General features: G+C 49.5%; 8 protein-coding genes and 1 non-coding gene across 13 annotated transcripts; 4 read left to right on the top strand and 5 right to left on the bottom strand.

The window, feature by feature from the left end:
• Nucleotides 1-8,101: 8,101 nt before the first annotated feature.
• On the bottom strand, nucleotides 8,102-8,239 carry LOC119945621. The gene has a single exon (XR_005456281.1). It is a non-coding gene; the product is annotated as a small nucleolar RNA SNORA7 (small nucleolar RNA).
• Nucleotides 8,240-11,873: 3,634 nt separating this feature from the next.
• LAMA3 (laminin subunit alpha 3) lies at nucleotides 11,874-215,631 on the bottom strand. The gene is made up of 77 exons (XM_038766444.1): nucleotides 215,579-215,631; nucleotides 212,824-212,926; nucleotides 212,613-212,686; nucleotides 211,082-211,133; nucleotides 207,561-207,830; nucleotides 199,305-199,422; nucleotides 194,577-194,695; nucleotides 191,909-192,079; nucleotides 190,432-190,523; nucleotides 186,669-186,784; nucleotides 184,322-184,440; nucleotides 178,399-178,489; nucleotides 175,644-175,706; nucleotides 174,870-175,007; nucleotides 174,098-174,232; nucleotides 168,253-168,299; nucleotides 166,695-166,794; nucleotides 165,847-165,899; nucleotides 164,296-164,401; nucleotides 141,440-141,539; nucleotides 137,729-137,885; nucleotides 133,534-133,666; nucleotides 131,483-131,625; nucleotides 127,429-127,526; nucleotides 125,902-126,055; nucleotides 124,056-124,216; nucleotides 121,875-121,983; nucleotides 118,960-119,057; nucleotides 117,406-117,550; nucleotides 117,028-117,154; nucleotides 116,776-116,915; nucleotides 116,045-116,160; nucleotides 114,654-114,865; nucleotides 114,029-114,233; nucleotides 107,674-107,818; nucleotides 105,717-105,857; nucleotides 103,527-103,688; nucleotides 101,405-101,506; nucleotides 100,710-100,793; nucleotides 94,589-94,819; nucleotides 87,452-87,565; nucleotides 83,076-83,185; nucleotides 79,844-79,924; nucleotides 78,792-78,898; nucleotides 77,455-77,505; nucleotides 76,912-77,063; nucleotides 74,978-75,088; nucleotides 74,660-74,771; nucleotides 73,631-73,798; nucleotides 70,531-70,727; nucleotides 69,754-69,870; nucleotides 69,181-69,335; nucleotides 66,558-66,699; nucleotides 61,932-62,034; nucleotides 59,583-59,699; nucleotides 59,292-59,471; nucleotides 50,336-50,478; nucleotides 48,555-48,725; nucleotides 45,901-46,052; nucleotides 45,108-45,270; nucleotides 44,118-44,251; nucleotides 41,512-41,656; nucleotides 40,128-40,247; nucleotides 38,135-38,268; nucleotides 37,587-37,704; nucleotides 37,038-37,175; nucleotides 35,173-35,309; nucleotides 32,641-32,775; nucleotides 28,069-28,222; nucleotides 24,876-25,045; nucleotides 21,398-21,581; nucleotides 20,964-21,104; nucleotides 19,295-19,454; nucleotides 19,078-19,211; nucleotides 15,012-15,105; nucleotides 13,737-13,856; nucleotides 11,874-12,323 (listed from the first exon to the last, which is right to left on the bottom strand). The coding sequence occupies exons 1-77, from the start codon at nucleotides 215,629-215,631 to the stop codon at nucleotides 12,178-12,180; spliced, it is 9,993 nt and encodes a 3,330-aa protein (XP_038622372.1). The 3' UTR covers nucleotides 11,874-12,177.
• Nucleotides 215,632-233,581: 17,950 nt separating this feature from the next.
• ANKRD29 (ankyrin repeat domain 29) lies at nucleotides 233,582-266,504 on the top strand. The gene is made up of 10 exons (XM_038766709.1): nucleotides 233,582-233,752; nucleotides 245,594-245,704; nucleotides 249,270-249,368; nucleotides 251,459-251,557; nucleotides 253,529-253,627; nucleotides 256,524-256,622; nucleotides 260,184-260,282; nucleotides 261,947-262,042; nucleotides 264,848-264,946; nucleotides 266,351-266,504. The coding sequence occupies exons 1-10, from the start codon at nucleotides 233,732-233,734 to the stop codon at nucleotides 266,432-266,434; spliced, it is 906 nt and encodes a 301-aa protein (XP_038622637.1). The 5' UTR covers nucleotides 233,582-233,731; the 3' UTR covers nucleotides 266,435-266,504.
• A 2,642-nt stretch (nucleotides 266,505-269,146) lies between these two features.
• LOC119945393 (basic proline-rich protein-like) lies at nucleotides 269,147-274,532 on the top strand. Its single transcript, XM_038766443.1, has 4 exons — nucleotides 269,147-269,207; nucleotides 273,682-273,923; nucleotides 273,977-274,210; nucleotides 274,254-274,532. Exons 1-4 carry the CDS (start codon nucleotides 269,147-269,149, stop codon nucleotides 274,530-274,532), a joined length of 816 nt encoding a protein of 271 aa, XP_038622371.1.
• Nucleotides 274,489-344,331, top strand: NPC1 (NPC intracellular cholesterol transporter 1). The gene is made up of 25 exons (XM_038766678.1): nucleotides 274,489-274,674; nucleotides 303,149-303,271; nucleotides 306,729-306,835; nucleotides 309,406-309,581; nucleotides 312,286-312,453; nucleotides 313,441-313,690; nucleotides 314,573-314,649; nucleotides 316,953-317,323; nucleotides 319,277-319,503; nucleotides 320,746-320,846; nucleotides 324,261-324,363; nucleotides 325,018-325,207; nucleotides 328,316-328,498; nucleotides 328,669-328,783; nucleotides 330,335-330,462; nucleotides 330,553-330,693; nucleotides 331,285-331,374; nucleotides 333,723-333,913; nucleotides 336,109-336,224; nucleotides 336,927-337,056; nucleotides 339,255-339,455; nucleotides 340,503-340,734; nucleotides 341,212-341,325; nucleotides 342,436-342,598; nucleotides 344,168-344,331. Exons 1-25 carry the CDS (start codon nucleotides 274,618-274,620, stop codon nucleotides 344,248-344,250), a joined length of 3,837 nt encoding a protein of 1,278 aa, XP_038622606.1. The 5' UTR covers nucleotides 274,489-274,617; the 3' UTR covers nucleotides 344,251-344,331.
• Nucleotides 342,531-364,693, bottom strand: RMC1 (regulator of MON1-CCZ1). Of its 4 annotated transcripts, none has more exons than XM_038766683.1 (21): nucleotides 364,533-364,670; nucleotides 362,216-362,292; nucleotides 361,624-361,708; nucleotides 358,322-358,378; nucleotides 356,962-357,048; nucleotides 355,408-355,548; nucleotides 354,766-354,869; nucleotides 354,163-354,252; nucleotides 353,953-354,058; nucleotides 351,256-351,367; nucleotides 351,015-351,059; nucleotides 350,789-350,842; nucleotides 350,221-350,349; nucleotides 349,492-349,598; nucleotides 348,412-348,531; nucleotides 347,963-348,040; nucleotides 347,723-347,827; nucleotides 347,569-347,637; nucleotides 347,256-347,481; nucleotides 344,705-344,791; nucleotides 342,531-342,615 (listed from the first exon to the last, which is right to left on the bottom strand). In XM_038766683.1, the coding sequence occupies exons 1-20, from the start codon at nucleotides 364,632-364,634 to the stop codon at nucleotides 344,712-344,714; spliced, it is 1,974 nt and encodes a 657-aa protein (XP_038622611.1). In that variant the 5' UTR covers nucleotides 364,635-364,670; the 3' UTR covers nucleotides 342,531-342,615; nucleotides 344,705-344,711. The 4 variants fall into 4 exon arrangements, with proteins under 4 accessions (XP_038622611.1, XP_038622610.1, XP_038622608.1 ...); XM_038766682.1 differs by lacking the exon at nucleotides 342,531-342,615 and adding an exon at nucleotides 343,638-343,829; XM_038766680.1 differs by lacking the exon at nucleotides 342,531-342,615 and adding an exon at nucleotides 364,678-364,693 and having other exon boundaries at nucleotides 344,610-344,791; nucleotides 364,533-364,644.
• Nucleotides 364,694-367,991: 3,298 nt separating this feature from the next.
• On the bottom strand, nucleotides 367,992-389,307 carry RIOK3 (RIO kinase 3). Its single transcript, XM_038766604.1, has 13 exons — nucleotides 389,230-389,307; nucleotides 384,025-384,146; nucleotides 383,689-383,834; nucleotides 383,495-383,602; nucleotides 383,140-383,249; nucleotides 382,085-382,228; nucleotides 380,705-380,832; nucleotides 377,831-378,025; nucleotides 376,328-376,487; nucleotides 373,303-373,383; nucleotides 373,116-373,205; nucleotides 372,282-372,389; nucleotides 367,992-370,040 (listed from the first exon to the last, which is right to left on the bottom strand). The coding sequence occupies exons 1-13, from the start codon at nucleotides 389,287-389,289 to the stop codon at nucleotides 369,933-369,935; spliced, it is 1,560 nt and encodes a 519-aa protein (XP_038622532.1). The 5' UTR covers nucleotides 389,290-389,307; the 3' UTR covers nucleotides 367,992-369,932.
• A 6,506-nt stretch (nucleotides 389,308-395,813) lies between these two features.
• On the top strand, nucleotides 395,814-420,942 carry TMEM241 (transmembrane protein 241). Its single transcript, XM_038766749.1, has 15 exons — nucleotides 395,814-395,895; nucleotides 399,377-399,423; nucleotides 399,716-399,793; nucleotides 400,841-400,922; nucleotides 401,746-401,823; nucleotides 402,635-402,660; nucleotides 405,769-405,820; nucleotides 406,435-406,483; nucleotides 407,432-407,477; nucleotides 408,300-408,335; nucleotides 409,491-409,525; nucleotides 410,731-410,800; nucleotides 412,744-412,837; nucleotides 415,672-415,736; nucleotides 419,133-420,942. Exons 1-15 carry the CDS (start codon nucleotides 395,824-395,826, stop codon nucleotides 419,191-419,193), a joined length of 891 nt encoding a protein of 296 aa, XP_038622677.1. The 5' UTR covers nucleotides 395,814-395,823; the 3' UTR covers nucleotides 419,194-420,942.
• Nucleotides 420,943-421,319: 377 nt separating this feature from the next.
• CABLES1 (Cdk5 and Abl enzyme substrate 1) lies at nucleotides 421,320-465,427 on the bottom strand. Of its 2 annotated transcripts, none has more exons than XM_038766726.1 (9): nucleotides 465,356-465,427; nucleotides 461,337-461,429; nucleotides 451,237-451,314; nucleotides 435,781-435,877; nucleotides 434,481-434,625; nucleotides 432,537-432,640; nucleotides 429,052-429,158; nucleotides 424,731-424,938; nucleotides 421,320-424,083 (listed from the first exon to the last, which is right to left on the bottom strand). In XM_038766726.1, the coding sequence occupies exons 2-9, from the start codon at nucleotides 461,363-461,365 to the stop codon at nucleotides 423,943-423,945; spliced, it is 909 nt and encodes a 302-aa protein (XP_038622654.1). In that variant the 5' UTR covers nucleotides 461,366-461,429; nucleotides 465,356-465,427; the 3' UTR covers nucleotides 421,320-423,942. The 2 variants fall into 2 exon arrangements, with proteins under 2 accessions (XP_038622654.1, XP_038622655.1); XM_038766727.1 differs by lacking the exon at nucleotides 465,356-465,427 and adding an exon at nucleotides 465,137-465,220.
• Between the last annotated feature and the right edge of the window lie 35,324 nt (nucleotides 465,428-500,751).

Below are 500,751 nucleotides of genomic sequence, written 5' to 3'. Positions count from 1 at the left end.
CTCCCCCTCAATCTCTCTCCCCCCTCGATCTCTCCCTATCTCTGCCCCCCTAAATCTGTCTCCCCCTCAATCTCTCTCAATCTCTGTCTCCCCTCTCGATCTGTCTCCCCCTCAATCTCGATCTCTGCCCCCCAAATCTGTCTCCCCCCTCAATCTCTCTCTGTCTCTCTCCCCCTCGATCTCTCTCAATCTGTCTCCCCCCTCGATCTCTCTCTCTCTGTCTCCCCCTCAATCTCTCTCCCCCCTCGATCTCTCTCAATCTCTCTCTCCTCCCTCGATCTCTCCCTATCTCTGCCCCCCTAAATCTCTGTCTCCCCCTCAATCTCTGTCTCCCCTCTCGTCTATCTCTGCCCCCCTAAATCTGTCTCCCCCTCAATCTCTCTCAATCTCTGTCTCCCCCTCAATCTCTGTCTCTGCCCCCCAATCTGTCTCCCCCCTCGATCTCTCTCCTCTCTCTGTCTCTCTGTCTCCTCCCTCAGTCTCTCTCCATCTCTGCCCCCCCCAATATCTCCGTCTCCCCCTCAGTCCCTGCCTCCGCTGTGGTCGCGGCCCGACCCAGACGAAGCCCCGCCCCCCCGTCCCGGCGCATGCGCACGGCCCCCGCCGGCTCGCGCTGACGGCGGAGCACGAGGGAGGGAGCCCCCGCTCGCCTGCACCACTCGGGACGCGGGGGTGTGCCGGCGGGGAGGAGAGGACCGGCCCACCCATCCCGCCGGGACCGGGACGGGGATCGATCACACCACGAAACCCACCCTTTCTGCCCTTTAAATCGACCCCCTCAGGGCCGGGATCCCCCCCTCCCCGGCGGCTGGTGGCCGCGTCCACCCTCCCCCCAACCCCCCCGCCATTCCGACAGTTGGTGTCGTCCGCGGGGAGGGGGGATTCCCGACCACGTGACCAGCCGGGAGCTCCCCGGAGACGGGCGTCATTCATTCATGCGCGCAGTCTGTCATTCATTCAATCGTATTTATTGAGCGCTCTGTACTAAGCGCTTGGGAAGTCCAAGTCGGCCACATCTAGAGACGGTCCCTGCCCAACAGCGGGCTCACAGTCTAGAAGGGGGAGACAGACAGCAAAACGTATTAAACAGAATAAAATAAATAGAATAAATATGTACAAGAAAAATAAATAGAGTAATAAATACGTACAAACATATATACATATATGCAGGTGCTGTGGGGAGGGGAAGGAGGTGGGGATGGGGAGAGGGAGAGGAAAAAGGGGGCTCAGTGTGGGAAGGCCTCCTGGAGGAGGTGAGCTCTCAGTAGGGCTTTGAAGGGTGGAAGACTGTCACTGTCGCCGCTTTGTACTTCCCAAGCGCTTAGTCCAGTGCTCTGCGTGCACTAAACACCCAATTAATACGATTATGTTTGTATTTATTACTCTATTTCATTTGTACATATTTATTCTATTTATTTTCTTCTGTTAATATGTTTTGTTTTGTTGTCTGTCTCCCCCTTCTAGACTGTGAGCCCGCTGTTGGGTAGGGACGGTCTCTAGATGTTGCCGACTTGTACTTCCCAAGCGCTTAGTACAGTGCTCTGCGCGCAGTAAGCCCTCAATTAATACGATTATGTTTGTACGTATTTATTACTCTATTTTATTTGTACATATTTATTCTATTTATATGTTTTGTTTTGTTGTCTGTCTCCCCCTTCTAGACTGTGAGCCCGCTGTTGGGTAGGGACTGTCTCTAGATGTTGCCGACTTGTACTTCCCAAGCACTTAGTACAGTGCTCTGCGCGCAGTAAGCCCTCAATTAATACGATTATGTTTGTACATATTTATTACTCTATTTCATTTGTACATATTTATTCTATTTATTTTCTTTTGTTAATATGTTTTGTTTTGTTGTCTGTCTCCCCCTTCTAGACTGTGAGCCCACTGTTAGGTAGGGACCGTCTCTAGATGTTGCCGACTTGTACTTCCCAAGTGCTTAGCCCAGTGCTCTGCGCACTGTAAGTGCTCAATTAATACGATTAAGCGTTCAGTCAATACAATTGAATGCACACACTAAGCGTTCAATCAATACGATTGAATGCGTGCCTGCATTCAATCAATACGATTGAATGAGTGCGTGCACTCAATCAATAGGAGGCCTTCCCAGACTAGGAGGCTTTCCTAGACTGAGCCCCCTCCTCCCCCTCTCCATCCCCCCCCCCCCCCCCCCCCCCCGCCTTACCTCCTTCCCTTCCCCACAGCACCTGTATATATGTATATATGTTTGTAGGGATTCATTACTCTATTTATTTAATTATTTTACTTGTGCATATTCTATTTATTTTATTTGGTTAATATGTTTTGTTTTGTTCTCTGTCTCCCCCTTCTAGACTGTGAGCCCACTGTTGGGTAGGGACTGTCTCTATATTTTGCCAACTTGTACTTTCCAAGCGCTTAGTACAGTGCTCTGCACACAGTAAGTGCTCAATAAATACGATTGAATGAATGAATGAATCAATCAATCCGATTGAATGAGCACCTGCATTCAATCAATCTGATTGAATGAGCACCTGCATTCAATCAATACGATTGCATGAACACCTGCATTCAATCAATCTGATTGAATGAGCGCCTGCATTCAATCAATACACTGAATGAGCACCTGAATTCAATCAATACGATTGAAAGAGTACCTGTATTCAATCAATGGGACCGTCTCTATATGTTGCCAACTTGTACTTCCCAAGCGCTTAGTACAATACGATTGAATGAGTGCCTGCATTCAATCAATGGGACCGTCTCTATATGTTGCCAACTTGCGCTTAGTACAGTGCTCTGCACACAGTAAGCACTCAATAAATGTGATTGATTGATTTTCATTTTAAATGCAGTCAGCATCTGGTCGTGTGGGTCATCTGCAAAGAGGAGCTGGGGCGAAAGGTCAGGTCTGCTGCACTTAGAGGAAACCTTGGGAAAACACCTGGGTACGTTAAAAACCCTTCTACTGAGCCACCAACCAACTATTGCCGCCAATTTATGTGGAAAGATTTCGACCTGGGTAATAATACACAAGTGCCTCGGTGCATAAAATTTTTGCTGAGACACAGATCACTCTCAGTATTCGGGTACAGAGCACCTGGGTCATTTGAGGCCCATTTCCCAGGCTCTTTCCACTGAGCCACGCTGCTTCAACAATAGCATTTATTAAGCGCTTCCTATGTGCAAAGCACTGTTCTAAGCGCTGGATGAAAGCAGTGCCCTGTAAGCAGCTGCTGAGGGGGAATCTCAGAAGGAGCAGAGGATGAAGGCCGAACACAAGAGACTTCATTGTGTTCTGTGCTTCCCCTGGACCCTGTGGAGTAAGGTGGGAACTAATGGTGATAATAATTGAGAAGCAGTAGGGTGTAACAGATAGAGCACCGGCCTGAAAGTCACAAAGTCATGAGTTCATGCACCTCTTTGTGGAGCTAGTTGGGTTGGGGTTGAATGACCTGCAGCTGTGTTTTCTTCTTGTGTTCGGCCTTCATCCTCTGCTCCTTCTGAGAGTCCCCTCGGCAGCTGCTTACAGGGCACTGCTTTCATCCAGCGCTTAGAACAGTGCTTTGCACATAGTAATCGCTTAATAAATGATAATAGTAATAATGACGGCATTTGTTAAGCGCTTACTATGTGCAGAGCACTGTTCTAAGCGCTGGGGGGATATAACGTGATCAGGTTGTCCCACGTGGGGCTCACAGTCAATCCCCATTTTACTGATGAGGTAACTGAGGCTCAGAGAAGTTAAGTGAGTTGCCCAAGGTCACACAGCAGACATGTGGCGGAGCCGGGATTCAAGCCCGTGACCTCTGACTCCAAAGCCCGGGCTCTTTCCACTGAGCCACGCTAATAAATGCCATTGTTGAAGCAGCGTGGCTCTGTATGGTGGTCATGGGTTCGAATCCCGGCTCCGCCAATTGCCAGCTGTGTGACTATCAGCAAGTTACTTCACTTCTCTGGGCCTCAGTTACCTCATCTGTAAAATGGGGATGAAGACTGTGAGCCCCACGTGGTGCAACCTGATCACCTTGTATCCCCCCCAGTGCTTAGAACATTGCTTTGCACATAGTAAGCGCTTAATAAATACCATTATTATTATTATTATTATTATTACTGTAACCTCCCCAGCGCTTAGAACAGTGCTTTGCACATAGTAAGTGCTTAATAAATACCATCATTAATTATTATTATTGTAACCTCCCCAGCACTTAGAACAGTGCTTTGCACATAGTAAGCGCTTAATAAAATGCCATTATTATTATTATTATTATTATTATTTTATGACAGAGCCCTAAACAAGATGCTTACTACATGCAGAGCACGGAATGGGTTTATTATCTCATTGTCATTATTATAGTACTTGTTAAGCACTTACTATGTGCTTAACAAGCACTGTTCTAATCTCTGGGGCAGCTACAAGCTAATTATGTCGGGCACAGTCCCTGTCCCACATGGGACTCGCAATCTAAGGAGGAAGAACAGTTACCCAATCCCCATTTTGCAGATGAGGGAACTGAGGCCTGGAGAAGTGAAGTGATTTGCCCAAGAGCACTGTGCTAAGCACTTGAGAGGCTACACTAGTACTAAAGAATTAGCAGACTCCTTCCCTGCCCAGAGTGAGTTTTGTACCTGTGTCACCTGAAAAGGGGCTCAGAGCTGGCTTCCACTGTAAGGGCACGCAGCCTTGGCTTAGCGGAAAGAGCCCGGGCTTGGGAGTCAGAGGATGTGGGTTCTAATCCTGGCTCTCCCACTTGTCTGCTGCGTGACCTTGAGCGAGTCACTTCACTTCTCTGGGCCTCAGTTACCTCATCTGTAAGATGGGAGTGAAGGTGTGAGCCCCACATGGGACAACCTGATTACCTTGTATTTACCCCAGCATTTAGAACAGTGCTTGACCATAGTAAGCGCTTAACAAATACCATCTTCATTATTATTATTTTTATTATTATTCTCCAACACCTTTCCTAAATGGGCAGTTAGGTTTAGAGAAGCAGTGTGGTCGAGTGGAAAGAGCACAGAGCCTGGAGTCAGAAGGACCTGGGTTCAAATCCCAGCTCTGCCACTTGTCTGCTGTTGAGCGTGGGCAAGTCACTTCACTTCTCTATCTCTCATCTATAAAATCAGAGAGAAAATTGCTCTCCCCCACTTCAAACCGTTATTGAAGGCATGTCTCCTCCAAGAAGCCTTCCCTGATTAAACCCTCCTCTCCTCTCCTCCCACTCCCTCTGCACCTTACTTGCTCCTTCGTTCATCCTCCCTCCCATCCCCACAGCACATATGTATGCATCTGTATAAATCTGTAATTTATTTATCGATTTTAATTTATTTATTTATGTATATTAATGTCTGTCTCCCCCTCTAGACTGTAAGCTCGTTGTGGGCAGGAATGTGTCTGTTGTTGTTATACTGTACTCTCCCAAGCGCTTTGCACACAGTAAGTGCTCAATAAATACGACTGAAGGAATGAATAAAATGGGGATTAAGGCGGTGAGTCCCATGTGGGACAGGGACTGTGCCCAGCGTGATTACTTTGCATCTACCCTGGCGCTTAGTACAGTGCCTGGCACATAGTAAGCACTTCAATACCACGATTATTATTCTGAGCACCTCACCGCCTCAGCAGGGGAGGCAGAAGAGGAAGGGTAGGGGAAGCTAGCTCCGTGATTAATTACTATTTTCAACAGAGCCATGCTTAATTGTCTGTTTCAGGCACGAGAATCTGGTCGGCGGGCTCGGGCCGGCTAATTTTACCGGGCGCTGAGCAGCTTCCCGCTGGGACCCTGAACGCCCAATCTGGGGGCGGTGGAGGAGGATGGAGCCAAGGTCCGCACGAGGCCTCACAGAAATGCAGCTCTGTTGTATTCTTGTCATGGAATGAGCTGCAGCTTTTTTGGCTCTACGCACCAAAACGGGAAGGAGATCGTCCAGAGGACAGACAGGAACCGTGGCAGACCTCGCGCTCAGGGACGCCGGCTCCGTTTCACCTGGAGATCCAGGGAATGCTGGAAAACCGGTGTGGACTAGTGGAAAGAGCCTGGGCCTCGGCGTCGACTCCGTCACTGTCTGCCCAAAGTCCCTTGGGACAAATCACTTGTGCTTCAGGTACCTCCTCTATTGAGCCTGAGTCCCACGTGGGACGTGGACAGAGTCAATCATATTTACTGAGTGCCTCCTGTGTGCTGAGCGCTACGAAGCACTTGGGAGGGTACAATATAACAATAAACACACATTCCTCTAGACTGTGAACTCACTGTGGGCAGGAACATGTCTGGTTGTTGTTATCTTGTACTCTCCCAAACGCTTAGTACAGTGCTTTGCACACAGTGAGCGCTCAATAAATACAACTGAATTGAATTTCCTGCCCACAATGAGCTAACAGTCTAGAGACCAACCTGATTAGCTTGTATCTATCCCAGACCTTAATACAATGCCTGGCATTCATTCATTCATTCAATCGTATTTATTGAGCGCTTACTGTGTGCAGAGCACTGTACTAAGCGCTTGGGAAGTACAAGTTGGCAACATATAGAGACGGTCCCTACCCAACGGCGGGCTCACAGTAAGTGCTTAACGAATACCACAAAAAACCCCCCACCAAAACCAAAACGCTGTTCTGGGGAGACTCTCAAAGAGGGGTGTCTAAGTAGCAATCTGGGGGCAGTCAGCTTTGCCAAGAGTTTTCTTTTTGCTTTCCAAGGTGACAGTGATCATAGTAGTAGTAGTAGTAGTTGCATTTAATGAGTGATTTACTAAGCACTTGTGAAGTAAAGAATAACAAAGTGACACACTCCCCGCCCACAAGGCACTTCCAATCCACCGGCAGAACATAAAAATATTTCTACTATCAATCAATCGTATTTATTGAGCGCTTACTGTGTGCACAGCACTGTACTAAGCGCTTGGGAAGTACAAGTTGGCAACATATAGAGACGGTCCCTACCCAACAGTGGGCTCACAGTCTAGAAGGGGGAGACAGAGAACAAAACAAAACATGAAGCCGAGGGTGAGGAGTTTCTGCCTACTAGAATCAGCAAAATAAAACATTGGGCATTTATAATAATAATATCAATAATAATAATGATGGTATTTGTTAAGCACTTACTATGTGCAAAGCACTGTTCTAAGTGCTGGGGAGGCCCCTCCTCTAGGAGGCCTTCCCAGACTGAGCCCCTTCCTTCCTCTCCCCCTTGCCCCCCCTCCATCCCCCCATCTTACCTCCTTCCCTTCCCCACAGCACCTGTATATATGTATATATGTTTGTACATATTTATTACTCTATTTATTTATTTATTTATTTTACTTGTACCTATCTATTCTATTTATTTTATTTTGTTAGTATGCTTGGTTTTGTTCTCTGTCTCCCCCTTTTAGACTGTGAGCCCACTGTTGGGTAGGGACTGTCTCTATATGTTGCCAACTTGTACTTCCCAAGCGCTTAGTACAGTGCTCTGCACACAGTAAGTGCTCAATAAATACGATTGATGATGATTTATCTATACAAGAGTGCTAGAAAGGGTGTAAATTAGTTGATAAAGCACAGAGCCCCCCGTGGGACAACCTGATCACCTCGTAACCTCCCTAGCGCTTAGAACAGTGCTTTGCACGTAGTAAGGAGTCAGAGGACCTGGGTTCCAATCCCAGCTCCACCGCTTACCCGCTTCGTGACTTTGGGCAAGCCACTTAGCTCCTCTGTGCCTCAGTTTCCTCGACTGTACAAAACGTTCTCCCTCCTACTTAGGCTGTGAACCCCAGGAAGGGCAAGCACTGTGCCCAACCTGCTTAACTTGTACCTACCCCGGTGCTTAGAACAGTGCTTGACACTGCACTTAACAAGGACTACAAAATAAAAAAAAAACAAGTGCTTGAATTGGCTGACAGGGAACTGTGGCTTGAGGGTGTCAATTCAGGAAAGTTTGTTGAAAGAGGCAGGATTTTTGCCCTCTCCTATGGGTCGGAGGCGACTCCACAGACACATCTCTCCCAGATCCCCCCACCTCCACCTGCAATCGTTCTGGTGACGTATCCGTGGAGTTTTCTCGGTGAAAATATAAAAGTGGTTTACCTTCTTCCACGCAGTAGTAAGCTTGAGTCTCCGCCCTCGACTCTCTCCGGTGCCGCTTTTGACTCGTGTAGCCGATGGCCTTCCACTCGCTAGCCACTGCCCAAGCTAGGAATGGAATGGGGAGGCCTCCGCTTGACTCTCCCTCCCGTAGCCGAGACTGGTAGAGTACTGGACACTCTCCAGGTGCGATCCTGAGAGGGGCTGGCACTTATGTCCATACCTGTAATTTATTTCTATTAATGTCCGTCTCCCTCTCTAGACCGCAAGCTCGTTGTGGGCAGGGAACGTGTCTGTTATATTGTAATCTGCCAAGTGCTTAGTACAGTGCTCTGCCCACGGGAAGTGTTCAACATAGAGAAGCAGCGTGGCTCAGTGGAAAGAGCCCGGGCTTTGGAGTCAGAGGTCATTTGTTCAAATAATAATAATAATGATAATAATAATGGCATTTATTAAGCTCTTACTATGTGCAAAACACTGTTCTAAGCGCTGGGGAGGTAACAAGGTAATATCCCGGCTCCACCACTTAATAATAATAATAATGATAGCATTTATTAAGCGCTTATGTGCGCAAAGCACTGTTCCAAGTGCTGGGGAGGTTACAATAATAATGATAATAATGGTGGCATTTATTAAGCACTTACTATGTGCAAAACACTGTTCTAAGCGCTGGGGAGGTTACAAGGTGATCAGGTTGTCCCACGGGGAGGCTCACAGTCTTCACCCCCATTTTCCAGATGAGGGAACTGAGGCCCAGAGAAGTGAAGTGACTGGCCCAAAGTCACACAGCTGGCAATTGGCAGAGCCAGGATTTGAACCCATGACCTCTGACTCCAAAGCCACTGAGCCACGCTGCTTCAGTCACTTCACTTCTCTGAGCCTCAGTGACCTCATCTGTAAAATGGGGATGATGGCTGTGAGCCCCCCCGTGGGACAACCTGATCACCTTGTAACCTCCCTAGTGCTTAGAACGGTGCTTTGCACATAGTAAGCGCTTAATAAATGCTATCATTATTATTATTAACATATACAATTGATTGACCCAGCAGAAACGAACGGGAGAGGTTTGAACAACAGAAAAGAATGGAGCGCACTGAGGCCGGAGCCTTCTGGGTCAGGATCACCTGAGAGTGGGCTTCTGGCCCACGGTGGGGAGGACGGACCTTTCGTGCCCTTCCTGTTCACGATCAGCTGCGTGTTTTGGGGGGTTCACAACCACGAGGTGATGGTGTGCCTCTTCTGCTCAATTTTGGGTTTTTAGGGTGCTTGCTGTGGATTCATTAATTAAACCGTATTTATTGAGTGCTTACTGTGTGCAGAGCACTGAACTAAGCGCTTGGGAGGTACAAGTTGGCAACACATAGAGACGGTCCCTATCCAACAGCGGGCTCACAGTCTAGATCGTTGTGAAGTCCCAGGTGGCCACCACCTTTAGTAGGGGTGACACTGCTACCACTTTATTGCAAAGGACAGTGGCCCTAACCCCTCTGGCCTTGATCCCCGAGGCGATGGCCCACCTTGCCTACTGCCTGAAGCCATCTCCTATTTATTTATTTTGTTAATATGCTTGGTTTTGTTCTCTGTCTCCCCCTTCTAGACTGTGAGCCCACTGTTGGGTAGGGACTGTCTCTATATGTTGCCAACTTGTACTTCCCAAGCGCTTAGTAGAGTGCTCTGCACACAGTAAGTGCTCAATAAATACGATTGATTGATTGATTGATCGATCTCCAGGAATTGGTAGTCCCAAGAGAACAGAGGCCGCCCAGCTAGCTCATCAACAGCTGACCCAGCTTTCATGCTGGGTTGCTAGTGTTTTGGTTTTTTTTTGGGGGGGGGGGGCGGTCTCAAGCAGCAGGGCTGAGTGACAAGAGCCCGGGCTTGGGAGTCAGAGGTCATGGGTTCGAATCCCGGATCCACCACTTGTCAGCTGGGTGACTCTGGGTGGGTCACTTCACTTCTCTGGGCCTCAGTTCCCCCATCTGTCAAATGAGGATGAAGACTGTGAGCCCCCAAGTGGGACAGCCTGGTCGCCTTGTACCTCCCCCAGCACTTGGAACAGTGCTTAGCACAGAGTAAGCGCTTAACAGATACCATTATTATTATTATTGTCATTACAGTAACAATAGAGAAGCAGCGTCGCTCAGTGGAAAGAGCCCGGGCTTGGGAGTCAGAGGTCGTAGGCCCATGATCTTTCCAGAGCACTATATCAGGCTGTGAGCAGAATACTATATAGCGGTCCTTGAATTTATAGAGCTTATTTTTCCAAAGTGCTTTCACACTTTTACCTACCCTACATCACTTTTGGAGGCGGGGCGGGGTGGTGCAACAGGGAGAGGCAAGAATTACTGTCTCCACTTTACAGATGGGGAACTGAGACTCAGAGATGTTCAATAATTCATCCAAGGTCACATGCAGGCCAGAACCCAAGAATTTCCTGCCTAAGCAGCCTGAGCCCGTGAAGAATGAAGAGTTCAATGGTCCCATCCTTTTTTTAAAAAAAAAAGGTGCTTGTAAAGCACTATGTACCAGGAACTGAACTAAGCACTGGAATAGGCACCAAAAAATTAGGTCAGACACAGTCCTCGTCCCACATAATAATAATAATAATGATGGCATTTGTTTAGTGCTTACTATGTGCAAAGCACTAAAGCAGGAGGAAGTAGGATTCAATCCCCATTTTACAGCTGAGGTAACCGAGGCCCAGAGAAGTTAAGCGTCTTGCCCAAGGACACAGAGCAGACACGAGGAGGAGCCAGGGTTAAGACCCAGGACCTCTGAGTCCGGTGCCATGCTGCTTTCCATCTTGCTGGAGCTGGGACTTTGCGATGGAAGGAGGCTCCATCCAACGCTGCACATATGAATTATGTTGCCAACTTGTACTTCCCAAGCGCTTAGTACAGTGCTCTGCACACAGTAAGCGCTCAATAAATACGATTGATGATGATGATGATATGAAGGGACGACCCCCCATTTGGTGATTTAGCAGTACCAAGATGCGCAGGGGAAACGTCGCCAACTCCCTGGCTCTGACTGGTTCTTGGTGGGATGGAGAGTTTTACTCAAACATGAGTTAAGCGGGGAGAGCAGGGCCCAGTATGAATTAAAGCAATTGTTTCCGGCTTCCCAGTTCCACGTCTCCGTTCAGCAGTTGGGTAGCAGCGAAGCAGCATGGCATAGTGACCTGAGAGTTAGAAGGACCTGGGTTCTAATCCCGACTCCGTCACTTGTCTGCTGTGTGACCCCGGGCCAGTCACTTTGCTTCTCTGGGCCCCGGTTATCTCAACTGTAAAATGACTGTGAGCCCCACTTGGGGCGGGGACTATGTCCAACCAAATGATCTTATATCCGATCCAGAGCTTAGTACAGTGCCTAGCACATAGTAAGTACTTAACAAATTCCACAATTATTAACATTATTATCCTGTTGTCATCTACAATTATTATTATTATTATCCTGTTGTCACCAAAAGCCAGGTGGACAAAGGAAGCGTTTTAAGGGCACGGTAAAACAAAGCCTCAGTCACTGCTGCATCTGGGCTAAAAATTGGGAGTCAGTTGCTGAAAAAAGATCAGCAGGATGCACTGCCATCAGGGAGGGGACACGCTCCCTTAGAGCCAAAGGGACAACAGAGCCAGGTGCTGCAAACATGAAACACAACAACGCAACTAGGCACAACCTTTTTGTCTGCACAATGAGGCTGGGGCTGTGGGCCCCAAATTGGCCTTTTCAACGAGACACACACTCACTGGGGAGGGGAGGGGGGGAAATTCATCATCAGCGGTGTCTTCTTTGAATGTGAAGGACAAAGGCAACTAGTCCAAAGAGTGGAATTGGATCTTTTATGCACGTGGGCCCTCCAGACGGTAGCCCCAACACCAAAGCCGTGCGTGAAGAGGTGCTTCTGGCACTGTATTCTTTGTCACCGGTAAGAAATAACATTTTGGCACGTGGCGCTTGGCGCGTCGGCCCCAAGATACAGGATTTTTATAGGCCAATTCCCCCCGGGAATCACAGCGGCGGCCAAACGGGAGGGCCAGCCGGCCACGTTTTAATCATTTCCTCCTAACATCTCTGGGGAGCGGTGGTGACGGACCAAGGGGCCCGGGTGATTACTAGCTCACCCCACTCTGGGGCCGGCGGGGTCAGTGAGCGGGGCAGCCCATCAGACTGACTTCCCCTCGGATCCGTGAGGCGGCGGGGACGGAGGCCGGGGCCCCGTTGACGGCGATGTCCCTCAGGCAGCCGAGGTACTGGTCTGACACAGAAAGCGACGGTGGGTTCAAGTGAACTGAGAGAGAGAGAGACACAGCGACACACTCAGTCCACAGCCTGGGAGTGAAAGCAGGGTAAAAAACCACAAACTTTGTGGGGAAAAGGTCCCTTGAGACTCTGGTGGAAAGGCCAGCTGAGCAGTGCTTCCCAGAAGCCTGGAACCCACCCTCTAAAATGAGCCACCCGAGTGAGTAGCCAACCCTTCTGACCTAGGTGGGCTGCAGAAAAGGAGACTGGACTCCTGTATATGTGTATATACGTTTGTACGTATTTATTACTCTATTATTTTATTGGTACATATTTATTCTATTTATTTTATTTTGTTATGTTTGGTTTTGTTCTCTGTCTCCCCCTTCTAGACTGTGAGCCCACTGTTGGGTAGGGACCGTCTATATATGTTGTCAACTCGTACTTCCCAAGCGCTTAGTATAGTGCTCTGCACACAGTAAGCGCTCAATAAATACGATTGAATGAATGAATATGTTTGTACGCATTTATTAGTCTATTTATTTATTGTATTTGTACATATTTATTCTATTTATTTCATTTTGTTAATATGTTTGGTTTTGTTCTCTGTCTCCCCCTTCTAGACTGTGAGCCCACTGTGGGGTAGGGACCGTCTCTATATGTTGCCAACTTGTACTTCCCAAGCGCTTAGTACAGTGCTCTGCACACAGTAAGCACTCAGTAAATACGATTGAATGAATGAATGAATGTTTGTACGTATTTATTACTCTATTTCATTTGTACATATTTATTCTATTTATTTTATTTTATTAATATGTTTGGTTTTGTTCTCTGTTTCCCCCTTCTAGATTGTGAGCCCACTGTTGGGTAGGGACCATCTCTATATGTTGCCAACCTGTACTTCCCAAGTGCTTAGTACAGTGCTCTGCACACAGTAAGCGCTCAATAAATACGAATGAATGAATGAATGAATATGCTTGTATGTATTTATTACTCTATGTATTTATTTATTGTATTTATACATATTTATTCTATTTATTTTATTTTGTTAATATGTTTGGTTTTGTTCTCTGTCTCCCCCTTCTAGACTGTGAGCCCACTGTTGGGTAGGGACCGTCTTTATATTTTGCCAACTTGTACTTCCCAAGCGCTTAGTACAGTAACGCACACAGTAAGCGCTCAATAAATACGATTGAATGAATGAATGAATATGTTTGTACGTATTTATTACTCTATGTATTTATTGTATTTGTACATATTTATTCTATTTATTTTATTTTGTTAATATGTTTGGTTTTGTTCTCTGTCTCCTCCTTCTAGACTGCGAGCCCCACGTGGGACAGGAACTGTGCCCAAACCTATTTGCTTCTTAATACAGTGCCTGGAACTTAACAATTGCCATTATTATTATTATTATTATTATTATTATTATTATTATTATTATTATCATTATTATTATTACCTGGGATGCCTCCAAGGTAGAGGAGCTGGCCCGGGCCGGAGGGAAGGGAGGCCCAAGGGACGGTGACCTTGTTGCTGTGGGCATCCAGCTGCAGATGCAGCACGCTCTGCTCCAGAGTGACTGAGAGAGAGAAGCGAGTCAGACTATCTGCTGGCCGCCCCCATCCTCTCACTGTTGCTTGGCTCCCCCTTCCCAGGGACTGATCCGGGGAACAGGAAGGCAGTGCCCATCCCGGTCGCTGAGGCAACTGCGGGGATGGATTTTGGGGCAAGTCCAGAACTTCCTCATGAGGTCAACCCAAGCAGCACCAGCCTGCGGGACCACCAAAGTCAGCGGAGGCATCACGGGGATAATTCCTCCCACTCCCTGACTTTAGACTGTCAGTCAGTCAGTCAATTGTACTTACTGAGTGCTTACTTTGTGCAGAGTACTCTACTCTGTACTATTAGTTGGGAGAGTACAATGTAACAGACACACTCCCTGCCCATAACGAGCTTACAGTCGAGAGGGGGAGGCAGGCATTAAAATAAAGGAATAAATAAAGTGCTGTGGGGCTGGGAGGGGGAGGGATGAATAAAGGGAGCAAGTCAGGGCGATGCGGTATGGAGTGGGAGAGGAGGAAAGGAGGGCATAGGACGGCCTCTTGGAGGAGATGTGACTTCAGTGAGGCTTTTAAGTGGGGGGAGAGTAACTGTCTGTCAGATATGAGGAGGGAGGGTGTTCCACGGCAGAGGCGGGATGCGGGCGAGAGGTTGGTGGTGAAATAGACGAGATGGAGGTACGGTAAGAAGCAAAGCGTGCAGGCTGCTTGAGGGAAGGGACCATGGCTACCAATTCATTTGTATTGTACTCTCCCAAGCACTTGGTACAGTGCTCTGCACACAGTAAGAGCTCCATCGATGCTACTGATCGAATGATTCCCAGCCCCTGCCTTCTCTCACTGGGGCCTGCTTTAGATGCGACCACTGCCCAGGATGGGGATCGGGAAGGGGAAAAGGGTGGGGGGTGTTGGCAGAAGGTCCTTCCCTCCCACCTCTGGCCAAGAGAGCTCCCTGGGCCCAAGCGTCCTGTCTGAGGAACAGATATTGAACGTAGGCGTCTCCACCATGCTGACAGCCCCCAGGAATTAACGCTGGATATATCTTCAAAGCTGGGGGTGTATTTGGCCCCATTGTTCAGCTCCCGATAGGGATGTTTCTTTTCCCTCAGGATCATCCAACCCGCCGCCGGCACCGCCCATCCTCTCCCCGGGAGCCCAGCCCGCACATCCGGTACCTGCCACTGAGTGCCAGCGCCCGTCACACAGGGCCTGCTTGGGGCTGACCGACGTGGAGAACTCTTCCGAACCGTTGCCTGCAGTCACGATGACCTGAAACACAGATTCTTTCCTCAGCCGCCAAGAAATGTCCGTTTCCCGGGGGTGGGAAAGGAGGAGGAAGAGACCGTCCCACTCTCGGCCCGCAGTGTGGCCAGTGAGCCTGGACTCAGATGGTCCAGCTCCAGACTCGCCGGCCCATCCTCCCCCTCTCGGCTCTCCCTGTGCCTCTGTCATTCTCCTCTCAAAACGGACACCCCGGTCCCTCTCCCTCAGGGGAGGCCGGGAGATTAGTTGGGCAGGAGTTGGTTGTTGCCAACTTGTACTTCCCAAGCACTTAGTACAGTGCTCTGCACACAGTAAGCACTCAGTAAATACGACTGAATGAAACAAATGAAAAGGAGATAATGGGCTGGGTCCTGGCCTGTGGTTTTGAAGGGCAGCCTTTCTGCGGATCACTTCCTGTCTCCTGAGCCCCGGTCCCTTATCCAGGTGGTCCCTGGAATGGATGAAAAGCAGCGTGGCTCAGTGGAAAGAGCCCGGGCTTTGGAGTCAGAGGTCATGGGTTCAAATCCCGACTCTGCCACATGTCTGCTGGGTGACCTTGGGCAAGTCACTTAACTTCTCCGAGCCTCAGTTACCTCATCCGTAAAATGGGGATTAAGACTGTGAGCCCCACGCGGGACAATTTGATCACCATGTATCCCCCCCAGCGCTTAGAACAGTGCTCTGCACATAGTAAGCGCCTAACAAATGCCATCAAAAAAAAAACAAAAACAAAAACTTCCGGATCAGGATCCCTCTAGACTGTGAACTCACAACCGTATATTGTTGTGTTGTGCTCCAAGAGCTTAGTACAGTGCTCTGCACACAGTAAGCGCTCCATAAATACTATTGCATGAAGGCATGAAAACCGCAGAATTCATTCATTCAATCGTATTTATTGAGCGCTTACTGTGTGCACAGCACTGTACTAAATGCTTGGGAAGTACAAGTTGGAAACCTATAGAGACAGTCCCTACCCAACAGTGAGCTCACAGTCTAGAAGATTAATGAGGGACATAGGAAGGGAGGCCACATGTTGACTTTCTTATCATTTGCCTATCATCTGCACGCACCTTAAATAGGCAGGCAGTTTTCAAGTTACAACTAATATGAACACATCTTTGCGAGTGGCCATGCCTCTCTCCTTCCTCGGCCCCAGAACCGCAGGGGCTCAGGGGGGATAGGCAGAGGCAGGTGGCATGGACCAGACCACATCTCAAACCTCATGACTTGGCTCCAGACCCTTGGGAGACGGTGCCACAACCAGGGCCACAGGGTATTTTGGTGGGTTTTTGAAATGTTGCTGGGGTCGGAAGGCCACGCCCTGCCTTTGACCTGCCTCAGCCGGGCCAGGATGCCCTAGGAGGTCCGCTTGGAAGTGGGCCTTCAGTGAGGGGAACAGGGTAGGGTGTTTGCCCAATTCCACTGGGTGAGTGCCACTTGGCAAGGGAGCAGGAATGACCCCCGGCCCACGTCCTCCCCCTGGCCTGGCATGCCCTCCCTCCGCACATCCGCCAAACTAGCTCTCTTCCTCCCTTCAAAGCCCTACTGAGAGCTCACCTCCTCCAAGGGGCCTTCCCAGACTGAGCCCCCTTTTTCCTCTCCTCATCCCCATCCCCCTTGCCCTACCTCCTTCCCCTCCCCACAGCACCTGTATATATTTGTACAGATTTATTACTCCTCTATTTATTTTACTTGTACATAGTTACTATCCCCACAGCACCTGTATATATATTTGTACAGACTTATTACTCTATTTCACTTGTACATATTTACTATTCTATTTATTTTGTTAATGATGTGCATACAGCTTTAATTCCATTTGTTTGGACGATTTTGACCCCTGCCTCCATGTTTTGTTTTGTCGTCTGTCTCCCCCTTCTAGACTGTGAGCCCGTTGTCGGGTACGGACCTTCTCTATATGTGGCCGACTTGTACTTCCCAAGCACTTAGTACAGTGCTCTGCACACAGTAAGTGCTCAATAAATACAATTGAATGAATGAATGAGTGTGGGGTGGGGGCTCAATAGGAACAGTCTGAAGGGAAATATCAGCAGATCTGTACTTGTTTCCTCTCATCTGTAAAATGGGGATATCTGTTCTACTTCCCTCTTAGACTTCTGAGCCCCATGGTGGGACAGAGACTGTTTCTGATCTGACTGGACTGTATCTGTCCTGGTGTTTAGCATAGTGCCTGCAACTTAGTAAACGCTTAACAATAGTGAAGCAGTGTGGCTTAGTGGAAAGAGCACAGGCCCAGGAGTCAGAGGACGTGGGTTCTAATTCCAGCCCCACCACTTGTTTGCTGTGTGACTTTGGGTGAGCCGCTTCACTTCTCTGTGCTTCAGTTACCTCACCTAGAAAATGGGGATTAAGGCTGTGAGCCCCAGTTGGGACAACCTGATCTACCCCAGTGCTTAGAACAGTGCTTGGCACATAGTAGCTGCTTAAAAGATACCATCAGAACAGTGCTCGGTACATAGTAAGCACTTAACAGCTTACTGTTAAGCTGTTAAGCAACAGGGGAAGCAGCGTGGCTCAGTGGAAAGAGCCCGGCCTTTGGAGTCAGAGGTCAGGGGTTCAAATCCTGGCTCTGCCGCTTGTCAGCTGTGTGACTCTGGGCAAGTCACTTAACTACTCTGGGCCTCAGTTACCTCATCTGTAAAATGGGGATTAAGACTGTGAGCCCCTCGTGGGACAACCTGATCTCCTTATAACCTCCCCAGCACTTAAAACGGTGCTTTGCATATAGTAAGCGCTTAATAAATGTCATTATTATTATTATTTTAACAGATACCATCATTATTATTAGCAGTAGTAGTAGTAATAACAATGATCACTATTTTTATCATTATTATTATTGATGAGTGTTCTTGTCACCTCCCTTGCCCGGGGAACTATGGTCAGCTGGAGAAGACATCAGAAGAGCATTGCCAAGACCCCTGGGCAATGGAAAGAGCCTGGGCTTTGGAGTCAGAAGTCATGGGTTCAAATCCTGGCTCTGCCAATTGTCAGCTGTGTGACCTTGGGCAAGTCACTTAACTTCTCTGGGCCTCAGTTACCTCCTCTGTAAAATGGGGATTAAGACTGTGAGCCCCCCGAGGGACAACCTGATCACCTTGTAACCTCCCCAGTGCTTAGAACAGGGCTTTGCACATAGTAAGTGCTTAATAAATGCCATTGTTATTATTATTATTTTATCCGATACCATCACTATTATTAGTAGTAGTAGTAATAACAATGACCACTATTTTTATCATTATTATTATTGATGAGTGTTCCTGTCACCTCCCTTGCCCGGGGAACTATGGTCAGCTGGAGAAGACATCAGAAGAGCATTGCCAAGACCGCTGGGCAATGGAAAGAGGCTGGGCTTTGGAGTCAGAAGTCATGGGTTCAAATCCTGGCTCTGCCAATTGTCAGCTGTGTGACCTTGGGCAAATCACTTAACTTCTCTGGGCCTCAGTTATCTCATCCGTAAAATGGGGATTAAGACTGTGAGCCCCCCGTGGGACAACCTGATCTCCTTGTAACCTCCCCAGTGCTTAGAACGGTGCTTTGCACATAGCAAGCACTTAATAAATGCCATTATTATTATTATTATTTTAACAAATACCATCATTATTATTAGTAGTAGTAGTAATACCAATGACCACTATTTTTATCATTATTATTATTGATGAGTGTTCCTGTCACCTCCCTTGCCCGGGGAACTATGGTCAGCTGGAGAAGACATCAGAAGAGCGTTGCCAAGACCCCTGGGCTCATCTTTGGGTGCCCCGGCCAACTGAAGGGAATGGCCTGTTTCCCAGGATCGCCGGAGGGAAAAGGGGCCGGAAGGGAAGGTGGAAATGGAACTCAAGCCTGGCATGCAGACTCGTACTTCCCAGTGCTCTGCACACAGTAAGCGCTCACTAAATACGACTGACTGACTAAATGAATGCAAGCACCAGGGTGCCGTGGTGCACTGTGTCCGCTCACCTCTCCGTCGCGCAGGTACAGGCTGAGGCGCCAGCCGGCCTGGCTCCCAGTGTGTAACAGGACTCCATGGAGGCTTCTGGGGCGCATGCTCAACTCCACCTGGAAGGCCTTCCCGCCTGGAATGGAGGGGGGGTCTGGAGAGAAAAAGAAGTCAACTCTCAGGGCTCACGCCCCAGGTCTTGGCCCCGAGGTCCGGGGGCGGGAGGTGAGGGCTTACCGAGGGCAAGGTGGCCGGCTCCTGGAGAGAAGTAGATCCCGGGCTCCAGCGGGCCCTCCAGGCAGGGGCTGACGCCAGAGTTCTGCGCCGGGGCCACCACGGGCCTCCCGTCCACTTGGAAGTTCCTCAGGCAGCCCACGAAGCTGTGCCGGGGAAGGTGCTGCAAAACGTACACACGAAGCCTGGGTTCTCCATGGGGAAGAAGGCACGTGGGGATTCAGGAGGCCCAGCACCGTGATGGGTGGGTCGGCAGGAGCCGGACACCACACTCCAGCTCCCGTCCTCGCCCCGGCCCCACTCTAGCTAATTTTTTCAGACGGTGGGGCTGATCCCGGTGGGGCTGATCCTGCCCCGATCTAACAGGGCCGCAGAGGACCTCTTGGTCCCCACGAAGAACACCAAGGACAGTTGTGCTGGGCTATTGGGAGGGAGAGCAGAACATTGAGAAAGAGTCTATAGAGAAGCAGCGTGGCTCAGTGGAAAGAGCCCGGGCTTTGGAGTCGGAGGTCATGGGTTCAAATCCCAGCTCTGCCACTTGTCAGCTGTGTGACTTTGGGCAAGTCACTTCACTTCTCTGGGCCTCAGTTACCTCATCTGTAAAATGGGGATGAAGACTGTGAGCCCCCCATGGGACAACCTGATCACCTTGTGACCTCCCCAGCGCTTAGAACAGTGCTTTGCACATAGTAAGCGCTTAATAAATGCCATCACCATCATCATCAAGTGATGGAGATGGGATTTGAACCCATGACCTCTGACTCCCAAGCCCGGGCTCTTTCCACTGAGCCACGCTGCGTCTCCTACTCCAGTGCTTAGAACAGTGCTTGGCACATAGTAAGCGCTTAACAGGTACCGTTCCTAAGCCGGGGAAGGGGCAGCCAGCGGTCACCATGGGGGCCTGGAACCCCTGCCCCAACTGCCCTGGCCAGGACCACCTTCAGAGGAAGAGGGAGGCCTCCTTGCCCTTCCGGCTTTGAGCATCCCTCTTCGAAACCAAATACTAATTGGGACATTTGCTAAGCTCTTACTATGTGCCAGGCACTGTACTAAGTGCTGGAAAAATGCCCAGTAATAATAATAATGGTGTTTGTTAAGCTTTTACTATGCGCAAAGCACTGTTCTAAGCGTTGGGGGTGGATACAAGGTGATCAGGTTGAGCCACGCAGGGCTCATGGTCAAAGACCAAGGCTTTGAAACCTGCTGAGGAAGATGCCGCTCACCCCATTGCTCTCAGGGTGACAGTAGGGAGGGGTGAGGTGTCCCCTTCTGAGAGCTCACCTCCTCCAGCAGGCCTTCCCAGACTGAGCACCCTTTTTCCTCTCCTCCTCCCCATCCCCCCCCGCCCTACCTCCTTCCCCTCCCCACAGCACCTGCATATATGTTTGTACAGATTTATTACTCTATTTACTTGTACATGTTTACTATTCCATTTATTTTGTTGATGATGTGCACCTAGCTTTATTTCTATTTATTCTGATGACTTGACACCTGTCCACATGTTTTGTTTCATTGTCTGTCCTCCCCTTCTAGACTCTGAGCCCGTTGTTGGGTAGGGACCGTCTCTATATGTCGCCAACTTGTACTTCCCAAGCGCTTAGTACAGTGCTCTGCCACAGTAAGCGCTCAATAAATACGATTGAATGAATGAATGAATGACGGCGGCCCTCACCTTCATTTTCAGCAGAGGAGGGGACCCCAGGTAGAAGGAGGTATGGGGGCCCAAGGTGGAATTTCCAGCCAAACGCCCTTCCCGGGCGCTCAGACCGTCGATGACAAGATGCCCCTTATTTCCATCGTGCCCGAATGCCACCTGGGAGACAAGAGATACTGTTCTAATTAGTGCCCGGTTACACCCGTGCCAACAGTCCTAACAGGGAAGCCGCTGCAGCGACCATTTGGATAGCACCCGCTCCCGCTGCCCAACCACGGCCCAGTGTCCTGAGGCCAACACGTGTCCGTAACCCCATGGGGGGAGAGAGGGGTTCAGCAGGAAAAGAGAGCAGGGCTGCCCGGTTCTGGCCCAAACCTTGGGCACCAGTCTTGCTCTCGCGGGGAAGCGGGGAACGTGCCAGCTTGATGCTGCGGAGGAACCGGCTGCCCTACCATGTGCCACTGGCCATCACTGAATCGGTCTCTGCTCTTCAGCTGGAAGGGTCTCTTGCCCGTCTTCAGGAAAAGGACCAGGCGCCCCTTGGAAAGGTACAGGGCCTCAGAGGATCTCTTGGTCCCCATGAAGAACACCAACCCATCCAGGGAGGTCGTCCGCAACTCCAGTGCAAACTGGGATCTGGAAGGGCCAAAGGCGAGGCAGAGCAGAGAGTGTAAACATAGGCCTCGGTGCTGTTCCATACCTTGGAACCCTCAGAGCATCGCGCTTTGGCTGTCACTCTTCTCCCCATCCCACTCTAGCTGTCAATCTCCCCACCCCACTCAGATTGTCATTCACTTCCCCCCCCGGCTCTGGTTGTCACTCATTTCTGTGCATCAGGCAGAAACTCCTCACCCTGGGCTTCAAGGCTGTCCATCCTCTCGCCCCCTCCTACTTCACCTCCCTTCTCTCCTTCTCCAGCCCAGCCCGCACCCTCCGCTACTCTGCCGCTAAACTCCTCACTGTGCCTTGTTCTTGCCTGTCCCACCGTCGACCCCCGGCCCACGTCATCCCCCTGGCCTGGAATGCCCTCCCTCCGCACATCCGCCAAGCTAGCTCTCTTCCTCCCTTCAAGGCCCTACTGAGAGCTCACCTCTCCAGGAAGCCTTCCCAGACTGAGCCCCCTCCTTCCTCTCCCCCTCGCCCCCCACTTCATCCCCTCATCTTACCTCCTTCCCTTCCTCACTGCACCTGTATATATGTATATATGTTTGTACATATTTATTACTTTATTTATTTTACTTATACATATTTATTCTATTGATTTTATTTTGTTAATATGTTTTGTTCCGTTCTCTGTCTCCCCCTTCTAGACTGTGAGCCCACTGTTGGGTAGGGAACGTCTCTATATGTTGCCAACTTGTACTTCCCAAGCGCTAAGTACAGTGCTCTGAACAGAGTAAGCGCTCAATAAATGCGATTGATTGATTGATTGATTAATCCACTCTCCTCTCGTTGTCACTCACCCCTCCACCCTGTCTGGCTGTCACTCATCTCCCAACAACTATTCCCTGCCTCCGCATCTCCACTGAGTCACCTAATCACTTGAGTCGTCCTCCTCTATGCAAGTAGATACTCACTCCACCACCTCCTCACACAGCCCTTATGTATAATAATAATAATGTTGGTATTTGTTAAGTGCTTACTATGTGCCAAGCACTGTTCTAAGCGCTGGGATAGATACAAGGTAATTAGGTTGTCCCACTTGGGCATCACAGTCACCTTTTACAGATGAGGTAACAGGCACAGAGAACAGTGCTTTGCACGTAGTAAGCGCTTAATAAATGCCATCATTATCATTATTATTATTATTATTAAGTGACTTACCCAAAGTCACACAGCTGACAAGTGGCGGAGGCGGGATTAGAACCCACATCCTCTGACTCCCAAGCCCATGCTTTTTCCACTAAGCCACGCTGCTTCCTTATACTCGCCTGTCACCAAATCCTGCCGTTCTACCTTGGCAACATATCTAGAATCCATCCTTTCCTTGCCATCTTGATTACCGCATCTGCCTCCTCACCCAACTCCCTGCATCCTGCCTTTCCTACTCCAGTTCTTACTTCATTGTTGGCAACTTGTACTTCCCAAACGCTTAGTACAGTGCTCTGCACACAGTAAGCGCTCAGTAAATACGACTGAATGAACGAATGAATCCTGCTGCCTGGATCACCTTTCCAAAAAAAACCCAAACAAACCAAAAAAAATTCATTCTCTATTTCCCCATCTCCTCAAAAACCTCCAACTGTTGCCCATCCATCTCCATATCAAGCAGAAACTCCTTACCATTGGCTTTAAGGCATTCAATAAGCTCTCACCCTCTTACTCTACACTGTTAGCTTGGGCAGGGAATGTGTCTGATGTTATATTGTACTCTCCCAAGCGCTTAGTACAGTACTTTTCACACAGTAAGTGCTCAACAAATAGGACTGAATGTATGAACTTGATATTAACCTTAGCCTCAGGCCCACGGCACTTATGTGGATATGTATATCCTTATACTCAATTTTCCCTAGCTGAAATTGATTTTAAAGTCTGTCTCTCTCTCTGTAGGCCGTAAGAGCCTTGTGGGCAGGGATCACACCTGTCAACTCTATTGTGTTGTACTTTTCTAAGCATTTAGTACAGTGCTCTGCACACAGTTAGTGCCCAGTGAATATAATAATAATGATGGTTTTTGTTAAACTTTTACTATGTGCCAAGGACTGTTCTAAGCTCTGGGGTAGATACAAGGTAATCAGGTTGTCCCACTTGGGGTTCACAGTCTTAATCCCCATTTTACAGATGAGGGAACTGCGGCACAGAGAAGTTAAGTGACTTGCTCAAAGTCACACAGCTGATAAGTGGCAGAGCCAGGATTAGAACCCACGTCCTCTGACTCCCAAGTCCGTGCTCTTTCCACTGAGCCACGCTGCTTCTCAAGAGAAGTGACTTGATTTGTTAAACTCTTACTATGTGCCAAGGACTGTTCTAAGCGCTGGGGTAGATACAAGGTTATCAGGTTGTCCCACGTGGGGCTCACAGTCTTAATCCCCATTTTACAGATGAGGGAACTGCGGCACAGAGAAGTTAAGTGACTTGCTCAAAGTCACACAGCTGATAAGTGGCAGAGCCGGGATTAGAACCCACGTCCTCTGACTCCCAAGTCCGTGCTCTTTCCGCTAAGCCACGCTGCTTCTCTAGCCACACGGCTTCTCAGATCAATACCACTGATTGACTGATCACTTCCCCCTACCTGCAATTTATTTTCGGGTCTGTCTTCCCTGCTGTTTGAGGATAGGGATCATGTCTGCTTACTCTGTTGTGCTCTCCCAAGTGCTTAGCCCAGTAAGTACTCAGTAAATACCACTTATTGCTACTGACTGCCCAAAGGGCCCTTGGGGTCTGTCCCTCACTGTGAGGAAGCCCTTCCCCACTTCGCCTGCATCCGGCGTGGGCAAGACGGGCAGCGTGATGCCAATTCCACTAGGGGATCATCATCATCATCATCAATCGTATTTATTGAGTGCTTACTATGTGCAGAGCACTGTACTAAGAGCTTGGGAAGTACAAATTGGCAACATATAACATATATAGGGGATGAACGTCCCATTCCCTGTCCCCCAAGGAGCCCTCCCGGGTGCTCCACGGACCGGGGTCTCTTCCATCAGCTCTGCTTTCCCTTTCCTCCTGAGGCCCTGACCACCTCCAATCATACACACACAGCTGCCCCCCACCAAAATTCACGCTCATTAAAATACCTCCGAACCCTTCCATCCCACCCTGGCCTTTCATCCCGCCGATAGCCCCAGACACTGAACACCCTGGCGGAATTCCGGACTCTCCCCCTTCTGCCCCGGCCCTGCCAGGGAAGTTGGGAAGGGGATCTCCCCGGCCCCACACCGCGTCCCCTGGGGTCCTGTGTTTGGATGAGGCGGAAAAGTGTCCGGGTACCTGTCTTTCTGTCCTGCGGGAAGGAGGCTGAACCACAAATGGCTGGCAGGACTTGCTCCAAACCGCCAGGCCCCACGTTCTTCCTGAGGCCGGGTGGGCTGGAGGCAGCTGTAGGGGTGGGGCCGCCCACGGGTCTCCATCAGGGTGTCGGTGGGCATGTCTCCCTGGAGCTGCACAAGAGGCACAGGAAAACCGGTCAGACTTGGGCACCATGGGATGTCACCGCTGGGCAGTTCTAATGTCATCCCTCTTGCTTTCATTCTTCCCGGGGAGATGGGGGCTCAGATTCATTCATTCAATCGTATTTATTGAGCGCTTACTGTGTGCAGAGCACTGGACTCAGAGAGGTCAGCAGCCGGCCCACAGCAGCCCAGCCACATGGAGACGGGCTCTCGGCCTCCCAAGCCAGGCTCTTCCATCCCCGGTGCCACCCAGCTGGTGCCCAGCCAGAGGGATCCAGGAACCCTTTCCTTGTTGCTGCTGTTCAAGGAACCCCCAGTCTGACTGACCTTAATCCCATCCTTTTGTGCCCTTGTGTGACCGAGGGGAAAGAGCCCGGGAGTTATGAGCCGCGGGTTCTGGTTAAACCTTTCCCTGCTGTGTGACCCTGGGTTTGTCATTTAGCTTCTCTGCCTCAGTCTCCTCATCTGTAAAACGGGGACAAGATCCCCATTCTCCCTCCCTCTTAGATGCTGAACCCAGTGTGGGGTGGGGTCTGTGACTGATCTGATGATCTTGCCTCTACCCCAGTGCTTAACACACAGTAGGCGCTTAATAAACACCACCATTTATCATTAGAGAAGCAGCGTGGCTCAGTGGAAAGAGCCCGGGCTTTGGAGTCAGAGGTCATGGGTTCAAATCCTGGCTCCGCCAACTGTCAGCTGTGTGACTTTGGGCAAGTCACTTCACTTCTCTGGGCCTCAGTGACCTCATCTGGAAAATGGAGGTTAAAATCGTGCGAGCCCCCAGTGGGACAACCTGATCACCTTGTAACCTCCCCAGAACTTACAGCAGTGCTTGGCACATAATAAGCACTTAACAAATACCAACATTATTATTATTATTGTTATTATTATTAGGACAGCCCACCTCCCTGCTCTCCCAGGAGAGCTACTGGGGAAAGGGAATGTTAACACTGCTGTTCTTCTAATTTATCTTCTAATTTATTTCAGAGTCCATCTCCCCCACTAGATTGTAAGCTCCTCAAAGGTAAGGGGCTTGCAACCCTTTTGTGCTCTCACAAGCACTTAGTACAGTGCTCTGCACTCAGTGAGCAGTCAATAAATGCCATTGATTCATTCATTCATTCATTCAATCATATTTACTGAGCGCTTACTGTGTGCAGAGCACTGTACTAAGCACTTGGGAAGTACAAGTTGGCAACATATAGAGACGGTCCCTACCCAACAGCGGGCTCACAGTCTAGATTGATCAACTGCTGTGGAGATTATTATTTTCTTTTAACTCTAAAGCAAAAGACATTTTCTTTGAGTGGAGGAAGGCATGGCTGCATCACCTCCGCCGAAGGGGCCAGTACAGGACTAGGGAGGGGCTGGGGGTCTCCGAGGAAGTGGGAGGTAGGGGGGTCAGGACAGATGAGCCAGAGCCCTGGAGGGTTGGAGAGGCACTGGTAATAATAATAGTTACATTAATTGGTAAGCGCTATGTGCCATTCATTCATTCAATCGTATTTATTGAGCACTTACTGTGTGCAGAGCACTTAGTAAAGCGCTTGGGAAGTACAAGTTTGCAACATATAGAGAGGGTCCCTACCCAACAGTGAGCTCACAGTCTAGAAGACTGGCCCTCTATGTACTAGATTACCCCCATGGGACAATCTGATCACCCTGTAACCTCCCCAGTGCTTAGAACAGTGCTTTGCACATAGTAAGCACTTAATAAATGCCATTATTATTATTATTATTATTATTATTATTATTATTATGTACTAAGCCCTGGGGTGGATACAAGCAAATGGAGTTGGACACAGTTCCTGTCCCACATGGGGCTCGCGCTCTCAATCCCCATTTCACAGATGAAGTCACTGAGGCCCAGAGAAGTGAAGTGACTTCCTTCCCCTCCCCACAGCACTGGTCTATATGTTTGTACAGACTTATTACTCTAATTGTTTTATTTGTACATATTTACTATTCTATTCATTTTGTTAACGATGTGCATTTAGCTTTAATTCTATTTGTTCTGACGACTTGACACCTGTCCACATGTTTTGTTTGTTGTCTGTCTCCCCCTTCAAGACTGTGAGCCCGTTGTTGGGTGGGGACCGTCTCTATATGTTGCCGACTTGTACTTCCCAAGCGCTTAGTACAGTGCTCTGCACACAGTAAGCGCTCAATAAATTCGATTGAATGAATGAATGAATGAGCCAGAGCCCTGGAGGGTTGGAGAGGCACGGGTAATAATAATAACTGTTAAACGCTATGTGCCAGGCACTCTATGTACTAAGCGCTGGGGTGGACACAAGCAAATGGGGTTGGACACAGTCCCTGTCAATCAATTAATCAATCAATCATATTTATTGAGAGCTTACTGTGTGCAGAGCACTGTACTAAGTGCTTGGGAAGTACAAGTTGGCAACATATAGAGACAGTCCCTACCCAACAGTGGGCTCACAGTCTAAATGGGGGAGACAGAGAACAAAACCAAACATACTAACAAAATAAAATAAATGGAATAGATATGTACAAGTAAAATAAATAGAGTAATAAATATGTACAAACATATATACATATATACAGGTGCTGTGGGGAAGGGAAGGAGGTAAGATGCGGGGGATGGAGAGGGGGACGAGGGGGAGAGGAAGGAAGGGGCTCAGTCTGGGAAGGCCTCCTGGAGGAGGTGAGCTCTCAGTAGGGCCTTGAAGGGAGGAAGAGAGCTAGCTGTCCCACGTGGGGCTCGTGCTCTCAATCCCCATTTCACAGATGAGGTCACTGAGGCCCAGAGAAGTGAAGTGACTTCCCAAAGTTACAGGGCAGACAAGCGGCGGAGCCGGGACTAGAACCCCATGACTTTTAACTCCCGGGCCCGTGCTCTATCCACTGCGCCATGCTGCTTTTCACGGTGGCCAGGGTGGACTAGCCAGGACCACCCCACCCTCTGCTCGCAGGCCCTCGCAGAGCAGGGGCGGCACCAGGGCTGGGTCAGATCTCCCCGGGCATTCGACCGGGGTACCTACCCACTGGATGCTGGAGGCCATGGGGTTGTTCCGCCTCAGGGGCCCTTCTAGCAGCAGCGGGAGAGGCGGCGTGTTCATCCGGCAGCCCCCCAGGGACACGTCGGACCTCCCAGTGTGATTAATGAGGTTCTGCACTTCCGGGCTCTGAGACAGTCTGGAAAGACAAAGACACCGGGGAAACGTCCAGAGGTGGCCGGACGCTCCGGGAGGAAACCACCGATCTGGTTCACTCGCCAAACTCGCTGACGGCCACCTGCTCTAAGAGATTTGGGGGGCAGTTCTCCCCGACTCACCGCTCCGGCCAGGCAGGGCCATGGGGGTGGCGTTCGGAGGACAGGGCAGATTGGACGGAGCACATGGGGAACTGACCTGGGGCGGTCTAGTACTTACGGAATTATTTACACCCTCTTCAGTGCGTGTGCATGTATACCACCCTCTTCAGTGCGTGTGCATGTATATGTATATGTATATACATGCACACGCACTGAAGAGGGTGTAAATAATTCAGTATATACATATACTGAATATATATACAATATATATATATACTATATATATGTAATTTAGTATATATACATATATATGCACATAAATACATATATACATATATAAGCACATAAATACATATATATGCACATATATGTATGAATTCATATATACTGAATTATTTACACCCTCTTCAGTGCGTGTGCATGTATATGTATATACATGTATACATATATATGCATATCTATGTATATATATACATATACATGGACACACACTGAAGAGGGTGTAAACAATTCAGTATATATATATTGAATATATATACTATATACATAATTCAGTATATATACATATATATGCACATAAATACATATATACATATATATTCACACATATACATATATATGCACATATATACATATATGTGTACATATATACATATATATGCACATATATACATATATATGCACATATATATATTTAATAGTAGAGAAGTATCGTGGCTCAGTGGAAAGGACCTAGGCTTGGGAGTCAGAGGTCATGGGTTCTAATCCCAGCTCTGCCACATGTCTGCTGTGTAACCTTGGGCAAGTCACTTAACTTCTCTGAGCCTCAGTTACCTCACCTGTAAAATGGGGATGAAGACTGTGAGCCGCGTGTGGGACAACCTGATCACCTTGTATGCCCCCCCACCCCCAGGCACTTAGAACAGTTCTTTGCACATAGTAAATGCTTAACAGATGCCATTATTATTATTAATAATAGTCACTGTGGTATTTGTTAAGGGCTTACCATGTACCGGGCTCAGTACTAAGTGCTGGGGTGGATACAAGCAAATCGGGTTGGACACAGTCGCTGTCCCACGTGGGGCTCACAGTTTCAATCTCCATTTTATAGATGAGGTCACTGAGGCCCAGAAAAGCCAAGTGACTTGCCCGAGGCCACAAAGCAGACAAATGGCGGAGGCAGGATGAGAGTGAGCACGGAGGCCCGTGCTATAGCTACTACGCCATGCTTTATGTGCTCACACGATCAATTTATTTATTTGATCCTCTAAATATTTTTATACTGAACTCTCACATTAGAGTGGAAGCTCCTCGCAGGCAGGGACCGTGTCATTTGGTTATTCTGTACTTCCGCAGTGTCTCGTACAATTTACTGCACCAAGTGGGAGCTCAGTAAGTGCTACTCTTACCACCACTATTTCTAGTACTACTTCTATTGCTACTCCTGCTACTAAGTGAATTTTTCCTGCACAAAGGTGTGGAAAATCTCAGGCCCCTGAGGTGGCAGGGTGACGTGCCTGCTCCCGGCCAAATCCGTGGGGCGAACCTGAAGGCAGCTGCCTCTAAGAGAGTCCAGGACTGACCCCCAAAACTCCAGTTTCCCCGCTCAGCTACACTGTAAGTTCCTAGAGGGCAGGGATCGTGTCACATCTTCTGTACTCTCCCAGATGCTTAGTACACTGCTTTGCACAAAGATGCTGCTCACTATATATTACTGACTGATTTTAAAGAGAAATTAATTTAATTAATTAATTCAAGTTACAGTTTCACGATTCCTTTCATATATATGTCACCACTCCCCAATTCCTCCCCTCCTCCTCAATTTATTCTTAGGGTATCAATCAATCAATCAATCAATCTTAGGGTATGAACCCCTTGTAGACCAGGGACCCTCCCTAATTCTCACCTGTTTACTCTTTCCCCAGTGTTTAGCCCAGGGCTCTCTTCATAGTAGGCTTCTACTACTACCACCACCACTACTACTACTACTACTACTATTAGTACCACTACTATTAATACTACTGCTAATATCACTATTATTACTATTAATATTAGTACTACTGCTACTATTACTGATATTACTATTAGTACTACTGCTACTATTACTATTATTACTACTAGAGAAGCAGTGTGGCTCAGTGGAAAAGAGCCTGGGCTTTGGAGTCAGACGTCATGGGTTCAAATCCTGGCTCCGCCAATTGTCAGCTGTGTGACTTTGGGCAAGTCACTTCACTTCTCTGGGCCTCAGTTACCTCATCTGTAAAATGGGGATGAAGACTGTGAGCCCCCCGTGGGACAACCTGATCGCCTTGTAACCTCCCCAGCACTTAGAACAGTGCTTTGCACATAGTAAGCACTTAATAAATGCTATCATTATTATTATTATTATTATTCTCTGGGCCTCAGTTCCCTCATCTGTAAAATGGGGATGAAGACTGTAAGCCCCCCGTGGGAAAACCGGATCACCTTGTAACCTCCCCAGCGCTTAGAACAGTGCTTTGCACATAGTAAGTACTTAATAAATGCCATCATTATTATTATTATTACTATTAGTATTACTAGTAGTACTGCTATTATTACTGCTGCTATTATTACTATTACTACTGCTATTTCTACTAATGATGATGATAATAATAATAATAATGGTTGGTATTTGTTAAGCACTTACTATGTGCCAGGCACTGTACTAAGTGCTGGGGTGGAAACAAGCAAATCAGGTTGGACACAGTCCCTTTCCCATGTGGGGCTCACAGTCTCATTCGCTGCTACTCAATCCCTGGTAAGTTCTTAACAAATACCAGGATCATTATTATAATAGTAATAATAATAACGATGGTATTTGTTAAGCGCTTATTATGTGTTAAGCACTGTTCTAAGCGCTGGGTTAGATACAAGGTATTATGGGGAAGCAGCGTGGCTTAGTGGAAAGAGCACGGGCTTTGGAGTCAGAGGACCTGGGCTCTAATCCCAGCTCCGCCACTCATCTGCTGTGTGACCTTGGGCAAGGCACTTAACTTTTTGTGCCTCAGTTACCTCATCTGTTAAATGGGGATTAAAACTGTGAGCCCACCTGTGGGACAACGTGATTACCTTGTATCTCCCCCAGTGCTTCAAATGTGTCAGCACATAGTAAGCGCTTAACAAATACCATCATTATTACTATCATTATTATTCTTACTATTACTAGTACTACTACTACCATTACTACTATTACTACTATCACTATTATTCATTCATTCATTCATTCAATCGCATTTATTGAGCGCTTACTGTGTGCAGAGCACTGGACTAATAATAATAATAATAATAATAATAATGGCATTTATTAAGCACTTACTATGTGCAAAGCACTGTTCTGAGCACTGGGGGGATACAAGGTGATGGGGTTGTCCCATGTGGGGCTCACAGTCTTCATCCCCATTTTACAGATGAGGGAACTGAGGCACAGCGAAGTTAAGTGACTTGCCCAAAGTCATCCAGCTGACAAGTGGCGGAGCCGGTATTTGAACCCATGACCTCTGACTCCAAAGCCCGGGCTCTTTCCCACTGAACCACGCTGCTTCTCTAAGCACTAAGCGCTTGGGAAGTACAAGTTGGCAACATCTAGAGACGGTCCCTACCCGACAGCGGGCTCACAGTCTAGTAGGGGGAGACAGACAACAAGACAAAACATATTAACAAAATAGAATAAATATGTACAAATAAAATAGAGTAATAAATACATACAAACATATATACATATATACAGGTATAAAAGTAGAAGGTAGGTATATATGTAGAAGGTGTATATAGAAGCAGCGTGGCTCAATGGAAAAGAGCACGGGCTTTGGAGTCAGAGGTCATGGGATCAAATCCCGGCTCCGCCGTCAGCTGTGTGACTTTGGCAAGTCACTTAACTTCTCTGGGCCTAAGTTACCTCATCTGTAAAATGGGGATTAAGACTGTGAGCCCCCCGTGGGACAACCTGATCACCTTGTAACCTCCCCAGCGCTTAGAACAGTGCTTTGCACATAGTAAGCGCTTAATAAATGCCATCATTATTATTATTATTATTACAGGTATATATTACTACCACTACACCTGCAAAAACCCCATGGATCGTCAGCTTGGTGACGGTACATACTTCTCTGACAGGTGGAGGTGTCTGAAAGCGGGTCACCCAATGGGGCCCCACCGGAATAGATGGCGGTCGTGTGGCCTTCATCCACTCGCAGTGGTTATGTCAACGTGGACCGTATAGCAACAGAGTTCCTCCTCCTCCTCCCTCCCCGGTGTCCGCCCCAAATCCGGAGCCACTCACCTCTCGATGAACACGTTGGTAATGCACCCCTCAAAATCAGATCCCCCAATTAAGATGGACTGCTTGGTGCTCGGAGAGGAGATGGAAGTCTCTTCGTGGAATGACTCGTCCCGTTCATCAATCAGAAGCTTCAGGCTGTGGGCAACCAATCAGGCCATCAATCCATCCATCCATCCATCCAATTCATTGAGCACTAACTGTGTGCGGAACACCATACTAAGCGCTTGGGAGAGTTCAATCTAACAGTGTAACAGACTCATTCCCGGCCCACAGGGAGCTTACAGTCTGGAGGGGGAGGCAGACGTTAATATTAATAAATTACAGATATGGACGTAAGTGCTGTGGGGCTGGGAGTGGGGGAGTCCTGATCCATGCCAGCAGGATGAGATAGGGACGGGAGTGGGGAGAGACAGGAGGCAGGGAGGCCAGTGAGGAGAAGAAGTGCTCGGATTAACGTGGTAGAGGTTTTGTTGGAGAGGAAAGGGGGGATTTTAGCAATTCATTCATTCATTCATTCATTCAATCATATTTATTGAGCGCTTACTGTGTGCAGAGCACTGGACTAAGCGCTTGGGAAGTACAAGTTGGCAACATCTAGAGACGGTCCCTGCCCAACAGCGGGCTCACAGTCCAGAAGGGGGAGACAGACAACAAAACAAAACATATTAACAAAATAAAATAAATAGAATAGTAAATCAATCAATCCATCAATCAATCGTATTTATTGAGCGCTTACTGTGTGCAGAGCACTGGACTAAGCGCTTGGGAAGTCCAAGTTGGCAACATCTAGAGACTGTCCCTGCCCAACAGCGGGCTCACAGTCTAGAAGGGGGAGACAGACAACAAAACAAAACATATTAACAAAATAAAATAAATAGAATAGTAAATCAATCAATCAATCATCATCATCATCATCATCATCATCAATCGTATTTATTGAGTGCTTACTATGTGCAGAGCACTGTACTAATCGCTTGGGAAGTCCAAGTTGGCAACATCTAGAGACGGTCCCTGCCCAACAGCGGGCTCACAGTCTAGAAGGGGGAGACAGACAACAAAACAAAACATATTAACAAAATAAAATAAATAGAATAGTACATATGTACAAGTAAAATAAACAGAGAGACCGGGGAGAGGAGGAACAGAGGTGAAGATGATTTAACCTTTAAAGGCCCAGAATGGAGCCCTCTGATATTTGGGGTCTGCCCAGTTCTTACTGGGGGTGCATTACACCCGTCCAGTGAAGAATTGTGGCATTAAACCCCGCTCTGGACCTCAGTTTCCCCTCCCACAAAATCGTGCTGGCAAGCACACAGAGTGGTTGGGTGGGAAGCAGGGCTCATCAGTCGGGCCTAAAGGCGGGAGGTGGAGCCACCCATGGCCCCGGACTCTGCAGCAAAACGTGTTTCCGGGGTGGGCAGGGGCGGTGGGCGTCCATTCCCCTGAACTGACAGGATTTGGTGACAGGTTGAATACGTGGGGGGAATGAGAGGGATTAGTCAAGGACGATGGCAAGATTATGGGCTTGTGAGATAGGCAGGATAGTGGTTTTGCCTACAGTGAGGGACAAGACAGCAGGAGGACAGGGTTTGGGTGGGAAGATAAGGAGTGCAGTTTCACACAGTAGGTAAGAGGCAAGGCTGGGATGAGAATCCAGGCTCCTGACTCCCAGTTTGGGGCTCTTTCTACTCCTTCGCGCAGCCCAAAATCAAATGGGAAGTTTATGCCCCCCCCATCTCACCAAGCAGGACTCCAGACCCTCCCAGGCAAGTAGCGATGCCCTACTTCTGATGCTCAAACAGATGTGAACTAGTGGTAATAATAATAATAATTGTGGTATTTGTTAAGTGTTTATTATGTGCCAGGCACTGTACTAATCACTGGGGTGGATACAAGCAAATCAGGTTGGACCCGGTCCCTGTAATAATAATAATAATTGTAATGATGGCATTTATTAAGTGCTTACTATGTGCACAGCACTGTTCTAAGCACTGGGGAGGTTACAAGGTGATCAGGTTGTCCCACGTGGGGCTCACCGTCTTAATCCCCATTTTACAGATGAGGTAACTGAGGCCCAGAGAAGTTAAGCGACTTGCCCAAAGTCACACAGCTGGCAATTGGCGGAGCCGGGATTTGAACCCATGACCTCTGACTCCAAAGCCCGGGCTCTTTCCACTGAGCCACGCTGCTTCTCTTATGGTCCTGTCCCACGAAGGGCTCACAGTCTCAATCCCCATTTTACAGATGAGGTCACTGAGGCACAGAGAAGTAAAGTGACTTGCCCTAGGTCCCGGTGGACTCAGGATTAGAACCCACGACCTATTGACTCTCAGACCCGTGCTCTATCCGCTAAGCCACGCTGCTTCTCATCCCCGACACACGGGTAGGGACCGTCTCTACATGCTGCCAACTTGTCCTTCCCAAGCGCTTAGTACAGTGCTCTGCACACAGTAGGCGAGATAAATTTATTTATTTATATATAGATTTATTGAGATAAATACGATGGAATGAATGAATGAACCCCAGACTCACCCACTGTCATCTTTTATCACAGACACGTAATGAAGTAAACCATCCGCGTATTTCCTGGATGATACCAGTGGAGTCGTTGAGTCCTTTGTGGTCAGTTTGACGTGGCCGTGATCCAGGTAGACTAGCAACCTATTTTCCTGGATGAAACCCCACCCCGGATACAAGCACTGTTAGCTGGGATTTAAAAATACGGGTGTTATGGGTTTCCACCATGCCGGACGCCGGTGTTGTCGGTTATCTCAAGGAGGAAAGTCATGGCCTCTATTTACAGTCAGGGTGCTTGGTTTGTGCCATTTCCCCGCCTTTCCCACCCCGCTTTTTGTTAGGTATTTGTTAAGTGTTTCCTATGTGTCAAACACTGTTCTGAGCACTGGGGTAGATACAAGGCAAAAAGGCTGGACACAATCCCTGTCCCACATGGGGCTCACAGTCTTACTCCCCATTTTATAAAGGAGGGAACTGAGGCCCAGAGAAGTGACTTAATAATAATAATGGTATTTGTTAAGTGCTTACTATGTGCAAAGCACTGTTCTAAGCGCTGGGGAGGTCACAAGGTGATCAGGTTGTCCCACGGGGGGCTCACAGTCTTAACCTCCATTTTACAGATGAGGTAACTGAGGCCCAGAGAAGTGAAGTGACTTGCCCAAAGTCACACAGCTGACAGTTGGCAGAGTCGGAATTTGAACCCATGACCTCTGATTCCAAAGCCCGGGCTCTTTCCACTGAGCCACGTTGCTTCCGGCGCTTAGAACAGTGCTTTACACATAGTAAGCGCTTAATAAATGCCATCATTATTATTCTCCACACAGCAGATAAGTGGCAGAGCTGGGATTAGAACCCAGGTCCTTCTGACACCTAGGCCCGGGCTCTAGCCACTAGGCCACACCGCTTCAGTCTTTGTTTTTCATTGTCTGTGCCCAGAAAGAGCTGAAAGACTTCTGGGACGACCCAGTCGAGCTAGGCACCGTGACGAAAGCCCAAATAAATGGTGGGAAAAATGGCAGAGTTCCGCAAATTTGAGAAAAGGCTGAACTCCCATACCTGGTGGTACGGACCCTGGGAGATGGGTGAAAGAAAACCTCAACCGATTGCTCTGAGACCTGAAATATTGGACTGAGTAATAAACCTTTTGAGTCCCTACCTCCTAACCACCACCTCCACACCACCCACATCACTTATGTCCAGAATTTACCACTTTGTTGCTTCTACTCCCTGTAATTTATTTTAGTCCCAGGCTCCCCTGCTAGACAGGAAGCTCTTTGTGGGCAGGGATCGCGTCAACCTACTCTTTCGTACCATATGGCCTAATAGATAGAGCCCGGTCCTGGTTCTAATCCCAGTTCCATCACTTGCCTTCTGCGTGGCCTTGGGCCAGTCACTTCCCTTCTCTGGGCCTCAGTTCCCTCATCTGTAAAATGGGGATTAAGACTGTGAGCCCCATGTGGGACAGGGACTGTGTCCAACCTGATTTGCTCGTATCTACCCCGGGGTTTAGAACAGTGCTTGACACGTAGGAAGTGCTTAACAAAACCCATCAGTATTCAATCCAATAGAGTTGGTAGATGCAGTCCCTGCCCACATTAAGTGCTTAGTACAGGGCTCTGCACACAGTAAGCGCTCAATAAATATGATTGATTGATTGATCAAGCACTTAGTACAGTGCAAGCGCTTAGTACAGTGCTCTGCACACAGTAAGCGCTCAATAAATACGATTGGTTGATCAAGCCCATGATCTAGAGGGGGACAGGGAAGTTAATATCAATAAATCAATTACAGCTATGGACGTAAGTGCCGTGGGGTTGAGGGTGGGGTGGTTATCAAGCGTCTAAAGAGTACAGGGCATGGGCCCTCAGGGAGGTACCTACCCTGGCCTGGTGGCTGAGCAGCAGGCCCTCGGGGTGCACAGTGTGGAAGCCAAACGAGGTCTGGAAGTTGTTGGGGAACGGGAATCCGGAGGAGCTCACTTTCAGGTTCCCTCGTCTGAAGAAGGCTGAGCGCACCAGCTGGAACAAAATCGGAGTGCTCGCCGGTGCCCTGGGCCACCCCGCCAGGGTTCCCCGTGTCCACCTGGGCTTCGATGACCCTCGGTGACCGCCCTTGGGGGAAGCCCCTCACCCAGTTGTCCCAGAAAGGCATCCAACGGCCTGGGCCCCGTAGGGGCATGTGGCTCAACGCTTCCCGCCCACCCGACAGACGACGGCCGTTTCCATTAGCATCACCTCCTCCGGCTCATCGCCCACGTGACTCCCGCTCGCCTGGGGTTCAAATTTGACACCTCGAGTTGACAGGCAAGTTCAGAGAGGGGCCGAGATGGAGAAATCCAAGGCCAGGGGCGGCGGGTGGGCTTGGGGGCAGCGTCTGGGCTTGCGGGAGGGGGTTTAGGGAATGGCAGAACAAACATCTCGGCAAATCACCTGCCAGTCTTCTGAGCACTTCTTGGTGACCCCGACGGTGTCATTCAAATTGATGATCTTGCCGTTGTTTTTCAGGGTTTTCATACAGCCCCGGAAGGCAGGGGTGGAAATGTTGTACCTGATTTCGGGAAGAGAGCCGTGCGATCGATTGGCCAGGGGCCCCGATTCTGATCCCCCTTCTCCCCCTCCTCCCCCTGCCTTACCTCCTCCCCTTCCCCACAGCACCTGTATATATGTATATGTATATGTTTGTACGTATTTATTACTCTATTTTACTTGTACATATTTATTCTACTTATTTTATTTTGTTAATACGTTTTGTTTTGTTCTCTGTCTCCCCCTTCTAGACTGTGAGCCCACTGTTGGGTAGCGACCGTTTCTATATGTTGCCAACTTGTACTTCCCAAGCGCTTAGTACAGTGCTCTGCACACAGTAAGCGCTCAATAAATACGAATGAATGAATGAATGAATGAATGATCCCTCGTTGAGGGACCCAGGGGAGAGATCAACAACTGCCACGGCAGCCACAACCCCACTCCCAACTCACCGCTCCCGGAGCAGAATTGGAATCCCTCCTAGGTAGTATGTGCTAAAATCCAAGTTGACGTTCTTGACCTCGATGGACAATTCCTTCACCGTTACTCTTATAAGATGCTGGGCTTTTACAATCACCAACCGGACCTGAAACAAACGAGGTGAGAGGAGTTGATGAGCCCCATGGGGGTTACTCCAGAGACCCACGTGCTCACCTCCTTCGGATAGAAAGCACATGTTCATTCATTCATTCAATTCTATTTACTGAGTACTTACTAAGTGCAAAATATTCATTCAATCGTATTTTTTGAGGGCTTACTGTGCACACAGCACTGTACTAAGCACTTGGAAAGTACAATACAGCAAAAAAAGAGAGAGAATCCCTGCCTACAATGGGCTTTCAGTAGAGGTGGGGAAACAGACATCAAAACCATTCATTCATTCATTCAACCGTATTTATTGAGCGCTTACTGTGTGCAGAGCACTATACTGAGCGCTTGGGAAGTACAAGTCGGCAACATATAGAGACGGTGCCTACCCAACAACGGGCTCACAGTCTGGGAGGGGGAGACAGACAACAAAACAAAACATGTGGACAGGTGTCAAGTCATCAGAACAAACAGAATTAAAGCTAAATGCACATCATTAACAAAATAAATAGAATAGCAAAACAAGTAAACAGGTATCACTGGGTCTCCTCCTCTTGCCTCCTTCATCCTCCCTCCCCTCACCTCCCAAGCCTCCTCCTCTTCCCTCTTCTTCCTCCTCCTCCCTCCCCTCACCACCCTCTTCCCTTTACCTTCTCCTCACCACTCAGGCCTCCTCCCCTGCACTGCACTAAGCATTTGGGAGAGTACAATGCAACAACAAACAGATGCCTCGGGGTCTTGTCTTGCCATAAAATCCAACGCTTAATCAGTCAATCAATCGTATTTATTGAGCACTTACTGTGTGCAGAGAACTATGCTAAGCGCTTAGGACAGTACAATCTAAGGTCTTGTAGTTACATTCCCTGCCCACAGTGAGCTTATGGTCTATTGTTGGAGGGGTTTCAGGGTATTTCACATTGGGGCATCAGAGAGTGTCTTTAAGGCCCTCAATCAGCTCTCTCCCCACTACCTCCCCTCTCCCCTCTCCCGCTACAATCCAGCTCACGCACTTTGATCCTCTAAAACCAACCTAGTCACTGGACCTCTAGACTGTGAGCTCTTTGTGGGCAGGGAATGTGTCCATTTATTGTTGTACTGTGCTCTTCCAAGAGCTTAGTACAGTGCTCTGACCTCATTAAATCCAACTGAATGAACAAATGAGCCTCACCCTCACTTCCCTCATCCTTGACCCCCTTCCTCACAACCCTTGCTTCCTCCTGCCTGGATCTCCTGCCCCTCCACATTTTATTTATTTATATTACTGTCTGTCTCCCCCTCCTGTAGACTGTAAGCTCGATGGGGGCAGGGAGCGTGTCTACCAACTCTGTTGGACTGTACCCTTCTAAGCGCTTACTGCAGTGCTCTGCATACACTAAACGCTCAATCAATACCATCGACGGACTGATTCACATCCAAAAGACCGCCACTCACCTTCAAAGCTCTCCGAAAATCACATCTCCTCCAGGAAGCCTTCTTCGATAAATTTTTTCATCCTACTTTCCCTCCCTCCTGCATCGCCAACGCGATTGAGTGCTTACCCCCTAAGCCATCAGGCATTCACCCCCTACAGCCACAGCACTTATGTAAATATCCTTAATATTCGATTGCTTTCCCCAACCAGTAATTTAGTTTAACATCTGTCTTCCCAGCTAGCTTGCAGACTTCTTGTAATCGCCCAAGCATTTAGTACGGTGCTCTGCACGCAGTAAACGCTCGATAAATACCACCGACGGTGCCTCCGTTCCACCAAGCCAGCCTGTACCCTCCGGTCGCCAGGCCGGAGCAGACGCTCGGCTTCGGCTGTCGCCCGGGGCCCAGATCCCGGACGTGGGGGGGACTTCCACGCCTCAAGCGTACCCTCTTGTCCACGCCGTCGCTTATGGGCTCTCGGTTTCTGGCCTCTTTCGGAGGTCCTGAATCCAGTTTGTACCTCAACACCAGATAGCCGTTTTCGACGTTCAAAGAGATGTAGGAGCTCTGCGGGGGAGGAGAGCTCAGATCAGAAAGGTGAAATGCCGGGGTGGGTTATCGCCGCCCCTGGAAACCCTCTCTGGCTGCGAAGAGGGAATTTCCCAGGAAACCCTGCCCAAACTCAGCCTGCTTTCATAGCCAGGCCAGCCCGGCTCTGCTGCCCCAGGTCTGCATCTCTGGGCCCCTGCTGGCCTAAGGCTTTCTGGCCTGGGGATGGGGCTAGCTGAGCCATTTGCAGAAAATCCCCTGCTTCCACTGTGCCACTCTTCCGTCTGGTCGCTAGCCAAGGCCACGTCGCTCGGGGCTTGGTGGGAAGAGCCCGGGCCTGGGGTCAGGGGACCTGAGTTCTAATCCCAGCAACTCCTCTGACTGGCCTTGTGACTGGAGGCAAGTCACCAAACCTCTCTAGCTGAACTGTTCCCTCAGTTTTTTCGCTTCCGTCCTCAACTTCAGAGTTCTCAACTGAAAAATGGGGACCAGATATCCACTTTTCCTATCTGAAATTCACGAGCGTGGATTTTGTCTGATTCGATTTTTATATAACTACCTTGGCACTAAGCAAAGCGTTTGGCACATAGTAAACACTCAAAAAATGGCATGATTCCTTGACTTCTAAATGGTTCCTCAACTCTTTCCCTGGGCTCCGTGGTCCATCTTTGCTGGGGGATCTCAGCATCCTCAATTCACCCCATTCCCTGGGAGCAGGGGGTGGGGAGGGGATCCCATCAATCATCCTCTCCGATGGTCCCTTCCTCTTCAAGTGAGCACCATCACCTCTGCCTGAGATCCCACTGGACACGGTCCTGTCCCAGATCAGCACCTCAGCGTGAGAAGCAGTGTGGCCTAGTGGATGGAGCCCAAGCCTGGAGTCAGAAGACCTGGGTTTGAATCGCGGCCCTAACCTTCATCTGCTCTGTGACCTCGGGTAAGTCACGGAACTTCTCTGGGTCTTAGTTACCTCATCTGTACAAATGAGGATTAAGACTGTGAGCTCTATGTAGGACTGCGTTCAACCTGATTAGTACAGTGCTTCGTACATAGTAAGCACTTAACAAATACCATTAAAAAAAAAAAACAACTTATCGCCTAGGTTTGGAACCAGCTGCGGCCCCCGTGGCAACTGAAGGAGACACCGCCGCCCCCTCCCCTTATCACCCTGCTCCCACTTGAAACTTTGTGCCTCTGTTCCCAAAACCAAAGGTCCACAGCTCCTGTGTGCTGCAGACCCTTTGGGTGGGCTCGGGGGCTCGCAGGGCCGACCCCACGTTACCTGGTTGGCTGCAAAGAACAGCAATCCTTCGTCAACTGTGGTTTGAATAACCTGGTCAAAGTCGCCGTGCTGTTTCCCGAGCTGGTTCGGGACGCGGGCATAGCCAACACCTTCGAAGAAATTTTTGTCGGACTCCTCTTTGCTCCTGGAAGTGCAAAGCAGCCTTGGTCAGCCCCCATTGCAGCCCCCACGGTGGCTCCCGCCTCCTCTGCGGGTTTTTGTTGCTCGCGGGCCAGCAGGCTCTCCGCAACCTGAAAGGAACCTCGGCCTGCTCCTGCCCCAGGGGGCTGGGATTAGAACCCAGGCCTGGGATCTTCCTACAAGGCCATCAATCAATCCATCAGTGGTATTCATTGGGAGCTTCCTGTATGCACAGCTCTGTACTAAGCACTTGGGAGAGGACAATCCACACTCCCACACTGGGAAGACCACAGCTGTGAACCATCTTGGGCTTGGGACCCCCAACCGCAACAGGATGTTGGCATAAAGTGTCTCCCAGACCCCCCCTGCCAGAGACCTCCACTTTCCCACCACAGGAAGACACTGCCCTACTGGACCTTTCTCTCTCCTCTTCTCCCTGTTACCACGCTCACTCTCTTTCCTCCCACAAAACCACCCAGACTCACTACACTCTGCCTTGTTCTTGTCTCTCCCACATCTGCCTCTTGCTCCTCTCCTTCCTCTTTCCTGAGACTCCCTCTCTCGTCAAGTCTTCCAGACTGCACCTCTGCCCAACTTCAGAGACTTTCTGAAATCACATCTCCTCCCAGAAGCCTTCCCTCATCCATTTCTCTTCTCCCCAATTCATCTCAGCACTTGTGTTCCCTGCTTAGGACTTCCGCTCTCACCAACCATAATATCTAAGCATCCACTCACTTACTTATCCATTGTTTCATGCTCTTCTTCTATCTATACCTTATTTCGTGTCTTCTCCCCCTACAGACTATAATCAATCAATCAATCGTATTTATTGAGCGCTTACTGTGTGCAGAGCACTGAACTAAGCGCTTGGGAAGTACAAGTTGGCAACATATAGAGACGGTTCCTACCCAACAGTGGGCTCACAGTCTAGAAGTGGGAAACTTAACTTCGCCGTGTGATCTTGGGTAAGTCACTTAACCTCTCTGAGCTTCAGTTCCCTCATCTGTAAAATGGGAATGAAGAGCTTGGGCCCCATGCGGGACAACCCGATGACCGTGCATCTACCCCACACTCAGAACAGTACTTGGCACACAGCAAATGCTTAACAAACACCATCATTATTATTACCACTATTATCATCCAAGGAGGGGAGGGGGTGGCCTTCGGGGCTGGGCTGCCTGGTCCTCACAAAATAATGCTGATAGTATTTGTTAGTAATAATAATAACTATTATTATTGTTATTATTATTATGGTAATTGTTAAGTGACTTTGGGCAAGTCCCTTCACTTCCTCTGGGTCTTCGGTCTCTTCATCTATAAAATGGGGATCAAATGCCTATTCTCTCTCCCTCTTGGACTGGGAGCCCCCATTTTAGCAGAGACTTTGCCAGATTTGATTGTATCTACCCCACTCAATCATCTTGCCCCTTCACCTCACCTCGCTACTCTCCTACAACACCCCAGCCCGCAAACTTCACGCTAATAATACTAACCTTCTCACTGTACCTCACTCTCATCTATCCCGCCGCCAACCTCTCCCACATTCTTCCTCTGGCCTGGAATGTCCTCCCTTTTCCTAGCTGACAGACAATTGCTCTCCCCAATTTCACAGCCTTATCCAAGATATATCTCCTCCAAGAGGCCTTCCCTAACTCCTCCATTCCTCTTCCCCCACACCCTTCTGCATCACCCTGATTTGCTCTGCTCCCCCTATTCATCCCCGCTCCCAGCCCCACAGCACTTACGTACCTATCTGTAATTTTATTTATTTATATTAACAGCTGTCTCCCCTTCTAGACTGTAAGCTTGTTGTGGGAGGGGAATGTGTCTGTTATATTGTGCTCTCCCAAGCGCTTAGTACAGTGCTCAGCACACAGTAAGCATTCGATACATACAATTGACTGACTCACTACCCCAGTGCTTAGCCCAGTGCTCGGGACTTAGTGAGCATTTAAATACTACAATAATCAATAATGATTGCTGTACTTTTCCAGGCGCTCAGTACAGTACTCTGCACAGAATAAGCGCTCAATAAATATGACTGGTGGATTGGTCCGGAAATCCCACCTCATCTGGGATTTTCTCTGATAAATGTTCCTTTTCTCCCAAGTTACATCCTGCCAACGACGACTGCCATCCTTAAGGGTTCCCGGCCAAGTGAAATGTTTCTTTACAAGTCGACTGCCACGCTCTGCTACAGGAGCACTTTTTTTCCACCAATCCGGTTCATCGGAAAACGATATTATCTAAGCTCTCTGGGGGCAGGGATGGTGTCTCCTCCCACTCAGGTCCTCTCAATCAATCAATGGGATTTACAGAGCACGTACTGTGTGCAGAGCACTGCTCTAAGCACTTAGGGCCGTGCTCTGCCCTCAGTGGGTGCTCAGTCAATCCTCCTGCTTGATTACTCGCCCCCCCCACCCGCGATTCCCAGGGCCCCGTGGCCTGGCTGAGCCGAGGTTAACCTGCGGCACGGCTCCACTTCGGTCGTGTTGAGGTTGAAAGTCCTCCGGAAGTTGTACAGGCTCAAGACGTTCTCGTTGAGGTCGTCCAGCTCAAGGCAGCCTTTGTACCGGGGTGCATTCAGTCTCCCGGGGGGCTGCAGGGGCAAAATGGAAAATCCCTCTGGACCCCCCGGCTGGCAGGAGCACGGGGAAAATTACCGAGAAGCCTCTCGGGCAAGGCCCTTCACCGGGACTTAGTACAGAAAGCCCAGGGCTGAGAGCCAGAAGATTTGGGCTCTAATTTCCACTTGTCCGCTGTGGGATCCTAGGCAAGTCACTTCACTTCCCTGGGCCTCAGCTTACTCCTCTGTAAAAATGGAGATAAGGTCCTTGTTCTCTCTCCCTCTTAGAGACGTGGGGCTGGGAATGTGTCCGACCGGATTATCTTCCCTCTACCCCAGCGCTGAGTACACCATTTGGCACATAGTAAATGCTTACTAGAAGTGGTGTGGTCTAGTGGAAAGAGTCAGAGGACCTGTGTTCTAATCCGGGCTCTGCCACTTGTCTGCTGTGTGACCTTGGGAAAGTCACTTAACTTCTCCGTGCCTCGGTTCCCTCACCTGCCAAATGGAGTTTCGATACCTGTTCTCCCTCCTCCTTAGACTGTGAGCCCCATGTGGGTCCTGATGATCTGGTATTCATTCATTCAATAGTATTTATTGAGCGCTGACTGTGTGCAGAGCACTGTACTTAGAGCTTGGGAAGTACAAATTGGCAACATATAGAGGCGGTCCCTACCCGACAGCGGGCTCACAGTCTGGTATCTACCCCAGCGCTTAGTACAATGCTTGGCACAAAGTGAGCGCTTAACAAATACCATAATTAGTATTAAGGAATATATCGCTACTCTTGTTATTGGTCGGATGGGAAGGGGTACTTCAACGGGACGCGGTGGGGATGGAGACCCTTCAGATAAAGGGTGGAAAGGGCCCGGGGTGGCGAGGCACTGACCTTGAAGTCTGAGGGGTAGCCGCCCACGTAGAAGACGACGTCATCGGGGTCCAGGTCGAAGAGGACGTGGTCGCTCTTGCCCTTCTTGTCGTTAAACTCAGGATGTTGTGGCCCGTTGTTGGTGGCCTTTGGCGTGTAGCTGAGCTTTGCAAACTGGTAGATCCTAAGAAGAACAATAAAGATAATAATCATACTATTTGTTCAGCGCTTACTACACGCCAAGCTCTATACTAAGCACTGGAGTTGAAGTTGGAGGGAGAACAGGTATCGAATCCCCATTCTGCAGATGAGGGAGCTGGGGCACAGAGACGTTAAGTGACCTGCCCAAGGTCACACAGCAGACAAGCGGCAGAGCCGGGATTAGCACCCAGGCCAGGGATCTTCCCACAAGGCCACGCTGTTTCTCTAGGGTCAATCAACCAATCCATCGATGGTATTTATTGGGTGCTCCTAGAATCAATCAATCATATTTATTGAGCGCTTACTGTGTGCAGAGCACTGTACTAAGCGCTTGGGAAGTACAAGCTGGCAACATATAGAGACAGTCCCTAACCAACAGTGGGCTCACAGTCCTAGAAGGCAGAACGCTCTACTAAACGCTTGGGAGAGCACAATCCAATAGAAGGGGTAGACACGATACCCTCCCTCAAGGAGCCTACAGTCTAGTCGGGGGGGTGGGGATCACAGGTCAAAGGTCAGAGGGGCCACGAAAAACAAAGGAGGAAATGGAGATGCTCTGGGGGTGGTGGATGGGGACGGGGAGGAGCTGATGACAGAGTCGCTGCTCTTTCACCTCTGAAACTTCACCCGGTCCATGATGGCCTCCTCGGGATCGCTCTCCGTCATGGACTGTTTCGCCTGGATTTCGACCGCCTGGTTCCCCAGTTTGTAGACGCAGATGAGCTTGCCATCCCTCACCGCCATGCCCATATAGTCCTTCGAGATCTAGACCAAGAGAAGCGAAGAGGAGCCGTCTGTGAGCCTCCCAGGTGAGGAAGCGCCTAGGGAAATAGATTCCGGCTCAGATAGGGGTGTCAGTCAAGAGCAAACTGGGGTGCAGGAGAGGCAGTTGGAGGTTAGCATGGTCTGGGGTGACTCTCCGATAAAACTGGGGTGTTGTGGGGGTGCTCAGATACTTCTTGAGCAGGCTCGGTTCTGCATCTGTCATCCTCCCATCTCACGCCAATAGCTTTTATGTCCATTATCTTCAAACTCTATTACTTCCCTCTACCTGGAATTTATTTCAGTGTCTGTTTCTCCTGCTAGACAGTAAGCTCTTTGCTGGCAGGGATCTTATCTGCCAATTCTATTAGATTGTTCTCTCTCAACCCTTTAGTACAATGCTCCGCACACAGTAAGTTAGCATAGTAAGTGCTCGATAGACACCACTGAGTGATTTATTGCCCTCTGCATGATGCTCATTATAATAATAATAATAATGATGGCATTTATTAAGCGCTTACTATGTGCAAAGCACTGTTCTAAGCGCTGGGGAGGTTACAAGGTGATCAGGTTGTCCCACATGGGGCTCACAGTCTTCATCCCCATTTTACAGATGAGGGAACTGAGGCCCAGAGAAGTTAAGTGACTTTGCCCAAAGTCACACAGCTGACAGTTGGCGGAGCCGGGATTTGAACCCCTGACCTCTGACTCCAGAGCCCGGGCTCTTTCCACTGAGCCACACTGGGATTTCATTCTCTACTAATCATATGCCCTAAAACCCACAGCTTCTTGTAATGGGATTTCATTCTCTACTAATCATATCTCCTAAAACCCACAGCTTCTTGTAATGGGATTTCATTCTCTACTAATCATATCTCCTAAAACCCACAGCTTCTTGTAATGGGATTTCATTCTCTACTAATCACATCTCCTAAAACCCACAACTTCTTGTAATGGGATTTCATTCTCTACTAATCATATGCCCTAAAACCCACACCTTCTCTCTCCTCCCACTATTTCTCCCCACAAGGTGCTTTGAATTTGGAGAAATATTTTCCCTCAAATGCTAGCTTTCAAAATTCGGGATCGGGCTGCTTTCTTCCACAAGGCCCAGGCGGGTTGGGTTTTGGCACTGGCTGGTTGGGAGGGGGGTGTCCCGGTGTCCCCCCACCTTGAGTGTCCCCACTGAGGTCCCCCCATCACCCTGCCTCGGCCTCGTATTTCCCAACTAGAGCCGTTCGGCCCAGTCGGTGGCGTTGGTGGAGGGGCTTTGGTTAGCAAGCCCAGTGGCTCTCCAGAATCTGACTCCTTGCGGCCCCGCTGAGGCTAGTAGGTAGGGTGGCTAGGAGGAAGGGCGAAGCAGCGTGGCTCAGTGGAAAGAGCCCGGGCTTTGGAGTCAGAGGTCATGGCTTCAAACCCCGGTTCCGCCAATCGTCAGCTGTGTGACTTTGGGCAAGTCACTTCATTCATTCCTTCAATCGTATTTATTGAGCACTTACTGTGTGCAGAGCACTGTATTAAGTGCTTGGGAAGTACAAGTTGGCAACATATAGAGACGGTCCCTACCCAACAGTGGGCTCACAGTCACACTTCCCTTCTCTGTGTCTCAGTTACCTCATCTGTAAAATGGGGATGAAGACTATGAGCCCCCTGTGGGACAACCTGATCACCCTGTAACCTTCCCAGTGCTTAAAACAGTGCCTTGTACATAGTAAGCCCTTAATAAATGCCCTACTGAGAGCTCACCTCCTCCAGGAGGCCTTCCCAGACTGAGCCCCCTTTTTCTTCTCCTCCTCCCCATCCCCCCCACCTCCTTCTCCTCCCTACAGCACCTGTATATATATAAATTTGTACAGATTTATTACTCTATTGTACTTGTACATATTGACTATTTATTTTGTTAATGATGTGCATATAGCTTTAATTCTATTTGTTCTGATGATTTTGACACCTGTCTACATGTTTTGTTTTGTTGCCTGTCTCCCCCTTCTAGACTGTGAGCCCATTGTTTTTTATGGCATTTGTTAAGCGCTTACTATGTGCAAAGCACTGTTCTAAGCGCTGGGGGGGGGAATACAAGGTGATTAAGTTGCCCCACGTGGGGCTCACAGTCTTAATCCCCATTTTACAGATGAGGTAACTGAGGCTCAGAGAAGTTAAGTGACTTGCCCAAGATCACACAACAGATATGTGGTGGAGACGGAACTCAAACCCATGACCTCTGACTCCAAAGCCCGTGTTCTTTCCACTGAGCCACGCTGCTTCTCTGCTTCTCTTCTCACCCACTGTTGGGTAGGGACCGTCTCTATATGGTGCCAATTTGTACTTTGCAAGCGCTTAGTACAGTGCTCTGCACACAGTAAGCGCTCAATAAATACGATTGAATGAATGAATGAACAAAGGAAGGCCGAACGAGCCAAGTAGGCTGAGCGCGCTCCCCCAGTGACAGCGAAGCGCCCTGCCGCCCTCCAGGCCGTCTGCCCGGGGACCTGAGGCAATACTTACGTTTCGACTCCCCAGGAACATCACGAACATGTCGTTGTCTTCACCGTCCACTCTCGACTTGGGTTTTTGGAGGAACAGTGACAGGGACATGTACCCTTTCAAGTCGCCAAGGTCGCTGGGCGGTCGGACCTCCACCCCAGAGTGCCCGTTGAACCTCATGGGCACGGCCACCTGGTGAGCGGGGAGGGAGGAAGTTGAGACAGTGCCAGCAGGACCATTCGGCCAGATGACCATAAACATCATGACGGTATACATCAGTGCTTTACTATTATTAAACAACAATAATAGCGACAATAATAATAACAACTGTATGGTATTAAGCACTTACTATGTGCCAAGCACTCTACGAAGCGCTGGGGTGGATACAAGCAAATCGGGGCGGACATAGTCCCTGTCCCACAAGGAGCTCACAGCCTCAATCCCCATTTCACAGATGAGGTAACTGAGGCCCGGAGAAGTCAAGTGACTTAGCCCAAGGTCACCCAGTGGACATGTGGCAGAGCTGGGATTAGAATCCAAGTTCCTCTGAATCTCAGGCCTCCACTCTATCTACATGCTGTTTCTCCATTATAATAGTAATATAATATAATATAATAATAATATAGCAATAATAATAATGGTATCTGTTATGTGCTTACTATGTGCCAGGCACTGTACTAAGTACTGGGGCGGATGCAAGGTAATTGGATTGGACATAGTCCCTTTCCCACATAGGAATCAGTCTGAATAATAATGATGGTATAATAATAGTGACTATCTGACTGTTTTGCAATCCACCACAGCACTTGGCCTAAAGTAAGCACTTAAATGTCGTCATTTTTATTTACTTTTTTCCTTTTCCTTGATTTTCCATCTTCTATTACGGTTCATAAGCGTAACTTCTTTAATTGAGCTTTACAGGTAATGTCTTAAATTCAGACCAACCAACCATCCTTTTTAAAACAATAATAAAAATAATGGGTATTTGTTAAGCGCTTACTATGTGCCAAGCGCTGAGAACTGTGCTCTTGGAGTCATTGCTGTATATTTTCAAATTGTTTATCAATTGTGCAGCAATGTCACGCTCCGGTGTCCCTGACGTAGGAGGGTCTTCCCAGACTGAGCTCCCTCCTTCCTCTCCCCCTCCTCCTCCTCCCCATCCCCCCCCTTACTTCCTTCCCCTCCCTGCAGCACCTACATATATGTTTGTACGTATTTATTACTGTATTTATTTATTTATTTTATTTGTACATATTTATTCTATTTATTTTATTTTGTTAATTTGTTTTGTTCTCTGTCCACCCCCATTCTAGACTGTGAGCCCACTATTGGGTAGAGACCGTCTCTATATGTTGCCAACTTGTACTTCCCAAGCGCTTAGTACAGTGCTCTGCACACAGTAAGCGCTCAATAAATACGATTGAATGAATGGAAGACGGTATTTGTTAAGCGCTTACTATGTGCAGAGCACTGTTCTAAGCGCTGGGGGGATACAAGGTGATCAGGTTGTCCCACGGGGGGCTCACAGTCTTCATCCCCATTTTCCAGATGAGGGAACTGAGGCCCAGAGAAGTGAAGTCACACAGCTGACAACTGGTGGAGCCGGCGTTTGAACCCATGACCTCTGACTCCAAAGTCCGGGCTCTTTCCACCGAGCCACACTGCTTCTCTGCCCCTGCTTTCTTTGTACCAAAACTCTAGGTACTCTCTAGGGAGGGCACACCACGGCATCAGGGATCCCGAGTCCCAAAGCGCCCACGGGTGCCGAGTTGCCCCTTGCCGTAGGCTGGGGAAGGGCCTACCTTGTTGGCGGCATCTCTGGCCTGCTGGATGAGCTCTCGGATTCGGTCCACGTTGACAGAGATGTTGCCCCGGGGCACCAGTTGCTGGTTGATGCTTTCGATCTTGCTAAAGATGCCTGGGAGCTTGTTGGTTAGTCTCTCGACTGGTTAAAAGAATCGGGAAGGAAAATGGTTTTATTATTCCAGCCGGAGTGGGATAAATGGGCCAGTTGGAGGCAAGGGAGGGGATTTTGTGTAGCTGAGCCAGGCGGAACTATGGATGAAAATTGGTAAGGGGTTTTACCAAGAAAAGCAGCGTGGTTCAGAGGAAAGAGCCCAGGCTTTGGAGTCAGAGGTCACAAGTTCAAACCCCAGCTCCACCAATTGTCAGCTGTGTGGCTTAACTTCTCTGGGCCTCAGTTCCCTCATCTGTCAAATGGGGATGAAGACTGTGAGGCCCCCGCGGGACAACCTGATCACCTTGTAACCTCCCCAGCGCTTAGAACAGCGCTTTGCACATAGTAAGCACTTAATAAATGCCATTATTATTACATGGGTTTCTGGCTAATATTCTACCAGTGTGAACTTGTTGGTTGAGTAGGAAAATGCTCCCTTAAAGTCATGGGAGGCAGTCAATCAATCAGTGGTATTTACTGAACGCTTACTCTGGGAAGAGTACTGTAGTATGCTCTTGGGAAAGCAGACGGGGTGACCCAATGGAAAGAGCATGGGTTATAGAGTTAGGAGACTAGAGCACGGATCTAATCCCAGCTCAGACTCCGGCCACTGCTTTGTGGCAGTGTACATATCATAATCTCTTTGGGCTTTAGTTTCCGCACATGTGAAAAAGGAATAACGTACCTGACCTCAATCAATCAATCAATCAATCATATATATTGAGCGCTTACTGTGTGCAAAGCACTGTACTAAGCTCTTGGGAAGTACAAGTTGGCAACACATAGAGATGGTCCCTACCCAACAGTGGGCTCACAGTCTAGAAGGGGGTGACAGAGAACAAAACAAAACATATTAACAAAATAAAATAAATAGAATAGATATGTACAAGTAAAATAAATAAATAGAGTAATAAATACATACAAACATATATACATATATACAGGTGCTGTTGGGAAGGGAAGAAGGTAAGGCGGGAGGGATGGACAGGGGGAGGAGGGGGAGAGGAAGGAGGAGGCTCAGTCTGGGAAGGCCTCCTGGAGGAGGTGAGCTCTCAGTAGGGCCTTGAAGGGAGGAAGAGACCTAGCTTGGCAGATGTGGGGAGTGGGGGCATTCCAGGCCAGGGGGTGTATGGCGGATGTGTAACGGGCCAAAAGCGAGTAAAATTGAGGAGCTGGATGTTCCCCAATCCTGCTGGTGCCAGATCCAATTTCTCTTCATAAAACCGAGTAACAAAGCAGAAGCCACCATGAGGCAAAACTTAAAGGGTTCTGCTGAAGCGGTAGCAAGCCGAGACTAGATGGCTCCATCTTCACGCCTCCTAAAGATGATTTCTTACTTTGTCACTGGCAGGCATCGGCTTAAAATGCTTGTCTGTGGGGTGTGATGAAACCAATCCAATAATCTGTTTCTACCTCCCAACTCCTCCTCTAAACTCCTTGTGGGCAGGGGGTCACATCCACCAACTCTGTTGGAGTGGACCCTCCCGAGCGATTTGTACGGGGCTCTCCACAAAGCAAGCGAGCGCTCAGTACATAACAGGGATCAATCGATAACCATTGATAGATAAGCAGTATGGCATAAGGTTAGGGCACGGGCCTGGGAATCAGAAGGTTTGCTGCCATTTGTCTGCTGCGTGGGGTTAGGGCACAGGCCTGGGAGTCACAAGGTTTGCTGCCATTTGTCTGCTGCATAGGGACAGCTGTATATATGTATATATGTTTGTACATATTTATTACTCTATTTATTTATTTATTTTACTTGTACATATCCATTCTATTTATTTTATTTTGTTAGTATGTTTGGTTTTGTTCTCTGTCTTCCCCCTTTTGGACTGTGAGCCCACTGTTGGGTAGGGACTGTCTCTATATGTTGCCAACTTGTCCTTCCCAAGCGCTTAGTCCAGTGCTCTCCACACAGTAAGTGCTCAATATATACAATTGATTGATTGATTGACAGGGCATGGGCCTGGGAGTCACAAGGTTTGCTGCCATTTGTCTGCTGCATGGGGATAGGGCACGGGCCTGAGAGTCACAGGGTTTGTTGCCATTTGTCTGCTGCATAAGGACAGCTGTATATATGAATATATGTTTGTACATATATATATTACTCTATTTATTTATTTTACTTGTACATATCTATTCTATTTATTTTATTTTGTTAGTATGTTTGGTTTTGTTCTCTGTCTCCCCCTTTTAGACTGTGAGCCCACTGTTGATTAGGGACTGTCTCTATATGTTGCCACCTTGTACTTCCCAAGCGCTTAGTACAGTGCTCTGCACACAGTATGTGCTCAATAAATACGATTGATTGATTGATTGATTGACTGACAGGGCACGGGCCTGGGAGTCGGAAGGTTTGCTACATAGGGTTAGGGCACGGGCCTGGGAGTCACAAGATTTGCTGCCATTTGTCTGCTGCATAGGGACAGCTGTATATATGTATATATGTTTCTACATATTTATTACTCTACTTATTTATTTATTTTACTTATACATATCTATTCTATTTATGTTATTTTGTTATTATATTTGGTTTTGTTCTCTGTCTCCCCCTTTTAGACTTTGAGCCCACTGTTGTGTAGGGACTGTCTCTATATGTTGCCAACTTGTACTTCCCAAGCGCTTAGTCCAGTGCTTTGCACACAGTAAGCGCTCAATAAATACGACTGATTGACTGACAGGGCACGGGCCTGGGAGTCAGAAGGTTTGCTGTCATTTGTCTGCTGCATGGGGATAGGGCACGGGCTTGGTAGTCACAAGGTTTGCTGCCATTTGTCTGCTGCATAGAGACAGCTGTATATATGTATATATGTTTATACATATTCATTACTCTATTTATTTATTTTACTTGTACATATCTATTCTATTTATTTTAATTTGTTAGTATGTTTGGTTTTGTTCTCTGTCTTCCCCCTTTTAGACTGTGAGCCCACTGTTGGGCAGGGACTGTCTCTATATGTTGCCAACTCAGAATTCCCAAGCACTTAGCAGAGTGCTCTGCACACAGTTAAGTGCTCAATAAATACGATTGATTGATTGACAGGGCACGGGCCTGGGAGTCAGAAGGTTTGCTGCCATTTGTCTGCTGCATGGGGATAGGGCATGGGCCTGGGAGTCACAAGGTTTGCTGCCATTTGTCTGCTGCATAGGGACAGCTGTATATATGTATATATGTTTGTATATATTTATTACTCTATTTATTTATTTATTTATTTTCCTTGTACATATCTATTCTATTTATTTTATTTTGTTATTATGTTTGGTTTTGTTCTCTGTCTCCCCCTTTTAGCCTATGAGCCCAGTGTTGGGTAGGGACTGTCTCTAGATGTTGCCAACTTGTACTTCCCAAGCGCTTAGCACAGTGCTCTGCACACAGTAAGTGCTCCATAAATACGACTGATTGATTGATTGATTGATTGACAGGACACGGGCCTGGGAGTCAGAAGGTTTGCTGACATTTGTCTGCTGCATGGGGATAGGGTACGGGCCTGGGAGTCACAAGGTTTGCTGCCATTTGTCTGCTGCATAGAGACAGCTGTATATATGTATATATGTTTGTACATATTTATTACTCTATTTATTTATTTATTTTACTTGTACGTATCTATTCTATTTATTTTTTTTTGTTAGTATGTTTGGTTTTGTTCTCTGTCTTCCCCCTTTTAGACTGTGAGCCCAATGTTGGGTAGGGACTGTCTCTATATGTTGCCAACTTGTACTTCCCAAGCACTTCGTACAGTGCTCTGCACACAGTAAGCGCTCAATAAATACGATTTATTGATTGACAGGGCACGGGCCTGGGAGTCACAAGGTTTGCTGCCATTTGTCTGCTGCATAAGGACACCTGTATATGTATATGTGTTTGTACATATTTATTACTCTATTTATTATTTATTCATTTATTTTACTTGTACCTATCTGTTCTATTTATTTTATTTTGTTAGTATATTTGGTTTTGTTCTCTGTCTCCCCCTTTTAGACTGTGAGCCCACTGTTGGGTAGGGACTGTCTCTATATTTTGCCAACTTGGACTTCCCAAGTGCTTAGTACAGTGCTCTGCACACAGTAAGCGCTCAATAAAAACGATTGATTGATTGATTGACTGACAGGGCACGGGCCTGGGAGTCAGAAGGTTTGCTGCCATTTGTCTGCTGCATAGGGACAGCTGTATACATGTATATATGTTTGTACATATTTATTACTCTATTTATTATTTATTTATTCATTTATTTTACTTGTACATATCTGTTCTATTTATTTTATTTTGTCAGTATGTTTGGTTTTGTTCTCTGTTTCCCCCTTTTAGACTGTGAGCCCACTGTTGGGTAGGGACTGTCTCTATACGTTGCCAATGTGGACTTCCCAAGCGCTTAGTACAGTGCTCTGCACACAGTAAGTGCTCAATAAAAACGATTGATTGATTGATTGACTGACTGACAGGGCACGGGCCTGGGAGTCAGAAGGTTTGCTGCCATTTGTCTGCTGCATGGGGATAGGGCATGGGCCTGGGAGTCACAAGGTTTGCTGCCATTTGTCTGCTGCATAGGGACAGCTGTATATATGTATATATGTTTGTACATATTTATTACTCTATTTATTTATTTATTTTACTTGTACGTATCTATTCTATTTATTTTATTTTGTTAGTATGTTTGGCTTTGTTCTCTTTCTTCCCCCTTTTAGACTGTGAGCGTTGGGTAGGGACTGTCTCTATATGTTGCCAATTTGTACTTCCCAAGTGCTTAGTACAGTGCTCTGCACACAGTAAGCGCTCAATAAATACGATTGATTGATTGATTGATTGACAGGGCACGGGCCTGGGAGTCACAAGGTTTGCTGCCATTTGTCTGCTGCATAGGGACAGCTGTATATATGTATATATGTTTGTACATATTTATTACTCTATTTATTTATTTTACTTGTACATATCTATTCTATTTATTTTATTTTGTTAGTATGTTTGGTTTTTTTTCTCTGTCTTCCCCCTTTTAGACTGTGAGCCCACTGTTGGGTAGGGACTGTCTCTATATGTTGCCAACTTGGACTTCCCAAGCGCTTCGCACAGTGCTCTGCACACAGTAAGCGCTCAATAAATACGATTGATTGATTGACAGGGCACGGGCCTGGGAGTCACAAGGTTTGCTGCCATTTGTCTGCTGCATAGGGTTAGGGCACGGGCCTGGGAGTCACAAGGTGTGCTGCCATTTGTCTGCTGCATAGGGTTAGGGCACGGGCCTGGGAGTCACAAGGTGTGCTGCCATTTGTCTGCTGCATAGGGACAGCTGTATATATGTATATATGTTTGTACATATTTATTACTATATTTATTATTTATTTATTTATTTTACTTGTACATATCTATTCTATTTATTTTATTTTGTTAGTATGTTTGGTTTTGTTCTCTGTCTTCCCTTTTAGACTGTGAGCCCACTGTTGGGTAGGGACTGTCTCTATATGTTGCCAACTTGTACTTCCCAAGCGCTTCGTACAGTGCTCTGCACACAGTAAGCGCTCAATAAATACGATTGATTGATTGATTGATAGGGCACGGGCCTGGGAGTCACAAGGTTTGCTGCCATTTGTCTGCTGCATGGGGATAGGGTACGGGCCTGGGAGTCACAAGGTTTGCTGTCATTTGTCTGCTGCACAGAGACAGCTGTACATGTGCATATATGTTTGTACATATTTATTACTCTATTTATTTATTTATTTTACTTGTATGTATCTATTCTATTTATTTTATTTTGTTAGTATGTTTGGTTTTGTTCTCTGTCTCCCCCTTTTAGAATGTGAGCCCACTGTTGGGTAGGGACTGTCTCTATCTGTTGCCAACTTTTACTTCCCTAACGCTTAGTACAGTGCTCTACACACAGTAAGCGCTCAATAAATACAATTGATTGGTTGATTGATTGATTGACAGGGCACAGGACTGGGTGTCGGAAGGTTTGCTGCCATTTGTCTGCTGCATGGGGATAGGGCACGGGCCTGGGAGTCACAAGGTTTGCTGCCATTTGTCTGCTGCATAGGGACAGCTGTATATATGTATATATGTTTGTACATATTTATTACTCTATTTATTATTTATTTATTTATTTTACTTGTACATATCTGTTCTATTTTATTTTGTTAGTATGTTTGGTTTTGTTCTCTGTCTCCCCCTTTTAGACTGTGAGCCCACTACTGGGTAGGGACTGTCTCTATATGTTGCCAACTTTGACTTCCCAAGAGCTTAGTACAGTGCTCTGCACACAGTAAGCGCTCAATAAATATGATTGATTGATTGATTGATTGATTGACAGGGCACGGGCTTGGGAGTCAGAATGTTTGCTGACATTTGTCTGCTGCATGGGGATAGGGCACGGGCCAGGGAGTCACTGGGTTTGCTGCCATTTGTCTGCTGCATAGGGACAGCTGTATATATGTATATATGTTTGTACATATTTATTACTCTATTTATTTATTTATTTATTTTACTTATACACATCTATTCTATTTATTATATTTTGTTAGTATGTTTGGTTTTGTTCTCTGTCTCCCCCTTTTAGACTGCGAGCCCGCTGTTGGGTAGGGACTGTCTCTATATGTTGTCAACTTGGACTTCCCAAGTGCTTAGCGGAGTGCTCCGCACACAGTAAGCGCTCAATAAATATGATTGATTGATTGATTGACAGGGCACGGGCCTGGGAGTCACAAGGTTTGCTGCCATTTGTCTGCTGCAATAGGGTTAGGGCACGGGCCTGGGAGTCACAAGGTTTGCTGCCATGTGTCTGCTGCATGGGGACAGCTGTATATATGTATATATGTTTGTACATATTCATTACTCTATTTATTCATTTTACTTGTACATATCTATTCTATTTATTTTATTTTGTGAGTATGTTTAGTTTTTTGTTCTCTGTCTTCCCCCTTTTAGACCGTGAGCCCACTGTTGGGTAGGGACTGTCTCTATATGTTGCCAACTTGTACTTCCCAAGCGCTTAGCACAGTGCTCTGCACACAGTAAGCACTCAATAAATACGATTGATTGATTGATTGACAGGGCACGGGCCTGGGAGTCACAAGGTTTGCTGTCATTTGTCTGCTGCATGGGGTTAGGGCACGGGCCTGGGAGTCACAAGGTTTGCTGCCATTTGTCTGCTGCATGACCTTGGGCGAGGCACTTAACTCCTCCGTGCCTCAGTTCCCCCCATCTGCAAAATGGGGATGGAGACTGTGAGCCCCACATGGGATAGGGACAGGGTCAAACCCAATTTGCTGGTTTCCACCCCAGCACTTAGAATGGTGCCTGGCATGTGATAAGTGCCTACCAAACAAATAATAATAATAATAATAATAATGATAGCATTTATTGAGCGCTTACCATGTGCAAAGCACGGTTCTAAGCGCTGGGGAGGTTACAAGGTGATCAGGATGTCCCACGGGGGGCTCACCGTCTTCATCCCCATCTCACAGTCTCTCAGACTGTCAGCCCCAAGTTGGACAGGGGCTGTCTCCAAAATCCCTTTCTTGGATCTACCCCAGTGCCTACAGCAGGGCTTAGCACTAAACAGGGTATTTTTTCCCCATTTCCTCTGGGCCAAAGCTCTACACCAAGTCCTGGGTTCTAATCCCAGCTCCACTATTTGTCTGCTGAGGGATCTTGAGGAAGGACATGGCTCGGTGGAAAGAGCCCGGGCTTTAGTCAGAGGTCATGGGTTCAAATACCGACTCTGCCACATGTCTGCTGTGTGACCTTGGGCAAGTCACTTAATCAATCAATCAATCATATTTATTGAGCGCTTACTGTGTGCAGAGCACTGTACTAAGCGCTTGGGATGTACAAGCTGGCAATATATAGAGACAGTCCCTACCCAACAGTGGGCTCACAGTCTAGAAGGCGGAGACAGAGAACAAAACCAAACATACTAACAAAATAAAATAAATAGAATAGATAGGTACAAGTAAAATAAATAGAGTAATAAATATGTACAAACATATATACATATATACAGCTGTCCCTATGCAGCAGACACATGGCAATCAATCAATCAATTGTATTTATTGAGCGCTTACTATGTGCAGAGCACTGTACTAAGCGCTTGGGAAGTACAAATTGGCAACACATAGAGACAGTCCCTACCCAACAGTGGGCTCACAGTCTAAAAGGGGGAGACGGAGAACAAAACCAAACGTACTAACAAAATAAAATAAATAGAATAGATATGTACACACTGCTTCTAGATCGTGAGCCCGTTGTTGGGTAGGGACCGTCTCTATATGTTGCCGACTTGTACTTCCCAAGCGCTTAGTACAGTGCTCTGCACACGGTAAGCGCTCAATAAATTCGATGGAATGAATGAATGAATTTCAACTAGAGCCGGGGTCCAGGAAGCAGCGTGGCAAGGGAAGCAGCATGGCTCAGTGGCAAGAGCAGGGGCTTTGGAGTCAGAGGTCATGGGTTCAAACCCCGGCTCCACCAATTATCAGCCGTGTGACTTTGGGCAAGTCACTTCACTTCTCTGTGCCTCAGTTACCTCATCTGTAAAATGGGGATTAAGACTGTGAGCCCCCCGTGGGACAACCTGATCACCTTGTAACCTCACCAGCGCTTAGAACAGTGCTTTGCACATAGTAAGCGCTTAATAAATGCCATTACAAGCAGAGTCAGTCAGTCGATCTTATTTACTGAGTGCTTACTATGCGCACAGCATCATACTGGGCACTCAGAAGAGTACGCTACAACAAGAAACAGACATTTCCTACCCGCAACCTGCTTATGGTCTGGACGGGGAGACAGTGGCCAGCGCGGGCCTGACTCTCACCGGAAAAGCGGGCATCTATCAGAGCCTGGTTGAAGTTTTCGGTCTGGTTGCTCCTATAGGTTTCCTTAAGTCGCTCCACGTCCTTCTGGATGGGGTCCAGGTCGTTCAGCACGCCGTCGGTTCGTTCCTGGGCGCGGCGAGCTTCGGCGCGGGCGGCGGCGATCATCTGCTCTACGTCATCTGGGGCCCACAGGGGACGGACGGAGGGATGGGGGGCGGTGAGGTGGACGGGGGCGGTAGGGATGGGGCACCAGGCAAACAGGGAGGGTGGGCCTGTGGGACGCTACTAACCTCGGTTGATCCTCCGGAGGTCACGCTGCACTGAGGCCAGGTTGGTTTCCAGCCCGTCCTTGAGGGTGCTCACTTTCTCCAGGCTGCTCTTCAGCCCGCTGAGGCCTGGACCTATTTCTGGAATCAATTAATCAATCGGATTTATTGAGCACTTACTGTGTGCAGAGCACTGGACTAAGCGCTTGGGAAGTACAAGTTGGCAACATCTAGAGACGGTCCCTACCCAACAGTGGGCTCACAGGCTAGAAGAGAAGCCAAACGAGACCCGCCATCGACATGGACGTGCACGCACACACAGCCAGTGCTCAATAAAAGCAATTGATTGATTACTATTCATTCAATCGTATTTATTGAGCGCTTACTGTGTGCACAGCACTGTACTAAGCGCTTGGGAAGTCCAAGTCGGCAACATATAGAGACGGTCCCTACCCAACAGTGGGCTCACAGTATAGAAAGGGAAGACAGAGAACCAAACAAAACATATTAACAAAATAAATAAGTAGAATAAATATGGACAAGTAAAATAAATAAATAGACTACTACTAATAATGATGATGATGGCATTTGTTAAGCGCTTACAATGTGCAAAGCACTGTTCGAAGTGCTGGGGAGGTTACAAGGTGGTCAGGTTGTCCCGCGTGGGGCTCACAGTCATCACCCCCTTTTTACAGATGAGGTAACTTGAGGCACCGAGAAGTTAAGTGACTTGCCCAAGTTCACACAGCAGACATGTGGCGGAGCCGGGATTCAAACCCATGACCTCTGACTCCAAAGCCCGGGCTCTATCCACTAAGTCATGCTGCTACTATGTGCCAGGCACTGTCCTACGTACTGGAGTAGATATGAGCAAATCAGATTTGACACACTTCACGTGCCGCATGGGCTCACAGTCTTAATCCCCATTTTCCAGGTGAGGAAACCAAGGCCCAGGAAAGTGAAGTGACTTGACCAAGGTCACACAGCAGACAGGTGGTGGAGCCGGGATTCGAACCCATGACCTCTGACTCCAAAGCCCGGGCTCCATCCACTAAGCCACGCTGCTACTATGTGCCAGGCACTGTCCTACGTATTGGAGTAGATATGAGCAAATCAAGTTTGACACGCTTCATGTGCCACATGGGCTCACAATCTTAATCTCCATTTTCCGGGTGGGGAAACTGAGGCCCAGGGAAGTGAACTGACTTGCCCAAGGTCACACAGCAAACCAGTGGCAGAGGTGGGACAGAATCCAAGTTCTCTGATTCCCAGGTCCGTGCTCTTCTCACTAGACCTCGCTGGTTCATATATGTTGGGAGCCCACTGTTGGGTAGGAACTGTCTCTCTATGTTGCCAACTTGTACTTCCCAAGCGCTTAGTACAGTGCTCCGCACACAGGAAGTGCTCAATAAATACGATTGAATGAATGAATGCTGTGCAAATGCAAACATGATATTCGTTAAGAACCCAAGCTCTGGGCTCACTGCTAAGACAGATACGAGATGATTAGTTTAGATACAGTCCCTGTCCCACATGGGGCGCTCAGTCTATCTAGGAGGGAGACAAGGTATTGAATCCACCTGTCACAGGGGAGGAAACTGAGACCTAGAGAAGTCAATAAGGTGCCCAAGGTCACACAGCAGGCAAGTGGCAGAGTCAGAATTAGAACCCAGGTCCTCTGGCTGCCATCCATTCATGCACTCAATCGTATTTATTGAGCGCTTACTGTGTGCAGAGCACTGTACTAAGCACTTGGGAAGCCCAAGTCGGCAACATATAGAGACGGTCCCTACCCAACAGCGGGCTCACAGTCTAGAAGGGGGAGACAGACCACACAACAAGACATGTTAACAAAATAAAATAAATAGAATAAATATGTCCAAATAAAATAGAGTAATAAATACGTACAAACATATATACTTTATTTTAGTGGTACATATTTATTCTATTTATTTTATTCTATTAAAATGTTTTGTTTTGTTCTCTGTCTCCCCCTTCTAGACCGTAAGCCCGCTGTTGGGTAGGGACCGCCTCTAGATGTTGCCAACTTGGACTTCCCAAGCGCTTAGTCCAGCGCTCTGCACACAGGAAGCGCTCAATAAATACGACTGAATGAATGAATGTACATATATACAGGTGTTGTGGGGAGGGGAAGGAGGTAAGGTGGGGGGGGATGAGGGGGAGAGGAAGGAGGGGGCTCAGTGTGGGAAGGCCTCCTGGAGGAGGGGAGCTCCCAGTAGGACTTTGAAGGGAGGAAGAGAGCTCTTTCCGCTAGACCACCCTGCTTCCCCAGCTTTTCCGGGCCAAAATTTAACGGATGCACTTCCCCACTGGCTCCCGCGTGGCCTCCCCTCGATCGGGGTCACCGCGTACCTTGCTGTATCATCTCCCGGGCCCCCTTGGCTTTGGCGAGCAGCTTGTCGCTCTCCGTGCTCAGTGTCTTGGCTCTTCCCGGCAGGTCTTCCTTCTTTACAATCTGCGGATACAGTCCCCGCACGGACCCCCTTAGAAAATGGACCGCTGGGCGATATCTGTTTATTGTTATATTGTCCTCTCCCAAGCGCTCGGTACAGTGCTCTGCACACAGTAATAATAATGTTGGTATTTGTTATGTGCCGGGCACTGTTCTAAGCGCTGGGGTAGATACAAGGTAATCAGGCTGTCCCACATGGGGCTCACAATCTTAATTTCCATTTTAAAAATGAGGGAACTGAGGCACAGAGAAGTGAAGTGACTTGCCCAAAATCACACAGCTGATAATAATGATGATGGCATTTGTTAAGCGCTTACTATGTGCAAAGCACTGTTCTAAGCGCTGGGGTAGATACAAGGTAATCAGGTTGTCCCACGTGAGGCTCACAGCCTTAATCTCCATTTTACAGATGAGGGAACTGAGGCACAGAGAAGTGAAGTGACTTGCCCAAAGTCACACAGCTGATAATAATAATAATGATGGCATTTGTTAAGCACTTACTATGTGCAAAGCACTGTTCTAAGCGCTGGGGTAGATACAAGGTAATCAGGTTGTCCCACGGGGGGCTCACAGTCTTAATCTCCATTTTACAGATGAGGGAACTGAGGCACAGAGAAGTGAAGTGACTTGCCCAAAGTCACACAGCTGATAATAACAATAATGATGGCATTTGTTAAGCACATACTAGGTGCAAAGCACTGTTCTAAGCACTGGGGTAGATAAAAGGTAATCAGGTTGTCCCACGAGGGGCTCACAGTTTTAATCTCCATTTTACAGATGAGGGAACTGAGGCACAGAGAAGTGAAGTGACTTGCCCAAAGTCACACAGCTGATAAGTGGTGGAGCTGGGATTTGAACCCACGACCTCTGACTCCCAAGCCCGGGCTCTTTCCACTAAGCCACGCTGCTTCTCTGCTTCTCAGTAAGTGCTCAATAAAGAGGACTGACTGACTGAATGAATGAATAAAACAGCCTGGCAGTACATACAGTGGGGCCAGAGAAGCAGCATGGCTCAGTGGAAAGAGCACGGACTTTGGAGTCAGAGGTCATGGGTTCAAATCCCGGCCCCACCACTTAGCTGTGTGACTTTGGGCAAGTCACTTCACTTCTCTGGGCCTCAGTTCCCTCATCTGTAAAATAGGGATTAAGACTGTGAGCCCCACGTGGGACAACTTGATCACCTTGTAACCTCCCCAGTGCTTAGAACAGTGCTTTGCACAAAGTAAGTGCTTAATAAATGTCATTATCATTATTATTATTATTAAGCCCCATGCGGGATAGGGACTGGGATGGTATACAACCCAACTGACTTGTTTCTCTCCCAGTGCTTAGAACAGTGTTTGGCACATAGTATGAGCTTAACAAACACCATAAAACCAACTTGTACTTCCCAAGCGCTTAGTACAGTGCTCTGCACACAGTAAGTGTTCAATATATACGATTGAATGAATGAATGAACACGGACAAACAGTTACTCGACCTCTCACGGGAGCAGCGGGGTCTAGGGGAAAAGAGCCCAGGCCTGGGGGTTAGGGACCTGGGTTCTAATCCTGACGCTGCCAGCTGACCATTGTGCGAGATCTTGGGCAAGTCGCTTAACTGCCCCATGCCTCAGTTTGCTCATCTGTCAAATAGGGATTCAATATATGGTGTTTCAAATAATGGCATTTGTTATGCGCTTCCTCAGTGCCAGGCACTGCACTAAGAGTTGGGGTAGATACAAGTTAATAATAATAATAATAATAATAATAATAATGGCATTTGTTATTCATTCATTCATTCATTCGTATTTATTGAGTGTTTATTGTGTGCAGAGCACTGTACTAAGCGCTTGGGAAGTACAAGTTGGCAACATATAGAGACGGTCCCTACCCAACAGCGGGCTCACAGTCTAGGAGGGGGAGACAGAGAACAAAACAAAACATATTAACGAAATAAAATAAATAGAATAAATATGTACAAATAAAATAGAGTAATAAATACGTGCAAATGCACTTACTATGTGTGAAGCACTGTTCTAAGCGCTCAGGGGGGGCGGGGGTACAAGGTGATCGGACTGTCCCACGGGGGGCTCACAGTCTTCATCCCCATTTTACAGATGAGGTAACAGGCTCAGAGAAGTTAAGTGACTTGCCCAAGGTCACACAGTGGACAAGTGGTGAAGCTGGAATTCGAACCCACGATCTCTGACTCCCAAGCCCTGGCTCTTTCCCCTGAGCCACGCTGCTTCTCTGTACAAGAAGCTGACTGGGCTAGACTCAAAATAAAAGAAACGTCGTTTTCCTTCCGGGGAGGGTAATTTGTCCTTTCCAAGTGCTTAGGATGGACGGGGTACTAAGTAAGCGCTCAATAAATACAACTGAATTGAATTGAAGCATACGGAATCTGCTACCACTGGAAGTTATACAGATGAGAGGTCATGGGAAGGAAAAAAAGTTTTCCTTTTTACCAAATTACCATCACCCCCAACATCCTGTTGCCACATTTTTGGGAAGAACTGTAAGCCGGAGGGCCGGTAATACATTTCCTCTAGTAATAATAATAATGATAACTGGCATTTATTCAGCACTTACTATGTGCCAAGCACTCTTCTAACCACTGGGGAAGCTGTAAGTTGTTTTGTGTTTTTAATCAATCAATCGTATTTATTGAGCGCTTACTGTGTGCAGAGCACTGTACTAAGCGCTTGGGAAGTCCAAGTTGGCAACATATAGAGACAGTCCCTACCCAACAGTGGGCTCACAGTCTAGAAATGGCATTTGTTAAAGGTTTACCGACTTGCCAGGCACCGCATTAAGCGCTGGGGGGAGAAACAAATTAATCAGGTTGGATACCGCCCAGGTCCCACATGGGGCTCACAGTCTTAAATCCCCATTTTACAGATGAGGTAACTGAGGCACAGAGGAGTCAAGTGACTTGTCCACAGTCACACAGCAGATAAGCTCCTGGGAAATACCACTGCTGGATTGAGTCAGAACAAGAAGGATTCTCCCAACGAGTGGCACCAGTGCGCTACGGGGGAAGCCCTGCAGCCAGCCTATCTTTTCATTCTATCATATTTATTGAGTGCTGACTGTGTGCAGAGCACTGTACTAAGCGCTTGGGAAGTACAAGTCGGCGATATCTAGAGACGGTCCCTACCCAACAGCGGGCTCACAGTCTAGGAGGGGGAGACAGACAACAAAACAAAATATGTGGACAGGTGTCAAGTTGTCAGAACAAATAGAATTAAAGCTAAATGCACCTAAAGCTAAATGCTAAATGCATTGTAGCTCCCCCGGCGCTTAGTACAGCGCCTGGCACCGGCTCCACCAACTGTCAGCTGTGTGACTTTGGGCAAGTCACTTCACTTCTCTGGGCCTCAGTTACCTCATCTGTAAAATGGGCATTAAGACTGTGAGCCCCCGCCATGGGACAACCCGATCACCTTGTAACCTTCCCAGTGCTTAGTACAGTGCTTTGCACATAGTAAGCGCTTAATAAATGCCATCGTATTATAGTGAGCGCTTAACAAACACCATGAATGGCAAAACAACAAACTACACAGTCCTTGCCCCACATGAATGAATGAAAGTGCTGGGGTAGATAGAAGTTTATCAGGTGGGAAGATGTGTATGTATCTATAATTCTATTTATTTATTCTGATGCTATTGATGCCTGTCTACTTGTTTTGTTTTGTTCTCTGTCTCCCCCTTCTAGACTGTGAACCCGTTGTTGGGTCGGGACAGTCTCTATATGTTGCCAACTTGTGCTTCCCCACTGCTTAGTACAGTGCCCTGCACACAGTAAGCGCTCAATAAATACGATTGAATGAATGAATGAAGGGGGCTCGCACTCTAAGTCGGAGGGAGAACAGGTGTTGAACACCCATCTTCGTCTTGAAGGAGCACGGCCTAGTGGCAAGAGCACCGTGGGAGTGGTCATGGGTTCTAATCCCGCCTCCTCCACTCGTCTGCTGGGTGACCGTGAGCAAATCACTTCTCTGTGTCTCAGTTACCTCATCTGTAAAATGGGGATTGAGACTGTGAGCCACTTGTGGGCCAGGGACTGTGTCCAACCCGACTGCTTGTATCTACCCCAGCGCTTGGCACAGAATAAGCGCTTAACAAATACCACTATGATTATTATTATTATTGGAGGAAAACACCAGGCAAGTGCCTCTCCCTGCGTCCCGCCCTTCAGAAGTTGCAGCTTAGGAAGCTGGGAACAGCCACCCCAGCTGGGTTTGGACGTCTTCAACCTTCCCTTCCGGGCCACGTCTGCCAAACCTTTGCTCGGTCTCCATTTTCAGGAAATCCGGATCTCGATCCCGCCCGGGCTGGTCGGGTGGGCCAATGCGGTCTGCCAGCCCCCATCGGGAAGCGTCGGCAAACAGAGGGGGACAACTCCGGGCCGGAAGACCATCCACACGGCACTCCCCAAGATGAGCTAGGGAGGCAGCTGCCACATAGAACAGTGCTTTGCACATAGTAAGCACTTAATAAATGCCATCATTATTATTGGAGCTGTTAATGTGGTTCCCTCACCGACAAGGCTGCGTCCGAGGCCTTCTCGGCCTTGTTGGCCGCGTCCTCGGCGGCTTTGACAGCATTGATGATGTTCTCGTAGGCCATGGCGGCATCCACGGCGCAACGCACCAGCTCGTCCCCGCTGGTGTTCCTCTTGATCCTGGGAGGACACAAGAGAGAGGGGGTGAGAGCGGAGCCCCGGTCCCCGGCTCTAGCCCGGCCTGGTGGGGAAAGAAGGGTGGCCTGATGGTCAGAGTGCGGGCCGGCCAGGTGTGTGACCTTGGCCAAGTCACTTCACTGCTCTGGCCCTCAGTTTCCTCACCTGTAAAATGTCCCCCCTGCTCCTTAGACTGTGAACCCCATATGGGACAGGGACTAGGTCCAACCTTATTATCGCGTGTCTACCTCAACGCTCAGTACAGTACTTGGCACAGAATAATAATAATAATAATAATGTTGGTATTTGTTAAGCGCTTACTATGTGCCAAGCACTGTTCTAAGCGATGGGGGATACAAGGTAATCAAGGTTGTCCCACGGGGGGCTCACAGTCTTCATCCCCATTTTACAGATGAGGGAACTAAAGCACAGAGAAGTGAGGTGACTTGCCCAAAGTCACACAGCTGACAAGTGGTGGAGTCGGGATTAGAACCCATGACCTCTGACTCTTTCCACTGAGCCACGCTGCTTCTCTGGAGCCGAGCAGCTTCTCGGAAACGCCACAATCTTTATCATCAGCGCCCGCTTCAGATGGCTGAAAGCCAGGCAGTGGGAATTAGGAGCCTGCTTCCTTGGGATGCCGTGCGGCCGGAGATGCGAGCCGATGCCAAGAGGGATAGGCTAGATCCACAGACGAGGGGTCCCCGCTGGGTTACGGGGTGGAAAGTTAGGGATGGAGAGGGGAGAACTGGGGGTAGGGGGACGTTGGGTGGTTCATCCCTAACCATGAGGAATGTGGCCGACCGTGGGACAACCTAATCACCTTGTAACCTCCCCAGTGTTTAGAACAGTGCTTTGCACATAGTAGGTGCTTAATAAATGCCATTATTATTATTATCATTATTATTATTATGCTCAGGAGGACAGCTGCCACAGCTGCCTCCCCCTTTTAGACTGTGAGCCCACTGTTGGGTAGGGACTGTCTCTATATGTTGCCAACTTGTACTTCCCAAGCACTTAGTACAGTGCTCTGCACACAGTAAGCGCTCAATAAATACGATTGATTGATTGATTGATTGATTGATCCTTCCAACCATCCTGAGGCCCCTGCTGGACACGGAGTCCTGGCTGGGTGGACAGTGGTCTCCATCCATCACTCATTCATCCATTCAGTCGTATTTATTGAGCGCTTACTGTGTGTGCAAAGTACTGTATTAAGTGCTTGGGAGAGGCCAACAGAACAATGAAAAGACACATTCCCTACCCACATTATGTTGCCAACTAGTACTTCCCAAGCGCTTAGTACAGTGCTCTGCACCCAGTAAGCACTCAATAAATACGAGTGAATAATGTCTGGGGGGAGACAGATATTAATATAAACAAATTACAGATTACAGTCATTCAGTGAATAATAATAACAATAATGATGGTATTTGTTAAGCGTTTACTATGTGCCAAGCACTGTTCTAAGCGCTGAGGACAATAGAAGGTAATCAGGTTGTCATTCATTCATTCATTCAATTGTATTTATTGAGCGCTTACTATGTGCAGAGCACTGTATGAAGCGCTTGGGAAGTACAAGTTGGCAACATATAGAGACGGCCCCTACCCAACAGTGGGCTCACAGTGCAGAAGGGGGTGACAGACAACAAAACAAAACATATTAACAAAATAAAATAAATAGAATAAATATGTACAAATAAAATAGAGTAATAAATATGTACAAACATGTATACATATATACAGGTGCTGTGGGGAGGAGAAGGAGGTAAGGCGGGGGGGATGGGATGTCGCACGTGGGGCTCACAGTCTTAAACCCCATTTTACAGATGAGGTCACTGGGGCACAGAGAAGTGAAGTGACTTGCCCAAGGTCACACAGGTGACAAGGGGTGGAGCCGGGATTAGAACCCATGATCTCTGACTCCTAAGCCCGGGCTCTTTCCACTGAGCCACGCTGCTTCTCAATCAATCAGGCAATCAATCGATTACCTGGTCTGCCCCAGTAATGATGTCACAAGGGGCCTGATGCTCTTGTGGTGACTGGGCCCCGGATTGCGTTTGTCAGGGGGGGCTCTTGCTTAAATCTTATTAGTTAAATTTTTAAACACGCTCAGTTTTCAAAGTATTTTAGGGGGACAATTTCGAGGACAATACAGTGGGCAAACCAGAGCCACAAATGGCACTCCTCTTTTTTTACGGTATCTGTTGAGCGCCTCCTGTGTCCCAGGCACTGTACTAAGCACTGGAGGAGATAGAAACTAATCAGATTGGGCCTAATCCCTGTCCCACCTGGGGCTCACGGTCTTAATCCCATTTTACAGATGAGGTAACTGAGGCCCAGAGAAGTGAAGTAACTTGCCCGAGGTCACACAGCAGACAAGTGGCAGAGCCGGGATTAGAACCCAAGTCCTCCAAGGTTCCCCAAGAACGACCCATCACTGGTCACCCCCAGCCCTGGTGGGGCCCCGTGCTGAGCACTCACTCTTCCAGCTGCTTGGCAAGATTTTGCAGAGACTGGGCACGCGCCTCGGCCTGCTCCACCAGGAGTCTGTGGCTGGCCGCTCCGGAGAGGTCCTTCACCTTGGCCCGCAGGTCTATCCTGACCTCATTTACCTGGACGGACAACTTTTCGTACTCCTGTGGGATGGGTGTAACGCCAACGCGTTGGTCTTTCCGGGAGGGGGCTCAGAGGGCAGAGTTGTGCTTTTTGACTCTGATAACCAGATTTGGTGACCCACCCTGGGCTCCTGGAAACAGACTCCTCCCTCCCTCCCGCCAACCCCAGCGAGGATGGACTCTGATCACGAGTCTTCCACCACAGCCGGCCCCGGGGAACCAAGGTCCCACTTTTCCCAAACTGGCCAGGCACCCACCCCCGGCCCGATAACCATGAGGAACAGGCCCATCAGCCCTGCGTTCTAGCCCCACCCACTTCCTATCCTTCCCCACGATCGGAGGCTCGAGACATTAGAACCACCAAGCGCCCCTCTTCCCCGGGCCCATCCTCCCGGCCCGAGAGGGATCCAAGGACTTAAAGAAAACGGCTCAGCCATACCTCCTGGCTCCCCTCCACCAGGCGAAGCACACTGCCGGTCTGCCGCAAGGATGTCTCCGCCCCAGTGAGGACATGGTTCATCTGGTTCTGCACGGAATTTGCTTCTTTCACCCGTTTCTGGGGGAGAAGGAGAGAGCGCTCCCTGAATCACAGAGCTCGGCGAGTTGCTTCTTGGAGGCTGAGGCTACTTTTCTGGAAAGATCAGGCCAAGTGCTGTTGGAGGACTTTCAAGTGCTCCCTGTTTGGCTCAGGGTCATAGACAATGGGTGGGTTACATAATAATAATAATATTTGTTAAATATTATTTAACGCGCCAGGCACTGAAATTTGCACTGAGGTGGATACAAGACAATTGGGTTGGACTCAGTTCCTGTCCCTCGTGGGGCTCACGGTCTTTATCCCCATTTTACCAATGAGGAAACTGAGGCACAGAGAAGTGAAGTGACTTGCCAAGGGCCACAAAACAGATAAGTGGCAGACCAGGGATTAGAACCCAGGCCCACGCTCTATCCACTAGGCCATGCTGCTTCTCACCTGGCTTCAGCAACAGAAGTAGCAGATGTCCTACAGTAGAGATGTTTTAGATGGTAAGATTATTGTGGGCAGGGAATGTGACCGTAATATCATATCATAGTCTCCCAAGCATTGAGCACAGTGCTCTGCACACAGTAAGTGCTCAATAAATGCAATGGACTGACTGACTGATGAGCCGGAGAGATCCCACAAGCCCCTCAAGCCACTAAAGGAAGAATCAAAACGGTCTCGCCGGGAGATTACCTCGATGTTGGCCAGGGCCCGTTCATTCTCTCGGTTCAGACCATCTGCCTTCTTTGTATGCTCAGATGCCTCCTGGAGAGCTTTCTCCAGGTCACTGATCTGGGCTTCGTATTCGTCCAGCGAGGCCCGGATCGTCTGAGCCGTCCTGTGGTCTTCCGGCCGGTGGTTTCCGAGCCCGGCCCTCAACCGCTCCAACACTGGGAAGTTGGAGAGAGAGAGAGAGAGGGAGAGAGAGAGACGGGTCCGCAGTGAATCCCGGAAAGGAGGAAGCCGAGCCACGTTTTTGCCAGCTCTGGACGTCGGCTGGTTCCTCTCTGGCTTCCTAAATGCCATCCAGAAGGAGAACCGGGAAACATCAGGCTTGTCTGTGTGGGGACTGGCTTGCTGAGACTCCAGACGAGCCCCGAAGAGAACAGGGGCCAGAGGCGCCACAGCCGGGCTGCAACCCCTGCAGAACTGAGTTCAAGAGCTGAGCTAGCTGAAGCTACACGGGAAGTCTCCTCCTTCCCTGCTACCGAGCCCCTAAACAGAGCAGATTCTTCTAGACTCCTTCATACTGGCTCCAAAGCGATTCGCGAACCTCCAGGATATCGGGGCGAAGGCCAGTTCTCTGAAGCCAAACGGTGGATTCTGTCTGCCCTTCTTGGGCTTCTAGGAAAAGTGACGGCCATCCACGGGGTTGGGCGGGCCTGTGGCGGAGGCAGACAAGGAGAAGTAGTGTGGTCCAGCAGAGAGAGAGCGCCTGGGCGTCAGGGAGTCAGGTTCCAATTCCGATCCCACCATTTTCCTGCTGTGCGATCGCGGGCAAGTCCCTAAATGTCTCTGGGCCTCAGTTTCCTCATCTGTAAAATGGGGGGGGTGGGTAAATATCTTTTCTCCTTCCCCATTAGACTGTGAACTCCGTGTGGGATGGGGACTTGGTTCAATCTGGTTATCTTGGATCTATTCCAGTGCTTGCCACACAGTACGTGCTTAAATGCCCCAATTATTATTATTATTATTATTAGTATTAGTATTAAGGAGAACGGGGGCTGTGGTCCCCACAGAGTTTCTGACCATCCCATGAACCAGACCGAGCCGGACCCAGCTGGACAGGGCAGGGTACCACATTCCAGTTGGAACTCAAGGAAAATCAAGTCCCGGCAGAAGCACCTGTAGCTGCCAGCTCCCCATCTTCCCATTTGGCACAGTCATAACAACCATCATAACAATAATAATCACTGTGGCATGTGTTTTACTAACTTACTATGTGCCAAGCACTGGGCTACGCGTTGGGGTAGATATAATACAATCAGGGTGAACAAAGTTCTTGTCCTACATGAGGCTCGCTGCCTAAGTGGGAGGGAGAACGGGTATTTAAATCCCATTTTACAGATGAGGAAACTGAGGCACAGAATCCAAGTGGCTTGCCCAAGGTTTCCCAGCAGGCCGGTGGTGGAGCTGGGATTAAGACGCGGGACTCCTGACTGATAGGTCCCGCAGCTTCTCTTGATACTATTCTATTTATTTTGTTAATGATGTGCATTTAGCTTTAATTCTATTTGTTCTGACGACTGACACCTGTCCACACTTTGTTTTGTTGTCTGTCTCCCCCTTCTAGACTGTGAGCCCGTTGTTGGGTAGGGACCGTCTCTATATTTTGCCGACTTGTACTTCCCAAGCACTTAGTACAGTGCTCTGCGCACAGTAAGCGCTCACTAAATAATTACACGATTGAATGTATGGGGGAGTGGGTGTGAGGGGGCGGGGACGCATTAGCTTGCAGACCCAATGAGGTGAAGTGCAGCCGGGCACCGTTCCGGAGCTCTGGCAGCTGGAGCAGGGAGATGGCTGGGAGCTAAAGTGTTTCCCTCTCCGGAAAAGTCTTAGTGCCTGGCCCAGTGGATGTCGTTTGTCCCACTAGGGAATAATCCTCTCCGATCTCCCATCCTCCTGTCTCTCCCCACTTCAATCCATACTTCACGCCGCTGACCGGATTATCTTTGTCCAGAAACGCTCTGGGCACGTTACTCCCCTCCTCATAAATCTCCACTGGCTACCAATCAACCAACACATCAGGCAGAAACTCCTCACCCTGGGCTTCAAGGCTGTCCATCACCTCGCCCCCTCCTAACTCACCTCCTTTCTCTCCTTGTCCAGCCCAGCCCGCACCCTCCACTGCTCTGCCGCTAATCTCCTCACCGTGCCTCATTCTCGCTTGTCCTGCCGTCGACCCCCTGGCCCACGTCATCCCCCTGGCCTGGAATGCCCTCCCTCCACACATCCACCAAGCTAGCTCTCTTCCTCCCTTCAAGGCTCTACTGAGAACTCACCTCCTCCAGGAGGCCTTCCCAGACTGAGCTCCCTCCTCCCCTCTCCATCCCCCCGCCTTACCTCCTTCCCTTCCCCACAGCCCCTGTATATATGTATATATGTTTGAACGTAGTTATTACTGTATTTATTTTACTTGTACATATTTATTCTATTTATTTTATTTTGCTAATATGTTTTGTTCTGTTCTCTGTCTCCCCCTTCTAGACTGTGAGCCCACTGTTAGGTAGGGACCGTCTCTATATGTTGCCAACTTGTACTTCCCAAGCGCTTACTACAGTGCTCTGCACACAGTAAGCGCTCAATAAATAGACTGTGAGCCCACTGTTGGGTAGGGACCGTCTCTATCTGTTGCCAACTTGCACTTCCCAAGCGCCTAGTACAGTGCTCTGCACAGAGTAAGCGCTCAATAAATACGAATGAATGAATGAATGAATAATCAAAACCTGCCCCTCTAGACTGTAAACTCGTTGTGGGCAGAGACCGTGTCTATTTACTGTTGTATTGCCCTCTCTCAAACGCTAGAAAAGCGCTCCACACTTGGTAAATACACTCAATAAATACGATTGAAGGGATGAAAGAATGACTGAATGAATTCCTCCCAGGCCAACAGCGGCCCCGCTAAGCCAGCAGCCCCCGGGCCACCCCCCCGGTGACCCCGCAAGACCACCGCCCTCTGAGACAGCACTCGGACGCCAGAGCCGGACTGGGGGCTGGACGCTGGCTGTGGGGGAGACGGCCGGGGGAAGGGAAGGGTGGGCCGCAACCGGGTGGGGCAGGACGTCCTTACAGACTTGGGCCTCTCGCTTCTCCGCTTCTGCCTTTTTCAGCTGCTCCTGAATGTTGCGGGTCTGCATCTCCATCACCCTCTTCTTGGCATCCTCCAGCTGCCTGGAGAAGTCGCGGGGGGGAAGGCCGCCCCCGCCAACGTCCACCTCGGATATCTGGTTCAGAAAGACTAAGAACAGACCCCCATTACATGGGACCCAGCCCAGATAACCCGCCGCGCCGCTGCACGCTTCCTGTCCTGGAGGGGTGGGGGGGATGCTGGCTGACCTGCATGGTGATTCTAGTCCTCACTGAAAATAGTAATAATAATAATTGCAGTATTTGTTAAGCGCATACTGTGTGCCAGCCACCGTACCAAGCGCCAGGATGGACATAAGCAAATCAGGCTGGACACAGTCCCTGTCCCACGTGGGGCTCACAGTCTCATCCCCCATTTTACAGATTAGGTAACTGAGGCCCATCAGATTAGTAATAACGATGATGGTATTTGTTAAGTGCTTACTATGTGTCAAGCTCAATTCTAAGCACTGTGGGGCAGATAGAAGCTAATCAGGTTGGACACAGTCCCTGTCCCACGTAGGGCTCAGAGTCTTAATCCCCATTTTACAGGTGAAGTAACTGAGGCCCAGAGATGTGAAGGGACTTGCCCAAGGTCACAGAGCACACTAGTGGTGGAGTCCAGACTAGAACCCAAGACCTTTGGACTCCCAGGCGTATGCTCTATCCACTATGCCATGCTTCTACACATTGAGAGATCCCAGAATAATAATAATAATAATGATGGCATTCATTAAGCACTTACTATGTGCAAAGCACTGTTCTAAGCGCTAGGGAAGTTCCAAGGTGATCGGGTTGTCCCACGGGGGGTTCACAGTCTTAATCCCCATTTTACAGATTAGGGAACTGAGGCCCAGAGAAGTTAAGTGACTTGCCCAAAGTCACACAGCTGGCAGAACACCACACCCGCTACATTGCTGCTGTGGGGTGAGGAGGAGAAGGAGGATGAAGAAGAGGAAAGTGGCCCTCTCACCATGAATGTCCCTAGAGAGAGTCTTGATCTTCACATCCAATGCCTTCAGATGCTCGTTTGCCTGAGCCATGGTGCTGTGAAATGTCTGTGCTTTCCTGGAGTTCACTTTGGCCTGAGGGAAAATGAAAAATCAAGGTGGTAAATCGGAAGGCCGGACGGAAAATGCAGCTTTGCATGGGGCCCCGTTCGACCTCAGAGCAAGGACTGTATCTGTGGTCTCAATGAATCAATCAATCGTATTTATTGAGTGCTTACTGTGTGCAGAGCACTGTACTAAGCGCTTGGGAAGTACAAGTTGGCAACGGTCTCGACCGTTACCTTTTCCTGCAGAGTGCTGAAGTCCCGGTTCAGGTTGATGAGGTCTTTCTGGAGGGCGTCTATCTTCAAGCCACGTCTCGAGGTTGCCGTCTGATATTTGCTCAGTTCGTTCTGAAACCAAAGGCATGAGTCAGAAAAACTCACTAAGAGTGCTCCATCCCGGAAGAGAAGAGCCGGCTTAGTGGAAAGACCACAGGCCTTGGAGTCAAAGGACCTGGGTTCCAATCCCAGCTGCACTATTTGTCTGCTGTGTGACCTTGGGCAAGACACTTCACTTCTCTGGGCCTCAATTACCTCAGTCGTGAAATGGGGATTAAGACTGTAAGCCCCATGTGGGACAGGGACTCGGTCCAACCTGATCATCTTGTATCTACCACAGCGCTCAGTACAGTGCCTAGCCTATAGTAGATGCTTAACAAATGCCATTAAAAAAAAAATAGTTGGTAGACGTGATCCTTGCCCACAAGGAGCATACAGTCTAGAAAGTTTGGGAGTTCAGAGACCTGTATTTTGGTTCCTGTTCTGTAACCCTAGGCAAGTCAGTTCATCTATCTGGGCTTCGTTTCCTTACCTTTAAAATGGAGAGAATAAGAGAAAGGGCCACACTTCCTGGCCTCTGGGGCTAGTTTTGTTGCACTGAATGCAAGGGTCAGGTGAGGAGAGGAGGCTGGAAGGACGAAGAGCGTGGAGTGGGGAGGAGGTGACTAGGGGGAAGAGCCTGGAAGAATAAGGTGATTGAGAGGACAAGTACTGTGTCCAACCCAATTTCCGTGCATCCAACCCAGAAATCAGTACAGTACCTGGCACATTATCTTGTCTTACGCTGTCAAGTCGTTTCCGACCCATAGCGACTCCATGGACATAACCCTCCCAGAATGCCCCACCTCCAGCTGCAATTCATTCATTCATTCAATCGTACTTATTGAGCGCTTACTGTGTGCAGAGCACTGTACTAAGCGCTTGGGAACTACAAGTTGGCAACATATAGAGACGGTCCCTACCCAACAGTGGGCTCACAGTCTAGAAGGGGGAGACAGAGAACAAAACAAAACATATTAACAAAATAAAATAAATAGAATAAATATGTACAAATAGTAAGTGCTTAACCAATACCACTAATGTTACTATTATTATCATTAGGCTGGAGGGGGAGGAGGATGCTGGGAGATGAGGTGATGGGTGGAGAATTGAGCTGCGTTTGAAGTTATTATTATAGTATTTGTTAAGCTCTTGCTATGTGTCAAGCACCGCTTTAAGCCCTGGGGTTGATACAAATTATTCAGGTTGAACCAGTCCCTATCCCACATGGGTTCACAGTTTAAGCAGGAGAAAGAACAGGAATTGAATCCCCATTTGAAAGTTGAAGAGACTGAGGCACGGAGAAGTTAAGTGACTTGCCCAAGGGGAGACAGCAGGCAAGTGGCAGAGCCGGGATCAAACTCCTCTTTTGTCGACATGTACCATAATAATAATGATAATAATGGTATTTGTTAAGCGCTTACTATGTGCAAAGCACTGTTCTAAGGACTGGGGGGACACAAGGTGATCAGGTTGTCCCATGTGGGGCTCACAGTCTTAATCCCCATTTTTCCAGAGGAGGTAACTGAGGCCCAGAGAAGTTAAGTGACTTGCCACACAGCTGACAATTGGCGGAGCTGGGATTTGAACCCGAGACCTCTGACTCCAAAGCACGGGCTCTTTCCACTGAGCCACGCTGCTTCTCTACCATCTGAGTGGCTCTGTTTCTGTCAGCTTGGGGTGGGTTTCCGCCAAAAATCAAAGGCGCTGGGCCCTCCGTCTTCCAGGCTGGCTGCCGGCAAGTGAAAAGGTTTGTGCAGCCGGAGTTGAGCTGCAATCTGGGGTGGGAGAAGGGGCGGCCCCCCGGGACCCTACATGAAGCTGCTCCCCTGGAGCCTCCCGTTGGCTCCATGTACCTGCATAGCCTTGACCTGGGCCTCCATCTGCTTCAACCGCTCCAACTCCTTGGCACTCTCTTGGAAATTCTGCAGCTCAGCTTTTATCCACCTCGCTTCTTCACGCAACACATTCAGGTCTTGCAGGAGGGTCATGACGCAGCTGTCGCAGTCTGCCGGGGGCGAAAGCGGAGCACAGCGTCGGAGCACCGGGGTCAGGGTGGGGGCACCGAAAATTTCGGCCCTGGAAGGGCTGGGCCGCCCCGCCACTCTTTCCTGACCCCGTTACAGGGCTGCCCTCGCCACAGGTCTCTCCACAGCCTCCACCACTTCCCCGTTACAGCCCGCACCGCAGGCCTCGCCAGAGCCCTTGGCATTATTATACAGAATCACATGTTGCCTGCCAGAATTTCTGACTGAAACGGTTCTTTCCGCTATCCCCCCTCCCTGTTTGCCTGTTTTGTGGGGCTCGGGGTGTTTCCGCTACTGCTCTCCCAGCCTATGGGCTCCCCCATGATGAGGGGCCTTCCGGCACAGAGCAGGCACCACCGTTTCCCTCCTTACCGTCACAATCCCCCTCCGGGCCGCTGTCCTGGGGTTCTTGGCTTGAGCAATCTGAAATGAGGATGCCAACAAAAGAGACATTGGGTGAGGCTTTTCCCAGCCTTCCCTCAAATCCATCCCTCCTCTCCATTGCCCCACTCGTGGTCCCGGGGCAAGTCCTGACCCAGTGGCACCTGGTTTGGGGCTATATTGTGCCTCCCTGTTTCCACTACCCCATTCCCCTCCACCAACCTCGTCCTCCCACCCTTCGGAAATTTTCCAGACTGGGCTCAGGTGATGCTTGGTGTGGAGCAGGTGAGGGAATTAGGGCTTCTTCATCTGCTTTCTGCCCTTCCTCTCCCCGATACCACCCCCACGAGTCACCTTGGAAGGGGGCCGGGAAGGGAGGGGCAGAGTGGCACCGCCAGGAAAACCACAGGTGACCCGCACCCCCAGGGCCAGCCCAAAAGACCACATGCTCATGGAGAGTGCCTGCTTCAAGGATGGAGGATGATGGGCAAGAGGGGCTCAATCTTCCCTGACACACCCGCTATACATATATATTCCCCCTGACCCTGTGAGTGTCTCTTTCCTAAATCCAGCTCCTTTTCTTTGTGCAGTGAGGAAGGTCATGGTACCCAACGCTGGGTGAACAGGCGAGAAGAGGACCAGAAAGAGTAAGGCCAGCCAGCAAACAAGAGTGCCAGACCGTTCGGAGCGGCTGAGTCGAAAGAAGCAGAGTGGATGTTTTGAAAACGAGCCGACCACCAGCTCTCAGAAGCCGAACAAGCTGCCCTCTTGACAAACCAGATTCCTCTACAGCCCCTGCAGGTCTTCGATAGTTCAGGAACTTCCAGAAACCGTGGTTCCAACGTGACGTCTTCCCGGGAGGTGTCCTCCTTGGGCCCTTCACAGCTCAGACTCCCCGCAAGCCCCAGACCACAAAAGGCCAAATTGGCTGGATCCATCCGGGCCTTCTGGGCCCACTCCCGGCAGACTGGCAACTAGACGGAGACCAGCCTGGGGACTCACTGGAGCCAGAATCTTCTCCGGGCAAATCTCCCAGGCCGGGACGGCTATCAGTTGGATCGACTGGCCCAAGCACGAAGCCTAACTCCATGGAGGGCAGAACCCAGCCTGGCTGTGGCAAAGCCTTCTCACCCCACCCCCCAACTCCATCAATCTGTCAATCCACCGATAATATTTATTGAGTGTTTACTGTGTACCAAGCACTGGAGAAAGTAAAATACGATACTTTGGCAGACAAGGAGATTCCAATCTAAACTCTAGATGTGCCCATCCCATTTTTGCAGACAAGAAAGGATAGTGGGGTAGGGGGTGATAAAGCAGCATCCTACCTCCAGTCAATGGGTCACAGGTGATGGGCTGACCGTTGCTATAGCAATTGCATGGCTGACAGCTGCCACCGTACTTCAGGGGATTTCCAAAGTACCCTGGAGCACAACTGTTTACGAGGAGGAAATGACGTCAGGTCTGCAGATAAACTCACTCACCCACCCCTGGATCTGGTCTGTATCAATGGCCTCTCACCCTATTCACTAGGCCCCTCTTCATTATCGGTATCTACTGAGCACCTAGTAAGTGCTGACTGCCACTCCAACCTTCTAACATGTGCAGAGTGTTGAACATGAGCAGCCACTGAGCACCACACTAGGAACTTGGAAATCCAGGATAACCTGTAAAATGGGGGTTCAATCCCTGTTCTTCCTCCTCCTTAGACTGTGAGCCCCATGTGGGCAGGGGGGACTGGGGCTGACCCAATTATCTTGGATCCACCCCAGCGCTTAGTGCAGCGCTTGGCACACGGTAAGCGCTTAACAAAGGTTTGTCTGGGAGGCCTTCCCAGACTGAGCCCCCTCCTTCCTCTCCCCCTCCTCCCCATCCGCCCCGCCTTACCTCCTTCCCCTCCCCACAGCACCTATATATATGTATATATGTTTGTACGGATTTATTACTCTATTTTATTTGTACATATTTATTCTACTTATTTTATTTTGTTAATATGTTTTGTTTTGTTGTCTGCCTCCCCCTTCTAGACTGTGAGCCCGCTGTTGGGTAGGGACCGTCTCTATATGTTGCCAACTTGGACTTCCGAAGCGCTTAGTACAGTGCTCTGCACACAGTAAGCGCTCAATAAATACGATCGAATGAATGAATGAACAAAGACCACAGTTATTAGCATTATTTAGCTCTGTCCACAGAAAGCCGGAGGGTCTCTGTGGACGTGAGGCAGTGAAATCACTCCCTCTTCCACCAAGATGTTTTCTTCCACTCCTGCAGCGGGAAGAAAGGCCAAAACCCACATCCCTGCCATGGTCGGGGGGCTTTAACAATGCTCCTCTAGTACCCCCTCCCCTGCTCTCCACCTGCAGAAGAAGAAGCCACTGACCTTTCACATTGTGTGCCGGTGTAACCGGGTTTGCAGAAACAGCGTATATTCCCATCATTCATTTCACAACCGGTAGCAAAACTTCAAGATCCAAAAAGAGAAGCCCCAATTGAGACACTTAGCAACCCGATTTGTTCTTAGCTACCCAATTCGTAATCCAATGCTCACACAGGTGCTCAGCTAATTTGTACTAACAACAAATCAAAGCTGAGTATCAAAAGACTTTCCAGGGCACGGGCCTGGGGGACAGGGGCATCTGGGTTCTAACGCCGGGGCCACCACTTGTCTGCTATGTGACCTTGGGAAAGTCACTTCACTTCTCTGGGCCTCAGTTGCCTCATCTGTAAAATGGGGATTGAGACTCTGAGCCCCATGTGGGACACAGACTGTGTCCAACTCAATTCGCTTGTGTCCACCCCAGCGCTGTGCCTGGCACACAGTAAGTACTTAACGAATACTATTAAAAAAAAAAAAAGAACGCCTTGGTCACAGACACGGACTAATGATGGACAGATTTAAGCAGATAACAATAATAATGGCATTTGTTAAGCACTTACTATGTGCAAAGCACTGTTCTAAGCGCTGGGGGGGATACAAGGTGATCAGGTTGTCCCATGTGGGGCTCACAGTCTTCATCCCCATTTTACAGATGACTTAACTGAGGTGCAGAGAAGTGAAGTGACTTGCCCAAGGTCACATAGCAGACATAGGAGAAGCAGAGTGGCTCAGTGGAAAGAGCCCGGGCTTTGGAGTCAGAGGTTCAAATTCCGGCTCTGCCAATTGTCAGCTGTGAGACTTTGGGCAAGTCACTTAACTTCTCTCTGCCTCAGTTACCTCATCTGTAAAATGGGGATTAAGACTATGAGCCCCCAGTGGGACAACCTGATCACCTTGTAACCTCCCCAATGCTTAGAACAGTGCTTTGCACATAGTCAGCGCTTAATAAATGCCATTAATGGCTTTAGAGTCAGAGGTCATGGGTTCAAATCCCGGCTCTGCCAATTGTCAGCTCTGTGACTTTGGGCAAGTCACTTCACTGTGCCTCAGTTCCCTCATCTGTAAAATGGGGATTAAGACTGTGAGCCCCCTGTGGGACAACCTTGTAACCTCCCCAGCACTTAGGACAGTGCTGTGCCCATATTAAGCGCTTAACAAATGCCATCATTATTATTATTCCCAGGCTGTGCTCTATCCACTAGGCCATGCTGCTTCCCTACATCCCTCTGGTACTAGTAATAATAATAATAATAATAATGAATAGTAGTGAAGGATTGCACTGAGCCATCTTTTGGCCCTGATTTCAGGCTTGTTGCATGCTGAGAGGAGTGGGTTCTGGCCCTGCCCTTTCCCTCCCCGTCTGCTCTGAAGCCATGGGATATTAGAGCAGAGGCTTTCCTCTGGGATTAAAAAAAGTCCTCACAAAGACTACTTTCTCAGTCTGCCCATGGAAAAAAACCAGGGAGACGGTCCCTCTCCCTGACTGCCACTCCTGGGTCTACCCAGGGTGACCACCTTAATGAGGATCTTGGGGTGCATCAAAAGGCAGAAAGGAGAACAGGGAAGAGCAGGAACCGGGGGTCTCAATTCGGGGCTCCTTCACTAGCTCAGATGATGCAGATACCTGCTGGGAACTCTCCTGGCTGAACTTCTGTTTGCTCTGTGACCTTGGGCAAGTCTCTTCACTTCTCTGATTCTCAGTTCCCTCATCTGTAAAATGGGGATTAAGACTGTGAGCCCCCCGTGGGACAACCTGATCACCTTGTAACCTCGCCAGCATTTAGAACAGTGCTTTGTACATAGTAAGTGCTTAACAAATGCCATTATTATTATTATTATTATTATTACTAGTCCCTGGGCCTCAGTTACCTCATCTGGAAATTGGGGATAGAAACTGTGAGCCCCACATGGGACGGGGACTCTGCCCAACCTGATTAGCTTGTATCCACCTCAATGCTTAGTACATTGCCTGGTATACAATAAGCACTTAACAAATACTATTATTATTGTTATTGCTATGATTATTATTATTATATGTCCTGATTAGTGAATTAATCAGACTGTATTTCTACACAGTGAGCCCGTTGCTGGGTAGGGACCATCTCTATATGTTGCCGACTTGTGCTTCCCAAGCTCTTAGTACAGTGCTCTGCACACAGTAAGTGCTCAATAAATACAATTGAATGAATGAATGAATGAATGAATGAATGAACGAACTTCTGGCCATCTTACAAGGCTTCAAAGCAGAAGTTGAAAGGTCTCCGGGATTGCCCAAGGACAATCTCACTGCACGTCACTCTTTAGCCCCCAAGGATGTATTAATCCCCTGCAGCCCACTTAGCACAGGAGTCCTCTTGCTGGTGGGTAGGTGGATGGAGTTCAGCCACGCGTTTCCACTGAATCAGAAGACCTGGGATCTAATCCCGGCTCTGCCACTTGTCTGCTGTGTGACCTCAGGCAAGTCACTTAACTTCTCTGTGCTTCAGTTCCCTCATCTGTAAAATGGGGATTAAAACTGCGAGCCCTATGTGCATCAGGAACTGTGTCCAATCCAATTATCTTGTATCTACCCCATTGCTTAGTACAGTGCTTGGCACATAGTAAGCGCTGAACTACCACAATTATTACTACTATTTGGATCGGAGTGACGGTCAGTGGTGGACCACTGCTTGTACTCAAAACAGCCAGGCCTCCTTTCCGTCCCCTAAACCTCCCCTGATATCACGGAGCACTGGGGTTGGGAAGGGAGTTCCAGGAGCATCTTGCCGGCAGGTGGAAAAGTGTGGCAAACCATCACACCCTTTCTGTTTCAAATACTCCATTTTCAGAGGGGACCCCTGGGGAATCGGGCTTGGGATCAGAGCAGCAACTTTTCAGGTCCCAAGTCAGTGGAAACAGTAAGGGGAAAACCAAGCCTCGCCAGGAACAGAACAATAATAATAATAACTACAGTACTTGTTAAGCACTTACTATGTGCCAGGCACTGTTCTAAGTGCTGGGGTAGATACGGATTAATCAGGTTCCTCTCCCACATAGGGCTCACACTCTTAATCTCCATTTTACCGATGAGGTAACTGATGCCCAGAGAAGTTAAGTGACTTGTCCAAGGTCACTCAGCAGACATGTGGTGGAGCGGGGAGTAGAACCCAGGTCTTTCTGACCCCAAGGCCCGGGCTTTAGTCACCAAGCCACGCTGCTTCTCAGAATCCATGTGGCCTCACTGCGGGATGCCTACCTGTTTGTATGAGGACAGGGGCAGATGTTACAGGAACCTTGGCGGGCATTTCCAAAGTACCCATCTTTGCAGCGCTCGCAGTGGTCCCCAGCGGTGTTATGTTGGCAGTTCTTAGGGACAGAAGGAATGAAAACAATTAGCAGCCTGTGGTTATACTGGTTGAAGAGTCTCTTGCTTCAATTTCCACTTCCAAATGGAGTCTTTAGGACTGAAATAATCAATCAAGCCCATCGTATTTAATAGCAATTACTGCATGCAGAACACTGTAATAAGTGCTTTGAAAAGTACAATATAGTAGACATGCTCCCTTCCCACGATGAGCTTACAGTCTAAATAGTCGTGCTAACTCTCCCCTGACCGTCTCAGGTGATTTCTAGGGTCTTTCGTTGTCTGTCATTCACCAACCCTATTTATTGAGCACTTACTGTATGCAGAGCAGCGTAGTAAGCGATTGGGATAGTATAATTTAAGGACAAACAGACACATTCCCTGCCCACAAAGAGTGTACGGTCCAGAATGGAATCGTTAGACTGGAATTTCGGTTTGGAATGTCTAAGCTTTACGTCTTCTACCTGTCTCCCAGATTAAGCCCTCTTTTCCCTGGCTCCGTCTCCCTTCTGCTTCACCTGTGCACTTGGATCTGTGACCTTTGGGCATTTGGTGGTCAACCCACCCTCAGCCCCACAGCACTTAAATACATATCCATAATTTATTTATATTAACGTCTGTTCCCTCCTTTAGACTGTAAGCTCACTGTGGGCAGGGAATGTGTCTACTGACTCTGTTGTATTGTACCCTCCGAGGCATTTAGAACAGTGCTCTGCACAGAGGAAGCACTCATGCACCATTGATTGATTTATCGGGCTATTATGGGAAAAGTAGCTTGCCTACATATAAGACTATCTGATATACTGCAGCTTTACTGAACCTCAGCGAATTCTAGACACGCGTTTGGTAACCTGAAAATGTGCAACAGAGAAAGTGGCAAGCTCAGCTGGGAAATATGTATGGATGTAAGAAATGTAAGACATGCATAAAATGCTCTTGAAAACGAAAAGCTTCTTATCACGGCATCAAAAGGAGAGGTACGCAGAAACATTCTGTTCTGCAGACATACTTGGGCTTAATGAACTCATCCATCCATTCTTTCAGTTGGATTTATTGAGGGCTTACTGTGTGCAAAGCACTGTACTAAGAGCTTGGGAGGGTACAACAGAACAATAAACAGGCACCTTCCCTGCCCACAGTGAGCTTACAGCCCAGCCACGCTGCTTCAACACAACTGGAATTCGGCACTACAGTGTCAGGCCCAAGTCAAAGCAAACAGAGGAAAACCTAGGAGAAGAGCAGCATAGCCTAGTGGCTAGAGCATAGTCCGGGAGTCAGAAGGACCTGGTTTCTAATCACACCATGTGCCTGCCGTGTGATCTTGGGCAAGTCACTTAACTTCTCTGTGCCACGGTTACCCCATCTGCAAAATGTGGATTAAAACTGGGAGCCCCATGTGGGACGGGGACTGTGTCTGATTTGATTAGCCTGTATCTACGCCAGAGCTTAGTACAGTGCCTGGCACATAGTAAATGCTTAACCTTGTATCCTCCAAGCAATTAGAACAATGCTTTGCACATAGTAAGCACTTAACAAATACCATTATTATTATTATTATTATTATTAACAGTCCCTCTAGACTGTGAGCCCGCTGTTGGGTAGGGATTGTCTCTATATGTTGCCGACTTGTACTTCCCAAGCGCTTAGGACAGTGCTCTGCACACAGTAAGCACTCAATAAATATGACCGAATGAATGAATGAATTAAAAAATACCCCAAAACACATGTTCCCATAGTTTCCCGCCCATTTTTTGTGCTTGACATACTCTGCCTGTGCTGCAGGCCTGGAGTTGCGGAAGATGGGGCTGAGGTCGCCACTCGCTCTTCCGCTGAAACCACCCACCTGGCTACTTTCTCAAATCAATCAATCATATTTATTGAGCATTTACTGTGCGCAGAGCACTGTACTAAGAACTTGGGAGGACACAATACCTCAGAATCAGCAGTCACATTCCCTGCCTGCAGCGAGTAAAACTCAATGGCCCATTTAAGAGGCCTAGGTCGGCCAGGAAACGTGGCACCTCTTGGTTCCCCGATTCCTCGGTGCTGGAAAACGGCCTCCATCAGTGTCTCCGCAGCAAATCCGCCTAGCCTGACCTGTTTCGTCTTGCTTGGGGACCATGACTCATTCCCCAGGACACGCTGAATGGGCTCAAAACGCCTCAGAGAAGAGGATTTTGGCAAAACAAAAGGCTCCAGGTGTGGGGTAATGCATCAGAACGCGGTGGAGGTAAAGTGCGTAGATGGGCTCATGGCCGGTATGGCTGCCTCTCCCAGAGATAGGCATACGGTCTGCAGGGCGGGGGCGAGGAAGAGGAGGGATCCTGTGCTAGAAGAAGACGCAATTCCCGTACAAAGGCAACAGGGCTCAGGCGAGGCCCCACCGTGAACTCCAACAAGGGCCTGGATCCAGAGATAATAATAATAATGGCATTTATTAAGCGCTTACTACGTGCAAAGCACTGTTCTAAGCACTGGGGAGGTTACAAGGTGATCAGGTTGTCCCACGGGGGGCTCACAGTCTTCATCCCCATTTTACAGATGAGGTAACTGAGGCCCAGAGAAGTTAAGTGACTTGCCCAAAGTCACACAGCTGACAATTGGCAGAGCCGGGGATGCCGCTAATTCCCCAAGGAAAAGGCTGATTTTGAGCTTTCCGCTTTCTTCTTCTGAAGCAGCATTGCCTAGTGGATAGAGAACGGGCCTAGGAGTCAGAAGGATCTGGGTTCCAATCCCGGCTCTGCCACTTGTCTGCTGTGTGACCCTGGGCAAGTCATTTCACTTCTCAGGGCCTCCGTTACCTCATCTGCAAAATGGGGAATAAGACTGTGAGCCCCAGGTGGGACGGGGACAGTGTCCGACCTGATTACTCTGTATCTACCCCTGTGCTAGAACAGTGCTTGGCACTTAGTAAGCATTTAACCAATCTCCAAGTGCTTAGTACAGTGCTCTGCACACAGTAAGCGCTCAACAAATACGATTGAATGAACCAACAGCAAAATTATTACTATTATTAGACCCAATTGGTGGTGTTTAGCGTAGCGTGGAAGCAGCGTGGCTCAGTGGAAAGAGCACGGGCTTGGGAGTCAGAGGTCATGGGTTCTAATCCCAGCTCTGCCACATCAATCAATCAATCATATTTGTTGAGCGCTTACTGTGTGCAGAGCACTGTACTAAGCGCTTGGGAAGTACAAGTTGGCAATATATAGAGACGGTCCCTACCCAACAGTGGGCTCACAGTCTAGAAGTCTGCTGTGTGACCTTGGAGAAGTCACTTCACTTTTCTCTAAGCCTCAGTTATCTCATCTGTAAAATGGGGATTAAGACTGTGAGCCCCACAACCTGATCACCTGATCAGGGGACAACCTGATCACCTTGTATCCCCCCTCCCAGTGCTTAGAACAATGCTTTGCACATAGTAAGTGCTGGGGAAGCAGCGTGGCTCAGTGGAAAGAGCACGGGCTTTGGAGTCAGAGGCTGCGGGTTCAAATCCTGGCCCGGCCACTTGTCAGCTGTCACTTGGGCAAGTCACTTCACTTCTCTGGGCCTCAGTTCCCTCATCCGTAAAATGGGGATGAAGACTGTGAACCCCTCATGGGAACCTGATTACCTTGTATCTACCTCAGCGCTTAGAACAGTGCTTTACACATAGTAAGCGCTTAACAAATACCAACATTATTATTATTATTATTAACAAATCCCATTATTATTATTTACTGGTCCTTAGTGTGTTCAGAACACTGTGCTAAGCGCTTGGGAGAGGAGAATGGAGCAGAGTTGATAGACACATTCCCGACCTACGGCAAGCTTACAGTCTTCAGTGGGAGACAGATATGAAAAAGAATTACAGCTATGGGAAGTAGTAAAGTATAAGGCTGTGGATATATGCCCCGTGGGGTTGGGGTGAGCACCCAACTGTTTTAAGGGGTGAATCGCTGATGCAGAGGGGAGGGAAGACAGAAAATGAGGGCTTAGTCAGGGAAAGACCACAGACAGAGCAGAGTTCTCTCATTCACTCTGTGGTGCAAGAAGCAAGCAAACTCCAATCGGTCAAAGCATCCATCCTTCCCAACCCCGCCTCCGCCGCTCACACCTTAGTTGGCTAATTCAAGCCCCTAGCCAAATGATGACAACTGCTCTGTGAAAGAATTCAGGCCAATCAGACCTTCACCTCCACTGCTCTGAAGTGAGGGTGGGCCTTCTGGCACGTGCTAGGAAACTGGGAGAAAGCCCGCCGCCCGTTTGGGCCCCAAGACAGGTGTACTCACGATGCATACGCCGGAACCATCCTGACACCGAAGGGTGTGGCCGTGGCAATCGCAGCGAGTACACGGTCCTGTGGGTGACCCTCTGTTCTCCCGGTAGTAACCGGGGCTGCAGTCCTGGGTGGCGTGCAAAATGAAGAGTTGGTCAGTGCCACAAAATCTTTCTGTTCTGCTCCTGTGGCCCTTAGGTCTCAGGACCACCCCCAATCCCGAGGGAAGAGCCTAAAGCCACTGACTTTGTGTCCCAGAATCGGCCTTACAGAAGGCCATACCAGTTCACCTGTGGAGGCAGAGGGAGTCTAGTGGTGGCAAGAACTGTGCTCCCGTGATCCTTCGCTCTTCTCCCTCGTTTCTGATTTGTATGGCCAAGGCCCTCTGGGGCCAGGGTGGGACCATGCAGGGATGGGCTGGGAGGTGACGGCCCCTTGTGTAACAACGGCCCTATTTGGGGGAGAAGGGGCCGCAAGCCAAGGAAGATTCAACGGCACAACCACCACTCTTTAAACTCCCCTTCCCTTCAGAGTCCAGTGGGGTCCAGTGCTGGGCTGGTGGCTTCAGACCCCCCCCCAGCCCCCCGGGATAATCTCAAATGTTTCAAATGCTGCATTTTCCTGGGTCGGAATGGATTACTGATTGCTTAGGTGGGGGCATCTACATGGGAGACAGTGACTGGGATTGCAAGGATATTTGGGCTGGATTAGACTGTAAATTCATTGTGGGTAGGGAATGTGTCCATTTCATTCTTAAACTGTACTCCTCTAAGTGCTTAGTAGAGTACTCTGCACACGGTAAACACTCAATCAATACGATTGATTGACTGATTTAGTGGTTGTGGTCCAGGGATTCGCTGGGCTGGATTAGTGTCTGCGTTGTGATAGCTACGGTGTAGACTCATGGCAGTGGAGGGGTGACAGCGAGGATGAGTTTCCTTCCCACATCCCACTAATCAGCAGCTCTGAGACAGAGCGGGTGGAGACCGGGAGCAGGGGAGGAGCCGGGTGTGCCTTGGGGCATGAGCAGAGAGTCAAGAAATTCCCGTGGTGGCTGAACTCTTCTGCCTCCAACCAGGGAAATGGAGATTTCCACTTCCATTTGGGGGGCACACCAATGGTCCATGTGTCTCTCTGCTGTGTGGACTTGTGCTTGGCATCGAGCCTTGCTGGTCTGTCCGCCCCCAGTCATGGGGAGCCCATTGGGTCTGGATTGTGTCCCTGCTCTCTCTGGTACCTACAATGTTGGGACTTGTCCCGGGATTTGTTTCAACAGCTCAGGAAGCATTTCAAAACTTGGAAAACTCGCTGGGGGCATGTTGTACAAAATGGCAGCCAGTGTGTTTCCCGAAGGGCAAAGAAATGGTTGGTGTCCATTACAGATATAATTTGGGTTTTGCCTATTTACTGGATTCATAAACGTCCAGCCCTGTAGCTCTGGATATAATAATAATAATGATGATGATGGCATTTATTAAACACTTACTATGTGCAAAGCACTGTTCTAAGCCCTGAGGAGGTTACAAGGTGATCAAGTTGTCCCACATGGGGCTCACAGACTTAATCCCCATTTTACAGATGAGGGAACTGAGGCCCAGAGAAGTCGAGTGACTTGCCCAAAGTCACACAGCTGACAGTTGGTGGAGCCGGGATTTGAACCCATGACCTCTGACTCCAAAGCCCAGGCTCTTTCCACTGAGCCATGCTGCTTCTCGTTATATATGCTGATATATAGCCACAATATATACATCTGTAATTTATAGGTCCGTAAGCAGCATGGCTCAGTGAAAAGAGCCCGGGCTTTGGAGTCAGAGGTCACAGGTTCAAATCCCAGCTCTGCCAATTGTCAGCTGTGTGGCTTTGGGCAAGTCACTTCACTTCTCTGTGCCTCAGTTCCCTCATCTGGAAAATGAGGATTAAGACTGTGAGCCCCACGTGGGACAACCTGATCACCTTGTATCCCCCCAGTGCTTAGAACAGTGCTTTGCACGCAGTAAGCACTTAACAAATACCATTATTATTATTATTATTTATTTCTATTAATGCCTGTCTCCCCCTCTAGGCTTTAAGCTCGTGGTGGGCAGGGAACACGTCTACCAACTCCATCATTTTGTACTCTCCCAAGCACTTAGTACAGTGCTCTGCACACAGTAAGCGTTCAATAAATACCACTTATTGATTGATTGATGGTAGCTACAAACAATGTCTGAATTATGGGCAATATCAGGCCAATTTCCTTTGTTTAATAACCTCGTTTTGGAACATACCATCAGTCAATGGTATTGATTGAGCACTTTCTGTGTGGGGGGCATGGTACTCAGTGCTAGAGAGAGTGCACTAAAATAGAGTTGGAAGGCAAGATCCCTGCCCTCAAGGAGCTAACCATCTAGTGGGGTTTGGGATTAGGGGCAGCCTCGGGGCTCATATGAGATACACAGAGGGTTTGGGGAGTGTGGGAGCTTTGGGGAGTCTGGGACAGGACATAAACCAGGGTGAAAGAATGATATCGACTTCAGGATGCCACCGTCGGAAAGCTTGTATAATCTAAACCTGACCCTGGAATTCCGACTGGCTCGGAGGCGGAAATCCCAGCACCTGCTAGAGCGACATTATAAAATCCATAACTGGGGCACGTGTGGAGATCTCAGTCTGATGACACCGTAATTTCAAACTAGAGACTCCAAACCCGATCAAAGTTTCCAACACAGCTCTCCCTGAAGCAAGGCAGAGAGCTCATTTTTTAAAAAATCAGAGGATGTTCTGTGAGTTGGGGCTTGCCTGCCAAAGTATGAAAGGAATGTCCTGCTCTTGAAAGGTGAACAGTGTAGTTTAGTTTCAAGCGAAAAGCCTTTGGCTTTTCCTGTTCTGGCTGGGAGGAAGGCTCCTGGGGCGGGCTTGAGATAGTAACTTTCCTGGGGACTCAGGATCTCTCCTCTCTTCACTGCTTGCAACCAAACCACTTGGAATCGGAGAAAATGAGCCCATTCTGCTTGGTTCTAGCAAAGGTGCCTGAATGGTTAAAACTGGGATCTGACAAAAACTCTGCAAACAGTAAGCACTCAATGAATACGATTGAATGAATGAATGAAATGAATGACAAGCTTCTTACAAAAAGCAAAATCTTACACTTGACCCTAACGAAACTGGTGAAATTTCCTTCTGGCTGGAGAATGAAACCTTTTTTTTCAGGCAAGAGTCACCTATCAGAGGGCTCTCCATGCCACCTTTGTCAACAACAAGAAAGTTTTTTTTTACCATCTTCTACAAAGCTATCTTCTTGCTTATCCAAAAACAATTCCCGTGCTGTCATAACCCTTCAACCCATAACCTAGAGAAGCAGCGTGGCTCGGTGGAAAGAGCACGGGCTTTGGAGTCAGAGGTCTTGGGTTCAAATCCCGGCTCTGCCAATTGTCAGCTGTGTGACTTTGCGCAAGTCACTTAACTTCTCTGGGCCTCAGATACCTCATCTGGAAAATGGGGATTAAGACTGTGAGCCCCCCGTGGGACAACCTGATCACGTTGTAACCTCCCCAGTGCTTAGAACAGTGCTTTGCACATAGTAAGCACTTAATAAATGCCATTATTATTGTTATTATTATTCAACACTGTACATTCTTATACCAATTCTATTACCTTGTTTCTCTTCATAAGGAAACCTGGCCCCTGTTTAAATAGTGGGATACCGAATCTAAAAAGCCTAATCAGACTTTTTCCCCAAAATGTGTCCTTTAAATTGCTGCAATTTATCCAGCAGTACTGAGGAGCAAGCTCATATTGTTTGAAGGCTTGTTCTGGCCACTTTATAGCCTACGGGGTGCAGCTTTCCACAGTCTGATGGGGACTGACAGACCTGGAAAGAAGGGAATCTTCTGACCAAGGAAGAACCATGCAGAGGTATCCTGCTGCTGGCCCTCCACTGTGGCATCTCCACCCTGAGCCATGGGCTCCCCTCCCTCCCACCTAGTCAATCTCCCAAAGGAACTGTGGGTGGCTGGCGGCCCAGCTCTGACCCGAGATGTTGGTGACTTCTCTTCTCCTGGCTGCCTCCCGAGAAGATCCCGGCTTGGCTTGGAAATAGAACCAGAAGGGCCTGGCTGGGAGCGATTCCATCAGCTCACGCTTCCGAGGGGGCAGAGAGCGGACGCCTCCCTGGAAGCGTAAGAGGGAAGGGCCGATTACCTGACTCAAACCCGGACGTGGGGGGCCGAAGGGGCAACCACCGGAGTCAAATCCAGGGGCGAGGGGCCGAAGGGGCAATCGCCTGACAAATTCGGAGGTGAGAGGTCGAAAGGGCAACTACCAGACTCAAACCCGGAGGTGAGGGGCAATTACCTGACTCAAATCCACGGTCAATTGCTGCTGTTGCCATCCTCTGTTGGGATGGTGAGGAAGTTCCACCCTTTGCTGCCGGACGTAAGCCACACACGGCCCCAGTGCCACCCCAAAAACCAGCAGCCAGCCAAGGCCCAGGCCCCCCTGCCCAGCTGCCATCCTGGGGTCTGCAGAGCCCGGCCAGCAGGCACCTTCTCTTATAGCTGCCGCCGCCGCTGCCAGGCCTGACTCAGTGAAGGAGACAGCAGGCCACGACCGGCCCCGCCTCCCAGCTCCCTACGTGAGTCACCGTGTGCAGGGAACACTGGGCCGGCCCGGGCCGGGCCCAGACCTCCGTACTGTAATTCCCCAAAGGTGCGGTCCATGGCCACTCCTTCCCTCTCAAAGTGCCAGACGGCGCTAGGCAACCGGCTCAGTAAATCATGGGCTGAGTCCTGGGCCCAGGACAGGCCTGCCTAATCGCCCAGCAGATAGCTCGGGTCCCAGCTGTCTCCTTTTGGCCATGTGTTTCTTCGCCTTTCCTTTGAGGAGGAACAGAGGGCGGTGGGACCGACGCCTATCGACCCCCCAAATACTGAGCACCCCAGGGAGGAGGTAACACCAGCCTCTTGGGGGTCCTCAAAGCCCCAGTCCCTTGGGGTAAGAGCTGCCGTTTCCCGGTAAAGTCAAGGAGGGAGCTGGACCATAACAACAATAATAATAATTTTGGTACTTGTTAAGCGCTTACTATGTGACAAGCACTGTCCTAAGCACTGCAGTAGATACAGATTAATCAGGTTGGACATGGTCCCTGTTCTCCCCTTCTAGACTGTAAGTTCGCTGTGGGCAGCGAACGCTCCTGCTTGTTTTGTACTCTCCCAAGCGCTTAGTAAAGTGCTCTGCACACAGTAAGCGCTAAATAAATATGACTGAATGAATGAATGAATGAAGAGGGTGACAGATCCCCGGTGTGGAGGGCAAGCTTCGGCTGCCCAGTGAATAGCGCGTTTAGTGAGCCCTGTGTGCTAAGCGCTGAGGAGATATGAGGTTATGATTTTGGACACACGGTCCCTTTGGGGGCCTAGCAGAAAGAGCACAATCCTGGGAGTCAGAGGATCTGGGGGGTCTGGTCCCTGCTCCTCCACTTGACTTGTTGTGGGACCTTGGGTGAGTCACTTCACTTCCTTGTGCCCCAGTTTCCTCATCTGTAAAATGGGGATTCAATGCTTTTTCTCCCTCCTACCTAGATTGAGACCCCCAGAAGAGGCAGAGACTATGTACGACCTGATCAAATTGCGACTAGCCCAATGCTTAGCCACGTACTTGGCACACAGTAAATGCTTAACAAATACCATTCTTAACATACATAACAAATACCATACGGATACCATTATTTGTACTACCAAATACAAACAATGATTATTATTATTGTCTCGCGTAAATTCACAATCTGTCTCATCCCCATTTAACAGTTAAGAAATGGTGGCCCAGAGTAGGCCGGGGACAAAACCTAGGCCTCTTGATCCCAGCCCCAAGCTGTTTCCAATGGGCCACGCTGCTTCCTTGTTGCACAGTACTTGGATAAAAAACATGAAGGGTTTGAGGAAGCAAATAAACATCTGAATTCCTTCCCGGGCTGTGACAGTGCCATCCTGTTCCCTCCACCCCCCCTCCCCCAACCCCCGGAGCACTGGACTCTGGATTCTGGGTGGGCATTTGGAAGCCTTGGTACTTACTCACCTCTTCGGAGGAAAAGGAGTCTTCTTTCCAAGGTGGAGGTGGTGAAGGTTTCCTCTAGGGCAACTCCACAGGTGCCCCCCCCCACCTCCTCAAAGCCCCCTCCTCGACCTCCTTGGGCCCCCAAAACACTCCCCACCCTTGCTGACACCTTTTCTGGGCTGGGAACTTGGGTCCCTTTCTTGAGGGAAGATCTGCTCCCCTCAAAGGACCAAACAACCACAGTACCTCATTCCCCCTGCTCCCTAAGGCACAGATATCTCCAATTTAGGCCCCCAAGCTCAGCTTTCTGCCTTGGGGAAACTGGCTCCGCCTCGCCCCTTCCCCACCCATTGACAATAACGACAACTGCGGTGTCCATGTGCTGATAATAATAGTAATAATAAGAAGAATTGTAGTATTTCTCAAGTGCTTACTATGTGCCAGGCATTGTACTAAACACTGGGGTAGATGCAAGCAAATAGGGTTGGACAGAGTCCCTGTCCCACATGGGGCTCACAGTCGTAATCCCCATTTGACAGATGAGGTAACTGAGGCACAGAGAAGTGACTTGCCCAAGGTCACACACCAGATGAGTGGCGGAGTCAGGATTAGAATCCAGGTCCTCCTGACTCCTTGGCCGGGCTCTATCCACTAGGCCACGCTGTTACACCCCGGGCACTGTGCCAAGTGCTGGGTTATTAATAATAATAATAATAATAATGATGATGATGGCATTTGTTAAGCACTTACTATGTGCAATGCACTGTTCTAAGAGCTGGAGGGGAGATACAAGGTGATCAGGTTGTCCCACGGGGGGCTCGCAGTCTTAATCCTCAGTTTACAGATGAGGTAACTGAGGCACCGAGAAGTGACTTGCTCAAGGTCACACAGCAGCCATGTGGCACAGCCAGGATTAGAACCCATGACCTCCAGATTCCCAAGCCGGGTGGGGCTTGGTCTCTTGGAAGGGAGGTCCGGGTGGCCACAGTCCGGAGGGCACTGTCCCTCCCCCGGCCTCTCCCAGGAAGGAGAACCAGCCTCTCTCTCCACCAGCTGCCGGGTGAAGTCGAAATATGCCTCACCCGTGAGCCGGAGCACCGCCCGAGGAAAAATGTCCCACCTGACATGAGTCACCGGCCGAGCCACTGGGGCAGAAGCACCGCTCCACTTGGGGGGCCTTGCTTCCACTGCCCGAACTGCTGGCTTCCTCCAGCCCCACCTCGCCCAGCGATAACCGCTGCGTCTCGGCGAAGTACAGCCCTCTGATGTGTAAGCCGTCCAGTCTAGACAGGATCGTCATCAGCTCGGCTCTGGAGACCCGGGCGTTGCCGCTGGCGTGTCGGAAGTTGTCCTATACAGGAAAGACCCAGACCTACAGTGAATAACTCCCAGGAAGGGGAAAAATTCCAATCAAATTCCCGAGGCAGAAGCCCAGCCAGGAGCTACACTACAATCCTCGTGTGAGCCCCGTGAGGGACAGGGACGGTGTTTAATTCTCATCTGTGTATTTTCTCTCATTACTTAGTACCGTTCTCCAACAGTAATAATGATAATAATTATTGCACTTAGGTGCTTACTCTAGGCCAAGCATTGTTATAAGTGCTGGGGGTAGATACGAGATGATTAGCTCACACTCTTAATCCCCATTTCACAAATGAGCAATTGAGGCACAGAGAAATGAAGCGACTTGCCCAAGGAAATAATAATTATAATAATAATAATTATGGTACTTGTATTAAGTGCTTACTATGTGCCCAGCACTGTTCTAAGCGCTGGGGTAGATACAAGTTAATCAGGCTGTACGCAGTTCCTATCCCACGTGGAGCTCTCACTCAATCTCCATTTTACAGATGAGGTAACTGAGGCACAGAGAAATGAAGCGACTTGCCCAAGGAAATAATAATAATAATAATAATAATTATGGTACTTGTATTAGGTGCTTACTACGTGCCCAGCACTATTCTAAGTGCTGGGGTCGATACAAGCTAATCAGGCTGGACCCAGTTCCTATCCCACGTGGAGCTCTCACTCTTAATCTCCATTTTCCAGATGAGGTAACTGAGGCACAGAGAAATGAAGTGACTTGCCCAAGGAAATAATAATAATTATTATTATTATGGTACTTGTATTAAGTGCTTACTATGTGCCCAGCACTGTTCTAAGCGCTGGGGTAGATACAAGCTAATCAGGCTGGACCCAGTTCCTATCCCACGTGGAGCTCTCACTCTTAATCTCCATTTTACGGATGAGGTAACTGAGGCACAGAGAAATGAAGCGACTTGCCCAAGGCAATAATAATAATAATAATAATGGTACTTGTATTAAGTGCTTTGTAAATGCTGGGGTAGGTACAAGCTAATCAGGCTGGATGCAGTTCCTATCCCACGTGGAGCTCTCACTCTTAATCTCCATTTTCCAGATGAGGTAACTGAGGCACAGAGAAGTGAAGTGACTTGCCCAAGGTGTCACAGCAGACATATGGAGGAGCCGGGATTAGACTCCCAGGCCCATGGCATGCCCTATCCGCTAAACCACGTTGCTTCTCAGATAGCATTTAATAACTACTATCGCTACTTGAGGGAAGGGATTGTGTCTACTAACTATTGTACCCTCCAAAATGCTCGTACAGTGCTCTGCACAGAGTAGACTGCAAGCTCCTTGAGGGCGGGTTTAACAAGCCCGTTGTTGGGTAGGGACCGTCTCTATATGTTGCCAACTTGTACTTCCCAAGCGCTTAGTACAGTGCTCTGCACACAGTAAGCGCTCAATAAATACAATTGAATGAATTAATATTGTACTCTCCCAAGCAAGGAAAGTAGCATGGCCTTGTGGAAAGAACTCAGGCCTGGGCATCAGAGGACCCGGGATCTAATCCCAACTCTGCCACTTGTCTGCTGTGTGACCTTGGGCCATTCACTTAATTTCTCCGTGCCTCAGTTACCTCATCTGTAAAATGGGGATCGACTGTGAGCGTCATATAGGACGTGGACTGTGTTCAACCTTGTAACTACCCCATTGTATCTACATGCTACCCCCTTGTATCTACCCCAGGAGAAGCAGCATGGCCCAGGGGGAGCCCGGGCTTTGGAGTCAGAGGTCATGGGTTCAAATCCTGGCGCCACCAGTTGTCGGCTGTGTGACTTTGGGCAACTCACTTAACTTCTCTGGGCCTCAGTGACCTCATCTGTAAAATGGGGATTAAGACTGTGAGCCCCCAGGGGGACAACCTGATCACCTGGTAACCTCCCCAGCGCTTAGAACAGTGCTTTGCACATAGTAAACGCTTAATAAATGCCATCATCCTTATTATTATTATTGCTAAATTCAGGGCCTGGTGCATAGTAAGCATGCAACAAATACCAGTGAAAAAAGTGCTTAGCACAGTACTCTGCGCACAGTAAGTGCTCAATAAATACAATTGATTAATTGCCTGATTGATTATCCAATAAACTACTTCTCTCCCCTTCTTCAAAGCCCTTCTGAGATCGCATTTCCACCAGGAGACTTTCCCTAAAGTATCACTAATCTCCCCACTTCATATCCCCCATTTACCACTCCAGCCTTTCCAGTGAAATTCCTTACTATGTGCACTGTACTTGGCCATTGGGAGGGTACAATACCTAAGAGAAGCAGCATGACGTAATAATAATAATAATGATGGCATTTATTAAGCGCTTACTATGTGCAAAGCACTGTTCTAAGCGCTGGGGAGGTTACAAGGTGATCAGGTTGTCCCACAGGGGACTCACAGTCTCAATCCCCATTTTACAGATGAGGTAACTGAGGGCCAGAGAAGTTAAGTGACTTGCCCAAAGTCACACAGCCTGGGAGTCAGGAGGTCATGGGTTCTAATCCCAGCTCTGCCACCTGTCTGCTGTGTGACCTGGGGCAAGTCACTGAACTTCTCTGGGCCTCGGTTACCTCATCTGCAAAATGGGGATTGAGACTGTGAGCCCCCCCGTGGGGCAGGGACTTTGTCCATCCCGATTTGCTTGTATTCACCCCAGCTCCTAGTACAGCGCCTGGCACATAGTAAGTGTTTTAGAAATACCATGATACAATATGATGATGATTCTTTTAAGTGCTTACTATGTGCCAGGCATTGTAGTAAGTGCCTGGGTGTTATACAACCTAATGAGATTGGACGCAGTCCATGTCCCAGCTTAGGCTCAGAGTTTAGATTTAGTCTGCCATGGCAGGCCCTGAATGGAGGCTCGAACAATCAAGAGTACGGGCCTGGGCGTCAGAGGACCTGGGTCCTAAACCCGGCTAGGCCACACGTCTGCTATCTTATCTTGGGCAAGTCCCTTCACTTTCTCTATGCCTGCGTTCTGTAAAATGTGGATTTTGGATTAAAGTCCAGGTCCTCTGCCACCCAGGAGTGTCTTCTTTCCACTAGGCCATGCTGCCCTTTGAACCCAAAGCTCAGCTGGGTCTATCCGGCACCTACGCTTGGTCACATAATTGCTTCTCAAATTGAGGCAATATTTTTCAAAGTATTTCTTTTCCAACTGGGAATTCCTTGTTCCTTAACAGCCATTCTATTCGTTCATGCAAAAGTCCCTATGAAGCACTTTAAATATTGGGGGCGAGACAGTAATAATAATAATAATGATAATGATGGCATTTGCTAAGCACTTAACTATGTGCAAAGCACTATTCTAAGTGCTGGGGAGGTTACAAGGTGGTCAGGTTGACCCACGGGGGGCTCACAGTCTTAATCCCCATTTTACAGATGAGGTAACTGAGGCGCAGAGAAGTGAAGTGACTGGCCCAAACTCACACAGCTGACAAGTGGAGGAGCCGGGATTAGAACCCATGACCTCTGACTCCAAAACCCAGGCTTGTTCCACTGAGCCACGCTGCTTCGTGGCTGAGGTGAGATTACGAGATAACCAAGTCAGACCTGTCTCTGCCTCAAGAGGGGCTCATATTCCTATTTTATTCCTATTTTAAAGGTCAGAAAACTGACACAAAGGGGAGGGTGACTTGCCTAGGGTTACTCAACAGGCCAACGGAAAAGCCAGGTCTCCTGGCTCCCAGCCCCTGCTCTATTTTCCAGTACCCGGAGAACACTTCTGTGAACAAAGGTGCACAATAAAAGCACAAAACATGATGCCCTGCCCTGAGGAACTTTCTCTAATCGTAAAATGGAGGAGAGGGAATCTGTAGAAACAATAAGGCAAGGAGGAAAAGCAGTGCTTGTGTACAGACAATAGGGGTGGGAACCAGAGGACCTGGGTTCTAATCTTATTTGCTGTTTGACACTGAGCAAGTCGCTTCACTTCTCTGTGCCTCAGTTACCTCACATGTAAAATGGGGATTAAGACTGTGAGCCCCGTGTGGGACATGGATTGGTCCAATATGATTATCTAGATCTAACCCAGGATTTAGTACACTGCCCGGCACATAGTGAGTGCCAAACAAATACCATAAAGCAAAACAAAACAGAAAGTACACATATGGCCAGTTAAAACTCAGTACAGGAAAACAAATGAATAAATGGGTAATTAACAAAGTACATTCATTCATCAACGGGTGCTTGGGCTGATTGTTGCAAAGACATATGTACTATTCATTTTGTCAATGATGTGCTTCTAGCTTTACTTCTATTTATTCTGAAGACTTGACACCTGACCACATGTTTTGTTTTGTTGTCTGTCTCCCCCTTCTAGACTGTGAGCCCATTGTTGGGTAGGGACCGTTTCTATATGTTGCCAACTTGTACTTCCCAAGCGCTTAGTACAGTGCTCTGCACACAGTAAGCACTCAATAAATATGATTGAATGAATGAATGAATGAATGAAAGACATGACTAGGGCAGCACCTCCTGGAGAAGGGGGATTTTTCAGTCAGTTAATTGTATTTATTGAATGCTTACTGTAAGCAGAGCACTGTACTAAGTGCTTGGGAGAGTACAATGTAACAGCATAATGGACACATTCCCTGCCCACAACAAGTTTACAGTCTACAGGGGGAGACAGACATTAATATAAATAAAGGACAGATATGTTACGTACTTAAGTGCTGTGGGGCTGGGAGAGGGGGTGAATAAAGGGAGCATGTCAGGGTGAAGCAGAAGGGAATGGGAGAAGAGGAAAGGAGGTTTCTGGATTTCTGAAGGTGGATGAGAAAGATTTGAGAAGCGAGGAAATTTTTTGGCAGGGGGAAGGGCATTGGAGATGGAAATGAGGGGCAGAAAGAAGATTCTTTGGGAGGAGGAACGTATGTGAGTTGGAGAACTGTCGATAGAACCTCTCAAACACTCAACATTATTTCTTACTCTGTGTAAGAACACAGTTCTAAGTGCTTGGGAGAATTCAATGGACTTAGTAGACACGATTGCTGTTTACAATCCACTTGGGGAGACGGACGCTGAAATAAATTACAGGTGGGGGAAGCAAGTGAGTTGAAATGTATGTACGTAAGTGTTCTGGTGGGGAGGAGCTGGGGTGAGGACCCGAGTGAATAGATGACGCAGTAGAGGAGAAAATAAGGGGAAGAGATGAGAGCTTCATCAGGATGGCAGGAGATGGACTGTGGGAAGGAGGAGACGGAATGTTAGGAGGGCTTTGAAACTGGGGAGAGCATTGGCCTGTCAGGGAGTTTCAGACACAGGTCGGGTAGATGATGAGACAGAATGAGGCCCCGTGACTAGATTGGCGTCACAGGAGTGAAGCATCCGAGCCGGGGATTAGTTGGAGAGGAAGCTAGAGAGAGGGGAATGAGCTGATGGAGTGCAGATAGGAGTGAGCAGCTGGAAAACCTCTCAGGTCCTGTGCTCCTGCCTGATGCTCAGGCAACGATCAGTACAATCAGTACAGTGTAGTCTTTGATGGAACTGCCATTTTGGATTCAACAGAATCAAACAGGCATGCCAACTCGAGGGGCGGCACAGCCTAGTGGAAAAAACTGGGGCCTGAGAGCCAGGAGGGCCTGGGTTCTAATTCTGGCTCTGCCGCTTGTCTGCTGTGTGGATCTTGGGCCAGTCACTTCACGTCTCTGTGCCTCTGTTTCCTCTTCTGTAACATGAGGATTCAATGCCTGTTCTCCCGCCTACTTAGACTGTGAGCTCCACGAGGGCAGGGACTGTGCCGGACTGATTAACTTGCGTCTATCCCAGCATTTCACAAAGCACTTAACTATAATAATAAAAATAATATTAATAATAATAATAATCATCATCATCATCATGATACGTGAGCCTTAATCTTAAACCGAGCCATTCGGCCATTCCTCACCTCCAGCAACTGCACGCGACCATAATACCTCCGGTCTGGCAGTGGATGGCTTGGGTCTAGGTAGGCGATTTTCATCTGCTGCCCCTGTTTAGAGATGAGCAAATGGTTTAGACATTCCTCCCCGCCTTCAAAGTCTCACTGAAGGTGCATCTCCTCCAAGAAGCCTTCCCTAAGCCCTCCTTTCCTCTTCTCACACTCCCTTCTGTGTCGCCCTGACTTTCTCCCTTTATTCACCCCCCGTCCCAACCCCTCAACACTTATGCAACCTCTGTCTCCCCCTTTAGATTGTAAGCCCATTGTGGGCAGGGACTGTGTCTTTTTATTGGTGTACTGTATTCTCCCAAGCGCTTAATACCGTGTTCTACACACAGTAAGCACGCAAATAAGATTGACTGACTGATTTCTGTATCACCCATGCTATCCAAACGGGGACCCTACCTGCTGGGTGTGTTCACATGTTTTAGGGGGAGCGGGGGGGGCAGAGGGCCTGGCTAGAAGCGGCCCGGCTGTCCAGAAATATTCCCAGAAAGGATGGTCTGTGTAAGTCTGAGTTTACAGCGGCCAGCGCCTTCCCCCCAGGGCTGGGATGACTTGTCATCTGCCGGCCGAGACTACACAGCTCAAATGTGGCCAAACCTCCCTGGCCTGGGAGGGTGTGATGGGGGAGAGACCACCCCGTCGCCGCCGTGGCCTACCGTGAGCAATACGTCGGGTCTCTTTTCCAGAGGAACCATCCCCTCGCTGGGCAGGCCGAAGGACTTCACTTGGTAGGTGAGGAAACCGCCATAGGAGGAAACCTAGAGAGGTGGGAATGGGATGGGCAGTTGTCCCCTCTGTGCCAGATCCCTCCACTGACCCTCTCTGCCCACCTTCCACCCGGTGACACCCGATTCAGGCAAAACCGGATTGCGATGTCTCAATGGGGATTTGAACCACGTTTGGAAAAGGAAACCCACACTGTATTAGATTTTTGGGAGAGTACATCACAACAGTGTTGGTAGCCATGTTTCCTTCCCACAAGGAGCTTAGTGTCTAGAGGAAACAGGTCACAATGGACTAAGAGAACATGGAAAGGTTCCGGCCCAAATTCAACAAACCGATAACCATAAACTGTTGTTCAAGTTCCATTTGGGGAGACTCCAGTTTGTGTGACCCTTACAGTCTCCCTGGAGTCTGGGGTGGGGAGAGCAGGAAGGGGACAGGGAGGGAGGGGTCCAGCCACCTTCCTCTTCATTCTCCTTCTTCCAGATGCTTCCGCACCTCAATCGAGACTTAGGACCCCAACATTTGGCCCGAGGTGTGGCCAGGGTGTCCAGGACTAGTGCAGGAGGGAGGGGAAGCTGGGAAAGACAAAAAGCAGCCCGGGCTTGTGAGTCAAAAGGATCCGGGTCTAATTCCACCTCTGCCACTTGGCTGCTCTGTGACCCTGGGCAAGTCACTTCACTTCTCTGTGCATCTGGAAAATGGGGATTAAGACCGTGAACACCACATGGGACAGGGACTGTGTCCATCTTGATTTGCTTGTATTCATCCCAGCGCTTAGTACGGTGCCTGGCATATAGTAAGCGCTTAATAAATACTATCATCGTCATTATTACTAGGTGGGACATGGACTGTGTCCAACTTGACTAACTCATCTCCCCCAGCACTTAGCACAGTTCCTGGCACATAGTAAGCGGTTAACAAATACCATTTATTTTTTTAAAAAAGTGTCCCCGAGTCCTCTAGACTGTAAATGCCGTGTGGGCAGGGATCGTTTCTACCAACTCTGTTGCACTGTACTTTCCCAAGCACTTAGTAAAGTGATCTACTTTATGATTTACTGATGCCCAGAATGGGCAGGCCCAGTAGGGTCAGAGTCGGGGGTGAGGGCTCCAGCGAAGGGGACTTGCAGTCAAGTGTTACCCTAAGGATGTGGGTCAATTGGGCCTCTTAGATCTCCCACTGCCCCCAGCCCAGAGTGACCCTGTTGAAGAGTCCATCCCATGCCCCAATCCCTCCCTTGAAGCTCTGCTCTGTCAAACCTAATATCCATCTCCCTTTCTTATAAACGTCTGTCCCTCTCTCTTGACTGTGAGCTCATTGTGGGCAGGGAACGTGCACTGCCCTCTCTCAAGTGCTTAGTACACAGTTAGTGCTCAATAAATATGATTGATTGATTGATCGAAATCCCAGTCCCTCAGACTACTGCTGTCCAGTTGGCCTGTCCCAAGGGGACACGGTGCCCCAAGACTCCTCTACCGGACGGACCGAAAGGGCCAGAGGCTGAGGGGGCGGGGAGAGCTGTTCTTCACAGGAGATGCCAATCCAGTGCCCGCGGGCCCATTGTCTGACAAGATCAATGTGGTTGCCCTAAGACGAGGCTAGGCAGCTTCCTGAAAACAGCCTGTGAGTCACCATGAGAGGGCCCAGCTTTACATTTTCTTGGGTTTGGGATCACAAAAGCAAGTTTTGGCCCAGACTTGGAGCCGAGTTGGGCAAGTAAAGGCTGATGCATTAATCACCATGTGAGCGGTCATTTTCCTGGGGCAGGGGAGAGCAGGCCTAGCATGTACTTTTGGGGGGGACTGCAGGCCCCTGACCAAGAAAATGCTCCTCAGTTCCTTCCAAATTGTAGCAAAATGGCAAGTCCCATGTGGCACAAACCAACATTCTCAGAATTCTCCCAGGGAACCAATATCATGAAGTCCCTTGGTCGGGCAAATAGAGTTCCCTTCCCTCCACATGCTGGAAGAGTGCATTCTGGATTGGGCCTTCCCTATCCCGGTGATGGTGGCCATGGCCAGCCCAGGCCACAGCCTCCCCCGGGAGCCATACCTTGTCCCCCAGGTAGGACGGCGGGGCCATCCAGTAGACGCTGTGGGCGGAGGCGGGCAGCTCCTGGACGTCGGCCACCACGCTGCTGCTGCCAGGGTTGAAGGTGGTGGGGATGTCTGCCTGGTCTGCCAGCTTCAGGCGCCAGCCCATCATATCCACAAACTGCTCACGAGACACCAAGGCAGGATGTGAGGGGCCCGAAGCGGGCTTCCGATGCCCCGACAGACTGTGAGGTGGCACAGGGATGGCTCCCTGCCTTCCCAAGAGGCCTCAGAACTCCCCTGAGCCCCGCGTATTCCCCGTTTACAGCTGTGAGGACTGTGCAGACAACAGTCTCTCTCTCCCACGGTCTCCTTGGAGGAGTCTGGGCTACACTAACGCAGGCCAGTTCACTTTTCTACCATGCCCAGCAACACCCTTGTCCATTTTATGGGGGCCACCTTAGTTACGTTCAGGTAATACTAAAGCGCTGCAGCTGTATTTCCCATGGACGTAGCGTGGATAGCCTCTGAATGGTACTCATGAGGGGAGGAAATCATGAAACTGGATGGAAAGGTGAAAAGCAGCACGGCCAATTGGAAAATATCTGGGCCCGGGAGTCGGAGGACCTGGGTTCTAATCTCAGCTCTTCCGAGTGCTTGCTGTGTGACCTTGGGCAAGTCTCAACTGCTCTGTGCCTCAGTTTCCTCAACTGAAAATGGGGATTAAATACCTGTTCCCCCTCCTGCAGGACAGGGACTGGGCCCGACCTAATTAACTGGTACTTACCCCAGCGCTTAAAACAGTGCTTAGTACGGTGCTCTGCATACAGTAAGCACTCAATAAATACAATTGATTGATTGATTGATTAACAAGCACCATAAAAGAGCAGGCTGGAGAGGAAGGACGTGAAAAGCCTGAGAGGTCTGGTCCCACAGGATGACGGGAGACTGTAAGCTCCTTGTGGGGAAGGATCATGTCTACCACCTCTCCCGCACTTCCCCAAGTGGTTTTGGTACAGTGCTCTGCACACAGTAGGCATTCAATAAATACAGATAGTATGGGGTTGGCTGGCTCATGCTCTCGTACACGTTAGAAAGGACCTGAGCTTGATGTTCATCTTTGGCTGGCAAAATCAGTGGTGGGAAGAACTGGGATGGGAAGGAGAGGAGGAAGTGGAGAGAAGAACAGGACAAAGGCCATTATGGTCACATTCTGTGAGCCATTTGCTGCTCTCTCAGAGTATTTTCCTCACTCATCTTCGAAGGAATCGAGTGAAGCAGCCTGACAGGCTGGTGAGGGCCAGGGCATTGCATCCCTTCTCAAGGAGAGAGAAGCAGCAGGGCCTAATGGAAAGAGCACGGGCCTCGGAGACAGAGGAAGTGGATTCCTGTATATGTGTATATATGTTTGTACATATTTATTACTCTATTTTATTTGTACATATTTACTCTATTTATTTTATTTTGTTAATATGTTTTGTTCTGTTCTCCGTCTCCCCCTTCTAGACTGTGAGCCCGCTGTTGGGTAGGGACCGTCTCTATATGTTGCCAACTTGTCTGTAAATTCATTACGGACAGGGAATGTTTCTGTCTATTGTTATACTGTACTCTTGAAAGCGCTTACTACAGTGCTCTGCACACAGTAAGCGCTCAATAAATACGATTGAATGAATGAATGAATTCTAATATCAGCTCTGCCACTCGCCTTCTAGGTGACCTTAGGCTCGTCCTCTAGTCTGTAAATTCACTACGGACAGGGAATGTTTCTGTCTATTGTTATACTGTACTCTTCCAAGCGCTTAGTATAGTACTCTGCACATGGTAAACTCCAGCGCTCAATAAATACGATTGATTGATTGATTGATGGTAAATCAATCAATCAATCAATCGTATTTATTGAGCGCTTACTGTGTGCACAGCACTGTACTAAGCACTTGGGAAGTACAAGTTGGCAACATATATTGGTAAATGCTCTATAAACACGATTGAATAGACTTCAAGACTTCTCTGTGCCTCAGTTACCTCATCTGTAAAAATGGGGATTAAATCCTACTCCCTCCTACTTACGACTGTGAGCCCCACGTGGGACAGGGACTGTGGCCCAACCAGGTGATCTTGTATCTGCCCCAGCGCTTAGTACAATGCTTGGCACATAGTAAGCACTTAACAAGTGCCATAAAAAAAGAGCGGCAGCTCCCGTTTCTCATACCTTGGTCCTCCGCTTCTCTGAGCTCTGACAAGGCACGTTGGCTCCAAAACAAAAGCAGCTGATGCAGCCTTTGGGGTTCTTGGGGTCCAAGTAAAATGACCCCTTCCGGCAGACGTTACACTCCACTCCTTCCACGTTCTCCTGGCGGGGAGGAAAAGGTTACAATCCACCAGTGAATCTTAAACTGGGTGACACCTTGGGTCGGTTTGCCGCTTTGATTTTCCCCAAAGCCTTTCGTATCAATCGCCTCATTTCAGCTTCACCTCGTGAGGCGGATATTCAACGCATCCTCGTTCTACAGTCAAGGCCGGAGAGGCTGGGAAGGTCAGTGGCGGGGCCGGGAATGTAATGGAGGTCTCCGGGGGCTCTCCCTCTTCAACCGTCTCTATATGTTGCCAACCTGTACTTCCCAAGCGCTTAGTCCAGTGCTCTGCACACAGTAAGTGCTCAATAAGTACGACTGAATGAATGAATGAATGACTAGACCAGGCCAGCTCCAGGCTCATGGGCATAGCAGCCTCACTGTGTCTGCTTATTGTTTCAGTACAATATTAACTTATCGGAGAAGCAGTGTGGCTCAGTGGAAAGAGCCCGGGCTTTGGAGTCAGAGGTCATAGGTTCAACTCCTGGCTCTGCCAACTGTCAGCTGTGTGACTTTGGGCAAGTCACTTAATTTCTCTGTGCCTCAGTTACCTCATCTTTAAAATGGGCATTAAAACTGTGAGCCCTGCGTGGAACAACCTGATCACCTTGTAACCTCCCCAAGCTCTCAGAACAGTGCTTTGCACATAGTAAGCGCTTAATAAATGCCATCACTATTATTATTATTAAGACTGTGAACCCCATGTGGGACAACCTGATCACCTTGTATCTGCCCCCCAGCGTTTAGAACAGTGCTTGGCACATAGTAAGCGCTTAACAAATACCATTATTATTATTATTATTATTATTATTATTAAGACTGTGAGCCCCATGTGGGACAACCTGATCACCTTGTATCTCCCCCCCAGTGCTTAGAACAGTGCTTGGCACATAGTAAGTGCTTAACAAATACCATCATTATTATTATTATTAAGACTGTGAGCCCCATGTGGGACAAACTGATCACCTTGTATCTCCCCCCCAGCGCTTAGAACAGTGCTTGGCACATAGTAAGCACTTAACAAATACCATCATTATTATTATTATTAAGACTGTGAGCCCCATGTGGGACAACTGATCACCTTGTATCTCCCCCTCAGCATTTAGAACAGTGCTTGGCACATAGTAAGCGCTTAACAAATACCATCATTATTATTATTATTAAGACTGTGAGCCCCATGTGGGACAACCTGATCACCTTGTATCTCCCCCCCAGCGTTTAGAACAGTGCTTGGCACACAGTAAGCGCTTAACAAATACCATCATTATTATTATATTAAGACTGTAAGCCCCATGTGGGACAATCTGATCACCTGTATCTCCCCCCCCCCACACACAGCGTTTAGAACAGTGCTTGGCACATAGTAAGCACTTAACAAATACCAAAATTATTATTATTATTATTACAGTGCTCTGCACACAGCAGTGAATACAACTAACTGCCTGATGGGCAGAGCCAGGTTTACTGGTGGTGTTGTCCCTACACCCTCAGGGTGGGCTGACCTCACTCGATCCCAGTCCTTGGAGAATGGGCAGAGCCAGGCTGACTGGTGAGCTTCTACCGCTGGGAATAGGGTAACCGGCTTCCACCAGGCCACGTCCTTGCTCGTGGGCACAGTGGTCTGCGAAGATGGGCAGAGCCATTCATTCAATCGTCCTTATTGAGCGCTTACTGTGTGCAGAGCACTGTACTGAGCGCTTGCGAAGTCCAAGTTGGCAACATCTAGAGACGGTCCCTACCCAACAGTGGGCTCACAGTCGAAAGCCAGGCTGGGAGGTGAGCTCCCGCCCCCGGGGGTGGGCTGACCGCGCTCACCTTGCAGAGGCAGGCCCCCGTCCGGGGGTCGCAGACGGCCGGCTCCGTCCCGCCGTGATGACAGTTGCAGGGGGCGCAGTCCGGAAAGCCGGAGAATCCGGGTGCGCAGCGATCGCACCGCCGCCCTTCCACTCCGGCCTTGCACCTGGGCCCGGCCCCGACGAAGACGTAGAGAACAAACCATCGACAAGATTTACTTGTACATATTTACTATTCTATTTATTTTATTTTGTTAACATGTTTTTTTTTGTCGTCTGTGAGCCCACTGTTGGGTAGGGACCGTCTCTATATGTTGCCAACTTGGACTTCCCAAGTGCTTAGTGCAGTGCTCTGCGCTCAACAAATACAATTGAATGAATTTACTATTCTATTTATTTTATTTGGTTAATATGTTTTGTTTTGTGGTCTGTCTCCCCCTTCCCGACTGTGAGCCCGCTGTTGGGTAGGGACCGTCTCTATATGTTGCCAACTTGGACTTCCCAAGTGCTTAGTACAGTGCTCGGTGCTCAATAAATACAATTGAATGAATTTACTATTCCATTTGTTTTATTTGGTTAATATGTTTTGTTTTGTCATCTGTCTCCCCCTTCCCGACTGTGAGCCCGCTGTTGGGTAGGGACCGTCTCTATATGTTGCCAACTTGGACTTCCCAAGTGCTTAATACAGTGCTCTGCGCACAATAAATACGATTGAATGAATTTACTACTCATTTTATTTTGTTAATATGTTTTGTTTTGTCATTTGTCTCCCCCTTCTCGACTGTGAGCCCGCTGTTGGGTAGGGACCGTCTCTATATGTTGCCAACTTGGACTTCCCAAGCGCTTAGTATAGTGCTCTGCACACGGTAAGCGCTCAATAAATACGATTGAATGAATTTACTATTCTATTTCTTTTATTTTGTTAATATGTTTTGTTTTGTTGTCTGTCTCCCCCTTCTCGACTGTGAGCCCGCTGTTGGGTAGGGACCGTCTCTATAAGTTGCCAACTTGGACTTCCCAAGCGCTTCGTACAGTGCTCTGCACACAGTAAGCGCTCAATAAATACGATTGAATGAATGAATCATCACAAGACACGTGTTCCACCCTCCCCTGGGCCACGTTTCAAGTTGGGGGCCATTCAGAGCGAATTACAGGAACCTGGGCAACGCCCTCTCGGTGCTCAGACACAAGGCAGAGGGATCTCCCGGTGACGACCATCTAAATAATTATAATAATGATGGTATTTGTTAAGCGCTCACTATGTGGCAGGCACTGTACTAAGCGCTGGGATAGATACAAGCAAATCAAGTTGGACACAGTCCCCGTCCCATGTGGGGGCTCACAGTCTCAATCCCCATTTTATGAAAAGCGGTGTGGCTTAGTGGATAGAGCACGGGTGTGGGAATCAAAGTCATGGGTTCTAATTCATTCATTCAATTGTATTTATTGAGCGCTTACTGTGTGCAGAGCACTGTACTAAGCACTTCGGAAGTCCAAGTCGGCAACATATAGAGATGGTCCCTACCCAACAGTGGGCTCACAGTCTAGGAGGGGGAGACAGACAACAAAACAAAACATATTAACAAAATAAAATAAATAGAATAAATATGTACAAGTAAAATAATAATAATAATAATAATAATGGCATTTGTTAAGCGCTTACTACGTGCAGAGCACTGTTCTAAGCGGTGGGGGGGATACAAGGTGATCAAGTTGTCCCATGTGGGGCTCACAGTCCCCCAGTCCCCATTTTACAGATGAGGCAACAGAGGCTCAGAGAAGTTAAGTGACTTGCCCAAGGTCACACAGCAGACATGCAGCGGAGTCGGGATTCGAACCCATAACCTCTGACTCTAAAGCCCGGGCTCTTTCCACGGAGCCACGCTGCTTCTCTTACAATGCGGGTAGGCAGAGCAAAGAGAGAAAGTGCATTTGGTTCAAGACAGCGAGGCCACAGATTCAGAAACATCCTAACGAACCAAAGGAATGCTCATTAGCCAAACAATATTCCCCAACATCCAGCTTCTGTACAGAAGGGCTTGTTTTAAATGAGCTTTCACCGTTTTAGCCCAGGTGGGAGAGACGAGTATTTCAGCCAAATCGTTTCTGAGTCATCTGAGGTAGGGAGAGCCCATTCTCGTGGCTGAAAAACCTACTTATTCCTCACAATGCTCATTCACGCTCGGGATCTGCTTATGGAAAAAAACCCCATCAGAGTTCCCACAACAACATACATGCATTCCTTAGACCGATTTTTAAGGCACGGCACATCGAATTGCCTCCGATGGCTTCATTTTACCTGCTGATTCCTTCACCGTGTGATCTCCGATTGCCGGTTACTTACTTTCAACACTGGATTTCCCGAACACACCCAGCGAAAGTCAACCTTAAGTCTTTCTGAGACTCAGTTTCAATCTCTCTCATTTTCCCACTTTCTCTCTCTCTCGGCATATTTAAATGTTTACTATATGCCAAGCACTGTACTGAGTATTTTGAGGTATAATAATAGCAACAGTAATAATTGTGGTATTTATTAATACCCACATTGGGCTCACACTCTCAATCCCCCTTCTAGACTGTGAGCCCACTGTTGGGTAGGGACCGTCTCTATATGTTGCCAACTTGTACTTCCCACGCGCTTAGTACAGTGCTCTGCACATAGTAAGCACTCAATAAATATGATTGAATGAATGAATGAATCCCCATTTTACAGATAAGGTAACGGAGGCACAGACTGAGAAGCAGTGTGGCTTAGTGAAAAGAACACAGGCTTGGGAGTCAGAGGTTGTGGGTTCTAATCCCGGCTCCGCCACCTGTCAGCTGCTTGACTTTGGGCAAGTCACTTCACTTCTCTGGGTCTCAGTTACCTCATCTGTAAAATGGGGATTAAGACCATGAGCCCCACGTGGGACAACCTGATCACCTTGTAATAATAATAATTATAATAATAATAATAGTATTTGCTAAGCGCTTACTATGTGCAAAGCACTGTTCTAAGCGCTGGGGGAGATATAAGGTGATCAGGTTGTCCCACATGGGGCTCACAGTCTTATCCCCATTTTACAGATGAGGTAACTGAAGCCCAGCATCAACCCCAGTGCTTAGATCAGCTTTGGGCAGATAGTAAGCACTTAACAAATACAATTATTATTATTATTACCCAAGCTTACACAGCAGATAAGTGGCAGAGCCTGGATTAGAGGCCACAACCTTCTGATTCCTGGCCCCAAGCTCTATCTACTATGCCATAATCAGGTTGGATATAATCCCCTAAACCACATGGGCCTCAAAATCTGGGGGAAAGGAAGAGCAGGCAGGTATTCAGTCCTATTTTACAGACAAGGAAACACAGGCCCAGAGACGTTATGTGATTTGACCAAGGTCACACAGCAGATAAGTGTTGGGGATGGGATTAGAATTCTGGCCTCCCGACTGCCAGACTCAGGCTCTTTCCACTAGACACACTGAGAAGCAGCGTGACTCAGTGGAAAGAGCCCGGGCTTTGATGTCAGGGGTCATGGGTTCAAATCCTGGCTCCGCCAATTGTCAGCTGGGTGACTTTGGGCAAGTCACTTCACTTCTCTGGGCCTCAGTTCCCTCATCTTTAAAATGGGGATGAAGACTATGAGCCCCGCCGTGGGACAACCTGATCACCTTATAACCTCCCCAGTGCTTAGAACAGTGTTTTGCACCTAGTAAATGCTTAATAAATGCCATTACAATAATAATTATTATTATTCCAATCTGGGTGCAGCCCTGGGTGGCCCCAGTGGGGACGGACAGGGCAGAGCCGAAATCCATTTTGATCTCGGATCTTGTTTGACGAGCACGACTCCTCGTTTCACCTGCGGCCAAGCATCGGAGAAAGCATATCCCCATAGCTCCCGCTCGCTGGCATCATGAAATTGAGAAGCAGCATGGCTCAGTGGAAAGAGCCGGGGCTTTGGAGTCAGAGGTCATGGGTTCAAACCCCGACTCCGCCACTTGTCATCTGTGTAACTTTGGGCAAGTCACTTCTCTGTGCCTCAGTTACCTCAACTGTAAAATGGGGATGAAGACTGTGAGCCCCATGTGGGACAACCTGATCACCTTGTAACCTCCCAAGCGCTTAATAAATGCCATCATTATTTATTGAGAAGCAGCATGGCTCAGTGGAAAGAGCCAGGTTTGGGAGTCAGAGGTCATGGGTTCTAATCCCGATTCCGCCATTTGTCATCTGTGTAACTTTGGGCAAGTCACTTCTCTGTGGACCACCCCCTTCTCCTCAACACGCTATCTGACCTTGGCTTCACAGACTCCGTCCTCTCCTGGTTCTCCTCTTATCTCTCCGGTCGTTCTTTCTCAGTCTCTTTTGCAGGCTCCTCCTCCCCCTCCCATCCTCTTACTGTGGGGGTTCCCCAAGGTTCAGTGCTTGGTCCCCTTCTGTTCTCAATCTACACTCACTCCCTTGGTGACCTCATTCGCTCCCACGGCTTCAACTATCATCTCTACGCTGATGACACCCAGATCTACATCTCTGCCCCTGCTCTCTCCCCCTCCCTCCAGGCTCGCATCTCCTCCTGCCTTCAGGACATCTCCATCTGGATGTCCGCCCGCCACCTAAAGCTCAACATGTCGAAGACTGAGCTCCTTGTCTTCCCTCCCAAACCTTGTCCTCTCCCTGACTTTCCCATCTCTATTGACGGCACTACCATCCTTCCCGTCTCACAAGCCCGCAACCTTGGTGTCATCCTCGACTCCGCTCTCTCATTCACCTGTCACATCCAAGCCGTCACCAAAACCTGCCGGTCTCAGCGCCGCAACATTGCCAAGATCCGCCCTTTCCTCTCCATCCAAACCGCTACCCTGCTCATTCAAGCTCTCATCCTATCCCGTCTGGACTACTGCACCAGCCTTCTCTCTGATCTCCCATCCTCGTGTCTCTCTCCACTTCAATCCATACTTCATGCTGCTGCCCAGATTATCTTTGTCCAGAAACGCTCTGGGCATATTACTCCCCTCCTCAAAAACCTCCAATGGCTACCGATCAATCTGCGCATCAGGCAGAAACTCCTCACCCTGGGCTTCAAGGCTCTCCTTCACCTCGCCCCCTCCTACCTCACCTCCCTTCTCTCCTTCTACTGCCCAGCCCGCACCCTCCGCTCCTCCACCGCTAATCTCCTCACTGTACCTCGTTCTCGCCTGTCCCACCAACGACCCCCGGCCCACGTCATCCCCCGGGCCTGGAATGCCCCCCCTCCCCACATCCGCCAAGCTAGCTCTCTTCCTCCCTTCAAGGCCCTGCTGAGAGCTCACCTCCTCCAGGAGGCCTTCCCAGACTGAGCCCCTTCCTTCCTCTCCCCCTCGTCCCCCTCTTCATCCCCCCATCTTACCTCCTTCCCTTCCCCACAGCACCTGTATATATGTATATATGGTTGTACATATTTCTCTATTTATTTATTTATTTATTTTACTTGTACATTTCTATCCTATTTATTTTATTTTGTTGGTATGTTTGGTTCTGTTCTCTGTCTCCCCCTTACTGTGAGCCCACTGTTGGGTAGGGACTGTCTCTATGTGTTGCCAATCTGTACTTCCCAAGCGCTTAGTACAGTGCTCTGCACATAGTAAGCGCTCAATAAATACGATTGATTGATTGATTGATTCTCTGTGCCTCAGTTACCTCATCTGTAAAATGGGGATGAAGACTGTGAGCCCCACGTGGGACAACCTGATCACCTTGTAGCCTTCCCAGAGCTTAGAACAGTGCTTTGCACATAGTAAGCGCTTAATAAATGCCATCATTATTTATTGAGAAGCAGCGTGGCTGAGTGGAAAGAGCCAGGTTTGGGAGTCAGAGGTCATGGGTTCTAATCCCGATTCCACTACTTGTCATCTGTGTAACTTTGGGCAAGTCACTTCTCTTTGCCTCAGTTCCCTCATCTGTAAAATGGGGATGAAGACTGCGAGCCCCATGTGGGACAACCTGATCACCTTGTAACCTCCCCAGAGCTTAGAACAGTGCTTTGCACATAGTAAGTGCTTAATAAATGCCATCATTATTTACTGAGAAGCAACGTGGCTCAGTGGAAAGAGCCGGGTTTGGGAGTCAGAGGTCATGGGTTTTAATCCCGATTCCGCCACTTGTCATCTGTGTAACTTTGGGCAAGTCATTTCTCTGTGCTTCAGTTACCTCATCTGTAAAATGGGGATGAAGACTGTGAGCCCCCCGTGGGACAACCTGATCACCTTGTAACCTCCCCAGCACTTAGAACAGTGCTTTGCACATAGTAAGCACTTAACAATGCCATTATTATTATTATTATGAAATCACCAGCCTCTCCTCTCAGGGGACCCTCCCCAGGAGCCCTAGGTCCAGGGGCCCGAGCGTGACTGACCGGCACTGACCGCTGCTCCCGTCACAGTCCGCGGCGGCAGACTCGCTCGTGCCGGCCAGAGAGCAGTTGCAGGCCAGACAGCCCGCCTGCGGGTGGTAGCTGAAGGAGTTCGGCTGGCACGTTTCGCACCCGGGTCGGACCGTCCCAGGCGGGCAGAGGCACCGGCCCGTCATCTCGTCGCAGAGCCGCCGGCCACAGTTGCACGCTGGTCAGGGGATAAAAGTTTCATGTCTTTAGGTTTGGGGATTTTTTTTGTGGTAAACTTTTACATTTTGGGGTATATTTCTTTCATCAAGAGGTCAGGCACTGGGAACACAGATGGGTAATAATTGGTAGCAAGAAAAGTCATAATGATAATAACAATAATGACTGGTATTTGTGAATCAATCAATGGAATTGATTAATAATAATAATAATGGCATGTTAAGCGCTTACTATGTGCAAAGCACTTTTCTAAGCACTGATAATAACGGCATTTACTAAGCGCTTACTATGTGCAAAGCACTGTTCTAAGCACTGGGGACGTTATAAGGTGATCAGGTTGTCCCACTTATGATGATGACTCTGGGGGGAAAATCCCCTACTGTGGAGGCCGGCATCATCCCGGGCCCCTCTGGCCACTCACCCTTGCAGGAGGGAAAGCCATAGTAGCCGGTTTGGCATCTGGTGCACTGGCGGCCGATGACGTTGGGTCGGCAGGGGCACTGCCCCCCTCGAGGGTTGCACTCCAGGTCAGTGGTCCCCGCTGGGTGACACTGGCAAGGCACGGCTCCGTCGTGGTAAGAGGCCACCAGGGAGATGGCGGAGTCCCAACAGAAGCCGGATGCGGTCGAGGGGCTGGGAGAGGACATCAACGGGGTCGACTCTGTCCTAGGCTGGGCTCACTCTTGGGAGGGAGCAGGGGTGGGGGGGCCTGCTTTAGGGGAGGGGGGCGGAGGGTACGGCGGCAGGCCACAGCCCACGAGGGATGATGATAATGACAGGGACATTCGTTCAGCTCTTACTATTCATTCATTCATTCAATCTTATTTATTGAGCGCTTACTGTGTGCCGAGCGCTTGGCAAGTCCAAGTTGGCAATGTATAGAGACGGTTCCTACCCGACAGTGGGCTCACAGCCTAGAAGATGTGCTAAGCACTGGACTAGGAGTTGAGCGGTCCAGGGCATTCTGACCCTGCTGACCCATCCCCAAGGGCGACTCTTGCAGCGATGCCCTATGGGCGGCCGATCAACGGTTGGGTCAGCACCCCGATGTTGTCACTTGGCAGTGTCCCCATCAGCCCTTAGGAGGGACCTTAGCGGCTTCCGTTCTGGCAGGGGATGGGGTGCAGAGAGAGCCAGAGAGGAGAGCTCCCTCTAATAATAATAATGTTGGTATTTGTTAAGGGCTTACTATGTGCCAAGCATTGGGGGAGATACAAGGTCATCAGGTTGTTCCATGTGGGGCTCACAGTCTTCACCCCCATTTTCCAGATGAGGGAACTGAGGCCCAGAGAAGTGAAGTGACTTGCCCAAGATCACACAGCTGACAAGTGGCGGAGCGGGGATTAGAACCCATGACCCCTGGCTCCCCAGCCCGTGCTCTTTCCACTGAGCCACGCTGCTTCTCTAGACCGAAAGCTCAGTGTGGGCGGGGGATGTGTCTGCTTATTGTTGTAGTGTACTCTCCCCAGGGCTTAGTACAGTGCTCGGCATGCAGTAAGAGCTCAATAAATAATGCTGGCATTTGTTAAGCACTTACTATGTGCAAAGCACTGTTCTAAGCGCTTGGGGGGATACAGGGTGATCAGGTTGTCCCACGTGGGGCTCACAGTCTTAATCCCCACTTTACAGGTGAGGTAGCTGAGGCTTAGAGAATTTTAAGTGACTTGCCCAAGGTCACACAGCAGACATGTGGCAGAGCTGGGATAAATATGATTGAATGAATGAATGAGGGGGAGCGGTCCCACTGCCACCCCAACAGTCTAATCACCCCAGCCCAGGGCAGGGGGAGGAGAAGGGAGGGGAGGTACTCACTCGATATAAAAGCCGTTGCCCCCACAGCTGTTGATGAAATCCACCGCCTTGTCCACTGGCTTCTCACGGAGAAGGTGGTAACTGTAGCTCTCGGCTGGGACTGCTAGAACGTGCACCTGGAAAAGACAGAATTCCTGTCCCAGCCAACAGAGTCCGTGGACTCTCTCCCTGGCTCCGGCTGGCCTTGACCCACCACAGGCTGGGCTTCAATCTACCCCCGGGATTTGCCTGCCCTGGCACACAGGGCACAGAAGCGCTTCACGAATGACCTTTTGGCTTAGTGGAAAGAGCACGGGCCCGGGAGTTGGAAAGACCTGGGCTCTAATCCCGGCTCTGCCACACGTCTGCTGTGTGACCTTAGGCGGGTCACTTCACTTCTCAGTTACCTCATCTGGAAAAGAGGGTGAGCCCCTTGTGGAACAGGGTCTGGGTCCAACCTGATTAACTTGTTTCTACCCCAGGGCTTAGAACAGTGCTTGGCACAAAGTCGGCGCTTGACAAGTACCATCACTTTTATTATTGTTTTCAAAGGCTAGGCCTGACTCGGCCTCCGTGGCTGGTGGGTGACGGATCAGGCTGAGGAGTGATGGGACATGGAAAGTCAAACGGGAAGGTCTCAAGCCCCCGCCGAGACCCTTGCTCCTTCCTGCCTTCCTTCCCCAGATTTTCTCTGGTTCTCCCAGCGGCGACAACGACCTCGAAACCCGATGGGTGGCGGAGGGGGATCGTACCAGCACCAAGGACTTGCCGTCCGGGACCCCCACGGTCACCGACACCTCCGGCTCCTGAAGGTCCAGCTCGACGTGGCCGTCTGCCATCACCTGGTCCCGGCAGCCGAAAACGTGGGGGCAGAAGGCCGCACTGAAGGAACCTGGATGCAGACAGATGAGGGGCAGGGGCCCGAGTGAGGGCAGGTTGACTCGGGGCATCCTCCTCCGCCGGGCCGGGGGCGGGAAGGGCACGGAGGGGCTCCGGCAGCTCACCTGTCCAGAGGCGACCGGCGTCCACGGCGACATGTGCCGGGAAGGTCGGGTGGTCTGGCTGGTAGAAGTGGACCACAAAGACGTATCTGCCGAGACGCGGCACTCTCCCCCGCAAGGTCATCTGGCTCTACAAATTCATTCGTTCATTCGCGCGCATTAATTGAGCTCTGTGCAGAGCACTGTACTAAGCGCTTGGGACAATATGATATAACAATAAACAGACACATTCCCTCCCCACGACGAGCTTACGGTCTAGAGAGGGAGATACGTTAATACAAATAAATAAAAGAGGAAAGAGAGAGCCCTTCGGTCCCAGTGGCCGCCAAGGCTAACCGTCGCTGCCCGGTTCAGGGTGGCTTCTCCACCGGGGTGGGCTACCTGGGGTGACTTTAAGGTGGCCCCGAGGATGGGCTGGGCGGAGGGAGGGAGTTCCTGTGGGGTGAGGGGCCGGTCCCCGCCACGCCGGGCCTCCAAAAGCAGCGTCCCCGGGGGCGTGTGATGCGCTGACGGGATGCAGGACACACTAAGGAGGAATGGAAAAAGGAACTGTTAGACCCTGGGAGGGTGGGGTGGCGCCCTGTCGGGACAAGGGGGTAGTCCCTCTGTTCCTCGTCCCCCTTGGGGAGATGGTGCCAATCTCCTGTTCCTCACCCTCTTTGGAGAGATGGGGCCGAGTCCCCGTTCCCAGTCCCCCTTGGAGAGATGGAGGTGGTCCCCAATTCCTGGGGATTGTAGTACCAGGGATGAGGATGGGAGAGGACAAAGTGTGAGGAGACAGGGAGCCTCGGGATGAATGGGGAAGGTGGGAATGGACCCCTCTTGAGGGGAAGAGGGAAGCGGGGTATTCCAGGTGAGAGGCATGACTTGGGAAGCAGAGCTGGAGAAAGGAGAGGCAGGAGGGAGCACAGGAGTCGGGGTTGGAGGCCTGCTACTCTGTCAAGATAGAGGGATTCCCTCTGCCACGATGTCACTCTGAGATCCCCTCTCCTATCCCAGGGTTCCCAGAGCTTGGTCCCTGCTGCCCACCTGATGTTCGGATGAGACTGAGGACTTGGGAAAGATGTCTAAAAAATGTCCCAACCCCCTCATGCTCCTGCATCTCCTTCCCTCTCCTCCCAATCCACCAATCAGTGGTACTTATCAAGTGCTTACAGTGTGCAGGGAGCTTTACTAGATGCTTGAGAGAGTACATTATAACAGAGTTGGTAGAGAAGCAGCGTGGCTTAGTGGATAGAGCAAGGGCCTGGGATCAGAAGACCCTGGGTTCTAAACCCGGCTCCACCACATAATAATAATAATAATGTTGGAATTTGTTAAGGGCTTACTATGTGCAAAGCACTGTTCTAAGTGCTGGGGGGATACATGGTGATCAGGTTGTCCCAGATGGGGCTCACAGTCTTAATCCCCATTGTACAGATGAGGGAACTGAGGCTCAGAGAAGTTAAGTGACTTGCCCAAGGTCACACAGCAGGCGTGGCGGAGCTGGGATTCGAACCCATGACCTCTGACTCCAAAGCCCGTGCTCTTTCCACTGAGCCACGCTGCTTCTCTTCACATGTCTGTTGGGTGACCTTGGGCAAGTCACTTCACTTCTCTGGGCCTCAGTTACCTCATCTGTCAAATGAGGATTAAGAGTGTGAGCCCCATATGGGACAGGGACTGTGTCAAGCCTGATTAACTTGCATCTACCCCCGTGCTTAGAAGAGTGTTCGGCACATAGGGAGCATTGAACAAGCACCATAATTATTATAATCATTATTATTAGACCCATTCCCTGCCCACAGTGAGCCCAGTGGAAGACCCAAACCTTCGAGCCATCTGCCGAGCACAATAACAACATTTTGGCTGTAACATTACAACATCAGAGTGTTTCAGCGCTGACTCCCACAACTCCTGTCACTGGGCTGGAACGGGAGAAAGGAAGCCAATTACCTTTGGTTAACGAACGGCCTGTAACTGGCGACACAGTGGACGCTGGGCTTCACGTATTCAGTGGAGAATTCTTCCGCTGGCACAAAGCAAATCTTGTGCTGGAGAAGAATGGTGCAAAAAACCACCCACGATCTGTCATGAACTGCAGAACTACAAAAGGCCCTTTGAAATGACAACCATCCCACTTCATCACAGACAGTTTTGGAACAAAAGCCCCTTGTTATCCCAGAAACCATTTGCATTCCAGTTCATGGAGTATGCCCAATTTAGTACGCCCTTCGATAAACTGTTGCCTAATGGAGAGAGCATGGGCCCGGGGGTCAGAAGGACCTGGGTTCTAATCCTGACTCTTCCACATGTCTGCTGTATGACCTTGGGGAAGTCACTTCGCTTCTGTGGGCCCCAATTACCTCATCTATAAAATGGGGATTAATAATAATAATAATGATGATGATGCATTTATTCATTCATTTATTCAATCATATTTATTGAGTGCTTACTGTGTGCAGAGCACTGTACTAAGCGCTTGGGAAGTACAAGTTAGCAACATATAGAGACGGTCCCTACCCAACAGTGGGCTTATTTATTAAGCGCTTACTACGTGCAAAACACTGTCCTAAGCACTGGGGAGGTTAAAAGGTGATCAGGTTTTCCCACATGGGGCTCACAGTCTTCATCCCCATTTTACAGATGAGGTCACTGAGGCCCAGAGAAGTGAAGTGACTTGCCCAAAGTCACACAGCTGACAAGTGGCAGAGCCAGGATTTGAACCCATGACCTCTGACTCCAAAGCCCGGGCTCTTGCCACTGAGAGCTCCATGTGGGACATGGACCATGTCCAAGCTGATTGGCTTGTATCTATCCCAGCGCTTAGTACAGTGTCTGGCACATAGTTAAATGACTGCCCCGAAGTCACACAGCAGAAAAATGGCAGAGCCGGGATTAGAACCCAGGTCCTCTGATCCCCAGGCCCATGCTCTTTCCACTAGGCCACACTGCTTCTCAGGCCATGCTGCTTATGAATCAATCAAATCAATCTTTTTTAATGGAAGTTTACTGCATGCAGAGCACTGTACTAGGCGTTTGGGAGACTACAATATAACAGAGTTGGTAGACACGTTCCTTGCCTACGAGTTTACGGTCTATAAGTATCCAGTTGGGCCCCTGGCCATTTAGGTGAGCCTGGTTCAGATACCAACAGTTAAATTGAGAAAGATAGATGTTCTAATGCCAGCAGGATGTGCCCCTGGTCATGGGTTCAAATCCCAGCTCTTCCACATGTCTGCTGCGTGACCTTGAGCAAGTCACTTACGTTCTCTGAGCCTCAGTGTCCTCACCTGTAAAATGGGGATTAAGATTGTGAGCCCCATGTGGGACAGCCTGATCACCTTGTATCACCCCCAGCGCTTAGAACAGTGCTTTATATGTATATATGTTTGTACGTATTTATTACTCTATTTATTTTATTTGTACATATTTATTCTATTTATTTTATTTTGTTAATATGTTTTGTTTTGTTGTCTGTCTCCCTTCTAGACTGTGAGCCTGCTGTTGGGTAGGGATCGTCTCTAGGTGTTGCCGACTTGTACTTCCCAAGTGCTTAGTACAGTGCTCTGCACACACTAAGCGCTCAATAAATATGATTGAATGAATGAATGAATGCTTTGCACATAGTGAGTGCTTAACAAATGCCATCACCATTATTATTATTATTATGTGTGTAGTGGTGATGAAGGTTGGTGTTGAGCCATCCCCACTCTCTCCCTTGATCTCCTGATGCCCAGTGGCACGCTTTCCAAGGTGGTCAATGAGGAGAACAGGTGTGGTGATGACCCAGAATGAAAAGCTTTTGAGACCGCAACGGTGGCGGATACAATTGTGACCCCCGTCCTCCCGTTCAGAAAGAACACTGGAAAGGGCTTAGCCCATCTCCTGGGCAGAAGCTTGAAAAATGGCGGGGAGAGGGGCATTGGGCAGGGGACCCAAGAGGAACCAGAGGGCCGGACAGAGATGACCGGAAGGCAGAACCACCCGAAACCCCCGATGGAGAAGCCTTCACCACCTCCCTTGCCTATCAGGGGACCAAGAATCCCACAGGCCATCAGCTGAAGAGAGAGGTGGGGCTCGGCTTCTTCGCGGGGAGGCGGGAAGCCAAGAGATGAAATCCAGACCTAAGCAGCAGAGGGGAAGCAAGCCTCCTCCTCTAAGAAACAGTGTGGCCTAGAGGATACAGCACGGGTCTGAGAGTCAGAAGGACCTGGGTTCTAATCCCGGCTCTGCCACTTGTCCGCTTGTGACCTTGGACAAGTTACTTAACTTCTCTGTGCCTCAGTTACCTCATCTGTAAAGTGGTGGTTAAGAGTGTGAACCCTATGTGGGACAGGGACTGTGTCCAACCTCAGCACTTAGAACAGTGCTTGACACATGGTAAGTGCTTAACAAATACCATAATTATTACTATTATTATTGTTAACCCCATGGCTCCCAGGGCTTGTGTGAATGTCGATCCCAGGGCTAATTTTCTATGGGCCTCTCCAGACTCTGGAACCATGCCATCACCCCATAGGGCTATTCCTGAGTTCGTGCGTTCCCCCCACCCCAACAAACAAACCCCACAGATCCAAATGCTTGGTCTCTCTCCATTCCCAAGCTTCAGACGGCACCTGGAGAGCTTCTGCCAGGGCAGGATAGACAGCCTAGTCTGGGAGCCGGACTGTGGTAGGATCTTTGAGCTATAGACACCCCTCAGTAGCTGGCTCTCTAGGAATCTAGTGGAGTCCCCACATGGCATTTCTGGACACCCTCTCGCCCTGCCGTACCACCCCAGGTAGGACGACTGTCCGGTTCACTGTGAACCACTCTTGGGGCCCTGGGGTGAGGGACAGAGTCACGGCACCAAAGCAGACACGGCTTACCAGGAGGAAGTGGGCCACGGATGCCCTCAGGTGGACTTTCGCATCTTCTAGCAGCTTAAACACGGCAATGCGGCCCAAGTCATCAACCACCACACTGCGGCACGGGAAGCTGAAACGGGAAATAGAGCCCAGTGCCTAGTCTAGATCCTCACCCAAAACACTACCCCACAGCCTCCCTGCCCCACATTCTGCCTTTCCCATGTTGCTGCTAAACTGGTACGGGGCAGGTGAGCAGCCAAGGCCTCGGCCGCCATGAAAGTGTTCTTGGGATTCCTGTCAGGGAAGAGGTTTCTGTCCATTTCAGGGGAAGAATTTGGAGAAGCCCAGAGCCTGAGAACATGACAGCTTCCTTTCCAGAGCTAAGAGTGGTGTCTGAATCATCTGAGCTTACGTCTCCCTAGCTGAAGGAAAGGAAGAAGGAAACAGTCTCATCAGACTGTGTACTGAGTTCAGTCATTAACAATGGGCTCAGCTTCCAGAGGCCAACAGGGAATTAATTGAACACTTAGACTGAATAGTCCATCTCTACCCTGCCACGCTGAGGCGTTGGCACGTAAGTAGCACATAATAAATACCGCCATGAGTATCTTGTTCAGAAAATGTGGAAGGAATGAAGGAGAGAGCTTCCCTGCAATTCTCTGCATGTCGCTTTCAAAGCAGGAAGTCAAAATGACAGCTTCGGCGGGCAGTGATTTTCACAGTAGATCTCCCTAGGCTGGGCTGGGCTGTGCATGTGAGGAAATGCTCTCAGTATGGCTCCATAAACAGGCCCTCTGATCTGAACATTTGGCTGGTTTTTTTTTCGAGATATTCTATTATTTGACAAAATATTTGTTCCGAAATGTATTTGGCAGTCTGTTCTTCCTCCCTCTTGGAGTGTGAGCCCCAAGTGGGACAGGGACTCTGTCCAATTTACTTAGAAAGTATCTACTGCAGTACTTAACACAGTGCTTGGTGCAGAATAAGTGGTTAACAAATACCACAATTTCTATTATGATCACCAGGAACACACTGAGAAGAGAGGATTTGACTTTCAGCTTCTGATCATTATGTGCAATACTGAAAAAATGTATGCAGGGAGACCTCAGTAACTCAACCAAAAGTCCTCCGAGCTGAACTAAGGATCCATCCAATTTGGAAAAGTCTTTTCAAATAAACCTTAACCTCAGTGTGGTGGGTGCGTGCCTCCTCCAGGTCTGCATGTTTCTGAATGTGGTCTAAATTTAGGCTTTGTTTCCTGGGGAGACACAGAGCAGCCTCTTTAGATCTGCTCTGGATAGCTGGAAAATTCAGGAAAAATTTCTCTCTCCTCCCACCTCGATCTCCCTGCCTATGCTGCTCCCACAGTTTAACAAGACTTCGTAAATCATAAGGAAGATGGGAAACAATCTTCTTTAGATCAAAGCCTGCTGACCCACGCTAGCAGCAAGGTAACAGGGTTGAATCACTGAACGGGAAGCAGTGTGGCCTAGTGAAAGAGCACGAGCCCAGGAGTCAGAGGACCTGAGTTCTAATCTAATCTAGTTCTAGAATAACAATCATAATGACATTTAAGCACTTCCTATGTTCCAGGCACTATGTTAAGCATTAGGACAGATACAAGATAATTGGGTTGGATACAGTCCCTGTCCCACAGAGGGTTCAAAGTTTAATCCCCATTTTACAGATGAGGTAACTGAGGCACGGAGAAATTAAGTGACTTGCCAAGGGCACCCAGCAGACAAATGACAGAGCCAGGATTAGAACCCAGGCCCTTCTGACTCCTAGGCCTGTGCTCTTTTTACTAGGCCATGCTGCTTTTCTGTCTTTCCCATCACTGTACACACCATTCAGGTTGGACACAGACCCTGGCCCACATGGGGCTCACACTCTAGATCTCCATTTTAGAGGTAACTGAGGCCCAGAGACTAGAAGTGACTTGCCCAAGGTCACATAACGGACATGCGGCAGAGCTGGGATTAGAACCCAGGAGACACAGAGCCCGGCCCACATGGGGCTCACACTCTAAACCTCCATTTTAGAGATGAGGTAACTGAGGCCCAGAGAAGAGAAGTGACTTGTCCAAGGTCACAGAGGGCGGAGCTGGGATTAGAACCCAGTTGCCAATGTGACCAGCCAGTTCCTCTGCAGACAGTCTGGGCTCCCAGAATGGACGGGCCTTCCATTCCTTCACGACATTACCTGTATCTGCAGCTGTATACATTCACCCGGCCAGCTGAGGCAGAGCCAGGATCATTCACCACCATATCCACAGGATACAACTGATTGTCTTCATTGGCGTATTCAAGGATCACCACGTACAGGCCAGCCTGAGGAACGCTCAACCTCAGCTGCAGCTCAACCTGTGGCGGGGGTCAGAGGAGACAACTGAATGAGGAACGCTTATTAGGTGCTCTGCTCACAGTGGGCACTCGATAAGGATTAAAAAAAAAAGAGGGGGCAGTCAAACAAGACTCTTTCCACCCGCTATCATTTACTGGAAGAAAAGAAAACCTCCCCATTATACTGAAAACCTCTAAAGAGCAGGGACTGAGTCTTTGGTTTCTAGTGTATTCTCTTTCCTAAGCGTTGAGTACAATGCTCCGCTTACAATAGGTGCTCAATGAATACCATTCATTCAGCCGTATTTATTGAGCGCTTACTGTGTGCAGAGCGCTGTACTAAGCACTTGGGAAGTACAAGTTGGCAACATATAGAGACGGTCCCTACCCAACAACGGGCTCACAGTCTAGAAGGGGGAGACAGACAACAAAACAAAACATGTGGACAGGTGTCAAGCCATCAGAATAAGAATTGAATCCCCGTTTTAAAGGTGAGGAAACTGAGGCGGAGGAGTTAAATGTCTTGCCCATAGTTACCACTGCTGATGATTAGGGAAACCACAAGATGGGGCAAGGACTGCATCTTTAATTGTATTCTCCCAAGCATCCAGTACATTTCTCTCCCACAGTTACACTAACTGTGGTATCTGTTAATCACTTGCTATACGCCAAGCACTAGACGAAGCTAATCAGGTCTCGCAAGGAGCTCACAGTCTAAATAGAAGGGAGAATGTTCCAGTTTTGCAGGTGAGGGAAATGAGGCACAGAGAAATGAAGTGACTTGCCCAAGATCAGACAACAGGCAAGCGGTGGGGCCGGGTTTCAGGCCTGTGCTCTTTCCACTAGAACAAACTGCTTCTCTACAGTTCAGGGAGGGAAGGCGAGGAAAGGCCAAGCAAGGCAAAGGGAAGAAGGCAGGCATGCAGGCTGGACAACTCAAATTCAAGCTGTTTTTCTCAATCTTTTCCCTTTCTCTCGATTTGAGTCAGTGCCAACAGAGACCATCACTGCTAAGGAAGGAAAAGTCGGACCTTGAAAGGGATTAGGTATCCCAAAAGTGATCAAGAGCAGGGTTTGGAAGCCGACAATAAGGATGAGAAGCAGCATGGCTTAGTGGATAGTCCATGGGCTCGGGAGTAAGAAGGATCTGGGTTCTAGTCCCGGCACTACCACTTGTCTGCTGTGTGACCTTGGGCAAATCACTTCACTTCTAGGAGCCTCAGTTATCTCATCTGTAAACTGGGGATTAAGACCGTGAGCCTCGTATGGGGCACGGATCGTGTCCAGGCCGATTACTTTGAACCTACCCTAGCGCTTAAAACAGCGCCTGGCACATAGTCAGCACTTAACAAAACCCATTTCAAAATGAAAGGTTTTTCTCAGGAGAAATCCAGTGCACGTGTTTGTGTGGCTGATTTGGAATGGCGCTGCCTCGACCATCCCTCCCCAGGTGGTGATTCTGAGGCGAGTTCTCTGAGACCCTGTGCAGAGAGGATCATCACTAGTACTCTGGCTGCCGCTTTTCCGGCCTGCATTCTGTCTCCCAGACCCTATTACCTCCCGTGAAGCCCAAAGCAGAACAGCCCAAAGCAGAATTGTGGCTGACTCGAGCAAACCAAATTCTAACACGAGTGTCTGCCCGCCTGCTTCTCACATCCTGAGTGGATTTCTTCCCGAAGCTTCAAGGTCAGTAAGAAAAGTCCTACCTCTCTCCCGCTGATGTCAACCATGGCCGGGAGCTCTGGAGTGCTCTGACGGAGGACTAATTTCCTGGGTTCTCCAGCGACGAGGAAGTTTGTGCTCTCACACGCGAAGAGGCAGCCAAATCTGTCCACTGGCAAATGCTGATAAAGCAAGCAGCTTCAACAGGAAAATATACACAGCCATTACTACTCGGGACAGCCTACCTCGGGAAGTCCGTATGGTCACTTGACACTTCAGAGCCACCTCTATGACGCCCAGGACCCCACGGGGCCTCATATTAAGAGAAGAGCACAGGCCTGGGAATCAGAAGGTCATAGATTCTAATCCCGGCTCAGCCACTAGTCGGCTGTGTGGCCTTGGGTAAATCACTTTACTTCTCGGTGCCTCAGTTACCTCATCTGTAAAATGGGGATGAGACTGAGAACCTCACGTGGACAGGGACTGGGTCCAACCCAATTTGCTTGTATCCACCCCAGCGCTTAGTACAGTGCCTGGCACATAGTAAGTGCTTAAATATCACTATTATTATTATTTCTTGTTAACTGTTGAACGGGATTTAGGATTTCGAGGCTCAAAACCAGGAGACTGGTTTCTCTTTCCCGTTGTTACTATTATTATAGTGGTATTTGTTGAACACCTACTATGTGTCAAAAAAACCATAACAATGATAACGGAAGAACTGTTAGAAAGCTTACAGATCATGGCAGAAGACAAGACATTCTGGAGAAAATATATCTAGAGAGTCGCTATGAATTGGAAACGATTCGACGGCACTTTATAATACTATGTGTCAAGCACTGTTCTAAGCACTGGGGTACACACAAGTGTATCAGGTGGGACACAGTCCCTGTCCCACATGGGGCTCACAGTCTAAGTAGGAGGGAGGAAGATTTAATCCCCATTTTACACACTCTTCACTTTTATAGACTCGACAGCATTTAAAAATAATAAAATTAAAATAATTACAGTTGAGGAAACTGAGGCCCAGGGAGGTGAGGTGACTTGCCTAAGTTTTCACAGCCGGCAAGTGGCAAAGCCAGGATTAGAACCCAGGTCCTCTAACTCCCCAGCCTGGGATCTTTCCTCTAGGCTACACTGCTTCTCTAGTTCTGACGCTTGGTAATTTTGGGCCTGAAACTCTTTCTCTCCACCTCCTATGGGAGCTCATCATCATTGTGACCCAAATCTTGGGGTGTGCCGTCACCTTTACCGTAAAGATCTCAGACAGATCACCGAATCTCCCCATTTTCCTGGAACGTAGGTGGAACCCAATCTGCCGACATCTGGTCTACTGAGGGAAACACTGTGGCTCAGAGCAGAGGAGTGACCTAGAGTCACCCAGAGGTGTCAGGCCCCGAGCCAGAACTCCGGTTGCAACGCTTGTTGAGAGCGTGGAGGTTTCTGGAGGAGGCTTAGTTTTAGACAGTGGTTTGGGGGGTACGTTTGAGAGGTTCTTGGCTCCCTCAGCTTCAAGTCTTGTCTGCCAGGGAAGCATCGCATGCTTTGGGGTGGGCATGGTGTCTACTAACTTCTCTTCCGCGGGTCCCGAATGGGCACATGGCTGAGTGACTCGCCGCTGCAGGATCGGAGCTTCGTAGTATTCGCTGGGGATCAGCACCAGGTAATCCTGATTGATGGAAGGGAAAGGTGATTTACATCTCCAGTAGCCTCTCCACAGGGCCAGAACAACAAATACACCCACTCTGTGACATCCATCACAGCTGGAAGGCTGTGGGCCCCGGGCGAACCATTCTTTCAGAGCAGCGTGGCCTGGTGGACAGAGAGCACGGGCCTGGGGGTCACAAGGTCATGGGTTCTAATCTCTGCTCCGCCACTTGGCTGCTGTGTGATCTTGGGCAAGTCATTTCACTTCTCTGTGCCTCAGGTCCCTCATCTGTAAAATGTAAGACTGTGAGCCCCATGTGGGACAGGGACTGTGTCCAATCTGATTATCTTGTATCTACCCCAGTGCTTAGAACAGTGTCTAGTACAAAGTAAGCATTTAAATACCACAATTATTAGTAGTAGCATTAATAACAAATAACATTATTATTATTATCAATCTTGGCAGTCTCCCTCTGATTTTCCTAGAAAATACCAAGTGTCCCATCATCACCAATGTTTGCATGTTACTGGGAAAATTTTCCCAGCTGCTTCAACTTTTAAAGAAAAGTTACCTAAATGTGGCGGTAGTTGTTAAGCATTTGCTACGGGCCGAACATTGTACTAAGCACTGGGAGAGATACAAGATAATCAAGTTGGGCACAGCCCTGGCTCTCAAGGGCCTCAGAGGTTCAAACAACAAACCAAACATTTCCAGTTATAGAGGAATAAAGGCAGTGACTTGGTAAACACGATTAAAGCACACAACAGCTATCTTAATTGTCCTTTCTTTTTCAAGTTTAAAGCAATGGAAGAGCCCGGGCCTGGGAATCAGTCAATCATATTTACTGAACACTTAGTATGTGCAGAGAACTGTTCTAAGCACTTAGAAGAGTACCGTACAGAGTTGGTAGACACATTCCCTGCCCACAAGGAACTTATTTACCCGTAAATTCTGGATATGTACATAAGTGCTGTGGGGCTGAATAAAGGGTGAAAATCCAAGTGCCAGGGTGATGCAGAAGGGAGTGAGAGAAGAGGAAATGAGGAGGACCTACTCAGGGAAGCCCTCTTGGTGATGTGAGTCAGAGGACCTGGGTTCTAAATCTGGCTCTGACACCTGCCCACTGTGTGACCCTGGGCAAGTCACTCACCCTCTCTATGCCTCAGTTACCTCATCTGTAAAATGGGGATTCACCTTATTTCTTCCCACTTAGACTTTGCCCCCCATGAGGGACAGGGACTGCCTCCAACCTGATGGGCTTGTATCACTCCAACCCTTAGTACAATGCCTGGCACATAGGAAGTGCTTAATAAGTACCATTAAAATAATAATAATAATAATAATAATAATAATGAACAGTTCTGACAGTGAGAGCTCATTTGCCAACTTGTACTTCCCAAGCGCTTAGTACAGTGCTCTGCACACAGTAAGCGCTCAATAAATACGATTGAATGAATGAATGAATTCACAGACCAACATATTCTTGACATTCCCTTCCTGTATGAAGAGATAGTTGCTTGGGTGGTGATGTGCCTGCCATTTGCAGGAAGGTTTTGGAATCTGTCTCCATTCATTCTTTCAGTCGTATTTACTGAGTGCTTACTGTGTGCGGAGCACTGTGCTAAGTGCTTGAGAGAGTACAATATAACAAAAAACAGATACACTGCCTGCCCACCACAAGCTATCTTCCCAGAGCCTCAGGCCAAAGCAAGTAGCAACCCTTCTCCTGACTGGCTAGCTGTTGTTTTCCAGGGACCAGTTGCAACATCACAACCCACACCATGTGGACCCCTGAAAAACCAAGTTCAAGCCCTGTGGTATGGCCCTCGACTGGCTTCCAACGGGTTTTCAGCAGCAAGGATCAGGATCAGGTGATCCCAGAGGAACGGCCCAGATCAATATTCTGGTTGGCTTAGCTTGCCTCCCCACAGGGAACGGAAGAGCCTTACGTCTTTCTCCTTAGTTCCACCTAGCACCTAGAACCACGCTAAATCCCTGCACCACAGTTCAAGGTTTTGAAGGACGTGATGAAGCTCCATGGGAAGAGAAGCAGCTCTTTGCAAAACAATCCCCCGTCTTTGCTGGTGGGATCGAGCTCCGTAGGCTGGGCCGGGCGGGCAGCCGGGCACCGCCGCCGCCACCAATCTTCTCACCACTTTTCTGCCCGAGAAAGACCCCAGAACTCGGTTAGGGGAGCTGTTTGTGTCACTGTAGATGACTCCTACGAGTACTCCGGCTGTCCCGGCAGAAAGAAGGCCGGATCGTGTCTGTTCGTCGGGCTTTTTGCCCACCATCTAGAAACCACTTGGGGGAAGTTGCTGGCTTTACAAAACTCCTCTGAACAAAACTGAGAAGTAGCATGGCCTACTGGAAAGAGCCCGGGCCTGGGAGTAAGAGGAGCTGGGTTCTAATCCTGGCTTGGCCACCTGTTCGCTGCATGACCTTACGCATCTCTGTGCCGCAGTTACTTCATCTGTAGAATGGGGATTAAAGCTGCGAACCCCATGGGGGACGTAGGCTATGTCCAACCAGATTACCTTCTATCTACCCCAGTGAAGCAGCGTGGCTCAGTGGAAACAGCCCGGGCTTTGGAGTCAGAGGTCATGGGTTCAAATCCCGGCTCCACCAATTGTCAGCTGTGTGACTTTGGGCAAGTCACTTCACTTCTCTGGGCCTCAGTTACCTCATCTGTAAAATGGGGATGAAGACTGTGAGCCCCCCCGTGGGACAACCTGATCACCTTGTAATCTCCCCAGTGCTTAGAACAGTTCTTTGCACATAGTAAGCGCTTAATAAATGCCATCATTATTACCCCAGCGCTTAGTCTAGTTTTTGGCACATAGTAAGCACTTAAACAGCATAAACAAAACACGTTTTCCCCTGGGTAAATGGGTTTTCGGAGATAACGTGCTCCTAGGACTCTTGTGAGCTATCGAATAAAGTATCGAGAGCCTGCTGAGTGCAAAGCACTGTGCTAAGCGCTGGGGAAAATAGGCAGGTGAGAGGATTAGATGTGATTCCTGGTCCTCCCCAGTCGCTTTCAATCTAAGACTAAGTGGAGGAGGGCTACCAATGGACACAAAAGGAAAGCGCTTAGTAAAGTGCTCTGCGCTCAGTAAGCACTCAATAAATATGACGGAATGAATGAATGAAAGGTGAAAAAGTGAAAACACAAACATAAAAGGCAGGTAAAATCATTGGCCTTAGAGCAGCTGGGTCCAGAGGATGGAGGAGCAAGTTCAAGCCCCGCATGGTTCAGAGCGCCGGGCTCCTGGTGGCCGCCACAGAGACTTCCAAAGTCTTCCCACTGTTCTACGCTTCGTGGAGGTCTCAGGCTGCCACTGCTTACGTCTTTCCTGACTCTGCTGGTGCAGGGCAGCTTGGGAGCGAGGTTTCTGGGATGGCATGGAAAAGGGGAGGCGGGGTTTTCCAGCAGCGTCGCTCAGCGGCCCAGTCTGGTTGCGAGTGTTTGAGGCCCTTCCCGGGTCTCTCACCAGCTTTGACCAGTGTCTGGAACTCCCTTCCTGATCCTGCTTGCCCCATCCCCGTCCCTCGAGGCCGGTGAGATACGGGAGGCTGCTTATTTAGAATGCTCATTCCACTTCCTCCTGGCCCAGTGACCTTCCGGGTGGCTTAGGAAGGGACCTTCTAATTGTTCGAGAAAAAACTCAGGCGAATTTAGGAGGCCACAAAGCGCTCTTTGATGAATCGATTTCCCAGAGGGTTTGCAAGCCACCCGCCGCTGGGGAGGCCAGGAGGGGGTCTTAAAGCTGGGGAACAGGGAACAGGGAGGGATGGTTAGGAGAGAACCCCCAAGCTGACCCCAGAAAAGACACCTTGTTTGAGCGGACTCAATTCTCCAGGCCTCACAGCGACTTAAGGTGAACTGAGGGTGACCTAAAAGAAAAAGCCAGCTGTCCTGGCTCTGGAAAGCCAAAGTCACTGTGCGTCTTGACTTGGCGTCATGAGCCTCTTACCAGGAGGACGCCCTCGGCCATGACACAGATGATCCACGGTCCTGGGCTGAGAGAGAACGGCTCGGCGTAGCCGCTTCCTGGGATGGTGACAAAACTGGGCTCTTCAGTGGGTGAGAAGATAACTTCTTTGCTTTGAACATCCCCTGTCACCAAAATAAAAAAGGATAAATGACTTTTTCATCTATAGGCTGCAGAAGCAGCGTGGCCTACTGGGTAGAGCTAGGGCTTGGGAGTCAAAGATCTAGGTTCTAATCCCAGCTTTGCCACTTGTCTGGGTGTGCTTTGTGATTTGGGCAAGTTACTTCACTTCTCTGTGCCTCAGTCACCGCATCTGTTAAATGGGGACTCAATATCCATTCTGCTTCCTACTTAGATTGTGAGCCCTGGGTGGGAGCCAGAATGTGTCTCATCTGATTATCCTGGATCTTCCCCTACACTTGGAAAAGTGCTTGACACATAGTAAGCAGTTAACAAATAACACAATTATTATTATCATTATTATTATTATTGTTAAATCCTGCCTGGCCCTAAAGGCCCTTCATTCTTCTTCTCTTTTCTGGGGGATCCTTTCATCCTTCTTCAATAGCCCACCTTCCATCCTTGACTCATTGTTGTCTTTCCTAAACCCACTCCTGTATCTCTACAGTCTGTTTAAACGTCAATGCCTTCCGACACCACAGTGACCACAAAATCAGACTGAGCACACACTAATCACAAAGACACCTTAACAAATGAAGAGGTGCCTAGGCTTCTAGAAAACAGAGTCACAAAGAGATATCTCTCAAGCCCAGAATGGGCTTGGGAGTCAGGAGGACCTGGGTTCTAAACCCGGCTCCACCACTTGTCTGCTGTGTGAGCTTGGGCAAGTCGCTTCACTTCACTGGGCCTCAGTTACCTCATCAGTAAAATGGGGATTAAGACTGTAAACTCCATGTGGGAGAGGGACTGTGTCCAACTTGATTAGCTTTCGTCTACCCCAGTGTTTAGTACAGTGCCTAGCATATAGTAGTAGTAATAATAATAACTGTGACATTTGTTAAACGCTTACTATGTGCCAGGCACTTCTCTGTGCTTCAGTCACCTCATCTGTTAAATGGGGACTCAATATCCATTCTGCTTCCTACTTAGATTGTGAGCCCTGGGTGGGACCCAGACTGTGTCTCACCTGATTATCTTGCATCTTCTCCTACGCTTGGAAAAGTGTTTGACACATAGTAAGCAGTTAACAAATAACACAATTATTACTATTATTATTGTTAAATCCTGCTTGGCCCTAAAGGCCCTTCATTCTTCTTCTCTTTTCTGGGGGATCCTTTCATCCTTCTTCAATAGCCTTCCCAGTGTTTAGAACAGTGCTTTGCACATAGTAAGGGCTTAACAAATGCCATCATTATTATTACTATTACTGGGGTAGACAAAAGGTAATTGGGTTGGGCACAGTCCCTGCCCCACATGGGGTTCACAGTCTCAACAGTCTTAATCCCCAGTTTACAGATGAGGTAACTGAGGCACAGAGAAGTTAAATGACCTGCCCAGGTCACACAGCGGCAGAGCTGGGATTAGAACCAGGTCTTCCTGATGTGCAGACCCTTGGTCTATCCACTAGGCCAGTAGTTATTCCAAAGTAAGCGCTTAACAAATACCATCAAAAAAAAAAAGACCAATAGAGATGTTTGATTAGCTTCTATCTACTCCATTGTTTGGTACAGTGACTGGCACGCAGTAAGTGCTTAACAAATACCACAAAAAAAGATGACCAACAGAAATGTTTAAATAATAATAATTACGGTACTTGTTAAGTGCTTACTTATGTGCCAAGCACTGTTCTAAGTGCTGGAGTAGATACAAGGTAATCTAGTTAACAATCTGGGCAAATACAAATCAGGGAAGGGACAGTAACTGTTAAGGAAAGTCAGTGCTATTTCTGAGGATCCTTAGAATAAAAGCTCTCCACGGGATCCACACTGATATGAAGATAACAGGGGGAAAGGTTTTTCTTCCAGGGGGGATGGCCCTGTCTCCTCTCCCGGCTTCCTGGAGATTGCACCCACCTCCTCCGGACAGAGATGGATAAGCGGTCACGCGTCCCAGCACCGTTTCCATTCCAGGGTTCAGATATCTCAGGATAACCAGAAATAAGTGGAGGCTTGACTTTTCCACCTTCAAAGTTATCTTCACTTCGTTCTATACGTGGAAGTTAACAAACACACAAAATGCCATACGGTTTAGCAAGTTCCTTGTGGGCAGGGATTGTGTCTATCAACTCTGCTGTACTGAACTCTCCCAAGTGCTTAGTACAGAGTTCTGCACACAGGAAGTGCTCAGTAAACACTACTGATTGATTGATTTGATTTGTAAGCTCCTTGAGGACAAGACCACATCTTTAAATTCACTATATTTTCGAATGGTCTCAATCAACTTGTACTTTCCAAGAGCTTAATACAGTGCTCTGCACACAGTAAGCGCTCAATAAATACAATTGAATGAATGAATGTAGTGCTCTGCCCACAGTAAGTGCTCAACAAGCACTTTCATTTGATTCTGAATAGAAAACTGGCTAGAAGCCAGGCAAGCAAAATAATGTCTTCATTCATTCAGTTCTATTTATTGAGCACTTACTGTGCGCAAAGCACTGTTCTAAGCACTTGGGAGAGTACATTGTAACAATAAACAAACAAATTACCTGCTCACAAAGAGCTTAGTCTAGAGGGGGAGACATACATTAATATAAATAAATTCCTTGTTCACAAATCTCACACACACATACACGTTCCCTAATGTGGGCAGGGAATATGTTTACCAATTCTGTACTCTCTCAAGTGCTTAGTAGAGTGCTCTGCATAAAGTAGGAGCTCAATTAATACCATTGATGATGATGATCATGCTAATGTTAGGAAGATTTAGGCAGAACAGCAAAACAGCATACTAAAATCACTTCCTAAAATCACTTCTGCTAAGAGTCCCAGCACACTGTCTTGGTGACATACAGTTTTATGCCAACCCCATTCCCATACACCCAATCCAGGATTTTTAAAACTGGGCAGAGAGGGCTGAGGGGAGATCTTAGGGTAATTAGGGGGGGCAGGTAAATTACTCTCCCCCACTTTGAAGCCTTACTGAAGGCACAACTCTTCCAAGAGGCCTTCCCTGACTGAGCCCTCCTTTCCTCTTCTCCCACTCCCTTCTGCATCGCCCTGACTTGCTCCCTTTATTCATCACCCCCTCCCAGCCACACAGCCTTTCTGTATATATCTGTAATTTATTTTTATTAATGTCTCTCTCCCACTCTAGACTGTAAGCTCACTGTGGGCAGAGAATGTGTCTGTTTATTGTTATTTTGTACTTTCCCAAGCACTTAGTACAGTGCTCCGCACACAGTAAGGTGCTCAGTAAGTACGATTGACTGACAGAGAGGAGGGAAAGGGAAACACATAGCAGTCAAGGCCATAGTCCAAATGGAAGGTTGCCACTAAATACTGAATATGCGGGTAGAAATAGAAAAGGGATTGTGGGACCACAGGAAACATGCAGAAGGATAAGATCCAGGAGAAAACCCGAACCCTTCGGGCAGTAGCTATAATTCTATTTATTCTGATGGTTTTGACACCTGTCTACATGTTTTGTTTTGTTGTCTGTCTCCCCCTTCTAGACTGTGAGCCCGCTGTTGGGTAGGGACCATCTCTATATGTTGCCGACTTGTACTCCCCAAGCGCTTCGAACAGTGCTTTGCACACACTGAGCGCTCAATAAATACGACAATGAATGAACAGCTAAAACTGGGAGCAGAAGGCAGGGGGATGAATCTGGAGCGCCAAAATGAGGACTGAACCCATCTTAACAATGTCAAAAAGAAAATGAAAATGAACAGTAAACGAAGAAAGGGACTAAAGCACATGACCCTTTCAGAAGCAGCGTCGCTTAGTGGAAGGAGCCCAGGCTTGGGAGTCAGAGGAAATGGGTTCTAATCCCAGCTCTACTACTTGTCTTCTGTGTGACCTTGGGCAAGTCATTTCACTTCTCTGGGCCTCAGTTACCTCATCTGTAAAATGGGGATTAAAACTCTGAGCCGCACTTGGGGCAACACGATTACCTTGCATCTACCCCAAGGTTTAGAACACTGCTTGGCACATAGTAAGTGCTAACAAATACCACAATTATTATACCAATTTTCTTTTTCCATACTCCTCTGCTCCCATTCTTCATTCCTCCCCAGGTGACTAAGCCTCAACTTACTGATTCTCCTCTCCCCTCAAATCTGCCAGGTTACAACTGGATGGGAAGATGAGGCGTTGTTTTGGATATGTTAAGTATGAGCTGACAGCAGGATATCCAAGTAGAGACGTCCTGAAGGCAGGAGAAAATGTAAGACTGCGGAGGAGGAGAGAGGACAGGGCTGGAGAGGTACAATTAGGAATCATCTGCACAAAGATGATAGTTGAAGTCTTGGGAGCAAATAAGATAATCTTGTATCTATCCTAGAGTGTAGTCTATAGTAAGAGCTTAATAAATTATGATTGAAATCATGATAGTGTTCCCAAAATGGCCTTAGGGAAGCAGTGTGGTCTAGTAGAAAGAGCAGAGGCCTGGGAGAGTGCTCTGCACACAGTAAGCGTGCAATAAATACGATTGAATAAATAATCCTGGCTTTGCCATTTGCCTGCTGTGTGAACTTGGGCAAGTGTCTTCACTTCTCAGTGTGCCTCAGTGTCCTCATCTGTAAAATGGGGATGAAATATTTATTCTCCCTCCTCAGACTGTGAGCCCCAAGTGGGACAGAGCCTGGGTCAGGCATAATTACCTTGTAATCGCCCTCAGAGCTTAGTAAGGGGCTCGGCACATAGTAAGCGTTTAACAGCTATCACCATTATTTGCTGCCACATGTACATGGGAGAGCACTTTTGTCATCACAGTGAGCACAAGGGGCCAGAGAAGGAAAGGTAGTGACCTCCTCTTAGAGAAGCAGCATGGCTCAGTGGAAAGAGCCCGGGCTTTGGAGTCAGAGGTCATGGGTTCAAATCCCGGGTCCGCCAACTGTCAGCTGTGTGACTTTGGGCAAGTCACTTAACTTCTCTGGGCCTCAGTTCCCTCATCTGTAAAACGGGGATGAAGACTGTGAGCCCCCCGTGGGACAACCTGATCACCTTGTATCCCCCCCAGCGCTTAGAACAGTGCTTTGCACATAGTAAGTGCTTAATAAATGCTATTATTATTATTATTACCCCAGTATTTGAGCAGGGGAGACAGAGCGAGAGGGAATGAGAGAGAGAGCAAGTGAAACGGTGAGTGAGAGACAGAGCGAGCGAGACAGAGAGAGCAAGACAGCATGAGAGTGAGAACGAGCACAAGAGTGCGAAAGAATACAACAGAGAAGGAGACAGCGTGCAAGAGAGAGCACAAGAGAGTGCAAGAGAAAGCACCAGAGAGTGTGCGAGAGAATTATAAAAGAGAAGAAAGAAAATTTGCTTTCCTTAGTGCTCCTTGGCAATTATCTGCCATGTCTCTGAACTGTCATAAAGAAAATCCTCTCTGCGTCTAGCAGAAACTCCTCTCTACCTGGATTACGGCAGTCATTCAGCTCTCTCTCTCCTACCAACCCTCGCTGATCTCCCACTACAATCCAGCCCACAGGCTTTGCTCCTCTTGTACCAACCTTCTCTCTATAAAGCACGCTCTCTCTCTGTCTCCCTCTTTCTCTTCCCTACACCCTTAAAAGATGAGCCCCGCGTGGACTGTCCCACAGGGCTGGTTATCTTAAATCTAGCCCCTTGCTTAACAAGTATCAGTTAAACATTCAATGGTATTTATTGAGGGGTCACCTGCCAGTGTGGAAAGAGCAACCTAAGCCCTTGGAAGAGTACAATATAAGTAGACCTGTCCCCTGACCTCCAGGAGCTTACGATCCAGAGGGGGAAACAGACATTAAAATAAATTATAGATGTGTACTTAAGTGTTGTGGGGCTGAGGATGGTGCATATTCATTCCTTCATTTATTCAGTCGTAGTTCTTGAACGCTTACTGTGTGTGGAGCGCTGCACTAAGCGCTGGGGAGGGTACAATATAACAATAAGCAGACACATTCCCTGCCCACAACGGGTTTACAGTCTAGAGGAGAGAGATCAGGGCTGGCGATGTAGATTTGGGAATTATTCTCAGAGAGATGGTAGTCGAAGCCACGGGAGGTGGGAGGGGAGGGAGGCAAGCCGTCAGGGCCACTGTTTCCCCGGGCTGTTTCCGTTCGGAACTTACCTGAACCGGGGACATCTGAACGTAGCCTCGCCAGCTGAAGGCGGGAAATTCCAGAGGATTAAAGCCGAACCGAACTTCTCTCCCGTCGGGCGTGGTGCCATCTTCGGCCTCAAACTTCATGTGGTGCAAGTCGGGGAAATAGTACGTGCTCTCGGGCCTTTCACAAATGAAAAACCAAACAGGTCGCCAGCCAGCCAATTCGTTTCCCGCTAATTGCCAGCTTCCCACACAGTTACAACTTCCTTCTCCCTAATAAGTTATAATAATTATGGTAATTGTTGAGCGCTTACTATGTGCCAGGCATTGTACTAAGCATTGGGGTGGATACAAGAAAATTGGGTTGGACACAGTCCCTGTCCTGTCCTGTCACTGTGCCTCATTCTCACCTGTCCCGCCATCGACCCCCGGCCCACATCCTCCCCCTGGCCTGGAATGTCCTCCCTCCACACATCTGCCAAGCTAGCTCTCTTCCTCCTTTCAAAGCTCTACTGAGAGCTCACCTCCTCCAGGAGGCCTTCTCAAACTAAGCCCCCTTTTTCCTCTCCCCCTGCCCATCCCCCTCACCCTACCTCCTTCCCCTCCCCACAGCACCTGTATATATGTTTGAACAGATTTATTACTCTATTTATTTTACTTGTACATATTTACTATTCTATTTATTTTGTTAATGATGTGCATCTAGTTTTCCTTCTATTTATTCTGATGACGTGACACCTGTCCACATGTTTTGTTTTGTCATCTGTCTCCCCCTTCTAGACTGTGAGCCCGTTGTTGGATAGGGACCGTCTCTGTATGTTGCCAACCTGTACTTCCCAAGCGCTTAGTACAGTGCTCTGCACACAGTAAGTGCTCAATATATACAATTGAATGAATGAATGTATAGGGCTCACAGTCTTAATGCCCGTGCCATGCTGCTTCTTTAATAAAGAGGCCTGGATTGCGGTCCCTTAGGTAACGGTGACCTAATAGAACAGTGCTAACAATCAGCAGGTGCTGTGCTCTTGTTCCTGGGTTCATCTGGGGAAACAGGATAGGGATTGGGAGTCAGGTCAAGGGTTCTAATCCTGGCTTTGCCACATATCTGCTGTGTGGCCTCGGGCAAATCACTTCACTTCCCTGTGCCTCAGTTACCTCATCTGTAAAATGGGGATTGAGACTGTGAGCCCCACATGGGCCAGGGACTGTGTTCAACCTGATTTGCTTGTGTCCACCCCAATGCTTAGTACAGTGCTTGGCACAGAGTAAGCGCTTAACAAATATCACAATTATTATTATTATTATTAAAGGGGGAAAACCACACACCAGGGCAGCAATTCTGCTTCTTCAAACGCCTCTGCCCACTATCCCCAGGCCAGGCCTGGTTTCTGGAGGCCTGTTCTCCTGGACTGAACTGCTCGGCCACTTTTTTGTCTTTTTTCAATGGTATTTGTTAAGTGCTTACTTTGTGTCATTCATTCATTCATTCAATCGTATTTACTGAGCACTTACTGTGTGCAGAGCACTGTACTAAGCGCTTGGGAAGTACAAGTTGGCAACATATAGAGATGGTCCCTACCCAACAACGGGCTCACAGTCTAGAATATGTTCCCAACTTGTACTTCCCAAGCCCTTAGTACAGTGCTCTGCACACAGTAAGCGCTCAATAAATACGAATGAAGGAATGAATAGAAGGGGGAGACAGACAACAAAACGGAACATGTGGACAGGTGTCAAGTCGTCAGAACAAAAAGAATTAAAGCAAAATGCACATCATTAACAAAATAAATAGAACAGTAAATACGTCCAAGTAAAATAGAGTAATGAATCTGTACAAACATATATACAGGTGCTGTGGGGAGGGGAATAATAATAATAATAATGATGGCATTTGTTAAGCGCTTACTATGTGCAAAGCACTGTTCTAAGTAGAGCGGGGGGATGGGAGGAGGAGGGGAAAAAGGGGGACTGTTGTAAGCACTGAGGTTGGACATGGTCCATGTTCTGAATGGGGCTGACAGTCTTAACCCTCATTTTACAGATGAAGTAAATGAGGCACAGAGAAATTTTGTGGATTACCAAGGTCACCCAGCAGACAAGTGGTGGAGGCAGGATTAGAACCCAGGTCCTTCTGGCTTCCAGGCTGGGGCTCTATCCACTTGGCCATGCTGCTTCTCTGAATGCCCACTTGATAGGGGACTAGGGGCAACAGCTCCAAGTTGCCCTCCCTGAGGAAGAGCCCTGCTTCTCAGGGGCTGGCTGGCAGTGGGCCATAGGTCCACAGGTCTTGTACTCTCCTAAGCGCTTAGTCCAGTGCTCTGCACAAAGTAAGTGCTCATAAATACCATTGCTTGATCAACTGAGTGGGCGGATATCAGAGGGAAGGACCCAAGCTCGTTCCTAGCCCAGGCCCCAGCCGGCTTCGTCTCAGCCGTCGCTGTGCCGTGTCCACTGGGTGAATACTCTGACTTGGGTGGAGGACAGAGGCGACTCGGTGGTGGACATTATGAGCCATTTTACCTCTTCTATGTCCTGAAAGCTGGAGAAAGGTGATTTGGGAGCATTGCTTTCCACCAATATATACTATAAATATTATTATAATTGAACATTAATTAATGCAATATTATATATTTATTATATATTATAAATTTTTTATTCCTCGCGTCTGTCTCCCCCTCTAGACTGCTTGTTATAATAATAATGATGGTATTTGTTAAGCGTTTACTATGTGCCAAGCACTGTTCCAAGCGCTGGGGGTGATACAAGGTAATTAGGTTGTCCCCCATGGGGCTCACAGTCTTAATCCCCATTTTACAGATGAGGTAACTGAGGCCCAGAGAAGTTAAATGACTTGCCCAAGGTCACACAGCTGACAAGTGGTGGAGCCGAGATTAGAACCCATGACCTCTGACTACCAAGCCCGGGTTCTTTACACTGAGCCACTCCGCTTCTTGTTCCTGCCCTCGTTATAGGCAGGAAAATTGCCTGCTATTCATTCATTCATTCAATCGTATTTATTGAGCGCTTACTGTGTGCAGAGCACTGTACTAAGCGCTTGGGAAGTACAAGTTGGCAATGTATAGAGACAGTCCCTACCCAACAGTGGGCTCAGAGTCTAGAAGTGGGCTCACAGTCTGCTAACTCTGTTGTACCCTCCCAAGTGCTTAGTTCCGTGGTCTGCAAGTAGTAAATGCTCAACAAATACGATCGATTGATTGGATAGGGACATTGTCCAAACCAATTAGCTTGTATCTACCCCAGAACTTAGTACAGTTCTGACACATAGGAAGCACTTAGAAAATGGCATTAAACAGAACAAAACGAAGAAAAAACCCAGGCTGACTTGGCCCTGCTCTTTTAATAGTACTAATAATGGTATTTGTTAAGCACTTATGATGTGCCAAGCACTGTACTAAGCACTGGGGTGGACACAAGCAAATCAGGTTGGACATAGTCCCTGTTCCACTTGGGGCTCACAGTCTCAATCCCCATTTTACAGATGAGGTAGCTGAGGCCCAGAGAAGTGAAATGATTTGCCCGAGGTCACACAGCGGACAAGTGGAGGAGCCGGGATTAGAAGCCAGTACCTTCGGACTCCCAGGACGACACTCTATCCACACCTTCTGCTTTTGGCCCTGGATGTCTGTAGGAGGGAAGCCCCTTCACTCCCTCACTCCCCTGGGCAGCCTTCCCCATCCATCCCAGCATGGAAACACGGCAGCGGGCAGGACTCACCGCTGGCAGGCCGGCCCCTCGATGTGGGCCCTGCACCGGCAGGCTCCTGAGGGCTCTTGGCACACCGGGGAGAGAGACCCTCCGACGGCACACTGGCAACCTGAGGACCCAAAAGGCACCCCTCATTTCACCCCACAAAATGGAGGGAACGCGCTCTCCCCGCATCCTGACACTGAAACCCTCTTTCACTGTAGAAATAAACAACACTCCTCCTCTAGCCTGTACGCTCGTTGTGGGCAGGGAATATCTCTGTTTATTGGTGTATCGTACTTTCCCAAGTGCCTAGCATAGTGCTCTGCACACAGCAAGTGCTCAATAAATATGAATGAATGAATGAATGACCAGCAGAGACGTTGGCTCCCGGAGCCCAACAGGTATATGCTCCATAATAATGATAGCATTTATAATAATGATAGCATTTATTAAGCACTTACTGTGTGCAAAGCACTGTTCTAAGCTCTGGGGAGGTTACAAGGTGATTAGGTTGTCCCATGGGGGGCTCACGGTCTTCATCCCCATTTTACAGATGAGGGAACTGAGGCCCAGAGAAGTGAAGTGACTTGCCCAGAGTCACACAGCTCGTAATTGGCAGAGCTGGGATTTGAACCCATGACCTCGGACTCCAAAGCCCGTGCTCTTTCCACTGAGCCATGCTGCTTCTCTATCCAGGAGATGTGTCAGGTTAGGGGACCAAAGAGAGAAAGAAGCTGAAGGCCTGATGACAATATAATGGTTTCTGAGAGAAGGTCAGAGGCAAGGATTGGGGTATTTGTTAAGCGCTAGGTGTCGAGCACTGTTCTAAGCACTGGGGTAGAGTCAAGAGAAGCAGGTTGGACATAATCCCTGTCCCACATAGAGCTCACAATTTTAATCCCCATATTCCAGATGAGGGAACTAAGGCACAGAGAAGTGAAGTGATTTGCCCAAGGTCACACAGCAGACAAGTGGCAGAGCCGAGATTAGAACCCTTGACCTTCTGACTCCGAGACCGATGCTCTATCCACTATGCCATGCTGTACCAGACCCATGCTCTTTCCACTAGGCCACACTGCTTCTACAGTACTTGGGGAAATAATAATGATAATAATAATAATGATGGTATTTGTTAAGCGCTTACTATGTGCAAAGCGCTGTTCTAAGCGCTGGAGGGGGATACAAGGTGATCACGTTGTCCCAAGTGGGGCTCACAGTCTTAATCCCCATTTTACAGATGAGGTTACTGAGGCACAGAGAAGTTAAGTGGCTTGCCCAAGGTCACACAGCTGACAAGTGGCGGAGCCGGGATTCAAACCCCTGACCTCTGACCCTGAAACCCGGGCTCTTTCCACTGAGCCACGCTGCTTCTCTGAACAGGGAGAGTAGCACAGCGAACTCTCGGCTCACAGGGTAGTGACAGCAGAGAGTCAGAGTCCCCAAGCTTTATTCTTAGACAATAGCTTCGCCCCAACCTCTAATCTTATTCCAGAGCCGGGAGTACAAAGCCAAATGGTACAGTTTGACTTCCACTCCCCGACTCTATTGGCCCCTGCCCCTTCCCATGGAGGAGCTGAGGGGGTTCAAATCCCGATTCCGCCACTTGTCAGCTGGGCGACTTTGGGCAAGTCGCTTGGCTCCTCTGTGCCTCGGTTCCCTCACCTGTGGAATGAGGATGAAGACTGTGAGCCCCCGCATGGGACATCCTGATCACCTTGTAACCTCCCCAGCGCTCAGAACAGTGCTTTGCACATAGTAAGCGCTTAATAAATGTTATCATTATTATTATTATTATTTGTTTGCTAGGCACTTACCACGTGCCAGGCACCATTCTAAGAGCTAGGGTGGAAACCAGCAAATTGGGTTGGACCCTCTCCCTATCCCACGGTGGAGGGGGGGGGGGGAGGGGGGCTCACAGTCTCCATCCCCATTTTGCAGATGAGGGAACTGAGGCACAGAGGAGTTAAGTGACTCGCCCAAGGTCATGCAGCAGACAAATGGCAGCAAACCTTGTGACTCCCAGGCCCGTGCCCTAACCCCATGCAGCAGACAAATGGCAGCAAGCCTTCTGACTCACAGGCCCGTGCCCTGTCAATCAATCAATCAATCAGTCATATTTATTGAGCGCTTACTGTGTGCAGAGCACTGTACTAAGCGCTTGGGAAGTCCAAGTTGGCAACATATAGAGACAGTCCCTACCCAACAGTGGGCTCACAGTCTAAAAGGGGTAGACAGAGAACAAAACCTAACATACTAACAAAATAAAATAAATAGAATAGATATGTACAAGTAAAATGAATAGAGCAATAAATATGTACAAACATATATACATATATACAGCTGTCCCTATGCAGCAGACAAATGGCAGCAAACCTTGTGACTCCCAGGCCCGTGCCCAAACCCCATGCAGCAGACAAATGGCAGCAAGCCTTCTGACTCCCAGGCCCGTGCCCTGTCGATCAATCAATCAATCAATTGCATTTATTGAGCGCTTACTTTGTGCAGAGCACTGTACTAAGCGCTTGGGAAGTACAAGTTGGCAACATATGTATATGAAAAGCCCGGGCTCTTTCACTGCGCCACGCTGCTTTCCCAATGAGGAATGAAAACCCAACCACCTTCTGACTCCCAGGCCCGTGCCCTGTCAATCAATCAATCGTATTTATTGAGCGCTTACTGTGCGCAGAGTACTGTACTAAGCGCTTGGGAAGTACAAGTTGGCAACATATAGTGACAGTCCCTACCCAACAGTGGGCTCAGAGTCTAGAAGGGGGAGACCGAGAACCAAACCAAACATACTAACAAAATAAAATGAATAGAATAGATATGTACAAGGAAAATAAATAAATAAATAGAGTAATAAATATGTACAAACATATATACATATATGCAGCTGTCCCTACGCAGCAGACAAATGGCAGCAAACCTTGTGACTACAAGGCCCGTGCCCTGTCAATCAATCAATTGCATTTATTGAGAGCTTACTCTGTGCAGAGCGCTGTACTAAGCACTTGGGAAGTACAAGTTGGCAACATATACAGACAGTCCCTACCCAACAGTGGGCTCACAGTCTAAAAGGGGGAGACAGAGAACAAAACCAAACATACTAACAAAATAAAATAAATAGAATAGATATGTACAAGGAAAATAGAGTAATAAATATGTACAAACATATATACATATATACAGCTGTCCCTATGCAGCAGACAGATGGCAGCAAACCTCGTGACTCCCAGGCCCATGCCCTAACCCCATGCAGCAAACAAATGGCAGCAAACCTTCTGGCTCCCAGGCCCGTGCCCCGTCAATCAATCAATCAATCAATCATATTTATTGAGCGCTTACTGTGTGCACAGCACTATGCTAAGGACTTGGAAAGTACAAGTTGGCAACATATAGAGACAGTCCCTACCCAACAGTGGGCTCACAGTCTAAAAGGGGGAGACAGAACAAAACTAAACATACTAACAAAATAAAATAAATAGAATGGATATGTACAATTAAAATAAATAAATAAATGCATAGAGTTATAAATATGTACAAACATATATACAGCTGTCCCTATGCAGCAAACAAATGGCAGCAAACCTTGTGACTCCCAGGCCCGTGCCCTAACCCTATGCAGCAGACAAATGGCAGCAAACCTTGTGACTCCCAGGCACGTGCCCTGTCAATCAATCATATTTATTGAGCGCTTACTGTGTTCAGAGCACTGTACTAAGCGTTTGGGAAGTACAAGTTGGCAACATACAGAGACAGTCCCTACCCAACTGTGGGCTCACAGTCTAAAAGGGGGAAGTCAGAGAACAAAACCAAACATACTAACAAAATAAATAGAATAGATATGTACAAGTAAAATAAATAAATAAATAAATAGAGTAATAAATATGTACAAACATATATACATATATACAGCTGTCCCTATGCAGCAGACAAATGGCAGCAAACCTTGTGACTCCCAGGCCCGTGCCCTAACCCCATGCAGCAAACAAATGGCAGCAAACCTTCTGGCTCCCAGGCCCGTGCCCTGTCAATCAATCAATCAATCAATCATATTTATTGAGCACTTACTGTGTGCAGAGCACTATGCTAAGCACTTGGGAAGTACAAGTTGGCAACATATAGAGACAGTCCCTACCCAACCGTGGGCTCACAGTCTAAAAGGGAGAGACAGAGAACAAAACCAAACATACTAACAAAATAAAATGAATAGAATGGATATGTACAAGTAAAATAAATAAATACATAAATAGAGTAATAAATATGTACTAACATAAATACATATATACAGCTGTCCCTATGCAGCAGACAAATGGTAGCAAACCTAGTGACTCACAGGCCCGTGCCCTAACCCCATGCAGCAAACAAATGGCAGCAAACCTTCTGGCTCCCAGGCCCGTGCCCTGTCAACCAATCAATCAATCAATCATATTTATTGAGCACTTACTGTGTGCAGAGCACTATGCTAAGCACTTGGGAAGTACAAGTTGGCAACATATAGAGACAGTCCCTACCCAAAAGTGGGCTCACAGTCTAAAAGGGAGAGACAGAGAACAAAACCAAACATACTAACAAAATAAAATGAATAGAATGGATATGTACAAGTAAAATAAATAAATACATAAATAGAGTAATAAATATGTACTAACATAAATACATACATACAGCTGTCCCTATGCAGCAGACAAATGGTAGCAAACCTAGTGACTCACAGGCCCGTGCCCTAACCCCATGCAGCAGACAAAAGGCAGCAAGCCTTCTGACTCCCAGGCCCGTGCCCTGTCAATTAATCAATCAATCAATCAGTTGTATTTACTGAGCACTTACTGTGTGCAGAGCACCGTACTAAGTGCTTGGGAATTCCAAGTTGGCAACATTAGAGACAGTCCCTACCCAACAGTGGGCTCACAGTCTAAAAGGGGGAGACAGAGAACAAAACCAAACGTACTAACAAAATAAAATAAATAGAATGGATATGTACAATTAAAATAAATAAATAAATGAATAGAGTAATAAATATTTACAAACATATATACACATATACAGCTGTCCCTATGCAGCAGACAAATGGCAGCAAACCTTGTGACTCCCAGGCCCGTGACTTAACCCCACGCAGCAGACAAATGGCAGCAAACCTTCTGACTCCCAGGCCCGTGCCCTGTCAATCAATCAATCAATCGTATTTATTGAGCGCTTACTGTGTGCAGAGCACTGTGCTAAGCGCTTGGGAAGTACAAGTCGGCAACATATAGAGACAGTCCCTACCCAACAGTGGGCTCACAGTCTAAAAGGGGCACACAGAGAACAAAACCAGACATACTAACAAAATGAAATAAATAGAATGGATATGTACAAGTAAAATAAATAAATACATAAATAGAGTAATAAATAAGTACAAACATATATACATATATACAGCTGTCCCTATGCAGCAGAAAAATGGCAGCAAACCTTGTGACTCCCAGGCCCGTGCACTTACCCTATGCAGCAGACAAATGGCAGCAAGCCTTCTGACTCCGAGGCCCGTGCCCTGTCATTCAATCAATCAATCAATCGCATTTATTGAGCGCTTACTGTGTGCAGAGCACTGTACTAAGCGCTTGGGAAGTACAAGTCGGCAACATATAGAGACAGTCCCTACCCAACAGTGGGCTCACAGTCTAAAAGGGGCACACAGAGAACAAAACCAGACATACTAACAAAATGAAATAAATAGAATGGATATGTACAAGTAAAATAAATAAATACATAAATAGAGTAATAAATAAGTACAAACATATATACATATATACAGCTGTCCCTATGCAGCAGACAAATGGCAGCAAACCTTGTGACTCCCAGGCCCGTGCACTTACCCTATGCAGCAGACAAATGGCAACAAGCCTTCTGACTCCCAGGCCCGTGCCCTGTCAATCAATCAATCAATCAATCAATCGTATTTATTGAGCGCTTACTGTGTGCAGAGCACTGTGCTAAGTGCTTGGGAAGTACAAGTCGGCAACATATAGACACAGTCCCTACCCAACAGTGGGCTCACAGTCTAAAAGGGGCAGACAGAGAACAAAACCAGACATACTAACAAAATGAAATAAATAGAATGGATATGTACAAGTAAAATAAATAAATACATAAATAGAGTAATATATATGTACAAACATATATACATGTATACAGCTGTCCCTATGCAGCAGACAAATGGCAGCAAACCTTGTGACTCCCAGGCCCAGGCCCTAACCCCATGCAGCAGACAAATGGCAGTAAACCTCCTGGCTCCCAGGCCCGTGCCCTGTCAATCAATCAATCAATCTATCAATCGTATTTATTGAGCGCTTGCTGTGTGCAGAGCACTGTGCTAAGCTCTTGGGAAGTACAAGTTGGCAACATATAGAGACGGTCCCTACCCAACAGTGGGCTCACAGTCTAAAAGAGGGAAGACAGAGAACAAAACCAAACATACTAACAAAATAAAATAAATAGAATAGATATGTACAAGTAAAATAAATAAATAAATAAATAGAGTAATAAATATGTACAAACATATATACATATATACAGTTGTCCCTATGCAGCAGACAATTGGCAGCAAACCCTGTGACTCCCAGGCCCGTGCCCTAACCCCAAGCAGCAGACAAATGGCAGCAAACCTTCTGACTCCTAGGCCCATGCCCTGTCAATCAATCAATCAATCAATCGTATTTATTGAATGCTTACTGTATGCAGAGCACTGTGCTAAGTGCTTGGGAAGTACAAGTTGGCAACATATAGAGACAGTCCCTACCCAACAGTGGGTTCACAGTCTAAAAGGGGGAAGAAAGAGAACAAAACCAAACATACTAACAAAATAAAATAAATAGAATGGATATGTACAAGTAACATAAATAGAGTAATAAATAAGTACAAACATATATACATATACACAGCTGTCCCTATGCAGCAGACAAATGGCAGCAAACCTTGTGACTACCAGGCCTGTGCCCTAACCCTATGCCGCAGACAAACGGCAGCAAACCTTGTGATTCCCAGGCCCATGCCCTGTCAATCAATCAATCAATTAATCGAATTTATTGAGCGCTTACTTTGTGCAGAGCACTGTACTAAGCGCTTGGGAAGTACAAGTTGGCAACATATAGAGACTGTCCCTACCCAACAGTGGGCTCGCAGTCTAAAAGGGGGAGACAGAGAACAAAACCAAACATACTAACAAAATAAAATAAATAGAATGGATATGTACAATTAAAATAAATAAATAAATAGAGTAATAAATATGTACATACATATATACACATGTACAGTTGTCCCAATGCAGCAGACAAATGGCAGCAAACCTTGTGACCCCCAGGCCCGTGCCCTAACCCCATGCAGCAGACAAACGGCAGCAAACCTTGTGACTCCCAGGCCCGTGCACTGTCAATCAATCAATCAATCGTATTTATTAAGCACTTACTGTGTGCAGAGCACTGTGCTACGCGCGTGGGAAGCACAAGTTGGCAACATATAGAGACAGTCCCTACACAACAGTGGGCTCACAGTTTAAAAGGGGCAGACAGAGAACAAAACCAGACATACTAACAAAATGAAATAAATAGAATAGATATGTACAAGTAAAATAAATAAATACATAAATAGAGTAATAAATAAGTACAAACATATATACATATATACAGCTGTCCCTATGCAGCAGACAAATGGCAGCAAACCTTGTAACTCCCAGGCCCGGGCCCTAACCCCATGCAGCAGACAAATGGCAGTAAACCTTCTGACTCCCAGGCCCGTGGCCTGTCAATCAATCAATCAATCATTCAATCAATCATATTTATTGAGCACTTACTGTGTGCAGAGCACCGTGCTACGCGCGTGGGAAGTACAAGTTGGCAACATATAGAGACAGTCCCCACCCAACAGTGGGCTCACAGTCTAAAAGGGGTAGACAGAGAACAAAACCAAACATAGTAACAAAATAAAATAAATAGAATGGATATGTACAAGTAAAATAAATAAATAAATACAGTAATAAATATGTACAAACATATATACATATATACAGCTGTCCCTAGGCAGCAGACAAAAGGCAGCAAACCTTGTGACTCCCTGGCCCATGCCCTAAACCTGTGCATCAAACAAATGGCAGCAAACCTTGTGACTCCCAGGCCCGTGCTCTGTCAATCAATCAATCAATCAATCGTATTTATTGAGCGTTTTCTGTGTGCAGAGCACTGTGCTAAGCGCTTGGGAAGTACAAGTTGGCAACATATAGAGACAGTCCCTACCCAACAGTGGGCTCACAAGTCTAAAAGGGGGACACAGAGAACAAAACCAAACATACTAACAAAATAAAATAAATAGAATGGATAGGTACAAGTAAAATAAATACATACATAAATAGACTAAAAAATATGTACAAACATATATACATATATACAGTTGTCCCCATGTAGCAGACAAATGGCAGCAAACCTTGTGACTCCCAGGCCCGTGCCCTGTCAATCAATCAATCAATCAATCGTATTTATTGAGCGATTGCTGTGTGCAGAGCACTGTGCTAAGCGCTTGGGAAGTACAAGTTGGCAACATATAGAGACAGTCCCTACCCAACAGTGGGCTAACAGTCTAAAAGGGGGAAGACAGAGAACAAAACCAAACATACTAACAAAATAAAATAAATAGAATGGATATGTACAAGTAAAATAAATAGAGTAATAAATATGTACAAACATATATACATATATAAAGCTGTCCCTATGCAGCAGACAAATGGCCGCAAACCCTGTGACTCCCAGGCCAGTGCCCTAACCCCATGCAGCAGACAAATGACAGCAAACCTTCTGACTCCTAGGCCCGTGCCCTGTCATTCTATCAATCAATCAATCGCATTTATTGAGCGCTTACTGTGTGCACAGCACTGTGCTAAGCGCTTGGGAATTACAAGTTGGCAACATATAGAGACAGTCCCTCCCCAACAGTGGGCTCACAGTCTAAAAGGGTGAGACAGAGAACAAAACCAAACATACTAACAAAATAAAATAAATAGAATAGATATATGCAAGTAAAATAAATAAATAAATAGAGTAATAAATATGTACAAACATATATACATATATACAGGTGTCCCTATGCAGCAGACAAATGGCAGCAAACCTTCTGACTCCCTGGCCCGTGCCCTAACCCCATGCAGCAGACAAATGGCAGGAAACCTTCTGACTCCCAGGCCCGTGACTTGTCAATCAATCAATCAATCATATTTATTGAGCGCTTACTGTGTGCAGAACACTGTGCTAAGCGCTTGGGAAGTACAAGTTGGCAACATATAGAGACAGTCCCTACCCAACAGTGGGCTCACAGTCTAAAAGGGGGAGACAGGGAACAAAACCAAACATACTAACAAAATAAAATAAAGGTAATAGATATGTACAAGTAAAATAAATAAATAAAGAGTAATAAATATGTAGAAACATATATACATATATACAGCTGTCCCTATGCAGCAAACAAATGGCAGCAAACCTTGTGACTCCCAGGCCCGTGCCCTAACCCTATGCAGCAGACAAATGGCAGCAAACCTTCTGACTCCCAGGCCTGTGAGCTGTCAATCAATCAATCAATCTTATTTATTGAGCGCTTACTGTGTGCAGAGCACTGTGCTAAGCACTTGGGAAGTACAAGTTGGCAACATATAGAGACAGTCCCTACCCAACAGTGGGCTCACAGTCTGAAAGGAGGAGACAGAGAACAAAACCAAACATGCTAACAAAATAAAATAAATAGAATGGATATGTACAAGTAAAATAAATAAATAAACAAATAGAGTAATAAATATGTACAAACATATATATAAACATATATACATATATACAGCTGTCCCTATGCAGCAGAAAAATGGCAGCAAACCTTCTGACTCCCAGGCCCATGCCCTAACCCCATGCAGCGGACAAATGGCAGCAAACCTTCTGACTTCCAGGCCCATGCCCTATCAATCAATCAGTCAATCACATTTATTTAGCGCTTACTGTGTGCAGATCACTGTACTAAGCACTTGGGAAGTACAAGATGGCAACATATAGAGACAATCCCTACTCAACAGTGGGCTCACAGTCTAAAAGGGGGAGACAGGGAACAAAACCAAACATACTAACAAAATAAAATAAATAGAATGGATATGTACAATTAAAATAAATACATAAATAGAGTAAGAAATATGTATAAACATATATACATGTATAGAGCTGTCCCTATGCAGCAGACAAATGGCAGCAAACCTTGTGACTCCCAGGCCCGTGCCCTAACCCCATGCAGCAGACAAATGGCAGCAAACCTTGTGACTCCCAGGCCCGTGCCCTGTCAATCAATCAATCAATCAATCGCATTTATTGAGCACTTACTGTGTGCAGAGCACTGTACTAAGCGCTTGGGAAGTACAAGTTGGCAACATATAGAGACAGTCCCTACCCAACAGTGGGCTCACAGTCTAAAAGGGGGAGACAGAGAACAAAATCAAACATACTAACAAAATAAAATAAATAGAATAGATACGTACAAGTAAAATGAATAGAGTAATAAATATGTACAAACATATATATATATATATATATATATAGCTGTCCCTATGCAGCAGACAAATGGAAGCAAACCTTGTGACCCCCAGGCCTGTGTCCTATCCCCATGCAGCAGACAAATGGCAGCAAACCTTCTGACTCCCAGGCCCGTGCCCTGTCAATCAATCAATCAATCAATCAATCGTATTTATTGAGCGCTTACTGTGTGCAGAGCACTGTACTAAGTGCTTGGGAAGTACAAGTTGGCAACATATAGAGACTGTCCCTACCCAACAATGGGCTCACAGTCTAAAAGGGGGAGACAGAGAAAAAAACCAAACATACTAATAAAATAAAATAAATAGAATAGATATGTACAAGTAAAATAAATAGAGTAATAAATACGTGCAAACATATATACATATATACAGCTGTCCCTATGCAGCAGACAAATGGCAGCAAACCTTCTGACTCCTAGGTCCGTGCCCTGTCAATCAATCAATCAATCAATCGCATTTATTGAATGCTTACTGTGTGCAGAGCACTGTGCTAAGCGCTTGGGAAGTACAAGTTGGCAACATATAGAGACAGTCCCTATCCAACAGTGGGCTCACAGTCTAAAAGGGGGAGACAGAGAACAAAACCAAACATACTAACAAAAGAAAATAAATAGAATAGATATGTACAAGTAAAATAAATAAATAAATACAGTAATAAATATGTACAAACATATATACATATATACAGCAGTCCCTATGCAGCAGACAAATGGCAGCAAACCTTGTGACTCCCTGGCCCATGCCCTAAACCTGTGCATCAAACAAATGGCAGCAAACCTTGTGACTCCCAGGCCCGTGCTCTGTCAATCAATCAATCAATCATTCAATCAATCATATTTATTGAGCACTTACTGTGCGCAGAGCACCGTGCTACGCGCGTGGGAAGTACAAGTTGGCAACATATAGAGACAGTCCCTATCCAACAGTGGGCTCACAGTCTAAAAGGGGGAGACAGAGAACAAAACCAAACATACTAACAAAATAAAACAAATAGAATGGATATGTACAAGTAAAATAAATAAAAAAACAGAGTAATAAATATGTACAAACATATATACATATATACAGCAGTCTCTATGCAGCAGACAAATGGCAGCAAACCTTGTGACTCCCAGGCCCGTGCCCCAACCCTATGCAGCAGACAAATGGCAGCAAACCTTCTGACTCCCAGGCCCGTGCCCTGTCAATCAATCAATCAATCGCATTTATTGAGCACTTACTGTGTGCAGAGCACTGTACTAAGTGCTTGGGAAGTCCAAGTTGGCAACATATAGAGACAGTCCCTACCCAACAGTGGGCTCACAGTCTAAAAGGGGGAAGTCAGAGAACAAAACCAAACACACTAACAAAATAAAATAAATAGAATAGATATGTACAAGTAAAATAAATAAATAAATAAACAGAGTAATAAATATGTACAAACATATATACATATATACAGCTGTCCCTATGCAGCAGACAAATGGCAGCAAACCTTGTGACTCCCTGGCCCGTGCCCTAACCCCATGCAGCAGACAAGTGGCAGTAAAACTTGTGACTCCCAGGCCCGTGCCCTGTCAATCAATCAATCAATCAATCAATCGTATTTATTGAGCGCTTACTGTGTAAAAAGCACTATGCTAAGCACTTGGGAAGTACAAGTTGGCAACATATAGAGACAGTCCCTACGCAACAGTGGGCTCACAGTCTAAAAGGGGGAGACAGAGAACAAAACCAAACATACTAACAAAATAAAATGAATAAAATGGATATGTACAATCAAAATAAATAAATAAATAAATAGAGTGATAAATATCTATAAACATATATACACATTTACAGCTGTCTCTATGCAGCAGACAAATGGCAGCAAACCTTGTGAATCCCAGGCCCGTGCCCTGTCCCCACGCAGCAGGCAAATGGCAGCAAACATTGTGACTCCCAGGTCCGTGCCCTAACCCCATGCAGCAGACAAATGGCAGCAAATCTTCTGACTCCCAGGCCCGTGCCCTGTCAATCAATCAATCAATCAATCAATCGTATTTATTGAGCGCTTACTGTGTGCAGGGAACTGTGCTACGCGCTTGGGAAGTACAAGTTGACAACATATAGAGACAATCCCTACCCAACAGTGGGCTCACAGTCTAAAATGGGGAGACAGAGAACAAAACCAAACATACTAACAAAATAAAATAAATAGAATGGATATGTACAAGTAAAATAATAAATAGAGTAATAAATATGTACAAACATATATACATATATACAGCTGTCCTTATGCAGCAGACAAATGGCAGCAAACCCTGTGATTCCCAGGCCCGTGCCCTAACCCTATGCAGCAGACAAACGACAGCAAGTCTTGTGAATCCCAGGCCCGTGCCCTGTCAATCAATCAATCAATCAATCGTATTTATTGAGCGCTTACTGGGTGCAGAGCTCTCTGCTAAGCACTTGGGAAGTACAAGTTGGCAACATATAGAGACAGTCCCTACCCAACAGTGGGCTCACAGTCTAAAAGGGGGAGTCAGAGAACAAAACCAAACATACTAACAAAATAAAATAGAATAGATATGTATAAGTAAAATAAATAAATAAATAAGTACAGTAATAAATATGTACAAACATATATACATATATACAGCTGTCCCTATGCAGCAGACAAATGGCAGCAAACCTGGTGACTCCCAGACCCGTGCCCTAACCCCATGGAGCAGACAAATGGCAGCAAAACTTCTGACTCCCAGGCCCGACCCTGTAAATCAATCAATCAATCAATCGTATTTATTGAGCGCTTACTGTGTGCAGAGCACTGTGCTAAGCGTTTGGGAAGTACAAGTTGGCAACATATAGAAACAGTCCCTACCCAACAGTGGGCTCACAGTCTAAAAGGGGGAGACAGAGAACGAAACCAAACATACTAACAAAATAAAATAAATAGAATGGATATGTACAAGTAAAATAAAAAAATAAATACAATAATAAATATGTACAAACATATATACAGCTGTCCCTATGCAGCAGACAAATGGCAGCAAACGTGACTCCCAGGCCCGTGTCCTAACCCCATGCAGCAGACAAACGGCAGCAAACCTTGTGACTCACAGGCCTGTGTCCTGTCAATCAATCAATCAATCAATCAATCGTATTTATTGAGCGCTTATTGTGTGCAGAGCACTCTGCTAAGCACTTGGGAAGGACAAGTTGGCAACATATAGAGACAGTCCCTACCCAAAAGTGGGCTCACAGTCTAAAAGGGGGAGACAGAGAACAGAACGAAACATAGTAACAAAACAAAATAAATAGAATAGATATGTACAAGTAAAATAAATAAATAAATACAGTAATAAATATGTACAAACATATATACATATATACAGCAGTCCCTATGCAGCAGACAAATGGCAGCAAACCTTGTGACTCCCAGGCCCGTGCCCTAACCCTATGCAGCAGACAAATGGCAGCAAACCTTGTGACTCCCAGGCCTGTGCCCTGTCAATCAATCAAACAATCGTATTTATTGAGCGCTTACTGTGCGCAGAGCACTGTGCTAAGCGCTTGGGAAGTACAAGTTGGCAACATATAGAGACAGTCCCTACCCAACAGTGGGCTCACAGTCTAAAACGGGGAGACAGGGAACAAAACCAAACATACTAACAAAATAAAATAAATAGAATAGATATGTACAAGTAAAATAAATAAACAGAGTAATAAATATGTACAAACATATATACATATATATAGCTGTCCCTATGCAACAAACAAATGGCAGCAAACCTTCTGACTCCCAGGCCCATGCCCTATGCAGCAGACAAATGGCAGCAAACCTTCTGACTCCCAGGCCCGTGCCCTGTCAATCAAACAATCAATCAATCGGATTTATTGAGCGCTTACTGTGTGCAGAGCAGTATGCTAAGCACTTGGGTAGTACAAGTTGGCAACATATAGAGAGAGTCCCTACCCAACAGTGGGCTCACAGTCTAAAAGGGGGAGACAGAGAACAAAACCAAACATACTAACAAAATAAAACAAATAGAATGGATATGTACAAGTAAAATAAATAAACAGAGTAATAAATATGTCCAAACATATATACATATAATATACAGCTGTCCCTATGCAGCAGACAAATGGCAGCAAGCCTTCTGACTCCCAGGCCCGTGCCCTACGCAGCAGACAAATGGCAGCAAACCTTGTGACTCCCAGGCCCGTGCCCTGTCAATCAATCAATCAATCAATCAATCGTATTTATTGAGCGCTTACTGTGTGCAGAGCACTATGCTAAGCACTTGGGAAGTACAAGTTGGCAACATATAGAGAGAGTCCCTACCCAACAGTGGGCTCACAGTCTAAAAGGGGAAGACAGAGAACAAAACCAAACATACTAACAAAATAAAATGAATAGAATGGATATGTACAAGTAAAATTAATAAATACATAAATAGAGTACTAAATATGAACTAACATATATACATATATACAGCTGTCCCTATGCAGCAGACAAATGGCAGCAAACCTTGTGACTCCCAGGCCGTGCCCTAACCCCATGCAGCAGACAAATGGCAGCAAACCTTCTGACTCCCAGGCCCATGCCCTGTCAATCAATCAATCAATCAATCAATTGTATTTACTGAGTGCTTACTGTGTGCAGAGCACTGTACTAAGCGCTTAGGAAGTCCAAGTTGGCAACATATAGAGACAATCCCTACCCAACAGTGGGCTCACAGTCTAAAAGGGGGAGACAGAGAACAAAACGAAATATACTAACAAAATAAAATAAATAGAATGGATATGCACAATCAAAATAAATTTAAAAAAAATGGAGTAATAAATATTTACAAACATATATAAATATATACAGCTGTCTCTATGCAGCAGACAAATGGCAGAAAACCTTGTGACTCCCAGGCCCGTGCCCTAACCTCATGTAGCAGACAAATGGCAGCAAACCTTCTGACTCCCAGGCCCGTGCCCTGTCATTCAATCAATCAATCAATTGTATTTATAGAGCGCTTACTGTGTGCAGAGCACTGTACTAAGCACTTGGGAAGTACAAGTTGGGAACAAATAGAGACAGTCCCTACCCAACAGTGGGCTCACAGTCTTAAAGGGGGAGACAGAGAACAAAATCAAACATACTAACAGAATAAAATAAATAGAATGGTATGTACAAGTAAAATAAATAAATAAATAGAGTAATAAATTTCTACAAACATATATACATATATACAGCTGTCCCTATGCAGCAGACAAATGGCAGCAAACCCTGTGACTCCCAGGCCTGTGCCCTAACCCTACGCAGCAGACAAATGGCAGCAAACCTTCTAACTCCCAGGCCCGTGCCCTAACCCCATGCAGCAGACAAAGGGCAGACAACCTTGTGACTCCCAGGCCCGTGCCCTGTCAATCAATCAATCAATCGTATTTATGGAGCACTTACTATGTGCACAGCACTGTGCTAAGCGCTTGGGAAGTACAAGTTGGCAACATATAGAGACAGTACCTACTTAACAGTGGGCTCACAGTCTAAAAGGGAGAGACAGAGAACAAAACCAAACATACTAACAAAATAAAATAAATAGAATGGATATGTACAAGTAAAATAAATAAATAGAGCAATAAATATGTACAAACATATATATATATATATATATATATATATATATATATATATAGCTGTCCTTATGCAGCAGACAAATGGCAGCAAACCCTGTGACTCCCAGGCCCGTGCCCTAACCCTATGCAGCAGACAAACGACAGCAAGCCTTGTGACTCCCAGGCCCGCGCCCTGTCAATCAATCAATCAATCAATCAATCGTATTTATTGAGCGCTTACTGGGTGCAGAGCACTGTGCTAAGCACTTGGGAAGTACAAGTTAGCAACATATAGAGACAGTCCCTACCCAACAGTGGGCTCACAGTCTAAAAGGGGGAGACAGAGAACAAAACCAAACATACTAACAAAATAAAATGAATAAAATGGATATGTACAAGTAAAATAAATAAACAGAGTAATACATATGTACAAACATATATACATATATACAGCTGTCCCTATGCAGCAGACAAATGGCAGCAAACCTTGTGACTCCCTGGCCCGCGCCCTAACCCCATGCAGCAGACAAATGGCAGCAAATCTTCTGACTCCCAGGCCCGTGACCTGTCAATCAATCAATCAATCGCATTTATTGAGCACTTACTGTGTGCAGAGCACTGTACTAAGCGCTTGGGAAGTACAAGTTGGCAACATATAGAGACAGTCCCTACCCAACAGTGGGCTCACAGTCTAAAAGGGGGAGACAGGGAACAAAACCAAACATACTAATGAAATAAAATAAATAGAATGGATATGTACAATTAAAATAAATAGAGTAATAAATATGTATAAACATATATACATATATACAGCTGTCCCTATGCAGCAGACATATGGCAGCAAACCTTGTGACTCCCAGGCCCGTGCCCTGTCAATCAATCAATCAAACAATCGTATTTATAGAGCGCTTACTGCGTGCAGAGCACTGTACTAAGGGCTTGGGAAGTACAAGTTGGCAACATATTGAGACAGTCCCTACCCAAAAGTGGGCTCAAAGTCTAAAAGGGGGAGACAGAGAAGAAAACCAAACATACTAACAAAATAAAATAAATAGAATAGATACGTACAAGTGAAGTGAATAGAGTAATAAATATGTACAAACATATATACATATATACAGCTGTCCCTATGCAGCAGACAAATGGCAGCAAACCTTGTGACTCCCAGGCCCGTGCCCTATCCCCATGCAGCAGATAAATGGCAGCAAACCTTCTGACTCCCAGGCCCGTGCCCTGTCAATCAATCAATCAATCAATTGTATTTATTGAGCGCTTACTGTAAATAAATAAATAAACAGAGTAATAAATATGTACAAACATATATACATATATGCAGCTGTCCCTATGCAGCAGACAAATGGCAGCAAACTGTCTGACTCCCAGGCCCGTGCCCTAACCCCAGGCGGCAGACAAATGGCAGCAAACCTTCTGACTCCCAGGCCCGTGCCCTGTCAATCAATCAATCAATCGCATTTATTGAGCACTTACTGTGTGCAGAGCACTGTACTAAGTGCTTGGGAAGTCCAAGTTGGCAACATATAGAGACAATCCCTACCCAACAGTGGGCTCACAGTCTAAAAGGGGGAGACAGAGAACAAAACCAAACATACTAACAAAATAAAATAAATAGAATGGGTATGTACAAGTAAAATAAATAGAGTAATAAATATGTACAAACATATATACATATATACAGCTGTCCCTATGCAGCAGACAAATGGCAGCAAACCCTGTGACTCCCAGGCCCGTGCAATAACCCTATGCAGAAGACAAATGGCAGCAAACCTTCTGACTCCCAGGCCCGTGCCCTGTCAATCTATCAATCAATCAATCGCATTTATTGAGCGCTTACTGTGCGCAGGGCACTGTACTAAGTGTTTGAGAAGTACATGTCGGCAACATATAGACACAGTCCCTACCCAACAGTGGGCTCACAGTCTAAAAGGGGGAAGTCAGAGAACAAAACCAAACATACTAACAAAATAAAATAAATAGAAAAGATATGTACAAGTAAAATGAATAGAGCAATAAATATGTACAAACATATATACATATATACAGCTGTCCCTATGCAGCAGACAAATGGCAGCAAATCTTGTGACTACCAGGCCCGTGCCCTAACCCCATGCAGCAGACAAATGGCAGCAAACCTTCTGGCTCCCAGGCCCATGCCCTGTCAATCAATCAATCAATCAATCAATCGCATTTATTGAGCGCTTAATGTGTGCAGAGCACTGTGCTAAGCGCTTGGGAAGTACAAGTTGGCAACATATAGAGACAGTCCCTACCCAACAGTGGGCTCACAGTCTAAAAGGGGGAAGACAGAGAACAAAACCAAACATACTAACAAAATAAAATAAATAGAATAGATATGTACAAGTAAAATAAATAAATAAATAGAGTAATAAGTATGTACAAACATATATATATATATATACAGCTGTCCCTATGCAGCAGACAAATGGCAGCAAACCCTGTGACTCCCAGGCCCGTGCCCTATCCCCATGCAGCAGACAAATGGCAGAAAACCTTCTGACTCCCAGTCCCGTGCCCTGTCAATCAATCAATCAATCAATTATATTTATTGAGCGCTTACTGTGTGCAGAGCACTATGCTAAGCACTTGGGAAGTACAAGTTGGCAACATATAGAGACAGTCCCTACCCAACAGTGGGCTCAAGTCTAAAAGGGGGAGACAGAGAACAAAACCAAACATACTAACAAAATAAAATAAATAGAATGGATATGTACAAGTAAAATAAATAAATACATAGAGTAATAAATATGTACAAACATATATACATATATACAGCTGTCCCTATGCAGCAGACAAATGGCAGCAAACCTTGTGACTCCCAGGCCCGTGCCCTAACCCTATGCAGCAGACAAAAGGCAGCAAACCTTCTGACTCCCAGGCCCGTGCCCTGTCAATCAATCAATCAATCGTATTTATTGAGAGCTTACTGTGTGCAGAGCACTGTGCTAAGCGCTTGGGAAGTACAAGTTGGCAACATATAGACAGTCCCTACCCAACAGTGGGCTCACAGTCTAAAAGGGGGAGACAGAGAACAAAACCAAACATACTAACAAAATAAAATAAATAGAATGGATGTATACAATTAAAATAAATAAATAAATAAATCGAGTAATAAATATGTACAAACATATATACATATATACAGCTGTTCCTATGCAGCAGACAAATGGCAGCAAACCTTGTGACTCCCTGGCCCGTGCCCTAACCCCATGCAGCAGACAAATGGCAGCAAACTTTCTGACTCCCAGGCCTGTGCCCTGTCAATCAATCAATCAATCGTATTTATTGAGCACTTACTGTGTGCAGAGCACTGTACTAAGCGCTTGGGAAGTACAAGTTGGCAACATATAGAGACAGTCCCTACACAACAGTGGGCTCACAGTCTAAAAGGGGGAGACAGAGAACAAAACCAAACATACTAACAAAATAAAATAAATAGAATGGATATGTACAAGTAAAATAAATGAATAAATGGAGTAATAAATATGTACAAACATATATACATATATACAGCTGCCCCTATGCAGCAGATAAATGGCAGCAAACCTTGTGACTCCCTGGCCCGTGCCCTATCCCCATGCAGCAGACAAATGGCAGCAAACCTTGTGACTCCCAGGCCTGTGCCCTGTCAATCAATCAATCAATCAATCGTATTTATTGAGCGCTTACTGTGTGCAGAGCATTGTGCTAAGCGCTTGGGAAGTACAAGTTGGCAACATATAGAGACAGTCCCTACCCAACAGTGGGCTCACAGTCTAAAAGGGGGAGACAGAGAACAAAACCAAACATACTATCAAAATAAAATGAATAGAATGGATATGTACAAGTAAAATAAATACATAGAGTACTAAATATGTACTAACATATATACATATATACAGCTGTCCCTATGCAGCAGACAAATGGCAGCAAACCTTGTGACTCCCAGGCCCGTGCCCTAACCCCATGCAGCAGACAAACAGCAGCAAACCTTGGCCTGTGCCCTGTCAATCAATCAATCAATTGTATTTATTGAGTGCTTACTGTGTGCAGAGCACTGTGCAAAGCGCTTGGGAAGTACAAGTTGGCAACATATAGAGACGGTCCCTACCCAACAGTGGGCTCACAGTCTAAAAGGGGGAAGACAGAGAACAAAACCAAACATACTAACAAAATAAAATAAATAGAATAGATATGTACAAGTAAAATAAATAAATAAGTAAATCGAGTAATATGTAGAAACATATATACACATATATAGCTGTCCCTATGCAGCAGACAAATGGCAGCAAGCCTTCTGACTCCCAGGCCCGTGCTCTATCCCTATGCCATACTGCTTATCTATCGATGGTTATTGATTGATCCCTGTTATGTACTGAGTGCTCGCTTGCTTTGTGGAGAGCCCCGCACAAAACACTCGGTAGGGTCCACAACAACAGAGTGGGTAGATGTGAGCCCTGCCCACAAGGAGTTTAGAGGAGGAGTTGGGCATTAAAAACAGATTATTGGATTGGTTTCATCACACCCCGCAGACAAACGGTTGAAGTCAATGCCTGCCAATGATAAAGTAAGAAATCATCTTTAGGAGGCATGAAGATGGAGCCATCTAGTCTCGGCTTGCTACCGCTTCAGCAGAACCCTTTCATTCTGGCCTCATGTGGGCTTCTGCTTAGTTACTCGCTTTTATGAAGAAAAATTGGATCTGGCACCTGCAGTATTGGGGAACATCCAGCTCCTCAATTTTACTCGCTTTTGGCCCGCTACACATCCGCCACCCCCTGGCCTGGAATGCCCATCCTCCCCACATCCGCCAAGCTAGCTCTCTTCCTCTCTTCAAGGCCCTACTGAGAGCTCACCTCCTCCAGGAGGCCTTCCCAGACTGAGCCCCCTCCTTCCTCTCCCCCTCCTCCTCCTCTCCATCCCCCCCGCCTTACCTCCTTCCCCTCCCCACAGCACTTGTATATATGTTTGTACAGATTTATTACGCTATTTATTTTACTTGTACATACTTACTATTCGATTTATTTTATTCTGTTAGTATGTTTTGTTCTGTTGTCTCTGTGAGCCCGCTGTTGGGTAGGGACCGTCTCTATCTGTTGCCAACTTGTACTTCCCAAGCGCTCAGTACAGTGCTCTGCACACACTAAACGCTCAATAAATATGATTGAATGAATGAATGAATAACGAAATCAAAAGGAGAACAGGGGTGAAGGCATGTGACCACAGTCAAGGCCATTCCTGGATCTGACCAATGGCCCATACAGACCGAGCCCACTGTTGGGTAGGGACCGTCTCTATATGTTGCGAACTTGTACTTCCCAAGCACTTAGTACACTGCTCTGCACACAGTAAGCGTTCAATAAATATGATTGAATGAATGAATGAATGAATGAATGAATGGTCCTCGCGGATACCCAGACAGAGACATCCAATACCGCTAACTTCCCCCTCTTCACCTCTAAGAAGCAAAACCCCAGATAATCATCCTAGGAAAAATGGATGATGGGGATGACTGGGGTTCAAATCCTGGCTCAGCCATGTACCTATTCTGTGTGACCACAGCCAAGTCTTTAACTACTCTGACCCTCAGTTTCCTCATCTGTAAAATGGGAATACGATACCTGCGCCCCCTACTCCTTAGACTGTGAATCCAAGGTGGCACAGGGGCTGTGTCTCTGAAGATTGTATTGGATCTACCTCAGTGCTTAATACAGTGCTTGTCAAGTAGCAAGCAATGAACAAACACCATTATCATGTGCCGGCTGTTCAGCGGGCTGGATCTAAGAGGGGATGTTTCTGATACCCTCGGAGCAGAGGAGATTCTAATCTGGGCTTTCTGTCCAGTTCAGGGGACCACTGTGAAGGTGTGACTGGCCAATTTAAAAGGGTAATGATCAGAATAAGTGTTACGTAGGAAGTCCTTTCTAAGTACAAAAAGCTAAGCTAGGGACCAGATAGAGCAAACTCAGCCCCTCCCGTCCCACATGGGGCTCACAGTCTAAGGGGGAAGGAGAACACGTATTGAATCCCCCTTTTACAGATGAAGAAACTGAGGCCCAGAGAAGTGCAGTGACTTGCCCAAAGTCACCCAGCAGACAAGTGGCAGAGCCGGGATTAGAACCCATGTCTTCTGAATCCAAGGCCCTTGTTCTTTCCACTAGGCTCTCTGGGTTAGGTGTGGCCCTGCCTGGAGGAGGAGGGATGGATGGATGGATGGATGGTCCATCCATTTGAGAACCAAGGCCCCATTGCTACCCCCCAGAATCAGGAACAATTTTTGGCTAGGACATGGGAGAGGAACCTGATTTTGGTGATAATTTGGTCTGAGCCAACTAGCTGGGCAGCTGTGTGGCAGCAGAAGGGGGAGAGGAGCGGAGGGGGAAGAGGAGGAGAAGGAGGGGAAAGAGGAGGAAGAAGAGATGGGGAAAGGGAAGGAAGGGAGGGAGGAAGAGGGCAGGAAGGGAAGCAGGTTGGTAATAGCTGCTGCTCCTGACAGTGATCACACTAGGAGAAGGTGTGAAGCTGGAAAGACAGGGCCAACCCTGTCAGGGCTCAGGGGTTACACATGCACAAAGTTAGGAGACCACCCAAATGCTGCAAATCCTGAAGCAAAGTGGGGTCTGAAACCTCCCCTCTCCTCCTCCCCCCACTCCAGGTCCCACCTTGGGCAGAAAACATCCCCCCTGGGCATTTCTGACAGCTAACCAACCTTGACATCCAAAATAATTCCCGTTTTCCAGACCAAAGTAGCCATCTTCGCAGGTATCGCAGGCGTCCCCGCAGACGTTAGCCTTGCAGTAACACTCGCCATCTTTCTGCAGAGAAATGAGGCAGGCGCTTGACGCAACCATAACAGTAACAATAATAATCGTGGTATCTGTCAGTCGCTACTCCGTGCCAGGCACTGTGCTGAGAACTGGGATGATAGGCACAAGACGATCGGATTGGGCACTGTCTCAGTCCCACATGGAGCTAACAGCTAAGGAAACAGAGGCAGAGAACTAAAGTGACTTGCCTAAGGTCACACTGTAGACAAGTGGTTGATCTGGGATTAGAATCCAGGTCCTCTGACTGTTTCCACTAAGCCACGCTGCTTCTCCTCCAAAAAGCCTCATTCTTTGGATGAAACAGGACCCTCGCCAAGCCAGTATGACACTGGCTCCCCCGAACAATTATTATTTATGGTATTTATTAAGAACATGCAATGTGCCAGGCACTGTACTAAGCAATCTAAAGCAGCACAAACAGGATCCCAAAGGGCACAAGGGACACTGGGTTGCACTGAATCAGTCACCAAAATTTATTGTGCGCTTACGGTGTGCTGAGGTCTGCACTAAGTGCTTGGAAGAGTACAATTCAACAATAAAGCAGACATATCCCGTGCCCACAAAGGGCTTAGGGTCTAGAGGGGGAGAAAGACAAAAATATAAATAAATACATTGCAGAAAAATACACAAGTACTGTGGGGCTAGGACGGCGGGGTGAATAAACCAAGTCAGGGTGACACAGAAAGGAGTGGGAGAAGAGGAAAGTGGTGGCTTAATCAGGGAAGGCCTTTTGGAGGAGATGCACCTTTAATAAGGCTTTGAATGGGGAGAGGTGGCGGGGAAGAGTAACTGTTTGTCGGACATGAGGAGGGAGGGCGTTCCAGACCAGAGGCAGGACATGGACGAGAGGTCGGTGGTGAGATTAGATAATAATAATAATAATAATAATAATAGTAATGATGGCATTTATTAAGCGCTATGTGCAAAGCACTGTTCTAAGCGCTGGAGAGGTTACAAGGTGATCAGGTTGTCCCACGGAGGGCTCACAGTCTTAATCAGAGAAGCAGTGTGGCTCGGTGGAAAGAGCCCGGGCTTTGGAGTCAGAGGTCATGGGTTCAAACCCCGGCCCCACCAATTGACAGCTGTGCGACTTTGAGCAAGTCACTTCACTTCTCTGGGCCTCAGTTACCTCATCTGTAAAATGGGGATTAAGTCTGTGAGCCCCCCATGGGACAACCTGGTCACCTTGTAACCTCCCCAGTGTTTAGAACAGTGCTTTGCACATAGTAAGTGCTTAATAAATGTCATCATTATTATTAATCCCCATTTTACAGATGAGGTAACTGAGGCCCAGAGAAGTTAAGTGACTTGCCCAAAGTCACACGGCTGACAATTGGCAGAGCTGGGATTTGAACCCATGACCTCTGACTCCAAAGCCTGGGCTCTTTCCACTGAGCCACGCTGCTTCCCACAGTAAGAAGGTCAGCACTCACCTGCTGGCACTCACCCACACCGCTCAACACTCCAGCCGAGTGGCACTGGCACTCTGTAGGGACAGATGGGCACAAATTTGGTCTTTGTGAGGACTAAATTCAAGGAATTTTCCAGGTGCCCAGAGACTTGATTCTGGCTCTTAGCCGGGCTCCTCCTGAGTCTTCCAATTTCCCCGAGAAAGGTATGATCCCAGCAGCCTCCAGTTAGGAGCGGGTACCGAACCAGTGCGTGTGAGAGGTCTGAGCTGAGAGAACGGCGGGGAATCGTGGGGAAAACACCAAAGGCGGACTGGATTGTCAAGACGGAGGCACGGTGCTAGATAAATGGGCCGATTCTCTGGGCCCTTGGGATGAGGACCTGGTGGTCCGGCCACTGACGGGATGGATGCTGAAAGCTGCCAGGAATCTGGCTCACAGCCGGGTGGTGCAGGGGTGTTAGATCCACAGCAAACACAAATCCCGGTGCCTCCTTGGAAAATCGACTGACTGACAAAACATCAGGGAAACCCCTGGGAAAAGGGTGGGGAAACCCCACTGCATTCATCTCCAGCCAAGCCAGAGAAGCAGAAGGGTCTGTTCTCCTTTCTCTCTCTCTTTTCCCTCCCCCCACACCCTTCCCACCTGTCCCCCCCAGGGGGCAGGGGAAAGGCAGGGACCCCAGCAAACAACATTAATAGGAAGTTGGGGGGAAATCAATCAATCATACTTAATTGAGTGCTTACTGTGTGCAGAGCTCTGTACTAAGCACTTGGGAGAGAACAATATGCCAATATAACAGGCGCATTCCCTGCCCACATTAAGCTTCCAGTCTAGAAGGGGATACAACCGGCGCAGGGGGCCAGTTCTACCTGAACACCCCTCCAGGTTTTCCTCTGCCAGGTTCCAGTAGAGCGGTTTGCAGAGGCTGCAAGTGGGACCCTCAACATACAGCTGACACCGACAGTAACCCTAGAAACCAGACAGGATCAGGCAACTGCATCAAATGGGAAAACAGCAGGTTGACACATTCAGCACTCAGACAATCCTTCGCTTTAGGGAGGCAGGAATAAAGGAGCATGGCCTAGTGAATAGGGCACGGGCCTGAGAGTCAGGAGGACCTGAGTTCTAATCATGACTCCGCTTCTTCTCTGCTGTCTGACCGTGGGCAAGTCACTTCACTTCTCTGTGTCTTGGCTACCTCATTGGTAAAATGGGGATTAAGACCGTGAGCCCCATGTGGGACAGGGGCTGTATCCAACTTGATTAGCTTGTATCTGCCCCTAATAATTATAATAATAACGGTGTTTATTAATTGCTTACTATGCGCAAAGCATTGTTCTAAGTGCTGGGGGGATAAAAGGTGTTCAGGTTGTCCCACGTGAGGCTCACAATCTTAATCCCCATTTTCCAGATGAGGGAACTGAGGTCCAGAGAAGTTAGGTGACTTGCCAAAAGCCACACAGCTGACAATTGGTGGAGCTGGGATTTGAACCCATGACCTCTGACTCCAAAGCCCGGGCTCTTTCCATTGAGCCACGCTGCTTCTCATAGTACACTATCTGGCACATAGTACGTGCTTAACGAATACCATTAAAACAAAACAAAAAAGCTCCCAGGCTGGAGATGGTCAAAGTTATTCCGGTGGGGCTTGAAACCGAGGCCCAGAGAAGTGAAGTGACTTGCCCAAGGTCACAGAGCAGACATGTGGCGGAGTCGGGATTAGAACCTATGACTTCTGACTCCCAAGCCCGGGCTCTTTCCACTGCGCCATGCTGCTTCTCTGTACTGTACTGAGCAGACAAGTGGCGGAGGCAGGATTAGAATCCAGGTCCTCTGATTCCTAGGGCCGTGCCCCACCCATTTGGCCACGCTGTGTCCCTGTGCTGGGGTTGGATCAAAATCCAGCCCATCATCGAGGAGGGGGCGATTCCCAGTAAATCACATATTCTGGTCGCATAGTTGACTCAGAGTGCATTTCTTCCAAACTGTTTGCACGTCAGACAGATGGACAGTCCCCAGAGACCCCAGTTGATGAGACATTTCTCTGGATCAGGAGGAAAACATGTTTCCCAATGGATAATTTGGGATGAGATTCTAACTGCGAGGTTAATTTGGGTAGCTTCCAAAGGAATCAGTCCCTAGCAGGCTCAGGCTTGCTACGGCCTGCAGGCCCGGCAAATTCTGGGAACGGGCAGTACTTCCAGGCCTGAGGCCTCTGGGGATTGGTGAGGCCCAGCGTGAGGATCCTTGAGGATGAGCTGAGGAGGAGGCTGCAGTTGCTGTTGTGAAAAATAGCTTCATTTGCCCCTCAGACCTGATGGGAAATGCCCAACTACCCTCTGGGAAGTCCAAACCTGACTTCTAGGGGACAGGAAGACCCAAATGCCACCCCTCCTGAACTTCCCGATGGGAAAGTGATGCACTTACGGACTGAGAATCGATGGTACCCACAGGGTCACATTCGGCGTCAGAACCTGTGTGGAATTTAGTGGGGAAAATGTGTCAGTGCCTTGGTTTGAACTATACAGCCAGCTGGGGTAAGATGCTTAAGATTTATGAAAATGATAGCACTCTTCACTCCACCGATCAAATCGACTGCATTTCTTGAGTGCTTACTGTGTGCAGGGAACCATACTAAGGCCTTACGACAGTACAGAGTTAGTAGACATGTTTCCTACCCATAAGGAGCTGACAGTTAAGAAGGGGAGGCAGACATTAATATATACATACATACACACCTATATGCATTGCATATATATATATATATGCATATGCATATGTCCATATATATGGATATGTACATAAGTGCTATGAAGATGAGGGTGGGCTGGAATTGAAGGTGGGATGAACAAGGGGCAACATGGAAAGGAGCGGGAGAAGAGGAAATGAGAAAGTCGGGGAAGGCATCTTGGAGGAGATGTGCTTTTAATAAGGCTTTGAAGGTAGGGAAGAGTGTTGATTTGTCAGATATGAAGGGGGAGGGAGTCCCAGGCCCAAAGCAGAACGTGGGCACGGGGTTGGCAGCAAAGGTTGGCAGAGAGCGAGATACAGTGAGTCGGTGGCATTAGAGGAGAAAAGTGTGCACGCTGGGATACAGCGGGAAATCAGGAAGGTGAGGTAAGAGGGGCAAGGTGATTGAGTGCTTTCAAGTCGATGGTAAGGGGTTTCTGTTTGATGTGGAGGTGGATGGACAACCACTGGAGGGTCTTGAGCAGGGGAGAAACATGGGCCGAACAGTTTTAAGATAAATGACCTGGGCTGGAATCTCTTGGCATCTAAGCTTCAAGGGCCTTGCACACCCTCCACCCAACTTCCCCCAGACCCTGGGCATGAAGCCCACAGTTGTCACCCCCTGACTTTCCACCACAATTCCAACACCACCTGCCCCTACTAGAAGGTTAGGGGAAAATGGGAAGAATTTGAATAGAGCAATTCTTAATTCTACCCAAAGGAGGGCAATGTTGACCAAATACACACAAATTTTGTTTGTTTCTTTGCTGTACTTGTTAAGCGCTTACTATGTGCTTACTATGTGCTAAGTGCTTACTATGTTAACTCCATCTACATTGTTAAGTGCTTACTATGTACACTGTTCTAAGCACTGAGGAAGAAACGAGCTAATCGGGTTGGACACAGTCCATGGCCCATGTGGGGATCACAGTCTTAAGCCCCATTTCACGAATGAGGTTACTGAGGCACAGAGGCATTGTGACTTGCCCAAGGTCACACAGGAGACAAGTGTTGGAGCTGGGATTAGACCCTTCTGAATCCCAAGCCTGTGCTCTAACCACTAGGTAAGTTGCTTCGGTGAACTCACAGAATCATGGAGCTGAAAGGGGAGGCTAACCACATAAATGAAAGGGAAGCAGAATGGCCTATTGATTGATGAATGATTGACTACTGGCACAGGGGGATGTATGGCCTTCCCAGACTGAGCCCCCTCCTCCCTCTCCCCCTTCTCCCCCTCCCCATCACTCCTGCCTTACCTCCTTACCCTCCCCACAGCACCCTGTATATATGTATATATGTTTGTACGTATTTATTACTCTATTTTATTTGTACATATTTATTCTATTTATTTTATTTTGTTAATATGTTTTGTTTCGTTCTCTGTCTCCCCCTTCTAGACTGTGAGCCCACTGCTGGGTAGGAACCGTCTCTATATGTTGCCGACTTGTACTTCCCAAACGCTTAGTACAGCGCTCTGCACACAGTAAGCACTCAATAAATACGACTGAATGAATGAATATGGGAGCAGTGGAGATATGGGGAAAATACTGTAAAATCTGTGATGGGGCAAGGAGGAAGGAGGTGATGGAGAGGAAAGTTGAAAGAGGGTGAGGTGGGGTGGGGCAGGTGGAGCTGATGAGGCTGGGGACAGGCCAGGAGAGGTGAGCTGATGGGATCATCCGGGAAAGTGAAAGTGTTCATCTCACTTCCAAGAAAATCCGGATTGCACTCCAGGAGTCAAGGAGTGTGGCCTATTGGTAAGAGCATGTTGCTGGGAGACAAGAGACTCCCTGAGTTCTGGTCCTAACCCTACCCTGATGTATTCGGTGACTTTGGAAAGTCATTTAGAGAAGTAGTGTGGTCTAGTGGACCCGAGAGTCAGAAGGATCTGGATTCTAATATGAGCCTTGCCACTTGTCCTGCCATTTAGAGAAGCAGTGTGGCTCAATGGAAAGAGCCCAGGCTTTGGAGTCAGAGGTCATGGGTTCAAATCCCGGCTCCGCCAATTGTCAGCTGTGTGACTTTGGGCAAGTCACTTCACTTCTCTGGGCCTCAGTTCCCTCATCTGTAAAATGGGGATTAAGACTGTGAGCCCCCCGTGGGACAACCTGATCAGCTTGTATCCCCCCAGCACTTAGAATAATGCTTTGCACATAGTAAGTGCTTAACAAATACCATCATTATTATTATTGTCTGTTGTGTGACCTTGGGAAAGTCACTTCTCTGTCCCTCAGTTACCTCAACTGTAAAATGGGGATTAAGACTGTGAGCCCCATATGGGACAAGGACTGTGTCCAACCTGATTAGCTTGTATCTACCGCAGCGCTTAGTCAAGTCAGTCAATTGTATTTACTGAGCACTGTGTGCAGAGTACTGTACTAAGCGCTTGGAAGAGTACAATATAACAAACAGACACAATCCCTAACTACAATGACCTTACAGTCTAGAGGAGACAGACAGACATTAATATTGATAAATTACAGATAGGGACGTAAGTGCTGGGGGCCTGGGAGAGGGGATCAATAAAGAGAGTACGTCAGGGTGACGCAGAAGTGAGTAAGAGAAGAGGAAAGGACGGCTTAGTCAGGAAAAGTTTCTTGGAAGAGACGTGCCTTCGATAAGGCTTTGAAGGCTGTGGGGAGAGTGTCTGCTTGATATGATGAGGGAGAATACTGCCTGGCACATATAAAACACTTAATAAGGTCTGGGTCATAATAATAATAATAATGATGGTATTTGTTCAGCTCTTACTATGTGCAAAGCACTGTTCTAAGAGCTGGGGGGGGGTATAAGGTGATCAGGTTGTCCCACGTGGGGCTCACAGTCTCAATCCCCATTTTACAGATGAGGGAACTGAGGCACAGAGAAGTTAAGTGACTTGCCCAAAGTCACACAGATGACAATGGGCGGAGCCGGGATTTGAACCCATGACATCTGACTCCAAAGCCCAGGCTCTTTCCACTGAGCCACGCTGCTCATGCATCCCCGCAGGGCCCCCCGGGGAGTTACCGTTGTCTGAGCTCCCCATCACCTGTCTCCCGGGAGTATTTTCCAAATGCTGGAATTGCCCAGAATCTCCCCACTCTGCCTTGAGGAGAAAAAATGTCGTGACTGTAACTCTGAGTAAGCGGGCCAGAGTGAAGGCATGAGCAGGCCTGGCGTCCAGCGGAGCCTCTAATAGGAAACAGAAACCCAGGACTGGATCCGGGACAGGGCATGGTGGAGGGGAGGAACCCGAAGCACGTATAATAATAATAATAATAATAATAATAATGGCATTTATTAAGCGCTTACTATGTGCAAAGCACTGTTCTAAGTGCTGGAGAGGTTACAAGGTGATCAGGTTGTCCCACGGGGGGCTCACAGTCTTAATCCTCATTTTACAGATGAGGTAACTGAGGCACAGAGAAGTTAAGTGACTTGCCCAAAGTCACACAGCCGAGATTTGAACCCATGACCTCTGGCTCCGAAGCCCGTGCTGTTTCCACGGAGCCACGCTGCTTCTCCATATATGGAGAATATATGCACATATGGCTCTGGTTTTACTGTCCCAAGATCTCAGAGGCTGCTTCCAAAATCCATAAACCTAGTGGGGGAGAATGAGTCCCAGCTGCAGACAAAACCACTTTCATTCATTCAGTCTTATTTAGTGAGCGCTTATTATGTGCAGAACCCTGTACTAAGCGCTTGGGAGAATACAATGCAACAATAAAGACACATTCCCTGCCCACAATGAGCTTACAGTTTAGAGGATAAGACGTGTGGCCTTGGGCAAGTCACTTCACTTCTCTGTGACTCAGTTCCCTCATCTGTAAAATGGAGATTCATTCATTCAATCGTATTTATTGAGTGCTTACTGTGTGCAGAGCACTGTACTAAGCACTTGAAAAATATGATGGCATTTGATAAGCAGTTACTATATGTGAAGGTGATTAGGTTGTCCCACATGGGGCTCGCAGTCTTAAACCCCATTTTACAGATGAGGGAACTGAGGCTCAGAGAAGTTAAGTGACTTGCCCAAAGCCACACAGCTGACAAGTGGAGGAGCCAGGATTAGAATCCATGACCTCTGACTCCCAAGTCCTTGCTCTTTCCACTGAGCCAAGCTGGAGATTGTTGGAGATTGTGGAGACTGTGAACCCCATGTGGGACAGGGATGTGGCCAACCTAATTACCTTCCATCTACTGCAGCGCTTAGTACAGTGCCTGGCACACAGTAAGTGCTTAACAAATACCACACACACACACACAAAAAAAAAAAAAAAAAAAAGGAAGCCCAACTAGGTCATTTTGGCTAGATCCATGGCAGAACAGAAACATTCTGACTGGAAATCCCCCATCCCGAAAATGGAAAATAGCAGGAAGCATCCTGGGACCGGCAGTGGATTTTAGGGATAAATGTCTTGATCTCTTCTGCTTCTTATGCATTCCACATTCTGCTCTCCTGTATCTTTTTTTTTTTTAATGGTATTTTTTAAGTGCTTGCTTGGCTCAGTGGAAAGAGCACGGGCTTTGGAGTCAGAGGTCATGAGTTCAAATCCCGCCTCCATCAATTGTCAGCTGTGTGACTTTGGGCAAGTCACTTCACTTCTCTGTGCCTCAGTTACCTCATCTGTAAAATGGGGATTAAGACTGTGAACCCCCCCACCCCGTGGGACAACCTGATCACCTTGGAACCTCCCCAGTGCTTAGAAGAGTGTTTTGCACATAGTAAGTGCTTAATAAATGCCATCATTATTATTTATTATTATGTGCTGAACCTAGCACTGGGATCGATACAAAATCATCAGGTTGGACACGATTCCTGTCCCACATAAGGCCCACGGTCTCCGTGAGTAGGATTTAATCATAATTTTAGAAATGAGGAAACGGAGGCACAGTGAAGTTAAGTAACCTGTCCAAGGTCACAAAGCAGACAAGTGGTAGAGCCGGCATGCTTTTTCCACTACGTCACACTGCTTCTCTGTTCTGTGTGTCTTGTTCTCCATGCTTAGAAAGGGAGTCCCTTGGGGCCACTGACTGGGTCTTAGCTGAGTTTCATGGAATCACCCCAATGCCCACTACAGAGTACAGTGCTCTGCCCATATAACCACTTAAAACCCAGTTACCCCAGACAAGAGACATCAGTTCATTTCCTCCTTGATCTCTCCCCCATTTGTGGGCAATCGCCCCGAGGTGAACCACTAGCCGGCCACTGGTCATTGCCTTGCCTGACCGCATGACTGCCCCACACAAGCTGTGGGAGAGGGGAGATGTGGTCTCGTGGGGGGTTGGCGAGGGGGATCAGGACGCCTGTCCTGTCCAGCTGTGTGGCCTGATGTTTTCCTCTTCCAGTTGGAGTGTCTGTCTTTAAAATGGACATGACAACACTCACAACACAAGCCTTACTGGGAGTCCTCACACCAAACCGCTCAAGCCCAAGCAAAGCCCCGTTTTAGTGCTCAGCTAATAAAACTGCAGGCCTGCCAGCTGGAGGACTGGGGACCCCCTCCCCCTGCCCAGAATTGTTCGCCCGACGAAGTCCGCGTGGTGTGGCACGTACCTTGGCAGGAGGGGAACGAGTGGAATCCCAAAAGGCAGGTATCGCAGTGGGTCCCGCCAACCCCAGAGCGGCACAGGCACTTCCCCCAGAAGTCGCAGATTTCCGGGATGACCCCGGCTGGGTCACACTCACACTCTGGAAAAAGGAGATGAGGTTCAGGGGAATCCTGCTTCCTTAGCTGTCCTTTGATTTCATCCCACTCTCTGCCTCTGCCCTCTTCCCTTCTCATCTCTGAGTATCTCGTTCATCTCTCTCTCTTCCTTCTTGTCCCAGGGAGCCCTGGATTCTCATGCTCCTTGAGATGCACGAGCAGTCTGGAACCAACCTCACTGCAGTTTGAATTATCACCAATTTTGAATTTGCAGAGTCTGAGTTAGGGATCTGGCCTGTTCTTCAAAACTGGGAGAAAAAGGGAAGCTGAAGAAAAGGACCTAGTGGCCCAGCTGCTGCTCTTTGGGCCTGCGCGGCAGTACGAAACCAGGGGTCCTTGGGTTCACAGCCAACTTGGCTTTCTACCCCATGAATTAGCAGTCTCTCCTGGGCATCTCACAGGGGAGGATGAAGATGCCTAATTACTTGTGACAAGTCACAAGCCTCTGGGCTGGGCTTGGAGCCAATGTGGGTGTCAGTCATGTGGTCTTCAAAAGCCCATTTTCAATGGAAACACGAACCTTTATAGCTCTGAGGCAGGAGAGGGAGGAATTAGACTCAACAAACACGACAGAATGAAACAACACCCTGGCCCGGGCAGAGGCTGAGTGCTGGTACTTACGCTGGCAGAGCGGGTACTGGAAATGTCCAACCTCGCACTCCTCACAGGTGGAGCCCCGAAACCCTCGTTGGCACAGGCAGTGCCCCGTCTCCTGGTGGCATCGGCCATCCAGCACTCCTACGCCGTGGCACTGGCAAGCTGAAATCATCATGGCCCCGTGAGAGACATGCGCAGTTACCCTTCTGCCCGCTCTTGCCATCGTGTTGCATTTGAAACCCTAGAACACTGGTGGGGCAAGCCGGGAACCTGCTCACCTTGGCTCTGACTTGGCCAAGGACAAAGGGCAGACAAGTGGCAGAGCCGGGATTAGAACCCAGGTCCTTCTGATTCCCGGGCCCATGCTCTAGCTTGCTCTCAAACTCACCACTGGAAAGCCAGAGAGACAGAGCTAAGGAGTTCCGGCAAAAAACCACTTTTACTTGGCACCAAAACCCCCCAGTATCCCAGCCAGGAGCTCCAACCTGCGGAGAATCTCTTGGGGTTTGGCAAGGCCAGGGATGGGATGTGGAACTGCTCAACAGAACATCCCAAAGAAGTCCACTGCTCTAGCCTGAGGGCCTCTCCTCAGGGCTAACCCATGTCTGCCCTTCTAGCGCTGCACACTAAGCCCTGCGGTAACTTCCCGGACTTGGCCATTCGAGGAGAAGGCTCCCGGGGAGCAGCTGGGTGGGCTAAAGAAGTGACGAATCTGAGGCAGACGCTGACCTGGGGGCTCTTGGGGGAGCTGGGGCGGGGGAAATGCCAAGACTCCTCCCAAAAGAAGAGGATTCTTGCCTTGAATATGTCCAGCTTCAGGAGCTTCTGGTCCGGGAGTTGGGGTCTGATATATAGGGATTCCTGGAGAAAAAGCAATAGAAATCCAGATTTACATGGAGTCTCTTGGCTTTCAAGCGTTAGTGCCAACAAAAATAATACTGATGGTATTTGTTAAGCGCTTCCTATGTGCCAAGCACGGTTCTAAGCGCTGGGATAGATACAAGGTATTCAGGTTGTCCCACGTGAGGCTCACGGTCTTAATCCCAATTTTACAGATGAGGTAACAGGCACAGAGAAGTGAAGTGACTTGCCCAAAGTCATACAGCAGACAAGTGACAGAGCCGGGATTAGGACCCACAACCTCTGACTCCCAAGCCCAGGTTCTTTCCACTAAGCCACACTGCTTCAGATCCATACACTGACATTCAAACCCATAAATACACGCTATCGGACTTACATGTTCAGATATACAAACACACATGGATTCACTTAACATACTTGCACAGATGCAAACACACACCCCAGTGACACATACTTGTACCTATACACAACACACTTGTACAGGCATGCTAACACACCTATACAGACACACTGACACACTTGCACATACAAACACATGCTTATACCTGCAAAACATACCCAGACATGCTTAAATTCTTGTACATACAAAAACACACTTGTAGACATGCACACACTCATATAATAATAATAATAATAATAATGGCATTTGTTAAGCGCTTACTATGAGCAAAGCACTGTTCTAAGCGCTGGGGGGATACAAGGTGATCAGGTTGTCCCATGCAGGGCTCACAGTCTTAATCCCTATTTTACAGATGAGGGAACTGAGGCTCAGAGAAGTGAAGTGACTTGCCCAAGGTCACACAGTAGGCATGTGGCAGAGCCGGGATTCATAATCCACGACCTCTGACTCCAAAGCCTGTATTCTTTCCACTGAGCCATGCTGCCTTAGCATATAGCATGCTGTAAGCATATAGACATGCTTACAGTCATTCACATGCACACAAGTACGTACTTGTGTGAGTATGCAAACACACACACCCAGATACATACACACTTGCATATCTGCACAAGCACACACACACTCTTCACGCAGTCAGTCAGTTGTATTTGTTGAGTGCTTACTGTGTGCACAGCACTGTACTAAGTGGTTGGGAAAGTAGAATCTAACAATAAACAGACACATTCCCCGCCCACAGTGAGCTTCCAGTCTGGAGGAAGGGGGCAGACCAACCAGGCTGGTGGGAAGAGATGCTGATCCAAAAACAAGGCCTCCCCACGGCTCTGGACCTAGCGGCTCCCTCCACGGTGGGGCCATTAGGGCAACAAATACATACACAAGTCACAAAGCCATTTCCTTGCTACAGGGGGGATGTGTTGAGTATCTCCCAGTAGGAACCCTGAGGCAGGGGCCCCTGTCCTCTTCACTGGTCTTCTCCATCAGCTTCTCCAGGAGGGATTCCTCGCTGATAATCCTCTAGCCACCCTGTTGGCCATTTCCACTTTCAGCCCTCCTAAAAATCCCACCTCCTCCAATACGCTTTTCCTGATGGATTTCCCAGCCGTCGGAGCCATGCCACCTCATCAGCCAACTCTAACACTTGGGAACTCAGTTACCTCATCTGTAAAAAATGGGGATTAAGGATGTGAGCCCAATGTGGGACAGGGACTGTACTATCCCAAGAATAGTGCTTGGCACATAAGAAGTGCTTAACAAGTACCATAATTATAATTATCATTAACTTAGTATACAGTGAGCACTCAATAAATATGATTGACTGACGGGTGGGCATGGAGATGAAGGGTCTCTCCCCACCTCAACTGCCTCGCCCCTCAGAGGATATGACAAAGACTTTGAGGGGTCCTTGGAGGGGTCTAAAAAGAATCTGATGGCACCACAGCTTCTGGAAAACTGGGCCCTTTCGGTGTGGGGCAAAGAAAGCTTGGGACAATGGGCAAGCATAGGGATGAGGCAGAAAGATGGTGGGCCCCACAGCCTCCAAACCTCTTGCCGGCCCAATGAGAGTGGAGGGGGGGAATTAGCCAGATTAGCTAAACAGACCAGCTCCAGTGGGGGCGGAAAGGAAGGAAGAGAAGGGGGAGAGGGGAAGGGAGGGAAGGGAGAGGGAGGAAGGAAGGGAAGGGGGAGGGAGGAGGGAGGAGGATGGAGGGAGGGAGGAAAGGATGAAAAATAATGGCATTTGTTAAATGCCTACTTTGTACCAGGCACTGTTCTAAGTGCTGGTGTAGATACAAAGTAATCAGGTTGGACACAGTCCATGTCCCACATAGGGCTCAGTCTTAATCCCCATTTTACAAGTGAGGTAACTGAGGCACAGAGAAGTGAAGTGACTTGCCCAAAGTCACACAGCGGACAAGTGGCGGAGCCGGGATTAGAACCCACGTCCTCTGACTCCCAAGCCCATGCTCTTTCCACTAGGCAGTGCTGGGAAGTGGGAAGAAGGAAGGGAGAGAGGGAGGGAGGAAGGAAGGGAAGGAGAAGGATGGAAGTGAAGGGGGTCGAAGGGAGGAAGGAAGGGAAGGAGGAAGAAGAGAGGAAGGAAGAGAAGGGGGAGGAAGACAGCGAAAGGGGAGGAAGGAGGTGAAGGGGGAGAAAGGAAGCAAGGAAGCGAAGGGGGAGGAATGAAGTGAAGGAGAGGAAGGAAAGGAAGGGGAGGAAGAGAGAGAGAGAGATAGAGGGAGGGAGGGAGGGAGGGAAGAAGAGCTTGCGTGCACCGGGAAGGTGAGGACTCACGGATACAGCCATGGGGCGATTCTACAGGAACCCCGTCTGGACGATAGTAGCTGTGGGCGCATTTCTCACAGTTAACGCCAGCAGTGTTGTGCTAGTGGGAGAGAAAGAACAGTTGAGAGGGAAAGCAGTTGGGTGGGATCCCTAAGCCACAGCAAAGTGGCTCCCATGGGGAACAGCAGGAAAATCAACCTCATTTCAATCTAGGCCAACTGCAAAGCTTTGGGTAAAGACTCCCAGCGGAGAGCCAGCCACCACCACCACCCAGGAAATGCTCTCTCTTTCTGGCTTTCAACCCTCCACATCTCACAATCCTGACAACCAATACCCCCATGCTGATAAATAATGCACTTCACGCAGATGGAACCGCAGAAAAAGAACATGGACCAGCGACATTATTGTCGGTTTCCCAAGAGGCCATCCCATGCAAAGCCTCCTCTCTCATTTTCCTCCTTTTCTGAGTTCTTCATCCATGAAAAGATTTCCATTGCGCAAGTGGAAAAAAAGGAAGCTAATCTTCAAGTGTGTCATCCACGGAGCGCCAGGACCTCTAATTAGGCTTTCTGGCTAATGCTCGTAAATTCCTGCAAAACCAAATTAGAGACGGGCAGTGCCCATTTTTCAAGGTGAGCGTGGCACAGGCCAGCTCAGCCCTGCTTTCTCCATCTTCTGGAAAGGAGTGGAGGCGGTGGGTGTGGAGTGGTGAAAGAATCTACAAAAGATTCATGATGAAACGGGCCCTGTTCCACCCTGAGACATGGGGATGAATTTAGCGATCTTTCCCTCCCCCTGTGCCCTACGATCAATTTATTTTTTTAAATGGTATTTGTTCAGCGCTTACTATGTGCCAGGCTCTGTACTAAGTCCTGAGGTAGACTCAAGCTAGTCAGTTTGGACCGAGTCCCACAGGGGATTCGCCGTCTTCATCCCCATTTTCCAGATGAGGTAACCGAGGCCCAGAGAAGTGAAGTGACGTGCCCAAGGTCACACAGCAACCAGGTGGCAGAGCCAGGATTAGAACCCAGATGCTCTGACTCCCAAGCTGATGCTCTTTCTGCTGCTTCTCCATTTGAGAAGCAGCATGGCTCAGTGGAAAGAGCCCGGGCTTTGGAGTCAGAGGTCATGGGTTCAAATCCTGGCTCTGCCAATTGTCAGCTGTGTGACTTTGGGCAAGTCACTTCACGTCTCTGGGCCTCAGTTACCTCATCTGTAAAATGGGGATTAAGACTGAGCCCCCCATGAGACAACCTGATCCCCTTGTAACCTCCCCAGCGCTTAGAACGGTGCTTTGCACATAGTGAGCGCTTAATAAATGCCATCATTATTATTTGCTCTATTGGGTCAACTAAGGTTTTAAAAATCAGGGAAAATGGTGATGGATTTTGTCCTCAACTTGAAACGTGACCAGGTGATGTTTTGCAGCAGGAAAAATAAATTTACCCCAGGCTTTTTGGCCCAGCAAACCTCTAACCTCAGCCCAGGCCCTGATCAAACGGTCTACATTACTCTATATCGGCCAGGTGCCCACGAGCGTAAGACCATGCTAGATGCCATCATGCCATCCGGGGTCAGTCCCGTAATCCATCAGGGACAGGACACTGGGAGGGACCACATGCTGGTCTTTTTTTAAAAAGGTACTTGTTAAGTGCTTACTATGTTCCAGGCACTGTATAGAGCACTGGGATAGAGACATGTTAATCAGCTGGACACAGTGGAGGAAGCAGAATGGCGTAGTGGATAGAGTGTGTCCCTGGGAGTCAGAAGGTCATGGATTCTACTCCCAGCACCACCATTTGTCTGCTGTGTGACCTTGGGCAAGTCCTTCACTTCTCTGTGCCTCAGTTACCTCATCTGTAAAATAGGAATTGAGACTGTGAGCCCCACAAGGGACAGGGACTGTTTGCAACTCGATTTGCTTGTATCCACCCCAGCGATTAGCACAGTGCCTGGCACATAAGAAGCGCTTCAATACCATTGTCATTATTATCCCACATGGGGCTCACATCCCCATTTTACAGATGAGGGAACTGTGACACAAAGAAGTGAAATGATCTGCCCGAGGTCGAACAGCAGAGAAGCAGCAGAGCCAGGATTAGAACCAAGGTCCTTCTGACTCCCGGGATGTCCTTCCATCTCCCGCTTGGGTAGGAATCGGCCACCAACACCTCACTTTCCCTTCTCCATCCCTAACTCAGATGACCGGCAGGGACCAATCATCCATGGATCTAATCCCAATCCCACCGAGACCGGGTTCATCAACTCCTAACAAAGATCTGCCGGGGGTCTTTTCCAAGGGCCTCCCCTTGACTTGGAACCGTGATTCTCTGATTCCATTTCCTCCCAGACCCCTCTTTTGGCTCCAGGCCATTCCTGGTTCAGCCCTCCATTTCCTTATCCGTTCAAGATGCTGCCACTTTTCCCCTCCTCGGATTCTAAGGCAGAGTGTGTCCCCACAATCCTTTTCCCCATTGGCTGGAGGGGGCAGGAGGGAGGGAGCCTGCCCTTTTATTCATTTATTTGTTAAGCACTCACTATGTGCCAGGCACTGTTCTAAGCACTGGGTAGATACAAGCTGATCAGGTTGGACACAGTCCACGTCCCACAGGAGACTCACACTCTTAATCTCCATTCTACAGATGAGGTAACTGAGGCACAGAGAAGTGAAGTCACTTGCCCAAGGTCATTCAGCAGATGAGCGGCGGACCCAGGATTAGACCTACGTCCTTCTAACTTCCAAGGCCCGTGCTCTACCCACTAGGCCACGCTGCTGCCCTTGGAAGAAGCTCTGCCTCTTTTGGGTTCTTGCCCCAAAAGGTTATATTCACCTCTTCCCATCTACCCAAACATCGAACTCCGGTCGTTGCTTCCTGACAATCCTGCTCAACACTAGGGTTTTTTATGGTGTTTACTAAACACTCACTATGAATCACTGTTCTAAGCCTGGGGTAGATACAAGCTAATTAAGTTGGACACCATCCATCCCTGTCCCCTACGGGACTCCCATTCTCAGTTACTGGAAATTGTCCCCTGGCAAGTCTTTCAGGGTTCCTTCCGCTCTCTTTGCCGGCTCTCCCCTCCACCCAATTCAGCTGTCCAAAGAGGAGGTTGAGAAAATTGGATGGCCCATCTGTGGACCAAGTGCCACAGCTGATGCCATTCCTCGGTTTTGAGAAGCAGCGAGGCCTAGCAGAATCAGCACAGGGCTGGGAGTCAGAGGACCTGGGTTCTAATCCTGGCTCTGCTACTTGCTTGCTGTGAGACCTACAGCAGGTCAGGTCATTTCATTAAGCTTCAGTTTCCTCATCTGTCAAATCGGGATTCAATTCCTGTTCTCCCTCCCCTTGAGGCTGTGAACCCCATGGGGGACAGACACAGTGTCCAACCTGATTACCTTGAATCTTGAGCTGATTATCTTCGTTCAGTGCCTGGCACATAGTAAGTGATTAACAAATAATAATAATAATGATGATGATGATGATGATTAGGTGCTCTTTTCACCCACTACTTCCCTCTCTTTGTTCCACCCGATCAATCAACTGTATTTACTGAACTGTATTTCCGTACACTGTATTTCTGTACTGTATTTCTAGACTGTGAGCCTGTTGTTGGTTAGGGACCATCTCTATATGTTGCCACCTTGTACTTCCCAAGCGCTTAGTACAGTGCTCTGCACATAGTAAGTGCTCAATAAATACGATTGAACGAATGAATGGATACTTACTGTGTACTCCTAGGTCTGTGCTTTATCACTTCTCACATGATATCTTCCTTATCTCATCTCAAGGTTTTGTGATATATAAGTGTTTACTATGTGCCAGGCACTGTACTAAGGTCTGGCGTAGACACAAGCTGATCAGATTGGACACAGTCCCTGTCCCACATGGGTCTCACAATCTAAGTAGGAGGGAAAACGGGTATTGAATCCCCGTTTTACAGACGAGGAAACTGAGGCACAGAGGTCATACACAGAGGTCCATCACTTGTCTGCTGTGTGACCTTGAACAAGCCACTTAACTTCTCTGTGCCTCAGTTCCCTCATCTGTAAAATGGGGATTAAGACTGTGAGCCCCACCTGGGACAACCTGAATACCTTGTTTCTATCCCAGCGCTCAGAACAGCACTTGGCACATAGTAAGTGCTTAACAAATACCATAATTGTCGGCATTATTATCCAGCAGGCAACTGGCAGAGCCGGGATTCGAACGTGAGGGTGAGGCAGTAAAGAGCCTCGAACCACGCCGGGGCTTTTGTTTGACGCAGAGGGATTGGAGGAGCCGACGGTGGAGAGTGACACTTCGGGAAGATGGTTCTTGTAGCAGTTTCTAGTCCAGATGGTAGGTGGGAGAGGCTGCAAGCAGGGAGGCCAGTGAGGAGGCTGACATGATGGTCGAACCACCATGCAAGCAGAGCTTGAATCAAAGTGGCAGTTGTTTGGGTGGCGAGGGAGGGGAGGATTCAGGAGATGGTGTTGGCAAAGGAAGAACCACCAGGATTTGGAAGTAGGCTGAACGGGAGAGTTGAAGGAGAGCAAAGGGTTATGGGTCACATGGTGCCGGCAGGCTTCCGGAACCGGGAAAAGCGCAGTGACTGAAATCATCATCATCATCATCAATCGTATTTATTGAGCCCTTACTGTGTGCACAGCACTGTACTAAGCGCTTGGGAAGTACAAATTGGCAACATATAGAGACAGTCCCTACCCAACAGTGGGCTCACAGTCTAAATGACCGTAACCATCCTGAGTAGAAAATGGTAAAAGGACACGGGGAGATGGAGTTTCAGAAAAGAATCTAGAGAAGCAGCGTGGCCTAGAGTTTAGAGTGTGGGCTTGAGAATCAGAAGGACTTGGATTATAATCCCCGCTCTGCCACTTGCCTGCTGGGTGGGTAAGTCACTTGGCTTTCCTGTGCCTCAGTTGCCTCAACTGTAAAATGGGGAGTAAGACTGTGAACCCCATGTGGGACGTGGACTGTGCACAACCTGATTAGCCTGTATCTACCCAAGACTGCCTGGCACATAGTAAGTGCCAGGCACTGTACTAAGGTCTGGGGTAGACACAAGCTGATCAGATTGGACGCAGTCCCTGTCCCACATGGGTCTCACAATCTAAGTAGGAGGGAAAACAGGTATTGAATCCCCAATTTACAGATGAGGAAACTGAGGCACAGAGGTCATACACAGAGGACCGCCACTTGTCTGCCGTGTGACCTTGAACAAGCCACTTAACTTCTCTGTGCCTCAGTTCCCTCATCTGTAAAATGGGGATTAAGACTGTGAGCCTTAACGAATTAACGAATACCATAAAAAAAGGGGAAAAAAAACCTCAGATGAGGCAAGGAAGATCTGATGTGGCCAAGGAAGATCTGATGTGGCCGAGGAAGACCTGATGTGGGCAAGAAAGGTCTGATGTGGGTAAGAAAGATCTGATGTGGGCAAGAAAGGTCTGATGTGGGCAAGAAAGGTCTGATGTGGGCAAGAAAGATCTGATAAGCGAAGCAGCCTGGCCCAGTGGATAAAACAAGGGACTGGAGGTAGAGGACCTGAGTTCTAATCCCAGCTCTGCCGCTTGCCTGCTGGGTGACCTTGGATAAATCACTTGACTTCTCCATGTCTCAGTTTCCTCAGCAGCAAAGCGGGGTTGTAATACCTATTCTCCCTCCTACTTAAGACCGTGAGCCTAAAGTGTGTCTGTCTGCATCTGACCTTGTATCTGCCCCAGCGCTCAGAACAGTGGCCTGGTGCATAGTAAGCGCTTAACAAATACCACAGAAAAAACAGACACAGAGAAATCAGCGAGACCAGGTGAGTCAGGCAGGGTGGAAAGTTGTTCCAAACTGCCTCTTCCTCAAAAGAAGGGTAAAGATGCGAGCTTCACGGGGCATTGCTTTTCAGGATTCACTGACTGGGAAAGGGTCGCTTGGCTTACCTGGCAATTAATGCAGACTCCACCTCCTTCGTAGAGGCCATGGACATTCAAGCTTTCTCTGCGCAGCTCAACCTCTGGGTCGTAGTAACAGGCCGTGCTGTGTCCGTGACAGTTGCAAGCTGAGGGGAGGGATACACTCCATCAATGTTCCGGTTCGCCCAAGATCATCTCATTCGCTCATTCAACTGTATTTATCAAGCGCTTACCGTGTGCAATGCTCTGTACTACGTACTTGGGAGAATACAATAGAACAATACACAGTCACATTCTCTGCCCAAAATGAGCTCATCTCCCACAAGCAGCACTGTGCAAGCAAACATTTCCAGAAACAAAAACGCTTTCCCCGCGGGCCTTTTGCGCATTTAACCCAAGGTGCAACCTCAAACCGAAAGAGGACCAATTCTTAGAGTTTAATGGTAGGGGTCTCTTCCCTGTTAAAAAAACCAATTTCCCTCAATAAAAACGTATCATGTCTCAGGTTCAGAAAAAATGACCAAAAAAACCCCACAATTATTAGTTTTTCAGAAAATGGGTGAAATCTTACCTTTAATTCAGGAAGGAACATTCTTATTTTTCATCAAGAAAAACTGTACTCCCTCGTGGACCAGGCAAAAATGTCACCTAGAACACATCTGCTAATTTCCCTAAGTAATTGTTGTGTACATGCATGTGCACGCATGTGTGACTCTGGGTGAACATCACTGCCTCTGCCTCTCTGTATGACTGTATGCCTGGGTGTCTATATCTATCTTTTGTGCATTAATAAAATTGCTTATTGAATTATGAACCCAAGAGGAGAGGTGAACAGAAGTATAAATAAATAAATAAATGTAAAAAAATAAGTATTTTCTGGGTTCATGACTTTGTGTTTTGAAAGCTTTTGTGCTGTATATTTTACTTTCTCTTCAGCTCTTCCAAAAAAAAAACAAAAACCCAAAAAGGACTAGAGTTCTGTAGTTTTTACTTGTCACCTGTTTCTGAGGGGGCAACATTTGCCTTTCATACAAGAGAAGCAGCGTGGCTCAGTGGAAAGAGCCCGGGCTTTGGAGTCAGAGGTGATGGGTTCGAATCCCGGCTCTGCCAGTTGTCAGCTGTGTGACCTTGGGCAAGTCACTTCACTTCTCTGTGCCTCAGTTCCCTCATCTGTAAAATGGGGATTAAGATTGTGAGCCCCCCGTGGGACAACCTGATCACCTTGTAATCTCCCCAGCGCTTAGAACAGTGCTTTGCACATAGTAAGCATTTAATAAATGCCATTATTATTATTATACAGCAAGATGCCACAGGAATTCAGCTAAGCTCTAACATGCCTAAATTCCATAAGTGTTTTTCTAATTTTTGCAAGCCTGAAGTACATTCTGCCAATCAGACAAATGGGCAGACTTTACGATTCCCCAAGAAAGATGCGGAGCCATTAGTATTGATCACAATGCACATACGCCAGCGCTATCTTCTGACTTACAGTTGGCAAAATTCATCTGCCAGTTCATTCATTCAGTTGTACTGAGTGCTTACTGTGTGCACAGGACTGTACTAAACGCTTGGGAAAGTACACTATAAACAACTGGGTAGACATGATCACTGCCCAAAAGAAATTGACAATGTACAGCATGGGCCCAGTAAATATTTGTAATAGTAAGAGTGCAAATCCCTAGCATTGGGAAAGATCAGCGGAGGCACTTTAAAGAGGAGCCAGTCAGGAAATTTAATTTATTGATCACTTACTGTGTGCAGAGCACTGTACTAAGCTCTTGGGAGAGTTCCGTGTAACAGTAACCAGACTCAGGCCCTGGAACGGTCACCCATAAATGTTCACAACTCTACAGTTCCAGGTTTGAACGCAACCCTGACTGTATTTTCTTGATACCACTTTTACTTCCGAAGGTAATATTTCTACGTGATGAAGAAATTTTGGTTAATACACTGTGTGATCAGTTGTTTGGGGGCAAATCTGTTTTTCATTTATCTTTTCTTTATAGGCAGCCCTTAATTTGTCTAAATATCGTGAGCCTGTGGTCACAGGAGAAGGGTAAGTGTTTATCACTTTTGATAGGTGGTAGTAATAATTGCTTTTCTGGAGCTGTGCCTTTGAGAATTTGCACCCGGGAGGGCCATGGGGGACAGGGACTATGTTCAACCTGATTTGCTTGGCTCCACGCCAGCGCTTAGTACAGTGCTGGGCACTTAGTAAGCGCTTAATAGATACCACGATTATTATTCATTGTTATTGTTATTACTGAGCCCTGCCCACGGTTAGCACTTGATAAATACCACTGACTGAACCAGAGCCGGCTGAACCATATGGCAATGCCAGGTCACTTTCTAATCGCTTCCGGGGGCTACTTACGCTCACAAGCATTGGTATGGCCGACCTCAGCGGGTTGCCATGCCTTTTGGTGGTACCCAGGACAGCAGCGCTCGCAGCTTTCTCCGCAAGTGTTGTGTTGGCACTCACATTGGTACCTGATGGGTTGGGGAAAGGCAGCTGAATCCGAGCAACAAAATAACAACAACAACGATAAATAATTACGGTACATGTTAAGTGCTTACTCTGTGCCAGGCACTGTTGTAAGCGCTGGGGTAGATTCACGCTAATCAGGTTAGACACAGTCCCGGTCCCACGTGGGGCTCGCAGTCTTAATCCCCAGATGAGGTAACTGAGGCCCAAAGGAGTGAAGTGACTTCCCCAAGGTCACACAGCAACCGAGCCGGGATTAGAAGCCAGATCCTTCTGACTCCTAAACCACGCTGCTTCTCAATGAACAAATTCAGCGCTCTTTAACCGCTGAGAGGTGGTTATTCATTCATTCACTCATTCAATCGTATTTACTGAGCGCTTACTGTGTGGTTAGGAAGGGCTGGGGGCACACGGATGTGGCTAAGACCAAACTGATCAATGGATGTGGCCTAGTGGAAAAAGCACGACCCTGTGGGTCAGAAGACCTCAATTCTAATGTTGAAGATGATGATGGCATTTGTTAAGTGCTTACTACGTGCCAGGCACTGTTCTAAGTGCTGGAGTAGATACAAGGTAATCAGGTTGTCCCACATGCAGCTCACAGTCTTAATCCCCCTTTTTACAGATGAGGTAACTGAGACGCAGAGAAGTGAAGCGACTTGCCCAAAGTCACACCGCTGATAAGTGGTGGAGCCGGGATTAGAACCCACAACCCGTGACTCCCAAGCCCGGGCTCTTTCCACTAAGCCATGCTGCTCCCATGCTCTGCTACTTACCTGATGAGTACCTATGAGCAAGTCACTTGACTCCTCTGTGCCTCAGTTCCCTCATCTGTAAGATGCGGAATCAATACCTGCTCTCCCTCCTACTTAGCCTGGGAGCTCCATGTACAGCCCGATGATTATTCCTGGCATTTAGTACAGTGTTTGGCACATAGTAAGCGCTTAACAAAGATTATCTTCATCACTATTGCTATTAATATTATTTGTTGAATGCAATCTAGCAGGAGGGGCAAGACACTAGAATAATAATAATAACGATGATGGTATCTGTTAAGTGCTTACTATGTGCCAGGCACTGTACTAAGCGCTGGGATGGATTCAAGCAAATCGGGTTGGACACAGTCCCTGTCCCACGTGGGGCTCACAGTCCCAAGTCCCATTTTACAGATGAGGTAACTGAGGCACAGAGAAGTGAAGTGATTTGCCCAAGGTCACGCAGCAGACAAGTGGCGGAGCCGGGATACGAACCCAGGACCTTTTGACCCCCAGGCCTGTGCTCTATCCACTATGGCATGCTGAGAGGAGGAATAAGGAAAAGGAGATGTATGTAAAAGTTAGAGTTAAATGATTAAGGAAGGTAAGATTTATTTAAAAAAATGCTGTGGGAGGTAGTGAAGTCACAAGCATGACATTCATTCAATCGTATTTATTGAGCGCTTACTGTGTGCAGAGCACTGTACTAAGCACTTGGGAAGTACAAGTTGGCAACATATAGAGACGGTCCCTACCCAACAACGGGCTTAAGTGGTTACCATGTGCTAAGCACTGTCTTAAGCTCTGGGGTAGATACAAGCTAATCTGGTCCACATGGGGCTCACAGTCTAAGTAGGAAGGAGAGCGGGTATTGAGTCCCCATTTTGTAGATGAGGGAACTGAGGCACAGAGGAAGGAGGTGAGCTGCCCAAGGTCACACCACCGACAAGTGACGGAGCTGTGATTAGAACCCAGGTCCTCTGGCTCCCGGGACAGGGCTCTTCCAACTAGGCCCCGCGGCTTCGCCTTCCCTAAGAGACCCATTTTAGAGAGCGATGAGAAGCAGCAGACTATTCATTCATTCATTCATTCAATCGTATTGAGTGCTTACTGTGTGCAGAGCACTGTACTAAGCGCTTGGGAAGTACAAGTCGGCAATATAAAGAAACGGTCCCTACCCAACGGTGGGCTCACAGTCTAGAAGGGGGACTAGGACTACCTGTTCTCAGTGAGCCTTCTTCCCGCGAATCTCCAGGTCCAGGGAGGCCAGCCCTGTCACTTGGATCTTCAGAAAATACAGGTCCAATAGAGACCCAGACTTCAGGAATTTGTATGTTCGGAAAGCCAGAAAGTGTTCAGCTACAAGTCCCCTGTCCAGTTTGCTTTCCATTTTCTACTAATAACACTTATTCATTCATTCAATCAATCATATTTATTGAGCACTTACTGTGCGCAGAGCATTTCATTCATTCATTCAACCGTATTTATTGAGCGCTTACTGTGTGCAGAGCACTGTACGCAGCGCTTGGAAAGTACAGTTCGGCAACAGAGAGAGACAATCCTTACCCAACAACGGGCTCACAGTCTAGAAGGGGGAGACAGACAACAAAACAAGTAGACAGGCATCGATAGCATCAAAATAAACAAAATTATAGGTATATACCCAGTGGTATTTATTAAGCGCTCTTTTATCCTCTTAAATTCAGATTTCTGGCTTATTATGAGTCCAGAAATTTTCAAATGAGACATTTATGGAAACCCCAACACCCCCTTAAAAGGCAATCTTCTCAGAGAAATACTTGGCACAAACTAACACATGAGCAGAAGAGGGAATTATATGACTAACAGACCGCTTGCCATGAGTCTGCTGGGTGACTGGTAAAGTTACTTAAGTTCTCTGTTGTCAGGCCTTAATTACCACATCTGTAAAATGGGGATTAAATCCTACTCCCTCCTACTTCAACTTTGAGCCCCGAGTGGGACAGGGATTGTGTCTAACCTGACTGACTTGGATCTACCCCAGCGTGGCTCAGTGGAAAGGGCCCGGGGGTTTGGAGTCAGAGGTCACAGGTTCAAATCCCGGCTCAGCCAATTGTCAGCTGTGTGACTTTGGGCAAGTCACTTCTCTGTGCTTCAGTTACCTCATCTGGAAAATGGGGATGAAGACTGTGAGCCACACATGGGACAACCTGATCACCTTGTAACCTTCCCAGCGCTTAGAAAAGTGCTTTGCACATAGTAAGCACTTAATAAATGCCATCATTATTATTATTATTATTATTATCTAGAACACTGCTTGGCACATAGCAAATGTTTAACAAGTACCATCATTATTACTCTTATTATTACCGAGAGACTATAATGAATTGATGATGAATAAATACATTGCTGTAGACGTGAGCTGAGATTTACTGATGGAATAAGAGGACAATTAGCCTGGGAAGGCTTCCTGGAGGAGGTGGAGTTTCAGGCAGATTTGAGGGTGAAGTACAGTTGGGAGTTTTGGTTGGGAAGAGCAATAGGTTCCATGCTGTGGGGGAGTGAGAAGATTATGGATAATTAAGAGGGAAACAGCAGGAGAAGAACTTGGCCTCCTGGATAAAGCATGGGCCGGGGAGTTGGAAGGACCTGAGTTCTAATCCTGACTCGGCCACTTTTCTGCTGTGTGACCCTGGGCAAGTAGCTTCACTCTTCAATGTTTCAGTAAACGGGGATGAAAACCGTGAGTCCCCTGTGGGACATGGTCTGTGTCCAACCTGATTAGTCTGTGCCTATCCCAGCGCTTAGAACAGTGCAAGAGCTTAACAGATACCTTTAGAAAAACACAAAAAAAACTGTGAAGCCAGCAGTCAGGGGCTTGGACTTTGTCCGAGAGGCAGACTGCCCGATTTACTTACAGGTTATCTGGGTTTTGGGCACCGCAGGCTTCAGCATGCCCATTGCACACGCAACGCCCTCCGATGCTGATGTCCTTGATGCTGTAATAGTACTGGGAGACAGAACAAAGACGGGCATGGGGCTGGGGAGGAGCGGTGAGCATGGATCCTCGAGTCCCGGTCTTCTCCCTTTTCTCTGTTCCCCGTCCAGCAAGCCGCCCCCAAACCCCTCACCCCCGGGCCCTGGCCACTCCGGTGGATGCCCTTCCTCTTGCCAAGAGGACAGCTCGTTCCCTGACTCTTGGCCACCAGACTGCTGAGCGTGGCCACAACCACACAGGGGTCTGCCTCTCCTCACCAAATCACATCAGGAGAAAACTAATAAATGAACACTGATGGCACCAGGTCGTTGAATTTTTAGAGGATTGGGTATCACTCCCATCCCGAACGCAGACACCTTAACTAGCCACGCTCTATTGTCTGCATATAATAATAATAACAACTGTGGTATTTGTTAAGCACTTTCTATGCGCTAAGCACTGTACTCTGCGCTGGGATAGAGGCAAGATAATCAGATCCCATGTGGAGCTCACTAAGTGGAGGAAGATCAGGTATTGAATCCCATTTTGCAGTTGAGGGAACTGAGACACATTCATTCATTCATTCAATCGTATTTATTGAGCACTTATTGTGTGCAGAGCACTGTACTAAGCACTTGGGAAGTACAAGTTGGCAACATATAGAGAAGTTAAGTGCCTCGCCCAAGGCTTTACACAGCAGACAAGTGGTGGTGCCAGGATTAGAACCCTGGTCCTCTGACTCTCATATCCATGCTCTTTCCACTGACCCTCCTTCTGTTTCCCAGCTCCACTCTACCTCATTGTAAGGGACAACTATATTTTTTTTCTCTGGTGCTTTGGGTTTTATTTTTTGTATCTTGTTTAAAGCTCATTCTGGGCAGTGAACGTGACTGCTAATTCTGTTGTATTGTACTCTCCCAGGTGCTTAGTACATATCAAGCACTCTATAAATACAATTGATTGATTTCTCCTGGTTTTTGCAAGAAAATGGAAGTCCCACACCGTACTAGACCACTCTCAATATCACAGTCAACAGCAGCTTACCAAATGGCTGAGGGCCTGGGTGTGTCTGTTACTGTGGAGGTCTCTCCCTACCCTCTCACAATGCAGGCCGTGGGCAGAGGGGGAACTGGGGCCATCTGAAAAGTGCGGGATGGTGGCCATCTTCAAGAGGTGGTGGCCATCTATAAGAAATGCTGAGTGGTGGACATCTTTCTAAGGTCCCACACAGGTTCCTGAGGTGACGGCTTTACCTCGTGCCCCATCCGAAGCCAGCCCTACACCTGGCTCTCTGCCGGGCATTCGCCGCACGGCAGATCATTTGAGCCGGCGCGTTTGACCGCAAACCTTTGAAATCAGATCTGGGCGCGAAAAGCTCCTGGGAGCGCATCGGCAAAGTCCTGAAAGAGCGTACTCACCCGCCGTGTGACTGTTGGGTCTCTCTGAGCTTTGGAGATTAGGTGACCGAGCAGGGTGTTGGTCCTGAGAAAACGCAAGCGGATGTTCGTGGCCTTGGTAAACTCCTTCAGTGTGGGCGACAACGTAAAGTTTCTTGCCCCGGGGCGGCCGTTGACCAAGGACACCACCACCTGTTGTGCCAGAAAGGATTTAATTAGGGATGAGGTGAGGCCTAGTGGAAAGAGCACGGGCCTAGGAGCTGGGGGACTTGGGTTCCAAACCCAGCTCTGCCTTTGCCTGATGGGTGACCTTGGGCTTATCTGTGCCTCAGTTTCCTCATCTTTAAAATAAGGATGAAATAGCTGTTCTCCCTCCCTCCCCCTCAGGGACTATGTGCGATCTGCCAATCTTGTAACTACCCCAGTGCTTGGCACATAAATGTCTTTTCTTATGCTGTCGTCTCCGACCCATAGCGACTCCGTGGGCTTAACAATCATTATCATCATGGATGTAATGGAGGGATGGGTGAAGTCTATGAAACCATCCTTCCATGACCCAGGCCTTTTCCTCCCCTTCCCCTCTCCTAATTAGGGGGACACCACCCTCCTCGAGACTTATTTTGTCTTAACCCACTCTCTCCCCAAGGCCCCTCAATCTCTCTCTTTTCCACTTTTAATAGCCTCTTGTTTCCCTACGGCAGAGAATCCGGATTAAGAGTCTACTGGACTGGGGGTGGGGGAAGAAAGACTAGGAACCTCTAAGGTCAAAGTTCATCTCCTGTCCACCCTGCTCTTCCCCAGCAGGACCGAGCACGGCTGCGACCATGGCCTTGAAGACAGTAAGAACAGAGGGACGGTCAGAAAGCACTTAGGCAGCCTCTCTGACAAGTCCAGGGGGTCACAGGACAGTGGGGAGGAAGAAGGGAACCAGAGGGGTGGTGGCCTTGGGGCGGTGACCCACTTGCCCAATTGTTAGGCAGCCTACCCATTGGCTAGGCTTGGCGAAGCAGTGTGGCCTAGTGGATGGAGCACCGGCCTGGGACTCAGAAGGACCTGGGTTCTAATCCCGCCTCTGGAGCTCGTCTGCTGTGTGATCACTTCTCTATGCCTCAGCCAACTCGGCTGTGAGATGGGTATTCACACTGTGAGCCCCACGTGGGACAGGAACCGTGACCAAACCGATTTGCTTTTATCCACTCCACCACTTAGTACAGTGCCGGGCACATAGTAAGCACTTAAATGCCACAGTTATTATTGTCATTATAATTAGAGATTTCAGAAGCCTCCAGAGAAGGAAACTGCAATCACCCCAGGTTCTAGGCTGGGAAAACATATGAGAGAGGAGCAAAAAAAGCTCAGTACAGTCTACAGCCCCTCTCAGGGTTGCACCTGGAGAGGTTCCAGTACTCCATTAATTCATTCTACCATATTTATTGAGTGCTTACTGTGTGTAGAGCACTGCAAGAAGTGCTTGGGAAAGTATAATACAGCAATAAAGAGAGATAATCCCTGCCCACAATGAGCTCACAGTCTAGAGGCAGGGAGACAGACATCAAGGCACCAATACAAGTAAACGGGCATCAATATAAATAATTAAAATTACAGATCTCAACATAAGTGCTTTGGAGTGGGGATGGGGGGGAAGAGAAAAGGGAGAGAGTCAGGGTGATGTGGAAGGGAGTGGAAGATGAGGAAAATGGGGCTTAGTCTGGGAAGGCCTCTTGGAGAAGATGTGCCTTCAGTAAGGCTTTGAAGGGGGGAGAATAATTGCCTGGCGGATTTGAGAAGGGAGCGCTCAATAAATACGACTGATTGATTGATTGATTGATTCCGGGCCAGAGGTAGGACTTGGGGCAGGGGTCAGCAGCGGGACAGGAGAGACAGAGGCACAGTGAGAAGGTTAGCACCAGAGGAGCAATGTTTATGAGCTGGGATTTAGAAGGAGAGAAGGGAGGTGAAGTAGGACGGGGGAAAAGTGATGGAAGGCTTTAAAGCCAATGGTGAGGAGTTTTTGTTTGATACAGAGGTGAACAGGCAACCATTGGAGATTTTTAAGAAGAGGGGGGCAACATGCCCTGAACGTTCCTGTAGAAAGATAATCCGGGCAGCAGGGTGAAAGATGGACTGGATTGGGGAGGTCAGAAAGGAGGCTGATGCGGTAATCTAGGATTAGTGATTGTACTAACGTGATGGCGGTTTGGATGGAGAGGAAAGGGCAGATTTTAGCAATGTTAGGTCAGATTTTAGCGATTTACAGAGGGAGAGCCAAGCAGAGCTATACCCAGTCCATTCCTAACTTGGGCAGTAGTTGGTGAGTTGAAGGCAACCTGCTATAAGTCAAAACCCACCCATGCCGGGAAGCGGCGGCATGGGAGAGAGTCGAAGGTGGAGACTCAAGTTTACTATGCGGAAGGAGGCAATGGTAAACCACTTCTGTATTTTTGCCAAGAAAACCCTATGGATACACTGCCAGAATGGTCGCAGATGGAGAGCGGGGCGTTCAGGGAGAGATGGGCTCATGGCGTCGCTATGGCTTGGAGATGACTCGACAGCATAAGACCAGACAGTCTGAGTATGAACTAGAACTTGGATTTCCTTGCCAAGGTGCAGTTGGTTGCCTTGCAACATAAATTTCAGAGCTGGCCTGGCAATTCCGGCATATTTCTTCCTGCACTTTCAATCCACTCACCTCCCCATTTTCCAGGGGCACGATCCGAGAATATTCTGTGGTGCAGATGACGTCATCATCCCGGGTGATGGGGGTGTGGACATCTTTCCCAAACTGTTCCAAGCAGTCCGATTCAGAATCTAGTAACACAACATTTTCTCACTGCCCAGTGAAACAGCGAGGGGAGGCCGACGCCGGAGACGCCGTATCCCCTCCGTTTCCTTTAAACCAGTACGGAAGGATGAAAACCACCAATGGCAGGAAAGAATTTTCAGTGAATCTGCTAAAAAGCACCCCAATTCCGGGGTTCCAGAAGAAGTTGGTGTCGGGTACAGGGGCTGAAAGAGTGGGTGGGGATTGTGGTGCATTGTAAAATGGGTACAAAGGTCACGAAGAAGCCTTGGTTTAACTCCAGGCTGAGTATGGTCCAAAATTCACCAGCCGGCATCTGCGCAAGAATCAATTATCGGCTGAAAATAGTACAAGAGGGAAGTTTACAAGTTGGAGTTCATAACGACAACAATAATAATAATACTGACGCAGCCTGGCCTAATGAAAACAGCCCACGTCTGGGAGGCAGAGGACCTGGGTTCAATCCTGAGAGGGGCTGTAGACTGTACTGAGACAGTCTAGACTGTCTTCTAGACTGTGAGCCCACTGTTGGGTAGGGACCGTCTCTATAAGTTGCCAACTTGTACTTCCCAAGTGCTTAGTACAGTGCTCTGCACACAGTAAGCGCTCAATGAATACGACTGAATGAATACTGAGCTTTTTTTGCTCCTCTCTGATATGACCTCCCTGCCCAGAACCTGGGATGGTTGCAGTTTCCTTCTCTGGAGGCTTCTAAAACCTCTAATTATAATGACAATAATAACTGTGGCATTTGTTAAGCGCTTACTACATGCCAGACACTGTGCTAAGTGGTGGGGTGGATACCAGCAAATTGGGTCCCTGTCCCACCTGCCTTGGGCAAGTCACTTCTCTTCTCTGTGCCTCAGTTCCCTCACCTGCAAAATGGGGATTCAATACCAACTTGTATTTCCCAAGCGCTTAGTGCAGTGCTCTGCACACAGCAAGCACTCAATAAATACGATTGATGATGATGATGAATGCCTGCTCTCCCTCTTACTTCGGATGTGTTTGTACGTATTTATTACCCTATTTATTTATTTATTTTACTTGTACATGTTTATTCTATTTATTTTATTTTGTTAATATGTTTGGTTTTGTTGTCTGTCTCCCCTTTCTAGACTGTGAGCCCGCTGTTGGGTAGGGACTGTCTCTATTTTGCCGACTTGTACTTCCCAAGCGCTTAGTACAGTGCTCTGCACACAGTAAGCGCTCAATAAACACGACAATGAATGAATGAATGTGGGGATTACCTTGTGTCTACCCCAGCTCTTAGTACAGTGCTGGGCACATAGTAAGCACCTAACAAATACACAATTATTATAATAACAATAATAATAATTATGGTATTATTACGTGCCCAGCACTGTTCTAAGCACTGGGGTAGATACAGGTTGTCCCACTTTTTAATCCCCATTTTTCAGATGTGGTAACCGAGGCCTAGAGAAGTGAAATGACTTGCCCAAGGTCACACAGCAGACATGTAGCGGAGGTGGAATTAGAACCCACATCCTCTGACTCCCAAGCCTGGGCTTTTTCCACTAAGCCACGTTGACACCCAGGTGCAGGGCCAGAGTAATTCTTCTGGAGGTCTATTAGATTTTTGGAAGGGTTGACAGGGTTGCGGGGCAGGGGTGGCTCTGAATAATAATAATGATGGCATTTATTAAGCGCTTACTATGTGCAAAGCACTGTTCTAAGCGCTGGGGAGGTTACAAGGTGATCAGGTTGTCCCATGGGGGGCTCACAGTCTTAATCCTCATTTTCCAGATGAGGTAACTGAGGCCCAGAGAAGTGAAGTGACTTGCCCAAAGTCACACAGCTGACAATTGGCGGAGCTGGGATTTGAACCCATGACCTCTGACTCCAAAGCCCGGGCTCTTTTCCACTGAGCCTCGAATAGCAGTTGTGCGCCCAATTTAAAACAGAATGACAATAATTCTGGCACCGAGGTTGCTAATGCTACATTAAATTAGTCTTTTAAAGAACACAAAGCTGTTGTGTGGCTCCATTTCAGGATAAAAACATGTAACATATGGTTTAAATTCCCAATCCCAGCTGCCACGTAACTCCTGAACTATGGATCATCCATTTCTTACCGGCCTCCACCTACCCCTGAATATTCATTCATTTGATCGTATTTATCGAGTGCTTACTTGTGTGCAGAGCACTGTCCTAGAGAAGCAGCGTGGCTCAGTGGGAAGAGTCCGGGCTTTGGAGTCAGAGGTCATGGGTTCGAATCCCGACCCCACCACATGTCTGCTGTGTGACCTTGGGCAAGTCACTTAATAATAATAACAGCATTTATTAAGCACTTACTATGTGCAAAGCACTGTTCTAAGCGCTGGGGAGGTTACAAGGTGATCAGGTTGTCCCACGTGGGGCTCACAGTCATCATCCCCATTTTACAGATGTGGTAACTGAGGCTCAGAGAAGTTAAGTGACTTGCCCAAGGTCACACAGCAGACAAGTGGTGTAGCTGGGATTCGAACCCATGACCTCTGACTCCAAAGCCCGTGCTCTTTCCACTGAGCCAAAGTGCTTAACTTCTCTGCGCCTCAGTTCCCTCATCTGTAAAATGGGGATGAAGACTGTGAGCCCCACGTGGGGCAACTTGATCACTTGTAGATCACCTTGTAGAGAAGCAGCGTGGCTCAGTGGCGAGAGCCCGGGCTTGGGAGTCAGAGGTCACGGGTTCGAATCCCGGCTCTGCCACATGTCTGCTGTGTGACCTTGGGCAACTCACTTAACTTCTCTGAGCCTCAGTTACCTCATCTGTAAAATGGGGACTAAGATTGTGAGCCCCACGTGGGACAACCTGATCACCTTGTATTCCCCCAGCGCTTAGAACAGTGCTTTGCACATAGTAAGCGCTTAACAAATGCCATCATTATTATTATTATTATTATTGTATCCCCCCCAGTGCTTAGAACAGTGCTCTGCACATAGTAAGCGCTTAACAAATGCCATCATTATTATTATTATTACAGTGCTCTGCACACAGTAAGTGCTCAATAAGTAGTCAGCCAATTGTAGAGAAGCAGCACTGCCCAGTGGACAGCGCATGGTCCTGGGAGTCAGAAGGACCTGGGTTCTGACCCCAGCTCCGCTACTCGTCTGCTGTGTGATCTTGGACAAGTCACTTCACTTCTCTGGGCCTCAGCTGCCTCATCTGTAAAATGGGGGCTAAGACTGTGAGATCCATATGGGATAGGGACTCTGTCCAAACAGAGTAGCATGTATCTACCCCAGTGCTTAGTACACTGCCTAGTAAGCACTTAACAAATATCATAAACAACAACAACAATTGTATTTACTGAGCACTTACTGTGTGCAGAACCACTTGGGAGAGTACAATACAACACACTTATATACAATATAAAACACTGTTTTATCCATAGAACACTGCACTATGCACTTGGGAGAGTACAATATAACACACTTATATACAATATAAAACACTGTTTTATCCATAGAACACTGTACTATGCACTTGGGAGAGTACAATATAACATATATGTATATATATATATATATATATATGTAAATGTGCATTTATATATACACATTTCCTGCCCACAACAATACCACTAATGACAATGGACCAGTAGTCCAAGGTGGGGTAGGGCTGCTCAGACTTTTGGTGAGGGGAAATTCCAGTTCGATAGAATAGAGTTGGTCCTTTTAAAGGGAAATGCCACAGCACCTCTCCGACTCGCTCATTCTGCCTTTTCCCTTACAGCTTGGCCAAACCACACTTCCTTTCGACCACCTCTCCCTTAAAAACCCTCTCCATGTGTCGGCTCCTCAATCAATCAATCAATCAATCAATCAATTGTATTTATTGAGTGCTTACTGTGTGCAGAGCACTGTACTAAGCGCTTGGGAAGTACAAGTTGGCAACATATAGAGACAGTCCCTACCCAACAGTGGGCTCACAGTCTAGAAGGGGGAGACAGAGAACAAAACAAAACATTTTATTTTTTGTATATATGTGTATATATTTAAATGTATTTATATATTTATATTTATTTTGATTACTCTGCTAACAGTAATAACTATGATACTTAAGTTCTTACTATGTGCCAAGCACTGTACAGAACACTCAGGTAGATACGAGTTAATCAGGTCAGGCACCTCCCTTTGTCCCCCCACGGGGGTTCATAGGGATCATGTCCACTTGTTCCAGTCTACTCTCCCAAGCACTAAGACCAGTGCTCTGCACCTCAATCAATACCTCTGATTGATTGATTGACTGTCTTAACTCAGTCTCCCTCCACCCTGAGCTGCTACGACTATGGGAGGAAGTAACTTCCTGCAGGCAGACGCGCCCACCTTCCGGCTCCTGGGGAATACTGTGACCTCCAGCACTTAGTACAGTGCCTGGCACAAAATCAACACTTCAATACAGCAACAGAAAAAAGAAACTCCCCTGAACTCTGGGTTGGCCACTAACGACCCTGAAAACTCACTCCCACAAGCGACCCAGGCCTCTGGAATGTGCCGACGGGGATAGCTCATGCCCGGACCACCTTGCCTAAAGCGAAAGGGAGAGAGAGCGTAGGAATCACCCAGCGCGGTGGCTCAGTGTAGACAGTCGAGCCCTGGATGGGTACTCACGAGCAAAATATTGCCACGGCAAGTAGGTCCTTCCAAAGTCGGTGGATCTTTCCAGCACCCAGAGGTCGGGGCGAGGAGAGTTGGCAAATTTGATGAGGACGTAGGCCACGTGGAAGAGCTGGTGAAGAAAGATAAGTACTGTGAGCGCACACAGCCAAGACACCAATAAAGGTATGGAACTTCCCGGGGGACTTAATATCATCCCCATCCCCATAGCATATGTAGATATTTGTAATTTACTTATCTATTTATTTATACTAATGTCTATTTCCCCCTCTGGGCTGTGAACTCGTTGTGGGCACGAATGTGTCTGTTTGTTGTTGGAGTGTAATAATAATGATGATATTTGTTAAGCGCTTAGTATGTGCAAAGCACCGTTCTAAGCGCTGGGGAGGTTACAAGGTGATCAGGTCGTCCCATGGGGGGCTCACGGTTTTAATCCCCATTTTATAGATGAGGTCACTGAGGCCCAGAGAAGTGAAGTGACTTGCCCAAAGTCACCCAGCTGACAGTTGGCGGAGCCGGGATTTGAACCCAGGACCTCTGACTCCAAAGCCCGGGCTCTTTCCACTGAGCCACGCTGCTTCTACGACTCTCTTGTACTCTCCCAAGAGCTTAGTACAGTGCTTTGCATACAGTGGCTGCTCAATAAAGTCAATGAATGAATGACAGGCACCGTATCTAATTCCCACCAACATAGTCTCTCTAGGTGGTCAGTTCAGTGCTCTGTACGTAGTAATTACCATCATCACTACTACGACTACTATCACTACTAGAAGGCCAACTGGAAACCCATACAAATCTGAGGTTAGGTCTTCTTGCCTCATTCATTCATTCATTCAATCGTATTTATTGAGCACTTACTGTGTGCAGAGCACTGTACTAAGCGCTTGGGAAGTACAAGTTGGCAACATATAGAGACGGTCCCCACCAAAGAGCGGGCTCACAGTCTCATTGCTCTTTGCGGCCTGGCTTCCGCTCCCAACCCTCGCCCCAATCAATCAATCAATCGTATTTATTGAGCGCTTTCTGTGTGCAGAGCACTGTACTAAGCGCTTGGGGAGTACAAGTTGGGAACATATAGAGACGGTCCCTACACAACAGTGGGCTCACAGTCTAGAAGGTTCCCCATCAGTCAATCAATCAATCGTATTTATTGAGCGCTTACATTGTGCAGAGCACTGTACTAAGCGCTTGGGAAGTACAAGTTGGCAACATATTGTTGGTCCTCGCCACCGCTGACCCCACATTAATATAGTGCACACAGTAAGCACTCAATAAATACCACTGATTGATGGTAGAGAGTACTGTACCTACTGAACACTCCACAATTCTATTACTACTATAATTACTATTACTACTCCTACAAAAAGAAAGCACTTAAAAGCCGGCAGAAGGGAGAATAAGCAATTTAAAGATACAGTCTCCAACACTGCAACAGAGGAGTGAGCAGCGTGGAGGCCCTTACAGCACCCAGACCAGCCTGGCAGCCAGTATTCGGAAGAGGGACTGGTGACCTCGAGGAAAGGTTTCGCAAAACTCTCTTATTTTACAGGTGAGAAGGCAGGCCCGAGAAGCTGAGTCGTCCGAGGTCAGACGGCAGACGGGAGGGAAGTGGCTGGGAGAGATGGAGGGAGATGTATATATGTATATATGTTTGTACATATTTATTACTCTATTTATTTATTTTACTTGTACATATCTACTCTATTTATTTTATTTTGTTAGTATGTTTGGTTTTGTTCTCTGTCTCCCCCTTTTAGACTGTGAGCCCACTGTTGGGTAGGGACTGTCTCTATATGTTGCCAATTTGTACTTCCCAAGCGCTCAGTACAGTGCTCTGCACATAGTAAGCGCTCAATAAATACGATTGATGATGATGATGATGAGAAAGCGAGCTGTGTGGTCTCCCAGCTCGGTGGTCCTCTGCCAGCAGCGGCCGGCCAAGGGGGAGGCCCAATCCCAGAAGAGACCCATTCCCGGGGAGGCCCAGCCTCGGGAGAGCAGCATCCCCAGGGGAGGCCCGTTCCCAGGAGTGCCCCCCACTACTCCAGGAAAGGGCAAGCCCCAGGAGCCAGGGAGATACCCAGTTTCAGGGAGGCCTGACCCCAGAAGCGGCACTTTCAGGAGAGGCCCAGCCCGGGAGTGTGCCCTTTCCCAAAAGGAGAGGTCCAGCTCTGTGAGAGGACCAGCCCCTTCTGGGGTGGGAGGGATGGAAGAGGCACATCCCGGGAAGCACTGCCCCCGACTCTCGCCATCCCGGGAGATGCCCAACCTCAGGCCCAGCCCCAGTAGTGGCACCCCAAGGAGAGGCCCAGCCTCGCGAGTGGTCCCTCCAGGAGAGACCCCAGCCCCAGGAGCTCAGGAGAAGCCCAGCCCCGGGAGTCCAAGAGAGACCCCAGCCCCCGGAGCTCAGGAGAAGCCCAGCCCTGTGGGAGGCCCAACCCCGGGAGTCCAGGAGAGGCACAGCCTGGAAGTGGTCCCCTGGAGAAGAAGCCCAAACCCGTGAAAGGCCCAGCCTCAGGAGCGGCCCAGCCTTGCTCTGGGAGGCCCAGTGTTTGCAGATGTGTGGGCATGCCAGTGGAGGGGTGCAGTTCTGCCTGCTTGATTGGAAACATGAGGACACGGCACGAGTTTCTAATAATCAACCAGTATCTTGGCTGCGTTAATAGAATGGAAACTAACTGGACTCTGAAATCATCGACGTGGCATCCGTCGTGAACGTCAGGAGCTTTGGGCTTCGGAACTGGGAGGCTGGCAAGGACCGGGGAAGGCAAGCAGAGACTGAGATCTGGAGAATCTCAACCATTCTGGCTCAGCCGGTTGTCCATCCGGTCCAGGGCTCTGTCCCAACAACTACAGACGGAATCTGAAAGGCCAACTCCATCATAACCCCACTGCCCCTATCTCCCTACTGTCTTTCTTTGCGGACGGACAGAGGGGTACTCCACTCTCCCACTGACTCAGTGGTCCTATCGCAACAGCAGAGCTCCTGGGGATGGGTGGAAGGAGATGGGCCATGCCGGCAGCCCAGCCTGGTGGATAGAGCAAGGGCCTCGGAGTCAAAGCACCTGGGTTCTAATCCCGGCTCCGCCACTTGCCTGCTATTCATTCAATCGTATTTATTGAGCGCTTACTGCGTGCAGAGCACTGCTATGTGACCTTGGGCAAGTCATTTCACTTCTCTGTGCCTCAATTACCTCATCTGCAAAATGGGGATTAGACTGTGAGCCCCACATGAGACGGGGACTGAATCCAACGTGATAAGCTTGTGTTTACTGAAGGGTTTAGGATTATTCATTCAATCATATTTATTGAGCGCTTACTGTGTGCAGAGCACCATTCTAAGTGCTTGGGAAGTACAAGTTGGCAACATGGAGAGGCGGTCCTTACCCAACAGCGGACTCAAGGTCTAGAAGGGGGAGACGGACAACGAAACCAAACGTATTAACAAAATAAAAGAAATAGAATAGTAAGTATGTACAAGTAAAATAAATAGAGTAATAAATCTGTACAAACATATATACAGGTGCTGTGGGGAGGGGATGGAGGTAGGGCGGGGGGGTGGGAAAGGGGAGAGGAAGGAGGGGGCTCAGTTTGGGAAGGCCTCCTGGAGGAGGTGAGCTCTCAGTAGGGCTCTGAAGGGAGGAAGAAAGCTAGCTTGGCGGATGTGCGGAGGGAGGGCATTCCGGGCCGGGGGAGGACGTGGGCCAGGGGTCGACGGCGGGACAGGCGGGAACGAGGCACAGTGAGGAGATAAGGCTTAGCACATAGTAATAAATAACAATAATAATTATTATGGCATTTATTAAGCGCTTAACTATGAGCCAGGCACTGTAAGCACTTAAATACCACAATTATTATTATTATTATTACTTCACTTCTCTGTGACTCATTACCTCATCTGGGATTAAGATTGTGAGACAGAAACTGTGTCCAACCTGATTATTTTGGATCTACCCCAGTGCTTAGTACAATGCCTGGCACAAAGAAGGCACTTTAACAAATACCATAAAAATAAGCAAATTCTTTAAAAAAAAAAAAAAAGATCCACGGTGACCAAGAGCCCCTGAAGCACAAATTCCCGCTCTGGGACTGGCAGACAGGCTAGCAAGGGGCTTATGGGGAGGGTCTATCCCTGCTGGAAGGAAGGGGAAGGAGAGGGGGAAGAAGAAGTCCCCTCCACCTCAGGGACAGTGGTTAATTAGCCGCTCGGCAGGCAACTCCAGGCCCTCCTCTTCTGCTCTAGGGACTGTCTTTCAGCCACCTCCTCTCCACGAGGGAGCCTCCCTACAGCCCCAGGGTCCTGGATCTGTCAGCCCCACACAGCCCCAAACCCCTTATGTGAAAGAGGTGGTGGACGGGTCCTAACTTGGTGAGTTCCCACCCCCCTGCCCCTCCCCAGGGTAGGGATGAGGGGTTTTGAGTCACCCTCCCTCCCGGGGCGTGCGCCGGGCCAGAGAGGACAAGAGGGATTTCGGGGCTCCAGCTGCCCGTGCAGGGCCCTGGTTTGTCCGGGTCCGGAGGGGGGCCGGAAGCCCAGGGAAGGACCAGACGGACAGAAGGACACGCATACATATTCAGTCTCATTTTCTCTCTTTTTTCTCTCTCTCTCTTTTTCTTTTTCCTCCCGGGGAGGACCATGCTGGGAGCCACCAGGGCCCCGAGGCCTCTCCTCCCGTCCACCCACCCTGCAGGCTGCAGTTGTGCTGAGCCGGAAGCAGAGATGCTTCCTGGAGGATGGAGTTCGGGGCCCCCAGCCTGCAGTGCTCACCGCCTGGTGATCCAGGCCTATGGTGCTCGCTGCTCCGCTGCAACCAAAGGGCAGACATCCTGCCGGCGGCCGGGCCGCCCTCTCAGTGCCAGTGAGTGTGATCGAACACCACTGAGGCTGACGCTGAGGAGGTGGTCAGGTCAGGGGGCCGTGCCATTCAGTTCAATACCGGCCAGTCCAATTTTCAGCTGCTCTACCCCATCTGTCAGGGACTCTCACTGTCCTCACTCGCTAACCTTCTCGCTGGGCCTCGATCTTGCCTATCTCATCGCCGACCCCTAGCCCAGGTCCCGCCTCTGGCCTGAAACGCCTTCCCTCCTGAAATTCGACAGACAATTAATTACTCTCCCCAACTTCCAAGTCTTATTGAGGGCGCATCTCCTCCAAGGGACCCTCTCAGACTAAGCACTTCCTTTCCTCTTCTCCCAATCCCTTCTGCATCACCCTGACTTGCTCCCTTTGTTCTCCCCGCCTCCCAGCCCCACAGCACTTATGTCCACATCTGTCATTTATTTATTTAGACAGACATTAATATAAATAAATTGCTACAGATGTGTACATAAGTTCTGTGGGGATTTTCTACGTGGCTATCGGCGTATTAATGATCACTACTTAAAACATTTATAAATTTCCATGATACTCTCAAGGATGCAGGCAATTTTCCCTCCGCTTAATTCTTTATTTGCACTTACCATCAATCTCAGAACTTATGAGTTTGAATTAAAAAAAAACCCAACCCACTAGAAACCATTTTAAAAGACGACCTCCTTCTTCTTCTCATACATTTAATGGAATAAAGTATACGTTCATTTGAGAAACTCAGACGACAGGACAATATTCTATGGGCAGGACAAAGTATAAAACTTTAAATCCAATGCTTTCTCTATGTTAATAATTTATAATAATTATTATTATGATATTTGTTAAGCGCTATGTGCCTGGAACTGTACTAAGCACCGGGGTTGGGGACAGTCCCTGTCCCACGTAGGGCTCACCGTCTCGAGCCCCATTTTACAGATGAGGTAACTGAGGCACTGAGAAGTAAAATGACTTGCCCAAGGTCACAGAGAAGACAAGTGGTGAAGTCAGGATTAGAACCCAGGTCCTCTCCAGGCCCGGGCTCTATCCACCAGGCCAGGCTGCTTATCTATCCTGCTTTAGGCATCTGTTGTCAACCTCCTCTCCCACCTCACCTTAGATTGAGGGCTCCTTGTGGGCCGGGAGCCGTATCTACATCTCACCTGTGTACTGCTTGGCGAGCGCTCAGTACAGCACTTGGTGCACAGTAGGAGCTTAACCAATATTATTCCTACTACTCCACATGGACAGCAATGCGCCTTCGACGAAAGCCAGGCTGGGTCGCCCCGTGGAGAGATTTGACGGCGGGAGAGACAAGTCAATACTTTTCCAGCTCAGCCTAAGGACGAAGCAGGGTCGGGTTCATTTTCATTCCAAGACGGCATTCTTGACTTGGGCGTCTCTCAGTCTGGCATGGGAGGCCCCTGGAGGTATGCCAGCGAAGAACGCACCCGGCCATCTCCCCCGCTGCCTCGGAATCCCTGTACGCTTGCCTGGCATGCTAATCTCCAGCCCTGCCTCGACTAAGGGCACGGTGGAGGCAGAGGGCACGGAGAATGGCACAGAGGTGAGGCTTCCTGCACCGGAAGAGGAGGCTATCAGGCTCCAAGTTCAAGCCGCCCCCTCCATCCGCTGGCCTGGGTGAAGCCAACTTAGTGGTTTAAGAAGCCGCAGGAATGGTGGCGACAAGTAACAATGGCGGGGAGAAGGAGCCAGGCAGAGAGAGAGGTTCTCAAATCATCACCTTCCCTTCAGCTTTTCAACTCCCTTCCCAGCCTCGTCTCGAGACAAGGCCCTCAAAATCTTCCCATTCCTGGAGACCTGAGCCTCCAAAACCATCCCTTCTCACCCTTTTAATCCACTTGTGCTAACTTTTCTTCCCCCCACACACACCCCAACCACCATCTTCAACCGCTCTCTCTCTCTCTCTCTCTCTCTCTCATACCTCCTTTCCCTATTCTAAAAGACCGTTCCCTGGACCACTACACCCTCCAGCTATGGCTCCATCTTCCTCCTCCCCTTCAAACCCAACCTCCTCCAGTGGTGGAGTACACCTGCTGTCTCTATCCTCTCCTCTAACTCCCTTCTTCATGACCCTTTCAGTCTGGTTTCCACCCTCTTCACTCCACCGAGATCATTCTCTCCAAGGTCACTCTTTCTTGCTGACTCTGACTACTCTGTCCTAATTCATTCATTCATTCAATCGTATTTATTGAGCGCTTACTGTGTGCAGAGAAGGGGGGATAGGGAGAAGAGAGGAAAAGGAGAAGGGGGATATCTCACATGGGGCCACAGTCAAATAGGAGAATAGGTACTGAATCCCCGATCTGCAGTTGAGGCAACTGAGGCATAGAGAAGTTAAGTGACTTGCCTAAGGACACACAGCAGGCCAGAGGTAGAGCTAAGATTACAGCCCAGGTCCTCTGGCTCTCAGACCTGCATTTTATTCACTAAGTCAGGCTTGTGATAACCCGGAGGCTAAGTCCCATGTCTAGAGATCATCTGTGTGTTGCTTTCTCAGCACTTATGCAGAATCGTGCACAGTGTAACCACTACATAGTTACTCTACTACTGCTACCAGTCAGTCGATTGTATTTACTGAGCACTTACTGTGTGAAGAGCACTGTACTAAGTGCTTGTGAGAGAACAACATAATGTAACAGACATTTCCTGCCCACAAAAAGCTTACAATCTAAAGAGGGAGATAGACATTAATATTAATATAACTAAATAAATTACGGATATGTACATAAGTGCTGTGGGACTGGGAGAGGGGATGAAGAAAGGGAGCAAGTCAGGGTGACGCAGAAGGGAGTGGGAGTAGAGGAAAGGAGGACTCAGCCTCTTGGAGGAGGTGTTACTTCACTAAAGCTTTGAAGGTGGGGAGAGTCATTGTCACACATGAAGAGGGAGGGCGTTCCAGGCCAGGGGCAGGACGTGGGCGAGAGGCTGGCAGTGAGACAGACGAGATCAAGGTACAGTGAGAAAGTTGGCATTAGAGGAGCGAAGGGTAGGGCTGGGTTTTAGTAGGAGAGTAGCGAGGTGAGGTAGGAGGGGGCAAGGGGATTGAGTGCTTTGAAGCCGATGGTACGAAGTTCGTGTTTGATGTGGAGGTGGAACCACGGCCTGAACATTTCTGTAGAAAAATGATGCAAGCAGCAGAGTGAAGCATGGACTGGAGTGGGGAGAGACAGGAGGCAAGGAGGCTGATACAGTAATCAAGGCGGGATGGGATAACTACTACTACTGCTGCCCAGCGAGAACCCTGCTGCCCAGTGAACTGCCCTCTCCCCAGCTGGTGCCAAGCCCGGGCAGGCTGCAGACCCCAGTGACCCAGCTTGGACAAGGGGGCCCCCTCATCCGCGGAGACCGATCATCCGCAGGCACACCGCCCCTTGGCTCACCAGGCCCAGGTCCAACGTGACGTTGACTTCATTGTAGTGGGACCCCGCAGACAGCGGGGGACTCTGCCACCAGCGCTCCGTCCCGTCCACTGCGTGGGAGGCCGGGTGGGCCTTATCGGGGTCCTGGGCGTCGCAGTAGTCGCAGGACTGCCCCTGTGGGAGAGAAAGCGGGGCTCTGTGGGTGGGCATGGCTTCAGGAGGGGGCCGCGGGCGGGAGCCTTGGAGGGCGGGAACGTTGGTGGGGGGGGAAGCCATGGGGGGTGGGAGACTCTGTGGGGGGAATTTTAATCAGAGGGGAGCCTCGATGGGCGGGAGTTCCCTTAGGGAGCCGGGCCGACCCTGGGGACCTCAGAATCGAAGTTGACTGCTGCCCTTGGAGCCGCGTGGCCTGGGATTTTCTCCCCCAACCCATCGTCTTAGCACTCCTGTGCCCACCTTGTACACAAGTCCCTACCACCACCCCCAAACCACCAGGAGAAGAGTTGCGTAGTGGAAATAGCACAGTCCTGGGAGTCAGATGACCTGGGATCTAATCGTGGGACAGTACAATACAGTAGAGTCGGGAGATGAGATCTCCACCCACAAGGAGCTTACAGCCTAGAGGGATAGTTGCGCCAGTGAAAGAAACTGAGAAGGATTGGCCAAAGAGGTAGGAGGAGAAGCAGGAGACGAGGGCGTCAGTAAAACTAAGGTTAGATAGGGTTTCCAGGAGAAGAAAGCGGTCCACAGTGTCAGAGGCAGGCGGAGGGTCAAGGGGGATTAGATCAGAGTAGAGGCCTTAAGATTTGGAAAGAAGAAACCCACTGATGACCTTGGAAGGACCACCAACAGTGGTGCGAAGGGGTCCGAAACTAGATTACAGAGGGGGAAGTAAAGAGATGAAGGAGACCAAGTGGAGCCAGTGAGTGTATATGACCTGCTGGAGAAGTTTGGCAGGAATGGGAAGAAGGAGATGGAACGACAAACAGCTGGACGCTGCAGTAGTTTCCAGAGAAGGATTTTTTTAGGGCAGGAGAGACATGGATAAGTTCAGAGGCAAAGGAGAAGGAGACATCAGAGTGAGCAGTTGAAGATGGTGGTCATGGTGGGAAGGAGAGAAAATGAGGAGAGCTAAGGTTGGAGGCACAGGCAGAGAGGGTAGATTTGGAAAGGAGGACAGGAATCTCTTGAAAGACGGCTGAGAAGGATGTCAGTCAGTCAATCATGTTTATGGAGCGCTTACTATGTACAGAGCACTGTATAAAGCGCCTGGGAGAGGACAATATAACAATAAACAGACACAGTTCCTGCCCACCATGAGCTTATAGTGTAGAGGGGGAGACAGACATTAATATAAATTACAGATATGAACGCAAGTGCTGTGGGGCTGGGAGAGGGGGAATGATTACAGGGAGCAAGGCAGGGAGACACAGAAGGGAGTGGGACGAAGAGGAAAGAAGGCTTAGTCAAGGAAAGCCTCTTGGAGGAGATGTGCTTTCAATAAGGCTTTGAAGCCGGGGAGAGTCACTGTCTGTCGGATATGAAGAGGGAGGGCATTCCAGGCAAGGGGTTGGCGGTGAGAGAGACGAGATCGAGATAGAGTGAGAAGGTTGGCATTAGAGACTGAAGTGTGCGGGCTGTGTTGTAGTAAGAGAGTAGAGAGGTGAGGTAGGAGGGGGAGAAGGGATTGACTGCTCTAAAGCCACCACTGAGCAGTTTCTATTTGAAACTTCTGTTTGAAAAGGATGAGGGAGTGGATGTGAAGTGGGGACGGTCTTGGGAAGCTCACACCAGATAGAGAGAGAGAGAGAGAGTTGGCGAAAACTTCAGGGGATGGGGGAGGAGAGCACATTGGGAATTTCAGGAAGGAGGTTAAAGGTCCGCAAGTATTTGGTGTGGGCGATGGGCACGGGAGTCTCTGAGGGAGGAGAGGGAGTGGATCCTGAGAGGAAGAGAGAGGAGAATTATAAAACGCGAGGATAATCTGAAGTAGTCCAAGTTGGCCCGGTGCCCGGATTTCTGCCAAAAGTGTCGCGTGGTGTAAGGACGTAGCTGGAGGGTCATCTACAGGAGGTAAATGGACATTGCCAACCCCAGGTTAACTTTTAAGGACCATTCAGGCAGGCCTCACGCTACGATACCATTGCTTCCTAAAAAGCATCAAGTCAAAATGAGGTGGATAATCATAATAACAATGGCATTTATTAAGCGCTTACTATGTGCAGAGCACTGTTCTATGTGCTGGGGAGGTTACAACGTGATCAGGTTGTCCCTCAGGGGGCTCACAGTCTTAATCCCCATTTTACAGATGAGGTAACTGAGGCACAGGGAAGTTAAGTGACTCGCCCAAGAATCAGATCCACTGATATACAATCGCATTTATTGAGCGCTATGTGCAAAGCACTGTACTAGCACTTGGGAGACCACAATATATCAGAATTAGCAGACTCGTTCCCTGCCCACAGACAGCTTACGGTCTAGAGGGAGAGACTGGTTCCTGATCCGTGAGGGGCTACCCTAGTCTTACCACAGTTACCCAGAATCGTACCCGCAATCTTAGATGACTAATTGAGCTATACTAATGTATTTCTACTGAGTCAGAGAGGTTCACAAAAGGATAGCCAACTTTTACTCCATTGGAAACAGAAGGAATGTGTTGACTCTCCCTAGTGACTCCCCCTAGTAATCAAGTAACCTCCCCTCCCACCCCCTGGACTTTCCCACTCCACCCTCCCAACCTCTTTAAACTTTCCCTTCCTTTCCCGGATTTTAAACGGTTCCTCTGTTTCCCAGAGGCTCCCGCTTGGTCCCTCCTTCATTCATCCATTCAACTGCATTTATTGAGCGCTGACTGTGCGCAGAGCACTGTACTAAGCGCTTGGAAAGTACGATTCAGCAACAAATAGAGACAATCCTGACCCAACAACGGGCTCACAGTCTAGAAGCGGGGAGACAGACAACAAAACAAGTAGACAGGCATCAATAGCATCAAAATAAATAGAATTATATTTGTGTACAAATATGCACAAGTGCTGTGGGGAGGGATGTAGAGCAGAGGGAGGGAGTGGAGGAGGAGCAGAGGATAAAGGGGGCTCAGTCTGGGAAGGCCTCCTGGAGGTGGTGAGCTTTCAGTAGGGCTTTGAAGGGGGGAAGTGTGCTAGTTTGGCTGATGTGAGGAGGGAGGGCATTCCAGGCCAGAGGTAGGACGTGGGCCGGGGGTCGACGGAGGGACAGGAGAGAACGAGGCACGGTGAGAAGATTAGCACCAGAGGAACGGAGTATGTGGGCTGGGCTGGAGAAGGAGAGAAGGGAGGTGAGGTAGGAGGGGGCGAGGGGATGGAGAGCTTTAAAGCCCACAGAGAGGAGTTTTTGCTTCATACAAAGGTTGATAGGCAACCACTGGAGATTTCTGAGGAGGGGGGCGGCCCAGAGCGTTTCTTGTGAGCACCTCACCTATGTGCTTTGTTTCCCAGAACTTAGGTAAGCGTTTCGCACACTGCAGAGGGGTAATAAATAGTATCTCTGCCCCAGGGAGCTCTTGCCACAGAGGAGCTAGTGTCGTGAACCTGAAACGGAGACTTGGTGAAGCTGCAACTGGGAGTCAAGTTTGAAACGGAGACTTTGTAAAGCTGCAACATTCATTCATTCAATCGTATTTATCGAGCGCTTACTGTGTGCAGAGCACTGGACTAAGTGCTTGGGAAGTACAAGTTGGCAACCTATAGAGACGCTCCCTACCCAACAACGGGCTCACATCAACATCATCATCATCATCAATCGTATTTATTGAGCACTTACTATGTGCAGAGCACTGTACTAGGCGCTTGGGAAGTACAAATTGGCAACATATAGAGACAGTCCCTACCCAACAGTGGGCTCACAGTCTAGAAGGGGGAGACAGACGACAAAACATAACATGTGGACAGGTGTCAAGTCATCAGAGTAAATAGAAATAAAGCTAGATGCACATCATTAACAAAATAAATAGACTAGTAAATATGTACAAGTAAAGTAGAGTAATAAATCTGTACAAACATATATACAGGTGCTGTGGGGAGGGGAAGGAGGTAGGGTGTGGGGGGATGGGGAGGAGGAGGGGAAAAAGGGGGCTCAGTCCGGGAAGGCCTCCCTTCAACTGGGTGGTAAAGTTTGAAATTTTCAAAGTGTTTTTTCTCTTTACTCAGGCGATATCTTAAACTAAGCTAGAGTCAATATGCTGTTCAACCAAGATTTTGTATTGCGCTCCATGACTCCAGTCAGGAATGATAGCGATGGGCCATCTTTCCCTGGACAGGAGCTCCTCCAGGAAGATTCTGGGCCGATGAGTGGCTTAGATTCAGCCAAGGACCTCCTGCTAACCCCAGTCCGGCCTAGTCCCGGGTGGACTACAGCTCCCAGGGAGAAGGGATAAATGAGGAAGCAATCCCCAAGAGATGGACTTTGGGATCTGTGGATCGCTTTAGCTGCGGAATGTTCTCAGCGGGCTCGATGGTGAGATAAGAGCTTCCATTTCATCCCTTAGAAATCAAAACCCTGTACTCTATTTATTTATTTATTTTACTTGTACATATCTATTCTATTTATTTGATTTTGTTAATATGTTTGGTTTTGTTCTCTGTCTCCCCCTTCTAGACTGTGAGCCCATTGTTGGGTAGGGACCGTCTTTATATGTTGCCAACTTGTACTTCCCAAGCGCTTAGTACAGTGCTCTGCACACAGTAAACACTCAATAAATACGATTGATTGATATGTTTGTACATATTTATCACTCTATTTTATTTGTACATATTTATTCTATTTATTTTATTTTGTTAATATGTTTTGTTCTCCGTCTCCCCCGTCTAGACTGTGAGCCCGCTGTTGGGTAGGGACCGTCTCTATATGTTGCCAACTTGCACTTCCCAAGCGCTTAGTACAGTGCTCTGCACACAGTAAGCGCTCAATAAATACGATTGAATGAATGAATGAATGAAAAACCCAAAGATACATATTTGAAGAAGCTCAACTGGAAGTTTGGCCATTTGGGAGTCTCGTCTGAGGAGAATTTCATTTTTTCCCTTCTCTGAAGTGTACTTGAACTTGGATGGAGTGCACGATAACCAGTATGCACAGGGCAGGAATATCACATTTTCCTTGATTGGAACTCTCTGGCCCGAAAATAAAAATTAACCCCGAGGGTGCCAAAAACATCAGCCGGCACACCGCAGCGTGAGCGAGGTGGGACAATCTGAGGATTCAGTAAATCAGGAGAAAGGTGGGGCAGAATGCAGGGAAGACACGTCACCTCCCCTTCGGGGTTTAGGGGCAAGTTGCTTGAAAGCAAGGGGACAGACAGCGTGGGCTCTAGAAAATCATTTTCATCTGAGAATTGGGCGGCGGCAAAGAGCCTGCAAGGTAACGTGGTAAATATTCCCGCTTTCAAAGACGGACTGATGGTACATCTCCTTCAGGAGGCCTTCCCTGACTGAGCCCTCCTTTCCCCTTCTCCCACTCCCTTGTGCATCGCCCTGACTTGCTCCCTTGATTCATTCCGATAACTTCACACCTGTCCACATGTTTTGTTTTGTTGTCTGTCTCCCCCTTCTAGACTGTGAGCCTGTTGTTGGGTAGGGACCTCTATATGTTGCCAACTTGTACTTCCCAAGCGCTTAGTCCAGTGCTCTGCACACAGTAAGCGCTCAATAAATACGATTGAATGAATGAACGAATCCTCCCTCCCCCCAGCTCAGCACATATCTGTAATTTATTTATACTAATGTCTGACTGTATGCTCTTTGTGGGCAGGGAAAGTGTCTGTTTATTGTTACATTGTCCTCTCCCAGGTGCTTAGTTAAGGAGACTCCAGAGAACTTGGAAGAGGTCTTGCTGGGGCTGGAGAAGGAGGAAGGAAGAGGGAACCTGGGGAAGGAACAGGGAGAAGGAACCTGGGGGCTCTTTGGCCTGAGTTAACATCCCACCTCCTCATAAACCCTGAATCGCCAGCTCCATTTCTGATGGCTCTGAGAGCTCACCTCCTCCAGGAGGCCTTCCCAGACTGAGCCCCCTCTTTCCTCTCCTCCTCCAAATCCCCCCCGCCCTTCCTCCTTCCCCTCCCCACAGCACCTGTATATACGTTTGGATAGATTTATTACTCTATTTTACTTGTACATATTTACTATTCTATTTATTTCGTTAATGATGTGCATCTAGCTTTACTTCTATTGATTCTGATGACTTGACACCGGCCCACATGTTTTGTTTTGTTGTCCGTCTCCCCCTTCTAGACTGTGAGCCCATTGTTGGGTAGGGACTGTCTCTATATGTTGCCGACTTGTACTTCCCAAGCGCTTAGTACAGTGCTCTGCACACGGTAAGCGCTCAATAAATACGATTGATGATGATGAATGAAAGAATGAATGATGGGCTGGTGGGAGGGACGGACAGCGCTCCATAAATTCGATTGACAGACTGTTGCCTACCTCGCTCATCTACTGCTCTGTGTATTTGTGTCATCGCACACCCACATGGACACCTTATCCGCACGGACACGTCACCCGCATGGACACGTTATTTGAGGGAGCATTGTTAGTCAACCCAGGGTGAGCTGTCAGCTCAGGGAACCAGATACAGACTCATTATCTGGTCAGTCCCACTGGAAACAACATTCATTCATTCAGTCGTATTTATTGAGCGCTTCCTGTTTGCAGAGCACTGTACTAAGAGCTTGGGAAGTACAAGTTTCCAACAACACGGAAGGGGCCGGCACTCAGCTTCTGAGAAAAGTCCCGAAGTGGCCATTCCAGTGTGGAAGTTGCTCTGGGGTGGCGGTTCTATCCCCACTCCCGTGGGCACCAGAAACTGCTCCCATTTTCGATCCACCCGAGGCCCTGAGTTCCCCGCTCGGTGCGCGATGGCAGCCAGAAGGGACAGGGGTCGGTGGCCCAACCAAGATGGCAGCCCCACTTCAATCTTATCCCTGCCAGCAGGATCACACCATGCCCTGCCTTGCTTTCCTCCTGATAATAATAATATAATAATAATAACGGCATTTGTTAAGCGCTTACTACGTGCCAGGCACTGTGCTAAGTGCTGGGGTAGATACAATCAAATCAGGTTGGACACGGTTCCTATCCCACATGGGGCTCGCAGGCTCAATTCCCATTTGACAGATGAGGCAACTAGATACAATCAAATCAGGTTGGGCGCAGTTCCTGTCCCACATGGGGCTCACAGGCTCAATTCCCATTTGACAGATGAGGCAACTGAGGCCCGGAGAAGTAAAGTGACTTGCCCAAGTTTACACCGCGGAGCCGGCATTAGAATCTATAACCTTCCGACTCTCGGGCCCGTGCTCTATCCATTAGGCCACGCTGCTTCTCCTCTCACTGCCTTCCAGTGAGAATTTTTGTATAAGTTTCGCCCGTGGTCCCAGTTTCCCAGAGCACCCCATTTTGATGGACAATGTCACTGGCATCTGATTCCACATCCTTCCCCCGTTTAAAGCTCAGTCCCACAGAAACTACAGGGAGAATCCTTCTCCCCTTCCCTCCTATTGCCCCATCAGAAACGGAGCTGGCGATCCAGGGTTTACGAGGAGGTGGGATGTTAATAATCATAATAATTGGCATTTGTTAAGCGCTTACTATGTGCAAAGCACTGTTCTAAGCGCTGGGGAGGATACAGGGTGATCAGGTTGTCCCACGTGGGGCTCACAGTCTTCATCCCCATTTTACAGATGAGGTAACTGAGGCCCAGAGAAGTGAAGTGACTTGCCCAAGATCACACAGCAGACATGGGGCGGAGTCGGGATTCGAACCCATGACCTCTGACTCTAAAGCCCGGGCTCTTTCCACTGAGCCACGCTGCTTCTCTGTTAACTGTTAGCTGTTAAGCCAAGGAGCCCCAGGGTTCCTGTTCCCCGTACCAGCCCCAGCAAGACCTTTTCCAACTTTTCTGGAATCTGGAGTGCCCGTAACTCTCCTTCTTCCATTCCTCTGGATGGAAACCCCAAATCTGGGCCCTGAAGCGAGCAGGATTTTTAGCAAGTTCAAAGACATTACCCTCCCAGCTCAAAGCTGCCAGGGCGGATTGGAGGCCGCCCAGCCCCCTTCATGCCTCTCCCCTTCTCCAGAGACAAGTCCACACAGCTGCTCGCCAAAGCCCACTGTTGGGTAGGGACTGTCTCTATATATTGCCAACTTGTACTTCCCAAGCGCTTAGTACAGTGCTCCGCACACAGTAAGCGCTCAATAAATACGATTGATTGGTTGAAAGTGCGGGCAACAGTCATGTCCAGCCCCCTCCCCTCGGCTCCACTTTTCTCCTGGTTCGCTCAGCCGGTCCCACCCCCCTTGTGCAGCCTGAAGCCCCCTGGTGAGGGATGAGGCCTGGGAGACGTCAGAAGCCCCTTTCCCAGAGATGTACTGCCAGGTTTTAATAACAATAATGATAATAATAATAATAATAATAATAATAATAGCCTTTATCATCATCATCAATCATATTTATTGAGCGCTTACTATGTGCAGAGCACTGTACTAAGCGCTTGGGAAGTACAAATTGGCAATATATAGAGACAGTCCCTACCCAACAGTGGGCTCACAGTCTAAAAGGGGGAGAAGCACTTAATAAGCGCTTACTATGTGCAAAGCACTGTCCTAAGCGCTGGGGAGGTTACAAGGTGATCAGGTTGCCCCACATGGGGCTCACAGTCATCATCATCATCATCATCAATCGTATTTATTGAGCGCTTACTATGTGCAGAGCACTGTACTAAGCGCTTGGGAAGTACAAATTGGCAACATATAGAGCCAGTCCCTACCCAACAGTGGGCTCACAGTCTAAAAGGGGGAGACAGAGAACAATCAATCAATCAATCAATCAATCGTATTTATTGAGCGCTTACTATGTGCAGAGCACTGTACTAAGCGCTTGGGAAGTACAAATTGGCATCACATAGAGACAGTCCCTACCCAACAGTGGGCTCACAGTCTAAAAGGGGGAGACAGAGAACAGAACCAAACATACCAACAAAATAAAATAAGTAGGATAGAAATGTACAAGTAAAATAAATAAATAAATAAATAAATAGAGTAATAAATATGTACAACCATAACCAAAGATACTAACAAAATAAAATAAATAGAATAGATATGTACAAATAAAATAAATAAATAAATAGAGTAATAAATATGTACAAACATATACACATATATACAGGTACTGTGGGGAAGGGAAGGAGGTAAAATGGGGGGGATGGAGAGGGGGACGAGGGGGAGAGTCTTAATCCCCATTTTACAGATGGGGCAACTGAGGCACAGAGAAGTTAAGTGACTTGCTCAATCACACCGCCAAGTTTTAGGGTTCCTTGGCGACAGGGAGAGGGTTGGATGCTCAAGGCTGTGGGCTCGGGCTCATCTGGAGTTGCCTCCCGGGGTGGGAAAAGTGGATTCACTGGGGCTTAAATCCGACCCCCGCTCCAGAATCTCCAGTAGTTGGGAAGGTGGAAAACAAGAGGGGATAGGGAGAAGAGAGGAAAAGGAGAAGGCGGGATAGGGAGAGGGGAGAAGGGGGGAAAGGGGGGATAGGGAGAAGAAGGGATAGGGAAGAGGGAGAGAGAGAATAGCACATTTTTGTCTACTCCATTACTTTCCTCCCACCTGAAAAATACTGAAGTGTCTGCCTTCCACTATTATAAATTCCTTTAGGACGGAGATCATGTCTACTAATTCCAAGTTGTCCTCCCCCAAGCACTCAGTATAGTGTTCTGTGCTCCGATACTTTTAAGTCAGTGAGCAGAAAGGGGGAGGGAGACGAAGGGATAAAATGGGCGAGAGGATTACTGAACACATGATTTTATTCTAGCCCGACCCCCTGCCCCTTCTGGAGCTCGCTTGGGCTGGGGCGGCTGTGCCCTCGGCCCCCACCCAGCCAATCATACTTATTGAGCACTTACTGTGTGCACAGCGCTGTACTGGGCGCTTGGGAGAGTACAATTTATCAATCAATCAATCAATCGCATTTATTGAGCGCTTACTGTGTGCAGAGCACTGTACTAAGCGCTTATCAAACAGTATAAGTATCAGCAAGTCCTAGGGGATAGAGTAGGGGCCTGGGAGTAAGAAGGACCTGGGTTCTAATCCCACTCCACCACCTGTCTGCTGGGCAACCTTGGGCAAGTCACTTCTCTGGGCCTCAGTTCCCTCGTCTGTAAAATGGGGGCTAAGACTGGGAGCCCCATGTGGGACAGGGATTGGCTTGTTTCCACCCCAGCGCTTAGCGCAGGGGCTGGCACGTAATAAGCGCTACATGAATAGCATTATTATCATTATTATTATTGTTATTAGAAGCAGAGTGGCTTAGTGGCAAGAGCCTGGGTTTGGGAGTCAGAGGTCGTGGGTTCGAATCCCGCTTCCGCCGCTTGTCAGCTGCGTGACTTTGGGCAAGCCACTTCACTTCTCTGGGCCTCAGTTCTCTCATCTGTCAAATGGGGATGAAGACTGGGAGCCCTACATGGGACAACCTGATCACCTTGTGTGTACTCCAGCTTGGCACATAGTAAGTGCTCAATAAATGCGACTGAATGAATGAATACCCCAGCACTCAGAACAGTGCCTGGCACATAGTAAGCGCTCAATAAATGCGATTGAATGAACGAATACCCCAGCGGTTTGAACAGAGCTTGGCACGTGGTAAGTGTTCAATAAACACAACTGAATGAACGAATACCTCAGCTCAATACGACTGAACGAATGAATGCCCCAGAGTTTGGCACATAGTAAGCGCTCAATACGACTGAATGAATGAATGTCCCAGAGCTTAGAACAGTGCTTGGCACATAGTAAGGGTTCAATAAATATGATTGAATGAATGAATACCCCAGCGGTTAGAACAGTGCTTGGCACATAGTAAGCGCTCAATAAATACGACTGGATGAACGAATACCCCAGCGCTTAAAACAGTGCTTGGCACATAGTAAGCGCTCAATAAATACGATTGAAAGAACAAATACCCCAGCGCTTAGAACAGTGCTTGGCACATAGTAACTGTTCAATAAATATGATTTGATGAACGAATACCCCGGTGCCCAGAACAGTGCTTGGCACATAGTAAGTGCTCAATAAATACGACTGAGTGAATGAATGAATACCCCAGTGCTTAGAATGGTGCTTGGCACATAGTAAGCGCTCAATACGATTGAACGAATGAATGCCCCAGCGCTTAGAATGGTGCTTGGCACATAGTAAGCGCTCAATCAATACGATTGAGGGAATGAATTAATACCCCAGCGCTTAGAACGCTGCTTGGCACACAGTCAGTGCTCAATACGATTGAAGGCCCCAGAGCTTAGAACGGTGCTTGGCACATGGTATGTGCTCAATAAATACGATTGGATGAACGAATACCCTAGCGCTTAGACCGGTGCTCGGCACACAGTAAGCACTCAATAAATACGATTGAGTGAATGAATGAATACCCCAGCGCTTAGAACAGTGCTTGGCACATAGTAAGCGCTCAATCAATACGATTGAGTGAATGACTGAATACTTCAGCGCTTAGAACGCTGCTTGACACATTGTAAGCACTCAATACGATTGAACGCCCCGGCGGTTAGAACAGTGCTTGGCACATAGTAAGCGTTCAATACGATTGAACACCCCGGTGGTTAGAACGGTGCTTGACACATAGTAAGCGCTCAATCGATACGATTGAGTGAATGAATGAATACCTTAGCGGTTAGAACGCTGCTTGACACATTGTAAGCACTGAATACGATTGAACGTCCCGACGGTTAGAGCGGTGCTTGGCACATAGTAAGCGCTCAATCAATACGATTGAGTGAATGAATGAATACCTCAGCGCTTAGAACGGTGCTTGGCACGTAGTAAGCGCTTAATAAATGCGACTGGATGAACGAATACCCCAGCGGTTAAAACGGTGCTTGGCACATAGTAAGCGCTCAATCAATACGATTGAGTGAGTGAATGAATACCTCAGCGCTTAGAACGGTGCCCGACCCATTGTAAGCACTCAATACTATTGAACGTCCCAGCGGTTAGAACAGTGCTTGGCACATAGTAAGCGCTCAATCAATACGATTGAGTGAATGAATGAATACCTCAGCGGCTAGAACGCTGCTTGACACATAGTAAGCGCTCAAGCAATACGATTGAGTGAATGAATGAATACCTCAGCGGCTAGAACGCTGCTTGACACATAGTAAGCGCTCAAGCAATACGATTGAGTGAATGAATGAATATGGCGGCGCTTAGAACGGTGCTTGGCACGTAGTAAGCGCTCAATCGATACGGTTGAGTGAATGAATGAATACCCCAGCGCTTAGAACGGTGCTTGGCACATAGTAAGCGCTCAATCAATACGATTGAGTGAATGAATGAATACCCCAGCGCTTAGAACGGTGCTTGACACATTGTAAGCACTGAATACGATTGAAAGCCCCAGAGTTTAGAACAGTGCTTGGTACATAGTAAGCGCTCAATCAACACGATTGAGTGAATGAATGAATACGGCAGCGGTTAGAACGGTACTTGGCACACAGTCAGCGCTCAATACGACTGAACGAATGAATGCCCCAGCGCTTAGAAGGGTGCTTGGCACATAGTAAGCGCTCAATCAATACGATTGAGTAAGTGAATGAATACCCCAGGGCTTGGAGTGGTGCTTGGCACATAGTAAACGCTCAATCAATGCGATTGAGTGAATAAATGAATACCTCAGTGCTTAGAACGGTGCTTGGCACATAGTCAGCGCTCAATACGACTGGATGAACGAATACCCCAGCGGTTAGAACGGTGCTTGGCCACATAGTAAGCGCTCAATAATCAATACGATTGAGTGAATGAATGAATACCCCACCGGTTAGAACGGTGCTTGGCACATAGTAAGTGCTCAATAAATACGACTGGATGAACGAATACCCCAGCGGTTAGAACGGTGCTTGGCCACATAGTAAGCGCTCAATAATCAATACGATTGAGTGAATGAATGAATACCCCACCGGTTAGAACGGTGCTTGGCACACAGTCAGCGCTCAATGAATACGATTGAATGAACGAATACCCCAGCGCTTAGAGCGGTGCTTGGCACGTAGTAAGCGCTCGATCGATACGACTGAGTGAATGAATGAATACCTCAGCGCTTAGAACAGTGCTTGACACATTGTAAGCACTCAATACGACTGAACGCCCCGGCGGTTACAACGGTGCTTGGCACATAGTAAGCGCTCAATCGACACGATTGAGTGAATGAATGAATACCTAAGCGGTTAGAACGGTGCTTGGCACCATAGTAAGCGCTCAAGCAATACGATTGAGTGAATGAATGAATACCTCAGCGCTTAGAACGGTGCTTGGCACATAGTCAGCGCTCAATACGACTGGATGAACGAATACCCCAGCGCTTAGAGCGGTGCTTGGCACGTAGTAAGCGCTCAATCAATACGATTGAGTGAATGAATGAATACCCCAGCGCTTAGAACGCTGCTTGGCACATAGTAAGCGCTCAATCAATACGACTGAGTGAATGAATGCCCCAGGGCTTAGAACGGTGCTTGGCACGTAGTAAGCGCTCAATCAATACGATTGAGTGAATGAATGAATACCCCAGCGCTTAGAACGGTGCTTGACACATTGTAAGCCCTCAATACGATTGAACGCCCCGGCGGTTAGAACGGTGCTTGGCACATAGTAAGCGCTCAATCGATACGATTGAGTGAATGAATGAATACCCCACCGGTTGGAACGGTGCTTGGCACATAGTAAGCGCTCAATAAATACGATTAGATGAACGAATACCCCAGCGGTTAGAACGGTGCTTGGCACATAGTAAGCGCTCAATCAATACGATTGAGTGAGTGAATGAATACCCCAGGGCTTGAACGGTGCTTGGCACATAGTAAGCGCTCAATCAATACGATTGAGTGACTGAATGAATACCCCAGGGCTTAGAACGGTGCTTGGCACATAGTAAGCGCTCAATCGATACGATTGAGTGAATGAACGAATACGGCAGCGGTTAGAACGGTGCTTGACACATTGTAAGCACTGAATACGATTGAACGCCCCGGCGGTTAGAGCGGTGCTTGACACGTAGTAAGCGCTCAATCGATACGACTGAGTGAATGAATGAATACCCCAGCGCTTAGAACGGTGCTTGGCACATAGTAAGCGCTCAATCGATACGATTGAGTGAATGAATGAATACCTTAGCGGTTAGAACGGTGCTTGGCACCATAGTAAGCGCTCAATCGATACGATTGAGTGAATGAATGAATGAATACCTAATTGGTTAGAACGGTGCTTGGCACATAGTAAGCGCTCAATCAATACGATTGAGTGAATGAATACCCCAGGGCTTAGAACGGTGCTTGGCACATAGTAAGCGTTCAATCAATACGACTGAGTGAACGAATGCCCCAGGGCTTAGAACGGTGCTTGGCACGTAGTAAGCGCTCAATCAATACGATTGAGTGAATGAATGAATACCCCAGCGCTTAGAACGCTGCTTGACACATTGTAAGCGCTCAATACGATTGAACGCCCCGGCGGTTAGAACGGTGCTTGGCACATAGTAAGCGCTCAATCAATACGATTGAGTGAATGAATGAATACCTCAGCGCTTAGAACGGTGCTTGGCCCATAGTAAGTGCTCAATAAATACGACTGGATGAACGAATACCCCAGCGGTTAGGACGGTGCTTGGCACATAGTAAGCGCTCAATCAACACGATTGAGTGAATGAATGAATACCCCAGCCGTTAGAACGATGCTTGGCACACAGTCAGCGCTCAATTAATACGATTGAATGAACGAATACCCCAGCGCTTAGAGCGGGGCTTGGCACGTAGTAAACGCTCAATCGATACGACTGAGTGAATGAATGAATACCTCAGCGCTTAGAACGGTGCTTGACACATTGTAAGCGCTCAATATGATTGAACGCCCCGGCGGTTAGAGCGTTGCTTGGCACATAGTAAGCGCTCAATCGACACGATTGAGTGAATGAATGAATACCTCAGCGCTTAGAGAGGTGCTTGGCACATAGTAAGCGCTCAATCGATACAATTGAGTGAATGAATGAATAACTTAGCGGTTAGAACGGTGCTTGGCACATAGGAAGCGCTCAATCGATACGATTGAGTGAATGAATGAATACCTCAGCGGTTAGAACGGTGCTTGGCACATAGTAAGCGCTCAATCAATACGATTGAGGGAATGAATACCCCAGGGCTTAGAACGGTGCTTGGCACATAGTAAGCGCTCAATCAATACGATTGAGTGAGTGAATAAATACCCCAGGGCTTAGAACGGTGCTTGGCACATAGTAAGCTCTCAATCGATACGATTGAGTGAATGAATGAATACCTTAGCGGTTAGAACGCTGCTTGGCACATTGTAAGCACTGAATACGATTGAACGCCCCGGCGGTTAGAGCGGTGCTTGGCACATAATAAGCGCTCAATCGATACGACTGAGTGAGTGAATGAATACCCCAGGGCTTAGAACGGTGCTTTGCACGTAGTAAGCGCTCGATCGATACGACTGAGTGAATGAATGAATACCTCAGCGCTTAGAACAGTGCTTGACATATTGTAAGCACTCAATACGATTGAACGCCCCGGTGGTTAGAACGGTGCTTGGCACATAGTAAGCGCTCAATCGATACGATTGAGTGAATGAATGAATACCCCAGCGCTTAGAGCGGTGCTTGGTACATAGTAAGCGCTCAATCGATACAATTGAGTGAATGAATGAATAACTTAGCGGTTAGAACGGTGCTTGGCACATAGTAAGCGCTCAATCGATACGATTGAGTGAATGAATGAATGCGGCAGCGGTTAGAGCGGTGCTTGGCACATTGTAAGCCCTCAATACGATTGAACGGCCCGGCGGTTAGAACGGTGCTTGGCACATAGTAAGCGCTCAATCAATACGATTGAGGGAATGAATGAATACCTCAGCGCTTAGAACGGTGCTTGGCACGTAGTAAGCGCTTAATAAATACGATTGAGTGAATGAACGAATACCCCAGCGCTTAGAACAGTGCTTGGCACATAGTACGCGCTCAATCAATACGATTGAGTGAATGAATGAATACTTCAGCGCTTAGAACGCTGCTTGACACATTGTAAGCGCTCAATACGATTGAACGCCCCGGCGGTTAGAACAGTGCTTGGCACACAGTAATCGTTCAATCAATACGATTGAGTGAATGAATGAATACGGCAGCGGTTAGAACGCTGCTTGACACATTGTAAGCACTGAATACGACTGAACGCCCCGGCGGTTAGAACGGTGCTTGGCACATAGTAAGCGCTCCATCAACACGATTGAATGAATGAATATCTCAGCGCTTAGAACGGTGCTCGGCACGTAGTAAGCGCTTAATAAATGCGATTGGATGAACGAATACCCCAGCGGTTAGAACGGTGCTTGGCACATAGTAAGCGCTCCATCAACACGATTGAATGAATGAATATCTCAGCGCTTAGAACGGTGCTTGGCACGTAGTAAGCGCTCAATAAATGCGATTGGATGAACGAATACCCCAGCGGTTAGAACGGTGCTTGGCACATAGTAAGCGCTCAATAAATACGATTGGATGAACGAATGCCCCAGCTGGACCCCCGGGTGCTGGAAGTCTACAAGGGCGTCAAGGAGGTCAGGGTGACGAGGCCTGCGCCTGAGGGGCGGGGGGAGCGAACGGGACCTTTCTGTCGCCGTCGACCCCCGGCCCACGTCATCCCCCGGGCCTGGAATGCCCTCCCTCTGCCCATCCGCCAAGCTGGCTCTCTTCCTCCCTTCAAGGCCCTGCTGAGAGCTCACCTCCTCCAGGAGGCCTTCCCAGACTGAGCCCCTTCCTTCCTCTCCCCCTCGCCCCCCTCACCATCCCCCATCTTACCTCCTTCCCTTCCCCACAGCACCTGTATATATGTATATATGGTTGTACATATTTATTACTCTATTTATTTATTTATTTATTTATTTATCTTAATTGTACATTTCTATCCTATTTATTTTATTTTGTTGGTATGTTTGGTTCTGTTCTCTGTCTCCCCCTTTTAGACTGTGAGCCCACTGTTGGGTAGGGACTGTCTCTATGTGTTGCCAATTTGTACTTCCCAAGCGCTTAGTACAGTGCTCTGCACATAGTAAGCGCTCAATAAATACGATTGATTGATTGATTGAATACCCCAGCGGTTAGACCGGTGCTTGGCACATAGTAAGCGCTCAATCAATACGATTGAGTGAATGAATGAACATCTCAGCGCTTAGAATGGTGCTTGGCACACAGTCAGCGCTCAATAAATACGATTGGATGAACGAATACCCCAGCGCTCAGAGCGGTGCTTGGCACGTAGTAAGCACTCAACAATACGATTGAGGGAATGAATGAATACGGCGGCGCTTAGAACGCTGCTTGACACATCGTAAGCCCTCAATACGACTGAACGCCCCGGCGGTTAGAACGGTGCTTGGCACATAGTAAGCGCTCAATCGATACAATTGAGTGAATGAATGAATAACTTAGCGGTTAGAACGGTGCTTGGCACATAGTAAGCGCTCAATCGATACGATTGAGTGAATGAACGAATACGGCAGCGGTTAGAACGGTGCTTGACACATTGTAAGCACTGAATACGATTGAACGCCCCGGCGGTTAGAGCGGTGCTTGGCACATAGTAAGCGCTCAATCGATACGATTGAGTGAATGAATGAATACCTAAGCGGTTAGAACGGTGCTTGGCACATAGTAAGCGCTCAATCGATACGATTGAGTGAATGAATGAATACCTCAGCGCTTAGAACGGTGCTTGGCACATAGTCAGCGCTCAATACGATTGGATGAACGAATACCCCAGCGCTTAGAGCGGTGCTTGGCACGTAGTAAGCGCTCAATCAATACGATTGAGTGAATGAATGAATACCTCAGCGCTTTGAACGGTGCTTGGCACATAGTAAGCGCTCAATAAATACGATTGGATGAACGAATACCCCAGCGGTTAGGACGGTGCTTGGCACATAGTAAGCGCTCAATCAACACGATTGAGTGAATGAATGAATACCCCAGCGGTTAGAACGGTGCTTGGCACGTAGTAAGCGCTCGATCGATACGACTGAGTGAATGAATGAATACCCCAGCGCTTAGAACAGTGCTTGACACATTGTAAGCACTCAATACGACTGAACGCCCCGGCGGTTAGAGCGTTGCTTGGCACATAGTAAGCGCTCAATCGATACGATTGAGTGAATGAATGAATACCTTAGCGGTTAGAACGGTGCTTGGCACATAGTAGAAGCGCTGAAGCAATGCCATGATACGGGTGATGAGTCCGCTGACCCCCGCCCGTCCCCGGGTGTCCCCGATGTGTGCGCGCGCCTCACCCTCTGTCCGAGCCCCCCGGGCCCCCGGGGTCCGCCCACCAGGCTGCAGAAGAGGTCCGGCCGGCCGCGCTCCCCGCAGGTGGCGGAGGCCCAGACCCGCGCCCCGGCCACGGGCAGGCTCCGGGGGGCCCCGGTGGACGGGGCCGGCAGCAGCGGGAGGAGCAGCAGCGGGAGCAGCGGCAGCGGGAGCAGCAGCAGCGGGAGCAGGAGGCGCAGCCCGCGGGCGGCGGCGGCGGCGGCGCCCATCCCGGCCCGGTTGGGACGTTCGGCCGGCGGAGGGGCCAACGGGGCTCTCACTACGGGGACACCGCACGACGCGGGACGCCAGGACCCACGAGCACACCCACGCCCCGCCCCGCTCCATCAGCCAATAGCGTGACGGCTACGCCCCTCCAGGCCACGCCCCTCCGACCAATAGCGTGCCGCCTTCGCCCCTCCAGCCCCGCCCCTCGCTCCGGGCCCCGCCCCTCCGGCCAAACACGTGCCGCCTCCGCCCCCTAGGCCCCGCCCCTCGCTCCGGGCCCCGACCCTCCGGCCAATAGCGTGGCGTCAACGCCCCACTAGGCCCCGCCCATCACTCCAGGCCCCGCTCCTTCGGCCAATCACGTGCCTCCCGCGCCCCACTAGGCCCCGTCCCTCGCTCCTGGCCCCGCCCCTACGACCAATAGCGTGCCGTCTTCGCCCCTCTAGGCCCCGCCCCTCGCGCCGGGCCCCGCCCCTCCGGCCAAACACGTGCCGCCTCCGCTGCTCTAGGCCCCGCCCCTATCTCCAGGCCCCGCCCCTCCGGCCAATAGCGCGGCGTCAACGCCCCACTAGGCCCCGCCCCGGCGGCCAATCACGTGCCGCCCACGCCACACTAGGCCCCGCCCCTCGCTCCGGGCCCCCGCCCCTCCGGCCAATCACGTGCCGCCCACACCCCTCTAGGCCCCGCCCCTCGCGCCAGGCCCCGCCCCTCCAGCCAATAGCATGACGCCTACGCCCCTCGCTCCGGGCCCCGCCCCTCCAGCCAACCACGTGCCGGCCACGCCCCTCTAGGCCCCGCCCCTCCAGCCGGCCTCGTGCTGTCTAGGCCCCGCCCAGCCCCACCCGCCGCGCCAGGCCCCGCCCCTCCAGCCAATAGCGTGACGTCTAGGCCCCGTCCAGCCACTCCCACCGCGTCAGGCCCCGCCCCCAGCCAACCGCGCACCGTCTAGGCCCCGTCCAGCCACTCCCACCGCATCAGGCCCCGCCCCCTCGCTCCAGGCCCCGCCCATCCAGCCGTCCTCGTGCCGTCTAGGCCCCGCCCCCTCGCGCCAGGTCCCGCCCCAACAGCCAATAGCTTGCCGTCTGGGTCCCGCCCGGCCCCGCCCCCTCGCGCCAGCCCCGCCCCTCCAGCCAACCTCGTGCCGTCTAGGCCACGCGCGGCCACGCCCCCTCGCTCCAGGCCCCGCCCCCAGCCAGCCTCGTGCCGTGTGGGCCCCGCCCCCTAGCGCTAGGCCCCGACCATCCAGCTATCCTCTTGCCGTCTAGGCCCCGCCCAGCCACGCCCCTCCAGCCAATAGCGTGCCGCCTAGGCCCCGCCCCGCCCCGCCAGACCCCGCCCCTCCAGCCAATAGCGTGCTGTCTAGGCCCCGCCTAGCCACGCCCCCAGCCAATAGCGTGCCGTCTAGTCCCTGCCAGGCCCCGCCCCCTCGTACCGAGCCCCGCCCCTCCAGCCAATAGCCTGCCTTCAAAGCCCCGCCCCCTTCTCTAAGCCGGGCCCCGCCCCCGTCCGCCCTCCTCCTGCATTCATTCATTCATTCATTCATTCATTCACTCACTCATTCATTCAGTCGTATTTATTGAGCGCTTTCTGTAAAATGGGGATTGACTGTGAGCCCCGTGGGACAACTTGATCACCTTGTAACCTCACCAGTGCTTAGACCAGTGCTTTGCACATAGGAAGCGCTTAATAAATGCCATCATTCATTCATTCATTCAGTGGTATTTATTGAGCGCTTACTGTGTGCACAGCACTGGACTAAGCGCTTGGGAAGTCCAAGTTGGCAACATCTAGAGACGGTCCCTACCCAACAGCGGGCTCACAGTCTAGAAGGGGGAGACAGAGAACAAAACATATTAACAAAATAAAATAATTAGAATAGACACGAACAAATAAAATAGATAAATAAATAGAGTAATAAATCCGTACAAACATATATACATATATGCAGGTGCTGTGGGGAGGGGGAAGGAGGTAAGGCCGGGGGGATGGGGAGGGGGAACCCATTCACTCCTTCATTCCATCGTACTTACTGAGCGCTTACTGTGTGCAGAATAATAATGATAATAATAATAATGGGATTTGTTAAGTGCTTACTAATGTGCCAAGCACTGTTCTAAGCGCTGGGGGAGATCCCACCTGGGGCTCACAGTCTAAATCCCCATTTTATAGATGAGGGAACTGAGGCCCAGAGAAGTGAAGTGACTTGCCCAAAGTCACACAGCAGGAGAGTTGTGCAAAGCGCTTGGGAGAGTACAATTCGGCAACAGATAGAGACGGTCCCTGCCCACGACGGGCTCACAGTCTAGAAGGGGGGAGACAGACTTCAAAACAAGTAAACAGGCATCAGTAGCATCATTATAAATAATAATAATAATGATAATGGCATTTGTTAAGCACTTACTATGTGCAACGCACTGTTCTAAGTGCGGGCATTTATTAAGCACTCACTCTGGCTTAATAAATGCCAGTATTATTATTATTATTATTATTATTATTATTATTATTATCATTAATAAAAAATAAATAGAATTATAATTATAAATATGTACATATATACACAAGTGAATTGTGTTTCCCCAGCACTTAGTATAGCATAGCACATAGTATAGCACATACTATATTATACTACAGCATAGTATAGCACATAGCACTTAGTATAGCACATAGTATGCGCTCAATAAATAGGATTGAATGATAGAGCGATAGACGGGGGAAAGAGCAAAGGGGAGCATGGGGGGTGATGGGGGGAGCAGAGAAAAAGGGGGGGCTTAGTCTGAGAACACACCAGGACCCCCCCAACCCCCCCCCCCGCCTGCCTTGTGGGTGCCTTGGCATTCATTCAATAGCATTTAGTACAGTGCTAAGCGCTTAGTTCAGTGCTCTGCACGCCGTAAGCGCTCAATTAATACGACTGAATGAATTTATCGAGCGCTTACGGTGTGCAGAGCACTGTACTAAGCGCTTGGGAGCTACAAGTTAACAAGTACAAGGTAACAGGTACTTGGCACTCAATCCCCTCGCCCTCTCCTACTATGCCTTTATACTATACTATTTATTTTATTTGTACATATTCATTCTATTTATTTTATTTTGTTAATATGCTTTGTTTTGTTGTCTGTCGCCCCCTTCTAGACCATGAGCCCGCTGTTGGGTAGGGACCGTCTCTAGATGTTGCCAACTTGTACTTCCCAAGTGCTTAGTACAGTGCTCTGCACACAGTAAGTGCTCAATAAATACGATTGAATGAATGAATGAATGAATGAATGAATCACTAGCGGACAGAGCACGGGCCCAGGAGTCAGAGGTCACGGGTTCAAATCCCCAACTCCTCCACTTGCCCGCTGTGTGACCTTAGGCAAGTCATTTCACTTCTCTGGGCCTCAGCTACCTCATCTGGAAAATGGGGATTTAATTCTATTTGTTCTGACGACTTGACACCCGTCCACATGTTTTGTTTTGTGGTCTGTCTCCCCCTTCTAGACTGTGAGCCCGTTGTTGGGTATTTATTGAGCACTTACCCTGTGCAAAACACTGTACTAAGCGCTTAGGAGAATACGATCTAACAATAAACAGACACATTCCCATTCAATCCAAGGCTTGAAATATCGTCCACTATCCCTTCTAGACTGTGAGTCTGCTGTTGGGTAAGGACCGTCTCTAGATGTTGCCGACCTGTACTTCCCAAGTGCTTAGTTCAATCAATCAATCAATCAATCATATTTATTGAGCGCTTACTATGTGCAGAGCACTGTACTAAGCACTTGGGAAGTACAAGTTGGCAACATATAGAGACGGTCCCTACCCAACAGTGGGCTCACAGTCTAGAAGGGGGAGACAGAGAACAAAACCAAACGTATTAACAAAATAAAATAAATAGAATAAATATGTACAAATAAAATAGAGTAATAAATACGTACAAACATATTCATTCACTCATTCAATCATATTTACTGAGTGCTCACTGTGTGCAGAGCACTGTACTAAGCGCTTGGGAAGTACAAGTTGGCAACATATAGAGACGGTCCCTACCCAACAGTGGGCTCACAGTCTAGAAGGGGGAGACAGAGAACAAAACCAAACGTATTAACAAAATAAAATAAATAGAATAAATATGTACAAATAAAATAAATAGAGTAATAAATACATACAAACATATTCATTCATTCATTCAATCATATTTATTGAGCGCTTACTGTGTGCAGAGCACTGTATTAAGCGCTTGGGAAGTACAAGTTGGCAACGTATAGAGACGGTCCCTACCCAACAGTGGGCTCACAGTCTAGGAGGGGGAGACAGAGAACAAAACCAAACAGATTAACAAAATAAAATAAATAGAATAGATATGTATCAATCCAAGGTTCAATCAATCAACCAATCGTATTTATTGAGCGCTTACTGTGTGCAGACCACTGTACTAAGAGCTTGGGAAGTACAAGTTGGCAACATATAGAGACGGTCCCTACCCAACAGTGGGCTCACAGTCTAGGAGGGGGAGACAGAGAACAAAACCAAACATACTAACAAAATAAAATAAATAGAATAGATACATACAAGTAAAATAAATAAATAAATAGAGTGATAAATATGCACAAACATATATACATATATACAGTTCAGTGCTCTGCACACAGTAAGCGTTCAATAAATACGATTGATTGAATGAACGAACGAATAGGTGCCGGCCTTGGGGAAGATTCTGCAATCGAGGAGGGCCGACACTGATTAAAGCGGCTATGCCCTGTCTAAAATGAGCCCATCCCGTGAGGGCCATGTCTTCTGCTAATAATAATAATAATAATAATAATGGCATTTATTAAGCGCTTACTATTTGCAAAGCACTATTCTAAGCGCTGGGGAGGTTACATGGTGATCAGGTTGTCCCTCGGGGGGCTCAGAGTCTTAATCCCCATTTTAGAGATGAGGGAACTGAGGCCTAGAGAAGTGAAGTGACCTGCCCAAAGTCACACAGCTGACAATTGGCGGAGCTGGGATTTGAACCCATGACCTCCGACTCCAAAGCCCGGGCTCTTTCCACTGAGCCAAGCTGCTTCTCAACCTGTCTGTACCCTTTAAGTACATTTTATTCACCCCACCCTCATCCCTACAATGCTTATGTAGCATTGGGAAGCATGGGTCTGTACCCTTTAAGTGCTCTGCACATAGTAAGCGCTCAATAAATACAATTGATTGATTTAAGTACATTTTATTCATTGTACTTATTTATTCTATTTATTTTATTTTGTTAATATGTTTTGCTAATATCTCCCGACAATGCACAAGTGGGAATCCTTTGTGTAGCTTGGATGGGGAACCAAGGAAAAGGGAAGAAGCGGCTGGGATCGGGGCTGTTCGTCCCTCGTCCCTCTCGGGAGGTGACCGGACGAGCGGTCAGCTTTCCTACCTCTACTGCTCTATCCGAACTCATGTCTCCGAATCATTTTTCTAGACTGTGAGCCCACTGTTGGGTAGGGACCGTCTCTATATGTTGCCAGCTTGTACTTCCCAAGCGCTTAGTACAGTGCTCTGCACACAGTAAAGCGCTCAATAAATACGACTGATTGATTGATTGATTTTTCCTATCTGCGTCACCACCTTGGGTTCTCGAACCCTGCGGCCGATTTATGCTGGTTAACTTATTTTCCCCCCTACTTGTCGATACCGGTCACCTAAGCACTTAAGTACTCGAAACCATTGTACCACTTCTGTACATGTATTTATAGTCTATTATTTCCTCCTATATGCCATTTCTTAAATAATAATAATGATGGTAAATATTTATTGTACATATTTATTCTATTTATTTTATTTTGTTAATATGTTTTGTTTTGTTCTCTGTCACCCCCTTCTAGGCTGTGAGCCCTCTGTTGGGTAGGGACCATCTCTATATGTTGCCAACTTATACTTCCCAAGCACTTAGTACAGTGCTCTGCACACAGTAAGCGCTCAATAAATACCATTGAATGAATGAATGAATGATGGCATTTATTAAGCGCTTCCTATGTGCAAAGCACTGTTCTAAGCACTGGTGAGGTTACAAGGTGATCAAGTTGTCCCACGGGGCTCACAGTCAATCCCCATTTTACAGAAAGGAGAGCCAGGGTCAGTTACCTCTTTTTACAAATGAGGTAACTGAGGCGCAGAGAAGCTAAGTGAGTTGCCCAAAGTCACACAGCTGACAATTGGTGGAGCCGGGATTTGAACCAAAATTTGACTCCAAAGCCCGGGCTCTTTCCACCGAGCCACGCTATCTCCCCCCAACTAAAATGTCAGCTCCTTAAGGGCAGCCATCCCACAATGGTGGGATTGCTCTAGGGGCGCGGACCAGTGAGCCCAGAGGACAGGATGGGACCAGGTGCAGCTGCAGCAGCAGCTGGACAAGGAAGAGGAGAAAGAGGACAGGAGGAAGAGGAGGAAGAGGACAGGAGGAAGAGGATCAAGAGGAGGAGGAGCAGGAGGTGGAAATGAGGAGGCAAGGAGGAGAAGGAGGGGGAGGAGAGGAGAAGAGGAGGAGGAGGAAAAGGAAGAGGAGGCAGAGGAGGAGGAGGAGAAGGAGGAGTGGAGGAGGAGGGACAGGAGGAGGAAAAGGAGGAGGAGAAGGAAGAGGAGGGAGAGGAGGAGGAGAAGAAGGAGAAGGGGAAGGAAGAGGAGTAGAAGAAGGAGGAGGAGAAAGAGGAGGAGGAGAAGGAAGAGGAGGGAGAGGAGGAGGAGGATAAGGAGAAGGGGAAGGAAGAGGAGGAGAAGAAGGAGGAGGAGAAGGAGGAGGAGAAAGAGGAGGAGGAGAAGGAAGAGGAGGGAGAGGAGGAGGAGGATAAGGAGAAGGGGAAGGAAGAGGAGGAGAAGAAGGAGGAGTGGAGGAGGAGGAGGGAGAGGAGGAGGAAAAGGAGGAGGAGGGATAGGAGGAGGAAAAGGAGGAGGAAAAGGAAAAGGAAGGAGAGGAGGAGGAAGAGGAGGAGGAAAAGGAGGAGGAGAAAGAGGAGGAGGAGAAGGAAGAGGAGGGAGAGGAGGAGAAGGAGGAGGGGAAGGAAGAGGAGGAGAAGAAGGATGAGGAGTGGAGGAGGAGGAGGGAGAGGAGGAGGAAAAGGAGGAGAAGGAAGAGGAGGGAGAGGAGGAGAAGGAGAAGGAGGAGGGGAAGAAAGAGGAGGAGAAGGAGGAGGAGGAGTGGAGGAGGAAGAGGGAGTGGAGGAGGAAGAGGGAGAGGAGGAGAAGAAAGAGGAGAAGGAAGAGGAGGAGGAGGAGGGGGAGGGGGAGGGGGAGGAGAAGGAGGAGGGGAAAGAGGAGGAGGAGTGGAGGAGGAAGAGGGAGAGGAGGAGGAGAAGGAGGAGGGGAGAGTGGAGGAGGAGCAGGGGAGCGAGGAAGGGGGCGGCGGTGGAGAAGGGGGAATCATCCTGCAGCTCTGGGCCGGGGCCCCGCCTCTGCCTGGCGGGCGAGACAAGCCGGGCTGCAAAGCCGCAGCCCCCACCTCCTCTTCCTCCTCCTCCGCCTCCTCCTCGTCCTCCTGCCGCTGCCCCTCCCGCAGCCCCCTGCCCCCCGGGGTGCCCGGGGTCCCCGCCTTCGTCGCGGCGGACATGTGCACCATGTCCTTCAAGGTCAGCCGGGATGGGACGGGACGGGATGGGACGGGACGGGACGGGATGGGATGGAGTGGGCTGGGCTGGGCTGGGCTGGGGGCTGCCCGGGCCTGGGGCAGGGGCTGGAGGAGCCCCCTGGCAGGGCAGCCCTGGGGACCCCTCGGGCCCAGCTCCCTCCTTTGGCTCTCCCATCCTCTGCAGTGACCCCAACAACGTGACCCTTCCCCCGCCCCCCCCCCCCCCCCCGTGGTCCCGTCCTCCGGGTCCTGTCCCCCTGGATCCCATGCTCCGTGCCCTGTGCCCTCCCCCAGTGCCCCTCTGCCCCCTCCCACGGTCCCTCCCTGCCCCTCCCGTCATCTCTCCCAATCCCCTCCGCCCATCCCCACAGTCCTTCCTTGGACCACCTGCCCACTCTCCTGGCCTTCCCTCTACCACCTGCCCACCCTCACAATCCTTCCCAGTATCCTGTGCCCACTCCCGTGCCCCTTCCCGTACCCCCTGCCCACTCCCGTGCTCCCTTCCTGGACCCCCTGCCCGCTCCCACGGTCCCTCCCTATAATAATGATGGCATTTATTAAGAGCTTACTCTGTGCCAAGCACTGTTCTAAGCGCTGGGGAGGTTACCAGGTGATCAGGTTGTCCCACGGGGGGCTCGCAGTCTTAACCCCCATTTTCCAGATGAGGTCACTGGGGCCCAGAGAATAATAATAATAATGGCATGTACTAAGTGCTTACCATGTGCCATGCACTGTTCTAAGTGCCGGGGAGGTTACAAGGTGATTAAGTTGTCCCACGGGGAGCTCACAGTCTTCTTCCCCTTTTTCCAGATGAGGTCACTGAGGCCCAGAGAATAATAATAATAATAATAATGGCATTTACTAAGTGCTTACCATGAGCCAAGCACTGTTCTAAGGAGTGAGGAGGTGGCCAGGTGATCAGGTTGTCCCACGGGGGGCTCACGGTCTTCATCCCCATTTTCCAGATGAGGTCACTGAGGCCCAGAGAATAATAATAATGGCATTTACTCAGTGCTTACCATGTGCCAAGTACTGTTCTAAGCTCTGGGGAGGTTACCAGGAGATCAGGTTGTCCCACGGGGGGCTCACAGTCTTAATGCCCATTTTCCAGATGAGGGAACTGAGGCCCAGAGAAGTGAAGTGAGCCCACTGTTGGGTAGGGACCGTCTCTAGATGTTGCCAACTTGTACTTCCCAAGCGCTTAGTACAGTGCTCTGCACACAGTAAGCGCTCAATAAATACAATTGAATGAATGAATGAATGAGTGAAGTGACTTGCCCAAAGTCACACAGCTGACAAGTGGCGGAGCCGGGATTAGAACCCACGACCTCTGACTCCAAAGCCCGGGCTCTTTCCACGGAGCCACGCTGCTTCTCTGTACCCCCTGCCTGCTCCCATGGTCCCCCCATCCCCCACCCGCTCCCACAGTCCCTCCCTGCATATGTTGCCAACTTGTCCTTCCCAAGCACTTAGTACAGTGCTCTGCACACAGTAAGCGCTCAATAAATATGATCGAATGAATGAATGAATGAATGAATGAATGAATGAATCTCCTGCCCACTCCTGTGAACGCGGCTCAGTGGAAAGAGTCCGGGCTTCGAATCCCGCTGCCACTTGCCAATTGTGTGGCCTTGGGCAAGTCACTTTTAGCTTCTCTGGGCCTCAGTTCCCTCATCTGTAAAATGGGGATTCATAATAATGATAATGATGGCATTTATTAAGCGCTTACTCTGTTCTAAGCGCTGGGGAGGTTGCGAGGTGATCAGGTTGTCCCACGGGGGGCTCACAGTCTTCACTGTGAGCCCCACATGGGACAACCTGATTACACTGTATCTCCCCCAGGGCTTAGAACAGAGTAAGCGCTTAACAAATGCCATCGTTATTATTATTATTACTACCCCCTGCCCACTCTCACAGTCATTCCCTGTACCCCCTTGCCCACTCCCGTGGCCCCTCACATTTTCCCCCTGCTCCACGCCTATTTCCCTCTCCATGTCCCCGTGCCCCTTGCCTCAAATCTCCCTCACAGCACCCACCCCAGGCCCTCCGCCCTGCCCACGGGCCCATCTTAGTGTCTCCTTTGCCCCCATACACCCATGCCCACATGCCAGGGCCATGGACCCTTTGCAAAATGTCACACCTGTCTAATCCAGTCCCCTCACACCCTTCTCGGGTCAGCAGGGAAGAGAAAAAGTCCACCCGCCAGCCGTTTGGTTTTGTTCTCTATCTCCCCCTTTTAGACTGTGAGCCCACTGTTGGGTAGGGACTGTCTCTATGTGTTGCCAATTTGTACTTCCCAAGCGCTTAGTACAGTGCTCTGCACATAGTAAGCGCTCAATAAATACGATTGATGATGATGATGATGATGCTCCGCGGCCTGGCCAATTTTCACTGTGTCACCCTCTTGGCTCCGCCGGGCGCTGCGGCTATTTCAGGATCTCACCCTCTTTTTTTAACTTTCTCGACCTGGATTTGTGCAAAAGTTCGGTTGAAAATAGGTGCTGCACCTCTTTCATCCAACTTCTACTTCCCAAGCGCTTGGTACAGTGCTCTGCACACAGTAAGCGCTCAATAAATACGATTGAATGAATGAATGAATGAATTCAATCGTATTTATTGAGTGCTTACTGTGTGCAGAGCACTGTACTAAGTGGTTCAGGATCTCACCCTCTTTTTTAACTTTCTGGACCTAGATTTGTGCAAAAGTTCTGTGAAAATAGGTGCTGCACCTCTTTCATCATCATCAATCGTATTTATTGAGTGCTTACTATGTGCAGAGCACTGTACTAAGCGCTTGGGAAGTACAAATTGGCAACATATAGAGACAGTCCCTACCCAACAGTGGGCTTTCATCCAACTTCTACTTCCCAAGCGCTTGGTACAGTGCTCTGCACACAGTAAGCGCTCAATAAATACAACTGAATGAATGAATTCAATCGTATTTATTGAGCGCTTACTGTGTGCAGAGCACTGTACTAGGCGCTTCAGGATCTCACCCTCTTTTTTAACTTTCTCGACCTAGATTTGTGCAAAAGTTCTGTGAAAATAGGTGAAAATAGGTGCTGCACCTCTTTCATCCAACTTGTACTTCCCAAGCGCTTGGTACAGTGCTCTGCACACAGTAAGCGCTCAATAAATATGATTGACTGAATGAATGAATGAATGAATTCAATCGTATTTATTGAGCGCTTAGTGTGTGCAGAGCACTGTACTAAGCGCTTCAGGATCTCACCCTCTTTTTTAACTTTCTGGACCTAGATTTGCGCAAAAGTTCTGTGAAAATAGGTACTGCACCTCTTTCATCCAACTTGTACTTCCCAAGTGCTTACTGTGTGCAGAGCACTGTACTAAGCGCTTCAGGATCTCACCCTCTTTTTTAACTTTCTCGACCTGGATTTGTGCAAAAGTTCTGTGAAAGTAGGTGAGTTTTCAGGAGAGTTTTAAGGAGGAAAGGCCTCTGTGCACCTCATTCATTCATTCATTCATTGTCGTATTTATTGAGCGCTTACTGTGTGCAGAGCACTGTACTAAGCGCTTGGGAAGTACAAGTCGGCAACAGATAGAGACGGTCATTCATTCATTCATTCAATCGTATTTATTGAGCGCTTACTGTGTGCAGAGCACTGTCCTAAGCGCTTGGGAAGTCCAAGTTGGCAACATAGAGAGACGGTCCCTACCCAACAGTGGGCTCACAGTCTAGAACGGGGAGACAGAGAACAAAACCAAACATACTAACAAAATAAATAGAATAAATATGTACAAATAAAATAAATAAATGGAGTAGTAAAACATAGAGTAATAAAAAACATAAATAACATAAATAAATACAATAAATAAATACAATAAATAACAAAACAAAACATATTAACAAAATAAAATAATTAGAATAAATATGTACAAATAAAATAAATAAATGTAGTAAAAAAGAGTAATAAAAAACATAAATAACATAAACAAATAAAATAAATACAATGAATAACAAAACAAAACATAACACAATAAAATAAATAGAACAAATATGTACAAATAAAATAAATGAATGGAGTAATAAAAATAGAGTAATAAAAAACATAAATAAATAAAATAAATAAATACAATAAATAACAAAACAAAACATATTAATACAATAAAATAAATAGAATAAATATGCACAAATAAAATAAATAAATGGAGTAATAAAAAATGGAGTAATAAAAAACATAAATAACATAAATGAATAAAATAAATAAATAAAATAAATAACAAAACAAAACATATTAACAAAATAAAATAAATAGAATAAATATGTACAAATAAAATAAATAAATGAATAGAGTAATAAAAAATGGAGTAATAAAAACATGAATAACATAAATAAATCAAATAAATAAATACAATAAATAACAAAACAGAACATATTAACAAAATAAAATAATTAGAATAAATATGTACAAATAAAATAAATAAATGGAGTAGTAAAAAATGGAGTAATAAAAAACATAAATAACATAAATAAATAAAATAAATAAATACAATAAATAACAAAACAAAACATATTAACACAATAAAATAAAGAGAATAATGTACAAATAAAATAAATAAATGAATAGAGTAATAAAAAATAGAGTAATAAAAAACATAAATAACATAAATAAATACAATAAATAACAAAACAAAACATATTAACACAATAAAATAAATAGAATAAATATGTACAAATAAAATAAATAAATGAATAGAGTAACAAAAAATAGAGTAATATGAAACATAAATAACATAAATAAATCAAATAAATACAATAAATAACAAAACAAAACATATTACCAAAATAAAATAAATAGAATATATATGTACAAGTAAAATGAATAGAGTAATAAATATGTACAAGCATATATACAGGTGCTGTGGGGAGGGGAAGGAGGTAAGGTGAGGGGAGGAGGGGGCTCAGTCTGGGATAAATCTATACAAATATATGCACGTGCCATATATACAGCAGACATGTGGTGAGGGCAGGATTAGAACTCGGGCCCTTCTGACTCCCAAACCTCTGCTCTCCCCCTGAGCCACGCTGCCCACTCCTCTTCCTATATTAGCTCTTACTCACCTTGTCAGTGTTAGGAATAATAATTTTGGTACCGGTTAAAGCGCTTACTATGTGCCAAGCCCCGGGTTAGATATCGTTAGAGAAGCAGCGTGGCTCAGTAGAAAGAGCACGGCCCTGGGAGTCCAAAGGACCCGAGTTCTAATCCTGGCTCGCTCCGTGACCCTGGGCAAATCCCTGACTAAGCTCTCTTCTTTGTTTCCACTCTCTTCTGCGTTGCCCTGACTTGCTCTCTTATTCGTCCCTCCTACCCCAGCCCCACAGAACTTGGGTACATTGCTTTAATTTATTTCAACGTCTTGTCTCTCCTTTTCAATCAATCAATCAATCAATCGTATTTATTGAGCGCTTACTGTGTGCAGAGCACTGTACTAAGCGCTTGGGAAGTCCAAGTTGGCAACATCTAGAGACGGTCCCTACCCAACAGTGGGCTCACAGTCTAGAAGGGGGAGACAGAGAACAAAACCAAACGTATTAACACAATAAAATAAATAGAATAGATATGTACAAGTAAAATAAATAAAGAGTAATAAAAAGGGCAGTAACAGAGCTTTTAAACTATAAGCTCCGGTGGGCAGGGCACGTGTCTACCAACTCCGTTGTATTGTACTCTCCCAAGTGCTCTGCACAGAGTTAACGCTCAAAAATACCGCTGATTGATTCCCTTCTTCCAGATTTTTCGATTGTCCTACGTGTTTCCCAAGCCACTCTCCTCCTCAACAAATTGGCATGTCGGCTTTCCGGTGAAATAATAATAATAATAATAATGATGGCATTTATTAAGCGCTTACTCTGTGCAAAGCACTGTTCTAAGCGCTGGGGAGGTTACAAGGTGATCAGGTTGTCCCACGGGGGGCTCACAGTCTTCATCCCCATTTGACAGATGAGGGAACTGAGGCCCAGGGAAGTGAAGTGACTTGCCCAGAGTCACACAGCTGATAATCAATCAATCAATCAATCAATCGTATTTATTGAGCGCTTACTGATAATTGGTGGAGCCGGGGTTTGAACCCATGACCTCTGACTCCAAAGCCCGGGCTCTCTCCGCTGAGCCACGCTGCTTCTCCTGTGACATTTGACGTTGTTCATTCATTCAATTGTATTTATTGAGCGCTTACTGTGTGCAGAGCACTGTACTAAGCGCTTGGGAAGTCGGCAACATATAGAGACGGTCCCTACCCAACAGCGGGCTCACAGTTTCAGACCGGTGCCTCTTTTTCTGAGGGAAATACGTCCGAGGGAGGATTTGGGGATGGATTGGAGAAAGCAGAGTCAGAGGTGATTCCAACGTTGTGAATTTGGGTGACCAGGCGACTGGCAACACCAGAAAAAGAGAAGGAGAAGCGGTGTGGCCTAATGAAAAGACCACAGGAATGGGAGTCAGAGGACCTGGGTTCTAATCAAGCGCTTAGTACAGTGCTCTGCACACAGTTAGTGCTTAATACGATTGAATAATAATAATAATAATGGGATTTATTAAGCGCTTACTATGTGCAAAACACCGTTCTAAGCGCTGGGGAGGTTACTATGTATACATGTTTGTACGTATTTATTACTCTATTTTACTTGTACATATTTATTCTACTTATTTTATTTTGTTAATATGTTTTGTTTTGTTCTCTGTCTTCCCCTTCTAGACTGTGAGCCCACTGTTGGGTAGGGACCGTCTCTAGATGTTGCCAACTTGGGCTTCCCAAGCGCTTAGTACAGCGCTCTGCACACAGTAAGCGCTCAATAAATACGATTGAAAGAAGGAATGAATCAGGTTGTCCCACTGGGGGCTCACAGTCTTCATCCCCATTTTCCAGATGAGGTCACTGAGGCCCAGAGAAGTGAAGCGACTTGCCCAAAGTCACCCAGCTGACAAGTGGCGGAGCCGGGATTTGAACCCGTGACCTCTGACTCCAAAGCCCGGGCTCTTTCCACTGAGCCATGCTGCTTCCCATGATTGAATGAATAATCCCGGCTCCGCCACTTGTCTGCTGGGTGACCTTGAGCAAATCACTTCACTTCTCCGTGCGTCTGTAAAACGGAGATTCCAAACCTGCCCTCCCTCCCTCCTTGAGCCCCATGTGGGACCTGATGATCCTGTACCAATTCTAGTGCTCAGTACAGTGCTTGGCACACAGTAAGTGCTAAACAACTCCCGTTATTAGCTAGAAGTGCTTAGAAGATCCAGTGAGGGAAGATGAGTCCAGTTTCAGTGGCGTCTGGCTTTGAAAGTCAAAGAGTCGCTTTGTGGATGTCCTACTTAATTATTATTATTATTATTATATTACTAGCTAAGTGCCTACTGTATGCCAAGCACTTTCCTAAGCGCTGGGGTAGATACAAGTCATTCACCCTCCGCTCCTCGGCCGCTAACCTCCTCACCGTGCCTCGTTCTCGCCCGTCCCGCCGTCGACCCCCTTCTAGACTGTGAGCCCACTCTAGGGTAGGGACCGTCTCTATATGTTGCCAACTTGGACTTCCCAAGCGCTTAGTACAGTGCTCTGCACCCAGTAAGCGCTCAATAAATACGACTGATTGATTGATTGATTGATTGATTGATTGACCCCCGGCCCACGTCATCCCCCCGGCCTGGAATTCCCTCCCTCCGCACATCCGCCAAGCTAGCTCTCTTCCTCCCTTCAAAGCCCAACTGAGAGCTCACCTCCTCCAGGAGGCCTTCCCACACTCCACCCCCTCCTTCCTCTCCCCCATGTTCCCTCCTTCCCCTCCCCACAGCACCTGTATATATGTTTTTTCTAATTATTTATTTTATTTGTACATATTTATTCCATTTATTTTATTTTGTTAATATATTTCGTTGCGCTGTCTGTCTCCCCCTTCTAGACCGTGAGCCCGCTGTCGGGTAGGGGCCGTCTCTAGACGTTGCCCACTTGTACTTCCCAAGCGCTCTGCGCCCAGGAAGCGCTCACTAAATACGATTGAATGAATGAATTTTCCAGATGAGGGAACTGAGGCCCAGTGACGTGACCGGCCCAAGGTCACACAGCATCCATTCATTCATCCAGTCGTATTTATTGAGCCGCAGCGGACACGTGGCGGAGCCGGGATCAGAACCAAGGTCCTTCAGAGTCCCAGGCCGTAGTTTATCCTTTAAGCCACGCCGCTCCTAGGAAAGCTAGGTCGGCCCAGGTAGGAAGGCGATCGCTGGGAGACGTGAGAGTCCAAGGGAGGGGGATGAAAAGCCGGGTTGTCCCCTTTCCCTTCAGAGTAGCCAGCCAAGGGGAGAGAGGATTAGCGGAGGGAGAGGCCCAAATTCATCAGGAGCATCCAGTCCAGCACCGGCATGTCCCTGTGACTCATATTCAGCCAACTGGGCCACCAGCCGAGGCATGCTTAGATGATCCCTGCATTTAATGAGCCCCTCCTCCTCTTTCCCGCCAATCTCCATCTCGGATGGCTGCGTTTTTTGGCTGGGAAACTCTCCTAATAAGGAGCACTGTTCATTCGTTCATTCAATGGTATTAATTGAGCGCTTACTGTGGGCGGAGCACTGTACTAAGCGCTTGGGAAGGCTTAGTCCCAAGCCTTGGACCTGGACCTGGGTTCTCATTCATTCATTCATTCAATCGTATTTATTGAGCGCTTACTGCGTGCACAGCACTGTACTAAAGCGCTTGGGAAGTACAAGTTGGCCACATATACAGACGGTCCCTACCCAACAACGGGCTCACAGTCTAGAAGGAGGAGACAGACAACAAAGCAAAACATGTGGATGGGTGTCAAGTCATCAGAATAAATAGAAATAGAATAATAGAATAAATAGATAGGATAAACAGAAATAAAACTAGATGTGCATCATTAACAAAATAAATAGAATAGTAAATATGTACAAGTGTTTCCAAAGTGGAATCCCGGCTCTGCCACATGTCTACTGTGTGACCTTGAGCAAGTCGCTGCACTTCTCTTAGGAGAAGCAGCGTGGCTCAGTGGAAAGAGCCCGGGCTTTGGAGTCAGAGGTCAGGGGTTCAAATCCCGGCTCCACCAATAGTAATAGTAATAATGATAATAATGATGGCATTTGTTAAGCACTTACTATGTGCAAAGCACTGTTCTAAGCGCTGGGGGATACAAGGTGATCGGGTTGTCCCACGGGGGGCTCCCCATTTTACAGATGAGGGAACTGAGAAGGATAATAATAATAATGATGGCATTTATCAAGCGCTTACTATGTGCAAAGCACTACTCTAAGCGCTGGGGAGGTTACAAGGTATCAGGTTGTCCCACGTGGGGCTCACAGTCTTCATCCCCACTTTACAGATGAGGTAACTGAGAAGGATAATAATATAATAATGATGGCATTTATCAAGCGCTTACTATGTGCAAAGCACTGTTCTGAGCGCTGGGGAGGTTACAAGGTGATCAGGTTGTCCCACTGGGGGTTCACAGTCTTAATCCCCATTTTACAGATGAGGTAACTGAGAAGGATAATAATAATAATAATAATAATGATGGCATTTATCAAGCGCTTACTATGTGCAAAGCACTGTTCTAAGCTCCAGAGAGGTTACAAGGTGATCAGGTTGTCCCACGTGGGGCTCACAGTCTTAATCCCTATTTTACAGATGAGGTAACTGAGAAGGATAATAATAATAATAATAATAATAATAATGGCATTTATCAAGTGCTTACTATGTGCAAAGCACTGTTCTAAGCACCGGAGAGGTTACAAGGTGATCAGGCTGTCCCACGGGGGGCTCACAGTCTTAATCCCCATTTTACAGATGAGGGAACTGAGGCGCAGAGAAGTGAAGTGGCTTGCCCAAGGTCACACAGCAGACATGTGGTGGAGCCGGGATTCAAACCCATGACCGCTGACTCCAAAGCCCGGGCTCTTTCCACTGAGCCACGCTGCTTCTCACCAGCTGTCAGCTGTGTGACTCTGGGCAAGTCACTTCACTTCTCTGGGCCTCAGTTCCCTCATCTGGAAAATGGGGATGAAGACTGTGAGCCCCCCGTGGGCCAACCTGATCACCTTGTAACCTCCCCAGCGCTTGGAACAGTGCTTTGCACATGGTAAGCGCTTAATAAATGCCATCATTATTATTATTATTATTCTCTGAGCCTCAGTTACCTCATCTGTACAATGAGGATTAAGACTGTGAGCCCCCCGTGGGACAGGGACTGTGTCCAATCATTGTATCGACCCCAGCGTTTAGAAGAGTGCTTGGCACATAGTAAACGCTTAACAAATACCGTAATTATTATATATTAGCCCGCTACATCAGGGTCCACTGATGTATTCCTCTCCCCCTCGTCCCCCTCTCCATCCCCCCCATCTTACCTCCTTCCCTTCCCCACAGCACCTGTATATATATATATATATATATGTTTGTACATATTTATTACTCTATTTATTTTACTTGTACATATCTATTCTATTTATTTTATTTTGTTAGTATGTTTGGTTTTGTTCACTGTCTCCCCATTTTAGACTGTGAGCCCACTGTTGGGTAGGGACTGTCTCTATATGTTGCCAACTTGTACTTCCCAAGCGCTTAGTACAGTGCTCTGCACACAGTAAGCGCTCAATAAATGCGATTGATGATGATGATGATGATGTGTCGTATGTGGCAGTAAGCTCGTTGTGGGCAGAGAATGCGTCTGTTTATTGCTGTATTGCACTCTCCCAAGCATTTAGTACAATGCTCTGCGCGCAGTGCTTTGTAGTGCTCTCTACAGTGCTCAGTAAATCGATCAATCAATCAATCAATCGTATTTATTGAGCGCTTACTGTGTGCAGAGCACTGTACTAAGCGCTTGGGAAGTCCAAGTTGGCCACATCTAGAGACGGGTCCCTACCCAACAGTGGGCTCCCAGTCTAGAAGATCTGGTCGGATGAAATACGATTGAACGTGGCACCCCTGAGCTCAGGGTGTGCATGGGGGTGACAAGCCCCTCAGCGTGGCCCAGTGGAAAGAGCCCGGGCTTTGGAGTCAGAGGTCATGGGTTCGAATCCCCGCTCTGCCGATTGTCAGCTGTGTGACTTTGGGCAGGCCTCAGTTCCCACACACAGTTCCCACTCAGCTCCGCACACAGTAAGTGCTCAATAAATATGATTGAGTTGAATTGAATTCCTTCTCCTCCCCGCTTCTCCCCTCTCCTCCCCTACTATCTCCTTCCTCTCCCCTCCCCTTTCCTCCCTTTCTTTGCTCTCCTCTCCTCTTCCTTCCTCCTCCACACTCTTCTCCTCACCTCCTCTCCGATCTTCTGACCTTCTCTGGGCCTCAGTTCCCTCATCTGTAAAATGGGGGATTAAGGCTGTGAGCCTCCTGTGGGACAGTCTGAACACCCTGTAAGCTCCCCAGTGCTTTAGGACAGTGCTTTGCAGACTGAGCCCCTTCTTTCCTCTCCCCCTCGTCCCCCTCTCCATCCCCCCGTCTTACCTCCTTCCCTTCCACACAGCACCTGTATATATGTATATATGGTTGTACATATTTATTACTCTATTTATTTATTTATTTATTTATTTTACTTGTACATTTCTATCCTACTTATTTTATTTTGTTGGTATGTTTGGTTCTGTTCTCTGTCTCCCCCTTTTAGACTGTGAGCCCACTGTTGGGTAGGGACTGTCTCTATGTGATGCCAACTTGGACTTCCCAAGCGCTTAGTACAGTGCTCTGCACATAGTAAGCGCTCAATAAATACGATTGATTGATTGATTGATTGATTAATAAATGCCATCATTATTATAATAATAAAATAAATAATAAATGATAAATAAATGGACCTACCATTTTTTTTCTCCAGAAGGAAACCCCGCTGGCCAACGCGGCATTCTGGGCTGCCCGGAAAGGGAATCTGGCGTTGCTGAAGCTGCTGCTGAACAGCGGGCGCGTGGACGTGGACTGCAGAGACAGTGTACGCCCGCCTCTCTGCCAACGCGCACCGGCTTCCCCTCCCTCCCTTTTTTGTTTTATGGCCTTTGGGAAGCACTTACTCTGTACTGAGCGCTGGGGTAGACACCAAATGATCGGGGTGGACGCAGCCCCTGCCCCACACGGGGCGCGCAGTCTTAATCCCGGTTTTCCAGGTGAGGTAACTGAGGCGCAGAGAAGTGAAGTGATGGGTCCAAGGTCACACAGCAGGCGGGTAGTGGAGGCGGGATTAGAACCCGGGACCTCTCACTCCCAGCCTCTCACTCTGCTTCTCTACTGATTGCAGTGTTGTGGCAAACGCATTGGGGGAATCGGGGCCTGCCCCAGGCCCACAGGAGGGCTCTAGAAAGGTGGGTGTGGGATGTGAGCCCACTGTTGGGTAGGGACTGTCTCTATAGGTTGCCAACTTGTACTTCCCAAGCGCTTAGTACAGTGCTCTGCACACAGTAAGCGCTCAATAAATACGATTGATTGGATTGGAGAGATTGGCCACACAGAGAAAGAAATAAAATTGGGAAAAATCAGTAGAAAATCTCACAGGAATAGGGACTGTTGGGTAGGGACTGTCTCTATATGTTGCCAACTTGTACTTCCCAAGCGCTTAGTACAGTGCTCTGCACACAGTAAGCGCTCAATAAATACGATTGATTGATTGGAGAGATTGGCCACACGGAGAAAGAAATAAGATCGGGAAAAATCAGTAGAAAATGTCACCGGAATAGCCGCAACGGGCCTTAGGCCCTGTAGGGAAGCAGCATGGCCTATTGGCAGAGAATTGAGGGACTATCATTATTATTATTATTATCATTGTTATTATTATGGTATTTGTTATGCACTTATTAAGCACCCAACACTGTTCTAAGTGCTGGAATGAATACACGTTAATCAAGTCTGACACAGTCCTTGTCCCGCACGGGGCTCACAGTCTAAGTAGGAGGGAGAACAGGTATTGAATTCCCACCAGCGCTTAGAACAGTGCTTTGCACACAGTAAGCGCTTCATAAATGCCATCATTATTATTATTATTTACTTTCCAAGCGCTTAGTACAGTGCTCTCAATAAGCACACAGTAAGTGCTCAATAACCTTGTAACCTCCCCAGTGCTTAGAACAGTGCTTTGCACACAGTAAGCGCTTAATAAATGCTATCATTATTATTATTATTAATAAATTCACTTCAATGAATGAATGAATGAATGAATGAATTTTACAGATGAGGGAACTGAGGCGCAATAATAATGATAATTGTGGTATTTATTCAGTACTTACTATATGCCAGGTACTGTACTAAGCGCTGGGGTAGATGGAAGGTGATCAGGTTAGTGATTTGGTCAAGGTCACACAGCTGGCAAGTGGCAGAGCCGGATTTAGAAGCCAGGTCCTCTGATTCCCGGGCCCGTGCTCTATCCACTAGGCCATGCTGCTTCCCAAGGGTGTTTCCCGGGGGATAATAATAATAATAATGGCATTTATTAAGCGCTTACTATGTGCAAAGCACTGTTCTAAGCACTGAGTAGGTTACAAGGTGAGCAGGTTGTCCCACGGGGGGGCTGATAGTCTTCATCCCCATTTTCCAGATGAGGTCACTGAGATCCAGAGAAGTGAAGTGACTTGCCCAAAGTCACCCAGCTGACAGTTGGCGGAGCCGGGATTTGAACCCATGACCTCTGACTCCAAAGCCCGGGCTCTTTCCACTGAGCCACGCTGCTTCTCTAGATCCAGACCTGCATCTATGTGTATATGTTTGTACCTATTTATTACTCCATTTATTTATTTATTTTACTTGTACATATCTATTCTATTTATTTTATTTTGTTAATACGTTTGGTTTTGTTCTCTGTCTCCCCCTTCTAGACTGTGAGCCCACTGTTGGGTAGGGACCGTCTCTATATGTTGCCAACTTGTACTTCCCAAGAGCTTAGTACAGTGCTCTGCACACAGTAAGCGCTCAATAAATACGATTGATTGATTGACTGAATAAATCCGATTGAATGAATGAATTGAATGAATGAATGAATGAATGGGGATTAAGATTATGAGCCACCTGATTATTATTATGGACAATGATGATTATTATGGACAATCATCTTCTAGACTGTGAGCAAACTGTTGGGTAGGGACCGTCTCTATATGTTGCCAACTTGGACTTCCCAAGTGCTTAGTACAGTGCTCTGCACACAGTAAGTGCTCAATAAATCCGATTGAATGAATGAATTGAATGAATGAATGAATGGGGATTAAGATTATGAGCCCCCTGATTATTATTATGGACAATGATGATTATTATGGACAATCATCTTCTAGACAGTGAGCAAACTGTTGGGTAGGGACCGTCTCTATATGTTGCCAACTTGGAATTCCCAAGCGCTTAGTCCCGTGCTCTGCACACAGTAAGCGCTCAATAAATCCAATTCAATGAATGAATAGAATGAATGAATGGGGATTAAGATTATGAGCCCCCTGATTATTATTATGGATAATGATGATTATTATGGACAGTCATCTTCCAGACTGTGAGCCCACTGTTGGGTAGGGACCATCTCTACATGTTGCCAACTTGGACTTCCCAAGCGCTTAGTCCAGTGCTCTGCACACAGTAAGCGCTCAATAAATACGATTGAATGAATCATCTGTTTCCAAATGATTAACTTGTATCTACCCCACGGCTTAGTAATAATAATAATAATAACTATAATACTTGTTAAGTGCTTATTGTGTGCCAAGCACTGTTCTAAGCACTGGGGTAGATACAAATGAATCAGGTTGGACACAGTCCCTGTCCCACATTGGGCTCGCACTCTTAATCCCATTTTTTACAGATGAGGTAACCGAGACACAGAGAAATGAAGTGGCTTGCCCAAGGTCACACAGCAGACCAGCGGTGGAGTCGGGATTAGAACCCAAGACCTTCTCACTCCCAGGCCCGTGCTGCCCCATGCTGCTTCTCACTAAAAAAAATTCCTGTGTTTCTAAGTGGTGCTTTTATTACCAAAGCACCTTACATTAATCAGTTATTTACTCCTCCCCCTTCTAGACTGTGAGCCCACTGTTGGGTAGGGACTGTCTCTATATGTTGCCAACTTGGACTTCCCAAGCGCTCAGTACAGTGCTCTGCACACAGTAAGCGCTCAATAAATACGATTGAATGAATGAACTCCTCGCAACACCCCTGTGAGGTAGGGTTCGGATATAATTGTCCCCAGTTTACAGCTGGGGAAACTGAGGCGCGGGGCGGTTAAGTGGCTATCCCTAGGCCACCGAGGAAACAGGTGTCAGAGCCGGAACTTGAACCTGGATCGTGGCTCTCCCATCACGCCACGCTACGAGTACCTGAGACAGAATTAAGCGCTTAACAAATACCAACCATGTTTTGAACGTTTCGTTACGCGGCCACATTAAAAGACACCCACCGTGAATCCTTAGCCTTGTGGTAAATCGGCCCTTCTCCGGGGTTGGCTGGGACCAGGGGTTGAGCCGCTGAGATAACGGGCTGACGATGCCACGGATGGACCCGGTTGGAGTGACGGTTTTCCTGATCTTTCCCTCCAGCACGGCACGACGGTCCTGATGGTGGCTTCGTACGCCGGCCACGTCCAGTGCGTCCGAGAGCTAGTGTTGCAAGGAGCCGACATCAATCTCCAGAGAGAGGTGGGTTGCCGGGACCCCAGTGAAGGAGCGGCGAGGGTGGGGGGAGGGTGAGGTGGAGGCAGTTCGAGCTGGGCCTGGGGTTTTTGTGTGCATGTTTCTTTGTTTTACGGGAAGAAGAAGGAGGAGGAGGGGGAAGGGGAGGGGGAGGAGGAGGAGGAGGAGGGGGAGGAGGAGGAGGAGGAAGAAGAAGAAGAAGAAGAAGAAAAAGAGAAGAAGAAGAGAAGGAGGAAGAAGAAGAAGGGGGAGAAGAAGAAGAAGAAGAAGGAAGAAGAAGAAGGAAGAAGAAGAAGAATAGAAGAAGAAGAGAAGGAAGAAGAAGATGAAGAGAAGAAGAAAGAGGAAGAAGAAGAAGAAGAAGAAGGGAGAAGAAGAAGAAGGAAGAAGAAGAAGAGAAGAAGAAGAAGAGAAGGAAGAAGAAGAAGAAGAAGGGAGAAGAAGATGAAGAGAAGAAGAAGAAGAGAAGAAGGAGGAAGAAGAAGAAGAAGGGAGAAGAAGAAGAAGGAGGGAGAAGAAGAAGAAGGGAGAAGAAGAAGAAGAAGGGAGAAGAAGAAGGGAGAAGAAGGGAGAAGAAGAAGGGAGAAGAAGAAGAAGAAGAAGAAGAAGAAGAAGAAGAAGAAGAGGAAGAAGAAGAAGAAGAAGAAGAAGAAGAAGAAAATGAAGGAAGAAGAAGGAAGAAGAAGAAGAAGAGAAGAAGAAGGAAGTAGAAGACGGAAGAAGAAGAAGGGAAGAAGAAGAAGAAGGAGGGAGAAGAGGAAGAAGGGAGAAGAAGAAGAAGAGAAGAAGAAGGAAGTAGAAGACGGAAGAAGAAGAAGAGAAGAAGAAGAAGAAGGAGGGAGAAGAGGAAGAAGGGAGAAGAAGAAGAAGAAGAAGAGAATGAAGAAGAAGAAGAACAATAAGAAGAAGAAGAAGAAGAAGAAGAAGAAGAAGAAGAAGAAGAAGAAGAAGAAGAAGAAGAAGCAGCAGCGTGGCTTAATGGAAAGAGCCCAGGCTTTGGAGTCAGAGGTCATGGGTTCAAATCCCAGCTTCGCCCATTGTCAGCTGTGTGACTTTGGGCAAGTCACTTCACTTCTCTGGGCCTCAGTTCCCTCATCTGTAAAATGGGGATGAAGACTGTGAGCCCCCCGTGGGACAATCTGATCACCTTGTAGGCTCCCCAGCGCTTAGAACAGTGTTTTGCACGTAGTAAGTGCTTAATAAATATTATTATTATTATTATGCACACACTAAATGCTCAACAAATACAATTGAATTGAATTGTTCTGCACACAGTAAGCACTCAATAATTACAATTGAATGATAAATATTAATAAATATTATCATTATAAATATTATCATTATTACTTTGCACACACCAAGTGCTCAACAAATACAATTAAATTGAATTGTTCTGCACACAGTAAGTGCTCAATAACTACAGTAATTATTGGCTCATTGGAAAGAGCCCGGGCTTTGGAGTTATATATGTATATATGTTTGTACATATTTATTTATTTATTTATTTTACTTGTACCTATCTATTCTATTTATTTTATTTTGTTAGTATGTTTGGTTTTGTTCTCTGTCTCCCCCTTCTAGACTGTGAGCCCGCTGTTGGGTAGGGACCGTCTCTATGTGTTGCCAGCTTGTACTTCCCAAGCGCTCAGTCCAGTGCTCTGCACAGAGTAAGCGCTCAATAAATACGATTGATTGATTGATTGATTGATCGGAGTCAGAGGTCATGGGTTCCAATCCTGACTCCGCCAATTGTCAGCTGTGGGACTTGGGGCAAGTCGCTTCACTTCTCTGGGCCTCAGTGCCCTCATCTGTCAAATGGGGATGAAGACTGGGAGCCCCAAGTGGGACAACCTGATCACCGTGTATCCCCCCCAGCGCTTAGAACAGTGCTTTGCACATAGTAAGCGCTTAACAAATGCCAACATTATTATTATTATTATTATTATTATTATCCCCGTGGGTTGGGATGAGAGGAGAGTGGGGCCGCCCACTTCCAGCCCAAATTCAGCCCGTATCCAGCCTGAGTCCACCGCCCTCACCGCTCTGGCGGGTTCCGAGTTGGGCCGAGGGCCTGTACTGAGCGCCTTTCCCTCCAGTCAGGCACCACGGCTCTCTTCTTCGCCGCCCAGCAGGGCCACAACGATGTCGTCTGCTTCCTCTTCCAATTCGGGGCCTCTACTGAATTCCGGACGAAGGTAAGCTGTGCCGTCTCTGCCGCCGGGGGTGAGGGCGGTGGATGGGTCGGTGGGCAAGATTGGGCAGCGTTCGTGCATTCATTCAATCGTATTTATTGAGCGCTTCCTGTGTGCAGAGCACTGTACTAAGCGCTTGGGAAGTCCAAGTCGGCAACCTCTAGAGATGGTCCCTACCCAACAGCGGGCTCACAGTCTAGAAGGGGGAGACAGACAACAAAACATATTAACAAAATAAAATAAATAGAATAAATATGTACAGATAAAATAAATAGAATAATAAATATGTACAAACATATTCATTCATTCAATTGTATTTATTGAGCGCTTACTGTGTGCAGAGCACTGAACTAAGCACTTGGGAAGTAGAAGTCGGCAACATCTAGAGACGGTCCCTACCCAACAGCGGGCTCACAGTCTAGAGGGGGGAGACAAAAAAATGTACTAACAAAATAAAATAAATAGAATAAATATGTACAGATATAAATAGAGTAATGAATACGTACAAACATATTCATTCATTCGTATTTATTGAGCGCTTACTGTGTGCAGAGCACTGGACTAAGCGCTTGGGAAGTACAAGTCGGCAACATAGAGAGATGGTCCCTACCCAACAGTGGGCTCACAGTCTAGAAAAGGGAGACGGAGAACAAAACAAAACATGTTAACAAAATAAAATATATAGAATAAATATGTACAAATAAAATAGAGTAATAAATATGTACAAACATTCATTCATTCATTCAATTGTATTTATTGAGCGCTTACTGTGTGCAGAGCACTGAACTAAGCACTTGGGAAGTAGAAGCTGGCAACATATAGAGACGGTCCCTACCCAACAGCGGGCTCACTGTCTAGAAGGGGAAGACAGACAAGAAAACAAAACATATTAACAAAATAAAATAAATAGAATAAATATGTACAAATAAAATAGAGTAATAAATACGTACAAACATATGTGCATATATACAGGTGCTGTGGGGAGGGGAAGGAGGTCTAGACTGTGAGCCCACTGTCTAGACCCATACAGAGTCTCTATATGTCACCAACTTGGACTTCCCAAGCGCTTAGTACAGTGCTCTGCACACAGTAAGCGCTCAATAAATACGATTGAATAAATGAATGATTGTGGGGCGACAGGGTCTGATCGTGGGGCGATGGGGTCTGATTGTGGGGCGATGGGGTCTGATCGTGGGGCGATGGGCTCTGATCAATATGTTGATACCAAGTTGATAGCAATATGATCAATATGCTGCCGACTTGTACTTCCCAAGCGCTTAGTACAGTGCTCTGCACACAGTAATGCTCAATAAATACGATTGAATGAATGAATGATTGTGGGATGACAGGCTCTGATCGTGGGGCGATGGGGTCTGATTGTGGGGCGATGGGGTCTGATCGTGGGGCGATGGGGTCTGATCGTGGGGCGATGGGGTGTGATTGTGGGGCGATGGGGTGTGATTGTGTGGCGATGGGGTGTGAAATGTGGGGCGATGGGGTGTGAATGTGGGGCGATGGGGTCTGATTGATCTTATTTTGTTAATATTCATTCATTTCATTTGTTCATTCAATCGTATTTTGTTCTCTGTCTCCCCCTTCTAGACTGTGAGCCCACTGCTGGGTAGGGACCGTCTCTATTTGTTGCCGACTCGTACTTCCCAAGCGCTTAGTACAGTGCTCTGCACACAGTAAGCGCTCACTAAATACGACTGAATGAATGAATGACTGTGGGGCGACGGGGTCTGATCGTGGGGCGATGGGGTGCGATTGGGTGGCAATGGGGTCTGGTTGTGGGGCGATGGGGTCTGATTGTGGGGCGATGATGTATGATTGTGGGGCAATGGGGTGTGATTGTGGGGCGATGGGGTGTGATTGTGGGGCGACGGGGTCTGATTGTGGGGCGATGGAGCGGGGAGGGACATGCTGACCGTCCATCGTCTATAATGGCCGTTCTCTCCGCGTGGGGTGGGTCAGGACGGAGGTTCGGCCTTGCTGGCGGCCAGCCAGTATGGACACCGGGAGGTGGTGAAGACGCTCCTGAAGCACGGCGCCAACATCCACGACCAGCTCTACGTGAGTGCGGCCTGCAGCAGGCCCCAGGGGCCCGCCTGTCTGCCTCTTGTATTACTCTATTTATTTTACTTGTACATATCTATTTTATTGATTTTATTTTGTTAATAATAATAATGATAATGGCATTTATTAAGCGCTTACTATGTGCAAAACACTGTTCTAAGCACTGGGGTAGATACAAGGTAATTGGGTTGTCCCACACGGGGCTCACAGTCTTCATCCCCATTTTACAGACGAGGGAACTGAGGCCCAGAGAAGTGAAGTGACTTGCCCAAAGTCACCCAGCTAACAAGTGGCGCAGCCAGAATTTGAACCCATGGCCTCTGACTCCAAAGCCCGGGCTCTTTCCACTGAGCCACGCTGCCTCCCCCTTCTAGACTGTGAGCCCACTGTTGGGTAGGGACCGTCTCTATATGTTGCCAACTTGTACTTCCCAAGCGCTTAGTCCAGTGCTCCGCACACAGTAAGCACTCAATAAATACGACTGATTGATTGATTGTCTCTATATGTTGCCAACTTGGACTTCCCAAGAGCTTAGTCCAGTGCGCCGCACACAGTAAGCGCTCAATAAATACGATTGATTGATTGTCTCTATATGTTGCCAACTTGTACTTCCCAAGCGCTTAGTACAGTGCTCCGCACACAGTAAGCGCTCAATAAATACGATTGATTAATTGATTGTCTCTATATGTTGCCAACTTGCACTTCCCAAGTGCTTAGTACAGTGCTCCGCACACAGTAAGCGCTCAATAAATACGATTGATTGATTGATCTTATTTTGTTAATATTCATTCATTTCATTCGTTCATTTGACTTCCCAATCAATCAATCAATCGTATTTATCGAGCGCTTACTGTGTGCAGAGCACTGTACTAAGCGCTTGGGAAGTCCAAGTTGGCAACATAGAGAGACGGTCCCTACCCAACAGTGGGCTCACAGTCTAGAAGGGGGAGACAGAGAACAAAATGAAACATATTAACAAAATAAAATAAATTTAGACTGTGAGCCCACTGTTGGGTAGGGACTGTCTCTATATGTTGCCAATTTGTACTTCCCAAGCGCTTAGTACAGTGCTCCGCACATAGTAAGCGCTCGATAAATACGATTGATGATGATGAAATAGAATAGATATGTACAAGTAAAATAAAGAAATAAATAAATAGAGTAATAAATATGTACAAACATATATACATATCTCCAGGTGCTGTGGGGAAGGGAAGGAGGTAAGATGGGGGGGATGGAGAGGGGGACGAGGGGGAGAGGAGGGAAGGGGCTCAGTCTGGGAAGGCCTCCTGGAGGAGGTGAGCGCTCAGTAGGGCCTTGAAGGGAGCACTTAGTACAGTGCTCTGCACACAGTAAGCGCTCAGTAAATACAAGAAGGATAATGATAATAATAATAATAATAATAATAATAATAATAATAATGGCATTTACTAAGCGCTTACTATGTTCAGAGCACTGTTCTAAGCGCTGGGGAGGTTACAAAGTGATCAGGTTGTCCCACATGGGGCTCACAGTCTTAATCCCCATTTTACAGATGAGATCACTGAGAAGGATAATAATAATAATAATAATAATAATAATAATAATAATGATGATGACATTTATTAAGCGCTTACACAGTCTTAATCCCCATTTTACAGATGAGGTAACTGAGAAGGATAATACTAATAATAATAATGATGGCATTTCTTAAGCACTTACTATGTGCAAAGCACTGTTCTAAGCGCTGGGGAGGTTACAAGGTGATCAGGTTGTCTCACGGGGGGCTCAAGTCTTAATCCCCATTTTACAGATGAGGGAACTGAGAAGGATAATAATAATAATAATAATAAAATAATGGCATTTCTTAAGCGCTTACTATGTGCAAAGCACTGTTCTAAGCGCTGGGGAGGTTACAAGGTGATCAGGTTGTCTCACGGGAGGCTCAAGTCTTAATCCCCATTTTACAGATGAGGTAACTGAGAAGGATAATAATAATAATAATGATGGTATTTATTAAGCGCTTACTATGTGCAAAGCACTGTTCTAAGCGCTGGGGAGGTTACAAGGTGATCAGGTTGTCTCACGGGGGGCTCACAGTCTTCATCCCCATCTTACAGATGAGGGAACTGAGAAGGATAATAATAATAATAATAATGATGGCATTTCTTAAGCGCTTACTATGTGCAAAGCACTGTTCTAAGCACTGGGGAGGTTACAAGGTGATCAGGTTGTCTCACGGGGGGCTCACAGTCTTAATCCCCATTTTACAGATGAGGGAACTGAGAAGGACAATAATAATAATAATAATAATAATAATAATGGCATTTCTTAAGCGCGTACTATGTGCAAAGCACTGTTCTAAGCACTGGGGAGGTTACAAAGTGATCAGGTTGTCCCACATGGGGCTCACAATCTTAATCCCCATTTTACAGATGAGGTAACTGAGAAGGATAATAATAATAATAATAATAATAATAATAATGATGGCATTTATTAAGCCCTTACAGTCTTAATCCCCATTTTACAGATGAGGTAACTGAGAAGGATAATAATAATAATAGTGGCATTTATTAAGCGCTTACTATGTTCAAAGCACTGTTCTAAGCGCTGGGGAGGTTACAAGGTGATCGGGTTGTCCCACAGGGGGCTCACAGTCTTAATCCCCATTTTCCAGATGAGGTCACTGAAATGCCATCATTACGAAGTCATTCCCAAGCGCTTAGTGCAGTGCTCTGCACACAGTAAGCGCTCAATAAATACGACTGAGCGGATGAAAAAGCAACCTTTTCTGGAGATTTCTGCACAAAAGATTGGTCTTCTCCCCCATCCCGCCTCGGATTGGATTTGCTCCTGTGGGATCTGAGACTTAATATTTCGATTTCTTTCCTTCCCCCGACTCTCCCCGGTTCAGGATGGGGCCACCGCTCTCTTCTTAGCGGCCCAGGGAGGCTACTTGGATGTCATCCGATTGCTGCTGTCTTCGGGGGCGAAAGTGAACCAGACGAGGCAGGTAATGTCCGTCCGTCCGTCCTGGTTACGAGAACCTGTCCGGCTTGGGGCCTAGTTTTAACTGTGGAGGCTTTATTCCCCTACGACTAATCCGTGACTCTGCCTCGGTTTACCGCGTTTAAAAATGACAACTGTGGTTTTTTCGGAGCGCTTACTCTACGCCGCACATTGTAGCAGCTGCCGTTCACTCCGGGCAGACACAGTCCGGCCCCTCACAGGGCTCACGGTCTAAGAGAGAGTTCCTGATCAATCAATCAATCAATCAATCGTATTTATTGAGCGCTTACTGTGTGCAGAGCACTGGACTAAGCTCTTGGGAAGTACAAGCTGGCAACATATAGAGACAGTCCCTACCCAGCAGCGGGCTCACAGTCTAGAAGGGGGAGACAGACGACAAAACCAAACATACTAACAAAATAAAATAAATAGAATAGGTATGTATAAGTAAAATAAATAAATAAATAAATAGAGTAATAAATATGTACAAACATATATACATATATACAGGTGCTGTGGGGAAGGGAAGGAGGTAAGATGGGGGGGATGGAGGGGGGATGAGGGGGAGAGGAAGGAAGGGGCTCAGTCTGGGGAGGCACAGATGAGGTCACTGAGGCCCAGAGAAGTGAAGTGACTTCCCCAAGGTCACACAGCAGACACGTGGGGGAGCCGGGATTAGAACCCAGGGCTTTCCAACTCCCGGGCCCGTGCTCTACCCACTATGCCGTGCTCCTTCTAAACCCGCGTTTCACCTACTCCCCCTTCCTTCAACATTGCCCTGGCACTCAGTCAGTCCATCAGTCAATCATATTTAATCAATCAATCAATCGTATTTATTAAGCGCTTACTGTGTGCAGAGCACTGTACTAAGCGCTTGGGAAGGACAAGTTGGCAACATATAGAGACGGTCCCTGCCCAACAGCGGGCTCACAGTCTAGAAATTGAGGGCTTACCGTGTGCTGAGCACTGTACTAACTGCTCCAGAGAGTACGTGATAACAATATAACAGACACATTCCCTGCCTATAACACGCTTACAGTCTAGAGGTCCTTGCTATTCCCCTCACCCTCATTCATTCATTCATGCATTCAATCATACTTATTGAGCGCTTACTGTGTGCAGAGCACTTGGGAAGTCCAAGTTGGCAACATATAGAGACGGTCCCTACCCAACAGCGGGCTCATGGTCTAGAAGGGGGACACACAGAACAAAACAAAACATATTTACAAAATAATATAAATAGGATAAAGATGTACAAATAAAATAATCAATACAGTAATAAATATGTACAAGCATATATCCAGGTGCTGTGGGGAGGGTGAGGAGGGGGAGAGGAAGGAGGGGGCTCAGTCTGGGAAGGCCTCCTGGAGGAGGTGAGCTCTCAGTTATCTTGTTATCAGTTATCTTGTATTTAGCACAGTGCTTGTCACCTGGCAAGCATTTAACAAATACCTCCATTATTATTAGTAATAATAATAATAATAATGGCATTTATTAAGCGCTTACTATGTGCAAAGCACCGTTCTAAGCACTGGGGAGGTTATGAGGTGATCAGGTTGCCCCACGGTGGGCAGGGGGGGCGCACAGTCTTCATCCCCATTTTCCAGATGAGGTAACTGAGGCCCAGAGAAGTGAAGTGACTTGCCCAAAGTCACCCAGCTGACAACTGGCGGAGCTGAGATTTGAACCCATGACCTCTGACTCCAAAGCCCGGGCTCCTTCCACTGAGCCACGCTGCTTCTCATAGTAGGTGCCCAATCCAGTGTTCTGCCCTCAGCAGAGCCTCAGCTCTCTCTTCTGTGAAGTGGAGATTCAGCCAATCGATCAATCAATCAATTGTATTTATTGAGCGCTTACTGTGTGCAGAGCACTGTACTAAGCGCTTGGGAAGTCCAAGTTGGCAACATATAGAGACAGTCCCTACCCAACAGTGGGCTCACAGTCGTTCGATTGAAATTTATCGAGCACTTTTACTGTGTGCAGAGCACTGTACTAAGTGCTCGGGAGAGGACGATACGGCAATAAACAGTCACGTTCCCTGCCCACAGCGGGCTTACAGTCTAGAGTGGGGGAGGCAGACATCAGTACAAATAAATAAAATTATACCTGTTCTCCCTCCTACCTAGACTGTGAGCCCCATGTGGGATCTGATTATCTTGTATCTGCCCCGGCACTTAGTACAGTACTTGGCGCATAATAAGCACTTAGAAATTACCACAATTATTATTAGTAGTAGTAGTAGTAGTAGTAACAGGTCATCAGTCCAGTGTTTTTCATACAGTAGGCAACCAGTACGACGTTCTGCCTTCCATAGACGTCCAGAACAGCGTGGTGTTGCAGAGCGTTGATGGATTGACTGACTAGAGAAGCAGCGTGGCTCAGTAGGAAGAGCCCGGGCTTTGGAGTCAGAGGTCATGGGTTCAAATCCCGGCTCTGCCCATTTTCAGCTGGGTGACTTTGGGCCAGTCACTTCACTTCTCTGGGCCTCAGTTCCCTCATCTGGAAAATGGGGATGAAGACTGTGAGCCCCCGTGGGACAACCTGATCACCTTGTAACCTCCCCAGCACCTAGAACAGTGCAATGCACATAGTAAGCGCTTAATAAATGCCATTATTATTATTATTATTATAAATGTTTGGCCCACGCTTCTCCCCATCTCCGCAAGGAGTCTGACACGGTGGGATCTGCCTGCCAAACCGCATGGCTCCCAATGCCAACAGTTGATGCCTTCTCACTGTACCTTCTCGACTGTGAGCCCACTGTTGGGTAGGGACCGTCTCTATATGTTGCCAACTTGGACTTCCCAAGCGCTTAGTACAGTGCTCCGCACACAGTAAGCGCTCAATAAATACCATTGATTGATTGATTGTACCTCAATCTCTTCTACCTCTATCTCTTCTACCCCACTGTTGGGTAGGGACTGTCTCTATATGTTGCCAATTTGTACTTCCCAAGCGCTTAGTACAGTGCTCTGCACATAGTAAGCGCTCAATAAGTACGATTGATGATGATGATGATGATATCTCGCCGCCGACCTCTCGCCCGCATCCTATCCCTGATCTGGACCGCCTTCCCTCCTCACATCAGACGGATAATTACTCTCCCCCCCTTCAAAGCCTTATTGAAGGCACATCTCTCCCAAGATTCATTCAATCGTATTTACTGAGCGCTTACTCTCCTCTTCTCCCACTTCCTCTGTGTCTCCGATCACCTTGTATCCTCCCCAGGGCTTAGAACAGTGCTTTGCACATAGTAAGCGCTTAACAAATGCCATTATTATTATTATTATTATTACTCATCCCCTCCTTCCAGCCCCACGGCACTTTTGTCCCTATCTGTAATTGTATTTATTTATACTAATGTCGGTCTCCCCCTCCTAGACTGCGAACTCGTTATGGGCAGGGAATGTGTCTGTTATAATTGTACCGTCCTCTCCCAAGTGCTTAGTATAGTACTGTGCACACGGCAGATGCTCACAGTAATCGTACTAATTGACAGACTCTGCACACAGTAAATGCTCTTTTAATACGATTGACTAACGGCGGGGATTTTTTTTTCCCGCAGGACGGGACGGCGCCTCTGTGGATCGCGTCCCAGATGGGGCACAGCGAGGTGGTGCGGGTGATGCTCTTGCGAGGAGCGGACCACGACGCTGCCCGGACGGTGAGCCTGTCGGGATGCGGAGTGGGCAGGCCGCGATCGGTCCCCATCATCATTGCCATTATCATTATTATTATTATTATTATTATCATCGGGTCGAAAAACAGTGGCGTCTCTGGGGACGCCTGCCAGGGTGGCACGCCCCGGAAGACTTACCGTTATCCTGGTCACTTCCCCAGCCTGTCACAGCCTCATCTCCTCGCTTTTCTCCACCACGCCGCCTGGATAATAATAATAATAATAATGATGATGGCATTTGGTGAGCGCTTACTACGTGCAAAGCACTGCTCTAAGCGCTGGGGAGGATACAAGGTGATCAGATTGTCCCGCATGGGGCTCACGGTCTTAATCCCCATCTTACAGCCTGGATGATTCACTTCACTTCACTTCACCTCTTTCCGGCCGTCACTCGAGTAGAGTGAGGCAGAGCGGAGTGGCTTCCCTTTCTTAATTTTCACGGTTGAACGAGAAGCACCCACGGCCTAGTGGATAGAGCCCGCGCCTCAGAGGCAGAAGGACGTGGATTCTAATCCTGCCTCTGCCACTCGTCTGCTGTGGGACCTTGGGCCAGTCACTTCACTTTTCTATGCCTCAGTTGCCTCGTCTGTAAAATGGGGGTTAAGACCGTGAGCCCCGTGTGGGTCACTCATTCATTCATTCAGTCAGTCAGTCGTATTAATTGGGCACATACTGCGTGAAGAGCGAGGACGTGGATTCTAATCCTCGCTCTGCCATTTGTCTTCTAGGCCTCAGTTGCCTCATCTGTAAAATGGGGATTAAGACCGTGAGCCCCATGTGGGACATTCATTCATTCAGTCAGTCAGTCGTATTAATTGGGCACACACTGCGTGAAGAGCGAGGACGTGGATTCTAATCCTTGCTCCGCCATTTGTCTTCTAGGCCTCAGTTGCCTCATCTGCAAAATGGGGGTTAAGACCGTGAGCCCCGTGTGGGACATTCGTTCATTCATTCAGTCAGTCGTATTAATTGGGCACACACTGCGTGAAGAGCGAGGACGTGGATTCTAATCCTCGCTCTGCCATTTGTCTTCTAGGCCTCAGTTGCCTCATCTGTAAAATGGGGGTTAAGACCGTGAGCCCCGTGTGGGACATTCATTCATTCATTCAATTCATTCAGTCGTATTTATTGGGCACGTACTGCGTGAAGAGCCCTGTACAGTACAATAATAAACATTCATTCATTCAGTCGTATTTATTGAGCGCTTACTGTGTGCAGATCACTGTACTAAGGGCTTGGGAAGAACAGGTCGGCAACGTATAAGAGACGGTCCCTACCCAACAACGGGCTTACAGTCTAGAAGGGGGAGACAGACAACAAAATAAAACATGTAGACATTCCCTGCCCACAGTGAGCAGGGACAGGGACTGTGTCCCACCAAATTTTCTTGAATTTCTTGTGCAGTGCCTAGCACATAGTAAGCACTTAAATACCCCAATTATTATGATTGTTCTAATCCTGACAGCAAGGTTGTCGCTCCAGTCCTTCAGCGCATGCTCGTCTGCCCCGGGCGGATCACCGGGAAGGCACGTGGTTCTCATTTCGGGCCCACGGAGAGGGTGGAGGGTTGAATTTCAGGATTTCAGGTCCACGGCGCCGGTGGGGTCCTGCGGTCCCTGACCGGGCTGCGCGTCCCTGTCTCGGTTAAGGACGGCACCACGGCCCTGCTCAAGGCGGCCAACAAAGGCTACAACGACGTCATCGAGGAGCTTCTTAAGTTCTCTCCCACCCTCGGCATTCTGAAGGTCAGTGGGGACGAGGGGCCCGGATACTCAGGGCACGGGCCCCAAATGGGGCAGGAGTGTGGCCCAATCAATCAATCATCAATCGTATTTATTGAGCAATTACTGTGTGCAGAGCGCTGTACTAAACGCTTGGGAAGTACGAGTTGGCAACATCTAGAGACGGTCCCTACCCAAAAGTGGGCTCACAGTCTAGAAGGGGGAGACGGACAACAAAACAAAACACGTAGACATTCCCTGCCCACGATGACTGTGTCCCTGGAATGGAAAGAACCCAGAGCTGGGAATCAGGGGACCCGGCTTCTAATCCTGGCTCTACCATTTAATAATAATAATGATAATGGCATTTATTAAGCACTTACTAATAACTCCAACTAACTCTGCCTCTTGGGGGGCTGGGAGGGGGGAAGAGCAGAGGGAGCCAAGACAGGGTGATACCGAAGGGACTGGGAGAAGAGGAAAGGGGGGATGTAGTCAGGGAAGCCTTCTTGGAGGAGATGTGCTTTCAGTAAGGCTCTGAATAATAATAATAATAATAATGGCATTTATTAAGCACTTACTATGTGCAAAGCACCGTTCTAAGCACTGGGGAGGTTACAAGATGATCAGGTTGTCCCACGGGGGGCTCACAGTCTTCATCCTCATTTTCCAGAAGAGGGACCTGAGGCCCAGAGAAGTGAAGTGACTCGCCCAAAGTCACCCAGCTGACAAGTGGCGGAGCCGGGATTTGAACCCATGACCTCCGACTCCAAAGCCCGTGCTCTTTTCCACTGAGCCACGCTGCTCCTCCATTTGCCTGCTGTGTGACCTTGGGCGAGTCACTTCACTTCTCTGGGCCTCGGTTTCCTCATCTGGAAATTGGGGACAAGATGCTGCCCTCCTTCCCCGGCTGACTGTGGGTTAGAGGCCGAGTCTGACCCGGTTATCTTGGGTGCACCCCAGTGATGCCCGGAGTTGGGGGCACCAGGAGGGGTTGCTGAGTTAGAGCGGGGCAGGAGGGAGAGCAGGACATTGAGAAACAGTCTATAGAGAAGCAGCGTGGCTCAGTGGAAAGAGCCCGGGCTTTGGAGTCAGAGGTCATGGGTTCAAATCCTGGCTCCGCCACTTGTCAGCTGGGTGACTTTGGGCAAGTCACTTCACTTCTCTGGGCCTCAGTTCCCTCATCTGTCAAATGGGGATTAAGACTGTGAGCCCCCCGTGGGACAACCTGATCACCTTGTGACCTCACCAGTGCTTAAAACGGTGCTTTGCACATAGTAAGCGCTTAATAAATGCCATCATTATTATTATTATTATTATTATTATATGTTTCCTGGAGGCACCAGACACACAAATCTGTGTTTGTGAGGCTTCTCCAATGTCCCCTGTGCACGCACACAAACAAACACACAGCCCCCCGAGGGGCAGAGACCAGATCTAATTCCCTCCTGCGTATTCTCTCAGCACGCTGTTTAGTCGTATTTATTGAGCGCTTACTGGGAGAGCGAAATACAACAATAAGCAGTCACATTCCCTGCCCACAACGAGCTTACAGTCTAGAGAAGCAGCGTGGCTCAGCGGAAAGAGCCCGGGCTTTGGAGCCAGAGGTCATGGGTTCAAACCCCGGCTCCACCAGTTGTCAGCTGGGTGACTTTGGGCAGGCCACTTAATCAATCAATCAATCGTATTTACTGAGCGCTTACTGTGTGCAGAGCACTGTATTAAGCGCTTGGTAAGTACAAGTTGGCAACATATAGAGACAGTCCCTACCCAACATCATCATCATCAATCGTATTTATTAAGCGCTTACTGTGTGCAGAGCACTGCACACTCCAACAGTGGGCTCACAGTCTAAAAGGGGGAGACAGAGAACAAAACCAAACATACTAACAAAATAAAATAAATAGAATAGATATGTACAAGTAAAAGAAATAGAGTAATAAATATGTACAAACATATATATACATATATACAGGTGCTGTGGGGAAGGGAAGGAGGTAGATGGGCTCACAGTCTAGAAGGGGGAGACAGAGGACAAAACCAAACATATTAACAAAATAAAATAGATAGAATAGATATGTACAAGTAAAATAAATAAATAGAGTAATAAACATGTACAAACCTATATACATATATACAGGTGCTGTGGGGAAGGGAAGGAGGTAAGAGGGGCTCACAGTCTAGAAGGGGGAGACAGAGAACAAAACCAAACATATTAACAAAATAAAATAAATAGAATAGATATGTACAAGTAAAATAAATAGAGTAATAAACATGTACAAACCTATATACATATATACAGGTGCTGTGGGGAAGGGAAGGAGGTAAGGTGGGGGGGATGGAGAGGAGAAGGACTTAACTTCTCTGTGCCTCAGTTCCCTCATCTGTCAAATGGGGATGAAGACTGTGAGCCCCCCCGTGGGACAACCTGATCACCTTGTAACCTCCCCAGCGCTTACAACAGTGCTTTGCACAGAGCAAGCGCTTAATCAATGCCATCACTATTATTATTAAATGATCCAATTTGTACTTCCCAAGCGCTTAGTACAGTGCTCTGCACATAGTAAGCGCTCAATAAATACAATTGATGATGATGATGATTATTCGAGGGGGAGACGGACATTACAACAGTGCTTTGCACATAGTAAGCGCTTAATCAATGCCATCACTATTATTATCAGAGGGGGAGACAGACATTAATGTAAATACAGTTAAAAGTGGATATAAAGTGCTCTGCACGCAGCAAGCGCTTACTAAAGATGACGGATTGCTGGATGGATCGACCGAGGCGCATCTCGGTCCACTGACCGTCTGTCGTCTTGCTCCTAGAACGGCACGTCGGCCCTGCACGCCGCGGTTCTTAGCGGCAACATCCGAGCGGTGACTCTCCTCCTGGAGGCGGGGGCCGATCCGGCCCTCCGAAACAAGGTACCCCAGTCCCCAAACCTGGCGGGCGCTCCGGTATCAATCCTTCGGTGGTATTTATTGAGCGTTTACAGCACACAGAGAACTGGAATTAGTGCTTGGGAAAGCAGAATAAAACAGAGTTGGTAGACTCGGATCCTTCCAACTCCCAGGACTAGGCCGCACTGCTTGTCGTCTTCGTCATCCTCACCCAAGGTGTTTATCGTCATCATCATCATCAATCGTATTTATTGAGCGCTTGCTATGTGCAGAGCACTGTACTAAGCGCTTGGGAAGTCCAAGTTGGCAACATATGGAGACAGTCCCTACCCAACAGTGGGCTCACAGTCTAAAAGGGGGAGACGGAGAACAAAACCAAACATACTAACAAAATAAAATAAATAGAATAGATATGTACAAATAAAATAAATAAATAGAGTAATAAATATGTAGAAACATATATACATATATACAGGTGCTGTGGGGAAGGGAAGGAGGTAAGATTGGGGGGATGGAGAGGGGGATGAGGGGGAGAGGAAGGAAGGGGCTCAGTCTGGGAAGGCCATATATATATATATATTATATATATATATATATATAATTATAATAATAATAATAACAATAATAATAATAATGGCATTTATTAAGCGCTTACTATGTGCAAAGCAGAGGAAGTAGCGTGGCCTAGTGGGCATGGGAGTTGGAAGGATCTGAGTTCTAATCCCGGCTCCACCACTTGTCCGCTTTCACTTCCCTGGGCTTCAGTTACCTCATCTACAAAATGGGAATTAAGACTGTGAGCCCCATATGGGACAGGGACTGTGTCCAACCTGATTAGCTTGTGTCCGCTCCAACGCTCAGAGCAGGGCCTGGCGCATAGTGAGCGCTGAACAAATACCATTATTATTAAGCATGGCTTGAGAGGATGAGAGGATAAGAGTAGTCAAGGCCCTGCCGTTAACTCTCCACTCCCCGGTGAACCCCAGGATGTTGGAAGCCGACATTTAGGAAGGTCGCTGCTGGAGTTTCCTTTTCTTTAATCGAGAAGCAGCGTGGCTCAGTGGTAAGAGCAGGGGCTTTGGAGTCAGAGGTCGCGGGTTCAAATCCCGGCTCTGCCAGTTGTCGGCTGTGTGACTTTGGGCAAGTCGCTTAACTTCTCTGGGCCTCAGTTACCTCATCTGTAAAATGGGGATTAAGACTGTGAGCCCCCCCCGTGGGACAACCTGATCACCTTGTATCTACCCCAGCGCTTAGAACAGTGCTTTGCACATAGTAAGCACTTAATAAATGCCATTATTATTATTATTTAATCATGGGTAAGTCGATGCCGACCTCATCGTTTGGGCTTTGCCGGTTTCAGGCTGGAATCCCAACTAAGGCCTCTGGGCCCTCCTGCATCCCACAGACGTGCGTTTTTATTTGTTTCAGGCCAACGAACTGCCGGCAGAGCTCACCAAAAACGAGCACATCCTGAGTCTCCTCCGAACGAAAGGAACCCCCTGGAAATCCTAATGCAGCTCCACGTCCGAGAAGGCCAGCCCCATCCACGTCGGAACCGGGACCAAACTGGGCTGGAATACGGACCGGGCTGTGTGGGTCGGGAAGCATTCTCGAAAGAGCTGGCTCGGGAGCAGGATTGATCTGGCCCCTGGGTGCTGGGGGAGGGTCGGGGGTCTCTGACGAGCACGGGGTCTCCCCCCGCACCGGTCTACGACTAGGCCCTCGGGTGGGTGCCCACTTGCATGGTGTGAACTAATCCTACCCACTCTCAAGCCAAGACAACGTTGGTCACGTAGTTTACATGCCCAACGGTTGACGTGGTTCTAAGTCCCATGGAGGGGAGGTCGTCTTGGACTTTGGTGGACTTTTCTATAAAGGCTGCAAGACTGAATTCGGCTGGATCGTCGCACTGTCGCTTTGGTGTTGATATGCAGGAATATTCACAAACATGGTCGCTCCAAGGCGCGTATTTCACTGGGATGCAACACTTCCACCTAAGGGTCTAGCCATGTGTAGCCGACTTGTACTTCCCAAGCGCTTAGTACGGTGCTCTGCACACAGTAAGCGCTCAATAAATACGATTGATTGATTGATGTGAGCACCCGACAGGAAAACAGTAAATGTACCCCGATTGTGATCTCAGCTAGTCACGTTGTATGCTCATGGTTTGTGCTTCTCAGAGCGGGATAGGCGGCCAGGAGAAAAATTGGCCCTAAGGCTAATTGATCGGCTTCTAATTATCGATCAATCAGTGGTACTTATTGAGCATGGCCTGTGTGCAGAATGCAGACTGTGAGCCCACTGTTGGGTAGGGACTGTCTCTATATGTTGCCAACTTGTACTTCCCAAGCACTTAGTACAGTGCTCTGCACACAGTAAGTGCTCAACAAATACGATTGATTGATTGATGGTACTACAGAATTGGTAGGCATGCTCTTTGCCCACCAGGAGCTTACAGTCTAGAGCGGAGGACAGACATTAATTTACGTATAGGACAGGTATGTTCACGAGTTCGTGTTTTAACTTTGAACTGAGGGTAGTAAGGATGATAGGATTCAGCTACAGAATTGGTAGGCATGCTCTTTGCCCACCAGGAGCTTACAGTCTAGAGCGGAGGACAGACATTAATATAAGTATAGTACAGGTATGTTCACGAGTTCATGTTTTAACTTTGAACTGAGGGTAGTAAGGATGATAGGATTCAGCTGATCAATTTGGGGCGGATGCCTTAGCTCTGATGAGAGGGATTTACAAACAAGTTGGAGTTCACACCTTGCCCCTCTGAGCTTTTATCTGACAGTCTGCCCACTGGGACAGCGTTAATGCATCTACATTGGGCTTTCCATGTCCGCCGAGGGATTTGGAAAATCTAACATACGTTACTTGGTGCCTTTTGGAACAAGGACCATCTGAACGCTACCATCAAATAGTATAATAAAAACAATCCATCCGGAGTGCCGCGCAGGTTGATTTCAGGATAAATCTTTCTGCCTCCCCACCCTCAGTGGCTTCTCATGGGAGTTAAGACCAATATCAAATGCACTTTATCAAAACCGTCCACGGTGCCTAGCTGCCCGCACCGAAAAAATCACCTTCCTTTTCTCTCAACCAAAACCAACACCGAGTCACTTCTACAGTTTTAGATATCTCTTGAGCTTTCCTTTAGATTTCACGCTGGATTTCCGGGGCAAATCCTAGAGAGGGGGATGTTTAATGGAGGAATCTGTCCCGGTGCTAGATGGCTCTTCAATTTGCCTGTGGGCTAAAAGCACCATCTTTAGGGATTATTAGAAGATGCACTGACAAACTCAGCAGAGAGACCCTTTATGCCCAGGGGAAACCGTCATATCTGAAGAAATCTGGGTTGTGATTTCTCTGCAGTTGGATCTTTTGTCCTCGAGGTTTAGGGGATTATTCTGGAAGCTGTCTCTCAAGGGGGAAGTGGAAACACTCATTGTTGAATTGTACTCTCTCAAGCGCTTAGTACAGTGCTCAGCTCGAAGTTAGCGCTCAATAAATACGACTGAATGAATGGATGGATGGATGGATGGAACACCCCTGTGACCTTTCATCAGCCTGGAGATCTGGGAGGGGAGCCAGAGGCTGTGGGGCCTGCTCTGAAGACTGTGAGCCCGCTGTTGGGCAGGGACCGTCTCTATATGTTGCCAACTTGTACTTCCCAAGCGCTTAGTACAGCGCTCTGCACACAGTAAGCGCTCAATAAATACGATTGAATGAATGAATGAAGAGGTTTAATCTTCCAGTCAAAACTGTGAGTGACGGATGAACAACTCCTCTAGCCCTGGAGAATCACATTTGCTCTTGGGTGAGTGGATTCCTGCATTTCTCCTTTTACCGACCAGCATCTGAGCTGAGGACTGCACTCCTCAGCTACTGGATCAAAGCATAGGTAAGCAATCAGTGGAGTATACTGAGCGCTTACTGTGTGCAGAGCACTGTCGTAAGCGCTCGGGAGAGCAAAACGGGGAGGTACGTTCCCTGCCCTCGAGGAGCTCACAGTCTAATACAAACGCCAGATGAAGTGGCTGAATGATTGAATGTACAAATGGAGACCCTTGTGTGCTTAAGTGACGGGGCCGAGAATAAAATACATATTTCAGATCATCGTTTTCCAGTCCCGTTAGATATGCTTCCCTGGACACTCCACGTCTAAATCCCGGAGGTCTTTTCGGCGCATCCGGACTTTAAAGATTTAAACCGTCCATGCCGTTTGGCCAAACGTTTCACAGGCCCGCAGTTCACGTTAAAAGGGCCCGCTTCCCCGGTTCGTCTTCTTCACTGTTTCGTATTCAGAAGCTGTTTACTGCGGCACTTTTATTTCCTCGTGGTCTGACAACATAGAATTCAGATGGGAATGAGTCATTCTCCATGTCACGGCACTGCTGCTATTTTCGGTCATTAGCAGGCCGGTGAGCTGTGTTTTGCTGACTGGCCTGAGAAGCAGCGGGGCTCAGTGGAAAGAGCCCGGGCTTTGGAGTCAGAGGTCATGGGTTCAAATCCCGGCTCCGCCCCTTGTCAGCTGTGTGACTCTGGGCAAGTCACTTCACTTCTCTGGGCCTCAGTTACCTCATCCGTAAAATGGGGATGAAGACAGTGAGCCCCCTGTGGGACACCCGGATCACCTTGTAACCTCCCCGGCGCTTAGAACAGTGCTTTGCATATAGAAAGAGCTTAATAAATGCCATCATTATTATTCTGCCAAGGAGGAGCTGAGCTTTGGCCCCTCTTCCAAACACAGTTTTTAGTTTACACAGAGAGTCTTACCCAAGGTCACTTCACTTCTTATTCCTGTTTCCTCATCTGTAAAATGGGGATAAAATGCTTGCTCACCCTCTCACTTGGGCTTCCAGCTCCTGAGGGAAAGGGACGGTATCCAATTTGATTATCTCGTATCCATTACTAGTAATAACAACGGCGGTATTGGTTATTCCCCTGGGACTAATCATTAATCATTAATTCCAGGGGAGGCAGCTTGCTGTAGCAGAAGCACGTTGGTCTGGAAGTGGCGGGACTCGGATTCGAGTTCAAGCTCTGACTCCGGCCTGCTGGGTGACCACGGGCTTGCTCCTGGACTTCTCTGGTCCTCAGTTTCTCCATCTCGAAGATGGGGATGATAACACCTGCCTTTCTGTCTTCCTCACAGGGTGGTTGTGAGGGCAGAAATGAGGTGAATAATGTGAAAGCACTTTGGAAATAGTAGAAGCACCAGATGAAAGTCACGCCAGGGGTTGGAGATGAAAAGCCTGACATTCGATCCTTCTATGTGAGAAGCAGCGTGACTCAGTGGAAAGAGCCCGGGCTTTGGAGGCAGAGGTCGTGGGTTCAAATCCCGGCTCTGCCACTTGTCAGCTGCGTGACTTTGGGCAAGTCACCTAACTTCTCTGGGCTTCAGTGATCTCATCTGGAAAATGGGGATGAAGACTGTGAGCCCCCCATGGGACAACCTGATCAACTCGTAACCTCCCCAGCGCTTAGAACAGTGCTTTGCACATAGAAAGAGCTTAATAAATGCCATCATGATTATTACTATTATTATTATTCTAACGTCAGCTGGTCAAACTGAGGCACCTTCCAAGAAACAAGGGCAGTCTGTAGAAAAATTGAAGTTTACCCTCAGAGATGAGGCCGAGGAGTGAGCTGGGGCCTTAACATGCCGGGTAATAAATGCCTGAACCACTCCACCACCTCATTCATTCATTCATTCAATCGTATTTATTGAGCGCTTACTGTGTGCAGAGCACTGTACTAGGCGCTTGGGAAGTACAAGTTGGCAACGCATAGAGACGGCCCCTACCCAACAGGGCTCACAGTCTAGAAGCCCCCCCCCCCCCCACCTTAGAACAGTGCTTTGCACATAGTAAGCGCTTAATCTGCTGCGTGACCTCGGGCAAGTCACTTTACTTCTCTGAGCCTCAGTTACCTCACCTGTAAAATGGGGATGATGACTGTGAGCCCCACGTGGGACAACCTGATCACCTTGTATCCCCCCTGGCGCTTAGAACAGTGCTTTGCACATAGTAAGCGCTTAACAAATGCCATTATTATTATTAATAAATGCCATCATTATTATTACCTCACCTCGCCACTCTCCTCCTACCCCAGCTCCCACCCTCTGATCATCTAATACCAACCTTGTCACGGTGCCTCGATGTCCCTTATCTCGCCGCCGGCCCCCAGCCCACATCCCGCCTCTGGCCTGGACCGCCCTCCCTCCTCATATCCGAAAGACAGATAGTCTCCCCTTCTTTAGAGAAGCGGCGTGGCTCAGTGGAAAGAGCTCTGTCTTTGGAGTCAGAGGTCATGGGTTCAAGTCCCAGCTCCACCAACTGTCAGCTGTGTGACTTTGGGCAGGTCACTTCACTTCTCTGGGCCTCAGTTCCCTCATCTGGAAAATGGGGATGAAGACTGTGAGCCCCCCGTGGGACAACCTGATCACCTTGTAACCTCCCCAGCGCTTAGAATAGTGCTTTGCACATAGTAAGCGCTTAATAAATGCCATTATTATTATTATTATCATTATTATTATTATTCAGAGCCTTACTGAAAGCACGTCTCCTCCAAGAAGGCCTCCCTGACTAAATCCCCCCTTTCCTCTTCTCCCACTCCCTTCGGTATCACCCCGTCTTGGCTCCCTCTGCTCTTCCCCCATCCCAGCCCCACAGCACTTACATATGCGCCTGCCACTTATTTATTTATATTAATGTCTGTCTCCCCCGCTCTAGACCGTACGCTCGTTGTGGGCAGGGAATGCACCTGTTTATTGTTCATTCATTCAATCAATCAATCATATTTATTGAGCGCTTACTGTGTGCAGAGCACTGTACTAAGCACTTGGGAAGTCCAAGTTGGCAACATCTAGAGACAGTCCCTACCCAACAGTGGGCTCACAGTCTAAAAGGGGGAGACAGAGAACAAAACCAAACATACTAACAAAATAAAATAAATAGAATAGATATGTACAAGTAAAATAAATAAATAAGTAGAGTAATAAATATGTACAAACATATATACATATATACAGGTGCTGTGGGGAAGGGAAGGAGGTAAGATGAGGGGGATGGAGAGGGGGACAGGGGGGAGAGGAAGGAAGGGGCTCAGTCTGGGAAGGCCTCCTGGAGAAGGTGAGCTCTCCATTCATTCAGTCGCATTTATTGAGCACTTACTGTGGGCAGAGCACTGTACTAAGCGCTTGGGAAGTCCAAGTTGGCAACATATAAGGACAGTCCCTACCCAACAGCGGGCTCTGTTGTATCGTACTCTCCCAAGCGCGTTAAGTACAGTGCTCTGCACACAGTAAGCACTCAATAAATGTGAGTGAAAAATGGAATGAATGATTGAACCACTGGTCTTCCTTAGCCAGGGCTTCATTAGTAGAAGCGAAGTGTTGCACACCAATTCTTTTAATTTTTTTGTTAAAGGGGAGGGACTTGAGAGTGACTTACGTGCTCAGTGACATCCGGTCCTCAGGCCCATAGTACTTCATGTTCATAAGTATTATTCTTCTCTATTCTTCTCTATAATTCTCTATTATTAGAGAAGCAGCGCGGCTCAGTGGGAAGAGCACGGGCTTGGGAGCCAGAGGTCATGGGTTCTAATGCCGCCTCCGCCACTTGTCAGCTGTGTGACTTTGGACAAGTCACTTCCTAACAACTTAACAAGTCACTTATTAGTATTCTCTGGGCCTCAGTTAACTCATCTGTAAAATGGGGATGAAGACTGTGAGCCCCACGTGGGACAATGTGATCACCTTGCATCCCCCCCATCGCTTAGAACAGTGCTCTGCACATAGCAAGCGCTTAACAAATGCCATTATTACTACTGTTATTATTATTATTATTATTCTCTGTGCCTCAGTTCCCTCATCTTTAAAATGGGGATGAAGACTGTGAGCCCCATGTGGGACAACGTGATCACCTTGTATCCCCCCAGCGCTTAGAACAGTGTTCTGCACATAGTAAGCGCTTAACAAATGCCATTATTATTATTATTATCTGTGCCTCAGTTCCCTCATCTTTAAAATGGGGATGAAGACTGTGAGCCCCATGTGGGACAACGTGATCACCTTGTATCCCCCCAGCGCTTAGAACAGTGCTCTGAACATAGTAAGCGCTTAACAAATGCCATTATTATTATTATTATTATCTGTGCCTCAGTTCCCTCATCTTTAAAATGGGGATGAAGACTGTGAGCCCCACGTGGGACAACCTGATCACCTTGTATCTCCCCCCAGCACTTAGAACAGTGCTCTGCACATAGTAAGCGCTTAACAAATGCCATTATTATTATTATTATTATTCTGTGCCTCAGTTCCCTCATCTGTAAAATGGGGATGAAGACTGTGACCCCCCCCCCCCGGTGGGACAACCTGATCACCTTGTATCCCCCCAGCGCTTAGAACAGTGCTCTGCACATAGTAAGCGCTTAACAAATGCCATTATTATTATTATTATTATTATTATTATTCTCTGGGCCTCAGTTACATCATCTGTAAAGTGGGTAGGAAGCCTGTGAGGCCCCCCGTGGGACAACTTGCTCACCTTGTATTCCCCCCCCCACAGCGCTTAGAACAGTGCTCTGCACATAGTAAGCGCTTAACAAATGCCAGCAGTATTATTACTATTATTATTAATAATACGAATGAATGGTTGAATGGAGGAATGAAGGAATGAATGAATGCAGGCCGCCCTCCGCGTGCCTGAGGCGGTGGCGATGGGGGAGACGCCCCCCTCACCCCCGAGGAAGAAGGCCGCCCCCGCAGGCCCCGCCCACCGCCTACGTCACCGGGACCCTGCCCGCTGATAGGCCACTGCCACTGCCACCCGCCGCCAGATCCCGCCCACCGTCTACGTCATCGGGCCCTCCCACCGATAGCCTCCGCCCACCGCCGACGTCACCGCCCCCGCTGATAGGCCCCGCCCGCTGCCTCTCCCCGCCAGGCCCCGCCCACCTCACCGGTCTTCGCGCCCCGCCCACCACCTACGTCACCGGAGCCCCGCCTACTGATAAGTCTTGCTCACTGCCACCCACCTCCAGGCCCCGCCCGCCGCCTACGTCTCGGGGCCCCGCCCACTGATGATAGGCCCTGCCCACTACCTCTCACGGCGGGGCCCCGCCCACCTCCAGGACCCGCCCACCGCCGGCCCACCGCCACGTCATCAGGCCCCCGCTCACCGCCAGGCCCCGCCCACCGAAAGGCCCGGCCCACCGTCGCCTCATCAAGTCCCGCCCACCACGTGCTTCGTCAGGGCCCCGCCCTCCGCCAGGCAGGCACCGCCCATCGCTTGCGTCACCAGGCTCCGCCTATCGCCAGCGTCGTCAGGCCCCGCCCACCGCCTACGTCATCAGGCCCCCTCTCACCGCCAGGCCCGCCCCACCGTACACGTCATCAGGCCCCCTCTCACCCCCAGGCCCCGCCTGCCGCCTACGCATCAGCCCCCGCCCACCGCATACGTCACCAGGTTCGCTCACCGCCGGGGCCACGCCCACCACTTACGTCACCAGGCTCCGCCCACCGAGGGGCGGGGCCTCCCGTGGGTGCCGCGCGCTGTGGGCGGCGGGCACGCGGTCTCCGGCGCGCTCCCGACCGTGAGGCGGCGCGGCCCCGACGGCCGGCGACGACGACGACGACGACGACGACGAGGAGGAGGAGGGTGAGGAGGAGGGTGAGGAGGAAGATGAGGGGACCGTCGTTGCTGGGGCTGTGGCTGCTGTGGTCCGGGCTGCTGGCGCCGGTGAGTGACTGCACAACCCCCCTTTCCCCTTCCTCCCTTTCCCTCCTCAACCGCTTAGTACTGTGCTCTGCACACAGTAAGCGCTCAATAAATACCATTGAATGAATGAATGAATGTTAGTTAGGGACCGTCTCTCTATATGCTGCCGACTTGGACTTTCCAAGCGCTTAGTCCAGTGCTCTGCACGCAGTAAGCGCTCAATAAATACGATTGAATGAATGAATGTTAGGGACTGTCTCTATATGTTGCCACCTTGGACTTTCCAAGCGCTTAGTACAGTGCCCTGCACACAGTAAGCGCTCAATAAATACGATTGAATGAATGAATGTTAGGGACCGTCTCTATATGTTGCCGGCTTGGACTTCCCAAGCGCTTAGTCCAGTGCTCTGCACACAGTAAGCGCTCAATAAATACGATTGAATGAATGAATGTTAGTTAGGGACTGTATATGTTGCCGACTAGTACTTCCCAAGCGCTTAGTACAGTGCTCTGCACGTAGTAAGCGCTCAATAAATACGATTGAATGAATGAATGTTAGGGACCGTCTCTATATGTTGCCGACTTGGACTTCCCAAGCGCTTAGTACGGTGCTCTGCACACAGTAAGCGCTCAATAAATACGATTGGATGAATGAATGCTGGGTAGGGACCGTCTCCATACGTTGCCGACTTGGACTTCCCAAGCGCTTAGTACAGTGCCCTGCACACAGTAAGCGCTCAATAAATACGATTGAATGAGTGAATGAATGTTAGTCAGGGACCGTCTCTATATGCTGCCGACTTGGACTTCCCAGGCGCTTAGTACAGTGCTCTGCACACAGTAAGCGCTCAATAAATACGATTGAATGAATGAATGTTAGTTAGGGACTGTATATGTTGCCGACTAGTACTTCCCAAGCGCTTAGTACAGTGCTCTGCACACAATAAGCGCTCAATAAATACGATTGAATGAATGAATGTTAGGGACCGTCTCTATATGTTGCCGACTTGGACTTCCCAAGCGCTTAGTACAGTGCTCTGCACACAGTAAGCGCTCAATAAATACGATTGGATGAATGAATGCTGGGTAGGGACCGTCTCTATACGTTGCCGACTTGGACTTCCCAAGCGCTTAGTACAGTGCTCTGCACACAGTAAGCGCTCAATAAATACGATTGAATGAGTGAATGAATGTTAGTCAGGGACCGTCTCTATATGCTGCCGACTTGGACTTCCCAGGCGCTTAGTACAGTGCTCTGCGCACAGTAAGCGCTCAATAAATACGATTGAATGAATGAATTAATGTTAGTTAGGGACTGTATATGTTGCCGACTAGTACTTCCCAAGCGCTTAGTACAGTGCTCTGCACACAGTAAGCGCTCAATAAATATGATTGGATGAATGAATGTTAGGGACCGTCTCTATATGTTGCCGACTTGGACTTCCCAAGCGCTTAGTACAGCTCTGCACATAGTAAGCGCTCAAGAAATACGATTGAATGAATGAATGTTGGGTAGGGACCGTCTCCATACGTTGCCAACTTGGACTTCCCAAGCGCTTAGTACAGTGCTCGGCACACAGTAAGCGCTCAATAAATACGATTGAATGAATGAATGTTAGTTAGGGACTGTATATGTTGCCGACTTGGACTTCCCAAGCGCTTAGTACAGTGCCCTGCACACAGTAAGCGCTCAATAAATACGATTGAATGAATGAATGTTAGGGACCGTCTCTATATGCTGCCGACTTGGACTTCCCAAGCGCTTAGTACAGTGCTCTGCACACAGTAAACGCTCAATAAATACGGTTGGATGAATGAATGTTGGGTAGGGACTGTATATGTTGCCGACTTGTACTTCCCAAGCGCTTAGTACAGTGCTCTGCACGCAGTAAGCGCTCAGTAAATACGATTGAATGAATGAATGTTAGGGACCGTCTCTATATGCTGCCGACTTGGACTTCCCAAGCGCTTAGTACAGTGCTGTGCACATAGTAAGCGCTCAATAAATACGTCTGATTTTAATAATAGCGAGGGCATTTATTAAGCGAATATATATTTATATATTTATTTTACTTGTACATATTCACTATTCTATTTATTTTATTTTGTTAATACGTTTTGTTTTGTTGTCTGTCTCCCCGTTCTAGACTGTGAGCCCGCTGTCGGGTAGGGACCGTCTCTATATGTTGCCGACTTGGACTTCCCAAGCGCTTAGTACAGTGCTCTGCACACAGTAAGCGCTCAATAAATACGATTGAATGAATGAATGAATGCACATAGTAAGCACTCAATAAATACGATTGAATGAATGAATGAATGGAGTCAGAGGTCATGGGTTCGAATACCGGCTCCGCCACATGTCTGCCGTGTGTCCTTGGGCAAGTCACTTAACTTCTCTGAGCCTGTTACCTCATCTGTAAAATGGGGATTATTAATAATAATAATGATGGCATTTATTAAGTGCTTACTATGTGCAAAGCACTGTTCTAGTTGCTGGGGAGGTTACAAGGAGATCAGGTTGTCCCTTGGGGGGCTCAAAGTCTTCATCCCCATTTTCCAGATGAGGGAACTGAGGCCCAAAGAAGTGAAGCGGCTTGCCCAAAGTCACACAGCTGACAGTTGGCAGAGCCGGGATTGGAACCCCTGACCTCTGACTCCAAAGCCCGGCCTCTTTCCACTGAGCCACGCTGATTAAGACTGTGAGCCCCACGTGGGAAAACTTGATCACCTTGTATCCCCCCAGTGCTTAGAGCAGTGCTCTGCGAATAATAAGTGCTTAACAAATGTCATCATTATTATTATTCCCCCCTCCTTCCTTCCCCTTCTCCCTTTCCCCCTCCCCCTTTCCCTTCCTCCCTCCTCCCTTTCCTCGTGCTCCCTTTCCCCCTCCTCCCTTTTCCCCTCCTCCCTTTTCCTTTCCTCTTTTTCCCTCCTCCCTTTCCTCCTCTTCCCTTTCCCCCCTTTCCCCTTTCTCCCTCCCCCTTTTCCCCTCCCCATTCCCCCTTCTCCCTTCTCCCTTTCCCCGTGCTCCTTTCCCCTTCCTCCCTTTAACTCTCCGCTCTTTTTCCCTCCTCTTTCCTCCTCTTCCCTTTCCCCCCTTTCTCCCTCCCCCCTTTTCCCCTCCCCATTCCCCCTTCTCCCTCCTCCCTTTCCCCGTGCTCCTTTCCCCTTCCTCCCTTTTCCTCTCCCCTCTTTTTCCCTCCTCCCTTTCCTCCTCTTCCCTTTCCCCCCTTTCCCCCTCCCCCTTTCCATTTCCCCCTCCTCCCTTTCCCCGTTCTCCCTTCCCTCTCATCCCTTTTTCTCTGTCCTCTTTCTCCCTCCTCCCTTTCCCCGTGCTCCTTTCCCCTTCCTCCCTTTAACTCTCCGCTCTTTTTCCCTCCTCTTTCCTCCTCGTCCCTTTCCCCCCTTTCCCCTTTCTCCCTCCCCCCTTTTCCCCTCCCCATTCCCCCTTCTCCCTCCTCCCTTTCCCTGTGCTCCTTTCCCCTTCCTCCCTTTTCCTCTCCCCTCTTTTTCCCTCCTCCCTTTCCTCCTCTTCCCTTTCCCCCTTTCCCCCTCCCCCCTTTCCATTTCCCCCTCCTCCCTTTCCCCGTTCTCCCTTCCCTCTCATCCCTTTTCCTCTGTCCTCTTTCCCCCTCCTCCGTTTTCCTCTCTCCTTTTTCCCCCCTCTTCCCTTTCCCAGCTCCTTCCTTCTCCTGGCCGCCCGCAGTTTCCCCCTCCCCAGTCCCCCACCCTGTAGGCCAGTGGGAGTGAGAGCAACAATAAATCACTAGGAAACTTGTCGGGCTTGACCTGCAGGAGCCCAGCCCACAGCTGGTGGAGGAGGAGGAGGAGGAGGAAGAGGCCCAAGTGATTTGGGATGTGTGCCTTTTCCAGGCAAACATGGAGAAGCAGCGTGGCTCGGTGGAAAGAGCCCGGGCTTTGGAGTCAGAGATCATGGGTTCAAATCCCGACTCCACCAACTCTCAGCTGTGTGACTTTGGGCAAGTCACTTCATTTCTCCGGGCCTCAGTTCCCTCATCTGGAAAATGGGGATTAAAACTGTGAGCCCCCCCGGGACAACCTGATCACCTTGTAACCTCCCCGGCGCTTAGAACAGTGCTTTGCACATAGTAAGCCCTTAAACAATACCATTATTATTATTATTATTATTAAACACCCTGCAGAGAGTGCCGGGGTTGGTACTTGTGGCAGTGGCAGCCCATGGCAGGGCCCACCTGTGCCATCTCGCCTCCTCCTGTAGAGCAGGTGGCAGCCCTGGCACTGGTGGAGTGACTGGGTGGGCAGACCTACCCACGCTTGCCCAAAGGGCACCCCAGGGAGGGAAGACTTTGGGAGAAAATGGGCTCCGAGGAGGAACCCCCTGGTTCCTAGTGGAAGGCAGAACTGGAAAAATCCCTACCAGCACTCAACTCGTTTCTCCAAAAGTTTCCGTAATCCTGCCTGCTGAAAAGACAAGACTGAGGGGGGAGATTTGTAGTCTTAAGTAGTTTTTCCCTTTGCAACATTTTGATTGTTTTGAAAAAGAAAGTACAATTCCACCTTGGATACCAAACTCTTCAGAAGGATCTTAATTCTGGTGGGTTAGAAGGGGCCAGGGTTTCCAGGACGCATACACACACAATCCCACTCCCCAGTTTTAATTTATTTTGTTAATGTTTTGTTTTGTTCTCTGTCTCCCCCTTCTAGACTGGGAGCCCGCTGTTGGGTAGGGACCGTCTCTATATGTTGCCGACTTGTACTTCCCAAGTGCTTAGTACAGTGCTCTGCACACAGTAAGCGCTCAATAAATACGATTGAATGAATGAATGAGTGAATGAAAAGATTTGGGAACTTGTTCACGCACATCTACGTGTTAATGATGGTATTTGCTAAGTGCTTACTATGTGCCAAGCACTGTCCTAAGCGCTGGGGGGGATACAAAGTGATCAGGTTGTCCCACCTGGGGCTCACAGTCTTAATCCTCATTTTCCAGATGAGGGAACTGAGGCCCAGAGAAGTTAAGTGACTTGCCCACAGTCACACAGCTGACAAGCAGCAGAGCCGGGATTAGAACCCATGACCTCTGCCAAGCCCGGGCTCTTTCCACTAAGCCACGCTGCTTGATTTTCCCTCCCCTTCCTTCAAATACAGCTTTAAAATGGTCCTATAACCTAGGCTCTCTGCAAGGGCCGAATTCATTCATCAGTGGTATTATTGAGGGCAGAGCAATTAATCCTGGGCCCAAAGATGGCATCCTTAGTGCCCCTTTTGAAGGTTTGGGGCACTCAGATTGGCATGGGGTGTTTGCCCTGCTGCTCAATCAATCAATCGTATTTATTGAGCGCTTACTGTGCGCAGAGCCCTGTACTAAGCGCTTGGGAAGTCCAAGTTGGCAACATATAGAGACAGTCCCTACCCAACAGTGGGCTCACAGTCTAGAAGGGGGAGACGACAGAGAACAAAACCAAACATATTAACAAAATAAAATAAATAGAATAGATATGTACAAGTAAAATAAATTGAGTAATACAAACATATATACAGGTCAAGGCCTTCCCAAGATCTCTGATCCCTGAGTCACTGCTCAGATGCCTTTGCAGTCGTGCCAAGGAGCCAGAAGAGAAGAGCGAATTTTAAGCAGGGTTCAAGTAGCAGTTTGGCTCAGTTTCCCTTATGGACGCCAAAGTTTCATCCCCTTAGCTTTTAGTGATATCTCCAGTGAGGCAGTAACTCCAGCTCTCCATCTGGACTTCAAGATGACCTCCTGAGCCACTATCTTATCAGCCAGAGGAAAAGAGCTCATCCTCCCATCCAGTAAGAGGGGCCTCCCTGTTTTGGGAAGAAAGTGGAGGGGAAGGCTGGGAGCCCAACGAAGAAGGAGAAGACTAGAGCGGTCCTGTTGTTAATCTGGTTTTTCCCCCTGGTCGGTTAGGGGGAATATCCTATTGGTTAAATAAGATATCCCCGGGCCAAGACTGAGTTTTTAAATGTGGGGAGGAGAGAAGAATAGCTGAATGGGCTGATTGTCATCCTTCATTGTTAGGGGGAATATCCTATTGGTTAAACAGGATATCCCAGGGCCAAGATTGAGTTTTTAAATGTGGGGAGGGGAGAAGAATAGCTGAATGGGCTGATTGTCATCCTTCATTGTTTGCCTCCCCTGAAGAACAAAGGTCCTTTCCTTCTTATCTACACAATGCTATCTCTGTGTTGGGGTACCAGGGGCTCATCCCCATTAGGGAGGAATGGGGTGATTTTTGTGTTTTGAACTATCTTCGGCCTTGCTCTTAGAGTGTCTGGAAATCCAGTCTCGCTGAATGTGAATCCAAGGTTATATGTAGTACATTCATTCAATCGTATTGAGCGCTTACTGTGTGCAGAGCACTGTACTAAGCGCTTGGAAAGTACAGTTCAGCAACAAGTAGAGGCAATCGCCGTCCCCAACGGGCTCACAGTCTAGAAGGGGGGGAGACAGACATCAAAACAAGTAAACAGGCATCAGTAGAAATAAATAAAATTATAGATAGACACATCAGTGATATAAATAGAATTATAAATATGTACATATATTCGCAAGTGCTGTGGTTGGGGGGTTAGAGCAGAGGGAGCAAGTCGGGGTGATTGGGGAGGGGAGGAGGAATGGAGGAAAAGGGGGGCTTAGTCTGGGAAGGCCTCCTGGAAGATGTGTGACTTCAGAAGGGCTTTGAAGGGGGGAAGGAAGTGTGATTGGTAGATTTGAGGAGAGAAGGCATTCCAGGCCAGAGGTAGGAGTGTACAGATTCATTACTCTATCTATTTTACTTGTACATATTTACTACTCTATTCATTTTGTTAATGATGTGCATATGGCTTTAATTTGGTTTGTTCTGACGATTTTGACTCCTGTCTACAAGTTTTGTTTGGTTGTCTGTCTCCCCCTTCTAGATTGTGAGCCCGTTGTTGGGTAGGGACCGCCTCTGTACATTGCCGACTTGTACTTCCCAAGCGCTTAGCACAGCGCTCTGCACACAGTAAGCGCTCAATAATAATAATGATAATAATTATGGTACTCCTTAAGTCCTTGCTCTGTGCCAAACACCGTTGTAAGCGCCGGGCGTAGGTACGCGTTAGTTTGGACACAGTCCCTGTCCCACATAGGGCTCGCGGTCTTAATCCCTATTTTGCAGGTGAGGTAACCGAGGCACAGAGAAGTGAAGCGGCTTGCCCAGAGTCGCCCAGCAGGCAAGTGGTGGTTGGGGTCAGAACCCGTGACCTTCCGAGTCCCAGGCGCTTGCTCTATCCACTAAGCCGTGCTGCTGCTTCAGCCGTATTGCTTCCCCACAACAAATAGGACTGCCCTAAAATCATCAGGTCTATCCACTAAGCCATGCTGCTTCTTGAGCCGTATTGCGTCCCCACTACAAATAGGACTGCCTGACTGACTATGGTATTATTCCAGCGTAGCCAAACATTCACCCACAGTCTGACCCCCTTCTCTGGAGGCACTCCCCTAAAATCATCAGGTTCCGTGAGGTTGGCGGGATGAGACAGGAGAAGACACCGTCTTCCCCATGACCAGGAGGACAGCAAAGTTTGACAATGTTTGGTTCAAATTCCGTTTTGGGGCCGTGGTTGGTTCTTCCAGCATTTCCGTTGCACGCATAGGATAGGACACGGGCTCTTTTGGAGTCAGATACCATCATTAAATATCACTGGTCCTAAACTACAGAGTAAATCAGTAGTCTGTCTCAGGCCCGTTGGAGCTTCAACGCACTCACCTAACCTTGTGAGCATTCCTGGGGGAAGCGGGGGAAAATAAAATACGCTCAGGTACCGCAGCGCTCGCAATTTTCCCACCTTCCGAAAAGAAATCCAGAAGGGGGCTTGCCAAAGAAGAGAATGTGCAAAAGCAAGCACATAAAGAAGCAGCGTGGCTCAGTGGAAAGAGCCCGGGCTTGGGAGTCAGAGGTCATGGGTTCTAATCCCAGCTCCACCGTTTGTCAGCTGTGTGATTTTAGACAAGTCACTTCTCTGGGCCTCTGTAAAATGGGGATTAAGACTGAGCCCCGTGTGGGACAAGTTGATCACCTTGTATCCCCCCCCACAGCGCTTAGAACAGTGCTCTGCACATAGTAAGCGCTTAACAAATGCCATCATTATTATTATTATTATCTGCTAGGCCAGTCGCCTCGCCTCCCGGGCCAGAGACCTTCACTGCAACGGCGGCCAGCCGGAAAGCCTCTAGACTCTAAGCTCGTTGTGGGGTGGAAAGCGTCTGTTCTGTTGTATTCTCAACCACTTAGTACGGTGTTTTGCACAGAATCAATAAATACGATTGACTGACTGACACGGGACAGGCCGAAAACTGGGCTTTCCAGTGGTTCCATGGCACCTCCTCCATCGCGTAGCTAGTTTGCCCTCTAGGATAAACCGCTTCTTCCCTGAGCCCACTGTCGGGTAGGGACCGTCTCTATATGTTGCCAATTTGTACTTCCCAAGTGCTTAGTACAGTGCTCTGCACACAGTAAGCGCTCAATAAATACGATTGATTGATTCCCGCGGATCCTCTCGCCAGAAACCCTTACAGCTGCCCAGCTATTGCAAAGAGGTTGTCCTGACCTGATGGTCTAATCCTGTCCTTGCAAAGGTGGAGTCTAGCCCGAAGTAATGCACTCCCAAACTGAAGTGTTTTGTAGGGTTTTGAAGTGTACGGGCCACCCAGCTCTAAAGCATCCCCTTTAGGATGTGTTCGACCTGATGATTTTTCCCACAGTGCTTGGGATATTGTAAGCGCCTAACAATCACACTATTATTACCTTTGCTTGGCCTAGATGCCAAATTGGCGGCACGCTTTTCAACCCACTCATGTAATAATTGTGTCGTTTGATAAAAGCTTACTACGGTCCAACACCATACGAGGCGCCGGGGTAGATTCATTCATTCATTCAGTCGTATTTATTGAGTGCTTACTGTGCGCAGAGCACTATACTAAGTGCTTGGGAAGTACAAGTTGGCAACCTATAGAGCCCAACAGTGGGCTCACAGTCTAGAAAGTGGTAGATATAACCAGAATAGACACAGCCCGTCCCACATGGGGTTCACGGTCCGTGGGAACAAGTCTCGAATCCCCTATTTTACAGATGAGGAAATCGAGGCGCGGAGAAGTCAAGTGACTTGCCCAAGGTCACGCAGCAGGCAAGCATCAGAGCCGGGGTTAGAACCCAGGTCCTCTGACCTGTGTTCTTCGCATTAAGCCACGCTGCTTCGCCATCTGAAACGGCACAGCTTTCCCCCTGCCACCTCCTTTCCCCAGTTTCACTGGGTTTTGCAATGTGGGTGGGCCTGAAATGGTTTGTTTAGTTCGAGTGTAGGTGGGGAAGGGTACTTACTATGTTCGGAGTCCAGGAGCAGGAATGCAAATGAAATGTGAGAGGCCCTGGAGAGGAGATTGAGAGGCTCCGAAGCAGTTGTGTGAAATGCTCGGAATGATGGTTGGAGAAGTTGATTTTCGTTGCTAGAGGGAGGAAACCCGCCTTTCTCCGAGCCACGTTATTGTGAAAACTAATAATTATAGTGGTGATCATTTGTTGAGCACTTACTGCGTGCCGAGCACTGACCCGAGCACCAGGCGGTAAGATCATTGTGGGCAGGGAATGTGTCTGTTTATTGTTGGAGTGTACACCCCCCAGGGCTTAGTACAGTGCTCTGCACACAATTCATTCATTCAGTCGTATTTATTGAGCGCTTACTGTGTGCAGAGCACTGGACTAAGAGCTTGGGAAGTACAAGTTGGCAACATCTAGAGACGGTCCCTACCCAACAAAGGGCTCACAGTCTAGAAGGGGGAGACGGACAACAAAACCAAACATGTGGGCAGGTGTCAAGTCGTCAGAATAAATGGAAATAAAGCTAGATGCACATCATTAACAAAATAAATAGAATAGTAAATATGTGCAAGTAAAATAGAAGAATAAATCTGTGCAAACATATATACAGGTGCTTTGGGGAGGGGAAGGAGGTAGGGCAGGGGGAGGACGTGGGCCGGGGGTCGACGGTGGGACAGGCGAGAACGAGGTACAGTGAGGCAAGATCATCAATAAATACGGCTGACTGCCTGAAAGTACAGTAGAGTTGGTAGATATGTTCCCTGCCCACAATGAGCTTACAGTCTAGAGATGGTGCTAGTTGTTAAGCCTTTACTCTGTGAGAATCAATCAATCAATCGTATTTATTGAACGCTTACTGTGTGCAGAGCACTGTACTAACCCCATCCCTGTCCCTGACTTGCCTGGGATTCACATTCTAAGGGGAAGAGAGAAGGGGAGTATACTTTGCTCCTGTTGTGCTAACCTTCTCACTGGGCCTCCATCTCATTCATTCATTTCATTCAGTCAGTCATATTTATTGAGCGCTTACTGTGTGCAGAGCACTGTACTAAGCGCTTGGGAAGTCCAAGTTGGCAACATCTAGAGACGGTCCCTAACATTCATTCATTCAATCGTATTTATTGAGCGCTTACTGTGTGCAGAGCACTGTACTAAGCACTTGGGAAGTCCAAGTTGGCAACATCTAGAGACGGTCCCTACCCAACAGCGGGCTCACAGTCTAGAAGGGGGAGACAGAGAACAAAACAAAACATAGCAACAAAATTCATTCATTCAGTCAAATTTATTGAGCGCTTACTGTGTGCAGAGCACTGTACTAAGCACTTGGGAAGTCCAAGTTGGCAACATCTAGAGATGGTCCCTACCCAACAGCGGGCTCACAGTCTAGAAGGGGGAGACAGAGAACAAAACAAAACACATCAACAAAATTCGTTCATTCAATCGAATTTATTGAGCGCTCACTGTGTGCCGAGCACTGTACTAAGTGCTTGGGAAGTACAAGTTGGCAACATATAGAGACGGTCCCTACCCAACAGCGGGCTCACAGTCTAGAAGGGGGAGACAGAGAACAAAACAAAACATATCAACAAAATTCATTCATTCAATCGAATTTATTGAGCGCTCACTGTGTGCAGAGCACTGTACTAATCAATCAATCAATCGTATTTATTGAGCACCTACTGTGTGCAGAGCACTGTACTAAGCGCTTGGGAAGTACAAGTTGGCAACATCTAGAGACGGTCCCTACCCAACAGCGGGCTCGCAGTCTAGAAGGGGGAGACAGAACAAAACAAAACATATTAACAAAGTAAAATAAATAGAATAAATATGTACAAATAAAATAGAGAAATAGAACAAACAAACAAATAGAACAAAGAACAAGTCAGGGCAACGCAGAAGGAAGTGGGAGAAGAGGAAAGGGGGGCTTAGGGAAGTCCTCTTGGAGGAGATGTGCTCCCGCCATCGACCCCCGGCCCACGTCATCCCCCGGGCCTGGAATGGCCTCCCTCTGCCCATCCGCCAAGCTCGCTCTCTTCCTCCCTTCAAAGCCCTGCTGAGAGCTCACCTCCTCCAGGAGGCCTTCCCAGACTGAGCCCCTTCCTTCCTCTCCCCCTCGTCCCCCTCTCCACCCCCCATCTTACCTCCCTCCCTTCCCCACAGCACCTGTATATATGTATATGTGTTTGTACATATTTGTTACTCTATTTTACTTGTCCATATCTATTCTATTTTATTTTGTTAGTATGTTTGGTTTTGTTCTCTGTCTCCCCCTTTTAGACTGTGAGCCCACTGTTGGGTAGGGACTGTCTCTATATGTTGCCAACTTGGACTTCCCAAGCGCTTAGTACAGTGCTCTGCACACAGTAAGCGCTCAATAAATACGATTGATGATGATGATGATACGAGCTGGGCAGAATAACTGTTGTTTGGAGTAAGCATGGCAATTTCTTCCAATGCCCTCAACCCGGCCCAAGTTTCAAAAAAGTTTCTTCCCCCCCCCCCCCCCCCCAAGATTTTGTTTTTTTCATTCACATCCCTCTTCCTCCCCAGTGGATGGAGGTGGGGGGGGGGATGCCTGGGGGTCCCTTGGTGGCACCAAGATGCCAGGATTTATCTTGATCTCATTTGGAGACCCTGTCTCCTAAGGCAGACGCCCTCCTTCCCCCTTAGGAATCTGGGAAATCAAGTCTCTCGACCGGTTGTCAGACGCCCTTTTTCCCCCCCTTAGGAATCTGGGAAATCAAGTCTCTCGACTGGTTGCATTGGCTCTGCGCCAACCGCCGGGGCCTTGGTAGTCTGCACTGCGGTGGGGAAATGGTTTGATTTGGGAGGGCAGAGAGAGGGCGAAGAGCTACGAGGTCTAGCGGGCGGACCACGTGCCTGGGAATCAAGGGATTCGAACCTTGGCCCCGCCGCCTGTCCTCAAGCAAGTCTGTGCCTCCCCACTTCTCTGTGCCTCAGTTACTTCCTCTGTAAAATGGGGATTAAGACCGTGAGTCCCGTGTGGGGCAGGGACTGCGTCCAACCCGATTAGCTTCTATCTACCCCAGCCGGTCAAGTTGGCATCCAGCAGGGTTGGCATAGTGGGCGCTTAATAAATATTGTGGTTTAGTGGCAAGCGCTTGTGTATATTTGTACAGATTTGTTACTCTATTGCTTGTACATATTTACTATTTATTTTGTTAATGATGTGCATCTAGCATTAATTCTATTTGTTCTGACAATTTTGGACACCTGTCCACCTGTTTTGTTTTGTTGTCTGTCTCCCCCTTCTAGACTGTGAGCCCGTTGTTGGGTAGGGACCGTCTCTATATGTCGCCGACTTGTACTTCCCAAGCGCTTAGTGCAGTGATCTGCACACAGTAAGCGCTCAATAAATACGATTGAATGAATGAATGAAGAGCCCGGGCTTGGGAGTCGGAGGACGTGGGTTCCTATCCCGGCTCTGCCACTTGTCTGCTGTGTGACCCTGGGCAAGTCAGTTAACTTCTGTGTGCCTCAGTTACCTCATCTGTAAAATGGGGATTAAGACTGCTAGCCCCACATGGGACAACTTGATTACTTGATTGATTTATTGATTACAACTTGATTGTAGCTACCCCAGCACTTAGAACAGTGCTTGAAACATAGTAGGTGCTTAACAAATACCAACATCGTTACTATTATTATCACACCAAATTAAAGCGGACAGATATCTCTTGCTCTGAGAACACAGGCACGGCTCTTCGCTTGGCCAGAAAATGGACAGACATTGGGGGAAGGGGATGTGAGTTCTTAGTGGGTTAGCTCCTTCTCCTTTCTGTTCTCATGATCCTGTTTGTGTTGCAGAATTCCTGGTAGCCCCATGGTATTCATTCACTCAGTCGTATTTATCAAACGCTTACTGTGGGCAGAGCACTGTACTACTACTACTACTAATAATGGCATTTATTAAGCACTTACTATGTGCAAAGCACTGTTCTAAGCTAAGCTAAGCACCTGGAGAGTACAATATAACAATAAACAGACACATTCCCTGCCCACAACAAGCTTATGATTGTCTTGGGCGGGCATACGGGCTTCCGAGAAGGGGAATGCAGCGGCTTTGATCACCTGGGTGTTGGAAAGGGTGGGAGTGGGGGAGAGAAAGTAGTCTATCTGTTCTGAAACTTTCCATCAAACCTTGGTGGAAACGCAAAGGGGTCCTTTTGGGGTCACAAATATCATCTCGGGGTGAGATCTGCCCAGATGTCCTCAGGCTTTGGGCCACCTGCCAGGCCAGATGTTGCGCCTAGGCTTACCTGGTCAGTGCGTTAATAATAATAATAATAATAATAATAATATTAGTCGATTAATATGTGCCAATTTCTGGGCTAGATACAAGGTAATCAGGTTGGCCACAGTTCCTGTCCCATATGGGGCTCACAGCTTTAATCAGAAAAGTCAGGGAAGGCCTCTTGGAAGAGCTGTGCCTTCGATAACATTTTGAAGTGGGGGAGAATAATTATCTGTTGGATATGAGGAGGGAGGGGCGTCCCGGGCCAGAGACCAGATGTGGGTGAGAGGTTGACAAGATGGTTGAGATCGAGATTTAGGGAGTAGGTTAGCAGTAGAGGAACAAAGTGTGAGCTGCGTTGCAGTAGGAGAGTAGTGAGGTGAGGTAGGAGGGGACAAGGGGATTTAGCTTTAAATCATTAGCTTTAAAGCTAATGGTGAGGAGCTATTCTTTGATGCCGAGGTGGATGGGCAACCACTCGCGGTTCTTGAGTGGGGAAACGTGGCCTGAACGTTTTTGTTGAAAAATGATCTGGGCAGCAAAGTGAAGTATGGACTGGACTGGGGAGAGACAGGAAGCTGATAGAGTAATCAAGGCAGGACAGGATAAGTGATTGGATTAACGTGGTAGCAGTTTGGATGGAATGGAAAGGGCGGATTTTAGCCATGTTGGGAAGGTGGAGCTGACAGGATTTAGTGACGGGTTGAATTGAGAGAGAGGAGTCAAGGCTAACGCCAAGGCTTTGGGCTTGTGAGACAGGAAGGATCGTGGTGCCATCTAAAGTGATGGGATAGTTGGGGTGGACAGGGTTTGAGTGGGTAGATAAGGTCTGTTTTAGACTGAGGAAGCTGACAATCTCATGGGAAGACCAGGATAAGGCATATCTGAACCACTGAATGCAGTAATAATAATTACTCTGATATTTAAGTGCTTCCTGTGTGCCAGGCACTGCGCTGAGCCTTGGGGTAGTTACAAGCTAATCGGGTTGGACACAGTCCCTGTCCCATGTGGGGCTCACAATCTTAATCCCCATTTAACAGATGAGGTAACTGGCACAGAGAAGTGAAGTGACTTGCCCAGGGCCACACAGCAGACAAGTGATGGAGCCGGGATCAGAACCTATGAACTTGCGACTTCGAGGCCTGTGCTCTATCCCTTAGGCCATGCTGCTCCTCTCAGAGGGGAGAAGTCCACGGAATCCTTTTTTGTACTCCTCCGTCTTTCAATTCTCAAATTCGATCTACTGCCAAATCATGCCATTTCCTCTTACGAAACTACCCCCGGATCTGCCACTCCCTCGCCAAACAGCTCTCACTCCACTAGGCATATAATAATAATCACCATTGGATTTGTTTAGCCTTACTATGTGCTAAGCGCTGGGCTAGATACCAAGACATCGAGTTCCAAATGGGGCTCACGATCTAAGAAGGAGGGAGAGCGGGTATTGAGTCCCCATTTTGCAGGTGAGGGAACTGAGACACAGAGAAGTTGTGACCTGCCCCAAATCAGCTTCCTTGCAGGGTTCCCTACCTCAGACTCTTCCCCAGGCACTGCGCTAAGCCCTGGAGTAGATACAAGATAATTGGGTTGGACACAGTCTCTGTCCCATGTGGGGCTCACGCTCTTAAACCCCATTTAAACAGATGAGACAACCGAGGCACAGACAAGTTGAGTGACCTGCCCAAGGCCACACAGCTCTCCCCACTCTGATCCACATTACACACTGGTGTAGAGAGAAGTTAATCCATGGAGTAGATGCAAGATAATCGGGTTGGACACAGTCCCTGTCCCATGTGGGGCTCACGCTCTTAAACCCCATTTAACAGATGAGGTAACCGAGGCACAGAGAAGTTGAGTGACCTGCCCAAGGCCACACCACTCTTCCCCACTCCGATCCACACTACACACTGGTGTAGAGAGAAGTTAATCCATGGAGTAGGTATAAGGTAATCGGGTTGGACACAGTCCCTGTCCTATGTGGGGCTCACGCTCTTAAACCCCATTTAACAGATGAGGTAACCGAGGCACAGAGAAGTTGAGTGACCTGCCCAAGGCCACACTGCTCTTCCCCACTCTGATCCACACTACACACTGGTGTAGGGAGAAGTTAATCCATGGAGTAGATACAAGCTAATCAGGTTGGACACAGTCCCTGTCCCATGTGGGGCTCACGCTCTTAAACCCCATTTAACAGATGAGGTAACCGAGTCACAGAGAAGTTGAGTGACCTGCCCAAGGCCACACCGCTCTTCCCCACTCCGATCCACATTACACACTGGTGTAGAGAGAAGTTAATCCAATTGGACCCAATCCTTGTTCAACATGGAGCTCCCAATCTTAATCCCTAACTTTACAGTTGAGGTAACAGAGGCCCAGAAGTGAAGTGACTTACCCAAGGTGACACAGCAGAGCCGGGATTAGGACCCAGGTCCTCTGACCCCCCAGGCCGGTGCTTTTTCTACTAGGCCATGTGGCTTCTTTTCCTGAAGCGCCACGTGTTCCTCTAAAGGTGCTCAAGGTCGGCCATACCTATCTGCTCTCCTCATCCGCTACCTTCTGACACACTGTCGTCCCAATTTAGAGTGTAAACTGTTTGTGGCCAAAGAAATGTCATTTGTTTTGTACTGCCCAAGCATTTAATACGCTGGGCACTTAATAAGTTTCCTTCTATTTAAGCGCTTAGTACAGTGCTCTGCACACAGTAAGCACTTGATAAATACGATTGATTGATTCTATTACTACCACTGTCAAGACCACTTCTGCCACTACTTGATAATAATAATAATGATGGCATTTCTTAAGCGCTTACTATGTGCAAAGCACCGTTCTAAGCGCTGGGGAGGTTACAAGGTGATCAGGTTGTCCCATGGGGGGCTCACAGTCTTCATCCCCATTTTACAGATGAGGGAACTGAGAAGGACAATAATAATAATAATAATGGCATTTATTAAGCACTTACTATATGCAAAGCACCGTTCTAAGCGCTGGGGAGGTTACAAGGCGATCGGGTTGTCCCACATGGGGCACACAGTCTTAATCCCCATTTTACAGTTGAGGTAACTGAGAAGGATAATAATAATAATAATAATAATGGCATTTATTAAGCGCTTACTACGTGCAAAGCACCATTCTAAGTGCTGGGGACATTACAAGGTGATCGGGTTGTCCCACGGGGGGCTCACAGTCTCCATCCCCATGTTATTCATTCATTCATTCAATCGTATTTATGGAGCACTTACTGTGTGCCGAGAAAGTTGGGAGGAGGGGAGGGTTTAGGAGAGAAGAATGAAAACGCCCAGTTTGGTGCCCGAGTTTGTGGATTATCCGCAGGTTTCAGTTTCAGTTGGGGGCTCATTAGCCAACCTAATGGTATTTATTGAACGCTTACTGTGTGCCCAGTACTGTTATAAGCATTTGGGAGAGGACAGTGCAGCAGTAGCATTAATCATTGGCAGCACCTCTTCTTTATTCATTCATTCATTCAATCGTATTTATTGAGCACTTACTGTGTGCAGAGCGCTTGGGAAGTACAAGTTGGCAACATACGAGGTCCGAGGCTTACTGAAGATTCCCAATCCAAACTAGGAAATGTTCAGAAGACTTTGATCATCTTATCCATGCATTTTGATTCTTCTCCGTCATTGAATCCCCTGAACTTATTCTGTGGGGAACACTACCCTAACAAGAGTTTCCACGAGGAAACTCATTCGCTCCCACGGCTTCGATTACCACCTCTGTGGGGATGATTCCCAAATCCACCTCTCCAGCCCCGATCTCTCGCCTCCTCTGCCGTCGTACGTTGCCTCCTGCCTTCAGGGTATCTCAACCTGGGTGTCCCGCCGCCAACCTCAAATTTATCATCTCCCCGACGGAACTCCTCGTCTTCCCACCCAAATTCTGTCCTCCTCCGGACTCTCCCATCCCCCTTGACAACTCCACCGCACGCCCTGTCTCACAGGTGATCAACCTTGACATAATCCTTGATTCATCTCTCTCCTTCAACCCGCCCGATCCTGTTGGCTCTAACTCTGCAGATACTCTAGAATCCACCCTGACAGCTTCCATGCTCATCCAAGCACTTATTTCCCGCCTCTACTATTGCGTCAGACTCTAGCCTCTCCTCCCTCAATCAATCAATCAATCAATCATATTTATTGAGCGCTTACTGTGTGCAGAGCACTGGGCTAAGCGCTTGGGAAGTACAAGTTGGCAACATATAGAGACAGTCCCTACCCAACAGCGGGCTCACAGTCTAGAAGGTTTGTATTTCACGCTGCTGCCGCCCACGTCCTTTTTCTAAAAAAATCAATGTGCGCACATTCATTCAGTCATATTTACTGAGCACTTACAGTGTGCGAAGCACTGTACTAAGCTCTTGGGAGAGTCCGTCTCTCCCCTCCTCAAAAACCTATCCTTGCTCTGCCCTCAGGACAAATTAGCTCATCCACCATGTTTAGTGGCTAGAGCCCGGGGCTGGGAGTCAGAAGGACCTGGATTCTAATCCTGCCTCTGCCTCATGTCTGCTCTGTGACCTTGGGCAAGTCACTTATCTTCTCCGTGCCTCAGTTACCGCATCTGGAAAGTGGAGATTAGAGGGTGGCCCCCATATGGGACATAGTCCCTGATTAGAGAAGCAGCGTGGCTCGGTGGAAAGAGCCCGGGCTTTGGAGCCAGAGGTCACGGGCTCAAATCCCGGCTCCGCCAATTGTCAGCTGTGTGACTTTGGGCAAGTCACTTAATTTCTCTGGGCCTCAGTTCCCTCATCTGTAAAATGGGGATTAAGACTGGGAGCCCCCCGTGGGACAACCTGATCACCTCCTCAGCGCTTCGAACAGTGCTTTGCACATAGTAAGTGCTTAATAAGTGCCATTATTATTAGTAGTAGTAGTAACAAGAACTATTTTTATTATTATGATTACCGACGTGCTTACAATGCCTCCATCTCATCTCTCTTGCTACTTTCTCTTGGCCTGGAACGCCCTCCCCCTTCAGTACAGTGCTCCGCACACCGTAAGTGCTCAATAAATACGATAGAATGAATATCCGACAGACCGCCACTCTTCCCGTCTTCAAAGTCCGACTAAAATCACCTCTCCTCTAGGAAGCCTTCCCTGGCTTACCTCTCATCTCCCTTCGCGTTCTCCCTTCTTCCCCTTGAGTCCATACCCCTTTAAGCGCTTAGATACTCTCCCCCACGCCCTTCTCCACAGCACTTAAGTGCGTATCTTTTTATATTGTGTTTCTTCCACCTGTAATTTATTTTAATGTGTTTCTCCCACGCTCGATTGTAAATCCCAGAAGGCCAAGACTGTCTACCGCCGCCTTCTACTACAGAGAAGTGGCATGGCCTAGAGAAAAGACCACAGGCCTGGGGGTCAGAAGTTTTAATCCTAGCTCTGCCACCTACCTGCTCTGTGACTCTGGGCCTCAGTTCCCTCATCTGCAAAATGGGGATTCAGTCAACACCTGCTTTCCCTCCTACTTAGACTGTGAACCCCATGTGGGGCCTGATGCTCTCGTATCTACTCCAGCGCTCAGTACAGTGCCTAGCATATAGTGACAGCTTAACAGATACCAAAATTGCAATTATTATTACCTCTTTTGTACCCTCCCAAGTGCTCAGTTGATCCCACGGATTGGTTGATTAATTTGCCGAAACTACCAAATCAGAAGGATAATAATAATAATGATGATAGCATTTATTAAGCGCTTACTGTGTTGGTTGATTAATTTGCCGAAACTACCAAATCAGAAGGATAATAATAATAATAATAATAGCATTTATTAAGCGCTTACTGTGTGCAAAGCACCGGTCTAAGGGGAGGTTACAAAGTGATCATGTTGTCCCACGGGGGGCTCACAGTCTTCAGCCCCATTTGACAGATGGAGGGAACTGAGGCCCAGAGAAGTGAAGTGACTTGACAGAGAAGCAGCGTGGCTCAGTGGAAAGAGCCCGGGCTTTGGAGTCAGAGGTCGTGGGTTCAAATCCCGGCTCCGCCAACTGTCAGCTGTGTGACTTTGGGCAAGTCACTTCACTTCTCTGGGCCTCAGTTCCTTCATCTGTAAAATGGGGAATAAGACTGTGAGCCCCACGTGGGACAACCTGATCACCTTGTATCCCCCCAGCGCTTAGAACAGTGCTTGGCACGTAGTAAGTGCTTAACAAATGCCATCATTATTATTATTATGGCCCACACAGCTGACAATTGGCAGAGCTGGGGTTTGAACCCATGACCTCTGACTCTGCCGTGCTTGGCATGTAATAAGCGCTTAAGAAATACCGTAACGGTTCTCGGTCAGTTCAAGGACCACCTCTTCCAGGAAACTGTCCGCCGCTGGCCACCGAGGTCAGCGGCATAACCCAGCCACGGGCCCGCGGGCACCGGTGGAAACCCATACCCCCCTCCGCTATCTCCAATCCCTCCTGATCCACCCCGTCACTCGTCGGTGTCCTTCATGGGCCCCAGGGCAGTGAGCCAGGAGATGGGGGCGGGTAGGGGCTGGCCAACCTGCCGGGCCGGAACCTCCCGTCAACGTATTCTATTTATTTTATTTTGTTAATACGTTTTGTTCTGTTCTCTGTCTCCCCCTTCTAGACTGTGAGCCCACTGTTGGGTAAGGACCGTCTCTCTATGTTGCCCACTTGGACTTCCCAAGTGCTTAGTACAGTGCCCTGCACACAGTAAGCGCTCAATAGATACGATTGAATAAATACATGAAGGAATGACTGTTGCCAACTTGGACTTCCCAAGCGCTTAGTACAGTGCTCTGCACACAGTAAGCGCTCAATAAATACGATTGAATAAATGCATGAAGGAGTGAATGTTGCCAACTTGGACTTCCCAAGCGCTTAGTACAGTGCTCTGCACACAGTAAGCGCTCAATAAATACGATATGAATGAATGAATGTAGCACAGAAGGCTCTCCTCCTGGGTTTCCCCCGGGGTCCTTCTCTGTCCCCCGCTTCCCGACCTAACTCGGGTGGGGACCATGAGAAGGCTGTTTTGTTGTCTGTCTCCCCCTTCTTGACTGGGAGCCCACTGTTGGGCAGGGACCATCTCTAGAAGTCACCAACTTGGACTTCCCAAGCGCTTAGTGCAGTGCTCTGCACACAGTGAGCGCTCAATAAATACGATTGAATGAACGAATGAATGAAAGGCTCCCTGCACCAGCGGGAAATGGCAGGTCCAGGCCTGGGTGTGAACCCCCACCCTGTTCTTGCTTCCTGTTTATCTTGGTTATTTGGTGGTTTCTCTGGCGGTTCTACCCTTATCCTCTGCTCCTCTGCCGCTCACCTCCTCACTGTACCTCGTTCATTCATTCATTCAATCGTATTTATTGAGCGCTTACTATGTGCAGAGCACTGTACTAAGCTCTTGGGAAGTCCAAGTTGGCAACATATAGAGACGGTCCCTACCCAACAGTGGGCTCACAGTCTAGATACCTGATGACCTTGTAACCTCCCCAGCGCCTAGAACAGTGCTTTGCACATAGTAAGCGCTTAATAAATGCCATCATTATTATTATTAAGTGCTTGGGAGAGTACAGTGTGACAGACACATTCCCTGCCCACAATGAGCAGGGAATAATGATAGCATTTATTAAGCGCTTATTGTGTTGGTTGATTAATTTGCCGAAACTACCAAATCAGAAGGATCATAATAATAATAATAATAATAATAGCATTTATTAAGCGCTTACTGTGTGCAAAGCACCGTTCTAAGGGAAGGTTACAATAAATAACCTCTAGAGGAGGAGAAGAGGAGACTGACATGAGTAGAAATAAATAAAATGACAGATATTGTACATAAGTGCTGTGGGGCTGGGAGGGGCTGATGAATACAGGGAGCAAATCGGGGTGAAGCAAAAGAGTGAGCGAAGAGGAAAGGAGGGCTTAGTTAATAATGATGGTATTTGTTAAGCGCTTACTATGTGCAAAGCACTCTTCTAAGCACTGGGGGGATACAAGGTGATCAGGTTGTCCCACGTGGGGCTCACAGTCTTCATCCCCATTTTCCAGATGAGGTCACTGAGGCACAGAGAAGTTGAGTGACTTGCCCAAAGTCCCACCGCTGACAGTTGGCGGAGCCGGGATTTGAACCCATGACCTCCGACTCCAAAGCCCGGGCTCTTTCCACTGAGCCACGCTGCTTCTCTGGTTAGGGAAGGATGTGTCTCGAGTCGCTTATTGTATCCCTCGGCGGGCACTGTAAGGGGTGGCGAACAACGTGAAAGTACTCAGTTCCCTGTGCCGCGTTGTTCCGAGCCGGGCGTCTGGCACAGTAGTTAGAGCCCACGCTTGGGAGTCTGAAGGGTTGTGGGTTCTAATCCCGGCTCCACCGCTCGTATGCTCTGTGACCTCGGGCAAGTCAAGTCACTTCTCTGGGCCTTAGTAACCTCATCTGGAAAATGAGGAACGAGACTGTGAGCCCCATGTGGGACAGGGACTGTGTCCCACCCGATTGCCCCTAGCACACTGGCACGCACGAAGCGCTTAACAAATACCCCAATTATTATGATCGTTATTATTATTCCGGCGTTTGGTTGGCAGCTCCTGGGGTCCGGAGGGGACGTCTGAGGTGGCGGGGAGACAGGGCTGGGTAGTCTACTGAGCCGCGTTCGCAGGCTGGGCAGAGATCTGCCCCAGGTGAGCCTGCCCGCCGCGGCTGGGGAGACGGGGAGGGGTGGGCACTGTGTGAGCCGTGGGGTCCCCGGGGGAGGACCCGCCCGGAGCCGGGTGGGCTGCTGTGGCACAACTTATAATAATAAGAATGATGGCATTTATTAAGCGCTTCCTAGGTCTCGAGTCCGAGAACGGCGGACTTTAGAGAAGCAGCGGGGCTCAGTGGAAAGAGCCCGGGCTTTGGAGTCAGAGGTCGTGGGTTCAAATCCCGGCTCCGCCACTTGTCAGCTGTGTGACTTTGGGCAAGTCACTTCACTTTGCTGGGCCTCAGTTCCCTCATCTGTCAAATGGGCGTTAAGACTGTGAGGCCCCCTGTGGGACAACCTGATCCCCTTGTAACCTCCCCAGCGCTTAGAACAGTGCTCTGCACAGAGTAAGTGCTTAATGCTATCATCATTATTATTATTATTACATGCAAATCACTGTTCTAAGTGCTGGGGAGGTTACACGGTAATCAGGTTGTCCCATGGGGGGCTCACAGTCCCCATTTTCCAGATGAGGTAACGGAGGCACAGAGAAGTTAAGTGACTTGCCCAAGGTCACACAGCTGACAATTGGCAGAGCAGCCAATAGCAGCCACCTGCCCTGCATAGCTTCTTCTTGGTCTCCTGTTCTGGCTTCCCCCGGCCTCTCCCTTGCTGCCTTGAGTCTCAGTTCCGCAGGAGTCCCCAGCGGCCTTTCCCTTCCATCCTCTTCACCCAGGGCCAGTCAGCTCACCCCCTCCCACCTGCCCTTCACACTTGGCTCCTCTAACACCAGCCTACTCTCTCTACCTCCTCCTCATCTGTCTCGCTGCCAACATCCTGCCCACGCCCTGCCCCTGGCCTGAGCCCGTTGTCGGGTAGGGACCGTCTCTATATGTTGCCGACTTGTCTTAGTCCAGTGCTCTTCACACATTAAGCGCTCAATAAATGCGATTGAATGAATGAGTGGAACTCTCTCCCCCTTCGTGTCTGACAAAATGATCTCTCTCCCCATCTTCAGAGGCGTATTAAAATCTCACCTCTTCCAAGAGGTCGTCCCTGACTAACTCCCTCATTTCCCCACTCTCCCCTCTGCCTTGCCTACGCGCTTGGGTCTGTACTTGCCCCCAGCCCCAGGATACTTTCATACAGATACTTCTTCTGTGCCACTTCCCTTTTCTGGAATTTATTTAAATTTCCATCTCCCCCCTCTCTCTGGACCGGAAGATCCTTGACGGCAGGGATTGTGTGTACCAACTTTGCCCTGTCCCTAATTCTTAGCATAATTCTCTGCACATAGTAAGCAGTGTGGCCTAGTGAGTAGACACAGACCCGGGCATCAGAGGACGTAGGGTCTGATGCCGACTCCGCCGCTCGTCTGCTGGGTGACCTGGGGCAAGGCTTTCGACTCCTCTGTGCTTCCAGTTACCTCATCTGAAAAGTGGGGGATTGAGACTGAGAGCCCCATGTGGGACATGGACCGTATCCAACCTGATTAGCTTCCAAGACTTAGTACAGAGCCTGCACGTAGTAAACACTTGAGAAATGCCGTGAAGAAACCAAAGTAAGCACTCAATAAATGCCACTGGTTGAAGAAGCCTAGAATGTTCCTTTTACCCACCTTTCTATTCAGGCTGTTTGGGGTGTGACGTTGGAGGGATCGGCTGGTGTTTGTGAAAGACCTCAAGTGGGCGGCGAATGATGGTATTTAGGGGTATTAGGTAATAACAGAGCCTCAGTTCCATCATCCGTACAATGGGGATTGAGGGCCAGACTCTTCCAACTCCTCAGGCTCTGATTAGAACAGTGCTTAACCCATAGTAAGCACTTAACGAATACCGTCCCCAAAAAGAGTGATAGCAGTCATACTAGTATTTGGTATTTATGGTGTTCGTTAAATGCTTCGTACCCCCGCGAGGTGTTAGGGTGAGCAGTGGGGAAGGGGCAGGCCGCCAGTGTGGGCATTTGCCCATCCCACAAGGGGCTTTCAATTGCGGTGGGGAGAGCAGGTGTCTTGTCCCCATTTTGCAGATGAGGAAACCCAGGCTCAGAGGTTAAATGACTTGACCAAGGTCACACAGCAGGCAAGTTGCAGAGCTGGGATTAGAACCCAGGTCTCCTGAGTGGTGGTGTGCTCTTTCCACTGGGTCACACCGCCCTTTGAGAAGCTTTAGTGTCACATCATCTCACAGACACGAAGTGATCATTGCAGCCAGGCAGTGTCAGGAGGGGCAGAGGCCGGGCCATCCCATGGCCTCCCTACTCTGCCAATCGTACGAAAACATCTGACAGGATCAGCAGACCTGGCCTTTGGCAAGTACTAAACAGATCTGGTTACCTCAGAGAAGAAAATGAAGATCCTAAATCAATCCCGCGATGGAGTGCCGGGCGAGTCAGGATGGCAGCTTCCTTGAGTCGCTTCTTCCCCTTCCCTGTTAACGTCAGCGGCTCCAGGGGCATGTCCCAGCTTAGCCGATTTTATGCCGCCGTATCCGAGGATGCAGCGAGGGCCCTGGAATGAAGAGCCCCGGCCTGAGAGCCAGAGGACCTGGGTTCTAATCCCGGCTCCGCCTCCTGTCTGCTGTGTGACATTGGTCAAGTCACTTAACCACTCTGGGCCTCAGTTCCATCATCCGTACAATGGGGATTGAGGGCCAGACTCTTCCAACTCCTCAGGCTCTGATTAGCCCGGGTCTACCCTAGCGCCTAGAACAGCGCTTAACGAATACCGTCCCCAAAAAGAGCGATAGCTGTCGTACTAGAAATCTGCTTGCCTAGTGGATAGAGTCAGGGGGCATGGGTTCTAATGCCAGCTCTGCCACTCGTTCATTCATTCATTCAGCCGTATTTATCGAGCGCTTGCTGAGTGCAGGGCCACGGTACTAAGTGCTTGGGAGAGTGCAATATAACAATGAACAGACACGCGTTCCCTGCCCACAGTGAGTTTACAGCCTAGAGCTTACTCATCTGCTGTGTGACCCTGGGAAAGTCACTTCGTTTCTCTGGGCTTCAGTTACCTCATCTGCAAAGTGGGGATTGAGACGGCGAGCCCCATGTGGGACGTGGACCGTGTCCAACCCGATCAACTTTTATCTACTCCGGAGCTTAGTACAGTGCCTGGCACCTAGAAAATGCAGGACAGATACCACTGAAAATAATATAAGTAAGAGTATTGGTGCTAAACCAGGCTCTGTACTCCCACAGCACCTGTATATATGTATATATGTTTGTACATATTTGTTACTCTATTTTACTTGTACATATCTATTCTATTTATTTTATTTTGTTAGTATGTTTGGTGTTGTTCTCTGTCTCCCCCTTTTAGACTGTGAGCCCGCTGTTGGGTAGGGATGGTCTCTATATGTTGCCAACTTGGACTTCCCAAGCGCTTAGTACAGTGCTCTGCACACAGTAAGCGCTCAATAAATACGATCGATGATGATGATACAAGATAATCAGGTCGGACAAAGTCCCCGTCCCACCCGGGGCTCAGAGTCTAAGCAGGAGGGAGAGCAGGTACTGAATCCCCATTTGACAGGTGGTAACTGAGGCCCAGAGAAGTGAAGTGACTCGCCCGAGGTCACACAGCCGGCGAGCGGTGGAGCTGGAATTAAGTCCAGACCCTGGGCTCCGTCCACTGGGCCACGCTACCTCTCGGGAAAGTCGCAGGGAAACCCGGGGGTCTAATCCCGGGTTGGGAGAAAATCGCAACCGACAGGCCGCCCTGCCTTTGGGCCGTCAGGAGAGAGGTGGCGGTCCTTCAGGGAGCTCGGAAGAGCGGCGGAAACAAGGACGGGGAAGAGCTTGGCGGGCGCCCAGGGGGATGGGCAGGGCGGGTATGGCTCTCGCCACCGGTCACCTGGACGCCAGCTCCCTCCCCAAGTGGCCGCCGGGCCGTGACGTCCTCCCGCGGGCGGGGGAGGCCGGTGGCCCGGCTTGGACCGAGGTCACGGGCCCGCGGACGGACGCCCGGGGAAACAAAGGGCCGACGGAGTGGCCCTCCCCACCCCCCGGGATGACTCTGCCCGGCCCTCGTGAGCGTCACGAGGCGACCTCGTGGAGCTCTTGTGAAATCCACCCAGGGATGTTTGGGCTGCACTTTCCTCACCGTTCAGTCCCTCGCCCTGAGTCAGGAGAATTTGGAAACCCTCCAGCGAGGCGGGGGGAGACACGGATTCGGCGTCCCCGCAGAGTGAGCGAAGAGAGGCCTTCCTGACGGGGCTGCCCCATCTGGGGCGGGGGAGGTCAGAGGTCAACCATCAGCAGAAAACTCTGCTCCTCCTCACAGTGATGATCGTAGGATAGTTTCCCGAGATCAGTCGGCGGTATTTATTGAGCACTTCTTGTGTGCAAAGCAGGTAGCCTGCTAGCTCTCTATCTACCTCTCTAAGCAGCCCCCAGATAGCAGTGCCCTCCCCTCTATTTTACAGATGAAACGTAACGCGGTATCTAAGGAGGGAGAGCGGGTTTTGGATCCCCATTCTACAGGTGGGGGAACTGAGGCAAGGAGAAGTCGCGACTTGCCCCAAATCAGCTTCCTTGCTGGGCTTTCTACCTCAGACTCCCCCCAGGCACTGCGCTAAGCCCTGGAAATTATTAATTATTAATAAGCCCTGGAGTAGATACAAGATAACCGGGTTGGACATAGTCCCTGTCCCATGTGGGGCTCACACTCTTAAACCCCATTCAACAGATGAGGTAGCCGAGGCACAGAGAAGTTGAGTGACCTGCCCAAGGCCACACAGCTCTCCCCACTCTGATCCACACTACACACTGGCGTAGAGAGAAGTTAATCTACTTGTTTTGTTCTGTTGTCTGTTTCCCCCTTCTATAATATAATAATAATAATGATAGTATTTGTTAAGCGCTTATTATGTGCAAAGCACTGTTCTGAGCGCTGGGGAGGTTACAAAGTGATCAGGTTGTCCCACTGGGGGCTCACAGTCTTAATCCCCATTTTACAGATGAGGTAACTGAGGCCCAGAGAAGTGAAGTGACTTGCCCAGAGTCACACAGCTGACAGTTGGCGGAGCCGGGATTTGAACCCATGCCCTCTGACTCCAAAGCCCGGGCTCTTTCCACTGAGCCACGCAGACTGTGAGCCCATTGTTGGGTTGGAATTGTCTCTATATGTTGCCAATTTGTACTTCCCAAGTGCTTAGTAGAGTGTTCTGCACACAGTAAGTGCTCAATAAATACGATTGAATGAATGAATGAATGAAAGAGCCCAGGCCTGAGGGTCAGGGGACCTGGGTTCTAATCCCGGCCCTGCCTCGCGTCTGCTGTGTGACATTGGCCAAGTCACTTAACTTCTCTGGGCCTCAGTTCCTTCATCTGTACAGTGGGGGCTGAGGTTGTGAGCCCCATGTGGGACAGGAACTGTGTCCAGACCGCTTAGCTTGTGTATACCCCGGGGCTTAGTACAGTGCCCGGCACATAGTAAATGCTCAACAGATATTATTTAAAAATCAACCACAAAAACAAAGCTCTTTCTCTCCCTTAGTATCTGCAAAGGAAAGGAGGTCTTTTTGCCCAGCCCACACACCGAGCTCCCCTAACTCCGACCTTTTGCACTGTGTCTCGATCTCATCTATCTCGCCGCCGATCTCTTACCCACATCCTGCTTCTGGTCTGAAACTCCCTCCCTCCTCATATCAGACAGACAGTTTCTCTTCCCGGCTTCAGAGTCTTCTTGAAGGCATTTCTCCTCCAAGAGACCTTCCCTAACTAAGACCCCCTTTCCGCTTCTCCCGCTCGCTTCTGTGTCGCCTTGACTTGCTCCCCTCTCCCAGCCCCGCAGCATTTATGTGCATATCTCTATCTATTTATATTCACGTCCATCTCCCCCTCCAGACTGTAAGTTTGCTGTGGGTGGGGAATGTGTCTGTTATTATTGAACTCTCCCGGGTGCTTAATACGGTGCTGCGCACACAGTAAGTGCTCAATAAATGCCACTGACTGACCGTCTGCTCTCTGGGAAATCTTTTTGGCCATTTCACAAGCAGCGGCCAGTGTATCCTACTCCGCGAAGGCTGCGAGGATAAGGCTTTTCAGAATTGGATGAGCATTTAGGCTTTTCAGAATAGAGATGCTGCAGTCCGGACTTGAGTTCTGACACCCGAGGGGCAGAGGGTCTTTTGTTTTTCCGAGAAAAGCTCTCAAAGACCCTACTTGGATCCGTGGGTTTTCGGCCCCGTTGGCTCCGCCGGATATTTTTGGTTACTGACGCTTCAATCTCCTCCCTGTCTAGGTATTCGCCCAGTCGTGCGTGTGGTACGGGGAATGTGGGATAGCCTCTGGAGACAAGAGGTATAATTGCGAATATTCCGGTCCGCCCATACCGTTGCCAGAAGATGGATACGACTTAATCCAGGTGAGTGTCTTGAGCTTAGAGGACAAAGGCCGCACGTCTGATCTGTATGTTTGGTTTTATTCTCTGTCTCCCCCTTTTAGACTGTGAGCCCACTGTTGGGTAGGGACTGTCTCTATATGTTGCCAATTTGTACTTCCCAAGCGCTTAGTACAGTGCTCTGCACATAGTAAGCGCTCAATAAATACAATTGATGATGATTGATGATGGCTTAATCCAGGTGAGTGTCGAGCTTAGAGGGCAAAGGCCGCACATCTGATCTGTATGTTTGGTTTTATTCTCTGTCTCCCCCTTTTAGACTGTGAGCCCACTGTTGGGTAGGGACTGTCTCTATCTGTTGCCAACTTGGACTTCCCAAGCGCTTAGTACAGTGCTGTGCACACAGTAAGTGCTCAATAGATACGATTGATTGATCTGTAAAAAGCTTCCGGCGGTTCGTCGCGAGCGGTGACTGTAACCGCTAATTCTGTTTTATCGCGCTCTCCCAAGCGCTGAGTACCGTGCTCTGCACGTAGCAAGTGCTCAGTAAATACCGTTGCTTGATTGATCCCGTCCTGTGGAGGACCCTCCGACAGAGGTGCGTGGAGGGGGGAGGAGGAGACGGCGGTGGTGCCATTTTATGAGACTTGAGGCGCCTCTTAATCAGAAGGCGGTTCAGGGAGGATGAAAACAACCCTTCCAGTCAGCGGCATCCTTTGCTTGCGGCGTGCCGGACTTGGAAGCCTCTGGCATCCCCCGACTGCTAATTCTGGGGCCCGCGTGTTGCTCAATGGAAACTCGCAAGTTCTGCAAATTCATTCGGTCGTATTTATTGAGCGCTTACTGAGTGCAGAGCACTGGACTAAGCGCTTGGGAAGTATTGAGCCCGTTGGACTCTTCATTCATTCTCTCCCAAGCGCTTAGGGTCTGCTTTGTACACAAGAGGCTCGACAGGTACTTTTCATTCAGTCGTATTTATGGAGCGCTTACTGTGCGCAGAGCAGTGTACACGGCGCTTGGGAAGTCGGCAACATATAGAGACGGTCCCTACCCAACAATGGGCTCACAGTCAGATCACAAAGCAGAGAAGCAGCGTGGTTCAGTGGAAAGAGCACGGGCTTGGGTGTAAGAGGCCACGGGTTCTAATCCTGGCTGCCCCACAGGTCTGCTGTGTGACCTTGGGCAAGTCACTTCACTTCTCTGGGCCTCAGTTACCTCATCTGTAAAATGGGGATTAAAACTGTGAGCCCCACGTGGGACAACGTCCTCCCCAGCGCTTGGAAAGTGCTTTGCACACAGTAAGCGCTTACTTAACAAATGCCATTATTATTATTATTCAGTCATTCATTCAATCATATTTATTGAGCGCTTACTGTGGGCAGAGCACTGTACTAAGCACTTGCGAAGTCCAAGTTGGCGACGTATAGAGACGGTCCCTACCCAACAGCAGGCTCACATTCATTCATTCACTCAATTGTATTTATTGAGTGTGTACTGTGTGCAGAGCACTGTACTAAGCGCTTGGGAAGTACAAGTTGGCAACACACAGAGACCCAACAGTGGGCACACAGCTTTTGCTCCCATTGCCCTCCAATCCCCTCTACTCTGCTGAGGAAAGCAATGGCTGCAATTGCAGACAACTAGGGAACGTAGTCTGAGAAGAGGAGGATTAACCTGGGGAAGGGCAGTTTTTTAAACCATTACTGAGAAATCTTTAAAACCATTACTAAGAAATTTTAAAAACTGTTACTGAGGAGACTGACATGTGGGAAAATACATACAAGGATCCTAGTCACCTCCTTTATATTTAGAAGGTAAAACTCCCAGAAAGATAGCAAAAATTTCTGAAACAGCATAAAACCTGAAGATAAAACTGCAATCCAGTTGGCACTGCAGCCCTGCAGCTCACCTCTCACCTTCCCCTGAAAATCTAATGTTCCCGGAAAGAAATAATTGGAGACAGTTCAAGTTAACATCGTATTATAGAATATCGCACTTTTACCACAGGCAAAAACAGGGCAGCAGTGTTTTGAAAATGGTATTAACATATCAGGTTCTTGACATCTCCCTAATTTAATCTATTTCTTATTGCATGAATTTAATATAAAATAAAGTGGGGATCACAGTCTAGAAGGGGGGGACCCTTGGCTCTCTGAAAGGGGCTCCCTCCCGCCCCCGGCCATGGCTCGTGAAGCCTGCTAGGATCCCTCCGTCCCGGCTACTTAGTAACCGTCACTGACACGCCTGTGCCCGCACGGTCCGGGAGATGAACTGGCCTTGGGAAGGAAGCTGGGTTGCCGGGAGGGGGACGGCGACGATGGTGGGAGAGTCAGCGCTGACTAGGTGCTAAACGCTGGGCGAGATTCGACCCAGTCCCGATCCCACGCGGGGATCCCGGTCTAATCAATCAATCGTATTTATTGAGCGCTTACTGTGTGCGGAGCACTCGGGAAGCACAAGTTGGCAACATGTAGAGACGGCCCCTACCCAACAGTGGGCTCACAGTCTAAGAAAGAGGGAGAACGGCTAGGGGATCCCCGTTTTACAGGTGAGGAAGCTGAGGCCCAGAGAAAATTCCTTCATTCAGTTCATTCATTCAGTTTACGGTGTGGAGAGCACTGTACTAAGCGCTTGGGAAGTACGAGTTGGCAACGTGCAGAGACGGTCCCTACCCGACAGCGGGCTCACAGTCTAGAAGGGGCAGACAGACAACAAAACAAAACATGTAAACCAAATAAAATAAATAGAATAAATATGTACAAGTAAAATAAATAGAGTAATAAATATGTACGGACATATATACATATATAAATGGAGATTGAGACTGTGAGCCCCACGTGGGACAGGGACCGAGTCCAACGCGATTAGCTTGGATCTAGAGAAGCAGCGTGGCTCAAGGGAAAGAGCACGGGCTTTGGAGTCAGAGGTCATGGGTTCAAATTCCGCCTCCGCCAATTGTCAGCTGTGTGACTTTGGGCAAGTCACTTCACTTCTCTGGGCCTCAGTTCCCTCATCTGTAAAATGGGGATGAAGACTGTGAGCCCCCTGGGGGACAACCTGATCACCTTGTAACCTCCCCAGCGCTTAGAACAGTGCTTTGCACATAGGAAGCGCTTAATAAATGCCATTATAATTATTATATTATTATTATTATATCTACCCCAGTGCTTAGAACAGTGCTTGACACATAGTAAGCGCTTAACAAATACCAACATTATTATTATTGCCCCAGAGCTTAGTACAGCGCCTGGCACACAGTCAGCGCTTAACAAATACCACAATCATTATTATTGTTATTATTGCTATTATTATTAGAAGCAAAGAGACTTGCCCAAGGTCACCCAGCAGTCAAGTGGCAAAGCCAGGATTAAAACCGGGTCTCCTGACTGGACGTCCGCTTCCTCTTTAAATGCCGAAAATCCACTTCCCTTTTTTTTCTTTTTTTTCCCCTCCTTTCCTCCCTCCGCCTCCTTCCCTATAGGAACTCTGTCCAGGTCTTTTCTACGGTAACGTTAGCCTTTGTTGCGATGTTCAGCAGCTGCACACCCTGAAGGACAAGCTGCAGCTGCCGCTCCAGTTCCTGTCCAGGTAGGCTTCGGTCACCAGTCGGCCGATGGGCGAACGGCCCGCGTTGAGCGCTTCCTGCGTGCAGGCCACTGCTCACTCTCGGCTTCAAGGCTGTCCATCCATCCCCTCGCCCCCTCCTACCTCACCTCCCTTCTCTCCTTCTCCAGCCCAGCCCGCACCCTCCGCTCCTCTGCCGCTAATCTCCTCACCATTAGGCCTCGTTCTCGCCTGTCCCGCCATCGACCCCCGGCCCACGTCCACCCCCTGGCCTGGAATTCCCTCCCTCCACCCATCCGCCAACCTAGCCCTCTTCCTCCCTTCAAAGCCCTACTGAGAGCTCACCTCCTCCAGGAGGCCTTCCCAGACTGAGCCCCCTCCTTCCTCTCCCCCTCCCCATCCCCCCCGCCCTACCCCCTTCCCCTCCCCACAGCACCTGGATATATTCATTCGATCGTATTTATTAAGCGCTTACTGTGTGCAGAGCACTGTACTAAGCACTTGGGAAGTGCAAGTTGGCAACATATAGAGACGGTCCCTACTGTGAGCAGGCTCACAGTCTTGTTTGTACAGATTTATTATTCTATTTATTTTACATGTATATATTTACTATTCTTTTTATTTTGTTAATGATGTGCATTTAGCTTTACTTCTATTTGTTCTGACGACTTGACACCTGTCCACATGTTTTGTTTTGTTGTCTGTCTCCCCCTTCTAGACTGGGAGCCCGTTGTTGGGTAGGGACTGTCTCTATTTGTTGCCAACTTGTACTTCCCAAGCGCTTAGTACAGTGCTCTGCATACAACAGTAAGCACAGCACCTGTATATATTCATTCAATTGTATTTATTGAGTACTTACTGTGTGCAGAGGACGGTACTAAGCACTTGGGAAGTACAAATTGGCAACCTATAGAGACAGTCCCTACCCAACAGTGGGCTCACAGTCTTGTTTGTACAGATTTATTACTGTATTTTACTTGTACATATTTACTGTTCTATTTATTTTGTTAATGATGTGCATCTAGCTTTAATTCTATTTATTCTGACGACTTGACACCTGTCCACATGTTTTGTTTTGTTGTCTGTCTCCCCCTTCTAGACTGCAAGCCCGCTGTTGGGTAGGGACCGTCTCTATATGTCGCCGACTTGTACTTCCCAAGCGCTTAGTACAGTGCTCTGCACACAGTAAGCGCTCAATAAATGCGATTGAATGAATGAATGAATGAATGAATGAATGGTCTGAGCTCCCGGGAGTGGACATTGCCCCAGAGTCGGTAGATGCGCTCCCTGGCCGCCACGGGGAATAGGACGAGCTGCACCATTGTGGCGTGGTGTCCTGCTCTCATCTTTGACCTCTGACCCGTGTCCAGCCTCTGGCCTGGAATGCCCTCCCTCCTCATATTCATTCATTCATTCATTCAATCGTATTTATTGAGCGCTTACTGTGTGCAGAGCACTGTACTAACCGCTTGGGAAGTCCAAGTCGGCAACATATAGAGACGGTCCCTACCCAACAGTGGGCTCACAGTCTAGAAGGGGGAGACAGAGACGAAAACAAAACCTATTAACAAAATAAAATAAATAGAATAAATATGTACAAATAAAATGAATAGAGTAATAAATACATACAAACATATATCCAGGTGCTGTGGGGAGGGGAAGGAGGTAAGGCGGGTGGGATGGAGAGGGGGAGGAGGGGGAGAGGAAGGGGGGTCTCAGTGTGGGAAGGCCTCCTGGAGGAGGTGAGCTCTCAGTAGGGCCTTGAAGGGAGGAAGAGAGCTAGCTTGGCGGATGGGCAGAGGGAGGCCACTCCAGGCCAGGGGGAGGACGTGGGCCGACGATTGTCTCTCATATCTGACAGACAATCACTCTCCCCCTCTTCAATCAATCAATCAATCGTATTTATTGAGCGCTTACTGTGTGCGGAGCACTGTACTAAGCGCTTGGGAAGTCCAAGTTGGCAACATATAGAGACAGTCCCTACCCAACAGTGGGCTCACAGTCTAGAAGGGGGAGACAGAGAACAAAACCAAACATACTAACAAAATAAAATAAATAGAATAGATAGGTACAAGTAAAATAAATAAATAAATAGAGTAATAAATACGTCCAAATATATATACATATATACAGGTGCTGCGGGGAAGGGAAGGAGGTAAGATGGGGGGGATGGAGAGGGGGAGAGGAAGGAAGGGGCTCAGTCTGGGAAGGCCTCCTGGAGGAGGTGAGAAGGCCTTATTGAAGGCCCATCTCCTCCAAGAGGCCTTCCCCGACTAAGCCCTCCTTTCCTCTTCTCCTACTCCCTTCTGCATCACCCTGTCTTGCTCCCTTTATTCATCCCCCCCTCCCCAGCCCCACAGCCCTTATATACGTATCTGCAATTTATTTGTATTAACGCCCGTCTCCCCCTCTAGACTGTAAGCTCGCTGTGGACAGCGATCTGTTATATTGTTGCATCGTTCTCTCCCAAGCACTTAGTACAGTGCTCTGGACACGGCAAGCGCTCAGTAAATGGGATGGACGGTCCGACTGGCGGGGAAGGCTGGGGCGGAGGGGGCGAGGGGTCCAGGCCACGCTGCCGGGGCTTTCCGCAGGTGTCCGTCCTGCTTCTACAACCTGATGAACCTCTTCTGCGAGCTGACGTGCAGCCCCCGCCAGGGCTGGTTCCTGAACGTCACCGCGACGGGAGCCTTTGTGGACCCCGTCAGCAATGCCACCAAAGAGAACGTCCAAGCCCTGGAGTACTACATCGGGAAGAGCTTCGCCGACGGTGAGCCCATCCAGGACACCCGGGAGTCGGGAGCCTCCGGGAAGCGGCGGCGTCCTCTAGGGAATTGCCGGACTACTTGTCTGCAAAGACGTAGGCCGCGACGGTGTCTGAGCCAGGCAGAAGAGGGATGCCCAAGCACCATTCAGGGGTGTCCTGACAGCAGGACCCTGCTAGCCTCGGTTTTCCAGGCGGGAGACCCCTCTGTGGGTGGAGGGCAGCCGGCAGCACAGAGAAGTGACTTGCCCGAGGTCACGCAGCCGGGAGGTGGTGGAGCCAGGATTAGAACCCACGTCCTAAGTCAAGGCCGAAACAGAGGCCTGGTGGCTGCCATTTTGGGGTGCCCTGCCTGATCTCTCTCTCTCTCTTTTTTTAATTGGCATTTGTTAAGTGCTTGCTATGTGCCAAGCATTCTACTAAAGTCTGGGGTACGTACAAGCTAATCTGGTTGGACACTGTCCGTGCCATTTATTCATTCAGTGTATTTAGTGATCGCTTACTGTGTGCAGAACATTGTACCAAGTGCTTGGGAGAGTACTATGCAACAATAAAAGACACATTCCCCGCCCACAGTGAGCTTACGGTCTAGAGCGGGGAAGACGGACATCAATATAAATAAATCAATGACAGATATGTACATAAGTGCTGTGGGGCTGGGAGAGGGGAAGAACAAAGGGAGCAAGTCAGAGTGGCGACGACGAGGAAGGGAGAGGGAGAAGAGGAAAGGGGTCTCAGGAAGGCCTCTTGGAGGAGATCAATCAATCAATCAATCGTATTTATTGAGCACTTACTGTGTGCAGAGCACTATACTAAGCGCTTGGGAAGGACAAGTCGGCAACACATAGAGACAGTCCCTACCCAACAGCGGGCTCGCAGTCTAGGAGGGGGAGACAGAGAACAAAACCAAACATACTAGCAAAATAAAATAAATAGAATAGATATGGACAAGTAAGATAAATAAATAAATAGAGTAATAAATATGTACAAACATATATACATATATGCAGGTGCTGTGGGGAAGGGAAGGAGGTAAGATGGCGGGGGATGGAGAGGGGGAGATGCGTCCTTAATAAGCCTTTGAAGTGGGGGAGAGTATTTATCTGTCGGATTTGAAGAGGGAGGGCGTTCCCAGGCTAGTGGCTAGACTGTGAGCCCGCTGTTGGGTAGGGACCGTCTCTGTTTGTTGCCAACTTGTGCTTCCCAAGTGCTTAGCACAGTGCTCTGCACACAGTAAGCGCTCAATAAATACGGTTGAATGAACGAATGTGGACTAGGGGTCGGCGGCGAGACAGACGGGACGGAGGCACGGTGAGAAGGTTGGCATTAGAGGAGCTGTGTGTGGGCTGGGCTGTAGTAGGAGAGTAACAAAATGAGGTAGGAGGGGTAAGGTGATCTGAGTGCTTTAAAGCCACCGGTGAGGAGTTTTTGTTTGATGCAGAGATGGATGGGTTTCTTGAGGAGCGGGGAAACACGTCCTGAGCATTTTTGTAGAAAAATGCAGGGTGAAGCACAGCAGGGTGAAGTGTGGACGGTAGTGAGAGAGACAGGAGGCTGATGTGGTAATTCAGGCCAGACAGGATGAGGGATTGTGTCAATGTGGTAGCAGTTTGGATGGAGAGGAAAGGGCAGATTTTAAAGGTGTTGCGAAAGTGGGACTGACAGGATTTAGTGATGGATTAAATGTGGGTTGAAAGAGAGAGAGGGATCAAGGATAACGCCAAGGTTATGGGCCTTGTGAGACAGGGAGGAAGGTGGTGCCATCTGCAGTGATGGGGGGAAGATAGGGTTTGAGTGGGAAGATGAGGAGTCCCACATGGGGCTCACCGTCTTAATCCACTTTTACAGGCGAGGGAACGGAGGCACAGAGAAGCAGCATGGCTTAGGGAAAGAGCACGGGTTTGGGAGTCAGGGGTCGTGGGTTCTAATCCAGGTTCTGCCACTTGTCTGCCGTGTGGCTTTGGGCAAGTCACTTAGCTTCTCAGTGCCTGTTACCTCATCTGAAAAGTGGGGATTAAGACTGTGAGTCCCACGTGGGGCAACCTGCTTACCTTGCGCTTAGAACAATGCTTGGCACACAATAAGCGCTTAACAAGTACCATCATCATTATTATTATTTACCCCCACCCCAAGTCCTGGGCCTCCCGGCCCTGATTGGAGCCAGTTCTGCTACAGTTCCATCTCCCAGAGCTCTCCTTCATAGAACTCCAATAATAATGGTAAATTGGGGTATTTAAGGGTTTATTCTGCGCCACGCAGTGGGGTACAGTACAGTCGGATCAGACCCGATCCCTGTCCCCCATCAGGCCCACGGTCTAAAGGGGAGGGAGAAAAGGTCATCCCACTTTTACAGCTCTCGGTCGTATTTATTGAGCGCTTTCTGTGTGCAGAGCACTGTGTTAAGCGCTTGGGAGAGCCCATTAGGACACTCTAACAAGACACATTCCCTACCCACGATGAGCTTAGAGACGGAGGCCCCGAGAAGGGAAGTGGCAAGCAGGCAAGTGGCAGGGCCAGGATTAGAACCCAAATCCCCTGACTCCCGATCCCAGGCGCTTTCCGCTAGGCCTTTCTGCTTCCCCAAGGGGGATCTTCCGCCAGAGGTGTTTGGCATCCTCTCCGCTGGCCTCCACCACAGTCTCAGGGAGGGATCAGCGGGGCAAAGCGTGCGTCCGACCGATGCCCTCTGACCTTGTCACCCATCCCCCAGCCATGTACAACGCCTGTCGCGACGTGGAGGCTCCGTCCAGCAACGACAAGGCCCTGGGGCTGCTGTGCGGGAGGGACGCCAAGGACTGCAATGCCACCAACTGGATCGAATACATGTTCAACAAGAACAACGGGCAGGCGCCTTTCACCATCACTCCCGTCTTCTCCGGTAAGAGACCCCGAATCCCACCCGGGAACGGACACTCCGTCCCCCCACCCCGATGAGGGCATCGCCGGGGAGTGGTTCATTTCCTGGGAGGGCAGGAGGGGAGTGACTCTGACCATCGGCTTTAAAGCGGTCCATCTCCTTGCCCCCTCTATCCTCGCTTCTCTCCTACTGTAATCCAGCCCGCGCACTTTGCTCCTCTAACGCTAACCTTCTCACTGTACCTCCATTCACTCATTCATTCACTCAATCGTATTTATTGAGCGCTTACTTTGTGCAGAGCACTGGACTAAGCGCTTGGGAAGTACAAGTTGGCAACATATAGAGACGGTCCCTACCCAACAGCAGGCTCACACTCTAGAAGGGGGAGACAGAGAACAAAGCCAAACATATTAACAAAATAAAATAAATAGAAGAAATATGCACAAATAAAATAAATAAATAAATAAATATCTGTCTATAATATCATCTATCTTGCTGCTGACCTCTCGCCCACGTCCTGTCTCTGGCCTGGAACATCCTCCCATTTCATATCCAACAGACAGTGACTCTCTCCCGCTTCAGAGCCTTATTGAAGGCACATTTCCCTCTCCAAGAGGCCTTCCCTGACTAAACCCTCTTCTCCCACTCCCTTCTGTGTCACCTTGATTTGCTCCTCTTATTCTCCCAGCCCCAGGGTACTTATGCATCTGCCCATAATTTTATTTATGTTAAAGCCTGTCTCCCCCTCTAGATTCTAAGCTCATTGTGGACGGGGAATGTGACTGTTCTGGGGGAGAAGGAACAGGTATTGACTCCCCATTTTCTAGATGAGAAAACCGAGGCCCAGGGAAGTGAAGTGACTTACCCAAAATCACACCTAGAACCCAGGTCCTCCGACTCCTGGGCCCGTGCCCCTTCCACTAGATTGTGCTGCTCCTCTAATAAGTTCCTTGCGGAGGATTTTAACTCGAACCCGGTTCACCGTCCCCCCCTCCTCTGCTCCTCCAGACGTTCCTGTCCGAGGGATGGTCCCCATGAGCAACGCAACCAGAGGCTGCAACGAGTCCGTGGACGAGACCACGGGACCGTGCAGCTGCCAGGATTGTTCTATTGTGTGCGGTCCCAAACCCCAGCCCCCACCACCGCCTGTCCCGTGGAGGATCTTTGGTTTGGATGCCATGTATGTCATCATGTGGCTTTCCTACATGGGGTTTCTGTTTGTGTTCTTTGGAGCGTTCTTCGGAATCTGGTGCTACAGGTAAGGAGGCGTGTGTGTGTGTGTTTGCGTTTGTGGCGGTGTGTTATTTGCCCACTGGCAGGATGGAAATACTTCCCTGGTAGCATTGCCCTTCCACTCTCTGTATTCTCAGTTGGGGGGGGTCTCTGGATTCGTTAGCTTCCCCCCCATTCTCCAGTCCACGGTGCCATCAGCCTTAGATCCCCAATTTAAAAATGCCCTCAACCAGGGAACTGCAGCCGAGCTTTCTGGTCAGAGAGCCCCAATTCCTCACCTTTCCGGCTACTACAAAACCTTGGTTAGCGGGGCCCCGGTGGCTCCTCCGTTGGTCCGGTCGGAAGGACAGGATCACGCAGTTGGATTGGAGAGCAATCTAAGAGTTATCCGATTCCCCTTCGGAAAAGCCATTTAACCTCCAAGGGCGTTTGTGCCAAGAAACGTAATCGTACGTCCGTCGATTTAAAGCAGTCGGCTCTTCCCAAGCTGAGAGCAGCAGGAAATAATAAAATCTGGAGAGGAACCCAGTTAATTCCAAGTGGCTTCTAATCTCTCACATCGCAAGCTAATGAGGTTTCTGCCGCCTTCCTTTAAGGGGGATTAACTTACCAAACCGGGAAAATGTAGTTCGCTTGGATGGGCCGAAGACTCGGGAATGGCTAAAGATTGTTGTCTAATCTTAGGCCTGGTTGCCTTTATGAGGTAGATGTGGGGTGAAGGGGCAGGGAGGGAGAGCCAGAAAAGTAAGCACCCCATTATTGTTATGTTGTCCTCTCCTAGGCGCTTAGCACAGTGCTCTGCATACAGTGAGTTGCTCAATAAATACGATTGAATAAGACCGGCCAGCCCCAGGGCACTTACTGAATGGGTCTTGACCCTGATATCCCGTTTACTTCTGTTTTTCAGGAAACGGTATTTTGTCTCCGAGTACGCACCCATCGACAGCAATATAGCTTTTTCGGTCAACGCCAACAGTGACAAAGGTAGGTTTGGGACCCAGATGAGCGGGATTTTGACCCTGTGGGTGGTTACTGGTATCAAGAGTTCAGATGGACTGGGAGACAGCACTGAACGATGTTTTAGGCGGATCCCAAATCCAAATGGGACGGGACAGATCGTGATGTAAATTGAAGCCCAGATGCATAAATACTTCAATAAGTAGTGAATAAGACTCCATCTTCAAGGCCCTTCCCCGACTAATCGCTCAATCCGCTCTCCCCTTCATTCGGTCATATTTATTGAGCGCTTACCGTGTGCAGAGCACTGCCCTGAGAGCTTGGGAGAGGGCAGCGCAACAATAATCAAACACATTCCCTGCCCACAACGAGCTTACGTATCTGTGATGTGTTAATTTTTTACCAATGCCTGTCTCCCCGTCTAGACTGTAAGCTCGCTGTGGGCGGCAGGTGATGGGTCTGTTATACTGTTATATAATGTATTCTCCCAAGCGCTTAGTACAGTGTTCTGATCACAGTAAGCGATCAGTAAATGCGATCAACCAGTGGGTACACTTTGCCCTTCTAAAGCCCCTGTATCTCGATCTCATCTTCCCTCTGGGCTGAAACTCTCTCCCCCTCCCCACTCAAGGGACTACAACTGTCTCCGCTTGCAAAGCCCTGCTGAAGTCACACCTCCTCCAAGAAGCCCGCCCTGACTAACCTGTCATTTTCCCACCCTATTCGTCCTCCCTTCTATTTACCACCAAAGACCGTTGTACCTTAAAGGTCTTCAGGACTGGCTCCCTCCCCGCTACTGCCAACCCCTCAGCATTTCAGGATATGCCCTTATTCCCCGCCACTTCCCCTATCTCTAAGCAGCATGGCCTCCTGAAAAGAGCACGGGCCTGGGGATCGGAGGACCCGGGTTCTAATCCCGGCCCGCCGTGTGACCCGGGTCACGTCACTTAATAAAAATAATAATGGCGGCATTTGTTAAGCGCTTACTACGTACAAAGCACTGTTTTAAGCGCTGGGGAGGATCCAAGCTGATCAGGTTGTCCCGCGTGGGGCTCACGGTCTTAATCCCCATTTTACAGATGAGGGAACCGAGGCCCAGAGAAGTTGCCCAAAGCCACACAGCTGACAAGCGGCAGAGTTGGGATTTGAACCCGTGACCTCCCGGCTCCCAAGCCCGAGCCCTTTTCACGCCACTTCACTTCTCTGGGCCTCAGTCCCTCAACTGGCAAATGGAGATTCAGTACCCGTTCTCCCTCCTGCCCCATGTAGGATCTGATGATCGTATATCTACCCCAGTGCTTAGGACAGTGCTTGGAACATAGTAAGCGCTTAACAGATACCGCTTGTAGTTTCCTTGTCTTTCTCCCCTGACCGGACTGTAAACTCCTGGAGGGCAGGGATCGTTTCTCCCAACCCTTACCGTATTGTTCTCTCCCAAGTGCTTAATACAGTGCTCTGCACACTGTAAGCACTCAGTGAATGCCACTGATTGATGGTGGCTCAGGGGAAAGAGCCTGGGCTTGGGAGTCGGAGGTCGCGGGTTCTAATCCCGGCTCTGCCACTTGTCAGCTGTGTGGCTTTGGGCAAGTCGCTTCACTTCTCTGGGCCTCACGTGGGCCTCTCTGGGCCTCTGTGAGCCCCACGTGGGCCAACCTGATTACCTTGTATGTACCCCAGCGCTTAGAACAGTCAAGTAAGCACTTGACAAATGCCATCATCATCATTATTATTATTGAAATTTCTCATCTTTTCACCCAATTTCCCCCTCCCCGTCAGCGCTCCTGGGTCACCAGTGCACTGGAGTAATCACCGCCCCCACTGCCTCCCAAAGGCCGATCTTTAAACTCGGCTGTTTCCCCTTACCTGTGATTTATTTAACTGCCATCTAGATCGTAAGCTCTTTGAGGGTAGGGGTCATGCCTCCTAACCCTAGCTTACCCTCCCAAGCGCTTAGTACAGGCGAGCGCCCAGGAAATGCTGTCGCTGGGAGGTAACCGAGGGGTCGACGTGATGGATGAGGTCGGGTTCTCTATGATCACGAGAGAGGGCAGCTTTTTAGGAACGAGGACGAGCATCTCTCCGTTCCTCTGTGGTTGGTTTTAGGGAAGTGGGCAGAACTGCTTTTCCATCCCACTTTTCTAGGAACAGAATGAGTCTGGGCAGATCCCCCTCTGCGTGGCAGTGGAGTGGGAATTTCCCCTGCCTGAAATAGTCAGCGTTTTCCCTGCTGTAGTTCAGAACTGTGGTTCAACTCCTTTCGTAATGTGGGGCCCCCCCAACCCCCCATCCTCCTCCCCTCTCCCTTACCCTCCGCTCTTCTGGTCTTCCAGGCGAGGCCTCCTGCTATGAGCGCCTGGGGGAGACGTTCGAGAGTGGGTTGAGGTGGGCGTTTTCCCGGTGGGGGTCTCTGTGCGTCCGCCACCCGCTGCCCGTCGTGGCGGCATCCCTGGCGTTCATCGCGGCCTGCTGCTCGGGCCTGGCGTCCGTCCGGATCACCACGAATCCGGTGGACCTGTGGTCGGCCCCCGACAGCCAAGCCCGCCGGGAGAAGGAGTACTTCGACACGCGCTTCGGCCCGTTCTTCCGGACGGAGCAGCTGATCATCCGGGCCCCCGGCACGCCGCGGCACACGTTCTCCCCGTACCCCTCCGGGGCCGACGTGCCCTTCGGGCCACCGCTCGACAAAGCCATACTTCACAAGGTACCGGCAGCGCCCCGGCCCTCGCCCTGCTGAGCAAACGGGCTGGACTGATTCAACCCGTCGACGGTATCTAGTCGGTATTTCTGGTGCCGAGCGCCTGTCGTCATCATCCCCGAGTGCCGTCGAGTCGTTTCCGATCCAAAGCGACTCTTTGGATTCATTCATTCATTCAGTCATATTTATTGAGCGCTTACTATGTGCAGAGCACTGTACTAAGCGCTTGGGAAGTACAAGTTGGCAAGTTGGTATAGAGACGGTCCCTACCCAACAGTGGGCTCACAGACTAGTACTCCCTCCAGAAGATCCTGTCTTCTGCCGTAATCCGTAACCTTGCAAACGCTTCGTCCGTTATCGTTGCTATGGTTTCTATCCATCTAGCTGCCGATCTGCCTCTTTCCAAGTTTTCCTTGGACTTTTCCTAGCATTAGTGTCTTCTCCGGAGAACTAGTCCTCCTAATGATTTGTCCAAAATAGTAATTTTGGCTTAATTTGCTCCAAAACCCACTTGTTTGCTTGGGAGAGTACAATGATTTATTTAAATTAATGTCTCTCTCCCGTCTATACCCTTAGCTCGCTGTGGGGAGTGAATGTGTCCGTTATATTATTCTCTTGTACTCTCCCAAGCGCTTAGTACAGTGCTGTGCATATAGTAAGCGCTCAGTGAAGACCGAAAGGGTAATTGTGCAGAGGCTGGAGTTCAGTATTGGAAAGAAAACCTGACAGAAACAGGCCCTGACAACCTTGAGTTCTCTGAATGAATATGTTTGTACGCATTTATTACTCTATTTATTTATTTTATTTGTACATATTTATTCTACTTATTTTGTTAATATGTTTTGTTTTTTTCTCTATCTCCCCCTTTTAGACTGTGAGCCCACTGTTGGGTAGGGACTGTCTCTATATGTTGCCAACTTGGACTTCCCAAGCGCTTAGTACAGTGCTCTGCACACAGTAAGCGCTCAATAAATACGATTGATTGATTGATCTGACCTCCTGAACCGTCACGACACACTAACCCCCGACTGCTTCATCCAGGCTGGTCTCAACCCATCCAGGGCCGGTATTTATTGAATGCTGAGCATTTATTGAACGCTGACGGTGTGCCTGGAGGAATACAATTGAGTTAGAAGACCGGGCCCTATCTAGGCCTCCTCTATCTCCCTGTGGGCAGGGAAAATGTTTTCCCAACTCTGTTATAATGTACACCCTCAAGCGCTTAGTACAGTGCCCTGCCCGCAGTAGGCACTCAAATACGATTGACGCAACGTAGCCTAGTGGATAGAGCACGGGCTGGGGAATCAGAAAGACCTGGATTCCAATCCGGTCTCCCGCCACTCGCCTGCTGGGTGACCTTGGGCAAGTCACTGAACTTCTCAGAGCCTCAGTCCCCTCATCTGTAAAATGGGGGCCGGATTGAGACTGGGAGCCCCATGTGGGACAGGGACTGTGTCCAACGTGATTACCTTGTATCTCTCCCCCTTTTAGACTGTGAGCCCACTGTTGGGTAGGGACTGTCTTGATATGTTGCCAATTTGCACTTCCCAAGCGCTTAGTACAGTGCTCTGCACATAGTAAGCGCTCAATAAATACGACTGATGATGATGATGATGATGATCTCTACCCCAGTGCCTAGTATAGTACCTGGAACATAGTAAGCGCTTAACAAATACCGTACGAAAAGAGACTGATCAGACCCAATCCCTCCCGCTTTTAGACTGTGAGCCCACTGTTGGGTAGGGACCGTCTCTATATGTTGCCGACTTGGACTTCCCAAGCGCTTAGCACAGTGCTCTGCACACAGTAAGCGCTCAGTAAATACGATTGATTGATTGAGGAGCGTAGAAAGAGAGCTGGGTCTGGGGTGCTGTCTGATATTGTCAAGGAAGTGGGTTTTTTTGCCCCCTCCGGGCCCCAGGTGCCGAGAGCGGGTTGAGATGGGTTTTTTGGTTTTAGGTGCTGGACTTGCAGACGGCCATCGAGAACATCACTGCTTCCTACGGCAATGAGACGGTGCGCCTCCGAGACATCTGCTTGGCCCCCCTGGCCCCCTACAACGACAACTGCACCATTCTGAGCCTGCTGAACTTCTTCCAGAACAGTCACGCCGTCCTCGACCACGAGATCGAGGATAGTTTCTTTGTCTACGCAGATTACCACACCCACTTCCTGTACTGCGTCCGGTGAGCCAGAGTCCCCTGGGCAGTCGCCCTAATCGATGAGGGGGGTGGGAGAGCAGCGGGGCCGCTAGCATAAAAATAATAATGATAGTGACGATAATGCCATTTGTTAAGGGCTTACTATGTGCCAGGAACTGTACTGATTGCTGGGGCCCAAGCAAATCGAGTTGGGACAGACTCTCACGGTCTCAATCCCCATTTTACAGAGGAAGTAACAGAGGTACAGAGAAGTGAAGTGACTTGCCCGGGGTCACACAGCAGACAAGTGGTGGTCCCCGCGGGTCTACTGAGGGGCCGTCTCGTTGAGGCAGGGCGAGAGGGGGGCTTCCGTCAGAGCCGCGGGTCCCGGGGGCTTAGTCTGTGTGTCTCGTTGGCCGTGGAGCGTGCCGGCTGTTCTTGCCGTCCTCTCACCGCCTGCGAGCCCACTGTTGGGTAAAGTGGGGGCTGAGCCTGCCAGTTTGCTCTTTTTATAATCATAATCATAATAATGATGGCATTTATTAAGCGCTTACTCTGTGCAAAGCACTGTTCTAAGCGCTGGGGAGGTTACAAGGTGATCAGGTGGTCCCACGGGGGGCTCACAGGGACTGTCTCTATATGTTGCCAACTTGTGCTTCCCAAGCGCTTAGTACAGTGCTCTGCACACCGTAAGCGCTCAATAAATACGATTGATTGATTGATTGAGACGCCTGTGTTTCCTCTCGAGTTTTCTGAAGGAGCGGTCCCGCTGCTAGCCTAGCCCAGGCCCCGTCTCCTTCGGGCCCCTTCCCTTGGATTTGGCCTCGGGGGTCCGCAAAGTTCTCGGCCTCGGTGAGGGGGTCGGGGGACTCGATGAGACCCACCCTGGCACCCTTGGACGCGGGGGCTTTGGCACCTTCCAGCCCGCGGCTCCTTGTAGCGGGATCGTCCTGGCTGTCCTTGTCTCAGCGCGGACCCGCCGTGGGTGAGGGGTAGGGGCTGGGGGGGGCGGGGGAATGGAGGGTGAGGAGCCCCAGTTTTCGCCAGGCCCCAAACTCAGGCTCTCCGGGACCCGCGAGGGTAACTGTGGTATCGGTTGAGCACTTCCGACGTGCTAAGCGCTGGGGTACCTCGAGGAGGGGCCGCTCGGACGCGGGCTCCGCGGTTTGAATTCGTCGCTGTGCTGAGGTCACTTTGTCACGGAGCCGCGGCCCCCTCGCCGTCTCCCCGGGTTTCCGTCGTGGTTTCCGGTTGTAATGGCGTTTGCCTCCCGGTGCCGTTTGTCAGGGCTCCCGCGTCCCTGAACGACACGAGTTTGCTCCACGACTCCTGCCTGGGCACGTTTGGAGGGCCGGTTTTCCCCTGGCTGGTGCTGGGGGGCTACGATGGTGAGTACCCGGAGCGGGGGCTGAGCCTGCCAGTTTGCCCTTTTTATAATAATAATAATAATAATGGCATTTATTAAGCGCTTACTATGTGCAAAGCACTGTTCTTGTAACCACAAGATGATCAGGTTATCCCATGGGGGGGCTCACAGTCTTCATCCCCATTTTACAGATGAGGTCACCGAGAAGGGAAGTGACTTGCCCAAAGTCACCCAGCTGACAACTGGCGGAGCGGGGATTTGAACCCATGACCTCCGACTCCAAAGCCTGTGCTCTTTTCCACTGAGCTGCTTCTTTTTCTGCTGTTGCTGTAGTGACGATATTTGTTAAGTGCTTACTATATTACCAAGCACTGTTCTAAGCTCTGGGGTAGATACGAGGTAATCAGGTTGTCCCCTGTGGGGCTCACAATCTTAACCCCCATTTTACCGATGAGGAACTGAGGCACAGAGAAGTTAAGCCACTTGCCCAAACTCACCCAGCTGATAAGAAGCCGAGCCGGGATTAGAACCCACGGCCTCCGACTCCCAAGCCCGTGGTCTTTCCAATTGCTACGTGCAGGGCATCGGGCTAAACACCAGGGTAGATACAAAATCCTTGGGTTGGTCGCAGTTCCTGTCCTACTTAGGGCTCACAGTCTTCATCCCCATTTTACAGATGAGGTAACTGAGGCACAGAGGAAGGGAAGTGACTAGCTCAAGGCCACCCAGCAGACAAATGGCGGAGCCAGGATTAGAACACAGGTCCCATTATCCACCCCTAGACCATACTGCGTCTCTTTTCACGGGAGCGGGACTGGCGTGTTTTACAGACCGTCAGGACCGGGTTTTCTGAAGGCTGAGCCCATCTCTTTGGCCACTGTATTTATTCACCGCTCCCTATCCAGAATACTTTTATTATATGGTTATCATATCCATCAAAATTATATTGGGAACATGTACAAATGTCTTTACTCTGTCTCCATTATTCACACACACACCGTACCTTTTTCATGGTCTAGTCAGTTTCAGGCAGATGCTACACAAAATTATTGCTTTGTGAACATACAGAGTTTCAGTTAAATATAATCTTCAGGGGCAAGAACTGAGAATGTTTCCTCCCAAGTTTAAGCGTTTTTACTGCCCTGTAAAACACACCCGTGCATAAACCTAAGGATGTGTTTTAGTCTACCCCATAACCTTGCTTTTACGTCCAGGTCCGTCACGTTCATTTTATCAGTCAGTCGTATTTACTGAGCGCTTCCTGGGGGCAGAGCTTGGGAGAGGACAATATATCAGACAGGAGCTCCAGAATCCAAGGGATTTGAATCATCAAACTCTATTTATTTATTTTACTTGTACATATCTATTCTATTTATTTTATTTTGTTAGTATGTTTGGTTTTGTTCTCTGTCTTCCCCTTTTAGACTGTGAGCCCACTGTTGGGTAGGGACTGTCTCTATATGTTGCCAACTTGGACTTCCCAAGCGCTTAGTACAGTGCTCTGCACACAGTAAGCGCTCAAATACGATTGATTGATTTATTGATTAATCGAGGCAGTAAAACGACGACAAGAGAGGTTGATTCTGGACATCCCCCTGTGGTCCCCAGAGCCCCCGTCCCACAGACAAGCCTTACTTTATATTAATGCCCGTCTCCCCCTCTAGACTGTAAGCTTGCTGTGGGCAGGAAATATGTCTACCAAATCTGTTGTATAGTGCTTAGGACAGTGCTCCGCACGCGGTAACTACCGCGGATTGATTCTCGGTTTGTTGTGGACTCTGGCCAGGGCAGGGTGTGCGCGGCTTGGGGGAGGAGGGGTAGAGTTTGGCACCTCGCGGGGACTCACCTCCACCCCCCGCGCCCCCCAAACCGGCAGGGCAGCGCCTGGGAGAGTGCAGGACAACTGAGTTGGGACGCACATTCCTTGCCCACGCTTTGTACTCTCCCAAGCGCTTAGTACAGAGCTCTGCACCCAGGAAGCGCTCAGGATATGTGATCAAATGAATGACTGAACGAATGGGTGAGCGGGTCTACAGCGGGAGGCAGACGTTAATATAAATAAATAATAATGGAGAAGGAAAAAAGGAAGAGCCCCAGTTTCTTTTCCTTCCTCTTCCCCACCTCCTCCTCCTTCTATCTCCTTTTCCTCTCCCATCTCTCTCCCCCACCCTCAGCCCCTTAACGTCCCAGCCGTATTTCAGGATCGGGTGTGATACACTGGGCACTAGAACCGCTAGGCTCCTTCTCCTTTCATTCATTCATTCAGTCGCATTTATTGAGCGCTTACTGTGTGCAGAGCACTGGACTAAGCCTTTGGTAAGTTCAAGTTGGGGACATATAGAGACGGTCCCTACCCAACAGCAGGCTCACAGTCTAGAAGGGGGAGACAGACGACAAAACAAAACATATTAGAATTGAACAGCGTGTGGGGCCGAGTAGTATTCAGCTGCTGCTGTGGGCAAAGCACCGTACTGAGCCCTGGGAAAAATACCCGGGTGAAAATTAGACCCGTTTCCAAGCCGCTGAGGGGCTCGCAATCTCGGAATAAAGTGGGGAGGGGCGTGGGGGACAGACACAAGAGGAAAGAGGTCGCAAGGACAGATAAGCAACGCAGAAGACCTCGATCTACCTTCTTCCCTTCCCCACAGCACCTGTATATATGTATATATGTTTGTACATATTTATTACTCTATTTTATTTGTACATATCTATTCTATTTATTTTATTTTGTTAGTATGTTTGGTTTTGTTCTCTGTCTCCCCCTTTTAGACTGTGAGCCCACTGTTGGGTAGGGACTGTCTCTATACGTTGCCAATTTGTACTTCCCAAGCACTTGGTACAGTGCTGTGCACATAGTAAGCGCTCAATAAATACGATAGATGATGATGATGATCTCATCTATCTCACCGCTGACCTCTCAGCCACATTCTACCTCTGGCCCAGAATTCCCCCCGACTCCTTATTATCAGACAGGTAATTGCCCCCCCCCCCCCCCCACCAACTTCAAAACCTTTTTGAAGGCCCACCTCCTCCCTGAAGCCTTCCCTGACTAAGCCCTCTCCTCTTCTCCCACTCTCTTCCGCGCCACAGCGCATCTGTATATATCCGTTATTTATTTCTTTGTTTAGATTAATAGGCGCCTCCCCCTCTAGACTGAGCTTGCTGGGGGCAGGAGTGTGTCTATCCGTTGTTATACCGTACTCTCCCAAGCTCTAAGTACAGCGCTTTGCACCCAGTAAGGGCTCAATTAATACGATCGAAAAGACAAGGACGACGATAAAGCCAGAAAGAGCGTCGGGATTCCGAGGCTAAAGGAGGAGAATTTTGGGGCTCCCCTTCGACGTCCGCGTCCGGGGTGCGGGACCCACCCCAGTCCACGTCCGACCAGCCGTGGCGGCCTTCCTGCCCACACTCAGCCCGCTCTTCTCGTCCTCAGAACAAAACTACAACAACGCCACCGCCCTGGTCGTCACCTTTCCCGTCAACAACTACCACAACGACACGGAGAAGCTGCGCAGAGCGGAGGCGTGGGAAAAAGAGTACGTTTCTGCCGGTGGTTGGTAAGCGGCTCGGATCGCCCAAAGCTGCCCGCCCAGAGACCCCAGAGGCGCTTCCGAGACGGGCCGCCTCTGGCCGTGACCCCCTGCCCCTGAAGCCCGGGCCCACCCTGATGAGAAATGGGGCTTCCGAGCTGGAAGGACCCTTAATGATAATAATAATAATAATATTAACAGTAGTTGTTAAGCGCTTATTATGTGCCAAGCACCGTTCTAAGCCTGGCGTAGGTAAAAGTTAATCAGGTTGGACACAGTCCCTGTCCCTCGTGGGGCTCCCACTCTTATCATCATCAATCGTATTTATTGAGCGCTTACTGTGTGCAGAGCACTGTACTAAGCGCTTGGGAAGTACAAGTTGGCAACACATAGAGACAGTCCCTGCCGTGTTTTACGGATGAGGTAACAGGCCCGGAGAAGAGAAATGACTCGCCTCAGGTCACACAGCGGACATGTGGTGGAGCTGGAATGAGAGCCCCTGTCCTTCTTTATCCCAGGCCCGTGCTAAATCCTGCAAAATCTTGGACGTTGCCAATGAACAGGCATCCCAAGTGCCGCTTTTAGAGGTGGAAAGAGGCCTCACGTGACTATCCGTGCTCTGCCCTCCCCTGACGCCCGATGACGGGTTTTTCCCTTCAGATTCATCCGCTTCGTCCGAGACTACAAGGACCCAAACCTCACCATCTCCTTCTCCGCCGAGCGAAGCATCGAGGACGAGCTGAACCGCGAAAGCAACAGCGACATCTTCACGGTCGTCATCAGCTACGCCGTCATGTTCCTCTATATTTCCCTAGCGCTGGGGCACATCGGGAGCTTCAGCAGGCTTCTGGTAGGTGGGAGGGGCTCTGAGATTTTGTTCTTTCGAGGGGATTTGTTACGCGCTGAGTATGGGGCAGGCACTGTACTCAGTGATGGGATAGATACAAGTCCGTCAGGTTGGACGTGGTCCGTGCGCCACGTGGGGCTCACAGTCTAATGGGGGGAGGCCCTGACCTCCCATCTTACAGATGAAGTAACTGAGGCGTAGAGAAGCGAAAGGACCTGCCCAAGGTCACCCAGCAGACAAGGGGTGGAGCCCAGGATTAGAACCCAGATCCTCCGACACCCAAGCCCGGGCAGGCCCTGGGTTTCCCACAGACCCCACACCCTTCCCATCATTGCTGTCCCCTCCCGCTGTCCTCAGAGGTTGATTTGGGCTTTCGGGAATGGGATTGCCATCCTTCGCCCAGCCCCTTCCTTCTCCTCCCGCTTCAGGTTTAAAAAGTGTTTACAAGACACTTAACGATGGTGGTACTGGCTCAGTGGAAAGAGCCCGGGCTTTGGAGTCAGAGGTCAGGGGTTCAAATCCCGGCTCCACCGCTTGTCAGCTGTGTGACTTTGGGCAAGTCACTTCACTTGTCTGGGCCTCAGTTACTTCATCTGTAAAATGGGGATTAAGACTGTGAGCCCCACGGGGGACAACCTGATCACCTTGTAACCTCCCCAGAGCTTAGAACAGTGCTTTGCACATAGTAAGTGCTTAATAAATGCCATTATTAAACACCCACTGAGTGCTCAGCAGTCCATCAGTGGTATTCATTGCGTGCTTAATATGCCGAACACTGAGGGACAGGGACCTTGTCTCATTCCTGGGGACGTTCAGTACAGAGAGCATGGCTTGAGAAGCAGCGTGGCTCAATGGAAAGAGACCGGGCTTTGGAGTCATGGGTTCAAATCCCAGCTCTGCCAATTGTCAGCTGTGGGACTTTGGGCAAGTCACTTCACTTCTCTGGGCCTCAGTTACCTCATCTGAAAAATAGGGATTAAGACTGTGAGCCCCTCATGGGACAACCTTATCACCTTGTATCCTTCCCAGCGCTTAGGACAGTGCTTTGCACATAGTAAGCGCTTAATAACTGCTATCATTATTATTATTATTATTATTTACAGTGTTCTGCACCCAGGAAGCACCACTAAGTACTTGGGAAGGCACGGTCTCTGCTCACAAGGAGCTTACAGTCTAGAGGGGGAGAGTTTCAAAAATGACAGCTTGGGGAAATAGAGTATAAAGGATGTCTCTAGACTGTGAGCTCATTCATTCATTCAACCGTATTTATTGAGCTCTTACTGTGTGCAGAGCACTGTACTAAGCACTTGGGAAGTTCAAGTCGGCAACATATAGAGACGGTCCCTACCCAACAGCGGGCTCACAGCTCATCTCTACACTGTAAGCCTGTTATGGGCAGGGAACTAATTCTGGTGTAGTCTGAAAGTCAGTCGTATTTATTGAGTGCTTACTGTGTGCACAGCACTGTACTAAGCACTTGGGAGAGTGCAGTCTGGCAATATAACATTCACATTCCCTGCCCACAATGAGCTTACAGTGCCCTGCACATAGTAAGCACTCAATAAATATCATTGATAAGTGTCGTGGAGCTGGGGGGGAAGTATCAAAGTGCTTATTGGGGAAACTCAAGTGCAGTGTGGCTTAGTGGTTAGAGCAAGGGCCTGGGACTCAGAAGGTCACGGGTTCTTATCCTGGCTCTGCCACTTGCCGGCTGTGTGACCCTGGGCCAGTCACCTCACTTCTCTGTGCCTCAGTGACCTCATCTGTAAAATGGGGATTGAGACCGTGAGCCCCACTGTGTCCGACTTGATTGGTTTGTATCCACCCCAGCGCTTAGTACAGGGCCTGGCACACAGTAAGCGCTTAACAGATACCATCATCATCAAGCGTGTAGGCAACACAAAGGGAAGGGCCGGGAGGGGAAATGAAGATTTAGTCAGTCAGGGAGGGCCTCTTGGAGGAGATGTGCCCTCAAAAAAGGCTTTGAAGTGGGGAGGGTGATTGTTTGTCGGCTAAGGAGGGGCGGGGGGTTCCAGGCCAGAGGCAGGACGTGGGCGAGAGGTTGGCACCGAGATCGAGGAGATGGAGGTACAGTCAGTACGTTGACATAAGAGGACCAAAGGATGCAGGCTGGGTTGTAGTAGGAGAAGTGGCTTCATCATCATCATCATCACCAATCGTATTTATTGAGCGCTTACTGTGTGCAGAGCACTGTACTAAGCGCTTGGGAAGTACAAGTTGGCAACACATAGAGACAGTCCCTACCCAACAGTGGGCTCACAGTCTAAAAGGGGGAGACAGTGAACAAAACCAAACATACTAACAAAATAAAATAAATAGACTAGATATGTACAAGTAAAATAAATAAATAAATAGAGTAATGAATATGTACAAACATATATACATATATACAGGTGCTGTGGGGAAGGGAAGGAGGTAAGATAGAGCATGGCCTTGGGAATCAGAGGTCATGGGTTCTAATCCCGGCTCCACCACGTGTCTGCCGTGTGACCCAGGGCATGTCACTTTTGGGCCTCAGTTCCCTCATCTGTAAAACGGGGATAAGAGTGTGAGCCCCTTGGGGGGACGGGGACTGTGTCCAACCTGATTAACATAAATCTACCCCAGCGTTTGGCATGTAGTAAGCGCTTAACAAGTACCGTAATTATTATTATGGCAAGATACTTATCAACACCCCCTGTCCTACCTCCCCTCCCAAGCCTGGAGAGATACACGAGCGATTGGCGAGACCGACCTTACCGTGGACCCAGGCCCTCGAGGACGTAGCCTCCTGCCCTCCGGCAGCTGCCGATCCGGTGGTGGCATTGATAGATGCAAATTGCCGAATAGAATGCAGTAGGGCGAGAAAAGAGAGAAATGGATTAGAGATAAATGGCCAACAAAGATGAAAGTGCAGGCACTAAAGCGGTAGCGATGTCCCCTTTTAGACTGTGAGCCCAATGTTGGGTAGGGACTGTCTCTATATGTTGCCAATTTGTACTTCCCAAGCGCTTAGTACAGTGCTCTGCACATAGTAAGCGCTCAATAAATACGATTGATGATGATGATGTACAGTTCTCAAACCGCCGCTGTTCTGGGGTAACTTTGCAGGTGGATTCTAAAATCTCCCTGGGCATCGCTGGCATCCTGATCGTGTTGAGTTCGGTGGCCTGTTCCCTGGGGATCTTCAGCTACGGGGGAATCCCCCTCACGCTCATCGTGATCGAAGTCATCCCGTTCCTGGTGCTCGCCGTCGGCGTTGATAACATCTTCATCCTCGTCCAGACGTTTCAGGTAGCGGGGCCCGGGGGAGCCGGGCTTTGGGGCGGGCGGCCCGGACTGCCCCCCTGGCTGAGGGTCTTTGGGGTGCCCGGGACAGGGATGGGGGACGTGGGGAAGGGGCCTTGACGTCGGGTGGCCTTGGAGGATCGTCTCTCACTCCGGCTCTTCTTCCTCGAGCGTAGCGAGACCAGCGCCTTCAAGGGGAGACGCTCGATGCCCAGATGGGCCGGATCCTGGGAGAAGTGGCCCCCAGCATGTTCCTGTCGTCGTTTTCGGAGACCGTGGCCTTCTTCTTAGGTGGAGCTCCCTCTCGGCCTCTCCCTCTGGCCTGCCACCCGGAGATTGAGTCGTTGGGGGTAGCCTCGCCTCCTCGCCCCCCGCCACTCCGGGCCTGCTCTTCCGAGAGCTTCTGGGGGAGATGGAGGAGTCAGTCAGTTGTATTTATTGATCACTTACTGTGTGTAGAGCACTATACTAAGCGCTTTGGAGAGTATTTTTTTCAGTCATATCTGTTGAGTGCTTACCGTGCGCAGGGCACTGTACTAAGTGCTCGGGGAAGTACAATACAACAATAAAGAGACACATTCCCTGCTCATAATGAGCTTACCGTCTAGAGCGGGGGAGACAGACATTAATATAAATAAAGTAATAATAATAATGATGGCATTTATTAAGCGCTTACTATGTGCAAAGCACTGTTCTAAGCACTGGGAAGGTTACAAGGTGATCAGGTTGTCCCACGGGGGGCTCACAATCTTAATCCCCGTTTTATAGATGAGGTCACTGAGGCACAGAGAAGTGAAGTGACTTGCCCAAGGTCACACAGCTGACAATTGACGGAGCTGGGGTTTGAAGCTTTGACTCCAAAGCCCGTGGCTCTTTCCATTGAGCCATGCTGCTTCACAGTTACGGACATAAGCGCTGTGGGGCTGGGACGGGGGAAGAACAAAGGGAGTGTACTTGTACTTCCCAAGCGCTTAGTACAGTGCTCTGCATAGAGTAAGTGCTCAATAAATACGATTGAATGAGTGAGTGGGAGAGGAGGAAAAGGGGGCTTAATCAGGGAAGCCCTCTTGGAGGAGATGTGCCTTCAGGAAGGCTCCGAAAAAGGGGAGAGTCCTTTTCTGTCAGATTTGAGGAGGGAGGGCGTCCCAGGCCAGAGGCGGGCCGGGAACGAAGGGTCGGCGGTGAGACGGATGTGATGGAGGCGCAGTGGGAAGGTTAGCAGTAGAGGAGCCAAGTGTGCGGACTGGGTTGTAGTGGGAGAGCAGGGAGGTGAGGTAGGAGGGGGCAAGGTGATGGACTGCTTTAAACCCGGTGGTGAGGAGTTTTTGTTCGATGCGGAGATGGATGGGCAACCACTGGAATTTGTTGAGGAGTGGGGAAGCATGTCCTGAACTCCTTTGTAATATAACGAAGTAACAGACACATTCCCTGCCCGCAACGAGCGTACAATCTAGAGGACCGTTTCTTCCAGGAGTGTGGCAGAAAGGGAGGGGGCGGGGAGGTCTGTGAGTGTGTGTGAGGTCGGCCCCCCCCAAATTAGCCGAGATCCCCTGGAACGAGCCTGGGCCCGGGGATCCCGGCTCTGTCCCCGAGGCTGCTGGGACCCTCGACAGGTCGCTTTCCCTGCCCCGCTGAGCCGGGTAGTCCTTGTCTGTGAAATGGGCAGAGGTGGGGAGTGCTTGCCGAGACCTGTCGCGGAGAACCCGAGACACCTTTTGGGAAAGCGGTCTGGGGACGGAGCGTTGAAGCGGGGACAGCTTTCGGGTGACGGTTCTCAAAAACCACTACGGGTGAGAAGCCTCCGAGCTCCCTGACCCGGGCGTCGTCTTTGCGACCCCCCAGGGGGGCTGTCGACCATGCCAGCGGTGCACACCTTCTCCCTCTTTGCCGGGATGGCCGTCTTCGTCGACTTCCTCCTGCAAATCACCTTCTTCGTGAGCCTCCTGGGACTGGACGTGAAGCGTCAAGAGGTGGGGCCGTCCGAGGGGCGGGGCGGAGGGCCGCGAGCGGGGACGCCGGTTCTGGGGAAACAAACGACTGCGGCGCGGGTCTGCTTGCAGAGGAACCGCCTGGACATCCTGTGCTGCGTCCGAGGCGGAGACGAGGAGGCCGGCGGCCAGGCTTCCCAGGGCTACTTGTTTCAGTTCTTCAAAAACGTCTATTCTCCGCTCCTGCTGAAGGACTGGATGCGGCCCCTCGTAGTACGTGCTGGGTTCCCCACCCCTCCCTGAGAAACCCCGGGGCCTGTCTGCTTCAGTTTTCCCCCCATACGATACCCAGTGTCCGTCATACTGCTTCTGAGAAAACCGAGGGCCGTCTAAGGTGCCAGTCCGGATGTTTCAAAGCCGTTCTGCCTGTGGAAGGAGCCCTTGGTTGGCACACTCGGTACTGCCCTTGGCGGGGGGAAGGAGGGTCGGCTGGCATTTCTGTGCCCTCGATAGAGCAGCCGTCATCACGGGATCGTCGGTAACGCCGTCCGACTGCCTCGAAAAGCCCCGTTCTGGGGCTTAGAGGTGGTGGGGTGAGCTTCTCCAGGGCAGGGATTGTCTCAGCCAACTCCGTGGGGTTGAATTCTCCCCAGCGCTTAGTGCGTGCTCTGCACCCAGTCAAGCGCTCGATATCCGTCGATCGATATCAATTCCGGTATAATAATAATGACGGCATTTGTTAAGCGCTTGCTATGTGCAGAGCACTGTTCTGAGCGCCGGGCCGTTGATGGATTGATTGGGGGCGGGGAGGGACCGCGTTGCCTTCAAGCCCCGTCCTTTCACGGCCTCTCTTTCCTTGGGCAGGTGTCCGTATTCGTGGGCATCTTGTCATTCAGCATAGCCGTGCTCAACAAGGTGGAAATCGGCCTGGACCAGTCCCTCTCGATGGCGGACGTAAGATCGGTTTAGCGGACGGACGAGAAACTCAGTCCAGGGGGTTGGGCGGCCGAAGGCCGTTTCTAAGAGAGCGCTGTAGAAGAGGGTCCCCGGGGTTTGGGGAAGGCTTGGGGGTCCGTCCGTGGATATCTCGGACATCTCGTGGATATCTCGGACACCAAGGGGCTGGGAGTCGGCAACCCCCCCATCCTTTTCCCAAATGGCGGCCTGGAATAGTTAACTGCTTGATCCCAAGTAAAGGTATTTACACGCCAAGTACCGTTCTACTGGGCTGAGGAGGCCTGGAAAGTCAGGAAATTCGTGTTTTAATCCCAACTCCACTACTTGGACCATGGGCGAGTCACTTCATTTCTCTGCAGAATGGATATTAAATACCTGCCCTCCCTCAGACTACGAGCCCCATGTAGGGCAGGGACTTTGTACAGTGGTTAGTACCCAGTGGTTAGTACAGTGCTTGGCACCTAGTAAGCACTTAACGCATTCCAGTTATGATTAGGGGAAATACGGGATAATCTGATCGGAGCCTGGCTGGCAGATGGTCAGGAATTTGAGGGATTGAGATTGAAGGACGTCTCCAAAGTGTTGGAATTCATAGCTGAGCGATCCTGAGATGTTTGGGGGTGGGCTGGGGCTCAGGCTGGGCAGCCTCTTTAAAAACTTTTTTTTTTTAAAAAAGGCCCCTTTTCAGCGCTTAGCAGGTGCCAATCACAGCACTAAATACTGGGTGTAAAGTTAGTCAGGTTGGACATAGTCCCCGATCTACATGGAGCTCATAGTCTGAGAAGGACTCAGTGGAAAGAGCCCGGGCTTGGGAGTCAGAGGTTCAAATCCCGGCTCCGCCACTTGTCAGCTGTGTGACCTTGGGCAAGTCACTTCACTTCTCTGGGCCTCAGTGACCTCATCTGTAAAATGGGGATGAAGACTGTGAGCCCCCTGTGGGACAACCTGATCACTTTATATCCTCCCCAGTGCTTAGAACGGTCTTTGTACGTAGTAAGCGCTTAACAAATGCCGTAATTATTATTATTGTATCGAATCCCCATTTTCCAGAGGAGGAAGCTGAGGCCCACAGAAGTTAAGTGATTTGCTCCAGGTCACACAGCTGATACGTGGTGGAGCCAGGATTTGAACCCAGGTCCTATTCCACTAGGCCAAACCGTGCTCCAGCTCCTCTCTCCAATCAATCAATCAATCGTATTTATTGAGCGCTCACTGTGTGCGGAGCACTGTACTAGGCGCTTGGGAAGTACAAGTTGGCAGAACCTTTCCCAGACCCAAAGGTGTACCTCCTGCCGCTATCTATTGCACGCCTCCTCTCCCGTGAACAGTCCCCTGTCCCGGGCGTCTGTCACTGGCTTCCGAAGAATTCTGAGAGTCCCGGGATAATAATAATCGTAATGATGATGGCATTTGTTTAGCGCTTAATATGTGCAAACCACTGTTCTAAGCGCTGGGGAGGTGACAAGGTGATCAGGTTGTCCCACGGGGGGCTCACCGTCTTCATCCCCATTTTACAGATGAGGGAACTGAGGCACAGGGAAGTTAAGTGCCTTGCCCAAAGTCACACAGCTGACAGTTGAGGGATCTGATTATCCTGTATCAATCAATCATGATGATGATGATGATGATGATGGCATTTATTAAGCACTTACTATGTGCAAAGCACTGTTCTAAGCGCTTGGGAGGTTACAAGGTGATCAAGTTGTCCCACGGGGGCTTACAGTCTTAATCCCCATTTTACAGATGAGGTCACTGAGGCCCAGAGAAGTGAAGTGACTTGCCCAGAGTCACACAGCTGACAACTGGCGGAGCCGGGGTTTGAACCCATGACCTCTGTCTCCAAAGCTCGTGCTCTTTCCACTGAGCCACGCTGCTTCTCATGTATTGAGCGCTGACTGGGTGCAGAGCACTGTACTAAGCGCTTGGGAAGTCCAAGTTGGCAACATACAGAGACGGTCCCTGCCCTACAGTGGGCTCCCAGTCGAGAAGTCTGTATCTACCACAGATCGTAGTACTGGGCTTGACACATAGCAAGCGCTTAGACAGATGCTATCATTTTTTATCATTATTAGTAAGCGAGCGCTTACTAATAATGATAAAAAGCGCTTAGTACGGTGCTCTGCACACAGTAAGAACGATTCAATAAATCAATAAATACATAATCAGTATCAATAAATATGATTGATGAACAAATTTATGGGAATTGAGGGCCGGGAGGGAGGGACGGCTGCACCCTCGGTTATTTGAGGGTCCCGGCCGTGTCGGGGATCCAGCCGCCCCCCGTTTTGAGCGCACTCCGTTCTGCCAGCGCTGGAACCTGAGCTTCGTTCTCCTCTCCCGTCAAGGACTCGTACGTGCTGGATTACTTCAAGGCCCTCGGTCAGTACCTGCACGCGGGCCCCCCGCTCTACTTCGTGCTAGAAGAAGGCCACGACTACACCACTTTGGAAGGCCAGAACATGGTGTGCGGCGGGATGGGCTGCAACAACGACTCACTCGTGCAGCAGGTTTTCAACGCAGCAGAGCTGGACAATTAGTAAGTCCCGGGAGAGAAACCGCGTGGCTTAGTGGAGCCCGGGGGTCTTGAGGACTCGAGTTCCAGTCCTGCCTCCTCCACACGCCTCCTGGGGTGGCCTGGGGCAAGGCGCTTCTCTGTGCCTCGATCCCCTCGTCTGCAAAATGGGGATTTTTAGTACCTGCTGTCCCTGCGGCTTAGATGGTGGGCCACATGTGGGATCTGATTATCCCGTATCAATCAATCAATCAATCAATCGTATTTATTGAGCGCTTACTATGTGCAGAGCACTGTACTAAGCGCTTGGGAAGTACAAATTGGCAACACATAGAGACAGTCCCTACCCAACAGTGGGCTCACAGTCTAAAAGGGGGAGACAGAGAACAGAACCAAACATACCAACAAAATAAAATAAATAGGATAGAAATGTACAAGTAAAATAAATAAATAAATAGAGTAGTAAATATGTACAACCATATATACATATATACAGGTGCTGTGGGGAAGGGAAGGAGGTAAGATGGGGGGATGGAGGGGGGACGAGGGGGAGAGGAGGGAAGGGGCTCAGTCTGGGAAGGCCTCCTGGAGGAGGTGAGCTCTCAGCAGGGCCTTGAAGGGAGGAAGAGAGCTAGCCCGTATCTACCCCAGATCGTAGTAGAGGGCTTGGCACTCAGCAAGCGCTTAACAGATACTATTATTTGTGAGCCCACTGTTGGGTAGGGACCGTCTCTATATGTTGCCAATTTGTACTTCCCAAGCGCTTAGTACAGTGCTCTGCACATAGTAAGTGCTCAATAAATACGATTGATTGATTGACTGTCTCTGTATGTTGCCAACTTGTACTTCCCAAGCGCTTAGTACAGTGCTCTGCCCACAGTAAGCGCTCAATAAATACGATTGATTGATCATTATTAGTAAGCGCTTAATAAATTTATGGGAAGAAGCTGTATGGGAAACAGCATGGCAAAATGGATACAGTGTGAGCCTGGGGGTCAGAAGGTTGTGGGTTCTAATCCCACTTGTCTGCTTTGTGACCTTGGGCAAGCCGCTCCACTTCTCTGGGCCTCAGTGTCCACATAGTAAGCGCTTAATAAATGCCATCATCGTTATTATTATTATTATTATCTGTAAAATGTAAGACTGTGAACCTCATGTGGGACCGGGACTGTATCCACCCCAATTTCCTTGTATCCACCCCAGCGCTGAGTATGGAACCTGGCACATAGTAAGCACTTAACAAGGATCAGAGTTATTAAATACTATTTATTACTATTATTATCATCATCATCGTTGTTTGCTGTGCTCTCGTACCCGGCCCCCGAGCACAGCCAGTGTGATAGTAATAATAATTGCGGCAGTTATATCCAGCGCTTAGAACAGTGCTTTGCACATAGTAAGTGCTTAATAAATGCCATCATTATTAAGTGGTTACTGTGTGCCGGGCACTGTAGTAAGCACTGGGATTGATACAAGATAATCAGATCAGAGCCAGTCACTGTCCCGCACGGGGCTTCGGGTAGAAGGGAAAGGGCCTGGGACTGATATTGTGATAGTAATAATAATTGCGGTAGTTATATCCAGCGCTTAGAACAGTGCTTTGCACATAGTAAGTGCTTAATAAATGCCATCATTATTATGGTTAAGTGGTTACTGTGTGCCAGGCACTGTACTAAGCACTGGGGTAGATACAAGATAATCAGATCAGAGCCAGTCACTGTCCCGCACGGGGCTTCGGGTAGAAGGGAAAGGGCCTGGGACTGATATTGTGATAGTAATAATAATTGCGGTAGTTATATCCAGCGCTTAGAACAGTGCTTTGCACATAGTAAGTGCTTAATAAATGCCATCATTATTATGGTTAAGTGGTTACTGTGTGCCGGGCACTGTACTAAGCACTGGGGTAGATACAAGATAATCAGATCAGAGCCAGTCACTGTCCCGCATGGGGCTTCGGGTAGAAGGGAAAGGGCCTGGGACTGATATTGTGATAGTAATAATAATTGCGGTAGTTATATCCAGCGCTTAGAACAGTGCTTTGCACATAGTAAGTGCTTAATAAATGCCATCATTATTAAGTGGTTACTGTGTGCCGGGCACTGTAGTAAGTACTGGGATTGATACAAGATAATCAGATCAGAGCCAGTCACTGTCCCGCACGGGGCTTCGGGTAGAAGGGAAAGGGCCTGGGACTGATATTCCGTTTCCTCGACTCCCAGTACGAGGATCGGCTTCGCGCCCTCTTCCTGGATCGACGACTATTTTGATTGGGTGAAGCCCCAGTCTTCCTGCTGCAGAGTCCACAACGGCACGGACCTGTTCTGCAACGCTTCAGGTACCGGCTCCTCCCTCCACAGCCTCCCCCCTTTCTCTGGACACCTCTGACGGCGAAGCCTTCGGACGGCTCCCGAGCAGGGGGGAGAAAGCGAACCTCCCCAGCCCGTTATTCGTCGCCCGGGTATGTCTAAGGGCGGGGAGGGCTGTGTGTTTACGTGTTCAGAAACGTCGGGTCTGACGGAGCTGCCGTGTGGATCGAGGGGAGAGCAATCCCCCGCTCGCCGCGGTGGTCTGGACATCCCGTGGGTCCCCTGGTGCCCCTCTTCCCCGCCGTGGGACTCCAGGCTGGGCTTTACTGTGGTTTCAGGACGTTTGTTTGACCGCCCCGGCCTGGCTTGCGCCTGCCCCTTTCCGCTCGCCCCCTAGAACTTGTCATCTCTTGGACGAACACGTTCCAGCCGTCGGGGCCTGCGGTGGGGCGGCCGGGCCTGGAGGGAAGGAGCCCCGTGGGCGAGGAGGGCCAGCTTCGGGCCGGCGGGCTTCTTAACCTGGGGCTCCCGGTGGTCTTCCCTGGCCTCTCCAGGCCCCACTGGCTCCCGCCCTCCTGGGGCTGTGGGGGCCCCGGTACTTTGGTCCTGGCTGCCGGGGGACCCGAGGGACGTTTGCCCCTGGAAGGGAAAGTCCCCCCCCCCCTCAAAGCGGGTGGGATGAGGGGGTGAGCTCCCCCACGAGACCTCCCCCCGCTCCATCTTCCTCCTAGTCGTCGACCCTTCCTGCATCCGCTGCCGCCCCCTGACCCCGGAAGGCAAGCAGAGGCCTCAGGGGTCTGACTTCCTGCACTTCCTGCCCATGTTCCTCTCGGACAACCCCAACCCCAAATGCGGCAAAGGGTAAGAGCCCCCCCGTCCCGCGGGCTGCCTCCCATCTCCTCTTCCCCCAGCCCGGGTGCGGGGAGGGACCAGTTGGGTAGCGAGGGGGTGGTGCCCATACTCAGCACGGGGGCAGGGGGAAGGGAGTCATCGTCCTGGCACGTCCCCCAGCTCAGTCTTGCCTCTGGAGTTCCCAGTTTGTCACCTAGCGTGAGCCGTGCTTAAGGGGAAAGGGTTGATGGTGTGGGAATCTCTCAGGGTGACCTGAAAGGGATTGATCCATCAGTGGTCTTTACTGAGTGCTTACGGTGTGCAGAGCACTGTACTACATGTACTGAGTGCTAAGATCTCCTGCCTTCGCTCAAAATCCACCCCCTCCACCTGCGCACGTGGACACACGAAACAGGGGTGGGGGCTTTCAGCCCTCGTTTCCCCTACTCCCTCTCCCTTTTGTGTTTCCTATGCGCTTAGGGAAGCAGCGTGGCTCAACGGAAAGAGCTTGGGCTTTGGAGTTCAAATCCCAGCTCCGCCAGTTGTCAGCTGTGTGACTTTGGGCAAGTCACCTAACTTCTCTGTGCCTCAGTTACCTCATCTTTAAGACTGTGAGCCCCCCGATCTCCTTGTTACCTCCCCAGTGCTTACAGCAGTGCTTTGCACATAGTAAGTGCTTAATCAGTGCTTAGAGCAGTGCTTTGCACATAGTAAGCGCTTAATAAATGCCCTCATTATTATTATTATTATTATATAATATATATAATATAATGCCACTATTATTATCATTATTATTATTGGATCCGAATCCTTTAAGCACTTGACATCGACTCCACCCTCAGCCCCACAGCACATAGGTGCATGGCCATAGTTTACGGTAATGTCTCTTTCCCTCTCTAGACTGTAAGCTCCTTGTGGTCAGGGAAATAGAATAATAATAACTGTGGAATTTGTTAAGCGCTTATTATGTGCCAGACACTGTACTAAGCACTGGGGCGGATACAGGCAAATCGGGTTGGACACGGTCCCTGTCCTACGTGGGGCTCACGGCCTCAGTCCCCATTTTACAGATGAGGTAACTGAGGCCCAGAGAAGTGAAGTCGGTGGCCCAAAGTCACCCAGCAAAGTGGCGGAGCTGGGATTAGAACCCAGGACCTTTTGACTCTTAGTCCCGTGCTCCATCCACTACGCCATGCTTCTTCCCTATATGTCACCCAACATGTTTACCAACCGTGTGTACTATTATCATTATTATCATTATCATTATTATTAATAATAATAATTATTATTATTGTAGTTGTTGAATTTAAGGGCTTACTACGTATCAAGTACCGATCTAAGCATTGGGGTAGGTAGAAGTCATTCGGATCAGACACAGTCTCTGTCTTAGACGGAGCTCCCAGTTGAAATAGGAGAGAACAGGCAGTGGATCGCCGTTTTACAGATGAGGAAACGGGGGCACAGAGCAGTGACGTGACTTGCCCGAGGTCACACAGCAGACAAGTGGCGGAGCTGGGGTTAGATCCCAGGGACCCTGACTCTCCACTAGGCCAGGCTGCAATCCAAGCGCTTACTACAGTGCCCTGCGCACAGTAAGCGCCCAGTAAATACCACCGACCGATTGATTGGGGTAGCCCGGAGAGGTCGTGCGGGCCGGCTGCCCAGCTTGGGTTTCCAATCAATCAATCAATCAATCGTATTTACTGAGTGCTTACTGTGTGCAGAGCACTGTACTAAGTGCTTGGGAAGGACAAGTTGGCAACATCTAGAGACGGTCCCTACCCAACAGTGGGCTCACAGTCTAAAAGGGGGAGACAGAGAACAAAACCAAACATACCGACAAAATAAAATAGAATAGATACGTACAAGTAAAATGAATAAATAAATAAATTTCCAGAATGGATAGGTTTCAGTGGGGCTCCTCTTCTACGCCGGGAACCCACCGGATGAGCACGCTGGTAGTTAGACCCCCCCGTCCGTGAATACAGGTGGGATGGGGGCCCAGGGTGGCAAGCATCAGCGGGGCCGACCTCTGACCCCGGCAACTAAAAAGGCCAGGGGTGCGTGGCTGCCATTTCAGAGCCCTTTCCACCCAAATCTCGGGGCAGCGAGACGCAGGGGGGAGGCAGCTACGTGCCAGGGTCTGGAGACGGGGGCCGCGGAATTGGCCGGCAGCGGGAATTAGCCGCACGCGCCCTCTCTGTCTCCCCTGTCGCTCCCGGTACCAGGGGCCACGCAGCCTACTCCGCCGCGGTCAACCTCGGCAACGGCAGCGCCGGCGTCGGCGCCACCTACTTCATGACTTTCCACACGGTGCTCAAGACCTCCGCCGACTTCATCGACGCCCTGCGGAAAGCCCGCACCGTCGCCCACAACATCACCGAGTCCATGGGCCTCCGGGAGGGCGGCTACCGGGTCTTCCCCTACAGGTAGAGCGCGCGCCCTCCCCTCCGCGGGAGAGAGGGTGGGGGGTCTCGGAGGAAGGATGGATGGCTGGTGACGCGTCAGAGCTCCTCGCCAAACCTCGGGGCAGGCAGCAGAAGCTGCCCTCAAGGAGCGTACGCTCCTCTGGGGGAATTAGACACAAGCTGCCGGCCTTCGCTAAGAATCGGGGTGAGAGCGGAGGTGGGAGGGGTATAAACCGAAGGAAACAGGACTGCCCCCGAGGCTGCCGGGAGGTCGGATGGGATGTGGCCGGGTTGACTCGGGGAATTCGAGGCGGCTTTTCGGGGGGCTTCGAGCGATGGCTCCTGGAGGAGAGGAGGGGGCGGAGTAAGGGGGTGGACAGTGGATTCAAGAGCCAGGGGCTGTGAGGTTGGCTTGGGAGGAGAGGGAACTGCCAACTGGGGTAGAGTGGAAGGACAGCAGAATGGAGGGGTGGGGGGGTGTGTGGACAGCTGGCGGAAGCCACGTCGAATGGTGGTCTTCACTGGTCCATCAGAATGACTTCCCTGCCCTCCCCCCGAAGAGGAGCGCGGCTGACTCCGTGGCTCAATGGAAAGAGCCCGGGCTTGGGAGCCAGAGCCCATGGGTTCAAATCCCGGCTCCGCCAACTGTCAGCAGTGAGACTTTGCGCAAGTCACTTCTCTGGGCCTCAGTGGCCTCATCTGGAAAACGGGGATGAAGATTGGGACAACCTGATCAGCTTGTATCCTCCCCAGCGCTTAGAACAGTGCTTTGCCCATAGTATGTACTTGTACTTCCCGAGCGCTCAGTCCAGTGCTCTGCACACAGTAAGTGCTCAGTAAATACGAATGAATGAATGAACAAATGCCATCGTTATCATTATTATTATTATCATCCGGCTCCCCACGCTGGGGCTGACACAAGGCCCGTCCGGGTCAACCCTGTTGAAGGGCTGACCGAACGTCCCCCTCTCCCCGCCAAAGTGCAGGAAGCCAGTCCTTGGCCTAGGACGTTTGGAGCCGCCTCGCTGAGGTGGTCCTCCTCCTCCTCCTCCTCCTCCCTCCCCGCAGCGTGTTCTACGTCTTCTACGAGCAGTACCTGACCATCGTGGGGGACACGATCTTCAACCTGGGCGTGTCCCTGGGGGCCATCTTCCTGGTGACGGCGCTGCTCCTGGGCTGCGAGGTGTGGGCGGCCGTGGTCCTGTGCCTCACCATCGCCATGATCCTCGTCAACATGTTCGGGGTCCTGTGGCTCTGGGGCATCAGCCTCAACGCCGTGTCGCTGGTCAACCTGGTCATGGTGAGTCCGGCCCCCTTCTCGGGAACCGCTGTCCTTCCATCCTCACGACGGTCCCGGGAGGAGCGGGTGGACTCTCCCCACCGTGAAGGCCCACAGGGGGCTGCCGGGATTAGAACGCAGAGCCCCCGACTCCCGGGCGGGTTGCGGAGGGGTGGTGGGGATGGGGATTGAGACTGGCCTCCGCCTCCCCCCGAAACACACAATCTTCTGTCCCACATCAACCGCTAAAACCGATCCCTCGCAGTTGATAACAGCCGCGCTGCCCCGCCTCCATCAGTCACCAGCCCCGGGATCGAGCCCGTGACCGGCACAAAACTCCAGCTGTTTCCGTGCCCGGCTTCCCTCCTCGGGAAGCCCCTCCGAACCCCGTTCCCGCCGGGATTGGGGGGGGGGGGGGGGGGTGCCGTGTGGAGAGATTCCCGGGACGCGGCCCTACCCCGCCCGAACCGTGCCGGTCACCTGAGCGTCTCGTTCCAGAGCTGCGGGATCTCGGTGGAGTTCTGCAGCCACATCACCCGGGCGTTCACCCTGAGCACCCGGGGCAGCCGCGTGGAGCGGGCGGAGGAGGCCCTCGCCAACATGGGCAGCTCGGTCAGTCCCGGGGCGACGGGTTTCTCGGGCCCGGGTGCTGCCCGCGGAGTCGGGTGGCACACGGGCTGTCACGCGGTAGAGCCCCATGGGCAACCAGCCGGTTCCAAACTGGGCTAACAGGGGGCTAGGATGCCCTTAATCCATCTTAGCGCTCTGTGTGGCTTCACCTCAGTTGCACCTGGGGGGGTTAGCTCTCCCCCGGGACACCAGGTGTGCTTGGCGCCGGGTAATTTATATAACTGTTCTTGGGAGAACAGTAACTGTTATATAGTTATATTAATTATTACTTAATTAATTATTATTAATTAATAGTTATATCTGTTCTTGTACTTCCCAAGCGCTTAGTACGGTGCTCTGCACACAGTAAGCGCTCAATAAATACGATTGATGATGATGATGGGAGGGGTAGGTGGGTAAGAGAGAGGATCCGTGGAAGGATGGGGTCAAGTCCAGTCCGCCCAGGGGCCTCCCTACCCTGCACCACTTTCGGTTCCGTGCGGCGGGAGATGGAAATAGGGGTTATTTTACTCGTCCATATTTACTATTTATTTTGTTAATGATGTGCATTTAGCTTTAATTCTCTCTGTTCTGACGGCTGGACACCTGTCCGCGTGTTTTGGCTTGCCGCCCGTCTCCCCCTTCTAGACTGTGAGCCCGTTGGTGGGTAGGGACCGTCTCTAGATGTTGCCGACTTGGACTTCCCCAGCGCTTAGTACAGTAAGCGCTAAATGAGTGAAACTGGACGGAGCTCGACATTGTTTCTGTCTGGCGCCGGGAGGGAAGGTGGCCTGGCTGCGGAGGTGATTGTCCGGTCCCTTATTCCTTCAGTTGGGTTTACTGAGCGCTTACCGAGTGCGGAACACCGTACTAAGCATCCCTCCTCCTCCTCGGGTCTCTCCGGGTCCCCTCAACCGCCGTCGCCCGAAACCGCTCCAGGAGCCGGAGGAACCCGGATCCGGCGCCCTGGCCGTTGGGAAGAAACTTCCCACTTGGCGGGGGCCGTGTCCGTTAGTGGGGAATATCGGGAAAGGGAGCCAAGTGTAATATGTGTGTGCGTGTCCACGCTTTGTGACGGACCCAGTCCTCACTGTCCCCCTCTCTCTCTCCTAGGTTTTTAGCGGGATCACACTGACCAAGTTCGGCGGGATTGTGGTGTTGGCATTTGCCAAGTCCCAGATTTTCCAGATCTTCTACTTCCGGATGTACTTTGCCATGGTCCTGCTGGGGGCCACCCACGGCCTCATCTTCCTCCCGGTCCTACTCAGTTACGTAGGTAAGCGTTGGGGTGCTCTGCGGGCCGGGGAAGGGGAACGGAGGCCAAGTCTGCGGTGGTCATCCGCAGGCCTGCCCGTCGCCCCGTTCGCCGTCCTTGCCAGGGCTGGACTGGGACCGCCCCAGGGAGGTGGCAGGTGCGGCTGTATTAAGCGCTTAGGAAAATTCAGTATATTGATTCATTCATTCAGTTGCATTTATTGAGCGCTTACTTTGTGCAGAGCACTGGACTAAGCGCTTGGGAAGTACAAGTCGGCAACATATAGAGACGGTCTCTACCCCATATCTCTGCCCACAAAGCACTTAGGTTCTACAGGAGGAGATGGACACTAAAATCAACTTGGGTGGTTGGGCATAGGGCCCGCTTGGAAAGCAGCGTGGCTCGGTGGAAAGAGCCCGGGCTTTGGAGTCAGGGGTCTTGGGTTCAAATCCCAGCTCCGCCAATTGTCAGCTGTGTGGCTTTGGGCACGTCACTTAACTCCTGTGCCTCAGTTACCTCATCTGGAAAATGGGGATTAAGACTGCGAGCCCCCCCCGGGGGACAACCTGATCACCTTGTAACCTCCCCAGCGCTTGGAACGGTGCTTTGCACATAGTAAGCGCTTAATGAATGCCATTATTATTGCTATTATTATTATAATTATTATATAACATTAACAATATAATGTATAACGTAATATATAATTATTATTGGTGTTGGCCAGCTCTTTTTGGCTTTAGTGGGGGCCAGGATGGTCTTGCAGCAGCGTTTCTGGAATCGGGAAACGCTCTGCGCCGAGGGGCCTGCTTGCTTTTTTGTTTCTTTGTTTTAATACAGTACTTGTTAAGCACTTATGCGCCAGACACTGTTCTAAACGCTGGAGTACATACAAGATCATCATCATCATCAATCGTATTTATTGAGCGCTTACTGTGTGCAGAGCACTGTACTAAGCGCTTGGGAAGTACAAATTGGCAACATATAGAGACAGTCCCTACCCAACAGTGGGCTCACAGTCTAAAAGGATATTCAGGTTGGACACAGTCCCCGTCCCACAGGTGACTGCCCCTTTTCCAGATGAGGCAACTGAGGCCCAGAGAAGGGAAGCGGCTCCCCCAACGTCACACACGCCAAACGGTGGAGCCGGCATTAGAACCCAGGGCCTTGCTGTATCCATCAGGGGGAGAGGGGTGGGGACCCTGCTCCTCGGAGAGATTTCGGGGCCTCTGGTCAGGTGGGGACCCTGACCTTCCTGGGGTGGGAGAGACAGAGAGAGAGAAACAGGAGGTGAGATGCAGACCCGGCGTGAAGAGGATTTTATGAGCCGTGGCGGACGTGATGAGACTGGAGGCTCACCATTGTTGTGCTTAACGATAACAGTGGCACCTATTAAGCGCTCACTACGGTGCCCTTTTAGACTGTGAGCCCGCTGTTGGGGAGGGACCGTCTCTATACGTTGCCAACTTGGACTTCCCAAGCGCTTAGTACAGTGCTTTGCGCATAGTAAGCGCTTAACAAATGCCATCATCATCATTATTATTATTATTCCCCTTCTCTCTCTCTCTCTCTCTCTCTCCCCCCTCCGAACAGGGCCGCCAGTAAACAGAGCAAGATGCCGCGCGGCCCAGGAGCGATCTAAAGGTACCGAGCGGGAGCGGCTCCTCTACTTCTAGCCCCAGCCGCGGGGGCACGGGCCCACCGCGGGTAACCGCCGGGACCCGACCGGGGCTAACGGCTGCGGCCCGCGGCTTCTCCCCCCCCAGGCAGGCCCGGCCCGGACTCCTGAGCTGCCGCGGAGCGGGGGCACCTCCCCCCTAAAGGGACCTTCCCCACGGCCCCCCGGAAGGCACGGCCGGCGGGCGCGGGACGCTCTGCACCGGGTATGAGGACCCACCCTCCCCACCTCCCCGCACTCGCCAACCCAGCTAACTTACTGACACTTTTTAAAGCAGACCAATGCAGTCTTCTCCCCTCCAGGGAAAAGCCCTCCGGCACACGGGTTGTACCGTAGTTTTTAGTAGCCTTCCGGAAATGCGCGTGTAGAGACATACTTTATTATGACTTTTGTAGGTCAGGTTTCTATTAGTCCAACCAAGGAACTTGGTAGACTTTTGTAAAAACACTCACATCCGCCTCAGACCGCTGTGGGCTTCAGCAGGGCTTGGTGTCCAAAGAGGTGTTTGAAAAAAGCCACGTGTTCCTCGCAGTGTTCTCCTGAAACGGGAGACGCGGGCGCGTGGCAGCCCCGGCCGCCTCCCTCCTCACCTCCCGCTTTTCCTCCCTCTGTATGCCGGGTTTTAACTTATTTTCTGGAATAAAAATGCTTCTTTGAGTGCCTGGCTGTTCGCTCATCTATGCTCCCTCTCCTCTAGCCCTTTCGGGGTGGGGGAGTGGAGCGGGGAGTTGTTAGAAACCTTGTAAGCGAGCCTGTGCGCCCACGCTTTCTCGAACTCAGAGCCCATGGGTGGAACCCGTCCCTCGGGGGCCAGCCAGAGCGGAGGAAGCGCTTCCCCCGGGGTGGATAGCGCAGGAAAGCAGCATGGCTCAGTGGAAAGAGCCCGGCCTTGGGAGTCCGAGGTTGTGGGTTCTACTCCCGGCTCCGCCCTTTAGCAGCTGTGTGACTCCGGGCGACTCACTTCACATCTCTGGGCCTCAGTTACCTCATCTATAAGATGGGGATGAAGACACGGGACAATACCCTTGCATCTACCGTGGCTCAGTGGAAAGAGCCCGGGCTTTGGAGTCAGAGGTCACGGGTTCAAATCCCAGCTCCGCCCATTGTCAGCTGTGGGACTTTGGGCAAGTCACTTCACTTCTCTGTGCCTCCGTTCCCTCATCTGTAAAATGGGGATTAAGACTGTGAGCCCCACGGGGGGCAACGTGATCACCTTGTAACCTCCCCAGCGCTTAGAACAGTGCTTTGCACGTAGTAAGTGCTTAACAAATACCATCATTATTACTATCATTATTACCCCAGTGCTTAGAACAGTGCTTGGCCCATAGTAAGTGCTTAACAAATACCATCATTATTACTATCATTATTACCCCAGCGCTTAGAACAGTGCTTGGCACATAGTAAGTGCTTAACAAATACCATCATTATTACTATCATTATTACCCCAGCGCTTAGAACAGTGCTTGGCACATAGTAAGTGCTTAACAAATACCATCATTATTACCCCAGCGCTTAGAACAGTGCTTGGCACATAGTAAGTGCTTAACAAATACCATCATTATTACTATCATTATTACCCCAGCGCTTAGAACAGTGCTTGGCACATATAGTAAGTGCTTAACAAATACCATCATTATTACTATCATTATTACCCCAGCGCTTAGAACAGTGCTTGGCACATAGTAAGTGCTGAACAAATACCATCATTATTACTATCATTATTACCCCAGCGCTTAGAACAGTGCTTTGCACATAGTAAGTGCTTAACAAATACCATCATTATTACTATCATTATTCCCCCAGCGCTTAGAACAGTGCTTGGCACATAGTAAGTGCTTAACAAATACCATCATTATTACCATCATTATTCCCCCAGCGCTTAGAACAGTGCTTTGCACATAGTAAGTGCTTAACAAATACCATCATTATTACTATCATTATTACCCCAGCGCTTAGAACAGTGCTTGGCACATAGTAAGTGCTTAACAAATACCATCATTATTACTATTATTATTACCCCAGCGCTTAGAACAGTGCTTGGCACATAGTAAGTGCTTAACAAATACCATCATTATTACTATTATCATTACCCCAGCGCTTAGAACAGTGCTTGGCACATAGTAAGTGCTTAACAAATACCATCATTATTACTATTATCATTACCCCAGCGCTTAGAACAGTGCTCGGCACATAGTAAGTGCTTAACAAATACCATCATTATTACTATCATTATTACCCCAGCGCTTAGAACAGTGCTTGGCACATAGTAGGTGCTTAACAAATACCATCATTATTACTATCATTATTACCCCAGCGCTTAGAACAGTGCTTGGCACATAGTAAGTGCTTAACAAATACCATCATTATTACTATTATCATTACCCCAGCGCTTAGAACAGTGCTTGGCACATAGTAAGTGCTTAACAAATACCATCATTATTACTATTATCATTACCCCAGCGCTTAGAACAGTGCTCGGCACATAGTAAGTGCTTAACAAATACCATCATTATTACTATCATTATTACCCCAGCGCTTAGAACAGTGCTTGGCACATAGTAGGTGCTTAACAAATACCATCATTATTACTATCATTATTACCCCAGCGCTTAGAACAGTGCTTGGCACATAGTAAGTGCTTAACAAATACCATCATTATTACTATTATTAGTACCCCAGCGCTTAGAACAGTGCTTTGCATATAGTAAGTGCTTAACAAATACCATCATTATTACTATTATTAGTACCCCAGCGCTTAGAACAGTGCTTGGCACACAGTAAGCAATTAACAAATACCATCATTGTTATTATTATTATTATTATTAAAGCTCTCTCCCTCGTGGGACTCTCCACACTGGCCCCCTCGCTTGTCCCGAACGGGGCAAACGGGAGCGGAGTCCCACCGTCCTCCGGCCTCTCACCTGTCCCCCTCCCCGCCCCAAGTAGGAGGGGAAAAGACCGCTTCCGCTCCCCCCCCCCGTTGGGAGCGGGGGCTGGCCTTACCCGGTGCGAAGCTGGGGTTCCCCCGGAGGCGCTGGTTGCGCTGCTCGAAGAAGCGGAAGATGGTATAGAAGAGCATGTTGTCTTGGGTCTGCTTTGCCGCGTCCAGAAACTTGCGGGCGGAGACGGGGTCGTGGCCGCCCAGGCCCCGCAGGAAGCGCAGGGCGGCCAACACCTGGTGCTTGGACAGCAGGACTTCCACGATCTCGTCGTTGGCGGTGGACAGTCTCTGGGGTGGGGACGGAGGGGTTGGGGGGCTGGAGGGGACCCCCCCCCCCCGGGGGCTCCCCCGTCGCCCCCGGGACGCGCTCCTTACCTTTAGCATGTCCAGGGCCAGCTGGTGGGCCGGGGGGTAGATGCTCTCTAGGGACAACAGGAGACAGGCCTGCGGCAGCGAGGGAGACCACCGAGTCAGACGGGCCGGGGGCTCCTCCTCGGGGGGCCGGGGGGGGGGGGACGGGCACACCTACCAGCGGCTTGGAGTCGCTGAGGACGTGGTACTGCAGGAACTGGTGCAGCATGTAGAACAGGTTGTGCTGCACGAGGGTCTTGATGACGAGTTCGTGGAGGTAGTGCTGGGGTACAAGCGCAGAGCGGGGGGACGGCCCCCGGTTAGCCGGCGGCGGTCGCCCCGGGCCGGGGAACCGGGAAGGGCCTCGGCCCAGCCCCTGCCCACAGTCCCCCAGGGGCTCAGGAGAAGCAACCAGTACCTGGACCGTGATCTGGCACTGGTTGAGGGAGCGGAGGTACTCCATCAGGACCGCCGTGACGAACTTCGGCGGCAGCTCCTGCGGGAGGACGGATGATGACGGTGATCGTTACGGCACCTGTTGGGCGCTTGCTAAGTGCCAGGCACCGTGCCAAGCGCCGGGGTAGATGCGCTCAAATCGGGTTGGGTGCGGTCCCCGTCCCACGTGGGGCTCCCAGTCTCGATCCCCATTTTACAGATGAGGTGGCCGAGGCTTGGGGAAGAAAAATGCCTTGCCCAGGGCCACACGGCAGACAAGCGGCCGGTCCAGAGGGTCGAACCGGGGCTCGCCTACCCAAGGAGCGGCCCCTTTCTCACCGCCCTCCCTGGGTTTGGGGGAGAAGGGACCCCCTCCCCTTCCGTCCCGCCAGCACCACACTGTGCCCCTCGGGGAGGGGAGGGCTCGGGCACCTTCTTCTCCGTGAACTCGGACAGGACGTGCGTGTACATGTCCGACTGGTCGACGACGGCCTGGGTGCGGACGGGCCGCTTCAGCAGGGGGCCGCTCCGGCTCTGCCCCGTCTCCACCGCCTGCGGGATGGCGACGGCACCGCCCGGTGAGCGAGGCCTGGACCCCGCCGGCCCCTCTCCCTCCCCGTGCGGCCCCCGCCTCCATCGTCGTGCCGGCGCCAGGCTCTGGGGCTCTTCACTAATAATAACAATGTATTTGTTAAGCGCTTTCTATCTATCAGGGACCGTACTAAGCTCTGGGGTGGATAGAAGCAAATCGGTCTGGCCACCGCCCCTCCCCGACACGGGGCTCACACAGTTTCAATCTCCATTTTACAGATGAGCTAAGAGAAGTGACTCACCCAAGGTCGCGCAGCAGACAAGTGGCGGAGCCAGAATTAGAACCCATGACCTTCTGGCTCCCAGTCCCGGGCTCCCCCCCAACAATACCGGCGCCACTGCGAGCGGGCAGAGGAGTCTGCCGGTGACCACCGCCCAGCCCACCCCCAGGGCGGACACGAGGCAGCTGTGACGGCAGCTGGCTCTATCTAGGCCCGGGAAGCCCCGGTCGCAAGGCTGCCCAAACTGGGGCCCGGGGAGGGGTAACAAGTGTGTTTCCCGGATTCTTCGTCGTAAAGAACTCCAAGGCCCGGGCCTCCATCCAGCTGCCAACGAAACCGAGGCAGGTGCCTGCGGCCCCCCGAAGGTGAGCTCTCCGGGACGAGGGAGGAAGGGGAGAGCCGCCAAACGCCCGACTGTAATCCAGGGGACGGAGGCGTCAGAGCGCGGGAGGAGCCCAGGCCTGGGGATTCAAGCCCCCCTGGCAGGGGCGGGACACCCCATCCCCAAAACACTACATTCCTGGCCTCCGGACCTTCAGGAGGCAAAGCAGCTCTCCCCAGAAGGGAGCTGGGGGCATCCCGAGCAAGCCCTCCAGGTCAGGAGAGACAGCCCTCCCATCCCTTGGAGGGATGGCATTGGGGAGATCCAAGGGTCGGACTGGTGCCGGCCCGCCACCCCCATCCCCGGCTCCCTCCTCACCAGGGCGTAGCTCTGCTCGGCTTCCAAGTACTTCTTATATTCGTAGTTGAGTTTGTCAAAGACCGTGGCGATGACGGGCAGCGTCCCTCTGTCTGACGCGCCGAGCACTGGAAGAGACGCAGCGATCCCGTCCAGGTCCAGCCGCGGCCGGCCGGGGATGGAGAGGCCCGGCGGCCGAGCGGCCCCGAGCCACTGGACTCCGAGGAGGCCGTTCCCCGGGGGGAAGCAGCGCCAGGGCAACTGGTCCGGCCCACTGGATGACCCTTTCTGGGGATGTTGGGGTCCAGTCCCAGCCGGGGGGATTCCCGGGCTGGGCCCGTGGCCAGCTGGGGCCTGGGAAGCTAGTCCCAAGCCTGGTGTCTGCGAGCAGCTATGCGGACTCATCGGCTGCGGCCCGAGGGGCTGCCCGGAGGGAGAGGCGGGCCGAGCCCGGGGGGCGGCCGACCCTGCCCCGGGGTCAGTGACGAGGCCGAGGAGCTGGGGAAAGGCCCGGGGGTTCCCTGCCCCATGGGTGGGCACAGGGCAGGGCTGCTAGAGACCAGCTCTCCGGGCCGGGCCCTTCTGCCTCTGGGACTAGCCCTGCCGGGTTTCTGGGTGACGGAGTCCACAGCCTGGAGGAGGTCGGGGACAGTGAGGCTGGACCGCGGGGGCTGAAAAGTACCGAGACTGGGCCCAGCCCTCCCCTCTGATCCACACGGGGCCGGGGCAGCGGACCGACGGCCAACTTACTCTGGGAACACACAGCCAAGATGACCGGCTTGCAGTCCTTCCTCTGGAGGAGGAAGTCCACCAGCCGGCCCTTATCTGGGAGGAGGGCCACCACGGGCGCCAGCTTGACCTGGAGGTTCCAGAGGTAGCCTGGGGTCCCGACGGAAACAGATGCGGGGTCAGGGAACCTGCCCCCCCGCCCACCGAGGCCAGCCACACACCCGAGATGGCCGCCCGGGTCCCAGCCAGGTCCGGGGAGCCCGGATCGGATGGGGTAGCTTCCGCCCACCATTCCCACCTCCCGCAGGACTCCCTCCACAGGGACACCCTCACATCCTTCGGGGCCCGGGGTCGCCGAATTCCCTGTGGGCATTGAAGCCCCCTCAGGCTCACGGCCAGGCACAGTGCCCAGCACCTGCCCTTCCTCATCTAGGATCAGGAGCCCGAACTGCCCCTCCTTGGGATTCCCCGAGCCCGAACACTGCCACAAGCAATCATTTTTGGAAGTGTTCTCCCTCCTTCCTCCCTGACCTCCCGATTTCAACTCCCCCTCCGTCGACCCTCCGGGCCCAGATGCCCCCAGGCCTACCCTGGCTGGCACTGATGATGATATCGGGCTGGAAGACGATCCAGGAGGACGAATCTGCTTGTTAAAGAGCCTTCGAGAAGGAGCGAAGCGACCCCGGCCCTCCAGCTCGCCCCGCTCCGGAGAATCCCCCACTTTTCCTCCCCCACCCACACCGGAAGGCCCGGCGGGAGACCGAAGCGAGCGCGGTCCAGGCAGGATTTCGGACGGCAGCCTCGGTCAGGGATACAGAGCTTGCAGGGGACCGGAGATGGGCTGGTCACGGCGGCAGGCCCTGTACCCGGTGGGGAAGAGACGGAGGACGAGCCATGAAGGCTCAAACCCGGGGGCGAGAGTCCAGCGAGCCCCCAGCCGCGGAGCGGGGGCCACTGTTAGCGCTTGCGACGGCCGGGTTCCCGGTGGGCAGCCCACCCCCACGGCCGGGGGGGCACGGACCGGGGCTCCCTCCCACCCCGCCTCGACCATCCCACCTGCTACGGGGATCTGGCAGGGCTGGATGGAGCGGGCCGGGAGCACGGGCTGGTGGAGCGTCACTGTGCCGTCGGACTCTCCTCGCAGCCTGATGTCGAAGATCACAGACGTCTGAAATGGAAGGAGAGATGGGGGGGCAGCGCGGGCAGTGCCACCGTAGTTTGGGCGAAGACCCAGAATTACTACGAACAATCATCAGAGTCACGGTATTCGGTAAAGTGGGTACTCTGTGCCAAACTCTGTACAAAAAGCTGTCCCACGTGGAACCTGCACTCTAAGTGGGAGGGAGAACAGGCGCCCCCATTTTTCTCAGATGAGAGAACTGAGGCCGAGGGCAGTTCAGTGACTTGCCCAAGGTCACACAGGAGGCTGAGCCGGGAGTAGAACTTGGGTCCTCTGACTCTTGGGCCCAAGCGCTTTTCCTTACCATCAGCTGTAAAGTTTCAAGCAGTCAATCAGCTTGCCCCCTCCTACCCCGTCTCCCTACTCTCCTACTACAACCCAAACCGCACACTTCATTCCACGAATGTCAACCTTCTCGCAGGACCTCCGGCTCATCTATCCCGCCTCCGACCCCTCACCCACGTCCCGTCTCGGGCCCGCGAGTCAGAAGGTCAAGGGTTCTCGTCTCGGCTCCCCCATACACCTGCCGTGTGACCTCGGGCAAATCACTTCCCTGTGCCTCAGTGACTTCAGCTGCAAAATAGGGATTGAAACAGTGAGTCCCATGTGAGACAGGGACTGGGCCCAACCCGATGGGCGTGTATCCACCCCGGTGCGTAGTACACATAGTAAGTGCTTAATAGATACCACAATTATTATTATTATATCCGACAGACATGTCTCCTCCCAGAGGCTCCTTTCCTCTTCTCCCATTCAATCAATCGTATTTATTGAGTGCTTACTGTGTGCAGAGCACTGTACTAAGCGCTTGGGAAGTACAAGTTGGTCATTCCCTTTGGTGTTGCCCTGACTTGCTCTCTCTATTTATCCCCCCTCCCAGCTCCACAACACTTAGGTACATATCAATAATTTACTGATTTACATTAATGTCTGTTTCCTGCTGTACACTGTAAGCTCAATGTGGGCAGAGAAACGTGTCTGTTATATTGCTGAATTGTACTTTCCAAGTGCTTGGTACAGTGCTCTGCACCCGGTAAGCGCTCAATAAATACAACTGACTGCTTGGTGGGGTCAACAAGAGACCGGGCCCGTGACAATAATAATAATAATAACGATGGTATTTGTTAAGCACTTACTATGTGCAAAGCACTGTTCTTAGCGCTGGGGAGGTTACAAGGGGACCAGATTGTCCCACGTGGGGCTCACAGTCTTAATCCCCATTTCACAGATGAGGTAACTGAGGCACAGAGAAGTGAAGTGACTTGCCTGAAGTCACACAGCTGACAGTTGGCAGAGCCGGAATTTGAACCCATGACCTCTGACTCCAAAGCCTGTGTTCTGTCCACTGAGCCACGCTGCTTCTCCGTGGGGGCCAGCCTAGCTCCTCCCCACCCCCAGCCCGCCACTTGGCCCTGCCAGGTTCCCCCAAGAAGCTTCTCCATCGAGGTCCTGGTGACTGTCCAACCCTCCGGAATCCCGGAAGCCTATGAACTTCCCAGCTCTGAAGCCCTCCAACATCCAGGATGGGCAGTTCTCCACCAGGAAGAACGTGTCCTGCAAACCCCTATGCCCTTCAAAGACCCCCCAACATTCATCTTACGTCAACTGTTTCGGTGGGAAACAAGGGGTGAGGATTCAAAAGTGCCTATCACCCCTGGTGAAGTTTGAAATGCTGCTTCAAGACAGAATGAAAAAGGTTTCGAAGCTTACAGAACTCAAACTTGAACTTTTGTACACCCCTGGTTTCTCTGACATTTCTTTGACTCTTAATAGTCGTGTCACTTGCCCCTCACCGGGAACCCGTCCACACTATTCAAAATCAGCTTCTAGGACACTTGGAGTTTTAAATCTCCCGACTTGGTTCCCTGCACAATGCTGATGAAAGACCGACAGCTCACCCCGTCATCCGTTTCAAACAGCATCAGCTCAGAGTCCCATCAACTCACAACGGTGCCGGGGTAACTCTGTTTCCCTATTACAGCCCAATTACGAAATGGAAAAACCACACTGTGGAAGAAATGACTCTGTGGGTTTTGCTTTTTATATGGTACTTCTTAAGCACCTACTACGTGCCAGGCACTATCCTAAGCACTGGGGAAGTACGAGCTACTCAGACTGGAGACAGTCATGCCCCACGTGGGGCTCGCAGTCTTAATCCTCACTGTATTTTATTTTATTCATATTAATTTGATTCATATTAACATCTGCCTCCCGGGCTCATTGTGGGCAGGGAACGTGTCTGTTAACTCTGTTGTGCTCTCCCGAGCGTTTAGTACAGTGCTATGCTTACGGTAAGTGCTCAAAAAATGCGACTGATTGTACAGATGAGGTAACTGAAGCCCAGATGATGGTACAGATGAGGTAACTGAGGCCCATTCATTCATTCATTCAATCGTATTTATTGAGCGCTTACTATGTGTAGAGCACTGTACTAAGCGTTGGGAAGTCCAAGTTGGCAACATACAGAGACGGTCCCTACCCAACAGTGGGCTCACAGTCTAGAAGCCCAGAGAAGTGAAGTGACTTGCTCAAGGCCGCCCAGCGTTTCGCCCCAAATCCCGTGCAGCTCCTACCTCGGTGTCCTGATGATGCACCACCACCAGGTTGTCCACCACATTCAGGGCGAACTTTCCCGTCCTGTTCAGCTTGAGGATGTGCAACTTCCTACAGGGCCCTTCCCTGAGGCAGCAGCGCCGAGGGCCAGAAAGAGGCAGGATCAGTGAGCCGCCCTCCGGGGAGAGGTGGGCTCTTGGGCTTCGGTCGCGGGGGCCGGGGAAACGTACCGGGGCAGGTGGTACAGGACCACCTCGGCTCCGGAGTTGTTGGAGGCCCGGGAGTGGTGTCTCAGGAAGAGGACGTAGAGCTGCCCGTAGCTGACGGAGGAAAAGGTAGGCCCGCTCGCTCTGCGAGGCCGCCGTCGCCCGCTGCCTCCTCCTAACCACCCGTCCCTCGTACCAAGCCACTCTTGGGAGGGGTCCAGGTAGCATCGGCATCCCTTGGCTTTCCCGGCGAGGGGAAGCCGCCTTCTGTCAACTCTTTCCCACCCTGCCGGATCCCCGGAGAGTCTGGAGGCCAAACGGCCAGCACTTGCTTAGCCTCTTTCGGGAGGAAAGAGATGATCCCCGCCCCAAACCTTCACCCGTCTCCCGCTCAGCACAATCGCCACCCTCCCCTCCAGATGCATTCTGGAAAGTAACAGGATTTACCTAGTTGGACGGAGTCGCCTGCAGGCCCTCCTACCCTGTGGGAGTGGCACGCTGGGAGCAACAACGCACCCTCCGCCCGTCTTGTCTAACCTGTGCCTTCTTGCCTGACAGATATGCCCGCTCGCCCTACCTTTGATCAATAAAACTGTCCCCAACAGCATTTCCTTGCCCCAGACCTACATGGTAGCCATGGCGATGTCTCTTTCGGAAAGGCTCGGTTTTGTTGCCTTGGGGGTGGCCGGTAATTCGATTTCAAACTTGGACAGCTTCGACATGGTTCCGGTCTAGTCGGAAACACAGAGAAAGCGGCGGCTTGCTCTTGGGAAGAGTTGGTGGCCATGGCTCCCTGGCAGCGGGCCCCCGTGAGGGCTGGGACCTCCCTCTAGGTTCTAAGCTCACTGTGGGCAGGGAATGTATCTGTTATATTGTTATATTGGACTCTCCCAAGTTTAGGGTTCCGCACACAATACACACTCTAAAAGTACTGCTGACTGACTGACTGTCTGTCTCGGGCCTGGCGGTGAAGAGCCAGGACAGAACTCCCATCAAGGGGACACTTGGTTTGTAGAATTTTAGAATTCAGTCTGACTTCTCTGCCAGACTGAATCGGAACCCCATCGCACCCTCTAATCGTATTTAATGTACCACCTCGGTGCCAGGGTCTGGGAGGGGCCGAGATCAGGTGGGGAAAACAGGTGCGGAGACGAGTGAGAGCCCAGGACAGCATTTTCCCCTCGGTGGGGCATCCAACCCAGGGGACGGGGACTGGAGAGAAAACGAGGACATGAAGGGGTTGGAAGGGGCCCTAAGCCCGTCTCTTACCCTGAAATGGAAAGGCTGAAGGACGTTGCCCAGGACCGTGGTGGACAGCAGAATGACCGAACTCTCGGGGCAGGACATGTACCAGTTCACGTTGATATTCTGATTTTTCAGGAGTTTCAAACTCCTTTTCTCTGGCAGCACCTGAAACGAGGGTAGGAATCAACTTGTCCCCTCAAGGATGAGCACAAATAATAATGGTGGCAGTTATTAAGCACTATGTGCAAAGCACTGTTCTAAGCGCTGAGGAGGTTACAAGGTGATCAGGTTGTCCCACGTGGGGCTCACAGTCTTAATCCCCATTTTACAGATGAGGTAACTGAGGCACAGAGAAGCTAAGCGACTCGCCCAAAGTCACACAGCTGACAATTGGCAGAGCCGGCACTTGAACCCATGACTTCTGACTCCAAAGCCCGGAGTCAGTGTGGCACTGAGCCACACTGCTTCTCTATAAATGAGAAGGCTGAGAGGGTGGGTTTCTGTGGGTTGAGATAATACATTCAATAATACAGAAAATTGGGAGAAATGGTTTGCCTTTGTCTCAGAACTCTTTTTCCCAGTTCCATACATGCCAGAGGCTCCAGAACAGCATCTCTAATAATAATAATAATAATAATGGTATTTGTTCAGCGCTTACTATGTGCCAGTAATAGGACACTTATTACTATTGCTGGGGTAGATACAAGATAATAGAGCTGAACAAGGTCTTAATCCCCATTTTACAGATGAGGAAACTGAGGCACAGAGAAGTTAAACCCAGGGTCACACAGCAGACAAGTGGCGGAGCCAAGATTAGAACCCAGGTCCTCTGACGCCCAGATACGTACTCTTTCCACGAGGCCGTGCTGCTTCCCTAACGCACTTCAATCAATCAAACGATGGTATTTATTGAATGCTTACTGTGTGCGGACCACTGTGCTAAGCACTTCCACAATAATCAAAGCAGCCTTCTGGGGAATGGGCAAGCCGAGGTGGGGGCTGGTTCTCTATTCTAGTCGAAGGCAACAGATTCACCCATTTTTGTTTTTTTCTTGAGTAAGCCACTGGCCTCTGGGCCAAGACTGGGCCGAGTTTAGTCCTTTCCTCCAAACCCCAGAATGTCATCTTCTCTTGCACCGAGTCAACCCATCTAATATCGCAAAAGGATTGCTCCTTCGGCCAACAATCAACCAGTTAATCGAGGGCATCTACTGAGCACTTGGCTGTGTGCACAGCAACGTCGGGTGCACTTGGGAGAGGACGGTACACTCGAATCTTGCCTACGTCGGTCTGGCCCGCATCAGGGCCCCCAACCCTGGACAGAACGACCCCCGGGGGTGCCCCTCCCTCCGGACAACCCCCGCCCGCCACTTCTGCAGGAGCCGGGAAGCAAGCGGCCCACGCCAAGTCGAAACCACCACAACACGACGATGCTCCGATGAGACGTAACTGCATCTAAGGACCGAGCCCCAGGTCGTCCCTCCTCTGCAGGGTTGCTGAGGGGGTCTGTGAACGGTGGGCCCGCTGGTGGGACAATACCCTCACAGAGGCTCCGTCCGTGGCCACTCCCGGCGGTACCTGGTAAAACTCGATTCCTTGATCTGTGATGAAGACGATTTCGGTCGCGCTGGTCCAACAGAACCCCAAAATGTTGGCATTCTTGGTCTACAGGAGAAACCAAGAGAAGGCGTCCATTCAAGCCTACTTCCGCTTTCTTGTTCCACTGCTCCTGATTCCCCCGCCCTGTTTCCCGGGGCCAGGGTGGGGGCGGGTGAGGGGGGACAGCCACCCGGACTCAATCTCGGCTCCTTCCCGGTTGAGCTCCCCTCCCGGCGTAAGCCGAAGAATCGTGGGTGGCTTGCCCGCCTGTGGCTGCAGCCTAAGGGCATGGCGCTGGCACCCGCTTCCCAGCTGCCCATCTGCCCGGTGAGCTGGCCGCCAGGACATCCCCTGGTCCCCGCTGCGTCCTACCCCCTGGGGTCACGCAAAGAGATCTGGCACCGGGTTGGAAATTTCACCTGGTGGGGTGAAAGTACGGTGTTTGGGCCCCCCCGACCACCCCTACTCGCAAGGAGATGGGACAGGGTACGGGACCAGCTCAGATGCCCCCGGCCCCGGGGATGGGAAAACCAAGCGGTGCTGCCAGGCCCCGGAGAGAACCCAAATACACATGGAATGGGGGAATGGGGCTCCGGGACCCCAACTACGGGGAAACGAGAGGGCAGAAAACCCCTCCTTGGAATCTCCGGGGCCCGGAAGCACGCGTGGAGCGGTGGGGTGACAAACCCTCATCCAAACTGCGTGGGACAAATCTGCCCGGCAGTCAACATGCGACATTAGCAGGTAAGACACAGCACTGAGAGAAACAGTGTGGCTGAGTGGATAGAGTTCGGGCCTGGGTGTCAGGAGGACCTGTGTTCCAAGCCCGGATCTGCCACTTCTCTGCTGTGTGACCTTGGTCAAGCCACTTCACTTCTCTGGGACTGTTACCTGATCTGTAAAATGGGGATTAATAATAATAATAATAATAATAGTAGTAATGGTATTTGTTAAGCACTTACTATGTGCCAACCACTTTACTAAGCGCTGGGGTGGATACAGGCAAATTGGGTTGGACACAGTCTCTGTCCCATGTGGGGCTCACAGGCTTGATCCCCGATTTACAGATGAAGTAACTAAAGCACAGAGAAGTGAAATGACTTGCCCAAGGTCACAAAGTAGAAAAAGGGCAGAACCAGGATTAAGATTGAGCCCCATGTGGGGCAGGGATTGTATCCAACCTAATTAGCTTGTATCTACCGCAGTGCTTCGTACAGGGCCTGGCACAAAGTAAGTGCTTAACAAATATCATTAAAAAAATACTTAGTTTGGGGCTTCGCACGCAGTAGGGAGGGGATCAACAAATAATATATGAGGGATTAAAACTGCACACAGCTACCTTGCATTCTTGGGTGTATTCCAGTTGAGGACTATCAGGGATGAAGTTCAAAAAATCCTGAAAGAGAGAATCCACAAAGAATCAGTTGACAGCAACACTTCTGGATGATTTACAATTTGGGAAACACCTTGTTGGTCGAGTATCATCCCGTCAGCCAGCCTTGGCCCTTGAAAGGGTCTCTGCCTCTCTGTTTCACTTTCATTATTCTCGTTTCAACCTACATGGCTCTTGTGGTTATGCTCACAGTTAGCGTCAACTTCATTACTAGGCAATCAACTGTGTCGACTGAGCGCTTACTGTGTGCAAAGCACTACACTAAGTGCTGCAGAGGGTACACCAGTAGTGTTGATGGACACAATCCCTTGCCTCAAAGAGTTTCCCACTCTCTTTCCTGCTCTGAGCCCTCAACCTTGATATTATCCTTGGGTCACATTTGCACTTGGATCCGTGCCCTTTAGGCACTTTTTCTTACGGTCTTTGTTTAGTGCTTACTACGCGCCAGGCACTGGACTAAGCGCTGGGGTAGACAGAAGTTAATCAGGTTGGACACAGACCCTATCCCACATCGAGCTCACAGGTTAAGGAACAGTCCCAGACTAGGTTCAGTTCGTGGTTAAACTAGGATTAGGGCTAAGAATTCCTACCGCCTAATCCCCGTTGCTATTTCCTGTAGCGGCTCCCGGCACAGGGAGACTTAAAACATGTTGCCTTTGAAACTCCTGTACGTAGAGTACGTGCCCGGACACTGCTTTTCAATAAAGACATGTGTTGCAATTAAAAGTCTGCTGTGAAACCATTCTGGTGGGAGACGAGGAAACTGTTTTGGAGAGGAAATTGAGGCAATTGGTTTTCTTCCCCAAAAGCTGCACAGTTTGCTGGGGTCAGCTGGCAGCAACCCCTGAGAGCTTCCAATGCGCCCGGGAGCTCCAATTTTAAGGGGTGGTGGCAGCCATTTTTGTTTACGGCATTTGTTAAGTGCTTACTATGTGTCAAGCACTGTTCAAAGCGCTGGGGTAGATACAAGCTAATCAGGTCGGATACGGCCCCTGTCCCGCATGGGGCTCACAGTCTTCATCCCCACTTTACAGAGGAGGGAACTGAGATCCAGAAGTGGCGTGATTTGCCCAAGGTCACACAGCAGACAAGTGGCGGAAGAGGGACTATTCAGTCATTCATTCATTCAATCGTATTTATTGAGCGCATCCTGTGTGCAGAGCACTGTACTAAATGCTTGGGAAGTACAAGCTGGCAACATATCGAGACGGTCCCTAATCTGCTTCAAATTCTCTGGGCATCACTGGGCCCAGTGGCCAGAACCACTCTGTATTTCGCGATGAGAACAGCTGGAGAAAGCTGATCCAACCCCCACGTTTCCCCGGCACAGTTTAGATGAACTCAGTCCTGGGGGGTTAGGGGCAAAGCCCCCCATCCCAGCTGTGCCCTGGCATCTTGGCCCCAAATAATGCCCGGGGCAGTCTCCCACACGCTACCTGGACCGTGTCCAACCTGATTGCCTTGTATCTACCCCAGCGCTTAGAATGGTGCTTGGCACGTAGTACGCATTTAACAAATACCATCATTATTATTACCTGCAAAGGCCCCTGGGTCAAATCGGGGGCACAGCTCCACTAAGAGGTACACGGACTGGTGCATCTTGTCACAGAAGAGCTCACCGTACAACCCTCTGCCCACAGGAGGTGCTCACTAAGTATTCCCGATCGATTAGGCTGTGAGTTTGTTTTGGGCAGGGAACACGTCTACCAATATGTCTACTAGAGAAGCAGCGTGGCTCAGTGGAAAGAGCCCGGGCTTTGGAGCCAGAGGTCAGGGGTTCTAATCCCGGCTCCGCCACTTGTCGGCTGTGTGACTCGGGGCAAGTCACTTCTCTGGGCCTCAGTTACCTCATCTGTAAAATGGGTATTACGACTGTGAGGCCCACGTGGGACAACCTCATCACCTTGTATCCCCCCCAGTGCTTAGAACAGTGCTTTGCACATAGTAAGCGCTTAACAAACGCCATTATTATTACCAACTCTGTTGCACTGTACTCTCCCAGGCGCTTAGTACAGTGCTCTGCCCACAGTAAGCACTCAACAAATACGACTGATTAAGCTGTAAGCGGGCTGCCTGGTAAGCACTTAACGAATACCACCATCCCTCAAAACTCATTATGGGCAGGGACTGTGACTGTTTATTGTTGTATTGTACTCTCTCAAGAGCTAACTACAGTGCTCTTCAAGGCCCTACTCCTCCCTTCAAGGCCCTGCTGAGAGCTCACCTCCTCCAGGAGGCCTTCCCAGACTGAGCCCCTTCCTTCCTCTCCCCCTGGTCCCCCTCTCCATCCCCCCATCTTACCTCCTTCCCTTCCCCACAGCACCTGTATATATGTATATATGGTTGTACATATTTATTACTCTATTTATTTATTTATTTTATTTGTACATATCTATTCTATTTTATTTTATTTTGTTAGTATGTTTGGTTTTGTTCTCTGTCTCCCCCTTTTAGACTGTGAGCCCACTGTTGGGTAGGGACTGTCTCTATATGTTGCCAATTTGGACTTCCCAAGCGCTTAGTACAGTGCTCTGCACACAGTAAGCGCTCAATAAATACGATTGATGATGATGATGATGATGCTCTGCACACAGAAAGCGCTCAACAAATCTGACTGAATGAATGAACACCTTCCTTTCACTTCTCTCATTCATTCGTTCATTCAATCGTATTTATTGAGCGCTTACTGTGTGCAGAGCACTGTACTAAGCGCTTGGGAAGTCCAAGTTGGCAACATCTAGAGACGGTCCCTACCCAACAGCGGGCTCGCAGTCTACAAGGGGGAGACAGACAACGAAACAAAACATATAAACCAAATGAAATAGAATACGTACAAGTAAAATAAATAGAGTAATAAATACGTACAAATGTATATACGGGAAAGGCAAAGCCGTCTTCCTCCGGCTCTGCCCTCTACCACAGAGAGCCCCGTGATCCAGAATAATGACAATAATTGCAGTATTTCCTCCCCCTGCCCCCCGCCCTCTCCCGCGGAGACCCCCACGATCCAGAATAATAATAATAATCATCGGGATCTCACTCGCCTCTCTTCGGCAGACCCTCTGCTTCTCCCCACCCCTCTCCCATCGGCATCCACTCCCGTCTTCCCCCGTTTAGTGCCCACTGCGCCCAAGTAGATCGCTTCAGAGCACGGGCACGTGACCACAGCACCCAGCCAGTTGCTCCGGGGGCCTGGGCAGACCGCTGGAGGAGAAAGCGAGAACGACGCACCCAGAGACGACTCTTACCACGATCTTAGAGGTCCTCTGAACGGCCAGGATCTTGTTTCCCAAGGAAAACTTGATGCATTTCACTTCCCCTTTGTCTTCCATTCTTAAGAAAAGGGAGAAGACGAGAATAAATACCGCTAGACTGGAAGCTCCCTTCTGGACTGTAAGCTCGTTACGGGCAGGAAACGCGACTGCTGGTTTGGTTGTATTGTGGTCTCCCAAGCTCTTAGTACAGTGCTCTGCACATAGTGAGCGTTCAGTAGATACGACAAATTGATTCAGCGGGTTGTTCTCCCTGTTCTGTAGCCATCCGCCATTCAGAGTTGGGGGAGTAGTGGGTATGGTAGGGAATTTGCTTATTGTTATATTGTGCCCCAACGAGCTCTTGGTGCAGCTCTGCACACGGTAAGTGCTCAATAAATACGAGTGAATGAACGAGGAGGGGAAAAAAAATCTGTTTTGGCTGAGGGGAGGAAGAAGGGCCCAGATGAAGGCTGTGTAGCAGCAGACCCTTTGCCCTGCAGTTGGCATTAGAACAGACACCCCGTTTTCAAACAATCAAATTCACCCAACATCAATTTTTCTAGTACAGGGTGGGGTCAGAGGTTACCTGAAAGAGATGGGGTTCCTCTCCTCCGGTCCTTTAACCACCACCCCTGTAGCTCCGCCCGACCGGACCGCGAAAACCTGAAAATCGGAAGTCATTTTTTAAACGGGAATTGTTAAGCAATTACTACGCGCCCAAGGCACTGCACCGAGCGCTGGGCTAAATACCAGCTAATCAAATTGGATACTTTTACAGATGAGGTAACTGAGGCATGGAGAAGTGACTTGCCCACAGCCTCAGAGCAGGAAAATGGTGGAATCAGGATTAGATAGAGAGTGATTTCTTTCCACTAGGCTGCTCCACTTCTTAGGACACTGTAATTGGAAAGAGCTGACCCAACTTTGACTAGTTGAGTGAACAAGGGAGACAGGCAGTGTGGCCCAGTGGATAGAGCACGGGCCTGGGAGCCTTAGGAACTGGGTACTTAATCCCGGCTCCGCCACTTGTCTGCTGTGTGACCTTGGGAAAGTCACCTCGCTTCTCTGGGCCTCAGCACCCTCATCTGCAAAAGGGGGATTAAGACTGTGAGCCCCATATAAGACGGGGATTGTGTCCAACCCTTTTTGCTTGTATCCACCCCAGTGCTTAGTACAGTGCCTGACACATAGTACAGTGCCTGACACATAAATATGACTGAATGAAGAAATGAATGAATGAATAACAAACGCTTAACCAGTATCACAGTTATTATCATTATTCTCTGTGTTCCAGTTTCCTTCCCCGCAAAATGGGGATTCAGTAATAATAATAATAATTGCGGCAATTTTTTTAAGTGCTTACAATGTGCCACGGGTAGGTGTTTGGGTGGATACAAGCAAATTCAATACCCGGGATTCCTCCTACTTAGACTGGGGGTCCTATGTGGGACGGGGATGGTGTCCAACTGACAAACTTGCATCTCCCCGCCCCGGGTGGTTAGCACAGTGCCTGGCACATAGTAAGCATTTAACGAGTAGCATTAAAATAGAAAAAAACAACTCAAAGTGCCACCCAACGTGGAGAGCCCAGAAGGGGTTCTGGAATGGTCCTCCTGGGTGCGGAGCACTGTGGCGAGCGCTAGGCCTTCGGGAGGTGGAAGAGGTGGGCCTGAGGTGAGGGGGGAAGGGTGTGAGGGATGAAGGGTGAAGAAGGGTGTGAGGTGAGGGGTGTGAGGTGAGAAGGGATGAAGCGAGGGGTGAAGGGTGTGAAGTGAAGGGTGTGAGGGATGAGAGGTGAGGGGTGTGAGGGGCGAAGGGTGTGAGGTGAGGGGTGTGAGGTGAGAGGGGATGAAGCGAGGGATGAAGGGTGTGAAGTAAAGGGTGTGAGGTGAAAGGGGGTGAGGTGAGGGGTGAGAGTTGAGGGGTGAGGGGTGTGAGGTGAGGGGTGAAGGGTGTGAGGTGAGGGGTGAAGGGTGTGAGGTGAGGGGTGTGAGGTGAGAGGGGATGAAGTGAGGGGTGAAGGGTGTGAAGTGAGGGGTGTGAGGTGAGGGGTGAAAGTTGAGGGGCGTGAGATGGGTGAAGGGTGTGAGGTGAGGGGTGTGAGGTGAGGGGTGAAGGGTGTGAGGGGTGTGAGGGGAGTAAGGTGAGAGATGGGGGTGTGATGTGAGGGATGTGAGGTGAGGGGTGTGAGGTGGGGGGTGAAGGGTGTGAAGGGTGAGGGGTGTGAGGTGAGAGTGTGAGGGGTGTGAGGTGAGGAGTGGGGTGTGAGGGGAGTGAGGTAAGGGGTGTGAGGTGAGGGGTGAGGGGGTGAGGGATGAAGGGTGTGAGGTGAGAGTGTGAGGGGTGTGAGGTAAGGGTGGGGTGTGAACTGAGGGATGAGGGGTGTGAGGTGAGGGGTGTGGGGTGAGGGGTGAGGGGTGTAAGATGAGAGGTGTGGGGTGAGGTGAGGAGTGTGAGCTGAAGGGTGTGAACGGTGAGGGGTGAAGGGTGTGAATGGTGAGGGACGTGGTGAGGGGTATGAGGTGAGAGTGTGAGGGGAAGGGTGTGAGGTGAGGGGTGAAGGGTGTAAACGGTGAGAGGTATGGTGAGGGGTGTGAGGTGAGAGGTGAAGGGTGTGAGGTGAGAGTGTGAGGGGTGTGAGGTGAGGCGTGAGGGGTGTGAGGTGAGGGGTGTGATGTGAGGGGTGTGAGGTGAGGGGGGGTGAGGGGTGAAGGGCGAGGGGTGTGGTGAGGGGTGTGAGGTGAGAGTGTGAGGGGTGTCAGGTGAGGGGAGTGGACTGAAGGGTGAGGGGGGTGCCGTGAAGGGTGAAGAGTGTGAGGGGTGTGGAGTGAAGGGTGAGGGGTGTGAGGTGAGAGGGGGTGAGGTGAGGGGTGGCCGCCCCCCGCCCCCGCCCCCCGCCGGACCTGCTTGTTGGCCTCATCGAAGAAGACGCAGTTGAGGGCGTTGGCCTTCTCGAAGTGGACGGGCCGCTCGCACAGCTCCAGGTAATAGGCCTCCGCGCTCATCGCCCCCGGGTCCCAACGGCCCCCGGGCCCCCGGGCCTCCGGGCCCCAGCGGCCGCCGCGCGGGGAACCTGGGCGCGAGCGCGGCCGCACGGGGGGACGAAGGGCGCAGGCGCGGGCGCGAGGCCGCGAGCGCGCACGCGCGGCTCCCGGCGGCCCCTCGTCGGCCCGGCCCCGCGGCCCCGCCCCCGGCACGTGACCCTGGAGCCTCGGCTCTTAAAGGGGACGCCCCGCTGAGGCCTTCAATCAATCATCAATCAATCGTATTTATTGAGCGCTTACTGTGTGCAGAGCACTGGACTAAGCGCTTGGGAAGTACAAGTTGGCAACATATAGAGACGGTCCCTACCCAACAGTCGGCTCACAGGCTAAAAGGGGGAGACAGACAACAAAACCAAACATACTAACAAAATAAAAATAAATTGAATAGATATGTACAAGTAAAATAAATAATCATCACCAGCCTAATAATGCTGCTTGATAAGCGCTTAGAACAGTGCTTGCCAATTAGTAAGTGCTTAACAAATGCCATTATTATTATTATTATTATTATGCATCTTATTAATCCATCCCCCCGCCCTACCTCCTTCCCCTCCCCACAGCACCTATATATATATATGTTTGTACAGATTTATTACTCTGTTTATTTTACTTGTACATATTTACTAGTCTATTTATTTTATTTTGTTAATATGTTTTGTTTTGTTGTCTGTCTCCCCCTTCTAGACTGTGAGCCCGATGTTGGGTAGGGGCCATCTCTATATGTTGCCAACCTGTAATAATAACAATAATAATGGCATTTATTATGTGCTTACCATGTGCAAAGCACTGTTCTAAGCACTGGGGAGGTTAAAGGGTGATCAGGTTGTCCCACAGGGGGCTCACAGTCTTAATCCCCATTTTACAGATGAGGTAACTTAGGCCCAGAGAAATTAAGTGACTTGCCCAAAGTCACACAGCTGACAATTGGCAGAGCCAGGATTTGAACCCATGACCTCCGACTCCAAAGCCCGTGCTCTTTCCACTGAGCCACACTGCTTCTCATACTTCCCAAGCGCTTAGTACAGTGCTCTGCACACAGTAAGCGCTTAATAAATACGATTGAATGAATGAATGAATGGATGTTCTAAGCGCTGGGGGGCATACACGGTAATCAGGTTGCCCCACGTGGGGCTCACAGTCTTAAACCCCATTTTACAGATGAGGGAACTGAGGTCCAGAGAAGTTCAGTCATCTGCCCAAGGTCACACAGCAGACAGGTGGCGGAGCAGGATTAGAACCCACGTCCTCCAACTCTCAACCCATGCTCTTTCCACTAAACCACGCTGCTTTTCTCTTTCCTCTCTTCTCTCTCTTTTTTGTGTTCCCTTCCCAGGTTCCTATGAACCCACAGACCCCACTCCCGAGCCATGACGCTAGGCAGCCGGATACACAGGCGTCCAATAGAGTATCCGGACCAGCTGAAACCCCACTGTTGGGTAGAGAACATCTCTATATGTTGCCGACTTGTACTTCCCAAGCACTTAGCACAGTGCTCTGCACACAGTAAGTGCTCAATAAATATGATTGAATGAATATTTGTTAAGCACTATGTACAAAGCATTGTTCTAAGCGCTGGGCAGGATACAAGGTGATCAGGTTGTCCCACATGGGGCTCACAGTCAATCTCCATTTTCCAGATGAGGTAACTGAGGCACAGAGAAGTGATTTGCCCAGTCACACAGCTGACAATTGGTGGAGCCGGGATTTGAACCCATGACCTCTGACTCCCAAGCCTGGGCTCTTTCCACTGAGCCACGCTGCTTCTCTAGCATGTTGTGAATTTGGGGAAGGTTTCTTGGTGCTGTGGTTTTTAAGAAGGCTTTGAAGATGGTGGGGGTCAACATGCTGGTAGGTTTGGGGGACCACAGTTCCAGGCCGGGGAACAGTATGAGCAAGGGACAATTGGGTGAGTTTGGGAGAGATGAAGAGTGCCAAAAGGGGATGGGCACATCTTCTTTCCACAGATCTTTCCTACATGCCGTTCGCTACTGCTGTACCGGGAGATGACAAGCCTCCCCCTTTCCGAGTAACGGTCATCATTCCCTCCGTAGAGGGCTTTCCCTCCCCCTGTCAATAAGGGGTGACTTTCTCATCCATTCCCCCCGCCCTCCCCAATTCAAACTAAGCTCAAAAGCTTTTCCTTCCCTTTCTGTCTCTTGGAGATTGGCTTCCAATTTTGACCCCTCCCACTGACCTGGAAGACAAGACTCCCCTTGTATCCACTGGCCTCAATTCCGCTTCCTGTGACGTGCCTATTTTGTTCCAGGCTTTTTACATTTTTGAAAGGGCATTTGTTAAGCACTAACTATGTGTCGGGCACTGTAGGCTTTTACGCAGCTTTCCGCCAAATGGTCTTTCCTTCCATGTCTTCTTCCATTCGGGGATATTTTCTTCTTGCATCCCTAATTCTTTTCCTAAGTAGCTTTCCACTCTGGGAAAAGTACATTTTCAGTGGAAACTTTCCTGTTCTTTCCAAAGCCTAATTAACGGCGTGAGTTCCAAGAAGGGTAGTAAAAGCCACGGACCCACCGGTGACGGAAGCAACGTGATCTAGTGGATACAACACAGACCGGAGAGTCAGACGGACCTGGGTTCTAGTCCTGGCTCTGCCACTTGTCAGCTGTGAGACCTTGGACAAGTCACTTCTCTTCTCTGGGCCTCGGTTCCTTCATCTGTAAAATGGGGATGAAGACTGTGAGCCCCATGTGGGACAAGGACTGTGTCCAACCTGATTACCTTGCATCTCCCCCAGCCATTAGAACAGCGCCTGGCACATAGTAAGCGCTTGACAAATATCTGTTAAAAAAAAATTGCACCATCTTTTATGCTGTTTAGAGGGGCAAGGTTAATATTGTGCAGTTATATTGTTGTACTCTACTCTCCCAAGTGCTTTGTAATAGTAATAATAATAGTAATAACAATGGTATTTGTTAAGTGCTTACTGTGTGCCAAACACTGTTCTAAGCACTGGGGTAGATACAAGATAATCAGGTGTCCCACATGGGGCTCACAGTCTTAATCCCCATTTTACAGACGAGGGTACTATGTGCCAAACACTGTTCTAAGCACTGGGATAGATACAATCAGGTGTCCCACATGGGGCTCACAGTCTTAATCCCCATTTTACAGACGAGGGAACTGAGGCACAGAGAAGTCAAGTGACTTACCCCAGGTCACACAGCAGACAAGTGGCGGAGCCGGGATTATAACCCATGCCCTCTGACTCCCAAGCCCCGACTCTTTCCACTAAGCCACGCCGCTTCTAGTACAGTGCTCTGTACATGTAAACGTTCAATAAATACAACTGAATGAATCAACTCCGCTTCTAAGCAAGCAGCATGGCGGCAAGCCCACTGACCATTTTTATTCAGTATTCATCAGAGCAAATGGAGCAAGATCCCAAACAAAAGAAGATTCCTCCCTAACATTGATTTCACTGGACATTAAAAGCCAGTGGAGAAGAGCCGAGAAAAAAAGCAGTTGGCGAAGCGTGTGGGTCGCTCATTTTAGGTTCCAGGTCCAGTGGGTTGGTTCGACAAAGAAACGCAGCACGGGCCACCGGAGAGTGGCTTCTTTGCTTTTTAATCTTTTAAAAACGGCACACATATGCACAGCACACCGCGACGAATGTCCCAGGGCAACGGGCAGCCCCCGTCTTAACTTGGACACCCTCAGTTCGGTCTTCACTTCCCCTTCTCTCTGAGGGGTTTGAGCATTTCTTTTAAGGAAGCGCCCTGGCCAAACGGTTCTGGGATGGGGGCAAGGCTGCCCACACGGTACTTGGGCTAAAAAAGCCGACGAACACCTCTGGTTGTCGCAATGGAAGCGGTCCTGAATTGTATACATGCTCCTTTGAACCCGTTTCCTGATTCACTCTAATGCAACTGAGAAGACGAGGCTTTTTTATGATTCACTCTAATGAGGCTCTCTTAAAATCACGGGCCCGGCCGGCAGCGACAATCTAGCTCCCGACTTTCATTTTTAAATCGATTCAGACCAGCTCGACGGGCCCCATCTTGGGGTCGGAGACCGGCAGAACCGTGCCGAAACGTGCTCCTTGAGGGTTGCGGATTGTCAAACGAACAATTCAACAAGGGATGATCTGCGTTCTTGAGGGGTGTCTCTCCTCCCTCCCCACGGCGATCGGATCTGAGGAGGCTCTCGCTAGGCCCGGGGCCATGAGAAGTTAGGGGAGAAAAAGGTTGAGGATGTTAGCTGGTTTCCCTCTAACCTATTGGTGGGTGGGTGGATGGACGGATGGACGGACGTTCAGGACGGTGCCGCCGTGGGAATCCGAATACGGGGCTGGCGGATTCCAGTTCTCACCCAGCACGATGCTGGTTCTCCAAACGCTACCTCAGAACGCTAGCTGCCACTGCACTTGACAATGCTTCACGGAAGGATCAACTAAACCTTATTAAATATAAATAATAAATGTGTAAAACACGGCAGGCTCACAGTCTTGTTCAACCAAGTGATTTCAACAGGCTCTCGGCCCTTAAGGTTTGATCCTAGTCACCCTAGGGACGCCAGAAGTTAATCAAATCGCCCCAAGGGGTTTTCACTGGGAGTTCTTGGGCATCGCCCTTGGAAAGCTCGTAATTGCCTCTTGGAACTTTCATCGAGTTGGAATTTGTCTCGCACGCACGGAGGACCTGCTTTGTGGGGACTCGGAATCAGCCAGCTGGAAAAGACAGATCACTGATCGCTTCTGCTTCTAGTTTCCCCTTCGCAGAACGGTCCAAATCCCCGGTCTGACTCTGCGTTCGAAGGGAATTTCACCTTTTCCTCGAGGGAGCCGGTTACGGTTGTCTGGAAAAACCGCCTGAGCCAAGCCCGCCTCGGAGCAGGGAGATCCTTTTCTGAGGCGCCGCAGAAACTCAGCTACTTTGTCTTCGGGAAGTGGGAAGTACTCAGGGATTTCTACCATCAAAACATTCGTCTGGAATCGTGCAAAAGACGGCCCTCCTGAAATTACGATACCCTAGTGCACTTGAAGGCCTAAGTTCGCCTGACCCTAAGACGAGAGGTAATGACGTTCCACTCTCAGTGCCGAGCTAAAAACCCCTCACTCCAGGCATGTGGGTGTTCCCCGCGCCCCCCGCCCCCCGCAAAAACAGACACAGAAGCACCAATGCACACACTCTCCGCTTTTCCTTCGCTCGGTCTGGCCAGTGGTCCGGCGTCACGGTGGCCGAGGGCAGTTGTGATTCGTCACTGCGCCGAGAGAGAGGCAGGGGCAGCGAGGCCACCGGGGCGTTATTCGTCGTCCGCGGCCAGCGGGCCCCCGTCGTCCCTCGGGAAAGAAGCCGCTTTCCTCCCGTTCTTCTGGACGTGGTCTTCGTTCATCTTCTCCAACGCTTCAATCTGCGGGGTTACAATGTCAGGGTCAGGCGTCGGTTCCCTCGGTGACTCAAAGGTCTCAGGAGATTGGATGGGGTTGGGCCTTGAGAGGCGGCCCGGGCTCAGACGGACCTGGGTTCTCATCCTGGCCCCACCGTTTTTCTGCTGGGTGACTTTGGACAAGTCACTGGGGGCCTCAGTTAACTCATCTGCCAAATTCATTCATTCATTCAATCATATTTACTGAGCGCTTACTGTGTGCAGGGCACTGTACTAAGTTACTTGGGAAGTACACGTTGGCAACATATAGAGACAGTCCCTACCCAACAGTGGGCTCACAGTCTAGAAGGGGGAGACAGACAACAAAACAAAACATATTAACAAAATAGAATATGTACAAGTAAAATAGAGTAATAAATACGTACAGACATATATACATATATACAGGTGCTATGGGGGATTAAGACTGTGAACCCCATGTGGGACAGGGACTGTGTCCAACCCGATTTAGTTGTATCCACCCCAGTACTTAGCATAGTGCCTGGCACATAGTAAGCCCTTAATGAATACCTCAATTATTATTATCGACCTTCCAGCCCAACGGCAGCATCGCGGCTCGGGCTGGGGCCCTTGGCTGTGGCCACCCGGGTGCCGGAGCCCGAGTGTGCCCACTGTGAGCCCCAGTTTGGGGACACACACCCCCCCCACACCCCCCATGCTCAGGTTGGAGAGTTTGGCATTGAACCCCACTGAGCTGCTTCTGGGTCTCCCACTAGGGTGGCAGAGGCCGTGGCATGAGTCGCTTCTAGCCCCAAGGCGGGGGCTGCTGGCCCGTCCTGCTGCCTGTCTTCCGTTGCCAGCCCCTCACAGAGGCTCCTGGAAACAAAATGCTACTGGGTCAGAGAAACAGGGCTTAACCTCTGGCCCCAACTGGTTTGCCGGGCGGCCCAGCTTGGGCAGCATGGAATTCCAGAGGCTCTTGTCCTGGGGGGGTAACTCGTCATGGGCAGGGAATGTGCCTGTTTACTGCTGTGCTGTACTCTCTCAGTAAGCTCTGCATACAGGACGTGCTCGATAAATACAATGGAACGTGTGAATGAGTGGAGTTCAAGGAGGAGGAGGAGCCTGCGACCAGCTCGGGATGCTCGGCCCAGCGTTCTTGGGAACCAGGCGGAGGCCCCGATCCCAGGCTGTGGCGGGAAGCGTTCTCAGACTCTGCAACACCCTCACTGTCCCCGTCCCCGCAAAGTGGAAGAGTCGGATGCACAGCAGAGCCTCTGGGTTATGGGGAAACAGGGCGGCACTTTCCGGAACCCCCGGGAAGCGTCACAGGTTCCCAAAGCCTCAGCGGGGTTCAGACAGGGCCTTCGGGAGTCCCGTGTGGATCTCTGGGGGTCCAGTCTCCCGCAACCGGCCAGATGTAGGCTAGAAGCTCCCCAAAAGTAGGGGAGGAGGATGGGCCCCAGCAGGCTCTCAGATCTTCCCTTTCTTGTCGGGTGTGTGGTCCCTTTGGCCTCAGCTGCCCGGGCCATACTCGCCCATTCCACACATACCGAACCCCCGTGCCACCCTCCAAGCTGCTCCCTAAAAACTAGGTCTCGTTTTTCAATAGTAATTAATAATCCTACTAGTAATAATGGTATCTGGTGGGTGCTTACTACATGCCAAGAACCGTGTTAGACACAATACAATCATAGCCGACCCAGTCCCTGCCGCATACATGGCTCACGGTCTAATAGGGAGGGAGAACAGGTATTTAATGCCCCCTGGGACCAGAAGCCCCGTGTGACACGGGAAGTATTTGAACTGATGGTGTAGCATCTACCCCTGTGCTTAGTACAGTGCTTGCTACACAGTAAGCGCTTAACAAAAACATTATTGTTATTATTATTATTCCCCATTGAACAGATGAGGAAACGGAGGCCCAGTGAAGTGAAGTTACTTGCCCAAGGTCATCGAGCAGGCAAATGGCGGAGCTGACATTAGAAGCCAATTCTCCTGATGTGGGCTCTTTCCATTAGGCCATGGTTACCCTGACACTGAATTTATAGTGCAGATGTCACAAAAATAAGGCACTTCAGGATGGGGCCAGGGTGGTTAATCCAGGGAGGGTAGAGTTTCTCCAGAACCTCTGCTCTTCTTCCTCCTCCTCCATCCAGCTACTGGGTCATTTCCACCGCTTGTGAAGGAAGAGGAAGAGAAGCTCAAATACCCCCAATCTGGGGACTCGTCAGCCCGTCTGTGGCGAGGTTCGGGGCAACCTACCTCGGCGAGGAAGTCCGCTTCGTTATCAGCTGCAATGTTGAGGCCCGAAACTGCGTTGAAGAGGTCTCGTTCACCCAGGGCTTCACTGACTCCTCCTCTCTGAAAGAACTAACGGCCAGAACCGGCCAGAAGGCGGGGAGGAAGGCGGCCAGCCATGGCGTTGCCCGAGTGCCAGGGGAAGAGCGTAGGTTCCTCTCAGAGGGGCCCCTGCCCCTAGAGACATGGCGACGGGGCCGAATCATGGTCCCTACAGAGCTGGGTCTGTCAGCTCTTTGTGGGCAAGGAATATGCCTCTTTATTGTTCTACTGTCCTCTCCCAAGTGCTTCGTATTTACTTGTGGTATTTGTTAAGCGCTTACTACGTGCCAGGCACTGTACTAAGCGCCGGGGCGAATATAAGCAAATCGGGTTGGACACGGTTCTTGTCCCGCGTGGGGCTCACAGTCTCAATCCTCCTTTTACAGATGAGGTAACCGAGGCACAGCGATGTGAAGCGACTCGCCTAAGGTCACACAGCAGACGAGTGGTGGAGCTGGGATTAGAACCCGTGACCTTATGTCTTGCAGGCCCGTGCTCTATCCACTCGGCCGTGCTGCTTCTGGTCCAGTGCTCTGCATGCAGTAAGCACTCAATAAATACCACTGAATGAAGGCAGCCAGGATTCTGGTTCCGGCCTCCTCCGATTTCCAGGCAGAGCGCTTCCGGACTGTGGGAGAACAATTCCACTGCCCCAGAGGGCTTCCCCGTCGCTCTCCTCTAGAACGACCCCCCCCCCACCTGAACCCGCCATCAACCGTCCCGATCCCACCGATCCCGGGGTCCCACGGCTCCTACCTGGGCGACGTTCCTACAGTCTCGGAACAGGAACTCCAGGCCGTGGGGATGGGTGGGCTCCACAGACTGGCTTACGTCGATCAACCAGACCTAGACCGGAGGCGGAGCATGAAGTGTGTCTACCCACCCTCCCTCTGGCTGCTTGAACGGCCCCCACGCCCGGTTTTACGAAAGGAGTATGGCTCACCTTCCCAGCATGCCACAGCATGTTGTATTCACTCAGGTCGGCGTGGACCAGGCTACACTCCTTATATAGCTGCTGCATCATCTGGAAGAAGAAGGCACATCACATTACTTCCCCAAAAAAAGGAGTTCGATCTCAGGGCCCTGAGCACAGAAAAGCCAGAAACTCCATTTCCGTACTAATGGGGGCCGATGGGAGCAACTGTTCAGGTTTCGTCGCACAAACCGACCAGCTGGGATCATTCTCTGGCTGCCCCAAGAACACTTGATTCCAGCAGTGAAAAAGATCCAAACTCCTGCTATCCTACCGATATCCGTTTCCCAAATGGGAGACAATTAGCCCTCAGGGATCAGGACTCTTTGGAGAGACGAGGGAGGCAGGGCAATTCCAAAAAGGACATGACAGACGGGACCGTATTTTTTTTATGGCATTGGTGAGCGTTTACTACGTGACAGGCACTGTACTAAGCGCTGGGAGAGACACAAGCTAATCAGGTTGGACCACATGGGGTTCACAGTCTTCATCCCCATTTTACAGATGAGGGAACTGAGGCCCAGAGAAGTGATGTGACTTGCTCAGAGTTACCCAAGAGACAAGTGGCAGAGCTGGGATTAGGACCCAGGTCCTTCTGATTCCCAGGCCTGTGCTCTATAATAATAATAATAATTATAATAATAATAAATGACGGTACTGGTTTAGCGCTTACTATGTGCCAGGCACAGTACAAGCGCTGGGACAGATACAAACTAATCAGGTGGGACCCAATCCCTGTTCCACCTGGGACTCGCACAGTCTTAATCCCCATTTTACAGATGAGGGAACTGGGCTCCAGGGAAGGGAAGTGACTTGCCCCAGATCACACGGGGGACAAATGGCAGAACCGGGATTAGAACCCTCGTCGCTCTGACTTCAAGATCCGTGCTCTATCTACTGGACCCCACTGCTCCTCTGCCCTGGGCCTGGTATCCCAGGACCTTCCTAAGGGTCAGCTCCTCACACTGGAATAATAATTGTGGTGTTTGTTAAGTGCTTATTATGTGCCAAGCACTGTTCTAAGCGCTGGGGTAGAGACAAGGTAACTGGGTTATCCCACATGGGGCTCATGGTCTTTATCCTCATTTTACAGATGAGGTAACTGAGGCACAGAGAAGTTAAGTGGCTTGCCCACGGTTACACAACGGACAAGCGGTGGAGCCGGGATTAGAACCCACATCCTCTGACTCTGACTGGAAGTTCCTTGAGGGCAGGTATTGAGTCTACCCACTGAGTGCTACTCTCCCAAGCGCTCAGTCCAATGCCCTACTTAACGTAAGCGCTCAACCAATACCATGGATGGATGGATGGATTGATAATCCCGCCTCTGTCCCAAAGCATTCACCTAGCAAGGCCTAGCCCATCCGTAGAATAAACCAGCCTGGCCCATTTCCAACCCGAACCCCCTGGGGTTTGCGACGCGGGGACCCCCCAGTCTGCCGCCTTCTTTGCCGGGAATGCCCTCCTGACACGGGACCCCGTGGTCACCCGAGGAAGCCATCAGCAGCTTCCCGTGACGTGACATTTTATTTCTTCCTTCCTCTGGTGCCCCTGCCACACACTGGTCCTCTCTTCCTCCCTTCAAAGCCCTACTGAGAGCTCACCTCCTCCAGGAGGCCTTCCCAGACTGAGCCCCCTTTTTCCTCTCCTCCTCCCCATCCTACCTCCTTCCCCTCCCCACAGCACCTGTATATATGTTTGTATATACAGCTCTATTTTACTTGTACACATTTACTATTTTGTTAATGATGTGCATCTAGCTTTACTTCTGTTTATTCTGATGACTTGACACCTGTCCACATGTTTAGTTTTATTGTCTGTCTCCCCATTCTAGACTGTGAGCCCGTTGCTGGGTAGGGACCGTCTCTATATGTTGCCAACTTGTACTTCCCAAGCGCTTAGTACAGTGCTCTGCACACAGTAAGCGCTCAATAAATACAATTAAATGAGTGAATGAATGGTCCCATTCTCTGGTCTCTGGTCTCTTAGGGTTTTCTGTTTGCGGTTCTGGGAGGAGGAAATGGAACTGTTAAGCACTGTTCTAAGCACTGGGGTTAATCAGGCTGGACACACTCCCTGTCCCACATTTTACAGATGAGGTAACTGAGGGCCAGAGAAGTGAAGTGACTTGCCTAAAGTCACACAGCAGACACGTGGCAGAGCCGGGATTAGAACGCTGGTCCTCCTGACTGCCGGGCCCGTGCTTTACCCGCTAAGCCACGGAGCCACACCGGGCTCTTCATCTTCTATAAATGAAAGACACTGAAGCGATACCCCTAAAGTCCAAGTTTGGGTTCCCAGGGCGTGAGAGACCGCAGACGGCAGTGGCGTTGAATGAGTCTTTTAGACTGTGAGCCCACTGTTGGGTAGGGACTGTCTCTATATGTTGCCAACTTGGACTTCCCAAGCGCTTAGTACAGTGCTCTGCACACAGTAAGCGCTCCATAAATACGATTGATTGAGCCGCGTAGCAGAAAACAAGGTCAGAAGAGCCAAAAGTCCGATCCGGTCGCCACCCGCTAATCTCTTCCCGGCTCCGTTCGGTTCCGAGCTGGGAAGGATCTAGGTCCTTGGACGTTTCCTCGGTCGCTCCTGGGGCAGCGAGCTGCGCCCTGGGGCCCTGCCTCTTGGATCTGGTCTTGCCCTCGGGATCTCCATCGGGAATGTTCTGGAGCCCGCACGTTTTTTGTGGGACAATCAGGCCTCTCTGGCCTCCAGCCCACCGTCCCCGTCTTACAGGCTCAGCGGTGGTAGGGCAGGGGGTGGGCAGAGTCCCTCCACGTGCCTTGGACAACTTTCCAGTGAGAAACCTTTGAACTCTGGACCTGAAAATGTGGCCCCGACCTGAAAACTGACCAAAGGACTCACAACCCCCTCCCTCTCTGCTAAGCCCTGCAGACACTAACAGAACAACAGCCAGACTAGTAGCCCCGGTAGACTGCCAAAGCCTCTGTACTTTCAGGGAAGTCCCAGAAAAACCGCTACGACTACTTACGTGGAGAGTTTGATAATAGGCCTGCTTCATGTCCTCGCCGCCGAGCTTGACTTCCTTGAGTTTGGGAGCCGGGACTTGATCTTGACCGATAAAAGACATAACCAGGATGTGTTTCTTCAGCATCACGACTGTTGGACAAGGGATTCCGGCCTTCTGCATTCTGTCAAAAGGTTGAAGGAAAAATCAGTGGGGGAGAGTTTTAAAAGCGGACGGTCACGGAAGCGACACATTCACTTCCAATATCTTCCGTTAAACGCTTGCTATTTGGGGAGAAAGCCTTGATTTTAGGCAAGTTTTGTTAACAACCTATCCTAACTATGCCGGCATCGGTAGCTGCCAGGGAAAGGAAAATCAGGAAATGGCAAATTTAAAGTTGCCGGAGTAAATAAAATGAAAAGGTCTTGGCGAGACGTCGTGAAGACTTCCGGGACTTTTATTACTAAACTTTAAGACTGCTCAGAGAGCAGGACAAACTGATGAAATCAACAATCTCTCAGTAAAGGAAAACACCCGTTAAATCCGAGACTTCAAAATTTGAGGTAAACTATGGAAATCAAAATTGGGCCCTGGCAAACGGAAGATTTTCCTGAAAAGTAAAAATGAGAAAATATTTTGTTGCCGAAAGCTGCTTCAACTGGAAAGAGATCATTCAACTTGGCAAAGGGGAGCAGGAGGGGGCCACCGGTGACAGTCTACACCGTGAGCCCGGGCCTGAAAGTCAAAAAGATCTGGGTTCTAATCCTGGCTCCGCCACTTGTCTGCTGTGTGAACTTGGGCAAGGCACTTCACTTCTCTGGGCCTTAGTGACCTCACCTGTAAAATGAGTAACTTGTACTTCCCAAGCGCTTAGTACAGTGCTCTGCACACAGTAAGCGCTCAATAAATACGATTGATGAGGAGGAGGAGGATTAATCCAGTGAGCCCCACGTGGGACAGGAACTGATTCGCTTGGATCTACCCCAGTGCCTAGAACGGTGCTTGACACATATTAAACGCTTAACGAATGCCACCGTCATTATTATTATCATTCTGTGCCCCAGAGTTGTTCTTTGATAATAATAATTATGGTATTTGTTAAGCGCTTACTATGTGCAAGGCACTGTACTAAGCGCTGGGGCTGTCCCACGTGGGGCTCACAGTCTCAATCCCCATTTTACAGATGAGGGAACTGAGGTACAAAGACGTGAAGTGACTGAGCAAGGTCACACAGCAGGGAAGGGGAGGAACGAATGACCTTCGGATTCCCAGGCCCGTGCTCTTTTCACTGCACCACGCCCCTTCTCACTACACCTTGCTGTTCATTCCCAATTTCCCTCCAAAGCCTGCTCCCAAATGACGGAGGATTTGGGACAATTTCCGGGTGCCTAGAGTTGAGGAACAGGTGGGAGGTCGGGAAAGCCACGAGCGGCGAGCCCCACCGCAGGCCCCAAGGAGGTGACGGGATGGGAGAGACGCTCACAGCCCCCCCAGAGAGCAGCGGGGACAAACGACGGCCCTGTGCACCTCGTCAGGTTGTGCATTTCTTTCTCGGCCCACATGCGGATGATCTTCCGGGGGTTCAGCTTGCTGAAGCGGTCTTTAAAGCGGAAGTCGTCCTTGATGTATTTGTCCCGGTTCTTGAATTCATTCAGGGTGGTCTTAAACACTTTGATGGCACACTCGGTGGGGACACCTTCCCCCTCCCGCTTCTCTTCCGGGCTACAGTGCGGGGAGAAAGGGGAGAGTCAAATCGGTTGGCTCCAAGTCGAGCCAATCTCAAGGCAAGGAGGAGTGCTTGTCAACTCCAAAAGTTGGGAATGATGGAGGCATCCCTTCCCTTTTAAGGGGCTAGCAAACACTGGTTTCCCCGCAGGTGAGGGATGCACAATCACACCTTCCTCCTGACAGACCCCAGAGCCATTATGAAATCTACCGTGAAGCAGAGGACAGGTCTCGCTTCCAGACCAAGCGTTTAGTACAGTGCTCTGCATACGGTAAGCGCGCTCCATAAATACCACTGATTGACAGACTAGCTGAAAAATAGGGCTGTTGGAAGGCAGGGGGATGAACCAGTTGAGCTCTCCCGGAAACTTCCACACCTAGAATTCTCCGAATGCCAGTCGGCGATTCCAATTAAAAAATCCCTCTGGGAAGCCCATCTTTCCCCGGGAATTTTCAGCCCGTTTCAACCGGAAAGGAACATACTGGCGACTTACTGAAGTGGAAGATGTGGAGGAATGACTGCCGGGAGGAAGAGGGTACCTTTCATTGGAATCCTTCTGGTTTCCCTTTGAAGCAGATGGAGTTCCACCCTCCAGTCCCACCCCGGGCTAGCCAGAATGTGGCCCAAAACACAAACCACAAAAGGGTTGGCCGCAGGTGGGAGGGATGATACAGGAGGAGTGGGAATCGTTTATACACTCAACCGCATTTCTCAAGCACACTTACTGTGTGCAAAGCACTGTACTAAGCGCTTGGGAGACTACAGTACAACAACAGACATACTCCTGCCCACAACGAACTCACAGTCTAGAGGAGGAGACAGAAATTAATATAAATTATAGCTATATACAGATATGTATATATGTGGTGTGATGGGATGACAAAGAAGGTCGTAATAATAACAATGATAGTATTTGTTAAGCGCTTACTGTGTGCCAAGCAAGGAGAAGCAGCGCAGCTTAGTGAAAAGAGTGTGGGCCTGGGAATCGGGGGATCATCATCATCATCATCAATCGTATTTATTGAGCGCTTACTATGTGCAGAGCACTGTACTAAGCGCTTGGGAAGTACAAATTGGCTACACATAGAGACAGTCCCTACCCAACAGTGGGCTCACAGTCTAAAAGGGGGATCTGGGTTCTAATTCCGGCTCCACCATGTACCTTCCGTGTATGTGGTAACTTCTCTGTGTCTCAGTTCCCTCATCTGTAAAACGGGGATTCCATACCTGTTATCCCTCCTACCTAGTCGGTAAGCCCCATGTGGGACCTGATGATCTTGAAGCTACCCCAGTGCTTAGTACAGTGCTTGGCACATAGTAAGTGCTTAATAAATATCGCCATCATTGTAGAGGGGGAAGAGGGGTGGGGATCTGAGGCTTTGGAAATGTGTTGTCTGGAACCCCTGTCCCTCAGGACGGCTGCCTGAGTAATAAATCTCTGATACTAAATGTAGCCTGATTCAGTCTTCTCTAGTCCGTAAGTTCGCCATGGGCCCAGAATGCGTGTTACTTTGTCCTCCCAAGGGCTGAGTACGGTGCTCTGCACACAGTAAGTGCTCAAGAAATACGACTGACTGACCCCGGAGGGCAATGCAACTCTGCTCATCCAAATCCTGGCTCCCTTCAAGGTTTCAGGAGAGGGTTTGTTGGGGGATTTGACCAAACGTGAAAGGCTGGCGTGGAGGGCCACTAAGGAACCAGTAGGGACAATGAGGAATAAACCCCAGGAGCCCTCAGAGAGGAGGCCTGAGGAAGGAAGGCCCAGAGACCCTGCTATGGGTGGAGGTATAAGGGAGAAGGAGGTATAACAATAATAAAACTACTATTATTATGGTATTTGTTAAGCGGTTACTATGTACCAGGCATTGTACTCCCCCTTCTAGACTGTGAGCCCACTGTTGGGGAGGGACCGTCTCTATATGTTGCCAACTTGTACTTCCCAAGCGCTTAGTACAGTGCTCTGCACACCGTAAGCGCTCAGTAAATACGATTGATTGATTGTACTAAGCGCTGGGGTAGATACCAACAAATCGGGTCGGACACAGTCACTGTCACACGTGGGGCTCCCGGTCTCAGTCCCCATTTTCCAGATGGGGTAACTGAGGCCCAGAGAAGTGAAGTGACTTGCCCAGGGTCACACGGAAGACAAGCGGCAGAGCCGGGTCCTTCTGATTCCCAGGCTGGTGCTCTATCCACGATGCCATGCTGCTTCTCGGAGAGAGAAGGGTGACGTGCGTTCTCCCCTACTGGGTGGGAACAGGTCCGGACCAGGGCGTGAAGGGGAAGGGACAGCGGGACAAGTCAGCAGCGCTAGCGGATCTGGGCCGCTAACCTTGCAGAAAAATCAATCAATCGTATTTATTGAGCACTTACTGTGTGCAAAGCACTGTACTAAGCGCTTGGGAAGTACAAGTTGGCAACATATAGAAAGAGGAAAAGAGGAGGGGGTCCCGGGGCGCGGCCCTACCCCCTCCAGGAGCCTCCTGCTCACCCCGCCTCCCTCTTCTCTTGGCCAGAATCTGGGTCAGTCGGTCAGGCGTAGTTTCTAAGGCCTGATGCTGCCAGAGCGGAGGAGGAAGGGGAAGAGAGGAGCAGGGGGAGGGACAAAGGCAGAGCCAAGCAAACGGACCCCTCTTTCTTGTCTTTTCTTACAGTGGGCCGGCAAACGGATTTACCTCCCTCCGTACGCGTGAAAGACAACAGATTCTTTCCCTGTGCTGATGCAGCCCGTGATGGTCTCCAGCAGCCCAGAATTGACCATCTTGTACATCAGTAGGCGGGTTTTGGGATCCACTGCTTTTTCCTGTGGGAGTTAGAGAGAGTTAAGAGAAACAGAGAATGCGAGAGCGAGAGAGAGGAGATTATGGGAAAGTGACTGAACTGCCCAAACAAGTCTAGAATTAGTTCCCAAATCCAATCTCTGCCTAGCAGCTGGGCAGGGCTCTGCTTTAATAATGATAATTGCAATAACAATAATAACGATGATGATGGCATTTATTAAGCGCTTACTATGTGCCAAGCACTGTTTGAAACGCTGGGGAGGTTACAAGGTGATCAGGTTGTCCCCCGGGGAGCTCACAGTCTTAATCCCCATTTTACAGATGAGGGAACTGAGGCCCAGAGAAGTGAAGTGACTTGCCCAAAGTCACACAGCTGACATGTGCCGGAGTCGGGGTTTGAACCCATGACCTCTGACTCCAAAGCCCGGGCTCTTTCCACTGAGCCACGCTGCTTCTCTAATAATACTATACCATCATAATAATAATGATGGTATTTGTCAAGTGCTTACTACGTGCCAGGCACTGTTCTAAGCCCTGGGGTAGATCCAAGGTCATCAGGCTGTCCCATACAGGGCTCACAGTCAAACTGTAGTGTTTGCTAAGTGTTTACTATGTTCCAGGCACTATACTAAGCGCTGGGGTGGATACAAGCCAATCAGGTTGGGCACAGCCCCTGTCCCACATGGGGCTTGCAGTCTGCGAGCCCAGCCTTAACTCCTTTTTCACAGATGAGGTAACTGAGGCCCAGAGATGTGAAGTGGCTTGCTCAAGGTGGCACAGCTGGCAGAGCCCCAAGGTCCTTCTGACTCAAGGCCTGTGCTCTATCCACATGCCACGTTGCTTCTTTCCTACGAGGTCGGGCGCAGCACAGCGCTCCAGGGATCACGGCATTGGCCACCCCTCCTGTCAGCCTTATCAGCACCCACAGACTCCCTCTGGGGTTTAGATAAGCGGCACAGCGATGCTTGGTGGCATCACTCTTTAGCCAACGATACAACCACCCCTTGGCTCTCTCTTTCCCGCAAGACACATTCGTTTGGCTGATCTTAAAAGCAGGGAGCAGGGAACCAAATCGCAAGCCAATTCAGCCACTGTGCCCCTCCTCCCATCCTCCGACCGTCCCCCGGAATCACTCAGGAAATGAACACGCGTTCCTTTTTGGGGAGACGTAGAAGAACTACTGAAAAGCCCCAGCTGGTAGACCAGGAAGTGATTCTGAGCTCAGAAGAGCGGGCGAGAAGGAGCGAGGACGGGAAGGCCCCCCGCCCGACGTACCGCGGTGGAATGCTCCTTCTTCTCGTGCAGCCGGGCGCTGCGACGCTCCTCGGAATAAGCGTGCTGCTTCAGGGCGTTGAACACCTGGTTGGGCAGCTTGAGATCCATTCCGATCCCATCTCCCACCTGGAATCCGGGGGCAAACTGGCAAAAAAACAAAAAAAAGACGAGATTAAGCGGCGTTGCTTCTGACCGTTTTTCCAAGACCAGAGATAAACTAGAAACCGTCCGGGCCGCAGCTAAACCCGACCGATTCTGTAGCTTGGGAAGGATGTATTATTGGCGTTAAGGAATTTGTTAAGCGCTTAGTACGGATTGAGCGCTGCCCTAAGCGCTGGGGTTGGGTACAATTTAACGATGTCAGACACGGTCCCTGTCCCTACGACTCGTAGTCTAATGGGGGACGGAGAACAGGCCTTGAATCCCCATTTTCCAGTTGGGGAAACCGAGGCATGGAGAAGTTAAGTGACGCGATAGGGCACCTTGCACAGTTGGGATTAGGAGCTAGGTCCTCCGCCTCCCAGCCCCGTGCTCTTTCCACTAGCCCACGCTGTTCCTCATAAACACCACAGAGTTCAAAAGGAGAAGAAAACATTCTGCTGAGGAGAGAAGTGGCAAACCATTAGTTCCACAGGGCTACGTTTAGTGGAAAGTTAACCAATGTATGAAAAAAAAAGATGATGCTGCCCAAACCAGGAAATTTGAGTTTCCTATACGTATAAATTTATTTGCTTTAAATCCCAATTGTGTTTTCACTGGCATTTGCTAAGTGTTTACTGCACACAAACGCGGTACGAACCGCTTGGGAGAGTGCGCTACGACAGAGTTGGCAAACACGATCCCTGCCCTCGATCCCTGTTGAGCGCTTCCTCTGTGGCAAGCACCGCACTAAGCGCTGGGATAGAGATAGGATAATCGGGTTCCACATGGGGCTCACAGAAAAAGTAGCAGAGAGGGAGCTACGATCTAGTGAGGGAGGCCTTTCCATTTCCAGCAGACGCTTGGCACTCTGGCCCTCTAAATCATCCCTCAAAGCAGTCCAGCCGGTGGCTTACGTGTTCCATGCGGGCTGTGTTCTTTCTCCCACACACCACTTCATCGTGCTTGGTGGTGATGTCCTTTCCTTTTCCAATGAAGCCCTTTTTGGGAATTGGGACCGGTTTCGCTACAGAGGATCAGACCAAGGGAAACGAATCACAGATGGTGAAGCGGAATGAACGCGCTCGATCTCTCAAGCCTGATTTCGACTGCCGCGGCCAGCGTGAACGGGGGCCAGCCGGCACCAAACCTAGCTCCGCGCTTGAGCATCTCACGGGCCTCGGGAAAATTCAGAACGGAAAACGGCCCGCGGGGTTTTGCCCACGGCCACCGAGACACCAAAATAAGCGAGGGGATTCCCGATTGGGGTACCTTCTCTGTACGGGTCATCGCAGGTGTCCTGCCAATCCACTTCATCTTCCGAGCTGTCGCTGTCTTCGTACGGATGGACCTTGCGGTAGTTTTCGAAGGAAATGGAAACTTGGGAAACAAAAGCGGGGCACGACGTTAGGCCTCGAGGGCTCGTAGAGGGTAGCGGGCCCCGTGCCGACTGAGGTTGGCGGTACCTTTGCTGTCGCCGTTGAATTTCTTCTCTTCCCTCCAGAGCTGGGCGTCGTATTCTCTGTCGAATTCCATCTGCAACATCTGAGCCAGCATGAGGTCGCTGGAAGTGTCGATGTTTTCCCCGGTGACGAAGGGTCCCTCGGCGACGCTGTTCGAAGGGAGACAACGTGAACCGGACGGTTCTGTCCGAACGAGAGCCCGAATCCGAGCCGGTAGGCGGCCCCCCCGGCTTCAGCACCCCGGAAGGGTGGTGGGCCCCGCCGGCACGGAGCCCTTAACGTTTCAAAGCGTGAACGTGTTCCGCAGCGGGATGAGAACCCGGAGCCATTTCAACTTACGTAACAACTTTGGGAAAAGTGGCGCTTTCTTCTTCCAACTGCAGCTCTTTGGCCAACTGCTCGCTCATGACGTCGGCCAGGGAACAGGATATGGTTGCATTTTGGGGGGTGCCCCAGGGACACTGCAGCATCAAAGAGAATTGGGATTCTAACTTTTGCACCTTAAGGCTCCGTCTGCCTTCGCGTTCGGCTGGCCCTGACCGGGAGGACTGAGATCGGGACAGCTGGTCAAACGTCTAGTCCCCTCTCAGCGCTTAGAACAGTGCCCGGCTCATAGTAAGCGCATAACAAATACCATTAACGAGAAGAACAACAACACTTTATTTTCCTGTGCCCAAGTCTTTTACCCGTACGTCTTGCCGTCACTTCAAACTCAACGTGTCCAAAACTGAACTCAACTTCCAATCCTCACCCTGGCTTTCACATCATCGTACACTCCAACCTCCTCCTCCCTGCCTCACAAACCCTCGACTTTGGTATTATCCTTGACTCGTGGCTTTCTTTCCAACCGCATATTCAGTCGGTCACCAAATCCCGACGGTTCTCTCTTCGAACGGCCCCCAAAATCAGCCCCTTCTCCTTCCAAACTGCAACAACTTCAGGGCGGGCATTTGTCGAACGGCGTCTCGGCTACTGCATCGGCCTCCTCGCTGATCTCCCTGCCTCCAGCCTCTCTCCCTTCTAGTCCATACTCAATTCGGCCGCCCAGATCCTCCACCTCCGCATCAAACAGAAACTCCTTCCCGTCGGCTTTAAAGCCCTCAATCACCTTGCCCCCTCCTCCCTTACCCCCCTGATTTCCTGTTACAACTCAGCCCACACTCTGCCCCTCGATCCAATCTATCTCCCCGCCGACCCCTCACCCACGTCCTGCAACTCCATTTTTCCCTCTTCCCACCTTCAAGACCTGATTAAAATTACACACGTCTCCAAACAGCCTTCCCCGACTAACCCTTCATTTCCTTTTCTCCCACTTCCCTCTGCATTGCTCTTGAACTTGGACAGAATTTATGTCCAGATCCACAATTTAATCTATTTACAGTCTGTCTCCCCAGCTAGTCGTGGGCAGGGAACGTGTCTACCAACTCTGTTATACTGGATTCTCCTAAGCATCTATGCACAAGGTAAGAGCTCAGTAAATAAGATCGATTGATCTTTCTGCGCATGTTTCCCCACCTCTCTCAAAAGCGGCCAAAAGTTGCTTATCCCTCTCTGGATCAAGCAGAAATTCCTCATCATTCGCTTCAGGGCCCTCAGTCAGCTCTCTCTCCTATACCTAACCTGGCTCCTCTCCCACTACAACCGAGCCAGCCCACTTTGCTCCTCAAATAGCCACTCACTGTGCCTCGCTCTCCTCCTCAACGCCTTCCTCTCTCCGGCCTAGAACTCTCTCCCCCTTCATAATCCACAAACCACTCCTCTCCCCCATCTTTTTTTTCTTTTTTTACGGTATTTGTGAAGCGCTTACTATAAGCCAGGCACCACATTAAGCGCTGGGGGCAGATACAAGCTAACCGGGTTGGACGCAGTTCAAGTCCCACGTCGCAGTCTTAATCCCCATTGTACGGATGAGGTAACTGAGGCCCAGAGAAGCGAAGTGACTTGCTCACATAGCAGACAGGTAGAGCCGGGATCTGGCCAACTCCCAGGCCCACTCTCTACCCTCTAGGCCACACTGCTATTTAAACTATATCTGCGGGAAGTCTTCCCTGATTAATCTCTCATCTCCCCTCCCTTCCACGTCTTCCCTGATTAATCTCTCATCTCTCCTCCCTTCCACGTCTTCCCTGATTAATCTCTCATCTCCCCTCCCTTCCACGTCACCTCTGCACTTGAATCCTCAACCTTCAAGCAACCGCTTATTCACCCCGCTGCCTCCCACAGACCTTACGTTTAGCAGCATCTTCTAACCTATTTTAGCGTCTGTCTCCGCTGCTAGATTGTAAACTCCTTCCACGCAACAGTCGCGTCTAAGAGCTCGGGCACAGTGCTCCGCTCAGAATAAATTCTGCTGAAGGCTGGCCACTTCTCTTTCAGACTTCCAAGCCCTTCAGAAATCACATCCCCTCTAGACTGTAAGCTCGATGGGGACGGGGAATGTCACTGAATGTCCCACTCAAGTGGGACAGGGACTGCGTCCAACATGATGGTCTTGTACCGACCCCAGTGCCTGGCACACAGTAGGCGCTTAACGACGAAACAATGGGGTACCGCGATTCTCGAGTAATCTCGGAACCCGGCAGAAGGTGAACCAGTAAGACGAGGGCCTTCTGTCAGCCCATCTCCTCCGAGAGGCCTTCCCTGATTAAGCCCTCCTTTCCTCTTCCCCATTCCCTTCTGGGTCGCCCTGACTTGCTCCCTTTATTCAGCCCCACGGCGCTTAAAACGTCCATATCTGTCATGCATTTGTATTAATGTCTGCCTCCCCTTCTAGCCTGTAAGCTCGCTGTGGGCAGGGAATGTGTCAGTTTTATTGTTATTTTGTACTCTTAGAACAGTGCTTTGCACATAGTAAACGCTTAATAAATGCCATTTTATTATTATTATTATTATTATTATTATTATTATTATTATTATTACTCTCCCAAGCACTTACAGAAGCAGCGTGGCTTAGTGGCAAGAGCCCGGGCTCGGGAGTCAAGAGGTCGTGGGTTCTAATCTCGGCTCCGCCACTTGTCTGCTGTGACTCCGGGCAAGTCACTTCATTTCTCGGGGCCTCACTTCCCTCATCTGGAAAATGGGGATGAAGACTGTGAGCCCCACGAGGGACAACCTGATTACTTTGCATCCCCCACCCCAACGCTTACAACAGTGCTTGGCACAAAGCACTTAACAAATACTGTCTTTATTATTATTATTGCCTTCTGTGTGTGTTTGGGCAAGTCACTTCAGTCGTCTGTGCCTCAGTTCCCTCACCTGGAAAATGGGGATGAAGACTGTGAACCCCATGTGGTCCTGATGACCTTGTATCTATCCCAGTGCTTAGAAGAGTGTTTGGCACATAGTCAGCACTTAACAAATACCATTAATTATTATTATTAGAGTGATCTGTATGTGGAAAATGGGGATTAAGACGGTGAGCCCCAAGTGGGCAACCCGATGATCTTAGATCTACCCCAGTGCCTATTATTATTAATAATAATAGTATAATAATAATAATAATGTAATTATATTATCATTATCATTATTATTATTATTATTATTATTATTATTATTAGTGCTTAGAGGACTGTTTGGCACATAGTCAGCACTTAACAAATACCATTAATTATTATTATTAGAGTGATCTGCCTGTGGAAAATGGGGATTAAGACGGTGAGCCCCACGTGGGCAACCCGATGATCTTAGATCTACCCCAGTGCTTATTATTATTATTACTACTAATAATAATAATGGTATTTATTAATAATAGCAATGATAACAACGATGGCATTTGTTAAGCGCTTACTCTGTGCAAAACACTATTTTAAGTGCTGGGGGGGATACAAGGTGATCGGGTTGTCTCACGGGGGGCTCCCAGTCTTAATCTCTGTTTTACAGCTGAGGTAACTGAGGCCCAGAGAAGTGAAGTGACTTGCCCAAAGTCACCCAGCTGACAACTGGAGGAGCCGGAATTCGAACCCATGACCTCTGACTCCCAAGCCCGGGCTCTTTCCACTGAGCCATGCTGCTTAGAACAGTGCTGGGCACCTAGTAGGCGCTTAACAAATACCATCATCATTATTATTACTATTATTCATTCAATCGTATTTATTGAGTGCTTATTGTGTGCACAGCACTGTACTAAGCGCTTGGGAAGTACAAGTCGGCGATATATAGAGACAGTCCCTACCCAACAACGGGCTCACAGTCTAGAAGGGGGAGGTGGACAACAAAACAAGACATGTAGGCAGGTGACAGGTCGTCAGAACAAATAGAATTAAAGCTAAACACACATCATTAAGAAAATAAATAGAATAGTAAATATATACAAGCAAATTAAATAGAGTAATAAATCTGTACAAACATATATCCAGGTGCTGTGGGGAGGGGAAGGAGGTAAGGCAGGGGGGATGGGGAGGAGGAGAGGAAAAAGGGAGCTCAGACTGGGAAGGCCTTTTGGAGGAGGTGAGAGCTCTCAATAATAATAATAATGATAGTAATAATAATAATAATAATAATGACGGCATTTATTAAGCGCTTACTATGTGCAAAGCACTGTTCTAAGCGCCGGGGAGGTTACAAGGTGATCAGGCTGTCCTATGAGGGGCTCACAGTCTTAATCCCCATTTTCCAGATGAGGTCGCTGAGGCCCAGAGAAGTGAAGTGACTTGCCCGAAGTCACACAGCTGACAGTTGGTGGAGCCGGGATTTGAACCCATGACCTCTGCCTCCAAAGCCCGGGCTCTTTCCACAGAGCCACACTGCTTACAACAGTACTGGGCACATAGTAAACACTTAATAATAATAATAATAATGGCACTTATTAAGTGCTTACTATGTGTAAAGCACTGATCTAAGCGCTGGGAAGGTTACAGGGAGATGAAGTTGTCCCACAGGGGGCTACCAGTCTTAATGTGGAGAAGCAGCGTGGCTCAGTGGAAAGAGCCTGGGCTTTGGCGTCAGAGGTCACGGGTTCAAATCCCGGCTCTGCCACTTGTCAGCTGCGTGACTTTGGGCAAGTCACTTCACTTCTCTGGGCCTCAGTGACCTCATCTGTGAAATGGGGATTAGAACTGTGAGCCCCCCGTGGGACAACCTGATCGCCTTGTGACCTCCCCAGCGCTCAGAACAGTGCTTTGCACATAGTAAGCGCTTAACAAATGCCATCACCATTATTATTATTATTATGTGCAAAGCACTGTTGTGATATTCTAAGTTCTAAGCACAGTTCTAAGCACCGTAATAATGTTACTATTTTACTACCAATAATGTTACTATTAATAATAATAGTAATAATGTTACTATTATTATTCCTATTATGACCATTACTGCAGCAATTGGAGTGCTCTGCACACTGTGTGAGCCCCCCCCGCCCCGTGGGCCCACCTGATCACCTTGTGACCTCCCCAGCGCTTAGAACAGTGCTGGGCACGTAGTAAGCGCTTCACCAATACCATGATGATGATGATGATGATGATGACTCTGATTAGTCAGTAGGGTGGAATGGCTGTGGTGTGTGTGTGTGTGTGTGTGTGTGTGTGTGTGTGTGTGTCCCGGGCTGACCTTGGTGGTCCAGAGGGGTCCGGCCCCCGGCTCGGGAGAGGCGACTCCCCCGCGGTCCATGACTGACGGGCTGGCGGCCTGGTGGGCCGGCCCGACTGCAATGGCGGCGCCCGGCCCCTGCCAGGCCCACGCCCCGCCCCTCGCCGGACACTTCCGCTTCCGCCCGCACTCCCACCACCGGCGCTTCCCATTGGCCCGCCGGCGCCACGCTTCCGCCGACGTCACGCGCCCCGCCCCCTCCCAGCGAACCCCGCGGGGTCCGGCTGCGAGCATGCGCACTGACCACTCCCCGCTCATTATTCACGTTCTGGGGGCCGTAGACGGACGGGGGCGTGGCATTTCATTCATTCGTTCAGTCGTTCATTCATTCATTCATTCGTTCGTTCATTCATTCGTTCGTTCATTCATTCGTTCGTTCATTCATTCATTCATTCAGTCGTTCGTTCATTCATTCATTCATTCATTCAGTCGTTCATTCGTTCGTTCATTCATTCATTCAGTCGTTCATTCGTTCGTTCATTCATTCATTAATTCAGTCGTTCATTCGTTCGTTCATTCATTCAGTCGTTCATTCATTCATTCAGTCGTTCGTTCATTCATTCATTCATTCATTCAGTCGTTCATTCGTTCGTTCATTCATTCATTCAGTCGTTCATTCGTTCGTTCATTCATTCATTCATTCAGTCGTTCATTCGTTCGTTCATTCATTCAGTCGTTCATTCATTCATTCAGTCGTTCGTTCATTCATTCATTCATTCAGTCGTTCATTCGTTCATTCATTCATTCAGTCGTTCATTCGTTCGTTCGTTCATTCATTCATTCATTCGTTCGTTCATTCATTCATTCATTCGTTCGTTCATTCATTCATTCAGTCGTTCATTCATTCATTCATTCAGTCGTTCATTCATTCATTCAGTCGTTCATTCGTTCGTTCATTCACTCATTTACTCATTCTTTTTTTTGGCATTTGTTACGCGCTTACTCTGTGCCAAGCACTGTTCTAAGCGCTGGGGAGGATACAGGCTGATCAGGTTGTCCCACGTGGGGCTCACGGTCTTCATCCCCATTTGACAGATGAGGGAACTGAGGCCCAGAGAAGTGAAGTGACTTGCCCAAGATCACACGGCAGACGTGGTGGAGCCGGGATTCGAACCCATGACCTCTGACTCCAAAGCCCGGCCTCTTTCCACTGAGCCGCGCTGCTTCTCAGGGTTCATTCATTCATTCCATCGTATTTATTGAGCGCTGACTGGGTGCAGAGCACTGTGCTAAGCGCTCATTCATTCATTCGTTCATTCATTCATTCATCCATTCATTCAGTCGTTCATTCGTTCATTCATTCATTCAGTCGTTCATTCGTTCGTTCATTCATTCATTCATTCAGTCGTTCATTCGTTCGTTCATTCAGTCATTCAGTCGTTCATTCATTCATTCATTCAGTCGTTCATTCATTCATTCAGTCGTTCATTCGTTCGTTCATTCGTTCGTTCATTCACTCATTTACTCATTCTTTTTTTTGGCATTTGTTAAGCACTTACTCTGTGCCAAGCACTATTCTAAGCGCTGGGGAGGATACTGGCTGATCAGGTTGTCCCACGTGGGGCTCACGGTCTTCATCCCCATTTGACAGATGAGGGAACTGAGGCCCAGAGAAGTGAAGTGACTTGCCCAAGATCACACGGCAGACATGTGGCGGAGCTGGGATTCGAACCCATGACCTCTGACTCCAAAGCCCGGGCTCTTTCCGCTGAGCCGCGCTGCTTCTCAGGGTTCATTCATTCATTCCATCGTATTTATTGAGCGCTGACTGGGTGCAGAGCACTGTGCTAAGCGCTCATTCATTCATTCGTTCATTCATTCATTCATCCATTCATTCATTCCATCGTACTTATTGAGCGCTGACTGGGTGCAGAGCTCTGTACTAAGCGCTTGGGAAGTCCAAGTTGGCAACATACAGAGACGGTCCCTCCCCAACAGCGGGCTCACAGTGTAGAAGGGGGAGACGGACAACAAAACCAAACCTATTAACAAAATAAAATGAATAGAATAGTGAATGTGTACAAGTAAAATATGTATTATATATAAATATATAGGAATATATATTCATTTTATATTTATATATTTTATATTTATATATATTCCTATATATTTATATATGTATATATTATAACTATATATAAGTATATAATAAATATTTATCTTATTACAAATATATGTAAACATGTAATAGATATTTATCTTATATATGTATGTATCTCTATTTTATTTGTATTATTATGTATTATTTTCTTTATATATTATATACTATGTACTATATGTATAATATTGTATATTATGTATATTTATTTAAAATAAACCGTATTTATTGAGCACTGTGTGCAGAGCACTGTACTAAGCGCTTGGGAAGTACAAGTTCATTCATTCAATCGTATTTATTCATTCATTCATTCATTCATTCATTCATCCCATCGTATTGATTGAGCGCTGATTGGGTGCAGAGCACTGTACTAAGCGCTTGGGAAGTCCAGGTTGGCCACATATGGAGACGGTCCCTACGCAACAGCAGGCTCCCAGGCTAGAAGGGGGAGACAGACAACAAAACAAAACCTATTAACAAAATAAAATAAATAGAATAGTAAATATGTACAAGTAAAATAAATATTTATTATATATATTAATATATGTGAATATATTCATTTTATATTCATATACATTTTATATTTATATATGTATGTGTTATATGAGTATATGTAATAAATATTTAACATATACTTATATATCTTTATTTTATTTATCTTATTATTATATATTATTTTCTTTATATATATTATATATTATATATATTTATTTAAAATGAATCGTATTTATTGAGCGCTGTGTGCAGAGCACTGTACTAAGCGCTTGGGAAGTACAAGTTCATTTATTCAATCGTATTTCATCATCATCATCAATCGTATTTATTGAGCGCTTACTGTGTGCAGAGCACTGTAGTAAGCGCTTGACAAAATAAAATAAATAGAATAGTATTCATTCATTCATTCAATCGTATTTATTGAGCACTTACTGGGTGCAGAGCACTGTGCTAAGCGCTTGGGAAGTCCAAGTAGGCCACATTTAGAGGCGGTCCCTACCCAACAGCGGGCTCCCAGTCTAGAAGGGGGAGACAGACAACAAAAGAAAACGTATCAACAAAACAAAATAAAATAAATAGAATAGTAAATATGTACAAGCAAAATAAATATTTATTATATATAAATATATTCATTTTATATTCATATATATTTATATATGTATATATTATATAAGTACATATAATAAATATTGAACCTATATATTTATTTATCTTTATTTTATTATTATACATTATTTTCTTTATATATCATATATAATATTACATATATATTTATTTAAAATGAATCGTCTTTATTGAGTGCTGTGGGCAGAGCACTGTACTAAGCGCTTGGGAAGTACAAGTTCATTTATTTAATTGTATTTATTCATTCATTCATTCAATCGTATTTATTGAGCGCTGACTGTGTGCAGAGCACTGTGCTAAGCGCTTGGGAAGTCCAAGTTGGCAACATCTAGAGACGGTCCCTACCCAACAGTGGGCTCATAGTCTAGAAGGGGGAGACAGACAACAAAACATGTAAACCAAATAAAATGGTAAGCGCTTAATAAATCCCATCATTATTATTATTATTGTTATTTGAGCCCGCTGTTGGGTAGGGACCGTCTCCAGATGTGGCCGACTTGGACTTCCCAAGCGTTTAGTCCAGTGCTCTGCACCCAGTAAGCGCTCAATAAATACGATTGATTGATTGATTAGAAGGGGGAGACAGACAACAAAAGACGTAAACCAAATAAAATGGTAAGCACTTAATAAATCCCATCATTATTATTATTATTGTTATTTGAGCCCGCTGTTGGGTAGGGACCGTCTCCAGATGTGGCCGACTTGGACTTCCCAAGCGTTTAGTCCAGTGCTCTGCACCCAGTAAGCGCTCAATAAATACGATTGATTGATTGATTAGAAGGGGGAGACAGACAACAAAACATATAAACCAAAGAAAATGGTAAGCGCTTAATAAATCCCATCATTATTATTATTATTGTTATTTGAGGCCGCTGTTGGGTAGGGACCGTCTCCAGATGTGGCCGACTTGGACTTCCCAAGCGTTTAGTCCAGTGCTCTGCACCCAGTAAGCGCTCAATAAATACGATTGATTGATTGATTAGAAGGGGGAGACAGACAACAAAACATATAAACCAAAGAAAATGGTAAGCGCTTAATAAATCCCATCATTATTATTATTATTGTTATTTGAGGCCGCTGTTGGGTAGGGACCGTCTCCAGATGTGGCCGACTTGGACTTCCCAAGCGTTTAGTCCAGTGCTCTGCACCCAGTAAGCGCTCAATAAATACGATTGATTGATTGATTAGAAGGGGGAGACAGACAACAAAACATGTAAACCAAATAAAATGGTAAGCGCTTAATAAATCCCATCATCATTATAATTGTTATTTGAGCCCGCTGTTGGGTAGGGACCGTCTCCAGATGTGGCCGACTTGGACTTCCCAAGCGCTTAGTACAGTGCTCTGCACCCAGTAAGCGCTCAATACGATTGATTGATTGATTAGAAGGGGGAGACAGACAACAAAAGACGTAAGCCAAATAAAATGGTAAGCGCTTAATAAATCCCATTATTATTATTATTATTGTTATTTGAGCCCGCTGTTGGGTAGGGACCGTCTCCAGATGTGGCTGACTTGGACTTCCCAAGCGTTTAGTCCAGTACTCTGCACCCAGTAAGCGCTCAATAAATACGATTGATTGATTGATTAGAAGGGGGAGACAGACACCAAAACATATAAACCAAATAAAATGGTAAGCGCTTAATAAATCCCATCATTATTATTATTATTGTTATTTGAGGCCGCTGTTGGGTAGGGACCGTCTCCAGATGTGGCCGACTTGGACTTCCCAAGCGTTTAGTCCAGTGCTCTGCACCCAGTAAGCGCTCAATAAATACGATTGATTGATTGATTAGAAGGGGGAGACAGACAACAAAACATGTAAACCAAATAAAATGGTAAGTGCTTAATAAATCCCATCATCATTATAATTGTTATTTGAGCCCGCTGTTGGGTAGGGACCGTCTCCAGATGTGGCCGACTTGGACTTCCCAAGCGCTTAGTCCAGTGCTCTGCACCCAGTAAGCGCTCAATACGATTGATTGATTGATTAGAAGGGGGAGACAGACAACAAAAGACGTAAGCCAAATAAAATGGTAAGCGCTTAATAAATCCCATCATTATTATTATTGTTATTTGAGCCCACTGTTGGGTAGGGACCGTCTCTAGATGTGGCCGACTTGGACTTCCCAAGCGTTTAGTCCAGTGCTCTGCACCCAGTAAGCGCTCAATAAATACGATTGATTGATTGGAAGGGGGACAGAGAACAAAAGACGTAAACCAAATAAAATGGTAAGCGCTTAATAAATCCCATCATTATTATTATTATTGTTATTTGAGCCCGCTGTTGGGTAGGGACCGTCTCCAGATGTGGCCGACTTGGACTTCCCAAGCGTTTAGTCCAGTGCTCTGCACCCAGTAAGCGCTCAATAAATACGATTGATTGATTGATTAGAAGGGGGAGACAGACACCAAAAGACGTAAACCAAATAAAATGGTAAGCGCTTAATAAATCCCATCATTATTATTATTGTTATTTGAGCCCGCTGTTGGGGAGAGACCGTCTCCAGATGTGGCCGACTTGGACTTCCCAAGCGCTTAGTCCAGTGCTCTGCACACAGTAAGCGCTCAATAAATACGATTGATTGATCGATTGGAAGGGGGAGACAGACAACAAAAGACGTAAACCAAATAAAATGGTAAGCGCTTAATAAATCCCATCATTATTATTATTATTGTTATTTGAGCCCGCTGTTGGGTAGGGACCGTCTCCAGATGTGGCCGACTTGGACTTCCCAAGCGTTTAGTCCAGTGCTCTGCACCCAGTAAGCGCTCAATAAATACGATTGATTGATTGATTAGAAGGGGGAGACAGACACCAAAAGACGTAAACCAAATAAAATGGTAAGCGCTTAATAAATCCCATCATTATTATTATTGTTATTTGAGGCTGCTGTCGGGGAGGGACCGTCTCCAGAGGTGGCCGACTTGGCCTTCCCAAGCGCTTAGCCCAGTGCTCTGCGCCCAGTCAGCGCTCCGTAAATACGGTTGAATGAGTGAATGAGTGAATGAATGAATGAATGAATGAATGAATGCGATTGAATGGAATGAATGAATTAGAGGGGGGCCCGTCGCCCCCTGGCGGCAGCGGCCGGACCCGCTCCGCCCCCTCCCCCCGCCCCCCGTCGGCTCCGTCGCCATTGGTTCGGGCGGGGCCGCGTGGCGGTGGGCGGGGCCCGCGCTGCCGACGGCAACCACCGGGGGGCGCCGCTCCCGCCGCCCCCCCCTCCGCCGCCGCTCTCTCCGCCGCCGCCGGGGGGCGCTGCTCCCTCCCTCCCTCCCGCCCGTCGGTGCCCGTCGCCCGGTGCCCGTCGCCCGTCGCCCGGTGCCCGGTGCCCATGCCCTGGCAGCGTCCGGCCGCGGGCCTCGCCTTCTGCGCCTGCCACCTGGCGGCACACCTCACCAACAAGGTCCACCCCGCACCCTGACCCCCGCTTACCTCTGCCCGAGGCCCCCTGCCCTGCCCGCAACCCGCAACACTCTGCCCTCTGCCCCCCTGCCCGCTACCTGCAACCCCCTGCTCCTCTACCCGCAGCCCCCTGCCCTCCTGCCCTCTACCCGCAACCCCCTGCCCCCCTGCCCGCAACCCCCTGCCCTCTGCCCCCAGCCCCTCTGCCCGCAGTGCCCCTGCCCTCTGCCCCCCTGCCCTCTGCCCCCCTGCCCTCCTGCCCCCTGCCCCCTGCCCCCCTGCCCGCTCCCCGCACCCCCCTGCTCCTCTGCCCCGCTCCCCGCAGCCTCCTGCCCTGTGCCCCCCTGCCTGCAACCCCCCGCCCTGTGCCCTTAGCCCCCTGCCCGCAGAGAGCCGCTCTCCATCCGAACGGCAGCGCCCGGTGAGCGGGCGCCCCGAACTTCACCTCTCCCCACTCCAGCCCTCTCCTTCCCCTTCTCCCTTTAGCTATTCTCTTCTCCCCCCAGCCCCCTCTTCCCTTTCCCTCCAGCTCCCTCTTCCCCTTCCCCCCAGCCCCCTCTTCCTTTTCCCCCCAGCCCCCTCTTCCCTTTCCCCCAGCACCCTCTTCCTTTTCCCCCTCTAGCCCTCTTCTTCCCCGTCCCCCCAGCCCCCTCTTCCCCTTCCCCCAGCCCCCTCTTCCCTTTCCCCCAGCCCCCTCTTCCCTTTCCCCCAGCCCCCTCTTCCCGTTCCCCCCAGCCCCCTCTTCCCTTCCCCCCCAGCCCCCTCTTCCCTTTCCCCCTCCAGCCCCCTCTTCCTTTTCCCCCTCCAGCCCCCTCTTCCCCTTCCCCCCAGCCCCCTCTTCCTTTTCCCCCTCCAGCCCCCTCTTCCTTTTCCCCCTCCAGCCCCCTCTTCCTTTTCCCCCTCCAGCCCCCTCCTCCTTTTCCCCCTAGCCCCTTCTTCCTTTTCCCCCTCCAGCCCTCTTCTTCCCCGTCCTCTTCCCCCTCCAGCCCTCCTCTCCCCTTCCTCTTCCCCCTCCAGCCCTCCTCTCCCCTCAATCAATCGTATTTATTGAGCGCTTACTGTGTGCACTGCACTAAGTGCTCCCTCCTCCTCTTCGTCCCCCCAGCCCTCCTCATACTAAGTTTGGCACCAACCGTTAAGAGTTTGTATGTAGTAGTGTGTGCGGATTTTGTGAAACATTTGGTGTGTTTCCTGGGGGTAACCAGCTTCCCTTGGGCTAACTGTGCAGAGCCTAATCCCTTTTACAGCTATTTCGGTGATGTATTTTTAATTGCTGGGACTTCGAGTGGCTGCTCCTCCTATTCTCTTGCATCTAGCTCTTTATGGCCATTTCGGGTGAATTTATCTCGGGAAGGATAACCGGTGGATTTCAGAACGTGTCTCCCAACTCTTTTAAACAGTACTCTCCGAAGCACTTAGTAGAGTGCTCTGGACACAGTAAGAGCTTAATGAATACCATTGATGGATTGATTTCAGACCCTCCACCGGCAATCTCCCTCTTTTCTTTCCATTCTCTTCGCATGCTACCCTTAAACTCCTTGGCCTTCCCAAACTCTTCTTCTAACTGAACTTGAATTTTGATTCACCTGTCTCCTATTTATTGCTCATGCCTCTCTCCCCACCCGGAACCCCCTCTTCCACTCAGATCTCCCCACCTTTCAGTCATGGTATTTATCGAGCGCTTACTGAGCGTTGAACTGAGTATGTGGGGAAGTACAATACAACAATCCACAGTCACATTCCCTGCCCACAACGAGCTTACAGCCTGCAGGGGGGAGACAGGCATCGATACAAGTAAATAAAATAACAGTTATGTGCACAAGTGTACGAGTTCATAAGTATTTCCTAACTAATTTCCATTTCCCCGCTCACGGAAAACCGTCGGCTCCATGCGGACGTCAGGTTTATGAATGCACTTGGGCCAGTTTCATTGTTAGCATCAAGTGCTTGTGTTTTCCCTCTCCTTCTCCTCGAATGAATTCTCTCTCAGTGCCAGGCTCTCCCAATAGATTGTAAATTCCCAGAAGGGAGGCCCTCACACCTTCTTCTTTTATTCCCAGGTGCGAAGTGGAGGGGCTCAGTGCTACACAAAAAGGTTGCCGACTCACTGGCCCAGAGAGAAACACTGTGGGCAACCAGCTGTGTGGGTTTGCAGGCACACAAACAGACAGGGCTTACATCTATATAGATCTCTCTCTCTCTCTCCATAGATATATACCTAATATATAAAAATTATATAACATAATATAAAATATATCTTTAACCAGAATTCTCAGAGCACTTTAATTCAGAAAAGAAAAATGGAAAAAAAGTCTACAAACCACAAAGATGAGCTTCAAGTACCTGAATCTCTCACCTTATAATCATCATCAGCAATAGTATTTATTGATCGCTTACTGTGGGCAGGCACTCTCCTGAGCGCTTGAGAGTGTCCTGTACCAGACAGTGAGCTCGTTGTGGGCAGGAATATGTCGATCTGTTGTTGTACTGTGCTCTCCCAAGCGCTTAGTACAGTGCTTGGCTCTCAGTAGGTGCTCAAGAAATACAACTGAATGAAGAGAGTTGGTAGACAAATTCCCTGAGCCCAACAAGCCTAATCAGGAAGCAGAACTGAGGGGCTTACCCATCTTTAGCTTCTCTCTAGGAACCAGACCGCACAGGAAATGAGGCAGCTGAATTTATTAGAGAGCCTGCACTCAGGGCACCTGAGAGAGAAAGAAGCGCCTCTCAGGGAAGTTTACCCCGCTTCCTGCGGAGGAGTAAAAATGCAACCCTGTTGCCTTGTGGGCCTTGTAGTCTCTGTTAAGAATTTTTTTGTTGTTACTGTTTTGCTTTTATGATAGTTATTAAGTGCTTACTATGTGCCAGGCACTGTTTTAAGCCCTGGGGTAGTTAATAATAATCACTGTGGCATTTGTTAAGTGTTTACTATGAGCCTGGCACTATACGAAGCGCCGGGGGGGAGGATACAAGCAAATCACATTGGATGCAATCTCAATCCCCATTTTACAGATGAGGGAACTGCGGCACAGAAAAGGTAAGTGACTTCCCCAAGGTCACACGGCACACAAGTGGAAGAGCTGGGGTTAGAACCCTGGTCCTTCTGAATGCCGGGCCCGTGCCCTATCCGCTAGGCCATGCTGCTGCTTCTCTTTCTCTACTTCCAATTCCTTCATTCCCTTAGTTCTGCCTTCCAAAGAGATCTGGGTGTTCGTTTACAAATGGAGCCGCACACCACCTCTCCCTCCCTCCCAGGGATGTTATGAGGACAAAGAGAGCTGAGTAACAAGAAAGTGTTTTTGAAATAATAGGGGCCTGGTGGGCTTATCAATTAAACAATCAGTGGGACTGATGGAGGAGCTCTTACTGGATGCAGAGCACTGTACTAAGCGTTTGGGAGAGTACAGTACAACAGAGTTGGTAGACACGTTCCCTGCTAGGGGTAGCCATGCGGTGACCGTCCATCTGTGCTTCTTTTTCAGTACGTGCTGACTACCTTGAAGTTCACTTATCCCACGCTTTTCCAAGGGTACGTATATTTTCACGCCGGATTTGAACACTCCCCCGTCAGACGAATTCGTCGGGGCCACGTGTTGGACCTCTGTCGCTTATTCCCAAGCGTTCCGCTCCCCGTAGGCGCTCGGGCAGCCATGAGGACGAGGATGGAGCGGTCCGCTTTGGTTTCTGCCGAGAGGGGTTTCTGATTCAGTTGGCTTCGGAAGACATCACTCCGCCTGGCCCCGGGAGGGGCTTGGAGGCGTTGGTTGGGGGTAACTTTGGCGACCGTTCCCGCTCTGAAGGCCTCGGTGGTTCCGTTTCAGGTGGCAGACTTTAATCGGAGGACTCCTGCTCCATCTGTCCTGGAAGCTTGGCTGGGTGGAGATCAGTAGCGGCTCAAGGTACCACGCTCCCCGGAGCGAGGCTGACGCCCTGGCCAAGCCGACCCTTACTTTCCCCCCGCCTCTCTCTTTACTTCATTCACCAAAAAGCCATCAGCATTCGGTCACCCGGGGTCCAAGTCCTTATCTCTGTCAATCGACCGATGGTATTTATTGAGCGCTTCCTACGTTTTAAGCACTTGGGAGAGGCCGGTGCAACAGGATTAGCAGAGGTGTTCCCTGCCCACAATCAGCTTACAGTCTAGAAGAAACAGCTGGGGAGAGAGTGGGCGGGACTAGTCTAACAGGACCATGGCAAGGTGTAAGAAGCACTAGGTCTCACATGGAGCCGATCAATCAGTAGCATCTATTGAGCATCTACTGTGAAGCAGGGTGGCCTAGTGGATGGAGCACAGGCCTGGGTGTCATAAGGACCCGGGTTCTAATCCCAGCTCTGCCACTGTCTGCTGGGTGACCTTGGACAAGTCACTTCACTTCTCTGTGCCTCAGTTACCACATCTGTAAAATGGGAATCGAGATTGAGCCCCACGTGGGACAAGGGACTGTGTCCAACCCAACTGGCTTGTATCCTCCCCAGTGCCTGGCACACAGTAAGTGCTTAACAAATACAGTCATTATTATTGTTATGATTACTTCGCTTCCCTGAGAAAGAGAGAGGTACCAAGAGACGGGACACGTCCGGCTCAGTAACAAAATTTTTCCAAATCTGCAGCGCCGGCTTTAGAGTCTCATCCCAAGTCAGGCCTGGCTGACATTCCCAAGAGTGTGAAGTTCAATTCCCAATTTTCACTCCAGCCCAGGCGTCTGTTCACTCACGGTGGCTTCTATTTGGCTTCCATTTATAGAAGCCGCATGCCTAAATATTCTGGGCAGTGGGGAGGTGAGGTGGAAATTTCCGGCATGCTTTGGACCCGGGACCCCAGTGACTTCATCATCCTTAACCCATCTGGGATCGATTAGTCTCTGCTTCAAAGGACCGTCCATCCCTGCAGTTTGGGAGGTCGGAAAGAGGATGGTGTCAAGCACAGGTGCTGTGTTGTTTTTCAGGTCTCCCGTGCTGGCCTGGCTCCCTGCTTCCGTGCTGTTTGTCGGCATCATCTACGCGGGCTCCAGGGCGCTCTCTCGACTGGTAAAGAACCACTTGGAACAGATCGAGTACCTCAGCCACCCCGTCAGTGGTATTTTGGGAGCGCTTCCTTTGTGCAGCCTGTGGGAGAGTCCGATAGACGGCACCCCTGCCCTCAGAGACCTTTTAGAGTCTACTGTGTTACTCTATAACACGTCTCTTACCTATTTTGGAACAACGGCAGTTAATTACTCTAACGTGGGGTCTGCAGATGGTGTAGAAACCGGCTCAGAGAAGCAGAGAGAGTGTTTCAGAGGGGTGGGAATTCCTGGGTGTAAATTACGAATGAGCACCAGACCAGGACTGGCGGCATTTCAGTTTGAGTGTCTGTTGTCCAGCTATTGGTCGTGATCACTTTAAACCAAGTAAATCCCCCGTTGTTATGTTTGCAACCACAAGGACCGGCTGATTGGCCTGTGAATGGTCATCCTTCCTTTTTGAGGAAACGAGCAAGAATAATAATAATGGTGGTATTTGTAAAGCGCTTACTAGATGCCAAGCACTCTTCTAAGCACCAGGATAGATTAAAGTTAATCAGGTGGGACATAGTTCCACATAGTGGTCACAGTCTTAATCCCCGTTTCACAGATGAGGTAACTGAGGCCCAGAGAAATTAAGTGACTGGCCCAAGGTTAAACAGCAGACAAGTGGCAGAGCCGGGATTAGATAGACTGCTAATGCAAATGGTGGAGAGCTTGCCACAGAGCTCTCAGCCACGGAGGTTGAAGGGAGCCGGCTTGGCCGGAGGGCGGGGGGCAGAGCTGCGGAGGTGGATTCTGCACGGGAGCCGATGTCAGCTTTGAGCCTCCATATCTTTCCCCGGCAGCCCGTTCCCGTGTTCCTCACCCTGCAAAGTGCAGCCGAAGGGCTCGCCTGCGCCTTCCGGAAGATCGTGCTGAGGGAGGTGAGTGAGCGGGACCCCTTCCCACCCCACCCCGGTTCCTCCGGCGAGGCTCACGGGGGCGGGACGGAGCGGAGCGCTCTGAATCAGCCGGTTATCGAGCACTTGCTGTGTGCAGAGCACTGCACTAAGCGCTTGGGAGAGTACAATGCAACATAGCAAGTGCTGAACGTGCACCTTGGTTATTATTATTATTCTTGCCCACTTTGCTTCACAAGAGTATTTACTGATCACCTCCTGGGTGGCGAACACTCTACTAAGGGTGTGGGAGACTGAAAGAGAATTAGCCGACAGGATTCCTGCCCTCGAGGAGCTGGAAATATAGCCGGGGAGGTAGACGTTAAACTTCAGTGGGATCGGGAGTCACCAAGGGAGGAGATCTGGTGTTGCCGGGAGGAAGAGAGGGCAGAGCTATAGCAGGTGAGGAGGCCTTAGGTGGCCCAAGGCGGCCTGCTGGCTGGATTTCCCCAGCAGCTCTTCCTGGGATGAGCCCCAGAAAGGAGGAGGCATTCAGTGGAGGTGATCCCGGACTGGAGGTTGGTGGTGGAGGGGGAGGAAGTTGAGTTCAGCAGATGGCCCCGGGATGCTGGTTTTTCAACCTGAGCACCGTACTAAGCTCTCGGGAAAGTAGACTATAATGGAGTTGTCAGACCCAATCCCTGCCCATAGGGGGTCTACAGTCAATCAGTGGTATTTATTGAGCACTTAATGTGCGCTGAGCACTGTACTGAGGACTTGGCACCGTCCTACAGAGTTTGTAGACAAGTCTGCAGGTAATGACTCCTAATTCTGTTTTGTTTCATCTCCTCTTCAGCGTACATCTCTTCCAAAGATCTCTAGGTAAGTACACGTTTCCTTGGGATTTGGCTTTGATTCCTGCTATTTACATTCTCCCCGTTGTCGTCTGCGTGGCCTAACCTGCGTCCCGTCCTTAGAGCCTTCTCGGCTGGGAACGCGGGATGATTGGGGGGGTGAACAGCACAGGTATTCTGGGGCTCGTGCAAATAATAATAATGATAATGTATATATGTATATATGTATATATGGTTGTACATATTTATTACTCTATCTATTTATTTATTTATTTTACTTGTACATTTCTATCCTACTTATTTTATTTTGTTGGTATGTTTGGTTCTGTTCTCTGTCTCCCCCTTTTAGACTGTGAGCCCACTGTTGGGTAGGGACTGTCTCTATGAGATGCCAATTTGTACTTCCCAAGCGCTTAGTACAGTGCTCTGCACATAGTAAGCGCTCAATAAATACGATTGATTGATTGATTGATTGATAATGGTAATTGTATTAAGTACTTACTATGTGTCAGGCACTGTTCTAAGCACTGGGGTGGATACAAGATAATCGGGATGGGCACAGTCCCTGCCCACATGGGGCTCGCAGTCTTAATCCTCATTTTTCAGATGAGGTAACCCAGGCGCAGAGAAATTAAGTGACTTGTCCAAGGTCACACACAGCAGACACGTGGCAGAGCCGGGCTTAGAACTCACATCCTCTGGCTCCCAGATCTGTGTTCTTTCCACTAGGCTTCACTGCTTCTCAGTAGGCTTCTATCCTGGAGGCAGCAGAAATCAAAGGCCCTCTGGCTCTTCTCTGGGCCCCAGAGAACGATCTGGGGCGGAGAGGGAAGTGGAGGAGCCAGAGGGAATGAGATCAGAAAAGAGTGGCTGATTAGCCAACTTCCACCCCCACTGAGAACCAGGATGCTGCACAAGTAGTAAGATTGTTGAGTGATTCGTTTGTGTGGACAGCACTTGACTAAGTGCCGGGAAGGGATTGCACCTTACCAAAGTGTTTCTCCCCTTCTCTTGTCCCTCCCTGACCGCCATCTTCAACTGTTCCCTCTCCTGTGGCTTTTTCCTCAGTGCCTTCAAACGTGCTTGCCTCCTCCATCCTAAAAAAAAAAATCCTCCCTTGACCCCACGGCTCCCTCCAGTTATCACCCCACCTCCCTCCTTACCATTCCTCTCCACACTCCTTGAGTGAGTTGTCTGCACCTAGTCCCCACTTCGTCTCCTCCCATTCTCTCCTTGACCCCCTCCAATCTGGCTTCCTCCCCCCTTCACGCCACAGAAACTACCCTCTCAAAGGTCAGTAATGATCTCTTTTTTGCCAAATCCAACAGCCTTTTCTCCTTCATAATCCTCCTCGACCTCTCAGCTGTCTTCGACACTGTCGACTGTCCCCTCCTCCTGGAAACATTATCCAACCTTGGCTTCACTGACACCGTCCTCTCCTTGTTCTCCTCCTATCTCTGTGGATGCTCATTCTCGATCTCTTTTGCGGGCTCCTCCTCCGCCTTCCACCTCCTAACTTGGGAGCTCCTTATAGCTCAGTTCTGGATCCTCGATCCTCCTCTTATCTCTTTCCCTTGGAGAACTTATTCATTCCCCTGGCTTCAACTACCATTTCTACACAGATGATTCTTGCATTTATCTCTCCCCCCGACCTCTCTCCTGCTCTCCTATCTCACCTTTCCTCCTGCCATCAGGAAACCTCTACTTGGTACACCTCAAACATAACACGTCCAAAACAGACCTCTTCATCTTCCCACACAAACCCTGTCCTCCCCCTGACTTTCCCATCACTGTAGACAGCACCACCATCCTCCTGTCTCACAAGCCCGTAACCTTGCCCTTATACTCGACTCATCTCTCTCATTTAGTGCACATATTCAGTCTGTCACCAAATCCTTTCAGTTTAACCTTCGCAACACACTAAAATCTGCCCTTTCCTCACCATCCAGACTATCGCATTAATCCAAGCCCTTATTTCATATTGCCTTGATTACTGCATCAGCCTCCTTGCTGACTGCCCTGCCTCCTTTCTCTCCCCACTCCAGTCCATGCTTCATTCTGCTGCCCAGCTCTTTTTTCTACAAAAATGACATGTTCAGGACATGTTTCCTCACTCCTCAAGGACCTCCAGCAACTGCCCATCCATCACATCAAACAGAAACTCCTTACCATCCACTTGCAAGCACTCAATCTCCGGGCCCCCTCGTACCTCACCTCACTGTTCTCCCACTACAACCCAGTCCTCACATTTTGCTCCTCTAATGGCAACCTTCTCACTGTACTTCAATCTCGCCTATCTCACTGCTGACTTCTCACCCACCCCTGCCTCTGATCGTTCTCCCCACCTTCAAAGCCTTATTAAAAGCACATCTCCTCCAAGAGATGTTCGCCAACTAAGCCCTCATTTCCTCTTCCCCCACTCCCTTCTGCGTCGCTCTTGCAGTTGGATTTGCACCCTGTATTCACCCCTGCCCTCAGCCCCCATATACATGCCCATAATCAATCTCTCTTAGTGTCTGTATCCCCCTCTCAACTGTAAGCGTGTTGTGGGCAGGGAACATGTCTACCAACTCTGTTATAATGTACTCTCCCAGAGTAAGCTCTCAAAAAATATGATTGATTGCTAATGGACGAATGTTTTCCAGCCTGGGCTTCCTGAGGCTCAACAACCTCCTGGAAAAGATGAGTGTCAGAGACGCCAGGTCTGTGGGTGGGGAACAGCAGGAGATCCGAGGGGAGTTCGGTGGGCTTTCCTGGAAATTGCTAGTGGCCCTGCAGTCCCCATCTGGGCCTGGGAGCATGGGCCATCCAGGATGGGGCCCTGGGCTGCTGTTGCTTCTAGACTAGCAGTCTAGATCAGACTAGCAGGACTAGCAGTCTTTCTAGACTGTAAGCCCACTGTTGGGTAGGGACCGTCTCTATATGTTGCCAACTTGTACTTCCCAAGCGCTTAGTACAGTGCTCTGCACACAGTAAGCGCTCAATAAATACGATTGAATGAATGAATGAATGTTGCTACTGCTGCTCTGGCTCTGGCCTGGCCTCCTTTGGGTGTGCCACTGTTCTGTGATGCTGGGAAGTGCTTCCATACTTCAAAGCTGAGTAAAAGCTTGTGTGTCTCTCTCCCTCCTCGCAGCGCGGTCTTCGTCCTGGCCGCAGCAGCCTGCCTTCCTCATCATGATGCTCAGGTAATAATAATTACAATAATAATAACTGTGGTTTGGGTTAAGTGCTTACCCTCTGCTTCGCACTGTTTTAAGCGCTGGGCTGGATACAAGCAAATCGGGTTGGACACAGGCCCTATACCACGTGGGGCTCACAGTCTTAATAGCTCCCCTTAGTAGTCTAGGATCCTCTTCCTCCAACTCCTCCTCAACTTCTAACTCATCTGAGGTACATTTTGCCCATAGTAGGCACTTAGACTATGTCCATATCTATAATTTATATTAATGTCAGTCTCCCCCTCTAGACTGTAAGCTCGTGTGTGGGCAAGAAATGTCAGTTATATTGTTCTCTCCCAAGCATTTAGTACAGTGCCCTACCCACAGTAAGTGCTCAATAAATACGATCGACTGACTGACAAGGTAATGGATCAAGGATTATAAGAGGGTAAATTTGGTTGGGTCCGGCCATCTAGGAGGATGGGTATCCAAGAGGGCAAAGGGCATAAGTTTCCCCTAAGAGTCCTGGTGCTGCCGCCCGAACCCTGAGTCACGGGCTAAGTGGGCTGAGTGATTGACCTAAGACACAACCCCAACTCCTGGAACCTCTCAGTCATTTCTGTTTTTTTACCTTCTCACAGTTTGATCGGGAAGGATATTTTTGGGCCCTAAGTCATCTACTGTGTGTAGGTAAGCTTAAAAAAAAAAAAGAACCTCTGAGGAGATTATTATGGTTTTAGTCTGGAAACAAGCAGCTGGACGTCTCGGTCTCGGAATGGGGAAGAGAGGACCTAGCTCATCACCAGTGGTATTTAATGAGGGCTTATTGTGTGGAGAGTACTGAACTAAGCGCTTGAGAGAGTACAGTACAGTCTCGAATGAGACAGCTCTTTCTCCGACTTGGTCGTAGAGCAGTGTAGAAAACACTCCCGTCCTGAAGGCGGTGGAAGCGGAAGAGCAGTATTCATGGTGTGATGTTGAAGTGTATGGGCTTAAAATGCGGACTTCTATTGAAAACTAACTCATAAATCAGGATTTAGATCTGACTCTCCCAAGCCATTTAATAAAGTGCTGGCAGTCTGGCCTGAAAATGTCAGGAACCCGGGGCCTGAAGTTTAGATCAAAGATGTTTTCTTTCAGCTGGAGCCCCGGGAATGTAAAAGTGGGATGATAAATCAAGGTTCTGTGTTTCCCTTGTGTGTTGCGCATACTTCCTATTTGTATTTGGAGAAAGCGCTGAACTCTGTCTCGACGACTCATTGTTCAGAATTGAATGGCCCTGTGTTTTCCCAGGCCTGACAGAGAGGAAATGGGAGCTTACTAGCCACGGCAGACATTTGTTCACTCTCACTTCCCTACTCAGTGCTTTTGTGAACCAGCTCCATGCCAAGGCCGAATTATCCAGAAGCCTTTTTGGCCTCCTTTCCTGGAGACGCTGGCAAGCAGGACAGATCCTTATCTCTCCAGTTTGGGGTAGGCAGTATCCCGGCTAGAGACAGGCACACTTCCAGGACTCTGACTCCATGCTTCTCTGACCCACTGGAGTCTTTGATCCCTGCCTTTCTACGAAAATTTACTCAATCTCTTTACTAGAACGTCTCCGTGGGTACCGATTAACCCATGTTGTTTCAATTTCAGGGGCTTACAAGATACTTCACAAGGCCCAGAAGTCTAACGTGTTAAGGTAACATTTTAACAGTTGCTGATCTGAGGTAGTGGTGATGATCATCGGTTCCTCTATTTATCAGTCAATCAGTGCTGTTTATTAAGTGCTCACTCTGTGCACAGCACTGTACTAAGCAGCAATAGCGTAAGTAGACATAATAATAGTAATGATGGTATTTGTTAAGCGCTTACTATGTGCCAAGCACTCACTATCTGCCCTCAAGGAGAGACATGAACACGAACTGCAGGTACAGAGGTGCGGTGGGAATGGAGGGTGGGGTAGCTAAGTGCTTAGGGGGTACAGACTCAAGTGCAGAGGTGACTCAGTAGGGAGGAAAAATAGATGGGATAAGAGTCAGGGAAGGCTTCCTGGAGGAGATGTGATTTAGGAAGGGCTTTGAAGATGGGGAGAGTGGCCGTCTATGGGATGGAAAGGGGGAGGGAGCTTCAGGAAGGGAAGAGGATATGAGCAAGGGGTTGGTGGCGAGAGAGGAGAGTGGTGACCGTGAGCTCGTGAAGTGGGTGGACTGGGTTTGCAATTATTCATCAATGTGGAGGTTTTGTAGGGCTGTCCTTATTCCTCTTTGGGAAGGCTCGAGTTACCCCCGGGGAACAGTCAGTCACTCTGGGAAATATGGCTGATCCAGTGCAGCAAACATAGGGACAAAACAATCTTCAGGAACCAGGAATTGACCATCCCTCAGTAGCCTGTAGTAAGAGTCTTTATGCTGCTATTGCTTTAACTGATATTTTGTGATTGTAGCAATAATTAGAACAAATGCTTTTACCTTTGTATGGTATTTGCAAAGCGCGTTACCGCCTCCTTTTTCTCTTTCTACAGTGACATCGACCAGCAGTACTTAAACTACATATTCAGGTTAATAATTCTTTTTCTTTTTATTATAACTCGGTTGTACTCTTCCAAGCACTCAGTACAGTGCTTTGCACACAAATAGTGCTCAGTAAACACCAATGATTCTCATTACATTATATATAATAGATAAAAGCAGTGTGGCCTTGTGAAAAGAGGACAGACCTGGGCGTCAGAGGACCTGAGTTCTAATTCGAGCTCAGCCACTTGTCTTTTTTGTGACTTTGACCAAGTCGTTTAACTTCTGCGCCTCAGTTTCCTCATCTGTAAAATGGGGATTCAGTACCTGCTGTTCCTTCATTTTAGACTCTATGGCGGGTATGGGACAGGGACTGTGTCCAACCTGATTATCTTGAATTGATTGAATATTGATCGGATTCAGTTTCTTGGCTGCCAACGCTTAGCCATCCTAAGCTCAAATTCTCCTCTCAAAAAAATCTTTCCTTCCGGCCATAGGGAAGGAAGAGGAAATTAGGATATGGACCTTGTCCTGACGGTATTTATTGATCAGTCGATCAACTGATCATTAGTATTTATTGAGTGCTGCAGAGCACTGTACTGAGAGCCTGGGAAAGTGCAGTACAATAGAGTTGGTTGGTACAGGAGAGTTGATAGACCGTTTCTACTGTATTCTGCCAACTCTAGTCTAAGTGCCTACTGTGGGCAAAGCTTACCCTCATGGGTCTTCCCCTCAGGGGCTCTGAGTGAGGCCTCAGATGAGTTGGACGTTGAGGAGGAGTTGGAGGAAGGGGAGTCGCTGCTCGATAATAACAATAATGGCGATTGCGGTGTTAAGTGCTTACTGCGTGCCAGGCACTGTACTAAACCCTGGGATGGATATAAGCAAATGGGGCTGGGTACAGTCCCTGTCTCCTGTGGGGTTCACAGTCTCAACCCCCCCATTTTACAGATGAGGGAACTGAGGCACAGAGAAGTGAAGTGACTTTCCTGAGGTCACACAGCAGACACATGAGAGAGGGCAAGTGGATGGGGCAGTGAGAACTGTGGGGTGCAGGAGGTGCTGCTACGCTTTGGGGCAGAGGTTCAACTCTGAACCGGGAATGAGAGAAGGGGAAAAGTTTCTAGACTGTCATTGCCCAGGGGAAAGGTCGTGGAATTACTGACGAAGATGGGTAACGCTTACCTTGTTGTCTCTTTCAGTGCGGTGCTACTGACCTTTGCGTCTTACCCAACAGGTAACTGTGACTGCCAGTATTCTTCCGGTAGATTTGGGGAGCTCCGGGCAGGACGTCCTTATTGGAAAAAGTGACCTAAGAATAATAATTGTGGTATTTGTTAAGCACTTACTAGGTGCCAAGCACTGTGCTAAACACTGGGGTAGAGATACTGCAACTAGTCCCACTCGGGGCTCACAGTCTAAGGGGAAATCATGATAATTAATTAAGGTACTTGTTAAGTGCTTACTATGTGCCAGGCACTGGGGTGGATACAAACAAATCGGGATGGACACAGTCCCTGCCCAACGTGGTGCTCACAGTTTCAATCCCCATTTTACAGATGAGGGAACTGAGCCGCGGAGAAGTGGCCTGCCCACGGTCACGCAGCAAAGTGGTGGAGCCGAAATTAGAACCCATGAACTTCTCCCAGGCCCGTGCTCTATCTGCTACGCCATAAGAGAATGAGTACTGAATCCCAATTTGCAGATGAGGAAGCTGAGGCTCAGAGACATTCAGTGACTTGTCCAAGGTCTCACAGCAGGCCAGCGGCAAAGCCCGGGATTGGAATTCAGGTCTGACTCTCAGTCCTGAATTTAAATTGCCACTAGGCCGCAGAGGAGGCAAGTGGTGGAGCTGGGATTAGAACCCATAACTCTCTGCCTCTGAGGCCGGTGCTCTATAATAATAACAATAATAATGGCATTTATTAAGTGCTTACTATGTGCAAAGCACTGTTCTAAGCGCTGAGGAGTTTACAAGGTGATCAGGTTGTCCCACATGGGGCTCACAGTCTTAATCCCCATTTTCCAGATGAGGTAACTGAGTCACAGAGAAGTGAAGAGACTTGTCCACAGATGACAAGTGGCGGAGCTGGGATTTGAACCGATGACCTCTGACTCCAAAGCCCGGGCTCTTTCCACTGAGCCACACTGCTCTATCCACTAGGCCATGCTACTTCTCATTTAGTGAGGCCTACTGTGTGCCAAGCACTGTACTGAGCGCTTGGGAGGGTAAAGACAAGGCTGCGGAGACATAATCCCTGCTCTCGAGGAGCTCCCGATCCAGTCGGGAAGGCAGACACTAAACTAGACGGCAGGGAGGGGAAGCATCTGACGTGAGCAGAGGTGGCGGGGCCGTGGTGAGTTACCTAAGTGTTTCTCCTCCTCATGGGGGTGGAAGGTTCTGGACTTGACTTTCACTGCAGCTGTTGCTGTTTCTGTCAGGTGAACTGCTCAGGGCTGTGGAGTTTCCATTCCTGTATTTCTACCGGTTTCACAGCAGCTGCTGGGCCAGGTAAACGTGCTCTGAGAACCGTGGAGATTCTATCCGCCAACTCGAACTCACTCTCTGAGGTGCAAATACATGAAAACCAACAGCAGGTTTCGAGCAACTCGGAGAGCCCAAACGTATCCTCCATTTCTGCCCCCTTCAGCCCCAGCTTGCCCCCGGAAGTCAGATTTGTGTCCTGGGGTGGGTTAAGGAAGGCTTATTTTCTCCGTAGTCTTTGTTCCCAGGAAAGGGTCCATGGAAAGCGACCACCCCACTTTCCTTGGTCAGCTGTCTGACTGCATTCATGATGCAGGGAACCCGTCTACCAACTCCGGTGTGTTGTACTCTCCCAAGTGCTTAGTACAGTGCTCTGCACCCAGTAAGCGCTCAATAAATACCACTGATGATGATGCTGCTGCTGCTTCAGTTGCCCTTAGCTGGGATGGTGAAATGTTAGTCTTTTCGGCTGCCTCAAGGTCCATGAGTTTGTGTTCCTGGACAGGACAGGCAGAGGAGAAGGTTGTAGATGGTCCCCTTTGTGGCTAATCAATCAATCAGTCAATCGTTTTTGAGTGCTTACTGTGTGCAGAGCACTGTACTAAGCGCTTGGGAGGTACAAGCTGGCAACATATAGAGACAGTCCCTACCCAACAGTGGGCTCACAGTCTAGAAGGGGGAGACAGAGAACAAAACCATACTAACAAAATCAAATAAATAGAATAGATATTTACAAGTAAAATAGAGTAATAAATATGTACAAACATATATACATATATAATTTTGATTTTGATTTGGGCATCAGGTCATCACGTCCCTTTCGTCCTTGGGGATTCATATCCTAAATAGCCCATTTGCTATAATTAATCAATCGATGGTATTTATTGAACACTTACTGTGTGCAGAACACTGTAATGAGTACTTGGGGCAGAGTACAATACGGCAGAATCAGCAGACACGCTCCCTGCCCATAATGAGCTTATGAGCATGTGAACCTAGAGGGGGAGACAGACATTAATATGAATAAATACATAATTTATAATACATAATTTCAAGATATGTACTTAAGTGCTGTGGGGTTGGGGCAAATGCCAAATGTCCGAAGGTCAGCGATCCAAGCGCATAGGTGAGGCGGAAGGGAGAGTGAGCTGGGGAAAAGCGAGTGTAATCGGAAAAGCCTCTTGGAGAATGTGATCTTAATAAGGCTTTGGAGGCGGAGTTAGTGGTGGTCTGGCATATGCGGATGGGGAGGGAGTTCCAGGGTTGGGCGAGGGTTTGGGAAAGGGGTTGGTGGCAAGACAGATGAGATTGGGGCACAGTGAATAAGCTGGCACTAGAGGAGCAGAGTGTGCAGGCTGGCTGTAGTAATAATAATAATGATGACATTTGTTAAGCACTTACTATGTGCAAAGCACTGTTCTAAGCGCTGGAGGAGATCAGTGAGGGGCGGTAGGATGGGGCGAGCTGACTGACTGCTTTAAAGCCATTGGTGAGGAGTTTCTGTTTGTTACACATAGTAAGCGCTTAACAAATGCCATTATTATTACTCTATTTTACTTGTACATATTTACTATTCTATTTCTTTTGTTAATAATGCGCATCTAACTTTATTTCTATTCATTTTGATGACTTGATACCTGTCCACATGATGGGCTGAACGTTTTTCTTGCAAAATGATCCATGCAGCAGACTGGAGTGGGGAGAGACAGGAGGCTGGGAGGTCAGCGAGGAGGCAGATTTGGTAGTCAAGGCAGGATGGGATAAGTGCTAGGATCAGCATGGTAGCAATTTGGATGGCATGGAAAGGGAGGATTTGGTTTCTGTTAGTTTTTTTTTCACTCCCTCTTGGACGCGGCTTCCTCTCTAGAATTCAGGAGCATAAAGAAGGGGGAATTTAATTTTACTGGGAGTTTGGGGCCTGAAGAATGTCTACCCCGCCAACAAACCTTCTCTCTCCCTGCCTTCCCCAGTGGGTTCCTGGGATTCTTTCTGAGCCTGAGCACTGTGAAGCTGAAAAGCCAGACGGCTCCCGGACTGTGCACAGCGTGGATGGTCTTTGCCAAGGTAAGAGGGAGGAGGAGGAAGACACGGAGGTGGGGATGGATGTTGGGAAGATTCCTGGACCTGTGGCCCAGGTGTTCCTCCACGCATAAGTGGTTTGCAGCAGGACCATATCTGGAACTTCTAGTAACTACTGGGAAATGTGATATACTAGAGATGGACTTATACTGTCCTCTCCAAAGCACTTAATTCAGTGCTCTTCATGCAGTAGGAACTCAATAAATACAATTGATCAATAGATAAGAATAAAATGGTGAAATCACATAATGTAAGAATGGGTCTTGTTGGCAGGAGGTAAGACACTGTTTGGATTCTGTGGCTATCTATTGTAGATGCTCGATCCCACAGTAAAACAATAAAATCATGCCAGTTCTAGGAACACAGTAAAGCAATATGTCACACAGATTTTATAATTAACATCTCACCATAATGGAGACAAGCTGCAGTGGTGGCCTGAACTTTCAGCTCTGGTGCAGAGAAATGAAATGGATTGTTTATAATCTTTCTGGAGAACTCTCCGTTGCATTGCTTTGGATCTTACTGCCAAAATGGGACAGTCACAGCCTTACTCTTACACCTTAAAATTTACTTAGATTTTTAAAATTTTAATCTGAGGCAACCACTATTCTCTATCGTCCTCTCCCAAGCACTTAGGAAAGTGTTGTACACACAGAAATACTTCAAAAACTAGCATTGATTGATTGGTACATTCAGGGACAGTGGTTTTGGTTATAAAGAACAGGTGTTTAGGGTGGGGGTTTTTTGGTTTTTTAACAACTTATCTCTAGTTTTTTTCCCTCCAAGTACCTCTGCTTGTTCACTACACAACGCAAAACTTTCTCACAACTTTCAAATTCCCTGGCTTCACCCAGAGACCCCATATTAAGGCAGTGAGAGGGCAGCAAATTAGGTAACCCATGTTTGTCTTTCAGTTTGCACACTTTGGTTTAGGGTTTACTTCTGTTTGGGGTTGTTGGCCCAGAGAGGAGGCTTCTAGGAAGAAGTGGTCTGTCCCCTCCCCATAAGTTTCCTGGCTCACAACAGAATTGAGTGACGCGTTGCCTTGGTGTTCATATCAGCTCTTTGGTTCATTCTCCCAAGAAAGTTGGAGTGGGGGGGGATTTTAAGGGTGGGAGTTTGACTCAGAAGGAGGTAGCAGGAGGGCAGCAAACAGGACCCATGAAAGACCAACAGTCCTGACCCCTCTGTGCTCACAAACGTCCACCCCATACTGTGCTGTCAGGTTCGTTCCTTTCAGAGTTGGGCACTATTTTCACTTCTGCCTTCTTTTCCCCTCGAATAATAATAATAATGGTATTTGTTAAGCGCTTACTATGTGAAAAGCACTGTTCTAAGCGCTGAAAAAGTGGAGGCAGCGTGGCCTAGTGAAAAGATCACGGGCTAGGGAGTCAGAAGGACCAGGGTTCTAATCCCGGCTCTGCTACGTGTCTGCTGTGTGACCTTGGGCAAGTCACTTCACTTCTCTGAGCCTCAGTTACCTCATCTGTAAAGTGGGGATTAGGACTGTGTCCAACCTAATTACCTTATATCTACCCCAGCGCTCAGAACAGTATGTGGCACATAGTAAGTGCTTAACAAACACCCTAAAAAAGTAAAGGATTTTAGACTAGATCCGGGAATAACCACCTACTCCTTGTTCCTATCAATCAATCAATGGTATTTATTTGAGTGCTCCTTTGTGTGCAGAGCACTGTACTAAGGGCTTGGGAGAGTATAATCAACCCATCAGTGGCATTGAGCCTTTCTGTGTGTACTAAGCATTTGGGAGAGTAAAATACAACAGAATTAGCAGATACGTTCCCTGTCCATGATGATCTTACAGAGGAAAGGGTGAGGGGGTCTTGGAGGAGATGTGCCTTCAATAAGGCTTTGAAGGTGGGGAGAGGAATTGTCTGTCGGATTTGGGGAGGGAGGGTGTTCCAGACCAGAGGCAGGATGTGAGCGAGGAGTTGGCGGCGAAGATAGACTAGATGGAGGCCCAGTGAGAAGATTAGCATTAGAGGAGCCATGCGTGCAGGCTGGGAGAGTAGGGGCAAGGTGATTGAGTGTAGTGCTAATCTTGCTACTACAGTGCTCTGCACACAGTAAGCAGCCGATAAATATAACTGATGGATTGATTGATTGAGCGACCCTGGTGTCCTGAATGTCTTGTCTGCCTCTCTGGTGGCCCGGGCAGTGCCACACCATAGATCGGAGGGACCCCAACCACACTAGGGGTTCTCTCACCTGTTCTTAGCCGAGTGTTCAGTGGAAAGTGGCAGTCTCCCGGGCCCTCGGCCTCTGATTTCAGCCCAGTTAGTCGCGGCAGCCAAGTGGCACCATAGGTGGATCTGAAAGCTCGAACTGCCTCCCGAGGCCTGAACCTTCACTCCGCTCTGGCTTGCAAGAGGCAGGGTGACGTTTGTTGAGTGGGTCCTCTCTCCTGACCGCTTCCCAGGTCGCAGCGCCTCAGTCGGGAAGTCACGGCCGACGGCGTCGGGACTATAAACCGCCCGCTGGGATTGGGGTAGGGGTTCTGCGGGCCAAAGGTTAGAGGTCAGGGCAGGCAGCCACATCCTTGGCCAGGCCCAAGTGACATCAGTTCCCCGCCTGCAGTTTCAGTCAGAACAACTGAGGGAACAGGGAGGCCTGTAGAAGCCAGCCCAGCATCAGTGCCAGCCCATCAGGGGACCCAGAGGGGAGGGAGAGAGGGAGGAGGGGTGGCCAGATGTTGGGAGGATTGGCATCTTCCTGAGCGAACTCACGAGAAAAGTTGGGACAGGGTTAGTCCCCTCCCCAATCCTCCCCCCAGACGCCTGGTGTGATTGTCTCTGCAGGTGATCACGGCCGGGTTATCATTATTGTGTTTTGACATGGTCCTGAACCCTCCCGTGGTGTGTTGGTAAGTAAGAACTCGGCCCACAGAGAGGGGGTGGGCCAAAACAGATATTGGGAACCCGTGGTGAGAGTCATTTAGATCTGCAGCTCTATGCGGGGATTCTTTTTCCGTTCCTTTGTCTTCCCATGGTCTTGCCATTCTGTCTGCTGCCTCTGATTCTGCTCTCCTCCCTCCCCCGTCCTCCCTTTCCTCCACTTCCTACTCCTCCCTCCTCTCTGTCCTTCTTCCTCCCTCTTCTTCCCCCTCCTCCCTCTCCTTTCCTCAAGCTCCCCCTCAGCCTCCTCCTCACCTTCCCTGCTCTGCCCCCCAATTTCTCCAGGAGAAAAGCACTGTCCACCTGAGATGGGGATGGTGGTCGTTGAACCCCAGCAACCCTGCCGGGCCTGAGGCCCTGTGGGCACCCGTGTCCCCCAGTGCTGTGCCACCCCAAGAGGTGAGGGGTCCTGGACCACTGGAATGTGGGGCGGGGGGAGCGGGGAGCTGATGGACTCGAGCGATTTGGAGCAGACATCCAAGGGGGGGTTCTGCAGGCCCACAGAAGATGCTCTATCCCGTGTGAACCCATGTTTGTGTATGTATGTGTATACACACCCAGACACGAGTCGGGGCTGGGCCTCGTGGGTCTCTTAGAGAGTGCCGTGTTACATGGCCATGAGCTAGCTCTTCTTTGCAGTTCTATTGCCAGAGTTTCCATTTTGGGAGAAAAATAAGGTCTGGGTTGAAGGAAGATTTTATTTTTGGATCTTCCTCAAAAATATCACCTTCCTTAATTTGAATGAAAACCAGTTTGTTCCCAGCTATGAGGGCCCCCTGCCATGCCTCCACTGGGGACCTGCCCAGTGTCTTTTTGGGCAGAGATGCCCAGGCCTCACCTGTGATAGAAGGCACTGAGCTCTTCCTCTGCATGGCTCTGGCCCATTTTGGCTCATCTCTGACTTACTGACTACGTCTCTCCCTGCCATTCGCCCCCCACCTCTACAAAACCCTCAGGTCTCCTTGCTTCCCATACCTGTCTTTCCCAAGGCCGGGATTTGCCCCTCTGGCTCCCTTTTCACCTCCTCAGTCTGCCTCTCAGGAGTCTATGCCTGGGAAAAAACAAAACAAAACTTGGGTGTGTTCGCTGCAGGCGAGTAATTTGGGGAGCAGTAGACAGAGGGGTGTGGGAGGGTGGGAGAATGCTCTCCTAAATCCTCACGTTTTTTTCCCCCTGGTATTTAAGTCCTTTATTATTGCCTGGCACCGTACTAAGTGCTGGGGTAGATACACACAAGCTAATCAGTTCGGACACAGTCCATGTCCCACATGGGGCTCACGGTCTTTATTCCCATTGTACAGAAGAGGTAACTGAGGCACAGACAAATGAAGTGACTTGCCCGAGGTGACCCAGCAGACAAGTGAAGCAGCGTGGTTCAGTGGAAAGAGCACGGGCTTTGGAGTCAGAGGTCATGGGTTTGAATCCCGGCTCCACCACAAGTCTGCTGTGTGACCTTGGGCAAGTCACTTAGCTTCTCGGAGCCTCAGTGACCTCATCTGTAAAAATGGGGATTAGGACTGGGAGCCCCACGAGGGACAACTTGATCACACTGTGTCCCCCCAGCACTTAGAACAGTGCTTTGCACATAGTAAGTGCTTAACAAATGCCATTATTATTATTATTATTATTATTATTATTAAGTGGCAGAGCCGGGATTAGAACCCAGGTTCTTCCGATTCCCAAGCCCATGCTCTGTCCACTAGGGCCACGCTGCTTCAACTTGTCCTGAGGAGCCCGGCTCGAGGCAGGACAATGGCATCCACAGCTTAATGCCAAGTCCGGGAAACAGTCACTACCAGCCAGAGGACATGGTTATAAACCATGGGCAGGGGTCCATAATTACCCTGAAGATCGAACCCTAACTCATCTGCCTCAGTCTTACTCTGAGTCACTTAACTTCTTTGTGCCTCAGTTTCCTCAACTGCCAAATGGGGAGTCAGTACGTAGACTCCGAGGTCCATGTGCAACAGGGACTGTATCTGACCAGATTAATTTGTATCTTCCCCAGCGCTTAGAAAAGTGCTTGACACACAGTCATCACACAACAAATACCATTCATATAAATGGATGGGGCTATTAGCTAATGCTAATAGAGGGGCAGATTAGCTAATGTCAGGAAATAACTGGACTTTTGGGAGTGCTGTTGATTGGTCTCTGGCAATGATTAAACAGAGCATGGGGTGAGGGGGTCTAGGGCTGAGTTGGGGGCTTCCTGGGGCAGACCTCACTTGGTGAAAGGGAAGAATGTGGGATGGGCTGACTGGGCTGAGATCTGTGTATGAACCATCCTGGGAGGGAGGGAGAAAGAGAGAGAGACAGACAGACAGGCAGTCAAGGAGAGAGAGAAAGGGACCTTAAAGGAGATCAACTTATTGACTGTAGGCTCGTTGTGGGCAGGGAATGTGTCTATTGTTATGTGTACTCTCCCAAGCACTTAGTACAGTGCTCTGCACACAGTAAGTGCTCAATAAATACGATTGAATGAACGAATGCAGTGCAGAACAGAAATAGGTTGTGGGTCTGGACTCATAAAGCCAGTCATGTTGTGCTTGGTTTGCTCTTGAGTGCCGTGGTGGCATGGATGCCACCTGCTGAACCTAATTTTGAGTTCTTTTTTCAAAAATGGTATTTATTAAGCACTCACTCTGGGCCGAGCCCTGGATTCAGCCGCGGGGTAGATAAAAGATCATCAGGTCCTACATGGGGCTCACAGGCTAAGTAGGTGGTAGAACCAGATACAGAATCCCCATATTGCAGAAGAGGTTACTGAGGCATAGAGAAGTGAAGTGACTTGCCCAAGGTCATACAGCAGACAAGTGGCGGAGCTGGGATTAAAATCTAGGCTTTTGGTGCCCTTGTAAAAGCGCCGGTTCATCTGCTGCTGTCGGAGGCTCCATCTCTCTGCCTGCTTGCTTCGGGACTGGCTGATTTGGGTGTAGAGGCTAGAGCCCGGGGCCTGGGACTGAGGAGGTCATGGGTTCTAATCCTAGCTCCACCACTTGTCAGCTGTGTGACTTGGGGCAAGTCTCTTCACTTCTCTACGCCTCTGTTACCTCAACTGTAAAATGGGGATTGAGACTGTGAGCCCCACTTGGGACAGGAACCGTGTCCAACCTGATTTGCTTGTATCCACCCCTGCACTGAGTACAGTGCCCGGCACACAATAAGCGCTTTACAAATACCATTATTATTATAAGGCCTTGAGGATGCAAGCCTGGAGAAGGGATGTGGGTTAGGCATGAGGGAGAGGGAAGGAATGAGAAAAGTGGGTGGGTGGGTGAGGGAGACAGACAGACACCAGGCTGTATTGCTACCTGAAGCATGTCCCCCAGCATGGTGACCCTTGACCTTCGTTCTCTTCACAGCCTCCTGCTCGGTGGACTCGGAGAAGCCTTGCTGGTCTACTCGGAAAGGTCTAGCACGTAGAGAAGAGGTGGGGCCGACCCCGGAGCCCTGAGGCAGCAGGAGGATGGATCAGCCCCTATGATGCACGGGAAGGAAAAAACCAGGGCAGCAACGAGAACGGAACCGGATGTCCCAACCCGGATGGGTCCGTTCAGTCCCACTTCCCCCAAGGAGGGGAAGGAAGACCTGAGTGGCAGAGAGAAACTGAGGCGGTCAGAACCACCTGCATGCCTGAGAGTGACTGACTGGATGGCCCGGTTGCTCTTGGTGCAGACTTCAACTCTAGGGACCCAGAGTTCCTGCGAAGGAAGAAACAGTACTGCTTCCTCGCTGCTTCTTGTGCTGCTCCTCTGGCATTCTTGAGGTGCAGGTCTTTGGGGCCCGGTTCCTGTCAAGAAACATACCCCTCTCCCCCAGACTCCCATCCTCGCCTCCTGATTCAAACCCGAGAGGGGTCCGGCTTCTCTGGCCAGAGTCCAGCGGGCTCGCTGTCCATCTTGTTTGGCATCCGAGCTGCCGGCCAGTTAGTGTGAAGCCGGGCTGGAAGAGTGACCGGATTCACCATTTGGGCATTTACATTGGGCTTTCCTCTTGCTGTTCCACTCAGGGTCCCTCCGGCCAGCCCGGATCACTGGGGATCGGCAGGTGGAACAGGCCTACAAGATGGGGAGGGGAGGTAGGGTCTGGGGGTAGCAGATGACGCTGTGTGTGTGTGTGCTTTCTATACAGATGTTTCTGGAAGAAGGCATGTGATCTGATTCATTCCCCAGGGTGCCAGAGGAAGTTGAAATCATTCAGTGAGGAGAGGGTTTTGAATTCTGCTGAGATTTGGTCTTGGATGGTGCCAATGGTGAGGGGGCCCGTATGCCTTTCTCAACTGGTTTGGGTTCACTCCCCAGTCACCCCGGTTTCTCCCCGCTGCCGACCCTGGAGTACAATAGTCAGATAACTCAGATGGGTTCTATTTTGTTTTAAGTGTTGGGAGCTAATAATGGAAGAGGCCTCACACGTCCAGAATTTTGCCTTTCCTTTTTGGCCCCAAATCCAGTCATTCTCCTTCCACTCCACATCTCTGACCTAGACTGACCCCTCTATCTTGCCCTGCCCCTTGGCTAGGGCTGGTGCTCTAACTGCTTGCCCCCACCAGCCTTCCTCCCCTTCTTCCTCCTCCTCCCCCTCCTTCCTCTCCTCTTCCTCCTCCTGTACTTCCTCCTCCTCCCCCTCCTTCCTCTCCTCTTCCTCCTCCTGTACTTCCTCCTTCCCAAAACGGGCCAGCCCAAGGACCCCCTTGAACAATCCCACCCACCCCGGGCTCAGGCTTTTTATGACAGTTTTTTTTAGCCAGTGGTCCAGTGGGCACCCAGCTGCAAAAATACCCTTACTGAGCCTGCATCAGGCCAGGGTGGACAATCTGATCATCGTTAGAACTGTTCAGGGAGAAGTTTCTCACATATCAACATCAAAACAAGGTTCTCTCAAGAAAAGAGTTCCCGCACACTGCCATCAGAAGGTGGGGGAATCGATACGGCTTTCGTTTTTGCAAGAGGAAGTCCCTGTGCAAAACAGCACCCGTGTAATATCACCTCAAGGAACTTGCTCGGTATCCAGGACTTTTGGGGGGCCTGGAACCTAAGGGGGAGATGTGGGGAAGCATTTGGAAGTTTGGATTTCTTCCTGCCAAGGTGTGTGTCTCCCAGATGATGCTGAGGTGGTGCAGTGGGTGGCTCTAATAAACAGCTGTTGATCTAATAAAGGAGATAATGATCCTGGTGTGAGTGAGAGTGTGTGTGTTCCTTTGGTAATGGTTACCAAGCGAGACAATCTGAAAACAATAATAATGATGGTATTTGTTAATGCTTAATGTGTGCCAAGCACTGTTCTAAGCACTGGGGTAGATACAAAGTTATCAGGTTGGACACAGTGGTCAGATTAGAACCCAGGTCCTGACTCCCAGCCCCATGCTCTATCCACTAGGCTACACTGCTTCTTTGTTCCTAGAGCAGGGTCGTGGTAACCGGCTCTGACCCAGGTCACAGAAGGAAGAGGATGGTCACCTCGAGGCCGCTGGGACAGCTACCCAAATCCTGTCAGTACTGAACTCTGTGCCCTTCAGGTGAAGACGAGGATGAAAGGACCGTCAGGTGTGGTAGCATCAAACAGTTTTTTTATTTCCGGTTGAGGTGGGGAGAGAAAACCACCTCAAACCCCCCAAAGATCAGTCAAGTACAGCTTAAGGTACAAAATGAACGATGCAGAGGAGAGGAAGAGGACGTAAAAGTCACCGTGACACCTCGCTCGTGCCCAGCAGCACGAGGTCTTACCAGGATGGGGAGAGGCAGGAAACTGTCCGGTCTCTGGCTCGGTCCCAGGGTCCGGGCCGGGTGAAGGGCCTTGCGATTCCTGAGGTTCGGGCAGAGATGGATGTGACAGGTTGCCCAGTTCCTTTGGGGTCTCCCCTGCCTCCAGGAGCGCAGGGAGTGGTGTGGAGCAGCCCGACGGCCTGCAGCTGGCAGGCAAGCCCTCTCAAGGGCTACCAGCTGAGCAATATGGCTTCGTTAGCTTCCTAAGTGAACCCCACAACTTCTTCCTTGAGCTGCTACCTTCTTGGAAGTCAGATGGTGGGGCAGGAAGGCGCAAGCCCTTGGGCTCAGCGGAGGGGGAAGCGGCTCTCGGGCTAGATCCCGGCCAGCCTCCGCCAGCCCCTTCCTCTCCTGCCCTCGGCCCCTCCGGACAGGGTGCACCTTGCCATCTTTTTCTTTCTCTAAGCGCCTGAGCACTTCACTGCCCCGGCCCCACAGGATAAAATGGAGGGTTGAAAATGCAGAACGGCTCTTCAACCAGTGACCGATATAAAATGTCCCCCAAAGGCAAACACATCCCCTCCTCTCCCAGAATGCCTTTAACCTGGGCCCCAATCGGGGTGGGGAGATGGGGCGGAGGTGACACCAGGTGCTCTGACTGAGAGACTGAAATCAGGTCCCCGGTGCAGAAACGGAGCCTCAGGCCTCTTTCTGAAAGCCCTTTTCTCCCCCGCCAAAGTAGCCACTGCAGTGTGCGTGTATGTTTGGGGGGGTGAGGAGGGGGCAGTTTCTCGTAGGGGCTGCTCCACGTCTCTGGCATCTTCTCTATCTGTCCGATCTTGGGAAAGGGGAACGTCTCCGTGCCGGACACAGGCCTCTGAGGCCTTTCCCTGTTCACCCCACCCACAGACCAGGCGGAGAGGCGGCTAGAAGTTTGAGCAGGGCTGAACTTGACTCGGGTTGTGTGGAGCAAGCAGCAAGTACTCTGCTTGCTCTGTTCCTGAGTCCAGAGGGTAGGAGGGTTAGGGGTGGGGAGAAGAGGATGTGGACAGGACTCAGTAAAACTGGGAAGTAAGAGCGAGCCCTGTCCTGCGCCTTAGGATCCAGTTCCAACCCTCCACTGGAAACCAGTCTGGCCCACCCTCAGGCTCATCTGAACATCTGCAACTGGACTCCTGGGGCAGAGGGGACGGGACAGTCAACCAGACAATGGCACCCCCTACCCCCACTACCCCTGACTAAACTGGGCAAGCCTAACTGTCTATCCCGGTATCTGGACTTTCAAAATTAGGTGAGGATGTGTCCGGTTTAGCAAGGAAGGAGGCTTTGGACCTATGTCCATTCCGAATACCATGCATCAGGTAGACGTTAAACTCCTTCGAATGTCCTTCCCTAGCCCCACTGGTTCCTGCAGCTCTTGATGCTGACAGGGTCAGAGGGCCTGGTTCCAGTTTTTCTGACCCCTTGGGCTCCAAGACGGCCTCAGACCCCGGGTCGCTTAGGGAAAGACGGGGCTACTCTTTTCCCAAACTCAACTTCGACCTTTCGGTGCCGTTCGTCTCTGCCCAGGAACCCCGGGTAGAAGTCTCATTCCTACCGATGTTTCTGCAAAACAACCCTTTGACTGACCTATCGCCCACTTCAAAGAGTTCCTTTCGCACTCTAACATAGAGCACGGAATCACGACGCTTCAGGGGCCACCCGGAACTGGCTCCCCACCAGTGGGGAAAGTGCCCAGTGGAAACTTTGCATGAGGTGGACCTTGAAACGAGGAAAAGATGCCAGGGAATCCCACCCTCCAATCCCACCTCGTCAGCCCGACCACCCGCCATAAGGGCAACCACCCGGCCCGGGGACGATCCTGAGTTTATGGGTGCGGGACTGGGAGGGGGGTCATTTTCCAAAAGGGACTCAGCCATCCCGGGGATTGCCAGAGGGTTCCCCAGGAACCCTTGGACCGTCGCTACCCGGGGTGGTCCTTAGGCTAGGGAGAATCCCAGAAAGATCCTCCTGTTCCCGGTAGGGAGCTGGAGCGGGGCTTCCCGCTCTGGGCCGTCCCTCCCATCACCTCCCTCCGCCCGTACTGGCCTCACCCCCGGGGGAACCAGGATCCCCAAGAGCGAGGGCCTGCCCTTTGGCCCCCCTGACGATGGCTCTCCTCGGCTTGACCCCTACTTCAGAAGGGCCCTCTCTCCGAGCAGGGAGAGGATGCCACGATCGATCCTGGATCTTACGGTGCCGAGGAGGGCTGCATTGGTCACTCCAGATCGGACTTGGTCTCCCCGCTTGGAATGGCTAACTGCCCGGCAGTTCCTGCAGCTGAAAGTTCCTGGCCGCCCCGCCAGGTCGGCTGCCAAGGGCAATGCTCTCGTGGAAACGGGAAGCGAGTCTGTTTCCGCGTTTCCAGGAGCAGCCGTGGGTCCCCCTCCCGGCCCCGGCCCCGGCCCCGGCCCGGGAAGGGCAGCCCGGGCTATGAGTGGTGGATCAGACGTCTGTAGTGCGGGAGCACCTCGTAATCGGGCAGGTGAAGCGCAAACTCCAAGGCCACTAGGACGGGGAATTCGAAGGCGATCAGCTCCCGCCGGTTCAGCCGGAACTTCTCTTCCAGTTTCTGCGGCGGGGTCAGAGACAGAGGGACTTGGCCTGTGTCCGGGAAACCCGGGCCGTCGCGGCTCTGACCCCGGTGGCCGTCTGGCCTGGGCCACGGCCCGGGGGTGCCCTCAGCTTGGGGTGAGGCAGCCCGCTGGGACTGGAGCCCGATCGGTCCGCGGTCCCACCCGGCCTGGCTTGCCTGGACTGGGTGGTCTGCCCCCGTCCTGGGCTCCGAGCCTCCTGTCTGACCCCAGAGAAGCCCCTCGATGTTGCCTGTTCTAGCCTGGGCCCTGGCCAGTGGTCTGGCCCGGGGCCCCTCCCCAGCTCCAGATGTACCGCGATGGTTACAGCTCTCTATCCCTGCTCACCCTCCCCTGGCCCCAGCAGTCTCCTCCGGGGCGAGCCCAGGCCGGACTCCAGGTCGGGACTGCAACTGCCCCTTCCCGTAGGCTCCGAGCCTCATCTGCTTGGCCCAGGGCACGTGACCATAGAGAAGAGCTCACCCCTACCTGCCCCCCCGGCTGCTGCGACACCACCCGGGGGGCCGGACCAACCCCTGCTAGCCCTCCCCGGGGCCGTGGGGACCTCCGCGGATGGCCCGGCCCCTGCCCTGGACCCGGGGGCGGACAAGTGGGGAGACAGGGCGCCCCCGGGGCACTCACTCACGTCGATCAGATGCTTGACTTCGTGCTTCTTGAGGTCGCTCCCGATCTTGGCCGCCAGCAGCACGCAGGCTCCCGCGCACAACTTGCGGTTCTGCTTGTTCAGCTTCCCTTTGAGGGCCAGTTTCTCGAAGTACACGAAGGCCATGGCGACGGTGGGCTCCTCGAAGCCGCACTCCTCCTGGGCCAGTTTCCGCATCTCTCGCTTCAGGCTGGAGGCGGGCGGGAGAGAGGAGGGAGCGACGCCTCGGTCAGCGAGGGGAGGTAGAGGATGGCCGGCCAAAAGCCCTGCCCTGCCCTGGGCAGGGGCTCAGGAGGTCGGGGGGAGGGGCGGGCCTGGCAGCTGGGCTCAAAACGATTTGCCCACTTGATGCTCCTAAAGCTTCTGCCCTCCAGCCCCTGACCCCAGGATTGGCCCCAGAAAACAGTCTGAATCCCTCTCATATTTATTGAGCACTTACTGCGTGCAAAGCACGGCACTAAGCATTTGATGAGAGCCAACCTTCCCGGACCGAGAGGGCCAAATGGGCCCGACGAGGGGTGGATGGATGGCCGGAGGAGGGTCCCATGGAACGCCAACCCCCTGCCCAACCCTCCCCAGTCCACATGCAGGGGTGGGCCGGGGCACCAGGATGGCGCTTTCCTCAAATATTGCTGCGAATTTTGTGTGCACGTCCGGAGGGGGGATTCGAACCCAGGCCCCCATGCAGAGGGCTCTCCCCTTGCAGGTATAGGGTAGGGGCCTCAGACCACTCGGCCAGTGGGACTCGAAAGTGCTCGGCAGAACCGTTCCACTGCCTTCAGTGGCCATAGATGGGCATTTCTTAAAAATAATAATAATAATATTGGTATTTGTTAAGCGCTTACTATGTGCCAGGCACTGTTCTAAGCACTGGGGGGGATACAAGGTAACCAAGGTTGTCCCACATGGGGCTCACAGTCTTCATCCCCACTTTACAGATGAGGGAACTGGGGCACAGAGAAATTGAGTGACTTGCCCCAAGTCACACAGCTGACAAGTGGCGGAGCTGGGATTAGAACCCATGACCTCTGACTCCCAAGCCCGGGCTCTTTCCGCTGAGCCACGCTGACTCCATGCGTGCCCTTCACGATGCACAGCTCTCTGACTCACCTGCCCCATCCGCTGCCCCCGTGGGGACGGAACAGGCAGGAACGAGAGCGGGCAGGTGGCTGAGCCCCAGCCCTGGCATCCCTTGGGCACACAGGCTCTCGGCCCCTGAGTCTTGAAGACCTAGGCCCGAGGCTCGCCCACCCCTAGCTGGTTACAAGGGGAAAGACTACATCCTTCAATCCATACTTCAATCCATACTTCATGCTGCTGCCCGGATTATCTTTGTCCAGAAACGCTCTGGGCATATTACTCCCCTCCTCAAAAATCTCCAGTGGCTACCAATCAATCTGCGCATCAGGCAGAAACTCCTCACCCTGGGCTTCAAGGCTCTCCATCACCTCGCCCCCTCCTACCTCACCTCCCTTCTCTCTTTCTCCAGCCCAGCCCGCAACCTCCGCTCCTCCACCGCTAATCTCCTCACTGTACCTCGTTCTCCCCTGTCCCGCCGTCGACCCCCGGCCCACGTCATCCCCCGGGCCTGGAATGCCCTCCCTCTGCCCCTCCGCCAAGCTAGCTCTCTTCCTCCCTTCAAGGCCCTACTGAGAGCTCACCTCCTCCAGGAGGCCTTCCCAGACTGAGCCCCTTCCCTCCTCTCCCCCTCGTCCCCCTCTCCATCCCCCCATCTTACCTCCTTCCCTTCCCCACAGCACCTGTATATATGTATATATGGTTCTACATATTTATTACTCTATTTATTTATTTATTTTACTTGTACATTTCTATCCTATTTATTCTATTTTGTTGGTATGTTTGGTTCTGTTCTCTGTCTCCCCCTTTTAGACTGTGAGCCCACTGTTGGGTAGGGACTGTCTCTATGTGTTGCCAATTTGTACTTCCCAAGCGCTTAGTACAGTGCTCTGCACATAGTAAGCGCTCAATAAATATGATTGATTGATTGATTGATTGATCCTTCCAGTACAGGATCAAGAGGGATGGGAACTTGGGTGGAGGCAATGGGGTGGGGGTCACCGGGGGGCAAATGGGGGTGTGCATCGCTGTTTCCGAGTACCCCGAGAGCCTCGGGGCTGGTGGTACCTGCCTCCTCATGAGCATGTGAAGCTGGTCTCGGATGGCTCGGGGAGCCAGTCACCCTACTCCCCCCATGACTAGTATTCCCAGTTAGAATGTAACCTCCCTGCTGTGTCTCCTCGGTCTACTGGACCCCCTGTTCCCCACAACCACCACCTTCCAACGGATCATTTTTCCATAAAGACGTTCAGAACACGTCACCCCACTCCTCAAAAAATGCCAGGGGTTGCCCATCCACCTCTGCATCAAACAAAAACTCTTCACCATTGGCTTTAAAAGCACTCCATCACCTTCACATCTCCTCCAGGAGGTCTTCCCTGACTATGCCTCCCCTTTCCTCTTCTCCCACTCCCTTGTGCATCGCCCCGACTTGCTCCCTTTGTTCTTCCCAGCTCCCAGCCCCAAAGCACTTATGTTCAGATCTGTCATTTACTTATTTATATTAACGTCTGTTTCCTTCCATCTAGCCTATAAGCTTGTTGTGGGCAGGGAATGTGTCTGTTTGTTGTTACATTGTACTCTCCCAAGCACTCAGTACAGTGCTCTGTGTACAATAAGCGCTCAATAAATACGACAATGAATGAATTAAAGTTTAGTAAGGAGCTCTACCCTCAGCAGATACTACTGAGTTATGGATGAACTGATTGGCAGAGTGTTAGAAAGGGCATTCCTTCCATCTAGCCTATAAGCTTGTTGTAGGGAGGGAATGAGTCTGTTTGTTGTTACACTGTACTCTCCCAAGCACTCAGTACAGTGCTCTGCGCACAATAAGCGCTCAATAAATACGACAATGAATGCATTAAAGTTTAGTAAGGAGCTCTACCCTCAGTAGACGCTCAGCAGATACTACTGATTTACGGATGAACTGATTGGCAGAGTGTTAGAAAGGGCATTCCCATTCCAAACTGGCATAAACCATTAGCTCGTTGTGTTTCTTGTTATACTGCAGTCTCCCAAGTGCTTAGTACAGTGCTCTGCACAGATTAAGCGCTCAGTAAATACGACAATGAATGAACTACTAGTAACAGTATGGATGAAGCACTTGCTGTGTGTAGAGCGCTGTAGTTCTCTCCCACTGGACTGTAAGCTCATTGTCGGCAGGAAATGTGTCTGTTATATTGTGATATACTCTCCCAAATAGTTTGTTCAGTGCTCTGCACACAGTGGGCACCCTGTACAAACTATTGCCCGACTACTAGGCACTGAGAGAGAATATCCAAGTGGGAAGTAAGACGTGGCCCCCGCGGCTCAGCACAAGCCGAGGGGTGACGACTTCTCCTCTCCACTGGGGCATTCATTACACAGCCGTGGGAAGAGGGCTTCCTCCCTTCCCCCCGCACTCCCTTCCCATTCAAGTGCGGTGGCCTCGATGAGTGTTTGGATGCCTAGCGATACAAGCAGGGATCGCCTCTACCTACTCTGTTGTATTGTTCTCTGCCAAGGGCTCACTACAGGGCCCTGCGCATCACAAGGGATCCAGAAATCCACACTACCCAACGCTCACCACAGTGCTCTGCACACAGTAAGCACTCAATAAATCCCACTGATTGTCTAATCAAACTCAAACGCTGTTCCGCCTGGTCCCCGTGGCTTTCCGGCCCCCAGGGACTCCGGGCAAGGGTCTGAGTTGGGGGTGCCAAGGAAAGCCCGATGAAGGCTGGCTCCTTCCCCTTTTCGGCTCTACTCTCCCAAGCGTGAGGTGCAGCACCCTACACCCGGGGGGTGCTCACTAAGTAGCGCTGGTCGACTTTCTCCAGTCACGGGTGTCCGGAGAGTCTCGCCGCCTGAGCTCGGATCCAGCTAAACCATTCCAAGCCTCCCGGGGGCCCGGTTTCTCTTAGGTGGCAAGTTCATCTCCCGCTGCGGGGCCCCGGGCCGGCCCCCTTCCCCGTTGACCGTTCGGCGGCCGGTTCTGCCTGATCCCCACCCCACTGCTCTGGGAAAACCATCCATCGCCTCGCAAACCCCAGGAAGCCCACAACAGCAAGAAGCATTTTCACACAGGTGATTCACTCCGGGGACCGGGAACCCCGTGTGGGACAGGAGCCGGCTCTGTACGGAATCTACCCCGGCGCTCAGACAGTGCTCGGCACCCTGAACAAGCCCCCACCGTCGTCATTATTATCAGTGGTGGTATTAGGATTGATAATAATCTGTATGCTACCTCCTTATTTTGCTCAGGGTTAGCTTGATGTGAGGAAACTTCTCCTTGAAGGTCTCGTTCATGTCTTTCTTGAGGTCGGATGGCTTCACGTAGTCGATCACCGTGGTCTGCAACAGATCAGACCACCCGGTCACGCCAAGATAAGAATAATGATCATTACAATAATTGTGGTATTTGTTAAGTCATTGCTACGTGCCAGGCACTGTACTAAGCACTGGGGTAGATACGACAGCGTAGTGGAAACAGCACAGGCCCGGGAGTTGGAAGCTCTTAATCCCAGCTCCGCCGCTTGTCTGCTGTGTGGCCTTGGGCAAGTCACTTCACTTCACTGGGCCTCGGTTACCTCATCTGTAAAATGGGGATTGAGACTGTGAGCCCCACCTGGGACGGGGACTACAGCCAACCCGATTTGCTTGTATCCATCCCAGCGCTTAGTACAGTGCCTGGCACATAGTAAGCCCTTAAGAAATACCACTTTTATTACTATTATATTATAATAATATATATAATATATTATATATTATTATTACAAGCTAATAAGAATAATAATAATGGCATTTATTAAGCACTTACTATGTGCAAAGCACTGTTCTAAGCGCTGGGGAGGATACAAGGTGATCAGGTTGTCCTAAGTGGGGCTCAGTCTTCATCCCCATTTTACAGATGAGGTAACTGAGGCCCAGAGAAGTGAAGTGACTTGCCCAAAGTCTCACAGCTGACAGTTGGCGGAGCCGGGATTTGAACCCCTGACCTCTGACTCCAAAGCCCGGGCTCTTTCCATTGAGCCACACTGGTTGGACCCAGTACTGGCCCCACATGGAGCTCACACTCTTCATCCCCATTTTACAGATCAGGTAACCGAGGCATAGAGAAGTGAAGTGACTTGCCCAAGATCCCACAGCAGACAGGTGGCGGAGCCGGGATTAGACACCAGGTCTTACCTTACCTCCCTGCCTCCAAAGTGACCTGCAGTGTGCCTGCAGGTGGTGGCCAGGGGTGTGTTGATGTGTGTGCACGTTGTGGCCGGGGGCTACTGGGGTGTACATACGCATGCACGCTGCAGCTGGGAGAGCCCGTGTGCAGCTGTGTGTGCAGTTGTGTGTGCAAGCGGCGGTCAGGAGGTGCTGGTGGGCAGATGTGCGTGCACGCGGTGCAGCCGGAGAGAGCTCTTAGCTCCATGCTCTCCCCCACGGACCAGTGGCTAGACTTCCAGTACCCCCCAAGGGGGGTCCGAGACGAGGCAGCCAAAACCAACCTGCAGGGCCGTGGAGCTCAGCATCTACGGGGTCCGGGGGGTGAGGAGGGAGGGTCAGTCTCAGACGTGGCCATCAGGGAGAAGCGCCGGCTGGAAATGGCTCTGCCAGTCGGAGCCTGGCAGGGCCCGGTTGCCTTAGGGGTAGGGGGTGACCCGGGGCCGTGGGCCCCGGTGGGAGTGGTCTGAGGGGCAGGGTGGCCCCGTGGAAAGAGCACAGTGCTGAGAGGGAGGACGCCTGGGTTCTAACCCGGGCTGTCCCTTGCCTGGGGTGACCGTAACCTCTCTGTTCTTCAGAGATAAAGAAAATAAAATAAAATGGAGATAAATAAAATACCTGTTCTCCCTCTCTCTCCTCACAGTGTCGGCACAGAGTAGATCCTCATCCAGTGCCACAACTATTATTGTCACGTGAGAAAAATCCGACCCTTGGGCAGTTCCAAAACCCCTGAAGCCCGCGCGGAGACCCTCAGATCTGCCCCAGCCCAGCCCTGCCCATACGCCCCTGCAGCAACTCTGAGGGCGTCTGGCTCTCGGGGACACCAACACCCCCCCGAACAAGTTTTACGCCAGCCTGGGCCCACGCTTGGTCACCGGGCGGGGAGCAGACGGACCAGGCTGAACCAGAGACGGCTCACCTGGACCCAAAGCGGAGCATCTCAGGACCATCAGTCTGACCAGTCTGACTGGTTATAGCAGGTGCCCAAATATGAACGATCGGTGTTGGCATTCGGTTGTAGACTGCCCTAAGGTCAATATTTGAATTTCCTCGGTGCTTCATACAGTGCTTGGCACATAGTATGCGCTTAACAAATACCACAAATACCACAGTCTTTTAGACTGTGAGCCCAATGTTGGGTAGGGACTGTCTCTATATGTTGCCAATTTGTACTTCCCAAGCGCTTAGTACAGTGCTCTGCACATAGTAAGCGCTCAATAAATACGATTGATGATGATGACCGCAAGTGTTACATGGACAGGTCACTTCAAATCCCACCCATTTCGCACACTGAAAAATCCATTCCCGCCACCAAGAACACCAGTGTCTCTCTGGGAAACGGAGGTGGGCAAGCCCAAGCACCCCACCCCTACACACCCCTCCATGGGCAGGACCTTCGGATACGGTCTGAAATTTCAATCTGACATTTGCTGCACCTGTGGCTTCTTCTTTCTATCAGGGTCCTCACCCTGTCCCCTTGGCCTCTGCGGTGGGGACAAGAATACTAACTGAATTCTTAAAAACGAGTGTTCTGACAGCAAAGAAGGAGGCTGTCAATTCTCTACACTGAGTAGCCAGGTTAGGCCCTGTGTCTGGAGGGCAAGGTTATTATTATTATTGTTGTATTTGTTAAGTGCTTACTGTGTGGCAAGCACTGTTCTAAGTGCTGGGGCAGATACAACTAAACTGGACTGGACACAGTCCCTGTCCCACATGGGGCTCACATTCTTAATCCCCATGTTACAGATGAGGTAGCTGAGGCACAGAGAAGACGTTTCAGGATACTGGATCGTATTAATCCACGGCTCCGTTTCAAAGGTGAACCGAGAACAGATTGAAAACCCAAGCTAAAAGTGGGATAGTGGCTTCAGGTCTTTATATAAGGAGGTGATTTCAATCAGGAAAATTCACCTGAATAGTTTTCTGTTTCCCGAAAGGAAACAAGAGTCCTTTCTGAAGAGTCCTGTCTTCCTAGCTCACTTTCAAAATGGCAGACCCTTCCAGGACGAATGGAGCCGGAGGCTCTGGTGAGCTAAAAGGAGTCGGATGCTACTATAGAAAGCACTGCCTTTCCAACTGGAGTTGGGACAAAACTCCCAAAAGCCCAATTCCCCATTTTGGGGGGAGTTAATCACCTGGTCAACCAGTAGAGCAATTTAAATAGTTTCCGGTCACACAGCAGACACATGGCGAAGCCAGGATTAGAACCCAGGGTCTTTTGGCCCATGCTCTATTCACTAGGCCACGCTGCCTCTCTAGCTGCTTCTCTAGAGGTTGTCTAGCCTCTGCTGGGCAGGTGTTCTCTCCTAACGTGGACACGAGGTGACCGACATCTTTCAAGAAGGGGCCTCATTATTGCCCCCGTTTTACCAAAGGGACAGAGATTCTGGTTGGGCAGGGGTATGGCTGTGGGTTCAACGGATCCAGCTCCCTCTGGGCCCCTGTATTCCCAACTGAGGCGATCTCCACGCTCCCAAAATGGGCTGCCAAAACTTCCCGCCCGAGGGTACTCACCATGTATGACGGGAATATTAAAACCCGCTTGTGCTTCCCGCAAGGCCACTGGGGGTCATCTAGAAGATCCGGGTCATAGTCAAGGAAGTCCCCGAGGTCACTGCCTACAAATGTCACACACACACACAGAATAACAATGACAACTTAGAGCAGCCTCCCGGTGTCCTGAGAAGCGCTAGTCAATGCAATCCCGAAGCGGACAAGGTCAGTGGTGAGGGCCCGCAAAGGCACTGAAAGCCCCTGGGAACTCCCACCTCCTACTTCTTTTGTGTAAACTTCCTGGCATCCTTTGCAGTTTTCCATTTTTTGCAACTTTCTGGAGATCCTCTGGACTGTAAGCTCGTTGTGGGCAGGGAACGTGCCCACCAACTCTACTGCATTATACTCTCCCAGGTGCTTAGTACAGTACTCTGCACAGAGCAAGCGCTCAATAAATACGATCAATCCATCTTCCTATGTGGGATGGAGGTGCACCATTCTCTAGGCGCAGAGAAGATGCCCACTGCCCCCGGGACACTGATCTTGGTAACGGGGAACACGCTTGATGTACTATCAGCGCCTGTGATGGGAGATGGTGGGGAGGGTCATTAACATTAAACCATTGCAATCAGTATTGCCATGACCCGGTAATTCACGTGCCCATTGCGTGTTTTGGGCTAAGGGTGAAAACAGGATAAGAGAACCACCTTCCCATAACGTGCCTAGAAGTTGATGCTCTGTGCACATGCCCAGCCTTGGGTGAGTGGGTTCCCCTCACAAGTATTTTGATGGGGATGTGCTCCCCGCCCCATCACCCCAGACGTTTTAGGATATTGGATCGTATTAACCCACGGCTCCGTTTCAAAGGTAAACCGAGAACAGATTGAAAACCCAAGCTAAAAGTGGGATAGTGGCTTCAGGTCTTTATATAAGGAGGTGATTTCACTTAGGAAAATTCACCGGAATAGTTTTCTGTTTCCCGAAAGGAAACAAGAGTCCTTTCTTCCTAGTTCCCTTTCAAAATGGCAGACCCTTCCAGGACGAATGGAGCCGGAGGCTGTGGTGAGCTAAAAGGAGTCGGATGCTGCTATAGAAAGCACCGCATTTCCAACTGGAGTTGGGACAAAACTCCCAAAAGCCCAATTCCCCATTTTTGGGGGAGTGAGAGTTTGTTTAGTTCATGATAATCACCTGGTCAACCAGTAGAGCAATTTAAATAGTTTCCGGTGAGCTTCCACTTCATGCTGATCTCACCTTGTTGCCGTGAGGTACGACAATGTCAACTTTGGAGGCAAAGTGGCTCGCCTGAGGTCACCGGGCTGACCGAGGGCAGAACTAGAGCTAAAGCTCTGGTCTCCAGACACTCAGTCTTGCGCCCTCTTGTACTAGAACACACCTGCTTCCTTAGGGGAAGCCACCAGGCCGTTCTCCATGTAAAGGGAGACAGGCGGACCCCAAATGAACACTTTGGGCCACCGAGGAGATGAGAGCCATAGCAGAGTGCCACCGGGAGGCTTCCATGGAAGAAGGGGCTTTGGCAAGCAGGCCGGTTAATCGGCCAGACAGAAGATGGTCAGAACAGCAGCCTCCTGTGCTCTGTACAAATAATTTATAAATATATTCATATTAATATCTGTCTCCCTCTCTAGACTGTAAGCTCACTGTGGGCAGGGAATGTGTCTCTTTACTGTACTTTCCCAAGTGCTCTGAACACAGCAGGCGCTCGATAAGTACGACTGACTGAATGACCGAGTGGGTGACGGCTCCGTGGCTAGCGTGGACTGACTGACTCCTGCTGACTCTTGACCCAGCCAGCCTAACCCTACCGTCAATGCCGCCGCCAGAGAGAGGGACTCACAATCTTCCTCTCCGCTGGGACTGGCGGCTCTAGCTGCTGGAGGTGGGCACTGAGCACCTGTTGACCCGCGCAGCCTGGCCTGAGGCCTCTCTCTCCCGGGCGGTTACCTGTGTCGGTGCTCCCCTGGACGCCTACGCACAGGCTGCGGTGGCTGGCGTGGCGCAGCTGGGAGAAGGAAGAGGTGGAGTCTATGGTGTTTCTCCGAGCTCCAAAGGCATTGGTGGGAAACAGAAACTGGGTGTAAGACACAGTCTGTAAAGGAAGGAAGAGCATGCAGACGGTTACTGAGGGAGCCCTGGGACACGGGGCTGCTCCCTGGGGCTGGCCTGGGGTCCCCCGCCTCTGGGAGACCCCCCACACGTGACTCATTATAATCTGTCTCGACACCCCGGGGCCATCCGCTGTGCCCTCAAGGGGCAGGCGGGTCCCCACGCCTACTCTAGGCTGTAAGCTCCTTGTGGGCAGGGAACGTGTCTGCTAATTCTGTTGCAGACAGTGCTCCGCGCATAGTAAGCGCTCGATAAATACCAATGATTGATTGATTCATTCCCAGGGTCTCGGCGAAGGCCACGCCGGGCAGATTTTTCCAGGTCTCGGGTCTGAGGGCTCACTGTCTTCCCTTCCTCTGCGGCCCAGGCCCGGGGCAAGGCCCAGCCAGGAGACATTAAAGTTTTCCCGAGGCCTTTGTTCTAAGTCTCCCATCGGGGTCTGTTCGGGGTGGATGAGTCAACCGGGCACCCCGGGCACAACCGGTGGCCACTCTGCGGAGTCAGGGGCTGTGGGATCTGTCCCCGAGGGGCTGACGGGAGCCCCAAGAAAACCTCCGCCACTGTGACTGCATCGATGCTCGCTTCGCCTCTCCGTGCCAGCTACCGCCACCCAACACTGTGGGTCAGGGACTGTGCCGCACCTGGGCCGCGGTGGGAACGGTTTTCTCTGGGAGTCCTGAGGCAGGCCTAGCGATTAAGCCCATGTGGGCCTGTTTCCTTCCTTACCCGCGAGTCCAGTGACGTGGGACATGGGACCGCCCCCGTCTGCCATTGACCGGGGCTACCAGATGTCCATAGCTGTAATTTATTTATTTCTATCAATGTCTGTCTCCCCCTCTAGACTGTAAGCTCCTTGTGGCCAGGGAATATGTCTGTTATATGGGTATAGTATACTCTCCCCAGCGCTCGGTACAGTGCTCTTCACACAGTAAGCGCTCAATAAATACGACTAAACTGACTATCCCTGAGGGACCAAACCCAGCCGGGGCCAGGAAGGAGGCTCAACCCTAGCCTGTGGCCCGTGGATTCCCTGACCCGTGCCCGCTGAGGGGCTAGGGCATCCTGCCCTGTCCCCGTCACCAAGCGGTCCCAGAGCCTGCCGAGCCTCCACTCCTCGCCCCGAGCCGGACATTCTTACCTTCCCAACGGCTCCTAGTTCCACACCTTCCAAACCAATGATCTCTCTTAAGCTCCCTGCTCCCGTGGACTGCCTCCCTCCGTCCAGTTTCACGTCCCTGGAGAGGACAAGCCACGGACATACTTTTGTTCCCGCTCTCCTGAGCTCCGGCCCCGCGGTCCAGGCCGGCCGCGGTCGGCCCCCTGCCCCGCGAGCGGCCACCACCCGGCTGGTGGAGCAGAGCCCCGGGGGCAGGGGAAGGGACCAGCTCGGCCCCTGTCTTGCGGGAAGGAGAGGGGACCCAGGCCCCTAACCCCGAGGCCCCTGCCCGCCTCCTGCTCCCCGTGAAGGCAGCTCTCCTGGGTTTCTGGCTACCCCCGAACAGGAGCTGACCTCAGCCCCACTCTACATGGCAGAGGTGGGGCAGGCGGCTTCATTCCAACAGGAGCAGCACAGAGTCACAGGGGGTTGGGTACGAACGTGGCTTCGATTTCATACACCTCTGTGTTAGTCACAGCCGGCCAGTGCGGATGGCTCCTCTGGAGCTCGGGGCCGTTCCTGACCACAGACAGTGGTTTCCGTGCTCCTGCTGACACCCGGGGCTCCCTGCCCGGCTGGAGGCCAGGCAGGGGACGTCACCCCGGGACATGGCAGCCACCAAACCTGGGTCACGGGCCACAACACGGGGCTCTCTGCCTGGCCGGAAGCGGTGGGCCGCCGCCCCGGCCCTGGATCATACCAAACACGGGCCGCCGCCGCCAGCCTCTCATTCTGCCTGCCGAACCCAAGTGCCATCAAGCGAAGGTGCTCGGTCCCTCCGTGCTTGGGGAGAGGCAGGGGTCTGGCCCCAATTTCCGCCTCACAGGCTGCCCTAGATGCAAATCCTGGAAAAAGCTGAGCCCCGAGTCTCCCCCGGTCTCCACAGGGGCCATCTGGGCCCCCCCAGCCCCCCAACTCCAGGAAGGCCTGAAGCTCTGTTGCTCCAGCCCCAGCACCAGCTCTGACCTTCAGGGAACAGGGAGGCCCAGTCGGGAGCCGCTCTTCTCCTGCCTGGATGCGAATGGGTGCAGGCCCAGGAGGGCGCTGCCCTGGCCTCAGTGGGGACTCCACTGAGAAATCCCTGTTCGAATCCAGTTCCCCAGTGTGATTCCACCGGCGGAGAATTTGAGAATGAACCCAGAATCACACCACGGGCTACTTGGGCACGGGGACAGAGTTTCCAAGGAATGGCCGGGTCTAAGAACCGAAGAGCCGCCCAGAGGCTTGGGGCCCGCTGTCCGTGATGGACGTGTGGCTGGACGGAGCCCATCAGGCACGGCCCTGGTGGCTGGAGAGACAATTTCACTGTGGTCTAAACTGGGTCTCTTGTGTATGCTCACTTGGGGCTCCCCGCCCAGGCCCCCCACTGCCTCTGCCGAGGTCAAACTGTCGACTCTGGGTTCGAGGAACCCAGCTCGGCCACCCCATCTCCCACTCAGGGGGCAGGGAGGTCTTAAGTCCTAGTTCTGTTTGTTTTTAAGAAAACCCACTCAGGGCAGCCACACCATCCTTACAAGCCCCCACCATCCACAGGTCCACTGGCTGGGGCTGGGGGGAGAGGGTCAGGCTGGTCTCTCTCCTCTCTCCTGCCGCCTCCCCTGGATCGGTACGGGTTTCCCAGAGCAGGTGTGGCTAGGGGGTGGGGGAAGAGGAGATGAAGGGGCTGGATGGGGAGAGTCGCAGAGAGGAGGGCAGTGCCAGGGGCACGATGGGTCACGAAGATGACCATGGCAGGACAGAACCTGGCTGCCAGCATTCACTTGGGGAACACCCTCGGGCTGTGGAGAACTACGGGCCGGAAGAACGAGTCAAGTGGCCAGCCCGGCCCTTGAGGAGTTTACAGCCTCCTGGGGGTCCTCCCAGCCAGACAGACGAACACAGTGGCCATGCGACGGGGACGCGACGACACACAGGGTGTGGAAGGACACACTCGCACGCTGGAACGGAAACACAGGAGCGAAACTTACGGAGCCGGCCCGTAAGTCCGGAGCGTCTACGGAGAGGTGGGAGCCGGGTGGGGTTAATCTGAGAAGGCTTCCTGGAGGAGGAGGCGGGATTCGAGCAGCCCTTTGAAGAAGGGGAAGGCCACAACTTGGCAAAGAGGAGGGGGAGGGCGGAAGGAGGCCGCCCGGGCCCGGACAGAGAGCCGGGAGGGACGGTGCCCGGTGGCGTGGATGAAGTGGAGAAAAGTCAGCAGGGGACAGTCGGGGAAAGGAGCTGGGGCGGCCTGGAAGCCCAGGGTTTGTTGGCTGAGGACGGCAGTGACCTGACGCCCCTGACCCTTGAGCAGGCGGGTCCTCGAGAGGGGTCCGCAAAACCTCGGTGTGGCGAGGGCGTGGGTGGAACTCCCGGGGGGCTCTGTGAGGTGTGGGGGGCCTTCAGTGGCAAATCGAGGAGGGCTTGTGGGGAGGGGGGGGTTTCCCTAAATCCCCTACCCCAATACTAGAGTGGGCCCCAGGGGCTGGCGATGACTTTTCTGATTAAAACAAAGTCTTCGGTGGGTTTCCATGGGAATCTGTATTTACATTATCTGCAGCATCTGAAACACAGAGAGCTTCTCTCAGTCCCCTGGGGGACACACACAGCCCTGACTGTCAGACCCACTTACCCAGTCCTTCAAAGGACATGGAGAAAGAGGGAAATCGATCTTATGGACACGTCTCTATATATTGCCGACTTGTACCTCCCAAGAGCTTAGTACAGTGCTCTGTACACAGTAAGCGCTCAATAAATATGATTGAATGAATGAACCGAGACAGCCTGCTGGCTGACCTCCACACACGGAGAGGGTCGGGATCTTCGTAGCCTAGTGGTTAGAGCTCGGGCCTGGGAGACGAAAGGACTTGGTTCCAATCCCAGCTCCCCCACTTGTCTGCAGTGACGAGTCACTTCATTTCTCAGTGCCTCAGTTACCTCATCTGTGAAATGGGGATTAAGAGTGTGAGCCTCATGTGGGATGGGGACTCTGTCCAACCTAATTATCTGTATCTACACCAGCACTTAGTTCAGTGCCTGGCACATAGTAAGTGCTTAATGAATACCACAATTATCATTACCATTATTATTATTATTCTTCCAAAGTGTGCCAGGCACGCCCAGCCTCTCACCCAGGGCCTCCACATCCCTGTCAAGGCTTCTGGTCACAGATGTCCACTCCCATCCCGGCCTCAAGGTACCCCAGCTTTGCAGAACTGAAGGAGTTCTGGCCATTCCCTCTAGACTATAAGCTCCGTTACTTTGTAATTTCCCCAACACTTAGTTTAGTGTTTGGCATACAGTAATAAAAATAATAATAACGGCATTTGTTGAGTGCTTACTATGTGCCAAGCACTGTTCTAAGCACTGACTCAATAAATACTACTGATTGGATTGATTCAGCGGGCAGCCCAGGAAGCCCCAGGAGAATCGGCGGGAAAGCCACAGACTAGATGCTGAAACGTCCCCTCAGCTACGGGTCCGGAGAGTCGGGGCACGGAACCAGCTGCCTGGAGAGACTGTGCTGGGGCCGGGAGAGGGGAAGGCGGGGAGGGAAGGAGGGAGGGAAGGAAGGAGGGCCCACTCTCTGATCTGGCCTCTCCCGAGGCCCCTCACGACTTGCTTTGGTGAGAGTCACCCCGGGATGACTTGTGGGAATGCAGCCGGGATGCTCCTGGGGGACTGGCGGCTCACGGCCGTGCGGGGCTCCTGGCCCAATCCACGTGGTCTTGCGGGGAGCCTCGGGCTCGGGGACGGACCACATGGAGATATTTTCGGGGTTCCCTGAGCTCAGCACTGGAGCCCCTCCGACCCCCCCAGACAGCCTGGGGCACTTGGAGAGGAGAGGGCTGGTCCAGCCAGCCCCTTCTGCATCCCCTTCACTGCTGAGCAACAAGGTGGCATCCCCCTGGCCCTGCCGCCTCCAATGATCCTTTCAGGCCTCTTTCCCTCTGGCTCCCGATTTTCCCCACTGCTTCCCCAGTGCCCTTCTCTGCCACTCCCATGCCTTGCCCCATCTGGCTCTATCCCTCCTCTGAAGAAGCCAGGGGGTAGATATCCATTCAGAGTTTCCCCCATTGAACAAGGGTGGGGTGGGAGGTCACCAGTGAAGTGGTGCGGAAAGAGCACAGGCCTGGAAATCAGAGGATCTGGCTTCTAATCCCAGCTCCGCCACACATCTGCCGTGTGACCTTGGGTAAGTCACTTCACTTCTCCGGGCCTCAGTTACTTCATCCATAAAGTGGGGATTAAGAATGTGAGCCTCGTATGGGACAGGGACTGTGTCCAACCTGATTAACTTTTATCTACCTCAGCGCTTAGAACAGTGCTTGGCACACAGTAAGCGCTTAATAAGTACCACAGTTATTATTACATATTATATATGTATATAGTTATTACATAATAATCACTTAAAATGCCACAGTTATTATGATTACGATCACCTAGCACCTGGCCGCGCTCAAAACAGACCATGTACAGTAGTACTGTGAGCCCACTGTTGGGTAGGGACTGTCTCTATATGTTGCCAATTTGTACTTCCCAAGCGCTTAGTACAGTGCTCTGCACATAGTAAGCGCTCAATAAATACGATTGATGATGATAGTACATATGTTAATCCTATCCAGGAAGATTGTCTGGATCCAGACAGTCGCCCTTAGGGGGTGGGACAAAAATCTTGGAAATTTTCTTTCTGGGGCTACAGGTCGGATCTCTTTCGGGCTTAATAAATACCGTTTGCACAAAGAATTCAAAAATCCATAAATAAGAACCACCCTGGCATGAGCCTTAGCGCAAACAAATGTGCCAGGGAGCTCTAACTGTAGAAAAACAACATGAACCTAAGAGCTGCCAATGGTACAGCTAAGGTGGAAGATAGGAGTCACCTTAGCCATCTGGATGGTTTAAGATTAATGATATTTATCAAGCACTTACTATGTGCAGACCATTATTCTAAGCACTGGGGAGATTACAAGGTGATCAGGTCACAGTCTTCATCTCCATTTTACAGATGAGGTAACTGAGGCACAGAGAAGTGAAGTGACTTGCCCAAAGTCACACGGCTCACAACTGGCGGAGCCAGGGTTTGAACCCATGACCTCTGACTCCAAAGCCCGTGTTCTTTCCACTGAGCCACGCTGCTTCTGCTTCTCACGCTGCTTAAGTCGACCATTTCCACCAAACAAGTAGAACTCGAGGGAGAACTGACTTCCCGGATTTCGATCGTCCATCGGAAGTGGGTCTCCACCTCCCGTCACGGACTTCATTCATTCAATCGTATTTATTAAGCACTTGCTGTTGGCAGAGCTCTGTACTAAGCGCTTGGGAAAGTACACTGCAACAATAAAGAATGACAATCCTTGCCCACAACGAGCTCAAAGTCTAGAGGATGGCGCAAAGGTGGGGTCCATAGACATCCATGCATCCCGAGAGTAAGCGATCCCTAAATCGGAAAAGCCGTTTCTTTTTCGGGGTGTGCTGCAGTGACAATATGGAAAACTACTCAATTTCTGTGGAATTTCTGTTGCCAACTTGCACTTCCCAAGCGCTTAGTACAGTGCTCTGCACACAGTAAGCGCTCAATAAATACGATTGATGATGATGACGGAAGCCCCCCAGCTCCATCCGGGCCCTGGTTTGGCAGGAAATAATAACATCCCAGTGGCACCCGCCCATCTGAACGGTGGGAAGCCTTTTGGGGGAGGACGAGGACTGCATGGCCTAGTGGAGACAACACGGGCCTGGGAGTTGGAAGGACCTGGGTTCTAATCCCGGCTCTGCCACTTGTCTACTGGGTGACCTTGGGCAAGTCACCTCACTTCTCTGGGCCTCAGTTACCTCAACTGTAAAATGGGGATTAAGAGAGTGAGCCCCATGTGGGACAGGGACTACGTCCAACCCCATTTGCTCGTATCTACCGCAGTGCTTAGTTCAGCGCCTGGCACGTAGTAAGCACTTAAATTCCACAGTTCTTCTCATTCTTATTCTCCTCAGCCTTGGGGGACTCCTTTGCACAGAATCATTCCTCTGCCTGCCTCTGGCGGTCTCCGTCTTTCGAGGTCCGGAAAGCTCAGCACCCCCAAATGCCAGGTCCCTGGGTTGGGAGAACTCGGCAGAGTGAAGACTCTTTCGGGGAGGAGGCCCAGGGGAGACCACGAATCAACTGTCTAACCTCCACCTGGCTATTCTTTCCCAGCGCTTAGTACAGTGCTCGCCACACACTAAGTGTTGGTAATCAACACCTCTACTATTGTTCCCCACAGGCTGAGGCCCAGTGAAGGACAGAGAAGCAGTAAGATTCTGCCACATGCCTGCTCAGTGACCTTGGGCAAGCCACTTAACTTCTCTGTGCCTCAGTTTCCTCATGTGTAAATGGGGATTCAATATCCGGATGTTTCCCCCCCAACCTCCCCACCCCATTAGACTGTGAGCTCCATGAGGGACAGTCCTGGGGCTTGACCTGTTTAACCTGTATCTCCCCCAGGGTTTAGCACTTAACGCTCAATAAATAATAATAATACTAATAATAATGGCATTTATTAAGCACTTACTATGTGCAAAGTACTGTTCTAAGCGCTGGGGAGGTAACAAGGTGATCAGGTTGTCCCACGGGGGGCTCACAGTCTTAATCCCCATTTTACAGATGAGGGAACTGTAGAGAAGTTAAGGGACTTTCCCAAGGTCACACAGCTGACAATTGGCGGAACCGGGATTTGAACCCATGACCTCTGACTCTTTCCACTGAGCCAAGCTGCTTCTCTAAATTACTATGCGCAAAGCACTGTTCTAAGTGCTGGGGAGGTAACGAGGTGATCAGGTTGTCCCACGGGGGGCTCACAGTCTTAATCCCCATTTTACAAGATGAGGTAACTGAGGCACAGAGAAGTGAAGTGACTTGCCCAAAGTCACACAGCTGACAGGTGGCGGAGCCAGGATTAGAACCCATGACCTCTGGCTCCCAAGCCTGTGCTCTTTCCACTGAGCCACGCTGCTTCTCTACATACCACACATTAAGGGCAGGGCATCATTTCCACAAATCAATCTTCCCAAGTGTCCCTTCTGGCAAACATGGAACCTACCTCTCCTTCTCTCCCTACTTCAGGGGGTTGTTTTTGCTACTCTCTTCAGACGGCAAACACGCTACTCAAATCAGAGGCCCTAAAAATCACACATCGCACTGTCCCAAAGTCACGGATTTTACTTGTACATATCTATTCTATTTATTTTATTTTGTTAGCATGTTTGGTTTTGTTCTCTGTCTCCCCCTTTAAGACTGTGAGCCCACTGTTGGGTAGGGACTGTCTCTATATGTTGCCAATTTGTACTTCCCAAGCGCTCAGTACAGTGCTCTGCACACAGTAAGCGCTCAATAAATACGACTGATGATGATGATGATGATGATGAGCTCTACCTCCAGGAAGGCGTGTGCTTTGCAATTATTTTGGTAGGATCGGTGATGGCTTGCCCTGAGCCATCCACACTCTCCTGCCCAGTGGCCCGGACTGCGAGATGGCAGGTGGGGAGGGTGAGGAGGCTGGTGGCCATCATCATCATCATCATCATATATGCCACAATTATCATCAATTATGTTTATTTAACCCTTACTATGCAGAGAGCACTGTATTAAGCGCTTGGGCGAGTACAATATAACCGAGTTGATCGATAAGTTCCCTGCCCACAGTGAGCTTACAGTCTAGAGGGGGTTGCAGAACTGGACATCTCTGAGCCCTCCAGCGCTACAGACACAGCTGGGCTCACACCCACGTGGTCAGCCGGGGATGAGTATGAGACAAAGAGTAGCAGAGTGGACATATGCTGTGGGGTGGGAATGGGGGGCAGGAGAGGAGAGTATTTTCCACTTTGGGGGGGCAAACCAGGGGAAAGGCAAAAACAAGAAACAAAAAACAACCACAGATACACAGTTGTCCTCCACACAACTAGTCGGACCGGAATCAGAGATCCGTTGATCGATAGTATTTGTTGAACGCTTACTGTGTGCAGAGGACTGTATTAAGTGCTTGGGAGGGTCCAATACAATGGAGTAAGGAGGCATATTCCCTGCCCACAAGGAGCTTCCAGCCTAGCAGGAGCAATCAATACAGCAGGGCATTTGCTGACCAATGTAGTTGTTTAAGGGGGTTGGGGATGGAGGGGGACGGGGGAGAGGGGCAGCATCTGAGCCGATGCCCCACCAGATTATCTTGAATCTACTCTACGGCCTAGTGCAGTGCATGATGTACACTAAGTGCTTAACAAATACATTATTATCAGGATGATTATTATTGCTACTATCACTTGGGTTTCTCCTCTCAATCCCTGTCAGCTTCAACCACCTTAAGCATTTTATTTTGTTAGCATATTTGGTTTTGTTCTCTGTCTCCCCCTTTTAGACTGTGAGCCCACTGTTGGGTAGGGACTGTCTCTATATGTTGCCAACTTGGACTTCCCAAGTGCTTAGTACAGTGCTTTGCACACGGTAAGCGCTCAATAAATACGATTGATGATGATGATGAGACCTGGCGAGCGGAGGCGGAGGGAGGGAGGAGGAAATAGGGTAGGAGATGCCAACACTGGAGAAAATGGTATGACAACAGCTAGAAAGATAGAGCCAAGAGGAGAGCATTTTGGAGACAAGGATCCTGCGCGAGGGCTCATGGAGATAGACTGTCTACAGGCTTTTGGCTTTATGGCTCTATTCTAGGACCAGAACACACTTTTATTTTTTTATTACCCCACCAAGCACTTTTATAATAATAATAATAATAATAATTCTGGTATTTGTTAAGCACTTCCTATATGTCAGGTACTGTACTAAGTGCTGGGGTGGGTACAAGCAAATCGGGTTGGACACAGTGCCTGTCCCACACTGGACTCACAGTCTCAATCCCCATTTTACAGAGAAGTGAAGTGACCTGCCCAAGGTCACACAGCCGACACGTGGTGGAGCTGGAATTAGAACCCAGGTCCTTCTGATTCCCAGGCCCATGCTCTATCCACTATGCCATGCTGCTTCTCATTTTCTTGTGTGTGAGTGCGAGTTGGTACAAAGCTGATTTCTAGATGTCTGTAGAGCAGCTCAAACATGGAGATTAAGCATTCCTTCTATCCACAAAAGCATCGAGGTTAAAATGAAAACAAGAGACCTTTTTTTGTGGGGGGGATGAACAAGGCTTTGGCTTAAGGGTTAGTCAGCTGCTGTGTTTTAGAGGGCCAAGATGCTCTGCCTGGTTTCAGCAGGTTTGGTGAACAAGGCTACGTGCCATGGCAGTCAGGACATCTTTTTCTCTAGATGCAAGGTGAAATGCAATAATAAGCACTTACTCTGTGTCGAGCACTGGGGTAGATACAAGAAACTAAAAACAACCACAGATACACAGTTGTCCTCCACGTAACTAGTCAGACCGGAATCAGAGATACTGGGGAAGCATAGCGGCTCAGTGGAAAGAGCCCGGGCTTTGGAGTCAGAGGTCAGGGGTTCAAATCCCGGCTCCGCCAATTGTCAGCTGTGTGACTTTGGGCAAGTCACTTAACTTCTCTGGGCCTCAGTGACCTCATCTGTAAAATGAGGATTAAGACTGTGAGTCCCCCATGGGACAACCTGAAGACCTTGTAACTTCCCCAGCGCTTAGAACAGTGCTTAGCACATAGTCAGCACTTAATAAATGCCATCATTATTATTACTATTAAGTGGATCAGGTGGAACACAGTCCCTGTCCCACAGGGCGCTCACGGTCTAAGTAGGAGGGCCAACAAACATTGAATCCCCATTTTATAGATGAGGAAATGTAGGAACGGAGAAGTTAAGTGTTTCACCCAATGTTACACGGCAGGCAACTGGCAGAAATGGGATTAGAACCCAGTTCCTCTGATTTCCAGGCCCGACTCTTGCTGCTGAGCCAAGCTGTTCCTCATGGCGCACTACAGGATCTTGATGCTACTGCTTTCTAATACTAATTGTTGTATTTGTTAAGTGCTCACTATGTGCCACGTACTGTTCTCCGTGTTGTCGTAGGTACAAGTTAATCAGGTTGGGCAAACTCCCTGACCTACATGGGACTCACAGCCTTAATCCCCATTTTACAGATGAGGTGACTGAGGCCCAGAGAAGTTAAGTGACTTGCCCGAGGTCACGCAGCAGACACGTGGTAGAGCTGGAATTAGAACCCGGGTCCTTCCGACTCCCAGTCCCGGCCTGAGCAGGATCCAGAGTCCACTGTGGGTGATCTCTCGGGGGAGGAACTGGGGTATGATGAGATTCTCCCAGGCTGGGAGAATCTGGATTCCACTCACAGTCAGGATGGGAGATTTGTGTGGGGAGAGTGTGGCCAACCACATTTCGAGGCTAAGCATGGTAAGTTGGCAACGTGGTTTTCGCTCTCTGCTGAGCTTGTAGCCTCTTGCTCACCCCCAGGCTCCTCTGACGATGGCTCTCTGCAATGTCCGTGCTCCTGGTACCTCTGCACGCTGCCCTGTGGTCCCCACAGCTGAGCCCACCCCTCCCAATCGCTGCTTCTTGCCCCTTTCCCTCTGTGGGGGTGTGGCGACGGGATGGGGCGAGGACAGGACGGGCAGAGGGCAACAGCAGCCCCACTGAGGCCTCCTTCCCACCCATCCGTGACCCGGCCTGGTGTACTGGATAGAGCAGAGGCCTAGGTGTCAGAAGATCATGGGCTCTAATCTTGGCTCTGCCACCTGTCAAGCAGTGTGGTCTTGGGCAAGTCACTTCACTTCTCTGAGCCTCAGTTACCTCATCATCATCATCATCATCATCCATCGTATTTATTGAGCACTTACTGTGTGCAGAGCACTGTACTAAGCACTTGGGAAGTACAAGTTGGCAACATATAGAGACAGTCCCTACCCAACAGTGGGCTCACAGTCTAAAAGGGAACAAAACCAAACATACTGTAAAAAGGGGGATTAAGACTGAGAGCCCCATGTAGGACGGGGACTATGTCCAACCCAATTTGTCTGTATTCACCCCAGTGCTTAGTAAAGTGCTTGTCACATAGCAAGTGCTTAACAAATACCACAATTATTATTATCATCCCATCCCGACCCCTGGCTCTGCGCTGCTCCTGGAGATATGACTGAAAAGCAGGGAAGGGGCAGGAGCTGATGAGACAGGGTGAAGTCTGTCTTCCCCTTCTACACTGTAAGCTCGGGAGAGGGCAATGTGTCTGCTTATTGTTATATTGTCCTTTCCCAAGCGCTTAGTACAGTGCTCTGCACTCAGTAAGTGCTCCATAAATATGATTGACTGAAAAGTGTTCAAGGCAGGGGGAAGGAGGAATAAGGTTCAGGGGGCACCAGGGAGTGGCGGCATACAGGTGGAGATTTTGATTAGTCAGGAAGCGGGTTGGGAGGGTAAGGTTTGGGTCCAATGGATGGGCCAGTGCAGCGGGCCAGCCAACTTTGTTGTATTGGACTCTCCCACATGATTTGTACAGGGCTCTGGATGCGGTAAGCACTCAATAAATACCACTGATAATGATGGTCTAGCTTACTTTGCCCAGACGTGAAATTCACTGCCCAGTCCAACATCCCATTCATTCACTCATTTAATTGTATTTATTGAGCGCCTACTGTGAGCAAAGCACTGTACTAAGCACTTGAGAGAGTACAGTATAACAACAGACACATTCCTGCCCACAACAAGCTCAAAGTCTAGAGGGGGAGACGGACATTAATAGAAATAAATACATCAATTACAGATAGATACACCCAAGCCACGGCATTCAGCTGGTTTCCTTTAGAACCTGGCCTGGTCCCAGTTGGCTGTTGAATCCTCCCTGTTTGTCCGGCCTGTGACATCCCCCGGCCTGGAACTGCCCCTTCAGCTGCCCTTTTGGTCAAACAACCCTATTTATTGAGTGCTTACGGGGTGAAGAGCACTCTACTGAGCAATTGGGAGTGTCCAATAGAACAATGCAACAGACACAGTCCCTACCCAAAATTAGCTTACAGTCTCAAGGAGAACGCAGGTATTAATATAAATAAATTAATTACCGATATGTACGTAAGCGTTGTGGGGCTGGGGGCGAATGCATAAAGGGAGTGAGTCAGGGCGACGAAGAAGGGAGTGGGAGAAGAGGAAAGGGGGGCTGTCAGAGAAGGCCTCTTGGAGGAGATGTGTCTTCAATAAGGCTTTGACAGGGGGAGGGGGGAGAGTAATTGTCTGTTAGATATGAAGGGGGAGGGCATTCCAGGCCAGAGGCAGGATGTGGGCAAGAGACTGGCAGTGAGATAGATGAGACTGAGGTACAGGGAGAAGGCTGGCATTACAGGAGCGATGTGTGCCAGCTGGTTTGTAGTAGGAGAGTAGTGAGGTGAGGTAGAAGCGGGGCGAGGTGACTGACGGCTTTAAAGCCGATGGTAAGGTGTTTCTGTTTGCTGCCCGGATCATTTTTCTACAAAAACATTCAGTCCGTGTTTCCCCACTCCTCAAGACCCTCCAGTGGCCTCCGCATCAGAGTGAAGTATGGAGTAGAGTGGGGAGAGACAGGAGGCTAATACAGAAATCAAGGTGGGATAGGATAAATCCTTGGATTAACGTGGCAGCAGTCTGGATGGAGAAGAAAGGGTGGATTTTAGCAATGTCGTGAAGGTTGGACCAACAGGATTTAGTAATGGATTGATTATGTGGGTGGAAGGAGAGAGAGGAGTCAAGGATAACAACAAAGTTACAGGCTTGTGAGACAGGAAGGATGGTGGTGCCATGTACAGTGATGGGAAAGTGAGGGGAAGGACAGGGTTCTGGTGGGAAAATAAGGAGCTGTGCTGTAAATATGTTAAGTTTGAGGTGATGGGAGGACATCCAAGAAGAGATGTCTTAAAGGCAGGAAGAAATCTGAGACTGCAGAGAGGGAGACAGATCAGGGCTGGAGATGGAGATATGGGAATCAGCTGCGTAGAGATGGTAGTTGAAGCCATGATACGAGTCCTCCAAAGGGAGTGGGTGTAGATGGAGAATAGAAGGGGGCCCAGAACTGAACCTTCCACAGTTAGGGGGTTGGAGGCAGAGGAGGATCCCATGAACGAGACCGAGAATGAGCAGCCAGAGAGATAGGAGGAGAACCAGGAGAGGACGGTGTCAGTGAAGCTGAGGTTGAATAATATTCCCTGGAGAAGAGGGTGGCGGACAGTGTCAAAGGCAGCTGAAACATCAAGGAGGATTAGGATGGAGTAAAGGCCGTTGGGATCTGGCGAGGAGATCATTGGCAACTTTTGAGAGGGCGGTTTCTGTGGAATGAAGGGGCTGGAAGCCAGACTGGAGAGGGTCAAAGAGAGAAATGGAGGAGAGGAACTTGAGACAGCAGATGTAGACAACTCACTCAAGGAATTTGGAGAGGAATGGTAGGAGGGAGATGGGGTGATAACTGGAGGGAGCTGTGGGTCAAAGGAGGGTTTTTTTTAGTATAGGGACATGTTTAAAATCAGTGGGGAAGGAGCCATTGGTGTTGAAGATGGCAGTTACGGAGGGAAGAAAGGAGGGGGAAAAGTGTTTTGGTAAGGTGTAAAGGGATGGAGTCAGCTGTGTGGGTGGGGGTCATGGATTTTGAGAGAAAGCAGGAGATGTCTTCATCCTATTCCAAAGCCCGGTCAGATGCTGGCTAGACTTGCTTCAGCCTCCTCCACAGTCTCTCATCCCCCAGCCTCTCCATTCCAATCTACCCAATGCTGCCCGGACCGCCTTCCCGGATTGTCGCTCAGCACCCACCTCTCTGCTCCTCCAAACCCTCCACCGGCTCCCCATGTCCCTCTGCACTCAACGAAAGCACCTCACAATTGGCTCAAAGCCTGGCTACCCTGTGACCTTCCTGATTTATCTGCTCTCTTCAGACCAGAGACCAGAAGTGGCAGAGGGCGACAAGCAGGCAGGAGAGGGTTGGGGTGCTGCCGGGTGTCAGGGACCTTTGTTTGAGGGGAAGGGAAGGGTGAAGGCTAAGGGGGAGTCCCCGCTCCGATGGCTCCAGGGGCCAGTGCCACTATGGAGCAGGGTGGCCTAGTGCAAAGCACGTGGGACAAGAGGTCAGGAGATGCGGGTTCTGGTCCCGTCTCTGCCACTTGTGTGCTGTGTGACCTTGGGGACGTCACCTCAGTTATCTCATTGGTAAAAAGGGGATTAAATATCTATTCTCCCTCCACCTCAGATAATGAGTCTCATGTGGGGCAGTGACTGTGTCCAACATGATTCTGTTGACTCTAACCCAATGCTCAGGACAGGGTTTGGCACTTAGAAAGTGCTTAACAAATAAGGGGTTTTCTTACAACGTTTAGTGTAACACGGCTTCCCCTTAATCCCACTGATCCAGCATCCTGGGAGAGGGAGGGAGAGAGGAAGCGGGAAAAGGCCTTGGGGCCGGAAGCAGAGCATGAGGAAAGATGCCTAAACCGAACTTTGCCAGCCACGGCCGAGGACCCAACCAGGCTTCTGCCTCTTCTCCCCAGTCCTTCTCCTCTTCCCCTCCCTCCGCCTCCTCTTGCTCCAAAGTCAATGATCACACAAATAACCGCTGTATCTGCTAAACACTTCCTATGTGCCTGGCACTGTACTAAGCGCTGGGGTGAAGTGAAGAAAATCGGGTTGGGTACAGTCCCTGGCCCACGTGGGGCTCACAGTCATAATCAAGTCAAGCAGGGAGGGAGGGAAGGAAGGGAGGTGTAAACTCCATGAGGGCAGGGCTCCTGTCTTTTCCCTCCTTTATACTCACCCAAGAGTTCACTTCAGTGCTGTGCACATAATACACCTTCCCCTGATAGATTGAAGCCACAGAGTTCTTCTGCCATTTGTGTTTTGGATTGAGGGGCTTGACTATTTTAGGTCAAAACCCCAGCGTTTTGTACAATGCTTGGCACATAGCAACGGCTTACTAAACACCATAATTATTATTATTATTATTTTAGTGTCGGTCTCCACCCTTAGACAGTAGGCTCTCTGAGGGCAGGGATCATATCTGACCTCTCCCAAGGGCTCAGCACAGTGCTCTGAACACGGTAAGTCTTCGACCCGTCTCGATGACCGACTGATGGGCCGATCGATTGATGAGAACCCAGTTGGGGGTTTAGGGACCATCCTTCCCTAAAGGTACGTGCCGGGTGAGGGTAGAACGCGGCACGAGAGGAAACGTCTGTAAGCGTGCCCGCAGCCATCGCAGGGCAGTGAGTGCCAGGGCTCGGCTGGAGCCCGCACAGGGGGAACCCGGGGCTGATGCCACGCTGTAACCTGCCCCTTCCCCCTCCCTCCACCATAAGGTAGAGCTCAGGTCAGCCCCCACGTTGACACCCCTTCGCCAAGACCCGCGGCCCCAAGATGAGCTTTCGGGCCAGAAGCGACAGAGGACAAGTCTTGGTTTCCGAACGGACCCGTCTCTCCCGGGCATGGGGAGGCCTCGCCGCCGCCGGGACCGGCGCGGGGCAGTCTTTGAACCAGAGAAGCTCCAGAAAACGCATGCATATACATACCCGACTTGGGTACAGTCTCGGTACGGCAGCACTGAAAATATACTACAGAAGGATCTTCTGCCACTGATAAGGACTATTCTAAAAAAAGAACAACAGACAAACAAACTAAATGCAGGGCCTCAAGTTCAGAAAGTCAAACCCACAGCACGAGCATCGGCAGCAAGCTGGTCGGCGTTTCTCCCATTCCAAGACGGGTCTGGACTCCCACGTTCCTGGGAGAAGGAAGCCGAGGGCCAGCTTGGAGAACAGCGGAAACCCTCTGCTCAACTTGAATGGGAACACACCCGCTACTTCATTAACGTCTCCGGTCAGAGACGTGGGCGCCTTGCCTAACGAGGCGGTCAGACGAGGGCTGAAACGGATATAGAAAGGTCGAGAACTAGGATGACTATCAACCTAGCCCATCCCTACCAAATTCAAAATAATTTGGTGGCTCCCTGGGATGAATGAAAGAAAGAAAAAAAAACATTCACGGGGGCACAAATCTGAAGGTTGGAGATACTTCACAATGGGTGCAGTCTGATGAATAAATCATTAGAGCCATTCAAAGATATATTAATCATTGGGGTACTTACTGAGTGCTGACTATGCACTCTATCTATCATGGGGTGGATAGAGGGTTAGCAGATCAGACCCGGGACCCTGTCCCTCATGGGGCATGTGAATCACACATTCCCATTTTATGAATGAGGAAACTGAGGTCCCAGAACAGGTCTGTGGCTGAGCTGGGCCTCGAAACCGGGTCTCCTGTCTCCCAGGAGACATTCGCTTTAAAGCACTCAATCCGCTCGCCCTTGCCATACTCCACCTATTAATCTCTTACTTCAGCCCAGCCCGCACACTCTGCTCTTCTAGCGCCAGCTTTCTCACTGGGCCCCTCATCTCATCTATCTTGCCGCTGACCCCTTTCCCAAGTCCTCCCCCTAGCCTGGAACTCCCTTCCCCCTTCATATACACCAGACCAACACTTTCTCCGCTTTCAAAACTTTACTAAAGTCACATTTCCTCCAAGAGGCTTTCCCAGATTAAGCCCTCTATTCCCCGGCTCTCTCTCCCTTCTCCGTTGTCTATGCACTTCAATCGCTGACCTTTGGACGCTTGATACTCTCCCCTCAAACCCACAGCACTTATGTGTCTTTATATTATATATTCTAAATTACTTATTTATTCATACGAATGTCCGTCTCCCCCCTAGACTGTAAACTCATTATGGGCAGTGAACATGTCTGCTAGTTCCGTTATATTGTACTCTCAATCAATCAATCGTATTTACTGAGCACTTACTGTGTGCAGAGCACTGCACTAAGCGCTTGGGAAGTACAAGTTGGCAACATACAGAGACGGTCCCTACCCAACAGTGGGCTCACAGTCTGGAAGCACTCTACCAAGTGCTTAGTACAGTGCTCTGCACACAATAAGCGCTCAATAAATTTGATTGATTGATTGATCCCAGTCCCCTGCTCTCTCCACTAGGCTCCGCTGCCTCTCTTCTGATGCCTTCTATTAACTGAGGCTAAAATCTACAGAGGCCATGCTGGGACAACTGCCATCACCTAGGAGAGAGGCTACTGTTCAGTCGATAAACCAATCATACCTGGGCCCCAGCCTCACTGAGAAGGGGTGTCTTGGAGCCCACACCTACCATGAGCCCACATGGACCCAGCTGAAATGGGGAGGGCACCAGGTCCCCTCTCCTCCAGGGGAAAGGAAGGGTGAGAAGTGTAGCTACAGAACCAGCAGGCTCACGATTTCAGCCTCCCTGCACCAACCCTCTCACCAAGGAGCCAGGGTGGCCTCATGGATTTGGGGTCCTAGCCCATTTTACAAAGGCCTAGTCATAAACAGGTGTGGGTCTTCCTGCCAACACGGGTAGACTCAGGCCAAGTTGGACTTCGTGGAGATTTGGCCTCTGGTTCCCCTTCCCAAAAGCCGGCCACAGGACCCCCAAAAGGCCCGCTTTTGGCCACGATGACAGTGGGAGTCGACAAGGGGCAGCTGGCATGGCAGCAGCAGGGAGATATGAATAAACGGCAACTAGTCTTGCCCTCGATTTACCCCCTCACTGACACGGGCACCGCCGGGGCTCCTGTTGCAGATTTCTGCTTTGGCAGCCACATATTCATGCCAGAAGATTGTTTACAGGGCAGTGGAGGGGCACCGGTAGAACACAGCTCACAGCAGCAGGATGCCCGCCATGACCCCGGGCAGCGGGAGTCAGGGAGAGAAGGCAACCGCTGTCTCCCTGCGCTTCCGTGCCCGCCATCCTGTGCTGCTGCAGGTGGTTCCCTGGCGACTGTTTTTGACTGCTCTGAAAACTGCCCCCATACTTCCCTAATAATCATCGCCATGGTGGTGCTCTTTGTTAAGTGCTTACTGTGTGTGCCAAGTATTGGGAGAGAGACAAGGTAACCGGCTCAGTGATGGTCCCTGTCCCACCCAGGGTTCACAGTCTTAAAAGAAGAGAACAGTTATCTTGTCCCCCATTTGACAGAGGAGGAGTCATGCAGTGGGCCAGTGGCGGAGCCGGAATTAGAAGCCGGGTCCTCTGTCTCCTAAGGATGCGCGGCCTTCCTTCAAAGGCTGCTTCGGCAACCCCGCTGGACCAGGCCGAGGACAAACTTCAGCGTCCACCGGTCTGCCATTCAAACTTTGATCAACTGCCCACTGCACTCCCAGCTTGGAATTGGCCTGAGAAACCCTCCGTGTCTGGATCTTTCTCTGGGGAACTCCAGGTCCAGGCTGCACGCTGGGGAACTATACCACGCCACACCCTAGCTAGGAGGCTCCGGGGCCCCTCCTGTCCACGGCCCCCCAGGACTCTCAAAGCCAAACTGGAACGAATTTAAATGACCCGTGCAAAACCTGTCAAAACCCAAGAAGTGGCTCTTCATTGGCTTCGGCTGCCAAAGAAAACTGCATTTTCAGTGAGAACTGGGATATGCACAGAAGAGCGTGAGCTATATTAGCCTTCAAGTACCATTTCCCAGAACAATTCCAAGGCTACACAAAGCCTCTCCCTTGGGCAAAAAAAAAGCGATACAAAGTAAGAACTGCTGTTTCTCCTTCCTACCACCTTCTAACTGTACCTCACTCTCGACTCTCCGGCCCCCATCCCCTACCTCGGGCTGGGAAACAGACAAGACCGCAGCTCTCCCTAGATTCAAAACTCTCTTAAAACCCACTCCTCCAACAAGCTTTCCCTCCCCTATTTCCTAGCATCCTGGGCATCCTATCATCCCTTCAGCCAATCCTAGCATTTATGGACTTATTCACCACCTCTTTACCACTCACGCGTGTCTGTCTGCTCGCTTAATGTATGTGTTTTGGGACACCTTAGTTGGAAATATTTTTAAGTTTGAAGTTCCTTGTGGGAAGGGAACGGGTCACTTTGTTATGCCAAGTATAGCACACCATATCGAGTGGGCGCTCAATAAATACTATTACTATTGCTGCTACTACTGTTGCTGCTACTATTACTACTTCTGCAAGACCCTTCCCCAGGATGCTGCTGCATCTTCCCCATTCCTCCAGTTGAATTCTCCGCCTGAGCCTCTTGGTCCAGTCCCAGCGGGGGTGGATGTCTCTTTTTCGGCGGGAGGGGCGAGGCGAGGCACAGGCCACCTGCGCAGCTCTCCCACCTCCAACGCTCGTCACAGGATTTGGCTGCTGCCTGCCTCCAGGCCGAACACAAAGTTTCCCCACTCTCTCCCCGCTCCTTATACAATATGGGCCCCTTCCTACTCACTCTGCCTCTTTGGCAGTGCCCACCTCTCCCCCTTTCTTTCCCAGCATCCCACGGAGTACTTGCCCATACCCCACGGCCTCAGTCCTTCCACTCACAGTTCCACTTCTCACACAATGCCAAGGTCTCTCCCTTCCAGACTGTTCTCCCCAAGCAGCACCCCCCCAACACCAAATGCCCACTGCACTGATTGCACATTGCCAGCCCAACTGCCCAGTTGTCTTCCATGCCCTTTCTCCCCAAAACACACTCACACACACCCACAAAACAACACAAAAGCATACAGGGACAGGCCTCAAGCTAAGACACGCCCTCAGAGGGACAGGGGCACAAATACACACAAACTCACATATGCACACTAGGGCAAGAGTCACGTTGAGAGAGTGGCAGAGGAGAGCAGGGCCAGAGGAGGACAGTGGCAGAGAGAGAACACCGGGAGAAAACTAGAGGGAAGAGAAAACAAAAGGGAGAGAGAATGAGACGGTCATTGACTAGCTAACCAGGTGATGAGCAGGTATTTTGGCTCATGATTACGTACGTATTCATTATGTCAGGGGCTTCAGAAAACTAAGCTCCAGTGCCTCTGTTTCTTTGGAAAGTTGAACCAAAATGTGGTGCCCCTGTCCAAAAAAGGCGTTAAGACTTCTCAAAAAGCACATTCACCTTATTATTTGGGGTGGGGAGCGGCCTCCAAGAAGGGTCGCCAAAGAGGCTACATTTTAGAAATAAATTCACTGGCTTCGGTAGATGTTCCATGGCAGGTATCTGGTCTGTCCCTGCACTGTAAGCTCCTCGAGGGCAGGAGCTATGCCTCCCATTTTTACTGTGAGCCTCCTCTCCCTCTCCAGCCCCTGTGCCCTGCTCACAGCTAGCGGTGCTGTCGGAACCAATTCCAGTTCCTCTAGTCAGCACACTTGCAACCGGTGGCCGCCAGACAGCTGCCCGGAGGGGCGGCTACTAATCGGCCCGGCCAGAGAACGGTGGACTGGAGCCGCGGGCTTGGGCTTCTGGCTTTCAGTGACCGGAGACAGAGTTTCCAGGAACTCGAAGCCAGAGGCGGGTGCCTGGTGGAGACCACCTGAGAGTCCCAAATGCCAGAAAGGTCGGGAATTCTGGGGATGGACAGCCGCGGCCCCAACCCCCGGGAGAGCCGAATGCTCCGCGGACCCAATGCCGGGGGCTTCGGCCTCCATGTCACACCCTTGGTGAGCACTGGGGCGCCCTGAGGCTGGGCTGAAGTTGGGAAGTGCCCGGGACAAATTTCCCTCGCTACCAAAGGACGAGAAAGCAAAACGGGTCTCCAATCTGCTTCCCATTTTGGGAAGAACCAAGCCCTTCACTGCTCGCTTACGGAAATGGGCTTCTGTCACCCCCTCCAGGCTGAGAGCTCCTTGAGGGCGGGGATCCTATCGACCGACCTTATTGCATCGTCCTCTCCCAGCTGCTTAGTCCAATGTGCTGCACTCAGTAAGCGCTCAATAAATATGATGGACTGAATGACAATAATACGAAACACTCAAATTGCTCCCTCGGGCATCCCAATGGCTTTTTGGCCCGAGGATCAGAAATCGTGGCTCCTCTAAAGTCTTTTTTCTGAATGAAGTGCGTCAGACACAGCTGAAGCCCATCCGCGATGCTCCCACTAAGCTGCCTAGCTGACCCAATCCAAGGGGATGATAATAATAATGGTATTCGTTAAGTGCTTACTATGCACCGGGCGCTGTACTAAGCACTGGTGTGGATACGAGCAAATTAGGTTGGACACAGTCCCTGTTCCACATGGGTCTCACAGTTGCAATCCCCAGGTGAGGAAACTGAGGCACAGAGAAATGAAGTGATTTGCCCAGGGTCAAAAAGCAAACAAGCGGCAGGGATGGAAGAGAGGGTCTGAAAGAGTAGAAGGAAACATTTCACCACGTGACAAAAAGTCTACTGGATCAGAGCCACTTCCTGCCATTTTCCTCAAAGCTACTTGGTGTTTCTTTGGGAAGCTGCTCCATTCCCAGCCACTACCACCTCGTTGGTCAACAGTGCCTCGCGTCAGACTGACTACTGGGTGCCAGTTAAGGATGGAAACATTCCCTGGGAAGATCTTTATGTCACAGGTCCCATTTCCCTTAACCTCTCCCATCCCAAGAAGCTGTCCACTCCTCAAAGGGGAGGCTGTGGTCAGCCAGGCAACCATCCGTGCACTCATTCAATCCAATCAATCCATCAGTAGTGTTTACTGAGTGCTCACTGTGGGCAGAGCACTGGGCTAGGCGTGCAATATGAATAGCAGGCATGATCCTGCAGAGAGCTTACAATATAATATATGCTTTTATATGTAGAAGCAGCGTGGCTCAGTGGAAAGAGCACGGGCTTTGGAGTCAGAGGTCATGGGTTCAAATCCCGTCTCCGCCACTTGCCAGCTGTGTGACTTTGGGCAAGTCACTTAACTTCTCTGGACCTCAGTTCCCTCATCTGCAAAATGGGGATTAAAACCGTGAGACCCATATGGGACAACCTGATCACCTTGTAACCTCCCCAGCGCTTAGAAAAGTGCTTTGCACATAGTAAGCGCTTAATAAATGCCATTATTATTATTATTATCAGTTGACCAGGCAATAATATTTAGAGTCTTTATGCAGGGCCCTTGACTAAGTGCTTGGGGGAATACAATCGAATTGGCAGACGCTATCCCTGCCCTCAAGAACCTTATCGTCTAGTACGGGAGACGGACACTAAAATGAATTAATCAGAAGTATAATAGCATTAACTGAGTGCTTACTCTGGGGAGCACTTGGCTGAGCACTTGGGAGAGGACAATATAAAAGAGTTCCTGCCCTCGAGGAGTTTACAGTCTAGAGGAGGAGACCGACACTACACTACAGGTAGAGGGAAGAAATGGAGTTTAAAGGTAGGAAAAAGGATCAGAATTCCATGGACTGGGAGCTGTGGTGGGGCGAGGGGGACAGCTACCTGTGTGTCACCATGCCTCTCGGGTCCCTCCAAATATACCCAAACCCCAGCGTTTCTGGTCCCACCTTAGGGATCATACTAAAAGTATGGATGCAGGGAATAATCAGGGGAAAAAAATGCTGGTTCCCCAATCTTCATTTCACCGGGGATGTTACCCAGAGCCCACCTCGTTAAATTTTGTTGCAGGCTGAGCTGGCTGTCCGGACCACTGTCACTGGCCATCTGGGAGTCTGAGAATGTCCGCATCCTCAAGTGCTGCTCTGCCCAACCTCCTCGTCCACTGTCTTGCCACATCCCTTGCTCCACCCCTCCGATGGAGGAGTCGGTGGCAGATCTGCTCACCAGCCAAACCGAGGGAGAGGCCACGGATCCCGGCCGGCCCTGTGTCCCAGGAGGCCTCTCTAGGGCCGAGGACGGTGCCCCGGCATGCTAGTGCCCAAACTGTCCGCCCAAATGCCCAGCTCGCTCTCTGGGTCATCGGCCAGCCAGTCAGGACAACAGTCACCCGTCTGACCTAACGGTCCAGGAGCTTTCAAGTTCCCAGCCCTGAAGGGAAGGGGATTCCAGCCGGAGACCCACGGGAAAGAGCTCTGATAAGAGCAGGGCTCGAGAGGAACAGTCTGCATGGTGGTGTGGCTTAAGGCTGAAGGAAACTTGAAGTTTCATGTGTGTACATGTAAAACATATAAATACATGTACAGGTATGATTATACCTGTCCGGGCAGAGGTTGCCGGGGACCCAAAGCATGGACATGGCATCACAAAAGTGATGCTTGTCATTCCCATCAAAGACAAATTTATGCTCCACCTCTGCTCTGATAAATCAGAACTTCAAGGGGAATCTGAATATGTCGGCAGCTGGAAACCCTGAGAATTAACTGGGTGGAGAAGTCAGGCATTTCAGCCTCTAAGGGGAAATTTCACTCATCTCTTCGCCCCAAACCAAAACACATCTATTCAGATTCTGACGTCGCTTCACGATGGTATGGTTGGCACTGCAGATCCTTTGCCACCACGGAATTTCATTTTCAGGGCCCTGTTGGGAGGAGGAGTAGGATGAAGTGGAGGAGGAGGGAAAAGAAGAATGAGGGAGAAGTAGAAGGAGGGAGAAGGAGGAAGAAGAAGAGGAAGAAGAAGAAGAAAGAGGAAGAATGAGGAGGAGGAGGAAAGAGAGGAGGAGGAGGAAGAAGAGGAGGAGGAAGAATGAGAGGAGAAGGAAGAGTAAGAGGAGGCACTTCTGATTCAACGTGACCCTGGATGGGGACTCTTCAGAAACTCGGTGCCTGAGGAGAGTCCATCTCTAGAGAGGTGTAGATGCCACCGACAGGCCTCTTACCTTCACCTTCCTCCACCCAAGAGAGAACCTGGCTCCGACTAGCCGCAGGGCCGAACACTAACCCGAGCCAAAGCCCCAGCCAGTCAAGGGTGAGCCCATCTCCCTTTGCAGCCTGGGATGAGGCCATCTGAGACGGGGGAGGAAAGCACAGAGAATGCCCATTTCATTCCCTTTTGCAAACCATATACGTACATAATTGCCCCTCTTTGGGGCAAGAATCCTTCGCTTCCTAAAAACAGGGGTGGAACTGTTTCACAGGTCAGATGAGAATTAAGAATAACAACTGGAGGGGCAGTGTGATCTAGTAGAAAGATCACAGGCCTGGCTGTCAGAAGATCTGGATTCTGATCCTGGCTCTGCCACTTGCCTGCTACGTGACCTTGGGCAAGTCACTTAATTTCTCTAGGCTTCAATATCCTCATCTATAAAATGGGGATTCAATACTTGTTCTCCTTCCCACTTAGACTGTGAACTTCATGTGGGACGTCCTGTGGGCCAGGGACTGTGTCTGACTTGATTGTCTTGTATCTATCTAAGAGCTTAGTACAGTGCTTGGCACATAGTAAGAATTTAACGTGTCACCTTTTTAATCTATTGAAGTCTAGCAATAAGGGGAAGAGCAGAGCAAAAAGAAGGAAAGAAAGGAGGGAAGAATGAAGAAAAAGGTAAGCGGGCACTTAAGACCTGTGGGTTTCTTAGTTCTCCTGCACTTTCCCAAGTGCTGTACACAGTAAATTTACCTTCCATGTCCCTTCCCTTTTCCCAATTCTGGGAGCTTCCATGTCTCAGGGGAGAATCTCCCAAAGCAGAAGCCTGCATCTGCGGCGTACTACTTGCTGCTATCACTGCTTACCAAAAATATTCTCTCTCCTCCTCAAAAACCAGAGGCGGGGTAGGGGCAGAAACTGTGTTGTGGGCAGGGAATGTATCTATTACACTGTACTCTCCTAAGCGTTTAGTACAGTGCTCTGCACACAGTCAGCGCTCAATAAATGCGATTGACTGGAGGCAATTCGGCAAGTAAACCCGGTATTTATTGGCCAGGCTGAACTCGGACCAGAGGGCCCAGGGCAGTTACATCCACACTGACTGGCAGACCCGAGCTGGAGCCGGGTGGGAAAAGGGGACCGTCAAGGTGGGCATCAGACCGGGCCGTGGGCGTAGGACCAAAATGATCTGATCAAGGTGTACGCTTTTGGAACCTTATTTAATTCTTTTAAAGGAATGTTCAGCCCCTTGCCCACCCCCAGGCCCCAACCCCATTCGAAGCCCCTGCACAAATGATCATTCAGTTAGCTTTCTTCCCATTTTAGGCTGTTAAATCTCAGAAACAACCTAATCGATGGTTCTGATGTCCTGATGACCTAACTGAAGGGCTCAGTCCACTTGGAGGGAATTTCTAACTACTGGAATTCCCTCTCCCCAGAAAACCGGGTGAAGCATGGAACGTGCCAAACAGATCAGAGGCTGCCGCCAAAGTCCATTCGGGCTGCAGACTGGATGAAAGGCGTTTGAAAAGCGAGGATTTTCTCCGCTCTCCCGAACCACCGGTGGCACTAGGAACTGGAGTTCCTGTGGTGGCGGAGGGAAGGGGCTCTCAGAGAGAACAACGGCTGATCCAATGGCACTGCAACACTGGGGGCCAAGCCAGCCCACTGGGGCTCTTTCCTCGGAGGGCAGGGTTTGGCTGGGTGGCCAGCCTCGGGTGAATATGGGGGGCCGCTGGTCCAGAAAGGCCATTCCGTGTCCCAGTTTCCTGAGGGTACATCCAGTGGCATCTGCCTCAGCCCCGCTACAACCCACAGCAGCAGAACATGCTTCCATCGCTTTCAATGACGGTTTCCATCCAAATCCAGACCCCTGACCTTGACACGGGGCAGTCCTTCGACAAGGTTGAGGGGTGTGGAGGGGCTGACGTTGGTTCTCTTCATTTGGAACACAACAGGGGATCCTCAAATTCACACTCCCCTTGGCCTGACTGATCCCCCATCTCCCGTGCTGGCCCCCTGGCCCCCCCGAAGCCCAAAAAAGCCAGCTCCCGAGAGCTGGTTCGTGTCCTACCTGCCGTTTCTGGTGTCGTGCTGCCGCATGCTCTTGATAAAATGGACCTTCTTGAAGTTCTTCGGTCTGGGAGAACCTGACAGGGTCCGGCACCTGGAGAACACAGCAATTGGAGAGCCCGGTGAATTCCCACCTGGACGGCTGAGGAAGGCGGAAAGGAAACACCCGACGGAAGAGGCAAGTTGATCCGACAGAGGGGCTGTTATTATCACTGAAGTATTTAGGAAGCTGTGTGCTAAGCACTGAACTGAGCTCTGGGATACATACGGCAGCATGAGAAGCAGCCTGGCATAGTGGACCAAGCACGGGCCCGGGAATCAGAATGTCATGGGTTCTAATCCCGGCTCTGCCACTTGTCTGCTGTGTGACCTTGGGCAAGTCTCCGTGCCTCAGTGACCTCATCTGTAAGAGGGGGATTGAGACTCTGAGCCCCACATGGAACAAGGACTGCATCCAACCCGATTTGGTTGTATCCACCCCAGAACTTAGTTATTTTATTATTATTATTGTATTTGTTAAGTGCTTACTATGTGCAAGGCACTGTATTATTGCTGGGGTAGTTACAAAGCAAATCAGGTTGGATACAGTCCCTGTCCCATGTGGGGAATCACAGTATCGAGCCCCATTTTATAAATGAGGTAATTGAGGCCCAGAGAAGAGAAGTGACTTACCCAAGGTCACACAGCTGATAAGTGATGGAGCCGGGTTTAGAACCCATGACTTTCTGACTCCTAAGCCTGTGCAGTACCCACTATGCCATGCTGCTTAGTACAGTGCCTGGCACGTAGTAAGTGCTTAACAAATACCATCATTGTTATTATTATTATTATTATCACACAGTGGATAAAGCATGGCCATGGGAGTCAAAATGTTGTGGGTTCTAATCCTGACTCCACCACTTGTCTGCTGTGTGACCTTGGGCAAGTGACTTCACTTATCTGGGCCTCAGTTACCTCACCTGTAAAAGAGGATTGAGACTGTGAGCCTCATATGGGAGAGGGGCAGTGTCCAACCTGATTTGCTTGTATCCACCCCAGTGCTTAGTACGGTGCCTGGAATGTAGTAAGTGGTTAATGAATACCATCATCGTCATTATTGTTATTATACAAGGCGATTAGGTCCATTCCATGGGGCTCACAGATGAGGAAGTCAGTCTTGGACATATTGAACTTGAGGGACACATGGAACCATGTTGAGATGCCCTGAGGGCAAGAGGAAACGTGAGAGAAGGAGGAAGGCTGAAGTCAGTCAGTCGGTCAGTTAATAGTATTTATTGAGCGCTTACTGTGAGTAGAGCTCTGTACTAAGCACATAGGACAGTGCAATATAACAATATAATACATTCCCTGCTACCATGAGCTTACAGTCTAGAAGGGGAGACAGACAGGGGAGCTAGGTGAGGGTAGATTTCAGGGTCATCTGCAAAGAGGTGATAGATGAAGTCTTGTGGAGAGGTGAGCTAGCGAAGGGAGGGAGTGTAAAGTGAGAAGAGAGGGGGAATCCAGAAGACAGCTTTGAGGGGCACCCCTGATTAGTGGCCAGAGGAAGGGCCGGTGAAAGAGTCTGAGAAGATCAGCCAGAGAGGTAGGAGGAGAACCAGGAGAGGGTTGTCATAAAACCCATGGCTAGGTGGTGTTTCAAGAAGAAAAGGGAGTGGACCCCAGTGTCAGAGGCAGCTGAGAGGAGGAGGAGGAGGACCATGATAGAGTAGAGTCTGTTAGACTTGACAAGAAGGTGATTGATGACCATGGAGAGAACAATCTCTTTGGAGTGAAGGGGGCACAGAATGGATCGCAGACAGTCAAAGAGGGCATGGGAGAATGATGTCAATCAATCGTATTTATCGTGAGCTTACTGAATGCAGAGCTCTGTACTAAGCACTTGAAAGAGAACAATATAACAATATACCAGACACATTCCCTGCCCACAATGAGCTTAGAGTCTAGAGGGGGAATCGGATATTACTATAAATAAATTACAGATACATAACTGAGTGCTGTGGGACTGAGGGAGGGGTGAATAAAGGGAGCAAATAGGAGTGGCGCAGAAGGGAGTAGGAGAAGAGGAAAGAGGGCTCAGTCAGGGAAGGCCTCTTGGAGGAGATGTGCCTTCAATAAGTGGTGCCTTCAATAAGCTGATGGTGGGGAAAGTAATCACCTGTCAGATATGAAGGAGGGCATTCCAGGCCAGAGGTAGGAAGTGGGCGAGAAGTTGGCAGCAAGACTGATGAGATCGAGGTAAAGTGAGTAAGTTGGCATTAGAGAAGCAAGTGTGCGGGCTGGGCTGTAGTAGAAGAGTAGTGAGGAGGAGGAGGGGCATGGTGACTGAGTGCTTTGAAGCCAATGGTGAGGAGTTTCTGTTTGATGTGGAGGTGGATGGGCAACCACTGAGGTTCTTGAGGAATAGGGAAACCTGAACTGAATGTTTCTGTAGTGAGTGAAGTATGGACTGGAGAGGGGAGAGACAGGAGGCATAAAGGTCAGCAAGGAGGTGAGGTTAGCTACGTTGTGAAGGTTGAACCGAGAGGATTTAGTGACAGATTTGATATGTAGGTTGAATGAGAGAGAGGAGTCGAGGATAACGCAAAGGTTACGGACTTCGTAAGCTTTGTGAGACAGGAATGATGCTGGTGTTGTCTACAGTGATGGGAAAAATCATGGGGAGGACAAAGTTTGGGTGAGAAGATAAGGAGTTCTGCTTTGGACAAGTGAAGTTTCAGGTGTCGGCCAGATATTCAAGTGAAGATGACGTGTATGACCCATTCGAGGAACTGGGGCAGGAGGGGAAGGAGGGAGTTAAAACAATAGCTAGCTGGTTCAGTGGGGCCCAAACAAGGTGTTTCAGGATAGGGAAGCCCCGAGCGTGTTTGAAGCAAAGGCCAAGTAGCCATCAGAGAGGAAGATGGCAGTCAAAGAAGAAGAAGAAGATTGGGCCCAAGTGTGTTTATTAAAGGGTGAGAAGGAATAGGGTCAGGTCTCAATTTTGGCAATGATAAGAAGATTATAATAATCATTGTGGTGTCTGTTTAGCTCTTGCTTGGTGCCAAGCACTGTACTAAGCATTAGGGCAGATCCAATTCGATCAGATCACACCGTCCCTGTCCCTTATGGGGAAGGGGAAGAGAGAACAGGCACTGAATCCCCGTTTTACAGATGAGGAAAGGGAGAGGCACAGAGCAGGTAAGTGGCAGATTCAGGGTGAGATATTAGCAACATTAGATATTACCCGATATTAACTCTGTCCTCCTCCTCGTACTTCTTGGGCCTCTCCTCATTCTTGTTCACTGGCTCTTTTTCAGCCTCTCTGTCCCAGCTGTGGGCTTCCCGCACGGCTCGGTTCTGGGTCCCCAATTCTCCTCACTCTCCCTGCATTTCCTCGGGGAGCTCAACCACTGTCACCTCTCCTTAGTTGACTCCCAGATTTACCTCTCCGGCCCTGTGGCTACTCAACCAACCTATGATCCGCTTGGACGCCCCGCCGACCCTGCGAACTCGACGTGTCCCAAACTGGACTCCTCGCCTTCCCTCTTAAAGCCTCTCTTCCTCCGGACTTTTCCATGTCTGTCCTTGACATCATCATCCTCCCTGTTCCAGAAGCCTGCGACCTTGGTGTCCTCTTGGACCCCTTGCTGTCTTTCAACTGTCACGTTCAATCTACTGCTCAATCCTGCTGGTCCTACCAGTCATTCCTCTCCACCCAAATGGCTAAATTGTTGAATTGGCCTCCCCACTGGTCTCCCTGCCTCCAGCCTCTTCCCCTTCCCATCCATACTATAGGTTGTCTCATCATTCATCTCTCACCTGCCCTCTCCTCAAATCCCTCCACTGCCTTCCCGCTGTCCGGCAAGCAGAAATTCCTCATGACTGGCTTCAAGGCTCTCCACCACTCCTAACGTTCGCATCGGTCAGGGGACCGACGACAGACATATAAGGAAAGATGGAACAATAAAAACTCGAAAGCACCAAAGACAAGGCCAAGGATAAGTACAGAAATGAAAACAATGAAAACCAGGAGGGTACCGTATTTAGAGGAGCAGAGTTTTGGGCACCTGGCGGCTCAGAGCCCAACCGTCTCAACTGTCACCAGCCTCCAGTAACCGCCAGTGCCTGCCGCAGTTACAGCCTTCCCAGAATTCCACGCTTTGAGGAGGCTTTTAACGTTTTTTGCTGTTGCCGCTATTGCTACTACTACTAAAATAATAATTGGATTTAGCTCCCAATGTCCAAGTAATCACCAGGCCGTTGATGACCTTTCAGTTAATCTCTAGACTGCCCCAAAAGAAATATGAAGTCAGGTTTGCCTTTCAAATGTAGATTTCAAAATGGGAATCCCTTCTTTTGGCAATAACCTCCAATAACTGTGAACCCTGTAGAGGGCATATTCCCACCTGCTTATTACATCTGCAAAATAATAATAGGGGTATTTGTTAAGCACATACCCTGATCTCTCTCCCTCTCTGCAGTCTCGCATTTCCTCCTGTCTTCAAGTCATCTCTACCTCGATATCCTCCCATTATCTCAAACTTAACATGTCTTAACATGTCTAGCGTGGCTCAATGGAAACAGCACGGGCTTGGGAGTCAGAGGTCGTAGGTTCAAATCCCAGCTCTGCCAATTGTCAGCTGTGTGACTTTGGGCAAGTCACTTCACTTCTCTGTGCCTCCGTTACCTCATCTGTAAAATGGGGATGAAGACTGTGAGCACCATGTGGGCCAATCTGATCAGCTTGTATCCTCCCCAGTGCTTAGAAGAGTGTTTTGTACATAGTACGTGCTTAACAAATGCCATTATTATTATTATTATTACATCTAAAAATACTTTCTTTCCTTCCCGCCCAAACCATGTCCCTGCCGCACCACCACATCTTGGTGGTGTCAACTCCCATCACTGGAGTCAGGACTGCCATCCTTCCTGTCTCACAAGCCCATGATCTTGGCTTTATCCTTGACTCATCTCTCATTCAACCCACATAGTCACTGTCACCAAATCCTGTCAGTTCAGCCTTCATAACATAGCTAAAATCTGCCCTTTCCTCTCCATCCAAACTGCTACCACATTAATCCGGGCGTTTATCCTATCTTGCCTTGATTACTGCATCAGTCTCCTTGCTGACCTCCCTGCCTCCTGTCACTCCCAACTCCAGCTCATGCTTCACTCTGCTGGCCGAATCATTTTTCTATGAAATCATTCAGTCCATGTTTCGCCACTCCTCAAGACCCTCCAGTGGTTGCCCATCCACTTCCGCATCAAAACAGAAACTCCTGACCGTCAAATTTAAAGCACCTTGCTCCCTCTTACCTTACCCTGCTGCTCTCCTCTTACACTTCACTGCTCTAATGCCAACCTGCTGACTGTACTTCGATCTCATCTATCTTGCCACTGACCCCTAGCTCACATCCTGCCTCTGGAATGCCCTGCCTCTTCGTAACCTACAGAAAATCAGTCTCCCCACTTTCAAAGCCTTATTAAAAGCACATCTCCTCCAAGAGGCCTTCCTTGACTAAGGCTTCATTTCCTCTTCTCCCACTCCCTCCTGTGTCACCCTTGCCCTCGGATTTGCCCCCTCCTTCAGGCCTCCAGCACTTGTGTTTACATGCATAATTTATTCATTTACATTTATGTATGTTTCTCCCTCTAGACTGTAAGCTAACTGTGGACAGGGAAGGTCTCTACCAATTCAGTTCCACTGTACTGTCCCAAGTGCTTTGTACAGTCATCAATAAATGCAATTGATTGATTGATAATGTTTCCAGGAGAAAGGGGAGGTCCACAGGGTTAAAGGCAGCTGAGAGGTCGAAGAGGCATAGAGGCTGTTGGATTTGGCACAAAGCGGGTTACTGTTGACCTTGGAGAGGGCGGTTTCCATGGGGCGGAGGGGGTGAATGTCTGATTCATTTAGTCAATCGGATTTGAGTTCTTCCTGTGTGCAGAGCACTGTACTAAGCGCTTGGGAAGTACAAGTTGGCAACATACAGAGATGGTCCCTACCCAACAACGGGCTCACAGTCTAGAAGGGGGAGACAGACAACAAAACAAAACATATTAATAAAATAAAATAAATAGAATAGTAAATATGTACAAGTAAAATAGAGTAATAAATCAATACAAACATATATACAGGTGCTGTGGGGAGGGGAAGGAGGTAGGGTGGGGGGGATGGGGGGGAGAGGAAGGAGGGGGCTCAGTCTGGGAAGGCCTCCTGGAGGAGGTGAGCTCTCAGTAGGGCTTTGAAGGGAGGAAGAGAGCTAGCTTGGCGGATGTGTGGAGGGAGGGCATTCCAGGCCAGGGGGAGGACGTGGGCCGGGGGTCGACGGCGAGACAGGCGAGATCGAGGCACAGTGAGGAGGTTTGCAGCAGAGGAGCGGAGGGTGCAGGCTGGGCTGGAGAAGGAAAGAAGGGAGGTGAGGTAGGAGGGGGCATGGAGATGGAGAGCCTTGAAGCCGAGAGTAAGGAGTTTTTGCCTGATTCGCAAGTTGACTGGTAGCCACTGGAGATTTTTAAGGAGGGGAGTAACATGCCCAGAGCGTTTCTGCACAAAGACAGTCTGGGCAGTGGCGTGAAGTATAGTGTGAAGTGGGGAGAGACAGGAGGATGGGAGATCAGAGAGGAGGCTGATGCAGTAATCCAGTCGGGAGAGGATGAGAGATTGAACCAGCAGGGTAGCGGTTTGGATGGAGAGGAAAGGGTGGATCTTGGCGACGTTGCGGAGGTGAGACCGGCAGGTTTTGGTGATGGATTGGATGTGAGGGGTGAATGAGAGAGCGGAGTCGAGGATGACACCAAGGTTGTGGGCTTGTGAGACAGGAAGGATGGTAGTGCCGTCTACAGTGATGGGAAAGTCAGGGAGAAGGCAGGGTTTGGGAGGGAAGATAAGGAGTTCAGTCTTGGACATATTGAGTTTTAGATGGCGGGCAGACATCCAGATGGAGATGTCTTGAAGGCAGGAGGAAACACGAGTCTGAAGGAAAGGAGAGAGAGCAGGGGCAGAGATGTAGATTTGGGTGTCATCAGCGTAGAGATGATAGTTGAAGCCGTGGGAGCGAATGTGGTCACCAAGGGAGTGAGTGTAGATAGAGGACAGAAGGGGACCAAGAACTGACCCTTGAGGAACCCCTACGGTAAGGGGATGGGAGGGGGAGGAGGAGCCCGCAAAGGAGACTGAGAATGAACGGCCGGAGAGATAAGAGGAGAACCAGGAGAGGATGGAGTCTGTGAAGCCAAGGTTGGATAGCGTGTTGAGGAGAAGGGGGTGGTATACAGTGTCGAAGGCAGCTGAGAAATCGAGAAGGATTAGGATAGAGTAGGAGCCATTGGATTTGGCAAGCAGGAGGTCATTGGTGACCTTTGAGAGGGCAGTTTTGGTGGAATGTAGGGGACAGAAGCCAGATTGGAGGGGGTCGTGGAGAGAGTTGGTGTTGAGGAATTCGAGGCAGCAGGTGTAGATGACTCGTCTGATAGCAGGGGATCAAGGAGAGAGTTGGAGGAGAGGAAGTGGAGGTAGCAGAAGTAAACAACTTGCTCAAGGGCCTTGGAGAGGAATGGCAGGTAGAAGGGGGATGGGGGGATAACTGGAGGGAACCACTGTGTTATGGGAGGATTTTTTTCTTTTAGGAGAGAGGAGACATGGGCATATTTGAAAGCAGTGGGGAAGGAACCAGTGGAGAGTGACAGTTTGAAGGTAGCAGGCCAGGAGCGAAGAAGAGCGGGGCAAGTGTTTCAATACGGTGCAAAGAGTTGGGGAGAACCAGTTCTGAATCCCCAATTTCCAGATGAGGAAACTGAGGCCCAGGAAAGTTAAGTGACTGCCCAAGGTCATACAGCAAGCAAATGGCAGAGCTGGGATTAGAACCTGGGGGACCCAGGGCCCTCCTACCCACCCTCGGGGCCGACATGGGCATCCTGGCGCTGTTTTCCTTTCACTCTCCTTAGTAACAAGCCCCTGAGGAATGCTGGTTGCTACAGAAGGCCAGCCTTGTTTCTGGGGACGTGGGTCGTTAAGCCCAAGCTGCTGTTATTTACCATTTCACAAGGTGACCAGACCAGATCTTTGTTGCTTTTGTAGCCCCCATCAATGACATCCATACATTTATTGAGCACCTGCAGTGGGGAGAGCACTATACTGAGTGCCCAAGGGGGTCAGGGCATTACATTTGGTACTTGGGAGTGAACATGCAAACAAAAGCTGCAGTGCTTGCTCCCGAGTAGCTGACATTCTAACGGAGACACAAGATGACAAAACTTGCCAGTGTACAATAAGTAAAAGCACAGCTATAAATGACCACAACAAACAATTAGACACAGCGTGGCTTAGTGGAAAGAGCCCGGGCGGGGGAGTGCGAGGACGTGGGTTCTAATCCCGGCTCCGCAGCTTGCCTGCTGTGTGACCTTGGGCGGGTCCCTTAACTTCTCTGTGCCTCAGTTACCTCATCTGTAAAACGGGAATTAAGACTGTGAGCCCCACGTACCTTGTAACCACCCCAGCGCTTAGAACGGTGCTTGGCACACAGTAAGTGCTTAACAAATACCATTATTATTCCTATTATTATTAGAAGTGCCTTGTAACCCATTACCATGTAACCACCCCAGTGCTTAGAACAGTGCTTGGCACATAGTAAGTGCTTAACAAATGCCATTATTATTATTATTATTATGATTATTATTATTATTATTAGAAGTGCCTTGAGCAAACAGCTAAGGAACTAAGCAGGCTCTTCGCTTCTCTTCTCAGACAGGCTGCCCCTATGCCAATGAGTTCCCCAAGCCAAGCGATTGTTTCTGAAACAGATTTGACCACCAGCGTGTGGCCGACAAATTACCTCCGTAACGGGGCATTCTCTTCAATATCCTCCAGCGTCTCCAGGGAAGACCTCTGGGAGATGAGCCGACGCCTGCGGGGGAAGAGAATTCAGCAGTTAGTCCACGATTCCACTGGACTGGGCCCGCACTTCCAGGCTGGTGGCTTTGGTGCCAGACATCAAATCACCCTCTCATCTGGTGTCAACCACATGGGCACCTGCCAGGGTCTGGGCCCCAGATTCCCTGCCAGCCAAACAGTGGGAAGCAGTCAATTGCAGTGGGAAGCAGTCAGTTGGTTGGAGCTTTAAGCTGCAGGAGAAAAGCCCACAAATGGACAACGATCCCAATACTAAAGAGCTAGAGAACCAAAGTTATCCATTTTAAGGAATCCAACTTTTCATGACAACTGAATTGCCAAATGCCAAAAGCTTTGGGGGAAGAAGGAAGGCAGGCAGGCAGGCTCCATTATTGCTGGAGGCCCGCACATTTTGCTCTCTAATGCCATCCTTCTCCCTGTACCTCAATCCCATGTCGCCGCCGACTTCTTGCCCACATCCTGCCTTTGTTTTGGAATGTCCTCCCGCCTCATATCCTACAGACAATTCGTCTCCCTCCTTTCAAAGCCTTACTGAAGGCACATTTCCTCCAAGAGGACTTCCCTGACTGGGTCTCCCTTTCCTCTTCTCCCACTCCCTTCTGCATCGCCCTGATTTGCTCCATTTATTCAATCCCCAGCCCAGCCCCACAGCACTTAAGTACATATCCAGAATTCATTTATTTCTACTTTAATGTCTGTCTCCCCCTCTAGACTGTGAGCTTGTTGCGGGCAGGGAATGTGTCATATTATACTCTCCCAAGTGTTTAGTACAGTGCTGTGCACACAGTAAGTGCTCAATAAATACGACTGACTGGGTGACAAACTCACAGGGGTAGAAATCTCAGAGGGCCTGGTAGCCTGTGGGTACTCATTCTCTAGCCAAGTGGGCACCCTATTTCCATTCCTCTCCCGGGGCAACCACCCAGGCTGGACTGGGCCAATGACTCAGCTCTGGATGCCAAGGAGAAAACCTGGGGAAGCTCCGTTACCCGCTGGTAAAAGCAGCAGACTGGAAGTCAGGGGCCCTGGGTTCTAATCCTGGCTTCTCCACTTGTCTGCTGTGTGACAGTGTACAAATCACTTCACTTCTCTGGGCCTCAGCTGCCTCATCTGTAAAAGTGGGATTATATCTTACTCCCTTCTACTTATTCTGTGAGCCCCAAGTGGGACAGGGACTCTGTCCAACCTGATTATCTTGTATCTACCCGAGCGCTTAGTACTGTGCTTGGCACATAGTAAGTGATAAAGGAGTACCATTGAAAAAAGAAATTGCTTCCCCCGTTTCCACCCTTTCAGCAGCCGGGGCGGTGAGGGAGGAGGGAACGAGGCCCCCAGTGATAATAACTTGATGGGAATCTATTTGAGGTTCCCCTCCTCGGGCCATGGCTGAACGCGTGGCAGAAGCAAGGCCATCGCAAGCCAAAAAAAAACACTCACCCCCAACCACAGGCAAGAGAAAGTAGAAAGATGACTGAGGGCCCCCAAATTCTGCCAAATTCTGGCCAACATCTCAATGGCATTTATTGAGCACCTACTGTGTGCAGAGCATTGTATTAAATGCTTGGGAGAGTACAACATGACAGAGTTGGTAGTCACGTTCCCCGCTCACGAGGATTTTACAGTCTAGGGGCTCGAGAAACAGCATGGCATGGTGGATAGATCACGGGCCTGGGAATCAATAGGTTGTGGGTTCTAATCCCAGCTCTGCCACTTGTCTGCTTTGACCTTAGGCAAGTCACTTCACTTCTCTGGGCCTCAGTTACCTCATCTGTAAAATGGGGGTTGAACTGTGAGCCCCTTGCAGAACAAGGACTGTGTCCAAACTGATTTGCTTATATCCACCCCAGCACTTAGTACAGCGCCTGGCACATAGCAAGCGCTTACAAATACCATGATTATTAGTAATTCTTTTTATTATTATTGAGCCTCCTTTCCAAAGTTTCACCGCCAGAGACAAGAAAGCGGATGTCCTGATGTTTGGTAAGCCTGCAAGAGGTTGGAAGATAACAGCACGGCAACCCCAAAGCCTGAAATGTCAACTCCCTTGGGTCACCTTGACTGGAGTGTTCACTTGGAAGCTGAATTATCACCCCTCTATCACCAGGCGAGCGGGGCAGTGGCCACTCCTATTACTCCGTGTCCCCTGCGGATGACCCGCGGTAAGCACTGAATCAGCGCCCTTATGACTATTCCAAGCAGGAGAGGCCTGGGAGTTCAACCTGGCAGGACGGTGCCCAGCACAGAGTGGGAAATCCATGATGTTTGGACCGATTCCCTCTGGCCAGACACCCCCCCGGAGCCAGACACATCTTTCGGACACTCCATCAAGCCCGGATGAAACGAATCACCTAAGTAAATTGTTGGTAGGTTCCAGACCGACGAAAACTTCTTCAGCCTGAGCATGCCACTGTCTGTTTTGAAAGCAAGCCAAATGCTTCGCAATTGCAAACCCCTCTTGTTCATGCAACAGGTTACAGTTCCTTTTTAAGGAGCGGGGGTTATATATATATATTGTTATTCATTAAGTGCTGGGGTAGATAAGATCATCCCGTAAGATGCAGTCTGGGTCCCTTATCGGGATCATCATCAGTGCCATTTCTTGAGCGCTTACTGTATGCAGGGCACTCTACTAAGAGCTTAGGGGAATACACTTCAACAGAGCTGGCAGATGCTTTCCCTGACCAGAAGGAGCTACAAAATTTCCCAATCTAAGAGGGAGGGAGAACAGGTCTTCTATCGCCAATTTGTCAGGTGAAGAAACTATTTTATTTTGTTAGGATGTTTGGTTTTGTTCTCTGTCTCCCCCTTTTAGACTGTGAGCCCACTGTTGGGTAGGGACTGTCTCTATATGTTGCCAACTTGGACTTCCCAAGAGCTTAGTACAGTGCTCTGCACACAGTAAGCGCTCAATAAATACGATTGATTGAATGATTGATTAAAATGACTTACACAACATCCCACGGCAGACCAGTGGCAAAACCCGGGCCGAAAGCCTGGCCTGACCAACAGCCCCGAGCTCTTCCCACTAGGCGAGGTTTCACTAGGCCTCAGATTTCATTTCTAAGTTGCGCAGATGTCATAACGTCCTCGCAGGACCCAGATCAAAGGCCTCAAATCTCCTTTAGTGGAGGATAAACAGCTGGATAAGCAGTAAACTCGGCCCGCTCCCCGGCAGAGCTGAACGCGTCATAAACCCCAAACCCTGGGCAAGAGCGTTACAAAACGCTTCCCGGACTTGGGAGCTGGAGACCGGAACGCGGGGCTTTTTACAGAAGGAGACGAAAGATTTCCAACGAACGGAATGTCCCTAATAGGCACCCTGTCGGGCTAGCTGCAGGACAGCGGTGTTCAAAGCTGGATCCCTGAGACGAGTGCGAGAGCTCGGGCCCTCCCTGAACCAGCATGGCTGGAAACGGAACGTAGAAAATGTCGGAGGTCAGGCCCCCTTGCTGGGGAGGAAGGAGCTGAGCACAGAAAAGCTGAGAGAGCAAAACAGACGCTGCTTTGCAAACTGATCCTCTTTTTCCTTCTCTGAAAACAAACCCCAAGAGAAGGATTTTTCCATTTTGGACCTGAGTGCCAGGTTGTGGGGTGGGGAGCCCCCTCCAGACCTTCGGCAAGTCACTTCACTTCTCTGTGCCTCAGTTCCCTCATCTGTAAAATGGGGATTAAGACTGTGAGCTCCATGTGGGACAACCTGATTACCTTGTAATAATAATAATAATAATAATAATAATGGCATTTATTAAGCACTTACTATGTGCAAAGCACTGTTCTAAGCACTGGGAGGTTACAAGGTAATCAGGTTGTCCCATGCGGGGCTCACAGTCTTCATCCCCATTTTACAGATGAGGGAACTGAGGCACAGAAAAGTGAAGTCACTTGCCCAAAGTCACACAGTTGACAATTGGCAGAGCTGGAATTTGAACCGATAATAATAAAAATAATAATGGCATTTATTAAGCGCTTACTCTGTGCAAAGCACTGTTCTAAGCCCTGGGGAGGTTACAAGGTGATCAGGTTGTCCCTCAGGGGGCTCACAGTCTTAATCCCCATTTTATAGATGAGGTAACTGAGGCACAGAGAAGTTAAGTGACTTGCCCAAAGTCACACAGCTGACAACTGGTGGAGCCAGGATTTGAACCCATGACCTCTGACTCCAAAGCCCTGGCTCTTTCCACTGAGCCACGTGCTTAGAACAGTGCTTGGCACGTAGTAAGCGCTTAACAAATACCACCATTATTATTAACACCGGCTAACCCCGGGGACACATTTCCCCTTCCCACTTCTGCAGACTCCTCTCAACAGAGCAGGGGGAAAAGATGCTTCCTCTCAATGCCAGCAGGTCCAGCACTGGGGCAGTTACAGCCTGGAGTCAGAAGGTCAGGGTTCCTAGTCCCGGCTCCGTGACTTGTCAGCTGTGTGACCCTGGGCAAGTCACTTTACTTCTCTGTGCCTCAGTCACCTCATCAGGAAAATGGGGATTGAGACTGTGAGCCCCGCGAGGGTCAGGGATTGTGTCCAATCTGATCTTTTAGACTGTGAGCCCACTGTTGGGTAGGGACTGTCTCTATACGTTGCCAACTTGTACTTCCCAAGCGCTTAGTACAGTGCTCTGCACACAGTAAGCGCTCAATAAATACGATTGATGATGATTTGCTTGTATCCACCCCAGTGCTTAGTTCAGTGCCGGGCACACAGAAAGTGCTTAAATACCAAAGTTTTATTATAATTATTATTTTATGCAGACACCAATTGGGACTCACAGAGAAAGTAGGCAGGAGAACAGGCATTGAATCCTCACTTGACAGATGGGCACACTGAGGCACATAGAACTGACTTGCCCGAGGACTTGCCTTTTAGACTGTGAGCCCACTGTTGGGTAGGGACTGTCTCTATACGTTGCCAACGTGTACTTCCCAAGTGCTTAGTACAGTGCTCTGCACACAGTAAGCGCTCAATAAACATGATTGATTGATTGACACAGAGCAAGTGAGTGGCAGAGTCAGGACTAGAACCCAGGTCCTTGGAATCCCAGGCCCGGGTTCTTTCCACTAGGCTTTGCTGATTCACGCTCCTGGGAAAGGAGGAAGGGTCCAATTGCCTGTTCTGGCGTGGAGAGTGTGGATTCTCTTGGGGAGGGCCGAGCCGAGAGAGCTGGAGACCCTTCGGGGGGCTGGGAGCTGGCTGGCATGGGTGCCCAGCTGGCATGGGTGCCCAGAAACAGATTTGACCTCCAGAGGGGCCAGCCCTGCCAGAGGCAGCAGTGGGGCCCAGCTCAGTTCATTCATTCATTCATTCAATCATATTTATTGAGCGCTTACTGTGTGCAGAGCACTGTACAAAGCGCTTGGGAAGTCCAAGTTTGCCACATATAGAGACAGTCCCTACCCAACAGCAGGCTCACAGTCTAGAAGGGGGAGACAGACAACAAAACAAACATGTAAACCAAATAAAATAAATAGAATAAATATGTACAAGTAAAATAAATAGAGTAATAAATACGTACAAACATATATACATATATACAGGTGCTGTGGGGAGGGGAAGGAGGTAAGGCGGGGGGGATGGGGAGGGGGAGGCGGGGAGTTCTGGTAGGGGGACAATCAATTAATTGTATTTATTAAGAAGCGCTTACCTTCTCTGTGTCTCAGATCCCTCATTTGTAAAAATGGGGTTTAAGACTGAGCCCCACATAGGACAACTTGATTACATTGTAATAATAATAATAATAATAAAACGATACTATTTGCTAAGCGCTTACTATGTGCCAAGCACTGTTCTAAGCACTGGGCTAGATACGGGGTAATCAGATTGTCAATCAATCAATCAATCGTATTTATTGAGCGCTTACTGTGTGCAGAGCACTGGACTAAGCGCTTGGGAAGTACAAGTTGGCAACATATAGAGACAGTTCCTACCCAACAGTGGGCTCACAGTCTAGAAGGGGGAGACAGAGAACAAAACCAAACATATTAACAAAATAAAATAAATATAATAGATATGTACAAGTAAAATAAATAAATAGAGTAATAAATATGTACAAACATATATACATATATACAGGTGCTGTGGGGAAGGGAAGGAGGTAAGACAGGGGGTGGAGAGGGAGACGAGGGGGAGAGGAAGGAGTGGGCTCAGTCTGGGAAGGCCTCCTGGAGGAGGTGAGCTCTCAGATTGTCCCACATGGGGCTCACAGTCTTAACCCCCATTTTACAGATGAGGTAACTGAGGCACAGAGAAGTTAAGTGACTTGACCAAGGTCATACAGCTGACAAGTGATGGAGCCAGGATTAGAACCCACGACCTCTGACTCCCAAGCCCACGCTCTTTCCACTAGGCCATGCTGCTTCAAAACTGGAGTGTTGTGATCTACCCCAGTGCTTGGCATATAGTGAGCACGTAAATACCATTATTGTCATTATTACTGTGTGCAGAGCACTCTACTAAGCAGTGTGGCTCAGTGGAAAGAGCCCGGGCTTTGGAGTCAGAGGTCATGGGTTCGAATCCCAGCTCCGCCACTTGTCAGCTGTATGACCTTGGGCAGGTCACTTCACTTCTCTGGGCCTCAGTTCCCTCATCTGCAAAATGGGGGCTAAGACTGAGAGCCCCACGTGGGACAACCTGATCACCCTATATCCCCTCAGTGCTTGGCACATAGGAAGTGCTTAACAAATACCACCAATATTATTATTATTATTATAATATAACAATAACATATTCCCTGCCCACAACGAGCTTATACTCTAGAGGGGGAGACAGACATTAATAGAAATAAATGAAAGAAATCTACTTAAGCGCTTTGGGGCTGGGAAGGGAGGTGAATAAAGGGAGCAAGTCGGGGTGATGCAGAAGGGAGCGGAGGAAAAGGAAAAGAGGGCTCGGTCAGAGAAGACCTCTTGGAGGAGACGTGCCTTCGATAAGGTTTTGAAGGCGGGGAGAGGAACTGTCAGTCGGATATGAAGAGGGAGGGTATTCTGGGCCAGAGATAGGATGTGGGAGAGAGGTTGAATTACAAGAATTACGAGATTGAAGTACAAGGAGTAGGATGGCCCTGGAGGAGTGGATTGTGTGTGCTGGACCGTAGTAGGACAGTAGTGGGATGAGGTAGGAGGGGGCAAGATGATTGACTGTTTTAAAGACAAAAGTGAGAAGTTTCTGTTTGACACAGAGGTGGATGGGCAACCACCAGAGGCTCCTGAGGAGTGGGGAAACATGGACTGAACGTCCTTTGCAGAAAAATGATCCGGGCAGCAGAGTGAAGTACAGACTGGAGTGGGGAGCGACAGGAGGCTGGGAGGTCAGCAAGGAGGCTAGACTGTGAGCCCACTGTTGGGTAGGGACCATCTCTATATGTTGCCAACTCGTACTTCCCAAGCGCGTAGTACAGTGCTCTGCACACAGTAAGCGCTCAGTAAATACGACTGAATGAAAAATAAGTGCTTGGTTTAATGCGGCAGCCATTTGGATGGAGAGGAAAGGGAGGATTTTAGCGATGTTGTCGAGATTCAACTGACAGAATTTAGTGATAATAATAATAATGATGATGATGGTATTTGTTAAACGCTTACTATGTGCCAAGCACTGTTCTACGCACTAAGGGTGATACAAGGCAGTCAGGTTGTCCCACGTGGGGCTCACAGTCTTAATCCCCATTTTACAGATGAGGGAACAGGCACAGAGAAGTTAAGTGACTTGCCCAAAGTCACACAGCTGACAAGTGGCGGAGCCGGATTTAGAACCCCCGGCCTCTGACTCCCAATCCCGGGCTCTTGCCACTGAGCCACGCTGCTTCTCAAAGACTGATTGAATACGTGGGTTGAATGAGAGAGAGGAGCGAGGAGGAGAGGAGAAAGCTGGGCCACATTCCCATCGCTCCAGCCTAACTTTAGTCCAGCAGGATGGTCTAAAGACTCAGGAATCCTGGGTTCCAGTTCCTGCTTGGCCTCTTGCCTGCTGTGTGACCTGGGGTAAATCGCTTTAATTCTCTGGGCCTCAGTTTCCTCATCTTAGAGTGGGGGCTCCATCTCGGATTTCTTGGATTCACCCCAGCGCTTAGTATAGTGCTTGGCCCACAGACAGCACCTAACCAACACCACAGTTATCATCATCGTGGGTCGTGCTCACCCAGTCCGGCTCTCGCCTCACAAGATTCCCCGGCTCAGTCGGGCTGGACGCCCATCCCGAGGTGGTGCCTTTCGCTCCTCGGTTTGCCCCCCAACCGGGGTCCAGCAGCATGGCTCAGTGGATAAAGCAAAGGCCTGGGAAGTCAGAAGGACCTGGGTCCTAATCCCAGCTCCGCCACTTGTCTGCTGCGTGACCTTAGGCAAGTCACTTCACTTCTCTAGGCCTCAGTTACCTCATCTGTCAAATGGGGATTGAGACCGTGAGCCCCATGGGGGACAGAGACTGTATCCAACCTGATTAACTTGTATCTACCTCAGCTTGGCACATAGTAAGTGCCTAGTTATTATTATTCACCCCCCTCCCCGTGAACTGAAGACGGGGGAGCAGTGTGCCTTGCTGGGGGAGTGGGGTAGGGGAGAGAACGCAGGACAGGAAGTTGGGAATTCCCGGTTCTGATTCCAGCTCTGCTACTGGCCTGCTGAGAACGTGGCAATACATTTGACCCCACTTCATTTCCTCCTCCGTCATATGAGGATAAGCTATCCACTCCCTCTACCTCTAAAATCAAAAGTCCCTTGTGATTATGTCCAATCTGATTAGCACAGTACCTGGCAGTGAGCACTTAAGAAATGCCTTAATGATTGTTATTCGCTCCTTTGCAGAGGGTAAATTATTATTATTATTATTATTTAGGAAGTCTGTTAATCATTTCCAGACACAAAGCGGCCTAAAGTTACAGCAGATATTTCACTGGGGGATAATTGTCCATTTTGGAGGTTATCCAGACCAAACACTCACAAGCCTGGGTAACAGAGGCCCTGGGTTCTAATCCCGGCTCCACCATTGGCCCTCTGTGTGACCTTGGGAAAGTCACTTGACTTCTCTGGGCCTGTTTCGTCATCTGTAAAATGAGGATTCAATACCTGTTCTCCCTTCAACTCAGACTGTGAACCCCTAGTGGGATAGGGACTGTTCCTGACCCGATTACCTTGTACCTACCACAGTGCTTAGAGAAGCAGCGTGGCTCAGTGGAAAGAGCATGGGCTTTGGAGTCAGAGGTCATGGGTTCGAATTCCGGCTCCACCACATGTCTGCTGTGTGACCTTGGGAAATTCACTTAACTTCTCTGAGCCTCAGTTACCTCATCTGTAAAATGGGGATTAAGACTGTGAGCCCCACGTGGGGCAACCTGATCACCCTGTATCCCCCCCAGCACTTAGAACAGTGCTTTGCACATAGTAAGTGCTTAACAAATACCATCATTATTATTATTAACAGTGGTCAGCACACAAGAAGCAAGGAAAAAATACCACAGTGATGCTTATTACTCTTATTGCTGTCGCCCAGGTTCTGGATAAGCACCTGCTGGGATAGGCTTCCGTCTCCATCCATGGATAAGGATTTGGCTGGGAAGAGGCTGAAGGGACTGATTAGTGAGGCTTTAAAATTCTCTGCAAATATGGGTAATCTTGTTGCCTCTCTTTGGCCTGGATGGTGAGAGATTAGCTGGTTTTATCAAGCAGTTAATCCACGGGGTTTGTTGAGCACCTACAGTGTGCCAAGCACTGTACTAAGCGCTTGGGAGAATACAACAGAGTTGGTAGGCAAGATCCCTGGCCTCGAGGAGCTTGCAATCTAGCCAGGGAGACAGGTACAAAATAATTTAGATATAAGAAAGAAGAGAATGAAAAATGGATAAATACTACTACTACTATTTGTTAAGTGCTTACCTCTGTCCCAAACCCTGTACTAAGTGCTGAAGTAGATACAAGATAATCAGGTCTTATATGGGGTTCACAATCTAAGCGGGAGGGAAAACAGATTTTGAATCCCCATTTTGCAGATGAGGGAACTGTGGGGCAGAGAAGTTAAGTGGCTTGCCCAAGGTCACGCGGCAGATAAATGGCAGAGCTGGGATTAGAACCCAGGTCTCCTTTCCACAAAACTATGCTACTACCTACGTACTTAAGTAGTACCGTATCTGAATCAACGAATGGGGACAAATGGGTCATGGAGAACTGAGAAACAGCTTAGTCGGTACAGCACGGGCCTGGCAGCCAGAAGGATCTTAATCCCGGCTACGCCATGTGTCTGCTGGGTGACCTTGGACAAGTCACGTCACTTCTCTGGGCCTCAGTTCCCTCGTCTGTAAAATGGGGATTAAGACTGTGAGCCCCATGTGGGACAAGAACTGTATCCAACCTAATTAACTTGTATCTACCACAGAGCTTAAAACGGTGTTTGGTATATAGTAAGTGCTTAACAAAGATTATTATTATTATTGTTAATAATTGTGGGGACAAAACTGCTGAGAGATGGCAGTTGACAGGAAATGAGAGGATTGGGGGATTGTAGCGGGGGGTTCTTCTCACAGCTTCAACTCCCACCTCTTCACTGATGACGCCCAAATTGACCTCTCCAGCCTTGACCTCTCTCTTTTTTTATGGTATTTAATAATAATAATAATAATAATAATAATAATGGCATTTATTAAGCGCTTACTATGTGCAAAGCACTGTCCTAAGTGCTGGTGGGGGCATCACAAGTGATCAGGTTGTCCCACGGGGGACTCACAGTCTTAATCCCCATTTTTTACAGATGAGGTAACTGAGGCACAGAGAAGTTAAGTGACTTGCCCAAAGTCACAAAGCTCACAATTGGCGAAGCAGGGATTTGAACCCATGACCTCTGACTCCAAAGCCCGTGCTCTTTCTACTGAGCCACACTGCTTCTCGTAACTCACCCAAGAAGAGCCAGGATTAGAATCCAGGTCGTCTGACTCCTAGGCCGGTGTTCTTTCCACCAGGCCAAGCTGCTTCTCATCCTCTGCCATCGTGCCTCCTGCCTCTGACACATCTCTACTTGGATGTCCTGACGCCGCCTCAAGCTCGACGTGCCTAAAAACTGACCTCCACACATTCCTTCCCAAATCTTCTCCTCCACTTAACTCCCCCATCCCCGTTGACGCCACCACCAACCTGCCCACCTCTCAAGTCTGCAACCTCGGCATTGTCCTCGACTCCTTCCTCTTTCAACCCCCAAATTCAGTCCGTCGCCAATCCTATTGGTTCTTCCTCCATGACATCTCCGGAATACGTTCCTTCTTCTTCAACCAAACTGCCACGATTCTGGCCCAAGCACTAGCCATATTCCAACGTGACTTTTGCATCAACCTCCTCGCAGAGCTCCCTGCCACCAGTCACGCTCCACTCCAGTTCCTACTTCCCTCAGCTGCCCGGATCGTTTAACACCATTATGTACACGTCTCCCGGCTCCTCAGAAACCTCCGGCGGTTGCCCATCCATCTCCACAACAGATAGGAACCCCTGACCGTCGGCTCTGAGAGTCTCCATCCGCTCTCTATCCCTGACCTGTCCTTGCTTGTCTCCCACTCTACCCAGCTCGCAGGCTTCCTTGCTCTCGAGCCAATTTAATCACAGGGCCTCGTCAGTTCTCTTGTCCCTGAACTTTTAATTGTGCCCTCCCCATTTCCTGGAATTCCCTCTTCCTTTGCATCTGACAGACCATTACTTGCCCCATCTTTAAAGCTCTTCTGAACTCACATCTCCTCCAGGAGGCCTTCCTCTTTACTCTCTCCACTCCCCACCCCATTTCCCCTGCTCTTCACACTCCAGCACTTCCCGGTCATCTAAGCACGTGGATATTTGCACTTTCTCCCCACATGGCAGTTTATGTACTCCACTGCTTCCCCCAACTGAAACAAACATTTTTGCCAGTCTCGCTCCCTAGACTGTAATAAATAATAATAACAGTGGCATCTGTTAAGCTCTTACTATGGGCCGGGCACTATACTAAGTGCTGGGATGGACAGAAGTGAATCGGGTTGGACACAAGTCCCTGTAACTTCCTGGAGGGCAGGGATCCTGTCTGCTAACTAGTATACTCTCCCATCTCCTTTGAACAGAGCTCTGAACCCAGGAAGTACTCAATAATTAATACTATGGATTGAGCTGAAAAATGAATCATGGAAAGCCTCCTGAAGGAGGTGGGATTTGGAGGATTTGGAGAGGGCTTGAACATTTGACTTGGAGGGGGCAAGAGCTCCAGGCAGAAGCAGAAGTTGGAGATGGGAGAGTTGAGAACACGGCACGGCGAGAAGGTTCGCTGGGGAGGAATGAAGAGTGTGAGCTGGGGTGTAGTGGGGCAAATAAGTTGATATGAGGGAGAGAACCGATACAGACCGTAAAGCCAATGGTCAGGCATTTCTGCTTCACCTGGAGAGAACTGGGCAACTAACTGCTGGGGGTTTCTGAGGAGCGGGGAGGCGTCTGCGGAACCAGAATTTCAAAAAAATGACCCAGGCAGCAGAGAGAAGTGCGGGCCGGACTGGAGAGGGACTGGAGGCAGGGAGGTCAGCCATCGGCCCCCGAGTCTGAGCGCACGCCTCACCAAGCTGCCCAGTGACTCCTTGTTGCCCTCCATCCCAGTGGAGCATTTAACTGGTCGGTGGGGTAAGACGGGGCGGAAGGCACCGAAGAAACCACCATCACTACTATCGATTTCTGCATGCGGGTTTTCATTGCTGATGTCTCTGTGGCCGGACTGAGACTCATTTAATTTTAGATCTGGGAAAATACCTCATAATGATAGTGGTATTTCTGAAGCACTTAATTATGTGCTAAGCGCTGGGGTAGACACAATATAATCAGATCGGTCAAAGGCCCTACTTTCTTTCAATCATATTTATTGAGCGCTTTCTGTGTGCAGAACACTGTATTAAATGCTTGGACGAGTACCATATAACAACAGACACATTCCCTGCCCACAACGAGCTCACAGTCTAGAGGACTCCAAGTGAGAACAGATATTTAATTATATGCTAGAATTGGTAAATAAACAAAAGAAGGGAATACATTCAACCAGAACACTGTATCATTTCCTTTGTTGTTGTTTTTTTCCAGTTGGCTCATTAAAAGCTCGTTATAAAAATGACTGGAAAACAACTGAACTTTATTTTTCAGGACACAAGTTCAAAACTCTACACATGGAAAACATCTCCCACTTCTCATACACACGTTGCTCCATCTATTACTGCAATAAAAATTCCCCTCCCTGGAATATGGCAGGCTGAAGTTAAAATGAGCATACAGGATTGTTTGCACAATGTTCAAAACCAAATGAGGCATGCAATCTCCCCCAGAAATATTCCCCTGCCACCGCTCTCCAATCATTGTGTACAACCTCATGTGTTCATATTATTGTTATTACAGCCCCAAGCCTCTCAGATCTGTCCAGACGCTTAAGTGACTGACACGTCCTAAGGCCAAGGCCCTTTGCGAGCATCCTCGTTATCACACGCGACAGCCAACAACCACAGAGAGGAAGGAAAAGAAAAATTTGAAACGGCTCCAGCAAGGCAGTTTGGTAAGGGCTGTCTTTTCCAACTGGGACCTTGATCGATCGATCAACTGCATTTATTGAGCACTTACTACGTGTAGGGCTTGGGAGAGGAGAACAGAATGAGCAGACATGTTCCCTTCCTGTAATGAGCTGACAGTCTCGAAATACTCTACACTCGGGACACTCTCTCCCATATTCATGACTGGCTGACTACATCACTAGCTTGTTGGAGAGAGAGATCTTCCTGGAAAAGAGGAGGGAAGATGGAAGATACCTTTCTGAACTTGCAGGAGCAACTCCTAAAAGCGGGAACTCTTTGGGAGAAGTCCAGATGCTCCACTTAGACTGTGAGCCCCACGCGGGACATAGTACCATGCTTGGCACATAGGAAGCACTTAATAATAGTATTATCATTATTCTATTGCTGGGGAAGCAGTGTGGCCTAGTGAATAGAGCACGGGCCTGGGAGTTAGAAGGACATGGGTCCTTATACTGGCTCTGCCGCTTGTCTGCTGTGTGACACTGGGCAAGGTACTTCACTTCTCTGGGCCTCAGTTCCCTCATCCGTAAAACAGGGTTAAGACTGTGAGCCCCATGTGGGAGAGGGACAGGCTCCAACCCAATTTAACTATATCCATCCCAAAGCTTAGTATAATGCCTAGTACATAGTAAGTGCTTAACAAATACCCCAATAATAATAATAATGATAATAACAACCTTTAACTTTTAGCGGGTGCTTGTAGGCAAGGTCAAATGGTGGTAGAAGGTACCAGGGAGAGGGTTGTGAGCTCCTAAAGATGTCTCTGCCCTGAGAAAGGGAGCATTCTGAGGATTTGGGACCCTGGGGGACACCAGATAATAATAATAATCATGATGATGGCATTTATTAAGCGCTTACTATGTGCAAAGCACTGTTCTAAGCGCTGGGGAGGTTACAAGGTGATCAGGTTGTCCCATGGGGGGCTCACAGTCTTAATCCCCATTTTACAGATGAGGTTACCGCGGCACAGAGAAGTTAAGCGACTTGCCCAGGGTCACACGGCAGAAAAGTGGCAGAACCAGGGTTAGAATCCAGGTCCTTCTTACTCCCTTGCCTGTGATCTACCCACTATACCACACTGCTTCTCAAATGACCATGCCAAAAAAAAGAAACTGATTAGGCTACTTTGTGTCTATCGTCCCATCTCCCTCCTACCCTTCCTCTCCAAACTCCTGGAGTGAGTCGTCTACACTCGCTGCCTCAAATTCCTCTCCTCCAACTCTCTTCCGGACCCTCTCCAATCTGGCTTCCGTCCCCTCCGCTCCACTGAAACTGCCCTCTCAAATGTCTCCGATGACCTCCTTCTCACTAATTCCAACGGCTCCTACTCTATCCTAATCCTCCTTGACCTCTCAGCTGCCTTTGATACTGTTGACCATCCCCTTCTCCTTGACACGTTATCCAACCTTGGCTTCACGTACTCCGTCCTCTCCTGGTTCTCCTCTTATCTCTCTGGCCGTTCGTTCTCAGTCTCCTTCGTGGGCTCCTCCTCCCCCTCCCATCCCCTAACAGTAGAGGTTCCTCAAGGGTCAGTTCTTGGTCCCCTTCTGTTCCCTATACTCACTCTTGGCAAATTCATTCACTCCCATGACTTCAACTATCATCTCTATGCGGATGATACCCAAATCTATATCTCCTCCCCTGTCCTCACTCCCTCCCTCTAGGATCACATCTCCTCCTGCCTTCAAGACATCTCCACCTGGATGTCCTCCTGCCACCTAAAACTCAACATGTCCAAGACTGAGCTCTTTATCTTCCCTCCTAAATCCTGTCCTCTCACTGACTTTCCCTTCACTGCGGACGGCACTACCATCCTTCCCGTCTCACAAGCCCGCAACCTTGGTGTCATCCTTGACTCTGATCTCTCATTCACCCCCTATATCCAATCCGTCACCAAAACCTGCTGGTGTCACCTTCACAACATCGCCAAGATCCGCCCTTTCCTTTCTATCCAAACCGCTACCACCTTAGTATAATCACTCATCATATCCCAACTGGATTACTGCATCAGTATCCTTTCTGATCTCCCAACCTCCTGTTTCTCCCCACTTCAGTTTATGCTGCCTGGATTATCTTTCTAGAGAAACGTTCTGGGCATGTCACTCACCTCCTCCAGGAGGCCTTCCCAGACTAAGCCCCCTTTTCTTCTGTTCCCCCTCCCCTCCCCATCACCCCAACTCACTCCCTTTGCTCTACCCCACTCCCCACAGCAGTTGTGTATATATGTACTATTTATAATTATATTTCTATTTCTATTAACGATGTGAATATAGCTATAATTCTTTTTATTTACAATGCTGCCACTGATGCCTGTTTACTTGTTTTGATGTCTGTCTCCCCCACTTCTAGACTGTGAGCCCGTTGTGGGGAGGGATTGTCTGTATTTGTTGCTGAATTGCACTTCCTAAGCACTTAGTACAGTGCTCTGCACACACTAAGTGCTCAATAAATATGACTGAATGAATGAAAGTCAAACACACATTGGTCAAGGTTAATGGAAAAGGCCTGGTTTGCTACCATTCTGCCCTGCCGTGGGCCTGGGGCTGATACTCCCGCCCGAGGGTATGCCGTCTTGGATTTTGGCAGCCAGTGCCAATGCTAAGGTGAAGGGCCTGAACTTTGGTGGATCTGGACAAGGATGTGGAGCGGGAAAGGGAGCAGGAGGGCTCCTCTTTCTGCTAGCCAGTCACCAGTTTTATTTGGAAAATCAGGAGGGAAACTTGTACAGGAGCAATAAAGCTGTGCTAGATAGAAAAGAGGGCTTGTTTGTTTACATCCATGTTCTACTTGTTCAGCTGAGGTGTTTACAGACACATTCTACATGTTCAGCTACGGAATCATCCCCATATCCTGGGAAACGACCCCCGGGCCATTTCTGATTCCTGAAGAGGCCCCGCTTCTATCATTTCAGGGTGACTGATGATGCTTTCCGGGTGCTACAAAAACAGCTTTCAAGGAGGATATTTCACACTTCATTACACAAACCGCTCAACTGAATTCTTTCCTGCTATGTGAGTTCAGCTCACTAATCTCCAAGGAATGTCCCGTCTGCAGCCGAGGGCAGAGTTGGGTGAGCCAGCAGACATCTTCCTCTATGGGGGCCCTGCTCAAACTGCATCCACTCTGCCCTCAGAGAGAATCTGTGTCCAGAGGAACAGCAAAACCTCTACAGAACTGTGACGTGAGATTGATTTTCTACTGGGATCAATTCCACTGACCCTGTGGGCATCTTCTTAAAAAGGATCGTCTCCCAAGGAAGAAAGGATGGGAGTATTAGGAATTCACTTAGCCCATAAGCAACATCTTAAGCCCCACCTTAAAAAAGCACTTTCAATGTTCCCAAGGAAAGGAACTTCATAATCTAAAGAAGTAAATGGTAAAAGAAAGAGAGTGAAATCAATCAGTAGTATTTAATGAACGCTTCCTGTATGCAAAGCACTGTACTTAAGCACTTGGGAAAGTAGACTAGAGTTAGTGGACATGATTTCTGCCCACAAAGGGCTTACAATACAGCGAGGAAGACAGATGCTACTTTCAGGTGATATGTACGTAAATACAACTATCGCTTTTTTCCACATGGCATTCCTAGCCTGTGACATCCAACTGTCTGACAGCCTTGGAAAGCAGCTGCTTCGTAATATAAGCTGCAATCATGACAGAAGTAACTGTGGTATTTAAGCAATTACAATGTGCCATCACTGTACTAAGTGCTGGGGTAGAAACAAGATCATCAGGACCCACTGAGGGCTCACAGTTTAAGGGGGAGGGAGAACAGGTATTGAACTGGAGATGAAGAACCTGAAGCACAGAGAAGTTAAAGAAGTGACTTGCCCAAGGTCACCCAGCAGATTTGTGGTGGAGTTGGCATTAGACTCCCAAGCCCTTGCTCTTTCCACAAGGCCATGCTGCTTCCCTTGCTCTGAAATGGGTTGCCCAGTTCAGGCAGGACATTTAAATCCCCCGCTGAAAATCCTTCCATCTATCCTGGCATTCCCAGTTTCTTAGGCACGTGTCTTCCAGGCCTGGACAGGGGAGTCCAGCCGTCTAGAATCACGAACTTCATAATCTGAACCTGGCATTTCCTATGTAATTGCGGTATTTATCAAGCGCTTACTCTGTGCCAAAGTGTGGTGCTGTGTGCTAAGGGAGATAGGAGCTATTCGGAAAGGATGCTGTCCCTGTCCTGCATGGGGCTTGCTATTTAAGAGGGAGAAAGGGCAAGAATCTCCACCTCATTTACAGATGAGAAAATTAAGGCACAGAGGTTAAGCGACTTGTCCACGGTTACACTGGAGGCAAAGCTGAGACTAGGACCTGAGCACCCAGATCATCTTTCTACTAGGCCACACTGCTTCCTACCCTCATTCGAGGGCACTCCAAAAAACACAGGCTCTCTATCACAGAACGAACACACTGTCCTTGGGCCTGCCCTCCTCTCCAAGAGCCTTAAGTGCCTGCTTCCATAAGTGCTCGTCCTGAACCAAACCGGGAGGAGAGGGCGGGCTTTATCATTCTCCTTTAGCTTTACGGAAAGACAAAGAGAGGTGATCAAGTCTCAGCCCCCAAATCCTGAGAAAGGCTGCTCATGTCCTAGCCACAACCAAGGAGAGAAACCCAGGAACCCTAGCCAAAGCCCCCTTATCTTCCGGACCCGATTCCTGAACTGGCACCAGAGCAATTGAAAGAGAAACCCAGAAGCCCCCAAGGAAAAATAAAACAGAGTGATGGCCCCAATTCTCCGCGACTTTTGATAAGATCTGTCTCCCCCTCTTGCCTATAAATTAGTTGTGGGCCGGGAACGGGTCTGCCAACCTGCTGTATTGTACTCTCTCAAGAGCTTAGTACAGTACTCTGTGCATAGTAAGCGCTCAAGAGATACTGTTGATAATGATAGTTCGGCCCAGCGCAACGTGGCTCAATAACCAATCAAATCCAGGTTCCTAGTCAGGTCACAGCATTCCTTCCAGCATCCGAGCTGAGATCACCTCTGCAGGCCAGAAATTTTAGCTCCTCTCTTGGCTTCTTTAATGCGATACGGTCCTATTTTCAAGTGAGGCTTCAGGCCTCTTCCAGTCATGAGGCAGAGAAACCTTGGCCACCCCCTTCATTCATTCATTCAAATTTATTGAGCGCTTACTGTGTGCAAAGCACTGTACTAAGTGCTTGGAAAGTACAATTCAGCAACAAAGAGAGGCAATCACCGGGCTTACAGTCCAGAAGAGGGGAGACAGACATCAAAACAAGTAAACAGGTATAAGTATAAACAGAATTATAGAGATATACACATATTACACTTCCCAAGTGCTTAGTACAGTGCTCTGCACACAGGAAATGCTCAATAAATACAACTGAATGAATGAATTAATTATCAGGAGTTTCTGCTTGATGAATAAAGGAATGGGATGTTTTTGTGGAGTGGGGAGATGTGAGAGAAATCATGATTTTAAGAAACATGATCCAGGCAGTGGAGTGAAGAGGCTGGAGGCAGGAAGGTCAGCTAATCCGCTGAGACATGACAAATGTCTAGATGGAAGGGAAAAGGCAGATACTGCAAATGTAACGTTCTGGAGGAAAAATCATCAGGACTTAGTGGCAGCCTGAATGTGAGCGTTGAAAGTGAGGCACGTGCTAAAAATAATGCCAAGGTTACATGGAAAACCACCACCCAAGGACATCTCCCTTCCCCAAATCTTCTTTCTTTGAAAATCCACTCCAACGCTTGTGAAGAACAAAGAACCCGGGGACAAGATTTTGAAATTTCAAGAAGTGTAATTGTCTTGGTTTTTTTTCTTTAATCATTACAGAATGACTGGGATGTGTATGCTTTTCTACTGCACTCTCCTCTTCCAAGGACTTAGTACAGTGCTCTGCAAACCGTGAATGTTCAATACCTTTTATTTTTTGCTTGTTTTTTATGGTATTTCTTAAGAGCTTACTATGTACCAGGCACCGTACTAAGCACTGAATAGAAGCAAGATAATCGGGTTGGACGGTCCCTGTCCCACCTAGGACTCGCAGTCAACGTCTGTTTTACAGATGAGGTGAATGAGGCACAGAGAAGTTAAGTGACTTGCCCAAGGGCACTCAGCAGACAAGTAAAGGAGCTGGGATTAGAACCCAGGTCCTCTGCTCTTTCCACTAAGCCACACTGCTTCTCATCATCATCATCAATCGTATTTATTGAGCGCTTACTGTGTGCAGAGCACTGTACTAAGCACTTGGGAAGTACAAGTTGGCAACATATAGAGACAGTCCCTACCCAACAGTGGGCTCACAGTCTAAAAGGGGGAGACAGAGAACAAAACCAAACATACTAACAAAATAAAATAAATAGAATAGATATGTACAAGTAAAATAAATAAATAAACAGAGTAACAAATATGTACAAGCATATATACATATATACAGGTGCTGTGGGGAAGGGAAGGAGGTAAGATGGGGGGATGGAGAGGGGCACGAGGGGGAGAGGGCAAGAGGGGGAGAGCAATCGAGATTGCTTCTCAATTGATTGATGGACTGAAAGCAAAGGCCAGTGCAAATATCAAACCATACGGACTCTGAGAAGAACCGGACCTTATTTAGTGCGTCTCTGACACTCTACACGATTCCGGTTCATTCGCTCAGAGGGCGAGCCCCGGTCACTGCCACAGACCAAATGTTGTCCCCACCAACGGATTTCTCCTCCTGCCTCACATCTGCACAATTACCATCGAACACTGAATCCTATCTTATCGATCCTCCGCCTTAATGAAGGCTGCAAGCATAAAAATGAGCACTTCCTTCCAGGAATCGATGAGGCGATTAATGAAGCCTCACTGACTTTTTTGTCATCGGTTGAATGCTTGCGCTAGGTGGCTGAGACTCGCTAAAGGCCACGGGACAGCATTTTCAGGAGGAGGTGGTGCTCTCCTTCCTTCATTTCTCAGGGCCTGCCTTTATTTATGGCCGTGAGGGAGTCCAATCTCTAAGCGGGGGATTTTAGCAGCAGCCTCTCTCTTCCCACACTCCAGTTCTCCTGTGGTTTCCCTGAATAACCAAGGCTGAGGAACATTCTCCTCACGGGGGTTCAACACAACCACAGACGGCCACGTTGGCGTGACAGAGAAGCGGCTGCCTCGTTTTCTCAGCCGGAGGATCGGAGGAGTCAGGTGTTGAGGGAGGGAACCAGCGGCATTTCTGGAGGGCCGGTTGGCATGTGATTTTATATTTCTCCCCCAAGATCGCAGTGTGCAGCACAGCGGGGGTAACGGGCCTCTCCCAAATGAATGAAACTCATCAAGCTTCCACCTGCTTCTCTGTGAGCGCCAATGGTGGGGAGAGCCGGTGTCCTGGACCCTTTAATCACTCAATCAGTCGAACTTATTGAGCACTTACTGTGTGCAGGGCCCTGTATTAAGCGCTTGGGAGAGTACAATACACCAATAAACAGATATGCTCCCTGCCCACAGCGAGATTACAGTCTGGAGGGGGAAACGGGCATTAATATGAATAAACGACAGATATGGACATGAGTGCTGTGGGGCTGGGATGTCGGGGTGAATAAAGGAAGCAAATCAGGGCGGCGCAGAAGGGAACGGGAGAAGAGGAAGGGAGGGCTTAGTCAGGGAAGGCCTCTTGGAGGAGATGTGCCTTCAATCAGGCTTTGAAGGAGGATGGGGGTTAGTAATTGTCTGTCGGACATGAGGAGGAAGGGGGTTTCAGGCCAGGGGCAGAACATGGGCAAGAGGTCGGTGATGAAATAGATGTGATCAAGGTACAGTGAGAAAGCTAGCGTTAGAAGAGCCAAGTGTGCGGGCTCTAAGCGTAGCCCTGTCCCCTCACCACCCTAGGACTTTGAGGTGCTTTGTCTGTAAAATGGGGATTGAGACTGTGAGCCCCATGTGGGACAGGGACAGTGTCCAACCCATTTGCTTGTAGCCCCCACAACACACAGTAAGCACTTAAATACCATAATTATCATTATTCAATCCATATCCCATTATTCAATCCATATCCCACGTGAGGCTCACAGTCTTAATCCCCATTTTACAGATGAGGCAAGTGAGGCAAAGAGAAATTCCAGGGCTTTAATAATGATGACATTTGTTAAGCGCTTACTATGTGTGAAGCACTGTTCTAAGCACTGGGGAGGCTACAAGGTGATCAGGTTGTCCCAAGGGGGGCTCAAATTTTACAGATGAGGTAACAGGCACAGAGAAGTTAAGTGACTTGCCCAAAGTCACACAGCTGACAATTGGCAGAGCCAGGATTTGAACCCATGACCACTGACTCCAAAGCCTGTGCTCTTTCCACTGAGCCACGCTTCGAGGTGCTTTGTCTGGAAAGTTACAGAGGGAAATAGAGCGCTGGAAGAGCCCTCATCCGAGACACCCTCAACTCACCCTGACCCTACTGCTGCTGCAAAAAGCGGCCTCCAATTATGGTGGTCTTTGTTAGGCGCCGCCAAACACTGTACTAAGCGCTGAGGTACATACAAGATAATCAGGTTGGACGTAGTCCCTGTCCATATGGGGTGCACAGTCTTAATCCCCATTTTACAGATGAAGAAACTGTGACCCAGAGAAATTCAGTGACTTTGCCCAAGGTCACGGGGCAGGCAGCCGGCAGGGCTGGGATTAGAACCCAGGACCTCTGATTCCTAGGCCTGTATTCTTTCCACAAGGCCAGGCTGCTTCTCCAAGATCCTGAGACAGCAAACCATTAGACTCCCGGAGAACGGAGCGATCCCCAACAAGCCTGGGCGACCATTGGACAACAGCCTTGTGGGGACCAGAAATCCTGACAGTGATTTCCTCCGCTCCATTTGCCAGGGTATCACCAAGACGGGGCCAATGCAAATGGCTCGATCAATCCACCCGTGGTACTTACTGAGTGCTTACTGCGTATACAGCCCTGTACTACGTACCTGCTTTGTCACAAATAAACGGATTGATGAATTCCACCAGCAGCGGTGACTTCTTTGGGCTTGAAAGGACAACATTATGCATACTCACTCTGCAAAGAGTTTTGGCGGAAGCAGGAAACATTGGACTGGCATTTTCCGGGCCCAAGCTCCCCCAGTAAATTGCACATCTGTCCATTTCTATTTTTAAACGAAAACTGGCCCTGACTGTTTTTAAGGTGGCCGGAGCGTGGAGTCTCCAAACCTGGGACGGCTGATAAATTAAACAAGATCAGCTGATTAGGCATCTCCTCTCCCAAGCCCTTCCCGGAATTCCCCTCTTGAGGAAGATATTCCACTGCAACAGGAAAACTCAATGGGAATTATGACAGAAATGAGAAGCAGTGTGGCCTACTGGAAAGAGACCAGGCCTGGGAGTCGGAGGACCTGAGTTCTAATCCTAGCTCTGCCACTTGTTTGCTGTGTGGCCTTGGGCAAGTCACTTCACTTCTCTGGGTCTCAATTCCCTCATCTGGACCACGAGCCCGACATGCGACATGGATTAGCTTGTACCTACCCCATCGCTTAGTTTGGTGCCTGATGCGTAGTAGATGTTTGAATACCATAAAAAAAAAATGTAAAAAGATGTTTGACAGTCCCTTCCTTCCCAGTTCTAATCAAGAAGTCTATTTTGCTTAGTGGATAAAAGTTGATTATGCACACTCACTACAATATAAATCCACACACTCGGAGTTCTATAAATCACTTCATCCTAGTGTTTTATTACTCTCCTACTGTGTTTACAACAGGCATGATTACATTTACATTTAAGTGAACGGCAACCTTCAAACTAGAAGAGTCGAGTGTTTCCATGAGTGTTTCCATATAATTTCACCCTGAGGACTAAACTGCGCTGTCTCCTTTTGTGTCTTTGTGCATCAGTGTGCAGCAGAAAGCCCAAAGGCAACTTTTTGATATGGGGTGAAACATAAACTAGGATGCAATTTCAAACACAAAACCAACAGCCGGTGATCGGCCATTCCCAGGGCCTTTTAAGAATGACGTGAAAACAAAACGTCCAATTCTGCGGCATGTTAGCTAGGGGGAGAGAGGAAGAAGGGATTGTGCGTCCTCCAGAAACACACACACACACACACACACACACAGCACAATGCTGGTGTGAATCCAAGGGCATTACAGGGCTCAGCCTTTCTAGGAACCCAGGATCACTGGGTCCCACCCAGAAAACACAGTGAGCGGGGCAGAATCTCCAAAGAACAAACCAGCATATCGGCATTTGGGGTTCACCTTCAGTTTCTCCAGGGGGACGGGGAGTTTGGGACGTCCACCCTAGTCTCCTGTATATGCTCCTGCTGCACCCCCACCGTCTACCCATTCAATTTCTCTTAGCCTCAGTTGCCTCATCTGTACAATGGAGGTGAAGATTTTGAGCCTAACGTGGGATATGGACTGAGTAATAATAATAATTATGGTATTTGTTAAGGGGTGGGGGTTGGGGGAGGGTTGGGGTGGATACAAGCAAATGGTTTGGACACTGTCCCTGTCCCACATGGGGCTCACAGTCTCAATCCCCATTTACAGATGAGGTAACTGAGGCACAAAGAAGTGAAGTGAGTTGCCCAAGGTCACACACCAGACAAGCGGTGGAGCTGGGATTAGAACCCACAACCTTCTGACCCCCAGGCCTGCGGTCTCTATCCACTACGCCATGAATACCACTTGATTAGCTTGAATCTACCCCATTGCTAGTACAGCGTCTGGCACCTAGTAAGTGCTTAAATAACCTATAAACAAAACCCCAAAACCCTGTCTTTTGTCTGTCCCTCCCGGTGACAGCACAAGCCAAGCTAATCTTTCTTCCTCTGCAGAGCAAGCTAAGCTATTGTAGTCTTCAGGGGGCGATTGGATGCTCCACTAGAGTGGCCCCCAACCTCCCCAAAATCACCCCACCACAGCCCCCTTCAAGAGGGGTTTCCCATCCAAGGCCAAAAGGAGTGCCCCCAAGCTTATTAAATGGCTGGCCTCTCATTCCGTTCTGTTCACTATAATAATGATTGTGGTATTTGTTAAGCACTGAACAACGAGCATGATAGAGTAAAGAGATATGCTCCTGTCTTCAAGAAGCTCACAGTCCAACACAAGACTAATTCATTGATGGAAGGAAGAAGGAAGAGAAGAAGGGAGGATCTTTACATAAGTTAGTGCTTAAGTGATGGGACAAATAAAATGCGTACACAAGTGCTAAAGAGGTAGGTGGGGTGGGGGGAGGCTAGGATTAAAGATTAAGTAGGGAAGGCTTCTTGGAGGAGATGAGCTTTCGGAAGGGCTTCAATGATGGGGAAAGTTATGGTCCGAAGAATGAAGCAGAAGGGAGTTCCAGGGTGTGGGGGGGAAAGGTGTGAGCAGGAGATCGGCCACGGGGGAGATGAGAAAGAGGGACAAAGTGAGCAGGAACAAAGTGCAACCTGGGGTGTAGTGGGAGAAGATGGTGGATGGGTGTGGAGTAGCGGGATAGAGGGAGGAGAGCCCACCAAGCTCCTCCTTTTCCTAGGACTTAACACAGTGTACTGCACATACAATAAGTGCTCAATAAATACAATTTGTTGATTGGAATGTTGTGGAGAAAAAAAATAAACCCCAAAAACAGTGGGAGTTGGTGACAGACTGAACACCGGGATGAAGAGGGAGGGGAGGAGTTCGGAGAAAGCCAAAGTTAAATATTTGACAGGCTGGGAGGATGGTATCGCTGTCAGCTGGAATGGGAAAGTTAGGGGGAGACAAGGTGAGGTGTGAAATCTGGGATACGTTGAGCTTGAGGTGCTGGCGAGAAATCTATGTAGATAGGTCAATCAGCCAATCAATGGTATTTATTGAGCGCTTACTGGGTGAAGAGCAGCTTATTACACGCCTGGGAGAAAACAATTCAACAGAGTTGGCAGACACATTCCCTGACCCAAGTGAGCTTACAGTCTAGGAATGGGAGACTGCAAAGAAAGAAAGGGGTTAGAGAGGTAGATTTGGAAGGCAGCCAGGTAGAGGTGGTTGTTGAAGTCATGGGAGCCCACCCAGGAGAAGGTGAGAAAACAAGAGGAACCAAAACTGAGCGCTGAGGGTCTCCCATAGTTAGAGGGTGGGAGGCAGAGGAGGAGCCTGAGAAAGGGCCCGAGGAGGAGAACCATGAACGAGCTGTGTCCGTGAAGCCAAAACTAGAGAACACTTTCTGAGGAACAGGGTGTGGCACAGTGTCAGAAGCATTGGTGACCTTGGAGAGAACAGTCTCAGTGGAATGAGGAGGAGAGAAACCAGATTTCAGGGATGCAAGGAGGGAGTTGGAGGAGAAGAAATGGAGGCAGTGGGTTGTATCCAACCTGGAACAACCTGTTCCAGTTGTTGGGATGGGAATACTGGGGGAGGGAGGCAGGGTAATAGCTGGATGGGACAGTGGGATCCAGCGAAGGTCTTGAGGGAGAGGGAAGGCCCAGGTGTGTTTGAAGGCAGAGGGGATGGGGGGGGATGCAGGTGTTTCATGGAGGTTAGAGGCCCATTTTCAAAATAGCTCGGTGATCTCCTGAGGGATGGCTGAGGAGAATGAAGCAGTGTGGCTCAGTGGAAAGAGCTCAGGCTTGGGAGCCAGAGGTTGTGGGTTCACATCCCGGCTCTGCCACTTGTCAGTTGTGTGACTTTGGGTAAGTCACTTCACTGGGCCTCATTTACCTCATCTGGAAAATGGGGATGAAGACTGTGAGCCCCACGTGGGACAACCTCATCACCTTGTATCCTCCCCAGCGCTTAGAACAGTGCTTTGCATACAGTAAGCACTTAAATGCCATCATTGTTATTATTATTATTGGAGAGTGTACAAGTGGGGAGTATGAGGGAGAATGGCAAAGGGTTGAGGAGTAATAATAATAATTGTATTTATTAAGCAATTACTATGTGGCAGGCTCCATACTAAGCACTGGGTTGGTTACAAGCAAGTCGGGTTGGCTACAGTCCCTGTCCCAGGTGGGGCTAACAGTCTCAATCCCCATTTTACAGATGAGGGAACTGAGTCCCAGAGAAGTGAAGTGACTTGCCCAAGGTCGCACAGCAGACACGTGGCGGGGCCGCGATTAGAACCCATGACCTTCTGATACCCAGGCCCGTGGCTCTATCCCCTATACCATGATGCTTCTTTACCCCTACAGTACATTTACCCCCCACAGGACTTTTGTACATAACCCTGTAGTTAGCCTCTTCTACCTGAAATCTCCTTTACTGTCTGTCTCCCCTGCTCAACTATAAGCTCCTCAAGAGCAGGGATCATGTCTAATTTATTGTACTCCATCGAGTGCTTAGGACAGTGCTCTGCATCTAGTCAGAGCTTAATAAATTCCCCGGATTGATTGATTCCAAGCAAGCTGAACCATGTCCTTGGGCACCCCTGATTGCTTCCCCTGACTCCACAGGGTTTAGGGCTGTCAGAGCCTGAACAAAATTGCTGAAGGAGTCTCTAAGGGATAGGGCAACCAACAGCTTAAAATAAAAAGCCAACAGGTTGGAGTTTTTTTGTTTTTTTTAAAAGAAACAGATCTCTTTTCCCTGAGACTAACACAAGACACAGAATGAAGAAATACAAGTATGGCCATCAAATGCGCAGGTGGGTGTTTTAAAGGCATTAGGTGTGCTTTCTGTTTTAAAAGCTTCTCAGGCAGGTGAAAATATTTCCATTTTACTGATGATTAGAGATATAGAGGGCTAACAAAGATAAAAGAAGTGGGCCCAGGCTAGCAGAGACTGACCAGAAAGAGAGGAAAGATCTCCGAAAGCAGAGAGCAAGTATCAGCTCCTATCGAGCCACATTTTTTAGTGTGAAAATACTGAGGAAAAACATTTTGCCTCGTGAGGCCAACACAAGGAGCCCACATAGCCAGGACCGGGGAAGGGCAGCCTATCCATCGGGTTGCAACACATCCCTTCACAATCCCATCCAGCCCTTTCCACCGTTTCCAGTCATTACCCATCTAGTCGGGTCCAGCTGAGGGAAATGTAGGAAGCAGAAAGAGCACAGAACTGGGAGTCGGAGGACTTGGGTCCTAATCGCTCTCTGCCACTTGCCTGCTGTGTGACCTTGGGTAAGTCGCTTCACTTCCCTGGACCTCAGTTGCCGCATCTGCCGCATCTAAACCCCCCTCTCTCCGGCTCAGACTATGAGCCCCCGTGGAAAGAACACGGGCTTGGGAATCAGAGGTTGTGGGTTCTAATCCCGGCTCTGCCACCTGTCTGCTGTGAGACCTTAACTTCTCTGTATCTCAGTTACCTCATCTGTAAAATGAGGATTAAGACTGTGAACCCCATGTGGGACAACCTGATTACCTTGTATCTACCCCAGCGCTTAGAACAGTGCTTGGCACATAGTAAGCGCTTAACAAATACCATGATCGTCAGCATCAACCTGATTGTCTTGTATCGACCCTAGCACTTAGTATGATGCCAGGCACACAGCAGAAGTTTAACTAGTACCATTTATATTTTTTTAAAAAAAATGGTCAGCAAACTGCTGAGTGTGCAGGGTCTTTCCATACAACAAATAAGGCCTTCTCAGACAGCAAGGCTCCTGTCCCCCCACGCCCTAAAGTCCCCCCAAAAGCTGTAGGGTCAGTCTCTCCCTCTCCCCACAATTCACACTCATCCCACTCTCGGGATTCCTTCAAACCCCAAATAATGCAGGTACTTCTGTGCCACCAACAGCCCCTGTTTAAACCCATCCGGTTGGGAAGAAATTTCAGGCCAATAAGAGCTTTCAGGTAAGGGGAGAAGGAGGATTTCTAGCTTGGTGGTTGTTTTCCTCAAGGCTCTTAATGGAAATGTCTCTGAAGAGAGAGATCCAGAGTCTTTCTCCCTCTCTTTCCACTCCCCTCTTCCCTGAGGCAGCCTAGTTTAGGGTTCACTTCTTTCTTCTGCAGTCTGTCCTTCTTTGGGGGCTCCTCCTCCTCCTCCAAAAATTCAGAAAAGTCCTCAGACTCACGGAGGCACCTACACCTCCAGCTTCATGGCCTGCCTGCCCACCCAATGAGTAGATAATAACAATAATGGCATTTAAGCACCTATTATGGGCCAGGCTAAGCGCTGGGGTGGATAGAAGCAAATCGAGTTGGACACAGTCCCTGTCCCATGCTTACGGTCTCCATCCCCATTTTACAAACGAGGTCACTGAGGCCCAGAGAAGCAAAGTGACTCGCCCAGGTCATGCATCAGACAAGGGGCGGAGCCGGGATTCGAACCCATGAGAGGCGAGAAGCAGCGTGGCGCAGCGGAAAGAGCCCGGGTTTGGGAGTCAGAGGTCATGGGTTCGAATCCCTGGTGTGACCTTGGGCAAATCACTTAAATTCTCTGAGCCTCAGTGACCTCATCTGTAAAGTGGGGATGAAGACTGTGAGCCCCACGTGGGACAACCTGATCATCTCGTATCCCCCCCCCAGCGCTTAGGACACTGCTTGGCATAGAGTAAGCGCTTAACAAATGCCATCATCATTATTATTATTATTATTATTATGACCTCCAGACTCCAGCCCCGTCTTCTATCCACTATACCACGCTGCTTCTCCTGCCAGGCAGGCTCAGAACCCTCTCATGGCCCTACCCACCGGGCCTCGCGGGCTCCGTGAGGCTGACCCTGGGCATTTCCTAGGCACGGCTTAGGCCAGGAAGTGGCGAGTTCCAGCCGGAATCCGAAAGTTTAATTGGATTTTGCGCAAGAACTCTATGCTCGCGGAAGGAACTACTTAGCACTGGATTACATTTCGACCACGAGTCGAAAAACTGCTCGCCTCCTCTCCCCTTGCTTGCCAGAAAGGAGGCGGGGTTGAGGGGAAATAGAAGACGCCAATTTTTGTTTGCTCCGCTCATGAGCCTGCCAAATGGCTGGGTGGGGGGGGGGGGGGGAAGGAGGAGGGGGAGGCAGGCTGCCTCCACCATGGGGCTTTCAGGAAATGGGATCATCATCATCATCAATCGTATTTATTGAGCGCTTACTGTGTGCAGAGCGCTGTACTAAGCGCTTGGGAAGTACAAGTTGGCAACATTAGAGACAGTCCCAACCCAACAGTGGGCTCACAGTCTAAAAGGGGGAGACAGAAACATACTAACAAAATAAAATAAATAGAATAGACATGTACAAGTAAAATAAATAAATAAATAGAGTAACAAATATGTACAAACTCCTGCTCTGCCAGGGAAAAGCTTAGGGCGCCTTTTGGCAAGTTGCTCCCACCATGCCGGGATTTGGGGTGCTGGGTGCAGGTACACACATGCCTCCCTTGGGAGAGACAGATGTGCGTGTCCACATGTCCCTGCAGATCTGGTCCCACAGGTAAGTAGGTAGGGAGGTGGATATACACCGATTCATTCATTCATTCAATCGCATTTATTGAGCGCTTACCGCGTGCAGAGTCCTGTCCTACTATCCTTCAACACCCAGAGGCCCGAGGAGGGTGGCGATGCCAGCCTTGGGGAAGGTAGGGCCCATCCAGTGTGGGTGGCAGTGGGCAGCGCCCATCCAAAGGGGACAAGGAGGTGCAAAGGAGGGGATGAGGACCTCCCTCTGATCAGCATCCCAAGGGGGGAGGGGGACCAAAAGAAGGTCAGCTAAGTGCTCAATAAAATTTACTTGTACACATTTACTAGTCCATTTATTTACTATTCCTCCCCCTTCTAATAATAATAATAATGATGCTGGCATTTGTTAAGCGCTTACTATGTGCAGAGCACTGTTCTAAGCGCTGGGGGGGATACAATTAGATCAAGTTGTCCCACATGGGGCTCACAGTCTTAATCCCCATTTTACAGATGAGGTAACTGAGGCTCAGAGAAGTGAAGCGACTTGCCCAAGGTCACACAGCAGACATGTGGCAGAGCCGGCATTCGAACCCATGACCTCTGACTCCAAAGCCCGGGCTCTTTCCACAGAGCCACGGTGCTTCGAGACTGCGAGCCCACTGTTGGGTAGGGACCGTCTCTATAAGTTGCCAACTTGTACTTCCCAAGTGCTTAGTACAGTGCTCTGCACACAGTAAGCGCTCAATAAATACGATTGAATGAATGAATTATTATTA

The sequence above is a fragment of the Tachyglossus aculeatus genome, chromosome 25 (genome assembly GCF_015852505.1).
Source record: "Tachyglossus aculeatus isolate mTacAcu1 chromosome 25, mTacAcu1.pri, whole genome shotgun sequence".
NCBI classification, from domain to species: domain Eukaryota; kingdom Metazoa; phylum Chordata; class Mammalia; order Monotremata; family Tachyglossidae; genus Tachyglossus; species Tachyglossus aculeatus.
Note: the sequence above shows the minus strand (reverse complement) of the source record. Positions and strands in the feature narration are given on the sequence as shown.

Coding starts and splice junctions, on each gene's coding strand:
- LAMA3 (XM_038766444.1), bottom strand. CDS start 215,631: ATGAAGGGGGCTGGGCGGCCTCCAATCCGCCCTGGCAGCTTTGAGCTG. Junction 94,820..100,709: donor GTCGCGTGCAGTTGCTGGAG/GTGAGGAATGGC, acceptor TTTCCTGTATAG/GACAACTTCCGACACGCCAG. Junction 70,728..73,630: donor GAAGCGAGAGGCCCAAGTCT/GTAAGGACGTCC, acceptor CCAACTTCCCAG/TGTTGGAGCGGTTGAGGGCC.
- ANKRD29 (XM_038766709.1), top strand. CDS start 233,732: ATGTGCACCATGTCCTTCAAG. Junction 233,753..245,593: donor TGTGCACCATGTCCTTCAAG/GTCAGCCGGGAT, acceptor TTTTTTCTCCAG/AAGGAAACCCCGCTGGCCAA. Junction 262,043..264,847: donor CCACCCTCGGCATTCTGAAG/GTCAGTGGGGAC, acceptor TCTTGCTCCTAG/AACGGCACGTCGGCCCTGCA.
- LOC119945393 (XM_038766443.1), top strand. CDS start 269,147: ATGCCGTTTGGCCAAACGTTTCACAGGCCCGCAGTTCACGTTAAAAGG. Junction 273,924..273,976: donor GCGCCCCGCCCACCACCTAC/GTCACCGGAGCC, acceptor ACCCACCTCCAG/GCCCCGCCCGCCGCCTACGT. Junction 274,211..274,253: donor CCCCGCCCTCCGCCAGGCAG/GCACCGCCCATC, acceptor GCCTATCGCCAG/CGTCGTCAGGCCCCGCCCAC.
- NPC1 (XM_038766678.1), top strand. CDS start 274,618: ATGAGGGGACCGTCGTTGCTGGGGCTGTGGCTGCTGTGGTCCGGGCTG. Junction 312,454..313,440: donor CATCACTCCCGTCTTCTCCG/GTAAGAGACCCC, acceptor CTGCTCCTCCAG/ACGTTCCTGTCCGAGGGATG. Junction 337,057..339,254: donor AACCCCAAATGCGGCAAAGG/GTAAGAGCCCCC, acceptor TCCCGGTACCAG/GGGCCACGCAGCCTACTCCG.
- RMC1 (XM_038766680.1), bottom strand. CDS start 364,634: ATGAGCGCGGAGGCCTATTACCTGGAGCTGTGCGAGCGGCCCGTCCAC. Junction 361,709..362,215: donor AGGAACCCCATCTCTTTCAG/GTAACCTCTGAC, acceptor CCTTTTCTTAAG/AATGGAAGACAAAGGGGAAG. Junction 354,253..354,765: donor GACATCGCCATGGCTACCAT/GTAGGTCTGGGG, acceptor TTCCTCCGTCAG/CTACGGGCAGCTCTACGTCC.
- RIOK3 (XM_038766604.1), bottom strand. CDS start 389,289: ATGGACCGCGGGGGAGTCGCCTCTCCCGAGCCGGGGGCCGGACCCCTC. Junction 384,147..389,229: donor GACCCCTCTGGACCACCAAG/GTCAGCCCGGGA, acceptor TTGATGCTGCAG/TGTCCCTGGGGCACCCCCCA. Junction 372,390..373,115: donor ACTGTAGGAACGTCGCCCAG/GTAGGAGCCGTG, acceptor TCTGGCCGTTAG/TTCTTTCAGAGAGGAGGAGT.
- TMEM241 (XM_038766749.1), top strand. CDS start 395,824: ATGCCCTGGCAGCGTCCGGCCGCGGGCCTCGCCTTCTGCGCCTGCCAC. Junction 402,661..405,768: donor TCTCTTCCAAAGATCTCTAG/GTAAGTACACGT, acceptor CCCTCCTCGCAG/CGCGGTCTTCGTCCTGGCCG. Junction 405,821..406,434: donor TTCCTCATCATGATGCTCAG/GTAATAATAATT, acceptor ACCTTCTCACAG/TTTGATCGGGAAGGATATTT.
- CABLES1 (XM_038766726.1), bottom strand. CDS start 461,365: ATGCGGCAGCACGACACCAGAAACGGCAG. Junction 429,159..432,536: donor TAATATTCCCGTCATACATG/GTGAGTACCCTC, acceptor GATCTGTTGCAG/ACCACGGTGATCGACTACGT. Junction 424,939..429,051: donor ACCCTGAGCAAAATAAGGAG/GTAGCATACAGA, acceptor GCCCGCCTCCAG/CCTGAAGCGAGAGATGCGGA.